Source organism: Bos taurus, chromosome 13 (assembly GCF_002263795.3).
Source record: "Bos taurus isolate L1 Dominette 01449 registration number 42190680 breed Hereford chromosome 13, ARS-UCD2.0, whole genome shotgun sequence".
NCBI lineage: Eukaryota > Metazoa > Chordata > Mammalia > Artiodactyla > Bovidae > Bos > Bos taurus.
In genome coordinates, this window is record NC_037340.1 from 11641304 (window position 1) to 12211723 (window position 570420).

Here is a 570420-nt window from a genome sequence, read left to right on the forward strand (position 1 = left end):
CTGAGTAAATTCCACAAAACAACTTCTGAATGCCGGCAGAGGACATCAGGCACCCAGAAAAGCAGCCCATTGTCTTTGAAAGGAGGTAGGAAAAAATATTGGAGAAGGAAATGGCAACCCACTCCAGTGTTCTTGCCTGGAGAATCCCAGGGACGGGGGAGCCTGTCCGGCTATCGTCTCTGGGGTCGCACAGAGTCAGACATGACTGAAGCGACTTAGCAGCAGCAGCAGCAGGAAAAATATAAAAGACAAAAAAAGAGACAAAAGAGGTAGGGACGGAGCTCTGTCCTAGGAAGGGAGTCTTAAAAAGAGAGAAGTTGCCAAACACCAGGAAACATGCTCACTGCTGAGTCTGTGCCGAGCCTTGGAAGCACAGAGAGCAACATAACAGGGAGGAAAGATAAATATATAATTAAAACCCACAGATTAGGAGCCCAACGGTAACTCCCCCAGTGGAGAAGCAGCGCAGATGCCTGCACCTGCCACTAGCAAGCAGGGCTGGGCAGCGGGGCGCGGGCTGCATTACTTAGAGTAAGGATCGGGCCTGAATGCCCCCAGGGCAATCTGAGCGAACTATCTTGGGCTAGCAAACCAGACTGTGGGATAGCTACCACGTGAAAAGCCCTAACCTAAGACATCGCCAGGACTGAGCACAGAACAAAGGATTAAACAGAACTAGCCGGCTGCAGACCATTTCCTTCTGGTGACAGGCAGCCAGAGCCGGAAGGGAGCAATCACAGCCCCAGAGAGACATTATCTACCAAACTGCAAGCAGGCTTCTTTGCTAACTAAGACTTCTTGGGGTTCTGGACAGTCAACATCCGCCTGAGAAGGTGCGCCAGTTGTACACCCAGAAACCAAGCGGCAGGGACAGGGGAGGCAATAAGTCGCAGTGACCGCAGTCACCAAATACCTCATCACCTGAGCTGCTCGGACCTGGGAAGGGCACAAAACGCAGGCCCAACTGAGTCTGCGCCTCTGAGGACTACCCGAGTGCCTGAACCTGAGAGGCTTAGACCTGAGAGGTGCATGCAGCCCAGGGCCGGCCTCAGACGGTTCCTGGCAGAGCAACCTAGAGCCTGAGCAGTGTGGGCAGGGAGGGCACACGCGCCATGAGCAGGGGCAGGCCCAGTGTGCCTGAGACACTGCGAGCACACGCCAGTGTTATTTGTTTGCCGCGCCCCTCCCTCCCCACAGTGCAACTGAACAAGTAAGCCTAAAAAAGTGTCCACCACCGCCCCCCTTGTGTCAGGGCAGAAATCAGACACTGAAGAGACCAGCAAACAGAAGAAGCTAAAACAGAGGGAACCGCCTTGGAAGTGACAGGTGCAATAGATTAAAACCCTGTAGTTAGTACTGACTACATAGGAAGGGGCCTATAGATCTTGAGAAATGTAAGCCAGACTAAGGAACTATCCGAAAATGAACTGACCCCACACTGCCCACACCACCACCAGAGAAAGTCCTAGATATATTTTTACTATTTTTACAATCATTCTTTTTTCTTTTTTCTCTAACTTTTTAAAATCTTTAAGTCCTCTATTACTCCTTTAATTTTCATTTTTATAACCTACTATTACTTTTCGAAAAAAAAAGACCCTATATTTTAAAGCAAACTTCATATATATATATATATATATATTTAATAATTTTTGTGACTTTTTTTTCCTTCTTCTTTTCTTTAATATTGTATTTTTGAAAATCCAACCCCTACTCTAGATTTTTAAACTTTGCTTTTTGGTATTTGTTATCAATTTTGTACCTTTAAGAACCCAATCTTCAGTACCCATTTTTACTTGGGAGCGAGATTATGGGCTTGACTGCTCTCTCCCTCTTTGGACTCTCCTTTTTTTCCACCAGGTCACCTCTGTCTCCTCCCTTCCCATTCTCTTCTCTACCCAACTCTGTGAATCTCTCTGTGTTCCAGACGGTGAAGAACACTTAGGGAACTGATTACTGGCTGGATCTGTCTCTCTCCTTTTGATTCCCCCCTTTTATCCTCCTGGCCACCTCTGTCTCCTTCCTCCCTCTTCTCTTCTCTGTATAACTCCGTGAATATCTCTGAGCGGTCCAGACTGTGGAACACAAATAAGGAAGTGATTACTGGCTAGCTTGCTATCTCCTCTTTTGATTCTACCTCATCTCATTTGGGTCACCTCTAACTCCCTCCTCCCTCTTCTCTTCTCCATGTAACTCTGTGAACCTCTCTGGGTGTCCCTCACTGTGGAGAAACTTTTCATCTTTAACCTAGATGTTTTATCAATGGTGCTGTATAGAAGAAGTCTTGAGACTACTGTAAAAATAAGACTGAAAACCAGAAGCAGGAGGCTTAAGTCCAAATCCTGAGAACACCAGAGAACTCCTGACTCCAGGGAACATTAATCAACAGGAGCTCATCAAACGCCTCCATAACTACACTGAAACCAAGCACCAACCAAGGGCCAACAAGTTCCAGAGCAAGACATACCATGCAAATTCTCCAGCAACACAGGAACACAGCCCTGAGCTTCAATATACAGGCTGCCCAAAGTTACTCCAAACCCACTGACATCTCATAACTCATTACTGGACACTTCATTGCACTCCAGAGAGAAGAAATCCAGCTCCACTCACCAGAACACCAACACAAGCTTCCCTAAACAAGAAACCTTGACAAGCCACCTGTACAACCCCACCCACAGCGAGGAAACTCCATAACAAAGAGAACTCCACAAACTGCCAGAATACAGAAAGGCCACCCCAAACTCAGCAATATAAACAAGATGAAGAGACAGAGGAATACCCAGCACGTAAAGGAACAGGATAAATGCCCACCAAACCAAACAAAAGAGGAAGAGATAGGGAATCTACCTGATAAAGAATTCCGAAAGTGATATTGAAAATGATCCAAAACCTTGAAATCAAAATGGAATCACAGATAAATAGCCTGGAGACAAGGATTGAGAAGATGCAAGAAAGGTTTAACAAGGACCTAGAAGAAATAAAAAAGACTCAATATATAATGAACAATGCAATAAATGAGATCAAAAACACTCTGGAGGCAACAAATAGTAGAATAACGGAGGCAGAAGATAGGATTAGTGAAGTAGAAGATAGAATGGTAGAAATTAATGAATCAGAGAGGAAAAAAGAAAAACGAATTAAAAGAAATGAGGACAATCTCAGAGACCTCCAGGACAAAATTAAACACTCCAACATTCAAATCATAAGAGTCCCAGAAGAAGAAGACAAAAAGAAAGACCGTGAGAAAATACTTGAGGAGATAATAGTTGAAAACTTCCCTAAAATGGGGAAGGAAATAATCACCCAAGTCCAAGAAACCCAGCGAGTCCCAAACAGAATAAACCCAAGGCAAAACACCCCAAGACATATTAATTAAATTAACAAAGATCAAACACAAAGAACAAATATTAAAAGCAGCAAGGGAAAAACAACAAATAACACACAAGGGGATTCCCATAAGGATAACAGCTGATCTTTCAACAGAAACACTTCAGGCCAGGAGGGAATAGCAAGATATACTTAAAGTGATGAAAGAAAATAACCTACAGCCCAGATTACTGTACCCAGCAAGGATGTCATTCAAATATGAAAGATAAATCAAAAGCTTTACAGACAAGAAAAAGCTGAGAGAATTCAGCACCACCAAACCACCTCTCCAACAAATGCTAAAGGATAGTCTCTAGAAACACAAAAAGGGTGTATAAACTCGAACCCCAAACAATAAAGTAAATGGCAACGGGATCACACTTATCAATAATTACCTTAAATGTAAATGGGTTGAATGCCCCAAGCAAAAGACAAAGACTGACTGAATGGATACAAAAACAAGACCCCTATATATGTTGTCTGCAAGGGACCCACCTCAAAACAAGGGACACATACAGACTGAAAGTGAAGGGCTGGAAAAAGATATTCCATGCAAATAGAGACCAAAAGAAAGCAGGAGTAGCAATACTCATATCAGATAAAATAGACTTTAAAACAAAGGCTGTGAAAAGAGACAAAGAAGGACACTACATAATGGTCAAATCCAAGAAGAAGAGATAACAATTATAAATACATATGCACCCAACATAGGTGCATTGCAATATGTAAGACAAATGCTAACAAGTATGAAAGGGGAAATTAACAATAACACAGTAATAGTGGGAGACTTTAATACCCCATTCACACCTATGGATAGATCAACTAAACAGAAAATTAACAAAGAAACACAAACTTTAAATGATACAATAGACCAGTTAGACCTAATTGATATCTATAGGTTATTTCACCCCAAAACAATGAATTTCACCTTTTTCCTAAGCATACACGGAACCTTCTCCAGGATAGATCACATCCTGGGCCATAAATCTAGCCTTGGTAAATTCAAAAAATTGAACTCACTCCAAGCATCTTTTCTGACCACAATGCAATAAGATTAGATCTCATTACAGGAGAAAAACGATTAAAAATTCCAACATATGGAGGCTGAACAACACGCTGCTGAATAACCAACAAATCACAGAAGAAATCAAAAAAGAAATCAAAATTTGCATAGAAACGAATGAAAATGAAAACGCAACAACCCAAAACCTGTGGGACACTGTAAAAGCAGTGTAAAGGGAAAGTTCAGAGCAATACAGGCATACCTCAAGAAACAAGAAAAAAGTCAAATAAATAACCTAACTCTACACCTAAAGCAACTAGAAAAGGAAGAAATGAAGAACCCCAGGGTTAGTAGAAGGAAAGAAATCTTAAAAATTAGGGCAGAAATAAATGCAAAAGAAACAAAAGAGACCATAGCAAAAATCAACAAAGCTAAAAGCTGGTTCTTTGAAAGGATAAATAAAATTGACAAACCATTAGCCAGACTCATCAAGAAACAAAGGGAGAAAAATCAAATCAATAAAATTTGCAATGAAAACGGAGAGATCACAACAGACAACACAGAAATACAAAGGATCATAAGAGACTACTATCAGCAATTATATGCCAATAAAATGGACAACGTGGAAGAAATGGACAAATTCTTAGAAATACAACTTTCCAAAACTGAACCAGGAAGAAATAGAAAATCTTAACAGACCCATCACAAGCACGGAAATTGAAACTGTAATCAGAAATCTTCCAGCAAACAAAAGCCCAAGTCCAGACAGCTTCACAGCTGAATTCTACCAAAAATTTAGAGAAGAGCTAACACCTATCCTACTCAAACTCTTCCAGAAAATTACAGAGGAAGGTAAGCTTCCAAACTCATTCTATGAGGCCACCACCACCCTGATACCAAAACCTGACAAAGATGCCACAAAAAAAGAAAACTATAGGCCAATATCACTGATGAACATAGATGCTAAAATCCTTAACAAAATTCTAGCAATCAGAATCCAACACGCATTAAAAAGATCATGCACCATGACCAAGTGGGTTTTATCCCAGGGATGCAAGGATTCTTCAATATCCGCAAATCAATCAATGTAATACACCACATTAACAAATTGAAAAATAAAAACCATATGATTATCTCAATAGATGCAGAGAAAGCCTTTGACAAAATTCAACATCCATTTATGAGAAAAACTCTCCAGAAAGCAGGAATAGAAGGAACATCAGTTCAGTTCAGTTCAGTCACTCAGTCACGTCCGACTCTTTGAGACCCCATGAATCGCAGCATGCCAGGCCTCCCTGTCCATCACCAACTCCCGGAGTTCACCCAGACTCATGTCCATCGAGTCAGTGATGCCATCTAGCCATCTCGTCCTCTGTCGTCCCCTTCTCCTCCTGCCCCCAATCCCTCCCAGCAGCAGAGTCTTTTCCAATGAGTCAACTCTTCGCATGAGGTGGCCAAAGTACTGGAGTTTCAGCTTCAGCATCATTCCTTCCAAAGAAATCCCAGGGCTGATCTCCTTCAGAATGGACTGCTTGGATCTCCCTGCAGTCCAAGGGACTCTCAAGAGTCTTCTCTAAAACCACAGTTCAAAAGCATTAATTCTTCAGCGCTCAGCCTTCTTCACAGTCCAGCTCTCACAAACCCACAGAAAACATTATCCTCAATGGTGAAAAATTGAAAGCATTTCCCCTAAAGTCAGGAACAAGACAAGGGTGCTGGATGGCATCACTGACTCGATGGACGTGAGTTTGAGTAAACTCCGGGAGTTGGTGCTGGACAGGGAGGCCTGGAGTGCTGCAATTCATAGGGTCGCAAAGAGTCGCACACGACTGAGCGACTGAACTGAACAGAAATACTCCCATCCTGGCCGATCTTAGGCTCCCAACATGGTATTAACCAGCCTGCAAAATTCCTGAACATTCAACAGTCAGCTCTTCTGAGCCTGTACAAGCCAGTTCCAACACATGATTAAGCAACATTCATACCCTGGAACCCTAGACAGCAGTAAAAATGAATGAACTCCAGCTCCATGCCCCAACATGGATGAATCTCACAAACAAATCTCAAAAGAATGCACAGACTATGATTCCATTTACATACAGTTCAAAATAGGCCAAATTAAATCAGAATGTTTAGGGATGTATTCTTAGGTGGCCAAAGTATAAAGAATAGCATGGGAGAGACCATAAAAGTGAGGATATGGTTAACTCTCATGGGGAAGAGGAGATTATAAATGGGAAAGGGCATGTGGTGGATGCGCAGGGCACTGGCAGTGTTCTGTTTCCTGACCTTGGTGGATTATATGGGTATTCTCTCTAAAAGAATTGGTTAAATTATACACGCAGGTTATGTGCATCTTTATGTGTACATTAACATCACTACTGTGCTCCAGTCTGCTGATTCTGCCTCCTCATACCAACTTGTGTTATTGCTTCCCAACTTCACATTCAGTGAGACATGCTGGTAGCTAGAAATAAGCGACTTCTGATTTCTGGGACTATTTATACCACTACAATGGGCAAACAACAAGTCAGTGCTTTTCTTTCTTTCTTCTTCTTCTTTAGAACTGTCTTAATAGTACAATATTATATTTAACTGACTTAACAGCTAAATTGGAGAAGGCGATAGCACCCCATTCCAGTACTCTTGCCTGGAAAATCCCATGGACGGAGGAGCCTGGTAGGCTGCAGTCCATGGGGTCACCAAGAGTCGGACACGACTGAGAGACTTCACTTTCACTTTTCACTTTCATGCATTGGAGAAGGAAATGGCAACCCACTCCAGTGTTCTTGCCTGGAGAATCCCAGGGACAGGGAAGGCTGGTGGGCTGCAGTCTATGGGGTCACACAGAGTCGGATACGACTGAAGTGACTTAGCAGCAGCAGCAACAGCTAAATATAATAAAGTTAAAAATGATCTCAAAACTGATTTATTTAGGCATTTATTTTCCCAAGACTATATACCCTCAATAATCTCAAGGCAAAATGGCATTAAAAAAAAAAAAAAAACTAAATATGACAATATCTCTGCAATGAAAAAAGGCTTGAGAGTTAAAGAGAATGAACTGAGAGAACTACAAAGTGATCGGGACTCCTAATTATTTTGTGTGTAATAAAAGCCATCACACTGATGGTAAAATGAAGGACCTAAGGACCTGCCATCTTTCCTTAAAAAAATGTTCTTGACAAACACTTAGCAAGATGGTGAAAGATACAGTGGATCAGGAACTTTTTTCATCTACCATTCAACCTCACTGTCTTGGTAAGTTTATACTAAAAGTGGCAACAAATGTTAAACTATTTCAATTCTTTGACACCTATTTTGGGCAGCTCTCCTTAGTAACTACAGTCATAACTTATATAACAGTGAGAAAACATTGTTATTTTCTACATACTTATGTGAGTCTATGTTCTTAAAAGTTTTTAACCCTAGTAAAGAGTTATATTGGAGAAGGAAACGGCAACCCACTCCAGTGTTCTTGCCTGGAGAATCCCAGGGACGGGAAGCCGGGTAGGCTGCCGTCTATGGGGTCACACAGAATCGGACACGACTAAAGCGACGTAGCAAAGAGTTATATGCAATGCCAAAGAATGCTCAAACTACTGCACAATTGCACCCATCTCACACGCTAGTAAAGTAATGCTCAAATTCTCCAAGCCAGGCTTCAGCAATACGTGAACTGTAAACTTCTGGATGTTCAAGCTGATTTTAGAAAGGCAGAGGAACCAGAGATCAAATTGCCAACATCCGCTGAATCATCGAAAAAGCAAGAGAGTTCCAGAAAAAACACCTATTTCTGCTTTATTGACTATGCCAAAGCCTTTGACTGATGGATCACAGTAAACCGTGGAAAATTCTGAAAGAGATTGGAATACCAGACCACCTGACCTGCCTCTTGAGAAACCTATATGCAGGTCAGGAAGCAGCAGTTAGAACTGGACATGGAACAACAGACTGGTTCCTAATAGGAAAAGGAGTACGTCAAAGGCTGTACACTGTCACCCTGCTTATTTAACTTATATGCAGAGTACACCATGAGAAACGCTGGGCTGGAAGAAGCACAAGCTGGAATCAAGATTGCCAGGAGAAATATCAATAACCTCAGATATGCAGATGACACCACTTATGGCAGAAAGTGAAGAGGAACTAAAAAGCCTCTTGAGGAAAGTGAAAGGGGAGAGTGAAAAAGTTGGCTTAAAGTTCAACATTCAGAAAACTAAGATCATGGCATCTGGTCCCATCACTTCATGGGAAATAGATGGGAAAACAGTGGAAACAGTGGCTGACTTTATTTTTGGGGGCTCCAAAATCACTGCAGATGGTGACTTTAGCCATGAAATTAAAAGACGCTTACTCCTTGGAAGGAAAGTTATGACCAACCTAGATAGCATATTAAAAAGCAGAGACATCACTTTGCCAACAAAGGTCTGTCTAGTCAAGGCTATGGTTTTTCCAGTGGTCATGTATGGATGTGAGAGTTGGACTGTGAAGAAAGCTGAGCACCAAAGAATTGATGCTTTTGAACTGTGGTGTTGGAGAAGACTCTTGAGAGTCCCTTGGACCGCAAGGAGGTCCAACCAGTCCATTCTAAAGGAGATCAGTCCTGGATGTTCATTGGAAGGACTGATGCTAAAGCTGGAACTCCAATACTTTGGCCACCTCATGCGAAGAGTTGACTCATTGGAAAAGACCCTGATGCTGGGAAAGATTGAGGGCAGGAGGAGAAGGGGATGACAGAGGACAAGGTGGCTGGATGGCATCACTGACTCGATGGACATGAGTTTGAATGAACTCCGGGAGTTGGTGATGGACAGGGAGGCCTGGTGTGCTGTGATTCATGGGGTCGCAAAGAGCTGGACAAGACTGAGCGACTGAACTGAACTGAACGAGTTATATGATACCATTTATTGTTTATTTTGGCTTTCCTGATGGTTTATGATTTAAAATCTTAATTTACATTAAAATAAGCCCAGATCTATTATGCTGCAGAATAAGAAAAGTTTCAGTGATTTTCAAGGTAAACCTTAAATCCGCAGAGCATATGGGGCTTGTGCGTGGCTTCTTTAGACAGTAACTTCAAATCCCTTGGGAGGGTGGGGCACAGAAGCTCTGTAGCTGTATTTCAGTGGAAAGGTTTCCACTGTTAGGGAAGGAATTCAATGAGGAAAGATTTTTTTTTTTTAATTATAAAATATGACCATTTTAGTTCAAGTATGAATCTGATAATAATGGATTTGGTTAGATGTTAATTTTAATTTAATGATCTAAATCTAATCTAAAATGAATTTGGTTAGATGTTAATTGATTAGATGTTAGATGTTTTTTCCAGTAGTCACATATGGAAATGAGAGTTGGACCAGAAAGAAGGCTGAGTGCTGAAGAATTGATGTTTTCGAACTGTGGTGTTGGAGAAGACTCTTGAGAGTCCCTTGGACAGCAAGGAGATCAAACCAGTCAGTCCTAAAGGAAATCAACACTGAATACCATTGGAAGGACTGATGCCAAAGTTCCAGTATTGTCACCACCTGATGTAAGGAGCTGACTCGTTGGAAAAGACCCTGATGCTGGGAAAGATTGAAGGCAGGAGGAAAAGGGGATGACAGAAAATGAGATGATTGGATGGCATCATCGACTCAATGGACATGAGTTTGAGCAAACTCTAGGAGATAGTGAAGGACAGGTAAGCCTGTCATGCTACAGTCCATGGGGTCACAAAGAGTCAGACATGACTTATCAATGGAACAACAAAGATGCTAATATCCACATGTATAAACATGCAATGTAGAAAATAGCTTGACTGGAAAATACTGCTTTTATTTGTGGGGGGGTGGGGACGGCGGGGTGCTGCTATGAAGAGCAGGGGTGGGAGAGGTCCCTGACTTCTTGAATGATTCTTATTCATTTGTTGTCATTGAAGACCTAAGTATTGGGACCAGATAACCATAGAGTTTAGTTATGTTCCCACTGGTTCTTGAGAGGAGTGGTCTACCTTGAGTGGAGTGGGATGGAGGTGGAGGAGACTTGACTGTGGGAAAGTGCCTTCCTCAAGCTCTGTCAGAACTAAGCCTAAGTCATCATAAGAAGGGGAACCACCTCCCCCAGTTAAGGAATCTCTTTTTCTAGAGATCTCTTTGTGCTTATATGTAAGTATTTCTACATATAAGACTAAAATAGGTTAGTGACATGCAACTCTACTTGGCTGACCTTTCTACACAATGATTTCCACCACAATCATGGTATACCATAGTGTGAAGATGTACTGAAATCTGGAGCACTGTTGCTCCAGACTTGGTTTTTGTATTCTAAGCCATAAAAGAGAATTATTTCACAATTATTTGCAGTTGAAGGTCACTTGTGGGAAAAAGAGAGTGGTATATCAGAATTATTGGTGGAGCTCTTCAAAAACCAAAATGTACACTCCAATGCAACCTAATATTCCTACCTTCTCAATTAGAATTTCCTAAAGGATGAGACAGGCAATTTTGCTTGAAAATGTTGATTCTGATACACACTTCCTGGTGGAGAAGTATGTGAAATGGGAAGGTCGGCTTATGAGAACTGGGGACAGGAGGGTAAGGGAGCCTTCTTCCCCATTTTTCCAGAAACTTAATACATTCAACAAAGCCCCATTCAACAAAGGAAAGGAAAGAAAGAATCCCTGACTTTAAGAAGCTTGTGTTCTACAGGACAGTTGAGAATTCAGAAGTGAGTCCCATGAACAAAAAGGCCACAACACAAAGCGGACGTGGGCAACTCCTAGAGCTTGCCTGCTCCTTCTCGTGTAATTAACTAGCCAGCACCCACAGGGTCAGAGAATTTTGGGGTGTCACCCTGGTGAGGTTACGAAGGCACAGTGCAACTCAGAATGTTGAGGATGAGCCACTCAGACATCAGAAAAGGGGGTCTTCAACCACAGCAGACTGAGGGGTTTCCAACTTTCACAGCCATAGTGGGGTACAGAGCTGGAAGAAGGATGCCCCTTGTAAGGGCAGCACTGATCCTCTAGCCCCCACCACAAATAAAGACCTTGCTACCATATGATCCAGCAACTGCACTCCTGGGCAAATATCCAGAGAAAACCATACATCGAAAAGATATATGCACCCAATGTTCATTGCAGCAGTACTCACAATAGCCAAGACAGGGAAGCCATCTTAATATCCATCAACAGATGAATGGATAAAGAAGTGGTACATATATATGCAATGGAATATTACACAGCCAAAGAAAAGAATGAAATAAAGCCATTTGTAGCAGCATGGATGGACCCAGAGATTATCATACTAAATGAAGTAAATCAGACCAAGAAAGACAAATATCACCATGTCACTTTCATGTGGAATCTAAAAAAATGATACAAATGTTTCTACAAAGCAGAAACAGATCAACAGACTTAAAAAAACAAAACTTTTGGTTACCAAAAGGGAAAGGTGGGGGAAGAATAAATTAGGAAATTGGGATTAACAATACACACTACTATATTTAAAGTAGATTGTCCACAAGGACTTATTGTAGAGCACTGGGAACTCGACTCAAAACTGTAATAACTGATATGGGAAAGGAAGTTGAGAGATACATACATATGCATAAGTGAATCACTTTGTTATAATTAAATGGAATCATTTTGCTATACCTGAAACTAACACAAGACTGGAAATCAACTATACTCCAAAATAAGATAAAAATTTAAATAAAAAAGACCTTGGTCTCTTCTCCATACAGAAGGCCCTGCTGGATGGCAGAGAGCTAGTGAGGTGTGCGTGCTCTTCTGCTAGAACAACTGAATAACTGGGAAGTTCACTTAGAGACCCTTGGGGAGTTGCCCACTCTTTCTCACCCCACAGCCATCCCAACTAATTCAGGTCCGCCCTTCCTTAGACAAGAGATGCTCACATTTGGGATGAGCAAGAGGTGCATTTTCTCTTTGCACGGAGTAGATGGAAACCTGCTCAAAATCCTTTCCCTTGGAAAACCACCCATATTGTGTGGGTGTAATATTGTCTGTTGTAATGCTGGTCAGTCCTGTGATTTGAGGTGGGAATGACCACCCCTCTGGCCCCAGGGGTGGCCACAGGATAAACATAAGAGCAAATTAACCATTCAACTTGGTTGGCCACAGTCATTCAGGGGTAGGTGTGCGGCTCATGCCAGAAAAACCAGCCTTGAGCCTTCCCTGACAGTCCAGGAGCTAAGACACTGAGTTCCCAACGCAGGGGGCCCAGGTTGAATCCCTGGTCACAGAACTAGACCTCCATGCCGCAACTAGAGACCCCGCAGGCTGAAATGAAGATTGAACACCCCACATGCTGCAATCAAAGATCCAGCACAGCCAAATAAATATTTTTAAAAAATCAGCCTTACCTGTTTCTGCAATGCTCAGAAGAGATGATTTCTTCCACTGGGATCACAAGCTGTTAGGATTCTGTGAGGCCACAGCCCCCAAGGGCCTTCTTTCCCTCTACATAGAAAGACCTGTATGGAGAAAAAAAGAGCTAAGAAATATGGAGAGAGTTCCCTGGATACATCTAAATACAGCCCCAATGCATGGACTTGTCAGTTACATAAACCCATTGATTTACCTTTTTGTTTTGCTTCAGTTGTTTGAGTTGGGTTTTTGTCATCTGTAAGAAAAAAAAAATCCGTTTATCTATTACATCTCCCAGTTTATAAAATAAAAATACAGGACGCCCAGTTGAATCTGAATAATTTCTTAGTATAAGTATACCCACAATATTTCATAGGACATACACTTTTTAAAAATTCATTGTTTCTGAAATTCAAAATTTCACTGGGCATTCTGTATCATATTGGATGCATAATGTATGTCAAAAGCCTTTTTAAGTCCTTTACTCTGAGAGGTATAGCGTATTTTCTGCCATATCAGTAAACAAGGATGTCACAGTCGTCAGCGGCTCCGGCCCTCCAAATGTGAATTCCTGAGCCCTAGGGACACTTGAGAAAGAGAAAAATACCTCTACAATCTGGCAGCCATTAGGCTGTAGCCACTTCTACAGTGAGCTCTGAGGAACTCAGGATGTGAAAAACACAGGACACTGGCCCCAGAAAGCTGAGATGCATATACAAAAAGAATGATTTCAGTGAGCCCAGACTCCTGCATCTTCCCATACAAAGGAAAGCACTAAATTCCTTGAGACATCTGATTTTAATTCATGAAAATACTTTTGATGTTCAAACCACCTGCCCTTTGTTGCAAACTTCTATATAACCTGACCCCTCCTCGGAGAGTTCTCTCAGGGTTACGTTAGATGTTGTTTCCCGCGGGCTTGAAGTCCTAAAAATTCCAACCAAATAAAATATAACTCTCAACTTTTAGGTTGTGATTATTTTTTAAGCCAACCACTCAAAAGGGAAGAGACTGTTCACCTGGTGGATTTATCCTTAAAGAACACAGAGAGAAGACTGGGAACCATAGCAGCATCAGAATTCAATCTTTCTTTTCCACATCACCCCTGCTTTGTGTAAACCAAATCATCAGATCCAGAAATGCTTCAGCTGGGCCAGTGAGGCCCCCCTTATGCCCAGTACTCAAATCACATGTGCATGCATGCTCATTCATGTCCGACTCTTTGCGACCCAGTGGACTGTAGCCCGCCGGGACCCATGACATGGGATTTCCCAGGCAAGAATATTGGAGTGGTTTGCCATCCCTCCTCCAGAGGATCTTCCTGACCCAGGATTCAAACCTGTATCTCCTTTGTCTCCTGCACTGGCAGGAGGATTCTCTACCACTGAGACACCTGGGAAGTCCCTCAAATCATCTGAGGGAGCTTTAAACATTCCCACTGCAGAGGTCACCGCCAGACCAATTCCATTAGAACCAGCAAAATGCAGATGAGTGATTTCAATGATCATCCACATCCAAGAACCACTGAACTAATTCTTAAAAAAGTCACAAATTGTAGGAGTTCAAACCAAAGAAGAGAAAGGTCATCCTGACATGCTTCCCTCCTCCCAGCCCCCAGCAACCAGGAGTGAGCAAAGCACCCCAGGTGGGAATTAGCCAAGAGGGCAGCCTGCAGGCTTGGACGCCATGGGGTGGGCCTTCCACAGGGCCTTCATCCCAGGCTTGCCCAGGCCTGGCCACATGGTCAGCAGGTGTTCAGGCCACAGAGAAGCAGACAGGGAGGCCCAGCCATGCTCACAATCTGCTCCAGAATAAACAAAGCATGTGACATCATTTCCTGCCTGCACTCAGCTCAGGGCCTGCTCCCCGAGGGTGAGGGAGGGGACAGGCAAGTGTGGTGGGGCAGGTCCCTAGATGAGCTCCTGTGATAACCAACTGCAGCCTCTCCTTCAGGCTCTTGCATGTGCAGACAGCCCCTCATGTCCGGATCTGCCACCTTACATCCCCGTGGGCTCCAGGTCCTAATCCATGACTTTCTATTCCTGTACCTTACTTTCAGAGGAGCGAGTCTATTTCAGAGCCTCAATATCACCAACAAGGCGCCCGGGGATGGGACTCCTCACCCACCCCCGAGTCTGCACAGCATTCTTCAGCTGCCAACACAATCTCTGCCCATCACATCCCTCCACTTTTGAGGGAGGAAACCATGTCTATTCCTTTTCAGACTATTTTTAGAGCCGTTTTAGGTTCAAAGCAAAAATGAGGGGGATGTGAAGAGATTTCCCATCTACTTCCTGCCCCCAGACATGGGTGGGCTCCCCCCCATCAACATCCCCCACCAGAGTGGAGCATTTGTTGTAACTGATGGACCTACGCAGATGCCTCAAAGTGGTGCTACCCCTTGGATCACTGCCCAAAGTCCATAGTTTACACTAGGGTTCACTCTTGGTGTATGTTCTGTGGGTTCGGACAAGTACATGACGACTTGTATCCATCACCACAGTATCATACAGAGTGTTTTCACTGCCCCCAAATCCTCTGTGCTTCACCCGTTCATCCTCTCTCAGCTCACCCCTGGCAACCACGTCTATTGTCTATTAGGTCCTTAAAGCTCCTGGCGTTTTCCTAGGCATGCTGAATGCAATAGATACAAACAATCGACCAACTGAAAAGAAATATCTGGAATTGCCCAATTCCATCGACTTGGAACACTGCCCTTTCCAGCTGTTATGCTAGAGGGCCAGGCTTGGGGAAAACTGAATCCTGGGTGAACATCCATCCCAGTGGTAGGACGACCCTGAGATGACACAGAGATGACCCCAGGCGAGGTCCAGGGCAGGCTGGTGACTGGTTTCCGCAGTGGTTGCTGGTAGGTTTGGGTCACTTCCCAGAAGCCACTGCTACCCTTTTGCGCTTGGCTGGGATGCTCAGTTCTGAACCAATAATACCCTTTCAAATTTAAAAATCCCTCTGCCTGGACAAAGAGGGAAGACAAAGGGGATAGGGCAAAACAGGAGCATTCTGAACCCTATTGCAGTTAGACTTCAAGGTAAATAAGTCCTACCTTATGCTAATCCTGCCTCCGATGGGCCCCACCAGCAAGCTGATGAAGTCATAGTGGGGCTGGTGGGGGCGCTAAGCCAAGGTTCCTGCTGCCCACCCTAAGTAAGCAGGGCAGCAGAGCTAGCGTACCGGCCGTTTCTAAAAGGGCCCTGAACCTACCAGGCTAATGACCGGCCGGAGGGAACGTGAACCAGCACAGCTGAGGCAGTCAGCGCCCAAACACGCTGGCTCCAGGTGGAAGGATGCAAGGTGAGTGGCCTGGCGGGACCACGTGTATCCACCCATGACCTGTAACCGCTGGAGCGGCTGGCCTGCCAGTTCCATTTACTAAACCAGTAACTTGGCGATTCATGAACTTGGCCAACAAATAGTTATTCTGAGTGCTGACCTGTGTCCTAAGGATGACAGTAATGAGCAAAACAGTCCTGGCCTTTGCCCTCATTCAGGCCCACCCTCCACTATCACCACCTGTAACAAAATAGCCAGGGGTTGATATGAAGAAGCCAGGCACGGGAAAATCAGCCTTCTAAACTGATTCGCTAGCAAGTTGGCTCCAAGTGTGAATCTGTGGACGGATGTCTTTAAAAGCATCACAAGCTAATTCCCAGTCACTTTAGGAAACTTCAGAAAACCGATTCACTTTCTCTAGGAAAAACATAACTGCACACACATACCCGGGGGTGGGTTGGGGCACCTTGCTTTGCTACAGCCAAGTCTAACAGCTTTTCTCCCTGCTGAGGAGGGGAGACCCAACCTGAGAGTGGACGATTTTTTTTTTAACCACCGCGGGGCATGCAGGATGTAACCCCAGACCAGGGACTGAACCCATGAGCCACCCTTGTGTTCCCCACTCCCTCCCCCGCCCTTGTGGCAACACCGAGTCTTTACTCAACCGCCAGGGAAGCCCCAGAGAGCAGATGAATCATTCCTCTCTTTTTAGAGACGGTAGCAGTTTCCAGCTGCTCACAGTAGTGTGGGGACCTGGAAATCACAGAGGGTAGCTTCCTTCAGAAAAATCCAGAGCACAGGAAGAGCCTCAGCAGTCCCAAGAAAGAAATGGTTGCCCCTGGGGCTCCTAGTCTTACCTTGGCCAGTGGGTGCTAGAACCAATCTTGCCTGGCAAGTCATAAGAGCCAACTTATTCCCACTGGAGCTGTCACACTGGTGGCTCAGTCACAGGGGACCTTTCTACCAAGAGCTACCCCGCAAGGGTTACTATGCTAGCAGCCTGAGCAGAGATGCAGCCCCACTTAATCCGCCTTCAGGGCCATCTTTAGCTGCTCAGCTGAGGCCTGGCTGCTTAAAGAGCATCTCGTCTCCAGCTGGAGTGTCCTCCTGCCAACAGGGGCGCTGGGGTGCCCACCTGCTTGGCTCTTGACGGCTACATCCACTCTTTGGAGTGGGTGGGGATAGAGCAGGCCACCTCCGGATAATGAGTTGCCACCTCCCTTAGTTACTACCTGTAGCTTCTGTGCTACGCGTATAGCTCACCAATGTCGGCCTCTGTTGGATTCCACCCCGGTTGGCTAATGCCAGCTGAAAAAGGCTCAGAAAAGACTGACTCCCCTGCTGAAGACGCATAGATGGTACAGTCTCATTGCTACGGGTTGAGGACTTGTACCAGCCACACCTGCCTCTTGTGAACGTGTTAGAAATTTAGAATCTCGATTCCCATCCCAGGCCTATTGAATGGTAATCTGCAGTTTAAGGAGAGGCCCAGGTGTTTTCATATGTCCAGTTAATTTTGAGAACCATCGTGCAAGGGGACGCACTCCCATTGCAGATGGTTCTGTCAGCAGAAGCATTTTACCTGTATCCCTTGCCACTTTCCGGAGAAGGCAATGGCACCCCACTCCAGTGCTCTTGCCTGGAAAATCCCATGGATGGAGGAGACTGGTAAGCTGCAGTCCACGGGGTCGCTAAGAGTCGGACACGACTGAGCGTCTTCACTGTCACTTTTCACTTTCATGCATTGGAGAAGGAAATGGCAACCCACTCCAGTGTTCTTGCCTGGAGAATCCCAGGGATGGGGAAGCCTGGTGGGCTGCTGTCTATAGGGTCACACAGAGTCGGACACGACTGAAGCGACTTAGCAGCAGCAGCAGCTTGCCACTTTCTCTCTTCATTGTACTTCTCTGCTCCACGAGGTCACAAGTGTCACTCAGCACACTGACTGGAACTTATTGTTTCACAATGCCTGCTTTATAAGATTTGTCACGATGTAATAGGCTTGGATTTTTAAGACAAGTCACTAAGAGGTCTGGATATTTATTCCCAAGTACTTTCCCTCCCTTTAGGGAACTGTTTTCATGGCAGCCTGGCTGGGATTGAGGACTGCTGAACTGTGGCAAGGTTGCTTAAGTCCTTGCCTGTCAACTGATGAAATGTGTCTCCAACATGTATTGACTATTGCTCAATGGAGGTAGAAGCCCTTGGAGTAATAAAATACAAATCCAGCGTTTACTTTACTGAGGTATAACTGGTCCACAAAGAACTGCACATGTTTAGTGGGTACAATTTTATGAGTTTGGATGTATGCAAACACCTGTGATGCCATCTCCACAATCAAGGCAACAGAGACATCCAATACCTCCCAGAGTTTCCTCCTGTCCTTTGGGTTTTGTTCGTTTTGGTCTGGGTTTGATAAGAACACCTAACTGTGACGTTCACAAGATTGCATTGTTAGCTATAGGCATGGTGTGTATGGCAGATCTCTAGAATATATTCATCTAGCTTAACTGAAATTTTATACCCACTGAATAACAACGCTCCATTTCCCTGATGTCTAAGCCCCTGGAAACCATTGGTACATCCATTCTCTGCTTCCATGAGTCTGACTGGTTTAGATAACCTCATATAAATAGAATCATACAGTATTCTTTCTCCTGACATTGGCTCATTTCACTTAATATCCTTCTGGTTCATCCATGTTGTCACAAATGGCAGGATTTCCCTCTGTTCTAAGGCTGAATAATATTCCATTGAATGTAAGTACCATATTTTCTTTTCAAATTCATTTTTAAAAGCCATTTGCCCTGTCAGTCGTACTTGCTGGTGTGCTGAGCTCATAAAAAAAGGGCCACATTATTTAATACCTTGGGGACACTGCTCTAGTGGTCTGAAGTCCCAAGTTCTCTGGAGTGTCTCAATCAAAAGAAAGACATTAGTATCTATTTTCACTGAGCTGTGAGTTTTCAAAAAATTTAAGTGTTTAAGAGTTTAATATAAATACTGACCTATTGTTTTTTTTAAAAATAGGATCTTTGTGGGGGACTGTTTGTACCTGGATTATAATTATGTATTTGTGTAACATGAGTTACCGCTGGGGGCTTCTCTGATAGCTCAGTTGGTAAAGAATCTGCCTGCAATGTAGGAGACCCCGGTTCAATTCCTGGGTTAGGAAGATCCGATGGAGAAGGGATAGGCTACCCACTCCAGTATTCTTGGGCTTCCCTTGTGGCTCAGCTGGTAAAGAATCCGCCTGCAATGAGGGAGACCTGGGTTCGATCCCTGGGTTGGGAAGATCCCGTGGAGAAGGAAAAGGTTACCCACTCCAGTATTCTGGCGTAGAGAGTTCCATGGACTGAATAGTCCATGGGGTCACAAAGAGTTGGACACAACTGAGTGACTTTCACTCACAGGGTCTTTGGTGGAAAGGGTAGAAGGAGGATATTGGAAGGAAGGGACATTCTATTAACAAAGAAACTAATCTGACTCCATATTGGGTCTGTTTCTTTTACTTTAACCTTTGTATTCTATTGCTTTTGCTCAAGGGGGACTTCCCAGGTGGCTCAGTGGTAAAGAATCCACCTGCCAATGCAGGAGGCATGGGTTTGATCCCAGGGTTGGGAAGATCCCTGAAGAAGGAAATGGCAACTGACTCCAGTATTCTTGCTTGAGAAATCCCATGGACAAAGGAGCCTGGTGGGCTACAGTCTATGGGGTTGCAGAAGATTTGGACACGGCTTAGTGGCTAAACAACAACAAATCACTAAAAGGATGTTGTCTTTAGCTTAAAGTATACATAACGGCCCATCTCTTGGAACTCTGCCTCCTATGTCTGAGCTTAAACTAAAATATCTTTTTTTAGCTCACAGGAAATATCATGACCTGGCCCACCTGTGAGTGGCTACAGGAAAGAAGAAATTAACACATCTCCTGAGTATGTTTGGAACCAGGAATATTTGCAAAAATGTACAGGCTTTTTTAACTTTACCTCTTCACTTCCCCACTTTGTTCTATAAAAGCAACTAAGCATCCAAACCAGGCAAGACGGTTCTTTGACACTAGTTCACCATCTTAGTCTGCTGGCTTTCCAAATAAAGTTGCTATTCCTTGCACTAACAAACTCATCTCTCAATTTATTGGCCTGTTGTGCAGGGAGCAATACAAACTTGGACTCGAGAACATCATGACACCACTTCTGGTCCTGTAAATTTCCAATCTGGATTTGGTCAGTTATAAGCCCTCAAGTCAGTTACCTCTGTTATAAGCCCTCCAACAATAGATGTCTGCATTTTATCTACATATTTTTGCATTGCAACTTTTTCAGTTACAACAGCGCTTAGAGACCAAGAATGTAGACAAACTAGACTTGAAATCAGACTCCCAAATTTCTGTATTATATAAAAAATAAACAAGATACTAAATCACATCGATGTGACAAAGATAAATACTTTGTTTTGTTGACAAGTTTGTTTTGATCCTGTCCTTTTAATTTTTTCTTTGTGAATGCTTTACATGTTCATCTGTAAGTACAACACTAGATGCCTATAATTTCCAAATATGTAAATATTCATACGTTAGGGATGCTTTCATGCTCAAGGACTTTATCAAAAGAGTACACAATCAAAACTGTTTGGAGACCAGTAACTAGATGAATGATCTCTTGCTGTTTTTTTGTCAACAAATGGATCAGAAAAGTCCTTTTATTGCCATTCTTTAAAGCCGTCGTCATGCTGTCACATTTTCTAGGCCTGAGTCATCCTTGTTAACATTCCTATTTCAATTTGCTCATTTAACACGAGACTTGGAAAGAACTGACAGGAAATGTGGGTTTCATAACTACTGTAACAAGTCTAATTCACGCTCTTCCTTGCCTCTGGAAAAGCCTGAAATTCAGAGGTTCAACTGAGACTCTTCCCCAAGTTTCTCAGGAAGGGAGCAGGGTACACTAGACATGGCAACACCCTCTTCCAGACAAAGAGCAAAACCCCAAGAGAGACTCTGGCACGTGGCAGAACTGTAACATGGGGATTCGGTGCTGTCTGGGTGTCACAGGGTTCGAGAGCTAGAGGCTACCTTGGGGACCCATCATGGCATAAATGAAGACAGGAGGCAGAGATCAGAATGACTCACTCAAGATTACACAGCTCGACAGTGGTGAACCCAAGACCATGTCCTTGGATTCCATTTGGGCCCTGGGACTCCCTGACATCCCCTCAGGGCTGATGTGGGGGAAGGGGGGGGAAACACCATGACTGTTGGCCTCGGGTGAGACACGACACTGGTGCTCAGTGACCCCAGGCAGTGTCCTAACAACATTCTAGCCATGTGGCTCAGCGTGCCTGTGTGGGGTCCATGGGGAGAGGATCGTGGTGGCCTCCCCCTGGGAAAGTTGCCTCTCACAGCCCTGCCCCTGGAGAGGAGGAAGCTTACCTGCGTCTTTGCCTCCAGCTCCAACACACATTGAGGGGCTGACGGCAAATGAAAGAGGAGGATGGAACCCCGAAGAGGTCAGAGGTCCTTATGCTAGAGCATCCCCGCCACACAGGAGGTGCTCAGGAAATTGTTGAGTGAGCGAGGTCTCACCTGAGAGGTTGCAACGGGGGCAAGTGAGAGGACCCAGTTTTCAGACCTGATCATGCTGGACTTGCAGGGGGAGAAGCCACAGAGGTTAAGAGTGAGAGTCCGGCCTGGAGAGCGGATCAGGAAGGAGCCAAGAATCATCCCCCGGGGATGTGTTGTATTTCCTGCCGGCCTGGGAGGTGTTGGGGAAAACTCACATCCTTTCTTTCAAAGCTGGGAAATGAGCCCACTTATATATCCTGCACTTGACAGGTTTCCCCGCTCCTCACTCGCTCAGCCTCGCAGGCCCAACTCTGACCCTGACACAAGTCACTTCCTCCCTCTAAGACTCAGTTTCCTCGTGTTCAGAGGCAGAAGTCAGGCGCTTTGCCACTCACCTGCGGAGTTGCTGTGAAGACTGAAGGATAATTCAAGGTCAAGGGCTTCAGTCACTGTGAACTGCTCCGCACATTTGCGTTGGCTTTAGCGAGAAGAGGCCACATCTATCTGGTCCACTGGTGGATTTCGCCCGGAGCGTGTCCCCAACTATCTTCAGAAGGAGGGGAATCACTTAAACTGGCCCAGAGCAAGAGCCCTTTCCAGTCAGTCTCTGCACCCGGGTTTAACCTCAGTTGTGAGGACCAGCAGCCGTGGGGCACGGCTTCATTTCCCAGCTCCACGTGCAGCATCGACTCTCGGATCGCTCAATCTCTTTAAGAAGAATCACATGGGCACCTATTGGTAGATGGGGTGCACCTGCGGATTTCAGGATGTGCACGTCCAAAGCTTGCTTTTTTTTTTTTAGCTCTGGGTACAGTTAAAAGCTTTTTTTCAGGACACAGGGAATGCCGTGTCTTGAAGCTTGCAGCTTCCCCAGAGCAGTTTGCTAAGGCTTTGGCAAGTTTGCGCTACATTCTTACAGCAAATACAAGATTTTAAAGACATTAATTGGATGAATGTCGTTCTGAGAACGTCTGGGCTCTTTGCAGCATCTCGGGGCCCTGTTTCCACTGCCTCTCCCTAAGCACGTGGACTCCGGCCACAGATCACAGTCCAGCCTCACTTCTCTCTCTGGTCAGCAAGCATGACTGAGGGGTCATGAGTGAGGCGACAGAGAGACAAGGCTGTGGGAGGCAGCTGTGCAGAAGGCCCCCAGTGGGCCCCACATGGTGGTCACGCCCTTGGGCAACCCTCACTTCTAATGAATAGAATATGGCAGAAGCACTGAGGCACCAAGATTAGGTAATAAAAAGACTGTGGTATCCATGCTGCTACTTCAGTGTTCTCTCATTGCTCCGCCTGCCTGTCTCTCCCTTCAGCAGCGCTCACTTTGTCAGCAGCCCTAGATGAGGCCCACATGGTATGGCTAGGAATGAAGCCCACGAGGGCACCTTTTCACCAGCGATCCTGGCGCCGTCGGCCCAGGCACTGGTATTTCTGAAATGATCCCAGGGTGATTGGGACGTGCAGGCAGGCGTGAGGACCACCAGCAGCAGCAGTGCCACCTGGGGGCTCAGCCCACACCCCCCAGACCTGCTGACTCAGAAGCTGCGTCTCAGCAGGATCTCCGGGGGGCGGGCGAGGTGAGGCGTGGGAAGCTTTGGGATGCAGCTTTGAGGCAGTGCAGCCTGGGGACTGTTTGTCAAGCAGCACAGGTGAGGGGATGGGGCTCCCCTTTAGGGCAGCCTGTACCAGAGTGATGCCAAGTCCCCCCACCACTTTTGGTGCCCCTGAAGTTCCATCACTATTGGGACTACTGTCCAGACCGGAGACAATTCGTTTAAAAGACTTACCATGAATAAGCATTCTCTCCTCCCACAGGGGTGCCCTGTGACAAGCACTCTGGGACAGGTGGGTACAAAAGTCAGCCGTATTCCACTTCTATGCTGGGGAATAGCTGGCCCTAAGGAGAGGGGTCGGTCAGGATGCTCTTCTCCGTGACTACAGCCAGGTTGGCTGGCGGCTCAGCATCCTGTGTGAGTGTTTCTCCATGAGCCGATATAAACAGCCTGAATCAGCAAGGCCCACAGAAATGAATCCTGATGCCCCCAAGACAAATATAATGTTGAAGCTAAAACAATGTTTTTTTATAGAGAGGGGGAAGAAGCAGCCTGAGATGAAGGCAAGAGGAAAAGGGTTCATAAGTTGACCACAAATTGCATTTTCCTGGCCCATTAAGTCTTTCTGGACAGAGTCCGTGCTTGCTGGTGGAAACACATTAGGAAGATGAACTCATGCTAAACACAGTTGCTCCCAGGGGAGGATGGAAGAGAAGCAGAGATCTGAGACACTGTCTTGAAAATAAATCAGCGTTTTTGAAGGCGATCTGGGGAAAATAGCAGACAACAGGGAGGTCTGCACGTCAGGGATGAAACTCCGTGTATATGAAGAGAACTTTCCAGTGATATCAATCAGAGTAAGAGAAGAGACTAACTTAAAACACAAAACTAAAAACCCAGCAGTGTTATGATTATCGTCTGCAGCTCTGATTCTAGGTCAAATACAGCTTCTGTGACATTTCCCCTGAGACATGAGACAGTGGAACAGCAGAAAACACATGGGCTAGTAACACAGTTATGCCTGTGTTCCCTCTGCTGTTGTCCCTCATTTACTGAACTTGTGTAAGTCTAGGCTGAGATGCTAAGAGAAGTTTCTCTTGGAGACGTGGTGTGATAGACCTTAGGAATGGTGACGTTCCAGACTTAACTGATTCCATGGTGTCAACTCAATAATTACCAGTGGCCCCCAGTTACTAAACAAATGAAGTCCAGATTGGGCAGTTTGGAATTCAGTGACTTGCAGAGAATTACGAGAGGAAGTACAGTAGGATGGCCTTTGATGTCAGTCCAGTTGAGTTTGAAACTCTGCTGCCTGTAGGTAAATCGTTTAATCTTTCTGAACCCATTTGGGGAAGAAGGGCACCTTTCTTGTTGAGCTGATGGTTAAATGAGATACTGAATGGAATTCAGTTAGCACAGTATCTAGAACAGATAATCTACGGCATGGTTAGGAGGAGCAGTTATTGCTGCTGGTAATAATAACAAAGTATGGTTCTTGTCTAGATGGACAGTTCTGCATCTATGCAGGGAAGCTTTTGTTTAATTCTTATACGACTGGTTCCCTATATGTATTCTGGCCAATGATAGACAATCCCAAGAGAATGGGAAGAGCAAAATTTTCCTGAAAAATATAAGGAAATTTGAGGTGAATTTCAATGCATATTGAACATTTTTTGAGCCACAAGGGGGTTTGGTGAATGTCTGAAGGATAAAGGTGCTGGGCATTGCTGCTGGAACTCAGTGAATTCAAAGTTTGACCTTAAACATTTCAACTCTAAGGCTCTAATAAATATCAGCTTTCTATTAGGATAAGTTTTATACTTCTGTGCACTTGCTTTGGCTAAATTTTCAGTCACAGTTGGTGAGCCTTCTCTTTAATGAATCCTTACAGATAGTTTTCAAAACTGGTTAGGTTACTAAAGTTCTTTCGTTCCATAAAGCCTGCATTAATTATGTCACCTATGCACCCGCCGAATGAACCGTGTGTTATGATATAGGTCCTAACTAGGGTCTGCGTTGAGAGAAGCCTTATCAGCTAAGAAAGGACTAGACATCAGGTATCAGATGATGGATACTGTATTTATTTGGGGCTCACTTATTTCCACTAAGGTTCATGCTTTTTTCACTTGTATGGGTTAGTGTTTATTCTTTATTTCTACAACCACGTCCAATTCCCATTTTCCCCCTTGATACAACTTATTATTTGGATTGGAGGAATTGTCTGGTGGATCATATCCAATTCCCACAATATATCTGACGAGCTATGACCTGAAGGTGTTCCAACCAGGAAAAACAAACAACAAACAATATTCACTCTTCTGATTGAAACAAAGCAGGACCCTATGGTCCTCACCCTCATGTCCTCTGCCTTCATTTTGCCTGTAGAAAAATGTTAGCCAAAGATCATTTAATCAGAGAAGTGAGAAAATGTAGAAATCAAGGAAAACAGTCAAACAAGACCAAGTAATGATAGTTCAGTCATTAAGCAAAGTCAAGGACCTTTAGTTCCTCCTCAAGGGCTGTAGATAATATTCTGAACTATATCCTGTGAGATGTCTTATAGATGCTACCAGGTGGAGAAGTTTACATGATGACCAGACTGTAGCCATGACTTAAGTTGCCACAATTCCAAGAACTGGCCCCAAGAAATGGAAACAAACTACCCTGGAGCTAAAGATTAACTGTAAACGATCAAGGTGACACTGATCAGACCACCGATGACCACTTTCAAGATCAAGAGCTGACTGTGCTGTTTCTGCATGTAAGGCCCTCTGTCTATAAAAGCTCTTGCCCACTGACCGTAAATGGTGGTGGGGGAGTTGGCCTTTGGCGAGGTGTCTGCCCGCCCCCTCCCTGGTTGTTGGCATCCAGAATAAAGCAAACTTTCCTTTCCACCAACCTTGACTCTTTATTGGCTTTTGAGTGGTGAGCAGCCAGACCCCACTTTTGGTTACATGGTCAGAAAAGAATCTTCCTTTGGGCATTGAGAATTCCCAGGTTGTGCCCAGGAAATGGACAGGTGTGGGCATGTGTGGGCCGGCATGTGAGACTCAGAGAGGTTTTCCTGGAAATTAGTGTTGGCTTTTCCTGAAAACAACTCAAGAATATCTAGTTAGTGTGATCTGGGTTTCTGGGGGCTTCTGGGTCCACCTCCAGCCACCTTCTGCAGCAGTAAGGCAAAGGGGGAGCCTGAGAGCCCACCAGAAGCCTCAAAGCCAAGCTATGCCTGTCCTGCCCCCATCTTTGGCAGGATTCCTGCACAGGATTCCTGGGGTGGTGATATAAAGTATTTGTGTTGTGTCCAGTTGCTTCAGTCACATCCAACTCTTTGTGACTCCATGAACCATAGCCCACTGGGCTCCTCTGTCCATGGGATTCTCCAGGCAAGAATACTGGAGTGGGTTGTCATGCCCTCCTCCAGAAGATCTTTCCTACTGAGGGACTGAATCCGTGCCTCTTGTGTCTCCTGCATTTCAGGTGTATTCTTTATTGCTTGAGCCATCAGCTGCTAAGTCACTTCAGTTGTGTCCAACTTTGTGCGACCCCATAGATGGCAGCCCACCAGGCTCCCCCGTCCCTGGGATTTTCCAGGCAAGAGCACTGGAGTGGGTTGCCATTTCCTTCTCCAATGCATGAAAGTGAAAAGTGAAAGTGAAGTTGCTCGGTCGTGTCCAACTCTTAGCCCCCATGGACTGCAGCCTTCCAGGCTCCTCCGTCCATGGGATTTTCCAGGTGAGGGTACTGGAGTGGGATGCCATTGCCTTCTCCTGAGCCATCAGGGAAGCCCATAAAGTATTTAGGGGACGTTATGAATTACCAGGGGCTCAATTCACTTCCTTCCTTCAAATCCAAACTTTACAAAGAGGAGGAAAGAGAGAGCTGTTGAAACACTCCAGTCTGGCTTCTTATGGAGGAAACGAACGACACACATCTGAAGGTGATTAATTGTCTTTATTGGAGGAAAACAAGAAGTCATCAATCTCATCATCAGTATGATAGAAATCTTGATATGTGTACATGATTGTCAAGGCAGAGAGTCATTTGCTACACAGGCCCGTTAACAATTTTGCAGTGCCGCAAACCTATGCGGAGTAAACTTCTTGCAGAGTTTATTACATGCATGGAATAAATGCACAGTTTCCCTTCTTTTGGACAAGCATGTTTTTATGGAAAAATTGAACCAATTACAAGCCTAGTAATAATAGACACAGGGACATTCCTGGGTTCAATGTCATAAGCTTTTGGAAAACATGCTCACTGTTGGGAGAGCTGCAAGAAGGACTATGACATTATTGCAGTGACCAGAGCCAATTTAGAAATTGTTCCAAATTTTATTCTGGACAGAATGTACCTTTTGTATAAATATCTTTCAACCTGAATGTGGGGCTAAGATAAATGTTCTCTGGAACTTGCTGCCTGTCTTGCAAAACAAAGATGCTGTGGCAAGGCTGTAGCATTTTTGTCACTACCACCACGTTTTTGCTTTATAACATGTCAAGAGCCTGGCTGCCAGCGCTGCCCCAGCACCTCCTCCCTCAAGTGCAAGGTTACCACGAGGGCCCAGGCACCTCAGTCTGTCCAGATTCGGGTTTTTCTTTGAGAAGTAATTTATCCAGTGTTTGGGGCTTTTGAGTTCCTGGTGATATCTTATCTCTATGACGAAAGCCTCAACACTCCTTTCGTTTTCTTTTTTCCTGTCCATAAGAAAATAAAATCACCTCGAAGTAAAAGAAGTTGGTAAATCATCAGAAGACACAATCATCATATGAGAAGTTCCCTGGAGACCAAAAGGTTAAAAATGGATATGGCGAATGCAGAAGCGGCATTAGTACAAAGGGGGAAATGCAGTAGTCAGTCCCTTTGGTGTAGAGAGAGATACAGACACCAAGAAGCCATTCCACACTTTGTCCACGAAACCAGACCTGGCAGCCACATGCTGCAGGGTTGGCTGCCAAATGAACAGCCTTTGCGTTTGCAGAAGCAGAGGCCCCGGAGCCACAAGCGTGGCTGCTCCTGCTACAAGTGGCAGGGAAGGCGGGAGAGACTGATGCTCCTGCCCGTTGCATCTGGCCCAGAGCAGAAGGTGGGCCAGGTCGCGGCCAGCATGCAGGGCCGACTTCACAGTGGGGCTGGGCTCCTGTGCCTGTGCTGGGCTGCAGATCACACACTGGGTTCAATGCACTGGGACCACACTGAAGGTCAGGGCTGAAGGGGGCTTGGGCCTCCTGCCTTCCTCTTTCTCCTCCCTGCCTTCTGGACAATGTAGAAGTGTCAAGTAATCTCATTGGCAGGTTGGTTTTCTTGGCATCTCTGTGAATTAAGCTCCCCTTTTAGAAATCTGCCCAATTCACCCTTCCTATCTCAACTTTTTCAATTCTGAAAACCAACTGGAACACTCTGTGGCCAACTTGCAGCCCCAACCTAGGACCAGCCCCCTGTCCCTCACAAAGAGTGGTGGGTTACAAACTGGTATATACATTTTTTTTTTAAACAAACTGAACAGTGTTTGGTCTGGAATGTGTTTAAGGAAAAGGCCAACTCTGCAGAGTGTAAGTGGACAGAACGGGAAGCAGTATTGTTTCAGAAGAACATGCAAAGGTTTCGTGCATCAGTTGATTCAGAGGACCTTCATTCCATTTGCCAGGACTGATAGTGAGACCCTGGGAAAGAGCACATCTTATTTCTGCTTAGGGAAATGGGAGGAACTGCCCTCTACTGGGCCTTGCTGTCCGTTTTCACAACCAGAGGAAGCCCAGAAGGGAGCTTGTGGAGACCATAGAAAGTTGGGAAGTCAAAAGTGTTGTAGGCGAAACACAGAGGCCATAACCCTCCTTCTCCCACTCTCAAACCTGAAGCAATGGTTCCAGGGTGGCTTCTCCAAGGTGAAGAATCAACACAACCCAGGTCCTGGGTGGGTGAGGGGGCCATGGTGGCCAAAGCCTTAACATACGGAGTTATCTGCACTGGGATACAGTCTTTTCTCACAACACATCAAACCCCAGGGAATTCATCAAGCTGTCACTCCTGCAAAGAAAGGGTCAACCCCTTTCTTTGCAAGGAGGGGTCACTTGCATTCTGTCCCTTTGTCCCTAGTGTTTTTGGCCTTCATTCTAAAGGAGGGGGTCTTCCTCTTCCATTCATAATCTCTTCATAATCATAATCTGGACACCACGGGAGACCAATGAACAGGATGAGATTAGTGCTGTAAGTAGGCTGAGCCGGGGGCACAGGTGTCACATGCCTTTCACCAGCTCATGCTCCCTGAGTGCCAGAGACTTGTCTGGTCAGCTCTAAGTCCAACTGCCCAGTTCCCTGGACGCTACACTCAGAGCCAGCTGAAGAGCTGGGACTTGCTCAAAAGTCTGTCAGGGCCACACTTGGGTGCACGCTCTCTGTTTCAGAAAACACTAGCCTCCCTGATGGCCTCATGGATGAGATGAAGCTCAGGGAAGTGAAGGAGAGACAGGAAGGCAGCTAAGAGCAAGACCATTCGAAGACACTCTTTCAAATAAGAAAAATAACCCACTTGCTCTGAGGAGGTGAAGAGACCAAATTGGTGGGGGTGGGGGGTGTTGGAAGGAAGCCTGTGATGAAGTCCATGGTCCATCCTTAGCCTAGCCACAGGCACTGGCCTTGAGGGGATGGGTAAGCCGGGTGCCCCTATGAAAAGCTCAGCTTCTGTTGGTATAATCTGACATCAGTGAGGGTCCTAGGGCTCGGCCACTCCACTTGGCAGGTGTACCAAAAGGCATATTCCGAGTTCTCTTCCCGTGTTGTAATCAAGTGTAAATAACACGGTTGAAAGAGAACCTCTGTTTTTTAACTGCTAATCCTCTCTGAGCAGAGAAGCTTTTCCACGTGGGGCTTATTTTCTCCTCTTCCTAAAACAATGGGGAAAAAACCTGAGTCTGGTGGCATCCAGATAGCAGAGATTCACCTGATGTCAAGTTCAACAAAACTCTACTTTTAGGCTGAAACAGCCACTATCTTCTTGCAGTTTGGTACTGAGACCTGATGTGGCCAACCATGGCCAAGAGCTGACCCCAAATCACAAAGAGACACCTGCAACCTGCCCGTCTTTCAGCTCTTCTGCACTTTTCAGGTAGGACATATTTTCAAACTAATTGCATAGAACATGCATCCCATATTTCAGCTCCAGAAAATAATTCGCCACCCATAAATCTGGCTCCAGATGCTGCTTTCCAAGTGCAAGTGACTGTGTAGTGCACAGTTCAAGGAGCTGGTAACTATTTGGGCACACATTCTAAGTATCAGATTCAGGCAAATTATCACCCTTCCTCCATAACATCTAAGTACTTCTCTTATACTGTAGAAACTTGGATCTTCCATTACACTTGTTAGTAAGCAACATTCTACTAACTTCCTGGGAGACATGCCTCAGTTTTCTGATTCTGTTTATAATATTCATGCTATTGTCCTCCAAATGAGGCAATACTTGCTTCTTAACTGAGTCTTCTGTCATTTTATAGACATTTCCAGGTTTTTTACAAATTTTGAAGAGTAACAGCTTGATTTCCACTCTGGATACACGTGTGGCAGATGTCAAGTGGGATTCCTGTCAAGGGGCTGAGTGTCTATGATGTGGTGGACATGGGGTGGACCAGATGCCTGTCTTTCCAGCAGCTCTTACACACAGCTGCACTGCTGTCCTGAAGGAGGCAGAATGCAGCTGTTAAGCCTCATAACACTGTGTGTGTGTGTGTGTGTGTGTGTGTGTGTGTGCTGAGGGGGCCATCACTGAATATTTGGCCTACACCCAGGCAAAGGTGTAGACGTGACAAAGACAGCCTGACCAACAGGATCCGCTGAGTCTGACTATCTGCAGGAGAAGAGCATGAGGAGAAGGGAAGTCATGGGACCATCAAGAAGACATGCAGGGACCCACTGCGGCTTGAGGCCGACTGTGCGGATGCAGACTCAGGGCATCGTGTGGGCACGAGGGCTGAGGGAGGGCTTTTGCATCTGGCACCACCTGCTCGCCTCTTCATGACAGCATCTTGGAACTCTCGTGGAGAAGCGCTTTGTCCTGGGTTTCACACTGTGCTCGCTCTATCCTGCACATCCGTCCACCACGTGGGTGAACAACGTGGCCCAGTTTTCCTGGGACACTGCTGGTTTGAAAGTCCTATATCCTGGGAAATCCTTCAGTCCTGGGAAACCTGGGACCACTGGTGACCCCACGATCTCAGATCTTTGGTTTGGGGATTCCCTTCGTCAGAGGGATGGCTTTGCATGCCAGCTGGGCCTGGCTGGGGTGGTCTCTGGTTGTCACTGCAGTGTCCCACTGGCTGGGCAGGTCACCTCTCCTCACCACCTCACATCAAAGGGGTCTTTTCCAAGGTCATTGCCCTCTCTTCCTCTCTCCGGATCCTCACCCTCTAAGAACAGCATAAACACTCGCAGAAACAACCGGTGTGAGCTGGAGGCTATTTGCAGTTGTAAGATTAGAAATGCATTTTTAAAAAACAGAGAGATCAATTTTAAAACTGCATAGCTGGGCTTTCACATGCCACCCTCCTCGTGAGAAAGGAGAGCTGTGTGAGAAATTTGCTCCAAATAAAATGACATCGTGCTCTTTCTGTGCGGGAGGCTCTGAAATTTTTGCTGGGGGAGAGGGGTCATCTCCTTCATCACAAGTCTAGCCTTTCATCTTGGGGGAGCAGGCTTCTTCATTTCTGACCACCGACGGCCAGAGGCCCCAGGGTCTCCAGTTGGAGAGGGCTTCGCTGGAGGAGCTGCCAGGCAAGGTTTTCTGCAGGTGCCCTCCCACAGGCTCCCCAACTCCCAGGGAGAAAACAGGCCTGCAGAAGAGGTGAGTTATCTTCTCAGAGAACTGCCCCTCCAAGGAACAAAGGGAGACAAGGGGAAGGAATTGAAGTAAAGTGCACTCTTCACCTTGGAGACAGATTCTCGATCAATCCTCTATTAGAATTTTAAAAAATACTTTTAAATTCCCTTTGAAGGAAAAAAAAAAATCTCTTAAAGGTTAACATAAAATTCTACTACTGACAAGCAAAAGATACAGGTCATGGAAGTAAGAAGTATAGCTTGAAAGGACACATTTCTTAAAAGGAAAAAACAAACAAACCCTAATGCACAATATTTACCAATACTTAAATAATCCAGTTGAAACCTTTTTTTTTGTCATGAATGAAAAAATACAACATAGACGGTTACCTCTACTGAGAAGAGCGGGAAGGACAGGGCTTGGGGAGAGGAACTGAGAAAGTCCGTTCTGTTAGAGCTTTGCGAGATTCATATGTACAGCACCAGATCCTATTAAGTCAGCTCCCTTGAGTCAGTACAGTTTGTGAGAAATGAACACTTCAGAATTGCAGTATAAAATATGGCCATAAAAAAACTGCTGTCTTCCAGTCCTGTGCAGGGAGGCGCACCATGCAAGGTGGGATCGCTCTGGAGTGGCTGGTGGCGCTGGTGGCCCCCGGGGGCCCCCTTCCCTGGCCCGGCCCCCCGGGCCCCACCTCCGGGGCCAGTCACTTGCTTCCAGAGTGCACTGTCGTCACAGTGGTGGGCCTCGGTCTCCGATCTGCTCCCACTCCTGAGACCCCGGACGCAGAGGACACGAAACTACAGAGCGTGGAGGATGTCAGACCTGCAGGGGTCAGCGGACACAGAAGTTCAAAGCTTTAGAAGAACGTACTCACTCCCTCTTCCCACTGCAAGGGTTTGTTGGGGTGGGGGGAAAAAACTTTGAGGCCCTTGCTTCTAAACTTTTACCTACCCACAGGAAAACATCTGCAAGGATCCCAAGTCGTCTTAGGGACTCGTCTTCCCTCCTTGCTTCCACATAGCAATGATAACTGTGTTGTATTTGGATACATCATGGTTTAGCTACCATAACAGGATGGCTTCCATTTACTGAGCATTTACTACATACTAGGCATCAGGCTAGGTATTAAACACATGTGTGTGTGTGTGCGTGCTAAGCTGCCTCAGTCATGCCCAACTCTTTGTGACCTATGGACTGTAGCCTGCCAGGCTCCTCTGTCCATGGGATTCTGTGGGCAAGAATACTGGAGTGGGTTTCCATGCCCTCCTCCAGGGGATCTTCCCCACCCAGGGACTGAACCCGCATCTTTTATGTCTCCTGCATTGGCAGGTGGGTTCTTTGCCACAAGCACTGCCTGGGAAGCCCAGTGAATATGTACTGTCTTCATAAGAACTGTTTATTTCTTACAACAGTGCTGGGAACGCAGTGGCTTTAAGAGCGAATAAAGAATGACCCCAGCTTGCTGTGTGCTCTGGACTTTTGGCTAAGAAGCATCTGTGACCCAGGGTACACTGACTTAGTCCTGCATGAATTGGCAGCCCCCCAGTCTAGAACAATTCCTGACATGCTGCACCTCCCCAGGCAGATGCTGGCATCAGAAATGTCCTGTTGTGGAATGATCTTAGCTGTGACAGTGTACCACCCACCCTTGCCACCATGAACCCGTGAGCACAAACACACGGATGCCGTAAAGTAAATGACCATGATGGCTGTGCTGTCAGAGCCACTGTCTGAATCTTCAAATATACAATAGGTTGTGGGGTTTCCTTTGACCAGAAGGTGGAAAGGATTTGCACTGAAATGTAAATTGGGCCTAAAGCAGTGTGCAATTGTGTCAGAAAATGCTCAGTGGAGATATCCTGGGAGGACTTTAGGGCTGGACGTTCAGAAATGAGATTCAAGGATTATTTAAAGATGAAGGGAACTGTTTTTTGAGGCAAACAGGAAGGAAGCGTCATGCCCAGGGTGAGACCAAGCTGAAGGGTTTCAATGAAGGAAATTCTTCAGGGCAGATGAGAGGTTCCCTGGTGGCTCAAAGGGAAAGAATCCACCTGCCCGTTCAGGACACACCTGAGTCGGGAAGATCCCTTGGAGAAGGAAATGGTAACCCATACCAGTATTCCTGCCTGGGAAATCCCATGGGCAGAAGAACCTGGCAGACTACAGTCTACAGGGTCACCAAAGAGTTGGACACGGCTTAGTGACTACACAACAACAAGCGGGGCAGATGAGCCCGTGGAAAAGCCCAGCGAGTAAGGTGAACGTGTAGAGTGGGGACTGGGAGAGAAAAATAAGGAGGCTGTGCATGTGTCCTCGGCGATGTATTGTTCCACACAAAGATGGAGGACAAGGAAACATTAGTATGGGTTGGCCAAAAATCTGGTTCAGCTGTTCTGTAACATATTATGGAAAAACCTGAACCAACTTTTTGGCCAACCTAATATCTTTACTCTGATCGCAAAGCCAACACACTTCAAATAAATTAGCTCAAATGGTCATCCAATAGTACGTTTTAAAAGTCAGTGAGACCCAGGCTGTCATGAGTCTCTGTCATCGGTCCCTAAGGGTGACGCCCAACGAGAAGCAAGTCAGATCATAAGGAGATGCATCAGAAGTGTCGGCTTCCGTTCACACATGGCGGGTGGGACTTGAGCCACTGATGTCTCATCTCGACATGGAAATACTAGGACTTAGGGTTACATAGATATTAAATAATTAAAATTTTAAACTATTTTGAAAAACAGTGTGCTAGAGTTGTTGGGAGTGTTAATGAATTGAGTATTAACAGTGCCTGACACACTTACTGTGAAAGTGTTAGTGGCTTAGTCGTGTCCACCCCATGGTCTGTCCATGGCATTCTCCAGGCAAGAATACTGGAGTGGGTAGCCATTTCTTTCCCCGGGGGATCTTCCCGACCCAGGGATCGAACCAGGGTCTCCTGCATTGCAGGCAGGTTTTTTTACCATCTGAATTACCAGGGAAGCCTGACACACAGTAGGTACTCAGCAAACCAGAGTCCCCTTTTCTCCCTACCAGATCTGCCTCAAACACCAGTTGGAAAGCTCTGTTTTTGCTACATACGCACAATCTTTTTGGCTGGCCAGACTGAGGCTGCTCGAAACACTTGCATTTGAACTGTCCAGGCTGCTGCCAAGATGTAGTTTTCTCATATGTCTCACGACGGCCGTGGCGTTAAACGCTTGCTGATATTTCAGAAAGAAGAAAAGCAGACAAAATATTTCAGCTAATTAGAAAAGCCTCAGGCTGTCTCCTATCATGTCTCTTGTTACCCTCAGCAGTTTAACTTCTGAAAACATTCTCATGAACCTCTAGAAAGGAAACTTATGTTGCCGCTTCTTCCAAAAGTACATTCATCCTTTGACCCTCTCTCCCCCCATCAAAATACATTTTGGAGATGACGAGAATATTTTTCTTCTGACATAATAATGTAAACTGCAGAATAAATGTAAACCAATTCTCTCCATAATTCAGAAGTGACTTCTAGAATAAAAAGCATATTGTAATAACGCAGTACCTTAACATCTTATTTTTAAGAGTTTTCATTTCTGATTATTGGTGTTTTTGTCCTAAATTACAGCATTTCCTGTGAATAAAGTAGTTCAATGGAATTATTATCTGCATAGTGTCTACTTGTTGGCTCTCATGGAAAAATAGCCAGCTCTTAATTACCCATGCTTATGAGGACACAGGCTAATAGTTTCAGTCCATCACATTTTTACTGGAATGTAGTGATAAGTTCAATTGAGATTTCCTGTTTCCCTTTTCCATTTTTATATCACTTTTTAATATGAGTCAATTCCTCAAAGTTCAAGCAAAGTGAAGAAAGACAACAGAGATTTCTTAGGAAACTGCAAATGAGGAAGTGCTGGCAATATTGCTGTTTCTGGATCTCAGAAGGAAGACATTAAATCATATACTTTATCCTTCTCACACCACGATGCTCTCTCTTCAAGTCTTAATCTTTACTACTTAAAATCAGCACCATTATTTGGGTGAGGTTCTGGGAATTTTCATCAGACCTCCTGGGTGAGAACAACCTTTAGAAAGAAGAAGCCCTCCACCCATAGGGTAGGTCTGAGTGGTCAAGTTCACTGGGGATAGAGGATATAAGGACTTACTCTCCACTTGCTTTTGGCGAAGTTCTTCCGGATCTGGGCGCTGACCGACTCGTGGATGTTTTTGCTGAGGGCTGTGTCACCAGCGATCCTGAAACCAACGCAAAGATGCTTCTTCAGAAGGGTTTTGTAGGCGGTGGGGTGGAGGGCGGGTGTGGGCTCTGACACGGGGTCCCATGCTTTCTTGGCAAAGCCGTGTCCTGTCCCCTTTGCAGGTTTGCTAAGAGGGAGGCCTGTACCCCCACGGCTCTGGTTGGAATGTTCGCAGTCCACGACCACCGCGCTCCGAGCCCCGACCCACCTCCTCTCTGCACCCCTCCAGGCTTGGGCAGCACCTCCATGGTAGACCGCTCGGCCTGGCTTCCCCTTCCCCCTTTGTCACCGCCATTCCTACAGCTTCAGAGTCCACATGGACCACACAACCTGAGCTCAGCTCCCCTCCCTTTCCCCCAGCTTTCTACCTGCCAGGCCTCACCGCTGAGATGGCAAGCAGGTCCGCCAGCTGGTCTGACCTCCCAGCTTCCTCCCACCGGCCCCGCTCCCTGGCATCACCAGAGCCTCTGGTCCACGGACCACTCACCATCCCAGGCCCAGCACTCCATTCTGACTCTATCCCGGCTAGGCTAAGTTCCGCCACGTTCCACTCTTGCTCCCGCCCTCGGGGCCCCTTATCTGCTCTGTACGCGGTGACAGGGACCCAGTCTCAGCTCAGCCCTGACTGGCACACCTTCTCCTGCATTTCCTTGAGAAGTCCTCAGAACTGCAAGGACCACGTCCCCCAGATCCCACTGGGCCCCTGACATCACTGGGCAATCTTGATGTCGTTCCTGCTTGACCTTGGGTTTCTATTCCAGGGAAGAAGGGCAGGCTTGGTCTTTGCCTCCTACCCTCGGAGTCCGGCTCATCCTGTCACTTCCTCCCTCTGCTCTGCCACACCTCTCCTCTCTTTCTTCCCCACTTCCCTCCTCCCCCCGACCCCCCAATCTGTTCTTGCGCCTCCCTCTTTTCTCTGGTCCTGCAGTCTCCTGTCTCACTGATGACCTGGGGGTCTCTCCAGCCCATTCCTCTCCCTCAACACCAGCCTCACTCGACATTCGACCCCCACCCCCATTCTCTGGCAATCTCACAGGAAACTGTTCTGTTTAGTCTTTTCTGGGCTTGAATCCACCCATCTTCCTTTTCTCTTAGCACCAAACTATTCAATTCTAAGCTGACTAATGATGCTTCAGAAATAATTTCTTGGATTTTGGAAAAGTTAAGGGGCAGACAGATGCCGGGGACACTGACCATCCTTTCTGGCTGGAGGGTGACCTGTGGGTGAGGGAGTCGGCCGGGTCTCAGACTCAGATACCCGGGACACAGGCCAGCCTGGACACAGACTGCTGTGTCCATTCACTTCAGGACATGAAAGGAAGAAACCGCCGCTGTATGAAACACATTCCCACCACCAGCTCCTCCCATTAGAACTGAAAACATGGCTGGTGCGCTCTGGAAAGGAAGTCTGTGTCAGGCTGGGTCTAAGTTAGAATACAGTCTCATATCCCAGCTCAGTGCAAGGCCCCCTCAGTAGACTCCTCTGGTTTTCCCAGCAGGGCTGAAAATACACATCTCAGATGACACTCAGAAATGAACCTAAGCCAGCAAGGTTTCCATTTCCTTTTCCACTTTTTTTTTTTTTTAAGTGACGTATAGTCCCCATGGACTGTGGCCTGCCAGGCTGCTCTGTCCATGGGATTCTCCAGGCAAGAATACTAGAGTGGATCCCCTTCTCCAGGGGATCTTCCCAACCCAGGGATCGAACCCGGGTCTCCTGCATTGCAGGTGGATTTTTATTTATTTATTTATTTTTACCATTTGAGCCACCAGGGAGGCCCTAGGTTTCCATTTCCAACAACTGTCAATAGCCCCCTTTCCCCAGACACACATCAGTGAAGGGCAATATCCGAATGAACAAACCCGAGGAAGCAGATGTGTCATGAAGCCTCTTCTCCTGGAGGGCTCATGTGCTTCCTCCTGCGCCTCTTGTAACAGCTACATCCTCAGAAAAGAATACCAATTCCACGTGTCGGTGGCCAACTCTTTCTTGGAAACCTGAGGGCAGAAGTGGCCGGAAAGATGGAACTCCTTGGACTGAGCACTGCTGCAAGGCAGAGTCCTCTCCAAACCAAACAGGCTGGGCAGGGGTGTCAGGGAGACGCCCTTCCCTGTGGGTGAGCCCAGCTGAGAGGGACAGAAAACGCAAATCTTCAGTTGTTCTAGTAAAGTCCTGTGCTCACTTCCCAAAGTGCCCAGGCATGCTGCCACTGGCGAAGGACCCAGCAGGACAGACAGTGGCCCAGAGGCCCTTGTTAAACATCCGGCTTGGAGGTGAAGCCAGCCATCTCGGCTCATGACAGCTCATGACCACCTTCCTCAAACAAGCATCATTCCCAGCAGCCAGGAAGTTCCCCAGGATAACGTGGGATGCTCAGCGCTCCCAGCTTCAGCCTCGTTCACTGGCAAAACCAGAGGCACAGAATCTGAGAACTAGAAGGGACCTGGGATGTCACCTCGATTGTCCTAGGAACTGAACAACACCTCAGATACAGAAGAATTTCCTGATGATTCTGTACACACAGGTAAAGCTACAGGCACCTCTATTTCATCCGGGTCTCCGACTCTCTCTCGCTTCCCAGTGTCTGCCTCTAGACTAACAAGGGAGATGGCATTCACATCAATCATGCTGTGTCAGGTCTGCCTGGCTCTTTCTCACCACACACAGATCATCAAACTCCTCTCCTTGCCTTTTGGTGCTTTGATATTTTGTATACAGCCTATTCTGGGCTTCCCAGGTGGTTCAATGATAAAGAATCCACCTGCCAGTGCAGGACACACAGGTTCAATCCCTAGGTTGGGAAGATCCCCTGGAGAAGGAAATGCAACCCGCTCCAGGATTCTTGGGATTTCCCTGGTGGCTCAGATGGTAAAGCTCAGATTGTCTGCCTACAATGCGAGAGACCTGGGTTCAGTCCCTGGGTTGGAAAGATCTGGAGAAGGAAATGGCAACCCACTGCAGTATTCTTGCCTGGAAAATCCCATGGACAGAGGAGTCTGGCAGGCTACACTCTCTATGGGGTCGCAAAGAGTCGGACGCAACTTCACCTTCACTTTCCAGCATTCTTGCCTGAGAAATCCCATGGACAGAGGAGCCTGGCAGGCTATAGTCCACGGGGTTTCAAAGGAGTCAGACACGACCAACCAACCAAAAAATAACAACAGTCTGTTCTATTAGTACCTACATAGCTCTGATTGTGCGTTCTTGTAACCACTTGCTCAAGACAGGCTTGGTGATGCCTAGTGTGTCTCCCAGACCCCTGGGATCCTTCCCAGTTCCTGCAGTTGCCGCAGCTCAGCTGCCTGAAGCCCCGGGGAAGGGAGGGGTCTCCATGAACACTGAGGACAGCGATTCAGATGCCCCCTGGCTGGCCCAACACAACAATGTCCCCCCAGGAGGGAAAACTGCTGTTGCCCTGGGGACTGGCTGAGTGTCACCTGGGATCACCTGAGGTCACCTGCTGACCCTCAGGATCATCACTGTAGTTTGCTTGTCACTGAAACTGGAGGCAGAGGCTCAGAACAATCCAAATGAAGTAAACAAACCTCATCAAGGTGCTTCCCTGTCACTGGGACTGGATTCCCATCCTGCCGTTGTCTGCTCTTTAGCCATCAGCCAGCACTCGGTTGGCTCCCAACTATCCATCACTTAGAGGAAGGCGAGGCCTCCCGTGCAGGGCTGGGGAACATATGCTGAGATGGGTTGACTGCCCTCTGCAAGGACAGCTTGGAAAGGAACCCTGACCTGCCTGGAGGGGTCTGTTTTGAGGCTAAGGGGAGGCCCTGCCCTAGCCAAGCCAACAGGCCTTGGCTCAGTGGGAAGAGCAAGTGCAGAGTGAGAGATGATGCTCTCTGGGTGTCATCTGTGTACTGGGACCACGGTCTCCAGAACAGGGATGCTGGTAAAGCCACGTCTCACATCCTGCAAGCTCTCAGCTGAATCCGTGTTTTCAAGTTGCCTGGGCAGTGTTACATATGAGAAACAGGTATATTGTAAATGCAGGTGTTTCTGGAATGCTTGAGTCAAACCATCTGTCTTTACCATTTTCTGACACTTGACTTTCTGGGAATTCTGAAATGCACAGTAAGAATTATAAAACATGGGGGGAAAAACCCTATCTCTGAAGTAAGGAGGCATTTATTTGTGCAGCTCACATGCCAATACATCTCAATGTGACCCAGGCTGATGACCCTGAAGTCATCTCAGACTTGACATCTTTCCTGAGCTCCAGACTCATTCTGCAAAGCACCCACCAGAACAGATCTGCATCAAGATGACACAGCACCCTCATTCTCTTTTACTCCAGCCCACCTGTTCCCACAGCACAGCATCCTCCCAGCCCCTTGAACTGGACAATCTGGAATAACCTCACCGCTTCACGGGTCAGCGCGGGACCCGTAGCTTCCCCACCCCTGGCCTGTCTCCGCCCCCTCCCTGCATTCCTGGGACACTGGGCAGACCACCTCCACCCTCCTGGGGCCAGCCCTCTCCACGTGACCGCTCAGCCCCTCCTGGCACCTCCCATTCCTAGTCCCCAATCCTGCTGCCAGGCTGAGGTTTTGAAAATGCAAATTTGATCACTCAGCTTAAAACCTGTCTGGGGTCCCCACTGCCCAAAAGCAGAAGAATTCCAATAGATTGGAGATTATTAGGTACTCTTCTTCACATGGATTATCTCATTTGCTCCCTTGAAAATCCCTCTAGGATATATACCACTGTTATTTCCTATCTCAGAGCCATAGGCGAGGCCCAAAGTTTAAAGAGCTGGCTCACACAGCACAGCCCGAGTCCAGGACTGGGGTCCACCGGGCCCAGCTGAAGCTCACGCCAGAACCTGCTGGGTCTCTCCTTTACAGTCTCATCTTTCAGTTCTCCCCGTCCACTCTCACTAAACGCTGCAGCTTCATAGATGGGTGTACAGTGTAAGCCCCCAGGCCTGGCCCAGGAGGCTTATGCAGCCTGGAATCCCTGCCCCACCCTAGGTGGCCTGATGACAGGCTTTTCAGAGCACAAGGCAGGCATCTCTGTGAAGTCCTGCTGATACTCAGCCCTGCCTTGCCCCTCTGCCAACATCGACAGTCCGCATATTGTACCGGCTGTTTTACTACTCCTGGCCTTTGTCTAAAAAAGGAGGCTCATGATGCTTTAATAAGAGAGCTTAATGACGCATTTGCTACGTGCCAGATGGGCTAAACCCTCTATGTGTGCACGTGATCTCAGACACTGCTTCTTACATTGACCCCCAAAACTAGGTACCGTCATCCTCACTTGAAAGATGAGAAAATTAAGGCTCAGAGAAGTATAAACCCAAAGTCACCAGGTTCAACCCTAGTAAGTGGCACAGAAGGTGGCTTCAGGCTTCCCTCGTGGCTCAGAGGTTAAAGCGTCTGCCTCCAATGCAGGAGACCGGGGTTCGATCCCTGGGTTGGGAAGGTCCCCTGGAGAAGGAAATGGTAAACCACTCCAGTACTCTTGCCTGGAGAATCCCATGGAGCCTGGTAGGCTACAGTCCACAGGGTTGCAGAGAGTTGGACACGACTGAGCGACTTCACCTTCAGGGCACCACAGGAAATGTAGTCCAGGATGTCATAAACTATCAATTCATCCCACTGGAGATGACGAAACACTAACTTGAAAAGCATCTTAAAAGAAAAAGAACATATAACCTCAATCTACTTACTGGCTGAGTAATAAGCTCAAGGAATAAAACTCCGCTCTTAAAGCCTCCTTGGGGGATTATCTTCAATAAAAACGAGCCTAAAATATTTCACATAAAGTAAAAAAGCTACAGCTATTTCTTGTGCATCTGTCATTAGTGCCTTCAGAGACCGTGTCCTCCAAGGTTGGGTGGGGAAAGGAAGAAAGCGCTGGCCCCACGGGACGCCAAGCCTCGCCGTGGTTTTCACAGTGGAGACCCAGCCGACTGGCCCCTCGAGTGGGTGACATTCTTACCATGGGTGCCGAGCTGCCTGCTCGCATGTGTATCTTTTATTCGGATCTTTCTCCATCAGGTTCCGAATGAAGTCTTTTGCTGTTCAAAAAGAAGGTGCATGGAGAGGAATCAGTGTGTGGCCTGAGATGTGACAATAAGATAGCAGTGGGTCTTTGGGAGTATCAAGGGTACCACGACAAATATGAGACCAGCCTTCCACAGCCACTAGGGAGCTGGGACAAAAGGCAGGCAGCACCAGCGTTCGGGGAAAAGAGAAGCTGAGATCTGAGGTTCTGAGTGGTGACGCAGTGAACGAGGAGGCAGCTGAGCCTGGCCTGGGACCCGCCTCCTGGCTCGGAGTCCCTTCCTGCCGGCAGGCAGCGAGTGGTACCTGTGGTCCAGGCAAGAGAGGAACAATCCTTGTCACCAGGTGCCCCTCACTCAGCTCACCGCTGCCTCAGGGAGCTGTTTCATTGATGTCTTCTCCATGTTAAGACATCACGGATTCAACGAAATCGCCCAAGCACCCACTAGGCTCCCCAGGGCTTGGGTCAGCCCTGGGGTTGCGGACACACAGCCCGCCAGAAGCGCCCCCTGCAGCCCCCGAGGGTGACGACAAACAGCGAGCAGGAAATGCTGAGGCAGGAGGTGTGCCCTGGTGGAGGAGGAACTGCTTGGAGGCCCAGCAGTGGGTGTGGCCTGGGCAGGACGCTGAGCGCGTGGGGGTGGGGGAGGGGCTGGGTCCCAGAACTGGGGGACATGTGCCGGGGGGAAATCTGTCACCTCGGGGGCCCAGCAGCTCACTGCCCGCAGGACTGGACTTCTGGGGGACAGCTGTGCCCTTCCCAGCTCAGAAGTAAACTAGTCCCCATGCGGCCCTTTCCTGAAAGCCTTGGAGGACCACAGTCCCATCCCAGGTTTTAGAAGACTGAGGAAGAAAGCAAGGCATTTCCAGTTAGGAGGAAACAGTGCAAGTGTGTGATATTTGGATAGGTGGTTCATTATTTCATTTGATCCTTATACCACCTGCCAGAGTGAGGGAGTAGTGTCACCATCCTCCTCTGTTAGGGAGGAAGGTGAAGTTAGAGACGTTTGATCTGCTCCTGCGGGCCTTGGGTTTGATTGTTCTCCCTGAGGGGGAAATGGTGAACTTCCCTGGCAATGTTTCCTGTGGCACAGTAGCTGAGGTGCGGGCTCTGGCTTGAAGGTATGGGTTCAAACCCCAGCTCTGTCACTTACTACCTGTGTGGCTTTAGTCAGGTTATTTCACCTTCTGGGGTCTCAGTTTCCTTATCTGTCAAATGGGGCTAAAAGGACTCCCCACCTGACAGGTTGTCCTGTCCCAAGGACTGGGTGAGCTAGCACACATCTGGAGCTCACGGTTTTTAGCACACAGTAAGCACTCAATAAACACGAGCTAACACTATCTCCTGGAGTTTATGAGTCTGAGTAAACTTCGGAAGGTGGTGAAGGACAGGGAAGCCTGGCATGCTGTGGTCCGTGGGGTCGCAAAGAGTCGGACACGACTGAGCGAGTAAACCAACAGCAAACACGGTCTCACTCCAGAGCACCCAGAGCAGCGTGTGGCCGAGCAGGGCAGGAGTGAGTCCCCGGCCCAGCCCGGCTGGGGCACATGGCCCAAGCCTCTCCTCGCTCACAACTCAATTCAAAGTGTTAGCTCAGGACCATTCTGAGCCCCCAGGGCCTGTCGGAGATGGAGGTGGTCTGGGTGTAGGGGTCCCCGAGCCATGAGACCTACCCGAGTCGGAGATGTCATCCCAGTAGGGGGAGTCGAACTCATATTCCGCCTTGAGGATCTGCTCAAAGAGCTTGGAGTCGTTTTCGTCATAGAAAGGAGGGTAGCCGCAGAGCCTGGAAGACAAGAAGGCATAAGGATCTGAACCAGCTGTGGAACCAGCTCCACGTGGTGGCTCGACGTCCGGCTGGAGGAAGAGCTGTCTTCGCTCGAGTGGAGAAACCTGCCCTGAGTGTGCTGCACACACAATCTCAGCCAAGAATCCGAACCTCCCATGGGTTCACGTGGCACAGAAGTTCACAGGCAGCAAAAAGAGTTAACCCAGGTGGTGACAGAGGGTGAACATGTACACTGAATTCATCTTAAACGTTTCTGATCTTACTCCCCGTGATATCATCCCCAGTAGAAGACAGGTTAAGGAAACAAACAGAAGATATGTTCAGTGTACTCTATAGAGAGCTTCCCTGGTGACTCAGCAATAAAGAATCTGCCTTCACTGCAGGAGATGCAGGTTAGATTCCTGGGTTGGAAACGTCCCTTAGAGGAGGGTATGGCAACCCTCCTCTAAGGGATTCCAGTATTCTTGCCTGGAAATCTCATGGACAGAAGAGCCTGGCGGGCTACGGTCCATGGGACTGCAAAAGAGCCGGACATGACTTAGGGACTAAAATGAAAACAAATACATTTTAGAACCCTTCCAGGTTCACTTTATTTAATCAGAGCAAAATAGGGAAATTTTTACAAACCTGAGTAACCAAGTTGCCATAAGCGGCCCCAAAACGCACAGTTTCACCCTACCACATCCAACCTGGGTATCTGAAAGGTTACAGTTTCTCCCATTAACATGTAATAAGCAGAAGCTGACATAAGTTATAATACCATGACCTTTTCCCCAATAAACCCTTAAAATTGAATTTTCGAAGATAATCTAGGTCCAGTGGTTAGGACTTGGAGCTTTCACTATAGTGGGCCTGGGTTCCATTCCTGATGGGGGAACTGAGATTCCACAAGTTGTGAGGGGCAGGCAGTCCAACAAAAAAATTATTTAGGATGTTGGTAGAGAAAACTTCTAGTTCTAGAGGTACTGACAGTCACAATAGGGAATTTTTATTAAATACCCATAAAGCAACTCGTGCCATGAAACTGTGGGTTCTCCCGCCCAGGTCTGCTACCAGCTCTGACGTGACCTTCACCACTAATAGGCCAGTGATACATTTTTCTGGACCAAGATGTCCTCATCTAAACACAAAGAGGCCAGACTGGAAAATTCCTAACATTTTTTTGGCTTTAAGATGCTGCAGCTCTGTGCTGCCTTCTCCCAATTTGTTTGGCTGGCTGTGCGTGCATGCATTCTAAGTTGCTTCAGTCATGTTAGACTCTTTGCGGTCACATTAGACTCTTTGTGACCCCATGGAATATAGTCCACCAGGCTCCCCTGTCCATGGGATTTTCCAGACAAGAATACTGGAGTCGGTTGCCACTGGCCTCCTCCAGGAGATCTTCCTGACCCAGGGATTGAACCCTTGTCTCCGGCATCTCCTGCATTGGCAGGTGGGTTCTTTACTGCTAGAGCCACCTGTGAAGCCCTTGACTGGCTGGGAGACCAAGGGAAAGATCTGGTCCATGCTGAGGCCTGGGTGGGGGAGGGAGGGACGGGGAAGACAGGGGCAGGCCCTGGTTGGGACTGGACATCAGAAAGGGATGAGATTTACACTGTGACTGTGATGGACAGAGCAGAGGGCAAGGCTGAATTCCAGAAGGCTGGGCAGAAAGCTGGATGGCACAGAACTTGGTTCTGGGCCTGAGACAACCCCCAGGGTGGCAGCAGCCACCGTGAGAGAGTCCTGCCCCTAGACGAGCCCGGAATCTTCCCACACAGCCCAGTGTTGTTCAAAGCACAGCTACAGCCCAGAGACCAGTTTAATGAGAACAAAGGAACAGGCATCAACAGGCTCCAGGCCTTTGAGGGACTGAGGCTGTCGGCAAGTAAGAAATTTAATAAAGGGCCAAAGCATAGCTTTCAGTACATTTTTTCAGCCGCTCCTGCACTCTGCACAGCCTCGCTGCCTCTGCTGTATAGGGGAAGGGCTGACGACACTTTTAAATGCTGTGAGACATTCTGTGGGCCGATAAGATTCAAAACCATCTCTCCCTACAGGGTTGGTTTAGGGGCTAAGAGCCTGGAAAATTTCATTTTTAAAGATTTGCTGCTTTTGGCGAAATGAGTGAGAGCCAGTGCTTCTGAAACCACGAAGCCCATATTTCACTTCCCAGGAAAGCCTGGGGCTGAGAGACAGACGCAGAAATGTTTCCCATAATGAGGATTTAGGGTAAATGAAATGTGCATATTAGGAAAAGCAGACAGAGCGAAATGTTAGTTCATCTTGGAAAACAGCGAAATTGTAGATACGTGAGGCTTCTGTTTGTTAACAACAGAGTGTGTTTTATTTTACAGTTCGGCTTTCAAGGGAAAAAAATCTTTAAGAAAATTTCAAGGAAGATTTATTCTTCATGTGCCAATCTTCTTAAAGTAATTTGATTTCTTCTGGTTTTAGCTCTCTTGGGGAGGGGAAACACAAAATACTTTTTGTGTTTTGGTACTGAGGATGGAGGGCTTCTCTGATAGCTCAGTTGGTAAAGAATCCACCTGAAATGCAGGAGACCCCAGTTTGATTCCTGGGTCGAAGATCCGATGCAGAAGGGATAGGCTACCTACTCCAGTATTCTTGGGCTTCTCTGGTGGCTCAGCTGGTAAAGAATCCGCCTGCAATGTGGGAGACCTGGGTTCGACTCCTGGGTTGGCAAGATCCCCTGGAGAAGGGAAAGGTTACCCACTCCAGTATTCTGGTCTAGAGAATTCCATGGACTAAAATAGTCCATGGGGTCGCAAAGAGTCGGACACAACTGAGCGACTTTCACTTTCACTGAGAATGGAAAGAAAGGAAACGGATGGAGCTTGAGGACTAAATTAAAATTAAGAAAGAAGGTTTTAAAACAGGGATGGAAACAGAATGGAAGGGCAAGGAGAGGTTGTAAAATCTTCCTCAGACCTAGAAATTTCACAGGGCTCCCAGGCGAGGCTATTTCATGAGTGGTTTGTGTGGCAGGTTTAATTAGCAGAAATGACAACTGTGAGATGTTTCTATCTCCATATACAGGATGCTGACTTCCACAGTCCTGGGCCTGCCCATTTGCAGGCTTCATTTTCATCTCTGTGTTCACATTTTACATATCAAACCAGCTAAATACCCTACAAATTGACAGGTTCTCAAAGACGATAAAGCTATTCCCAATTGTTCTAGAACAAGAAGCCCGTGGTTCAGGATAACGTCTGAACTTGCCCACGACAGACGGTCCCCCCAGTGCCAGCAACCCGGCTCCACCAGCTCCTCACTCACGTCCATTCCAGCCTTGGAGGGCCATCCAGGGAGCATGCTTACCCCTCCCGTCTTCCCTCTGCTACTCCGTCTGTCGTCTCATCTCCTCTGGCACACTTAAACAGACGTACACTGGGTTCTAGTGTAGCCTCAGCTGAACACTTATTCTGGGTCAAAAGTCCCACCATGCGCTTTGCTCTATTCTCTCACTTAAACCTCACTCCCCCAGGAGGGGAGCATCTCTGACAGCCTGCCTGGACCTGCAGAGCCACCCTCCACTCTGCTCTGTCCCCGGGAGGCTGGCCTGTATGGAGGGTTGCTGAGGGCTGAATTCTCTGACATCTGCTGGGGGGTCAGCCAGCGGGGACCCCAGGGGAGATGGGGGAGGAGGGCAGGGCAGGGCGATGCCCTGGCCCCTTCCACTGAGACTCAGGCTGGTTACAGCGCTGAGCCCAGGGCAGTGCTGCTCCCAGGGAGGGGGCTCTGCCACACTCTCCCTTGGGCGGGGTAACTGCTTCCTCCTCCCTGATCACTGAGGGTCAGGGCAATTACGGCTCAGCTGCCGTCAGTCTCAAGGTCACGGTGTTGTTCCTTGCGGTCCCTTCACACCAGAGCCCTGTATACAGTCCCTTGTATAATTCTCATTTTAAAGGCAGAGAAGCTAACTTGCAGCGAAGTCGGGACACGAGCCCTGTCTGTCTGATTCCGGGTCTGTTCTTAACTGTCTTGCTTGTTCACTAAAGGGAAGGAGGCTTGAGAACTGAACCTTAGGTTTCAGTTTTGACTTTGAATTCTCTCAGCAGGCCCTTTCCTTTGCCCACTGGCCCCTTCAACTGCAAACAGAGCCCAGCCACTGGACCCGACCTCCCCATTTCCCAGATACTGGGTCTAGCTGCTAAGATGCTTAGGGTTGGTTTGCAGTCCACAGAGTACTTTTTATTTCTGGACCGAAATGAAGGTCTGCACTCTACCTGGGCTACCCTCCCCTGGCCCTTTCCAACTGGCACATCCCAGCTAGGGTGTTACTAGGAAGACCCAGCCCTCTGCTTCCAGGCAGTGTGGGTGCCCTGCTCTGTGACCCTTCCTTACGGCACACTGTCCTGATCTCCACACCCTCCTCAAGGCAGGACCATGTCTCGTGTTTTTCTTTCTTCTTGGATTTCTAGTGCTCAGCTCAGGGTCTACCTATGGCAATTCCTGGGTCAATGTCTGGATGAACAAACATGCTCTTGGAGACGGGGTTTCACCGCTGGCTGCTGAGCCCTCTGGCTGGGCTCTGAAAGAGAGACAAGGATGAAGGAAGGATGCAGGAGCACCCACTGCAGCACAGCCCAGGACACCATCGGAGTCCTCACTCATCCCGACTCCTCCCTCCTGCACACCACCCTCCCGGAAGGTGGGAAATCAGCAAAGCTCGGTGCCACTGACTGACGTTCCAGAAGAACCCAGTGAGCAAGGCCAGGTGCTGGGAGCAACCTGGCCTCTGTTTGTAGAGAGAATGCATTGGGTTACCTAAAACGCCACTACCGTTTTGTGGACAAGTCTCATGGAGGAAGTTTTCCATGAAGAAGGCTGTTAACATAAATGAAAGTGAAAATCACCCACAGCCAACCATGGCTGGTCCAGCAAGGCACAGTTATTCTTGGAAAATGAAATGGTGTGATAGGGTTAGAGCTTCCACTGAGTGGTCCCGAGACTTGACTGCAATAATTGTGCTAATTAAGGGATGTTCCACCTCCTCCTTTGACCTTGGACAATATCAGTGTCCTTACACAAATGGATGCCTGCTGAAAAGAATTCCAGATAACAATCAGTTGTTACCTCTTTCTGCTTTTATGTAACTTTACTGTCATAATTCACTGCAGCCTTCTAACTTCTTGCATATTTCTTAGACCTGATTTAAGGTTCTGCTTTTCCTTATTGACTTTTGGTTTGAGAGACAGACACAGAGAAGACAGGAAGGAGCTGGTATCAGAAGCAGTGACAGGCAATGAGTTATTACACTTATACCTGTTAGGATGGTCATTATTAACAACAAAAAAATAATGAAAGTTAACAAGTGTTAGGATGTGGAGAAAACGGAACCCTTGTGCACTGTTGGTGAGAATGCAAAATGGTGCAGCCACTATGGAAAATGATACGGATGTTTTCCAAATATTAAAAATGGAACCACCACGTGATCCAGGAATCCTTCTTCAGGATATATTCCTAAAGGAGATGACATCAGTGCCATGAAGAGATACATGTGCTCCTGTGTTCACTGTAGCATGGCCAAGATGTGAAAAAATTCTATGTCCACTGATGGATAAATGGATAAAGGTGGCTCAGTGGTAAAGAATCCACCTGCCAAGTGGGAGACATGGATTTGATCCCTGGGTCAGGAAGATCCCCTGGAGAAGGAAATGGCAACCCACTCCAGTACTCTTGCCTGGAAAATTCCAAGGACAGAGGCGCCTGACAGGCTATAGTTCATGGGGTCGAAAAAGAATCAGATAGGAATTAGTGACTTAGCACAGAGAACAGAGGAGCCATGTGGGCAACTGACTTTGCAGCTGTGTGGAGGGTGGGTTTGAGGCAGGAAGACAAGTTAGCTGCTGTGAGCAGACATGGGAAGGACCGGAGGCACAGGCAGTGGTAGCGGTTGGGGGAATGGATTCCAAAAGGAGTCCAGAGGGAAAAACAGGAAGATGAGGTGATTAGCTATGGAGAAAGGGAAGGCCAGGATGCCTCCCAGGTCTCCAGCGTGGACCACGGGGGCTGCATCAACCATGGTGGAGAACACGGAGGGGAAGGGACCAGGGACAGCCCCAACGCGTCACCACAGCACCTGGCAAGTCCAACCTGTCTCTTCAATAGACACAGCCCTCCTCGGGGAAGCAGCTCTGGGCAGCTGTGTCCTTACAGTTAGGAGATCAACACCTAATGTCCTACCCCAGCCTGCCTTCTAGAAAGACAGGAGGTGGCCCATCAGTGGGAGACAGGGATGAAGAAAAGTGAACCCGAGTCTTTGCTGAACCAAACCCCAATAAGGTCACATCCGGTAGCCCTGGTTCAGCGCTTGGCTCCCCTGCACTGCAGCAGGGGGTACAGACGATAGAAAAGCTGCCGTCCAGACCCTGGAGCTCAGGCATGGGCAGAAGTTCCAGCCTGCCTCTCTTACCCAGTGTAGCTGGGAAAGCAAGCAACACATACAAGCAAATCTTCTGAGCATCTGAAATGTGCCTCCTGGGCTTCCCTGGTAGCTCAGCTGGTAAAGAATCCACCTGCAATGAGGGAGACCTGGGTTGATCCCTGGGTTGGGAAGATCCCCTGGAGGAGGGCATGGCAAGTCACTCTAGTGTTCTTGCCTGGAGAATCCCCATGCACAGAGGAGCCTGGCAGGCTACAGGCCATGGGGTTGCAGAGTCGGACATGGCTGAGTGACTAACACACACACAGCACAAGTGCCCAAACACACTGCAAATATTCTACATAAAAAGCCTCTGAGTGCAGCAGTCCACACTGACAACTGAGGCATCATCTGGAAACAGCAAACCAGAACGCGCCCTTTAGTCTAACTGGAGGAAGAGCGTGAAGATGAAGAGGTGGGTGACTTTGCAAATCCTGTCCTCTGAGGGCTGACTTTGCTTTCAGAGGCATTTCGTGGTGTGGCTTCCTCAGCCTGGGATTCAGAGAGATAAAAGACACAGATTCAAATTCTGGCTCCAACAAGGCCTGGTAGAGTGACTTTGGGGAAATTATGTATTGTCTCCCAGTCTCAAGTTCTTTTGTAAAATAACGAAAATAGGACCCACATTATAAGAGATATTATAACATATATCACACACATTGTATAATAATCTATATTACATATAACACACAGATAGATGAACAGATGGATACAGGTAAAAGATATAACATAGGAAAAGTGCCCATCACATTGCAGTCATTAAATGCCAGCTCCCCCCTCTTATCTCCCCTTGTTTGTCTCTTTTCTATTCTACCAGCTCCATCTAACTTTTCAGCTTCCCTCTGCTGAAATATTGTGCAGTGAGACCCCGCTCACCATCTGGAAGACCCAAGGGAGTGGGAGAGAGGAACAGATGAGTCTGAAGGGACTCAGTCCAGTGTCCTACCCTTTTAACGTGGAAACAGAACAATATAATTAAAAATTTTGTACCAAGTCTCAGAATCATTCATGACTGACTGTACATCCTGACCTCAGCTTCTACACTGCTCTGGAAGGGAAGGAGAGAGAAACCACCTCTAGTCATGATAGTATGTGATAGATGTGCAGACAGGATGTTCTGTAGACCTGCTTTTCAACCTTGATCTTTGAGGATGGGTATTTCCAAGCCTTTTATCAAGAAGTCCTCAATTCTAGGAAATTGCTCAAGCTTCCCTGAGAACACTTACTCAAAGGCATATTAGTGAGGAAAGTATTTTTATGCAATTGATGCTTTCAAACTGTGGTGCTCGAGCAGATTCTTGAGAGTTCCTTGGACAGCAAGGAGATCAAACCAGTCAATCCTATAGGAAATCAATCTTGAATATTCACTGGAAGGACGGATGCTGAAGCTCCAATACTTTGGCCACCTGATTCGAACAGTCAACTCTTTAGAAAAGACCCTGATGCTGGTAAAGATTGAAGGCAGGAGGGGAAGGGAACAACAGACAAGATGCTTGGATGGCATCACTGACTCAATGGACATGAGTTTGAGCAAATTCCAGCAGATGGTGAAGGACAGGGAAGCCTGGCGTGCTGCAGTCCATGGGGTCACAAAGAGTTTGACATCACTTAGTGACTGAACAACAACAGTGTAATTGGGCGAAACAACAAACTTCTATGTATATTGCAAACCAGAGAAACTGAGAAGGGCCAACCCAGGCCCAGTTGGTCTCTGAAAAACACCTGAAACCTCAATCAAACCTGGGCATTCCTCCTCTGGAGAGCAGAGTCTGCTGGATGTATAACAACCCCTGGGCAGCCACCAGTTGGCCCTGCGTCTTGGCTGTCTGTGAGACTCAACAAGTGTTTACTGGATGAATGTCTGGAACATGTACTAAGCAATCTGAGTTCTCGTCCTCTTACTCTGGTTAATAGGACAGATTTTTTAAAATAATAAAACAAAGCAAAGCTTTTTAAGCTGTCAAATCTCTGGTGCTTAGTTGCAAGGCTCACTTAGCAAAACAGATATCAGCACATTATTCGGATTTGTAGACCAGAATGACCGGTAAGACCTGAATGTTTACAAAGATGTAATGCAATTACTTTAGCAACTAGAGATTTGCTTATGTGCATGCCAGAGCTTCCTCCTTGCAAACCTGAAAGGGACGAGGGAAAGTTCACGTATTAGAACCATGTGCAGGCTGACTTCAGCAAGGCGCCCTTGGTGAAACGCAACGGCCAAATGTCCCGTTACCCCTGAAATTTGGTTAATACTTTGAAAGCTGAGAAGGTGGAAGCCGACCAGGGAAAGCTCTAGATGAGGAAAAAAAAGGGACACTAGAGGGGAGACGGGACACACATCCCTTAGAAAGTTTATATATAACTGGAGCTGAAGTCCAGGAGTTGGGCAGGAGGGGAAGAAGGACAAACTCTTCCCCAAGCGTGAGAAATTGGCAGCATACTCCATTTGGAGTAAAATAGTTACCAAATAATAGTAATAATAAAATAAAACTTGTCCACAGTAAAGGGTTGGGCTGGACAAGACATCGTCCAAAGGTGTGCTATGATCCAGGGACCTACTTCCAAATGTGTAACTTTTTGATTCTTGCATCAGCCTAAAGGACAGCATCCCCAGGAAGTCTAGGCGGTGAGCACACAAGGGAAACACCTCCGAGGGAGGTTCAGATAAACCCACTTTCAACTCAGCCTCTGCTGACAGTGGATTGGAGGTGGGGAAGGGGGCGGTCAGAGGAGGATAAGTGAGGGGAGCTTCCAACAGCCAGGAATGTTGCGTTAGGAGAAACACGGCAAAACTTTCAGCAGCTAGAATTAGTTCTCACGAGTGATGAATTTGCAGCAAGGAGTGCAAACATCCAGTCTGGAGGTGATTAACAGGGGCGCTAACTGATGATTCTGAACCCCGGGCAGATTGCCAACTCCACTTGTGCATCTTGTAGGGTTTTTGCTCTCTGCCTCCCTCCTCCAGCCCGTCTTCCTTCTCTCTCAAGTTCTGCTGGGTAAGCAGTTACGAATCTGTGCAGACTAACAGCCACACTTGGGAAATGTCTTGTACCTCCATCCTGTTGTTGGCCTTGGCTTTTGATTGCACTTTTTGCTTGTCCCCTAGCCTCCAACAGCTCTCTCACAAGGCGCTTTTAAAAAAATTTTTACTTTTTGGCTGTGCCATGTGGCATGCAGGATCTCAGTTCTCAGACCAGGGGTGGAACCCATGCCCTCTGCACTGGAAGCGTGGAGTCTTAACCCCTGAACCTCCAGAGAAGTTCCCACAAGGCACTTCTGAGGATGACTAGAAATTGCTTCCACCCTCAGAGGCTCATCCTCGGACGTGCACTGTGAGAGCACGGCAAGCCTATTGGAAGCTGCGGTGTGGTCTTGTGTGCAGCCCTGGAGCACCTGTACCTGCCATTGAGTCATGGGCTCCTGGTCCCTCCTTCTGAACCACCTCCACGGTCGTTTCCAGAATTGCTGGTGTGAACTGGTACTTCTCCTCTTCCCACCTCCATCTCTTCTCTTTCTGGTCACAAACCCAGCTCAGACTAAGAGGTCTGAACTCACGACTCATATTATTACAGCTCCCGGCGAGCTGGCCACTTTCCTCTCTGTGCGCCTTTTGGTTTTCTAACCAAAAGAAAACCTGTACCACCTGCCTCCAGCCTCCGTGCTGGCATGCTCCATTCCAGAGGATAAACCTTTTAAAACATAATAAAAGCCTAGATTGATTCTTTCGTTCACTAGGTGTGGTGCTAGACAAATGAAACATCCTGATATTCAGAGATTTTACTTTCCCCATCGCTAAGTATTGGTGATACATAAGTTCAAAGCTGGATCAACCCTTCCAAGTTATATTTTAAAAATTACGTCCCAAATTGAATGAGACATCTTTTATCCAACACAGTAAGCACACGATATCTTTAGATAATTGGGTCTTAGAGAATTAACCACTTCCCCTGCCTGACAACCTGGTAGATACTTGAAGACAATCCTTCCAAGTCCAGGTCACTGTACGCCACTCTCGGGGAGCCTTCCTCAAGGCTTGGGCAGGGTCCATATCTCTTCCTGGGAGTCCCCCCGCCTCCACCAGCTCCTGCCGCCCACCTTAGGGACAGGCAGCAAGACCAGATTGTAATTTATCTGTTACTGCCTGTTGCCTCTGGCAGACAGGAAGCGCCTGTGTGGCCAGGGCGGTAATGAATCCATTTCAGCAGCCATGCCATATTGCCCGACACGTATTAGTTTCAATAAATGTTAGTTAAGTGAGCAAATGTCAATCCCCTGCCTTCCATCCTCCAGGCTAAATATCCCGAAGCATTTACATGCTACTTAAATGACAGTCTCCAGGAGATGATGCTTACATGAAGTAAGTGAGCAGAGGGAGTGAAATGCTCTTCCATTTGTCCTGAAGCCACACTGTTCAGTGTGGAAAAGGAGACATTCTCTTCCTGCTTCTCCCACCGGGCATCCTTTCTATCTTGTTGTTGTTTAGCCACTAAGTTGTGTCCAACTCTTTGTGACGCCACAGATTGTAGCCTCTCAGGCTCCCCTGTCCATGGGATTTCCCAGGCAAGATACTGGGGTAGGCTGCCATTTCCTTCTCCAGGGGATCTTCCCGATCCAGGGATCTAACCTGCATCTCCTGCATTGCAGGCAGATTCTTTACTGCTGAGCCACTGGGGAAGCGCACCTCCCTCGCCCCACCACCTGGGCCTTTGCAGAGACAAAGGCACAGATGGGGTGAACTTCACCTTCCCCAAAGTCACTGGCAGGAAATTGCTCCCACCACTGTGGAAAATGGAGCATTTCTTGACCTCAGTGGTACTGTTTGTAAAATTTCCTCCATCACCCTGTGCATATCCCTGCACCCACTTCTTGAAACCAGAGAGTATTTTATGCTTGGTTCTTTCCTAAGGGTTAGAGGTGAACCAACTGTCAACAGACCACTAATAGTCCTTCTCCCAAAGCAGCGGAGAGAGGGTCATGAGCCCATGAATGAAGCTGAAATATGGTCAAGCAGGACTCGTAAACAAACAGCACTTAGGCACCCACAAGGTCCACTCAGTATAGACCAGGGGGGGTGGCGAGGATTGGGCATCTTTCTGAGACTCCTCAAAAAGCAGCCACACTGAAATGCAGGAGTAAAATCAGTGAGCCTGCAAATTATAACCAACATCAATGTCTGCTGAAATAAAAACAGTGAGGCTAGAACAACAAAAGAAGAGTGCAGGGTGGTGGCTGGTCTTTAAGGTGGAGGGAAGCAGCAGGTGTAAGAACCGTCTGCACACGGCCACTCTGACCAGAGATGTGGCAACAGTGGTCCCCCCTTTCCAGAAATCACCTTTGGGAGACAGAGGTGACTGGGAGCCCACGAAGGGCTTCATGAAAACACCCAAGGCCGTCCAAGTCCACCCAACTCCTCAGCTCTGATCCCTGGTCACTAAGGAAACTCCCTGTTGGAGTCTGCTTTCTCCTGGAACTTGCTAGTCTGATGACATGCATATCTCATTATTTTGCAGGGCATGCATCTCATTATGATTTAATAAATGGACATTCCAGTTGTGGGTTTTTTTTTTGGTTTTGTTTTAATATCTTTAGAGTCTGGCTAGTGTGAATCAATTACCTGAGATCATCTGAGCAAGATGAAGCAACAGATCTAATTTCATTTTTAAATGTCTAAAGCCAAGGTTAAAACTATATACCCATGGTGGCCTGGATGTGGCGATATGTCCCACTCTGCGAGGTTTATGAAAATATGATGACTGCTGCCTGCTGACAATGCCAGTTCATTATTTCTATCAGGGTTAAATGAGAAGAGGAACCATCATAATACCCCAGGCTTGGATGTTTCACTGGGGCTCAATAATCACATCGTGTTCTCTCCTACTGAAGCGTGGGTTTGTGCTGTCTCTCTGGGACATATGGGTCCATAAAGGGGCAGCTCTCAGTGGTGGAAAGAATGATGAGTTCCTTGGTAAGGAGCATCCTTTGTCTCAGAAAATGGACCTAGTGTGCCAGTTAAGCATTCTTAGTTCCATTCTTACAAAGCTAATTATGCTGTGTACCTTGGTCAATTTATTTCTGTGACTTAGTTTAAAAAACTGAACAATGTAGGAAGCCAGTCAAAAAGTAAGGGTATGCGCATGAGTATTCACCTGGGATTTCCTCTAGGCAGAGAGGTCAGAGGTCACAGCATGGGTAAGCGCCCTCACCACCCACAGCAGATCTGGCAAATCCATCCCTAACCATCCTTTAGCATTGACTGGTTTCCTTTAGCATTGACTGGTTTGATCTCCTTTCTGTCCAAGGGGTTCTCAAGTCTTCTCTAGCACCACAATCTTAAAGCAGCAATTCTTTGGTGCGCCACCTTCTTTGTGGCCCAACTCTCACACTTGTACATGACTACTGGAAAAATCCTAGCTTTGAGTATATGGACCTTTGTCAGCAAAGTGGTTTCTCTGCTTTTTCATACACTGTCTAGGTTTGTCATAGCTTTCCTTCCAAGGAGCAAGTGTCTTTTAATTTCATGGCTGCCGGCACTGTATTCAGTGATTTTGGAGCCCAAGGAAAGAAAGTCTGTCACTTCCACTTTTTCCCCTTCTATTTGCCATGAAGTGATGGGATGGGTGCCATGATCTTAGTTTTCTGAATTCTGAATTTCAGGCCAGCTTTTTCACTCTCCTCTTTCACCCTCATCAAGAGCTCTTTAGTTACTTTATGCTTTCTGCCATTAGAGTGGTATCATCTGCCTATCTGAGATTGTTGATATTTCTCCCAGCAATCTTGATTCCAGCTTGTGATTCATCCAGCCCAGCATTTCTCGTGATGTACTCTGCATATAAGTTAAGCATGGTGACAACATATAGCCTTGACATACTCCTTTTCCAATTTGGAACCAGTTCATTGTTCCATGTCCAGTTCTAACTGTTGCTTTTTGACCTGCATACAGGTTTATCAGAAGACAGATAAGGTAGTCTGGTATTCCTATCTCTAAGAATTTTCTGGTTTGTTGTGATTCACACAAAGCCTTTAGCATCTTAATGAAACAGAAGTAGATGTTTTTCTGGAATTCTCTTGCTTTTTCTATGATCCAGCAGATGTTGTCAATTTATCTCTGGTTCCTCTGCCTTTCCCAAACCCAGATGTACACCTAGAAGTTCTTAGTTCCCATACTGCTGAAGCCCAGCATGAAGGATTTTGAGCATGTAAAATGAGCATGACTGTACTCAATGTAGTTTGCGCATTCTTTGGCATTGCCTTTCTTTGGTATTGGAATGAAAACTGACCTTTTCCAGTCTTGTGGCCACTGCTGAGTTTTCCAAATCTGCCGACACACCGAGAATAGCACTTTAACAGCATCATCTTTTAGGATTTGAAATAGCTCAGCTGGAATTCCATCACCTCCACTAGCTTTGATTATAGTAATCCTTCCTAAGGCCCACTTGGCCTCACACTCCAGGATGTCCAGCTCTAGATGAGTGACCACACCGTCATGGTTATCTGGGTCATTAAGACCTTTTTTGTTTTTTTAAATAGTTCTTCTGTATATTCTTGCCACCTCTTCTTAATCTCTGCTGCTTCTGTTAGGTCCTTACTGTTTCTGTCCTTTATCGTGCCCATCCTTACATGAAATGTTCCCTTGGTAACTCCAATTTTCTTGAAGAGATCTCCAGTCTTTCCCATTCAGTTGTTTTCTTCTATTTCTTTGTATTGTTAAGAAGGCCTTCTTATCTCTCCTTGCTATACTCTGGAATCTGCATTCAGTTGGGTATCTTTCCCTTTCTCCCTTGCCTTTTACTTCTCTTCTTTCCTCAGCTATTTGTAAAGCTCCTCAGATAACCACTTTGACTTCTTGCATCTCTTTTTCTCATCAGACTAGACACCAACAAATTCATTATGGTGTCCAGCCTACCCATCTTCAATCCTTCCCAGCAGCTTAGGCTACTTGGGCAAGGATTTTTTTTTTCCAAGTCCTGATCCTCAAAGGAAGATTCCTGGCAGGGAAAGGACCTACCAAAAGGGTTTTTAAAAACGAGTCTCCTTGTTAGGAAAAAAACAATATTTCTCTTGCCAAATAATGGATAACATTAATGACTGTGGAGATCCAAAAGAGAACCGATTTATCAAGGATCTACGCCGACAAAATGAGGAATGTTTGAATGGCATGCGGAGAGGAGAAAATGGGGTGTCTGTCACAGCCACTGTTGCTACAAGCTGATATCTCAGGGCGACAGGCTCATCAAGGGGCAATAACGCTGCTGCAGCCCCCAAATGGCAGAGGCTGACCTCTTTCCCATGCCAGGCGACATGAACGATCAAAGGCTCGGCATGGATTCCCCCAGGGAGCACCGGCTTCTCTGTGTGCTGCCTGTCGGTCACGACCCGCTCAGCAGCCTTCCTCATCAGTCTTCAGATCAAGGATGGGATAGGAAGATCAGGCATGGCGGACCCATGCGGAGTAGCCAGAGTGTGAGTTCCACGAGTTCTCACTTCTGACACTAGTTCAGCCCAGAGCCGACCTTCTAACCGAGAATACCAACCCAGTCAGAGCCTTTCACAGCGTATTTTGCGGTCCTCAAACACGCCTCAGGCACCCCAGTTCCCGTGTCTGCATCTCTCCCCTGGTTGGGATGCTGTCCTCTGGCTTCTCTGCTTACATTAGTCTTTTCCAAACTTCTGGATATCCTTGGGATGATGGTCCCTCCTTCCTGAATACCCTATCCTTCTCAATGGTGGCTTCATCCCAGGAACTATGAGAGCTGGACACCAGCCTTGAGTGTCACTCAGTCTACTTAGGAAACTGCTTGTGCCACCATATACACTGTACTCTGATGAGAGGCATCATGTCTTTGTCATCTTGATTATTTTCAGCACCTCACACAGTGCCTGGAATAGAGAATGTACTGAAGAAATGCCAGTTGTTGACACCGATAATGATGAATTTGAGACCAGTGGTTCTCCAGGCAAGAGCCCTATTATGTAGCAATTTATACCTAGGATTTGGCCTTTTACTCATAATAATCTGAGCACTGTGGAAGGTATAAGTGAGATGTCCAAAGTCCATCTGTTCTCTGCTTGAGACTCTCTGAGCTCTGGAAGGTACCAAGGAAGCTAAAAACCCAGGCTGCCATTTTGAAGTCTGACACAATCATGAAATCAACCTGAGACCAATCCTTGAAGCAAACATAGTGGTGACCAGGCAACCATCAAGTTTCAGCTTATCAAGTTTATACTTAATATAAAAACAAAGAAATACAGTATTTCTTTGCTTAATGCTCTATGGGAATCCAGCCAAATATTATATTGTATACTGCACTGATAAGGAGTGGGATGTATTAATTCTACTGCTCAGCTCATACCCAGTAAACCTGTCAGTATCTCTATCCCAGATTTCTGAACTCCACACGTAGTCAATGGGTGTCTCAAAGGTGACTCAAGTTCAACATGACCAAAATGAAATTCCTAATCTTCCCTACTCCCTAAATTGTTTCTATATCACTCTCCTAGCATCTGCCCCAAAGTTGGGTTTATCCTTGAAGCATCTCTACCCTTCATCCTTCACATCCACAGTATATCTACCATTTCACCTCCATCCTTGCCCCCAGGGCAGAAGCAATCATCACCACTCATCCAATGTAAGCCTCTGAACCGTCTTTGTTCTGCCCTGTCTAATCCCTTGTTAGAAGAGTAGCCAGAATAATATTCGAATGAACATCACTGTAGTATACAATATAATATTTGGCTGGGTTCACGTACAGTGCAGAGTGAAAATCAGATCAGGTCACACCTCTGGTCAACTGTTCTTTGACTTCGCACTACAACTTGGGTTACAATCTAAGTTTTTGGGACTTCCCTACTGGCCCAGTGGTTAAGACTCTGTACTTCCACTGCAGAAGGCGCAAGTCTGACCCCCGGTTGGGGAACTAAGATACCTCATGCCACGTAGTGGGGCCAAAAAAAAAAGAAAAAAACCGTCAGTTTTCTTTCAGGTCTCCCCTTCCCCTGGCTCTTGCTTATATCCTGTCTTGATCCTCTAACCATGTCAGCCTTCTGATATTTTCCTACTTATGCCCCGTGGCAGACACAGTGTTACCTACTGCAAATCCATTTCTTGCCTTCTTCCTCACTGAAAGTGAAAGTGAAATCGCTCAGTCGTGTCTGACTCTTTGCAACCCCATGGACTGTAGCCTACCAGGCTCCTCTGTACATGGGATTTTCTAGGCAATAGTACTGGAGTGGATTGCCATTTCCTTCTCCAGGGGATCTTCCCAACCCAGGGATCGAACCTGGGTCTCCTGTGTTGTAGACAGACGCTTTACCGTCTGAGCCACCAGGGAAGCCCCCTCACTAGCAGTTCTTCCTCACTAGCAGAACTCTGATTTCACTCAAGGATACACTGCACTGTAATACAAAGGTTTGATATCGTTATTGTAAAGTGTGTGCCACGCCTGACCTAAAACGTCCATGTTTCAAGGGGATTCTGCTTTAATATTTTCACTAAGCTGAGGTCAACCAAACCATTTACTGTGGACTAAATTGTGTAACCCAAAGCCATATGTTGAAACCCTACCCCTCAACATGATGGTATTTGGAGATAGTGCCTTTGAGAGATAACTACATTTAGATGAGGTCATTAAGGTGGGGACCTCCTGATGGGATTAGTGCCCTTAGAAGAAGAGATACCAGAGAGCTTTCCCTCCCTCTTGGCAAGAGGAGGAAGACACAGCAAGATGGTAGCCATCTGCACACCAAGCCAGGAAGAGGGTTCTCACCAAGAACCAAACCAGCTGGCACCTTGACCTTGGACTTCCAGCCTCCAGAACTGTGAGAAATAAATGTCAGTTGGTTATGTCACTCAGTCTGTGGTATTCTGTTAAAGCAGTATGAGCTAAGGCACCAGTGCTTGGTTTTAAACTGCTTATCCCAATAATGCAGTACATACCTCCTCTCAGGTATTCTGACATATGGTACCCCAGTGCCAAGACTTCAGGGAAATAATTATATATAGACACTAATGCAGACCAGAGCAATGGCTCAAGATTCAGAACGGATGTAATGAAGCAAAAAAGCAGAAGGCCAGATAAAGGGTCAGTCTTTCACCTAGACCCATGGAAGGTTTCTCTAGATGATACCTGCTTTGGTGCTTTGCAGGAAGAGGACTGGCTTATTGCTCATTTCTCTAAGTCTTTCACAGTCAAGCTGGTCAAGTATAAGAGCTTTAGTTGAGGGTTTAGGGAGCCAGGGAAATAACACAAGGCCATGGCCAGTGTCTGCTCACCCAGGACCCTCCAATACAGTATGCAAAATTGTATGGGTGTGAGTTTATAGGGAGGAGGATCCACAGCTTTCATTAGATTCTCAAAAGGGTCTGGAACCCACCTCCTTCCATAAAAAGGATCACACGACTGCAGAAGATGGCCAACGTGCCTCAGAATTGAAAGCATTCTCTAGGTGCAATGTGTTAGCTTTGTATAATAGCTCAGATGAATCTGGCTTTTACCTAAATTCCATAAGTGGGAGCCCTACACCCAAGTACATCATAACAGATAAAATTCTCCTGTGATAAGGCCAAGAATCTACAAGAGCTGTCAGCTAAATCCTCATTAAATTGCAAAAGTTGCCAGTTGAAAGGATACTGTAGAAAGACTATTTGCTTCCCAGATAATGAGACAAAACCAATAAAGGGGGGTGTTTCCAGTCTTTCTCCCATCACAGTCTCTCTTAGCCTCTTGGCTGTGGTGGGCTTTGTCCCCTCCTTGAGGATGTTAAGGAGAAGAGATTCATCTGCTATTAGTTAGGGACTCACTGACCTAAACCTACCCTGAAAGTATGTTCCATAACAAGTGTTTGAAAGTATCACTACAAAAAGAAATTTTAACTTAAAAATAACTTTACAGTGAACTTAAGCAAATCAACACATAACTATAAAAAGGAGGAGAAGGGGACGACAGAGGATGAGATGGTTGGATGGCATCACCAACTCAATGGACATGGGTTTGCATGGACTCCTGGAGTTGGTGATGGACAGGGAGGCCTGGTGTGCTGCGGTTCATGGGGTCACAAAGAGTCGGACACAACTGAACGACTGAACCAAACTGAAAATAAGTGCAACAGGCCTATGACCATGGTGTTTCCTAGGTCGTAGAGATAAGGCACCTGAGAAGAAATGAGCAATTCCAAGGCTAAATTTTGGTTTCCATCACATTTTTCTTACTGTGATTTCTTGTTTTAACATACATGTATTTGGTCTTTGTTGCAGCACATGGGCTCTCTGCTGCAGCACACAGGCGCTCTAGTTTTGGCTGTAGGCTTGGTTGTTCATGGCACGTGGGATCTTAGTTCCATGACCAGGGATTGAACCTGTGTCTCCTGCATTGCAGGGCAGATTCTTAACCACTGGACCACCAGGGAAGTCCCTCTTACTGTGATTTCTGTTGGATTTGCCCTAATATTTTCATATTGGTTTGTATTGTCAAGCCAAGGTGGTACATGAAAAGATGCTCAACATCACAAGCTGTAAAGGAAATGCAAATCAAGCCCAGAATGAGATACGACTTCATCTTTCCACCTACTAGGAAGGCTGTTGTCAAAAAATGGAAAAAAATTGATGGCAAGGATATAGAGAAATGGGACACTTGTGCATCCCTGCTGGGAATGTAAAATGTTGGTGTTGCTTTAGAAAACAGTATGACAGCTCCTCCAGTAGTTAAACACAGAATTACCACATGACTCAGCAATCTGAGAATACACTCAAAAGCATCAAGAGCAGGACGCAAACAGGTATTAGCACACCTGCATTCATAACAGCATTACTCACAATAGCCAAAAGGTGGAAGCAACCCAAGTGTCCACCGATGGATGAATGGATAAACAAAAATGTAGTATATACACACAATGGAATATAATTCAGCCTTGAAAAAGAATGAAGTTCTGACACACACTACAACATGGATAAACCCTGAGGACATTATGCTAAGTAAAAAAAAAGAGAGACAAAAAAGGACAAACATTTATGATCCCCTTTCCATGAGATACCTAGAGAAGCCACATTCATAGAACCAGAAAGCAGAGTGGTGTTGCCAGGGGCTGGGGGAAATGAATGGGAGTTAATGTTTAGTGAGTTTCTGTTTGGGAAGATGAAAAAGCTCTGGAGACGGATAGTGGTGATGGTGGTATCATACTGGGAATGTACTTGATGCCACTGAATTGTACTCTTCAATTCAGTTCAGTCACACAGTCATGTCTGACTCTTTGCGACCCCATGGACAGCAGTACGCCAGGCCTCCCTGTCCATCACCAACTCCTAGAGTTTACCCAAACTCATGTCCATTGAGTCAGTGATGTCATCCAACCATCTCATCCTCTGTCATCCCCTTCTCCTGCCTTCAATCTTTCCCAGCATCAGGGTCTTCTCCAATGAGTCAGCTCTTCTTTCAAATGGCCAAAGTATTGGAGCTTCAGCTTCAACATCAGTCCTTCCAGTGAACACCCAGGACTGATTTCCTTTAGGATGGACTGGTTGGATCTCCTTGCAGTCCAGGGGACTCTCAAGAGTCTTCTCCACCACCACAGTTCAAAAGCATCAATTCTTTAGCACTCAGCTTTCTTTACAGTCCAACTCTAACACTTAGAAATGGTTAAAATGGTCAATTTTGTATACAAAATAAAATGTATATTTTGTTACAATTCCATTTAAAAAGAAAAAAAGAAGCCGAGATGGCAAGTCATACTTACAAGATGTAGGCGATCACCCCGATAGACCAGCAGTCGACGGCTTTGCTGTAGGGCTTCTGGGCGAGGACTTCAGGAGCTGAGACAACAAAGGAGAGACACAGCCTGACAATTTAAACGACAAGAACATAAGGCGGTCTGTGGGCGCCTTTTCGCTTTTTTGGTCTGCTACTTGGGCTGAACTTTTGGTGATTCTAGAAACTGAGAAGAAACATGCAATCTGATGTATTTGTTGACTTTTGTAACTGGACAAAAGGGGAGCGTTCACATATGTGTATAACTGGAGGTTGTAAATCAATCAACACACACTGCACAGGAGATATTTTATGTCAGTGCTGTTCTAAAGCTCAGACCAGACAGAGAGGAGGGAATACCCAGTCTGGGGCCCGGGGTGTGACTTCACCTCAAATCAATTCAAGGAAGCATTTCTGGCCCCTGCGTAGGGTCTTTCTAGGTGCTGTGGGGACGGGCAGGTGAAGCCCCCTCCTCCTGCCTTCATGGAGCTTATAGTCAAGATTAGATTTAGAACAAGTCTCCGGGGCCCTGCCTCAAGTCTGCCCCTAGTTCCTTCTCTAAGGTTTTGATGGGTTATCTGTCACTTGTGCCATTTTATTTTCTCATCTGTGAAACAGGAAAAATGCTACTTAATCTCATTTCCTGGTTCTAACACGCTATTCATCAAGACTCGCCCGTCCAGGGCCTTGGTTTATTTTGTATTATTTCCTGTTCCTGGCCTGTGGCTACTGCCCAACATTGAACAACCCACCAGGTGTCTGGCACTCAGCACAGTCTGCCGTATGTATTTGTGCAAAGAGTAAACAAACATAGAAAAGGAAGCAAACCGTCTTCACAAGTAAAACCTCCTTTTTATGCAAACACATCTGGTTGAAGTGTCTAGGATAGACTCTGCAGAAAATTTAAGAACGTAGAGAAATAGAAATAGCTCCAGGTTACACGGTACTTGTCACAGGCTGAGCTGTGTTCTGTGGGCTGGGGATGCATTAACTCCCTACAACTGCATTGGTGGGGAAGAGCTTAGTTACCATCCTGCTTCCCAAGTTACAGGTAGGGGTGCATGGGGCCTCAGAGAGCAGGGCACTTTTCCACAGCATCCAGCTACCAAGAGGCTTCTACACCAACTTAAAAGTTAAAGTGTTTAGTCGCTCAGTCATGGCCGACTCTTTGCGAGCCTATGGACTGTAGCCCACCAGGCTCCTCTGTCCATGAAAGTCTCCAGGCAAGAATACTGGAGTGGGTTGCCATACTTGGTTTCACTTGAATTAAGCGCCTGGGTCTCATCCTGTTCATTCGTAAACGTTCTCTACTGTCCTTCCAACAACTCTGCACCTCAACAGTAAGGAAAATGAGCCTCGGACATGTGCCTTCTCTATTTTAACTAATTAACTAACTTTGGCTGTGCTAGGCTTTCGTTGCTGCTCAGGCTTTTCTCTAGTTGTGGGGAGCAGGGGCTACTCTCTAGTTATGGTGCAAGGGCTTCTCGTCGCGGTCGCTTCTCTTGTTATGGAGAACGGGCTCTAGAGTGTGTGGGCTCAGTAGTTGTGGCACATGGGCTTAGCTGCTCTGTGGCACGTGGGATCCTCCCAGACCAGGGATCAAACCTGGGTCTCCTGCACTGGTAGGCAGATTCTTGAGGACTGAGTCACCAGGAAAGCCCTGAGATGTGCCTTTTCTGACAACACCCAGGAGATATGGCTCAGGAAATACTGAACACAATTCAATCTCATCCTGTTCCTGCTCTTTCCACTGGAACCTACTGACTATGAAGATGAGCATTGCTTCAGTCTGGAGAAAAGCCCTTTTGCAGAAAAACAAACAGGGAAGTCCTCTTACCCTGTTGCAGATACCTTCCTGAGCAAGAGGGAAAGACACAAACTCCTGTGGATGTTTCTGCTTATGATGGTAAGAAATACAGTCCACGGATAACTCCCAAATCTAATTTTAGGTTTCAGCCCCAATTCCTCCGATCACTTAAAAAAAAATTTTTTTTTAACAAGAGCAAAATAAACACATTTCTACATCTTTGTTACGTTCACCTTCAACTATAAAGCTAGGGAACCCACAACCTGGAGAAGTGGCCCTTGGATAACTGGGAGCTGGCTACAGCCATTGTTCCTTTTCTCCAGAACTGCTCAGAGTCTGTTTCTCAGATACTTCTATTACAGCAATGGATGAAAGGGAGCCATTTCCCACAGCAAACTAATTTAGGAGGTAGGCGGTCTTAGAGCTGATGTTCTAGTCTGAGTGGCCACAAGGGCACAGGTGGTGGGAGGGGGCTGTTTCTGCAGGGAGCTTATTTTTGAGCCTCCAGGGCCATCCTCGTGGCCTGATGGAAAGTTCAAAAGAAGCAGAAAAGGCTCACAGAGCAACGTCTGATCCAGGTCCACGCATGCATACTAAGTCGCTTCAGTCACGTCCAACTCTTTGTGACCTTACAGACCACAGCCCACCAGGCTCCTCTGTCCATGGGATTCTCCAGGGAAGAATAATGGAATGGGTTGCCAAGCCCTCCTCCAGGGGATCTTCCCGACCCAGGGATCAAACCTGTCTCTCTCATGTCTCCTGCCTCAGCAGGCGGGTTCTTCGCCACTAGCACCACCTGGGAAGGCCCTGATCCAGCTCCACCTCCCCGCAAAGCTGACAGCAGATGTCAGGAGCACCAAGCAGGTGGGGAGAAGCCCCAGCTTCCGTGTCACGTGGTCTGTCAGGCTCTTTAGGGGCGCGATAGTGGTGCCTAAACACTCCATGATACCAAAGGATGAGACCCAGCCCCAGCAAAGCACGCTGGACTCCTAGGAAGAGCTAATCCTCTGTGTTCTCCTCCTGAGCACTCCATTCTCACAGTCTTCCAGTTCTGTGAATGTGGGAGGAAGAATTCTTTAAAAAAAAAAAAAAATCCTCCTCCTCAACATCATCTGTTAGAAAACAGAAAGTACTGGCCACCATCCACTGTTCAGCAAACAAGGGAATAAAGAACACGGTTTCCCTTTTGAAATCCACATGCCTGGGGACACCTGCCCATCAAGCCCTTGGCCTGCAGTCTGGCAAATTTCGAGACTTGAAAAGCAAGTGGCTGAATTATATGCAACTTGGGCCATGGATGTTTAGATTCCTGAAACCACAGATGACACCTAATTTTTAAAAATATGAGATTTCTGTTTAAATAATACACTTTTAACATCAAGTAAGGCTTTTTTATTAAAAGACCTGATATAGAACAACTGCAAGGATGTTAGGGCAAAGTTCTAAATGATGGGTATCCACACTGGGGGTAGAACTCTATGTACCTGTACCAAACATGTCTTGTTCTCTTTGACATTGTGTCTTATCTGGGTTATAGCAACTGCAGCAAAACATAAATACTTTTCAATCAACTGACACCAGAACCATTTGCCCTCTGGTGAAGTTCTTCATTGCACTTGAACCAAATCCAGGGGGTGAAGCCAGATATCATGCAATGTCATGATAAAAAAGACAAAGCAAACTGATTTGGAATTAAAATTCTCACCAACTTAATATATTCTTACAGTTGCATGATGGTGCACACATGAATCGCTTAAATTCTGTTTTCCCTTGAGAACCAAATTCTGTTTTCCTGGAACCAAATGTTCTTCCGGACATGGTTTGAACAAGCCCACCTAGCTTTAAATGGCTAATGTTTCACCTCATAGTAATTCTTGGAAAAAATTAACTCTCAGGCAATATTTAAAACCTTCTGGACAAACAGACATGGTGATCAAACCATGGTGAACCCCTGAGGTCATGGGGTGATATTTTTTCTCCTAGTCTCCATCTGTGTTCTGCACTTGGCTCCATTGTTCTGTCAACGGGTTTCACTCCTCTGGTTTTTGGTCCTCCTACCATTTCCCCTCCTACCACTGTGGCTCAGAAAGTAAAGAATCTGCCTGAAATGCAGCAGACCCAGGTTCAATCCCTGGGTCGGGAAGATCCCCTGGAGAAGGGAATGGCAACCCACTCCAGTGCTCTTGCTTAAAGAATTCCATGGACAGAGGAGCCTGGTGGGCTATATAGTCCATGGGGTCTCAAAGAGTCGGACACGACTGAATGACTACACTCCTACCACTCCCCTGGTCCCTTTCAAATATAGTGCTGGCAGAATCCCTTTTCTCTGATCTTTTTTTTTTCCTCTGATCTTTTGAAATACCAGTTTTCATTCTGAGAATCAACCAAACTCCCTCATGTTATGTTATCAATCTTATACCATTGGCGAGAATTCACTGGAATTCTAAAAAGTCACAGCATCCAACTTACAAACTTTCAAACAACAATTGAGGGCGATGGCATGGAACACTGTCCACCTGGAGCGTCAGGAAGTGATGAGGGTTCTCTGTGCCACCACCATCCCATCTCACCCCCCAGCACCCGCAGGAGCTGCCGATTAAGAACTTTTTCATCAAGCAGAAATAATTTTATCTCCTAATTGTACCCAGCATGATTCACGTGTTGTGGCAGGTTGGCAATGACTCTAGCCACCCCCACACCTTCTAACTGAGGGTGGCTTTGAATTGAAATAACTTAACTGGAGCTACTGACAAAGGGAGCAGTCATGGAGAGGCACTGCGGCTTGTCTGCAATGCCATCAGCCCCCAGGCAGAGCAGGAAAGGGCTTGATTTTGAGGCACAGACACAGCAGAAGAGGAAAACTCAAGTGGAGAGAATTCCCTGTAAGTCCAATGGTTAGGACTCCACGCTCCTAATACAGTGGGCTCCATCCCTGGTCAGGGAACTAAGATTTTGCATGCCACATGGTGTAGACAAAAACAAACCAAAAAGCTAATGTTTATGTGTTTTTTTTTGTAAAGATTCAAGTTTGGAGGGCACACGTGTTCCTCCAGTGCATTTTAAGACCCGGACCTTGGGGCAGTCAGTGGTCATCAGTGGCAGTAGAGGTGTCCACCCACCCAAAGTGTTGAAGGGACAGATCCAAGAGAGGTGGCAGGTCCAACCTCCTGACTGCATCTTAGGCTTGGCTGAAGTCAGCCTTTTGGAGGTGGAGAGAGTAGGGGTGGGGTGTCGGCAGCCCCACCTGGGTGACTTGGGTTGAACCTGACAGTTGGGTTCCCAGGTCCATTCATCACAGACCTGTCATCCACTAGCCTCCAGCAGGCTCCTATGGTACCTCATCCATCCCTTTACTGCTGTGTGAATCACACTGTCAGCACCAGACTTCGTGCTGCTGGAGGCCATCTCTAGACTGTATTTTCAGGCATTAGCACATACTGATTATTCATCAAATGGTGATACAACTGAATCCAACCCACTCAATACACACATGCCATTATTTCTACAAGAAAATGTTTCCCAGGACTTCCCTGGTGGTACAGTGGATAAGAATCCACCTGCCGATACAGGGGACATGGGTTAGATTCCTGGTCCAGGAAGGTTGCATGTGCTGAGGAGCAACTAAACCTGTGCACAACAAGGAGAGAAGCCATTGCAATGAGAAGCCTGAGCACCGCAACTAAGAAAGCCTGTGAGCAGCAACAAAGACCTAATACAACCAAAAAAAGACAATTCCAGAGAGATGATTGACAAATAAACTTTGCTGCCTCAAATATTTTCAGTGAGTAGCCATATGAACCATAAAAAGAAAAAAGGAAAGAAAACATAAAACATAAAAAGAAAACAAATTTTGGATTGCAAGCCACTGTCTCTTGGGAAGTCCCTATATTTCGTACATTGTTGTTCAGTTGCTAAGTTGAGTCTGACCCTTTGTGACTCCATGGACTGCAGCACAGCAGGCTTCCCTGTCCTTCACCCCCATCTCCTGCAGTTTTCTCAAATTCATGTCCATTGAGTCAGTGATGCCATCCAACCATCTCATCCTCTGTCGTCCCCTTCTCTTCCTGCCTTCAATCTTTCTCAGCATCAGGGTCTTTTCCAATAAGTCAGCTCTTCACACCATGTGGCCAAAGTATTGGAACTTCAGCTTCAGCCTAAGTCCTTCCAATGAATAGTCAGTGTTGATTTTCTTTAGAATTTACTGGTTTGATCTCCTTGCAAACTAAGGGACTCCCAAGAGTCTTCTTCAGCACCACAGTTCAAAAGCATCAATTCTTCAGCACTCAGCATTGTTCATGGTCCAACTCTCACATTCATACATAACTACTGGAAAAACCATAGCTTTGACCAGAAGATCAATTGCTAAATACCTTTCCTTAAGCAAATTATTTCTGACATGAATTTGGGGGATAAAAGAAGCAGAATTATCCCTAATTCTCTGAAAGTGGGTGTTTGTCATTCATCTTGCTCTCCTTTTAAAAGCTTTTCTTAAAGGGATTTCAGAATTATTAATACTAGTTTTAGGGCTAAACAGTAAAAAAGGTAGTCTAGTAAGTGATCTCTCAGAACCTCCTTCCTGTTAGATCTTGGGGGCTATTAATTCAGATTTGGAGGGGGGTGGTATTCCCAATAGAAACAGTATCCCATCAGCTGAATTTACACCAGTAAGTAGAAGTCATCTCCAGCCTCAGCAGAGCCTCCCACGAGCTCCTGGAAGGATCTGTGGACAGATGTTCTGCCTTCTGAGCCCCAGGCTTACCCCACGCTCTCCAGTGAAACAGTAGGTTCCAAAATGACAATAATTAAATTTACTGTTATGAGACTCACTACCAACCCACTGTGGAAAATTCCACTTGGTGGGAAATGTCTCCTATAAACAGAGCTGTTCTATATTGATTTAGAGCAAGGATTTCTGGTAAAGGGAAGGACTCCAGAGATTTAAAAAAAAAAAAAATTCCAGAAACCTTTCATGTTGTTTTTAAAACAATTAAGTTGCCCATTTTCCTTACTGAATCAGAGAGAGAGAAAAAGGCCTAACCAAGTGGAATTGGAAACGCGGACAGTGGCTTGTAGGGGCGGGGGCCACAGTCATCAATCCTCAGGCTCTAATAAAACAGAGGAGGAATTTTCCCTTTTCCTGCATCCAAGGATGTGCTGCAGAGAGAGGGGAGACTGAGAACTCACCGTGTTGCCACGTTCATGTTCAAGGTGATTTGTTTCCTCCATGGGTGTCTGAGGACCACTCCTCTCCATAGGTCAAAGATGTCACTTCTTGGGGAGAAGAGAGGCACTGGCAGGAGGGGTGGCCCAAGGTGGCAGGAGCAGCCCTCAATGATGGAAAAGAAGAGCCAGTGGTCCAGAACCACAGTGGGGGGGCTTCTCCTCATTCAATTGCTTAACGGGTTGCATCCCACTTCAGGCACCGGCTCTATAGGTGACCGCAGCACAGCCGGCCCCTGCCCCCAGGGCACACCTGTTCTCTGCGTCACTGAGGGTACACACAAGCCTCAGCCACCTTCCTAAGGACGATGATTGTACTCAGACAAGATCATGGCAGGTTTGAGAGGTGGTCTTGATTTTTTAATTTAACTCATTTGAAATCCAGCTCTGAAGATAACTGAACTTACTCTAAAGTGAAAGTGTTAGTTGCTCAGTCCTGTCTGACTCTTTTGTGACCCTATGGACTGCAGCCTGCCAGACTCTTCTGTCCATGGGATTCTCCAGGCAAGAATACTGGAGTGGGTTGCCATTTCCCTTCTCCAGGGGAATCTTCCTGACCTGGGATTGAACCCAGGCCTCCTGCATTGCAGGCAGATTCTTTATTGTCTGAGCCACCAGGGAAGACTTAAAAATATTCAAGGAAAAAAATAAATTACCTCCAATAGTCAAATGAAAAATAAGGTGAAAATAGATAGTGAAAGATACAACCAGTGAAAGAAATTACTGTGGCCAGTGGTGCTGTAAGAATAGGCCTTCACGTTGTACTCTAAGAAAAAAGTAATAGGTGTAGAGATAAGAGTAGGAGAGGTCTGAAGGATGTGGAATGGTTGCCAGGATTTAGGTTCTTGTAACAAAAAATGACTTTAGTTGTCTGGATATAAGAAGTTTTAAATAGCTGGGTACCTAGGCTCTACCATTTACTGCATGTGTGGACATGGGTAAGTCCCTTAACCTTTCTCAGCCTCCATTTTGCTCATCTGTAAAATGGGAACATCAATAGAGGCCAACTTTGAGGACTGTTATGAGGCTTACAGGAAATAAGCAGCACATAACTTATGGGTATAAGTAGTAGTTATTATGTAAGGAAGAGAAGTTGGTAAGATCAAGGGAGCAAAAGGAATGTAGGCTTTATCACTTTCTAGAAGTAAGGCTGGATAGATTCCTGATATCATGCAGTACTTTCCTTTGATTCTAGCTTAACATAATGGAAATGATTCATAAAGGAAGATTTCCACCCTTTTGATGAAAACCCTCAAAAGTCAGGACTGAGCCAGGCTCACAGGAGACTGGAAGGGCCGGTCGGGAGAGCTTGAGTCTTAGAGCTGGCAGGAGCCAGGTGGTCCCTTTGTTCATCTAGTTATGGATCCCTGTGGTCACTTCATCACCAGCACATTTACATCATCCCCTCTTGGTCCAGACACCAGCCCTGACCCGGTAACAGGAGCAGCCTGTCATCATGGCTGACTGGCAGTGCTGTGAGCATGAGGACCATTTGTCCTGGTATCAGAGATCCATGTGCTGGCCAGGGGCTCTGGCTGTGTGTGGCACCTTTATGGCTCTGCGTCTACTGAGGGAAGGACAGACTGAGCTCCTCCCACATTTTCTCCCCCGGCCCCCACCTCCCCTACCTCCAGGCCGGGGTCATCAAGGTTTCTATCTCCATCGCCCTGAGCTCTCCTCATCCTTTAAGCAGGGACAAGGGTGCAAAGCCCAGTTCTAACCAGTTCTTGCTTTCACGGGCCTCAGTTATAATTCTTTTTTAAAGAAGGTTGAAAATTGTTCTGGAAGACTGGTTATAAAAATGCCCATATCCTAATTTTTTCCCCTAAGTTTTACTTTATTGAAATATAGTTGATTTATAATGTTGTATTAGTTTCTGGTATATGGCAAAATGATTCAGTTATATATATATGTGTGTGTGTGTGTGTGTGTGTGTGTGTGTGTGCATATAGATAGATTATTTTTCATATTCTTTTCCATTATGGTTTCTTACAGGATATTGAATACAGTCCCCTGTGCTATACAGTAGGACCTTGTTGTATATCTATTTTATATATAGTAGCTTGGATCTGATAATCCCAAACTGATAATTAATCCCTCCCCCACAGCTTCCTCCTTGGTAACCATAAGTTTGTTTTCCACGTCAGTGAGTCTGTTTTGTAAGTAACTTCATTTGTGTCACATTTTAGATTCCACACTTAAGTGCTATCATATGGTGGTATTTACCTTTGTCTGATTTACTTTACTTAGTATGATAAGCTCTAGGTCCATCCATCCATGCTGTTGCAAATGGCATTATTTCATTCTTTTTATGGCTGAGTAGTATTCCACTGTGTGTGTGTGTATACATATGTATACACACACCACGTCTTCGTTATTTATTCATCTGTGGATGGACATTGAGGTTGCTCCCCTGCCTTGCCATTGTAAATGGGGCTGCTATGAACACTGGGGTGCACTGCTTAATTCTCTGGAATGTGCTACACTGCTGCCACCTGTGCCACTTGAGATAGAGCTGACGGGACCCTCAGAGCAGCGACACCTCTACCTGTCTTTGAATGAGCTTCTGCTTTTTGAAAATGAATTTGAAACATCCAGCCTACTACGTAGCCTATGACATCAGCAGACAGGCAGGCAGGCAGACGGGCAACCTGTCAGTCTATGGCTTAGTCTAAGGTTCATCTGTCGCTCCCTGTGGCTGACCTTGCTGAAGTCCCATACATTACATGGCACAGTATTTGCATATTATTTACAACATCCTCCTGCAAACTTCAAATCATCTCTAGATGACCTGTAAAACCTTATACAATGTTAAGGCCGTATAAATCATTGCTGATAAGCAGCAAATTCAAGTTTTGCTCTTTTGGAGCTTTTTTGCAATTAAAAAATATTAACAAATGGATAAGAAAGCTGTGGTACATATACACAATGGAGTATTACTCAGCCATTAAAAAGAATACATTTGAATCAGTTCTAATGAGGTGGATGAAACTGGAGCCTATTATACAGAGTGAAGTAAGCCAGAAAGAAAAACACCAATACAGTATACTGATGCATATATATGGAATTTAGAAAGATGGTAATGATAACCCTGTATGCAAGACAGCAAAAGAGACACAGATGTATAGAACAGCCTTTTAGACTCTGTGGGAGAGGGTGAGGGTGGGATGATTTGGGGGAATGGCATTGAAACATGTATAATGTCATATAAGAAACAAATTGCCAGTCCAGGTTCGATACAGGATGCTTGGGGCTGGTGCACTGGGATGACCCAGAGGGATGGTACAGGGAGGGAGGTGGGAGGGGGGCTCAGGATGGGGAACACATGTACACCCATGGCGGATTCATGTTGATGTGTGGCAGAACAATACAATATTGTAAAGTAATTAGCCTCCAATTAAAATAAATAAATTTAAATTAAAAAAAAATTTTTCGATCTGCATTTGGTTGAATCCGAGAATTTGGAATCTGTGGATCCAGATGGCCAACTGTATGTTATGGATGTGTGTCCCAGGACACTTGAACCAAGTCTTCCTGTCCCTGAGGAATCTCCACAGGTGGTGAGAAGGGTCACAGCAACTCTGCTGGTGGATAAATGAATAGAGCTTAAACCAAACTGCAATATAGTTCCAAAGGGTTAGTGACATTTGTGTGTCATCGAGGTGGCAAGAAGGACTTCACTGAAACAGTGGGAGATACAAACCTCTATATATAAAACAGGCAACCAACAAAGACCTACTGTGTAGCACAGGGAACTCAGCTCAATATCTTCTAATAACCTATAAGGGGAAAGAATCTGAATAAGAACAGATATTAATACATAGATATAGATGGGCTTCCCTGGTAACACAGCAGTACAGAATTTGCCTGCAATGCAGGAGACCCAGGTTCAATCCCTGGGTCAGGAAGATCTCCTGGAGGAGGGTGTGACAACCTACTCTACTACTCTTGCCTGGAGAATCCCATGGATAGAGGAGCCTATGGCTGCAGTCCATAGGGTCCCACAGAGTCGGAAATGACTGAAGAGACACAGTGAAGCAGCAGCAGCACTGGCAGATACATACGGGCTTTCCCAGGTGGTGCTAGCGGTAAAGAACCTGCCTGCCAGTGAAGAAGACACAAAAGACCCGGGTTAGATCCCTGGGTTGGGAAGATCCCCTGGAGAAGGAAATGGCAACCCATTCCAGTATTCTTCCTGAAGAATCCCATGGACAGAGGAGCCTGGCGGGCTACAGTCCTTGGGGTCGCAAAGAGTCAGGCACTACTGAATTGACTTAGCATGCACGCATACATAGATACGTATAACTGAACCACTTTGCTGCACACCTGAAACTAACACATTGTAAATAAAAATACAGTGGGAGAGAAAGAGGACATTTCTTTCCAGTAGTGACCTGTTCAGAGCCAGTAAATAAAATCCTAAAGATCAAGGAAAATAAAATTCAGGCATATATATCAGAGGAGAATCCAGCCTCGGAGAGAGCTGCATTACAAAGAGGAGGCGGTACTGAACAAGTTTACTCAGATCTGCTTCCTGCCAGTAGAATTTTCAGCAGGAGGAGTATTCAAAAAGAAAAAAAAAAAAAACCCTCAGTGAGGGGCTTTACTATGAGCATAATGTTGCTTCACCTAGATTTAGAGTATTGCAATCTGGATTGTTGGCAAACAAAAACACAGCTGAAATACAGAATCCTTCCTTGCTGGTGGTTTGTCTTCAGCCCGAAGTTGCACAAGTCAGGAGGAGCAGAAGGTTCTCGGGACAGCTTGTTCTCATTGTGCTGGTTATAGGTTCCTTAGCTCTCTCTCATCCTCTTTTCGAGTCGTAATTCACTAAAAATGCATCACAGAGGAGCGGCTCACTTGGATTTTCCTAGTCACTTCTTGAATTTTACCACAGGCATGAATTGTCCCCATTAAAGCGCCATCCTGGTTTCCCATTACCAGTCTGACTGGAGCTGGGTTACTATTCAAATGCTCCCGAAGCCAAAATGTGGCTGGTGGGAGTCCGGGAAGGAATGGAAAGGGAGTGGAAAACAGGGAGGGTGGCTGGTATCTGGTGTTTTCAAACGTGGGAGAGACCTGGAACTCAGCGCAACAGAGGAAGAAAAACGTTCTGAGTAAGGCATTTCAGAGCAGTGTGGCAGGGATAACCCCGTAACGTGTTCCCTGCAGGTGGGCCCAAGATTCTGCCTCTGCCCTAAGGGGTTTGTGACCACAGCCAGATGGCTCCTTTGCACTGAAGCCCTCCTCGCTTCTGAAATCTGATGAACTACACTTCAACATGAAGAAGACTGTTACACTCATTTCAATGTTTTGGTCTATAATCATTCAAAGGAAAAAAAAAAAGAGTAAATTCCAAAACGTGGCAGAGCTTCTTTCCACTCTACCACCGCAAAAATGGTATCAGTTCAGAAACCATGAAATTCCATCCCCAGGATTCAAGTGTTGAGAGAGGAGCTGTGAAGGAATTCCAGAAGGATGGAGACTGCTTCACAGTTTTAGGAGGGATTTAGTGGGGGCGGGGACTCTTCCAGGGCAGGGCTGCGTTCCCTTTGCTTGTGTTCTGCTCATGACCTTTTGCCCTCACCCATATTCACTGTCAAGGGCTAAAAGTCTTGCCCTAAAACTCTCCCCATGTGCGGGCGGGGGGCTGTTCTCTCTGACAAATGGAGTCTGGGTGCAGCGCCCAGTGTAATGAAACAGTTGCTGTTGGTTGTCACTGAGCAGCTGCTGAGAGAGAAGGAAAGAGGAAGTTCTTATCTGGACCTTCCACTCAGTCATCTGTGTGACAATTTATCAGTTACAGAAAATCCTGTTTCAATGCTAAGGGTCTGAGAGGGTGAGAACAATGATGTAATGCTCAGAGACGTGTGCTAAAATTTAAGTGAACAACAAGTAAAGCCCCAGCTCTCTGGGAGAGAATGACCGCACAGAAGAGTGAAGATGAAAGCAGCAGGAACAGACGATCCATGAGGAAAGATAAAAGGAACCGAGTGGCCCAGCTTGCTTAAGAGATGGGTGACGTCAACTTAATTGAGTTTTTTTTCTTGTGTGTTCTGAATGAAGATGGGGGAAAAAAAGACGGTCAAATTTCCTTGACACACACATATTTATACACTTAAAGGATACTAAGTCAGATGTCTGTAGAAATAACAGGATAGTAGAACCAGAAAAAAAGTCACAGAGGTCAATCTGTAAGCATCTTTTGATAGGAAAAAGCTCCTAGTAGGAAAGTTCCCTGCAGGTGGCCCTTCTGTCTCGCCTTACCACTAACCTTAAACCAGGCGCCCCCATGCTGTATTCATCTCCAGCCCTGGCACACCTTACTAATCTTTTGTTCATACAATCCTTTGCCTACCTTGTTGGTTCTTTCACAAATCAAAGAAGCAGAAATGAAGAATAAGGAACTGACAGAGGACCAGATCTCTTCCCTAGCTTCTCTTCAGTTTGCAAACAACTGTGTGAACAAGATAACATCTGAAGAAAGGCCAGAAGGAGTGGACCAGCCAGCACCCAAGTGCGTATGCAGTGGGGGAGGGCGATGACTGGCCCCTGCCTCAGTGAGTCACGAGATGACTTCCCTGTTTCCCTTAAAAGCTTTCATGGCAGAGCAGGATCTTGGGAGGTGGTTTTGTGGGGACACTAAGTCCACCATCTCCCCAGATTGCTGGTGTTCTGATTAGAGGTACCTTTCCTTTCTATCAACAATGAGTATCGTTTTTGTAAGTGGAGAGCAGTGGGACCTGATTTGATAATCAGTTCAGCAGGCTTATTTTACAAACAAGAAACTGAGAACCCAAGGGATGGCTCAGGCCTTCCTTGGAGAAGGCAATGGCACCCCACTCCAGTACTCTTGCCTGGAAAATCCCATGGATGGAGGAGCCTGGTGGGCTGCAGTCTATGGGGTCGCTAAGAGTCAGACACGACTGAGCAACTTCACTTTCACTTTTCACTCCCATGCATTGGAGAAGGAAATGGCAACCCACTTTAGTGTTCTTGCCTGGAGAATCCCAGGGACGGGGGAGCCTGGTAGGCTGCTGTCTCTGGGGTCACACACAGTCAGACACGACTTAAGTGACTTAGCAGCAGCAGGCCTTCCTTACAAGTAAGCAGTGGCAGAGACAGAATCTCACATTCAAGACCCCCTGTTGTGATGGCCACCAGCTACAGGCTGGGCAGCTTTGAGAGCAGGTCTTCATCCCAGCATGAAACCCTAGTTCCTGGAATCCCCAGTTTCCAAGATCTCATCCAAACCCCAAGCTCCTTATCAAGTTTTCACAATGCAATGATCTCATGAATTAAAAAAATTTCTCTAACAGTGAAAAAATATGCCAAGAATGCTGACCAACTGTTCTCCATTTCCATTTAGAGGGGAACACACGAAACTTGTCTAAACGATTTCAGACACGTTAAGCCAGGGATAGACCAAAGCCTTCAGCAACGTCTCTGCAGGCAACTAAGTTATGAGAAGAGACTGGAATGCCTCCTTCTTCACAGTTTAAGTAACGTCACAGTAAGGCACCTTCTGAAGGACCAAGATATAGTTCTGCTTATAAACACAATGACAGCTCAGACAGAAAGGCTTCTCTCCTTATTTCTGAGGAACATCCAATAATGAAAAAGTGGTTCCTGGCATGTATTCCAAATGGAAGACTGCAAAGTGAGGGATCATCACTCAAACAGCTCGATGGAAAAAGAAAGTCTCATGGAGCTCAAAGGCAAACATCAGAGAGCGCCACCGAGCACCACCCCTGCCTGCTTGCCCTTTTGAAAACGAAGCTTGCAATGTCTGAAAAAGAAAGACTGTTCTCTCGAAGAATCAGTAAGAGCACAGGCTTGCCCTCTGGTGAGGCACTTCGTCACTTAACTCAGAGACAAAGGTTCAAAGTTTTTTTAAAAGAACTTAATTTTCCAATAGAATTTTCCCCATAGAATCTGAGAAATCACACCAGTGTGCAAATAGCAATTATCTAGAAGTCAAACATAGGCTTTTCCCTACTAAACAGAGGTACATTTGTCATCTCTAGTCTCTTATCAATTACATGACTAATATGAATGCTTTCCGTGACTTATTGTTTCTGTTTAGTGATTCAGGAGAGCTTGTTGGTATTTTAATTGATGCAGCAGAGCAAGTCGCATAAGTAACGTTACAAACTTTTCAGCTCTGATTTTATGTCTTACTGGCGGTGCCAAGGGGATTGTTACATTTGGCTCAATTAAATGGATTCCAAATCCAGGTCAGCACCATACTGACGGTCACCTTGTTACCCTGAGGATCTGATCGCCACCAGACAGCCTGATGTTTCTCCTAAATTCTCTCCAAGGACTTATTAATGCAGGTCCGCCCTCCAAGCCAAGTCAGTCTGCTCATCCCCCAGACCGTGTACCTGAAGTCATTCACAACCCTGGACCTTTGTTCTCCTGCTTGCCTGCATCCATCACTCCCTTCATCTTGGCCCAGCTTCTACCCTGCCTTCAAATCCTGCCTCCTCTATGAGTCTCCTCCCTTGTGGTTCTAGCCCTCGCCCAGCCCCCTCTCACCCATACTATGAGGTTGCTTCTGAAATGTCAGTTACTAGATACTGCAAACATGATCCCTTATATGGGTCCATGTTTCCCACTGGCCATCATGTACTGGAGCAGCCCCAGGTGTCTACAGAGCCCCAGGGGCTGCCTGCAGTAGGAATGCAATACACCAGAACACCAATATGGAGATGCCCGCAATCCTGTCACCAGTGACCTGACACCCAGCCCAGGCCCAGGTTCCTTATACAGGCTGTGTAAGGACCTCATGGCTTCCCCGGTAACTCAGCAGTAAAGAATCTGCCTGCCAATGCAGGAGACTCGGGTTCCATCTCTGGGTCAGGAAGATCCTCTGGAGGAGGAAAGGGCTACCCACTCCACTATTCTTGCCTGGAAAATCCCATGGACAGAGGAGCCTGGCAGGGTCCATGGAGTTGCAAAGGGTCAGAGTCGACTTAGTGACTGAACAACAACAACAAGGACCCTTCGCAGCTGCTAAGGGTCAAGGGTGAAGTTCAAAGGGCTCAGATTCCTTCGCTTTCTCCCAAGGTACCATGTGTACTGGGATATGTGAGCTAAACAGCCATTTTCCCAATATTATTTCACTATTAGAGAACTCATTTAAATTGAAGTAATGACGTTGGTAAAACTATTCAGTTGCAGATTCATTTAGGTGATAACTGACACAACAACAGAATAACCGCGCCTGCCGACTGAAACCAGCATGACTGGGAAGGATTCTGCACTAAAGCTGACAGCCGGCCTCTGCTCCTGGCTCGGGCCTGGGGGCGTTCAGGACCCCCAGGATGGGCAGCAGGAGAACGGTACTCTCTTCCTTCTCTCCCAGAAATGCCCACTGGGCCTGCCCTATTCAAATCAAAAACAGTTGGGGCGAAAAGGAGGCCATGGCTACGGCCTCCATGTCCAAGGTCCCAAACAGTGTCCCCATCAGACTACTGGGTGGGGGGGTGGGGGACAGGTGGACAGGGCAGTGTCCATTCCCAGGGTTGACGGCACTCTTCTCTCCAGCATTCCTCTGACTACCAGGTTCCCATAGAAATACCTGATTATTCAATTAATCCATCATTCAAGCTCCCCCAAACAGTGGTCCCCACTCTTCAATCTTCATGTTACCTGAATCAACAGCCACCACTGATACAGGGCACTTCGTCCTTCCTGAAGCACTGTCCAAATGCCACACTCCCCCGCTTCTCTTCCCACTTCACCTCTGTCCCTTCTCTGTCCCTCCAAGTCCCCAGGACTCAACCCCAGGACCATTCCCTCCTCCTTCTACACCTGCTCGCCGCCCCCTCCCCCCTAACCCCCCCGCCCCTCCCTGCTACACCCGCCCCTTGCAGATTCCATTCAGGTTCATAGCTTTAAAATGCATCAGAGGGAACTTCCCTGGTGATCTAGTGGTTAGGACTCCCAAGCTTTCACTGCAGGGGGTGCTGGTTCAATCCCTGGCTGGGGAATTAAGATCCCACAAGAGGTGCAGCACAACCAACCCCCCACAAAACGAAAAATAAAACACATCAGAAGCTGTCAGTTCCCAACTAACGTCCATTCTCACTACTTATGGATTCCGTATCTGAATTTGCCTACTTGCTAAAACCCATCTGCAGCCCCCAGATCAATACTTGGGATGCTTTTGTGTCCATCTGTAGACCTGCCCAGAGTGGCCAGAACCTGGAGTTGCCCGCAGTGCTCACTCCCAGCCGGGGCACACGTGGCAGCGCTCTGTCCTCTTGTTTCATCTCTCACACTGTCAGCAGCATGGTTTTCATGGTCCACTCACTGTCACATTTTCCCACATTTTTGTGCCTTTCGTTGACTTTGCTATTAAAAACAGCCCTCACGAGTCAGGGCCAAGGTGCTGTCCAGGGCTCCCAAGCCCGAGAAGGCTGGGTGTGCCTTAGAGAGAAAGCGTGTATTCGATAAACTTCATTTAGGCAGGAGTTACAGTGCTGTTGGCCTGAATTCAACGTTAGTGAATCAATAATAATATTAAATAAAGTGTCACTGAACAGAGATACAGGGACTTCCCTGGTGGCTCAGATGGTAAAGAATCTGCCTGCCATGTGGGAGACCCAGGTTTGATCCCTGGGTCGGGAAGATCCCTTGGCGTTTATCACAAGGGATAAACTGTCTACCACAGTTTACCACAGCATCTGTTTATCACGAACAAACAGATAAAAATCACAAATACGCAACTAACCGCAGTTCTGTACCTACACTGTTAGCCGCATTTAGCATCATTCTGAGGGAGCAGGACTGACCTTACATACAAGTGCCTTTCTCCCACAAAACTGAATGAAAAAGCAAAGTCAGCATCTTTTAAACCAGGGGCCACATAGTGAAAACTGTACATTGTTGTCCATTCGTTTAAAAAGCAAAGTCGCTAGATGGTATAAAAGTGATGACCGGTGCCTTTGTGATGGATGATGAACACTTTTCTTTAAGGCTGAGAATTATCTCCACTCTCTCTACATAACCAGAGACACATCCTGTTCTCTTCCCTGCTCAGACACACACACACACACACACACACAGATACTTCCTGTTCTCTTTCCTGCTTTATTTTTCTGCACAGCACCCATCACCATCTAAGATATTAATTAATACATCTATTAGCCTATAGTCTGTCTCCATCTCAAACATAAGTGCCAAGAGATTGAGGATTTTTATATTTCTTTTTTCTTTCTACAGATACATCCCTAGTGCCTAGAACAGAAGGTAGGCACTAAATAAATAATCCTAGAATGATGCATAATATGATTCAATTCACCTGTTAGCCCTCTGTCTCTCACAAGACTGTGAACATTTTGAGATCAGAGACTCTGTCTATCTAACCCATATTTGTATTCCTAACACCATACTACTGTGCATGACATGTAACAGGAATTCAATAAGCGCACCCTGAATGAATGGCAGGGGAACAGAGAAGAAAAATCACTAATGTTCATAAGCTTAGGTGTTTATTCAACATGCGTCTGTGCAAAGATTAGACAGCACAGCCACAGCCCCTGCTCTACTGGAGCACGGGCGAGACACGAATAAAGATGGGCCCAGATGCAACGTGATCAGGGCCATGATGAGGAAAGGAAAAGAACAAAGACGACAGAGGAGACAGTGGGTGTTGGGACAGCAATCAGAAGAGGCTTATGTCACCTGGGCTTTGATGGTCAAATAGGAGCGTGCCACACACACTGTGGAGGAGAAACAGCCTGAGCTCAGCTGCTCACTGCCCAAGGCATGTCTACAGAGACACAAGCTCCCCGATGTTGCGCCTTCTTTGCTCTAAGAGGTCTCTCAGCAGTCTTGGTGCTTAATAAATATGAACAAGCAGAAACGCTCCATTCCCACGGTCGCCCTCCTCTCTCTCCTCACTCAAAGCAAACCTGTGTCTGATGACAGAATTCCCTGATGGCTCCACTCGCCACCATGTAGGATGATAAGAGCAAAGGCCACATCCAAATGTCAGTCCCAGCCCCATCAGCATCTGACGTCTAAACAGAACCAGACCACTCGGATAGCAGCCACTTAGAAACCCAAAGAGACTGCCGTTCCACCAGCTCTGCCAAATGCAAAAAAGCAGAAATCGATTTAGAAAGTGCTAGAGCTTTCCAACATCAGAGCCAAATATGTGAACGATGTGACCCATATGTAAATATGCACATTCTGTGTCAGGACATCTGAACCCGCTGTCCCGAAGGGGAGCTGGGCGGCCACAGCATCCCCAGTGGGACACAGCAAGGCCATTCTGGCCAGGAGACTGGACCCCAGGACCTCACAAGCCTGTCCATCTTCTGATGTCTATGGTTCACCACAGTTGGAGCAGGCTTTTTCCTCCCTGTCTTTTAAGAGAAATGAGAATAGCTTGTGTCATCCATTGTTACTTGCTGCTTGCTTGGTGGCTTAGACTAAACTGGAGAAATTCTACACACACCCATCACACACCCACATTTCCACTCATGGCACCACCCCCAGGCATACACGTGTGTCTCCCCACGCATCTCACACCACAGCCACTGTTCTGAGTTCTCCTGGTGGGGTCCAGGCTCTTCCTGAAACCATCACTTTTCTATCCTAGAGCAGGGACAACTTACCCTCCCATGCACCTCCATCAGATGTGCTGCCTCTTCCAACAAGATCAGAACATTCTCCCTTCTCTGTCCAATGCAAATACACAACCCAGGGACAAAACCCAGGGACAGTCAAGAGCTAAGAGGTACTGAGCACATCTTTTCCTCCCCTCCCACATTTACACCATCTTGATCTTCTCCCAAATCTGTTGCTTCTTTCTATTCCCCTCATTTTCTTTCTCTATTCCCCTCAAGTCTGTATTTTTCTCCCCAAGTTCCTTTAAGAGTGCACAGGTTGTGACATGAACAGGGATGACTTAACGCCCATTATCATGCAAGCACCTGAAGGGCCCTGAAGTGCCTCCAAGGTCATTTGGAGTTTCCCACAATGCTCGGGGCCCCACACTCATTCTAGATGAGGCCTGCTCCCCTCATATAAGGGAAGGTCACACGGCACTGGTCATATAACTTCACCTCTCCTCCTTAAGGGCAGGTTTACTGTTATCACTAGGAAAAGCCATCATGCTTTGTATGATGAGAATTCAGCCTTGGTCTCTGGTTCCCAAAAGTCTTTACCAATTTCCGTTTCTCTGGCTCTTAGCCCTTCCTGGCTTGTACTCTCTCTGCAGCACCAGCTGATGCCTCCACTTGGAACACTGTCTCCTAACCTTCCCATGGCTGGGGCTGCTTCTCGTCATGAAGGCCAATACCCAGGTCTCCTCCTGTCCCCTTAGCCATTCCAACTCTTCCTCACACTTGTCACTCTGTCCCATACCCCTGTTTATATCTTCTTCATAGCATGCAAGGTCTGAAACGCCTCTTCACCTGTTTCTTTGCTGTCTGTCCCTCCCAACTAAAACGTCAGCTCCATGAGGGCAGGTGCCTGATCTATATGCACGGTCTTCACCCCAGTGCCTAGGACAGCATGGAGCACACAGCAGGCACCTGAGTGTACATTGCTGGAGGAATGAACACAGTCCTGTAAATGAAGTCTAACTTCATCCACAGCTCCAGTGGCCTTTCTCCAGGACCCTAGAAGACGGAAGAGGCTTCTCGGTATTTGAGTGCTCAGATCTGCCACAACCTTTTCTGCATTCTGCTGTGTTTGGGACAAAGGATCTGGGGTTCTGATTGTAGGAAAAATTTTAAATTCTTGGCTTCTCCAGGACAGGTCAGGATTGGCAGAGAGCCCAAGAGAGTGACTTGGTCAAGGTTTGAACCAGACTCCTCTGATCAATCTTTTCTTTCTACCTATGCCTACCTCAGCATTTAAATGTTTCGTGTGTGTCTGCACCCTACTGCTGTCTCAACGTGTCACTGTAAATATGTGAAAACATAGATACATGTGCTGTATTTCTGGTCTTAGAAACGGGGAATTCACCCAAATCAATTCCTGGCCTCCATGCAGGCCCACACCCAAATCAAACAGGATTTCAGGGGAGGGTTTCAGGGGAAACCACATCCCTTGAAGCTCGTTCCAGTGTCTCTCAATCTTTTTATTACTCCCTCAAGGGAAACGACGCAGGTGCCAGGTTTGAATGCTAAAGACAAGCGATCAGGATGACAAATGGGAAAATACACACGCAAAGTCCTTACCGACATAGCCTGGGGTCCCACACGCTGTGGACATCACGTCTCCTTTGCCTTCCATTTTGGACAATCCAAAGTCGCTGATCATGATTTTGGACTCCTCATCTTGACTGTAGTACAACAGGTTCTCAGGCTAGAAAGAAAAGTAGGGGAAAAAAAATTACAAACTACGTTGATAGCTGGGTTAATTGTGGGAGCCTCACCAACTCACCAAAACTTAAGGACAATGGAGGACAGACTTGAGCTTTAGACACAGTAAATACCCTAAGAAAAGCAGTGTTTAATGAAAGCAATGTGGGGGCCTTATCTAGTATTGGGGCATTTATGGATTTTCAAGAAATGTGAGCCCTTATTAATATTTCCTCTAATTAAAAAAGCTGAAGTATATAACTGAAGCAACTAGAAAGTATATGCCTTCCAGACTTGTCGATTCATTTGCTGGGTTAGGGGAAAGGAGGTTCCCAGAAAGAACGCTGCTTTTACAGGTCTGTGGTTTCTTTTTTTCTGACCCTTATCAGCAGCCGCCTCTGACCTAAGGGTCTCTCTCCCGGATCTCGGAACCCTCCTGAGTCGTGCAGCTCTGCACATGCATTGCACACCCCCCTTTCCTCAGCCAGCTGACACCTGCGCACTCTGGGAAGTATGCTTCCCAGAGCACCTGCTTCCCTGGGAAGCAGAGGGAGGTCATCCTGGAATGCATTGATGTAGAGGATCCAGAACTTTCTAGCCACGTGTCCTCAAGAACTCGAAGCCTCTGCTTGTGTTTCTGTATAACACGGAGTGATGGTTCCTCCTGTGCTTCCCCGACTGTAAATGTCAGAGTTCAGGAAGCAGTAATTCCCTACATGCAGCAAAGGTTTGATTATAACTTTGTCTCCACTTCAGATCTGCACGTCAGTGGCACCTTCATGGTATCTACGTGGGAGGGGCTTAAGGGTGACAACCCTGGGGCTAACTGGGAGACGATGAAACCTCCTCTGCATGGCATCTTCTGGAAAACTGGGGAATTTGGTTGTTCCTGGCAAAAAATGGGAGAGAGGCTTATGCAGCCCTGAAGAGCTGTTGAGTGAGAAACCCTTTACCCTTGCCATCTCCTCTTGGTAATTTACCATCCGTGACCCTTCACTCTGCTCAGTGGTTATACATCCTCATGTGTCCCTGCTGAACTTGAAGTGGAGCCCAACTCTCTCCCCTAATGCGATGTCCCTCTTGCAGGAGTCTTGAATAAAACATTCCTTACCATTTGAACATGTGTCAGAACCAATTTATTTTTCCTTTAACAGAATCCCCCCAAAATACTACCCTTCACCCAAAATAACAAGATAAAAAGGAACAGCATTTATCAACCACAGGGACATGAATCCTGTGGACAAAGCATGAGTTTAGAAGAAAATCAAATGCATGTTTGCGGATGTTTCCAGTGAGTTTTAAACTAGGATAAAATGGGCCAATCAATAGTGGAAACAATAATGCTCAGAAAGCAGAGGGAAACAATCTAACCGAACAGTGCACGTGGCTTCTCTGAATGCTTAGGGATTAGCATTTGGTGAAGAGTTAAGAGTCCAATCATGGGGGCAGAGAGATTTTTTTTTAAGTTTCTGATTTTGAAACTTCCTATCCCTGACAGTGCTTCTGCAGCTGTCAAGGATCTCATGCTCCTAGACAAGGCTGCATCCAGGCAGGAGATGGCCTAAGAGCCCAGAATCTCTCCATACACCTTATTCCTACAGGAGATGCATTTGGATCAATAAACGGCTTTTCTGAAGGGCGACTACTGACGAGGATTCAATCAGCTGGTCATCCTCAGGTTAGGTCAATACTTGTCTCAAGATTTAGTAAAGACAGCAAGACTTTTCAGGATGGAGGGGGAAGTAGGGGGAACAAAGAAGAAAGTGGGAGAGAAGATGGGCTCAGGGATAATGTAGGTGGAGGCCCCCAGCTGGCAGAAGGAGGGCTGTGGGTGATGGGGGGACAGAGGGGATCTTACAATCCTGCCTGGGGTCCTGCAAGGCCCAGGACTCACCTAAAAGATTATTTTTTCTGCATTTTATGGAATGTTTGCAAGACAGCTGGTGGCCAACACATGACTTGGGATGTCAATTCCAACCCTTGTTCATGTAAGTTTTTAAAAGATCTGAATCAACATTTCCTGTAGAGTTCATGTTACATATAATCATACTCCTAATCCAGCGATATCTTTCACCCCCCAAGGGAACACCTGGCAATGCCGAGAGACATTTCCGGTGGTCTAAACTTCAGGAGTGGTACAGGCGTCTCACAGGCAGAGACCAGGGATGCTGCTAAACATGTCCCCGTGCATGGGACAACCTCCCCCAACAAAGAATGATCCAGCTCCAAGGCCAACAGTGCAGCCCCTCCCCAACAGGAGGAGGCAGCAAGGACACTTCTCTTGGTTTGAAAAAAGGGCAACTGAGGATCTTCAGTAGCTTCCCCAGGCAAGAAGACACAGGAATGCCTTTCTGAAGGGAGAAAGAGATATGTTCATGTGTGGGGGCTAAGTAGTATCCTAAGTTGTGCTCTAATCTTTTAAAAAATAATTTTATTTATTTATTTTTGGCTGTGTTGTTGCTACACTGGCTTTTCTCCAGTTGCTACAAGGAGGACTATCCTCTAGTTGCAATGCGTGGGCTTCTCATTGAGGTGGCTACTCTTCGTGCAGAGCATGCGGCTCTAAGGCACAAGGGCTTCAACAGCTGTGGCACTCAGGCTCAGTAGTTCTGGTGCATGGGCCTACCTGCTCCGCAGCATGTGGGATCTTCCTGGATCGGGGATCGAATTTGTGTCTCCTGCACTGGCAGGCAGATTCTTCAGCACTGAGCCACCAGGGAAGCCGCCTAATCTTAAATTAACCCAACCGTAAAACTCTCTATTTCCCTGGCCTAGATCACAAAGTTAAGTATTTTAGAGGTTTATGAAAGTTTAATTTCTGAACCCCAACTTCCTCTGCATACATAAAACTTCTTTGTGCCTCTGTAAAGAGCCCACAAAATTGTCCTAAAATGGTAATGTTCTTGCCACAGTGATAAGCCTGGTGATCTTAAACCTCTACCAGCTGGGAGACATATGTACTTCTCCAAAAGCACTATCTGTGTATAAAAACCCCCATCGCCCATGCAGCCAGTCTGTCTTTCTAAGGGGAAATAGACATTGCCCATCTAGGAAATGGCCTATCTGCTTAGGCTGGATTTCCAGTGAGTACAACTTGCCCATCATATCACATCTTCATGGTCACCAAGCTAACTTGTTTCAGGAAGAGTTGACTGCTGAGGTCAAGAACACAGAACTGGCATTTGGTGAGAACACAAGTGAGCAGAGAAGGCTCTGCTGCTTGGCTTGGAGGTGCCATGTGGCCTTACCGAGCCCTCACCTGGCCCTCTAAAGGACCCCCAAAGTCCTGAAGATTACCTACAGCCCATTTCACCTATCAAAAAGCCTACAAAGGCTGTAAGAACACCATCAATGTCCTCAAATACCCTCATCCAGTGGTTCTCCAAGTGTGGTTCCCAGGCCAACATCAGTATCACCTGTAAACCCCTTAGAAATGCAAGTTCCCAGGCCCGCTGCAGACCTGCAGGGTCAGAACCTCTGGGGGAGGGCCAGAAATCTGTTTCTTTTCAGCCCTGCAGATAAGTCTTCGCTAGTGGTAAAGAACCTGCCTGCCAGTGCAGGAGACATAAGAGATGCAGGTTCAATCCCTGGGTCAGGAAGATCCCCTGGAGGAGGGCATGGCCACCCACTCCAGTATTCTTGCCTGGGGAATCCCCATGGACAGAGAAGCCTGGAGGGCTACAGTCCATGGGGTCACACAGAGTCGGACTTAGCTTGCACAAACGCAGACAAGTCTGATGTAGGCTAACATTTGGGAGCCACTACTTCAGTCACTGGGAAAAGATCAACATGGAGAAAAGAAGGAAAAATTTTACAGTGGGTCCCTATGAAAGAAAAAGCTATACCGTTTTACACCCTGACACCCAGTACCAGATAACGGGCAGATGTTAACATTCTGTTTTAACACGTTTATGATTTATTCTTTACATTGATTTAGACTGCCCATAGTCATGAACAGCACAGCTTCAGTACAATATGATCCCTGTGTTTCTGACAGGAGTGGAGCATATGCGTAATGGGTAGGGTTTCCATCTTGACCAGTCAGTGAACCCTGGGGGCTGGGCCTGGACCTACTGTAGAATGAAGCCACTTTATAGTTTCGGATCAATTACACCAATTTTTTCTGTTCCTCAAATTGGTATGTTTGATCCTTACTCTTGGTACTATGATACCTACCCTTTGGCATCTACTGGGACCTGTGAGCCAAGGTGACCGAGGCCCAGATCCTTCAATGCTATTAGTCAATGGCAAGTATTCCTAAATATTGTAGGGAAAAGATAAGAATGGAACAAACAGGACACAGGGAGAAGGCTGTGTTTGCAGGTCATTTAATCTGTCTTTCCTGATCATCTTCGATTTCCTTTCTCTCTCATCTCATTCCTCTACCAGCCACTTCTTCCCCCGACCCCCACCATGTAGTGGGTTATGCTGAAGCAGGGCCGGAATTGGAAAAGACTGAAGAACTGCACTGGGCAAAGGGTCTTCATGGCCTCTATGTCTTGATCAAAATTACCCTTTAAACAAGCTTGAACCAATACACAACCTACCTCTCCCATGGCCCTTTTAGTGCATGAAAGTGAAAGTGAAGTCACTCAGTCGTGTCCGACTCTTTGCGACCCCACGGGCTATAGCCTACCAGGCTCCTCTGTCCATGGGATTTTCCAGGCAGTAGTCCTGGAGTGGATTGCCATTTCCTTCTCCAGGGGATCTTCCCAATCCAGGGATTGAACCCGGGTCTCCCGCATTGTAGACAGACGCTTTTACCATCTGAGCCACCAGGGAAGTGCATAATGGTTATTAAATGTCTCAAACAATGGCCAGCCCCATTGAACTCCATCATCTTTCAAGCCACTTCTGGGTCCCAAAGGCTCTGACAACTAACAGTAGGCAAAGCCCACCATTCATTCCACCCCTATTCCAAACTAAGGTAACCTCATCCCTCCTCTGGAGCCGATCCTCTCCTGACAGTGCATTGTGGGTTGGAAAGTAGTTGGAGAGTGTTGCTAAGTGATGGCCTCACCTTGAGGTCTCTGTGGACAATACCCATTCTATGGAGATAGTAGACCGCATCCAAGACCTGGCGGATCAGAGTGCTAGCGTCTTTCTCTGTGTAAAATCCTTTCTCCACTATCCGGTCAAACAGCTCTCCACCAGATACACTGTTAAAAAAAAAAAACACAAAGAACAAATCAGTATAAGTTTATTTTTTTAATGTTTTATTTATTTAAAAAAATCTTTATATCTTTGACCAGGTCTCAGTTGCAGCACACAGGATCTTCAATCTTGTGGCATGTGGGACCTACTTCCCTGACCAGGAATCAAACCTGGGCCCCCTGCATGGGGATTGTAGAGTCTTAGCCATTGGACCACCAGGAAGTCCCCAAATCAGTATATGTTTAAAAAGACATGTTGAATTGTTCAGGGAAAACTATCAATAAGACCTATCAATATGGTGAAAGAGTAAAATTCTATTTCAAAAATGAATCTACTTTCAGATTTAAATGTTGTCTCCTTATTCCCCAGAAGTTATACCAGGGAAGTGTTTCTATGTCATGATGGTACAGACGGTCTAGAAGGAAAGAAAGAGAATAAAAACACACTAGGACCTGTGGACTAGGCAGGCCCGAGAAGTCTCTCTTGGCCTTTGCTCCATCCCGCTGGGACACTAAGTCAGAATAACCTTCCAGAATCATCAGTGACAGGGAGACAACACTGCGGAGGGGCCCCCCTCACATGTGACTGTAGCCTTAAAGATCTGGGTGGTGGGATGGGGTGTTTGTGGGCAAAATAGCAAGCAGCCAACAGGATGTCCGGGTTCTTGACCCAGATCTGCTCTTAAGATGCTGAGAAGATGAAGACTCTGGGAACCTTTGGACCTCAGTCTTTCCATCTATGAAATAAGGGAGTTAATCTAGTCAATCATTCCCTCAGATGCATCAGAACGTCAAAGCCACTTTTGAATTACAAAAAGATAGAAGAACGACACTCCAGTGTATTGTTTTAATTTGGTTTGGGGGAGAGACTATTCCATTTTAATTTGCTTTGAGTTTCAGACTTCATTAAGCATTTTTTGGTATTTATCGAAAGGGAACCTAGTTCACCAAAGGTCAAAAGGCCCTGGTGGACAACCTCCAGAGTCCTTTTCAGCTATGATATTTGATGCTGCTCCAGGTTTCACAAAGTAACAGAACTGCAAAATACTGAACAGAAACAATTCAACTAACACCTCTGCCTTCAAATTCTTAGACTACGGGATTCTCAAAGAAAAAGTGTTTTGTTCAAATAATTAAGCCATTTTGGAAATTAGCTTCAAGGGATTTATTAGCACTATTTTAATAAAAGAAAAACAAATTTCCCCAAAATAAAATGGAAAAGATATATCTGAAATACTAAAATCACGAAACTTTCACAAAAAACGTTTACATCTTTAAAAGACAGGCCCCAGCAGTAACACACACATACACCAACACATGAAGCTATGATTCATTCTCCGCAAGTCAAGGCGATTAATGTTCAATAACTGAGCCACTGAAATGTTCTTTTTTAAAGAACTAATAAAACAAAATTGCAGCTATAAAAGGCCTGTGTATGAGTCTCTCCCATTACTTATAATCAGTCTGAGCCATATTGAGCTTGGATAATGTCTCATTTCCAAAGCAAACTGAGCAATCTAGATAAAAGAAGAAAGACGCTCTGGAAAAATAAAAAAGCAATTCAAAGAGTGAAAAGAAACAGAAACAAGAGGGGAGTAAGTACAGCTGGACAACCGCACTGTCTAAACGATCCATCCTTGGGGGAACCCGAATCCCAGGACATTCACATCCCATCTCAGCAACTCTCATCAAGTTCTCGCCACTCTTCCTTTTTCCCAGACTCTTCTTCCCAGTGAGCTTCAATGCAGAAACTCTACACAAGACTGTATTACAGGACACGTATTGCTGCTAGGGTTACGGTAAACTTGGGTCATTCACCTGGAGGCAGTTCACTTCACTAGATCACTTATTCACCACTCATTCTACGTGTGCTGGGCGCCCACTAGGTGCCAGACACTCTGTGCAGCTGGTGCCAATCAAGGCGTCATTAGCAGTACAGGAGGAAAAGTCTATCTCGACTGTGCCCCTCCTCACCCCCTACATCGGCTCACCTTCAGTAAGGGCGCTGAGCTAGCGTTCTACCACTGGGCTGCTACTCACATGCTCCGCAAGGTGCCTGAAGGCCTTAGGCAACAATGCTCCCCACCCTTAGCACCCCATAACTTGTAATTTGCCAGATCTTTTCCCTCCCTCCAAACTGATCTTTCCTGCTTTCTAGTCTCTCAAAGTCCTCTTTTCCGCAATGGGATGTAAGATATTAATAGCTACTGAATAATATTTTCTCTGTGATAGTTCATGCAATAAGATCTGAAGCAGGGACTTCCCTAGTGGTCAGTGACTAAGATTTCGTGCTCCCAGTGCAGGGGGTCCAGGTTCGATCCCTGGTCAGGGAACTGGATCCCACATGCCACAACTAAGAGTTCACTCACATGCCATAACTAAAAGTCTCCATGTGTCCCAGCACAGATCCCATGCGCCATAACTAAGACCCAGTACAGCCAAACAAATAAATAAAATTTAAAAAACATGATGCGAAGCATCAGAATTGAAGAGTAAGATAATCCTGTGCTCGGTAGGGTCAGGATCTCAATTTTCTGCCCATTTAATATTTCACTTCTTAAATTCCAAATTGCACCAGGGATTTATTTTTCTGAACAGTGCTCAGAAAGAATGTGGTTTCCTTAGAAACCAAGGAACAGGGAAAAAGTTTTAAAACTTGCCAATAAAAAATGTAACAATACTGATAAAAATACTTTAAAGTCTGTAAGTTTTTATACTTTGCAAAAATCTCCTCAAGCATACATTTCAAAAAGGCCATTCTGACAAGACTGAATGTTTGAGCTCCCCCAATTCATAAGCTGAGGCTCTAAACACCCACATGATGGTATCTGGGGGTGGGAACGTAGGGAGGTAATTAGATTTAGTTGAGGTCATGAGAGTGCAGCCCTGATTATGGAATCAGTATGTTCATGAAAAGAATAAGGGACACCATAAAGACACAGCAAGAAGGCGGCCATCTGTAAGCCAGGAACAGTGTCCTTAAATGGAATCAAACCAGCACCTTGGTCTTAGACATCCTAGACTCCAGGACCGTGAGAAATACATCTCTTTAAGCTGCCCAGTAGCTGGTATTCTGTTATGACAGCCTGAGCTAAGACACCCAATCATTTTCAAAATCACTTGTGAACAACCAGAATCCCAGAATCACTGGTAAGGAAATAAATTTGTTTTTTCTTTTTTTTTTTGGAAATAAATTTAGAATTGTACTGAGGAGCATGTCTCATTTTCCGGCTGGCAGGATGCATGAAGGTTGGGTGGTCAGCTGCTGAGCTGACAGGTGGTTTTCTTGAGTCAATATTTTTCTACAGAGAGCTTCCAATGTGTGTGGTTTAAAGGTCCTCATTAGAAATGGAGTTCCCCAAGGAAAACTTGCAAAGCACCAGAATGCAATTAGAAGGATGAGGTCAGGTGATTGGAGAAAAGGAACAGGACCATAACAACAGGTCAATAAATAAAATTACTTAACGGTAGCCACGGGAGACAGGTTCAGCTTTAGGGAGATGTAAGCTATTTCAACCCACTCCAGTATTCTTGCCTGGAAAATCCCATGGATGGAGGAGCCTGGTGGGCTGCAGTCCATGGGGTCACTAAGAGTCGGACACGACTGAGTGACTTCACTTTCACTTTTCACTTTCATGCATTGGAGAAGGAAATGGCAACCCACTCCAGTGTTCTTGCCTGGAGAATCCCAGGGACGGGGGAGCCTGGTGGGCTGCCGTCTATGGGGTCGCACAGAGTCGGACACGACTGAAGTGACTTAGCAGCAAGCTATTTCAAATCCCGAAAGATGATGCTGTGAAAGTGCTGCACTCAATATGCCAGCACATTTGGAAAACTCAGCAGTGGCCACAGGACTGGAAAAGGTCAGTTTTCATTCCAATCCCACAGAAAGGCAATGCCAAAGAATGCTCAAACTACTGCACAATTCCACTCATCTCACATGCTAGTAAAGTAATGCTCAAAATTCTCCAAGCCAGGCTTCAGCAATACGTGAACCGTGAACTTCCAGGTGTTCAAGCTGGTTTTAAAAAAGGCAAAGGAACCAGAGATCAAATTGCCAACATCCGCTGGATCATTGAATAAGCAAGAGAGTTCCAGAAAAACATCTATTTCTGCTTTATTGACTATGCCAAAGCCTTTGACTGTGTGGATCACAATAAACTGTGGAAAATTCTGAAAGAGATGGGAATACCAGACCACCTGACCTGCCTCTTGAGAAACCTATATGCAGGTCAGGAAGCAACAGTTAGAACTGGACATGGAACAACAGACTGGTTCCAAATAGGAAAAGGAGTACGTCAAGGCTGTATATTGTCACACTGTTTATTTAACTCCTATGCAGAGTACATCATGAGAAACGCTGGGCTGGAAGAAGCGCAAGCTGGAATCAAGATTGCCAGGAGAAATATCAGTAACCTCAGATATGCAAATGACACCACCCTTATGGCAGAAAGTGAAGAGGAACTAAAAAGCCTCTTCATGAAAGTGAAAGAAGAGAGTTAAAAAGTTGGCTTAAAGCTCAGCATTCAGAAAACAAAGATCATGGCATCTGGTCCCCTCACTTCATGGCAAATAGGGAAACAGTGGAAACAGTGTCAGACTTTATTTTTTGGGGCTCCAAAATCACTGCAGATAGTGATCACAGCCACGAAATTAAAAGAAATTAAAAGACGCTTACTCCTTGGAAGGAAAGTTATGACCAACCTAGACAGCATACTGAAAAGCAGAGACATTACTTTGCCAACAAAGGTCCGTCTAGTCAAGGCTATGATTTTTCCAGTGGTCGTATATGGATGTGAGAGTTGGACTGTGAAGAAAGCTGAGCGCCGAAGAATTGATGCTTTTGAACTGCGGTGTTGGAGAAGACTCTTGAGAGTCCCTTGGACTGCAAGGAGATCCAACCAGCCCATTCTGAAGGAGATCAGCCCTGGGATTTCTTTGGAAGGAATGATGCTAAAGCTGAAACTCCAGTACTTTGGCCACCTCATGCGAAGAGTTGACTCATTGGAAAAGACTCTGATGCTGGGAGGGATTGGGGGCAGGAGGAGAAGGGGATGACAGAGGATGAGATGGCTGGATGGCATCACCAACTCGATGGACATGAGTTTGAGTAAACTCCGTGAGTTGGTGATGGACAGGGAGGCCTGTTGTACTGTGATTCATGGGGTCGCAAAGAGTCGGACACAACTGAGCAACTGAACTGAACTGAAGTATATAAGAAAACTGGCTACCAAAGACTAAAGGAACAGAAGACAGGGGATATGGTTTGAAAATTCTCTATCCTCTCAGTTGAACTTGGACATTTATTTAGAACAACTTGTCTGCAGTGAACTTGGGCTTGTTCAGCCTCTGACCTCCGTGCCTATTATACACTGCTATCACTATGTGAATCTTAACTACTCAAATACCAATTAGCTGGATGTAATGATCTCAGTGGGCTTCCCGGGAGGCTCAATGGTAAAGAATGTTCCTGCCAATGTAGGAGACATGGATTCAAACCCTGGGTCAGGAAGATCCCCTGCAGAAGGAAAGGGCAACCCACTCTAGTATTCTTGCCTGGGAAATCCTATGGACAGAGGAGCCTGGTGGGCTACAGTCCATGGGGTCACAAAAGAATCAGGTGTGACTGAGCGACTAAAAAATGATGTCAATACTATTTACTAGCAGAATTTTAAGTAATGCAGATCTCTTCAAATTCAAAAACAGTCAAGAAACACAGTTTCAAAATTGCTGGATCAAGTAAGTAAACTGTAAGTTTTGATCCTAGACCGTAATATATTCTGTACTGTACTATACACAACTTTGTCGGTTTTCCAAGCATCCACTGTGAGTACTAGGCAAACTGCCCTGCTTTTCACATGCACCTGAACTTCTCCATCTGATTTTGGTAGATTGTTGTTGTTTAGTAGCTAAGTCATATCCAGGTCTTTTGCAACCCCATGGACTGTAGCTCTACCACACTCCTCTGTCCATGGGATTCTCCAGGCAAGAATACTGGAGTGGGTTGCCGTGCCCTCCTCCAGGGGATCCTCCTGACCCAGGGATTGAATCCAAGTCTCCTGCAACTCCTGTTTGGCAGGCAGATTCTTTACCACTGAGCTACCTGGGAAGCCCCTGATTTTGGTAGATATTATCCTCTTATTTTAAGATTTACTGCTAATTACAGCGTGTGTTATAAGTTATAACAATATCATCTGCACATCCATTCAAAACTTGTATTTGTGCTAATGTGGAAAAATAGGCTCCAAAAGTCTATTACTCTAGAAGTTAGATTTAATAAAAGATGAAAAAGGCCAATGGAAACCAGAGTATGTCACCCCAATATATGCCTCTTAGACATAAAATTATTTTGAGTTGAAGGCAGTTAAGAAGTGTAGGAAAAAGCTCCCCCTTTCCTGTCTAAAGGGAGGAAATAAATTCTCCTTTCACTGGAGACACACTCTGATCAACCCAGAGTGGAACTGGCAAACAAACCGAGTTCAACTAATCCTTCTCACCTTAGTTCATCATTTACTAGCCCTATTCCAAACCCCTTTGTATTGTCTGCTGTCCATAAATGTACCGTTTGCCTAAAAGGTATAAAAGCTTTCTGCCCTGGTCACTTACTGAGGACTTCGTTGCCTTGTGTAGGCTACATATGTAAAGATTAAATAAAATGTGTCTGCTTTTTCCCTATTCATGTGTGACTGTGAGTTTCATCTTCAGATCCAGCCAGGGACGCTCAGAGGGTTGAAGACAGCTTCTTCCTCCCCAACAAGGCCAAGCAGTATAGCATGGTGCTATTAATGTTCGAGACAGGAGTCTGAGAAGTATCAGTGCTGATCCTGGGATGATAAAAAGCAGTGTTACAAGCAGACATGCCCTGAAATTCACAAGACAGTCACATAATGAGGCAGCACCAGTATTAAAGACCCAGGTGACTTGGTTACAAGAGCCATATGGCCTTAATGTGCTCCAATGCAAGACTGGTTATAAATGTGTGTTTTCTAAGAACCGTTTCCCCTATTTACATAGAATCCTAAGGGGAAGGCAGTCCTGAAACATGCAGGTTGTGATTGAGAGGCTGAAAACAAAGCATTTTTCAACTGTGAAAGCCCAAGGCTCAGATGACAGAAATACACATTCTTTTCACCCAGCCAGGAGAAAGAAAGGGACCATCAGTCGTCGCCTCAATTGTGCCCCTAGGACTTGCTTCCTCTCACACAGGGCACCCACTGTCACTCTGCCCCCACTCCCCAATCCTCGTGACTTCATCTGCCTTTGGTGCCCCCACCCTCTGCTCCTGGGGGGCTCTCTCACCCTCTCCAGGAAGATTAAGGGTTTATGTCATGAAACCTCTGTCCTCAATCTTTCTCTCCTTCAGCAAATCCCACTTTAATAATAAAAATATCTTTGTTCTCAGAATTCGGTTTCACAACATCTTCCCAGCCTCAATCTGTTCAGAAATTTCTAAAACACAAACACATGCCTCTCCATGGGATGGACCAGAGACGTGTAACCCCTCGTGTGCTGCTGAATTTTGATTCTGGCTCTTTTGTTCTCTAGGTATCAGGGTGTTGTGGACTGAATTGTGCCTGCCCCCCCAATCCCAATTTCTTAATGCTGAAATCCTAACCACTCTGGTACACCTCAGAGTGAGACTGGATTTGGAGACGGGGCCTTTAAAGAGGTAATACAAGTTAAGTGAGGTAGTACAGGTCCAGTGTGAAGAGACGCCAGGGATGAACACAGAGGCTGGACCCTGTGAGGACATTGTGAGAAGACAGCCGTCGGCACATCAGGGAGAGAAGCTTCGAGAAACCAAACCTGCCCATGCTCTGATCTTGGACCTAAGTCTCCAGATTGGTTAGGAAGTAAGTTCCTGCTGTTTCAAGTCACCCGGTGTGTGGTATTTTGTGGTGGCTAACTCCACAGCAGATGAATACACTGAGCAACATAAAGGTCAGTCCATATCCATGTAGTGTATCTTTGAATGCATTATTGTTATTGTTTAGTCACTCAGCTGTGTCTGACTCTTGGTGACCCCATGTACTGTAGCCCACCAGGCTCCTCCATCCATGGGATTTCCCAGACAAGAACACTGGAGTGGGTTGCCATTTCCTTCTCCAGGAGATCTTCCCGACTCAGAGATCAAACTCGCATCTCCTCCCGACCCAGAGATCAAACTCACATTTCCTGTATTGGCAGGTAGATTCCTTACCAATAAGCCAGCAGGGAAGCCCCTTCAAGTGTATACCCTTCTTTATATTTTTTCAAGGTTTACTGCGAGAAAACATTTTTGCTGCTTTACTTGTATGCTTTTTTATTCACCTAATCAAATAGTCTTGTATCACTTGATAAAATGTTTTCCTGTTTCAAAGGGGCACATGGTCCAGTGTGCATAGAGGGAGTGACTAGGACAGACAGAGAAGAGCTGGGACTGAGGGGTGAGGGTACCCTGGAAGACCACAGAAGGACCCTAGAAGAGACCCCAGGGACAAGGCAGGAAAAGGTGAATCGGAGCCATCTTAAAGAAGAAGCAGTATTTAGTCAAGTGGAGAAAAGCCCAATGGGCAGGGAGAGTCCAGTCATTTGAACGATCATGAAAAGAGTTCTTGCTGAATTAATTTTTAGGGAAATAGAGTCAATGAACGAAGTGTTAAGTGAGCACCGTCTACAAGCCCAACACGTGGCATGCAGTTTCGCCCATATTTGGGGAGCTACAAAGTTCAAGTTGACCATCAAGACCACTAGCAAATAACGACTTGCCAGATTGTGACCCAGGCTGGCTGACCACAGCACAACCCAGAGGGGAGAGATTTGTGGTTAGAGAAGGTTCCTGAAGGGGATGTTGGAACTTCCTCTCTGTCTCTGGGAGTCTGGCACAGCACTCAGTGAAAAACGTCAGCTGATTCCTGAAGGAAGACATTAGGAGGAAGATCACGCGAGGGAGGAAGAAGAGAGAGGTGGGAACGGACAAGATATGCAAGAAGCCTGATTATCTGGAACATGTGACTGGTGAGGATGAGGTCAAATCACGAAGGATTCTGAAACCCAGGCAGTGGAGATGGTATGGGCTGCAGTGGATGGCACTTAACTCCAAGCCGCTTGTGACCTAATGAACCCCCTTCTGAGAGAGATGCTACTGAGAGTGTGGCCATTGGTGCCTGTGGGCATGGAGGCAGGGACATACTGGAAGGAGCATCCTTTTGCAGGGTATGCACACGATTCTCCAATGTGGGTCTGTCCTCCCCATCCTGGAGGTCCACTTGCTTTTACAGTTCTTATCCTGCAGGCTTCCTACCGCCTTCAGATATGCTCACAAGAGCAAATCCATTCCTCCAGCCCCAAGTCAGTGAGCTCTGCAGTGTGCACTGATTCTTTCATCCATTGAGGCAACAACTTTCATTGCTTTGGTGGGACCTCAGTGATTCCTTACAACCATCTCTCCCTATTTATCAACTATGAACCACCCCCACCCGCTCCTCCCTACCCCCCAGTTCCCATCCAGCCTCGAGGCTGGCCTGGAAAAGTGTGGTTAGAGCCAAAACGATGGGTAAGAAAGAAGTGAAAGTGTTTTTATTTTGAGTATGAAACCTGCCTGCTGAGACTCAGATAAAGAAATTTTACTTTTGCATTACTCATAAGAAAAGGATGAAAAGATTTATTTAAAAAATTATCAGCATGCTCAAGATTAAAACAGCTGATCTCTTCTAACTCCAACACCTGTCCACATTCCAAAAAAAGATAAGTTAATTACAGATCATTTTTATGGGCCCAGCACGCTTCCGCGGCGCCACTCTGCTACAAATCACTTTTAGACTTTTGTATTCCAAGAGGGCAAAGCATGTCTTATCCATACTGAATCCCTAGTATCTATGACTTATGTTCCAGTGAGGGAGGAAGAAAAAGGAAATAAATGAACAGATAAACGTGAAACAGTGTTGTTGTGGTTTAGTTGCTAAGTCATGTCCAACTCTTTCTCGACCCTATGGACTGTAGCCTGCCAGGCTCTTCTGTTCACAGGACTTCCCAGGAAAGAATACTGGAGTGAAACATTAAGAATTTGGAATGCTGTGGGGAGATGGAAACAAGCCTGAGATGAGTATCTGGTGGAGCCACTTTAACGTGGGCTTCAAGATGGCCTCATTGCATGTCAGGGAAGAGCCAGCCAAGTGATGACCAAGGGGAGCTTCCAGGCAAAGGGGTGAGGCTGTCCTAAGACTAGGATAGCCCAGTCTTAGGGCATTTGGTGACCAAAGACAAAGTCATGGTGAAGTGGAGTCTGGTGGGCAATGTAGCGTGGTTGAGAAAGACGAAGGCCTAAGTCATATAGGGCCATGCCTTATGTGTTGAATGTTTATGTCCCTACCCCCCACAAATTCATATGCTGACCTAACCCCCCAAAAAATGGTACTAGGAGGTGGGGCCTTTAGGAGGTGATTGGGCCATGGGTGGAGCCGTCATGAAGGGGATGAGCACTCTCATCAGAGACTCCAGAGACCTAGCTGGCCCTACTTCCACTACATGAGGACACAAGGAGAAGTCGGGAGAAGCCAGAAGAGAGCTCTCACCAGAATGCAGCCATGCTGGTGCTCTGACCTGGGACATCCATGCTCCAGAACCATGAGGAATAATCTTCTCTTGTTTCCAAGCCACTCAATCTACGGTACTTTGCTATGGCAGCCCAAACAGGCAAAGATGCCAGGTAAACTAAGATTTAAAAACAGTGGGTTTATGCTACATCAGATGAAGTATCATTGGAGGGTTTTCAACCAGGAGACAGGAGAACTGTTTTACAGTTTTCAAAGCCTTGGCTTTGAAGTGCCTGTGGGCGTGGCTACCTGTTGTGTGGACAATGGTTATAGCATAAGAGTGGAAGCAGGCAGATTGTTGGGGAGTCCCTGTAGCGATTCAGGTGACAGAGGCTGCTGGCTCAGCTTGGGGAACGCTGGAGTCTGAGAGGAGTACAAAGACATGAGATATATTTTAGGGACACAGTAGACAAGACTCACTGATAAAATTGATATAAGGCATGCTAGAAGGAGAGGAATCAAGAATGTCTCCTGGGACTTCCCTGGTGGTCCAGTGGATAAGAATCCTCCTGCCAATGCAGGAGACATGGGTTCGATTGCTGGTATGAGAAGATCCTACATGCCAAGGAGCAATCAAGCCCATGCAGCCCAACAACCGAGCCCACATGTTGTAACTACTGAAGCCCATAGGCCTAGAGGTCAGGCTCTCTGAACAGGAGAAACTGCAATGAGACGCCCACGCACAGCAATGAAGAATAGCCCCTGCTCACCACAACTAGATAAAGACCGCACTCAGCAATTAAGCCTGAGCGATAACAGATAAACTAATAAACTCCATAAATTTCAGCATTTACTCCGTACACCCAGCGCAGCCAAAATAAATAAAATAAAATAAAAAAGGATGCCTTTTAGATTTTTGACTTGAGGAACAACTAGATTATTTGAAAAGGGGGTCCCTGGTGAAAGAACAAGTTTGGAGGAGATAAAAACAACTAGGTCACCACTGACCACCAGAACTTCCTGCAGTGATGGACATGCTCCTTATCTGCCTTCTGATGTGGTGACCACGACTCACAGGGAGCTACTGTGCATTTGAAACGGTTCATGGCACTGGAAAACTGACTTTTAAATCTTATTGAATTTTAATTAATATACACAGCTCCATGGCACTACCATATTGGACTGCACAGATCTTGAGCCTTGGGTTGGATAAGGAAGTCTGAGATACCTAGAGGATGGATGGAGAGGTCAAGCAGGTAGCCATGGATATGAGACTGAAGTTCGGGGGAAGATCAGGGCTAGAGTTCAAAACTAGCAAGTCATCAGCATGCAGACGGTCTTCAAAGCCAGGAGGGTAGACCTGATCCACTGGGAGAGTGCAGATGGATAAGAGAAAAGCGGCTGAATGCTGGGAATGCCAACGCTCAAAGACGAGCCAACAAAGGACCAGACAGAGGTAGGAAGCAAAGGAGGAGTATGGGGCCATGGAAGTCAAGGAGGAGGTCTGGTCAACCCTGACAGATGCTGCTGAGAGATCAGGGAAGATAAGGACAGGAAAATGTCCACACGTCTTCGCGTTTAAGAAGACGAAGGTCAGGGCTGGAGGCAGAGAACCAGGAGTCAGCGGTATATGAAATGCCTTCTCGACTTTGGGACTGGAGATGCCTGAGTACACAGAGAAGAGAAAGGTACCCAGGACTGGCCTCTCTGAGCCTCATTTTCTCAACTACACAAAGGGGAATTAAGCTTGCTCTAAGAATTAAGTGAGACAATGAAGGGAAAATCCCTAGGCAGACTTCCAGCATGCTGTAGTGTTTTATAAATGTTGGTCCCCTTCTCCCTTTTCTGCAGGGCATGGAGGGGGAGTGGGGCACGAGCTGATTGATAAGGGATCAGTGTAGAGGGAGTTGCTATAAAGAGGGAGTTGCTATAAAAAGGGAGTTGCAAAGAAAGGAGCTTGACATAAGAGCTTCTGGTCCCACCAGCATAAGGGTTCCCTGCTCTCCTCTCTGCTCTGTGTAAAAAGGCTGGGCTTTTGGAAGATACTCATGTACTTCATTATGACGTAAATTTGTGACAATGTAAGCTTTCTTATGTAATCTCAAAACTTTGTATTGTGACTTCTGTATTAATTATATGTATTCCTGTAACTTTATATAATGAGGACTCGCAATGTGAGGGTTGAATGTTATTGACCTCTGATGGCACATTTTCTGAGATGTTCTCAGTTAATGAGAAGCTAACTGATGGGCCAGAGTTCCAAGCAGTGACCTTGTGGTAGAACATATATATATGCATGAGCTTTATACTAACAGATGTTCCTGAATACATTAATTATAATTTTTGGAAAAAATTCTGTAATGAAATGTTTGTTACATACCAGCCTTCCCACTGTTAGTTCCAATGAGGAAAATTTCACTTGGCAACAATTATTATTTTTCTTTTGCAATTTTTGAGTATGAATATAATTTTGCATTTCTCGAATAGATAACAACTGGAGGAGATTGGAGACAGCTTTGGAACAGGTCTGGAGTATGGCTTGGTTACAGATAGTCCGTAAAATCGCCAGCTCCCATGTGGGGAACTGCCAGTTGGCTGTCAGCACATCTCTGCCTATCTTGCGTGAGTTTGTTCAAAACTAACCGAGAACAATTACGCAACTTCATACATGCTCAGAGGTTCAGAATCTGAAGGAAACTTGATGCAGTCCCAATTCTATGACAAGTCTAAAAAATGTATTTTAATTCTTTTGTTTGTACAGCTTTAATTTATTATGTGTATTTATATTCATTCTAGTGTTTCTCAGCTAATCTCTACTGAAAACCTTAGAGCAGGTGTGTGTGAAAGCTCATGCAGGGATGTAATATGAGAAAAGACTTAGAACGCCTTCAAAAAAGCACAAGCAAAGTAAAAACTGTCTACCTATCATTCGGACTTAAATCTGCGGAATTCAAGTTCCCTTTTTATCATCAACAAATGTGAAGATTACAGCTGCCCACTGTAGGGTTCCCTGGCTCTGGGCTACCTTTGTACCCATTGAACCCACACATTTTTTATCTTCCTAATTATCAATAATCATTTAGATCCAAGCTTGGACATCATGACTTCAGAAAAGGCTTTCCTGACCCCCAGACCACATTAGGTCCTCCCCTCCCCCTGCCCCATAGCACTCTCTCTTAGCATCTATATTTCTGTCCACCACTCATCGTAGAATTAAACATTGAAATATGTGTCCAATGCTGACCCTCCTACGCCACTCCTGCCTATTCTGGACTGAGAACTCCACGAAGGGACAGGTAGCATCAGCCTCTTTGCTGACACTGTTTTATCCAGGACCTGGCACAGACAGAAAGCTAACTCAATAGATGTTAAATAAAGAAAGATTTTGCACACATGCAAACAAAACAAAACAGTGAGTGGGATCTGGGTGTAGCTGGGCGTGGCATACATAAGCGGTCATGCAATCCTCAAAGCAAACACCATGAAGGGCACAGCAGAAGAGTTCTGAAGCCCACCTCATCCATCCATCCTCAGTTCTCCCAGGCACCTCAACTTGCTACTGGTTTGCCTCTTACACCTCTCTCTCTCCAATCTTACCTCCCCTTGACATCCTAGTGCCCTGTGTTTTGCTTTATTGCTTGGAAGAAGCACCCCACTGAACAATGTTCTAGAGCTCCCGACTCACCCAGTGAATGGTTCTCCTGCCTGGTTGGTCCTGGCTTTGTCTACAAACCCTGAGCAGACAAGACTCGGTAAATTCCTCTTAATAGAAGACTGCACCTAAAAGCATCTAAATAAGAGGACCTTTCAGCATATTTTTATAACTATCCATTTTTAAATCATGTCAAAAATCCATTTAGGATAAACTGCTAATGGGTGAGTTATGAGTGATACAGAGCAGCGTGTGGGGACAGAGTGACCCAGGGTGTGAGCGCCTGGCTGGCAATGTCACGGCCCAATTGTGTCTCCAGGACTGAGATGGGGCAGATCAGAACACACCAAAGCCATTTGTAGAATGAAAGCAGCTAAGCCATCATAGTTTCCCTTGTAATTGCATAAACATAAATTATATGCTAAAATGGCTTCTTCAGTTAATTTGCTCTTTAAGAATGAAGACAATGAAACAGAGATTTTACTTAAATATACACTACTGCTCTTTCTCACTCAGCCTAAATTCATTCAAGTCTGGGAATACAACAAAAGCTCCACTCATAAACTCACACACGTCCCATGTGCTCTAATCCATCACTGGGCAAAAAGAATTCCTGCTGATACACTTCCACTTTTCTAGCACCCATACATGTATCTTGCACATGTAGCAAAGAGTGAAATAAGATGTAAAATGACACTGAACGTGATCCCTGCAACATATTTGAAGACACCATTTAACAACCCACAAAACCTCATTATGGTTGTGTTAAGGACAAGCCTTAATACAAAAACAAAGACAGGTTTTCTGCTAAGACAGACACCACTAACCCCCAGGAATGAAGAGCAGCTTTGTGAAAACCACCCTGAGATTTGGAGATAATTTAGAATCACTACCTCTGAGGCACCATGCCTGAAATATAGGAGCTGTCTTTAAACAAAGATTGATGGTCCAGGTGTGAATAACTGGTAAGACCTAACGTTCATGCTTTCACATGAGAAACTGTCTCTCCAAAAAAACAAATTATTAGAATAACAGTATGAGTACAGAGTTCATTACGTGGTGGAAATATTCTGGAATCACATAGTGGTGATGGTTGCACAAGCTTGTGAGTATACTAAAACCCCAGTGAATTGCATTCCTTATTATAAAGGTGAATTTATGGTTTATGAATTATATCTCACGTATTCTTAAAAATATTTTTCTTTTTTAGACCCATTATTTTATCAATAGGATGACAGATGTGCACAAGGCATTTATACTAACCCTGGAAAGAGCTTAGTTTTTTGCCTTGACCATTTCAGTTCAGTCGCTTGTGTCCAACTCTTTTTGACCCCATGGACTGCAGCACACCAGGCTTCCCTGTCCATCACCAATTCCTGGAGCTTGCTCAAACTCATGTCCATTGAGTCGGCGATGCCATCAAACCATCTCCTAAGTTCCCTTCTCTTCCTGCCTTCAATTTTTCCCAGAATCGGTCTTTACCAATAGGTCAGTTCTTCGCATCACATGGCCAAAGTATTGGAGCTTCAGCTTCAGCATCAGTCCTTCCAAAGAATATTCAGGACTGATTTCCTTTAGAATGGACTGGTTTGATCTCCTTGCAGTTCAAGGGACTCTCAAGTGTCTTTTCCAACACCACAGCTCAAAAACATCAATTCTTCAGTGCTCAGCTTTCTTTATAGTCCAACTCTAATATCCCTACATGACTACTAGAAAAACCATTGCTTTGACTAGATGGACCTTTGTCAGCCAAGTAATGTCTCTGCTTTTTAATATGCAGTCTAGGTTGGCCATAGCTTTTCTTCCAAGGAGCAAATGTCTTTTAATTTTATGGCTGTAGTCACCATCTGCAGTGATTTTGGAGCCCCCCAAAATAAAGTCTCTCACTGTTTCCATTGTTTCCCCATATATTTGCCATGAAGTGATGGGACTGGGTGCCATGATCTTAGTTTTTTGGATGCTGAGTTTTAAGCCAGATTTTTCACTCTCCTCTTTCACTTTCATCAAGAGGCTCTTTAGTTCTTCTTCACTTTCTGCCGTAAGTGTGGTGTCATTTGCATATCTGAGGTTATTGATATTTCTCCTGGAAATCTGGATTCTAGCTTGTGCTTCATCCAGCCTGGCATTTCACATGATATACTCTGCATAAGTTAAATAAGCAAGGTGACAAGCTTGACACAATCCTTTCTCAATTTGGAACCAGTCTGTTGTTCCATGTCTGGTTCTAACTGTTGCTTCTTAACCTGCATACAGGTTTCTCAGGAGGCAGGTCAGATGGTCTGGTATTCCCATCTCTTGAAGAATTTTCCACAGTTTGTTGTGATCCACACAGTCAAAGGCTTTGGCATAGTCAATAAAGCAGAAGTTGATATTTTTCTAGAACTCTCTTGATTTTTTGATGATCCACTGGATGTTGGCAATTTGATCTCTGGTTCCTCTGCCTTTTCTAAATCCAGCTTGAACATCTGGAAGTTCTCGGCTCACATACTGTTGAAGCCTAGCTTGGAGAATTTTGAGCATTACTTTGCTAGTGTGTGAGATGAGTGCAATTGTGCAATAGTTTGAACATTCTTTGGCATTGCCTTTCTTTGGGATTGGAATGAAAACTGACCTTTCCCAGTCCTGTGGCCACTGCAGCTGGCATATTGAGTGTAGCACTTTCACAGAATCGTCTTTTAGGATTTGAAATAGCTCAGCTGGAATTCCATCACCTCCACTAGCTTTATTTGTAGTGATGCTTCCTACATCTCCTCAGGTCACCTATCATGTGACCTCAAATGGCACCTCACTCACTCACAGAAATGTGTCTTTTAAAAATTCCTATCAATAGATATCTTCAGCTAAGAATTTAATTGCATTAAAACCTCACTAAAGTGATCTGCTTCAAAATATACCAGGAGTCATTTTCAAAAGGAATATGCTAATTAGGGTAATAAAAATGTTCTAAAAGTGGATTCAAGTGATGGTTGTATAGCTTGGTAAATTTACTGAGTTGAGTGAACTTTATGGTACATAATTATACTTCAATGAAGTTGTAAAAAACAAAACAAAAAAGTCCAGGTGGGCAGAAGTGGGTGGAAGTAGAGGGCAAGCAAGCTGTCCCTTAGGCTGACAATGGAGGAGGCTGGGTGATGGCTAAATGCAGTGAATACTGCTGGTGTCAGAGCTTTCCACGTGGTTCAGTGGTAAAGAATCTACCTGCCAATGCAGGAGATTCAGGAGACTCAGGTTTGATCCCTGGGTCAGGAAGATCCCCTGGAGGAGGAAATGGCAACCCAGTCCAGTATTCTTACCTGGGAAATCCCATGGACAGAGGAGGCTGGCGGCCTACAGTCCTCAGGGTCGCAAAGAGTTGGACGGGACTGAGCGCGCACATGCACTGCTGGTGTTGCCTACCGCACCCCTTTCAGGCCACCCTGGTCCGCAATTCTTAGAACTGACTGAGGACGTCGCTGAAATTGCCCTTAACTCATCTCCTCTCTCTGACCTGTCCCCTTGTTTCACCCCTGACAGATGCTGATCCCAACAGCTCTTCTCAGAAAATCACCTGCACCCAAATTTCTGCATCATTATCTGTTTCCGGGGAACCAGACCTAAGACAGAGGCCTATTAAACATTCTCTCTACATTTTAAAGCATTTAAAAATTTTTATAACAAGAAGTGATAAACAAAGGTTACACACCTAGAAGTTTCCAAAACTGAAGTGCCAAAAACTCTAGAAAAATTATACAGGATGTTTCACAGACATTGTGGCCAATACTAAATCTGTCATTCTATGAACTCCAAGTCATAGAAGTCTGCCACCTCACTATCTGTCTTCCAGGCTCTTTCATAAAGGACGGTGAGATGCATTCACCCGTCCGTTCAGATGGATTTGCTGAACTCAGAAGGTCTCTTCTTACCCTGTCTGCAATAGCTTCAAGAGTATGTGTTCTCTGCCAAACACGAAGAAAGGAAAATGAGAAAATCTGAGAGTAATGAGATCCTCAAGAAAGGCAAAGAAATGCAGGAAAGTCTCGAATTTAAGAGTCCATTTTTTCCCCTACATTTAATTTAATTGCACTTTCTGCTAGAAAGCCTGCAGGCAAGGGGATAATAAGATTTTGGTGATTAAATTATTTAAAGTCTCTGATATTATAGCATTTTAGAGAGCGTTCCACATATTTTGTCTATCAAAAGGATGATCCAGAAAATCCCCTTTCCTTAGGGAATCCAGGAGCCACCAATTATCTGAAATTGCTTTGCTTAAAAAAATCCCACTTATTTGAATTGGGATTGCTTGTTGTCTTACTGTTATTAACTCCCACTGGCCCATTACATGAATGCTGGCACTATATTAAATGTCCTCAAACAAAGAGATGCTAATTAAATGTCCTCAAACAAAGAGATTTTGTTATGTATGGTAAGTCCAAATAATACCTAGCACTATGGAGTGTACTGTCCGATGCAAAAGATAGATCTCTCCCAAGAAGGCAATGCCACCTAAGTTCTTGCAATTTGCTCCAGAACTGCCTCAATTTACCTATTTGCTCCTTGTTCAGTGTCTCATCTCCTCCAGATGTAAGCCTATCTTCATCAGTTCATCCTGTCTACCTCTGGTTCCATCTTCTCCTTTCGATCTTGGTACAGACGTCAGTGGATCGCTCACTTACAACACAAAGTCCTCTCCTCATGTGCATTTTCCCCACAGACTGGCCCCTGTGCATGCTGACCTATAACCCCAAACCAGGGGTGCCAGAGGGTACGGCCCCAAAGGAGAAGAGGGGGATCTGGGGCATGGGCAGGGAAATGCACAAGGAGAAATCAAGAAAATTAGACCCCAAAGTATGTGATGAAATAAAAAACCACACTGCTCTGTTACCACACTATTATATAATATTTTTACAAGTTAGGAAAAACATTTGGCATAAATAATACCACTTTTCAACTCTTAACTGCTGTCAATCTTTATTTGTCAAAAATATTTGTGTAATCAAAATGGCAATATGAGTTTTCTACCATCTTACCCCCAAGGAACTCCCAACCACTTCCCCAAAGCCCAGGGGTCCAGAGGAGATGTTCCAGGACATCACTGGAGCAAAATTAAATCTGAGGTTGCACCCACTGACAGGGGTGAGACGAACAGTTTCAGTTTACCCATGTCAGTCTCCCCAAGACAGCTCAGGGCTGGGAGGACTTCTCAGCCTGTGATTCCTCTCAGAGTCCCTGGCTTCCCCAGCTGTGCAGAACACTGTCAGAGACCCGTTTCTGTAACAGAGGACAAAAGAAGGGGAGAAGGAGACAAGAAAAGCAAGAGCATGGGCCCCCATATGGGGGGGACTCGTGGGTCACTTGGAGCACTTGAAGCTCCACAGCAGCCCTGTCATTTGGCACCATAATCGAAATCTCGGGATGAAAAGAGGGCACATTTCAGGACTTGCTGCGGATCTGGCTCTCCTCCATACCAGCTCCTTCCGGCAGCAGAGCCTTCCAGCTAGTGCCAAATCTAAACAAAAGGAGCCCACAGCACTCACTGGCTCAGAGCTTCTTTAAAATTCCTCAACGTGCCTACAGTGGAATTTCAATCAAAGTCAGCTTATCCTTCTTTTTCCCCTTGCAATCTGAGCATGCTGCCAGCTAGCTCTCAATCCTACAGCAATGGAATACTAGGGGGATGGGTATGAGGAATGCAGGGTTTTTTTTTAAAACAGACTTTCTTCTAGAGCAGCTTTAGATTCACAGCAAAATTGAGGGGAAGGGACAGAGATTTCCACTTACCCCACCCTCACATAAGCACAGCCTCCTATCAACACTTCCCATCATTTGTTATAACTGATGAACTTACACTGACACATCACCATCACCCAAAATCCAGTTTATAGCAAGGCTGACTCATGATGTTGTACATTCTATGTCTTTGGACAAATGCATAATGACATGTATCTACCATTACAGTTGTAGAAGAGTTTTTTCACAGCCCTAAAAATCACCTGCGCTTTGCAAATGAACCTATCTACAAAACAAAACAGACTCAGAGAGATCAGACTTGTGGTTGCCAAGGTGTGGGGCTGGGGGGGTGGGGGTTGGCAGGGGTGGGCAGGGATGAGTGGAGAGGGATCGACTGGGAGGCTGCAGCTGGTAGATGCAAACTATTAGATTTAGCATGGATGAATAAGGTCCTACTCTATAGTACGGGGCTTCTCTTGTGGCTCAGCTGGTAAAGAATCCACTTGCAATGCAGGAGACCCCAGTTTGATTCCTGAGTCAGGAAGATCCCCTGGAGAAGGGATAGGTTACCCACTCCAATATTCTTGGGCTTGCCTGGTGGCTCAGCTGGTAAAGAAACCTCCTGCAATGCAGGAAACCTGGGTTCGATCCCTGGGTTGGGAAGATCCCCTGAGAAGGGAACGACAACCCACTCCAGTATTCTGGCCTAGAGAATTCCATGGACTGTATATAGTCCTTGGGGTCGTCAAAAGTCTGACACGACTGAGCGACTTTCACTTTCACTGTACAGTACAGGGAACTATATCCAATCTCCTGGGATAAACCATACTGGAAAAGATTTAAAAAGAATGCATTTATGTGTGGCCGCTGCTGCTTAATCGCTTCAGTAGTGTCCAGCTCTGTGTGATCCCATGGACTGTAGCTCGCCAGGCTCTTCTGTCCATGGGATTCTCCAGGCAAGACTACTGGAATGGGTTTCCATGCCCTCCTCCAGGGGATGTTCCTGACCCAGGGATCGAACCCAGGTCTTCTGCACTGCGGACAGATTCTTTACCATCTTTGAGTCACTTTGCTGTTCAGCAGAGATTGTCACAACACTGTAAATCAACTATACTTCAATTTTTTTAAAAAAATTAAAAAGCATCCGCGCTTTGCCCATTCATCTCCCTTCTCCTCAACTCCAGGCAAACACTGATCCATTTACCGTCTTCATATTTTTTCCTTTTTTAGAATATTATCGTAATCATACAGTGGGTGGACTTTTCAGACTGATTTCTTCCCTTTAATAACATGTATTCAAATTTCCCCCATGTTTTTTCATGGTGAGGATAGCTTTTCATCTCCTTTCTTTGTTTTAAAGAAACACACTGACTGTGCCACCCCGTAACTCCACTGGGACTTGAACTGGCCAGGCTGCCAGCTGCTCCCTGCTCCAGGGTCAGAGCAGAGCATTCTACATGGTGTTTGGTGACCTGGACCATAGGATGCAGGGAGAGGGCTGGCTCCCCAGATGGAAGAGAGAGTCCAGTTCCTTCTAGAGAGACACATTCTGCCAGTGTTACTGTGTGGATGGAATACAGTGAATGAAAGTGGGAAAGGTTCCAGGTACATCCTTGCTCTGCTTCCAGCTCCCTGAATCCAGGTATCATACTTTACACTCTAGATCTCATATCTGTAACATGGGTGTAGTAACTGCAGTTATTGCACAAGATCATCAGGAAGATTAAATAAGATAATGTATGAAAAATAGACACATAGCAAGCGCTCCATAACTACCAGCCATTATTATTATCATAATCATTATAAAGCACTTTGAAGCAAATACCCGGGAGTACATCTCCATTTCACGGATAGGACTGATAAGTTTTTACTGCTCTAACAAAAGTTTACCGCACGCCTGTTTTGAGATAGGTACTCTGTGAGGTGTGGGGAGGGATGGGTCCAAATGCCCAAATCCATCCTCCTAACGAGCTACTTACGCACAACCTGGTGCCAAACAGCTGGCTGCAAAGTCCTCTGAAAGGACGCAGGAGATACAGCAAAAGGGAAAATATGCACAATGAGAAATAAAGCCGCGTAAGAGAGTCGGACATGACTGAAGCGACTTAGCAGCAGCAGCAGCAGCAAGAGAGTAAAGTGAAGACGGGGGAGCGGAGAGGCAAACTCGCAAAGCCACCAACTTCTCTGTCCCCAGTGAAGGCAGTCACAAACATGACTCTAAGATGTTTCTACAGCCAAGTCCAAGAGGTTTATGTCTAGAATTTAACAAGAACCAATTGCTCAAGGGAAGCACAAGACACGGAGGACCCGAATGGAGGCTACTGCTGGGGGCTTCATCACAGGGGGTCTTAAAGAAGCTTCAGATTTGATCTGCTCGCACGTGAACCTCTGACTTTTCAAAAACTTTAGAAATTAATTATACATGCAACAAACACACGTGGATACTTATGCTTTTGAAAGTCGCAACAAAACAAGTGAATTTTTCAATTAGTTGGAGAAAAGCAAGTTCAATTCAGGACCCAGGAAACCATCTGAGCCAAATGTCTCTGAGAAACGAAGGCAAATAAACCTTATGTAGCAAACAGCTGGTGCTTCCCAAGAATAGAAGGATCAACAGTCACTGTGCTTCAAACTGGAGGCACAGGGTCTCATGTGAGGATTTGGGACCAGGGAGCGACACTGTAATGATATTTTAAGTAGTTACTACATGCCAGGCACTCTGCTTAACATTTTATATACATTATCTTATTTGACCTTTACTCTACGGACATGAGTTTGAGTAAGCTCTGGGAGTTGGTGATGGACAGGGAAGCCTGGCGTGCTGCAGTCCATGGGGTCGCAAAGAGTCAGATACGACTGAGCAACTGAACCGAACTGAACTGAATCTTTGGGGTGTGTACTATTATTGTCTCTATGCAACAGGTGAGGAAATTGAGAATGAGAGGGGTTAGTACTTGCCAGACAGTAAGCGGTAGAGAGAAGATCTAAAATGAGGTCCAGGGAGTTTTCTGTAGTCTAGTAGATAGGATTGTGAGCTTCCACTGCAAGGGGCAAAGATTTGATTCCTGGTCAGGAGAACTAAGATCCTGCAAACAAAGGAATAACCAAACAAGCAAACCTAGCTGCTTGGCCAAAATATCCAAAGGGAACATGAGTGCATTTAAGAAATAAAATGAGGTGCATTTTGGCTCCAATGCCAACATCTTAGCTCAATCCTAAGACACAGATTATCTTGCCAGATGCTAGCATCACGATCCCCCATTGCTGCTGGCAACTTTGGACTCCAGATTCCTGCCACCATACTTTCCAGTGAGGTCATTAGCTCTTTGTTGACGTCTACCTCTCCAACACCATAATGCTTCGTCATTTCTCTACACGTAGCTTACCCTGCTCATGCCTGAGTCTCTCAGAACCTTGAAGGAGGGCCTCTCGGATCCTCCAACGATGCAGTCCTGCACCCTAACCTCACACACATTCATGCTCCTGGCCGTCCCTGGGGCCTTGTCATTACCAGTAACTGCGATCCATCCACAATCATAACAGCAGGCAAGCTCCTATCTGATCTCCACCTTCAATCTTTCCAACCCACTCCTTCTAGTATCCAGAATCCAGCAATCCTTCAGCTCCACTGGACCCCTAATCCATCATTTCCACCTGTCACCTTTTCACTGTCTCTAATCACCTCCAAGTTCTCTCTTGCTCCTTTAACCAGCTTCAATTCCATTACAACATCCCTTTTTCTATCCCCTTGCTCCTCTCCTGTCTCGTTTACTTGGCAAAGCCATGACCCTGGTTGATCCAGCTCTACCCCTGTTATGCCTGTACCTGCGCTGCTAGACATGGTGGCAGAAGACACGCGAGGACGACAGGTCCCACTTGCAAATCCTCAACACTGCTCGGCAACTACAGTCTCTGCTTCCCTGCATTCTCTTTGACTTATTCCGACAGACCGTCATCTCACAACTTCTCTCCTCCATTCTCTATCTTCCAAGACTTAGTTGATAGGGTCTAGTTGATTTCTTTCTTCCCTGACAAAACTGAAACAATCAGAAGGAATTTCCAGAGGCTTCTGCCACCTAAAGCAACTGCACCAAGTTACTCTGCCCTTTTATAGTCGACCTCATTCTTCTAAAGTCAATCCTCCTGCCTGTGCGTGAGGTCTCCTTTCCTGGGCCAAGTCCACATCTGGACAATTCTCCATGCTTCCCTCCACAGTATCAGCTAGTCTCGTCTCTGCTGGATCATCCTCACTGGAACACAAGTAAGTACACTGTACCTTTTCTCATTAAAACAAGACTCTTATCTTGATGTTGCTTCCCAGTCAGCGACTGTCCTATTTCTCTCGTCTCCTTGGTAGCAAAGCAAAATATACTCTCTACACTTAACTTTAAATCCTCTCCCCACAGTTCTAAACCCTTCACCTCCTATCAGGCTTCTGCCCTAGCACTTCACTGAGACTGCTTTCATCAAGATCACCAAAGTAGGAACCACACTGGTGGTCCAGTGGTAAAGAATCCACCTCCCAATGCAGGGGACACAGGTTTGATCCCTGGTCCAGGAAGATCCCATGCCTTGGAGCAGCTAAGCCCGTGCATCACAACTACTGAGCCTGTGCTCTAGAGCCGTGAGCTGAAACTACCGAAGCCCACATGCCTAGAGCCCATGCTACACAAGAGAAGCCACTGCAACAAGAAACCCGACCAGGTAACCAGGGTGTAGCCCCCACTTGCGGCAACCAGAGAAAACCCACATACAGCAACGAAGACCTGGCCCAGCCAAAGAAATAAAATTTTTTTAAAAAGATCACCAAGGTGGTGATTCTCTACTGCTCAACACAGCTGTGAAGTCTCAGTCCTCCGCCTACTGGAGCCATCAGCACATTGGACACCCATGGCCATGACTTCCTTCCCGAAACGCTTTCTGGACTCACCTTCCAAGGATCTGGATTTCCTGCCCAACTCACCAGTCACTCCTTTTCAGCCTCCTTTTCTGACTCCTCTTCTTGCAACCCCTACATGCTGGGGAGCCCCAGGTCTTGGTCTTCAGTCTTTTCTTTGTCCACTCTCACTATCTTCGTAATCTCATTCTGAGTTACAGACAAATTCAAATCAACATACCAATGACTCCCCAGGGTCTATCTACAGGACTGACCTCCAGCCTAAATGAATCAACCTGCCTATTCCAACTCTCCACTTGCTTACATCTCAGGCAATTCAGACTCAGCACATTCAAGAATGAACTGACCTTCCCTCCCAATCAGCTCTAACTCCAACCTTCTCATCGGTTGGTGGTAATTGAATCCTTCCAGCTACTCAGAGCAAAAATCCTGGTACTGCTCCTGGGTATATTTCTCTTCTGGGTATATTTCCAACTAGGGAATATTACTGAACCTCAAAATATTTCCAGAATCCAATCACATCTCCCTATCTCCCTTGCAACCATCCTGGTCTGCAGCCCATCCTAACCGGGTTGACACAGTAGCCTCTTTTTTTTCTTTAAGACTTATTTATGTATTTTTGGCGATGCTGGGTCTTTGCTGCCGCATCAGCTTTTCTCAAGTTGGGGAGAGCAGGGGCTACTCTCTAGTTGGGGTCCGCAGGCTTCTCACTGCTTCTTACTGTAGTGGCTTCTCTTGTTACAGAACATGGACTCTAGAGCACAGGCTCAATAATTGTGGCACACGGGCTCAGCTGCTCCATGGCATGTGGGATCGTCCCTGACCAGGGGTCCAACTCTCATCTCCTGCATTGGCAGACAGACTCTTCCCCGCTGTGCCACCAGGGAAGCCCTGCAGGAGCCTTTAATGGACCGCCTGGATCCACTACTGCCCTCTAGTCTATTATCGTTGCAGCAAAGCAGCAGAATTCTTTTAACATGAAGTCAGGTCACAACTCACCTCTGCTAAAAATCTCCCAAAGATTTTTTCATGCAAAGATGTGCACAATAAGGGACCAGGAATGGTATGGACCTAACAGAAGCAGAAGATATTACAAACAGGTGGCAAGAATACACAGAAGAACTATACAAAGAAGATCTTCATGATCCAGATTATCATGATGGTGTGACCACTCACCTAAACCCAGACATCCTGGAATGCGTAGTCAAGCGGGCCTTAGGAAGCATCACTACAAACAAAGCTAGTAGAGGTGATGGAATTCCAGTTGAGCTATTTCAAATCCTAAAAGATGATGCTGTGAAAGTGCTGCACTCAATATGCCAACAAATTTGGAAAAGTCAGCAGTGGCCACCGGACTGGAAAAGGTCCATTTTCATTCCAATCCCACAGAAAGGCAATGCCAAAGAATGTTCAAACTACTGCACAATTGCACTCATCTCACACTCTAGCAAAGTAATGCTCAAAATTCTCCATGCTAGGCTTCAACAGTACATGAATAGTTTACTTCTAGATGTTCAAGCTGGATTTAGAAAAGGCAGAGGAACCAGAGATCAAATTGCCAACATCTGTTGGATCATCAAAAAAGCAAGAGAATTTGAGAAAAACATCTACTTCTGCTTTACTGACTATGCCAAAGCCTTTGACTGTGTGGATCACAATAAGCTGTGGAAAATTCTTCAAGAGATGGGAATACCAGACTGTCTGACCTGCCTCCTGAGAAACCTGTATGCAGGGCAAGAAGCAACAGTTAGAACCAGACATGGAACAACAGACTGGTTCCAAATTGGGAAAGGGGTACGTCAAGGCTGTATATTGTCACCCTGCTTATTTTTAACTCAACTTATTAACTGCAGAGTTCAGTTCAGTTCAGTTTAGTCACTCAGTCGTGCCCAACTCTTTGCAACCCCATGAATTGCAGCACGCCAGGCCTCCCTGTCCATCACCAACTCCCAGAGTTTACTCAAACTCATGTCCATCAAGTCGGTGATGCCATCCAGCCATCTCATCCTCTGTCATCCCCTTCTCCTCCTGCCCCCAATCCCTCCCAGCATCAGAGTCTTTTCCAATGAGTCAACTCTTCGCATGAGGTGGCCAAAGTACTGGAGTTTCAGCTTTAGCATCATTCCTTCCAAAGAACACCCAGGATTCATCATGTGAAATGCTGGGCTGGATGAAACACAAGCTGGAATGAAGATTGCTGGGAGAAATATCAATAACCTCAGATATGCAGATGACACCCTTATGGCAGAAATCAAAGAAGATCTAAAGAACCTCTTGATGAAAGTGAAAAAGCTGGCTTAAAGCTCAACATTCAGAAAACTAAGATCATGGCATCTGGTCCCATCACTTCATGGCAAATAGATGGGGAAAAAATGGAAACAGTGACAGACTTTATTTTGGGGGGCTCCAAAATCACTGCAGATGGTGATTGCAGCCATGAAATTAAAAGACGCTTGCCCCTTGGAAGAAAAGCTATGACCAACCTAGACAGCATATTAAAAAGTAGAGACACTACTTTGCCGACAAAGATCTGTCAAGTCAAAGTGATGGTTTTTCCAGTAGTCATGTATGGATGTGAGAGTTGGACTATAAAGAAAGCTGAGCACTTAAGAATTGATGCTTTTGAACTGTGGTGTTGGAGAAGACTCTTGAGTGTCCCTTGGACTGTAAGGAGATTCAACCAGTCCACCCTAAAGGAAATCAGTCCTGAATTTTCATTGGAAGGACTGATGCTGAAGCTGAAGCTCCAATACTTTGGCCACCTGATGCAAAGAACTGACTCATTTGAAAAGACCCTGATGTTGAGAAAGATTGAAGGCGGGAGGAGAAGGGGACGACAGAGGATGAGATGGTTGGATGGCATCATCGACTTGATGCACATGAGTTTGAGTAAGCTCCAGGAGTTGGTGATGGACAGGTAAGCCTGGCGTGCTGCAGTCCATGGGGTTGCAAAGAGTCAGACACCATTGAGCGACTGAACTGAACTGAAAAATCTCCCAAAGGCCCCACAATTTTCTCAGAGTCAACCCAAAGTCCAGTCATGCACATGCAGCTACAAAGACTAGAGAATCCACCCCTTATGGATCTAGACCCCTGTTTCCATCTCTTCTCCCCTGCCTCACCCTCACCAGCCACACTAGCCTCCTCACTGTTCTGTGGCCTCTGTTCCGTGGCCAGACCAGCCTCAGATCTTTCCACTCACTGTTCCTTCTGACTGCAACGATCTTCCCCTAGATATCCATGATGTTTACTCCCTCAACTCCTTTAAGTCTCTGCTCAGATGCTACCTGCTCAATGAGGTGTTTCTCATTGACCACATTCTGCTCCTGCGTCCTTCAGCACCCTACACTGCTTCATTTTTCTTGAGAACTCAGCACCTTCCAACGTATTACAGAGTATACTTATTATATTTATTAGTACTGTCTGTGTCCTCTCCTCTATAGAGACAGATTTTACTGTCCATTGTAAAATATAACCATCCTTGGCATTCAGTACATACTTAATATACAAGACTGGTTGTATGAAAAACATACACACACAGAACAGCCCTGTCTAATGTTCCAAAGCTCTATTATTCTGGGAACTCAATTATACTCAACCGCAATGACACGCAGGCACAAAGAAGGGCATTCATCAGGATACTGAGAACCTGAGTAAGGACGTAAGGCCAATTTCAATTATTGAAACTTTTCAGATTTTTCATGTGTTGGATTACCTTAAAATTTTTTTCTCCTTGTTTATAGAATTGGTAGTCACTATAATTGCTCATTGTAAGCAGGTACACTACTGTTGTATCTTCTAGCATTTTTGTAGGTAAACAACTAACCAGAGAGTGAGGTCAGAAACATGAGTGTACACACACAGACACATCAAAAGCCAAACCACGGTGGCAGCCTCTATAGAATCACTGACTTTGGGAGCCAAACCATGCAACCCTGCAGCATGAAAAAGCAAGGGGTTCCCCGGGGAGGGTGAGTGAGTAAAGTTTAAACAGCAGAAAGAGAAACCAGCCTGCCTCATCTCGTGCAGCCATCAATGGCATAAAGATAGCATCTCCTTATAATGATTTTAGAAGCCAGGTGTCTGGCTCAATCCTGTTACCACTTGCATAATGCAATACTGGAATGCTTCTTCCCAAGGACTAATTCATAGCCTCCAGTTCCTACACATAGACCCTATCAGGCCACTTAACTCTGCTCTAATGCCAGTTCCCATCGCTGGCTGTCTCCACCCTGCAGTGGCTGTTACCCTCGCCCAGGGGCTCTCCTGATGGACTGAAATTAAAACATAACCCCAATGCTTGTGTGGGTGTAACCCCTCTTGCCCAAGGATCTGTACAAGCGGCCAACTGGGATGACAAAAAAGATAGAGCTGTCCCTGCAAGATGTCAGCAAAGATGGGCTGCTAGAAAAACATGCAATATTTACTTAGATCTTGAATTGCAGAAACTGCATATCCAGGCATTTAGTAAGACAGGTAAAATCAAGACTGTATCAGCCCACTAACACGTGATACTGGAATCACAACTCAGTGTTATGGAATCGGCTCTCTGCTTTGCTCCCAGGGAGGCATTTAAGCATATCTTCCAGTTCAGCTTCCCTGGTGGCTCGGACGGTAAAGCATCTGCCTACAATGCGGGAGACCCGGCTTCGATCCCTGGGTCAGGAAGATCCCCTGGAGAAGGAAATGGCACCCCCACTCCAGTACTCTTGCCTGGACAATTCCATGGACTGAGGAGCCTGGTAGGCTACAGTTCATGGGGTCGCAAAAAGTCGGACACGACTGAACGATTTCATTTTCACTTTCCAGTTCAAAGGGCACAGCTCTTAGAAATGTGACACATTTTAAAAGTTCTATGGCTCTTAGATACATCATAGGATGTTGTACAGTGATACACCAGGATCTGATCTTGCACATAAATTAAAACAATCAGCCTCACTGCCTTGATGTTGAGAGTTGTGTGTAAGGCTGGGATATATTTCAGGGGTCACCACTTGGTACAGAAGTGTCCCCCAAAACACCCTCATCCCCATGTGTGTGACTTCTGCCTCTGAACGTTTTATTTATCAACCCATTCGTTACACTTGTTCTATAAAATACAATGGGCCAGCATACACTGTACACAATCTCAGTCCAAATGTCAAAATGCAAACTGCTTAGACATTCACACGCCATCAGTAAAAAAGCTACTTGAAGCAAGATTTTAAGAAATATTGAACGTCAGAACAGACTTGTGACAACTTCTTTGTCCTCAATGATTACTTAACCTCAGATGACAAATACACCCTGGTGTCATGGTTTTGAGTCTTCATCCTAACATTTCTGGGCTTGAAAGGGATTATTTTAAAAGGTCTGCAGAAGGCTTTAAGATGTAGCCTACGGTAATTAGAACAAGTCTGAGTTTTGCTTCCCTTCCTGGGTAATGAGCTTTTAGAAAACAGCAAAGCCCCAAATGCTGGCTTTTTTGGCCCCACAGCCCACAGCCCTTGCATGCAACAGATGTCCTGGGGAGAATGGCCAGAGGACCGTGGAGGGGGAGGGTCTGGATGTGATCGCAGGCACAGCTGTCAGGGACATGGTTTTAATGCAACCTCCCCTCCCCTCGGCCTTGGGGGTCAGGAGTACAGCACAGAGGAAACTTGGTTCTGGTGAACTTTCACCCGGATGAACAAACAAGTGCAAAGAATACTTCTTAAAAAAAGCTATTCTGGAGGAAACAAAAGTGGAAACTGGGAACTCAAACCCTCCCCATATCTGAAACTCAGTGGTGGTAAGCAAAGTCTGGGACCTGGGAAAGGTGAGAACAGATCCAAGCTGGGTCACCCAGGCGAGCCACTTCTGTCTGCCTATCTCAGCTTCCTTAGCCACCACAGAAGAGGCATGAGGATTTGATGAACAATGTAAAATGTTCAGCACAACTTTGCTCCATATCAAGGGGTCTACAAGTAATTACTACTCATAATAACATGCTCTGATTGTGGCTTTCGTAGAATTTTCAGGACACATCTCTCTGAATTCTGCCGAACTGGATATAATTAATGTTGACAGCATGTAAGTCTGTTTTCTATTAGCCTTCGGTATTCCCATTTATGACGTTAAATGTCATCAATTCCATTTTATAACCTAAGTAAAAACCCCAATTAACTATTTTTAGCTAGAAAAAGCACACGGCATGTGAACAGGAATGAAACACTAAAAACTTCCACCCCAAGAATTCCTTTCCAAAGTGTTTGCAACATGTGGGGAGAGTGGAAAAATTACATTTATTTTGTTTTGAAGATTTTAAGTGCTGTCTATAAATACGTTATACAAACAAAATCTACTTAAAGAAAAACAAATGATAAAATTGTGTGTATCTGTATGTGTGAGAATCCATTTTAAAAACATGCAACATTCAAAATTCCAAAATTTCATTCTGCTATGGTTATTGACTGTGGAACAAAATTGGAAATCCTCCATAGCAATGTTATTTTGAGCCTATGTCTTTCGTACTAAATGTACTCAGAAGTACATTAAAATGGTTTTGACCTTGAACGTGGGTGAATCAAGACTATTCCTTAAAAAGAGATAGAGCCTTATACAATCAAATACCATACTATTTGGCAGCATCTAATCTGCTAGGAAAAGCTGACCAACTTTGAAATCCTATATAATCCTTCCCTCTCAGGACAGGTACAGACATGCCCTATGGTATTAATTTTACATGCTAGACTCTAAGATGAAAGATGAATACTGAGGAGAAAAAATACTAACTGACATTGCCAGAGGGTAATTATGATTTTTTAAAAGAGAGCAGTTAAAAGTTATCTGATTACAAACCACTGTGGATGAATATTCTTTGAAAAAATTTAAAAATTATGTTTGGGTTAATATATCTGAGTTGAAGTTCCATTTTACTCTTTATTGAAGTTGTTTTGTTACAGTACTTTATAAGGGAAAAAATTCAAAAGATACTTCCATTGGAGGAAAAATAAAATTACAGTATGAGCTATTATCCCTTCTTTAAAAAATAAGAATAACAAAAAATTTCCCATTTTTATAAAATTAGTTTTATTCCATCAACAAGGATACCTCTAAAACAGCTGGCAATTTATCTGGCACCTCAGTATATTAATTTATTATTGCCTGGTACATATTTTTACAAATTTAAGACTTAAGTATAAGGAAACTGTGAAATTATTTGTTTACCTCTTGATAAGCAATCTGGAAAGATATCATAAACAAGGAGTATGATTTGTTTACTATATAGCCCACTTATCCACACTTAAGCAATTTTTAAACAAGGGAAATTGTACATAAATTTCATAATGTGGCTTATAATTTCTTACAAGGAAACAAAGTTGACAGGTCAAAATTAGCATTTGAATGTCGACACTGAATCGACATGCAAAGTTTTAAATAACTTTGACAAAGTTATTTAATGTAATATTCTATTTTTAAAAGATAAAGCTATCAGAATTATATAGTCTATTTAAATTAATCTCTTCTCCATGCCTGAGAATTTTAAATCCTTGATGTCAAGCTTCAAGTAAATATTCTTTAAAGCTGTGTGCTATTTAAGAAAATGCACTATATTCAAGCATCAGTATATTTTTGTTTCTGTAGCACTGCTAAGTCTACATAACTGTTCAAAGCATTTATATGTTTGTATATTCTGGTATACTTTTATGAACAAAAAGACATAGCCAGACCAGGATAAACTGCAATACTTAGCATTGGTATAGCATTATAATTTATGAGGTAATAGTCAAATCATGAAATTTAACTACCCTCAATAAGACCCTCCGGGCTCAGGCATTTTAAGTACTTTTTTTTTAACCAAACGATTTCTTTTTATGTTTGTTTTTTTGTTGTTGTTGTTCAATAACGTACCATATTTTTCTTCTTTTTACCTTTTGAAACCCTTCACCAATTTCTCCAGCCTCTCACCCCTCCAACCCCAGCAATCACCAATCTGTGAGCTAGATCTGCATATATCTGAGTTGAGGTTACATTTACTCCCTTTAAAATGAGTATGTTACGTCCTTTTGTTTACTATGAAGTCAGTCTACTTTTTAAAAAAATTTATTTAAGTATAGTTGATTCACAATGTGTTAATTTCTGCTGTACAGCCAAGCGATTCAGTTATACACACATATATACATGTATGTATGCGTGCACACACACACACACACACACACACACATCTTCTTTCACATCTCTCTTTCATACTCTTTTCCATCATGGTTTATCATGGGATATTGGCTACAGTTCCCTATGCCGTATGGTAGGACCTTGTGAAAACACCCTATTTTTGAGCTGAGATGTATAGGAACATACTAAGGCCTGACGCTGGTGAGGATTTCCATGGTCAGGACCACAGGGTGCTTTCACATTCGTGTCCTTACTCAGCCTGTGGCAATCTGGTGAGCAGCCAGGACAGGACAGATCTGCAAGCTGATCTTATAGACAGAGGACTGTAGATCCGAGGGGCTCCCCAATTCCCCCAAATTACATGGCTCCAGGGAAATGGGGCAGGGACGCCCTTCTACTGCCAACTGCTAGACAAAAGTACTTACTTATTATTCAACAAATGTAAATCTTTAAGAAAGTTGTGATAGAAAGAAACATGTCTTTAATGCTTCCACAGTTGCATCAAGTGTCTCAGGTGGCAGAAGGTGGGACACAGATGGACATATCATGCCACCTCTCAGACCCGAGGGAAGGTCCTGAGGAGTAAGGCTGAGTGGGGCTTTACTCCATTCTAGGCAGAAGGAGCATCTTACTTTTAAATCTTCAAAGTATTAACACTTCCCCAGACAGCCTTTAGATTCAAGTGCCTCGCAGTGTCTATGACCATGTACTCAATTGCCTTCTTTAAAGCGGACTGACAAAGTTTTGTTTTTGTCCAGCAATCGTGGTTCATTCTTACCCTTGAAGATGTGGAGGTACGGCTGCAATACATCTAAAGCAGATGAAAACTCTGAGGACGTGAGGTGACTCCTACCTTCAGTTACTGTGTACATGCTAAGTCGCTTCAGTCGTGTCCAACTCTCTGTGACCCCATCGACTGTACCCCACCAGGCTCCTCTGTCCATGGAATTCTCCAGGCAAGAATACTGGAGTGTGTTGCCATTTCCTTCTTCAGGAGATCTTCCTGACCCAAGGATCAAACCAGAGTCCCTTATGTCATCTGCATTGGGCAAGTGGGTTTTACCACAAGATCCATCTGGGAAGACCTGTTACTGCAGAACCCTCTAAAAACCCCAGAACACACACACTAAATAGCACAGTCACTTCTCCCTAAGTCCTGATACCATTTTCCTTACACTTTTAAGATAAAAGACAACCATAGATAGTACAATACAAATCAGGAAATACATTTTAAAACCTTGCGTGTGTACATTAAAACTACCTCCAGGTCACAAGCATGGTAATTTATGTTGTATTTCAGTAGAAAAAGTTACTTTCTGCTACATAGCAGCCCTGCTGCCCATGAAGCGCTTGCTCCCATGAATATACAGGCTGATGAACTTAAAGTGAACCAGAAGATGCAGGTTCCCTGGGCTACTGTGCAGTCACAGCATGTTCTTATGTAACTGATACATCTGTGGTATGTTTAGTCATGTGCTTCCTTACATAGATAACCTTCCCCTTCTTTCTGAGATGCCCTGAAACTGAGCATTCAGCTTGTAACAACTAAAACGTGCCAAGCACTTGACTATGGATGTCTCATAACAACTCTTTGAAGATTCCTTTTCTCCATCTTCTAGATGAGAGTGATGGAGAATACATTTCTATTACTTCCAAGAGATGACTTTACAATCCGTGCTCATCTCAAACCTCTTTGGGATTATATTAAAATCCAACCCAAATGTCAGCAGCTCCTGCTGCCTTCCACTTCCTGTGTCCCCTGATCAGACTTTGTCATAGCCCACTGCCAGCCTGGACACAGAACTCAGCCCATCTTTGAATTTATCAAAGAGAATTCAGCCACAGAAAAGCATCAGTGAGCGCTGGAACCAGCTGAGGTTTTAAGGAACCACAGAGGAGGGAGTTCACCTCTGGATCCACTCAGCAACAATAAAGAAGCAAATCCTCATGAGACAGCTCTGTTCTAGTGCCAAAGTCCTTCGTCGCCCCATCCATCACCAGCAGTCCTAGGTCTTCACCAGCCCCTCCTGCTCACAGGCTTCCAGGCTCCAGGCTCCTCTCTCATGAACTGCTCCCATTTCTCACTCCCTCCGTAGCACAGAGCAATTTTCTTTTTCCTACAACCACTTCTCCACTCGCTTCTTCCTAATGCACCTCCAAGATCAGTGAAACTGGGGTCCCTCTAGGTACAGAACCCATTGCACTTAGAGACCAGCAAGGGGTTTAATTAATTCCTATAAAAACTTCTGGTATGGAATGTTAGGTCTACACTGGTAATTCTGACATGTAGAGTCAAGCACTGTATCTATAATAACACAAAGGCTTGTCTACAGGAAGGAAGACTTGGGCTCACCCAAACCTACCATTTCCTGCCAACGTTTTCAAACAGATCTTCACAACACTCAACACGATCTGGAAGCACCTTGACCATTTATGTGTTGACTTCATTTCTGGGTTTCCCTCTAACAGATAATAAGCTCTGTGAGTGCATGGTCCTTGTCTGCTTTGCTCACTCCTATGTTCCTGATTTGCAGAAAGGGCCTTTCACCTAGTAGATATTTTTTGGATGAATGACTGAACAAATATATGAATGAATAGTGGCCAGAGAAGGTAACATTCAGTTTTGAAGCTCTGAGCCATCAACAGCATGCATCCCAGATTTTGACCTGCAACCAACAATGCACAATTGAGTGAGAAATTATCTCCCAACACTCCTGAGGAAATTCCATTCTTCCCTGTGCAAAGTTCTAGAAAGTGTTTTCATAACCTGAATATGGAGGGAGACAGAAGCAAAGAGGCTGCTCTCTCTCAGTGAGGATGAGAAAATGTACTGTGATTCATCTCAAATTATTTACTGAGTGACTGAAATGTGCCAGAAACTGGAGTAGCCAAGGAGACTACATGAGTTGCAACACGGTCTCTGTCCCCATGTTCATATATCCATGCTTTTCCAGACACTAGTCCTTTGACTTTGAAGACCTTGGTTGTGCCAGGCAAACTCACCCTCCTCTCAGGCTCTGCTCACCTGAACCTCCCCTGACAACAGGCTGTCTACCATTGGTGCTTCCCAAGTATACTGGGATTACCCAATATCTACTACTCCCGAGACATAATTCAACCAATCTGCTATTATTTGAGTACATACATCTCAGTTCAGTTCAGTTCAGTTCAGTCGCTCACTTGTGTCCGACTCTTTGTGACCCCATGAATTGCAGCACTCCCTGTCCATCACCAACTCCCAGAGTTCACTCAGACTCACGTCCATTGAGTCGGTGATGCCATCCAGCCATCTCATCCTCTGTCATCCCCTTCTCCTCCTGCCCCAAATCCCTCCCAGCATCAGAGACTTTTCCAATGAGTCAACTCTTCACATGAGATGGCCAAAGTACTGGAGTTTCAGCTTTAGCATCATTCCTTCCAAAGAAATCCCAGGGCTGATCTCCTTCAGAATGGACTGCTTGGATCTCCTTGCAGTCCAAGGGACTCTCAAGAGTCTTCTCCAACACCACAGTTCAAAAGCATCAATTCTTCAGCGCTCAGCCTTCTTCACAGTCCTCTACACCCCACCAAAACACAGCAAGCCTGATGAGTCAAAGCCTACATATATGACCTCACAGAATCTTACCAAAGATCTCTGCTGAATGAATTAGTAATTTGCAGAAGACAGGTGTGCTGCTCTTGGCTTCTGAGAACTACTCACAAGCATGGTGCAAAGTACATCTTTGGGTTGCAATTAATTCTAAGGCTGAAAATACTAACAAATGACTGTACACACAATAGACTTCTCAGCATAACCTGCCAAAACCCACCACCTTTCTTTAGATTTGAAAAGTCTTAGATATAAATTCCTATTGATTCTTTAGAACCATTCAAGAGAAAAAAAATTTTTTCCATTGCAGCATTTCATTCTCAAAAAGCGGCTTGGCTTGAAAGTCTCCCATTTTCATGTCATATGTCTGTTAAGACAATCAGGGTTTTGTGCCAGCCATTGGCTGGGAACAATGGATCTGTGTTTACTTTAGTTGAGATTAGAGAATTTGTCAGCAGTCACCTTATCAAAGACATCACTTTTGGGTCTCCCTGCCAGTAAGTAATGGTTGGGTTGAAAGATTAGTAAGAATGTCTTGAAGTGACTTGTTAGAGGCAGTAGGTCAAAGACTCGCCGTGTTTCTCATCACTCAACCTGGCTCTCCATGTTCAAAAACAGGCATCCATTCTTCTGTGTCACTAATGGGACCGTGTCTTGAGACCTGTCTCAATCATCTTCTTCTAGATATAAGTAAAGACATAAAACCAGTAGGGGCATTCCCTACGTGATGGTCCAATGCCCTTCCTCTTCTCTCACTGAAACCCCAAGAGTTACTCTTTGCTAGGAATTCTGGAAATGGACCAAGTTGGCTATCTTACACTCTAACTGAAGTTATATGTCTCAAGTGACACAAAATCATGCATGGTTCAGAAAGAAAGGGCTTTCTGTGGCATCACTCTGTTTTTCACCTACAAAAGCATTTCTCCTTAGAAGTGACAATGAGTATTAGAAGCATGTTCTCAAAGGTCTTGCTACTCAAAGAGGAACCCCTGGAGGAGCAGCATTAGCATAACCTGGGAGTCCAACAAAATGCAAATTCATGCCTCCTTTCCTACCCAGGTTGACTGAATCAGAATTGGAATAAAGGTGGGACTGAGGAATCCTCGTTTCAACAAGATTGCCAATGATTCTGATGTGCACCAAAATTTGAGATCTGCTTTAAAGTACTCCCGTGTAGATTTCTCAGCCATACTTCCCTAAGGACCAAAATCAAAAAGCTGGAACAGGCAATCGCTTTTAGGTTCCTACAAATGCTAACAGTGTTATATACAGGTTTTGCTCTAGGATAACTGCAAGAGAGACTTGCTCAATAAAACTTGTTCACCAAAGGAGCAGAATTAAGATTGACAGGGGAGGCAAAGGTCCAGAACTAGCCGCTTGTTCTCTTTAAGTTCCTAGTGTTTGCCAATGAGTGGTTTTGGGTAAGGTCAATACAGAGTAGTTCTAACCCCCAAAAGAAAAAAGGATTATGGGTGAGTCCTCTTATGGATGAGTTTAGCCTGCTTACTCCTCCCTGCCTCACATGAGGTGATCACAGAAACATCAGGTGAACTTCTCTCCACAGATTTCTTCATCATTATGATAAGTTGCACCATGAGACATTCTGTGGTGCATCTATGAAATGAGTGAAATTCTAAACCATTCTCAGGGTGAATCTTGAATGAAAAACTTCAGAAGAGACATTACAAGAGATGGAACTGATGCTTCAGAAGTGAAGAAGATCATAAGAGACCACTATGAAAAATTACATACCATCACATTACAAGAAGCTAGTGCATAAAACAGAAAAGAAGCAGACTCAATGACAGAGAACAAACTCGTGGTTACCAGTGGGGAGAGGGAAGGTGGCAGGGGCAATATAGGTTTAGGGGACAAAAAAGGGGTTATTATGGGATTATACGAAATCACATGTGTGAAACTTCTGAAAACTGTAAAGCACTACAGAATTTAAAGAATCTTTCATTCAATGAAAAAAACACATTCATGACAAGGAAATAAAAAAGGTGTGTTTCTATACACTAATAATAAACCATACAAAAAGGAAATTAAGAAAACAGTCACAGCCAAAAGAATAAAATACTTAGGAATAAACTTAATCAAGAAAGCAAGAATTGTATGCTAAAAGCTACAAAACAGAGATGAAGAAGTTAAAGAAAACACACGCAAATAGAATTATATCTTTCCAGTCTTCATAGACTGGAAGATTTGATATTGTTAAAATGTCCATACCACCAATAGTCATCTAGAGATTAAATGCAATTCCACAATAATCTCAATGGCACTTATACGAAGAGAGAAAGCAATCTTAAAATTCATACAAAATCACAACAGTCACTAAATAGCAAAAACAATCTTGAGAAAGAAGAACACAGCTAAAGGCATCACACTTCCTGGTTTCAAAATATATTACAAAGCTAAGTAATTAAAACAGTATGGTGCTGGCATAAAGACAGACATATAGATCAGTGGAAAAAAATCAAGAACTCAAAAATAAACCCACATACATATGGCAAGTGATCTTCCACAAGGGTGTCAAGAAAACACAACAGGGAAAGGACAGTTTCTTCAACAAATGGAGTCTGGGAAACTACATATCCATATGCAAAAGAAAGAAATCAGACACTTACTTTATGTCTTGCATTAAATCAACTGAAAATGAATTAAAGACTTACACTTTGGACTTGAAACTGAAAAACTCCTAGAAGAAAAACATAGAAGGAAGCTCCTTGACACTGCGCTTGGCAATGATTTCCTAGATACGTACCAAAAGCACAGGCAGCAAAAGCAAAAATAGGTCCGTGGGACTACATTAAACTCAGAAGCTTCTGAACAGCAAAGGAAACTATCAACAGAATAAAAGAGCAACAGATGGAGTGGGAGAAAATATTTGCAAACCATTTACCTGATAAGGGGTTAATATCCAAAATATATAAGGGATCCCTACAACTCAATAGAAAAACACCAAATAACCAGAGTTTTTAAATGGGCAAAGGACCTAAATAGACATTTCTTCAAAGAAGACATACAAATGGCCAACAGGTATATGAAAACGTGCTCAACATTACTAACCCTCAGGGAAATGCAAATCAAAATCACAACAAGACATCATCTCACACCCATTAGAATGTTCTATCTGTGTTTGTGCTCAGTTGCTCAGTTACATCTGACTCTTTGCAACCCCATGGACTGTAGACCTCCAGGCTCCTCTGTCCATAGGATTTTCCAGGCAAGAATACTAGAGTGGGTTGCCATTTCATTCTCCAGTGATCTTCCTGACCCAGGGATTGAACCCATGTCTCTTGTATCGCCCACATTAGCAGGCAGGTTCTTTACCACTGGGCCACCTGGGAAGCCCCTGTTAGAAAGGCTGTTATCAAAAAGCTAGAACTTATTCAGCTGCAGATCTGCTGTACAGCACTGTGCCTATAGTTAATGATATGCTACTGTGCAGTTTAAAATTTGTTAACAAGTTAAATCACATGTTAAATGCTTTTACCACAATGAAAAAAACAATCCATTATCCCTCTCCTCTGTCTCATTTTGGTTAAACAATCTCCCCGTGGGGTTTTGGAGTTCTTGGCAGATGTGAAAGTGCCCGATCGTGAGGACTCTGGGAAGCAAGAAGGCACGGTTAGCAGAGACTACTGACGTCAGACGAGCAACACGACTTCCGCATTCTGCTTTGCGTGTGAGCGCCCAAAATCTTCAGAAAGCTTAGGGCCAGTTATGAAACCCCTAAGGCATCATACATTCAAGTTAAGCAGGACAAAAAGAAACAAGATACAAAGCATTTGTACCTTGAATGAAAGAAAAAAAAGCAATAAAAAAGAAAAGCTAATGAAGAAGATAAGTCATGATGCATTGGCAAAACCATCTTGAGAATCTTGTATAATCACCCCTGACAGCCCTAACCTATCAGTTCAGCTTGAAACTATGAACACCTGCTCACATTGTCACTTTTTATTATTCAAAATTTACTGAAGTTGTTTTTTTCAAGGCAAGTCCATTTATTTACCCAAGTGGATATTTAAAAACCTGAGGGAGCCATCTGGTGGCTTGTGTGCCTAATTAGAATCCTTCTCCTGGGCACAAGATTGCTGCCCTGTGGGCACTGTCATTGGAGCAAATGACACAAGACAAAAAAGAGTTGACAAAAAGCATTCTTGTGGTGTATGAAAGCCAAACAGTGTCGTTTAGCTACAACCAAACCAAAATTAAGGGTGGGCATCCTTAAGAGTAATTCTGATATTATTTTCTCTACCTGCTCTGAAAAAGAAACTAAATAATGGCTATGAATAACAAAAAATTCTGTTGTGAACTCTTTCAAGATTGCATTTTCTCATAGAATAAGGAGACAATTCAATAATCAAAAAACTAGAAATCAAACCAAAAACATAGATTGATGGCTTGCTGAAACAATGCTTAAGTTAAACCAGCTATACATCTTATTCTGACTTTGTAAGAGAGCAGTAGCATAAGATGGGAAGATACAGGTTCTGCTCAGAAAAATAAAAAATTCAAGTCCTGAGCATTGTTAATAAAATAATTTAGTATTTAATACACTTATGCTATGCTATGCTAAGTCACTTCAGTCGTGTCCGACTCTGTGCGACCCCACAGATGGCAGCCCACCAGGCTCCCCCGTCCCTGGGATTCTCCAGGCAAGAACACTGGAGTGGGTTGCCATTTCCTTCTCCAATGCATGAAAGTGAAAAGTGAAAGTGAAGTCGCTCAGTCGTGTCCAACTCTTAGCGACCCCATGGATTGCAGCCTAACAGGCTCCTCCGTCCATGGGATTTTCCAAGCAAGAGTACTGGAGTGGGGTGCCATTGCCTTCTCTGTTAATACACCTAGTACACCCTTTTATTCAGGTCCAGAATGTTAATGGTTTCGGTGCAGAGTCTACTTCTTCAAATACTGGAAAATTCTTTCTCTGTAATACATTTTTTTCATGTTTTAAAAAGCATACGTACGATGCTCATTAGGAAGGAGAAAAGAGGACTTCAAAATTTCAGATAATTGCCTTGAGTAAGAAGTGGTTCTTCTGTAACAACACACTTTATAAACTTTTCTTATAAAGCTTCCATTACTTCAACTTGCCCAGCATCAAATAAGTTACTGGAAATGATTTTTTTTTCCTTTTGCATGAGGAAAACCCAGTTTCTTAACACAAAAGACGAATTACACTGCTTTCACGGGCAACCATGAAGAACAAGCACTTAAGAGTTTCTCATTATTGCCTGTACAGTTTATTGTTAAAATATAAACTGGCTATAGAAACGTACCAGAAAGCTGGCGTAAATGTGGAAAATAAAAACGAAACTTCTCAAATTTCTTCTAAAACCAATACAAAGACTACTTAAAAAAAGATATATCTCCTAAACTACAATCTAAACCAAATACAACATTTAAAAAGACTATGAAATGTACATTGTTGCTGGACTATTTCTAAATTAATGGAATTCTTTTTTTCATCATTTAACATTTTTTAACATTATTACTGTGGTTGTCCTGGATAAATTGAACACTTTCTGTGGTTGACAACTAGAAGTATGTAAATTACATGCTAATTGAAACTACTTTAATTACATGAAGAGTATGTTCCACCTTTTATTGAATTGTTTTCTTTACATCAGTTTTAACTCCAATTGTTACTGCCATTGTGTTTATTTCCTATGGATAGTAAAGCATATCCTGTTTTTATTTTTAATTTATATTCATCTTTGTTTTGTATTCAATATGAAACAGAGTTCAGTTTTTAAAGCTCAAATGATTCCTTCACATTCAAATCAGAAATTCATTAGTTTAAAACTTAATGAAACAGAACCATTTTTGTCGTAACACTTGCTTTGGAAATGCGAACTCGTTCGAACATGACTGATATATCACAAAATTTCCCATTTGCATAAATGCAATTCTGCCTGTGAGAAACACTAACTAAGTCAGATCCAAATCAGGGCAATTTTGCTCCTGAGAGGATATCTGGCGATGTTTGGAGACATTTCTGGCACTTAATGGGTAGACATTAAAGGTGTTGGCAATCATCCTACCATGAGCAACACAGCTCCCCCAACCCCCCACCACAACACAGAATTATCCAGCACCAAACATCAGTGGCGAAACGGGTGAGGGACACTGCACTGGTGAAGAAAACGGTGAGCTGGGCAGCAGAAACAAAACGCACACACTGCACACCCTTCAAGCGTGGACCGGGCGCCCTGCATTTCCCTGCGCCTCCGTCACAGTCACAACTTCCCATCTGGCTGCTGACCATGCTCCTCCCCTCCTCTTCCAGCGACTAACAAGCTCCAACCCTTCTTACACCCACTTCCACAAGCACATTTCAAGGAGTGTTTTTAAGGTAACTACTTCTAAACCACTTAACATGCAAAAAATTATGCTGTCTCTACTAGGTTCCCATGGACTTCTGGAGAGTTGCATACCTTACACCATTTCTCCATAAGCTCTGTGGTTTTTGTGATGATTATGTGATTTTTGCATCACATAAGAAGTCTTGGAAAAATATACGATATTATTATAGGAGAAATGAATGCATTTTTTATTTCTGTGTTAAATATACGTATTCTTCTCTCTGATTAAATTTCTTAATGTTAAAGCATTTTCAAAATATGTTCCATGGTCTAAACGGATTTTTAAAACAACTTCCAAAAGATGGCTGCTAAGCATACATAAGGGCATGAGAGAGGGGTGTTCCCCTGGTTCTACCACTACCTAGAACTTGAAAATAGATGCCTACCCTGGTGCCTGATACATAACAGGCACTCAGTACTTACTAAATAAGCAAAATGCCTTCTGCCGCCCCACCCCCACAAGATCTAAGTATAATCTGATAGAGGGTATGAACATCCATGACATTTCTACATTTAACCTTTAAAAATACATTATACTCTCATATAATATACAATGACACGGCCTTCTGCATGCAAAAGTTAGATGCTCACACAATCAATCAGAGCTTTGCATTCATGACCAAAGTCAAGTTTGAGTTGAATCACCACGCTTGTCTGTACAACAGTATTTCATTGTTGGAATATCTTTGACATTTTCCTATTATTAATTACGAAAATAGATGTTAAACGACAAGATGCACCTGAAGCAACTAGTGATAAAAATGAAGATCTTACAACAGTAACGCAGGTGAGATGAGACAAAGATGGCGCCTATGAAACGGAGCCAAAGTGACCAGCTGACTGCTTACTGCACTCCAGCTTGTCCACTGTTTGGGTTTAGTTATGAAAGGACAGAACAAAAGTCAAAGAACTATATGGGAAGCTAGTAATACAGCTCCAGAAACTGTGACTAAAGGATTAGGGGTAATGAAGGCTTCTGGATATTTTTAGATACCTATTTATATAAATATTAGTGTATTTAAAAATCTGTCTGGAATAGAAATATTTAAGTGTACTGGTCAAGTTTTGCAAGTAAGTGCCATGTTCTGGGGAATACAGTCTGCAAGAAGATAGAGGTTTGTATTAATATTCTAAAGAAGAAACACACCTATGAGGGTGAGCATGGGAATCAAGCAACAAGGGAAACGCAGAGAAGAGGCCAACCAGGACCGAGTGAGCAGTGCCTTCCAGCACGGTTGGGGGGACACTGGCTGTGACCATGGTCTGTGGCAGGAATGTGCCTACAATGGAGGCGAAGGGTTCAGACTATCCATCACACTTGACGGCGGCAGTCATTAAAATAACCCCATTCCTGCCGCTTGCTCTGATTCCAAGCAGTCTCCTGAGTGTAGCTTGCTTCTTCAGATAATTTTGCTTAAAGGCAAAGAATAGGATGCTTAGCAAACATGAGCTCACTGGATAATTACACATTTCATTATTAATCAATAAAACTAGCTTTCTCCTTCTGTTGATGGATCCTGTTCTGACCAAAAGATCTACTCTTGGAGTGCTGAGAAATCAGTAAGGCCTAGATGCTGGCCTTGCAGGGCACTGATGCAGCCAGGTATATGCCACCCCTTGAGGGCCACCTACACGCGCAGCTGACCTTCCCCGGGGTCTTCCCCAGTCCTAACGACCATCTGCAGCTGCATAATTTTCAAGCACAGGGATGGCCCAACCCCCCTAACTTACATTCTCTCTACTCTGATTCCTACAAATGTTGATCAAAGTCTACATTCCCTCCCTGGTTGTTGTTGTTTTTTTAAAACCAAGATGCATGTGTATCTGCTGTGCCAACACAGAATGTCCAGGCCTTAAATGTCACTGCTGTGAAAAGCCAGTTAGCAATAAGCAACCTGGAATTCTCAAGAACAAAGTTAACCTAATGTCACACTTTGACCAACCTCTGGATAACAGGCACTTAGTTTATGGAAACTTCAAAGCCTAAACAAGACCCGTAACAAACCTATGGTGTCTTCCACAAGTCTTTGACAGTTTGATTTCTTAAAGGAGGCACCCACTTAACAGAAGCCCTAAGGAGATCTGAAATAGGCTCCTCCAGGAGTTTCAAAAGAATCTTTCCATACGGAAATGTGTTTTATCACGTGATTATGCTTTGCTCTTTTCACAGACAGCGATCTTTGAAACTCTTCAAAGTGTCAGTTTGACAGTGTAGCCGCTGTTGATAAGCTCCTTCCTCTCTGCCCAGGCACACGCACACACGCACTGGGTCTCCCTCCACTTTTTTTTTAATGTGGACCATTTAAAAATGTTTCATTTATCTTCGCCTGTGCTGTGTCTTCACTGCTACACAGGCTTTTCTCTAGCTGCAGTGCATGGGTTTCTCACTGAGGTGGCCTCTCTTGTTGCAGAGCATAGGCTCTAGGCTGCACAGACTTCACTAGTTGTGGCTGCTGAGCTCTAGAGCACAGGCTCAGTAGTCGTGGTGCACAGGCTCAGTTGCTCTGAGGCATGTGGGATCTTCCTGGATCAAAGATCGAACCCGTGTCTCCTGCATTGGCAGGGGGATTCTTTACCACTGAGCCAAGAGGAAGTCCCCAGGGCCATTTCTGGAAGCTGGCTTTGAACTACCTTGATGTGCACGCCTACCCTAGCCCATCTTCCATTTGACTGTAAATACTCTAGAAACAAGGGCTGCACCTGAACTTCCCTGAATGTGTCACAACGACCGCTGCCCTGAGATGTTTCGACAAACGTCCCTTTCCATTGGCTCTGAGGATCTTCAGGCGAAGAAGAGTGGGATGTTCCTCAGAATACAAGTGAACTCTGGCTCTTGGACTTCTTGGTGAAATTCTTAAAAATATCTTCTTACACCTTCTATGTCCCCTGTTCATGGCAAAAGAGCAGATGCCCCAGAAATAGGTACTGACAATATGCATAAGTCAGCAAATAAACCCTACTTTGCCCCCAGAAAGTAAAAGTAAATGAAGTTAAAAGAACAGCAGCTGAGTGTGGCTGAGTATATGAGAAACATGATCAGATGGCATGGTACACAGAATATTTCAAATCAGGTTTGTCCAAGAAAAATGTATCATGTTTATGGGAAACATGTTTATTTTCCCAATTTAATTGAGAAATATTTGGCATAATCACTGTATAAGTTTAAGGTGTACAGCATGATGGTTTGATTTACAAATATTGTGAAATGATTACCACAATAGGGTCAGCTAACATCCATTTTCTCATAGATACATAAAAAACAGGGAAAGAAAAGAAATCCAAAAATTTTTGGAAACATATTAGCTTATCAAGACTGAATCAGGAAGAAAATAGAGAATCTGAATAGACCAGTAACTAGTGAGGAGACCACATCAGTAATCAAAAAATCTCTCAAAGTGGTTCTGTGTACCACACAGATGGTTCTCTGGTGAATTTTACCAAAACATTTCAAGAAGAATTAACATCTTTTCTTCTCAAACTATCCCCAAAAATGAAAGACAAGGGAACACTCTCAAGCTCATTTTACAAGACCAGTATTGTCCTGATACCAAACCCAGAAATGGACACTACTAGGAAAGAAAACTGTAGTCCAATATCCCTACTGAATACAGAGGCAAAAATCATCCATAAAACACCAGCAAACCAAATTCAGCAGCACATTAAAGCGGCCATTCACCATATTCAAGAGGGATTTGTCCCTGGGACACAATGACGGTTCAATATTTGTAAAGCAATCAAATCAGGAAAGCTAATATTTTAGAAGGAAGCCAAGAATATTCAAATGGAGAAAAAATAGCCTCTTCAATAAATAGTGCTGGGATAATTGGATATCCATATGTAAAAGAAACTGAGCCCATATCTTATGCCACTCACAAAAATTAACTTGAAATGGACTGAAGCCTGGTACTGGGTTTGCTCTGGGAGCCAATTTGCCTGCCCCTCTCTTGGCTTGAATGTTGCCGAGCCACACAGCTGCCAGGAGTTGTCACCAACATGTTTTAATCAGACGGGGCTGAAGGCACCCTCCACACCTTGCCTGGGAGTGGGCAAACCTGGCTCCAGGGCCAGCAAAAGTCCTCATTTGAGGATCCCGGTCAGGCAAACCTTTACTTCGCCCCGTTTCCTAGTCTGAGTGACTCCTGACTTGGTTCTGCAGGTGAGCAAAGCTGCTGGTTGGGACTCTCTAGGCAGGAACTCTGTTTGCCAAGATTCAAGTGCTGCTGCTGCTGCTAAGTCGCTTCAGTCGTGTCCGACTCTGTGCGACCCCAGAGACGGCAGCCCACCAGGCTCCCCCGTCCCTGGGATTCTCCAGGCAAGAACACTGGAGTGGGTTGCCATTTCCTTCTCCGATGCATGAAAGTGAAAAGTGAAAGTGAAGTCGCCCAGTCGTGTCCAACTCTTAGCGACCCCATGGACTGCAGCCTACCAGGCTCCTCTGTCCGTGGGATTTTTCCAGGCAAGAGTACTGGAGTGGGGTGCCATTGCCTTCTCCGATTCAAGTGCTAGGTGTTGCAAATCCTTCCCCTCCTCTCTGTCAAAGTAAGATTCCCAGGGGTTTAGCCCACAGATTTCCCTGTGATCCCCATTGCGTGAGATCAGAATAGGGCTCCCACAAAGCCACCCACAACGCCGGGGGAGGTCGGGTGTCTCCCCAGGTTTTCTTTTCCTACTGGAGAAACCAGGGGCTCAGGGCAGACCTCTCTATGCAGTGCTGCAACGGCCCGGGGCAGGGCGATGGGGTCAGCACATAGCTGCTCCTCTTATCCCTCTAGAGCAGCCTGTCTTGCCTTGGTGATGCAGGGGCTGCTTCAGTCTCACCCCTGGTTCTACCATTCTCCCAGTGGTACCCTGTTCTTGAATAGGTGTTAGTTGTTCTCCTCATGAACACAGCGAAGCTAGGAATGACTGAAGTGGCCATCTTGGTAACATCACTCTCTCAGGAAGTATACATACCAACAGAAGAATTCCAGTAGAACTCTATTCTGGACCAACTCATTTTCAATGATATATGGAAAAACTAATGTTGGATAATCCTCATTGTCAAGGTTCTCTTAATTCTAGCCTAGCACTGTTGGAACAGGTCGGGGGATACAAGTGGACTAGATATTTAGAACAGCTGGAAAGGACAGACATCAAATGGTGTGACGATTGTGGTCAAGTCAGAATGTCCTTCCCTGTCTCATATGGACAGAATTTGCAGGAACATTCACTGTCTCAGCAAAGCAAAGAATGTTTGCATGCACTGTTTTTTATTAGAAGATCAGCCAGAAGTAGCATTAAGCAGCAGGTGCTCTGGCGAACAATTTTAGGGTCTCCACACTCCACAAGAGGAAAAAAAGGGCTCTCCTGGTGGTCCAATGCTTGGGAATTCCGCTCCCAATGTCAGCGACATGGGTTCGATCCTTGCTCCAGGAAGATCCCACGTGCCACGTGGCCACTAAGCCTGTGCGCGACCACTACCAAGCCCACTTGTGGCAACTACTGAAGTCCACGTACCTAAGAGCCCCAGCTCTGCAGCAAGAGAAGCCACTGCAATGAGAAACCCTCGTTGGAACTAGAATTAGAGAGTAGCCCCGACTCTCCGTAACTAGAGAAATCCTGTGCGTGCTTCAGTGAAGATGCACCCAGCAGAGCCAAAAATAAATAAACATTAACATAAGTGAAAAAATAAACTTTGGGAGCTCTGAGAATTGCAAAAGGCAGGCACGAAGGGGATTCATCAGAACTCTTGCAAGGATGCATTCTCATGCGTGTTTATCCACAAGCAATCCTGCCGAGTTTTTTTGCTATTTATCTTGTGGAACTACCTCTTCTCTTACTTTTCCTGTATTTCCTGCAAAGCAAGGTTCGGATGGTTCTCACTGGGTGTTTTCCTCCCTCAGCCCTGCAGATGGCGCTTCTGCTCCAGGGCGCTCGGGCTGCCCTGGAAATAGATTGTTTCCTCAGAAGCTAGTATTTGCTACATCACCTTATGTAACTAAAACAGGCAGTTTTCTATTTCGCTTTTAGCCAGAAACCAACTGTTCCTGGAATCATAGGGCCCTTAGATTTTATTAAGCTGAAATGAATACAAAGAGGGAGAGAATAAAAAAGAGAAGAGGCTTTCATGATTGAGAATTCTAGGCAACAGGTTTAAGTGGGAGATGGATTTTTGAATTCAGGATGAATCAGACAAACAGTACATACAAAAGCACGGTCTACCAACCACAAACCCATCTTGGTCTCAACAAGTTGATGGAAATTTCAACTCCGAAGGATCAAATATCAATCAAACACAACAGGGATCTGTGTAACTTTTGTGTGCTGGCTGTGTGGATGGATGCCTTGGTGTAACACGTCCCTGAGAGCCCCGTGTTCTTCTTGGGCTTCTCCATTGTACGAGGGCTGTGTTGCGTGACTGTTGCTTGCGTTAGTGGAATACAGCATCAATCTTCACAAAATCTGCCTCTGCCTGGATTCTGACTACAAAAGTATTGTGCTTTCACTGGCTGAAGTTGGATGGTGTTCCGGGCAGCCTAGGTGGGTTAGTCCAAGCACGCTGGCCACACTTTGAGGACCTGAGTCCTAAAAAAGCTGGTGTCCCCGGTCTTCTCAGTCATCATCCAGAATGCTAACAACTTTCATGTAAAAACCAAGAGCTGTCATACTGCATCAGAAGTACTGCTTTGCTTCTCTGTCTCCACTAGCCTGCAGGCTCTTTATTTTTCATCTGGTATCTTCCACAGCTACTGTAAGTCCTAGTCCATCACAGGTGTTCCATAAACATGTATGGAATGAACGGCTTGGTATCACTCAACTACAGAAAACTGTCAATAGACTGTCCAAAACCTTCTTGAAGGTGGCACGACACTGTTATGTATAAATCAATCCCATCCCATCTGGACCCACCTATTGTACCAGTTTACGGAGATATAACCTAGGTTCTAAGTGGGGAAACTAAAGAAGTTGTTGAGTGTCTTTGGTCAGTTGGTTACAAATGACAATAGGCGATATTTCTTCGAAAAATTATGTGACAGATGCAGTGTTAAAATCTCACTTAATGCTCACAACAGTCTATGAGATAAATATTTATTATATATTTTTTAAATTTTATTTAACTTTACAATATTGTATTGGTTTTGCCATATATCAACATGAATCTGCCACAAGTATACACATATTCCCCATCCTGAACCCTCCTCCTTCCTCCCTCCCCATATCATCCCTCTGGGTCGTCCCAGTGCACCAGCCCCAAGCATCCAGTATTGTGCATCGAACCTGGACTGAGCAAAAGAGAAGGTAAGTGATTTGCTCAGTCGCATAGTAGGCAGCAGAGTCAGGTACAAACACATGTAGTCTGACTCAAGAGCTGGTTCTTTGAATCATCACACGGTCCTGCCTCCCTTTACTGTGGGGTCCTCTCTGATTCTCTTAATGGAAAGCCTGAAGCAGCACCCAGACTAATACCAGTAACTTCTTTCTTGAAGGTGGGGAGTGGGAAGAGGTAGGCCTTATTCAGGGAGAAGGCAATGGCACCCCACTCCAGTACTTTTGCCTAGAAAATCCCATGGATGGAGGAGCCTGGTAGGCTGCAGTCCACGGGGTCACTAGAGTCAGACATGACTGAGCGACTTCACTTTCACTTTTCACTTTCATGCATTGGAGAAGGAAATGGCAACCCACTCCAGTGTTCTTGCCTAGAGAATCCCAGGGACGGGGAAGCCTGGTGGGCTGTTGTCTATGGGGTCGCACAGAGTCGGACACGACTGAAGCGACTTAGCAGCAGCAGCAGGCCTTATTCAACGTTCTCAGTAGCTGATGATCCGTGTTGTTCCTATATGCATATGCATGCGTGCTCAGGTGTATCCGACTCTTTGTGACACAATGGACTGCAGCCTGCCAGGCTCCTCTGTCCATGGGATTTCCCAGGCAAGAATACTAGAGTGGGTTGCCATTTCCTCCTCCAGAGGATCTTCCTGACCCAGGGATTGAACTCCAGTCTTCTCTGTCTCAAAGCATTGGCAGATGGATTCTTTACCTGGGAAGCCCTGTGTTGTTCCTACACAAACGTCATCATCCACTAAGGGGAGTTTCCAGCCCTTTACTTCAGAATTTCTGTAGTTCTCGGCATTTTCAAGTGCTTCTTGCAGACCCCATATTCTAATTCAGATGAAAGAGATTATCTACTGAAATTATGATGACAAGCTCTCTGGGACAAAGCCCCAAATTGTACAGTGGCTCCAAGGCAGCAGACATTGATTTCTTGTGCACACAAGCTCATGAGCTCATGATCACTGCTCTCTTCTCGGGAGTGACCCCTGGATCCAAGATCCTTCCTTCCAGTCATCCCATCTTCTCCAAGAGGAAGGGTGTGCATCTCCACCCAGCCAGTGACAGGAGAAACAGCAGGAAGAATTTTGCATGGGAGGTTCTGATGGGCCAGGCCAGGAAGGGCACTTATCACTTCCGATCACATTCCATAGATGGGGCTGAATCTAATTGCAGGATGAACTGGGGGATTCAATTTAGCATTGTGCCCAGGAGGAAAAGGAAACGGGTTTGATGAATAGCTAGCCAGCTTCTCCCACAGGCTAATCTTAGAATTAACAGAAGATGCAATCAATAAAAGAACTTCAAACCTCTTCATTTATACATTTCAGTATATCATGTATACATTTTTTTTTCTTTCTTTTAAAAGAGAGAACCATGATGTTAGAACTTTCAGGCTCTTCATTTTGTGTAAATAGATCACCACCCCTCTGCAAACAGGACATGAGCAGTCTGTGAGGTGCGTACACAAAATAAAACAAAGCAAGGACTCTGACCTCCCCAATTTCTAAGATGTTTTCATCCACACAGGGAAACCACTGCTCATCTCCTTCCATTACTTACAGGTTATAGCTGTGCTGGCAGGAGGATACTGTACCCAGCAAGTACTGATTTCTGCATTATCATTATAAGGGACACAAGCCAGCATTTCAGACCATCCTCTGATGAAAACATAACCACAAGTGACAGATGGCACAGAGGCAAATGTGCTGGTGGCTGCAGAAATCACAGAGAGATGACCGTATTCTGTGGAAGCAGGGGCGCAGAACTCACCCCCCGCGCTCCTCCCAATTCCTTCTCTTAATCCCAGTCTCCTGGCATCTTAGGGCTCTGGGCGAGAAATTTGAAAACTACTATTCAGGAGCCATGTCAGCAGCTGTAAAGAGCTATGGACAGACTGATTAAAAAAAAAAAATCTATGCTGTTATCCCAAGAATAAGCATTTCCACATCTACCTCCATAGCTGTGGTTTAATAGCAACAATCTGGCATTGAGGAGCCCCCTTATTTTAAGATAAATACTTGTCAAATGAAAAATGATGGATGGCTCTATCTGTTTCTGTAAGCACATCTATGCAATACTGGAGTCTTCTCAGAGCTTAGGCTCAGAGCTCACAAGCCTGGGGACCAGCCACAGATGCCAACTTCTAGGCCACTTTCACTGCAAAAACAAGGATATCTCACCATCTTTGCCAGAAGTCCTGAGATTGCACCTGCCCCCAAGCCTTTCTAACGGACCAAATAAACTGAGTAGGATCCCAGATAAATCCATGTGTAAAATTGGATCTCCAGTGACGGGTAATACAAAGCAGCAAAGAAATCTGACTAAGACATTCAGTTATTTGTAAGCCTGTGTGATGAGTTAGCCACCTTAAAGGATTTGTCTTTCAGAGGATTTGTTGTTCAGTTGCTAAGTCGTATGTGACTTTTTGCAACCCCATGCACTACAGCATGCCAGACTTCCCTGTCCTTCACTATCTCTTGGGATTTGCTCAAACTCATGTCCATTGAGTCAGTGATGTCATCCAACCATCTCATCTTCTGCTGCCCCCTTTTCCTCTTGCCCTCAATCATTCCCCAAATCAGGGTCTTTTCCAATGAGTCGGCTCTTCACATCAGGTGGCCAAAGTATTGGAGCTTCAGCTTCAGCATCAGTCCTTCCAGTGAATATTCAGGACTGATTTCCTTTAGGATTGACTGACTTGTTCTCCTTGCAGTCCAAGGGACTCTCAAGAGTCTTCTCCGCACCATGGTTTGAAAGCATCAATTCTTCAGCACTTAATCTGTCTGCAATGCAGCAGAAACCTGGGTTGGGAAGATCCTCTGGAGAAGAGAAAGGCTACTCACTCCAGTATTCTGGTCTGGAGAATTCCATGGACTGTATAGTCTATGGGGTTGCAAAGAGTCAGACATAACTAAGTGATTTTCATTTCACTTTAACCTTCTTTATGGTCCAACTCTCACATCTGTACATGTCTACTGAAAAACCATAGCTTTGCTATATGGACCTTTGTCAGCAAAGTGATGTCTCTGCTTTATAATACACTGTATAGGTTTGTCACAGCTTTTTTCCAAGCACCAAATGTCTTCTAATCTCATGGCTGCAGTCACTGTCCAAAGTGATTTTGGAGCCCAAGAAAATAAAATCTGTCACTATTTCCAGTTTTTCCCTATCTATTTGTCATGAAGTGGTGGGACTGGATGCCATGATCCTAGTTTTTTAAAGCTAATGTTGAGTTTTAAGCCAGCTTTTTCACTCTCCTCTTTCACCCTCATCAAGAGGTTCTTTAGTTCCTCTCCACTTTCTGCCATTAGAGTGGTATCACCTGTATATCTGAGGATACACATGTTCTAATTCTAGAAGACAGAATGTCATTGCACTAATTTATTTCTATTTTCCTCTCTTTCAGATGATAAAAAAGACAGGCAATCATGCTCTTAAAAAAAAAAAAAACAACTCTTCATGGAGGTGCCCAAGTGGTCTCTATGTAAGTATGACAAGCTTAAAAACAAAAACAAATTCCCAAAAGTGTAAATATGACACAACACTGTAAGTCAACTAAATTTCAATACTTAAAAAAAAATGTAAATATGGTCAACTGTGCCTATAACAAGAAATTCTGGGCATCTAGTCCACCTTCTTATATTTCTTTCCTACTGGCCTCCTGTCAAAAGTAACTTTTCCTTCAAAATGTACCAACTGCTGAATATGCCTAAAGTCTGCCAGAGACTAAAAATTAAATTAAACAAAGTGGCAAAACTCAAAAGAGAAATATTTTCAAGCTGATTGAATCATAAATTCTTCTAAAGGCCCTCCTAACATGCTGGGTAAACAGATATGTTCACGGATGCTGCTACAGGGAGGAAACAGGATAGCTCAATCCTGCAGCCCCTGAAGACAACGCTTGCCACTTCTGAGTTAGCAGACTCTCAACTTTGGGCTCCAAGCCTCCGCTCTAGATACTTTTATCCCCACGAGATTTAAGAACACAGTCAATTCTTCATAGGTCTCATATTTTCACTCTCCTTCCACCGACTCTTAATTGCATTGCAAAGCGCTCTTTTCGGTTTGTCTCTGTGTCCACCAATGGCCCAAGGGTGGGGAGAGCTGGTCCATTCTGAGTCCGCGTCTCCCTTACTAAGAAAAAACTAACCAAAAAAGAAGAAAAAAACAAAAACCTTCCAACAGTGGCCTTAGCACTGTCCTCACATTTTCTCAGCCAAGAACTTTTTTAGCCACAATGTATTCCATCTCTACAAACCCTCCATGTCTTTTTTTGAAAAAACTTTCCATTTATATCACTGTGGAGGCTTTCCCTAGGCCTCCACGGTCAGGTTCTTACCCGCCCCTAGACAGAGTGACTCATCCAGGAGCAAAGTCTGATGTGGGAGGCTGGGTTGGGAGGCAACCTCATCCGAGACAGCCACCCGCCACCCCCCAGCACAGCTCAAGCCCCAGAGAGTCGGGGCCCCTCTCTTGGCCTTTCTGCCAACTGGGATGCTGCAGAGAAGTGCTAGCTCCTGCCCACTTCCCCTAGCCCAGCTTCACACCTAAGGTCAGCCATGCTTCCAGAAGCCACCCCAGCCACTGGACCTCAGGCCTCTCAGTTCTGGCTTTCAAATCTCTTAAGGACATGCAGACCTGGATTTAGATCCCAGTTCAGTTCAAATCCTTGTGGCTCAGCTGGTAAAGAATCTGCCTGCAATGCAGGAGAGCTGGGTTCTATCCCCGGGATGGGAAGATCCCCTGGAGAAGGGAAAAGCTACCCACTCCAGTATTCTGGCCTAGAGAATTCCATGGACTGTATATTCCATAGGGTCTCAAAGAGTCAGACATGACTGAGTGACTTTCACTTTCACTTCAGTTCAGATCTGTGGAATACCCATGAGTTAAGCATCACCCCACAGGACCCTGTAGTTAAACGCCTCCATCAAGTAAATTTCAGGCTTCCCTGATAGCTCAGCTGGTAAAGAATCCACCTGCAATGCAGGAGACCCTGATTCGAGTCCCAGGTTGGGAAGTTCCCCTGGAGAAGGGTTAGGCTACCCACTCCAGTATTCTTGGACTTCCCTGGTGGCCCAGATGGTAAAGAAAACACCTGCAATGCAAGAGAATAAAGAATCCACCTTATATGATCATGCCCACGATCAGTGAATTTCACCTGGGTCCCCAAAGCCCCCGCAGTATGTGCTTGCCTCCATGCCTGCCTGACCTTACCTATTTTCTTATTCTGCCTCATACACTGGAGACCAATCTACGTTTGCTCGCTTGAGGGCCCAGGGGTTCAGTTCTACACTGAGAGCTCCATGTACTTCTGTTATTTCTTTTCATTCTCACAACACTTGAGCAGGGCCAGGCACCTGCTCACACATTCTACATAATGACAAGCTCCGCCCAGAAGCCCTGTAACTTGCTCAAGGGGCCTGAGCTAGTAAAAAGTACAGATCTGTTTTGTTTTGTTTTGTTTTTACTCCTAAAGTTCCATATTATTTTCATACCATCTAGTGTTTCTGATGATCACTTTGGATTTGCAATAATGTTTCAAAATTAATTACCCCCAGGCTTTCTAATCATGCTCATAAATAGCAAGAAAGGTAAAGTCACAGAGTAGCCAGGGAAGCCGCCCACAGGCTTCAGTTTGGTAGACACTGGGTGGTGGGGGTGAAGCTGTGGACAGGCCTGAGCAGTTCTGGTCTTTGAAGACTTTTTTGAGTGTAATATTTTGAACTGATTTCAGGACACAAGTTGTCACCATCTGCCTGTGGGTGTTTAGTTTGCTTAATGACTTAAAAGGCATAGGGGCAGAGAGGAATTCAATCTAAGAATTTCGTAGGATCTGGGAGCCTTGACCCAATGACTTCTCCCCAGGGAGTTCAACAGCCTTCCCCACAATCAGCATCTCAGCTGGACGTCAAGACCCAACTCACTTTAATTTTACAACACTGGGTTTTGAAGGAATGTGCCTCTGTGTGTAGAATGTAACTATCTGTTTCACATATTTCCAAAAATCGAATATTTGTGCCTAGGTGGTTTAACACTGCATGAGAAACTCTCAGGAATGGAGGGAGATGGGGAAATTGACTTTGAACTTTGTGGAGTGTTGATGCCAGCTCAGCTTCTTACCAGCTGACCTGAGGATTTCAAGATCCCAAGATATAAGCATGATCATTTAAAATAAACTCCAGTACATCAAACAAGACACACATGTTCAATACCCAATAAAATCCCAGATTAGTCAAATCAGAAGTATACCTACAATATCACAAAAATAAGAAGCAGTGAACAGTCCTTCCACCTGTAAGGCTATTCCGATTACACTGTCTTGGGAGTTAATATCTGTAAAATGAAGGAAGAAATCGGTGCCACTGAAGAACAGAGAGACGCACAAATTCTTTGAAATGACAGGAAAAGGAAAAGATCCCCAACTCTTGCTGAGGTCATCTAAGGACTTTAGAGAAACATGGAACAAAAGTGTATTACAGCTGCTGCTGCTGCTGCTAAGTCGCTTCAGTCATGTCTGACTCTGTGCGACCCCAGAGACGGCAGCCCACCAGGCTCCCCCGTCCCTGGGATTCTCCAGGCAAGAACACTGGAGTGGGTTGCCATTTCCTTCTCCCCCGATGCATCAAAGTGAAAAGTGAAAGTGAAGCTGCTCAGTCGTGTCCGACTCTTTGCGACCCCATGGACTGCAGCCTACCAGGCTCCTCCGTCCATGGGATTTTCCAGGCAAGAGTACTGGAGTGGGGTGCCATTGCCTTCTCTGTGTATTACAGCAGGGGTCCCCAACTTTGGGGATATAATGCTTGATGATCTGAGGTGGAGTTGATGTTGTTTATTTCTATGTAACCATAGAAATAAAGTGCACAATAAGTGTAATGAGCTTGAATCATCCAGAAATCATCCCTCCTCCCCAAGTCTGTGGAAAATTGTCTTCTACGAAATTGGTCTCTGGTGCCAAAAAGATTGGGGACCACTGTATTACAGACTTTCCCACAAAACCAGTTGCATGTATGCTACCTTAGCCATGCTTTATCATTCTAAGTTGACATCTAACTGGGTTCAGGAACCAGGCAGAAGAGAAGTAAATATACACAGTGTCCCGGTCATCCTTCCTATGCTTTTCTGACGTGCAGACTGAGTCAAGTTGCTTTGTTCTGTGCCTCACCTTCCTACCACGGCCACCTCCCAAAGTCCGTATTAACAACAGTAACGGAGCATGTAGACACACACTCCTGGGACTTGGGAAGAGCCTCCCAGCTCACGGAGGGGCAGCACTGCCAGCCTGCATCACAGCTGGCAGCATTCAGACCGCACAGACGCGTAACTCTCGGGGCGGGGGGTGGTTATTAAGACCGCAGGTAAAAGGACTTGATTTGTGCTGCACTGAAATCCTTCTGTTGTACAAACCTGCTGTGAATGTGAGGGAACAAGCCCAACGAGCTGCACTGTGTGCCCAGCCGCCGCAATCACCGTGTCATTGTTTTCTGTTGTCCAGCTGCCAAGTCGTGTCTGACTTGGCACGTGACTTGGCACGACTTCGTGAGCCCATGAACTGCAGCATGCCAGGCTTCCCTGTCCTTCACTGTCTCTTGAAGTAACCATGCAATATGAAATATATATACTGTATCTTCTTAAAACAATCATGTGTGTGTATATACATATACATATATACACAACATAATATTACTCAGCCATAAAAAAGAATGAAATATCGCCAAGTCAGGCAGAGAAAGACAAATATTATGTAAAATCACTTATATGTGGAATCTAAAAAATAATACAAATGATTCTACATACAAAACAGAAACAGACTTACAGACATAGCAAACAAACTTATGGTTACCAAAGAGGGAAGGGGAGGGATAAATCAGGAGGCTGGAATCAGCAGATCCAAACTACTATACATAAAATATATAAGTAATGAGGACTTACTCTATAGCACAGGGAACTATATTCAATACCCTGTAATAACCTATAATGTCAAGTAATCTGCAAAGATAGATATATATATATATACACACACACATATAACTTAATCAACTTGCTGTACACCTGAAATGAACACAAATTGTATATCAACTATATTTCAATTTTTTTAAAAAGATGCCAAATTGGATTTGTAAGGAAAAAAACTCATTAGTAGTACACAAATCCAATTCTACCCTAGCCAGAACAACTAAACCAACAAAAAATTACCCCAAATCTCTCCTAATATAATTTAAATGAAACACATTATTATAATCCTGCTTTCTTATACACTTATACACAGTGAACTCTTAATTAACCAGACCTCCCCTAACTGGCACTCTGAATAACTAGAAGTTTTGTTCTGAATTCAGTCTTTAAGAGAAAGAAGCAATGGATACTCAAAGCATATCAAGTGCTGACTACAGAAAACATACACTGCGTTCTGGAGTCAGAGTGTCCCCTCACCCACCTCTCTAAAACTCTCATCTTTCTCCAGCTGGAGGAGTTTTCTTTGCCTGTTAAATTTTAATTCCAAAATTTTGTGATGGGTATCGGAGAAGGCAATGGCACCCTACTCCAGTACTCTTGCCTGGAAAATCCCATGGACAGAGGAGCCTGGTAGGCTGCAGTCCCTGGGGTCGCTAAGAGTCGGACTCGAATGAGCGACTTCACTTTCACTTTTCACTTTCATGCTTCGGAGAAAGGAAATGGCAACCCACTCCAGTGTTCTTGCCTGGAGAATCCCAGGGACGGGGGAGCCTGATGGGCTGCCGTCTATGGGGTCGCACAGAGTCGGACACGACTGAAGCGACTTAGCAGCAGCAGCAGCATCACATTCCCAAACCATGCATTCAGTCCTTCCTTAACATCCCAGATAAGTTTACACACACGTCCCTCTAGTCTATCATTTGTCATCCTGAATGACTGTGTGCATCCACACATCCGTTTCTGTCTCTGGACCAAGGGACAGGCCATTATCTTAGGGTTCCCACAGCATAGCGCATAGTAGGTGCTCAAAAAAAAAAAGCTTGCATTCGAGAATAAATAAGGAGAAACTGCTACAGAGCACAAGGAGCTCAGCTTGCTCCATGCTCTGTGATGGCCTAGAGGGGTGGGATGAGGGGTGGGGGGCGGAAGGCTCAAAAGGAAGGGGATTTATGAATACTTACACAGATTCATGTTGTACAACAGAAACTAACACAACATTGTAAGGCAATCATAATTAAAAATCACAATTAAAAATAAATAAGGAAATGCATGAAAAAACAGCTCTTTCTCATCTTCTATCTCCACATCCATAGAGATGAAAAAGACCCTGATGCTGGGAAAGATTGAAGACAAAAGGAGAAGAGGGCAGCAGAGAATGAGATGGTTGGAGAGCATCACCACTGACTCAATGGACATGAATCTGAGCAAACTCCAGCAGATAGTGGAGGACAGAGGAGCGGGGTGTGCTACAGTCCATGGGGTCGCAAAGAGTCAGACACAACTTAGCAACTGAACAATATATATCCATATCCACATTGCTGCACTGTGGTTCTTTGTTTCAGAATGATGATGATGTAATTTCCTAAACTGATAAAGATGCAAGGCCTTTAGCATAACTAAGTGCTAAATACAGATGCTGAAGTATTACAAGGCATCTCATAAAGATGTTCAAAATCATGAAATCAGGAGTTTCTAGTTAACACTGTGCATGCGTGCTCAGTCACTTCAGTCATGTCCAGCTTTTTGCAACTCCATGGACTGTAGCCTGCCAGGCTCCTCTGTCCATGGGGATTCCCCAGGCAAGAATACTGGAGTGGGTTTCCATGCCCTCCTTCAAGGGATCTTCCCGACCCAGGGATCAAACCCATGTCTCTTACGTCTCCTGCACTGGCAGACAGGTTCTTTACCACTAGCGCCTCACTACTTGTAGCTAATCTGACTGTTCAATTAATAAAAAGATTCTCATCCTGGAGGCACTCCAGCTAAAGAGAAATTGCTATTCTTACAGAGCATATATCCTGTTTGGATGAGAAGAAAAGAAAGTATGTCTCAACTCTTGGCAAGAGAAACAAACAACTGAATTCTGGCCTAAATCCTTGTTACAATCAATGACCTTCATTCCTGGTTTCATTTACCATGAACAGAGATAGTTATCAAACAGAAATAGTCAGCCAGTCACAACCAAAGACCAGACTGATTTTCCTAAAACAGCCTGTGTTATAAACATACCCATGTTCATGTAAGTGAAACAAAAGCTGAATAAAACAATATTTTCTTATTCTTACCTACAAAGGCGTGCGTGTGTGCTCGGTTGCTTCAGTCGTGTTCAATTCTTTGTGATCTATGGATTGTAGCCCACCAGGCTCCTCTGTCCATGGGATTCTCCAGGCAAGAATACTGGAGTGGGTTGTCATGCCCTCCTCCAGGGGATCTTCCCGACCTAGGGATCAAACCTGCATCTCCTACATTGCAGGTGGATTCTTTACCTCTGAACCACTGGAAAAGCCCCTTAGCTACATATGGTAACTAACATTTCCTATTCTTTTTTCTTTTTGTAAAGCCAGTTATAATCCAATGAACTGAATTCAAGATCAGATGGTGGGTCAAGACCTCAGTATGAAGAAATCTACCCTGTAGTCAAAAAATGACCAATTAAGTAGCACACAAGTCAGCTCCCTGAGTTATCCCTGATCCCTATTGATCACCAATGATGGTATACAGACAGCATACCAGTCCAACTTTTTTTTTTTTTTTTTTTACCAAATCTTATTTCACACTTCTAGAACAACACCACTGCCAGGGAATAATTAGAACAAGAAGAAAAATAAGTGATGTTTAACTCATAAATATACACTGAAAGTAGATCTTCCATGGGAGATGCATAAAATGAATGCCATCAAACATTTAAAGGCATTATACATACACGCAATGCTCATCATCTGACAATCTTCATGTCCTACTCCACCCCCCACCCACAAAGTTTTCCAAAACCCATTGTAATCTCAGTTGTCATTTTATCGATTGTCAGTCATCCAGAAAAAGTACTTCACTTGAGCTTCTACTCCTGATGACTCATTCTTGGGAAAACATCTCTTCTTTTTGAGTTATCTCTTAGGTAGGGAAAATAAGATATTTGAAAAATGTAGCATTTTGTGTAAAGCCACTTATAATCCAATAAACTGAATTCAAGATCAGATTGTGGGTCAGGAGCTAAGTATGAAGAAATCGACCCTGTAGTCAAAATATCATCAATTAAACAGCATACAAGTCAGCTTCCTAAGCTATCCCTGATCCCTGCTGTTCACAAATGATGGGAGGTCTGGCTATACAGACAAGGGTCTCAATTCAAAATTCCAAGAGCAGGTGACAGGGCCTGAGGACCCACATTTCTCATTTGTCCCCAGCCATTTTAACTCAGTGTTTCATACAAAACTAAGATAAAACTATAACTAGTAAAACGAACTCATGTTTCTATTCCAACAGTGGGAGGGTACTGATAACTGTAATTAGCTATGTCGACAGGGTTTATTGATAACAGCAAGGGACTTTACATAAATAATGTTCTGGTTTTTAAACCTTGATCTAACAAGGCTGCCTCTCAAAATTACCTTTTAAAAGGTTTAAAAGGAGGATGAAGAGCCCAGCTGTGGGCATACCTGCAGTGAATTCATTCATGTCACTAACTGGAGGGGCCACTGAATCCTTCTGCGCCCCCCACCACACACACACACTTCAAAACAGTCAAAAAATAAATAACTCAGAGGATAACACTGGTCTATTTTTGGCTCTCCAAGAAGAATGAATTGGTATCAAACCTTGGATGATTTGTCTATGGTATATATTGTTGTTGTTCAGTCACTCGGTCGTGTTTGACTCTTTGCAACCCCATAGACTGGACTGTAGCACAGCAGGCTTCCCTGTCCTTCACCATCTCCTGGAGTTTGCTCAAACTCACGTCCATTGAGTCAGTGCTGCTCTCTAACCATCTCATTTTCTGCTGCCCTCTTCTCCCGCCCTCAATCTTTCCTAGCATTAGGGTCTTTTCCAATGAATTGCATCAGGAGTCCAAAGTATTGGAGCTTCAGCTTCAGCATCGGTCCTCCCAATGAATATTCAAGGTTGATTTCCCTTAGTATTGACTGGTTTGGAATACATGTAATCTATAACTATGAACAAATATGAGAGTTTACTTTTTGACAGCATTTCACATTTTTTTACTAAACTTAGTCATCTTAAAAAAATATCTGGGTGATGGATGAAAGACTGCTGTTTGATAAAGCAGTTAAATAAGTGCCATTTCCAGGTGGGCGCTACGAAGGCACCTTTGCTTACGGGGACTTGAGTATGAAGGCACCTTTCCTTACAGGGACCTGAGTCACAGGACTGACTCCCACAACCCGTGGGCCTGGAAGCTTCCACACAGGCTGTCCCGAGCCCTGCCAGCGGGACCCTTGGAGCCCTCTGCCATTCTGCACATGAAACAGGAACTCCAGCAATGAGAATCTTTGCCTACTTGGGAGTGACAGCTGAAGGGGAACTGCAGGGCTCCAGCCAGGTTCCCAACTGGATATCATACACATGAGAAAGAAGCTTCTATCATAAGCCTTTCAGATCTGGGACTGATCTGCTCCAGCAGGAAAGAACTCCAGATTTCCTTTCCAGGAGCAGGTGACTATTACCACTTGTGTCTGGAGAAAAAGAAAAGAGCCTCAGGCTCCTCCAGAGAATACTAGCAAATTACCTGGAGTTTGTGGGAAGATGGATATTAAAAAAAAAAAAAAAAAAAAACACTTCCAGATGTTTATCACAGGGGTGTCACTTTAAGAAACAACACACCTTAAACATACTGACCTGACCCGGAAGAGGCAATCTAGCTCCGGACCAGATTTATTCGAAGAGTCTGAAGTCTGTTTAGGTGTGGACTTAAAACCATGGAAATGATGACGATTAACTGCAATTAATTGAGTAATTAAAGTCTTTGTAATCTTTGCAGGTGTTCATATTGTTCCATTTTGTTTTTACAAATCGCTTTAGATTATAATTACAAGGAATAAGCCACTGGAAGTGAAGGTTGTTCATTAGACACTAAAGAATAAGCTGTAGGAAATACAAAAATGAAAATGTCACCATTTAAACATGGTGACAAGTTTTCAATCATACCCAAGGAGTGATACTGAATTCAATATAATTTACAGGAAAAAACAAAAACCAGCTACTTTGAAAACTGAAAGTTGATCAGTTGTGTCCAACTCTTTATGACCCCATAGACTGTAGTCCATCAAGCTCCTCTGTTCATGGAATTCTCCAGGCAAGAATACTGGAGAGGGTTGCCATTCCCTTCTCCAGGGGATCTTTCCCACCCAGGGATTGAACCTGGGTCTCCTGCATTGGAGGCAGATCCTTTACCTTCTGAGTTACCTTAGGGGTATGCAAAATATAGCCCAAACAAGGTTCTGGAATAATACAAGGATTTGCTCAGAATTTAGAGGCAACAATGGAATCAGATTTGGCTTAAACATCTTAAAATCTCTCAAAAGCTTCTACCTGTTATACTTCCAAGAACCAGAAGCGGAGTGAGAATGTAGAATTTTCCAGGGACAAGAAAGTGATCCTCTTTTAACAAAGGCTCACTCTTTTGTTGCCAAATGTGAAGCAACAGAGATTAAGAATAGGAATGTGGGTTCAAGTTCAGCAGTGTTGCTAAATGTTTTGAGAATGCAACGACGTTTCTTAAATCAAGGACAAATGAAAGACCCTTGACACAGGGGTACTTCCTGCATCTCCACGGACATTACTGACCTTACCAGCCTTCTGGCTTTGGTCTGGATTTTGGCCACTATTTGGGGGAAACACCTGACATGTGTTTCACCCGTTTGTAGAGAAAGGTAAAGAAAATTAAAATACAAATACAGTCCGACCTCATCAGTCGTGGATTTCCTATTTGTGAATTCACCTACTTGCTAAAATGGCTCTGCTGCTGCTGCTAAGTCGCTTCAGTCGTGTCTGACCTTGTGCGACCCATAGACGGCAGCCCACCAGGCTCCACCGTCCCTGGGATTCTCCAGGCAAGAACACTGGAGTGGGTTGCCATTTCCTTCTCCAATGCATGAAAGTGAAAAGTGACCCCAAAATCAATAGTGGCGGCATTCTGTGGCCATTTGAGGACACGAGTAAAAGGGAGAAAGAATATTTAAGTCCCAACATGCATGCTTCCAGCTGAGGTGGAACAGAGTGGTGCTCTCACTCTATAAACCAGTATCCTCTTGCAGTCAATTTATTGCCATGGTTTTTGCATTTTTTGTTGCTGATTTTGCTGTTGAAAATGGCCCCAAGCACAGTGCCAAAATGCTATCTAGTGTTTCTGAGCTCAAGAAGGCTGGGATGTGCCTTATAAAGAGAATATATGTGTTAGATAACTTTTGTCCAAGAATGAGTTATAGGGCTGTTGGCTGTGAGCTCAATGTTAATGAACCAACACTAACTTATTAAATGAGGTCTCTTTAAACAGAAACACACAGAAACCAAGGTTATGTATTGACAGGTGGATGAAAATGTGACCAGAGAATCACAGACACCTAAGCCTCTTTTCCTCTAAGAACAAGAGCTCAGGATTTGCTAATTAAGTGTTCATGGTGACTTCATACGTCTAAAAATGCCAGTGAATATAGCTTTCAGGAGCATCTATTGTTTCAGCAATTGAGGCACACTAGAAAACTGGATCAGATCTGGCAATAGAGTTCTATTTACAAAGTTACCACCAGGAGAAAATGAGCGTCACTCTTTCAATAAAGAGCAGCCGTCCCAAGGCCATCCAAGCTTTCCTATCAAACCAGCAACTCTCGGCAAATACACTGAATGGCCTTTGTGAGACTTAGTGGTTTTGGAAACGACAGAGCCATTTCCCACAGATCATCTGCAAACCTACTGACCTTTTACACCATGTGGCTGCCTGCATCCCAAACCCTGAGTGATGCCAGCCAAAACCCAGACCACAGCCAGAAGCTCATCAGTAACATCAATGGAAATGCAGAAAGTGTGCCTGGGTGGAGGGGTCTTTCCCTTGTCTTTGATTTTTAAAAGCATTATTGCCTTCTCAAAAAATTAAGCAACACTGCTGAAACTTAGCCCAGATTCCTATTGTTAATCTTTGCTGGTTTTTCTACAGCAATAGACTAGCAAGCCAGGAGGTTAAAAGTAGAGAATCATTTCCTGGTCCCCAGAGAATCCCCAGTTCCAGTTCCAGCTCTAACATATATGAAAAGGTAAAAACATTTCTAGAAATTTTAGGACTATTTAACCCAAACCCGATTCCATCATTTCCTCTAAATTCTGTGGGCATCGGTGTATTATTTCTACCTCCTGCTTTAGGCTATATTTTATCCTCACCCTCAAGTAGCCTGTTTTTTACTGTAAGTTATGTTGAATTCAGCATCCTTTTTTTCTTTTCTTTCTAAACTCAGTGAAAAGCAATGTTAGTATGATCACAAACAAGCTGCTTGGCTGAGAACTCGAATCCATTCTGAAAAAAACCCAGGCAGATAAGTGTCCTAGAATATTAACTGACACTGCCAAGATGGAGCCACGTCTAACCACGAACTGTGTGTATTTATACAAAACTGTCAGAGCTTCATGAGCTATTTTCTTCGAAAGTCCCATTTTCCCATAAAAGCAAGAATTCAAAGTTTATTACTAGAACTACTTGTTCTACTGAGTAGAAAATTCTTCTGTTTCCAAATATAATGAAGAACATCAAGAATTACAAGTAGAATTGAGTCAGTAAATGACAGCTTGTAGAGAACGACATTTTCATCTATTAAGACAATTACTGACGAATGTGAAGATGAATATGTAACTTAAGTAGATGGATATTTCTTCAAGCATTCAGACTCCTGAGATAATTTTAAAGCAGCAATTTGCAAGCTTTTTCACCCTCAGGACAATTATTGAAAAAACCTGGGAAATATTCAAACTCCATATCTCTTTTATAAGTTAGAAATTGGCAGGATTTCCAAAGAGATGAAATATTCCTTTATTTTTTAACTGACTACATTGTTGCATGTATTATATCACAGAACTGTTAAATTTCAGAGCTGGGTGGGACTACCATGCTTCAATTGGGGGTTATCAAAATGTGGCTGTAACTAACAAGAAGGGCATCTATCAAGGGGTCTGTAAGCCCTTCTCTATGTCCAGACAACTACAGGGCACTTCATGGTAACTAAAGCATGGACCCTACTATGTGGTATAAAATATCACCTTTTACTTATAGTAATTACCAATCCCATTTTCATAATGTCCTGGCCTCAGGACCATGGAGGAGAGAGGAGAGAGTTGGGAACGGGCAGGGATGAAGCTAAAGGCAGGCCCCAAGGATGGGGTAGTCAGAACAGTGGCTCCCAAAGTTGTCCTTGTCCCCACAACCCATGAGCCTGACAGGTTATTGGCAAAAGAGACTTGGTAGATGTGGAGAAATAAAGGATCTGGAGATGGGAAGGTGAGCCTGGAATGTGCAGTGTAATCACAAGGCTCCTTAAAAGACCCAGAGGGAATTCCTTGGTGGTTCAGTGGTTAGGACTCAGCGCTTTCACTGCTGAGAGCCTGGGTTCAATTCCTGGTCAAGGAACTAAGATCCTAAAAGCCACTTAATGCAGCAAAAAAAAGAAAAGAACACATATTAAAATTATTCAGTAAAGATCTTGCTTGTGGAAGAGCAGTGATTTGGGGTGGATCATTGCTGGGCCTGGCAACTTAATCTTTGCCTGCCTTGTGTGCTACCTGCTCTGTCATGTCCAACTTTTTGCAATCCCATGCACTGTACCCTGCCAGGCTCCTCTGTCCATGGAATTCTTCAGGCAAGAATACTGGAGTGGGTTGCCAGTCCCTTTTGCAGGGCATCTTTCCAACCCAGGGATCAAACTGAGGCTCTTGCATTATAGGCAGATTCTTTACCACCTGAGCTACCAAGGAAGCCCTGCCTGCATGGTGGGTAAATACAAATTTAGTAAATGCTCTGTGGCTCTCGACAGGTGATGCATTATCTTTAATTTGACCAGGTGATTAAACCTGCTTTCATTAAAACATATGACTCTCCGGTTCCCTTGAAAAAAAAAAAAAAGAAAAGCTATTAAAAAAATAATAAAATTTCTCTTGATAAAAAAAAAAGCCAGAGAAGGAGAAGGAGCTCTCATGGAAGAGAGGAAGATGGCATACTGATAGTTTTGAAGGTGGAGGAAGAGGCTGGGAACCAAGGAGGGCAGGTAGCCTCGAGGAACTGGAAAAGGCAGGGAAACATTCTCCCCTAAAGCCTCCAGGATGGCGGCTTGGAGTATGCCTTGATTATGTAGCCTAGTACCCCCACTTTGGACTTGTCACCTCCAGGATACTACATTTGCACTGTTTTAAGCCACCATTTTTATGGTAATTTGTTACAGCAGCAACAAGAAACTAATACAGAAGCCAACATCTAACTGACGGCATGTAAGAAGAGAATGAGACAGTGAGATGGGGCAGGATCCAGGCTGTCATCGGTACTTCAGGGTAAGTCAGGGACCTCAGTCGTTGGAAACAGAATCATAGTGATTGGGGCAGGGTCTTGGCTGAGTCTCTAGGAAGTGAGGTTTGGCAACGGGAAGGTAAGTTTGGGCCAGGACCCTAGTCCCAACAGGGACCCCACCATATAGATGGAAACCACGGTGGCTGCTCTGCCTCAGTGCCCAGGCATTCAAGAGGGTGGTGAGAGGACGAGCAGGCAGTGAGTTCCTGCCCTCCTTCTGCTGGAACTTCCGGGAAAAGAGGAGAGTTCCTTCCACAAGGTGAAGATACGAGTCTAGGGCTGTCAGCTGGAAGAACTGCCTAAAAAATAAAGAATCCAAGAGGACACAACTAGATGATGGAAACAGATCCAGACAGAAATCCAATTGCGTCAAGAAGCAAGTTTGACCCCTGATGACTTTTAGTTTTGAAGCGATACTTTGTGCTTAATCCAGTGTGAACAGGGTTGCTAAGTGAATGAGTCCTGAATAATACACAATCATTAAGAAAATTCTCTCTTTTCACATAGAAAACATCAGCTCTCTGGCATTTTGCTTGTTTAGTCGCTAAGTCGTGTCTGACTCCTTTGCAATCCTACAGACTAAAGCCTGCCAGGCTCCTGCCAGGTGAAAATACTGGAGTGGGTTGCCATTTCCTTCTCCAAGGGGTCCTCCTGACCCAGGGATTCAAATCCACATCTCCTGCCTTGACAGGCAGATTCTTTACCACTGAGTCACCAGGGAAGCCCATTTTAATGAGGGCAAATAAATTTGGGGGGAAGCAGATGGAGAGGAGAATAAAGGCTGGAATGCATGAGTCATGTCTTTTGTTAAGCCAGCCCAATACTTTAACACTTTTAAATACTTAAAAAATTAACACATAGGAACTGTATAACTATAGACATACATACAAAACAAGTAACCTGTTATTACAGTAGTTCCAGGAGAGAATGGATGAGGCAGAATAAGCAGGTTTAGCATTGGCTAGTTTGAAGTGTTTCTGTGATGAATGATTTAGTTTGAACAATAGCTAGGGTGTAGGGGTTGTCTTAAATTGTCTGGCCCGGGAGGATTAGAGGAGTGTTGTTCCTAAAAGTAAGAGCCCCACAGAGGAGGAGGTTAGGGTGTGAGCTCTGGGTCAGCTGGTCTGCATACAGAAGGCATGATCATAGGTGAGTCATGGACTATCTCTAGGAACTGGCTGATGCTGGGAGGGGCAATCCTTCCAGCATTAACAAGGCCCCAAGATGTCAAAACTTCAGAAACACATGGTTAATACACTTATATTATCCCATAACACTTTACCCATGAGCTATTTTCTTGTTAATGTATTTGTGTTCTGTTTATTTTCTATTAGCCCCACTGGAATGTAAGCTCCTTAAGGCAGGATAATCATCTGCCACATTCACTGCTAATTCCCAGCACCTACTACCGGAGACGATGCTTGATTCATGTGTATTGAAAGAATGAATGAATTTCTCTCCCTGGAATTGCTATTTCTGTCCCTTGCCCATTTTCCTATTTAACAATCCCTTGTACTTTTCTTATTGCTTTGCACTTTAATGAATACAAAAATTAAAGCTTGGTCAGTGATGTGTTTTGCAAATATTTTTTTCAGTTTCTCTTTATTTTTTAAGATGGTCTTAGCCATAAAGAAGTTTTAATTTTTATTTTCATGTAGTCTCAAAGTTATCAGTATTATTCTTTATGGCTTCTGAGTTTTAGGTCAAGCTTCTGCAGCTCAATATGATATAAAATAGCATGATATTTTAGTGTTTCATTATAATTAATCTTTGGGGTGATTAGAAATGATTTTGTATGGAGAAATAAGGTGGAGATCTACTTTTTCCTAAATTACTAGCACTATTTATTCAACAATCTACATTCCCCACTGGCATAAAATACATTCTTTAACATATACCAAATTGTGTATGTATGTGTGCGGGTGTATGTTTATGTTTTTATACACACACATGTTTATAAACCCAGGTCTCCCACACTGCAGGCAGATTCTTCACCAGCTGAACCACAAGGGAAATCAAGAATACTGGAGTGGGTAGCCTATCCCTTCTCCAGCAGATCTTCCTGACCCAGGAATCGAACTGGGGTCTCCTGCATTGCAGGTGGATATAAATTGGGAAGGGCATATTTTTTTCTGAACTCTCTATGACCCCTGACTAGTCTTATATCAATATCACATATTACCTAAATCACTATGAACTAATAGCATCTATTCTAACTAACAAGAGACAGGCCACACTCTATTACCAGATCATTAAAGGGGCCAGTTTTGCAGCTGACATGAACAGCTGTATCAAAATACAGAAATACCTGTGAAGGGGAAGTAAAATTACCAATGTGTAACCCCCCAACACATGAAATCAAACAGATACTCTGTTAATATAGCCCTTGTGATAGAGCAAAAGAGTTCAATCATTTGGTTTAAATCACTTTACCTTAAAAAAAAAAAAGCAAAATAGGAACTGCCACATCTGTCTCATCTCTCTTTGGAGCCAAAGGTGATTCTACCAACCTATGTCAGCCTCAGGGCCAAAGTGAGCTACACCAGAGGGCCAGGGAATGGGTCCCCACAGCTACAGGGGGGTCAGGGTCACTTTTCTTCATCATTTCTGACCATCTCAAAATGGACACCTATAGGATGTAAATGTTGGTTTGGTTATGGAAGGCTTCCCTCTCCTCCTCTTCATTTTATTCACAGAATTTAATCTTGCAGATTAAAATACAGAGAAACTGAGCCTATGCCAGGCATCAAACTTCTCTGTCCGGAGTCCTTCCATCCCCATCCACAAATGCACGCTCACACTGAGGCCTGACCACCTTCATTCAACTTCTCCGCGTATAACATCTATGTCACGTATCAGCCCAACTTCTGGAAGGCCCTACCCACCATGACCCTTTGTCAGTTTCAAGCATCACTTTGAGGACAACTTTCAGGAATCTGGGGGAAGGAAGAGGGAGCTTCCTGCCACCCTCTGTGCCGTTTGTTGTTTCAGGAATGAGTGCTTCAGCCACGCGCGTGTGACCATCTGCGTGTGAAACAATGGCGGTGAGCTCTTGTCAGCAGGAGCTATAACCTGAGTTGCCTTCAGTAGCTGGCACTGAAATATTAAAGGAGTCAAGGCACACACAGCGTGTGGAACAGTGGCTGGTCCCGAAAGTGCTCAACACTCGGGAGTCCGTCAATATTCTTGCCAGCTCTCCATGATTCTCGTCAAGTCTACAGTCGTGTGACACATGGTCCTGGGGCGTTTGAATGAAGCTGACAGGTCCCAGTGGACATCAGAGAGAACCCACCAGTCCTCAGTGCATAGATTACGGTCAGAGTTACTATCAAGACAAGTCATAGCAATTTCCCTGGTGGTCTGGTGGCTAAGACTCCACCCTTCCAATGCAGGGGTCCCTGGTTCGATCTTTGGTCAGGGAACTAGATTCCACATGCCACAACTAAGACCCATCATAGCCAAATAAATAAATTAAAATATTTTAAAAAGACCAAACTCATAAAACAATATAAATATCTCTCAGCATCCACGATCCTGGCACATCGAAGAGTTCTCTGTGTGTTGTCTTACTTACTTTTAACCTTTCAACGAAACCGTGAACCCCTGAAGCAGAATGAACCATAAAAACGACAAACTAAACCTCATTTTGCTTTCTACCTAATGATAAACTGAATACAATGAATTTTATAAATAGTAGGCCCAGTTCAAACCAGTTCCTAATATCTACACTTCTGTAAGAAAACCACTTCATATATGCTTTTACCCGAGTTTTCTGTTCACCTATACTTTAAATTGTAGATGAGGGCTGAAGGTGAGAGAGAAGTGAAACCTCTTTATGAAGCAAGCTGTCAAACTGCCATGACGAGAAACAAGCTATTAAAGAGTATACTTTATTTAGTTAATGAGCCTATATAACCAACTAATAGAGATTAAGCTTCATCTGAAAGGGGAGGGAATGAGGAAGGGAAGAGAATTGAGTGAGTGATGAGAGCTGGTTGCCAGGGAAACTTCCTTTATGAAAAAACAGTCACCCCACAGGGTGGTCATAATTTTTCTCCTTTTCAGTTTAATCCAAGTTGTAGGAAGCAGGAAGTCAAAGGGGTGGGGGGCATTAATCTCTCTCCTCTAAAGGCTTATATAAGATGGCTGAGAAGGGAACACTGTGCTTCCTTTCTCAGAAGCATAAACAGTCTTCTAAAAAATCTGAAAGAATATAACTCATTACCCAGACATCTGAGGATAAGTTGAAGCTGTAACCGTTTCAGAAATTAAAGGAATTCTAGGCCCTGAAGGATCTACACCATCTCACTGACTTGCGATCAAGGAGTTCTGGATAAGTTTTCTATCCAAACGTGGCAGGGGAAAATCTGCCAATATTGTAACAGTAACATTAGGGCATCAAATTCTATTGACTTGTTTGTAGTTCTTAAAATCTTTCATTCCATAATTTATCTTCAAAAAGCTAAACAGGAGTTGGTAATTAGCGACTGGTTTGCATTTATTCTTATTTCAATCAATTACCACTTTTTCAAGGATGAACGCAGACGTGTGTGGCCAGAAGCCCTCGCACTATGAATGAGTCATTCACACCAAATGAAGTTTTATCAACTGACCCACTCATCCACCTGCTGCCAGGAGGGCGTCAGGCCTGGAAAGAACCAAACGGCCCCTAGAAGGCTACTCTGGAAAACAAGAGGACATATGCCACAATGGTATTTTTCTAACCTTACAAAAGAATTAGAACATGAAAATACTTTCTCAGCAGAGCCTGGATTGAAATGGTATTTCATTCATCTTAGTCCCGGCTGGTTTTCATCGTGTCCACTTCTGGGGAGCACAGATGATATGTTTTCAAGCAACTTTAACATATTGGACACCTGAATATATATAGGTCATTAATCAAATGTATTTTCAGCCATGCTTAAAGTCACAGAAGTCTTGAAATCACAAGAACTGAGACAAGACACACTGTTCCTGGGCTTACTAGCCACGATGTTCCTGAGACAGTGTCAGGGAAGAACATGAGGATAATTGGCAGAGAAGCACAATTTGTTACAGCCACACAGATCTTCAATGGGAAAGCCAAGCATCCTGGTTATCACAGTCCTCAGCAGCTATTAACTTCCATGTCCCCCCTCCTTTTTTAAAATTTACCTCCAGAATATAGAAAAGGGGTCTTTATTTCAGTCTACCACTCGCTCTGTTGCTTGCATTATGGCAAAGGATGCCTCCTGTTCTAGCCTGATGTCTAAGCCCTTTGGTTTGGACACTCCTAGGCTATACATCAGAGAGAGCAATGGCACCCCACTCCAGTACTCTTGCCTGGAAAATCCCATGGACGGAGGAGCCTGGTTGGCTGCAGTCCATGGGGTAGCTAAGAGTCGGACACGACTGAATGACTTCACTTTGACTTTTCACTTTCATGCATTGGAGAAGGAAATGGCAACCCACTCCAGTATCCTTGCCTAGAGAATCCCGGGATGGGGGAGCCTGGGGGGCTGCCGTCTATGGGGATGCACAGGGTCGGACAGGACTGAAGCGACTTAGCAGCAGCAGCAGGCTATACATACACAGAGGCCTTCAGTTTGTGATGTGGTCACAAGAAAATATAATTCTGCTAAGACCGAGGCACCAGTCCTGGTCATCCATCAACCACTTCACATTACAACAAAATGAGAAGCTCATCAATTCACAAAGGTTCTATAAGCTTATATTAAAGGCATGATGGAAATTAAACAGCATCTTTAATCTACTGCAAATGTAAAATCCAGCAGGGAGAGAACAGGTGTAAACATTTCTGGCATACAATTCTGGAAGCACAATACAGGTAGCATTGTGTTGAAAGGCTCTTTGTCACAATAGATGGTACAATATGTTTTTTCCTGAGTATAGACTCAATAAATCAGAGGGAATGGCTGACCCTGAAGCAACATGAATTGCTCAGTGAGATTATTAAAGACCCAAATCATTAAGGACTCAGTTCGACAGTTGAAATTAAAAATGAATCTGTTCTGAAAATGCACCATATCAGACCTTTTTCTCATTTAGAGTCTGATATTATTTGTCAATGTAACTGCCTCTCTCTTAATCACATCTTCATGGTGGAAGATTTAGGCTCTGATTATGCTAAAAAAATGGAATTCTGTGTCATATTGACAACTGATTCTCAATGCTTCAAAAATTATTGGTAGAAGCAAAATAATTACTATTCAGGCTGGCAGTGAAAGATCCAGTGGCTGAAAGACCCAAAGGGTCTTAATGATCTGATAAGTGATTTACAATAAAGTCTTAAAACACTAGGGTTCCTTAATTAAAAAATATGTATGGTTTAAGAAAAGAAATTCAAATAGTATAAAAGGGTATATATTAAAAATGTTTTCTTCCTATTCTAAATGCGAATGCTTTCCTCCAAAAATCAACTCTGAGCAGTTTTCTGAATATTCCTCTAAACACTCCCTGTATATATAAGCATACATGTGCCTGTATAACCTATATAACCTTATTTAAAAACACAGGTATGAATACATGCTACAGGGACTTCCTGGTGGTCCAGTGGTTAAGAACCCACACTTCCACTGCAGAGGGCTCAGGTTTGATCCCTGGTCAGGAAACTAAGATCCCACATGCGGTGTGGGGTGGCCAAAAGATTTGTTTGTTTGTTTTTTAAATGCACATAGTACTTATCAAAACCACCCATATAAGCACTTAACGAAGTAACCTCATCCAGGGCATAACATTCCCATGGAAGTATACGGTGTAAATGGAACTTTCAATGCGGAAACAATGTTAATTTCTAGATGCAACTTGAGCATCTAGAAGCTTAGAATCAAGATGATCCTGTGCAACTATGTTGTTTTACTTACAGATGCCACTGCAGAGGTCTGCCTGTTACTCACTGTTACTTGCTGTACTCTAACCCAGAGAAACTGTTTCCTTCTCTGCACAGGATGCATCAACTCTCTGGGTCATATGCAGAGTGGGAGGGGTGCTATAGCTGGGAGACAGATGGAACAAAATAAAATACAAGTGAAAGGCCCTCAAACTCCTGCAAAACTTCCCTGAAGTATCCAAAATTCCTGCTACTGTCCACTTAGTTGTCCTCAAGGTACAAGTCCACCCACCTCCGGTCACTCATCTACCCTTAATCTCCCACGTTTCCACCATTCAGAAATGCCATCTCCTCTAACAAGCTGGGGATGACTGAGAACAGAAGATAGTGAGTCACCACGGAGAGGGGCTGGGAATGGCTTTTCTGAATATAAATATGCATAATTCAGTGGCTGGAAAACTATTCCTGGAATCAGATGATGAGCTGCTCAGGCTCTTCATAAGGCACCAGGGTCAATTTACTTAGTTAAGCAAACTGCTCTTGGGAAGGTAGATATTTGAGCAAAGTTAACAGTTATTTAAACATTATTTTAGGACAATTCCATTATTTGTATGTACTTTAGTTTTTAGATACATGAATTAATAAATTCCAACTCTACTCAGGAATGGCTAAAAGATTTAGCCACCCCCTTCAAGGACCTTTATCAAGGGTTTATAAACTAAAATAGCCGGAGTCCTTTCTTCCAAATAACTTGGCATCAATCGGCAGGAAATGTTCTGGTTGGGACTGCTTCTGAAATGCTCACTTCCTCTGCATTGACCCCATATCTGACCCAACACACTTTCTCCCCCACTCCCCGTCCCCATCCCATCTGACCCTACGGAGATGCAGTTCAGCCAGATGTTACCAATCCATCAAAATCCCCTGCTGACTCAAGGAACTCCATTCATTCCAGGAGAAGGATGGTTTCTTAAAACTTTAAGATATTAGAAAACACTTCCGGCCGCATCCTAGTCCCTGAACGGGAGCCCCTCTGCCTACTCATAAGCCTTACAAATTGGGCTCTGGGCTCTGTGGTTAGTATACTAGTGATGTCTACGTATATCATGCTCTTGCAGACAAGAAATTCCCCTTCTTTAATGATGTGCTTTTCTTAGGCTTCACTGGTTTGTTTTAAAGGCACCAGATGTCACATCTGTATGCAATGCAACTTCATCCCTATGTTAGAGAGCACTCCTGCAACCACTATGAGTGGAAGCACCACGTGCAGCTGCCCTGAAATGTGTTCAATCGCACGTGTTTGTCACTACGGTGTCTGAATAAATGGTTACTGAGGGTGATGAAAAGAAAGGTATGTTGAATGCAAATGCATATGGACACGTTAGCTTATTAGGGTGTTATACCAAAAAAAATCCCTAGATTTCTAAATTCATTGGCTTAACAATCATTTTAAGAATAATGATTTACTTAATAATCATTAATAATCAGAAATAATTTATTCAATATCAATAATCAGAAAAATTTACTTAATAATTATGAACCTTTTAAGTTCCAGGCATTGGGATAAATCTTGAGAATGTACAAATAAGACAATGCTTCAAGGGAGCTTACAGTTAGAAGAGAGACATGTGTGAGCAAGTGAAGAGCAAAAAGAATGCAATGAAATCATTTATGGGACAGTGGGAAAAGACAGGAAGGACTGGTTTAATTCCTAGAGATAAGGCAGGTTAGAAAGAGAACTGCAGCAAGAACTACTGAATTACTTAGGGACTAACCAGCCTATTCAGAGAGTGAACGAAGCCACTGAAGTTAATAAAATCATACAATATCTGAATTTTTTATTTATGGACTGACAACTGGCTTACCACATTGGTATGTCGATGAAAAAGGATTTTGTTTAATAACTATCTTCAAAAAGAAACTCATTTCCAAAAAATAAAATAACATATCCACATATATTAATTAAAAAAAACTTCTTTCTGTTGACTATATGAATATCAGAAAATAACATAAGCAGAATAAATACATTTGGAATATAGTCACCTATTTTCATTAATTTTTAATTCATATCCCTCTTTAAATACACATCTAAAGAATTCACTTTTTCTAATGTGGACCTATTATTTAAAATTTTTCATAAAATTACTTACAATCTTCAAAGTTGTATTTTATAATCACTAAATTTGAAACTGTGAACACCCGTGGTGGATTCATGTCAATGTATGGCAAAACCAATACAATATTGTAAAGTAAAAAAAAAAAAAATGTGAACAACTTCAAGAGAATTTTTTCTATTAGCCATAATATTTTTAACTTAGAAAACACTCTTTATGTAACTGCTTCACTACCTAGTATATTCAAAGTAAGTCCTGCTAAACAAAAACATTCTAAATTGTAAATTTTAAGTCAAAATATATAAATACTTCAGCCCAAGTATTTTTATACAGTTACTGTCATTTTGCTACGTTTCTTGAACAAATACTATCTTTCTTTGATAAATTCTACCCTCCTTTTGGAGAAGGAAATGGCAACCCACTCCAGTACCCATGCCTGGAGAATCCCGTGGAGGGAGGAGCCTGGTAGGCTACAGGCCATGGGGTCGCAGAGTCGGACACGACTGAGCGACTTCACTTCACTTCACTTCACCCTCCTTTTAAAAGATAAACCCTGTCAAATTTGTCTCTGTTGATAATTTTTAAAATGTTTATCTATATGTGAAAGCTGCAAAACAGTTTTCCCGGTCTCAATCCATTGCAGTACAGATACAAAGTTACCCAATTAAAAATAGGAGTTCCACCAAGATGCTGCTCAGAGATTCAGTTATTCCAAAGGACAATCACAAAATCCTGAAACTATGAGTTTGTATACATATATACAATGTATATGTATATGACATTACTTATATATGTATGAATACATATACATATATGTATATATATATAAGACTTTATTTGAGCTCTCATCATGTAATTTGTTCAGTTTCTTTCTTTCATACGGATGTGATTTCAAGTTTTGTCTTCAATAACTGCAGTTTGCTAAAAATGTCAAAAGTTGTTATTGTTTTGCACTTGAATTGTTGAATACTTTGATGAAAGATTTCCAGCTGCTTTTTTAACTTATACAATCAAAATATGGGGGATTTGTTTACAAGAAGCTTGATATCACTTTAGTATCCTTGTATTGATTTACAAAGTACCATCCTTAAAGGCTCATACAGTTCTAATACCCAATCAATAGAGCAGGTAGCTTAGAAGAACAACGCATGTCTGGAGTGAGGGGAAAACAAGAGAACAGAAGCAGAATCTTGCCAGAATCACATAAAAAGAAAGCTGAGTGATGCTGGACTGGTCTGAGATTGGAGACCATTTAATTTTCAGCAGATCCAAGCCACCAGAATGTGTCCTAAATTCCAGTGGTACCCAACAGCTCTCATGTAGGAGCAGAAGTCACACTGATGTCAAGTTTTGCATCTGCAAGATGGATACAGCAGGCAAGGAAGGAAGGATGCTGGCAGGGGGGTGACCATGGAGATACTGGAAGGGTGCAGACTATAGAAGGAAACCCAGGAGGGAGGCATTGGGGGACCCCAGTAATGCCAAAGAAGAGGCAAGAAATTTTAAAAATTGAGGGATTGTTGTCAGCTAGGCTGAGAACAGGTAGAAATTGATGTGTCAGACAACAAAGTATTCAATATATAAAAGAAGGTGGGGCCAAACAGTACAAACTTCCAATTATAAATAAGGAGGAGGGATATAACTTACGACACGATAAATGAAAATAATACTGCTGTATATTACAAATGAGAGTTAAGAGAGTAAATCCTAAAAGTTCTCATCACAAGTACCTGTATGAAATGATGCATATTTATCAAAGGTATTGTGATACCACTTCATGATGTAAATGAATCAAACCATTGTGCTGTATACCTTCAACTTACACAGCCCTGTATGTCAATTCTATCTCAATAAAACTGGAAGGAAAGAAAGAAGATGGGGGATAACAGAAACAAGGAAGGCTGGAAGAAAACAAAGCTTGAGAGTCTGAGCCTCAAAGAAGCAAGGATTTTGATTTCAAGATGTAAAGTTAATTATCCAGATCTAGCAGAATTCTAAATGCCTGCTTCCAGACAGCAACCAGAGAACCTCTCTACAACCCCCAGCCCCGCCCTGTAAAACATCGAATTTCCTCCACTAATCGGGGTTGCCAAACCAGCTTCATCATCAACCTGCCTTATCTATGAAGCCCCATGGATTCACAGAGACAGAACATGCTTTTCAAAGTATCATCTTGGGAAATGGAGAGACTGGGCTAGCACATGCAGAAAACCAAACTACTGGATTTCTAATGTCTATGCTTGTTTCACACTGAGAAAATGGGTCAGCAAATGAAACAGACCACGGAACCTGAGACCTGAGACCTTCGGCTTGTCTGACACAAGAAAACAACGACAAGACTCTTCCACTTTACAGACAAACCAGGGAGGCCAAGTGCTGAGCCGTGACGGGACTCATCAGAGGCAGGAGATGGCCCGGCATCCATGGTTCCTTTCATCTGCAGCATCCTTATGTTAATTTCTTAAATAAACCCCATGAAGTGAAGTGAAAGTTATGTCCGACTCTTTGTGACCCCATGGACTATACAGTCTGTGGAATTTTCTAGGCCAGAATACGGGAGTGGGTAGCCTTTCCCTTCTCCAGGGGTTCTTCCCAACCCAGGGATCAAACCCAGATCTCCCACGTTGCAGGCGGATTCTTTACCAACTGAGCCACAAGGGAAGCCCAAACCCCATGAGATCACCCCCAAATCTCCTTCCAGATGCTGGACAAGATCTCCAATGGAACAGGAGGGAGTTTACACTGAATAGCCTCAACCTTCCCCATGAAATAATCTGAAAAAACCGTTTGGATTTCCATGATCCCAAGGAAAGGGCAGTGATTCCCTCAAAAGGACAGAAGTTGGTGTTGAATTTGATTATTTCCAAGGTTACCTTGGGCTCCATCCCAGGACTTTATAGTGTCTTTGCCGTGCAGGAACTCAGATGTAAATCGGCAATCCAGGACGCAGTCACTTAAAAGTGAATGTGCCGCGACACAAGTAAACTGTGGAGTATTCTAGAACTCCCCGCTTCAGACCTCCTCCCTGCTACCCCTCCTCCTCCTGAATCCAGGCCCCACTCGACGTGCGCCCCAACTGGGGCCCTTCTGCTGAGCTGCTCACCTGCGCCCTGCCTCTCAGTGGCCTCTCAGGCCCCCTGACTGTCCCCTACTGTGGGGTGCACCTGCCCCACCCTCACCCTGCACCTGCGGTCATGCTACCGGAATGCTTTCTCTGACAGCCACATGCAGGGCTGGCCACAGCAAAGGCTATGCCAAATGCAAAATAAAACCAAATGTTTCTTGCTCAAAAACCAGGAAAAGTTTTCCCCCCTTTCTTCTACTGTCTCTCACTCAACCTGTCATGGTGCTTTTTTCTTTTTTTATGTTATTTAACGTCATGCTCCTTCAGTCACGGGGATACTCACCTGTGGGGTGAGTGCAGACCCCACAGCACCTGCAGTTCCACTGTGGTGTGGACTGTAGACATCTGACCAGAACCCCCACCATGCCCAGATCCCCACAGGGTGGGAGCAGCGGAGAAGGTGGCAGGTGGGAAGACGACAGGAGGCAGAACTTGATACAAGCCGACGCTCCAAGTTCCTGGGACTTCACTTACAAAACACAAATTCAGAGTCAATCACTGCTATATTTAGAATGGATAACCAACAAGGACCTACTGTATAGCACAGGGAACTCTGCTCAGTGTTATGTGGCAGCCTGGATGGGAGGGGGATTTGGGGGAGAATGGATACATGTGTATGTATAGCTAAGTCCCTTTGCTGTCCACCTGAAACTCACATTGTTAATCAGCTATATTCCAATACAAAATAAAAAGGTTTTATTTAAAAAAGAGAAAAAAAGAATTTTAAGATGGCAAGTACAAAATACTGAACTCTAAATGTGGGGTCTTTTATGGGTGCAGGGCTCCATGAGCCACACCAGTGAAGTCAGGCCTGGCCATGCAGTTCATGACCTCACTTCCTTCAGGTCTCTGCTCAAATGTCACCTCTCAGAAAGCTCTCCCCTGACCATGTGTATAAAATAGCAAACCACTCACCCACCTTTCAGAATTTCACATCCTCTGACTCTCCTTTTCTCGATAGACCTTACCACTGCCTGGTAGATGGGAACTTGTTGATGAAGTGACCTGTGCATCTGTTGTCTGTCTCTCCTGCTATAATGTTTGCTCTGTTGAGGAAGGGAGTTCGTGGTGTTCATTGTTACATCTCCTGGGTTAATAAACCCAGACATATGGCAGGGGCTCCAGAAGCACCTGCTCAGTACATGAATGAATGGTTATTAAGCTGCACAATGACCACGACAGGTTGTAAATGTGCGTTTCAGGAATTTCAGGAAAGAGTGAGTCTTTGTGAGCTGGGGCCCGGGTACACAGCTTACATTCTAAAGAGGAATAATTTTATGACTGCTTTCTTCAAGGTTTGTGCAGAATTCTCTAAGGTCACAGAGAAGGCTCTAGTGGAGGTGACACCCTTGGGTGGAAAGTGATTAGGACTTAGCTTGATGGATGTGCTGGGCATAAGGGGGTTGTACTCCAGGCTGAAGGGCTGCTTTAAAAAAAAAAGAAGAAGCATTAAGCAGTCTGGGTGGGATATGAGGGTTTAGTCTGATGGCCCAAGAGAAAAGAGAGGGTCCAGATGCCTCAGAAGAGGAGAAAGAGCATTTAAAAACCTGGGAAGACATGAGAGAAACTCTGAGGCTAGGACATCCACATCCTACTTGCAGAGCATGAGAAAATTGGTTTGCTTGGAGTAGAGAGTCTGGTTCTTTTAATAAGTCATCAAATGGAATTGTAATTCAGGGGCATCTTATACTAGAATGTCTAATCTGATATATGCAATTTATTACAGAAATTTATTATATTAATTTATATGCATGCTTTTTATAAGCCTCAAATGTTTATCTACTAGAGAATTAGAAGCAATGAAATCTACAGAGATATCTCTATTTTTTATTTTATAAGCTCCAATTGCTGACTCTACACCATCACATGTATCCTTAAATCAAATAAATACGTGTACAATGTGTAAGTTAGTAAGTGGGTAATTTCTGAAATTGATGTTTTATATTCTATGGATGCCTCTACTTTTTATATATGTTTATGGATTCTCAAATTTGAATCCATATCAGTGACCAGATGCAATCTATCAAAATGTTTACAATTATTCTAAAATGTATATGGTAGTGGTAGTTTAGTCGCTAGGATTTTTAAATTGTGCATACTTTAAAGAACTCACTAGATTTCAGGGAAGTAGTTCAACTTTGTTCAAACTGGATAAAATGGGGTAAGATGGTGTTTGTGCTGTGCGTAACTGCTCAGTTGTGTCTGACTTTAGTGACCCCGTGGACGGTAGCCCACTAGGTTCCTCTGTCCATGGGGATTCTCCAGGCAAGAACGCTGGAGTGGGTTGCCATGCCCTCCCCCAGGAATCGAACCCAAGTCTCCCACACTGCAGGCCGGATTCTTTACCATCTGAGCCACCAGGGAAGCCCAAGAACACTGGAGTGGGTAGCCTAGCAATTGAACCGGGGTCTCCTGCATTGCAGGCAGATTCTTTACTAGCTGAGCTACCAGGGAAGCCCAAGATGTTGTTTAGAATAAAATTACAATGTATCAAACATGATTGCCTTAAAACATGATTATAAAGTCAAACTGTTATACGAGACAATGAAGGACATTCTATGTTGATAAAAGGATCCATTCAACAAGAATGTCAGAGGTCCAAAACACATGGACCAAGCATCAGAAGGACTGAAGAGAAAAGCAGCTCTATAAGACTAGAAGGAGACTTCAATGTACTGCTGCTGCTGCTAAGTCGCTTCAGTCGTGTCCAACTCTGTGCGACCCCAGAGACGGCAGCCCACCAGGCTCTCCGTCCCTGGGATTCTCCAGGCAAGAACACTGGAGTGGGTTGCCATTTCCTTCTCCGATGCATGAAAGTGAAAAGTGAAAGGGAAGTCGCTCAGTCGTGTCTGACTCCTAGCGACCTCATGGACTGCAGCCTACCAGGCCCCTCCGTCCATGGGATTTTCCAGGCAGGAGTACTCTCCATAATAAACGGAACAGTCAAACAGCATATCAATAAGGAAAAAGAGGCTTTGAACATCACTACAACCCACCTGAACCCAAGAGACATACACAGACTATACCACCCAGCAACAGTACATGCACATTTTTGTCAACAGTCTTATGGACTCTGTGGGAGAGGGAGAGGGTGGGAAGATTTGGGAGAATGACATTGAAACATGTAAAATATCATATAAGAAACGAGTCACCAGTCCAGGTTCGATGCACGATACTGGATGCTTGGGGCTGGTGCACTGGGACGACCCAGAGGGATGGTATGGGGAGGGAGAAGAGAGGAGGGTTCGGGATGGGGAACACATGTATACCTGTGGCGGATTCATTTTGATATTTGGCAAAACTAATACAATTATGTAAAGTTTAAAAATAAAATAAAATTAAAAAAAAAAGTTCAGATGGAACATTCTCCAGGATACATTAAGAAACAAAACACAAAAAATTAAATTTTAAAAGAATGAAGTCATACAAAGTTTCTTTTATGATCACAAGGGAAGGAAACTAGAAATCAACAGCAGAAGGAAAGCTGGACATAATTCATAAATATGTAGAAATTAAACAACACACCAAGTCAAAGAAGAAATCACAAGGGAAAGGAGAAACTATCTTGAGACAAGTGAAAATGGAAACACAATATACCAAAAATAGGATTCAGCAAAAGCACAGCTAAGAGGAAAATTTATAGCTGTAAATGCTTACTTTAAAAAAAAAATCTTAAAAGATCTAAAAAATGTGATTGTATTTTGGCAATTTCAGTTGAACCTAGTGAAACTGGTCCATGATTATACTGGATCTCGGCGTTTTTCTTTTCTTTTCCTTCTTAACTCTCTAAACTCTTTAACTCTCAGTAGGTTTTTCAGTGGCAGGAAAGACAATAAAGCCATATTAAGTAATTAGCCTAGAAGATGACAGAGTAGCAGCAGCTGCAGTATTGGGTTTGTCTCTGCCAACGTCTCCAGCCATATCTCCCACCAAGAGGACATACCATCCCCAATCCCAGCCAGACTGAAACCCCACAGGACTAAAACCACATACAGCTTGAGCCCCAAAGATATGTCCCTACAGACTGAGCACATTACAGAAGGCCCCTTTCACAGACCGAACCTTCCACGGATTGAACATACGACAGACTGCATCCCCCATAAACTGAAACCCTTAAAGAACAGACTGCCACAGACCGGACCCCCTTCATTCTAAACCCTTCAAAGACTGGACCCCCCACACACTGGACCCCTCACAGACTAAACCTCTCACAAACTGAACACATCAAAGACTGAATCCCCCATAGGCCACACCCCTTGAAGAACAGACCCCCCTGTTGATTAGACTCCTGATATTCTAAACCCCTCACAGATTGGACTCCCACAGACAGGACCCCTCACAGACTAAACATCTCACAAACTGGACCCCCCACAGACTGAGCCCCTCACATCCTACCCAGGCTCCTTAAAGCCTCTCTGTGTACCAGCCTTTCGGCCTTGCATGTTATGATGGCTCCTCTGCAAAGAGAGCCTTAGATTCCCCCAACCACACCCCACGTGGGTCCCCCAGTCCCCCGCCCACCCACCCAATACTGAACAGAAGTCACAGGTCCTCTGGGCTCTCAATTAGTGCCTGTTGTGAACAGAGATAAGACTTTGGTAATCTACATGTAAATATACTAAGGTGTCATAGTCAGAAGCACTTTTGTCTTCATGATTATGCTTGGCTACTTACAAAAGACTTTCTATTGGGAGTCATAATTTGTGTTCTAATTAAAACTGTTTCTGGGAACACACGGTATGAATTATGAATACAATACCCACATGAAGCTAACACCGACAACCCACAAACAAGGAACTATTCAAACAGCTTCGTACACCAGCTAATGAAGTAGATAAATCATATTTTCTCTTGGAAGCTGCATATATTTTTGTGTCTTGGACTGCTCAGGAATCAAATTAACATTCTTTAAAGAATATGTGTTTAATCACTAGTTTTCAGGCTCAGCGGGTAACTAGCTGTACATATCTTAATGCTATCATGGAATAAAAGGAACATTATAAATATCTTTATCTTATGTGGTAATATGCCAATGCAGAAAGTCACAATATTGATAAAACACATTCATTCATTTCTTCATTAATTGAAAAAATTATTTAAGAAAGAGACATGATCATTGCTATGAATGAATTGAGATTGCTTTAGCATTTCCTGTGATATCATCTAGTAAATTTTCCCCTCACAAACTACTACAAAATAGAGGGCATATTATAGTCAGCTAAGCTTTTATGAAATCCTAAGTAATACATTTTTCCAGGTTAACTGAACTACTCACATTAATATTACCTATGAGATTCTTTCCTACAAAATGTCAACAGTATATTGTATTACAATGATTACGTGTATCCACTGGGTCACCCTCTGGCTTGGATGAAGGATCCAGCATTTCTGCTCAGGTTCTTCATGTAAAATTGGGATAAGAGTTGCTCCTTGGGGTAAGAATTAAATGAGTGAATAAATGTTAACCACTTTTCCTTTTATATGTGATCATTAATGGAACAAATATTTGGTAAGTGCCTACCATAGGGGGCAAGCATGTTTCTAAACAGAGAACAAAACGGAGGGACATTTTCTGACGGTGGTATAGAGAAAAATCCAGCTGGGAAGAAGACAGGGAATGAATGAACATGTGGCAGGAGATGGGAGGAGAGATGCTGTTTCACAGGGCAGCTAGGGAACAACTCACTGGAAAAGTGACATTTGGTAGAAATTCTAATATTTCTAGTATTCCCACGGCAGCATGAAGAGACAGAGTTCCAAGCAGAACAAAGGTCCACTGGGCCGCAAGCACGGTGCGTTTGAGGAACAGCAACGTGAATGAAACAATGCAGCTGAATGAGGTAATGAGAGAGGAGTGGGAGAGATGAGGTCAGGGAGGTGACCAGGGGGTCTGGACACGGGAGGTCCTGGCAACCGCTTCAAGGACTCGGTCTCAGGACCTTCCCTGGCAAGGCAGTGGTCGAGACTCCGTGCTTCCACTGCTGGGGCTCTGGGTTCTGAAATGGGAAGGCAGTGGGAGTTCTCCACAGAGTCATGACAAGGTCTGGCTAACACGCTGAGAGAGAACAGTGCAGCCGGGCAAGGCTGCGGGAGGAAAGAGGAGTTTCATTCATGGTGGTGATGATGGCGAGAAAGCGGCTGAATCCTCAGGATAGTCTCGAGGGGGCAACCGCAGGGTGTGCCGACGGATGGGATTGTGGGGCATGAGAGAATAAAAGATGAGTCAGGGAGGACTTTGCATTTGGCCTGAGCAATTGGAAGAAAGGAGTTTACCACTTGCTGAGATGAGACCGACAGCAGGAGAAGCAGATTCTGTGGAACGTTCAGGAGTTTATTTCAAATCTCATGAGTGAGTAATACTCATGACACGGCCAAGTGGAGCCACTGAGCAGACAGTTGGATATACAGCCTGGATGTAGGGAAAGGTCTAGACTGAGGATATAAATTCAGGAGTTACCCACATATAGACATTTAAGCCTAACTGAAAATATGATATAATTCAACTCAATACGAGGTATAATCTCATTCTTTAAAAAGTATTCTGATTTGTCCTTTGAATTTTATCAGCCTGAAGTGTATTTTGCATCCTAAGTTGTTACAGATGTGGAAGGGGAGGAGTTGAGGGTGGTCTTTTATCATCTCCAGGTATGTGGGCTAATATTCCACAAAGTCAGGCCAGAAATAAAGTTGAAACAAACTGACTTTTCTTCTATAATTTACCCCAGTGTCATTTTGACCTCACACCATCTAAACGAAGAATGTTCCAAAAAGAACTATTCATTACGCTGTACACCTAAAATGAATACGAAGTTATAAGCCAACTATCTCTCAATAATCACAAAAAGAACTAAAACAGAGAAGCAAGTTCCAGAAAATAGCATTCTGAAAAAAAAGGTATTTGTCCCAAAACCCAAATAAAATTGAAATATAGACCTCTATAAACAATCTAGTCTCTTTCGCTGCAACAGCAATGGAACAAGTATGCTACATACTCAGAGTTGAAACAGCAATTAGCTAAGTAATAAAATTAGGGGGCTGAGCATCCTCTATAATATCTGAGTGTCAGTGACCACGATGATGTTTCCCAGGAAACCAGAAATCTCCCAGTAACAAATATGGTGAAATACAGTTCCCCTCAAATGCTGTGTTCTAGATCAGCCTCGAGTACTTAGAAAATAAGGACTTTCTAAACTCTTCAAAAACAAACAAACAAACAAACCCAAACCTCCTTCCGCTGATCTAAGCAGAAAAGACATGGGGGTCTTGGGGACAAAAACTATTGAGGCTTATCAATAAAAACTAAAACACAACAACAAAAAACAATAAAGCCCACAAAATCCTCAGCCTGACCAAAGATTTTCCCAGGACTGTATTCTGATAGATCAAAGCTTTTCTGTCATTGCTTTTTCCCTTCTTGCCTTCCTTCCTCTCTCCCTCGTTTCTTTTTTTTTTTTTTTTGGTCACTGCTTTAAAGAAACATCACTGGTAGATAAAAAATGGAGAAGAGGAAGGAATAAGAAAGGTCAATCTCAATTTTTAAAATATCTGACATAAAATACTTTAAAGGAATATAATTACAACATTAAAATACACTTAATATTTAGGACTAAACTATCAACATTTTACCAAATGCAATTCCTTTGGGGACCAACCAGAATTAATGTGAATTGCAGATGACATGACTGTTTAGATAGAAAATATTAAGGAATCCACAAAACAACTACTACAACCTGTAAGTCAATCTAGCAAAGTTGTAGATTAATGTACAAAAATCAATTGTATTTTTATACAATTATACATACTACATATATAATAGCAGTGAGTCAATGGAAAAATGAAATAAACAAGAGGACTGAAAAGGGAAAATATTTCAGAATAAATTCAACAAAGACAATGGAAGATTTATACACTGACAATAACAAAGTAGTAAAAGCAATATTTCCAAGTTTGTTCCATTCTGGACGCTTTCATGCTCTCCTGCCAGCCCACCCTTATATACGCGCTTCTGCTCCTAAGTATATAACCAAGCTGCTTAGAAAGGCAGAATTCAAATGTACTTGAACTTTATCTCATAAAATTAAAGACCATCTGCAGAGACAGACTGATAAAATGATATAATTCCATAAAGAAATTAGTCTGCATTGAGGACCTATTATTTATAAGATTATTTCTCACACATTTTTTCTCTCTCAGTACTCACTATAGCCCTCTATGTAAATATATTATTATTATGTAAAATTTTTTCCAGTAAGGAAACGGAGACTGAGAAAGGCCCAGTTATTTGCCAAAATACACCCAGCTATTAAGACGCAGAGCTGAGACACATGTATTTGGGGTGCTTTCCACTTATTTAGTGACATTACCATAAACAGAGAATTTAAAGCAAGTGAATACATGTAGTTTTGGATTCAACTATCAATACTTTGGGTGTTTTTTTTGTATCACCAATAAAGAAGCACACATTTAAATATAATACTGACATTTTGTGGGGCTTTTTCTTGTCACCAAAATGTCCTATTTTTCCCACAGGGCAGTCAGTTTTTGGTGGAAAGGTGATTCACCTGCTTCTTTAAGAGGTGGTTCTGTATAAAACAGAGTCCCACGAGCTTCTAGGAAGTACCTGAGACTTGGGGAGAACTAGAAATGTGCTGCTGCCTTTGCTGCTGCTGCTGCTGCTGCTGCTGCTAAGTCGCTTCAGTCGTTTCCGACTCTGTGCGACCCCATAGATGGCAGCCCACCAGGCTCCTCCATCCCTGGGATTCTCCAGGCAAGAACACTGGAGTGGGTTGCCGTTTCCTTCTCCAATGCATGAAAGTGAAAGTGAAGTCGCTCAGTTGTGTCCAACTCTTAGCGACCCCATGGACTGCAGCCCACCAGGCTCCTCTGTCCATGGGATTTTCCAGGCAAGAGTACTGGAGTGGGGTGCCATTGCCTTCTCTGAGAAATGTGCTAAATTTGCTAAATTATAAAACAAACAGAATAGCACAGAACTAGGAGAGCCCACACTTAGGATACTGAAAATTTAACATGGAGCCAGCAGTCATTGCCTACTGTATGGCAGACAGCACCACAAGAACCTGTAAAACTGCTTATCACCATCTCGGACTGTCTTTCGTCAGAGAAAAAACACCCACATGCTTCCAACCTAGACACTTTTAGAAGTATCTATACAAAAATCTCATAATCTACTAAAAATACTTCCAAATAATGAAATATTAAACAAATGCATTGATGAACAGCTGTTTGCATGTTAATATGATTCCAAGTTAATACACTGTTTAAACATTCATCAGGAAAAGGAAAATCGATTTAAAAAATAAACCGTAATGCCTGACCCTCAAATCTTCTACCTTTGGAAATCCAAAGTCTGAAAATCATTAATAAATAACAAAATAAATAACAAAATAACAAATATTTTGACCTTCAACAAAAATCCCCTTCGGTTATTAAGCTCAATCGTACAGTGTTTCAGAATTTACTCAAGTCATGGTGAAAATGTAGCACTCTGATCCAGTTTCCATCACTTAATACTAACAAATTTAATCCTAGGATACTCCTACTAATTATATCACTTAGAAGAAAGCATTTGTGTAAGTGGGGAGGCTAATTTCATCTCACATTTAAAAAAAACAAATGTTCAAGTGAAGTCTCTACCTAGATTTTCAGCTTTCTTATTTCTTCCACCTTCTGGTAAGCTCCAGAGTTACTGGAATGCAGAAATATTCTAAAGGGGGACTATGTTAATGGCATAGTCTGACTCCAATTATATGTCTCTTGTGTCTGGCATGAATCTCATGCACTTTCATCTGCCAGCAGCAGAAGAGGAGAAGGGGAGGGACAGAACACAGAGCTGCCATCTGCTGCTACCCCCCAGCTCCTGAGAAATGAAGACAAGCCGGGGAGTTTCTCCTGGAGACAGAAGCCGTGTGTACTTCCCAGCGGGACCACGAAGTGCTTCCAGGAAGCAACATTTGGACCTCGCACATTAAAAAGCAAAAGAATTTCCCTGGAGGTCCAGTGATTAAGAAGCTGGGCTTCCACTGCAGGGGGCATGGATTCAATCCCTGGCCAGGGAACTAAGATCTTACAAGTCACGTGGGAATAATAAACAAATAAAAATAATTTTTTTTAATCCACAGTTAAAAAAAACTTACAAGAGACATCCTAAATAGAGTGACCCTGCAAAAGTAGCACTGGATTCCATTATGAGAACTGTAGATTTTCACATCCAGCAGCTGCAGACCACAGCAAGTGAGGTCTCAAGGTCACTGTCCTTAGACAGACACATTCTTAACCCAGTGTCCCGCAGTTCCCACCACCCACTGGGGTCCTTCTACTGACCCATTCCATTAATTCGTTTCACAACCTGGCCCTTTAGGCATCTGAGTTTGCAACCCCTGGTCTGCAAACAATTAAACACAGTACTTACAGCTGCATGACCAAGTACAAGTGATTTGGGCTTTCATAGATGTCTTCCAGGGCCACGATGTTCTCATGCTTAATCCTGAAAGGAAAAAAAAGTGCGCATATGGAATAAGTACACGAGACATGTAAGTACAGAGACATGCTACCTTAAAAAAAAAAAAAAACACATGTCGTAATAGCAAAAAGTTCTAAGACAGAATCTAAACACTACAAGGTGATGTTTTAAGATGCCTCTTCATCTTTTCCCCAGACTTTTTTCCCGACTCATCTTCCACGCTCTCTGCTCTTCTCTCTGGAGGCTCTGTATCTGATCACATAGCAATACAGGATAACCATCACTGCTTCCCTGTACACCCTACCCCTCTAGCATTTATTCACAGGAATCCCAGGAATGGGCCAAAATCCTATTATCTGGCAGGGTGCACTTTGGACAGCTGAGCCCCCAAGGAGCATTTACTTGTTTCCTCTTTTGCAGCCTCACAACGGCCATCACAGACTGACCGGAACAGCCCATTGTATGTAAATCCATCCCCACAACAGGCTGGATGTTCCAGGGATCAGCTTCACCTTCAGGTTTCTGACTCCAGGGTAAGTAATGGAAAACTAGACTGACCACCTCATTGGGGTTCTAGTCACCATTATCCTCAAAGGGCCGTTCAGTACCCCAAGCAAAGTAGACCGATGCTTCCCCAAGAGTGCCTCCCAGACAGGCAGCACCAGCGTCTCCTGGGAGATAGTGAGAAATGCAAATTCTCCTCAGACAGAATCAGAATCTCTGAGGCTGGAGCCCAGGAACCTGCTTTAACAAGATCCTCAGATGATCAGTCTGCACAAGGGGAGGTGGAGGAATTCTGTATTATGACAGGGCTTCTCAAAGGGCACACTTGAATCTCTGGGGAATCTGGTCCCAGCACACATTCTGATTCAGTGGATTCTGGGCAGGGCCTGAGAGCCTGGCATTTCTAACAAGCTCCCAGGAGATGATGGTGCTGCTGGTCTGCAGACCACACCGGGAGCAGCAAAGTCCTAACAATAAAACTAAAAGAGAAGAAAACAGTCTAATTCTTGCCCTTCGAACTACCGATTAGGAATAGCTTCTGCTCAGAATGTACAACTTGGTGTTTATTTAAAACATTTGAGAGAAGAATCATTTCATTATGAGCTAATTAGCTCTTACCACAAACTTCTTTGAAATGACTGCTGAACCATTTAAAAGCAAGCATTGAACAGGCAGATTCCTGTGAATCCCTGAAAATAGGCATGACAGGCTACTCATCCTATTTCCCCTCAGTACTTAGCACAGAGCTGCTTGATAGCATGGAGCTGCTTTGCTCCTAAACAACGAGTCATTATTTATTTAGGGAAAATGAATGCAATTTTCCTAAGTGTGAAATGTCTACCCCTCAAAAGAAATTTATAAGATAGAACAAACCAGAATATGATCTTCCTTTTGAGCAGATGAAACAAGAGAACAAACGAATTAACTGAGAGAGGCTATGCTTTGTTTTGATCACTGCAGCTCTTATCAGTCAATGCAGTTGATGTGTAGGAAGTAAGAACACAGATTATCCCAAATTCACATTTCATCTGATTCCAAGGCAGGGAACCTAATTATTTGTTGGCAGTGGCTTCTGTGGTTCCTAAGCAAAATAATATCAGCAACATATCATATGCACCAAGGAAACCATGAGAGAGCAACCTGGCACCCCGATACCCCAGATGTTTGTGGAATTATTATTATTGGACACGTGAAAAAAAAATGCAAAAACAGTACAGAATACATGGATTTTCCCCTTTTCCAATTAAAAAAAAATGCCATTGGAATCCATCACATAGGCACAAATGTCTTCTTTCAGTGAAGTTTACTTGGGAGTTAATTAAGAGCTTAGACTTATGGGAATGTGAAAGGAATGGGGTTTATACGGAGAACTGCCAGATAAAACACAGGACACTCAGTTACATTCAATTCTAGATAAACAATGATTACTTTTAAAATATAAATGTGTCCCAAATACTGCACTGCAGTTTATCTGAAATACAAATGTAAGTGGGTGCTAGGTCTGGCCACTCAAGTACATGAATCACAATAAATGAGCCTCCAAACTGGGCTTGGGGGTTGTACCTAGAATCTTAGCTCCCCTCAGAGGTTCGGCCAAGAAGACAATTTGAACCCTGGACTACAGCCATTAATACAGATTCAACTATATACACAGAGTCAACTATATACAAAGCACCTGCTCAGCCAAAGTAGGAGACTAATAAATTAAAAATGTAAGTCCTTTATTTGGATGCAAGGCATAGAGAAATTAAAATCTATTTAGCTTGCTACACCTTACATGAGTTCTTACAGTGGCTCAAACGGTATAGCTACTGACTCTCCCTTTGATGAATCAATCAGTCAATCAGTCATCACTTCCTGACTTTCTGCTCTGTGTCTGGGAGAACATAAGGAAAAAACAAAATAAGGTTTGCCCTCAAAAATCTTATCACCCTAATGGAGAGACCCATGAAGCAATGAGGGAAGAATTAAATGCTATGTACTACACAACTGTTGTTAAATTCAGAGAAAGCAAGGCCCTGGGTCAGAATTATAGTGAAGGCCTCAAAAAAAAAAAAAAAAAAAAAGATGGAGGCTAAGTTGGGTAGGATAATGTATCAATAAGCATATCATAAATTTCAGGACTTCCCTGGCAGTCCAGTAGCTAAAGACTCCGAGCTCCCAATGCAGGGGACCTGGGTTCCATCCCTAGTCAGGTAACTAGATCCCGCATACAGTAATCAGATCCAGCAGAGTCAAATAAATGTTTTTAAAAATTTCCAAGAAATTCTAAAATGGTCTTTTAAATGTCTCTTAAGAAAAGCGGTTTAATTCACTCGTAAATGTTACAATGTGACAAAAGATTGCAGCCTGTACTTTATGCCACCCTCAGATTCCTTAAGGAAAACCAAACTGAAAATTTTAAACATTATTTCATAGCCAAATTATCCCTACAAAATGCCATGTGAATATCCATCCACACATCTCTGCGTGCTCACCATGTACTAACCACACAGCTAGGAATCACAACAGAGGTACCTCAGCCCTCTAGGAGCTCACACAGCTGGGCGTCCAGCTGCAGCCAGGACACTTCACAGGCAATCTTTCTTATATTTACCAGAAATCATCTTCTTTACAATTAGTGCTCTCTCCTGGTGCCAACACAGAACAAGCTTACACATCATACAAGCTCTTCTCATATACCCTGCAAATATTTGTGGGATATAATTTCCCTACTAAGTTTACTCTTCTTATCATCCGTCAGTTCTCTTCCAACATGAATTCTATTCCTTCCATCGTGTTACTGTCACTTGTTTGTTGGTTTTGTTTGTTCAGAGCAGGTTATTCTGAACCGAAAGTAATGATCACAGTGCAAGATACGGCATCAAGAATAAGATACTAAATAATAGGGTAGAGCTATTAACTATGCTGAGCTGGATATTATAATTTTGCAGATAAAGCTTAACCTTAGGTACATTTTTTACGGCAGCTGCATGACTGTTGGCATATAAAGAATATAAGCCCCATGGAGGCAGGGATTTTTGACTCTTTTGTTCATTACTCTCTCCCCAGTGCTGAGAAAAGAGCATGGCAGGTAGTATTAATACTGTCAGTACATGCTTCTTGAATGAATAGAATAATATAAAGTTTAGGGACAATTAAATGACCAGATTATTTTTACCTAAACTTCTACCAAACAAGATCTCCTCTCTTACTCAGGCTTGACTTTTTGAACTTAGCTTCATTAAACTCAGTCTTTTGGGCTCTATGTGATGCTTCAGATGATCAGAAATATTCTGGAGTTTGATTCTCTCTTCTATTATATTTATGACCCCTCTCCACATTGGGCCATCTGCATATTTTGTTGGGACACATGCATTCCCTATGTCTTCATCCAAATTCCTGAATTCTTAAGTGGGAAAGTTACAAGCCAGAACTCCATGGTATTCCACCAGAGACCCCATCAAGAAAACCAAGACATTCATTCATCAGCTGGCTTTGATGGCTGCTGAGTTGCAAAGCCAGCAATTTTAGCCCATTTATTTTACTGTTCTAGCCGTAAGTGGACAATTAAAATTCTTTGCTGAAATGGCACTCCTCACTTTGAAAGTGAAGTCACTCAGTCATGTCCGACTCTTTGTGACTCCATGGACTGTTGCCTACGAGGTTCCTCCACCCATGGAATTTTCCAGGTAAGAGTACTGGAGTGGGCTGCCACTTCCTTCTCCAGGGGATCTTCCTGACCCAGGGATCGAACCTGAGTCTCCCGCATTGCAAACAGATGCTTTTACCATCTGAGCCACCTGGGACTTTACATACCACATAATACTATTTGAAAGGGAAATGGGTATTTGGAAAGAATTGTTCTTGGTAAGCCCATCGTGACTCCTAGCAACCACTACAGGTTTTACTAAATGCTTATAATCCATGTGCCTAATTTATAGTTTCAGAACTTTGCTGTGCAGTGGAGTCAAACTATCCTGTCTATACATCTCATAGTCTACCTTTTTCATATTTGGAAGATTTGCCAATATCTCTTATGTTGTTATGACCAACCTAGACAGCATATTCAAAAGCAGAGACATTACTTTGCCAACAAAGGTTCGTCTAGTCAAGGCTATGGTTTTTCCTGTGATCATGTATGGATGTGAGAGTTGGACTGTGAAGAAGGCTGAGCGCCGAAGAATTGATGCTTTTGAACTGTGGTGTTGGAGAAGACTCTTGAGAGTCACTTGGACTGCAAGGAGATCCAACCAGTCCATTCTGAAGGAGATCAGCCCTGGGTGTTCTTTGGAGGGAATGATGCTAAAGCTGAAACTCCAGTACTTTGGCCACCTCACGTGAAGAGTTGACTCACTGGAAAAGACTCTGATGCTGGGAGGGATTGGGGGCAGGAGGAGAAGGGGACAACAGAGGATGAGATGGCTGGATGGCTCGATGGACGTGAGTCTGAGTGAACTCCGGGAGTTGGTGATGGACAGGGAGGCCTGGCGTGCTGTGATTCATGGGGTGGCAAAGAGTTGGACACGACTGAGGGACTGAACTAAACTGAACTGAACTTATGTTGTTTTCTCAGATATTTCAACTGGGACACTTGAGATAAATGCAATTTCCTTAGTCCCCTGGGATGTAATACATCTAAATCAAGTGAATTAATTTTATAACTTTCTTTAGGCCCCACTTACATATGTGGACTTCCCTGGTGGCTCAGATGGTAAAGCGTCTGTATACAATGTGGGGGACCCGGGTTTAATCCCTGGGTTGGGAAGATCCCCTGGAGAAGGAAATGGCAATCCACTCCAGTACTATTGCCTGGAAAATCCCATGGACAGAGGAGCCTAGTAGGCTACAGTCCATGGGGTGGCAAAGAGTTGGACACAACTGAGCGACTTCACTTTACATATGTTTTATATAAACCATGTTTTGAGTGTTAACTATGTGTCAAAACTATACTAAGTATTTTTAAGGATTTCATTTAATATAGTAACCTCAGAAAGTAGCTATCATTCTCCCTATTTTTAAAAGAAGAAAACTAAACTAAAACTAAACTTAAACTAAAAGTAAGACCCCCAAGAGGCTAAGAAAGCATTCCCAAGTCATACAACTAGTAATGGATTTGTCAAGATTCTAACTCCTAAGACCCTGTTCAAGCACTTATGCTATAACTTCATGTTAACTAACTTATAATGAGAATATCAAAGATATTCTCATAAATTCTGAGTTGTCTGTATAAAATCATAACACCTAAAGTTAAAGTATTAAGTTTCATAACTAACAACATAATATCCACCTCTGGAGGCAGTGAGGCAGAGATCTGTATTACTCTCCTGAAATCTACTGGAAGCTCTCAAGATACTTGGTTATAAACACCCTGACAGACGAAATCCCAGTGGGTCAAAGTGAGCCAGAGGGAGAGCTATTCAGAAGCAGAAGGAACAGTTAGGAGTCCAGAAATTCTAATTAGGAAGAGCCTTCAACCAGCCTACATCTGCTGGTGTCCTCAGAAGAGGGAAGAAAGTGGACAGAGAAAAGAGGTGGGGCACCTCATCAACAACCAAATGGAAAACCAAAGTTCTGTTACCCTTGCATAGCTGAATCCCTAGGTCAGCACTCAATCTCTCTAAAACAAGGCCAAGAGAACCTTCATACATAAGGAATGTGCACCCCCAAACAGCAATCCTTTCTAATGTGCATAATTCAAAAGAATAATGTCACTAAAAACAACTCTGTGATGAAAAGAGCCTCACTAAATTTTAATCACTTGCCTACCAGGCCCAAAGTAAGCCCTGGATGGTACATCTACATACAGAAGGCAAATGATTTAAGTAGTAATCTACACTAAAATTGGGCTTCCCTGGCAGCTCAGCTGGTAACAAATCCGCCTGCAATGCAGGAGACCTGGGTTCGATCCCTGGGTTGGGACAATTCCCCGGAGAAGGGAAAGGCTACCCACTCCAATGTTCTGGCCTGGAGAATTCCATGGACTGCATAGTCCATGGGGTTGCAAAGAGTCAGACACGACTGAGCGATTTTCACTTATACACTAAAACCTCCATAAATCTCCACTAATGGGTAGAGTAGGTGAGCTGAGGAGAGTGGGCCCAGGCAGAGAGAAGGAGAGAAAAGCTGAATGGGAAACCAGCATATGGACGCTGCTGCAGACTTCTGCCTGCATGGCGACTGACAGCCATGCAAGAAAACCCCACGGAGAGCCAGGAGAACATTGTAAAGTTAATCCATGCAAAAAATTGTGCCAAATGCACAAGCAGGCCCCATGCCAAGCCCCCAAGCTGCAGAGAACATCAGGACCCAGAGGACAAGCATCCTATTGACTACACACGCTCCTACGAAATGATAGTGAGACCATTTCTCCCTCTGGTCCAGTTCTCCAACGCTTACAGAAGCCACACATTTTCAACTCCACATAAAATGAGGGAGGTTAGAAAAACACTAAAGAGAAGAGGAAAGCGGGGAAATCCCTTTTTTGTTGTTGTTTTTTTCATCCTTTTTTCACTGATCTTGAGGGGGACAGGGAACCACAGCAGCAATTATGAACACTAAGAAGATTATCAGGAGGAAAGACAACAAAACATCTTTCCTTCATGTGGTCTTTAGAAAAGGTCACTTCTCTACTCAAGTGAAAGAAGCCACAGGAGAATAAGAGATGGAAGTAAATGTAATCAGAAGGGGACATGAGACAAGGTGTTTACTGGTGAAGGGGCGGAATGGATCTCAGCACAGGTGCGCAGATGGAAGTTGCATCAACGAGCAGCGACCAGTCTCCCATCCTCCTCCCTTAAGCACTTCTGGGCTAACAGTCCAGTTCAAGAAAGCTCTTTCTCAGGGGAAACACAGGCCCCTCTCAAGCAAAGACCTAAAGGACTGGGTCTTTCACTGCCCATGACTCTTAACTTTTTTTAAACAGTCCACAAAACTTAAATTTCATTCACAAAAAAGATGCTACAGTTCTCTGGCATCGCAAAATGGCCTCAAAAATATCTGAAGAGCATTCTGACATGTTGGCAAACACTCTTGCTCGTCTAAGCAAACAGTATGTTTTCTTTTTTTTAATAAACAAAATAATGTCCTCCTTTCTTGGGTCATTTACAGTGGCTCAGTGGTAAAGAACTTGCCTGCAATGCAGGAGCCTCGGGAGACACGGGTACGATCCCTGGATCGGGCAGATCCCTCGGAGAAGGGAATAGCTACCCACTCCAGTATTCTTGCCTGGAGAACCCCATGGACGAGGAGCCTGGCGGGCTACAGTCCATGGGGTCACAAAGAATCGGACACGACTAAAGTGACTGAGCATATACATAAGCAATACAGGAAACACTGTTGAGAAAATCAGGATATTGTCAGTCACAACGGAAAGTGATAGAGCTGAAATATTTGCCAGATGGTATTAAAAAAAATAATACCTTTCCTTTTTAGAACTTAACAGGCACACTCACAGACGTTATCACATTTCATTTTCACAACAACTCCGTAAAGCAGGTATTATTATTCCTATTTTATAGATGATCACTCCCAGTTTATAACCACTTAATCGTTCTTCCATCTTCCCTCTGGTCTTGCTCTCTTTCTAACCATTCTCCGTGCTATTTAAAGAGTCATCATTCCACAATATAGAATATGCTGACCAAACCGACTGAAATTCATCAGTGGCTCCCACTAGTTCAGAATAAAGTCCAAATGACTTGACATGACCTACAAGGTACCATGTTGCTTGGTCTTCACATACCATCTCATCCTCCAGTGCTGCCAGAACTTGACTGGACCCAGGCAGTTCTCAAACACCAGTGCACACCTTCTTCTCTGGCCACACAGGTGTGCTCATCCCTCTCACATCTTCTCACTAATCTATTCACCCTCTCAGACCCATCCTACGGCACCTCCACTGTGAATCCCTTGCTATTCCTTACCTTTCGTAGGACTGATTCCCTCTCCTCTGGACTACCCCAGTTTTTTCATCACCTGTTGTTATACACATGGCATTGCATCCATCTGTTTGTATGAATATCCATGTATATACTAAACGGTTTTACATGCAGAGAATAAAAGTCTAGAAGGATACAGTTAAACTGGTGAGTACCTCCAAAAGTGAGCTAAGATGGGAGGATATTTTCACCCTCCAGTTTTTGTTAACTGAGTTTCTTCATCTGAACACAACAGAGAGAAACGATTTGAGTGACTGTTTTCTCAATTCTTTCAAGGACAGCACCATACTAGTTGCATAGGAGAGAAAGTTAATTCATTATACATAATACATTCTTTAGGGCATGAGGGCTTGATTCTCTTACTGAACTCAAGTACAAAAGTCAATGGATTGTTGTATTGCCAGATTTTTACTAAGAGGTACTTTTTAAAAGGCTCTTGATCAAAATCATCAACAGCTGGTTCACCAAAATCTATCCATAATGCTGGACACAAAGAAACACATATTGATTAGTTTACATGCTCAAGCAATCAAGACATACTCTGCCTCTCAGCTCTGACACATCTAACTGCAAGATTTTGGACAAGTCATGAAATACTTTCTGACTTGATTTCTTCATTTCTTAAGTGAATACTAATTATGTGGTCTCATTATCTACCTCTATATACACACACATATATATACATGTATAGAGGTAAAATCGGAGAAGGCAATGGCACCCTACTCCAGTACTCTTGCCTGGAAAATCCCATGGACGGAGGAGCCTGGAAGGCTGCAGTCCATGGGATCGCTGAGGGTCAGACACGACTGAGCGACTTCACTTTCACTTTTCACTTTCATGCATTGGAGAAGGAAATGGCAACCCACTCCAGTGTTGTTGCCTGGAGAATCCCAGGGACGGGGGAGCCGGTGGGCTGCCGTCTATGGGGTCGCACAAAGTCGGACACGACTGAAGCGACTTAGCAGTAGCAGTAGCAGCAGCATAGAGGTAAAATTATCACACATACACATACTATCTATGATACTAGATAGACATGGAGAGATCCTGTCTACTAGAAATATAGGCCACCCCAGGAAAAACTAGAATTCAAAGTCCAAAAGCTTTGAATCATCTTTCTTTGCAGCCAGCAGATGGGGCTGTAATCAACAGGACAAAAGGAGCAAAAGCCTAGTACCTAAATCAAGAACATCTTAAGAATGCAAGCCACTTTCCTTGTCTTTTTAAGGATTAAGTACCTAGAACTAACACCCAAAAATGATGTCCTTTTCATCACAGGGGACTGGAATGCAAAAGTAGGAAGTAAAGAGATACCTCAAATAACAGGTAAACTTGGCCTTGGAGTACAAAACCAAGCAGGGCAAAGGCTAACCGAGTTTTGCCAAGAGAACACACTCGTCATAGCAAATACCCTCTTCCAACAATACAAGAGAAGACTCTACACATGGACATCACCAGATGGTCAATACCGAAATTAGACTGATTATATTTTTTGCAGCCAAAGATGGAGAAGCTCTATACAGTCAGCAAAAACGAGACCGGGATCTGACTGTGGCTCAGATCGTGAACTCCTTATTACCAAATTCAGATTAAATTGAAAAAAGTAAGGAAAACCACTAGACCATTCAGCTGTGATGTAAATCAAATCCCTTAGGATTATACAGTGGAAGTGAGAAATAGATTCAAGGGATTAGATCTGATAGAGTGCCTGATGAACTATGGACAGAGGTTCACGACACTGTATAGGAGGCAATGATTAAGACCATCCCCAAGAAAAAGAAAGGCAAAATGGTTGTCTGAGGGGGCCTTACAAATAGCTGTGAAGAGAAGAGAAGCTAAAGGCAAAGGAGAAAAGCAAAGATATACCCTTTGAGTGTAGAGTTCCGAAGAATAGCCAGGAGAGATAAGAAAGCCCTCCTCAGGGATCAAGGCAAAGAAATAGAGGAAAATAATAGAATGCGAAAGACCAGAGATCTCTTCAAGAGAATTAGAGATACCAAGGGAACATTTAATGCAAAGATGGGCACAATAAAGGACAGAAATGGTATGGACCTAACAGAAGCAGAAGATATTAAGAACACGTAGCAAGAATACACAGAAGAACTGTACAAAAAAGATCTTCAGATAATCACAATGGTGTGTTCACTCACCTAGGCCAGACATCCTGGAATGCAAAATCAACTGAGCCTTAGGAAGCATCATTATGAACAAAGCTAGTGGAGGAAATGGAATTCCAGCTGAGCTATTTCAAATCCTAAAAGATGATGCTGTTAGAGTACTGCACTCAATATGTCAACAAATTTGGAAAACTCAGCAGTGGTCACAGGACTGGTAAAGGTCAGTTTTCATTCCAATCCCAAAGAAAGGCAATGCCAAAGAATGTTCAAACTACTGCGCAATTGCACTCATCTCACAAGCTAGTAAAGTGATGCTCAAAATTTTCCAAGCCAGGCTTCAGCAATACGTGAACTTCCAGATGTTTAAGCTGGATTTAGAAAAGGCAGAGGAACCAGAGATCAAATTGCCAACATCCACTGGATCATAGAAAAAAATAAGAGAATTCTAGAAAAACATCTACTTCTGCTTTATTGACTATGCCAAAGCCTTTGACTGCATGGATCACAACAAACTGTGGAAAATTCTTCAAGAGATGGGAATACCAGACCACCTTACCTGCCTGCTGAGAAATCCGTATGCAGGTCAAGAAGCAACAGTTAGAATCAGGCATGGAACAATACACTGGTTCCAAATCGGGAAAGGAGTACGTCAAGGCTGTATATTGTCACCCTGCTTATTTAACTTATATGCAGAGTACATCATGCAAAATGCCAGGCTGGGTGTAGCACACACTGAAATCAAGATTGCCAGGAGAAATATCAATAACCTCAGATACCACCCTTGATAACCACAGATGATACCACCTTTATGGCAGAAAGTGAAGAGGAACTAAAGAGCCTCTTGATGAAAGTGAAAGAGGAGAGTGAAAAAGCAGGCTTAAAACTCAACATTCAAAAAACTAAGATCATGGCATCTGGTCCCATCACTTCATGGCAAATAGATGGGGAAACAATGGAAACAGTGACAGACTTTACTTTTGGGGGCTCCAAAATCACTGCAGATGGTGATTGCAGCCATGAAATTTAAAGATGCTTGCTCCTTGGAAGAAAAGCTACGACCAACCTGCTGCTGCTGCTAAGTCGCTTCAGTCGTGTCCGACTCTGTGCGACCCCATAGACGGCAGCCCACCAGGCTTCCCTGTCCCTGGGATTCTCCAGGCAAGAACACTGGAGTGGATTGCCATTTCCTTCTCCAATGCATGAAAGTGAAACGTGAAAGTGAAGTCGCTCAGTTGTGTCCGACTCTTAGCAACCTCATGGACTGCAACCTACCAGGCTCCTCCGTCCATGGGATTTTCCAGGCAAGAGTACTGGAGTGGGTTGCCAATTGCCTTCTCCAACATAGACAGCATATTAAAAAGCATTTTCATTACTTTGCCAACAAAGGTCTGTCTAGTCCAAGCTATGGTTTTTCCAGTAGTCATGTATGGATGTGAGAACTGGACTATAAGGAAAGCTGAGTGCCAAAGAATTGATGCTTTTGAACTGTGGTGTTGGAGAAGACTCTTGAGAGTCCCTTGAACTGCAAGGAGATCAAACCAGTCCATCCTAAAGGAAATCAGTCCTGAATATGCATTGGAAGGACTGATGCTGAAGCTGAAACTCCAACACTTTGGCCACTTAAGGCGAAGAACTGACTCATTTGAAAAGACCCTGATGCTAAAAAAGATTGGAGGAGAAGGGGACAACAGAGGACGAGATGGTTGGATGGCATCACTGACTCGATGGGCATAAGTTTGAGCAAGCTCCGGGAGTTGGTGATGGACAGGGAAGCCTGGCATGCTGCAGTCCATGGGGTGCAAAGAGTCGGACACCACTGAGCAACTTGACTGAACTTAAGTATCACATGTGATATTCTCTCATTTTGAAATGAGTTTTGCTTTGAATCCTTAAAAACAAACACCAATTAAAATCTTGCACACTGCTGATCATAGTTTTAAAAAAGCATCTTGCACATCCTTAGTACAAGACAGGGTACACAGAGTGGAGCCTTACATCAGGAGGCGGGACTAGAAACTATCATGGTACCATGAGAGGGCCACCAGCTAGCCTGGCTCTGTCTCAAGGGGGCCATATGTCGATTCCATTATTTTCCAGAGTCTTAGTTTCCTCCTCTGGAAATTAACTAGGCAAACAGGAGACTCGCTTAGGTCCTTTCCAACTCTAACAATCAATGAATCTAAAATAATGAGCAAAGTATACTGAAGTATGTCTGATCCCACAAAGCTTGATTCTAAGCCAGTATGCAGTGTTCTCCAGGATTGTACTTGCTACACAGAAACCTGGATTACAAGTCACGCTTCAACAGGCTCTCTGGCGTGGGTAAATTGGTCAGTTAGACATGGAATAGAATTTCTTGAGATAAGAATCCATTTACAAGGAAAAGACTTTCTTTTCACTCTCCCACAGTCAGCCTCTACAAGGCCCTGAACCAACAGAGAAAGGACCGAGTGGTTTGTTCATGTCTGGAATAACTCCAGAAGTTCCAACCAAGGCTTGGTTGTCTTTAATCCAAAGGAGAAATGAGTTAGTTTCAAATCAGTGTGAAAAACCCAGTGCTTGGCACATACCAACACTCTGTGAATATTGCACAAGAATGGATAAATCAACGAGTGACTAATCCCAGCCTTCCTAAAGTCTTACAGACCAAAGACACTCAAAACCTGGGCACCTGAATCAAAAAAGGATAAAGATTTGACTCTTTCTTTCCTACTCCTATCACCACCCATAATAAATTACAGATGGGTCTCAAAATCAGAATTATCTGATTTTTTGATAATTTTTAGAATTATCTGAGGAGTTTTAAAATATATGATAGACTTCCCTGGGGGTCCAGTGGTTAAGACTCCATGCTTCCACTGCAAGGGGGCACAAATCTGATCTCTGCTCAGACAACAAAGATTCCGAAAATTGCTCCTTTAAAAATAAATAAACAAAATTAAAATATATGCTATCTGGATCTACCCCCCTGGAGATTACGATTTAATTGTCTTGGAAAGTGGCCTAGGCTTCTGAATTAGGAAAAAAAAAAAACAATCCAAGTGATTCAAATGCAAAGTCTGAGTTCCTCTGATAAGTTACTGAGTTAATAAAAACCTTGGATGGTGAGAAAGGATTTACTTTTAAATACTTGGTTGAATACATTTATTTCATAACTGATCTGATTTAAAGATAAGATGCAGGGTGTCCTGAGGATAAAGGTTCAAGGCTACTGGGCCTACGTATCAGTCCTCTGGGAAAAATAATATGAAAATTTAACAAATTTCAACTGGTTAACTATAACATTTCTAATATTTCAAGGCCTTACTAAGGCCTTGAAACACTAACACATTTAAGGGAATGTTGTGATTTCCTTCGCTGGATTTTTGGCTACCTTTCTGTCAAAGGGTAATAAGGGTAATACACATTTCTCTGGATGTTTTAACATGAGAATAGACACCTTGGAGTCTTGCAGAACATAAGGCCCTTACTTGCCTGGAAACAGAGATAAAGTCTTATAACTTTCATTTACCAGCTCCACTGATATGACAATCCAGCCTCCAAAGACACCTTACGAAGGGACTCTCAGAAAGCTTGTTCCAGGGTCACTGCAGGCCATTCCAATGCGAATTGAGAAGCCACGCCTATGTGCGATCCTGCGATGACCTGTAACCAGACGCTGACAGCCTGGGCTGCATCCCACGGCTTCCTAACACACACACACCATGCCCCAGACCAAAGACATGGGGTTTGCGTTCAAGGAGCACCTCTAAGAGGCTTGTAGCTCTGAACAACTTGCATCCCTGTGAGTATAAAGGAAAAGGGGCCAAGACAATGCGTTGGAATCTTGAGAAAAGGCATCATGTCCTGTTTCTTTCCTATCATGAGAGCCCTGCGCTTTCTCTGTGCCAATACCCACGGTGAGGTCCTGTATTTCACAACTTGAATCCAGGCTCTGCCAAGCCCGCAGGTGCCCAGAGTGGCTCAAGGGCACGGCCCTGGCACAGCACAGCCTGCAGGTGAACACGGAGCCCCGGGAGCGTGGGTAAGGAATGCAGAGGCACACGGCTGCCGCCTGTGCTCCCACCAGACAACGAAGCCTCACGGCCAGAGGAGTAGGATGCTGGAGGCTCTGTAAATCTGCTGGAATACTGTGCTGTTTATTGCTAAAGCGAGGAGCAAGTTATACAGGAAAAAGATGGGGTGAAAAAGAGTTAAAAGGGAAAACTAGAGATGGAAGTCTGCTCTGAACAACTGTTTCCCATCAGCTCCGTTTCAGACTGAGGAGGATGGAACTAGATGCTCCTCAATGTTCTAGAAAAGTGCCCATGTTCAGACAACTGGCCAGAATTGAGCTTTCTTTAGCTTTTGAACATCAGTGATAAACACTGTCAATGCTCAGGGCTGCTCAGGTCAGTCCCAGGCTTCAGGAAATCAAATGCATTTGATGGAAAAAGTAGTGTTCAGGCACTTTCATGAGGGTGTTTGTGGCTGGCTGTGTGTATATATAGCACACAGTCAGACACACACACACACACACACACACACGCTGTGTTCAGTCACTCAGTTGTGTCTGACTCTGATGTGACCCCATGGACTGTAGCCTGCCAGGTTCCTCTATGAGACTTCCCAGGCAACAATACTGGAGTGGGTTGCCATTTCCTTCTCCAGGGGATCTTCCTGACCCAGGGATCGAACCCATGTCTCTTGTGTCTTCTGAATTGGCAGGCGGATTCTTTACCACTGTGCCACCTGGAAAGCCATATATATATATATCTGTGTGTTTTTTAATTGTGTAAATTATATATAATATATATTTATCTGTTATATATTGTTTATTTTATTTATTATATATTTATAATATAAATTATATATATATAATTCATACAATTTAAAAAAACACAGAGGTAATCTCTATGTCTAATAAGGGCAACTCTGTTCCTTCTTGAGAAAGCAAGAACAAGTTTCTTCATAACTGCAATTAGAGACATGATTAGAAAAAACAGCATGTTTTGCTTTGTCAATGAATGTTAAAACGATGTGTCTGATACATGCTTCGCCTCTCCAAATCGTAGTTTTATGGTAGATGGGTGTGAAGTGCCGAGGTAGTTTGGACTTTCTAGTTTTACGACGTCCTGCTAATAAAAGATTATGATAACCCAGGGGATGAGCACCAAGGCTATGAGCAAATTCTCAGGAATGATACTATTCACAGATGGTGGCTCATAAACTAATTTCCATTCACCCCGCTTTCTAATCAGAATTTAAAAGGGAATTAGGAACGCAATCGTGCTGTGAGGGATAAGGGAATGGGAGAAGCCCCGTCATACGGATTGACCCTGACAGCTACACAAGGGTAGCCGGGGAGGGGACGGTGGCTGTCCCTGGGCTCCTCCGCACACGCAGAGCAGCTGCTGTGCACAGGCGGTGGCCATGGTCTGCAAGCCAGAGATGGGGGAGGGCAGGCCAGGCTGAGGGCACGCACAGCCCGCCAGGCGCGTTTTAGGTGACTGCCTTTTTCAGAGCAAAGGTATGGAGACTTTTTCCTCTCCAAACATCCAAGCATCTTAGTCCAACGACCAGACTTCCTTGAGTTCACTTTGGATCCGAGCTTTCCAGTCTGGTTTCCCCTAGCTCCTCTGTGTTCTCAATAAATATTTTAGAGCCATCATGAAATACAACTTTTACAGACCCAACTCTAATAGATACCAAATGTGAACACAGTGGAAACCACCAGCAGGTTCGCTTGTGTTCCCCTTGAGAGCACTTGTAATAAAAGTTACAAAATGGGATTCATACATTCACATTGATAAAATACCACATTTCTTACCTGTTTGTGTACTGGGGCTCTCTATGTATAAAAACGTATATTTTAAAGGGTTCTGTTATTTTAAAAAAAGAAGAAAACAAAAAAAAAAAAGGGAAAAAAGAAACCACTGCACTAAACAATGCAGAAGGGAATTAAACAGTTTCTTCCCTGCTCTACCTAAAGAAGTCTAGCATTAATATTATGAATATATTTTCAGATACAAAGAGTCCTGTCCTCAGAAATTCATTCACTAAGATGCTAATGTTCTTTTTCTTTCTGAGTCTTTGGCCTCTTTAGAATTAGTTATTTAAGTTCTGTTAAAATCAGGCAGACGCAAACAATGCAAAAAAGCAAAACAAATGGCAACCACTCCAGGATTCTTGCCTGAAGAATTCAACAGACAGAGGAGCCTAGCAAGCCACAGTCCATGGGGTTGCAAAGAGTTGGACACAACTGCGCGGCTAACACTTTCTTTTTTCCTTATGCACTGCCTAAAGTCACACAGCGCTGGGTTCACAGTGCTGGAGCTGCTTTCTCACCAGAGGCTGGGGGGCAGCCAGCACTGTGGAATACACTCTTGCAGGCACAGAGCCTGGCAGAATGATGTATCTCAGGGAAAGGATGCCAAGAACATTTGAGGAGTAAAGTACAGAAAGAATAAGGGCCTGGGTGGAGGAAGGTGCAAAGTGTGGTACCTCTGGCAACGCACACACAAAACTGAGTCAGAAGCCCCTGTGTGGACAGTGTTAATTAAGGACCCTTGGGGGAAGGAAGCTTCAACGTGGAAATGAAGACCGGCAGTTGCAGGATCTTGCACTGAGCGTGGAGTCGGATGAACCATCTGGTAGTTTTCCCTCTTTCATCTTTTTTTTCCTCTCTTTTTCCTGGGGTGTGGGGGATGGGGCTGGTGGCAAACCAAGCATCTGAAGGTCTAATGTGACTTTATGACAAATAAACACACAGAAGCTCGGCTCAACAGGACAGTCAGTCAGCTGTCAGGATGAACATTGCACAAGAATGCCACCAGATGCACCGCAGGCGGGCGACCCAGGCAAGGAAGCGAAAAGCACACGCTCTTGGAGTCGCCACCGCTCTCCCTCAAAGTGCACTGCACGCCAGAGCCCTTGGAAGAGCGTCAGTGCGCATCACTTGCAGACAGTCAGCATAAAACTCACAGACCCAGACTTCATCAGACGTCAAGAGAGTACCTGACTGATTCATGTTGAGGTTTGACAGAAAACAACAAAATTCTGTAAAGCAATTATCCTTCAATAAAAAAAAGAGAGAGAGCAGCTTCAAGCACCAGACCTGAGGCCAAGTAATCAGGATAGAAAAAGAAATGAAAATTTGTTTAGTCACTAAGTTGTGTCTAACTCTTGTGCGACTCCATGGAATGTAGCCCACCAGGCTCATCTGTCCATAGGATTTTCCAGGCAAGAATACTGGAGCGGGTTGTCATTTTCTCCTACAGGGGATCTTTCCCACCCAGGGGTTGAACCCACATTTCCTGCACTGGCAGGCAGATTCTTTACCACCGAGCCACCTGGGAAGCCCCGTAAATAAAAGAGAATCCCTGGAACTCCCTGACCCGTGTGGAAAGACAGATGTGTAAGGAAGCATCAGGGTATGGCTCAGCCAACCTCCTGCCAGAGGGGTGGATGCTGGCAATGGAAGCACAGCCCGCTCCCATGTCTTATTCTGCCTGGGTGCTTGGCAGGGTTTCACCCCAGGTGCTGATGTGCAAACTTGTTGGCAAGTTTGCCAGGCCTAGAAAGACAAGGAAAAGAGTTCTCCAGAGACAGGGAACAGCATTTGCAAAGACACAGAAAAGTGAGGTGGACTGTGTTGGAATCTAAGGATACTCAGGTAGATGGGGAGAAATCTTGAGGGCAGATTAAGGAACATTATGAGAGGCTTGATTGCTAGCTTCAACAATATGAGTTTTATGCTAAAGAAATTGGGAAGCGGGATGCACATGTCAAACTCCAGCTCTGAAAAAAAGTACATGTAGTATTTTGTTTTGCAGGGATATTTAAATATAGCCAGTAAGAAAAGCTAAGATAAGAATGTGCCTTCAATGCAAGAGACCCAGGTTCGATCCCTGGGTCAGAACGATGCCCTGGAGAAGGAAATGGCAACCCACTCCAGTATTCTCGCCTGGAGAATTTCATGGACAGAGGAGCCTGGTGGGCTACAGTCCATGGGGTTGCAAAGAGTTGGACACACTGAGAGACTAACACTTCAATAAGAAAAGCTATGACAAACCTAGATAGTGTATTAAAAAGCAGAGACATCACTTTGCTGACAAAGGGGTGTGTGTGTGTGTGTGTGTGTGTGTGTGTGTGTGCGTGCTTCAGTCATGTCCGACTCTGGGTGACCCTGTGGACTGTAGCCCAGCAGGCTCCTCTATCCATTGGATTCTCCAGGCATGGAGAATCCACTGGGGTGGATTGCTGTGCCCTCCTCCAGGGGATCTTGCTGATCCAGGGATTGAACTGGTGTCTTTTATGTCTCCTGCATTGGCAGGTGGGTTCTTTACCTCTAGTGCCACTTGGGAAGCCCTTGCCAACAAGGATCTGTCTAGTCAAAAGCAATGGTTTTTCCAGTAGTCATGTATGGATGTGAGAGTTGGACTATAAAAAAAGCTGAGAACTGAAGAATTGATGCTTTTGAATTGTGGTACTGCAGAAGACTCTTGAGAGTCCCTTGTACAACAAGGAGATCAAACCAGTCAATTTCTAAAGGAAATCATCTCTGAATATTCATTGGAAGGACTGATGCTGAAGCTGAAGCTCCAGTATGTTGGCCACCTGCTGCGATGAGCCAACTCATGGAAAGCCGACTGATGCTGGGAGAGATCGAGGGCAAGAGGACAGAGAATAAGATGGTTAGGTGGCATGACTGACTCCATGGACGTGAGTCTAAGCAAACTCCAGGAGACAGTGAAGGATAGGGAAGCCTGGTATGCTGCGATCCGCGGGGCTGCAGAGTTGGATACGGTTTAGCTACTGAACAACAACATTTCAAAATAACTATAAATGGAGTATAGGTTTTAAAAAATATGAATCACTAAGCTGTACACTTGAGACTTATATGATACTGTAAATACCTCAAATTAAAAATACATATAAAATTGCAAATACCTCAATTTTTTTAAAAAGCAATGCCAAAAATCAATACATTATTTACTTAATTAAGCCTTATGACCTAGTTCCTTATAAACCATGCTTGAAGTCCTTAACCCTCTCTCTCTCTGCTACCAATGGTGTCACTTAAACATGAAATTTCACTTTCCTCCAATTTTGATCTCTCAAGTAGAAAGTTCATACACACTTCTCTATTTCACCATGAACAAGGATAAAAAGTCAATTGGACAAATAAACACACAAAATGTGAGGTTCACGACTCCTTTTGCCAACAGTTTTTTTTTTTTCTTTTTTCTCTAAAAGAAAAGAGAATTGTGAGAAAGAAAACAGCATCTGTCACAATCTGGGGTTTTGTTCTTCAGAATCTTCTTACACCTCCAGAATCAGGATACTGTTGATGGAATGTTTCTTATTATTTCCCAAAAAAACAAGATAGAGATAGGAAAGACCTGTTCTTCTTCATCAGCTACCAACACTTGCGACAGAGAGAATGCCAACTACTTGAAGGGATTTCTGATAATGCAGAGACCCATCCAAATTTTCCATGGGCCTCAACACAGCCTCTGATCCTTTTAGAGACATATCTATCTCCTCTCTTTTCTTAACTGACGCTCAAATTCGGTACTGAATAATAACACAGGATGAAAATCAAGGTAGCCTCTCTGTATTAATGTGAATTAAAACTTGGCAAAGCACAGACCTTAAGAGAATTGAACAGACATAGAGAAGGCAATGGCACCCCACACCAGTACTCTTGCCTGGAAAATCCCATGGACAGAGGAGCCTGGTAGGCTGCAGTCCATGGGGCTGCTAAGAGTCGGACACGACTGAGCGACTTCACTTTCACTTTTCACTTTCATGCCTTGGAGAAGGAAATGGCAACCCACTCCAGTGTTCTTGCCTGGAGAATCCCAGGGATGGAGGAGCCTGGTGGGCTGCCGTCTATGGGGTCACACAGAGTCGGACACGACTGAAGCGACTTAGCAGTAGCAGCAGAATCTCAAAGTGAAAACTAAGCGTCGCCATATAGAACATTTTTAAGGAAACTGCTGTACGCTTCTAAAGTAAAAGAAACCTGCATGACAAGGGATAAAGAATTTCTAAACTTTTAAAATAATTTGCTACAATTCGGTTGGATCTTGATTTTTTTTTTCCTTATTCAGTTCCATATTTTTTTGTAATAACTATCATTTACTTAGAGCTTCCTACGTGTAGGACCCTGGGTGGATCACGTTTCAAGAACTGAAAATGCTAAGGGAGGAACCTATTATCCTTACTTTACAAGAAAGGAAACTGAAATTCAAAGGGATTAGGTAATTGGCCCCAAATCAGCTAAATGGCATGTCCCGTATTCAAACCCATGACTCATTCCTAAGCTCACTACTTTCTACTACAGTAAATGCCTCAGAAAGGAAAGTCTGGATGTATTCCTCCACATTTCTTTAAGATAAAATTTTTCTAGAGAAAGAGAAGTCTTATTACTTCTGTAACATTATAACAGTATTAGTTACATAACAGGCTTTCTTTTAAATTTCTATTATCTGTAATGCTGGTCAGAAAAGGTTTTTTGGAGTTACACAAGTCAGACAGAAAGAAGCTATGAATATTCAGATGAAAGAATATTAAAAATTCTCACTGAGATTGCAGGAAATTACTATCCTAAAACCTGAAAAAAATCTTTTAAAATCAATTATAAGAATGCTTTGCACTCAGAAATCATCTCCCATACTGAGATTTGAGTTTTTAACCCAGCTTCTGGATAAAAATAATTAATAGAATAAATCAAAGAGTAAGGAATTTTTCTCATAGAAATTTATTTTCTATTTAATGGAAGATACAAAACAGAAGCTATTTACAATGTATCAATCACTTGCTAAAATACTAGACATGTGTGAGAAAATTACAGAAATTCTCCAAATAGTATGAAAACAATTTAAATAAAGTCAGACACCCTCATGATGAAAACGGACAAATAAACATCTCCTTAGGAGACTTCCCTGGTGGTCCAGTGGCTAAGACTGAGCTCCCAATGCACGGGAGCTCAGCTTGAGCCCTGGTCAGGAACTAGACCCACATGCCTCAACTAAGAGTTCACATGCTGCACCTAAAGACCTGCACGTGGCCACAAAGATGGAAGATCCCGCGTGCCGCAACTAAGGCCCGGTGCAGACAAATAAAGATACATGTTAAATAAACGCATGTCCTTAGGAACATTCACAACGTAGGCAGCATTTTCAGATAAGATGCTCCTAAGTTATTTTTTAGAAACCCCCATGGTGTGATAGATACCAGGCTGCCTCCCCTTAGCCATGCAGCCCTATTCCTTGGTGAAGTTCTTGAGTTTTCACTTGACCTACTCAGTCCCACACAGCTTGTGCTTTGGGGAAAGTTAACTCTACCCCTAACAGTAAGATCAGGGCATCCAGCTCAGGCCTTGAGTAAGGAAGCCAAGGATCTAAACGCTGCTGCCTGTCATGGGACCAGAAGAAGGAATTAACTATAAGATGGCATTGTGGAGAACAGAGCAAAGGAAAACGATAGAAACCAAGCTCTTGATCCCGGTACTATTTCACTGCGTGAAATTAAACGTTTAAGACAGCCCTGTCTCTGGAGGAACAGACACATCCACCCATTTTCCAGCCAGTCTCTCATACAAGCTTTGTTTTCTGTTGCTTACGATCAAATGCATCCTAATCGATACAGATGGTCCAAGTGAAGAAGTTCATGCATTTCCATCTTTCTCCGTAAGTGTGAACAAAAACAGAAGTCTGTTTCATAGCTAGGTTTAGAAACGAATTTGAAAACGATAGCACTGCCTTAATAACGAATAAATTATTATTGTGAGTCTTGACTAAAAATAGCAGGGGATAAAAAGTTGCTCTCGTCAAACAAAATGTGGGAAAATGTTCACTGCTCTTCATATACTTCATAAAAATAGGCATCCACTTAAAATGTGAAAGAAATAAGGGAGACAGAGGAGGAGCTCTGGAATAACTCTGAGCCATCTGAGACATACAGTAAAGGCCAGAGGCCAAGGAAATGACAGCTTGGCACAAGAAAAGGAATGGATTTAAGCCATTTGTGATGTGCATCTAACCTTCACACAATCCAACTTAGATTTCTGCATATTCGAAATCCACTGCTAATACAGGAAATTTTTAAGGAGCCATCTGACATCTATTTCCACTTTCTTCGAAGAGACCCACTGAATGCAGCTATCGAGGGATATTAACACAAATCAGTATTTACTTGTAATGGCTTATGGAAAAATAGTGAGGAAAGTCATTTCTCTGTGGAGCTCCATAAGATATGAATTAGACCTTGCACTGCCTGTAAGGAAAAATGTATAATTTAATACAAAAGGCCTAGAAGCCCCTTCAGAATCAGAGGGAAGTCTCCACATTGGGGCTCACTAAAATTCCAGGGGAAGTTCAGATGGCTGAGAGGGGCCAGGAACCTCGAGGAAAAGACGAAGGAAGCCACATAGTGAGGAAGCAACAACCCAGGGAGGAAAGAAAGCCAGGCTCTGAGGAGGAAGGTCGTGGAGGTTTCCAGAGATGAGGTAAGGGTCTGAATAAGGAAATACTCAACCTGACGGCCAATTAAGATGGCGAGTTATCTGACTTGTCACCAACGTGAAAGGAATTTAGTTTGGATGTCAAAGGTTTGGTCATTTGGCACAATCCTTTGGTTTGAGTTGTGTTTATTTTTTGACTCACACTAATGGAAAAAAATAGAAATTTATTTTTGTTGAGAAATTCAAAGAGGTAATAACTCTGTTCTGTTCTACTCAGGCAGCCCTAGTGGAAGAGAAGACAGAGTGAGAAGCTCAAGGCGGACTTTTATACCCCAAACAAGGCGAGGTCACACGGACTGCACTAAACATATGTATCTAGTTTAGTGAAGAGAATAGATAAGCCTAGTTTTTATAATTATTTTGGGGAAAGAAAGAAAAATAAGTTATATAACTCACTCCCTTCCAAGGCCACTTTGGACCTTTTTATTTTTATATTTTACCTCAAATATACTAGGAAAAATTGTTAAGTTTTCTTCACAGAATATTTCCCTAAACTCACTGGAAAATGACTATACAGCTTTCTTCTGCATTGTCAAAACCCAATCAAAACTTGAAACCCTAAAATAAACTAAAAAGAGTGGGTGGCAAAATTAAATTAAAAGCATAAAAAACATGAAAAAAAAAAAAGAAACCACTGTTAGGATAAATTTAATTTATTGTGTCATTTATTATTGGTAGAATTATTTTTGAATCTAGCTTCTGGCCATATGTAAATTTAATTAGTATGCCTTCCACGTCTTCTTCCAAACTATTTATTTTTCCAATATTGGAAAGAATATGTTCTGAGCCAGCCCTGGGGCAAAATCCCCAGAAATTTTATTCCAGGTTTATATTTTCTACTGATCAACAGCCTTTGGGTGTGGCTACTTGACCAATTACGTGTCCACTAAAAGATGCTTACTTCTTGAAGAAAAGTTATGACCAACCTAGACAGCATATTGAAAAGCAGAGACATTACTTTGCCAACAAAGGTTCGTCTAGTCAAGGTTATGGTTTTTCCTGTGGTCATGTATGGATGTGAGAGTTGGACTGTGAAGAAGTCTGAGTGCCGGAGAGTTGATGCTTTTGAACTGTGGTGTTGGAGAAGACTCTTGAGAGTCCCTTGGACTGCAAGGGGATCCAAGCAGTCCATTCTGAAGGAGATCAGCCCTGGGATTTCTTTGGAAGTAATGATGCTAAAGCTGAAACTCCAGTACTTTGGCCACCTCATGCGAAGAGTTGACTCACTGGAAAAGACTCTGATGCTGGGAGGGATTGGGGGCAGGAGAAGAAGGGGACGACAGAGGATGAGATGTCTGGATGGCATCACTGACTCGATAGACGTGAGTCTGAGTGAACTCTGGGAGTTGGTGATGGACAGGGAGGCCTGGCGTGCTGCGATTCATGGGGTCACAAAGAGTCAGACACGACTGAGCAACTGAAATGAATGAATGAATGAAGTGTGGTATATTATTTAGCTCACATTTTCCCATCTCACCTATAAGGATATTCATTAATGTATTCAACAAACGTTTACTGAACACTTGTTACGTGGCAGGCCCTACAAGTACTGGACTAAATGACTCCTGGTCCAGGCCTCAAGAAAATCAGTCTAATCCATTGATGGGCCAGTGAATATCCACAACATAATCTGAATGATAAGACAGCATCTCCAGGCACAGGACTGTTCACCTATGTCAAAACTTTGCTCAAAATTCTATGCTGACTCGAAGTGGTCCCTGCTTACTTTCCTTATGGTGTTCACAGCCCATTCCTTCCATGGTATGTTTTGGGGTCTTATCTAGCATCAGCTTATTCCTTACAGTCCTAAATTCACGTGTTTCGATGGTTTAAATATTGACTTATTTTTTTAAGTCAAAAGTTTATCAAAATTGTATTTTCAGCCAAAAAATATCCATGATGATGGATAAATTATTCTTTAAAATCAGTTTGAAAGAATTTACCTGTTAACAGAATATACAGTGTAGAGATATCCAATCTTTTTCATGTCAGCACAGTGTGTAAAAGACATCATATTTGTAAAGTTCTGCACCAGTGTCTTTCTACCAATTACAGGGGGATGCAAATTGCCTGATTCCACCTCATGAAAGAAAAGATTTCTTGTCTGTTTATCCATTTCTCATATCCTCATGGTTTAAACCCATGGAGAAAATATGGTACTACTTGTTTCCTGAAATTTTCCAGCTGATCTGTCCAATGGGCTTACAAATAAGACCCTCCAGTGGAGCTGAATGCCACCCACACAACCTACATTTATTGAGAATTTAATGCATGGAAAGCTCCATACTAGCTTCTTGAGGACCCACCTCTGAGACAGACAGAAGAACCCCTATTTCTACTGGGAACCAAGAGATACCCTAACTTGCCAAGTATCCTGAAGTTAGGTTTTCCTGATTCTAAAATCCTTTTCCTTTCCACCATCCCTGCTGGCAAAACCTCTGGCAAAACCTTCCCTAATTGCACAGGGTGAAGGCAAGCTGACAGCAAACAAAACCCCCCAGTTGGGAGAAACATTCTCGTGTGCAAAGCAAATGAAAAGAGTTTTCTAGGAGTAGAAATTTCTGGGTCTAGGAACACAGATTCCTCCCAGTGAGAGGAAGGAACCATGCTGTGGAATAATAATAAGGACATCTGTCGGTTTCTATCATCCAAAAGGGGAGTTTCACAGAATGTTTTATGGTAGGGTTTTTTCCCCTCCTGTTAAAGGCCAGAGTTTGAGGAAATAGCATTATCAAAAATCATCGATTATTCCAGTAGATCTACCAAGAGAGGTTTCACATAAAATTTCAGGTGCACAGAAATCTCCAACTGAATGGCAGGAATATGGACAGACTCCAAATAAGCAATATATTTCCATGAATCATTGATTGTTAAATAGAATCATTTTCCAGAGAGCAATGTAATGAGAAATTACCTAGGGGCCTAGATGATCTGGTTATGAAAGCAGGAGCATGCAAACCAGTGAAACTAAACAAACAGTAAAGAGATGGGCAGTGGGAAACAAAATGGTAATTATAAAGCAAATGAATGTTAGCTCTCTCTTGAAACAAGTTTTCACATGTGTCCTACAGAACATGGAGATGGAAATTCTCCTGAGATTTCCTTGCAGTGGACAGATGAGCTGGACATTTAACCCTCAGAGAGCCCATCCTGGTTCTCATCAGACCCTTAGAGCATTTTCTCCATAATTTGTAAGAAAAGGAGACAGCACCTTCTCTTCCTGATGCTCAAAGTCCTATATATTGCTGTCAACTGAATTCATGAATTCCTGTAATTCAGCAGGTAGACACTGGACATTTTGTGTATCCCAGGAAGGAGCTATGTGGTAGACCCAAACAGGGAGCCGGGGGGGATGAGGCCTCAGTGCTTGTTAAGAGAATGGTCCAGAGAGGATAAAGGAGGAGAGTAGACAGATAAGATCACTTACAATTGTAATGAAAACTGGGAGGGAGGTGCTGGGGACAAAAAGGACGGTAATGTAGATGACAGTGCCAGATAAGGTCTCCCTGAGGATGAGTGTTTTACCACAGCAGAGGGAAGGCAGCCTCACTTTCCTGTTTCCTACTCTTCCTGCATATTTACAGACTGAGAGGTGCAAAATGAGGGGTGGGCGGGGAGGGCTGCACAGCCAGTGTGGGATGGAGCTCACCCCTTCCTTCAGGTGCAGAGAAATCTCCAGAATGTGCAGAGACATTTACTGAGCTCTGACGATATCACAACCTGTGAGCCCCTCACGTTGCCCAGGGAGACTCCAGTGAGCAGTCTATTCTGATATGTGTGTTACATGTTAATGTTGCGGGGGAGGGCTATGGGATCTTGCAGAAGGGCAGCCTGGCCAGTTGTAGGGGCTCCAAGATGACTTCCTGATAGAAATGAATGTGGTAGATGAAGAAGGAGGAGAATTCATCCAAGAAAAGGGGGGGTGGGCAGGGAGGGGGGTGCAGGGCGTAGGAAACAAAAAGGGGAAAGAATCCTCCGGGCAGAGAGAAGAGCCTTTACAAAAGGCTGAGGTGACCAAGAGCACAGGGTGTGGCAAGGGGTGCTGGGTTTGGGACAGTCAGATAATAAAGGGCTGGGGGTGAGGATGGGGAAGCCGGTGGATGTTGTAGGAAAAGCCAAGAACAAAGATTGGATCCTGGAACCAACCAGGCTAGGAGTTGGGGACTTTATCTAGATGGCAATGCAAAGCCATGCAAAGTAGATCTGAGGGGATTTCCCTCGTGGTCCACTGACTAAGACTCTGTGCTCTCAATGCAGGGAGCCCAGGTTCGATTCCTGGTCAAGAAGATCCCACATGCCGAAACAAAGATCAAAGGTCCCAAGTGCTGCAATTAAGCCCTGGCTCAGTCAAATAAATAATAAATAACTGTATATATACACACACACACACATATATATTTTAAAGCAGACCTGAAGAAAAGGGGGGTGGGCAGGGAGGGGGGTGCAGGGCGTATTGGATCTGCAAATGAGAAAAAGTGAAACAGTGGCTAGAAGCCTAGTCTTCATTAACTTCTGTCCTCCCCCAACTTTGCAATGAACTTATGGTCAATCAATGAGGGAGAGAGGGGTGTGTGTGTGCACATGCAGAGGAGAAGGGGAAGAAAAGGGAAAGGATGAGAGGCGGGGGTAGGGGAAGGAAGAAGAGAGAGAGAAAAAGGAGGAAGAGAGAAGGTTCCTGAAAACACAGCGGTACCCTCCTTCCCTGTCCTGCGGTCCTCCTCACCAGGAATATGTCTGGAACTTCCCCACCCACCCCCATTCTGCTGCCTCCTGGCTGGGAGGAGAGGTGGGAGCGGGGAGGGGCATCTTAGAGACTCTGGGCTGGGGTGTTGAGTGGCCTTCCTCTACTCTTTCAGAAGCCAGATTATGCATCTGTGAAGTTTTCCCTCTTATTTGCACGTCAAACTAGAGAAGGAGCACGTTTCTTTCCTTCTCGTGCCATATGGCTCGCGTTCCCATCTGAGTGATACGCCTGAATATAGCACCACAGCCTCACAAAGGGGAACAACGCCGAGAATGCTTCACCTCTAGTTCCTAACCAGGTTCTCAAACAGACTGCTTCTTCCAAGGATAAAAAAGATTGCTAACATTTGCACGATTTTTGCAGCTGACTTGGCTCCCTGACAACAAGGGCACCTGCACATCAGCAGGTCCAGCAGCACCAACACCGAGACCTTTCCTGGACCTTCTTATCTGGAAAATTCCATGGGCAGAGAAGACTGGTGGGCTGCAGTCCATGGGGCCCGCAAAGAGTCAGGTATGACTGAGTGACTGAGTATACATTCTCTTCAGTAGTAACATTTCTACTACTTCCCTCTATACCCAGGCCAGCCATGATGAGATTAAAAAGGGAACTTAAGTCACATGTCTGTGTGTTTTCATAAAGACACAAATGCCAGCATCAGTGGGCAAGAATGTAAAGTAACAATGAGAATCACTTCTTCCTGCTGCTGCTGCTAAGTCGCTTCAGTCGTGTCCGACTCTGTGTGACCCCATGGACTGCAGCCCACCAGGCTCCCCCGTCCCTGGGATTCTCCAGGCAAGAACACTGGAGTGGGTTGCCATTTCCTTCTCCAATGAAGGAAAGTGCAAAGTGAAAGTGAAGTCACTCAGTCATGTCCGACTCTTAGTGACCCCATTGACGGCAGCCTACCAGGCTCCTCCATCCATGGGATTTTCCAGGCAAGAGTACTGGAGTGGGTTGCCACTGCCTTCTCCGTCACTTCTTCCTACTAGAGTTAAAAACCAACACTTGACTTTCAGAAGGGAGAATATTCTAAACAGAGGTATGTGCAGTTGTCGCATTTTAGGGATCTAAGTCTCCAAATCCACTCCGAAGAGAGTATGGTTTTGATTTCTAGTTGCTTTTGCAAATGCCCACTGTGTTGGTGCTCACGTGCGCTGATTAGGAACATTCAAGCACAAAGGAAACAGTCTCTATTCTGGGAAAATGTGACCAGAGCCCTGATCTGTACTGAAACAGTGACTGGCAGAGGGCAAGACGCCAGAATTAAAACATTAAACTGAAAATCACTGTGAAATGGTAGGAAAAACCTTGGCTTCAGAGGAAGTTGAATTCAAATTCCAACATCTATTGACTGTAAAACCTTAAACAAGGTACTTGATCTGTTTTCTTATCAGTAAAAAGAGAGTATAGGCACACCTCATTTTATTACACTTCGCTTTATTGAGCTTTGCTTTACTGTGCTTCACAGGTACTATGGGTTTTTTGTTTGTTTTCTTCTTTTATTTTGATTAAAAAAAATAAAATTGAAGGTTTCTGGTAACCCTGCGTCAAGCAAGTCTATTGGCACCATTTTTCCAATGGCATTTGCTCACTTCATGTCTGTGTGTCACATTTTGGTAATTCTTGCAGTATTTCAAGCTTTTTCATTATTAGAATATTTGTGATGGTGATCCGTAATCAGTGATCTTAGATGACACTAGTGCAAAAAGATTATGGCTCACTGAAGGTTCAGATGATGGTTAGCGTTTCTTAGCAATGAAGTATTTTTAAATTAAGTTACATATATATATATATATATATATATATATATATATTTAGACATAATGCTATTGCAAATTCAATAGTCTATAGTGTGGTTATAACTTTTAAGTGCACTGAGAAACCAAATAATTCATGCAAACTTGCTTTATTGTGATATTCACTTTATTGCAGGGGTCTAGAACCAAACCTGTCATATCTCCAAGGTATGTCTGTATTTAATATGCCCCTTACAGGATCATACTGAGAATTAAATCAAATACAAATTTGATTACATACCAAATAACATGTTATATACATTTGACATATATAAAATGCCTAGTAATAGTGCTGTGGCTAAATAAAATACACAAATCAGCAAGAGAAGCTGCAAAAACTCATGGTCTTTTCACAAAATGAAAAGGGGTCTGTGGATGGTTGGTGGTGATGGTTGCCACTGAATTATACCCTTAAAAATGGTGACGATGGTAAATTTTATGTGCATTTTATTGCAATTACTGTTAAGGAACTACTCCAGCAACACAAGAAACAATTTTTTCCAACTACAATGGGGTTGAAAGTCATCCTACAAGATAGGAAAAGCTCCTAAACTGATCCCAGGACAACCCAAGACCCTCAGCATCCGGCCTCAGGCTTTTGTGTTTCCCACGGCACCACCAAGTGGACCAGAAGGAATCCTCCATCCAAGCTCTGAGTGAGCCAAGCCTGAGAAGTATTCCTTCTGTTCAGACTTCAGGCTACCTCAATCATCAATCAAGATGATTGATGATTGAGGCCTCAGAGAATCAAGTGAATGTAAATGGTCAGGGCATGTAGAACAAGAGCCTTTTTGGAAGAACTGCTTTGATTTTTCACACAGTCTTAGGGACCGAGTTTCTCCTATCGCCCTGAGTGAACCGCATAGGTATCCAGCAATGCTCAGTGTTAAGAAGCTCACAAAGCCAAAGCACTCTCTATCAATATACTGGAACTTGACCTTCTCCAGTTCAACCTTCTGCAGAGATGGAAGGAACTTGCCAGAAACCTATTATTTGCGGATTATTACTGCCTCATCTCTCGCTGTTGCCTGTCAGGGGTTAAAAAAAAAAAATTACAAACTTCTCAACTGCTCTAATCTTCTCCTGCAAGACCACAAATGTAGCCTCTGATCTATTTGCTCGTTTCTCTCAGGCACGGCTCCAATCTCCCACCTCGTCCTGAGGTGTGGCAGACAAGACAGAACCCCTACAGGGATGGGACCCATAGCAGGAAAGGAATGACTTCTTAGCTCAAGCTCAGCTCTCAGCATATATGTTACCACCTTTTTATCTATCAGAGGAGGCACAACTCACTCGCTGCAGCTCAGCCTCTGGGGGCCTCACCAGAGGAGACCCACAAATGGGGAGATAGCCCAAGTTTTAAGTCAAACACAAGACTCCAGACAGAAAGAATTCCTAATGGGCCATCAGAAGGTCTGGGTTCCAGCCTCCAAACCCCTTGAAGTTTCATTCCTTCATCTCTAAACGGGAATAATTATATCTGACTGACTGGCTCCAGGCTGCTGTGAGGTTCAAATACGCAGGAAAACATGTTAAGTCAGATACCAGCTCTCAATAGCTTCGTGTAATTAGATTATAACCCATTTTCCTTAGGATAACCTCATGGCCCACCACGATCTCACCCCACCAGCCTTTCCCACCCAGTTGAGTGAGTTGAGTCTCTCCAGTCCCGTGGTCTTCTTGCTGTTTTCCAGCAGCCCAAGGTTATTCCCTCTTGTTGTTGGTGCTGTTTAGTCACTAAATCTTGCCCCACTCTCTTGTGACACCACGGACTGTGGCCTGCCAGGTTCCTCTGTCCATGGAATTTCCAGGTAAGAATACTGGAGTGAGTTGCCATGCCCTCCTCCAGGGGATCTTCCTGACCCAGGGGTCGAACCCACATCTCTTACATCTCCTGCATTGCCAGGCAGGTTCTTTACCACTAGCGCCACCAGGGAAATCCCTATCCCTCTTTAGGGATTCCATATTTCAATAAGGCTCATCTCCAGATTCTGCAAGGCTGGTTCCTCACGCTTTCAACTTCTACTCAGAAACATGACATTCTCTGATTCCCTATCTATTTAAAACAGCCCAGGGTAAAACGGAGAAGGAGTTGGTGGCCGTTACCTGCAACAGGAAGGTAAATCTTACTTTATGAAGTCTGCCCCCCATGGAGAAGCCTGAAACTGAGTTCAGTGCGGCCTTGACCATACAGCGGTCTCATTCATCAACCAGGAGGGAGGGCCCGGATTGGGGAAGGATCAGCTCAGCAAGACTGGCAACAACCAACCTTGGCCAAGTGTTTTTGGGCCTTTATTCATTTACTCCTTCATCTAACAGATACTCACCGAGTGTCTCCCGCGTGCCCTGCTGAGCCTGGACAGAGACAGAAACAGTTTCTGTTCTCATGGTCTGCATCCTCCTGGATACATTTTCATAAAGAAGCAAGTGCGTATTCTGAAGGCAACCTCTCCGGTCACATGGCTCCACTTTCTTCCTGGCACATGACCTGAACTGTCCCCTGTTCTAATGATGGCCTCTGAACAATAATGGACAGTGTCTGGATTTTTCAAGGCCACCCAACAGATGGAAAACTTTTTAACGAAGATTCACCAGCTTTCTTAAAGTACCTACTCCCCGATTTTACCAAGTTCAATGGCAAATACTTCGCACACAGAAAAAATGTCCATGAGAACAGCAGCATCTAGCTTCCAGGATCTGTTCTAATCTCTGGAGACTCACATCACAAGAACACTGCTGAGAGTCTTGGCTGCCACCCTCAGAACAGTCCTCTGCCTTGTTTCTGTTTGTTCATGTGTAAGATCATGAATCATCAAGAAGCGGTGCAAGGCACAGTTGCTTGTCTCAAGGAATTTTCACTTTGGTGGGGGTGGGAGGACCCTGCTTCATCACTAGCGTGGCATCTTCTTGGTCCCTCCCCCCTCACGCACTGATCCTCAGGGGTAACTCTGAAAACAGCATGGATAAAGCGCTGTATTATTTTGTCCAACAGGATCTCCAAGAAGGGAGGTGTCAAGAGAAGCTGAGGTCAGGAGGGGAAGATGAGATGAAGAAAGGGAACACCACTGGGCAGAAGAGGGATGAGAAGAGAAGACGAGAAGAGGGCCACACGTGGTCATGGTGTATGCACACGATGGGGTGGCGAGGAGCACTGGCCTCAGGAGGGAAAGCAAGACAGATGGTCCAGAGGCAGAGATGAGCTTGCTGGGGCACAAGGGGAGGCGGTACAATGATATAAGAGATGACTGGGAGGTAAACAGCTTCAAATACCACCATGAGGAATTTGGGCTCAACCGTTAGAATCCTATACCCTGCAGGGTGGCAAGAGATCATTGGTCCAAACTGTACCCAAAAGCAAGATTAAAAAGCCCACATTGGGAGCATTAAAGCCTTTCTGCCCTGAGGTCCCTCTGAGCTCACTAAGGATCAGCTGATCAGTACAGAGGGGTGCAGCCCCAGTTCTGTCCACCCTCTTTCCATGTCCATAACCCTGAACTCATACCCATCTCAATGGGCGGTCACCTCCTTCTGGAGCCTCTTACTTGGGCAGATGCTACCAGCAAACACTGCTTTGAACTCAAAGAAATGGAACATCTTAATGACATCGAGAACTCTAAAATTGAAAATAAACAACTATTTGGCTCTTGTAAGAGTTACCATTTGGCACTTCTCTGCAAGATATTGTGGAGGCTGAAACAAAACCAGAGGTAGAGAATACGTCCCATCTCTAATGACTATAATCAGATCTTCCCACACAAGGAGTTCTTCCCTTCCCAGTCACACAGGCCTCTCACTTGGCTCCAGGAGATGTGCTGACAACCTTGATGTGGAAACCACACGAAAGTTCTGGCAGAAAGAAAAGCCTTTAGCTCCTGTACTGGTTTTATTTTATTTATTTATTATCATCTTGGGCTTTCCACACCTTGGAACAAGATTTTCCATGACATCAAGTGGAGGGCAGTGTGGATTACATAAAGTTATAATTTTCAATATCACAATAAAATATCCCCCTGGTAAATTAAACAAAAGGGCAATGTTTGCCATATGTTAAAAAAAAAAAAAAAAAACTAACAAGCAAAAACTCAACATCTTAAAAAAAAATCCCCTTTCTTTTAAGTATAGACCATTAATGCCCTGTTGTTTTATTTTAAAATAAAAATATTTTTTTTCTCTGTAGCTTCATAACATTTTACAGAATAAGCTAAATGTTAAGGTGTTTTGAGACCAGGATCGAGCTTGCCAACAGGCACAAGTGGGAGAGAACCCACCAGCCAATTCAGGAGACGTAAGAGACATGTGTTCAATCCCTGGGTCAGGAAGATCCCCTGGAGGAGGGCATGGCAACCTACTCCAGTATTCTTGCCTGGAAAATTCCATGGACAGAGGAGCCTGGTGGGCTATGGTCCATGGGGCAGCAAAGAGTCGGACACGACTGAAGCGACAGCACGTAAGCACAAATGAGACTAGGAATGTTTGTGGCCCCTCTGAATATGATGCAACATCTTTTACTTCTGCCAAGGTTAAACCACATTTCACAGCAACATCCCAACCCCAGTGCCGCTCAAATGAAGGAACTCATCAGAATCAAGTACAGAGCTTCTACAAACACAAACCCCACAGACCCCACCACAGGCTCAATGAGGCAAAATCTCTGCAAGGGAATCACAGGTGTTCCTAAGTTACACTCACGGTTAAGACAAAGAAATTACTTTCTAACTGTGAATTCTCACATTTGGTAAGCTCTCACATTGATAAGAAAATGTGCAAAGTATGAAAATACTCCAGTATTCCTAGAGAGAAACCAACATAGGTTCTGTATATGAAGCTCTCTTTTCAGAAAAGCTCCTCAATGCACTCCAGAGGGGGAGAAATGGCCCAGACTCTCAGAAAGAAGGTAGGAAACTATTACCTTTTCCTGAGTATCTAGATGAGTCCATACAAGCTAAACTGGGTTCATCTCGTTTCTTCCAACAAAAGCTGCTCAGGTCTCATGCCTCAGTCTGGTTCTCTAACAATGGGAGGTGAGAAGACTCCTTAGAATATCCTGAATAATCCACAGCATGTCCCCTACATCAAACATTATGCCCTGAATCAAGCCTGCGAGAGGAACACTGAGCTGTCAGACCCCATACTCTGAATCAGTGTTACAGAGTTATAAGGCAGCAATTAGGTTGTTTTCTGGATATGAGTCAGAATAAAGTAAACTGGGGAGCTGACTGTACATGAGCTGATCAGTCACCCCGAAAGCCACTCCCCTAACTTTCTCTTTAAAATCCCTCCCCTGAAACCAGTCGGATAGGTCAGGTCTTCTGAGCATGAGCTGTCCTCTCTCCTTGCTTGACCCCAGGTCAGGTGCCTTGCAATAGATGTTACACTTTCCTTCACCACAGCCTGGCGTCAGTAGGTTGGCTTTGCCTGCCATCAGGCCAGTGGACCCAAGTTTGGTTTGGTAACAAACCCAGTCCCACCACCCCCATCAGGTTAACGAGGCAGCCTGCCCCACTCCAGCTATCTCCTCGTGCCTCCAGCTCCCAGGCACCGGATTCTCTCTGGAATCAGTCCTTGTGCACCCTTCATGCTGGAGACCTGGAACCAGGGGGCAACCACTGGCCCCAGAGGTAGGCCTTCCACCATCCAGAGATGTGACCTTGTAAGCAGGAGGCAGGTTAAAATCAGAACAGCAAAAATCAGCAACCAGAGGGTTCACAGTGCTTAATGAGGCCAGTCTGAGCCCTGTTCACTACGGTCCAGAGGGAAACGCTCTGAGCCTCTAACAGCCGCAGGAACGGAACATTCTCTTCCTAGAAGGAAAACACGTCTCAGATCAGACAGGTAAACAACACTTAGCATCTCCTCTCCAGGGGGAACGAGTCGGAGTCCTGCAGGGCGTCACGGGCGTCCCCAGCCCTTCACTGAGGACACGATGTCCCATGCTTCAAGAGGAGCTCAGGGACTGTCCATGTGAACTCCAGTCAAAGCTCTTGGTATCACATGGAAACTCAGGAAATGTTCCTTTGCCGACCTGAGGAGCCAATGGTTATATTTCTGTTTTTTCCCTTACTTAAAAAAAAAAATCCAGCAGTACTTTTTTAACCCAACCTTAAGTCACGTTGCTGTATTTATTTACTTTTGGCCACATCTTGCAGCTCGTGGGATCTCACTTCCCCAACCAGGGATTGAACTCAGGCCGAAGCAGTGAAAACCCAGCATCCTAACCACTAGGCCACCAGGGGCCACCTCCGGTGTGGCTGAGGGGCCAGAGGAGCCCCTCAGAGAAGACAGGTGACTGAACAAAGGCCCTGCGTGGTTCAGCTCCAAACACTAGCAGCCAAACTCTATCCCCATTCAACTAAAGACACATGGATGTTTACGGCAGCTTTATTCATAACTGCCAAAACCAGGAGGGAACTAAGACGTCTCTCAATAGATAAATGGATAAACAAACTATGGGATACCCAGACAATGTAATGGTATTCAGCACGAACAAAAAATGAGCTATCAAGTCACAAAAAGACATGGAGGAACTCTTCACTGCCTATTGCTAAGCGAAGGAAGCCAATCTGGAAAGGCCACACACTGTATGATTCCAACTCCACGGCATTCTGGCAAAGGCAGAACTAGGAAGACAAGTAAGAAGATCGGTGGCTGCTCGGGTGGGGGCTGAGAGAGGAAGGGGAAGGGAGACTCTCTGTGACCCCATGGACTGTAGCCTGCCAGGCGCCTCTCCCCATGGGATTCTCCTAGCAAGAAAGTGGTTGTCCTGTTGGAGCAGGTTGTCATTTCCTTCTCCTGGGGATCCTAGGGACTGAACCCACATCCCCAGAGTCTCCTGCATTGGCAGGTGGATTTTTTACCGCTAGCACCACCTGGGAAGCCCCCAACAGGTGGAGATCAGGGTATTCTTAAGGCAGTGAAACTGTTGTATGATACCAGCTACATGTCATTACACATTAGTTAAAATCCATAGGACATGCAACAGAAAGAGTAAACCCTAAGGTAAATGATGGGCTGTAGCTAAATAACAGTGTATCAGTATTGGCTTATCAATTGTAACAAATGTATCACACTGAGGCAGAGTATTAATCACAGAGGGAACTGAAAGTGAGGGTTTATGGGAACTCTGCTGCTGCTACTGCTGCCAAGTCGCTTCAGTCGTGTCCGACTCTGTGTGACCCCATGGACTGCAGCCCACCAGGCTCCCCCGTCCCTGGGATTCTCCAGGCAAGAACACTGGAGTGGGTTGCCATTTCCTTCTCCAATGAAGGAAAGTGCAAAGTGAAAGTGAAGTTGCTCAGTAGTGTCTGACTCTTAGCGACCCCATGGACTGCAGCCTACCAGGCTCCTCCGTCCATGGGATTTTCCAGGCAAGAGTACTGGAGTGGGGTGCCATTGCCTTCTCCTATAGGAACTCTGGACTCTCTCAATTTTTCTGAAAATCTAAAACTTCTTAAATAAACAAACAGCTAAAAAAATACATAAAGTCTGTTAATTTTTGAAAACCCTGCAATGCGTCATGCCTACACAAGCACTAAAATGGCTAAAGTTTAAAAACAGAACCAAATATTGATAAGCAATTAGAATTCTCTTATGCTACTGGAGGGAATAAAGATGGCACAATCACTCTGGAAAACAGTTAAACACACAATATACCAAATTACCCAGCAATGCCCCTTCTCAGTATTTACCCAAGAAAAATGAAAACACACATGTACACAAAGGCTTGAATATAAATGTATATAATAACTTTAACATGACAGCTGCAAGATGGAAAGAACTCAACTGTTCATCAACGGGTGGGGGGATAAAAGGGACTACTATGCAGGCATGCTGCTGCTGCTGCTACTGCTGCTGCTGCGTCACTTCAGTCGTGTCCGACTCTGTGCGACCCCATACACAGCAGCCCACCAGGCTCCCCCGTCCCTGGGATTCTCCAGGCAAGAACACTGGAGTGGTTTGCCATTTCCTTCTCCATTGCGTGAAAGTGAAAAGTGAAAGTGAAGTCTCGCAGTCGTGTCCAACTCTTCCTGACCCCATGGACTGCAGCCCACCAGGTCCTCTGTCCCTGGGATTCTCCAGGCAAGAACACTGGAGTGGGGTGCCATTGCCTTCTCCATATGCCGGCATGAAAAAGGACAAATACAGCAGCATAAATGAAGCTCAATAACATTGTGCTGAGTGAAAGATAACAAACGAAGATACCACATATACTGGATACTTTCATTATGTGAAGTTTCAGAACAGGCAAAAATAATTACAGTGGAAAAAAAAAATCAGATCCATTGATTGCCTAGGCCGAAGTAGAAGGTATTAACTTGGAAAGGACACAACACTTTCTGAGGCTATGGAAATATTCTGCATCTTTATTGGGTTAATGATGATCTGAATGTGTACACTAGTCAAAAACTCATGGAACCACAGATTTTAAATGGGTGCATTTATTATATAAGTAAAACTCTCATAGAGGCTACTCAAATTTAAAAGATAAAAAAGGTACTTATTAAATCCAGGGGGAAACCAAAAAGGCACAAGGAAGAAACTGTAAGCCTAATATACCTTATGATTTTGCTGTGAATATTACATAGTTGCAATAATGTAAGCACTGATCTCTGATTTAATCATTTAAGGTTTTGTGTGTGTGTGTGTGTGTGTGTATGTGAGTGAGAGACAGCAACTGAGTATATATGTGTTTGTGGGGTTAGATTTTTAAAAAGCTAAATCCTCTAGTTAGTACAATGTCAATAAACAATGTTTTAAGACCCAGATGAATCAAGAAATAGTAATAGAAATATTGTAGTTAGAAACTTGGAGGTAAATATCAGAAGAAACAGTTGAAGAAGTTCAAAATGTATCATCTTCAGAAGAAAAAAATCAAAGAGTAAGGAGGGGAAGGAAGAAGAAGAACCAGTATTTTAAATCTAGCCTTACTGTTTTTCCCAGATGGGAAAAGTCAGGTCAACCGCATAGACTTTTTTCATTCAAGTAAGAAAAGTCTACTTGAGAAACCAGATTAAGATCAAAAGGCTTTCTGAGCCCAAAGTCAGATCATCTATCTGAGTGGTCAAGCAGAGAAAGACTCGAGTCGTCTTTCGAGACCTGAGATGTCCTTGCCAAGAGGACAGACTCTTTATGCTCGAACTCCTCCCTTTCTGAGGTTCCACTGTGCATTGCCATTTCCTTCCCCAGGAGATCTTCCCTACTCAGGGATTGAACCCGGGTCTCCCGCACTGTAGGCAAACGCTGTACCGTCTGAGCCACCAGGGAAGTTCCATTACACGTTAAGGACTGGGAAAGGTGAGGTTCAGCCTGTTCACAATAAGACAGAAGGCTTTTCTGGGAGGCAGATGACAGAAGAAGGGATAGCTGAGAATGAGGGAGGGAAGCACCTGCGAACCAGGGGGTGCCAAGGGATAGGGGGCCAGGGTTACATCAGCACTGAGGGTGGCATACCCAGTGCCACCCTGCCTACAGCAATGCTCTAGGGAGTCCGTAACCTTGAAACCCAAAGCCATCTTCCATCTCTGTTTTTCCCCTGGCCACCCTGCCATGACCACTGAGGTCAGCTTGCTGAGCTTCTCTCCCCATTCAGGATTCAGGGACCTCAAGCTGGTGGCTTTATATCCGCCGTGTTGGGAGTGTTTACACCACAGAAATGGGTGAAGGCTGCCACAGAGCTGGTTGTTAAGCACTGACCAGCACGCCACTGGGCTGTCTTCCCACCACTTGCTGAGATGAGCCTTATGGAAATGACTTCACTGTCTCTAGATCCACAGGACACTGTCTAACCTTCCTGTTTCTTGAACTAGCTGCTATGTTGACAGTCAGTCATGTCTTCCCTCGTGAACCTCCTCTCACCCTAGATTTCTGAGGCTCTTTGCTGACTCTTCTTTTCCTTCTAAGCCCATTTGTATCAGGTTCTACAGATTCTTTCCCCAACCAGGCCTGCCACGTTGGTGTTTCCAAAGGTTCTCTCCCCGGTTATCGCATTGTGTCCTTTAACACGCAGCCAGGGCATTGCTTCCTCCAGGAAGACCTCCCTGACATGCCTGGTGTGGGCTATGCCCATCTCTAGAATGCTCCTGCCCTCTTCTCCATCACAGATGAATGTCTGTCTGCTTGTGTGACCCCTCTGCTGGAGGGTAAGAACCTAGAGGACAAGGCCTTAGAACCACAGCAACAACAATAAAAAAATAATAATGACAAACAGCTGTTCCTGGCGTGCACGCTCCACCAGGCACCAGCCCAAGTGCTCTGCGTAGATTATTCCATTGACTCTTTACACCAACCCTGTGATTCTCCCAGGAGACACTTGACACTTGCAGAGTTGAAATCAGATCAGATCAGTCGCTCAGTCGTGTCCGACTCTTTGCAACCCCATGAATCGCAGCACGCCAGGCCTCCCTGTCCATCACCAACTCCCGGAGTTCACCCAGACTCACGTCCATCGAGTCAGTGATGCCAATCTCATCCTCTGTCGTCCCCTTCTCCTCCTGCCCCCAACCCCTCCCAGCATCAGAGTCTTTTCCAGTGAGTCAACTCTTCGCATGAGGTGGCCGAAGTACTAGAGTTTCAGCTTTAGCATCAGTCCTTCCAAAGAAATCCCAGGGCTGATCTCCTTCAGAATGGACTGCTTGGATCTCCTTGCAGTCCAAGGGACTCTCAAGAGTCTTCTCCAACACCACAGTTCAAAAGCATCAATTCTCGGCACTCAGCCTTCTTCACAGTCCAACTCTCACATCCATACATGATCACAGGAAAAACCATAGCCTTGACTAGACGAACCTTTGTTGGCAAAGTAATGTCTCTGCTTTTGAATATGCTATCTAGGTTAGTCATAACTTTCCTTCCAAGGAGTAAGCATCTTTTAATTTCATGGCTGCAGTCACCATCTGTAGTGATTTTGGAGCCCAGAAAAATAAAGTCTGACACTGTTTCCACTGTTTCCCCATCTATTTCCCATGAAGTGGTGGGACTGGATGCCATGATCTTCGTTTTCTGAATGTTGAGCTTTAAGCCAACTTTTTCACTCTCCACTTTCACTTTCATGAAGAGACTTTTGAGTTCCTCTTCACTTTCTGCCATAAGGGTGGTGTCATCTGCATATCTGAGGTTATTGATATTTCTCCCGGCAATCTTGATTCCAGCTTGTGTTTCTTCCAGTCCAGCGTTTCTCATGATGTACTCTGCATATAAGTTAAATAACTTGCCCCAAATTACACAGACTCGAACCTTGAAGCGCAGGTGCTGAAATCGAACTCCTTAACCAATGCCCTGTGGTGGCTCTCCCAGTTGGCACAGCCCAAGAATTTGATCACCGAATCAAAGGACATGAGCTTGAGCAAACTCCAGGAGATAGTGAGGGACAGGGAAGCCTGGCGTACTACAGTCCATGGGGTCACAAAGAGTCGGACACAACTTAGGGGATGAACAACAACATGGATGAGGAACCAAGAGAAGAATAGACAGGCTGCTGCTGCTTCTAAGTTGCTTCAGTCGAGTCTGACTCTGTGCAACCCCATAGATGGCAGCCCACCAGGCTCCTCTGTCCCTGGGATTCTCCAGGCAAGAATACTGGAGTGGGTTGCCATTTCCTTCTCCGAACAGATAGGCATGGCATCTAGTAAATGTCTTGATATTAATATTTCTTTTTAAAAAAATATTGTATTTATTTATTTGGCTGCACTGGGTCTTAGTTGTGGCATGTGGAATCCAGTTCCCAGACCAGGGATCAAACCCAGACTCCCTGCATCAGGAACATGGAGTCTTATCTCCGTCAGAGATGTCCCTAAATGTCCTGATACTTCAGTACAAGTTCGTGTTTATAACACTGTTGAATAAACGAAATAGTTCTTAGCTCCAATTTACTTGGTTCTTTACAACTGCTATTTTTCAGGCCAATGCAGCTGGATTTTCATTCAATAAAAGACAAAGGATGGTTCCTTCTTAGTGAAAGTGCAGCATGGAAGAAGAAAAAATGCTACTGAAGATATAACCTTCAATCTTTTGACACAAACAGCAAAACACCATACACCACAAAAGCAGCTTATGAATTCCATTTACGTTCTCTAGTCAGTCTGTTTTGTTTTTGAATCTGAGGTAACCCTCCCCACCAAAAAAATAAGAAGTGCCCTATGGGTTTGAACTCTTGTTAGTTTTAAAAGCAAAAGCATCTTTGTGTTTGGGGAGGGAAGTGCGGCGATCTGCTGGGGCAATCTGCAGAGCTAGGCCTTGCTTCGGATCCTCGGGTGACTCAAGGCTGCCAGTCGCTTGCTGGAAAGCTTGTGCTTTGTGTCTGCGGCCAAGGCAGTGTGCGCTCAGGGGGCTAAGGGAACAGGAAGAGTGCAGGGAGACATTCCTAGGAAATTAACACATCACTAAATGGCCCGGGAGGTTTTCCATATTCCTCTCATTAAAAAGCCCACGACACCTCTCCAGAGCAATTTTCCCTTTACATTGATGCTGTGGGATAGTTTATTGGAGCATGTACCATTAGCCCTGGAGTTCCTTCACTACTGAAGGGAATGGGACAGGCAGGTGATGGGTGTGTGTGTGTGTGTGTGTGTGTGTCCTTTCCGACTCTTTGCAACCCCATGGACTGTAGCCTTCCAGGCTCCTCTGTACATGGGATTTCCCAGGAAAGAACACTGAAAAGGGCAGCCATTCCCTTCTCCAGGGGATCTTCCTGATCCAGAGATCAAACCTGCACTGCAAACAGATTCTTCACTGTTAACCTTACTTGGCTTTAAAGACAAGAAGGAGAGATGGGGAGAGGAAGGGAAAGAAGAAGAGACAAGGAAGGAAGGAAGAAGGAAGGGAGGGAAGGAGGGAGGCAAGAAAGCCATAAGGGAGGAAAGAAGAGAGAGGAGGGAGGGGGAGAGAGAGAAAGAAAGATGAAGGAAGGAAAGAATGAAAAGGAGAAAAGGGGAATGAAGAGAAAATTAAAGGAAAGAGAAGTCAAATCACTGGGAATGTCCCTTTGCACTGTCTGAACCGCCAGCCTTGTTTTGGGGGCCCAGGTATGGGGTCCCTGAGATGATCCCCAAAATGTAACTCACCGGGGCCCTGACTTCCATCCTTTCCTTCAAGAAGAGCAAGACTGCACGCACATCCTGTCACTGAGCACCACTGCCCGCTCACTGAGAGTCTGGGCTTGTCTACTCCTCCATCGAATTGGAAAGACCCAGCTCCCAGGGTCCTGGACTCCCTGTGCCATGCAGTAAAGCATACAGACTCACACGTCCTGTGTGTGACTCTACCAAGCATGTGCCTCCTACAGAAGGCAGCTCTAAGAATCAGACTCTCGACTCCAAGTTCACTCCTCTGGCACCTCTGCCACGGGAACGACAGTCCCTGTGCCATGTGCTGAGTACTCCGGGGTTGTAGGGAACCAATACACAACATCCCTTCTTTCTCCTGCTGAGTTAAGAAACAACAGAAAATGAGTCAGAAGATACACACACCAAGGATGGAAATGAAACATGAGCTCTGTTCCTGAGAAGCCAACTGGACCCCAATCTGGCAAATACTGGCCCCTGAATTCTGCAGCCCAGCCCTCCCAGCACAGGCCCCTGAGTCCGCTGGCTGCAGGTCTCTGCTGAGACAGGATGCACGTTCCCATAGGAAGCTCAAGGCGCAGATGGGGCCAAGCCCAGGGCTCAGCCCCCCTCCCCTCCTCAGGGCTCTCCAGCATCACTACTTCACTCCTCCTCCCAGGGGAAGGACAGGGGAGAGGCAGGGCAGAGCCTCAGGGGAGAGGCAGGGCAGAGCCTTAGGTGAGCAAGTCTGGGGGAACCTGAGGCCCAGGAAATGTGGGTTCTGTTTCAAAAGCGTCTTCTCACATCTCCGTTTACTTCTGACAGCGAGGCTTAGAGAGATGGCAACAAGGGTCCAAGGTCACCCAGGCAAGTAGGAAAGTGGGATCTGCAGCAGCCCTGTGCTCAGCCCTGCTCTAGCAGTAAGACTGAGGCCCCAATGAGCAAACAGTTTGGCCAGACACCACACACCCATAGCAGAAGGAAGAGAAAGACTGAATGCCACGCTGTTTTCTGATCAATCAGATAGATGTTTTTCAATAAACAGCTTCATTTCTCCAACTGTCTATCATCCAAAGAGAAAAATAAGCCTTGATTGATCATTAAAATTTCATTTGTAAAATGATTCTGCTGTCATTCAAAATCATTCCTCATAGCTCTGTTTGACCTCTCTGCGTATCCTCTCCCACGGAAGTCAGAGATTAGACTTGTCTGGGCTACCCAATTGTGAAAGGGCTCCCACATATCTGGCTGCACCTCAGGGCGTTCAGATTTCTCATTTTAAACTCCCCCTGGCCTCCCTAAAAGTGATCAACTCACAAGACTACACACTGCTGAACCCCCTGGTATAGGGTGTCAGCAGAAGAGCAAGTGATTTTCTAAAACTACTGGAGGTTTTTGAGGGTAGAAACATGGAAGGAGAGGAAAGAAAGATGAAGAACACACAGAAAATGTACCTAGAGGTTGTCATCCTGAGTGAAGTAAGTCAGACAGAGGAAGACAAATATCACACGGTATTGCTCGTATACAAGCAGGATTTTAAAAATCGCACAAATGAACCTATTTACAAAACAGAAATAGAGTCACAGATGTGGAAAAGAAACTTATGGCTACCAAATGGGGAAAAGGGGAGGGATAAATTGGGAGGTTGGGATTGACATATACACACTACTAAACATAAAATAGGTAACTAAGAAGGACCTATTGCATCACACTCTACTATATACTCGGAGAAGGCAATGGCACCCCACTCCAGTACTCCTGCCTGGAAAAGTCCCATGGATGGAGGAGCCTGGTAGGCTGCAGTCCATGGGGTCACTAAGAGTTGGACACGACTGAGCGACTTCACTTTCACTTTTCTCTTTCCTGCATTGGAGAAGGAAATGGCAACCCACTCCAGTGTTCTTGCCTGGAGAATCCCAGGGATGGGGGAGCCTGTTGGGCTGCCATCTATGGGGTTGCACAGAGTCGGACATGACTGAAGCGACTTAGCAGTAGCAGCAGCATATACTCTGGGCACTATATAACTCAGGGCACTCTACTCAATACTCTGTAATGACCTAAATGGAAAAAGAATGCAAAACAAGTGGATATATGTATAACTGATTCACTGCCGTACAGCAGAAACTAACGCAACATTGTAAACCAACTACTCCATTAAAAATTAATTTTAAAAAATGAATACACAGAGAATGGAAGTAAATGAAAAAACTAGTATTTACTGAGCATATTCCATGGGTCACGTGCTGTTCCTGGTGTCTTATGGGCATTAATTCACCCAATCTCACACGAACCTTCAAGATAAGCACTACTATCCGCCCCTTTGCACAGATGGCGAAACAGAGGCACTGGGACATGAAGAACTCTGATCGCTCGGTCTGTGAGCCTGAACGTGCAGCCAGGCAGGTCTCAGAGCCTCCCCTCGACCCGCACGTCACACCGTCCAGCCACCAAGCACAGGCAACCACTGGCCTTCAGAGCAAAAGATAGTCTCCTCCACTAGTCCTCCTTCCCTCCAGTCTTCAAGGAAAAGAGGGCAAAGGTGGCTATTATCAAAAAGTCAAGAGAGGACAAGGCTGGTGAGGATGCGGAGAAAAGGGAACCCTCAGACACTGCTGGTAGGAATGTAAATTGGACAGCCAGTGTGAAAATCAGTGTGAAGTCTTCTTTAAAAATCGAAACATGATCCAGCAATCCCACTCCTGGGTCCATACCTGAAAGAAGTGAAATCAGGGTCTCAAAGAGCTCTCTGCACCCCACGTCCACCACAGCACTCTTCACTGTACCCAACACCTGGGAACAACTAAGGGCCCATCGTCAGATGAGTGGATAAGGAAAATGTGGCACATGTGTACGATGGAATGTTACTCAGCCGCAAAAAATAAGCTCTTGCCATTCGCAACAAGATGGATGAAACTTGAGGCCATCGTGCTAAGTGAAATAACTCAGAAGAGAAAGACAAATGCAGTAATGATCCCACTTACATGTGTAAATCTAAGAAAATCCAAACTCATAAAAGCAGAGCCTAGAACCGTGCTTGCCAGGGGCTGGGGGCAGGTGGGGGACATGTGGAGATGCTAGTCAAAGGGTACACACTCTCAGTTACGAGATGATTACATCTGCGGATCCAACGCACAGCACTGGAGTAAAGACAAAAGGCTCTATTTAGTACTGGTGTATTATATACTTGAAGGCTGCTAGAGGAAGAGATATTAAAATGCCCCCACTGTAACACCAATAAAAACTGGTAACTACACGATGTGACTGAGGTGTTAACAAACTGGATCATGGTGATCACTGCACAATATACACGTGTATTGAATCATTACTCTGTACACCATCAATCCACACAATGTTGTATGTCGAGTATAATCTCAATAAAGTAAAGCTGAAAAAACAAGGAACCGGCCCATCCTAAAAGCAAACAGGCATCCGCTCCCTGGGATGGTAAGTAGGAGTCTGAGTTTGGGGGAAAGAACAGGTCTTGAATATTTGCAAAAGGAGCCTCAGGTTCCTCATCTACAAAATGAGTGAGACATAACCTAGCTCCCAGTATCCTGCTGGTGATGAGAAGAGCTCATTTATACAACACGCTCAGTGCTCAGTCCTTGACTCACCGCAGAAAATCAGTAATAGGAGCCGCCGTCACACCGACCACGGGGGTGACACAGAACGTGTGCATCCTCAGGCTGGCTCGAGTCTAGGAGTAGATCAGGGGCTTGACGGGGAGGACATTTCCCACTCTCAAAAGCATCAGGAAGCCACGAGCTGAAACCCACGGCTTCCGTGAGGAGCCTCGCCCTGGGGGGACCGTGCACGATTCCCACAAGTACCTAGCAGACCTTGGAGCCAAGGCCCTATATTTAGGATGTGCTGTCTTAAGAACCTCAGGGTAAGCTCAGTCAAGCAGGTTAACGGAAATGGGCAGGTGGTCAGTGTCGAGAAGAGCTGGTTCATTTGTGAATTATCCGGCATCCTGGTCTCTCTGAGACCCAAGTCTTCTGCCTCTGGATGCTGTTCTATCTATGAGGGGCCCACAGGATAGTGAAAGCAATGTGTGAGTCAGAGGCCCTGGGGGTCCAAGGTCTAGTGGTCCCTCCTCTGGGGGACCTTGGTTTAGTCACCACTAAACCGAGTGGCTGCCTCCATAGCTGAACGTCTCTGTTCAGCTATGCAATGAGGATAAAGCACCTGCTTTCACTCAAAGTAAAGAGCTATTCTGGGTACTTTCTGCTCCAAGTTGCATGGCTAAGAAACGAACAGACAAAGCGTTTCAGTTTGACCCTTTTCCCAAGCTCCATCTGCCCCTAGCACTGAGGACTCCAGCTATGCCTGCGATGCCCACGTCTGCCCCGTGGCTCCCAGCCCTCTGCATCTGCCTCGGGCTCCGCAGGCAGTCTGAGCCAGGCTGCTGGCACCAAGCCCCTGCACTCCCGGACCCCAGGGAGAAGCCGGGCTGTTTACTTTTGGTTTCCCAATAACTGCTGTTTCTAAGAGCTCCCTGCCAAGGGAGAGGGAGGGAGGCAGCCACAAATGGCCACGGCCAAGGGCAGCCCAGGGCTGAGGCAGTACTGTGGAGCCATGCGGGCCACGTGCTGGGCACCTCTGCCCAAGGGCCCCCACAGCTGCCTTCATCAGCTCACTCCTGAGAAACCCCCTTATCTGAATCGCCCTCTGAAGGCCGCGGAGAGGAATTATACTTGGGAAGTTCCACTTGGGACACAGAACAGCAGATGGAGAAGGGGCTGCTGGGGCTCAGGGTGGGTCCCTGAGTGACCTGGAATCACCAGGTGCTGGGAAGGGAAGGGCGGCCGGGGCAAAATGATGCTGACAGGTGGGCAGGTGAGCAGACACAGAGGCATACCTTCTGCTCGGGGCCAGTCCTGACCTGGGACATGTGCCTGATGGCCTCGCTCTTACACTTACACACACACACACACACACACACACACGCACGCACGGCTTCTTTCCTCTCTCACCCTGCATTAGGTAGAAGCCACGTGGTTCACAGTGAGGACCCCTGACCTCGGAGCCCGGAGACCTAAGCTCTGGCCCCAACTCCACCACGTCTTAGTGTCACAGCCTTCATCTGTCCAGGCCTTGGGGTTTTTTCCTCCATAAAATAAAAATACTGATTGCAGCGGATCAGTATTTCTCAACATGGAGCTCTACATGCACTAGTGTCCAGGAAAGAGGATCCCGGAATCAACTACATTTTCAAGCCCCTCGCACTCCAGTACCAGGGCACCCCCCTCCCATTCCTGGAGATTCACGCCCTTCACTTCCCCGTACTCCTGACACGTGATGGATGAAATATGCATTTGGACAGTTAATTAGAATCTGAATCCCTAGATGCGCTCAAAGTATCACTCTCCAGTTACAGGTAGAAAATTATTACTATTCTCAGGGATGAGTTACCTGGAGATAATTAATAAGACTGACCCTCAAATTTCTGACCCCTTCTGAAGAGCATCACACCACTGATTCCAGAAAGCTCCCCTAAGAAGCTGAGTACCTGGATGACGTCCCTGTGTGAGGGAGAAATTCAGCTTCCGGTGTGCCAATGCTGCGAAGCGTTCAGCTAATTAGTCAAATATTTACTGTATGTTGTATACAGACTCACAAACATAGAAAACAATCTCATGGTTATCAGAGGTAGGATGGGGGGATAAATTAGGAGTTTGGGATTAGCAGATACACACCACTGTATATAAACAAAGACCTACTATATAGCACAGGGAACTAGATTCATATCTCGCAATAATCCATAATAGAAAAGAATCTGAAATGGAGATATATATATATATATATATATTCATGAATATACATAGAAAACTAACACAACATTGTAAGGCAACTCATACTTCAATAAAAAAAAATTTTTTTTTTCACTCTGAGCAGCTGCCAGGTCAGGGACACCATGAGATTTAGAGAGTGTCACGTGTCATCGCCCTGTGCTTTAAGATAAGGCCCAGCCAGAACAGAATGGGACAAACCTTGTCATAAAAGAAAAACTTGCTCCCACTGTTTAGGGGACACAGACTGCTTGTGGGCAGTTCAGGCCACAAAAGACCGATAAAGGACTTCAAGATCTCTGAGCAAACAGCCTGCCTGCTCCAGTAAACGAGAGGGAAAATTCTTTCATTATCGGACATTTCAGTTGCTGAAAGCGAGACTTGACCACACTTCACTTGATCAACATATGCTAAACAAAGGAGCCTGGAAATTAATCAAAACACCTGTTCACCGAGTCCTCCGTATTTTGTTTAAAAATAAAAACCAAAATGTTAGTGGACTGCAGTGTGGAGGCTCTTTCGGGTTTTACCTGGAGTTACACAAAGAATTTGAGTTAAAATGCAGGGTCCATTGTCTTGGTTGGCTGTTTCTGACATCTCCCTTGAGTGGAATAGGTCTCAAAGGGAACACTTAATCAGATTTGAAGACACCCATCCAGCCTCCCACTTAAAGTGGTGAAAGTGAAAGTGAAGTCTCTCAGTCACGTCTGAGTCTTTGTGACCCCATGGACTGCAGCTCACCAGGCTCCTCCAACCATGGGGTTTTTCCAGGTAAGAGTATTACTAGTTCAGAACAGGCTTTTGGCCTACTGTATGCACCCAAGCATCCCCTGGTTGGTAGTAAGGGATTTACAAAATTCTGGAATTCTTCTCATCTCCAGAGGCTGACTCTGGGGAAGCCCCAAGCCCTCCCTGCAGAACCCAGCTGTAAACTGTGTTCATAACCATGGGCAGGGATGTCCTACGTCAATGACAAGAGCTCACAAGTGCTCATAAAATAACAGCATCTCTCAGTTGGAGAGACGAGGCCAAAGTGCCAGGACCGGAGCCTCAGCTTCACTATCAGTTCTTCCAATGAATATTCAAGGTTGATCTCCTTTAGGATTTACTAGTTTAATCTCCTTGCAGTGCAAGGGACTTTCAAGAGTCTCCTCCAACATCACAGCTTGAAAGCATCAATTCTTTGGCATTTAGTCTGCTTTACGGTCCAACTTTCATAACCAAACATGACTACCAGAAAAACCATAGCTTTGACTATAAGGGCCTTTGTTGGCAAAGTAATATCTCTGCTTTTTAATATGCTGTCTAGGTTTGTCATAGATTTTATTCCAAGGAGCAAGCGTCTTTTAATTTCATGGCTGCAGTCACTGTCCGCAGTGATTTTGGAGCCCAAGAAAATAAAATCTGTCATTGCTTCCACGTTTTCTCCTTCTTAAGACTATGCCAATTCAAAAAAAAGAGCATGAAGAGGTTTAACTTCTCAGGGAGTTGTTCTAAAATTTGCAGAAGCAGACTATCCCCAAACACATTCCATTTTCTTCTGAAAAGGAGTTTGCTTCCTGAGACATGAAGAGGGTGATAGGCACTGAGTAGGTACCCAATGAACCTCAGTTCAAACCACTCCAGATCTCACTATGCTTCTGTTTCCTCTAGTCCCCTCTTGGGATAAAGTACATATTGATGCATCTTGGGAGCTCTTTATGGACAAAATATCTGCATCGTTCAAATGTGATCCTGCTGGACAGCAGCTGTAGGAAAGGAAACAAACAGGCTGGAGTGGGAGCCGCACAGAATCACATGCTCCAAGCAGGTGTGCGGCCGCAACGGTCAACCACGGGCACACATGAATAATGGAAAGGCAATCGAATATCCTTCAGTATTTTTTCATTTTCACAGCAGGAACCCAGGTTCAGCTACTGCTTTCATGTGGCGACACTAAGAATCAAAGCATGAATGAGGTCTTACTGAAGCTAATAAGCGATTATTCTTCACCAGAGAAATGTGATTAGAGTGTCTACACATGCATATGTTTTATAGCATCGTCTTTTTCTCTTTTTTTTTTTGGCTGTACCACATGGCATGTGGAACCTTAGTTCCCCGACCAGGGATCAAACCCACATCCTTTGTATAGGAAGCATGGGGTCTTAACCACTGGACCGCCAGGTAAGTCCCAGAATCGTGAGTCCTTCAGCTCCTGGACTGCTCGGTGTTTCTCCTCCACAGCATCTAGTACAGTAACATCCCCATGGTAACTGGCAAATATTAGTTGCTGTTGTTTGATAATGATGCCAACACTGGCCTGACATCCAGGTAACTGTCCCAGGTGTGATGATCACAGAACACATCTCCCAGAGATCTGGTGAGAGCACAAATAAAGCCACCCAGCTCGCACTCAGCAAGGTCAAGCTTTATCTTTTCAGAGAGAAGGAATAGCTGAAGGCAGATGGTGAATACAGTCCTCTGGGCAGCCCAGGAAAACAGGCAAGTTAGTACCAAAGAACTGGCCAAGGATGTGGATGAAGTGATCATCTTAAAGCTGGAATGGCTCAATTTACAGGAAGGATCTGACTCTCTCACACACCTGGGCCATACAAGTACCTCCCTGTGAGAAGAACGCTACAGTCTCTGCTTACAGTTTAGGTCTGCTTACTTCCAGGGCAGTAACTTCACAGCCACCCCCTCATTTACTGAGGTGCCTCTCAGAAAGGGAAATCCTGTGCCCTCGAGCTAAATGCATCTGTGAAAGGAGACTTGCAACCCCGGAAGGCCAACGACCTTGAGATAGCAGGGCTGTGAGCTCCAGGACACCCTGGCCTCCATTCCTGGAAGTTCAACGTGAAGTTTCCACAGCTGGGACATCACAGCGGGGGTTCCATTCTCAAGGGGGAGCCACAGATGTTCCCCCGACCATTATGTCATCACAGAGTCAGACTGATGCCTCGTGTTCAGGAAACTACCACAGAACCCAAGTGTGATCTGCAAAAGTGGTTGTTTTGTTGTTTCTTTTTCCAAACAGACTCTGTTCCCCCAACTGCTTGAACCCTAGTGAGAAGTGCTAAGCTTCCCCACAAAGCTGTAAATTCCCACGGGCAGGGGCTGTGTATTTACACTTCACATGGCAGGGGCTCAAGACCTGTTGAATGAATTTGACCCCAAACCCCACAGATAATTCAACAGCCACATCTTAACTTAGCACTTACCTTATTAACATTTATCTTTACCATCTTCAGTCCCTTTGGGACTTCCCAGGTAGCTCCCTGGTAAAAGAATCCACCTGCCAATGCAGGAGACTCAAGAGATGCGGGCTCGACCCCTGGGTCAGGAAGATCCCCTGGAGAAGGAAATGGCAACCCACTCCAGTTTTATTGCCTGGAGAAGCCCATGGACAGAGGGGCCTGGTGGGCTATAATCCATGGGGTCACAGAGAGTCGGACACACCTGACCATGCACACACTCCACACTTCAGTCCCTTTATCAAAAAGAGAGTTAATAAAGGCAGATAAAACAGCCACTCCCTGCAAAAAAAAAAAAAATGCAGAAAAGGAAAACAACAATGCCAGATCTGAAAACACTGTGGGAGGGACCGGTGGTCTGCAAGGCACAGAGGGTGGGACACTAACGACAGGTCTGAAATGCATCTTAGGGTCTCAGAGAACCCACCCGCAACTCCATTTACACTCTCTATCTCACGGGATCTTGGCATGAGAATCCTTGAGGGTAAGGCTCCATGCCCATACATTCCATCTTTAAACACACTCACCTATTTCTTTCTTAAGTTTTAACAACACTGATCTACAGGCTACATCAGGAAGCTATATCTAGGAACAGGTAGGTCACCTAGGAGAATCAAATCAGGAGCTTTGGGAATAAATTCAACCCCTCCCCCAAATCTCCCTACATTCACCTCACTCCCTGTCGCCCTTTTTCGGGGGTCTTACTAGGTCATGTCCCTTATTATGACGGCTGGATCTGTCCTCTCCCCCCCTTCACAGGGTGTCTGATGCCCACCCAAGGGGGGAGCCCTCCAGACTACATTTCCCAAACTCCTTCGTGGATGGTTCTCCTCCAACAGGTGCAGGGGAGATGGATGTGAAGTTGCTTGCTACCCACAGTCCTGGAGGTGTCTGATTTATCCAGGGCTGGTTACATGATTTGCAGAGCCTAGTGCAAAATAAAAACACAGAGCCCTTAGTTCAAAAAGCAGGGGTGTCTCTTTCCCCAACCTCTCCCTGGAATTTTTTATTTGCCATTTAAAGTTGGGCTTCCTTGGACACAACGATGGAAGGTCGGCACCTTGCTCTACCTCCTTCACAGTCCCGACCCTTTGCACACTCGTGCCAGACCAGCACCAGCACGGGTGTGGCAGGGGTCACTGGAAGAGGGCAGGTGATAGATGGCTGAGAACCTGCCCTGGAGAGGCGGTCAGGTGGTGGGAGCAGAAACTCATGAGCCAAAGTGAGTAGAATATGTTCATTATACTTAACCTGCAAAACATAAATGCAAAGATAAAACAGATAGCCAATGGGAATTTTCTGTATGACTCAGGGATCTCAAACAGGGGCTCTGTGACAATCTAGAAGGGTGGGATGGGAAGGGAGATAGGAGGGAGGCTCAGGGGGGAGGTGACATGGGTCTACCTATGGCTGATTCCTGTTGATGTATGACAGAAAACCAAAAAATTCTGTAAAGCAATTATCTTTTAATTGAAAAAAAAATTTAAAAAAAAAAAGAATGTGAAGGCGGCCCAGATTTATCACCCACCGAGGTGGCAGAGGTCCCAGGGAGCAGGCCCTGGATCAAGAGTTTAGAGTCGGGGGAAGTGTTGATTCCACAGCCCGCTACATCTCAGCGGTCCCCCAGATTCTGACCATTCTTCGTGTTCTGATCCTCCTCTACCTCCTGACTGCAGCAAAAGGGGCATCTCATGGATTCATTCTGAGGATCATTCTTGGCAGCCCTCCTAATAACCAGGTCAGCACCAAAATCCCTCTGTTCTCTTTGTCTCTCTCCAAATTCGTCTGTTGAAGCCTTAACTCCCAGTGTGATGGTATGTAGAGGTGGAGCCCTTGGGGGTGATGAGGACATGAGACTGGGGCAATCACGATGGGACTGCTGCCCTTAGAGCAAGAGGAAGAGGGTCAAGCACTCTCTCCCCACCTCGTGAGGACTCAGTGAGAAGACAGGAAGAAGAGCCCATGCCAGGCCCTGGAATCTGCTGCCACTTTGATCTTAGACTTTTAGCCTTCAAAACCATGAGAAATAAATATCTGTGTTGAAGCCACAAAGTCTACAGTATTTCTAACCACAGCCCCGGCTGACAAAGACACCCCGGACTACTGACTTTGCACTTCAACAGGAGCTTCTGCTTTTTCTGCAACTGAACCTTGATAGTAAACTCCATTCTCCTCAGTCCTAGTCCCAGGCCCCTGGGCAAGGTTATGCCGCCACTTCCCTGCCTCCTGGGACCTTCCAACACTGGCAGGCTAGACAGGCGAGAACCACAAGTTCAATCTTCTGGAAATAGGTTTGTACCAGGAAAGCAAGTGTATTAAAAAAAAAAAAAAAAAATGCATTTCCCCACAGACACACTGCTAGTAACCTAAACTAGCCTTGAACTTCCCGATCATGAGAAACATTTCTACATCTGAGACATTGAGAAAGGCCTGGGCTCATTGACTCCCTGAAAATCCACTGCAGGAAATGAGGGCAGAAAATGCAGAATCCACTAGCATTGGCTCTGCTGGTGGGTGTTTCCACATTCCCCCTGATTCCTGGCTCTGCAGACTCTGAGGAGTGTTGACAGCCCCAACTACAAGGCATTTACAAGATAAGAAAAATACAACTAGGATCAGCATGTCCCAAATGGCACTTTGAAAGGAGATGCTACATAAACAAGGCTCACACCTATAGACTTAACTGTGGTTGAGCAAAACAAACCCGTTTGGTTGGTATAAGAGAAATTATTACATCTTGAAATGCTTGGGGAAGGTTGCTAGGTGGCAGCTGGGTGTTTTTTTTTTTTCCTTTCCCCAAATCACATTAATAACTTCACTCCCATGTTTTAATGAGAGAAGGATCACAAATTCCCATCTGGCACAACAACTGCCCAGCCAAAGATAATTACCAATTGAGTGGCCCAAACTTGGGAAGACAGGTAAGTCCGGAAGAATCTAGTTTGGAGGGAGAGGAGGAAAAAAGGCCAAAGACCACCTAGGATTCTACTTTAAAGAAATACTCACAGCTGAAAGATAAAGAAAAAACTTGACAAACAAGACTGAAGACAGTGGGAAAAGGCAGACCTTGATGCCTGTTGCATTTCCACCTTATTCATTCATTCAGTAAACATTTACCACGCACCTGCTATATGCCAAGCCCTGTGCTTGTCTGACAGATAGAGAAATAGACATCAGTTAAGCCCTGTATAAAATTTAACAAGCTTCAGTTCAGAGGAAGAGAGATAACAGACAATCACATAACACTACGCAGAAAAACTTCAGGGTAATCTAGAACAGGGGCTGGTAAACTACAGCCAGAGGCCCACATTTGTTTTTGTAAATAAAGTTTTATTGGAACTCAGCCCATCCACTCATTTACATAACGCGTTTGACTGCCTTGGCATGACAACAGCAGACTTAAGAAGTCACCAGCATGGCTGCAAAATCTAAAACATTTACTACTAGATTCTTTTAAAAAATATTTACTGAGCCCTGGTCTAGAGAATAAATGGGAACCTTAATTCAGACAGAAGTTTAGGACGGTTTCCTGGAGGAAGTGACAACTTAGAGGCATAAGAAAGAAGAGGAGGAAGAGGCAGACAGAAAGAAGAGAGAAGGGTTTTAAGCAGAGAGGGCCATGTGGGTAAAGGCAGAGGTGGAAGACAGCTTGGCAAGTTCAAGGACTGTAAGGGGTGATGCACACAGGAGGCAGAGAAAGCAGCAACTCCACGCATTCTCTCTGATGGAGGCAGGAGTGACAGCAGCATCTGGCAGACACAGAGTGAGAACTACGGGCCGGCTGCATTGAAGCATTTTACACACAGTAATTCTTCACTCCCTGAAGGGGCTTATGGATCCAACAGAATTAGAAATGAGGGGCTGGCAACTGTAATTGCATAACAGTTCCCCTAATGTTGAGAAATTGGAGTAGGGAGGCCAAGAAGGAGGGAATATATATCTATATAATGTGTGTGTGTGTGTATGTATATATGTATATATGTATATACATGTATACTTACGGCTACTTGTGGCTGATTCACGTTGTACTGCAGAAACCAGCGCAACATTGTAAAGCATTTATCCTCCAATTTTATGAAGTACTTATCCTCTAATTACAGAGAAGGCAATGGCACCCCACTCCAGTACTCTTGCCTGGAAAATCCCATGGACGGAGGAGCCTGGTAGGCTGCAGTCCATGGGGTCACTAAGAGTCGGATACGACTGGGCGACTTCACTTTCACTTTTCTCTTTCATGCATTGGAGAAGGAAATGGCAACCCACTCCAGTATTCTTGCCTGGAGAATCCCAGGGACGGTGGGGCCTGGTGGGCTGCCCTCTGTGGGGTCGCACAGAGTTGGACACGACTGAAGTGACTTAGCAGTAGCAGTAGCACTATCCTCTAATTAAAATAAATAAAAAATTTTTTAAAATAAAAATAGAAAAGATAAACATACTGGGAATAGAAAAAGTGTTGAGACACTGTCAATTGCTCACATCAGAGAATTGGGAGGTGGGTGTGGGCTAGCAGATACTAAATCCCTCCCTGCCCCACCTTCAAGTGCCCCTTTGGCATTGTCACATGCAGAAGGAAGTGACATGCAAGTTGGTCTCTAAAACAAGATAATATTATCCCTTGAATTAAAGTGAATTATTGGCATTCTAAAGAGGAATATCAACATTATTGGTGATTTCAGACCTTTACATCTACTGAGAAATCCTGGAGAATAAGAAAAATCCTGATTTTCAAAATGAGAGAAAAGGGTGGATTCCAGAAAAAGGACAGATGATGCCTGAATCCTCCTCCTAGCAATATTCTAGGGAGATTATGACATGGAAATTTTATAAACATTCAGAAAACACTGAGGCGAGGTCACTGAGCCACCCCAACTTCCTGGCCTGTCTGGGTAGAGTGATGGGGTTGACAGATCAGAAAAATGCCCCAGACAGACTGTATTTTCATCAGAGCCAAGCAATCAACCAAGACTTTTCCATATATTCTTTTGGTAAAGAAGAGACAAATATGCTTTTTTAAAAGCCTATGATGCAGATGTATAGCTGGCAGCACATTCAGAACCAGAGAGAACACCCAAGTAGGCAAGACTGGTGTTCTCTGTGGCTCTTCCTCCATAAGGGTGTTGCTGTCGTTCAGGCCCTTAGTTGTATCTGACTCTTTGCGACCCCATGGACTGTAGCACGCTAGGCTCCTCTGTCCTCCCCTACCTCCTAGAGTTTGCTCAGATTCATGTCCATTGAGTCAGTGACGCTATCTAACCATTGTATCCTCTGCTACTCTCTCTCCTGTTGCCTTCAATCTTTCCCAGCATCAGAGTCTTTTCCAAATGAGTCAGCTCTTCGCATGAGGCAGCCAAAGTATTGGAGCTTCAGCTTCCGCATCAGTCCTTCCAATGAATGTTCGGGGTTGATTTCCTTTAGGATTGACTGGTTTGATCTCCTTGCAGTCTCAGAGACTCTCAGAGCCTTCTCTAGCATCATGGTTTAAAAGCATCAATTCTTAGGCATTCAGCCTTCTTTATGGTCCAATTCTCACATCCAAACATCACTACTGGAAAAACTATAGCTTTGACTACACAGACCTTTGTCAGCAAAGTGAGGTCTCTGCTTTTTAACACGTTGTCTAGGTTCCAAGAGGATTTCTAGGTTCACCATAAGGGAAATGCAAATGATAACAGGTAAATGCTAATTATTCAGCGTCTACTTTAGCAAGGAAGTCACCCACCACCACTGGCATTTAGCAGAGACTCAAAACAGGCAGAGAGGTGGGAAAGTTTGTGGTGGAAAAAGGGAAGGTTTCAGAAATGCCTGGACTGGGGGCTGTCAGCATGGAGAAGCTACAGACAAACTACAGTGGGGCATCCTCTGGTTGGTTTGGGAAACATATCGGGCTTCCTCAGGCTGCTCCTAAGATGAATACTAGGGAAGTATCAGCGATTGGTTAAGTCCTCCTCATTTAGGACAAACTGCCACAGAGGTTATTGTGTGGTTCCCTGGACTGGTTACTTCAGAGGTCAAAATTCTCATGTTTTATGTGGTCTGGCCACGTTCTGCTCCCTTCCCACATCCTCTCTGTGACCAAAGTGGGGAGAACAGATAAACCGTTCAGGTAAGTTTACTTCAAAGTGGCTTGAAGAAATTTTAGAAAGTAGAGAAAACAAACCTGGAAGAGGGCATGGCAACCCACTCCACTCTTCTTGCCCGGAGAATCCCCATGGACAGAGGAGCCTGGTGGGCATGAGGTCGCAAAGAGTTGGACACGACTGAACGACTAAGCACAGCACAGCACAGAGAAAACAAAAGCAACTGATTAGCCCCAAATTCAGAGGCAATCAAATTAAAAAATCAATTAAATATCTTCCGCAAGGAAAATCAAGGGCATACAGAATGACGAAATTTACGTGTACTATAACAGGTAGCTAAAACAATTGCCAGCAAAGTTGGTTTATATGCAGCTTATCAATGCACGAGTTAGAATGAATGGCTGATTCATCCACGGTTAGTTCTGCAAACTTGAACAAGTCACTTGATCTCTATCAGCCGTAATTTCTTATCATCTGTAAAACAAACAGGCTGAATTAAAATCTCTCAAGTCCTTTATGGCTATAAAATTTTATGGTTCTATGATTCTGGTCACTTGGAGAGTTCTTTTATTCTACATGCGGCAGCTTTATGTCTGCCCAGTTAGATATATTAATTCATTAGGAGCTGAATTGGATAAACAAAACAAATTACACCCATGTTTTGTAAAAGTGCATTCATTCCACAACAATTTCAGAATAGTAACTATGGATAAAGCACTCTCCTAGGAGCCATGGGAGAAACAAAGAGACCAGACAGAGACCCAGCACTAAGGGACTACAGTTGAGAAGTGAAAATATGCTCAGAATTAACTCTAAAAAGACAAAGTATTCAGTGCCCTAAACCGATACAGAAAGTGCTCCAGAAAAATGACCAATACTCTGGACGCTCTGGACCCTTGAAGGCTGCAAACAGAATGATTAGCTAGTGTCTTATTTTTTCATACATATTGTCATTTGCATATCGTGACCGGCAAACAATTTTTGTTTGCTTTTAAGTTTCATTTGGTCTCACTCCTTTCCCCCTCAACTTTGGGGTTTGGCACATCAGAGCTATACTAGCTGGTCCCTTCTGCAAAGGGCATTTAAAAGGAGGGTTTAGGACTTCCTTGGTGGCACACTGGATAAGAATCCATCCGACAATGCAGGGGACACAGGTTCGATCTCTGGTCCAGGAGGATTCCATATGCCACCGGGCAACTAAGCCTGTGTGGCACAACTACTGAGCCTGCACGCTGCAAATACTGAAGTCCGCGTGCCTAGAGCCTGTGCTCTGCAGTAAGAGAAGCCCCCGCAATAAGAAGCCCAGGCACTGCAGCCGAAAGTATTCCCCACTCAGCAACTAGAGAAAGTCTGCACAAAGCGATGAATACTCAACACAGTCAACAATAAAATTTTTTTTTAATTTTTAAATAAATAAAGGAGGTTTATGCCAGAATGTTGGCATCCCTACATGTGACAAGATGTTCTGGCCAGAGAAAGCCCAGTCTCAGAAAATACTAAATAACTTCATTAAAGGGGCAATGAAATGTTCCCATGAAGCTGATTTTCTTCAAAGTCCGGTTCCTAGGAAGTGGTAAATACTGACAATTATCATTTCCTGCTCCCCTCCACACCTGTCTAAAGCTACTGAAGTGTGGGGTGGGGGTGGGGTAGATTTTTTAAAGATACAGTTTCATAACGTTAGAATGCCTTATGTCTTAATTGGCAAGAGAGGGGTTCTGGAAGATTTTCACTTGCCCCTTCCTGGCTAGGAAGCCTGCTCCTTAATGTCTGCAGCTCTGTGGCGGCCATCCAAAGATGCTCTGATTTTCCCTAATTTAAGAGAAACAGGCAAATCACAAAATAAAAAGTGCTCTCTGCCCAGGAAGTACAGCCGCTGCCTGCAGGCATGCCTGTCAAACTGCCTCTGGCCACAAGGCAGTAAACAAGTCAGTCTCTCCAACATACCAAACAATTTTGGGTTACATGTTACAGTCTGTTACCAATGAAAAAATAAACGGATACAAAAAAAGGCACTTTAAATTGACACAACTCTCTCAAGTCCAATGCAGAGCATACATTACTTTCTTGAATAGCAGCTGAGAACTGCACAAAGGCTGTCTGGGTTTTGTTTTTGTTTTTGTTTTTGTTTTTGGAGGGGGGAGGGTTGCGGGAGGGATGTCCAGGTCAATGGAAGGGCTTTCTTTTGCTAGCTTATCTTCCTCTCCAGGGTGGCAGGCAGCCCTGAGCAGGTGCACTGCTGCAGGGAGAGACAGAGGAGGGAGAGACAGATGAGAGCAGGAAACAGGAAGTTCTTACAGACCAGTGGCTCCTGGTTTGTCAATTACCAAAAAACAAGCACCCAAACACTGACTCAATATTTACTAAACCTGATAAGGGTTTTGGAGGTCCCGCCTGATGCTGACTCTATTGACTACAAATCCCCAAACAATTAGCAGGCACTTTTGGAGAGCAGGGCTTCTCTCGGTTTTCCTGCAAATTCTCCTGGGTGTGCCTCCTTACTTACATTCTGGGACTAAAAGCCCTCGAGGATGCTGCTAAGTCTGCAGTCAGAGTGTCTAATCATTATTCTTAACAAGTTCACCCTCTTCATATGGCCAGACCAGCTACGGGATGCTCCCCACCCAGTCACAATGGCACACATTTGGCAAGGTGTTACCCACAAACGAGATACAAAGGGACAAAGAGCAGCTGCGGTCCCCAGAGGCCCCGACAACTGCAATAGGTACTGAACCGCCCAAGTTTTTTCCCACCCTCCTGGGAATATTCACTTCAGAATTGCTATTCTAAACTAACTTATTTCCACAAGACATAGATGTGACCTCCTCTACTTAATATTCATGTTCTCCCACAAAGCTTGCATGTAAACATATCCTTTAGAAACAACAACAGAGTCACTGTTTAAAAGAGCTTGAAGGCAAAAATCTTCATTAACTCATCCTTTCTACAGCACAGACATTCCTTCATCTAGAGAAAAAAAAATCTGCAGAGATGCTAATGCAAACCCAAATATTCATTCTTGAGCATAGAAAAAGAAAAGGAGGGTGAACATGTTTTTCTAAAATGATATGCAAAGATGAGCCATTTTTTTTTTACAGAAGCCATTTCACCTGAGCATTCCTGTGGAGCCCTGCCTGCTCTGTCTTTCCTGCTGTGTTGGTTATTCTGGTCCAAGGATTCTCAATCCTGGCCCCACATTAAAGGAGATCTGGATTTTTGTTTGACCATTTTATAAAAACTTGAAGTATAGTTCATTTACAAGGCTGTGTAAGTTTCAGGTATACAGCAAAGTGATTCAGTTACATATATATACATTATACATATATAGATCTATTCTTTTTCAGATGGGAGGTTCATTTTTTTAATTTATTTTTAATCGAAGGATAATTGCTTTACGGTACTGTGTTGGTTTCTGCCATACATCAACGTGAATCTGCCACAGGTATACATATGTCCCCTCCCTCTGGAACCTCTCTCCACCTCCCTTCTCATCCCACCCCTCTAGGGTGTTACAGAGCCCCGGTTTGAGTTCCCTGAGTCATACTGCAAATTCTTGTCCGCTATCTATTTTATGTATGGTAATGTATGTTCCCATGTTACGCTCTCTATACACCCCACCCTCTCCTTCCTCCTCCCTCACGGTGTCCATAAGTCTGTTCTCAGCGTCTGTGTCTGCTTTATTGCCCTGCAATAATTTCATCAGTATCACCTTTCTAGATTCCATATATATGCATTAATATGCAATATTTGTTTTTCTCTTTCTGACTTACTTCATTCTGTGTAATAGGCTCTAGATTTTTAAATATTCATGTCCAGACCCCAGTCTAGACCCCAAAGATTCTGATTTAATTGATCTGGAATAGGCCCCAGTGGTTTTAATACACAGCCAGAATTCAGGACCACAGGCTAAAATCAAAGGTGGTAAGTCACTGAGATCCATCACCTAACCCTAAATAAACGTGGACAATGAGAAAGTGAGTACATTCCTAGCTCCGAATCTCCCAGAATTTTATATATGGGATATTATTAGCGGGACTCCAAACTGTTGTTTGTGCTGGCTTATTTTGGGAATCAGAGCATATTTTAGGAAAGTGACTGTGGGCTGGCTAGTTCCCAGTTGTTGCTTATTAGCTTTAGGTTGTGTACCATCACACCTTTCCCAACTCTGCTGAGAAGCCTGTTTCCCTTTGAAAGGAAAGGAAACCATGAAATCAGAGCCTGCTACTCAGAGATCATTTTCAACTAGACAATTAACAGAGGAGAAAAGTGAAGCCAAGAGTGGATACAATGAAAATCACTAACAGAAAGATGCCCCAAGCGACAGGGAACCAAGACCACAGTCCAATTTTCTGGTAGAAAATGGGGTGAAGGCCAGCCTCTGTGCTTCTGAGACTCCTGTTTCCTATCAGTAAGAGAACCCCGAGAACAGCTCTGCTCAAAAGATGCTCTTAGCCAGAGTCAAGCAAGTTCTCACCTGTCAGCAACAGAAGCAGAAAAACAAGTAGGAAAGGGAGCTCTTCAGAAGTCTTGCTTTTATTTTTTACTTAAAAGGCTGTTATTTCTTTTGAAATATACCTTTCCTGTGTGTTTTATAATGTTAACTTTATTTATTTTGTGTAATGATTTTCACAATAGATTTAGTTGGCTGGAAAAGGAGTACGTCAAGGCTGTATATTGTCACCCTGCTTATTTAACTTATATGCAGAGTACATCATGAGAAACGCTGGACTGGAAGAAATACAAGCTGGAATCAAGATTGCCGGGAGAAATATGAATAACCTCAGATATGCAGATGACACCACCCTTATGGCAGAAAGTGAAGAGGAACTCAAAAGCCTCTTGATGAAAGTGAAAGTGGAGAGTGAAAAAGTTGCCTTAAAGCTCAACATTCAGAAAACGAAGATCATGACATCCAGTCCCACCACTTCATGGGAAATAGATGGGGAAACAGTGGAAACAGTGTCAGACTTTATTTTTCTGGCTCCAAAATCACTACAGATGGTGACTGCAGCCATGAAATTAAAAGACGCTTACTCCTTGGAAGGAAAGTTATGACCAACCTAGATAGCATATTCAAAAGCAGAGACATTACTTTGCCAACAAAGGTTCGTCTAGTCAAGGCTATGGTTTTTCCTGTGGTCATGTATGGATGTGAGAGTTGGACTGTGAAGAAGGCTGAGTGCCGAGAATTGATGCTTTTGAACTGTGGTGTTGGAGAAGACTCTTGAGAGTCCCTTGGACTGCAAGGAGATCCAAGCAGTCCATTCTAAAGGAGATCAGTCCTGGGTGTTCATTGGAAGGACTGATGCTAAAGCTGAAACTCCAGTACTTTGGCCACCTCATGAGGTGAGTTGACTCATTGGAAAAGACTGATGCTGGGAGGGATTGGGGGCGGGAGGAGAAGGGGACGACAGAGGATGGGATGGCTGGATGGCATCACCAACTCGATGGACGTGAGTTTGAGTGAACTCCGGGAGTTGGTGATGGACAGGGAGGCCTGGTGTGCTGCAATTCATGGGGTCGCAGAGTCGGACACGACTGAGCGACTGAACTGAACTGAACTGAACTGATACATGTATACAGAGTAGCCACTCAGTTAATGTTTCAGGAACAACTGAATTGAAAGCTCTTATTTGTTCAGTCACTAAGTCATGTCTGACTCATGTACACATAAAGAACTGCCTACTGTGTGAGGCTCAGAGTACATTTTTTAAGCAACAAGAGGGTAGATAATGCCCTTTGGTGGTCAGCAATGGATTAGTACTTCAAAGGACAGAAATACCGTTGCTTGATCCACAGTAGATTTCAATGGTCATAAGGGATCGGTGACTCCACCTTAGGGAGTCGAAAAGGTGAAGGAGGGGATGAAACGCCTTTCCCACCAGATGTGCACATGTCTCTTGAATCAACAGTGTTGCTCCCTTTCATGTTCTGGTACGGACACGTCTGGGGCTTTCCAGGAGGCGCTAGTGGTAAAGAACCCACCTGCCAATACAGGAGACACGGCTTCGATCCCTGTGTCAGGAAGATCCCCTGGAGAAGGAAATGGTAACCCACTCCAGTATACTTGCCTGGAAAACCCCATGGAGAGAGGAGCGTGGTGGGCTACAGTCCATGGGGTCACAGAGACAGACACGATGGAGCCCGCGCATGAGCATGCACATGTCTTTGGAAAACCAGGAAGAAATTGGTGGAGATAAAAACCAAATCTTGCCTGAAAAGTGTGGTTGTGTTTTGCTGTCCACCCCCTGGAGCGTGCATGGTGCCCTCCAGAGACAGGAAGTGGGGTCGCAGGAGGGGCCAAAGGAAGACAGAAGGGGAACTGACTCTTTCTCTCTTGGCCTGGGTGCTAACGCCCAGCATTTGCCTTCCACCTGTTGAGTGAGAGATGATGGAAGCAAGCTGAGAACAAGGAAGGCAGATCCCCAGACAGACCCACATGGACTAGACAGAACCCCTGGACTCTGGAGACGAAACTGCTGTGCATCCCTTGGAGGACAGAGCGTCTTGATTCGTAGAAGTTTCCCTGTTTGACCACTCCTTTGTAATACCCTAGCACTGGGTAGTCTCAGAAGTGCTGCAGGGAACCAGAGGAAGAGACACCAGGGAAGGCTGTTTGCCTGTGTCTGAGCCTGGGTGTAAAGGGACAGAAACAGGTGGTCACACTCCTCAGAATGAAACGCAGAGAAGGTGACTCGGGGCTGCAGGGGAGGCTGGGAGTCAGCTCCCTCTCTTTACAGGGTCTTTTCTTGGAACTAGCTTTGGGAGCAGGGACCTTGGCAAAATCCCTCTTTGTTTTAAGAGGCTGAAAGAAGCCGATGGTGGTTTACCTGCTGCGGCTATCACCAGTGAAAACGCACTGGGCATGCTTTAGAGCAGTGCTCCCTAACCTTTTTGGCACCTGGCACTGGTTTCATGGGAGACAAACATTCTATGGACCGGGGGTGGGGGGTGATTTGGGGAGGATTCAAGCGCATGTATCGTGCACGTTGTAATAATAAAACCATTTGTACAGGAAGCAATATGATACCCAAAAAGGCTTAGATTCTAAAGAGATCTAGATTTTAATCTCAGTTTTAGGCAGCTACTGAAACTTTCTGAGTCTCAGTTTCTGCATCAGTCAAATGGAGATTCAATACCTGGCGGATGGTACTGCTGTTAAGTCTGGAGACAAATGTGCATGGGAACAGGTATATGAGTGCCCAGCAGTGGACATGCTGCCACCATCATCATTATCCCACCTCCATCCTCCTCCTCCACACCATCCTCCTCACCATTACCATCATCTTCATCCCCATCCTCCTCCTCACCTTCATCAGCACCATCCTTCTGGTCATAACCATCATCATCCCCACCATCCTCGTCCTCAACAGCCTCCTCCTGCTCGGCCTCCTCCGCCTCACCACCACCACCATCATTATCATCTCCAAGTTCTTTCACATGCATGGCTTACTTCTTGAACAACAGCCTCTAGGCTTCTGCTGAAGGAAATTCAATTTCTTCTTCCTGACATGTTACTCATTCTTAATACTCCCTTAAAATTTATTGCCACTTTTCCAAATAAGAGCAATATACCTGGTAGAAGCCTCTTCCTTCTGATAGCTTTTTATTTACTGGCATAAATCTTATGGTTCAGCATCAGTTTAAGAATCTACACTCACAAGGTATCAACAAGAACCTGAGCTAAGTCGAGCTCAGCTTTCTGCTCTCCACAAACGGAGAGACGAAAAGGCAAAGAGGTGCTCCCAGGAGGACAGACACTGTTTCCACGGAAATCACACAGTCACCAGGCCCGAGTGCTGACAGCTACTCTGCCATCATAACGTTCTGATTATTCTACATCTAGTTAGTACAATCACACTCATGCAGTCTCTGGAAAAATAAAAACAAATAGGAGATGTTACCTAAATGAGAAATCCCAAAGCATGGAGTATATCAGGAACATGGAGATATTCAGAATGACTGACAACTATTGACAATGTCAGATAAAAATCTAAGAGTCCTACTGGGAAACAGCATCGTCTTTGAACTTAACAAAAAGCACAATGCCCTCACAGAATGCTAGCCACTCAAATAATAAATATACGTAAATGGATGTCAGCTGTCAAATTTCTATAGGTAAAATAATAATAGCCATTGCTTCTCTTTCTCCTCTGGCCATTCCTGTGGCTACTGGTGGAACCTTCCCAAGTACTCTTGCATCCTCCCTAGGCTGGTACCCAGGTAAGCAGACACAGTATCCCATGGCTCTTGTTTTCCTCTCCAGTGGGGCCTAAATGATACAGTCATTTCGTTATGATTTACATTCTATTTTTCAAGTACAAAGTGAAATTTGAGCTGGCTAACAAGCCGTGTTTGAACAGTAAGGCTTCTGCATACAAAGTACATTTTCCACCATCATCTGAACCAGGGTTCTCAGAGGGCTTAATCTGCAGCTAATTCAACACTTGTGGAGTCACTAGCTTTGCATACTGAACACTGTGACCTGGGAGGCAAGTGGCTGGCCCCAGAAGGCTCCAGTCTCTCTTTGACACTATATATAGAGAACTAAACCTTCAGGATCCCCTCCCTGAGGAATTCTAGCTCAGCCCAAAGACCCTCTGTGGTTTCACAGGACAACTTTGCCTCCATAAAAAAGGTGGGATCCCTGGATTCTCTGCTCAAGGGAAAAAACTCCCAAGGGAGACACAGGAGAAAAAGCTTAGCGTGGACACCTTTCTAAATGACCCCACCATCTGAGCAAAAAGATGCCATCTATAAACCAGGAAAACAAGGCTGGTTCTTTTCCTGAGCGTCAAAGAATTGATGCTTCCGAACTGTGGTGCTGGAGAACACTCTTGAGAGTCCCATGAACAGCAGAGAGATCAAATCAGCCAATCTTGAAGGAAATAAACCCTGAATATGTTTTGGAAGGACTGATGCTGAAGCTGAAGCTCCAATACTTTGGCCACCTGATGCAAAGAGCTGACTCATGAGAAAAGACCCTGATGCTGGGAAAGATTGAGGGAAAGAGGAGAAGGGGGTGACAGAGGATGAGATGGTTGGATGGCATCAGCAACTTAATGGACATGAGTTTGAGCAAGCTCTGGGAGACACTGAAGGACAGGGAAGCCTGGCGTGCTGCAGTTCATGGGGGGTCACAGAGAGTTGGACATGACTGAGCAAACTGAACTGAAATGATGAACCAGGAAGCAGTTCCCAGCCTTCAGAACTCTTGAGAAATAAATTTCTGTCATTTATAAGCCACCCACCTCTGGTATTTTGTTACAACAGCTGAATGGACTAAGCCATCTGAGAATTTTAACAAGGTAGCATTGGTCAACAGGGTTTGAAAAATTAAAGGGAATCTACACTTTGAAAAGCCTATGATGTCTGGCAACTCAAATTAATTGGAGCTCTTTGGGAAAAGAGCATCAGTAGCACGGTTGGGCAGAAGCTGTGCTGTAAAGAGTTGCTAAGTGAGTTGAGGGAGGAAGTATAGCAGTCGAAGGAGGTAGGAACATGATTTAAAGTCTAGTCGGGGAAGAGGGCAAGAAGAAGGAAAGAAAAAAAATGAGAAAAAAGGGGGGCATTCTGCAACCACTGGGAGTGATAGGGTGAACTCACTGTTCCAGAAGTCAGACCTTCAGAGGAGAAATCCTCCCGCTCTGTGTTGACAATAGTACTAAGCGTTGGCTTCCTTTGTTGTTTAGTTGTTACTTCGTGTCTGACTCTTTGTGACCCCAGGGACTGTACCGTTATGGAGCTAAACAGAAAGATGTGCTCACAAAGGGATTTGCCTCCCAAGTGTTAATGTTCTAACGTGTGTGTACTCAGTGGTGTCCGGCTCTTTGTGACCCCATGGCTTGTAACCCACCAGGCTCCTCTGTCCATGGAATTCTCCAGGCAAGAATACTGGCGTGGGTAGCCGTTTCTTCACAATCTTCCTGACTCAGGGACTGAACTCTCGTTTCTGCGTCTCCTGCACTGGCAGGTGGATTCTTTACTGCTGCGCCGCTAGAGAAGCCTAACGTTCTAGACGATACTCCTAATATTCAACCCAAGACAGGGATGCCACCTAAACTGCTACTCTGCCATCTTTTCAGGCCACCTCCCAGGGTCTGTGTCAAGGGGATCTGTCCTGGAGGGGCCCTGCCAGGATTAAACACACACACACACACACACAACAACAAACACACCAGACATCCACAGTGAGGGAATCGGGGCTGGATGTATGGAATTACAATTCAAACCAACCCCCTCAACTGGAGGGAAGCACTGGTTTTAAAGAAACAGCCACATTATCCCTTGCTCTGCAGCAAGGAGACTCACTAGAAAGAACATCTAATGTTGAGTAACAGCTTCTTTCTGGAATTTTACTTTTATACCTAGAAAAAATTACATACTAATGTATAACAACTTGACATCGAGGAAAATTTTGTGGCTACTTGAACCGATGGGCTTATCCCTCCAACAGTACCTTTCCTGGGTGGTCAGCTCCTCAGCGGCCTCCACAGGGGCAACTGCAAAATGACCCGCGTCCCTCAAACCCACTCTGATGTCCAGGACAGTATGAGACAAGCCACCTCTCCCTTTGTTTCTAGAACGCTGCAGAAAGGTACAGAGAGAGGGGTCAAACAGTGCAAGCAGGCACAGGACCGGAGCCTGGTGCTCAGCACGTCTCCCTCTCCTAAGCCACATGGGGAAGGTGGGCGGGTCTCTCAGACTATGACCCCTCCACAGCAGCACTTTCCATATTTCCCTAATCATTCCGCAGTCTGGAGCTGGCTTCTTCCTACTGCGCTTCTGAGAAGTAGTATCGCCAATCTGTTGCCAAGAAGCTGGCACATAGGACAGGGTCCTCAAACACCCCCGAAACAGGAAGGAAATATTCCCAGAGGTTCATCTTTAACCCAGACTCTGAGTTCCTTTGCAGCAAATTGCAGGGAACCAGAGGCAGCTGTGGGCTGGACCCGAGAGCAATCGCAGCAGCCTGCAGCATCACTGCATCAGCACCCAGGAGGGGGAGGCAGAAAGAACAGCACAGATAACTGAAACCACCAGGGGAATTTCTGGAACCGGATCCCATATCTCACACTGGAATGTGGCCAGGGTACCAGGGCAGAACCTTCAGTCTCTGTAAACATACCACAGCACCTTTCAAAATGAGGAAAAACTGACCTTCCTGGAGGTCCAGGGTTAAGACCCTATGCTCCCAGTGCAAGGGGCATGACTGGGGAAGATCCTGCATGCCACATGGGATTAAAAAAAAAAAAAAAAAAAGCTACCTTTCCAATGAGTAGGAGTCATTTTCTTGCATTCTCCCAAGGGATGCTCTACGAGAGAACCAGCGTGGTGTGTGGATAGAGTTCTGGAGGAGGAGGCCAGAAACCATCGCTCTGGCTGCACACTCACATGAGCCTGTTCTGTGACCTTGGGCCACTCGCTTGACCTCTCTGACCTGTTGTTCCATCTGGAGGTCAAGACAACTGGACCAAAACCTCTAAGGTCCTCTTCCAGTTCTAATGCTCAGTGACTGCCATGTTAGGGGAAGAAGACAGCAAGAGAAACAAATAGTATCTGCTTTCACAGCTTAAGAGAAACAGTAAAGCTGATGTATTCCTGACAACTGCAATCACGCCGGGCATCAGCACCATGGTATGGCCTCCGCTGGATGAGGGAGCCGCCTCCCTGTGGCTGGCAGTGCGTCCTCTGCCAGCAGGGCCTCCGTGGGCTCCAACAGGGAGGCCGTACGCATGTGATGTGGCTTCTGGGAAGGCACCTTCTCCCGTTTCCACTGTCCAGCCAGACTGTCCCTCATACATGTAACGATGTAAACAGCAAACATTGAGCTCACACAACGTGCCAGACACTGTTATAAGCACTCTGTATGCATCAGTTCTTTAATCTCCATAACAACAATGTGAGGTAAGGACCAACATCTTCCTGATGATGGAGGCACAAAGTTGAAATCGTTTGCCCAAGCTCATTCAGCTTCTAGGGCTTCTCCGGTAGCTCAGTGGTAAAGAATCCGCCTGCCAAGGCAGGAGACGCGGGTTCGATCCTTGTGTTGGGAAGATTCGATCCCTTGGAGAGGGAACCAGCAACCCACTACAGTATTCTTGCCTGGGAAATCTCATGGACAGAGGAGATTGGCAGGCTACAGTCCACAGGGTGGGAAAGAGTTGGACACGACTTAGCGACCAAACAACCACCACCACCACAGCTTCTAAGTGGGGTAGTCAGGTGAAAACTGAGGCTGATTCTGAGGTCTTCACTAATATTTTACACTGTCCCTCTAACGGCAGTGTAAAACAGAGATAATTTCCTTTCACTATTAATGAGCACCCCTATGCAGTGGGCTGCGGTCAACATCAAGAGTATGTGGCCCTGTTTTAACAACATGGGAACACCAGACAGAGCAAATCATAATGGGAAAGACAGAGAGATCTGGGTCTGACTTCCTGCTCTATCTACTTATGAGGCCTCCGGAAATTTTTTAAATAAGTCCCAGCTCCTCAACTATAAAATGTGAATAATAATATCCACTTCAGAGATTTATAGTGAAGATTACATAAAACGAGGCTCCTAGAAGTCCCAGCTAGTTTTTAAATGATGACAAAGTAGAATATTTGTTTTTAAGATCTCAAAGGGTAGGTATGTATGGCTCTAGACTTCAGATTACAAGGTTGAGACAAAAGCTTGAATTCTGATTTTAGAGTTAATCAGTCTGTTAATTTAATCAATTGACATCTATTGCCTTTTTAAATCTATTGCTATTTCTTTCTACTTGTTGGGAGTCATAAGACTTTTTTTGGCTATTTGGCTTGTGAGATCTTAGTTCCCTGACCAGGGATCGAACCCAGGCTCTCAGCAATGAAAGCACGAAGTCCTAATCACTGGACCGTCAGGCAGGTCCCGGGAGTCATAAGACTTCTGATTCCCAAGGGCTGCATCTACAGTGAACAAAGTTCCCAAAGCAGTTTCCTAACAGAAGGGCAAGCTGGGGATCCTAAAAGATGGGGAACAGCTCCACAACGTCTCCCCAGCTCCATCTCATCCAAATTAGTCTCTGCACTTCAGTTTCTCCTTCCACAAAATGGGTACAATTTCTGCTCTGAGCTCTCCCACCAATTTATTCCACACTCTTACAATAGCATGATGAGAGTAGCAATGCCTAACATTTGCATAATCCCTAACACTGGAAGATTTTAACGTTTTAAAAAGGCTTCTCTTATGCCTTATGATCTTATTTAGGCACCCAGACAGCAGATTATTGACAGCCTTGAAGGTATATTGACTAAATTAAGCAAAAGGAAGTTTTTGCTCTTACGTGAAAAGATGTAAAAAAAAAAAAAAAACTGAAATGTATTTAAAATGTGTATAAGTGTATATGTAAATATGTGTATCTACATATACATACATGTGTCCATATTTATGCACATATACACATATAAATGTGTACATTTAGCGTATCAGTTCAGTAACCTTCAACAAAAATGAAAACACCACATCCATCACACCACTGAACTTGTTTACAAATAAATATCCTTGACTGTTGGGATTCCTCAGTGAGACCTACCTCATGCCTGAATCATGTAGTCAACCTTATTTTTAAAATATGTATAAAAGAAAAATGTAAATAGATAAAAATGAATATTAAATCCCATTTACCAAATTCCATATATGTGTGTGTGTATACATATACATACACACGCTATTTTAGAAATTATTTCTTTCAGTGTATATATAAAAACTTCAGACCAGTCACCTAAGACTCTAATCTCAATCTTAGACTGACTTGGAGGACAAAAGTCAGTGATATGGCTTTCAAATGGTAACCGTTTAAACCACCCAAAGGATACCCTTGGACTTTAAATATGTAAAATAAAGTCTATTCACCAAACTTTATAGAGTTTAAACTATAATCAGTTTAAACTGATAATCAGTCATAAATAAAGCTTCACTAGAATCATTTATCCAAATAAACAATGATGCAACTATGTAGAAAATAGACATGACACAACCTAAAGTTTACCAGAAAAGAAACAGTGAACTTTTGGTGTATATTTATTTCTTTTTCTGTATTTGCCATCCTGGTTTTATCCCAGGATTCCTTGTACTTAAGTCTTTCAGGTTGCTAAGGATCCTCCAATATAAGCTTTTCTGATTTTTTTTTGAAATATCAGATAAGATATGTATGTATATATGTGTACACACACACACACACACACACTTATGTTGGAATCATTTAAATGAAATTTATATGAATCATTAGCTAAGTAAGTTGACTGGAGAAGAGAGAAAACACTTGCCAAGAGAATAATAATTTAGAGGAATTTAAACCACCAACTAATCCACACAAGGGTTGAACTGCCCAAGCACACAGTCAGATTAGATGACAGGGAGACAGCACATGGAAATAAGCATGCAAATCACTAACACTGTTTTTAAAAGTGTGATAAAACACAATGTTTCTTCAAATACTCTAAATATCTACAGAGTCATATATATATATAGTATAAAAGGTGGCAGGAACAGCCAGACTAGATTAAGTCAACTCTGTTGCTGTAGAAGAATCATCTTCCCCTCAAACCTGGCTCGTCTTCTAGAAGGCTCCCTGCCCCCACTGGCTGATGGAAAGCCCATGGAAATCAGCAGAGGTTTCTTCCCTGCTCTAGTCTCTACTGAGTCAGCACCTGCAGCCAGCGTTGCTAACCCTCCTTATCACCCGAATCCCCTCACACACTCCTCCCCTCGATGCTCCCCACCTTGCTTTTAGTTCTGGGCTGGACTCTGGAAATCCATGGTCTTAGGAAGAGGACCTCACAGGCACAGTCAGGGGGGACAGAGGTAAGCCTGGTGCCGTGGGGGTCTCAGAGGGAAGGGCACCCCAGGGAGGGACAATCGGGGGAAACCCTGAAGAAGAGGGTGTCTCAAACTGAGGCTCAGCCCACTGAAGCAGAAAGGAAAGAGGAGAGGCAGGGGTCTGGATCATTTACGCAGGAGTCATCTGTGCCTTTTGGAGGAATGAACTTGAACTTGGAGGGTGGGGAGGTGAAAGCTGCTGATGTTAAAGTGGAGGGGAGGGTGCTGTTTACCAAGGAGTCTGGATCCCATCAAGCAAGTGACTTCACAGAATTAAGGTGGAGAGGGTCAACAGCAGATGTGCAATTAAAATCTCATGTGCATAGAACTGGAAGGAGGCATTAAGAAAGAGTCTGTCTGATCATGAGAGCCACACTTCATGTGGTACTTGGGAAGCAGAAAACGCACGCAGGGAGACACTCCAGAGGTTCATGGTCCCTGGAGAGATAAACCACCGTTCCTGGCCAGACTAGTCTGAATATCCCTGTTGCAGCAAGGAACACCACCAATTCTAGTCTCCTCCTATTCACAGCAATACCCAAGAAATTGATGGAACTCATAAAAATTCACTGCTCCTGGATCTCAAGTCAAATTTTTTAAATGTTCCTGGATTATCTGCCTTGGACAAAAAGCACCATGGGAAAGCCACTGGGAAGCATCACATGTATCCTCTTTTGGCTGTACAGTCACGTTGGCACGAGGCCAATTTTATTTCTTATACACATGCCTACCGTTAGGATGAAATAAACGATGACCAGCAAATAGTGGTTTGGACAAAGCTGAGTTTACAGTCAGATCCACAAGGCTAGAAGAAACGGAGAAGTGAAGTACAGAGTTAAAGAGGAGAAAGTGCACCAAATTTGACAAGATTCCAAGGTCGGTCTCCAGTAGGGCCAGATGGACTAGCGTTGGCTCTTACGTATGTTTGATGCTTTCATTAAGCCTGGAGTGAACAGGTCCAAGAAGGGCTGTGTCACCTTTCCAACGCGACTAGAGTCCTGCAGCTGATACACCCGCCTGTGCATGCTCCAAGCTTGACAAGATTGTGACTTTAATCATAGCCACATGGAACAAAAATAACCACCACCAAATAACCGAACCACATCCCTCACCCTGTTTTGTTGGAATTGCACAGTTTTTCCCAAATTAAGGGAACTTTCAGCAAAAGTTTTTCAGGGTAGTAAAGGGTTCCAGGATCATAACAGAGAGAGAGCCACCTCCCTATTTGTTATCACATGGCCTCCAGACATTCCGTTTCACACTTCCTGCCTGTGTCCTTAATTCTGAGAGTATGTTTCCACAGGAAAGGTCGCTCCGTGCCGGAACACCATCTTCTAGGCAGATTAGATCCTTAAAAAGTTGTATTGGTGCCTGAGAAACTCAAGTATCAGCTTTACCACCTTGGCCATTTTCCGTCACTGGAGAAGTGGTTTTGTTCACTCTGAATCGATGAATTTCTATTAAAGTGTCTGTTTCTCTAACACACACAATAAACCGGCACTTGGCAGTGATTTAAAGAAGCAAACGGGCCAGCTTGCCGTCAGAACAAAGCTGCAGGAGCAGAAGCAAGCCAGATTTCAATGAGTTAATTTACAGAAAAGCCTTTCTCTGAAGGCTAATACTTAATTCAAAACCAGCTGTCTTCTCCTTTGGGGGCTCAAGCTGCTTGCCTTGCCTCTAGTTAGTCTGTGCCGAGAGAAACGTGTCTAGTCCAAGAGAGCCAGGGAATGAAGCTCCTGTAAGGAGTGCTCAGGCCTCCGGAGCCTGGCTGTGGTGCTGACTCACGCTCTCCCAGGAAGACAGCCTCACCGCCCTGTCCGCGATCCATCCTTGACCTTGGCCATAGCAGATCCTGGGCTTTGGTGTCTGCTGCCTTCAGCAGCCCTGATTCCCTTTGAATGGCAGGCTTGCCAGTGAGAGTCCTGCTGACTTGACCAAGCCTTATGCCAGCCTCTCCAGTCTGGGAATGGCCATTACTGGCCCTACAACCTGGCCACCCTCAAACAGCCAGGTTCTCACTCCTGATTCCAGCTAGTGGCTGGTGCCTGCGCCCCACTGAGTGGGATAACAGGGTCGAGTCAATTCCCCTCCAAGGATGAAATCCAGCTCTTCAAGAGGGACCACATTTGAGTTGGCTCCACTAAACAAGCCCTCACACCTAAAGGAAGCATCATCTGGTAGGTGTGTGCGTGCACACATACACGCATGTTTACATCTGGTGTGTGTGTGCATGCACATATATGCATGTTTACGTCTGGTGTGTGTGTGTTCGCGCGTGCATATGTGCATGTTTATGTCTGGTGTGTGTGTGCGTGTGTATGTGCACATATATGCATGTTTACACATTTCTCCATACTGCTGGGCACATGAAGAGCATCTTCATCCCCCCGGCAGGTGAGACCATGAGGCCAAAGCCTTTGAGCAGCTCTTCTCAACACTGACTTGGCTGCATGTAAGAGTCCTGAGACGGAGATGGGGTGCTTTTTAAAATTTCCCAGTAGCCACCATAACCTCCAATTCTATCTCAATTGGTCAGGCTGGAGCCTGGGCGTCAGGATGTTTGCAAAAGATTCCTGGGTGATTTTAAAGTGCCATCAGGGTTGAGAAACACTGATTTAGAGGGAAAAAGGCAGAGACCCTGAGCTGAGACTCCCCAGTGTATCCACGATGAAGTACTTGCAGTTTAAAAGCAATTCCTACCCAGGCGAGAATTCTCCCCCAGGAAAGATCATCTCTGCAGCCAATAAAGTAACCATTAGAACAGCATGGAATCCTGGGGCCATGTTTCATGAGTACAGTAACTCTTGAAACAGTCCAAGCCTTGGTAACCCCAACTATTAGGAAAAGGGTTACTCTGAAGACATCGGTTTTGCTTCTCTCGTCTCCTATATTCCATCTCTATGCATTCCCTTCATCCGTCATTTCAGTGCAGGCTGTTCGTATATTTTCCTTTCTACTTCTCCATAAATGCTTTATGTGTTGCCTTGAAATTAGATTTGAGCACTGCCTGCCCTCTAAGTAAATAATACCACGGAAACGATAAGCTCCATAATCCAGTGGTAACACTAACATTGTGATATTCCATAATGCAGAGAACACGCCCTTCACAGGACCTGAGCTAACCGTTCCTCCAGGGAAGGCTGGTGCTGAGCCATACAGACCCTGCCTCCTGCCGGTCAGACAGAATCCCTCGATGTCACATAGCAACTGCCTACCATGACGCCTGCCTCTTTTTATTCCCTCTGAGCTTGGTTTAACATCCACTTATCAAGTAGGAGATTCATTTTGGGACTATTTTCAGGGCAAGAATAGAGACATCCTTAAGGATATATTAGCTACATTACTTTAATCCAATGAAAAACATAAATCTCTCACCCTGCAATAAACTCAGCACAGAGGAGGGCAAGCAGTCTCCCAGATGGGCCTCCTTAGACGAAAAACAGCCTGAAAATATAACAATGACCAGGGTATATGACAGAATTTGGAATAATGCAGGCCTCTTTGGAACCCTATTTTCAAGGATTTAGTTACAGAGGACCAAAGGATTTTTTAACACATGGTTTCAGACAAATTTAACATTCAGCAAGCCCAGGTCACGGCTGGGCTTCAGATCTCCATCATCAACCTGCCATCCCCCAAGGCCAGCATGTCTGAATCAGAACTCACCACCTCCCTCCTGCTCCTGGATTTCTGATCTCAGTTAACAAGGTCATCATCCATCCACCCACCTAACCAATCAGAAGCCTGGAAGTTATCCTAGACTCAACTCTCCCCTCAACTGTCTCCCAACTCCTCCCCAATCTCTAAGTCCTGGAGATTCCATTTTGCCTCTTGCATCCCAGCGCATAGATCCGATTTTAATGCACTGCCGTGCCTCCAACGGCTGCCTAACTGCTTCCCCGTATAGTAAATCTTGCCCCACTTGCTTCGATCTGCGACAATAATCTTTACGAAACAATCCTGATCACGTTGCTCTTTCCATTAAAACACTTCAAGGCTCCCCGCTGTCTGTAGGATAAAGTGGGGATATACAGCATCCCATGATCCAACCTCCCCAACCTCAGGGCCCTCACATCTCACCTGGGACCCTCCGCCTGGTCCACTGGGCTCCGTGGAGTTCCCAGCACACCAGCTCGCCTCCCATCTCCTTTCCTCTGTTTACCCCGCCTCCTCCTGATTGGAATATCCCTCTGCCCTTCTTCCCTTAGCAAACTATACTCACTGTCTAGACACACCTCCTCCAGGAAGCCTTCTCTCACACCCAACCCCAAAGGGAGAAATGGGAAGCCCCTATCTTAAATCCCTGGTAAGACCTCTCATACAGTATCTACAATGTCATTGCACTTACCTAGCTCCTGGAAGACAAGGATTGTATCTTGGATTTTCAATCTCAGCACCTAGCAGTGCCAACTGATGCACAGGAATTTCATAAACATCAGTGAAATGAATGAATGCTTCAATGGTGGCTCTTGATAGCAGTTCCAAAACTATCTTTTCTACAACTAATATATTATACTTTGCTTTCGACTGCTTATGACATGTGACAGCCTCTTATTCTACTTGTAAATCATTCACAGGGACCAAAACCCATATAGGAGATATAGCCCATTTTATCCCCTGAGAAATCACTGGTTTTCCATTCCTGAAAGAAGGGTCACACTTCAAGGCACCCCAGTAGCAGAGACTGAGAACTATCAAAATAAGTGATTCCCAATCCCTGGTCCTCCCTTGCTTGAACCGCCCTCTTGCTGGAAGTGCGTATCATTTGAGGGAGCCACAGGGTGGAGGCACTACTTACGGCAGAAAGACCAAGACACGAGCCAAGACTGGTTTATGAAGTTTGCATCTGCTGCCCTTACCCAAGGAGACAGAAAATATCACCAAAAATAAAACCTGACCTCCTTGGTTTTGTGGCTTCTAAGCTCATGAGGGAGACACCCAAAATAAAGGCACCCATCGCTGATTCAGCAACAGGCAGCCCTTGTGCCCAAGGCAGAACCTCTGGAAGGCTCTGAGCCCACCCAGATTTCCATCTAAAATGTCAAATATCTGCAACGTGGCTGCAACTTAATACACAGCCAAATCCCTCTTCTCTGGGCGCTGATTTCACATTGGAAAATGGGCAATTTAAATAAGTGTTTCATTAACATTGTGTTTTCCTGCTTGATGCTAATGTACGTAGAGAAATTTGTTTTCCCAAATTCTTTGCCACAGAATTATTTCATGCAGTCCTCACAGGAAAACATGAAACTCTTCAGGTCTCTAAGAGACCAAACAAATAAGAGAAAACGCTTGTAATAAAAAGTACTATCGAGATCCATTTGTTCCAGAACACACGTCACATATGCTGAAAGGACAGGAAGATCCTGACCACCTCGGTGGCGCTGGGCTTGTACTGATGGCAACAAAGCATCATTCAGTGGGCACAGTTTGTCCCCAAGACACACAAGTGGGAGAGTTTATTCAGCAAAACCCAGACAGTGTGACACTTTGAGACCCAGTAAGGCTTGTTCCCATTCTGTTTCACTTATCTGTACAGGGATTCTTGCTCTGTGCTGATTCCAAATCCCCCAAATTTCAAGGATACTTCTAGCATCTTTTGCTAATAGGAGAGCTTAAAAACTTCATAGCACAATGCTTGGTTACACTCCACTCACACAAAAGCAGGTCTCATATAAAAGTTTGTTTCCTCAAACCTTGGGAGACACGGGGGGAATGGCTTGACCATGAAAATGAGGGGAGAGGCCTGGACACCATGCTAATGGGAGACCATCTTTTGGGAGGATTCAACCACATCAGAACGGTTCTCGGCACCTTTGATCTGGAGGCATTACTCTGACTTAGTTCTGAGATGCTGGGATAGGGCTTCCCAGGTGGCACTAATGGCAAAGAACCCACTTGCCAACGCAGGAGACATAAGAGACCTGGGTTCGATCCCTGGGTCGGGAAGATCCTCTGAAGAAGGGAAAGGCAACCCACTCCAGTATTCTTGCCTGGAGAATTCCATGGACAGAGGAGCCTGGAAGGCTACAGTCCATGGGGTCACAAAGAGTTGGATACAACTGAAGCAACTTAGCACACATGTAAGAAATATACATTTGGTCACTGAGTTGACCAAAATATATTTCTCATATATACATTTGGTCTTGTCCACAGGTCCCAACTTCAGCTCATAAAACTCTTGGAATTTCCTAAGTGTGAGACAAAGGTGCCTTTGTTATGTGAACGAGGTGACTTTTAGAAGCACCAGGCTGGAGGCTATGTGTGTGTGTGTGTGTTAGTCACTCAGTCGTGTCTGACTCTTTGCAACCTCATGGACGGTAGCCAGCGAGGCTTCTCTGTCCATGGAATTCTCCAGGCAAGAATACTGGAGTGCGTTGACTTTCCCTTCTCCAGGGGATCTTTCCAACCCAGCAATCAAACCTGGGTCTCCCGGATCGCAGACAGAATCCTTACCATCTGAGCCACCAGGGAAGCCCAGGCCGGAGGCTAGCTGCCAGGAGAACCAACCATGTGACTAGAGGGTTGGGGCTTTCATCCCATCCCCCAGATTTCCAGGGAGAGGAGAGGGGCTGGAGGTTGAATCAGTCACCAATGGCCGATGATTTTATCAATCACAACTATATAATGAAGCCTCCATAAAAGCCCTAAAGGACAAGTTTTTGTCCCTTTTTGGAGCGCTTCCACACTGGGGAACCAGAATGCTTCTGTGTGCCACCCTGGCCTCACGCTTCAGGAGGACAGAAGCCTCTTTGTTTGGGACCCTGCCGTGTGTATCTCTTCATCTGGTTCTTGGTTCACATCCTTTAAGATCCTTTCATAATAATTCGGCCGTTCAGTGAGTAAACAGGTTTTCCTGAGTTCCGCGAGCCATTCTAGCAAACTGATCAATGCCCAGGAAGGGGTCGTGGGAGCCTCTGATTTGCAGTCAGTCAGAAGTACAGGTAACACGCAAGCTTCAGACAGCAGCCTGACGGGGGGTGGTCTTGTGGGACTGAGCCCTTCACCTGCGGGATCGGACTCTGTCTCCAGGTGGACAGTGTCAGAATTGAGTTGAACTCTTGGACACCCTGATGGCAACAGAACTGCTTGCTGGTGAGGGAAAAGCCATGCATGTTGGAACTGGGTCCAGAAACCCCATCCAGGTTCTATTACGTGGGGAGCAAAACCAAACTCAGTGAAGAGGTAAAGCAGGTACCCAGTGAGCTCTGGAACTTGCTGGGTGCCAGGTGCCAGGTGAGTGGCAAGAGCAAGAGGCCCACCAAAGACTGGAAATCACACTGGTGGGGCTGACCTCCCGGGCTGTGCCACATCTGAGCTGCAAGGCAAGGGACAAGTGACTTTCATCTCTGAGCTTCACCTCCTTCTTATAAAATAAAGCAACAACAACAAGAAACCAATAATAGTACTGGGCACAGTGGCAGTGGCAGCCGCCCTTTCACTGACCACTTACTCTGCAGCAGGCACTGCACAGATACTTGCTAAGCACCATCTCACTTAATCCTGAGAACACCCAGGGGATGTTATTAACTCCAGTTTATGGAGGAGGTGCAGAGCTCAGAAACAGCCCAAGGTCACCTAGCTGGAGGGAGTGGCGGGGTCTCAGTTCAAATCCAAGTCCATCTGACTGCTCTGTTCTTTGGAAAGAATAATGACCTCAAATGACTGCCACAAACATTAGGAGATGAAATACAGTATGGAAAGTGCTCTGGACGCCCCATATAAACAGCAGTCAGGATCAACAAGCCCACTCCTCACTGCAGGTCAGCGTCCTGGTCGCCCTCTCTAGCCACTGGGCATGCGGCTCCCTGTAGCCTCCTCCTTCCCTTGCATCAGAGACCCCATCATCTTAGCATGACCCCCGGTGAGGGGGTGGGGAGGCTGTCCTCCTGCACTCACTTTCTCAGGACGGCGATCTCATTCTCAATGCTGCTTTCTTTGCCCTTCAGCGCCTTCTTGGGGATACACTTGACCGCAAAGAGTTTTCCAGTTGCCTTCTCTTCAGCTAAGACCACTTCCGAAAATGCCCCACTGTGAACAAAGAGGGAGAAAAAGAAGCAGATTAGATTGAGAAGATCTGGGGACTCCTGACAGGTCCTTTGATCCCACTTCCAAAATCAAGAGTAATAGCAACAATAAAAATGATCCCTGGTGATTTTTTTTTAATCCAACCAAACGTCTTTATGCAAAGAGTAAACAGAGGCAAGGGTGACCGCTTGCAAAGGGACACGGGGATGTCCATGTGGGTGTGGCCACCTCCCCCTGTCACCTCCCACTCTGAGAACAACCAAGCAGTGATAACTCAGGAGTTACAGGAATGCTCCAGGAAGGTTCCTGCAGAAAAGATTGCACCCATCTGAAGCTGTCGGCACCCCCAACCCCAAGCAGACAAGAGGGTAATATTCAAATGTCTACATTCCTCCCAGGCCCTTTCAGTCCCAAGAAAATTTCAGAGCACTTCGCAAACCTGTAATTAATTCTCACAGATAGGTAAAAGTGTAATTAATGTGTACAATGTGTGGTATTGACACGGGTTAATTAATTGGTAGGGCTGTGCATGGCTGCAGTGAGCAGCTTATTTCTCTTTTAAGTCAAACAAACAAAAACAAACATGATGCCCTGAGTCAGGGAGACTTTCCTGCCTGAAAACATAAATCTTTCTCTGTGAGGTCAGAGCCCCAAACTGAAAATGTAACCAGAACATTCAGGCCCAGAGATTACCTATCTCCTGAGAGGTGGTCCATGAGCCCCAGAGGCTGCCTTGTCCCTCCACCTGCCACCTTCTCTATCTCCAGCAGAAAACCTCTGGGTGCCACTCTCGGGAGGGGACACAGCTTCACTAATGACTCAAACAAAAACAGACACCTTCATTGTCTGCTGCAGATCTCAGTAACATGGGTTTTGTGCAGGCCACAGAAAGTCACTGAGTCATTCTTGGTCTCCAGACTTTCAGGGGCAACTCCTATTTCCTTTGAGAAACACTAAACACAGCTGCTAAACAATTATGATCAGAGACAAGCTCTCCTGCATCAAAAGAAGCTACTAGAAGGACCAATGTCATCCCAACACTGGTGCCTTGGGGCCTTTGTTCTTCAGTCAACGTCAAAGAGATGCCTAAGCAATGGATGAATGGATAAAGAAGATGGGGTACATATACACAGTGGAACACTACTCAGCCACAGAAAAGAGCAAAATAATGCCATTTGCAGCTACACAGATGGACCTAGAGATCATCATACTGAGTGAAGCAAGTCAGACAGAGAAAGACTCACATCACGTGATACTGCTTAGTGTGAAATCTGAAAAAAATGCACAAATGAACCTACTTACAAAAGAGAAAGAGTCACAGATGTAGAAAACTTGTGGTTACCAAGGGGGAAAAGGGGGCATGGGGAAAAACTGGCAGATTGGGACTGACACATATACACGACTATATATAAAACAGATAATACAGACCTTCTGCACAACACAGGGAACTCTACTCAATACTCCGTAATGGCGTTTATGGGAAAAGAATCCCAGAAGAGTGTATACAGGTATATGCTTAACTGATTCACTCTGCTGTGTACCTGAAATTAACACAACACTGTAAACCAACTAAACTCCAATAAAAATTAATTTAAAGAAACAACAACAGATGCCTAAGCAAGAGCGGACTTTTCTCTCCCCATCCTGTGCCACCTGACAGGGCTAGGCATCTGTCCCAGAGCAAAGACAGACTGATAGACAGATTTTAAGTCCTTTCCAGTGGGAGGAATTCACCACTCAGTGCAATTAACTGTGAGTCTTCGGGGCAAGTGCTCCTCCTGAACCCCAACTCTTGAGAGAGCAGTCTGTCTTCAAGGCCTGCATCTAATTATAGAAAGCCAAGAGACAGAAGATAGGCAGTCCACAGAAGAACCAAGTGCAATATGTCAGAGCAAAGATCTGCCCACGGTCACGGGCCAAGTCACAGTCTGCCCCACCCTCCACATGCCTGGCATATGCAGACACCGTCTCGACTCCGCCAGAACAGCAATTAGGAAACGGAAATACATAAAACCCAGGGCAGATTTATCAGAGTGATATATGGTATTAGACATTCCCAGTGGCATTTGGTCACTGCCAATGGCTTTCATCCAAAAAAGCCAATTCATAACAACTTGAGGGACTCCTCCACCCAGCAGCTGCTCTTCCTGCTCGTGTGTGTCTGGGGATGAACTGAGGTGAATTCTCCTCCCAGTGAGGGTTCCTAGGCAGAAGGAATGTGAAGGGTTACGGACTCGCTCCCGGGGAAAGGGGGGATGGGAGGGATTGGGATTGACACAAATATACTACTGATGCTATATATAAAGCAGATAGCTAAGGGGAACCTGCTGTGCAGCACAGCGAACTCTTCTCGGTGCTCTGTGGTAGCCTAAATGGGGAGGAAATTCAAAACAGAGGGGATGTATGTATACATATGTGTGCTAAGTCACTTCTGTCATGTCCGACTCTGCAGCCCCATGGACTATAGCCTGCCAGGCTCCTCTGTCCACGGAATTCTCCAGGAAAGAATACTGAAGTGAGTTGCCATGCCCTCCTCCAGGGGATCTTCCCGACTCAGGGATAGAACCCGTGTCTCTTAGGTCTCCTGCTTGGGCAGGCGGGTTCTTTACCACTAGCGCCACCTGGGAAGCCCATGTATATGTATAGCTGTACAGCCGAAACTAACACAGCTTGGTAAAGGAACTCGAATAAAAATTGATTCTTAAAAAATGGTTATGTTGGAAAAATTTGATAAGCCTTTTCACTCATTACCTCTCTAAAGGAGAAAGAAGTTATATGAATAACTGGAGGCACTGGATGTTACGTACCACTTGACATTTACAAAGTGCTTTGGCCCATTTCAATGAATCCAATTCATACGGCAACCCAAGAAGTACACAGGAAGTTACTGTCCTCTGTTTTGCAGAGGAAGATACTGAGGCCCAGGTGATAAGGGTCAAAAAGGAAAACGCAGGTTTCCTAACCTTTCCCAGGTCCTTTTCAAGACACTCTGCTAGGCTGCTAGCAGGGAGCCTGCCCCACAAGAGGGGAGGGTCAGACACTGCCTTTCGGTGAGCTGTCTCCTGTCCTCCCGCCCCGAGGGTGCAAACCCACCTCACGGCCTCGCTGAGCCAAATGGTGTGCATCTATCCAGCTTTAAGCTTTCCAAAGACCGAGCTCACTGGTCTTCAGGGGATATAAGATAAGCATAAATTGCTATTGTTCCTACAATAAACATAAATCACTGGAAGACACTTTCCCATTCCAAGAAAGCTAATTAAAAATATCAGAAGCAGAAACTCCTGAATGAAGAGTGGGGGCACTTTCAGTGTAATTACACAACAAAGTCAGGCATGTGTCTGCTTGTGTGCAGTAGGGGGGAAGGAGAGGGAGACAGGCAGAGAGAGGAAGGCTGGAAAGGGGCTGGTCACAGGAAGGAAGACAGCAAGAAAAATGATCTGAGAGCCAGAAAGTCTCCAGACAACCCAGGGAAATAAATTCCTAAGAACGCAAGTAGGGACTGAGAGTTACCAAGTTATACAAAATACAGGGAGGTCAGAGCAGGTCGCGCTCCACAGCTGTAAGATACAAGTGCTGGGCATTTCATACTGGGCGGGAGAGCCTTCCAGCCAGACTGAGCCACACCTGAAGCTTGAACTGGTGGTCTGTGTGGGGGCCGCTCCTGGCTGGCACCCCCTTGTCCTCCCTCCATGATCTGACTCCTCCTTTTGTCACCCTTGACTAGAACCAGGAGCGCTGGCCACTGGGAGGTGGCAAGGGTCGACCAAGTGCTAACCCAGGGCTCTCCTGCTGCTCATCCTATTGGTCTCTTGTGTGACCTCTGACGGCGGTAGCCTCCTTCCTAAAACTCCCTCCTTCCTGGTTCTATGACAGCTCTGTCCTCCCATCTATACATCCAACTTCTCTCAGGGCCACCTGTTCCTCCTCTTATCAAATGTCAGCGATCCCCTAAGTCCCATCCTCAGCCCAGCCTTTATCCTAGTCTACGCCCTCCCCTGGAAAATCTGGGGGTGTTTCCTGTTTCCACACCACCACCTATCTCCTCATGGCCCCCTAACCTTGATCTAAATTGTAACCTCCCTCATCTCATCTCATGTGCAAATCTCATCTTTCCAGCTGCCCACTAGGGTCCTAGTATCTTCTTCCCCAAACTTCTATCTCTTATACCCGCTCTCATTTCTGTAGATCTAGGAAACCAGCCTAGAACTCAACCTCATTTTTTTTTAAATTTTATTTTTAAACTTTACATAATTTTATTAGTTTTGCCAAATATCAAAATGAATCCGCCACAGGTATACATGTGTTGCCCATCCTGAACCCTCCTCCCTCCTCCCTCCCCATACCATCCCTCTGGGTCGTCCCAGTGCACCAGCCCCAAGCATCCAGTATCGTGCATTGAACCTGGACTGGCATCTCGTTTCATACGTGATATTTTACATGTTTCAATGCCATTCTCCCAAATCTTCCCACCCTCTCCCTCTCCCATAGAGTCCATAAGACTGTTCTATACATCAGTGTCTCTTTTGCTGTCTCGTACACAGGGTTATTGTTACCATCTTTCTAAATTCCATATATATGCGTTAGTATACTGTATTGGTGTTTTTCCTTCTGGCTTACTTCACTCTGTATAATAGGCTCCAGTTTCATCCATCTCATTAGAACTGATTCAAATGAATTCTTTTTAATGGCTGAGTAATACTCCATTGTGTATATGTACCACTGCTTTCTTATCCATTCATCTGCTGATGGACATCTAGGTTGCTTCCATGTCCTGGCTATTATAAACAGTGCTGCGATGAACATTGGGGTACACGTGTCTCTTTCCCTTCTGGTTTCCTCAGTGTGTATGCCCGGCAGTGGGATTGCTGGATCATAAGGCAGTTCTATTTCCAGTTTTTTAAGGAATCTCCACACTGTTCTCCATAGTGGCTGTACTAGTTTGCATTCCCACCAACAGTGTAAGAGGGTTCCCTTTTCTCCACACCCTCTCCAGCATTTATTATTTGTAAACTTTTGGATCACAGCCATTCTGACTGGTGTGAAATGGTACCTCATAGTGGTTTTGATTTGCATTTCTCTGATAATGAGTGATGTTGAGCATCTTTTCATGTGTTTGTTAGCCCTCTGTATGTCTTCTTTGGAGAAATGTCTATTTAGTTCTTTGGCCCATTTTTTGATTGGGTCATTTATTTTTCTGGAGTTGAGCTGTAGGAGTTGCTTGTATATTTTTGAGATTAGTTGTTTGTCAGTTGCTTCATTTGCTATTATTTTCTCCCATTCTGAAGGCTGTCTTTTCACCTTGCTAATAGTTTCCTTTGATGTGCAGAAGCTTTTAAGGTTAATTAGGTCCCATTTGTTTATTTTTGCTTTTATTTCCAATATTCTGGGAGGTGGGTCATAAAGGATCCTGCTGTGATGTACGTCAGAGAGTGTTTTGCCTATGTTCTCCTCTAGGAGTTTTATAGTTTCTGGTCTTACGTTTAGATCTTTAATCCATTTTGAGTTTATTTTTGTGTATGGTGTTAGAAAGTGTTCTAGTTTCATTCTTTTACAAGTGGTTGACCAGATTTCCCAGCACCACTTGTTAAAGAGATTGTCTTTAATCCATTGTATATTCTTGCCTCCTTTGTCAAAAATAAGGTGTCCATATGTGCATGGATTTATCTCTGGGCTTTCTATTTTGTTCCATTGATCTATATTTCTGTCTTTGTGCCAGTACCATACTGTCTTGATAACTGTGGCTTTGTAGTAGAGCAAAAGCCCCAGTCCAGACAGCTTCACAGATGAATTTTACCAAAAATTTAGAGAAGAGCTAACACCTATCCTGCTCAAACTCTTCCAGAAAATTGCAGAGGAAGGTAAACTTCCAAACTCATTCTATGAGGCCACCATCACCCTAATACCAAAACCTGACAAAGATCCCACAAAAAAAGAAAACTACAGGCCAGTATCACTGATGAACATAGATGCAAAAATCCTTAACAGAATTCTAGCAATCAGAATCCAACAACACATTAAAAAGATCATACACCATGACCAAGTGGGCTTTATCCCAGGGATGCAAGGATTCTTCAATATCCGCAAATCAATCAATGTAATACACCACATTAACAAATTGAAAAATAAAAACCATATGATTATCTCAGTAGATGCAGAGAAAGCCTTTGACAAAATTCAACACCCATTTATGATAAAAACTCTCCAGAAAGCAGGAATAGAAGGAACATACCTCAACATAATAAAAGCTATATATGACAAACCCACAGCAAACATTATCCTCAATGGTGAAAAATTGAAAGTATTTCCTCTAAAGTCAGGAACAAGACAAGGGTGCCCACTTTCACCATTACTATTCAACATAGTTTTGGAAGTTTTGGCCACAGCAATCAGAGCAGAAAAAGAAATAAAAGGAATCCAAATTGGAAAAGAAGAAGTAAAACTCTCACTATTTGCAGATGACATGATCCGCTACATAGAAAACCTTAAAGACTCCACCAGAAAATTACTAGAACTAATCAATGACTATAGTAAAGTTGCAGGATATAAAATCAACACACAGAAATCCCTTGCATTCCTATACACTAATAATGAGAAAACAGAAAGAGAAATTAAGGAAACAATTCCATTCACCATTGCAACGGAAAGAATAAAATACTTAGGAATATATCTACCTAAAGAAACTAAAGACCTATACATAGAAAACTATAAAACACTGGTGAAAGAAATCAAAGAGGACACTAATAGATGGAGAAATATACCATGTTCATGGATTGGAAGAATCAATATAGTGAAAATGAGTATACTACCCAAAGCAATTTATAGATTCAATGCAATCCGTATCAAGCTACCAACAGTATTCTTCACAGAGCTAGAACAAATAATTTCACAATTTGTATGGAAATACAAAAAACCTCGAATAGCCAAAGCGACCTTGAGAAAGAAGAATGGAACTGGAGGAATCAACCTCATTTCTTTCCCACTTCCACCACCAAGTAGATCCAGGTTTCCACTAACAAGACTCTCAGATGACCATCTGTCTTTCCATCCCTACACCACTGCTTTGAGTTCCAGTTATTCCATTCAGGACTCTCTCCTGGCTCCTCTGGCCTCAGTAAGCCTACTTTCCACCACTGCTGTTGCTGCTGCTGCTAAGTCGCTTCAGTCGTGTCCGACTCTGTGTGACCCCAGAGACAGCAGCCCACCAGGCTCCCCCGTCCCTGGGATTCTCAAGGCAATCACACTATCTTCTACCTATTCCTGGAATTATTTTTCCAAAGCAAAGATCTGATTATGTGACTACCCTACTTAAAACACTGAGGCTTCAAATCTACACAGCATAAAGGTTAAACTCCTTTGCAAGTTTCCATGGCATTCAATGGGCTTTCTGGTGGTTCAGACGGTAAAGAATCTGCCTGCAATGCAGGAGATCTAGGTTTGATCTCTGAGTCGGAAGATCACCTGGAGAAGGAAATGGCAACCCACTCCAGAATTCTTGCCTGGAGAATTATATGCACAGAGGAGCCTGGCAGGCTACAGTCCATGGGGTTACAAAGAATCAGACACAACTGAGTGACCAATACTTTCACTTCCATGACATTCAAAGCTCTCTGCAATTTGACCCCAACCTGAAAACTCCTCCACCACTAAGCCATCCTCCCCAGCAAAAACATGCCCCACCATGCACGCATCATCTCCACTCAACCACAAAGGTCAGCTGGCATTTCCCAAATACACCCATGTCCTTTCACACCTTGAGGTGGGTTCCAGTCCACCCATCTCCTCTCTTTCTTGAATACCATTCCTTTTTCTTTCTGCTTGGCAAAACTCTGTTTATATTTTTAAAGGGCCTAGTTGATATATTTCCTTATCTTTGAAGGCTTTCTTAATTGTCTTCCCAGCAGACAGAATGAGGCCGTCATTCTGAGGCTCACACACTTGACTCACACCTCTATTGCCTTATGCACACATGCCATTTGTGGCCTTTTGTGTGCTTCCCTATATGTGAGCAGAATTCCTAAGTTGTTCTTTTCTGTGTCTCCATTCCTAACAATGTTTGGCACTAAACGATGCCCAAGGCAGTTTGATGATCACCATTACCTGAGGCTCTCCTTGGATTCTCCCCTATGCTGCAGATGCACCAAGTAAATGATGTTCTCCAATGACCTTCCACTCAGTGTAGGGGAAAAATACTGTTCCTTTCCTCCTTTATAATGTAGTCCTCTGAGTTTCTATGCAAGCCTATGCAGAAAGATCCTCAACGGTTTCTCTCGAAGCATACATATTCTTTGCACCTTTCCAGATATATTTTAAACTGTATGCCTATGTACCTGAATGCTTAAATCATATTCTGCTGCTGCTAAATCACTTCAGTCGTGTCTGACTCTGTGCAACCCCATAGACGGCAGCCCACCAGGCTCCCCCATCCCTGGGATTCTCCAGGCTAGAACACTGGAGTGGGGTGCCGTTTCCTTCTCCAATGCATGAAAGTGAAAAGTGAAAGTGAAGTTTCTCGTGTCCGACTCTTAGCGACCCCATGGACTGCAGCCTACCAGTCTCCTCCATCCATGGGATTTTCCAGGCAAGAATACTGGAGTGGTGTGCCATTGCCTTCTCTGTAAATCATATTCTACACTTGGATAATCCTGAGGTCACTAATTTGTGAATTTATGGCATGATATTTCTCCCCATAAATCATTATCTTGATTATAGAAGTAAAATTCGTTAGGAAAATGGAGAGGGCAGATTTTTAGATAGGTAAAGGACTTTAGGAAATGCATAATCATGGGGGAAATAAAAATCCCAGGGACTTGAAAATGGTATTTCTTCAAGTTGTGACAAGATACTTCTTTGAGTTTCAAAGAAAACTATTCTATTTTTTAAAAACACAACACATTTCCAATTAAATTAAATCTTTATGATGAATTACTGAAAAGGTCAAAGAAAAAAGTTCTTCATGAAGTGCTAAGTATTTTCATCTCCTGAAGATAAGCTGCACAAATTACAAAAGCTGTATCTTTCCCCCTTTTCTTCCACATTTCAAAGCAAATCACATCATTACCCAGAGGTACACCTTACTCTGATTGTAAGCCAGGCACGCTGGAGAAAATAAACAATCTTTTGAGAGCTGAATTTCCAAGACTCGAGGGAAATGTCATATTTTCTATATTGACTAAAGAATTCTAAATGACTCCCCTTGCTTCTAACTTCATAAATAATGGCTCTGAAAAAGACGCTTTGTTTCTGCTTCATCTAGTTAGTTGTAAGAATGGAACTCTGGTGTTGTAATGAGAACTATCCATGCCATAGACTATCCCTGCTATGAAGTTCAGTCAGTGATTGGCACCCAGTCCTCTATGAGTGAAATGATTCCCAACTCGTAACTGACTAATGGAAAAGCAAGCAAAGAAGTGGGTCGGGTTCCAGAAAGTCCTTATATTCTTGAGCTCCCTAGAAAAAGCAGCACAAAATCCATGTGCATCAAGGATACCTTGCTTTAAATAGACATTTAAGGGTTTTGTGAATCACAGTTAGACATTTACCTTCCAGGTGTTAAAGAAAACTCCTAGGGCCATTCAGAGCACCTTACCCCCAGATGTGCTGCAATATATTGAGACTAGAACTCAGAGCACAGCCACACCCACAGATTCACTGGATAACACAACTGCTCACTACCAATTCTGATCATAAAAAGTAAACACAAGAATCTATAGGGAGGAGGGATAAATTAGGAATATGGGATATATACCCACTACATATGTATATATATACCACTACATATAAAGTAGATAAACAAGGATTTACTGCATAGCACAGGGAACTATATTCAATATCTTGTAATAATCCATAATGGAAAATCTATAATGAAATACATACACACATATATATGGACAACTGAATCACTTTGCTGTACACTTGAAACTAACACAATATTTTAAATCAACTATACTTCAATTTTTAAAAAAGAGGATCTCTGGATTCTGCTTTCTTGATTTCTATGATCTATAATCTGAAGTTGTTAAGAACAAATATCAGGTAGTACCTAAGAAGAGGAGCTGATGTGCCGGCTCCCCTAAGTGCACATAATGTTAAAATAAACTCTTTTCACAAACAAGAGCAATTGCATCACAAAATATACAAACATTTAGTCTCTGACCACCTGCTATGACTTGTATATTTTCGGTGCTCCCCACGTCCATATGATTGAACTGGTGAAACCTCTAAAAGACACCGCTGATTTTTAAGCAAAATCAGGAATTCCAGAGCTGTCTTTCTGATTCATGAGAGTACACTAAAGTGGCCACTTGATAAAATTATATCCATCCCAAATTAGACCAAGAAATAATCAGATGCTGCTGAAATGATATGCCCTATTAGTTTAGAGCCAGCTATTACTTGTCCATTGAGCTTCCAAGCTTCTGAATCATTCTACATGCAAATCAGATTGGCTGTGTTATTGTCTTTATTAACACCATCACCTCTAGCCCACTGTTACTACTACAACCTGCAACTGGACAGGCAGATGTTACCCCAGGCTCTGGACGGTAAATCTAAAATGTTCTTTTCCACTAAGCCTACTGTTTTTCCCGGTGTCAGGGCCAGGACAATATTAAGGGCTGATGGGGAGGAAAAGAAAAAAATCTAATCAGTAGAAATGAAGTTGGTAATATTTGGCTTGAGACAACAGAGAAACAAACAGGTGCCTTTGAGACCTCTTGTTCCAGAGCAGAATCAATTCTCAAAATAGGAAAACCTATGTGCTCACCCCAATAGTTGTCTTACTGACCCCAGAGAATCCAAACGGATAATAACAGGAGTGGAGTCAGATGGTCTCAGTGTCTAAACTCTCCAGGCAGAAATGAGGCAATTTTAGAAGTGGCAATAACTCTTTCTGGTAGAATCTTCACTTAAATATCTTCACTAATTCATATACCATAAATGACATTGTATGCTAATTCAGTCCAGTGACCTAAAGAAAGACATGCCCGATATGAATAAAGCTCTGACAAGCAAGCAGAGAGAGAAGTCTTAATTCAACAATAAATATGTGTGCACGAAAACTGACATCCCTTCATTAATAGATATAACATCTATTACTTTAAGTGTGTTTCCTCAAATCCTCCATTTGACAATTACATAGTATTACTCATGATAGTTCACAGCGACGCTTCAGCTAGAAGTAACACAAACTTCCTTTTTTCAAGAAAAAAAAAGTATAACAAGCCCTCATTAATTTTGATCCGTGTCTCACCAGCCAGCTCACATAAGTGACATTTTCTTAACTTTAGTAAGGAAGACTCCCATTAAAAATAGCTATTCTTTTTCACCCAGAAATACCCTCTTCTTCTTCTTCAACTGGCAAATTCCACAATGACTAGCCACCAGATTCTAAAACAGCTTCAAGAGCCATGACAGAAATGTTCTTAAACATTCATCCGATTAGTGTGATTGTTGCCCAGATCAATTCTCATTCTAAGCACATCCCGCATCTAAAGCCACTGGAGTGGGCGATGGCGACGCTCGTCACAGGGAAAGCTGCAAAACAGCACTGTCTTGCGGGTGGCAACTTGGGTTCCTTAAGGTCCTTCTTGGCGCTAAATCTTTCCAGCTAACTGCTTCACTGATCCAAATGCAGAAGAGAAATAAATTCCAAATGAATGCCTCCTGCCGTATTTTAAAGAACACACTTCATTTAATAGCACAACTTTCCCCTTCACTTCTCTGCTGTGGTCCCATGTCTTCTCTCTGCTCTTCTCCAGTCACTTGTGAAAGGCTGATTCGGAACTCGAGTGAGTCAGTCATTTTTTCCTCAGCACATCCACAGGGAGCATTCATGGAAGCCTGGTTTTTGGAGGGGATGGCAGAATAAAAGATTCCGTTCTTCTGGGATTACAGAATCTCCTGTAGCCATGGCTAAAGGGCCGGCAACACTGAAAGGCGCGTGAGGTATACTTGTGGGTTACACATGCCTTTGCTGCAAGAACGCCTTTTACTTGGATGATGTGGTGATGACTTGGATGAAACTAAACTCCCAGGATCTTCTCTTTGTTCCTTGGTCAACCGTGCAGACCTAAGAGACCTGCAGCCTTCATAGATCTCCTCTTTGGCCAAGATTCTCCTGACAGAGGTGGCTCTTCAGAATGCCCCGGCCCTTTCTCACTCCCATTTCTCATGGCGGGGTAACCAGACCTAGTGTACATTCATGTCCCACTGCTAAGAAGATCCAGCATCCCCCTGATGCCAAATCCACAGGCTTCGGAGGGACTGGGAACAAGGGGTGGGCAAAACCATAACCCCTAAGCCAGGAGGGACATTTATGGTTAACCCAGCTGGAGAAGGCGATGGCATCCCACTCCAGTACTCCTGCCTGGAAAATCCCATGGATGGAGGAGCCTGGTAGGCTGCAGTCCATGGGGTCGCTACGAGTCGGACACGACTGAGCGACTTCACTTTCACTTTTCACTTGCATGCACTGGAGAAGGAAATGGCAACCCACTCCAGTGTTCTTGCCTGGAGAATCCCTGGGATGGGGGAGCCTGGTGGGCTGCCATCTATGGGGTCGCACAGAGTCGGACACGACTGAAGCAACTTAGCAGCAGAAGCAGCTGGCCATTCCTCATACGGTCATTTTCACTCACTGGTAGGCTTGTATTTGAAACCCTCTTTTAAGCTTATTTGAATTCTTGCTCAGGGCAGATGTAACAATAGGTAACTTCAAGGGAAATGCCCTTGAGCTCCATGACAACCAAACTTACACAACAAGGTGCCCTTTCATAGGTCTTTCAAGCTCCCCCATTAAAAAATAGAGAGAAAGAGTCCTTATTGCTATAATAATTACTACATTAAAAAGACATTTGGCTGTATCTATTGAAAGAAAACAGGAGGCCTAATAAAACTTGGTTTAAAAAAAACCAATATAAGTTTGAAGTAGCAAAGCACTGTAAATATCCTACATCAAATCTCAGAGCTATTGCAGCTTTTGGTTTGAGACCACCAAAATAAAGCAAATATCACAAAAAAGTCACATGAATTCTTTGGTTTCTCAGTGCGTATAAAAGTTATGCTTATGCTACATTGTAGTCTATTAGGTATACAAGAGCATTACATCTAAAAAAGCAATGCACATGCCTTAGTTTTAAAATATTCACGGCTGAAAAGTGCTAACATCTGAGCCTTCAGTAAGTTGTTGTCTTTTTGCAATAGTGACGTCAAACATCACTGATCACAGATCACCATCACAAACACTCTAATGGTTTAAAAGTTTGAAACATCGTGAGAATTGCCAAAATGTGACACAGACACATGAACTGGGCCAATGCTGTTAGAAAAGGGGCACCAACAAAGCTGCTCAATGCAGGGTTGCCCCAAACCTCCCACTTAGTAGAAAACGCAGTGAAACACAATAAAGTGAAGCGAAAGAAAATGAAGTCTGCTTGTGTCCATCAACAGGAAATTGACCGAGTAAATTACAGCCTAAAAATACAAGGAACTATTATGCAGTCATGTAAAATAATTAAGCAGACTTACGTGGGCTACTATGGAATTGTACCCAAGATACATTGTTAAGTGAAAAAATAAAGGTGTACAGCAGTGTCTTTTGTGTTACTGTTTGCATCTCACACACACACACACACACACAGGCACACATACACACACAATTTCTGAGAAGACAGACAAGAAGCAAGTAACACTATTTCTTCCAGGGAGAGTCCTAAGAATGAGGCTTGCTGGAAGACTTCCTTCCCACCCATTTTATGAAGTACCCAGTGATGTACATGCACTGTTTTTCCATTAAAAGTTATTTAATGAGGTAGAGAAAATTTTGGAAAAAGAGAATAACCAGTAACTATCTATGCAAAATGACTACCCAGCTAGTTAAAGGCTTATACTAGAAGTCCAGATGGATTAACCAACTAGCTATATGTTATTGACAAAATGTCAGCAACAATCCCATTACAGAGCCAAGTTCACGCTTGTGCTGGGTGGAGACTAGTGGACAAAAGCAGAACAATGTGGCAGATGTTACACGCGAGAGGCGCCTGGGAGGAGGAGAATTTTCCAGGAGACAAGGCTAAGCAATGCTATGTGCGCCCATGTGTGTGTAGAGCTACAAAACACACCCTCTCTGTTCACAGCACTGCAGCAGCCTTCGGTGGACAGAACAGTGCCCCCCTAAAGACGACCACGTTCTAATCCCTGGAGCCTGTGATTATTAGCCTCACGGCAAAAGGGACTTGGCATCTGTGATGAGGTTAAGGGACTTAAAATGGGGAGAGTACCCTGGATTATCTGGGTGGCTCAGTGTAATGACAACGGTCCTTACAAGTGGGAGGCAGGAAGGTCAGAATCAGAGAAGGACATGGGGTTCCAGAAGCAGCAGTCAGGGGGCTCCCCTGGTGGTCCAGTGGTTAAGACTCCATGCTCCCAGTGCAGGGGGCCTGTGTCGAATCTCTGGTCAGGGAACTAGAGCCCACATGCATGCATGCTCCAAGTAAGACTGGGGGGTGGCGGGCAGGGAGAGTGGGAGACGAGAGAGAGACGGGAGAGATAGAGAGAGAAAGCAAGGAGCAGTGGTCAGAGTGATGCAAAAGGGGCTGTGAGCTGAGGAACAGAGGCAGCCTCTAGAAGCTAGGAAAAAGAAAGAAGAGGTTTTCCCCAAGGGCCCCCAGAAGGAACGGAGGCCTGCAGCTTCTTGGCTTTCACCCTGTAATACCCACTTCAGAGCTTCTGACCAGAACTAGTAAGTCACTAGGTCTGTGGTAATCTGTCATAGCAGCAATAGGAAACTAATACAAATCTCCAGTATTGGTATTTATCCCCATTTTACAGACAGGAACACTGAACTCATCAAGGTCCAAGAATCTGCCCAAATCTCAAAGCTAGGAACTGGAGCAGCCAGGATTCAAACCCAGGTGTAAGGGTGGAAGAGAAAGCAGCCGCTGGACAGGGAACTTGGAGCCACACTGTGAACATCATAAATGTCAGACGGAAGAGTGTCACTTCGTGCAGCGGGTAGTCAGAAGGCGTGAGGTTCTGAACACACAAGGGAAATGAACAGAGCCGACTGACATTCTCAACCCAGTCCAATGTATCACAGGCAATCTCGCGTGTCTTTTTCATCATTCTGAAAGGAAACAGAGATGGGTCCTCCCTGTCACAGTGATATGATATGGCTTTGCCCTGAGGACGTTCACTGATGGCAAACATTTTCGCATTAGTAGTCCTGAATGGTATAAAAACAATTTTCATGAAGAAAATTCCCTTCTCTTTCTTTTTACTTTAGAGATTGTTCCTAATTGGCTGCATCGCCTTACACTAAGCTGATGAAATGGTCCACACATCTTCCCATCATTGAGCTGCATGTTGAACAGGTTGGAGATAGAACCTGGATGCAGGTTATTCTGTGCTTCCTTATAGGTGCAAAGTTTCGGCCTAGAGAACAATGTTCTTCCCCTAAAAAGATTGGTTATTGTGAAAAGAATGAAGCTTCCCTAACCTAGATTATCACCAACCACCACCACCATCAACATCCTCGTCTATACTGATTACTAAAGAAAAGTGAAAAGTGAAAGTGAAAGTGAAGTCGTGTCCGACTCTGCGACCCCATGGACTGTAGCCCACCAAGCTCCTCTGTCTCTGGGATTCTCCAGGCAAGAATACTGGAGTTGCCATTTTCTTCTCCAGGAGATCTTCCCAACCCAAGAATTTTACCCGGGTCTCTCACACTGTAGGCAGACGCTTTACCATCTGAGCCACCAGGGAAGTCCACTGCTTACTAAAGCCTTATTAAAAGCTTACTTTGAAAACTCTTTGCCAACAGTTTTCTAATTCTACCAATAACCCTGTGTGACTGCATCATACCCACATGACATTTGACAAAACGGAAGTTCCAAGAGCTTCAAACTTCTGCTAATCAGTTAATCAACTGACAGTCAAATTCTGGTTTGATGCCAAAGCCATGCTTTTTCATTTATAAAACTATACCACCTCTTCAGGTAGAGTTAATTTCATAATTCATGAAGGGTAAAGAAGAGTGGGTGGGGTGCAGAGGTTTTCCTCACTCTATTTCATCCCCGAATTGTCCAAATTCTCACCCATACTGTGTCAATGACAATCTGCTTCTAATGGGTAAATTCATTTCTTAACCTGTGAACAGAACCCCAGGAACCCTGGTTTTCTGACACTGTTTATCCATTTAAATCCCAAGGAGCCGAGGCACAAAGTTCTTCCCACCTCCAGGAACCCACACGCTGCAAGAGGAGGGTGGGCGAATTTTTAATTTGGACTTTCTGTCCATGTTCCTAAGCTACTCCTCCAGGTTTTCAAATTAAGCCCCCTCCTTACTGCCTTTATATCTTAATATTCTAAGGCTCATGTTCATTCCTTTCAAAAGTATAAAAACTCAGTAGACTCGAGATCAACCCTGAGGGGGCCCCACCCGCTGAGCCCTTCTCTTCCTAAACTGCCCACACACCCCATTCTTCATCTCCCCATGAAATGAACCAACTTAATCTTCAAACACAACGGCCAAGTGCTCCATTTCCTGTAGCAGCAGCATCACATTAACATTATCCCAGATCAAAGAAAAGCTCCTACATCCTTCCACAGGCTCTAGCGTCTTGCTAGAAAGCTTTACTTGCTTGTCAACCACAGACACACCAGCTACTAAACAATCTGCTGTGAGGGGCTGATGACATTATCTCCAGCCAGACACAGTGGAGTGCACCTGCCTAGCAGGGCCCCACAAAGCACAAGAGCTTCATCCGAGATACTGATACCTCCGCATGGAAAATGACAGCCAGAAGCCTGGGGATACGGTTCACTGGGCTTTTCTCCATGACTTGACCTTGAGGTTATGACTCATCACAGAGATCAGGGAAAGGAATACGGGGGTAACCTTGCCCCTGCCAGCCCTCCCTAAGTCCCAGGCCCCAGGAACGGTGACCTGGATGCTCTGATACCCAGAGAGGAAACTGGTCCTCTCTACTTGGCTTCTCCCAATAGGACTGATAAGTACATGTGTCTCTCCCAGTGCAAGGGGGATGCTGTCTTTAGAAATTCCAGGATCCCATCCCCCTGACAATGCTCTATTCAAGTTTGGGCTTCTCTGAGATTTCTAAAAGGTAAAACAGGGTCAACCCTCCAATCAGTGAGACTCCCCAGAGCTGGGGAGGGACTCCAAAAGGCTTGTCTGCCCCTAGAATATCTCCCTGTATTTGCCCACTAAGGTGCCTGAGCCACTTCTTCGTCTAAGGGACATACCTCCTGCCCTCCCCTCCGAAGTCCAGGCGCATGGCCTGGGCACGTGCCACATTCACACCTGCTCAGCAGGAAGTCCTTAATGACACTGGGGACCATCTGGAGTTTAAACATTACTCAGCTCTCGGCTGTGAAGATAAACTTCAGTCTCAGAGAAACGAGCTACAAGTGTCACTGACTGCTGTTTCCTGGAGGTGGTGACAGATAGGGGGCAAATGTCCCCAGGCCCTGCTGCTGCCTGGGGAGCAGGTCCCCCACCTGTGAGCCCCCAGCGCGGACAAAGGCCAGGCTGCTTGGTCAGCTCACATACAGTGAGCATTTGCCAGACCCTGTGGAGAGGGACGGAGAAGGCAATGGCAAATCCACTCCAGTACTCTTGCCTGGAAAATCCCATGGATGGAGGAGCCTGGTAGGCTGCAGTCCATGGGGTCACTAAGAGTCGGACACGACTGAGCGACTTCACTTTCACGCATTGGAGAAGGAAATGGCAACCCACTCCAGTACTCTTGCCTGGAGAATCCCAGGGACGGGGGAGCCTGGTGGGCTGCTGTCTATGGGGTCGCACAGAGTCGGACACAACTGAAGCGATTTAGCAGCAGCAGCAGCAGTGGAGAGGGAGGGAGGCAGATGAAGCGAGCTTTCTGCCCAGGAAGCTCCCAGGCCAGTGAGAAGGCAGGCAGACCATAAACAAACATATATGTCAGGCGCTGGTCAGAGCTAGAAACAAAGATAAAGTGCAGGAGCAAAAAATATATATAAAATAGCATGGACGTTTCTAGATGAGGTGGCCAGGGAAGGTCTCTGTGCTGAGAACTGAACGGAACAAGGAAGAGGGATATTCCAGAAGCATATCCAGAAGACTTTTCCAGGATGAATGCAAGGCCCTGGGCTGGTGGGGGTCCTGGCTTGGTAAAGAGCAGGCAGCCAGGGTGCCTGGAGTGTGGGAAGGAGGGGGAGGAGCCTGGGAAGTTCAGACAGAGCATTAGGGCTTCTGGGCCACGGTTCTTGCCTGAGTTATTTCACAAAGCTGCTCAGATGGGCCTCTTTAGGCCTCAGTTTTGCCATCTACACAACAGGGATGATGTCTGCACCAAATAAGAGTTGTAAAGGCGATGCACGCCAGGCCCGCCCTCAGACTCCACTGTGAGCGGGGGCTCGAAACCCAAAACTTAACAGCTCCACACCTCCCGCCGTCTGTACCCACATCTCCTGCATGGTGCTGGCTGAAGGGGGAATAAAAATGCCATCTGCATCTCACTGCTCATCTGCCAGACACCTAGCTACTGGTCTGCACCCCCTCAGGCCCTTCCTGGAACTGGCACTCCACCTTATAATGGCTCAAGTCATGTCATAGATCAACAAGAGGAGGTTATGAAAATGTATCAAACACACACACATACAATGTGATACTAAAATGATTTAACTTTCTTTTTTCATTTGTCACAGTCTTGAAAAGTCTGCTTAAAAATAGAAACTGGATCCACAAATTGTTTTCACCATTAAATCAGATCCACTTCTCGAGCAGCAGCAAAATGAACTCCCTTCCTCCAACCCTGGCTGTCTTCCTTTCTTCTCCAGGAACAAATCACTGTGTCTCAACCATCTTAAATGACAGGAGAGCAGAATGGAAGAGATCAACTGTCAGGAGGCCTCAGTGCCAGCATTCTCCCGAGGGTAAATATCAGGGACGATTAGAATGGCCTTACTTGATTTTTCAAACAAAATCTTTACTTGATTTTTTCAAACAAAAATACCAATCCAGAACTTCCTCCTAAGTGGGAGCAACCATCGGCTGGCTGTGCCTTTCTCCCTCTCCGAGAGCTTCATAGCATTTGAATGGGAAAGATCAAAGTGTCGTCTTGAAAGAGAAAAAGATGAGAACACATGTCATGGCATCGTTCTTCAGCAGAGCATTTGATACAGCATCCAAGCCAATGCTATTTAGTCAGTAAGTTCCCAGGCCTTAGCCAGGCTGTATTTACATATCAAGAAAACCTGCATTGCTTAAAATTCCCAGTTAAAAAAAAAAAAACAGAACTGGTGGAAATGCTTTAAGAAAAAAGAATTAGAAGGTATGCGTAAGTCAACATTTTTAAGCAGGGCACAAACTGACAAAAAAATCTACTCCAGAACAGAAAATATTCAAGTCTTATGAATTAAAAATGGGGCAACAGTAGAAGACACTGTAAGCAAAGTGAAAAAAAAATGATAGGATGAGGTAGAGACACAAATTTTGAGTAAAGCTGGAATGGTATATTCATATCATGGGATATTATACAGCTATTGAAAAGAATGAGTTAGTTATAAGAATTTATCTAGAGGAATGTAATATTCCTAATTTATATATACAGATATCACTGCAACCCATAAGACAGAGTTAACATCCCTCTAATTCCAAGGGCTTCCCAATAAGACAATTCCAGGGGGCGTAACTTATAGAATTCATGCTCAGCAGAGATACTCTGGTCCTGAAAATTGATATGAACCAGGATACAAATATGAAGTTCACAGAATGGCCAATGAACATATTAACTGATGCTAAACCTTTCTAGTGGTCTAGAAAAAAAGCTAAATAAAACTTCAACAGAACAGCTTCCTTCTCTAAGGTTGAAAACTTCTGTCTACAAACTGTCAACGACATTTTTGGAAATGAACTGGCTATCCCTGTTCAATTTCATTTTAGGAAATCCATCCTTTAGAAATAAAAGCATTCTATAAGGAAACAGATATAAATACGCTGATTATAGCACTGTAAGAAGTAGAAAATAATGAAAACAGCATGAATTTTCAGTAATATTGGAATGGTACATCCATAGCCATGGAATGTAACATGGGCATGAAACAGAATCAGTTAGAGTTATATGTATTTATCTAGAGGGATGAAATATTACATGTATCTATAAGAATATAGATACCTCACATAACAAATAAAGATACTCAGCAGAATACTCTGTAGCAATTAAATGATGAGATCTACTTGAATTAACAGGGATAAATCTCAAAAACATAATAATGGCAGAGAAAAATCAGGTTACTAAAAGATACTATAATACTGATGTCATTTATATCACTCTATTAAACACACACACACACACACACACATCAACAATACGAAGCCTACGCTGTAGGATGCACAGTGTATACATATGGAGTAAAAGTATAAAGACACACAACAAGAACATACTAGCTTCCAATACAAGTTGTTTGTGGGGATGGCAAGAGAACGGGACATGGATCCATAACTGTGTAACAACAGCATTTTTTGCGACGTCTAAAGCAAATATGGTTATATATTAATTAACATTTGCTCAGCCTGGATGGTGGGCCCATAGTAGTCTGTTCATTTAATTTTCAGTGCTTTTTGGTCAATTTGAAATATTTCATGATATTTTAAAATTTAGCCAAAGGCAGAATAGACAGTGGTGCCTTAAGGAACGGTCGTGCAAGTGTGCACGCTCAGTCACTTTAGTCGTATCCGATTCTTTGTAGCTCCATGGACTGTAGCCCACCAGACTCCTCTGTCCATGAGATTCTCCAGACAAGAATAAAGGCATGGGTTGCCATTCCCTCCTCCAGGGGATCTTTCTGACCCAGAGAGCGAACCTTCATCTCCTGCGTTTCCGGCACTGCAGGCGGGCTGTTTACTGCTGAGCTGCCAGGGGAGCCCAAGGAACTGGAGAGTCAGGGGCCGATATGGAAGTCCTGGGCCCTGATCTCCTAGGACAGACCCCATCGCACCTCCCACCCTCAGAGAGCAGAAACAGACTATCTTCCCTCTCAGTAGCCCCAGACCACACAACATAGCCTCTCATTTCCTCCTCAGTACAACAGGGGTGGTGACACTCCATACCTAGGAAGCTGTTTGAGGATGGAACAAAAAGACAGGAATTATACCCTTACTCCCTGGTGTGATCTGTACCAGAATATCAACTACTCTGATGAGGCAATAGGCCCTAAAACAAGACCAAAAAAATGCACAAAACATTACAAGAACTCAGAGGTAAAAGAAAACAAACTTGGTCTGGCCGAAATGACACATCAGACTTTCACAAAGCAGAGGCATTTGAGCAACCTCTTAGGAACGAGAATTTTCTAGGGTAAACTCAAACTAGAGAAGGCAGGGCCCTGTCCAGGTTGAGAGGATGAAACTGACAAGGTTAGAACACGACTAAAGACGTCTGGAGGCCTTTAGAATGGGCCTCTGGATGTCGCCCAGAATGTTTTAACTCCTGGCCTCGTGATCTTTGACTGATTTCACAGAGGACTTTGTGGTCACTCTCATGAGGAGGACATATCACTTACCCAATAATTATGGTCAAAGAAGGTTAAAGTGCCTGCTTTCATGTCTTTGGGGAACAAAAATCAAGACTCAGGAAACACTGAACAAATAAAAACAAGTCACTCTGGAATTAAGAGCTAAAATTGGTGGGATGGACAGGAAGTGGCTTAAGTTCCAATCCTTTTGCCACCTGATGCAAAGAGCTGACTCATTGGGAAAGACCCTGGTGTTGGGAAAGATTAAAGGTAAGAGAAGAAGAGGGCAGTAGAGGATGAGATACTTGCATGGCCTCACCAACTCAGTGGACATGAATTGAGCAAACTCCGGGAGACAGAGGAGGAAGAGGAGCCTGGAGTGCCGCAGTCATGGGGTCACAAAGAGTTGGACACGGCGTAGTGACTGAACGAGAAGAAGTTGGAGAATGGAGAAAACATCAAGGGCTGCTGTCATGAGACCCAGAAGGGATGAGGCCTGATCTGATAACCTGGAACAGGAAGCGTCCCTGTGGGAAACAGAACAGCAGGAGCTTGTGTCAGGCCGTGGCTGAGACTGTTACCATTCGTTTCACGGCTCTCAGTGTTTTAACGTCTTTCCCAGTAACAGAATCCTGACATCATGGGGGCAGCATGTGCCCAGGGGCTGGCCATTTCCATTTTGTCCCAGACACACAGCTGGACTCTAGTTCCCAGCTTTTCAGGGACACATGACCACGTGACAGAGCTCTGGCCAGTGGGGCATAAATGGATGTTATGGGCCCCTTTCAGGATGAACCAGAAACATCCCACATAGGACTCTCTACCATTATTTACCACCTGCCCATTCAATGCAGAGGACGGCAGGTCCTCAAGGAAGGTAGTACCAAAGAGACAAACTCTGGAGGTTGGTTTGTTCCAACAGCTAACATGAGTCTAATATACCAAGCTACACCGAGCTGCAAAGGTAAAATTCCCAACATCCCTTTCAGCTAAAGGTGGTCCATGAGATTTAAGCCAGGGTCATTGTGTGAGGCTTACAGAAGACTCTTCAAAGGGGGCTGACTTGCTGTGATGCCTACTTCTTTGTCCTTGCTCCTCCTTTGCTTCTAGAGTAAGGCTATGATGGCTGTATCTCCAGTAGTCAGCTTGTGACCCTGAGGATACAAGTCCTTGCTAATGGTGACAGAACAGAAAAAAGAACCTAAGTCTCCATGTCTTCACAGAGCCACCATGCTAGTCCTGGATTCTCTAATTTTTAAATTTTTTCCACATGAAATAATAAGCCCACAATCTGTTCACAGCATGTTAGTAGAAACTCTTACTATCTTCCAAATCTACTTTACTAATAAAATGGTCATATCTACCCAATTACACTCATTTCACATGCCAGCAGGGTAATGCTCAAAATCCTTCAAGCTAGGATTCAGCAGTATATGAACCAAGAACTTCCAGACATACAAGCTGGATTGAGAAAAGGCAGAGGAACCAGAGATCAAATTGCCAATACCCACTGGATCATAGAAAAAGCAAGGGAATTCAAAAAAAAAATCAATATCTGCAAAAAGCCTTTGACTGTGTGGATCACGACAAACTGTAGGAAATTCTTAAAGAGATGGGAATACCAGACCACCTTATCTGCCTCCTGAGAAATCTGTATGCAGGACAAGAAGCAACAGTTAGAAACAGACATGGAAACGGACTGGTTCCAAATTAGGAAAGGAGTACATCAGGCTGTATATTGTCACCTTGCTTAATTAACTTACATGCAGAATACGTCATATGAAATGCCTGGTTGGATGAAGCTCAAGCTGGAATCAAGACTGCCGGGAGAAATATCAATAACCTCAGATGTGCAGATGACACTACTTTAATAACAGAAAGTTAAGAGGAACTAACGAGCCTCTTGATGAGGGTGAAAAGCAGGTTTAAAACTCAACATTCAAAAAATGAGGATCGTGGCACCTGGTCCCATCTCTTTATGGCAAATAGATGGGGAAAAAGTAGAAACGGTGACAGATTTTATTTCCTTGGGCTTCAAAATCACTGTGGACAGTAACTGCAGCCATGAAATTTAAAGACCCTTGCTCTTTGGAAGAAAAGTTACGACCAACCTAGACAGCATATTAAAAAGCAGAGACATTACTTTGCCAACAAAGGTCTGTCTAGTCAAAGCTATGGTTTTTCCAGTAGTCATGTATGGATGTGAGAGTTGGACCATAAAGAAGACTGAGTGCTGAAGAACTGATGCTTTCAAACTGTGGTGCTGGAGAAGACTCTTAAGAATCCCTTGGACAGCAAAGAGATCAAACCAGTCAATCCTAAAGGAAATCAACTCTGAATATTCATTGGAAAGACTGATACTGAAACTGAAGCTCCAATATTTTGGCCACCTGATTCTAAGAGCCAACTTGTTGGAAAAGACCTTAAGCTGGAAAAGATCGAGAAGAGAAGAAGCGGGCAAGAGAGGATGAGATGGTTGGATGGCATCACTGACTCAATGGACACAAGCTTGAGCAAACTCAGGGAGACAGTGAAGGACAGGCAAGCCTGGCGTGCTGTAGTCCATGAGGTCACAGAGAGTCGGACACGACTTGGCTACTGAACATACATTTTTTTTAAAGGAAAATGGAAAGTGTTAGTCATTCAGTCATGTCCGACTCTTTGCGACCCCATGGACTGTAGCCTACCAGGCCGCTCTTTCCATGAAATTTTCCGGGCAAGAATACTGGAGTGTGTTGCCATTTGCTTCTCCCAGGGATCTTCGCAAACCAGGGATTGAACTCGAGTCTCCTGCGTCTCCTGCATTAGCAGGCGGAGTCTTTACCACTGCGCCAATGAGTTGATACATTTTTTAAAGGCCTACACAAGAAAGAAGAAAAAGCACAAAGTATTCTATCATATTAAGAAAAAGAAACCCAATTATGTGTGGAGAAAATGAAGATTTTTTTTTTCTCTCTGAGGAAAATTTTAATTGTTCACTAGAACACCCAGGGAGAGCATGATCAAGTGGAAATGATCAGCTGGCCTGGTCAAAGCTCTCCACTGGGTAGCATTTGGAACATTCCCTATTGCAAAGACTTGGAATAGGGATCTGTTACAAATGACCTAGGAAAGAGCTCCTGGATTATAATTCTTTGTAATTAGAGACAGAAAATCTCCTTTGAGTTTGCTATCAATTCCCTGGCCTCAGTTACTAGACCCCAACTCATCAGTTAGTTATTTACCACATCAAGCGCCCCATGAGGAAAGCCAGCAAAAGTCATTTTTTAGTTTATGACAGACACAGACAGAACATTATGAGAACACAATCACCAGGAAACAAAGAAAGCAAATGTCAGGTGAGACCAAGTCTTGTTTCAGTTATAATTACACTGCATTCAATAGTTCGTTGTTTCATGCTATTTTGTGCAAAATGGGTTTGGTTTGATTCAGTTTGGTTCAGTTCTGATGACTCCTGGTTGTCTCTCCTGCTCCATGGCTGTTCTCAATGACGACACTGGAGCCACTGTTTTCATCATTATGAATCTGGTTCCAAATAACTGGACTGTGCTTGCTGACAATCTGTTTAAGCCATTGTGATGCATACAGGTGAGGAAGGGCCAAGGCACAAGGAAACTTCTGAGGTTGGTAATTTCCACACATCCCCAGCAATGATATCTCATTTCAGCACAAGGTGGACAAGGATGAATGCACTCAAGGCAGGCTGGGGAGAGAGCTTTGCTTTTTTGCCTGAGTGGTGGTGGTGGTTTAGTCGCTAAGTCGTGTCCAACTCTTGCGACCCCATGGACTGTAGCCTGCCAGGCTCTTCTGTCCACGAGATTCTCTAGGCAAGAATACTAGAGTGGGTTGCAATGCCCTTGCCTGAGTGGGTCCCTAATATACACTACATCCTCCTGAAAAAAAGTATCACCAGCTCATCATTAAATTGTGATGGTCCAGATTAAGAATACTGACATGAATGTAAACTTCATACATCTTCTACTTCCTGTTCTATTTGCCAAGAAGAAGCTTGACAGTGAGGGTCCTTTAAGCCTGTGCTCTAATTGTTTGATCCTGGATAATCTCAGAATTCTTAACACCTCAGTCTCCAAAAGTAATGGAAACGAAGGGAGGAAGCTTGGAATTATAATGTGGAAAGATGGAAGGGGTCCACAAAAGTAATGTACAAAAATGGCCCCTGGCAGAAAATACATGAGAATCCCTGCCATCTTACCCTCAAGGCCATGAGGACCCTCTTCCTGTAAACTCTTCCAAGTCCTATATAAACCACAACAGGACCTTCAGGCCTCTTCATTTGTAATACACTATTATCATGCAAATTAGCAAGCTGCATTTTCCAACCAGAATGTCTACTATGCTGAATGAGGACCCCAATCAATTTCAGATCACAAACTATTAGATGAGCGGGGTGTGTGTGTGTGTGTGTGTGTGTGTGTGTTAAGTCAGTTCATTCGTGTCCAACTCTTTGTAACCCTATGGACTATAGCCTGCCAGATTCCTCTGTCCTTGGGATTACCAAGGCAAGAATACTGGAGTGGGTTGTCATGCCCTCTTCCAGGGGATCTTCCCGACCCATAGACCAAACCTGCATCTCTCATGTCTCCTGCATTGGGAGGCAGATTCTTTACCATCAGTGCCACCTGGGAAGCCCCAGATGAGCCACACACATCATCAAGTTCAATCCCCTCGCTTCCCAGAAAAGGAAATGAGGTCAAGAAAGACTGAGCAACTGGCCCAAGGCCCAGGCATTTCCAACACTGGGGTGATAATTCAGTCTAGCGCTTTCCTCAAACAAGATACTCATATTCACCTGGGAAGTAAGACGGCCCAAGGTTCCCCATACACAGCTCGCAGGGAGGAAGCAGCTTAACTGCGCTCCTTGTGCGGATGCCAACAGCCTCTCTGTTCATTACAGAGAAGTGTTCAGGAAAGCATGGCCTCTGGAGCCAGACAGACCTTGACTTGAATCCCTACACCAGCACCAATCAGCTGTGCAAGTGTGGAGCAGTAACTGAAGCCACTCTGAGCCTCAGTTTCCCCACACAGAGAACAAGGATGTGAATCCCTTCCTTAGAATGGCAATAAGCATTACATGCTTATGAATATTATAAGGTACATTATCCAGCTCAATATATCATGACCAGTTGGATAAACATGTTTTTCAAGAGTGTGTAAGAGACAAAAAAGGTGGCTTAGTGGTAAAGAATCCGCCTGCCAATGCAGGAGATGCAGGTTCAATTCCTGGATCGGAAAGAACCCATTGAGAAGGAAATGGCAACCCACTCCAGTATTCTTGCCTGGGAAATCCCAAGGACAGAGGAGCCTGGCAGGCTACAGTTCACCAAGTCACAAAGGGTCAGACTTGACTTAGTGACTAAAGAAGAGAAAAAAATCACATTCAAGTTGTTTCCATTTCTAAAGCCTTACCTCCAAGAAGAAAATGACAATGGATCTCCCTTCATCTCAGTGTAAGACAGAGGGAAAGAATCTTATATATTCTCATCCACACTTAATTATATTCATCCTGAAAGGCTCATTAGACTCTAACCCTAGAGAAAAAATTTTAAAACATACATTAGTTTAAGAACTTTCTTCTATTTGTTTCAGAAATGGCCTAAGTCCACAATGATGAGCAAAATTCCTAAGTGACCTCGGTCCACTGCATAAAGCAATACCCAGCTCCGTGTGGTTCTCCTCTAATGGCCTTAGGAAACAGATCCACAGATCCATTAATACACCCTCATGAACATTGGCCATCTACAGCATTTTATATCATCTGAATCAAACTATGGCAAATATAAAGTATGCAGTCTGGAAATAAAGACTCATAGGAAGGGTGACCCTTTGCCCTGGCCTGCCCAGGACAGTCCTAGTATGACGACTACTCAGGTTCCCTTTCACTCAGAAAAACGTATCCCGATTGGGACAACACGTGTGTTCAGTCGCTCAGTCATGTCCGACTCTTTGTGACCCCAGGCTCCTGTGTCCATGAGATTTTACAGGCAAGAATACTGGAGTGGGTTGTCATACCCTTCTCCAGGGGATCTTCTCGATCCAGGGATCAAACCCATGTCTCTTGTGTCTCCTGCATTGGCAGGTGGATTCTTTACCACTAGAACCACCTATGAAGCCCTTGGAATAACTTAATACACGATAATTACACATATGATCAGTATGTGTCAAATACTTATAGGTAGGAAGACGTGTAAGAGAAGAGTGACCCAAGTGTGGCCCCTTTGCTGGGTAAGTTACCTGTCATCTCTGAGCATTCATTTTTCTCATATCTAAAAAGTGGGAACGATAATACCTATTTAGCAAGGTTATTTTAAACATCAGGGACGTGTCCTGCAGAGTCCCTGGGACATTTGTATCCTATAAATGCAGTTATGTGGTGATAATGAAGATAAGGATTTCATCAATTTAGTTCTCCAGAACTGCTTCCTTATGCATGACAACTAACATCCACGCATCATTTTACCTTTGAAAAGGTGCTTTCTGATACATCATGATGTGTGATCAATAAAATCAGGAAGTAGGACATCCCTGGCAGTCCAGTGGTTAAGACCCAGAGCTTCCATTTCAGGGTTCGGCCCCTGGCTGGGGAAATAAGACCCCACATGCTATATAACATGGCCAAAAATAAATAAATAAATGCATAAAAATGTTTAAATAATAAAAATAAAATCTGGAGGTAAACTGAGACCATGTGAGTCTCTTCCAACTTTAACTTCCTATGATTCTATTTCTCCAAGTCTTATTGGCTAGGAATACACTATACTTTCCAGAGAAGACAGCAACAATCATTGAAAATATCACATCTCTAGTCTAGAGATTGTATTGCCACCTCTCCAGCAAGTTGCCTGACTTTTCTCAGATTTCCTACATGAAGAAGGAATATAGTTATTACTTTAGAATGAGAAGTGTGATGTGCTCACAAAGGCATTTCATTCTGAAGGTGATTTGTACTATTATCACTAAAGTAATTTTCTAGCAAGCAGGTGCTGGCATGTGATAGATAAGTGTTGGATTTTATCATCACTGTCATTATTATAATAATTGTAGCTATGTGTAAGGACTTTTGAGCCAGACAGGCTAGATAGCTCCTCTACTAATTAGCTATGTTACCTTGGACCAGTTACTGTACTTAATTTCCCCCAAAAAGTATCATCATCTGTAAAACGCGAATAATACTACCTACCTAGTAATACTGCCTATGTAATAATACTACTTACCTAATAGGATTGCTGCAAGGATTAAATGGATTAATAAATGTATGGTAGTTAGAACAATGCTTGGCACATAAAGCATTTAGTAACTGTTGTTTTATTGTCACTGTTAATACCATCATTGTTATCTCTAATGTGTACTATTAAGTAAAAACAAAAAACAAATGCCAAACAAATAGCACGCTACTGCTTGTTTTTTAAAAGGGGGACGTAAGACTTGTGGGACCAGCCAAGATGACGTAAGCTCACAAAAGCCTCTCTCTCCCCCTGATTACAAGTAAAACCTCTGCACAGGACACAAAAGTCAACTTCTTGAGGCCTCTGAAGAGTAAACAGTATCAGATAGACTGAGAAAGAAGTTAAAAATTGAAGAAACACACATTGGCAAGTTTCCTGGATTAAATTTTCCTCCATTATCTCTTGGCTTTGACTCAAATGTGGGTCCAATCAAGGAAATGCACAGTGGGAGAAGATAACAAAAACTCCAAGAAAAACTCCTTTCTGGGCAGACAACTAGGATAAAGGGCCTCTTTAAAAAAAACAAAGAGTGGAATGGGATATTCCTGGTATCTTTTTGTCTTTTTTCCCTCCCTGCCCTGATGTAAGGTTGGACCTCATCAGGGCACTGATCTGCTGCTGTGCATCAGGAGACCCTACAAGCCCAGGAAATAGCCCCTCTCTCTGGCCAGAGGAACTGGGAAAGCAGGCCCTGTGGTCTCAAGAGTGCAAGAGGAGACTGGTTATTTTTCTCTTTTTCTCTGGCCACTTTGCTTTGAGGGCAGCCTCCGGTGTACAGAGCTGCACAATAGCATGTCTTGGGTGAGAGGGGAAAACTCCAAGACACATCCAACTTTCTGACCCAAGAACTGAGAAGAAAGACTGCTAAGAGTATGAGGAAAATCCTAGAGAGGGGAGGGTTGGGGAAGGAGACCGTGTAAATCTATATATGGATCAACACTAGTTTCAGATTACCCACAAGACACACACGAGTGAAATACACCCAGAGAAGCAATGGCTTTGAGGACTTGCATGGTGGTCCAGTGGTTAAGAATCTACCTGCTATGAAATCTGCATTATAATGGATAGAGCACTAAATACAAGCAGTAGAAATGGGTGCTGGGTATGCACATGCTCAGTTGCCCAGACATGTCCAACTTTTTGCAACCCTGTGGACTGTAGCCCCCCAGATGTCTCTGTCCATGGAATTCTCCAGGCAAGAACACTGGAATGAGTAGCCATTCCCTTCTCCAGAGGATTGCCCGACCCAGGGATCAAACCTACGTTTCCTGCACTGGCAGGTGGATTCTTCACCACCAAGCCACCTAGGAAGCCCCAGGTGCTGGGAGACCCTCTCGCTAATCGGCCAACCAGTGACATCTCCCTCTTGCCTCATGAGAGCAGACTGATGAGACAACTGTTACTAGTACTGGCATTCATGACACCTTAATGTTGCCACACCGCTCTCCAGCTTCAAAGCACTTTCAGACTCATTACATCATTACTTCATCACAACAACTCAGGGGAAGTCAGGTCTCTCCCAGACAGCACAAATGACAAAGGCCTGGGTGCAGAGGGCATCATTCAGGACGCTCTTAGGACCAAGCATGGCCCACCACCACCACCAAGCAGACCACGAGACACAAATGCTTGATCTGAGCACAGAAGACCAGTGTAGATACACAACACATCGTCACTTGGGCTGTGACTACTTTGAGTTTTCACTTTAAGCAAAGGATAAGGAGGGAATTCCCTAGCTGGCCAGTGGCCAGAGGTCTGCACTTTCACTGCCGAGGGCATGAGTTCAATCCCCGGTCAGGGAACTAAGATCCTGTGGGCTGAGAATCCACCTGCAATGCAGGAGATGTGGGTCTGATCCCTGGGTCAGGAAGATTCCCCTGGAGAAGGCAATGGCTACCCACTCCAGTAATCTTGCCTGGAGAATTTCATGGACAGAGGAGCCTGCTGAGCTACAGTCCATGGGGACACAAAGAGTCAGACACAACGTAGCAATTAACACTTTCCTTTTCAGGAAGAAGACCTTGGACAGGCAGAAAACTGAGAGGTCAGTCAAAAAAAAAACCGGCAAAACATCTGTCCAAGCAGCTGCAGCCAGAAACACATGATCGGGAACACTGCTCACAAGAAGCCCCATCAGAACCTCCTCTTCTGGGGCTAGGTTGGGCAGGAGAGCCAAGCCTCTGCCAATCATCGTGGGGTGACAAGACAATCTTGGCTGAATTCTCTGAGATCTGTGCTCTTGATTCTGTTCAGGAAAAGAAAACATAATCAGCCCTCTGTAACGTAGGGCTCTGCATCCTCAGATTCAAACAACCACAGATGGAAAATATTCGGGAGAAAAAAATTCCAGGCAGTTCCAGGAACTTGCATTTGCCACACACCAGCACCTGTTTACACAGCCTTTACTATGTCTGATGAGTACCCTAGAGGTGATTTAAAGTGGATGGGAAGATTGTGCAGGTCATACGCAAATATGACACTGTTTTATATGAAGGGCTTGAGCATCTGTGAATATCCAATATCCGTGGGGTCCTGGAACCAGCCCCCAGAGGATACCCAGGGACAACGGTAACTGAACCAAAGTTAAACAAAGCCTGTTCGCGTTGGTCCTTCTATTACGGGAATTGTCAACAACAGCCCCGCAGCGGTTTGCTTGTTTTTCCCCCTCACACTCTTTGAACAGACTGAAATCACCTGGACCAGGAAACATTTTTTCCCTTGGACATAAGTGAATGCCCCTTTGAGTTTTAGTGAGCTTTATGAGCACAACCTTTCTCCTGGGTTTAACAAAACACGCAGATGCTCTCATGCCCACTTTCAGGCTCAAAGACAGGGAGAAAACAGCAACTGGAAATGAATAAAACACAATGGTGGCAGCCAGGAAGTCTAAATCCCAGAGCCCAAAAGGAAGCCCTATCTATTAAAAAGAATCATGCTATACTTAATTACAGCTCCAGGAAAGAGCCTTGAATCTCCCGATGGGCAGATGCAAAAAAATAGTGGGCTTTTGGTGAAGTGGGTGGTGGAAATGTCAAGGTGATCTGAATCCAGAGGCAGCTGAATACAGGGCCTTCTGGAGCCTTGATGGAGCCCACGTGAGTCCCTCTGCTGGAAAGGGTTTTATACATATTTATTATGAGTCAACACATTCTGATACCTATTTGTACCCTCCAGCCACATGCTAAGGGTTTAGACAGTTATAATCCACTGGGCATCTTATTACAGCAAAATATGCCAGCGTCCTCCAGCATGCGTTTCATTCTCTTTACCTCCGTGCCTTCACATATGTGCATGATTTCATGCCATTCTCTCCAACAGCTCAGTGAGGAACACAGGGTGGGCACCGTTATCCTGATTTCACAGATGAAGACACAGAAGGACAAAACCCACACTTTGAGCCTGTGAATAGACGGGGCTTCTACCCACATGGTTCAGACCTGCTGTTCCTGCTGCTGGCTTGGTGAGAAATCAGAGATGGTCCATTCTTAGGTTCTTTGTAGGGGAAACAAATCCTTGCGTCCATCGAGGTACGAACATCCTTCTGTGTGGTCGCAGGGTTGTCTGTACTGATGCCCAGTGGAATTACCAAAAAGGTTAATTTTTTCAAATACCAATGTCTGGGCACCATTCAGAGATTCTGATTCAGCTGGACTAGAACAGGGCCTGGGTATGTGCATTTTTTTTTTTCAAAATTTCCCCAGGAGATTATAATCTAGCCACTGATAAAAACCACCAGCCAGTAACCTCTTTGTTGTTCAGTCACTAAGTTGCTCAATTTTTTGCGACCCCATGAACTGCAGCACGCCAAAATTCCCTGTCCTTCACTATCTCCCAGAGTTTGCTCAAACTCATGTCCATTGAGCTGGTGATGCCATCCAACCATCTCATCCTCCGTTGTCCCCTTCTCCTCCTGCCCTCAATGTTTCCCAGCATCAGGGTCTTTTCCAATGAGTTGGGTATTCGCATCAGGTGGCCAAAGTATGACCTTTAGCTAGCAGGTCATAAACATCTGAGTTGACGAGAGCACTGGAGTGAGAATCCATAAAGGCTGAGGACAGGAGATGTTTGATTCTGTAACCTAGATTCTCTACCACCTACAGCGCACTGAAGTGGGTCGACGGGGCAGGTACTAATGAAGAAAAACTCGAGCCTCTTTGTAACAAAGCGGGCCATCAACTGCACATTTAAGCCATGCACACAGTATAACTGCTGAGAGAATGAAAAGTGAAGGTCGAAACACCCTGCTTCAGAATCCAGGTCTTCTGCAAAACCTAACAGCCTAATCCTTTCCCTACCTCAGGCTCCATTTCTCATCAGACTGCAGGGACCGCCTTTAAGGAATGAGAAATCTAGTGTGTACACAGCACTGCTGAATTAAGGCTTCTCGAAGCTCGTCGGCACTGCCTTTCTGCATTCATCTGCATTCATTTCTACTGTCTTCCTGCAGAATGGATGCATGCACAGGCAACCAGAAAATGCTAAGCTTGTACATCTGCACTCCTCTGCAGCCTGCTGAAGGCCCCCTCTGATTCACTCAGCGATCGCCAGAATGAAATTACATGTCATCAGTGACTCAGGGGAAGGACTGAATTACTGGGTGGTCCCGAGGCTGTGCTGGCAGCTGGCCCAGAAACCAGGACCACCCTCCTCTCGGCAAATGATCTGATTCCGCTGCACCCACGTGCAGCCACCTGAGCGAAAATACATTCAATTCTCAGCTGTGTGTCTCGATGCAGGAGCGCTTTTGTGATGGATAACAGGGAACGATTATAGGTGATCTTAAGGCATCTTTGGAGAAGGCTTCAAAAGCTTCCCGAACCATCATGGACTGAGCAGTGTGGCTCGGAGTTTAGGCCAGCAGGACACACAGATGCTGAAGGCTAGGACTGGGTTTGTATCCAGGTTTTTCTACACCCACAACACGATCTCTGTTTGAAAGTCTAAGGGCATTTCCTCCCCGACAATGACAGCAGACAGCAACACAGACTATATTCTTTTCAGTGACCCCAGTACCTAAATGGAAACATGCATCCAGCCAGCAGGCCTGGGAGGAGTCAGCAGAGGGAGCCAGGCCTGTGTGCGAGTCCCCCGGTGCCCTGTGCCTACTCCTGAACCACTGACTGGCAAAGTCCCCTGTGAATGGAGGACAATCTCCAATGTATTAAGTGCAGGGGCAGGGATCCACCAAGCACCTGTGTGGGGACAAGGACCACTTAGAAATCACATTCTCAAACCTCAGAGTTCTGGAAGAAAAGTGTGCTTCCACCTCGCCCATGTCAAAACACACAAACTCACGTCTAAAAGGAAGGTGACAATCCACGTTCACCCGTGTCATAATAAAACCACACTGCTTTGGTCAAACACTGGTCTCCATAATTGCTTTTCCTCCTAGAGGGGGATTCCAGGTCAGGAAATGGCTGTGTGTGCCAGGCGTAGGGTAGTGACCAGTGCACTCACCAAGGGCAGGTGGAGCTGGGGGCCTGGGGCCCCTCCCACTGGCAGCTGCTACACGGAAAGACGTGCAAGGAACCCAAGGAAGGCTCTTGCCAACCCTGCATCTTGGCACAGGCTGCTTCCTCTTCTGAGATGCTTTCCTGCATCTCGGAAAATTTAATAAGATGTGAATGGTCACAACGTCTATGCCCACACCCCCTCTCAAAGATGACCTCGAACTCCACCAGAATTGCCAACCCAGTCTTGGGCGGGGAGGCAGTTTTCCAGAAGTGTTAATGTTGCTTACAAATTCATTTTCCTTTAATAAACACAGGACATTGTGTGTATTGGCCAAGGACATTCCTGGTTTTATTACTTTGGTTTAAATGCACAGACTACATTAAGTAGGTTCCTTCCAGCTTTCTCCAGGTTGTATTCACTAAATATGGATCAAGATAAGGACTAGAGTTAGAGTGGGGGAAAGACAGACGTGTTTTTTTTTTTTTGCTGTTGCTTCAGTTTTTTTGATGTAACATAAAATTTACCATCTTAACCGTTTTTAAGTGTGCATTTCAGAGGTAAGAACACTCACCTTGTTGTGCAACCATCACGTCCGTCCATCTTCAGAAATTGTTTTATCTTCCCAAACAGAAACTCTGACCCCATTGAACAGTAAGAGTCCACTCCCCACCCCATCCCCGTCCTCAGAGCCTGGCTGACACCATCCTACTTCTGTCTCTACAAATCTGATGACTCTAGGGACTTCATATAAGTGGAATCAAGCAGTGTTTGTCCTCTTGAGTCTGGCTTCTTTTACACAGCATAATGTCCCCCAGTTCATTCATGCTGTAGCATGTGTCAGGATTTCCCTCCTTTTTTAAGGCTAAATAGTATTCCAGTGTACAGATACACATTGCATCTTGTCTATCCATTCATCTGTCCATGGACTTCGGGATTGCCTCCACCTTTTGGCTGTTGCAAATAAAAACATCTTTACTTTTGGAAGGATTAGTCTAAGGCACCAAAGAGATACACAGAGGGAAAAAACACAGAGTTGAAAGTCAGGATTTCTTGATGAGGGCAAGCAGCCAACATGGAGATTGCAATTTGAGAACATCATTCCAGAGCTGTTTCCCAGGATGTCTCAAGATGCCTGTTAAAAGGTCTCGACCCCATCAAGGCCCACGGAATCAGACAAGCTGGAACAGGACTCCAGGTTCTGCATTTTGCAAGCCGCCCAGGAGATCAGACAGACACGGGGAACACAGGAGACTGTATACAGAGAAGATGGGGTAGCTCATTCTAGAACGCAATCTTCAGAAGCACCTATGTTCACACAAAGGAAAGATCAAAAGGAGCCATGACTAGAGACAGGAAAGATAAATGAGTTATGTGCAGAGGCAGCAAGGGAATCGATAGAAACAAAAGAATCAGAAAGAGCAATAAGGGCCAGCTGAGGGGAAACAGCCTGAGTCAAGGGGGACCTGGTTGGCGGACTTCTAGAAACTGAACTCTCAGGGAGCCAGGAGCCCACACACGGTGTCTTGTGCCAATTTTCAAAAGCTTCCCTTCCTCGGGGTGCCCCCTTGACCAGCAGCCTACAGAAACTGGCGCAGCTGCAAGTCTTAAATCAATCTCCTCAAGCTCCCCGTTATTCCTGGAAAAAGAACAATAGGATTTTCTGGTGTCAGCAGCAAATGATTTTCTTGGTGAAAACCAGAAGTTGAGATTCCCTCCTCTTCACAATATGTTTCATCTTGGTGAACGTAAGCCTTCCTGCAACTGATGAACAGAAATTAAAGAGACAGACAATACCTTGCTGTGGCCAGGCAGTCCTCATTTCTTAGGGCAGAATCCTCAAAGCCAACAACTACAGGAGGCAGGCATCATCTGAGTTGCCACAGGAAACCTTATTTCCACTGCACCAGAGAAGGCGATGGCACCCCACTCCAGTACTCTTGCCTGGAAAATCCCATGGACGGAGGAGCCTGGTGGGCTGCAGTCCATGGGGTTGTGAAGAGTCGGACACGACTGAGAGACTTCACTTTCACTTTCCACTTTCATGCATTGGAGAAGAAAATGGCAACCCACTCCGGTGTTCTTGCCTGGAGAATCCCAGGGACTGGGGAGCCTGGTGGGCTGCCATCCATGGGGTCGCACAGAGTCGGACACGACTGAAGCAACTTAGCAACAGCAGCAGCAGCAGGGTTTCCAGGGTTTTCTTAGCCTCTTGGTTTTCTCCACGGTGTCTACCAGCTTGAGGGACATATACTGTGCATACTACCCACTGAAACCCACTCCAGTATTCTTGCCTGGAGAATCCCATGGATGAGGAGCCTTGCAGGCTACAGTCCATGGGGCCATGAGAGTCAGACACAACTCAGCACTAAACCACCATGACCACCACCCACTGGAACAAAGAATCACAAGGAAACAGAGCTTCCAGAAAAACCCAAGTTGCAGTCTCACTCCAGACAGCAAAGTATATTCAAATAATAACTCTAAGGCTTTCAATGCATTCAAAAATTCATCCTCACCTATCCTTAAAAACTGTGTTTCTTTTGAAACATTTTTTTTTCACACATAACACAAGCAATGTATTTAGAATCACATGACTGAGTCAGGTTGGTATGGTGGGAAGACATTTTTTTTTCTTGTGTACTTCTGCGGTTTGTGTGTTTGTTTGGTTGTGGGAAGAACACTTAACATGAGATCCAGCCTCTTAACATGCTTTAAAGGGCACCATAGAGTGTTGTTAACTACAGATGCAGTGCAATATAACCAATCTCTAGAACTTACTCATCTTGAAAAACTGAAATTTCATACCCATTGAAAAGTAATTACCCATCCCTCTCCCTCCAGCCCCTGGCCACCACCATTCTACCCTCTCCTTCCATGAGTTTGACCATTTTAGATTCCTCTCTCTATATAAATGGAAACCCACTCCAGTATTCTTGTCTGGAGAATTCCATGGACAGAGGAGCCTGGCAGGCTACAGCTCATGCGGTCGCAGAGTCGGACACAACTGAGTGACTAACCCTTTCACTTTCATATGTAAGTGGAATCACGCAGTATTTATCCTTCCATGAATGGTATATTTTACTTCACATAACATCCTCTAGGTTCCTCCATGTTGTGGCAAATAGTAGAACTTCCTTCCTTTTTAAGGCTGAGTAATATTCCACTGTTGCTGGGGTTCTCAAGGCAAGAATACTGCTGTGCTTTGCCATTCCCTTGGTGATGGACAGGGAAGCCTGGCATGTCGCAGTCCATGGGGTCTCAAAGAGTCGGACGTGACTGAGCAACGGAACTGAACTGAATATTCCACTGCAGGTGTAAACCACATTTTCTTTATCCACTCATTTGTCAATGGACATTTGGATTGTTTCCATATTGTGGCTGTCGTGAATAATGCTGCAGTGAATGTGGGTGAGCAATAGATCTGGGAGATTCTGATTTCAATTCATTTGCTATCCTTAAAAATTTTAATGAGGTGCTCAGCTCTGTAACAAACAACAAACAAATTGTTTCCTCTATTAATCGGTGCAGTTCATTGGAAAAATGTTCCCAGCTCTCCCTTTCTATGGGGAATATTAAGACTTCTACGGCTTCCTTTCATTAATTCCACAAACATTTATTGAGCTGTGCTAGGAGCTAAGGAGGGCTTCCCAGATGGCACTGGAGGTAAAGAACCAGCCTGCCAATGTGGGAGATGCAGGTTCAATCTAGGGGTCAGGAAGATCCCCTGGAGGAAGGCATGACAACATACTCCAGTATTCGTCTGAAGAATCTCATGGACAGAGAAGCCTGGCAGGCTACGGTCCATAGAGTCACAAAGAGTCACAGACAACTGAAGCGACTTAGCATGCAGGCATACAGGAGCTAAAGACACAAGGTAACGGAAGCAGCAGGGTCCCCACCTTGGGCCTGTGCCCGCTGGTACCCAGTGCTGGGTGAGCAGGAAAGAGAAGGCCTGGGTCCTTTCATTCACTCCTTTACAGAGGGTAGAGAATCTTAAACATCCCAAGCACTGGCTCATACAGTCTTTTCTGATCCTCACAAAAAACTCAGGAAGCTGGCTGTGTGCATGCTCAGTCACTTCAGTCACGTCCAGCTCTTCAGGATACTAGAGTGGGTTTCCATGCCCTCCTCCAGGGGATCTTCCTGAGCCAGGGACCGTACCCATGTCTCCTGCATTGCAGGCAGATTCTTTACAGCTAAGCCACCAGGGAAGCCCCAGGAAGCTGACTAGACAGGCATAATACACCCATGGCACAGATGAGAAAATTAAGGCTTGGGAAGTTAAGTGACTGGCCAGCCCTCACATGTTTAGCATGTAGTAGAGCCTGGAATCCACCCAGATCTCCCTTGCTTCTAATCTATGACTCTCATACAAAAGATGAATGGGGTGCCCCTTCTTTTGGGGGAAATGATACATTCTCATATACCTGTGATGTGATGGGGACAGGAAAGGTCAGGAGGAGGATGAGGAGGAGGGCAGCTGTCTGAAATCATCTATCAGGGCAGCCCTCCTCTGCTCTATCCTGGTTAGTATGTGCTACATGCCTGAGCTTGCGCTGGCCTTGATAAAGAACAAACAGCAATAAAGCTTCAAAGCACAGAAGAGCCCCAACCTTGCCGAGAGAAGCGTAATTAAATTCTCATGAAATAGACTGATGCTCCCCCATTTGTTTTCACTATTATTTATTCCTGGTTGCACAACCGAGCTGAAAAAGTGGGGGAAAAAAAAAAGACAGACCCTGCTTGTGAAGGAACTTCAGCTGTTCCTGTGGCTGAGGAAGTAGCCAGGGAAAGTTCCCTCCAGAAAGTAAAGACCAATCTTCCTAATATCGTAACATGTGGAAGCTTTGGTTTCACCTTCGAGAAATCTCTACATCACAGTTTTATTGCCTTTGAAATTACTCTGCCTTCTTATCCCATGCTGGGTTTTGCAGAGGCATGTTCATTCCCCTGGGACCTTGAGAGAAAAGAGGTCCAGAAGTGCTTTACCTGCAACCAGTTCAGTTCTTTAAGGCTCTTGGGAGTCCCCATCCTCGTGTCCAGAGAGAGGCCAGGCAGGTCCTGCCATCAAGCTTCACTCTAGTCCCCTCCAAAGCCACACTCCCTCCACTAACACTTCACACGTTCTCACTGCTTTGACACCAATCGAGGTATGATGGGGTAACAATGGTCAAGGAACACCTCAAAAATAAAGAGCAAGCCAGAAAAAAAAACCCAAGAACAAAGAACACAAAGACTAAGGAACAGGAGATGATGGTTTGTGACTGACCTGTCAGAAGCAGGAAGACGTGAGAGTCCAGGCTCAGCGCGCTGCTCTGTCGCCATCAACCACTGACCTTCCCCAACTAGTGAGGCTTCAGCCCTGCCTCCCGAGAGATGTGGGCCACACCTCGGGAGAGGGTCAGAGAGGACATGGATGCAGAGCGGGGGCAGCCTGGGAGAGCAGCCACCTCCTGGGAGGGGGCAGAAGAGGACAGTGGAGGGTCTCTGATAGGACACGTTCCCACAGGCTCGCAAACCTGGCCTCACCAGATCTGCTTAATGGGCTCCTGATCCGAGTACCACACTCCAGAAAAAGCGGGAAAGCAGGACACCCACGGGATACTTTGTAATCAAAGCCAGCCAGGTGCCCTCAGACAGGAAGTGCAAGTCTTCTTGAGAAATACCAACTGTCCCGAGGCCAGGGTTTTGCCTGCTTAGGAACTTGGACTTTGAACCCTGCACCTTTAACATTACTGCAAAGCAAGACTCCTAGAGAAACGCTCTGGTACGATCTTCCATCTTCCTGACCACCCTGCAGCAGCCGCAGACCTAGCTCAGGAGGACTGGCCCCAAAACACAGCAAAGACTGTTCGGTTAGGAAACACAGAAGTATCCGAATAAGTCATCACTGTCAGTTACTCCTCCAGCAGATGCATTTATTCATAAGGGTAGATTCAGTCCAGCGCTGTGAGGGGAGGCCTGATGTGAATGTTCGTCTCGTGGTAAGATCTCTGCTCCCAAGTGTCGCCCCTGCTCCTCACCAGCCTGCTCCTGCCATCATCTCTTCTCTCCCTTCTGCCAGGGAGATGCCCTCCCATCACTTATTAAAAGTAGCCCAGGCAGCCAGACGGCTGTGACACACGCCACCCAGAGGGACCTGCCGCCAGGCTGGAGCCCATATCCCAGGAGTTGTTTTTGGTTCACACATCTCATTGAATGTATTTAAATACATTATATGTGGCCGCCTGGCTGCACAGGCAAAGGGAGAAGCAAGCGCTCTTCCCAAAAGCCCAGCAGCGTGCGCACGCAGACACACATTCACACATACACATGTACACACATTTGCAAACATTTACATATACACGCACATGTACACACACATACATATATATATATATACATGCACACATAAACACATGCACCAAATGCGCACACATGTACACATGCACACACATAACCACACATATATCCACATATACTCATGCGTGCACACACATACACATGTACAAATACCACATGCATGCACACACAGACACACACACAAACGTGTACACATGAGTGCACACACACACGCCGATACACCTCCCCCCGCTCCCTCTCCAGGGGCTGAATACTACTGTGATTGAGGTTCCCAGTCAGTCCAGCCTGCCCTGATCTCTCCCCTGCGACTTGTGCTCCATAGGTCCACCCCCAACCCCAGGTGGTCCTCAACATCATCACACGCTGCCCCTCAGGAAACCCCAGGGTTTCTCAGTGTCAGCACGGCTGATGTTGGTTGGATCCCTCTTTGTCCCGGGGGTGGTCCTGTGTGTGGTTGAGCAGCATCCCTGGTGTCTACCCACTAGATGGTAGCACACACACACACCCTCCCCAAGGTCTCCTGGGGCACAGTCACACCGGCTGAGAATCACTGGTATACACAATCTCTTGTTTTTTGGTCCTGCCCCTCAGCATATGGGACCTCAGTTCCCTGACGAGGGATCAAACACATGACCCCTGCATTGGAAGTACAGAGTCTAAACTACTGGACTGCCGGGGAAGTTCCTACACTATCTCTTTAATTAAACCATCAGCTCCTGGAGAACAGGTTCCATGTTATTTCCTTTTTTATTTCCTCCCAGCAACATGGCTGTGCATACAACAGATAGCATGGCAGTACCTGCTGGAATGAAGACATGACTACGCACACAGCAGGACAGTGGCACAGAACAGCAATTAGCACAGGGCAGCCTGTGTCCCCAGGTAAACCCAGGCTTGGGCACGTGTAATATCCCCCATGTTCCTTACGATGTAACACACAAGAATCAGATTTCCTGAATCACTCCACTCCTTAGTGAATTTTAGCCAGTAGGTAGTGCTTTGAGTATAACAAGACACAATAAAAAACTGGAGAATGATAAGGGCAGACCCCAGGCCATTGTTCACAGAGAAAACTATGAACCAAACTTCAAGGGAATTGCTACGGGTGTAGCATTAGGCTGGGATTCCCAGGTTTCCACTTCCCCTGTGTTTTCCTTCATTGCTGGGTAGGCAGAATGGCTTTGAGCTAAGAAACCGTACACAATGGAGAGAAGGGTACATGCAGTCTGGGGGTCAGGAGGGCACAGATGTGGATGATCAAAATGTCAATTCTGAGCCCAGACATCTTTGGCGAGGGATCTCTGGGACCCTCAGTTTCATTACCTGTAAAGGGAGAAATTAAATGACAACCACAGAAAGTTACCGAGAGGCTTCACTGAGGCAATCTACATGAAAGTGTTCACAAAGCGGGCATTTAATAACAGTACAATTTCCTCCTCTTCGTGCTAACAAGAGAATTCAACATTAATATTTTTCATCACCAAAAACTGTGAGGTGCAGAGTATAGCTGCACTATATACTCTTAATTACAATAGTAGTTAAGAGTATAGCTCTTAACTTCATTGAGAAGTCCTCATCAAGGATCCATACCTTGGTGTCTTCACCAAGAAAGCCTGACTAGATGACCGACTGGTAGAACGTCCCAAGCCACTTCTGACAGACCATTCTCTATACGTGTCCACAGTCACAAGGTGACTGGTCTTTTCTGCCATACAGGCTCATTACAGATATAGTTCAGGTTCAGTTCAGAACCCCGAAATAAAGCAAGTCACTAAAATTTTTTGGCTTCCCAGTGCATGTAAAAGTTATGCTCACACTATACTGCAATAGCATTATATCTTTAAAATATGTATATACCTTAATTTTAAAATACTTCATTGCTAAAAATGCTAACCATCAGCTGAGTCTTCAAGGAGTCATAATCTTTTTGAGATAGTGACATCAAAGATCACCATTACAAACATACTAATCACAAAAAGGTTTGAATATTGTGAGAATTACCACAATGTGCCACAGAGACATGAAGTGAGCAAACGTTGTTAGAAAAATGGCACCAATAGACTTGCTTCCAGCAGAGTTGCCACAAACCTTCAGTTTGGGGGAAAAAAACCCCACAATATCTAGGACATGCAAAAAATGAAGATCATGGCATCCAGTCCCATCCCTTCGTGCATGGCAGATGGGGAAAAAAATGCAAACGGTGGCAGATTTTATTTCTAGGGCTCCAAAGTCACTGTGGATGGTGACTGAAGCCATGAAATTAAAGGACCCTTGCTCCTTGGAAGAAAAACTTACAAACCTAGACAGCATATTCAAAGCAGAGACATCACCCTGCCAACAAAAGTCTTTATAGTCCTTTGACCACACAAAGGATTATAATCCTTTGACTATGGTTTTTTCCAGTAGTCATGTACAGATGTGAGAGTTGGGCCACGAACAAGGTTGAGTGCTGAAGAATTGATGTTTTCAAACTGTGGTGCTAAAGAAGACTCTTGAGAGTCCCTTGGACAGCAAGGAGATCAAACCAGTCAATCCTAAAGGAAATCAAGCCTGAATATTCATTGTAAGGCCTGATGCTGAAGCTGAAGCTCCAATACTTTGACCACCTCCTGCCAAGAGCTGAGTCACTGGAAAAGACCCTAATACTGGGAAAGATTGAAGGCAGAAGAAGGGGATGACAGAGGATGAGATGGTTGGATGGAATCACTGACTCAATGGACATGAGTTTGAGCAGGCTCCAGGACGTAGTGAAGGACAGGGAAGCCTGGCGTGCTGCAGTCCATGGAGTTGGACACGACTTAGCAAATGAACAATAACAACAAAGCGAAATAAAGCAAAGTGCAAGAAAACAAGGTCTGCTTGTACGTCAAAGACATCCTCAGTCCCCAGGAAGGCAGGTCACAGCAAGGGCAGCGACAGCAGGGGCTCCTCCAGTTCCAGAGGAGAAAGACTCCCAGGCTGGCTGCCTGTCCCCACCAGAGGAGACACACCACTGACGGGTGATGCTGGGTCTCACCTGCCTCCGTCCTCAGCGGGGGCCAAAGGTAGGTGAGCACACCTGGATAGGTGCACATAGGGAATGATCCTGCTCCAGGAGAGAAAGGAAGGAGTTACACGGCTTTCTTCCCCTCACCTCCCTGCCCCCTCCACCCTCCAGGCGGCCAAAACTACATCGTCTTTGGGCACCCCAGATTGGCCACGGTCTCACTAAATGACCCATGGAGGGTCCTTCTTTCTGTGATTCCTTTTCCTCAAGTAGACCATGGGCAATGTCGGTCTGTCCCAGCGCACCTAGGAAGGGTCCCGGAACTGCACAGAAGCCCTGGCAGGGGCCCCTGCTGTGCAACAGCAACACCCATCAGAGCCCCTTGGAAGAGATTCCTCAAAGCCTAACCCCTAAAGGGCAGAGAATCTGCTGTAATGCTATGTTTTCCCCAGGCTGCTCTAAGGGACCATTCTCACATCTTTCAAGCCCGTCCACTGAAAAGAGTAGAAAAATAGCCCTTCCTGGTTCTGTTTCAGCCAAGTCCTAGCACTGGACCCCACGTGTGCCACCCGCCAGACGGCATCTCCCAGGGACAGACTCAGATGTAGGGAAATCCATCCTGACGCCTCTGGGCCAGCGACAGGAAAGCGTTTATTTCTGCTCTTGCCTCTGACGTGTCTCTCTTTCATTTTTCATTTCATTTTTTCAGAAGCCACTGGAAGGTAAGAGAATCATGAAATATGCATGCGGATATGGACTGTGGGCAGCTCAGATAAAGCAGCCGGGTTCTTATCAGAATGAGAATAGAGGTGCAGGCTCCTGGCCGTGAAACAAGACCCAGAATCATCCATCCACACCTTAGCCAAAGCTGCTGGTCTCCCCAAACGACCCCGTCCTTCAGCTCTAAGTACTGAGATTGATTTTTAAAAGATAACATACGGAAGAATGGCTGGGGAAGTTTTTATTTACCCGATACCCCTTCCATCTTTCTTGCATCTAGTCCACTAATCAGCCAATAATATAAATGATGATAAAGCGCCATGCTTGATATGGATGCAAAAATATATGGAACTAGTAGAAGCCGAGAATATAGATTTCAAGTATGACCCAAAGCAAGGTTTTTTAAATCAATGACAATTTATTCACTGCTAAAACTGGGTGTGAATATCTGCTACCTAAATGCTATTGTGAAAATTGATAGAAGTCCTTAACTTAGATTACATCCCATGGAAGGAAAAGATTCTACATCCAAAGTAAGGTAGAATCATTACTGCTTTTCTTTGCAACTTCTTAATCGAAAAGAAGTGAACGCATCGCAACCAGTTCTAATGTAAAGATGTATTGTGTCAATAGCAACAATGACCTTGGTGTTTCCTTGGAATTCCAAGATCAGCTTGGGGGCTTTAATCAGCCCACCTGGATAACCCCAATCTAGGCTGGTCCCAGGTACTCACTCTAAGAGTTCCTTCAGTCTGGCTCAGGCTTCGGTCCTGGAACTCAGATCTCAGGTTCACATCGTTAAATCCTTGACAGACAACAATAAATCGTCTTGTACATTCTTTCTGTGTTCCGCTAGTATAACATATTGGAGTATTTCCACCCTTTCAAAGCTGCCTAAATATTTATTCCTTAACTTTCCAAAGGACATAAAACCTTAAGTGAGTAATACATTCAAATGAACCACTCTGGCATCCTGTATGTCTTGGAGAGCTAAATATTTTGCTCCCTTAACTGGAAAAAAAGTCTCTGATTTTAAAAATTACGGCAAATTTTTTTAAACTGGAAAGAACCAACCCATTAAAGCCCTGGATACATGGAAAAGGTGTATCATTGTTTGAATTAATTGTAAATATTCCTTGATAACATTCAGTTCATTCTAAACAGTCACAAAATTGATGTCATCATTGTGTCCTGCATTATCATAAAGTCATGTGTACTTGTGACAGTTAGAATAAACAGTTATTTGCCTACATCTGGAAATGTTTTAGGCAGTAAAAAAGGTGAAGGCATTTTTCCCTTCTCATAGAAAGCATGGGTTTTCACCAGGGCAGCAAATATTGTTGTGAGAAATTCACAAGGGTGGGGGGAAAAGTGCTTGCTTTGAAAGGAACCATAATCTAAGTTTTCAGCCCATAAATTCACAGTGTCTTTTTTTTTTTTTTTTTGGCCATGCTACATGGCTTGCAGGATCTTAGTTCCTGAGCCAGGGACTGAGCCCAGGCCCTCCAGTCCTGAAATCGCCAAGTCCTAACCACTGGACTGCCAGGGAATTCCCAACATTTTTTTTTTAAATTGCCAGATTTTAACAGAGGTCTCTTTAATCCTAAATTAGATTTTCACCTGAAAAAAAATTCCATCTCAAAGTAACTCTTACCCCACTGATTTCTAGCATGTGTTTAGAATCAGTTTTTTTTTTTTTTTTACTAGATATCAAACTTGAAACAATGAGATAGATCTGAATCAATCAACCAATGAAGGTGAAAAATGACAAGATAACCTGAGGCCACAGTGAATATAAAATCAAAAGCAACAACATCAGGCTTGGTGACACACTTGGCTGGCAGGACACAGGTGGGGGCGAGGGACAAGGAAGCAGGTCTGCCTTCCTATGTATACCTTCCAATATAACATGTGTGTGTGTATAAAACAAATGTTAAAAATTAGCATGTGTTTCTCTAGCACACAGCAGCTGGGGAGGAAAGCCGGCTCAAAAATAAGCTGCATGCCAAAAATATTCAGAGTGAAGCTAGCCTGGGATTCAACCTTTCCCAGTGATAATCCACCCTAGATAATCTGCTTCTATAACTGAACTTAAGCTTCTAGTACTCACCTTCATCAGATGTACTGTACTATAAATGGCTGAGACTTTTCTTGTCGGTACTAACATGACACCTGCCAGTCCTGATACACCCCACCTTGCTGAGCAATCTTAACTCCCCTTGGAGACTCCTGGCAGGAATGGTATTTCCCCCTCCACAAGCACTGTGCTGAAGAGATCTTCATTACATTAACCCAGGCCTCAAGTTCAAAGATAAATCTCCTATAACATTCCTTCAATGTCTCTCATACTGTATTTTCCCTCCCCATCCTCATATTGTAATCCTTGCATTTTATTTTATTTCTCTCTTGCTCCATGACCAAGTTTTCTTTTTTTAATTAATGTTTATGGGAGTAATGCTGTTTTACAATGTTGCATTAGTTTCTGCTGTACAGCCAAGTGAACCAGCTATACGTATACATATATTCTCCCTTTTTTGGATTTCCTTCCCATTTAGGTCACTGCAGAGCACTGACTAGGGTTTCCTGAGTTATACAGTAATTTCTCATTAGTTATCTACTTTATACCTGAATGTCAGGTCAGACACTATAAAACTCTTAAGAGGAAAACAGGCAGAACATGCTTAGACATAAATCACAGCAGGATTCTTTTTAACCTGCCTCCTAGAGTAATGAAAATTATTTGCCATTTGTCTTTTTAAAGCTCAGATGGGGGCGGGCTTCCACCAGAAAATGAGTGTATGCTCACTGTGGAGGCTAATCTTCAACCTATTTGATCCCACCCCACATAAAAGGAATAACATAAAACAGATACACAAACAGGCTGATATCACAGGCACTCTTCTAGGCTAAAAGACATCATCTTTTCTCCATGAGATATTGACTGTACTTATGAAGTCCTCATCTATTTACACTGGAGTTGTCTTTAATTTCCTTCTGCATTCATTCTCTGAGAGTATGATTTCACCACTACCAAAAAATGTAACTGATAACATTTTCAAAAGTGTATTTCCAATGAAAGGCTCTTTCACACTGCTCACAGGACAACTGGGATTGGGTCTGAGCAGTCAGATGCTTAAAAACAAAGATGCAATGCTCCCTGACTTCAGACTACACTTCAAAGCTACAGTAATCAAGACAGTATATTGTGTGTTCTGTGGTGGATTCATTTTGATATTTGGCAAAACTAATACAATTATGTAAAGTTTAAAAATAAAATAACATAAAAATAAATAAATAAGCAAGGTGGCAATAAAAAAAAAAAAAAAGACAGTATATTGGTTTAGTCGCTAGGTTGCATCAGACTCTCGTGACCCCATGGACTGTAGCCCACTGGGCTCCTCTGTCCATGGGATTTCCCAGGCAAGAATACTTCAGTGGGTTGCCATTTCCTTCTCCAGAGGAATCTTCTCAACCCAGGGATCAAACCTGAATCTCCTGCATTACAGGCAGATTCTTTCCCAACTAGGCCACAAGACAGTATGGTACTGGCACCAAAAAAGACACATCGATCAATGGAAAAGAACACAGTTCAGAAATAAACCCGTGCACTTATGGTCAATCAGTCTATGACCAATGAGGCAAGAAGATACAATGGTGAAAAGACAGCCTCTTCAATAAGTGGTCCTGGGGAAATCTGGACAGCTACATTTAAAAAAATGAAATTAGAAAACTCTCCAACACCATATGTAAAAATAAACTCAAAATGGATTAAAGACTTAAATGTAAGACTGGATACTATAGAACTCCTGGAGGAAAACATAGGCAGAACATTCTTTGACATAAATCACAGCAGTATTTTTTTGGGTCCCTCTCTTACAGCACAGGAAACAAAAGCAAAAATAAGCAAATAGGACCTAATTAAGCTCTTTTGCACAGCAAAAGAAATCATCGACAAAACAAAAAGACAACCTATCCCTGGGTCAGGAAAATCCCTGGAGAAGGAAATAGCAACCCACTCCAGTGTCCTTGCCTGGGAAACTCCATGGACAGAGGAGCCTGGCAGGCGACAGCCCACGGAGTCGCAAAAGAGTTGGCCACAACTTAGCAATTAAACAACAACGGAATGGGCGACGATACCAGCAAATGATGTAACCAATAAAGGGTTAGTATCCACCATAATGACGAACTAACCAAGTGGCCAGAAATGAGGGAACCATAGACTTTTCACCAGGGAATAAAGGAGAGCCAGAGTACCCAGGCTCAGCTGTCTCTTACCTATGGTCTATAAACAAATTTCAGGCAGTCGGGGAACTCCTGAAATTGTCTGCAAAACTCCAGGGGTGTGTGTGTGTGCATAAGTGCCTTTTTCTTGTGAGAAGATGCACAGCTGGCATCAGATATTTCAGGCAATGTGAAAAGGTTAAGAACTAGTACGGGAGGATCTTGGAAGGTTCCTTCCTGCCCCAATGCTTCGTAAGGCAGGTGGGTTGTGGGCGCTGGTCACACCTTCCCCTCAAGGCCACTCTGCAGCCCACTGGCATCTGTTCACCTCCAGACGTCAGCCTGGGCTCCTCAACCTTCAGAGAAACCACTGCCGCTGGCCCCACTGCCACTTGCCTCTAGGCGACCCCAGCAAGATCTTTTTCATGACAGGCCAGGGAACAGACTGGAGAGGGCAAAAGGGTTGTTTATATTGACTGTGGTTATGTGGGTCAGTGAACATGCCACAGTGACCTGCTAAGTTATTGACAAGAATATATAAGCAAGTGTTCAAGGGCTTCATCCATTAATAAAACCACATGGCACCTGCCAGGCTGGCCACGTGGGAAGCACAGAAGCAGTGCTATGGACGCTGGGAGTGTGCACTCAGCAGGACACAGGCAAGAGTGGGGCCATGAAATCCGCCCCGGGAAACAACGGAGGTATAGTGAGGCCGGCATTCTCTTCTTCAACACCCATCCCCTTTCCTCCTTCTGTCTTCAAGTTCCCTTTCCCCTCCATCACTTCCCTGGCTTCTAATTAAGCTGGGGCAGGTCCCCAAAGGCCCCTTCCACACCACAGGAACCTTACAGCCATGGTGGCAGAAGAATCTAGCAAGTCAGGGTGTCAGAGCGCCCTGCCAGCAGCTAGCTCTGATGACAGCTCCAAGGGCTGTATTGCTGTTTCACAGCACTTATCACACTCTAATTAATTTCAAAACAATGTCTCTCGAGTCCTTTGCCTCCACGCAGCACCAGGCAAGGGTGGGGGGGACAACCCTTGAGTGGTTTCCCGAGCCCAATTAAGGCTTCACAGTAGAGGCGAGGGCTGCAACACACAGGGAACACTGCTCTTAGGCAGGGGCCCCAGGAGATTGTACCCAGGAAACCTTGGAAACTCCCCCGGGTGGTGCCAGCCAGCTCCCTCCTATGCCCCAGCCGGGTGTCACCCACACCTTTCACGCCTGCCCCGTTCACAGCTGTCCCACGCTATCTAGAGCAGGGGACATCATGTTCACCAATGTGATCCCCTTGTGCTAAAGGCAGGAACGCAGCCCCCAAGGTGTAGGAGCGCCTGGCAGCACACGGCCCTCTGCAGAGCTGGCCTCCACCTGCAAAGAGCTCCCCAAGATGCAGATGGTCAACTTGAGGCCAATGAATGTGAGAGCTCAAGATAAAAGCTCAGGCAATAGGTGATGGAGATGAAGTGGGGGGCTGAAAAAGAGCATGCGCAGGTACACGCTGCAGGAACTGCCAGGAAAGGGAAGCCTGGGACATCATTCCATTAGTTCACACCATGTGGACAGTCTCTATTAAAAATCTACTCCAACACCAGTATAGTATAGAGTCACTGCCGACAGCTGTGATCAGATAAGTCGACTCAACTCTTCACTGGCTTCACAGGAGACTCCAGGGTCACTGTCTCATAGCATCCTCATCCAGAGCATATGGAAGAATCACCATCACATAAAGGATCTGGGCCACCACTGTGACGGTGGGGGGAGCTTGGGAGGCCTCCATCCTCAGAAAACAAAAATCTGTACCCTTTAAATAATTAACACTGGAAATTTGACCTTGGACTCGCAACTCTCTGAAGCATCCTGCTAAATTGTTATCAGTCACTTCAGCTTAGGCTGAATGATGTGGTGGGAAAGAGCGTGGGTGACATCTGGGAAGGGAGGGGAGCTCTGGAAAGGCTTTCCAAGCCCCTTGGAGGGAGTGTTTCCCAGGCTTGCGCTCATCAACAGAAGCCCTGAATTGCCCAGGTTGTTAACACAAGAATGTAGGGACCAGGAGCCCACAAGCATTGCTTATTATTAAATAAGCATCTACGAATAGATATTTTTACACTTCCATTTAAGATAATACTGACATTTGCTGACTCTTGCTAAGGGTCTGTTCCGCTATTAGAACAAAGAGAAAAATCTGTCCCCTTGACTTTGAGAGCTCTTTTGAGAATGATACCACTTTCTGGTAAGAGGAATCCCTGGTGCATGAGTGCATGCTAAGTCACTTCAGTAATGTCCAACTCTTTGTGACCCGATGGACTATAGCCTGCCAGGTTCTTCTGTCCATGGGATTCTCCAGGCAAGAATACTGGAGTGGGTTGCCATGCCTTCCTCCAGGGGATCTTCCCAACCCAGGGATCAGACCTGTGTCCCTTATGTCTCCTGCATTGGCAGGCGGATTCTTTACCACTAGCACCACAAGGGAAGCCTGGAACCCTGGTAGGACCCATCAGAAATGACTCCAGTTTCCTAGCACCTTCCTTTTGGGATATGTGTCATCACAGTGCTGGGCTGAGGCTTACTGCAGCCCTTGAACAATGATAAAAGGACTCAAATATTGACTGAGGGTCAATCCAATAAAATGAAACCCAAATAAAAAGGGTACAAATCAATCAACGCTCTCTCTGCCACGGGGCAACTCCCAGGGCCATGCCAGTTGTTCAAGAACAGTCTGTGAAATCAGCCATCATGTTATTAACCTCGTGAGTCGATCGATAAGTTTGCTCAAGGTTAAGCAGGAGAAGCTGGCAGCAGAGGCATTGGGAGTCCAGTGGAGTTAACCCACGTGTAAATCAAAAATTTCCATATAAAACAGGGAGCTTATTCATTAAAAGGACCTTGTGAACTATCCTATTTTCAACTGAAAAATGAGCTCCTAATTTCTCCTGTTACACCAGTTTAAATTTTTAGGCACTGCATTTTCTGAAAGCAAAGCGTCCGTGGCTGTTAAGTCTCTGACCCACTGTGGTTGTTACTCAAAGACTAAACCATGAGACCCCAGCCTCTACTGCTCTGCTCACTCACTGCCTTCCTAGGAAATCCTGAAACAGAGAAGGGGGCATCTGGGATGGGCCACAATGTATGACTGTACTTGGCAGCTGGTCATATATTAGTCAGCATTCTACAGAGAAACAGAAGCAACAGAACCAGAAAAACAGAATCGATAGACTTATTATAAGGGATTGGTGCACAATTACCGAGGCAGACAAGTTGCAAGATCTGCAGGTGAGTCAGCAAGCAGAGGCCCAGAAGAACCCATGGTATAGTTCCAGTCTGAAGGCCAGCAGACTCGAGACTCAGGAAGAGCTGCTATTTCAATTAAAAGTCAGACAGGAGAAAGCCAATGTCCCAGTTCAAAGGCCATCAGAATTATATACCACAGATTATATGACCTAAAAACTATAATACTATAAATACGCTTAAGTCTCAATAAAAGGGTACTTTTCTATTTGGCGGGGGGGGGGGGGGGGGTGCTTCCCTGGTGGCTTAGAGGATAAAGCGTCTGCCTGCAATGCAGGAGACCTGGGTTCAATCCCTGGGTCGGGAAGATCCCCTGGAGAAGGAAATGGCAACCCACTCCAGTACTCTTGCCTGGAAAATCCCATGGACGGAGGACCCTTGTAGGCTACAGTCCATGGGGTCACAAAGAGTTGGACACGACTGAGCGATGACATACGTTTCCATTTTTTAAAAAAGGAATTTCCCTCTGGACATACATATACCTATGACTGATTCATGCTGATGTATGGCAGAAACCAACACAATATTGTAAAGTAATTATCCTCCAGTTAAAAATAAATTTTTTAAAACAGGAATTCCCTCTGATTTACAGGAGGATCAGCCTTTTTGTTCTATGCAGGTCTTCAACTGATTGGGTGAGGCCCAGCCACACTAGGCAGAGCAATCTGCTTTATTCAGTCTACTGATTTAAATATTAATCCCATCCAAAAACACTCTCATAGACACATTCAAAGGTGATGTCTGACTAAATGTCTGGACAACCCAGATCCCAGTCAAGATGACACATAAAGTTAACCCTCACAATGGTGATAGCTGTTTTCTACAATGGGGAATTCAGGAGCAGGTATCAGGCGTCCACGCAAAGCTGAGGATCCCAGAGGGAACTTAGCCAACACAGGGCAACCAAACTTCAGGGCTAGAACACAGTCCTGGGACTCTCAGGGTGCGGAAAGGGTCTTAGCCTCAGGCCCACTGTCCAAAGCCCCAGAGAGACACCAAAAGACCGCCTGGGGTTGAACTTTGTTCTTCTGTTGCCACTACAAGAGGCAGTGACATCCCATATGGCTGTCAGGTGTTAAACCTAGCTAATCTGCAGGGAGAAAAAAATAATATGACATCTTGCCATTAAAACCATTTTCTTGTGGAAGGTCCAACCTTCCTTGATCTATGACCTTGTTTGGACTCATGAGTATCTAGACAATCTCCTCTGCTCACAGATTAAAAAAAAAAAAATTGAACCAGATAGAGTTTGGGGCAGTGTGGCTGAGGCCACATCATCCAGCCATCACCATCTGAGTCTCTGCCTTCCCTCCCAAGACCCTACAGTGCTCACAGTCCCACCAAACAGTGTCTGACTTCCTCCTGTTTACACGGCTCCATGTCACCAGGACTCCCTATCCACCACCAAGACAGAGGCGAATGGTGGCTACCATGTATGGATGGGTGAGCCTCTCTACTGAACCTCGGGGCTCAAGGCCCTTCTTGACGTGATCCGCTGGCTTCACCACAGCCATGCTGCAGAAGCATGGGGCACAGGGGCTCTAGGGCCAGCACCGGGTCTTCAAGGAGTCCTCCATCCTCCAGGAGCCACCAGTGGCCCAGGCAGCCTCGGGCCCCAGCAGCTGTGAGGAGGCACAGAGGAGGCGGCCACCACGCTCAGCCCCCAGCACTCGGCCCTGCCCTCATCTCCATCTCCCTCACTCACTGCAATAAGCTGCTTTAGCCATATCTGCTAAAAATACGCCTCGCTTCTCTGTGACACTTACTAATACATTCTATTTCAGGCCTGTTTGCATTCCCATGTACAAACGCCCATGTGGGTCGCAGCGAGCATGTGCAGAACGTTAGAGCATTCCCTCCAGGAAGATTCCTCCCGCTCTGCTCAGCGCACACATCTGAAAAGCACCTCTTTCTGCACCAGTGGGAGCTGCGTAGAAAACCTTCCTACACTGGATGGGCGCTGGGGATAGAGAAGAAAAAGGCTGGGGTCAGAGGGGAAAAGAAGAGACGAATGAGGAAGCAGATGTGCACACAGTGAAGACCACACTTGCTCCTGTCACACCTGCACCCCGCCAGCTGGCACACAGCCCTCCCCCACCACCCCTCCCCCACGCCTGGCCCCCTGAGTCACGGTCACTCCAGAAGCAGCTGCAAAACGGCATCTCCACTGAAGTCATACGACACATGCTGGAAACCAGGAGAACATCTGAAAAAAGGCACAACCTGGGCTGAGCTCCACGAGCCACCCCCGGGAGGGGCTCATTTCTACGTCTGAGGCCTGGAGAAATCATCGTCTCCACCGCAACAGCGGTCCCCTCCTATGAGCTCATCCTTCCCCAAACGGACATTCCCGCTGGCCGGCCTCGGCCGGCCTGGAAGAGCTGCTCAACTTTCCTGGCGTTTCCCAGAACTTGGGCTCTCTCCTCTAATTATAGGGAAGATAAATGACAGCTCTCTGATCTCTGCCTTCCTGAACGGAAGGAGGGAGAAGTCCTGTGTGACCAGTTTTCAAAGGTCTTAATTTGTGCTTCCTTCTTGTTTTATCACAAATCTTAATACATCTTTCTTTCTTTGGAGGTGAAACACCACAGCAAAGAGTGACTGGGTGCTGCTGGCTGCAGGGAAGGCCGTGGAGGAGGGGAGGGGAGAAGGGACCCCAGTGCTGGGGCCAGAACACGCAGGAGGATGTCTGGGGGAGCTGCAACTCAGACCCAGCTGGTGCCGTACCGATGTCTTTCCGACTGCAAAGCTCTGGGGTGACAGACGCATAGATAAGTGCAGAGTGAAGCGTTCAGAATGCCAACTCCACCCCACCCTTTTCAGGTCCCAGGACTTGGCTGGGTGCACAAGCCCCAAATTGGAGCTGCTGTTCCTCAGTTAAGAAATCAGATCCTTTAAAAAAATTAAAACACTTAAAAAAACAAAAAACAAAAAAAAAACATGCGACCAAATGATGGCCCCTCAACCAACACAGACTGGAGTCTCCCAAAGTCTGGAATTCAGGGCTTCACCAGCTCCACACGCATAGGAAGTGGCTGGGCAGAGATTGTTAATGGCAGGAAGGAAGAAGCTAATCCAGCCAGAAATTATCATGATGAAGGATCACAAAAAAAGCTAAGGGTTTCTCTGACTGTATTATCTCTTGCACACTTAGCCAGCACCGTGATTCTGCCAGGGAAGTGATTATTAACAACCCTGACATAGGAGATTCTAACATCTGAAATTTTCCTGAACCCCAGAGATAGCAGAATCTTATTTATCTAGGTTTGATTCCAACCTTAGTAAGAGAAAACACTGGGATAAACAAAGAACTCTCCAGCACCATCATGACACCCTACTGGTGAGTTCAGATAACCAAACGAGCCTTATCTCCTTGCAGTCCATCTTCGGGTGCTGCCACTGAATCCGATTTCATCCATGTAACAAAAGACAGTCACAATCACAAGCTGTTTATCATGCACACCCCGTAGGCTTGGCCTGGAAGCCGGCATAGATGCAAATGTGTATATAACATACACACGCATATGGAAAAAACCCACTAACGATGCAGAGAAGTTTCCCAGACCTCATCCCTTTTTATTTTCTCTGCTAGTCCTCTGAATAGCTCATCTTGAACACTGTAGCTGCCAAGACAGAAGAATTCACTGAGTAGGGAAAAAAAAAAAAATTCCATTATTCCAACTTTCTTTCCTTGAGCTTGATGAGAATAGTGAACATGCCTGGTGAGATTTCTTTAGCAGAATGAAGGTTATTTCTCCATTTAGCAACCAGGTGGTACAAAGGAAGTGGGAATACAGGTGAGTGGAGTCCCCCACAAGTGGTAACTGCATGTCCACCCAGCTCTGAATGTGAATTGCAAAATATGCCTTATACCCTCCGACGTCACCTCTGCCCCATCTCATCACTGCTGTGTGATCTGTGGACTGCGGGGGCAGCGGTGGAGAGAAGCAGGGAGAGGAAGCAGGAGCAGGCGATCCCAGTTCACCTCACTCTCTTCAGAAGGATGCTAAAAGGATTAAAGAGGTAATTATTGCCTCTGGAGCTCTTCAGCTATAAGACGCTCTATAAATACCAATAACCACCCCCTCGAGGGAAAACACATCTCATTCCAGTGGAGGTAAGGGCTGCAGCAGCCTGCAGAAATGATGGGCTGCATCTTGAAGGGATCTTCTGGCATCCTGAGTGCTCCAGAGTCATCGCCACGTACAGCAGGTGGCCTACAGAGCATCCCACTCTGACTGGAGACCGCAGCACCCCAGACTGCTGGCGTCTCATACACCCATCCATTCTGATCTGTCCATTCGATGTGCACTTATTAAGCCCCCACGGTCTGCTTGAGGGATGGAGTAGCATCGTGGTTACATGCCTGGGCTCTGGGGCTGGGCTGCCTGGCAGCAATCCCAGCTCTGCCCGCACTCTGATTGTCTGCCTTCAGGCAAGTCACTGAGCCTCTGTGCAGTGAGGACATGGAGGTCCTCACTCATCACGTGGGGATGATAACAGAAGCCACTTCACAAGGTCACTATGATTCAGGGGTGCACCTGTGACCAGTGGTTAGACCTCTGATGGATACACTGCTGCTACTGCTGCTAAGTCACTTCAGTCGTGTCCGACTCCATGTGACCCCATAGATGGCAGCCCACCAGGCTCCCCCGTCCCTGGGATTCTCCAGGCAAGAACACTGGAGTGGGTTGCCATTTCCTTCTCCAATGCATGAAAGTGAAAGTGAAGTCGCTCAGTCGTATCTGACTCTTAGTGACCCCATCGACTGCAGCCTACCAGGCTCCTCCATCCGTGGTATTTTCCAGGCAAGAATACTAGAGTGGGCTGCCATTTCCTTCTCCGATGGATACACAGTAAGGGCTAGAGAAGAAGACTGCTATGGAATTTAATCTACAAAATGGATGGGTCCACGGTACGCCATCTATTCCATGACTATTTTAAATTCCATGATTTTAGAATCAAAATCAAGATGGAAAAGGAGGAGTTAGCAATTAGCAGTGGGCCTAGCACTTAGCCCTGTGTGGAAAACAGAAGAGCAGAAGATGAGGCCCCTGACTGGGAACCTCCAGACCCAACAATGAAGGGAATTCAGGGGTCTTTATTTTCAGCTGCCAGACAGTTCCCTACGAGGGGCGTGGGGAGAAGAGCACGACCACAGACGTGCTTTAGGACTGCCAGCTCCCAGCAGACAGCCTTGAAGTCGATGTCATTACGGACTGAGATTCTATTCTGGCAAACCCTTCTCTCAGCTCCTGCGTCCACCCCTCCCCTTTACCTCACTACCCCTGAGCATGCCAGGATCACATCCAAAAAAGAAAGAGCTGCCCACTGAACCTCCCACCAGGAAGCCCTTAGTCCCTCCACCCTGGGCCGTGAGCACCAAGCCTCCACTTCAGGGGTCCGAGATGCACGTCCTGCCAATCAAAAGGCAGTGGGGCAGGCCCGGGGTGCATTCCTGTCCTGCTGCTGAGCTGAGTGGCTCTGAGCTGAGTGGGTCTCAAAGTGCAGTCCCTACAGCAGCAGCAGCACCCAGGAACTCTTAAGAAACGCTACTCCTCCCACTCGATCACAGACCTGCAGAATCTGAAACTCCGGGGATGGGGACGGGCCCGGCAGCCTGTGGTTTAACAAACCAGCTGGGGATTCTGATGCCTGCCCACTGGCTTCGAGAAAGTGACTTAGTTTTTTCTGAGTCACAGTTTTCCTCACTCAGCAAAGGGGGTTAACAGCACTCGCCTCATGAGGCTGTAATGTAGGAGTCAAATGAGATGCTAGATGTCAAGCACTGGATACAGCATGCCAACAAGGGTAGGCACTCAGCACACTCTACTTTTGTCATCACCGTCTTCATCACCATCATCATCATGGTCACCAGCACCATCAAAGTCTGCTAGAGCAGTAGCTCAGAAACAGCAAAAATAAGATTGTAATCCATGACAAGCCTGCTTTTCAGCAAAGTGGCTCTAAAGACAGTCCAAGGAAGAAGCTACAGGGAACTGGTAGATACATCCTACCTTGCCCAAGGTCACCCAAGGGCTGCCAGGATCCTGGGGTTACTCTTCCACACTACCTGTGATCCATGCAGATTCCCACAAACTCTGAGCATCTTGGGGGTTGGGAATCCAGAAATGAAAAGCATTCCCCATTTTATTGTCAAAATAAGGATAATAAGAGTTTTGAGGCAACACCACCAGAGAGAGAACTAGAGGTGTCTGAGTTCAAATACTGGTATTTCAAACGCACAGTGGAAGTCCTTAGAACACATTCTGAGTCGCTGATGGGTATTTTCAGACAGGAAGGGTGACAAGAAGAATCATGTACAGATTGACAGCATCTAGAATCCAAGAGATAAGGGGAGAGCATACTGAAAGAACTTCTTGGATTACACACCAGCATTGCCTCAAACAACTGTGGCAGAGGTCATGAGGGCCTCCAACAGCCAAAAGCAGTGGACACTGGTCAACCACTGTGCCCTCTGGAACCTAACAGTTGACCACTCCATCCCCTGCATCTCCTCCCTTGGACCTCCAGCACACCGCTCATCCTGGTTCTCCTATCCTCACCCAGACCTCTCTCCTCCTCCTTCTCTGGGATCTGCCCCACCCCGCACAGCTACCACACCCACTGCTTCTCTTTCAGCTCAGCTACTGAGACCCCGTTCCTCCCACTCTGGAGTCTGCACTGGGCATATGAAGATAAAGGATTGAAGAAGCACCAGGTCAGGTGCCATCTCTTCATCTCAGTCTATCATCCACTCTGTCCCCTAAGATACGGATGCAGAGGTGAGCAAAGAAGAGGCTGGTCTGTCTTTGGTCTCTTCTTGTGCCTTTTTTTCCTCTCTGGCAATCGCATCCCCCTAAGCATTGGGTTGACCTCATGGTGACCTCCAGCCCCAGGTTAATCCTGAGCCCTAGAACTTCATGTCCCATCATTTACTTCCCTCCACCTGGATGCTCACCTAGCATCTCAAGATCAGGATATCTGACAGGGACCCCATTATCTTTCTCATGACATCTGTTACGACTCACCCCAAACTCAAGTTCAGAGTAAGACCCAAAAATTGAGGTGGAAAAACTTACAACATTTAACATAAAATTACTCACCTAGTTTCATCCGTCACCTTCAAAACAAACCAAGAAGATATTAACCTTCACGACAGATGCCCAAAATAAAAAAATCCTGACATGGTAAGGGAAACATCTGTAAAGAAATATAACCATCCTCTTTGAATAGGACTTTAAATTCTATTGTATCTTTATTTCATTTTCTAGTTCCGTTAGACAGTTGTATTGCAATTATCCCCACCCTGCAGAGCATTCACAGAGCATCCGTGGGCCCATGGAACTTCTAATTTGGAGAAACCCAAAGAGGCTTCCCTGGTGGCTCAGAGGTTAAAGCGTCTGCCTCCAATGCAGGAGACCCGGGTTCGATCCCTGGGTTGGGAAGATCCCCTGGAGAAGGAAATGGTACCCCACTCCAGTATTCTTGCCTGGAGAATCCCATGGATGGAGAAGCCTGGTAGGCTATAGTCCATGGGGTCGCAAAGAGCTGGACAAGACTGAGCGACTTTACTATAAAGTATTAGATGTACTATTTGTCAGCTCTCAATACTCTCCCCATTTGCCAGTCCTCCTAGTTAACAGGGCCATGTGGTCCCCCAAGCTAGAAATATGGGACTCCCTCTAGATTCTTCTCTCTTCCTTATGCCCCACCATGAAGTGCAGATTCATGAATGCCCCTATTTCTACTTCCTAGACTATGCCCAGATCAGCACTGCTCTTTCTGCCCTCTTCTCCCCCCCAACACCACCAGCACTTGCACAGCTCAGGGAGCAGCCACCTCCTGCTTGGAATCTGTCAGTAAGTGCTTCCTGTTTCAGGCCCACTGTGCTTCTTATTTCATAAAAGTGGGGAGGAGAATCCACCCAAAACACACTTCTCTTGAAATCCACCTCTTATATTAAGTCTGATTCAACATGGTAGGAATGGAAAGAAAAGAAGGAGGCTACTTCCATGCCTATAAACACAACCATACTAGAATTTTTAAACCCAGATCTAGGAGGACTTAAGACCTCATGGAAGACCCAAAAGAACTGAAAGCAGGGAATTGAACAGATAATTGCTACATGTTCACAGCAGCATGATTCACACTAGCCAAAAGATGGGAGTAACCCAAGTGCCCATTGACAGATGAATGGAAACAAAATGTAGTTTATCCACCCAGAGATTATCATATTAAGTGAAGTAAGTCAGAGAAAGACAAATACCATATGCTATCACTTTTTTGTGGAATCTAAAATAATGACACAAATTAGCTTATTTATGAAACATAAACAGACTCACAGACATTTGTGGTTGCCAGGTTGGGGCTGGGGAAGGGATGGATCAGGAGTTTGGGATTAGCAGGTGCAAACTATTATATATAGAAAAGATAAAAAACAAAGAGGTCCTACTGTATAGCATAGGGAATTATATTCAATATCCTGTAATAAACCATAATGGAAAAGAATATGAAAAAGAATGTGTGGGACACACACACACATACATATATCCAAATCATTGTGCTGTACAATAGAAATTAACACAACATTGCAAATCAACTATACTTCAATAAAATAATTTTATGTGATTTATCTATATAAACCAAGGTGGAATATTATTCAGCCTTGAAAAGCAATGAAATTCTGTCATATACTACAATATGGATGAACCCTCAGGACATTATAAATGAAATAAATCAGACACAGCAAGACAAACATTATATGATTTCATTCATATGAAATACCTCCAGTAGTCAAATTCACAGAGACAGAAAGCAGAATAGTGGCTGCCAGAGGCAGGAAATGGGGGGAAATGGGAAATCATTTAATGAGGTATAGCATTTCAGTTTCTGGAGATGGATGGTGGTGATGGTTGTACAACAATGTGAATGTACTTAACAAACACTAAGCTCCATTAGCATATAGGGCATGCTTTGTTATAAATGAATGTTGGTTTAAAAATAGGTTCCAGAATTGCCTTTTCAGTATACATAATTCTGAGAAAGTTATTCTAAAAAGACTGTTCCACCAGATTTCCCACAAAAATTGCAAGGACTTCTAAACAGCCTTCCTGGATCAAGTTTCCATCTGTCTCCAAAGAGAAAGAATTATCTGCACAAATCTCAGATCCCTTCCCCCATGACATCCCACCTTTCCATGGACCCTGGGGCCAGCCAGCACGTCCAGCTCTGGACTATGAGAGGCTGCCAGTTAGAGAATTACCTCTGGGCCATGTGGTCACTCAGAGTAGACTCATGGCTTCAACTCCAGCGCTACCACCTGCTGTCTAAAAGACCTCCTGTAAACCTCAGCCTCTCTGGCCTCAATTTACTCATCTGCAAATTGGAGACAATAATAGTTCCTCCCTCTTAGAGTTGTTACAAGGATTAAATGAATTAATAGCTATAAAATGCTCCCATGTGTTAGCTATTATCATTTTGATATACAAGGATCTTCATGATGTGGCCACAATCTATCCAAGTACAATTTATCCAAGTGCAACTCCTGCCCTTGATTCCTGCACAGATAACCCTGCAAACTGATCTTCACCAACACGCCACACCATTTATGCCTCCAGCTCTGCATGTGCTGTTCCTTCTGCCTGCACACCCTCTGCCCCAAGTTGACCTGGTAAATTCTTTAAGGGGCATAACTTCACCATAGGTGGCTTTCCTGGCTCCTAGATGGACTTATGTCCACTTTTCTCTGAGTTTCTGGTGACCCCTGCTCACCATGAAAGCCATCCCCACCTTGGACATGTGTCTGCTCACCTGGCTCCCTAGGTAAGGAGCAGTGAGCTCCTGGGAGGCAGAGTCTGTACTAACAATGTTCCCTGCGCACGCAGCCTCAAGGAGAGGCCTGGCACATAGAAGACATCCAGTGAAAGCTGAATGAATGTTGAGCATAAAGAGTGAGACCAACAACAGGAAGGAAGGGAGAGGAAAGAAAAGACAGGCTGGAATAAAGCTGTGCCAGACTTCACATGGGAAGAAGCATGTGCTCCAGGGAAAGGAAGAGATGCAAGGTTTTTAATCTCAGGGAAAGTGAAGTCACTCAGTCATGTCCTACTCTTTGCGACCCCATGGACTGTAGCCTGCCAGGCTCTGCTGTCCATGGGATTTTCCAGGTAAGAATACTGGAGTGGGTTGCCATTTCCCTCTCCAGGGTATCTTCCCAACCCAGGGATCGAACTAGGTCTTCCACACTGCAGACAGACGCTTTACCATCTGAGTCATCAGGGAAGGAAGAATCTCAGGAAGGAAAGAATCAAAGGACACGTGGGCCAAGCAATCATTGACACGGTGCACAGGTTATCTGAGGCTCACGGGTCTTGCCAGGGCTCAAGCCATCCATGATTGTGATAACTTTAGACAGGAACACACAGAGAATGGTGGGAGCTGCGTGGAGAGTGGCTCCTCTGTATCTCAAAGTGCCCTCTCTCACACCTCAGTAATCTGAGTGATGTACCCCAAACAGGGGTAAGTGCACTAAGCGAAGGAGAAGAGCAGAGACATGTCAGATTAAACATGTTCAGAAGCATGACTCTCTCACCATCTCTCCTTGTTACTGCGCCAGCAGTAAATGAAGAAATCTGAGACCCATTTGGCAGGTGGAGAGATGGGTGGAGAACCCAGGGTGGGGTGCAAGGTGGTGGGCGGTTTCTAGCGCTGTCTTTCATGATTCTCAGGAACTGAAGAGCAGAAAGGCCCTCAGCAGCCAGGACAGCTCCTGGCCTTTAACTTGCAGGTTCAGGGTTGTTGAGCTCTAGTCATAGACTCAGGACGCATTTCATATGGTCAGCTGACAGGCAAAGCTAGCCCCACACTGAAAAATGGACTCACCATCTAAAATGAGGTGCTATTTCCAGTTAGAAGTCAACATCAGGACAAGTGAGCTCAGGCCCCAAATAAACATGAAAGAGGACCAAAAGGAAGCCGTCCCACTTGTATCCATTGCAGATGTCGACCAGGGCTGAAGCCCACCCTCCAGGACGAGCAAGTCCGCTCCCACCACCTGCAGGGAGCATGCACACAGGCAGGGGAGCTGATCAATGTGCAGCAGCTCGGCCTCCGGCTTCTGATCCACAGCAGCCAATGCAGAAGGAACACTAAAAATAAGTATGCCAGAAACACACACGGGGTGACAGGAAGACACGGAGCAAGAGAGGAGAATGAGAGGGGACTGATGGCACTCTGACTGCCAGAGGGAGGGTCAACCCCACACACACTCATACACACACACACACACACACACTACACATACACACCACACAAACCTATACATGCATACATACACCCACACACATCCACACACCCACACGTGCATATCCATATACACACCACACACACACATACATATACACACACCTCACACAGACATATACATACGTACACACAACACACATACACACCACACACACACATATACATTCATATACACCTATACACATACATACCCATATAGCACACACGCATAAACACATGTATGCAGCACACAACACCCCCTACACATACACACACATACATACACATACCACATGCACACCTACACAAACACACACACACACACAGGGCGGCCCTGTTAGTATAGAGGCAGCAATACACTGGACCATGACACTCACTTCAAACCAAGACTGGGTTTCTTGGGTTTCAAAAGACATATATAGTATTTGGGGGTAATGCTGCAATATGAGAAAAATGCCCAGTTATGTCATTTAATTAAAAATGGAAGAAACAACACACAATATGAAAGCAATTGTGTTAACTATTTATGCATAGAAAAAGCCTGGAAAATATATTAAAATTTAACAGCGGTTATTTTTGAGTGACAAGATTAGAGTAGATTTTTATATTCTTCAAGGTTTTGCATCTTATACAAAGTGGGGGGAGCACACTTTCCATAATTTACAAAAGCAAGCCTAGACGGACTAAGCCAAGGTTTTCAAAGCATTAGAGAAAATCATGATGAAAGCTGGGAGGCAAATGCAGCCCTCGAGGCTAACTGTGTTTCTGTAACAATGGACATTTTGAGACCATCTGAAATATCTAATTATCTGGTTGCTTACTAATATGTGAACATTTGGAACCACTGAGATGTATCTTTGAATACAAAGAAAAATCCAAAGCAAGCAAGTGGAAATTCACCATCCTTTTTCTGGTTCTCATCCATTTACTTAAACATCAGAATGTGCCCCGAAGAGAATGTTCAATGCTTAAGAAGAAGAACCTAGTAAACCAAAAAAGTGAGGACACAGAACAAAAATCTACCAGGAATAACAAGGTTCAGAGAGACTGATTATATATCAAAGCTTAAAAGAATAATTTAACACATGCATTTTCCAAGTCCCTTGAAAGGGTCTTTTTAACTAAATCATCACTCAAGTAAAATATAACATTAGTTTCTCCAGAAGCTACAAATTTGAAAACTAGATTCTTAAAAATGTACAAAATAATATTATACTATATTTGCAAAAGCATGTTATTACATTAGCTTTTCCTGGGGGAAAAAAGCTCTCAGGGTTCCCACATAGTAACTTGCTGTTTACGCAGTTACTTAAGAATTAGTAATTCCTGTGAAAGGCGTGTCTTTTATTTTCTAAATGTATAGCACAGGGTGGCAAGCCAAATAAGGGAATATTATCCAAATGTCGCCTTCCTTGGCTGTGTCTAAGCCAAGGGTTAGGGTTAGGGTTAGGGTTAAGGCGAGGAATGGAAGGCTGGTTGCCTGTGCATCCCAGAGGGAAGGCCTGCCTCAGCGGCAAGAGTTAACTGCACGAGTTAGTAACTTGGACAGGCTGAAATGCAGACACTTACAGGTCTATATATGCAAGAGGGAGGGTGGGGGAACCTCAACTTTCTACTCTAGAATGCTGAATTTAATTCAGGAGTATAAAAATGATGGGTGGTTTTTTTCTCTCCCCAAAAGGAAACAAGGCCACCTTTCCACTTCAGATGAGCCCCTTGGGCTCACAGGGGCTGTGATATCCACGATCACAGGAACAAACCCAGATGTTTGCCCTACACTAGACCACCAGCCTCCTCTCCTGTTTCCTCTGTGTCAGGGGAGCTGCAGGTCTCCCTCCTCTGAGCATCTCTCCCTGTGGAGATGGTGACCTCATTTCCATCAGCCTTAATGACCCACCTCTCTGGGGGCAGGATGCTGTGTGGGTTGCTGGGGCAGATGAGATTTGGGAAGAAACTGCTAAATAATGGATAAAAGGAGGCACCACCAGCCCTCCAATACTTAATTATTTGCTTGCCTGAATCCGATAAGAAAAACAACTTCATGAAAGGAAAGGATGACAAAGACAGAAGCTCATTCTTCTCAAACCTTCAGGAAACTCTGGCTCCAAACGGGTAGGGTGTGGTCAAGGATTCGGCTGCAGACCAGACTCGAGCTCCTGCAAGTGTAAACCATCACACATGTTCCTGCCACGTGGGCTGGAGAGAAAGGGGGGCACAGGCAGGCAGTAGGGGTGCCCACCAGGGGGCCAGCTCATCCCTGGAAAACATAGGACAAGGCTCCCTCCTTGCCTTTGAGCTGCCAGACAGTTTTCTTCTGTTTTCAGTTCAGCCAATAGCCTGGGAAAACCTCTCCTCCTCAACTGGGGACTCCCCACCCCATTCATCCCACGCTCACTTCTCCCCTGCATCTGGGAACCAGCCTCAGCCCAGCACCTGTCCACAAAGTCAGGTTCCATCTTTGCCACACAAGCCCACTTCCTGGCTTTTATCCTCTCCAACCAAATTTCATTATTTTCAAATCACTTGGATGATACATCACTGAAAAATGCAAATAAAAACTACAGAGGTATCATCTCACACTGATCAGAAAGATTGTCATCAAAAAGTCTACAAACAACAAATGCTGGAGAAGGTGTGGAGAAAAGGGAACCCGTTTATAGTGTTGGTGAGAATGCAAACCATACAACCACTATGGAGAACAGAATGGTGATTCCTTTAAAAATTAGGAATAAAACTACCATTCGTGCATGCATACTGAGTCGCTTCAGTTGTGTCCAACTCCATGCAATCCTATGGGCTGCAGCCTGCCAGGCTCCTTCCATGAGATTCCCCAGGCAAGAACCCTGGAGTGGGTTGCCATGCCCTCCTCCAAGGGATCTTCCCGATTCAGGGATTAAACCTGTGTCTCAGGTCAACCTGCATTGGCAGGTGGGTTTTTTATCACTAGTGCCACCTGGGAAGCCCTAAAAACTATCATATGACCCAGCAACCCCACTACTGGGCCTATATCCTGAGCAAACCACAACTGAAAAAGACACATGTATCCCCAGTGTTCACTGCAGCACTATTTACAATAGCTAGGACATGGAAGCAACTGAGATGTCCATCAGCAGATGAATGGATAAGGAAGTTGTGGTACATACACACAATGGAATATTACTCAGCTATAAAAAGGAACACATTTGAGTCAGTTCTAACGAGGTGGATGAACCTAGAGCCTATTATACAGAGTGAAGTAAGTCAGAAAAAGAAACACAAATATCATATATTAATGCATATATTAAATGCATTCTATGCGATGGCACACAAGCGCAGCCTAGAGGAGCTACCCCACATCCAAGGTAAGGAGCGGCGGCTGTGCTTTGCTGGAGCAGCTGTGAAGAGATACCTCACCTCCAAGGTAAGAGAAACCCAAGTAAGACGGTAAGTGGCTGAGAGAGGGCATCAGAGGCTAGACAGACTGAAACCACAATCACAGACAACTAGCCAATCTGATTACATGGACCACAGCATTGTCTAACTCAGTGAAAGTAAGCCATGCTGTGTGGGGCCACCCAAGACAGACAGGTCATGATGGAGAGGTCTGACAGAATGTGGTCCACTGGAGAAGGGAATGGCAAACCACTTCAGTATTCTTGCCTCAAGAATCCCATGAACAGTATGAAAAGGCAAAAAGATAGGACATTGAGAGATGAGCTCCCCAGGTCAGTAGGTGCCCAATATGCTACTGGAGATCAGTGGAGAAATAACTCCAAAAAGAATGAAGGGATGGAGCCAAAGCAAAAACACCACCCAATTGTGGATGGGGCTGGTGATAGAAGCAAGATTCGATGCTGTAAAGAGCAATATTGCATAGGAACCTGGAATGTCAGGTCCATGAATCAAGGCAAATTGGAAGTGGTCAAACAGGAGATGGCAAGAGTGAACATCAACATTCTAGGAATCAGTGAACTGAAATAGACTGGAATGGGGGAATTTAACTCAGATGACCATTAGATTGCAGGGAGAAATATCAATAACCTCAGATATGCAGATGACACCACCCTTATGGCAGAAAGTGAAGAGGAACTCAAAAGCCTCTTGATGAAAGTGAAAGTGGAGAGTGAAAAAGTTGGCTTAAAGCTCAACATTCAGAAAATGAAGATCATGGCATCCGGTCCCATCACTTCATGGGAAATAGATGGGGAAACAGTGGAAACAGTGTCAGACTTTATTTTTCTGGGCTCCAAAATCACTACAGATGGTGACTGCAGCCATGAAATCAAAAGACGCTTACTCCTTGGAAGGAAAGTTATGACCAACCTAGATAGCATATTCAAAAGCAGAAACATTACTTTGCCAACAAAGGTTCGTCTAGTCAAGGCTATGGTTTTTCCTGTGGTCATATATGGATGTGAGAGTTGGACTGTGAAGAAGGCTGAGCGCTGAAGAATTGATGCTTTTGAACTGTGGTGTTGGAGAAGACTCTTGAGAGTCCCTTGGACTACAAGGAGATCCAACCAGTCCATTCTGAAGGAGATCAGCCCTGGGATTTCTTTGGAAGGACTGATGCTAAAGCTGAAACTCCAGTACTTTGGCCACCTCATGCGAAGAGTTGATGCATTGGAAAAGACCCTAATGCTGGGAGGGATTGGGGGCAGGAGGAGAAGGGGACGACAGAGGATGAGATGGCTGGATGGCATCACTGACTCAATGGACGTGAGTCTGAGTGAACTCTGGGAGTTGGTGATGGACAGGGAGGCCTGGCGTGCTGTGATTCATGGCGTCACAAAGAGTCGGACACGACTGATCTGATATCAGATATCTGATCTGATCTGATATCTACTACTGTAGGCAGGAATCCCTTAGAAGAAATGGAGTAGCCATCATGGTCAACAAAAGATTCTGAAATGCAGTATTTGGATGCAGTCTCAAAAACGACAGAACGATCTCTGTTCGTTTCCAAGGCAAACCATTCAATATCATGGTAATCCAAGTCTATGCCCTGACCAGTAATGCAGAAGAAGCTGAAGTTGAACGGTTCTATGAAGACCTACAAGACCTTCTAGAATGAACACCCAAAAAAGATGTCCTTCTCGTTATAGGGGACTAGAATGCAAAAGTAGGAAGTCAAGAAACACCTGGAGTAACAGGCAAATTTGGCCTTGGAATACGGAATGAAGCAGGGCAAAGGCTAACAGAGTTCTGCCAAGAGAATGCACTGGTCATAGCAAACACCCTCTTCCAACAACACAGGAGAATACTCTACACATGGACATCACCAGATGGCTAACACCAAAATCAGATTGATTATATCCTTTGTGGCCAAAAATGGAGAAGCTCTATACAGTCAGCAAAAATAAGACCGGGAGTGGAGTGTGGCTCAGATCATGAACTCCTTACTGCCAAATTCAGACTTAAATTGAAGAAAATGGGGAAAACCACTAGACCATGCAGGTATGACTTAAATCAAATCCCTTATGACTATACAGTGGAAGTGAGAAATATATTTAAGGGAGTAGTTCTGATAGAGGGCCTGATGAACTCTGGACAGAGGCTCGTGACATTGTACACGAGACAGGGAGCAAGACCATCCCCAAGAAAAAGAAATGCAAAAAAGCAAAATGGCCGTCTGAGGAGACCTTACAAATAGCTGTGAAAAGAAGAGAAGCGAAAAGCAAAGGAGAAAAGGAAAGATATACCCATTTGAATGCAGAGTTCCAAATAATAGCAAGGAGAGATAAGAAAGCCTTCCTCACCAATCAGTGCAAGGAAATAGAGGAAAACAATAGAATAGGAAAGACTAGCCATCTCTTCAAGAAAATTAGAGATACCAAGGGAATATTTCACACAAAGATGGGCTCAATAAAGGACAGAAATGGTATGGACCTAACAGAAGCAGAAGATATTAAGAAGAGGTGGCAAGAATACACAGAATTGTACAAAAAAGAGCTTCACAACCCAGATAATCACAATGGTGTGATCACTCCCACTCACCTAGAACCAGACATCCTGGAATGTGAAGTCAGGTGGGCCTTAGGAAGCATCACTATGAACAAAGCTAGTGGAGGTGATGGAATTCCAGTGGAGCTATTTCAAATCCTGAAAGATGATGCTGTGAAAGTGCTGCACTCAATATGCCAGCACATTTGGAAAACTCAGCAGTGGCCACAGGACTGGAAAAGGTCAGTTTTCATTCCAATTCCAAAGAAAGGCAATGCCAAAGAATGCTCAAACTACCGCACAATTCCACTCATCTCATACGCTAGTAAAGTCATGCTCAAAATTCTCCAAGCCAGGCTTCAACAGTACGTGAACTGTGAACTTCCAGATGTTCAAGCTGGTTTTAGAAAAGGCAGAGGAACCATAGATCAAATTGCCAACATCCACTGGATCATCGAAAAAGCAAGAGAGTTCCAGAAAAACATCTATTTCTGCTTTATTGACTATGCTAAAGCCTTTGACTGTGTGGATCATAATAAACTGTGGGAAATTCTGAAAGAGATGGGAATACCAGACCACCTGACCTGCCTCTTGAGAAACCTGTATACAGGTCAGGAAGCAACAGTTAGAACTGGACATGGAACAACAGACTGGTTCCAAATAGGAAAAGGAGTACGTCAAGGCTGTATATTGTCACCCTGCTTATTGAACTTCTATGCAGAGTACATCATGAAAAACGCTGGGCTGGAAGAAGCACAAGCTGGAATCAAGATTGCTGGGAGAAATATCAATAACCTCAGATATGCAGATGATACCACCCTTATGGCAGAAAGTGAAGAAGAACTAAAGAGCCTCTTGATGAAAGTGAAATAAGAGAGTGAAAAAGTTGGCTTAAAGCTCAACATTCAGAAGACAAAGATCATGGCACCTGGTCCCCTCACCTCATGGCAAATAGATGGGGAAACAGTAGAAACAGTGGCTGACTTTATTTTCCTGGGCTCTAAAATCACTGCAGATGGTGATTGCAGCCATGAAATTAAAAAACGCTTGCTCCTTGGAAGGAAAGTTATGACCAACCCAGATAGCATATTAAAAAGCAGACATTACTTTGCCAACAAAGGTCCGTCTACACAAGGCTATGGTTTTTCCAGTAGTCATGTATGGATGTGAGAGTTGGACTATAAAGAAAGCTGAGCACTGAAGAATTGATGCTTTTGAACTGTGGTGTTGGAGAAGACTCTTGAGAGTCCCTTGGACTGCAAGGAGATCCAACCAGTCCATCCTAAAGGAGATCAGTCCTAGGTTGGAGGGACTGATGTTGAAGCTGAAACTCCAATACTTTGGCCACCTGATGCAAAGAGCTGACTCATTTGAAAAGACTCTGATGCTGGGAAAGATTGAGGGCAGGAGGAGAAGGGGACAACAGAGGATGAGATGGTTGGATGGCATCACGGACACAATGGACATGGGTTTGAGTGAACTCCAGGAGTTGGTCATGGACAGGGAGGCCTATGCGTACTGCGGTTAATGGGGTCGCAAAGAGTCGGACACGACTGAGCGACTGAACTGAACTGAATGCATATATATGGAATCTAGAAAGACAGTACTGACAATCCTACATGCATGGCAGCAAAGGAGACACAGACATAAAGAACAGACTTTTGGACACAGTGGGAGAAGGAGAAGGTAGGATGATCTGAGAGAATAGCCCTGAAATATATATACATGACCAAATAGCCAGTGGAAGTTTGATGTATGACACAAGGAACCCAAAGCCGGTGCCCTGTGACAACCTGGAGGGATGGAGTAGGGAAGGAGGTGGGAGAGGGGCTCAAGAGCGAAGCATCACAGGTATGCCTAAGGCCAATTCACGCTGATGTGTGACAGAGGCCATCACAATACTGTAAAGTAATTATCCTCCAATTAAAATAAGTAAATATTTTTTCTTAATTATTTGGGAAAAAAATTTGGGTAAAATCAGCAGATCATCCTAATGGCAGGGTGGCCTGTCATCTAGGTGTGATATTGGGCTACAGTGCTGTAAGATGTTACCACTGGGAGGAACGGGATAAAGGGCACATGTTGTGGTTGTTCAGTCGCTAAGTCATGTCCAACTCTTTGCAATCTCATGGACTGCAGTATACCAGGCTTCCCTGTCCTTCACTAACTCCCAGAGTTTCCTCAAACTCATGTCCATTGAATCGATGACACCAGCCAACCATCTCATCCTCTGTCACTCCCTTCTTCTGCCCTCAATCCTGGCCCACCAGGCTCCTCTGTCTGTGGGATTCTCCAGGAAAGAATACTGGAGTGGGTAGCCATTCCCTTCTTCAGGGGACCATCCCGAACCACGGACCGAAACCAGGTCTCTTGTATTGCAGGCAGATTGTTTACCATCTGAGCCAACAGGGACACCCCAAGGGTACATGAGCTCTCTCTATATTATCCCTGTAATATGTTATATGTATATTACTCCCATGTTCATGTAAATCAACTATTGCCTCAATTAAAAATGTCCATTAAAGAAAACCCAACTAATACATGTTTCATGTGAATAGAGACCAACCAAGAGGTCATCCTACTCATGATCATCACACAGCCTGAGCCTGAGTACCGTCCAGGCTGCTGTCATTCAGCAAATACATGTCGTCCCTCAGCATGCCAGTTACTACACCAGGCATTACGATGTCTGTCTCAGTTGATGGTCTCAGAAAATGAACAGTGATGAGAGAGAAATCAGTGAGGAAGCCCTTGTGCAACTGACAATCTGATTTTTTAAACAGAGGTGAAAATATTTAGACACCCTTGAAATAACCGCACTATTCACACCAGAACATTGCCCCAGTAACAATTCATCTGCTCCCAGAATTCCAGCTGCCCAGAAAACATGAGAGTGGATTCCCGACCACCAACTCTGACTACTTAACTGTGGCAGCATCCTTCATTTTTTTCTGCTCTTCACGTATTCAGGAGCAAGTTTCTCAAGGAGCAGGGCTGATAGAGAGAACCTGTACTTTGCTTCAGAATGAGTTCTCAAAACCCCGTGTACCTTTTAGCCAGAAGGTTCGGGAGATCTTCAACAACAAGTGTGCTCCAGGCCATGACAACCTTCATTTAACATGCTGCTTTGTTTGGCAGCTTCTATTTGTCCAGATTAGATGTTGCTCACAGCCAGCTTAAACAGCCCTTCAGAGCTACCGTGATGACCCTCCCGTAACCCAGAAGGACCAAAGAATTGATGCTTTTGAACTGTGGTGTTGGAGAAGACTCTTGAGAGTCCCTTGGACTGCAAGGAGATCCAACCAGAGTCCATTCTGAAGGAGATCAGCCCTGGGATTTCTTTGGAAGGAATGATGCTAAAGCTGAAACTCCAATACTTTGGCCACCTCATGCAAAGAGTTGACTCATTGGAAAAGACTCTGCTGCTGGGAGGGACTGGGGGCAGGAGGAGAAGGGGACGACAGAGGATGAGATGGCTGGATGGCATCACTGACTCGATGGACGTGAGTCTGGGTGAACTCCGGGAGTTGGTGATGGACAGGGAGGCCTGGCATGCTGCAACTCATGGGGTCGCAAAAAGTCAGACACGACTGAGCGACTGAACTGAACAGTCCCAAAAACAGACTCTTCTCAATGGACAGAGGTTTAGGGAACCAACACTCTTGCTGGGCATATTTACTGCTGCTGGTGCGTATCAAAGTATTTTTAATCCATGATCTAATTTGCTTTCTACAATTTGTATCAGTACTTTTACATGAAGAAACTGAAACTAACTCTCTCAAATATTTATTTATCAGTTCTTGGTTACTCAGGACTTGATGATTCAAGATTATTTAACCTTTCTCCAGCCTCCTCCTAGCATTTAGGACATTTTACCCCATTTCTACCAGGGAGCGGGCAATAGTTTGAGAGAATATGCCTTGAGTCGGGGAGGTGAAATTACTCCTCAGCCCCCTAATTCACCGGTGACCTGGCACTTAGCTTCCCAGAACCCTGGTCCCCTCATCTATGATGTGGGCTAACACCCACACTGCAGGGTTGAAGGGATGATTCAATGGGACAATGTGAGTAGTGTACTAGTGGCTGCTCAAAATGTTACCCCTTGGGTCAAAAGCTGTTTTTGAAATAAGATGCATTCAATAGAAACACGAAAGTAACAACCAAAGTGACATTTTAGGATTATCAGAGAATTTTAACTATCTGCACCAATCTCTGGATAATTGAGAATGGTCTGTAATAAGCGGCTGCCTCAGAAATGCCCAGGTGAGGAGGAGGATTTGTTTCTTCTTTTCGTTTATCTGAACCGGTAAAGAAATGCCACCCTGCTATCTTATCCTTCAATTAGAAATCCCCCACTAAAGCTCTGCATATAACTAACATACACAGAATTCTAGGGACTTACGGTTGTGTCCTCACCGGATTTCTACTTTATGGCCATACACACAAATGCAGGGTTTAGAAATGATTATCCCCTGCTGGATGCTCAGAATGACTGGCAAGCAAGTGTGTACTTGGACTTCTACTGAGGAGAACTGCCTTACGAACGATTTCTAAGTGGCCAAATTTCAAAGAACTTGAAATGTGGCAAAACACACCTGAAGTGTCTATACTGATCACTCCTTGCTGCCTTGTCTGACATTAGCCATTCACAGTAAACTTCTCAAATTATAGTGTGGGTGCCAGGGGGTGGAAGAAGCCACAAGATTACGATGGCACATCTTCCTGATGCACCGGTGTCCTCAGGACAGTCCGTGAACCACCCAGAGATGCCTGAGAGCTTCTCTCCACTCTGGAGAGTACTGGGGGAAGGCTGAAAAGCACTTCTGCTGGTGAAGGAAAAGAACACTTTATTGAACATCCATCTGCCAAGGCCTGTGCTACATGTTGACACACCATCATCCTGGTTAATTTCTTACTTAGAAATTCAACGATCCTGAGAAAAAGGACAAACAGCCAGGTACTTTTTATTACTGTTTTGAGATACATTTTAACCCAGAACCCAGCTCAGCATTTTATATCACATCCTCTGAGTCTCAGATGAGAAAAAAGCACCAGCAACTTGGTAGTGAAAACACACCAGTGGCAACCACAGATGTGAGAAAATTGGTTGATAAAGATACAGAAGTGCTGGTGGGGAATGAATTCTCCTTGTTTACTTAAAAAGGTCAACTTCTGAATATAAGCAAATGATCAAATTTACTAAAAAACACTCATAAGCACCAATACGTGACACATTTATATATGTGTGTGTGTGTGTGCATGCATGCATACATGCATGCTCAGTCACTCAATTGTGTCCAACTTTTTGCAACCCCATTGATTGCAGCCTGTCAGGCTCTTCTGTCCATGGGATTGTCCCAGCAAGAAAATTGGAGTGGGTTGCCATTTCTTTCTTCAGGGGATCTTCCTGACCCAGGGATCAAACTCACAACTTCTACATCTCCTGCATTGGCAAGTAGATTCTATACCACTGTGCTCCACCTGGGAAGCCTATATACCAACTCTTAAGAGTTTATTTTCATTCCCTAACTCTATGAGTCAGGAAATAAGTTTGGTCCCAAGACAAACTGCAGCCACAGTTTGCTCAACAGAATTTTGCCAAGAGATGCACCTTCTCTAGAATCATGCTCCTTTTTTCTTCCCAGCCCTTCAGAATGGTCCTATCCATGCTGCTGTTAAGTGCTTCCCTCTGCATTATCTCAGCAACATGAGAAGACCCCCTTATCTTAACCGGTTATAAATACATAAAAGCTCCCTGGATCAAATCAGCCCAGTGAGCCTGTTTCATCTGTCCTTTGATGTCTCTCCTTTCTCGTTATACATATGACAAAGAAATCTTAGTGAGTGCCAATAAAATACACAAATGTCAACTTTATTCTGTTGTCTTTGATACTATTACACTTTATACCCATCCTTCCAGGTTGCCTTGAGATGTTCACAAATATGGCCAAAAGCTTATCAGTAGTTTTAAAAACTCTTAACAGGCCAGAAATACAAACTGTCCCTTCAGGAAAACATGTCCACAAAAGAATCATTTATTTTTCATGAAATTAACAGAGGTGGGGCTTGGCCAAAACACTAAGACCACTGTGAACACACATTCATCTTCTTTCACTGACTCACAAAAAAGCTAAGGATCTTGATTTGTGCACAAGATGTAAGAAATGTTGGACAGGAATATTCAGGGGAAATGGACACCAGAACACAGCATCTACTGTGTACACAGGAGATGGAGGGGGTCCCAGGAGAAGCAGGCTTCAGTTTCTGTGACAAGCAACAAACTTCTGCCTCCAAAGATATGTTGGTAAAACAATATAGTCTCCTCTCAGCACCACTAATCTGCTATTAGGAGTATATATCAACTACAACTGTAGAGGAAGAAGGCCTAAAACTAGTTGTGAAAGATTCCTAAGCTGGTGCACTGCTTTGGTGGTATGCTTACTTTATTTTTTTTAATTAATTTATTTATTTTACAATATTGTATTGGTTTTGCCATACCTAGACTTGAATCCACCATGAGTGTACATGTGTTCCCCATCCTGAAACCCCCTCCCACCTTCCTCCCCATCCCATCCCTCTGAGTCATCCCATTGCACCAGCCCCGAGCACCCTGTATCGTGCCTCAAACCTGGACTGGCGATTTGTTTCACATATGATATTTTACATGTTTCAATGCCATTCTCCCATATCATCCCACCCTCGCTCTCTCCCACAGAGTCCAAAAGACTGTTCTGTACATCTGTGTCTCTTTTGCTGTCTCGCATAAAGGGTTATCATTACCTTCTTTCTAAATTCCATATATATGTGTTAGTATACTGTATTGGTGTTTTTCTTTCTGGCTTACTTCACTCTGTATAATAAGCTCCAGTTTCACCCCCCTCATTAGAACTGATTTAAATGTACTCTTTTTAACGGCTGAGTAACATTCCATTGTGTATATGTACCCCAGCTTTCTTATCCATTCATCTGCTGATGGACATCTAGGTTGCTTCCATGTCCTGGCTATTATAAACAGTACTGCAGTATTAGGGTGTCTCTTTCAATTCTGGTTTCCTCGGTGTGTATGCCCAGCAGCGGGATTGCTGGGTCATATGGCAGTTTTATTTCCAGTTTTTTAAGGAATCTCCACACTGTTCTCCATAGTGGCTGTACTGGTTTGCATTCTCACCAACAGTGTAAGAGGGTTCTCTTTTCTCCACACCCTTTCCAGCATTTATTGCTTGTAGACTTTTGGATAGTAGCCATTCTGACTGGTGTGAATGGTACCTCATTGTGGTTTTGACTTGGATTTCTCTGATAATGAGTGATTTTGAGCATCTTTTCATGTGTTTGTTAGCCATCTGTATGTCTTCTTTGGAGAAATGTCTGTTTAGTTATTTGGTCCACTTTTTCATTGGGTCTTTTATTTTTCTGGAATTGAGCCACAGGAGTTGCTTGTACATTTTTGACATTAATTCTTTGTTTGTTGCTTCATTTGCTATTATTTTCTCCCATTCTGAAGGCTGTCTTTTCACCTTGCTTATAGTTTTCTTTGTTGTACAGAAGCTTTTAATTTTAATTAAGTCCCATTTATTTTTGCTTTTATTTCCAATATTCTGGGACATGGGTCATAGAGGATCCTGCTGTGGTTTATGTCAGAGAGAGTTTTGTCTATGTTTTCCTCTAGGAGTTTAATAGTTTCTGGTCTTACACTTAGATCTTTAATCCATTTTGAGTTTATTTTTGTGTATGGTGTTAGAAAGTGTTCTAGATTCATTCTTTTACAAGTGGTTGACCAGTTTTCCCAGCACCACTTGTTAAAGAGATTGTCTTTTCTCCATTGTATATTCTTGCCTCCTTTGTCAAAGATAAGGTGTCCATAGGTGTGTGGATTTATCTCTGGGCTTTCTATTTTGTTCCATTGACCTATATTTCTGTCTTTGTGCCAGTACCATACTGACTTGATGACTATGGCTTTGTAGTAGAGACTGAAGTCAGGCAGGTTGATTCCTCCAGTTCCATTCTTCTTTCTCAAGATCGCTTTGGTTATTTGAGGTTTTTTATATTTCCATACAAATTGTGAAATTATTTGTTCTATTTCTCTGAAAAATACCATTGGTAGCTTGATAGGGATTGCATTGAATCTATAAATTGCTCTGGTAGCACACTCATTTTCACTATATTGATTCTTCTGATCCATGAACATGGTATATTTCTCCATCTATTTGTGTCCTCTTTGATTTCTTTCACCAGTGTTTTATAGTTTTCTATATATAGGTCTTTTGTTTCTTAAGGCAGATATATTCCTAAGTATTTTATTCTTTTTGTTGCAATGGTGAATGGAATTGTTAAAAACATCTCTCGTTATCCCAAAGAGCAAAAGGCATTAGAGAAACAGCCCACCTTGGTTGAAATTCCCCATCGCCCAAATGTCTCACCTTTGCATCTGTGTCTCTCTTATTTCCTCTTTGAATTCAGTAGAGTTATAGACATAGAAAACAAACCTATTGTTGCCAAGGGGAAAGTTGATGGGGGAGGAATAAACTGGGAGATTGGGGTTGATATATATACACTATGGTGGGCTACAGGTCATGGGCTCACAAAGAGTTGGACACAACAGAGCAACTAACACTTTCACTTTCACATACATAAAACTGGTATATTAAGGACCTACTGTATAGCACAAGGAACTCTACTCAATACTCTGTAATGACCTATATGGGAAAAGAATCTAAAAAAGAGTGAATATATGTATATGTGGGGCTTCCCAGGTGGGGTTAGTGGTAAAGAAGCTGCCTGCTAATGCAGGAGATGTAAAAGACCTGGGTTTGATCCCTGGGTTGCAAAGATTCCCTGGAGGAGGGCACAGCAACCCACTCCAGTATTCTTGCCTGGAGAATCCCATAGACAGAGAAGCCAAGTAGGCTACAGTCTATAGGGTCACAAAGAGTCAGACATGAATGAAGTGACTGAGCACTCACGCACACATATGTATAACTGATCTACTTTGCTGTATACCTGAAACTAACACAACACTGTAAATCAGCTATACCCCCAATAAAAATTTAAAAATAAAAATAATTTTGTAAAAATGAATTCAGAAATAAAACACAACTCAGCGAGCACCGAGTGTGTATCCTCATGGTTCCTACATTCCTCGCGTTGTCCCTAAGCACAGCTGCTTGATGCACATCAATCACAGTTTACAAGGCTGTGGCCTCACTGTCAGTGATGGAGAGTGTGGACACTCCCGCCATCACGGGACCAGCTTTAGCGACCTCCCCAGCCAGGTCCAGTGATGCCGGCGAACGTTCTGTAAGGCAGGTGGCAGAGTGGAAGGCCTCGTGCAGTCACAGCCTCTCCTCTTCTTTATCTACCAGGAAGCAAAGATCACGTCCTCCTGAATTCACCCGGAGATGGATTCCAAGAGAACAGATCTGACAAAGTTCTGAAGCATCCAACCTCAAAGATGGCCCAAATCTCTTCATCAATAAAGCAGAGGGAGTTACAATAGCAAGCTTCCATCCTCACCTTGCTGTGCATTTCCCAGGATGGCTGTGGATCCTGGAACCTCTGGGCATTTCATTAACTATTCCACAGAATGGACTTTATCATGATTAATAAAGATCTTATTATTCTGCATTTTTCAAACCTTAAAACAAATTCTGATTGCAGGTGCTTCTGTACTTCACTCACAAGCCTAGGATTGTTTGTGAACATGCTGGCTCCAGATACATCTATATTTTGGACTTCGGTTGCCAGGAAAATTTCAGACTCCCAAGTCTGGCAGCCAGTCTGTGTCGTTACTCCTTTGTATCTGAGCAAGACTCAAGTCATAGAACTGGAGATGCAAGAAACACTCTGACCATCAGATGTTTCCTATGCCTTTGATCTCTGTTCCTCATGTTTCACCAAAGTTGACTTGAACCCAAAGAAACAGAGAAAAATCTCTTTCAAAAAGTCATTTCATCATAGAAACTTTAAAAAATAACCATATTAATCTTTCATCTGATTCAGAAACTATGAAAGAGAAATCTGCCAATAAAGAGACCAGAATAAGAAAAAAAACAAAAACAAATAGAATAAACACAGGAAGTAAATGTTCCACACGTCTGTATTATCCAGTGTGGAACTATCTGCATGGAAATTTCAGACAATGAATATAGAATGTGAAGGGTACATGGTGTGTTGTGTGTGCTTAGACTTTCTATAGTTAGTATGTTACAGTAAAGGGACAATTTATATTTAACCATTTTATGGATGGAAAAAACAAATAACAGACTTGTCATAGAAATATCTTGCCTAATAACCTATGGTTATACTCACAAATCATATAGATAATTATCCCCACTACAGCCCCACTGTTGTGAAAACAAACCATGATGGTCAAATCCACTTTTTATTTATTCCAATAAATTCAGGTCTCCTGCCAACACAGCAGTAAACTGGGGTACAGTGACTGCTCTGATGTCTTTATGTCTCTGTTTGAAACTTCAGTGATATTGATCTTACAGTAAAATGAAATCTTGACTGCTATAGCAAAAGATCAGAATTGAGAACTGACCCTACTTTATTATCCCATGTGCAAGAATACTGTTCATGAAGGCACCATGAAGACGGATGAAGATCAGCAATGACCCTCCCTTCTGACCTCAGCATGGGCTCCTTTTACTTCCTCCCCTGGACCCCAGCAGCAGGAGGCTTCTCTCCCTCACTCATCAGCTGCTTGTCTGTCTCTTCTTTTGAAAATGCAGGCTTTGTAGAAGCTTGGACCTTAAGGTGCCTGCTGACACCTAAAATAGTGCCTGACATGGCAGATTGGCTGATTGGCTCAATAAGCACTGAATGCACTGACTTAGCTTCTGAGAAATGAAACAGAGTGGGTAGCCTCACCTTCTCACAACGCATTCAACCAGCTTTACCTTCTGTCACCTACTCATGGTCCGGTTCCATGTCAAAGGGCATGCTGGGACAGATGCACTTTCGCTGGTTTGTTTTTCTGCATCCTTCAAAATGTCAATGTAATATTAAAAAAAATACATACAGGAGCCTGATCACTCTGCTCTGCTCTGCCTGCTCCAGGAACACATATGTATGTTTCCTGTTTATCCATCCAGTGTTTCTTTATGCAGATATTAGCAAATTCACCTACAAATCTTCATATCCCAGTCTTTCTTACATAAAAGTACCATACTCTCTACACTGTCCTCCACCTTACTTTCTGCACTTGGCAATGGACCTGGATGTCATTCCACATCAGAACACGGACCTTCCTCACTCTCTTTTAACAACTGCACTGTACACATACACCACGCTTCAACCACTTCCTTATGACTGATGACACTGGGTGGCTTCTGATGTTTTGGCGTTATACACAGTTTCAGTGATAACCTTATACAGATGTCATTTCATTACCTGGGCAGGTGTTATGTATAGGGAAGATTCCCAGGACAGGACTGCACATCTGTAATGCTGGTTCATACCACCAGACCCCTTCTGTCAGCTTGTTAAAAATAGTGTTAGCTGGCTATAAAGAGGTGTGATGCCTTAAACATATGGATATGGCATCCATCACTAGAATTTTTCCCATTCTTGTTAAAGGGAATGCTAACCTAATTCTTCAGTTTCATTAAACACAGACACTATTAAAATGTAAATCAATGCAATATCCCCTGATGATGGCCAGTGGTAGTTTTCCTATTCTACTTCCATCCATCACGTCTCTAGGCTAACAGGTTTTCCTGCTAGCAACCTATTAGAGGCTCTCTAAAGGCTAGCAACAGGCTCTCTAAAAAAGCCTTGAAAGCCTAGTTAATACAGGAGGAATTAAATTTTTATAAGAGTATTCAGCAGTTCTAAATCAGCAGCAAATATTTTTTTCCTCACAATACCCAAAATGACATGGAAAGAAAAACACAAATGAATATTTAAAGCCTTTATTCATTCCAATGCAGGGGACCCCCCCCCCAAACAAGTTTATATTCTCAGAGTTTTTAGTAATTCATGACTCTTTTTCACAGTGAGAATCTAAAATTAGAAAATGATGCCTATTTGCAGAATTAATGAAAAGGTCTTTTTCCCACTCCTTTTAGAGAAGGCATGAGGAAACAACATAGTTTCACATGAGAATCTTGGCTTTCAGGAAATTGGCCCTCCAGCTTAGGTTATTTATCATAGTCAAGGAGCACAAAAGCAAAGATTTGCTTTTGTACCAGCGCAGTTTGCTAAATACAAGTATACCAGACTAAATTCATTTCTTTGTTTGATACACAGTTGACCCTTGAACAATGTGGTGGCTGGGGTACCAGCCCTCCTGAAGTCAATAATCCAAGTATAATTTAGAGTGGTCCTTCCATACCCACAGTTCTGCATCCCAAGGATCAACTAACCACATGTGATATAGTACTATAGTATTTCCTACTGAAAAACAACTGCATATAAGTGGAGCCACACAGTTCAAATCCATGTTGTTCAAGGGCCAACTGTACTACTGTAAGATGCCTTCAATATATTTTAAAACCATTTGGCATGGACAGAATGATATCCTCCCCATGCTCTTGAATGTAAACTTCAATCCTAGAAACAGTCTGTTAACCTTAATCAATAACTCATATTCCATCCACCAAAGACACACAAGAGCATCTTTAGCTGCTGCATTCATACTGGCCCCAAACTATAAACAAATATCTACCAAGTGTATAATGGATATCTAAATTTCATACAATGGAGTCTACAACTACTACACAACAACAGGAAAAAATGAACAATTTACATATGCAACAACATAAATGAATCCCACAAAATCTAAGTATTACTCCATTTATATGGAATTTAGATCAGGCAAAACTAATTTATGGTGACAGAGGTCAGAACAGTGATTACCTCTGGGCAGGGGGATGTTGTTCCAACTGGAGAAAGGGGACCCGGGAGACTTCAGTGATGGAAATGTTCTACCTCTTGATCTAGGTGGTCATTACATGGGTAAAAGTGTTTGAGATTTGTGAAATCTGTGCATGAGTGTATGTGTGCTCAGTCATACCAGACTTTTTGTGACCCCGTGGACTGTAGCCCGACAGGCTCCTCTGTCCATGGAATTTTCCAGGCAAGAATACCAGAATGGGTTGCCATTTCCTCCTCCAGGGATCTTTCTGACCCATGGATCTAATGCACATCTCCTACACTGGCAGGCAGATTCTTTACCACTGTGCCACCTGGAAACATCAACTATACTTCAAATTTAAAAACACACAGAAAAACACCACAATATCAAAAAGACTCTCAAAGACTTCAGCTAGCTCTAAATGGCATTGGAAACATTTATGGAGCATATAAAATGCAAGGTTAAACCCCAAACTGGGTTTAAAATGAGTTGACTGCCTCTTTCTCTCTGGTAAGTGTACAATTTATCTAACCAGTAACAATGCTGTTTGTCCAACCTACAGCTTGACCTACAGGTCAAGGCAAGGGTGAGGCAATACCAACCTGTCTCAACTGATCCCATGAACTAAGTCATTTCCAAATTTTCATCTCATCCTGCTATAGAGTCACAGTCTCTAAACTTTGAATCTGCCTGCTCCAAGAACAAGAGCTAAATGAGCAAAATCAGAGCAGCTCCCTTAATGTATTAAACATAAAGCAACATGCCTTAGGGATCATTCAGTTAGTCCTGCTTTCTCCTTCCTCCAAGGAAGCAACTATAGCAATATAAAGTCAATTCATTGTATGACCTGACTTCACGGGGGGAGACTGAACAGGAACTGGTATTAGAGGATATTAAAAAAGCATTAATTGTATTATTTGTGATCATATCATTTTGGTTATATGAGGAAATTTCCTTCCATCTTTCCTTCTCTCCTACCTCCTTCCTCCCTTTCCTCCTATGGGAGTAACACGTAATCCATACTAAGAATTGTTAGGGTTAGAATGTCAAGATATCTATTTTTTAAATGGACATATAACATTGCATAAGTTTATGAAAGTGAAAGTGGAGAGTGAAAAAGTTGGCTTAAAGTTCAACATTCAGAAAATGAAGATCATGCCATCCAGTCCTACCACTTCATGGGAAATAGATGGGGAAACAGTGTCAGACTTTATTTTTCTGGGCTCCAAAATCACTACAGATGGTGACTGCAGCCATGAAATTAAAAGATGCTTACTCCTTGGAAGGAAAGTTATGACCAACCTAGATAGCATATTCAAAAGCAGAAACATTACTTTGCCAACAAAGGTCCATCTAGTCAAAGCTATGGTTTTTCCTGTGGTCATGTATGGATGTGAGAGTTGGACTGTGAAGAAGGCTGAGCACCGAAGAATTGATGCTTTTGAACTGTGGTGTTGGAGAAGACTCTTGAGGGTCCCTTGGACTACAAGGAGATCCAACCAGTCCATTCTGAAGGAGATCAGCCCTGGGATTTCTTTGGAAGGAATGATACTAAAGCTGAAACTCCAGTACTTTGGCCACCTCATGCGAAGAGTTGACTCATTGGAAAAGACCCTGATGCTGGGAGGGGTTGGGGGCAGGAGGAGAAGGGGACGACAGAGGATGAGATGGCTGGATGGCAAAACAGACAGAGGATGAGATGGCTGGATGGCAAAACTGACTCGATGGTCGTGAGTCTGGGTGAACTCTGGGAGTTGGTGATGGACAGGGAGGCCTGGCGTGCTGCGATTCATAGGGTCGCAAAGAGTCGGACACAACTGAGCGACTGATCTGATCTGATCTGATGGTGTACATCATGCCGCTCTGATATACTTACATACCGCACTGTGATTACCACTACAGTGTTAGCTAACACCTCCACTGCCTCACATAATTACCACTTCTTTCTCGTGGCAAGAACATTTACCATCCAGTCTCTTAGCAACTTTCAAGTATATATTAATAACAGAGTATGTTAACTATAGTCACCATGCTATGCATTAGGTCCTTGGAAATTATTCATCTTTGAACTGCAAGTCTGCACCCTTTGATCAACATCTCCCCAATTTCCCCATCCCTCACCCCATCCCTGATAACTGCTGTCCTACTCTCTGCTTCTACAAGTTCAGCTTTTTTTAAGTTCCACATGTAAATGATGATATCATACAGCATTGGTCTTTCTTTGTCTGATTTATTTCACTTAGCATAACACCCTCTAGGTCCATTCATGTTGTTACAAATGACAGGATTTCCTTTCCTTTTTTCGCATGACTGAATAATATTCCATTATATCTATACTATATCTTCTTTATCCATTTGTACATTGGTGGATGCTTAGCTTGTTTCCATGTCTTGGTTATTATCAATAATGCTGCAATAATATATCTTCATTTTACTTTAAAGTATCTTAGCATTTTTTGCAAATGGAGTGAGTTATGGGATTTCCCTGGTGGTTCAGTGGTTAAGCCTCCATGCTCTAATTCAGGAGGCACAGGTTCGATCCTTGTTGAAGTACTAAGATCCCACATGCCCCAAGAAGTGGCCAAAGAAACAAATAAGATAAACAAATGAAGTGAGTTAAATAAGCAAATGAAAGAATGAACAGCTGTCCTGACCCAAGGTGGTTAGTGGAGGACCTGGGTAACAGCCATGCATCCCTCCTCTAATGGTTTACAAAGGATCCTTTACATTCCTTCGTATTCCCAACACCAGAGCAGCTACTTAAGGTGACCACAGAATCCCAGAAGGTCATTTAAGCTCTGCTCACTCAGCTTTGGGGGGGCTCTGTGCACTACAAATTAGTGTGGCAAACTGGGCTTTGATGAAACAAATAAGTTGATAGACTGGCCTTCTTCTCAGTTCCAAATGATCAAGTAATGGCCAACAGTCATTGAACACTGCACTAAGTAGACATCTGTCCCAAGTTTCTATGACCATATCAATGTACCAAGAAACTAGAATCTCTCATCACGTAATAACACGACCTAACAGAATTAGACAGCATATTAAAGAGCAGAGACACTACTTTGCCAAAAAAGGTCTGTCTAGTCAAGGCTATGGTTTTCCCAGTGGTCATGTATGGATGTGAGAGTTGGACCATAAAGAAAGCTGAGAGCCAAAGAATTGATGCTTTTGAACTGTGGTGTTGGAGAAGACTCTTGAGGGTCCCTTGGACTGCAAGGAGATCCAACCAGTCCATTATAAAGGAGATCAGTCCTGAGTGTTCATTGGAAGGACTGATGTTGTAGCTGAAACTCCAATACTTTGCCCACCTGATGCGAAGAGCTGACTCATTTGCAAAGACCCTGATGCTGGGAAAGATTGAAGGCAGGAGGAGAAGGGGACGACAAAGGATGAGATGGTTGGATGGCACCACTGACTCAATGGACATGAGTTTGGGTAAACTCTGGGAGCTGGTGATGGACAAGGAAGCCTGGCGTGCTGCAGTCCATGGGGTCTCAAAGAGTCAGACATGACTGAGCAACTGAACTGAACTGAACTGAACAGAATTAGTGTATATTCATACAGTAAGAGCCATGAACTGCTTACTATATAGCAGAGACTATTTTAAGTGTTTGACAAGAATGATCTCAGTTAATCAATGCAACATCCAAAAAGATCACTGTCTCCATTATACAGATGAAGGGACTGGAGCACAGAGAGGTTAAGAAACCTGCCATGACTACAGAGCCCAAAGGGACAGCACCACTGTTGAGAACGACTCTGACACACCCCATTTCCACATAGTCACACTGGATGTTTTTCACTGGGAGAAAAAGTCCAGGGGTACTACTCACTGCTGTCCTTAAAAATAGTACAAAAGAATGAAAACAAAAGGTAAAAGAGAAAAACAGAATCCAGCCCACAGGCCAAAACACAATGTCCGACATCAGAAAAACCTTTCACTTTGTTTTCCTCATGAAAAATCCAAACCACTTGAGTGCTGCCTAACCCTCTTCTCCAACCAAATCTGGAAAGAGTCAGGAGCTCTGCGATTTCCCCTCTACAGAACTATCCAGAGGCTCCAAGTGGACAGCAGAGGCTGAGGCCACTGGACACCAGAGGCCAAGGCTGCCCAGGAGCCTCTCATCCAGATGTGATGGGCAGCTGCCACCAGTTCCTACAAGGGCACCATGCAAGTTTCACAGAAAACGTTTCACACACACACACAGGAAATAAAGGAAGATGCCACTGACCGTCCAATGCCTTCCTCTAACCCTTCCACTCCTGACAATGGCTTTGAACACTTGTATGCCTGTGGCGGATTCATTTCGATATATGGCAGAACCAATACAATATTGTAAAGTGAAACTGGAGCCTATTACACAGAGTGAAGTAAGCCAGAAAGAAAAACACCAATACAGTATACTAACGCATATATATGGAATTTAGAAAGATGGTAACAATAACCCTGTGTACGAGACAGCAAAAGAGACACTGATGTATAGAACAGTCTTATGGACTCTGTGGGAGAGGGAGAGGGTGGGAAGATTTGGGAGAATGGCATTGAAACATGTAAAATATCATGTATGAAACGAGTTGCCAGTCCAGGTTCAATGCACAATACTGGATGCTTGGGGCTAGTGCACTGGGACGACCCAGAGGGATGGTATGGGGAGGGAGGAGGGAGGAGGGCTCAGGATGGGGAACACATGTATACCTGTGGCGGATTCATTTTGATATTTGGCAAAGCTAATACAATTATGTAAAGTTTAAAAATAAAATAAAATTTTAAAAAATAAATTAAATTAAAAAATGAAAAAAAATGAAATTACTTCATTAAAGAGTGTCTTCAAAGCTAAAATGAGATATAACACTTTAAAAATCAGATTGAAACAACCTATCCTAGAAAAGGTGAGGTGTCTTAGGCTGAACTGGGGACACTGGCTGTTGGAATGGTCCCACTCCAGAGCTCTTTCCCTCCATTAATCCAACAGGAGTAAGTTAAGGGTGTATCGTGTAATCTTGGAAGAAGTCACAGAATTCTCAAAGGACATCAAAGTCAAACCACAGCACATGGAGCATCTGAAAGGCAGAGGGAAGGTTAGACTAAAAACCAGCTCAACGAGAACCAAGAGTTCTAACTCCAAAGGGCTCAGTAATTAATTATTGGCACGGATGTTTCTGCAAAGGGCCTTGATCACAAAGAGAAAAAGAATTTTTATCTTGGCTACTTTCCCTACTTGAAAAACCTGAGTTTCCTCAAAAATTAGCAGGCTGAATGAAGAAGATAATTAAGGCGAACAGGCCATATTTTCCTATCTGCCATGGAAATGAATGAACACTGGTATCGACAAATAACAAGAGACTCTTCACATGGAACCACTTCCTTTCACTAGCCGGGAACTTTTCGTTCCTTCTCCAAATTTATTATTGTTAAAATTAGTATTTGACATTCACCAAATGCCAACAGCAGGCCTCTATCTGCTATTATGACTACATCATTTGTTCCCCCCTGAATTGACTTTCAAAACATTGTTAACTTCAGCCCAGAAAACTAGAATCAGGCACAAAGATAAGGAAGGCAATTCAAAGTTATACTAACAATAAAAATAAATTAGCAATACAATTTTCAGCCGTTGTCAAGGCATGCCTTATGGTTTTTACATTAAAAAGACTGGGAACTCTTTTCTTTTTCTTTCTTTCTTTCTTTCTTTTTATGACTTCAAACAATGCAAATGCGATTGTTATAATGGCTTAAGGCAAGTCAGGAAAAGAACTTGGGGCGATCTCCTGTCTAAAAACATGTGTTGACATTACTAGGCAATGAAACTTTGCAAACTTAAAGGCAAGTTCCTCTATTCTGCCTCCTTTCTTACCCATATTTTGGTGCTAAGCATCTCACAGATGGGAAAGGCAAGGCCAACATGGAAGCCAGTAAGGTAACCAGAGACAGGAGGCCGATGCCCATACTTCAGCCACAATAAAAACAGCAGAACCAAAGCTACTTCAAACTAAACTGTAGCCATGCAGTTCCAAGGTGGTTTCATTTCAGAACTCTCATATTAACTCAACTAGCATATTCTCTTCCTCAAAGTCTCAGAGACCAGGGAAATGGCGATGTCCATGGTCCTTCTCATGCCCGACTGTATGAGCACAGTCATGGTTCATGTCTCCAGGAAGGCAATTACACTATTATATTGGAACCACTAAATTCTATGCTTGTCTGTCCCTTTTCCTCCAAGACAGAGCCCTCAAAACACCAGACACCATTTATCCATCTGTCTGTCTGACAGCAACACCTGGCTCAGACTGGACGTCCATCATCTCCATTCCATAAATACTGAATAGATCGTTATAAACACAGAATACCCAAGAAGACTTTCTGTTCATAAATATCCTTCCTGCTCCAGCCAAAATTTCACTGTTAAAGGTTAATTCCTTTGGCTGTGTCTTCCAGTCTTTAACAAAGCAGATCTCTCTGAAGGGTGTCACTGTTTTCTCATCTGCTGTGAGAAACTGTATAAAAGGAGTAAAAGGAAATGACTCAAAACCAAAGGGAAAGATTAAAGAGGAAAAAAAACAGTGAGGAAGAAGAGGAAAGAGTAGAGGAAATGAGAAAAAGATAAGGTGGGAAGGAGGCAGAGCAACGCCCGCCTTCTTCAATTCTGCCTGGAATCCAGCATCACTGCCTCGTTTCCTGGAGGAACTGAAGGTGTTCCCGGGTGTACTCACTCCTACCGTGCTTCCCCCTACAAATGAAATGGACGAAGCAGGTTTTCACTGTCCCCAAAATGCTCAACGGTAGTTGCCAGTTTCCTTTTGATCCTTTTTTCCTTTTTAGAAAAGAAAGCAAAACAAAAACAGAGAAGAGCACTCCGCACACCACCTTTCACCACCTCAAAAAGCAACATCCTTAGACTTCTGACCTGAAGGTGAAACATCAAGGTTCACAAACTGTTTGTCGCTCAGTCGTGTCCAACTCTTTGCAGCCCCATGAACTACAGCCCACCGGGCTCCTCCGTCCATGGGATTTCCCAGGCAAGAATACTGGAGTGGGTTACCATTTCCTTCTCCAGGGGATCTTCCCGACCCAGGGATCAAACCTGCATCTCCCACACTGCAGGCAGCTCAAGGTTCAGAGTGACAACTAAAAATAGTGACCAGGAAAGGAAGGGCTTTGCAGATCCAACTGAAATAAAACATTAAGAGAATGAAGTTGTGCTTCTATATGATATTTAAGAGAAATCAAAATTTTAAGAAAAAAACACTAGGAAAGATCACTTGAATAACTCCTTGAGCATATGGTTTAAATTTTATTGCGTTTTCAGTCCATTCTAACTCATTAATAAGACTCAGAGAATTATAACTGCTGCATTTTTATGCCATCAAAGAGATTCTCTTCTAGACCTTTAAATGAAGTAGCAAATATCCATTCTTTTCACCTTTCTGTGCATGAAAATTCTATTTATAATATATACATATGTATATGTATACATATATATATATCCAAAAGGACTAAAATACAACAAGAGTGGCAGGGAAAAAAAACAAGCAACAGATCTACTCTTTCATAATTACTACCTATTTTAAAAGAGACTTTCATCAGGAGTTACAAGGGATAAACAAACTCCAGGCCCAGGGAGCCTCATCTCTGTCTTTCATCAGATTTAAAGAGAAGTTTCTGCTATAAAGTAAGACACGTCAGGTCACTAAATTTTTCCCCATCTTGTTTGGACAAACGAAATCTCCTCAGCCTGCCTGGTATCCAAGACATAGCAGGAAAAATGAAGGAAGTGCTGGCTCCTCTCAGGACTTGGGGACCAGCAAGTTCAAGTGCAAACCACTCGGGAATGCAGCTCCACAGCTTGTTCATGCAGCAGATGTTGACACAGACGATGCTAAAGGAAGGAGAGAGGATGAACAGTTAAAAGGGAGAATCCACAGTTGTCACCACAGCTGAGCCCTCACATGCAGGCTAACAATACAATGCACATTCCGGGTGCATCAATTTCATCTCCGTGGCACACGGAACGGTGATAAGGCTTCCTGTAAATAAAAAGGGATGTGCATCCACAAAATAATTTTGAAAACATGTGGCTCTTCCTGTCTGGCCTCCAGTAAATAAATGCACTCATAGACAAGCACTTTCAATAAATATGAAACCACAACAAACAACCGTTCTGGTCTCTGAGACACACGTAGTCTTTTTACCCACAGAAAGCACCTGTCATATAACTTCAAAAAATGAGCTGCGGAAAAGAAAAATAATTTTAGCCTGTGGGATACAGAACAATAGTCCTCAGACAGTGAGGCACTGGGGCTGGGAATACAAGCTCCTGAGAAACGCAGACAAGAATGTCTGACCTCTGTCCTACCCAGACGATGGTCTCCTACCCATGAGAGGTGCGTGGCTTGGTTTTAATAACTGGAAGGGGAAGATGAGAAAGACTCCTGCACCAGAAGGCTGAGGTCTTGGGAAGATTCCATGGAAAACTCAAATCTAATACAAGTATTATGTCTTTCTAAAAGACAAAAATGGAAGTAACATAGTGCTGTTTGAGGATGTTGCTTATACTTAGTGTCCAAAGGCAAGTCTCTTCATTTTTTTGTTCTCTAACTGAAGTCAAAACTGCTAACTATGTAGTAGAATGGGGCAAAGCAAAAAGGAAAAGAAGACATCCTCTATGCTACAGAGAATAAATCCATCACGTCTCTACCTCGATGCCTCAAACTTCAGAAGTTGTGGCAAGAATTTTAAATCTTAAGGTTAATGATCCGTAGCATGACTCCAAAAATGCAGACCCAGTGCCCCTAGTAAGTGATCTGCAGTAGTAAGCAAATATGATTACAACCATGGCATCCGGTCCCATCACTTTATGGCAAATAGATGGGGAAACAATGGAAACGGTGACAGACTTTATTTGCTTGGGCTCCAAAATCACTACAGCTGGTTACTGCAGCCATGAAATTAAAAGACACTTGCTCCTTGGAAGAAAAGCTATGACCAACCTAGATAGCATATTAAAAAGCAGAGACGTTACTTTGCTGACAAAGGTCCGCCTGGTCAAAGCTATGGTTTTTCAAGTAGTCATGTATGGATGTGAGAGTTGGGCCATAAAGAAGACTGAGTGCTGAAGAATTGATGCTTTTGAACTGTGATGGAGGAAAAGACTCTTGAGAGTCCCTTGGACTGCAAAGAGATCAAACCAGTCAATCCTAAAGGAAATCAGTCCTGAATATTCCTTGAAAGGACTGATGCTAAAGCTGAAGCTCCAATATTTTGGCCACCCGATGCGAAGAACTGACTCATTAGGAAAGACCCTGATGCTGGGAAAGATTGAAGGCAAGAGAAGAAAGGGACGACAGAGGATGAGATGGTTTGATGGCATCACTGACTCAATGGTGTTTGAGCAAGCTCTGGGAGTTAGTGAAGGACAGAGAAGCCTGGCGTGCTGTAGTCCACGGGGTCACAAAGAGTTGGACATGATCGAGCGATTGAACTGATTGATGATTACAATATTTAACTCCTGGACCAGTGAAATTAATACAAAGAGCATCTCAGCAAATAGGAAAGTGGCCACAAAGCAAAGACTTTGCCCAGAGAGCTCTACTGTTGGAAAAGCCTGGACTGAACATGCCATTTAAGAAAAGAAGTGAATTAACGTCCTGGGGAGTTAAGCCTTTTCATGCTTCTAATTGAGAGAGGACAAGAGCCATACAGGTAATTCCATCAGGGCAGAGGACCAACAAGACCATTACCTGATGTGAAGCAAAGGACGAGGGGTGGAGGAAGAGGCCAAGAGCTGTTCAGAACGAGGATTCTTCTCCAAGGCAGGGCTGAGATCGGGAGCCAAACTGAAAAGGATGAGGACCAATGGAGCCTTAAAGCCTGGCCTAACAGACAGTGAGTCGTCCCTGTGACACTGAGATTCTAAACACAACCATTCACCAGGTGAGGCCTGACTCAGAACACCCAGCAGAGACACAGAGCAGAGATGCGGCAAGGAGCAGGGCCTCAAACGTGTATTTGTTCTGCAGGCTGTTGGTCGGGGCTCTCGAGACAAATGGAACCAGGAGGGGATACAGAGAGATATCTGGGGAGACATGTTACAGGAACTGGCTCACACAGTTATGGAAACTGAGAAGTCCCACCATCTGTTGTGTGCGAGCCAGGGAACCCCAAAAGCCAGAGGTGAGATATCTTCTGAGTTCAAAGGCCCAAGAAGCACGGAAGCCAATGGGTTAAGTACCAGAGTCTGAAGGCCCGAGAACCAGGAGCTCCGATGTCCAAGGGCAGAGGAAGATGGACATCCAGCTCAAGAAGAGAGTGAATCTGCCCTTCCTCCATCTTTTTGTTCTTCTAGGCCCTGAGGACTGGACGAGCCGTCCCCACACACACGTTAGGGAAGGCCCTCTGCTTTATGCACTGCACTAATTCAAATGCTAATCTTCTCCTGAAACACCCTCACACACACCCAGAAATAATGTTCAACCAGCTACCTGGGCAACCCCTTAGTCCAGCCAAAATCTATTACTGCAACAATGCTCTGAATCCATGGCTTTGCTTTTCTTTCTTTTTTTTGTGATTTTTATTAGTCAATATACACCAAGTGGTTCCTGGAGAACCACGTGTAAGGCATTTTGGGGAGACAATAAAATAAGATCCTGTTGCCCTTCAAACCAGGTGAACCCTGAACAAGCGTTCCAAAATTCCACGTGTTGGAACTAACAGAGTCTGCTTCCCTTGGCCCAATTTCATCCTTCTTTTGTTGACTGAATCATCAAGGAAAATTGGAAGGCGGGGGGCAGAATGGTAAGAAAACCTAGACCATTTTGTTAGAAAAAGCAAATATAAAAAATATCAAACCCTTCAATCTGAGAAAGGAGCAAAAACAACAACAACAATAAACAATCATGTTGCAACCTGGAAGAGGAAATGAGGGCGGAAAGAATATCGATCGTTGGCAATTAAGTCCTGTGGTCTGCAGAAGAGCACTCTGTAGGGATGAGAACAAGCAGCGAATCTCCAGGAAAGGGCCAGGCATCCAAGGATCTGAGGCTAGGAAAGGTACTCAGCTGGGAGACCAGGGGATCTCCACGTCGCTCTTGTCTCTAAGAGAAGACCAGCATAAAGAGGGTAATTCTGAGGTGTGTTGAGACGAAATCCGAACCAGCAGCAGGTGTGCAGTATGTGGCCTTCTCCTGGTGACATGACATCATCTGTGCCCCACTCACCACTTCCCCAATGCCCAGGATCCATTTGAGTGCAGTCAGTGGTTCTGTTATCCAGTGAGAGCTGGTGAGTGGTTTTGCAGTATCTGCATTTACTTTAATTGGCTGGGTCTTACACAAGACTCTCCCCAAGGGTCTCCCCTTGCTGTGTAGGCTCTCCCATCACTGATGCATCTCCATCTTGGGGGCAGATGGCTGGAATCTGGGCTTCAAAGGGTGCCAAGTGTGACCCCAATGAGAGCAGAGAACGGGTGACAAGGAAACCATGAGGTTGGACAATGGGGAGTCTTCAGGGAGCAAGCAACCCCAACAATTCCAGTGGCCTAGGTAAGTGCTGACACTTACCTATGGTACCTACGGCACCTAACACCATCCATCCATCCAACTATCCATCCATCCATCCATCCATCCATCCATTCCCACTTTGGAGGGAAAGTAAAAGACTTCAAACCTGGCCCCAGCCTCCTGGGTTGGACCTGCCAGAGACACATGAACACAGACAGAGCAGACAAATGAGCCCCGGAATCACCCACAGCGTTGCCTGCAAGCGCATGTGGGCGGATGGAAAGGCTTTGGAGACACAGCTTCACACGGGTGAGAAGCTCTCTGGGGCTGTCTTCCCTCCTCCAGGGGCAAGTTCCAGTCCACCTCCTCTCTCACTAACAACTCCGTCTCTCTCCCTGTCACCAAAGGTGAAGAACTGCTCCCAGTCTCTGGAAGAAGAATTACGCCAGCCCTGATGCACCTGCAGACCTGGAAACCATCCATCCTCAGATTCACCCCAAACTCTTCCTCACACAGAAGTCAGACCCAGAGGATCCCCACAGCCGGCCGGCCCTGCGTGAGGAGATGCGCTGAGCCTTCTCGGCTGTCTTTCCCCAGGTTGACCTGACGCTCCAGACCCCAACTTGCAGCTAAAAAGAAAGTCCCAGTTGGAGGTCCGTAGGCTTTCAGGAAAAGAACAGTCAAGAGCTGCAAGAGGCTGCAGAGAGCGTCTCCACATCCTCACTGAAAGCGAGGAAGTTGTAAATCTTAGAATGTAATAAACAAAGCACGGATAATAGCCATCACTCCTGGCTTCCCTAGGCAAGCCCTTCAGGAAAGCTGAGAATTGCATGAAAAGTCAGACGTGGTCACACAGGCACGATGAAATGCCTGCCCCACCCCCAGATGGCGAGAGACACACATTCCACCCCCCAACCCCCTGGTTGCCCCTCACCAGCCACGCAGGCACTCTGAAGAGTCACATAGGCTCTTCTTATTAGTGCATGTTTTAAGCAAATCATTCCCTAGGGAGATGGGTACCATTTATCACTTCTTGCGGTGTGCGATTAACCGGTTCCCTTGGGGGTGTCTGAAGATTGATCCCACACCCCACTCAATACCTGAGTCTGAGACAGGCCTGGGACCCGGGGCCCTTTGCTGCAAAGCCTGCACCTGGACACATCTCTCCTCGAGCTACAAAATGTAAAGAAACTGTATAGGACTAAAAAGAACTGCCTGCATGGAGCTGGGGCAACTTCTGGGCCCAAAAGATACAAAGAGACCATAGCCCCAGCTGCCATTTCTGAGGAGGCTGGAGTCAAAGCAGGGTACTGCACATGCCCCCTGCACACAGCACCCGGGGTAGTGGTGGGGAGTCAAAATGCCTAAGCCACCCTCCAACCCGACCCCTGGACACATTCCTGAAAAGTGTTAGTTAACTCAGTCATGTCTGGCTCTGGGACTCCATGGACTGTAGCCTGCCGGCTCCTCTGTTCATGGAATTTTCCAGGCAAGAATACTGGAGTGGGTAGCCATTCCCTTCTCCAGGGGATCTTCCAGACCCAGGGTCTCCTGCACAGCAGGCAGATTCTTTACCAGCTGAGCCACCAGGGAAGCCCAGGACACAATCCTACCCTCATGCCATATAAGGATCGAGAGCGACTCCCTGGCCCCAGAAGCGAGTGAGCAAGGGAACCTGCTGTTTGTTCTCACCACCCTCCTGCTGTAGCAGGGGTCCCAAAAAAGCCTTGCCTGAATTCCTCGTGTGGCCTCTAGTCAGACTGAATCGAGAATTCAATCCAAAGAATTGATGCTTTCAAACTGTGGTGCTGAAGAAGACTCTTGAGAGTCCCTTGGACTGCAAGGAGATCAAACCAGTCCATCCTGAGGGAAATCAACCCTGAATACTCATTGGAAGGACTGATGCTGAAGCTGAAGCTCCAATACTATGGCCACCTCACGCGAAAAACCAACTCATTGGAAAAGACCCTGATGCTGAGAAAGACGGAAGGTAAACAGAGAACGGGGTGGCAGAGGATAAGATGGTTAGACAGCATCACCGACTTAATGGTCATGAATTTGAGTGAACTCCAGGAGACAATGAAAGACGGAGGAGCCTGGCATGCTGCAGTCCAGGAGTCTCAAAGGGTTGAACACGACTTAGTAACTGAACAGCAGCAGCAAAGGAGGCCAAGAAGTCTGATTGGTAACAGGTCCTCACGTCTCATCCTAGAGACTGAAGGATCCCAGCCTCGGATTCATCCAGACCCGACTGCAAGCCCGGCTCCCTCCCACTCAGTAAGGAACCAGTTAAGAGCTGACCCCAGTGTCCACTTCTGCCCTCAAACACCAGGGAAGATAGCACAGTTGTGAAAAACAGCTCAGGGGCTCCAAGCGGCACATTGGCGAGGTGATGCAAGTTTGATTAACTTCCCACCAAACTCCCTTTAACGTTTTGGTTTATTGTTTCCATTTGTTCTTCCTCTCTCTACAACCGTCATAAGACACTGAGAACAAGGTGGAAGAAGATACATTTCGGAAAATAAGAAAATGAGGCCAGGCTCCCGATTTGTTATGCAAAAGCCCATAAAAGCATTTAAAAATATGAATCATGCTGAGACACAAAAGCTCCAACGTGGCAAAGCTCCACAGGGAAACTCGAGAGAAATCCAACACTCGAGACACGTGGGTTCGGGCTCCAGCTCTGCCCCTGGGGAAGCGTGTGGTCGTTACTGTCCAGGCAGCTCTTGAGCTAACATTTATTCATTTGCTAAATCGGCAACGTCCTGCCTCATTCCCAGACTAAGGCGTGTGGCCCACAGTGGGAAGGTCGCGTAATTAATTCAAACAACTTGGGGTGAAAGCTAATTTGATTCAGGGGAAGGTCTAGATATTCTGAAGCAATCTGATCTCTTTCATGCTCATCAGAAGCAAAACCTTGGTGCTGCAGGGCGCTGCCCCCCATCACACTGACATCAGCCCACTTGCCAGAGGAGCCAACTGTCCCCACGACACTTGGCTCTCTTATAGTGTTGATGGCTGCCCTTGGGTTCAAATGTATCACGTCACTTTGTCCACCAATCCCTCTTTTTATGGCAAGTACCAAGGTCAACATCAGTTTAATCCCCTCCAAATGCTCACAAATTCCAAAAGAGCCGGATCTGAAGTGATAAGGGGTTTTGACGATTATCCTGGATGCCGACTTGTGTCCGAGAGAGAAGGGCAAGAGAGAGAAGGGATGTGTGCGTGTCCATAACTGTGGCTGGCGATTCAAATGAGCCAAGAAGTCAGAGGTTGCAAAGAATAAGAGGAGAAGGCAAGTAAGACAGAACATGAGAGACAGAACAGAAGGAGCAGGTGACCCACGATCACCTAAGGGACCCCCACACTGGGCGTGCTAAGGAATTGCTCTAAGAGCTGTCTGCCCTTAGCCCAGGGGGCACAGGGGGCACCAAGCCAGTAACTTAAATCCAACGAATGCAAACAGTCGTGCATGCACAGCCCAGGGACTTGCCAGGAGCAAAAGCTCAGGAAACTTGCAGCTGCAGACACTGTGCTCTGCTCTCGTCCTCCAAAGGCCTCTGTGTGTACACCTTCCTCAGACCTGACCTTGGTGCCAACGGTCTGCCAGCCCCTATGCTAAGCGCCAGCACACCAGGATGGATGTGTTGAGTCTCAGGTGTCAGGAGAGAGACAGCAGGGCTGGGAAGGGCCACTGTGACACTAAGTGGCCAGGAAAGAATGCTCGGAGGAGGCAACATTTAAACTGCATGAGGAATAGCCAGGAGAGAATGTGGGGGCGAGGAGAAGGAGGAGGCAGAAAAGAAGAGGAGCTGGTCCAAGCCCTGAGCTGGGGAAGCTCTTGGGTGCCAGAAGCCAGTGGCTGCAGGCGCTGGTGAGGGAGGCATGAGTTTAAGAATGAGAGGGGAGATGGGGAAGGGGGCAGAGGCCCCACATCTGAAGCCCTGGGCCAAGCTAAGGATGCAGGGGTGTTCTCTGCATGCAGCAGGAAACAGATGGAAGCTTTGAAACAGGACATGCCTAGACTGACTGCCGTACCCCCAGGGTTGCCGGGAAGCTCACATGGAGGAGGCAACAGTGAAGAAGGACAAAACGAAAGGGGGACAGACTGGAGAGCCACCGCCTCTGCCCAGGAGAGAGAGTGCCTGGGACTTGGGTGATGCGAACTGAGATGGGGAAGGACAGACAGCTCTGATGGCTGACACAGGGCAGAATTCTGAAACCGGAATAAGAAACCTCAGTGAGAAGAAACAGTAAGGTCTGAGTCTTTAGCAAGTGTTGGCTTGTGGTGACCTCAAAACACTCAGACCAATTCCCAAATCCGGAGCCCAGGCGACAGGGCTCTCGGGAGCCAGTGGGGATGTTCAATGGGCCAGACAAAGGCTGATGCATTCCTGCCACGAAAGGATGAGCTCCGTAAAGCAAGGAGCATACTGCTGGCCCCGTGACAGCTCTCAGGGAGGGGAACACAGGAAACCCAGTGAAGAAAGGGGGACAGAAAGCCTGTCTCCCAGGTTGCCAGGCCAGGACAGCCCAGGCTGGCTCTCTCCCCGCTTCCACCTCTGCCCTCCGCCCACCTGCATCCTGCTCCGCCCCACAGGACACCTCACTAGGCAGCATTGCGATGTGCGTGCATGCTCAATCACTTCCGTGCTGTCTGACTCTGCAACCCCACGAGACGGGAGCCCTCCAGGCTCCTCTGTCCGTGGGATCTTGCAGGCAAACTCCTGGAAGGGGCTGCCATACCCTCCTCCAGGGGATCTTCCCGACCCAGGGATCGAACCTGCAGTGCAGACAGATTCTTTATCGCTGAGCCACAGGGGAAGAAGCCCTGGCACTGTAACAGGGAAGAACAAATCTGATTCAATATTGGATCTGGTTTTTTTCTTTGTTTTTTTATTTTGACCTTTGTATTCTATTGCTTTTCCTTCAAGTTAAGAATGTCATCTAGAGCCTGACACAGTCAGGATAGCCTATTCTCAAGCCTATGACCTTTAAGAGTATAACACTTTTCCATTCCTATAGAGAGAAAAAGTCGCAGAAACAGAATAATATCTGTTTCGATGGAGGCTTAAAGGAACATTGTGATCTGACCAACGTGGACAAAAGATTCCAGTCTCAAGAAGTTTGCAACCACCAATCAGATCCCTCCCTCACCTTGCCTTTTAAAATGCTTTGCTGAAAGCCTTTGAGGAGTACAGGATTTCAGGGGGCATGAGACAGGTGGCTCACCTTGCACAGCCCTGCAATAAACCTTTCCACTCCAAACTCGGACGTTTTGGTATTGTTTGGCTTCACTGTGCATTGGACCCACGAAAGTGCATTTGGTAGCAGCCACATACAGGCTCCCATGTGTGACCATCTGAAGAGCAGAGGGCAGGAGAGCGAGCTCAGGGTAACATGCCCCCAGGGTACCAGCAGTGGCCTTGTCCCCACGACCACGGCTCCTTCTGGTACCCTTGGCGCCCTTCTTCAGGGCTCCTCCCTTTGTCCCTTTGCCAGGGAAGGGGGTGGGGGGACTAGACTTTGGGTACCCAAATCTGTTGCTGATTTTTTCACCTCCCGCTTCGGTCGTGAGCCCTTACTGGAAGCATCTAGAGTGGGTTCCCATCTGAAACAGTAGGGATGTTCAGGTGCCCAGGTGCCTGGAAACCCTCTAAACCAGAAACACAGCCGCCCGTCCAGCAGAGGGACGTGCCTTCCTGGTGCTCGGTTGACTCCACATCTGGTCCATTCCCAAGCGCAAAGATGTCTCAGTAAAGAGGAATCACTGCCATGCTCAAAATAACAGCTTCTCACACAGGGTGCGCTAGAAAGGAAATTGTACCATAACAGGATCAGCTAAAGTTGGCTAAAGTTAAAGAGCTGACACATACCTGGCTCCGGTACAATCACCTCGAGCCTGAATTCTTTAATAGCAGGAGAATTTTCTAGTTATTATTCCCAGTTCTGCCACCAACACATTCAAAAATATAATTCTTAATGCAGGATTTTACAGTCTTCTTGTCATCATACACAAATCAGGACAACTGATACGTGACAAGGTCTTATTTGTGAGGAATCCTACTTTAATCCTGCCCCTGTATTCACTCGTTTGACATATCTTTATCAGTATTTGTTGCCACTGGAAGGCACTAGGCCAACCTCAGAGAGAATGACCAAGATGCAGTCCTTTACCCTAAAGGAGATGAGATTCTAGTTTTAAGGAATGAGATCAAGAAAACACGCAATTAAATGCAAGGCAACAAGTGGAGCTCAGAGCTCAAGTCAGGAGCAGGGGGCATCTCCAGGAGTAGAAGCGTCTTATTAAGTGTGGAGGAAGGAACAGGGAAGGTTTCTGGACAGACTGAAATCCAAGCAGAGGCTAAGAGATGGGCAGGAGACAGTCCGAGGGGGTCAGGCTGGATCCACATGTGAAAAGTGGAACAGGTCCCATGACACAGCCCTAGGCACTCAGAGTACTGAAGCTGAATGTACCCAGAGGTATGCAGGTGAGGAGGCTCCAGGGGGCGAGTGTGACACCTCGTGAACGACCTGACCAACAGGGAAACTACGGTTTATCATCCCAACCGGGACACGCTGAGGAGGACGTGCATGTGGGGAGACACACCTGAGCTGGGACTGTCCAGCGACCAGACACGGGGTCGCTCTGCTTACACGACACCTGGCACTGCGCACGGACGAGCGCCTGCCTGATGGAGTCTGAGCGGGGGAGGAACATGAGCAGATCTGCGCTTCAGGGAAATCACTGTGGGCGCCTCGTGGACACTAAGCTGGAGAGAAGCTGGCCCAGACCATGAGAGTGGGGAAGCTGCTGCTGCTGCAGAAATTCAGGAAGGAGATGGGCTCGCCGCACAGGGATGGGGAGTGAGCAGTGGTCAGCGTTCACAGATGAAGACAAGACACTGACACTGAAATTTACCATGTGGGAGAGGGGTTAGAAATGGGGGCTGAGAGGAGAGACGCCGGTCAAGGAAGGAGCCCAGCTGTTGACGCCTGAGTGGGGCCAAGAGAGGAAAATGAGAGGCCTCCAGGAGACGAAGGACTTGGCGTGGGAGCAAGGGAGAGGGTGGGAGCAGGTTCACTCAGGACATGCTGGGCTTGATTTTTCAGGGACATCCAGGGAACTGATAGATATAGGGGCCAGGGCTTGGAAAGGAGCCCCAGGATGGAAATGGGAGCCTGGGACTTGCCAGCACTCGGGTGATGATCCAAGTGCCCCTGGAATGGGCAGCTGTGACCTTGAGAAAAGTCTCGATGGAAGGCTGGGGCGTACAGGCTGCAATGAGTGGAGGAGTGAGGGGACAAAGAAACAAACTGGGCAAGTTCTGGAGGGTGTACTCCTTCAGGGGCTGGGGGACATCGAATAAGACAGAGGGGACTTGAAGCAGAAGCTACCGATGTACTCAATAGAGGGCATGTCCCCACCTGGGTGCTAGCAATAGGTCTCCTTTCGTCCAGACACACACCATTCGGGATCTTCTTTATTTCAGTTCCACCAAAAAAAACCTAAAACAACTAAATTAGTCAGGATAAAACATCCATGGCTGTCTGAACAAACCTTAAGGGAAACGTTTCTTATGCTTAAATCTGAGACACTCAACTTGTCATTGCAAGCTGGCTTCAATCTGATAGGTGAGAGGGAGACAAAACTTCTGTCACTGATGCTTCCAGACAAACAGATGAGCTGGGTACCTGGTACTGTATTCCTCAGCATCTCACTCGGCAGCCGAAGGTAACAATTTACTTGTCACAGGGCAGAATTTAAGGGCCTCTCTTTTTGATACAGTTCACTAGTCACTCTTATAATATTAGACGAGGTCCATGAATAGTGTAAGATGAAAACTCTCTCAAGTGCCCAGGAGTACAGGGAAGGGGCATAAATATCCCCCCTCCTTCCTCTGTCATTCTGGACCATAATAACATCCTTGCTTTCTAGATATAAACACGCACTTCATGTACACAAGCAATCCCCCAAAAGTAATAAATAATATTGTGTCTATTTTTGTAAACAAAAATCAGTATATTACCCGCATATTTCCTAGAGAGAGCTCAGAGTGGTAAAACGGTTCCATAAGCCAGAACGCTATCTTCCATTTATCTGTAAGGTCGTCTTCTTTTGAAGCTCCACGCTTCTCTTCCATTTTGGCTGGGTGTTCCCATGGCATGCTGGCACTTGAAATACAGCAGTTATTCACATCCAAGGAACTGCGTCCCTTCTAACACCTGCTATTATGTGGTCATGCCTGTGGGTTTGGGACACCTTCAGTCAGAGCTTGTGAGTGATTTTTTTGATCATTGTGTGATTATCTCATTACCAACGTGGGCTGAAAATCAAGAATAACAAGAGAAAGAAAATATACTTTCTTTGTCCCTCCTGCTACCCATGACTAAAGTACCCTACTCATCCCTAATAGATTTATCTGTTAATCAGTATCTGTTAGTGCTTGAAACCAAGAAGAGAACTTCCATATGGTTTAACTACCAAGTATCAGTGAAAAATCATTCCTGAATACCTGGCTTCAAGAGAATAAAATAAAACCACGGGGGCATGACTGAGACTATCAAAAAATACCCAGGCAAAACGGCCCGACGCAAACAATGGACAGTGAAATAATGCACAAATCAAAGACTGAGGGCAATAGCCGATGTGGGAACCAGCTGTGTGTGGTTTCAATGCAGGCTGGTAACACCAGGTCTTAAGCTCCCTGGGATCCTGACAGCAAGCACAGAGGGCACAGTTCTGCCCACAAAGCTTCTGACCCTAGAGCCATAGCATATACGAGATGCTTTCTCTGTGGGATTTTACTCTTCTCCCCAGGCCCACAGAGCTAAGTCCAGGCTGACGCAAGCTTGGGAGAAAGTTCTTCCTACGCTAGGACGCGGGCTTCCCTGGTGGTTCAGTGGTAAAGACCCACCTGCTGACGCAGGCAATGCAGGTTTGATCCCTGGTGAGGAAGATCCCCTGGAGAAGGAAGTGGCAACACACTCCAGGATTCTTGCCTGGAAAATCCCATGGACAGAGGAACCTGGCAGGCCACAATCCATGGAGTCGCAAAAGAGTTGGACACGTCTGAGCACCTGAGCAAGCATGCACACGCAGACGTGAAAGTAGGAAGCAGAAGAGGCTCAACCACCGGGAGCCCATGCCTGCCTGGCCTAGAAATTCCTCACCCAGAGGGACAGGCTGCGGCTCCGAAACCATGGTGCTGGTCAGGGCCTCCCAGCTTCCCAGGGAAAGCAGTATGTTACCCTTTTTACATGGAGGGGAAGGCAAGCCTGCGCAGCACACACTACACTGATACATCAATAGAAGGGGCCACCTGCCGCCCGCCCCCTTGTCCAACAGCCAGAGCGCCCACTGTCAGGTTGGCCCGGATCCCAAACTGAGCCGGGAAGAAAGATGACAGCCCCCTGGGAATGGAAGAAAATACACCTGCTATTTTATTTTATAGGAGGCTTCTTAGAAACTTGACATCGGCTGTGACAGTACTGATAGAATCTAATTGGTTTACTGCTGAAATCTTCTGTGTTCCTAGACTGCATGACAGCCCTTTGCAAGAGAGAAGCTGTTAGAAATAACCAGAAACTTCAAGCTGTCTGGATGTTGCACTTTTCTAGGTAACTCCAAAAAACAAAGAATATACTGGACTAAGATTTCCACCAAAAATTCTCGGAGATTTAATTAAATGAATAAGCCTCAATTACCTCAAAAACTTACTAATCCAGAAAAGCCACTGCCAATAAGGCCTTGCTGGAGTTCTAAAAAGAGATATTATAATTTATAAACAATAAAAAGATTAGGTACTTCCCTAGCGGTCCAGTGGTTAAGACTCTACCCTTCTAATGCAGGGGGCCCAGGTCAAGGCATCGGATGCCTCATGCTGCAACTAAGACCCAATGCAGCCAAATGAGTAAATATTTAGAAAAAAAAGAATTACATAATATTCATTTGCTCCAAGTGGCCCATCAGTGTACAATATTAAAGGGCTACTGTATCACGCCTCTGCTACCTCTATCACAAAAGTATTATTTTTTAAATATTCTATCCAATTCTTCATTGCTTACTAAAGGGATTTTTAAAATCAATTAATTTAGTTAGTTAACTGAAGTCAGTGAGAAAGTAGGATCCATTCAGAGTCAAGCCCCAGATGAAACAGCTATCTAGGGCGGTCACTGCTGAAATGCAAAAGCAAACTTTGTTTTTTAAAAACCCAATATACGAAATAAAACTCTAGGAAGCTGAAAATGGTGTTTCCAGTACTAGTATTTTCTGTAGCCTAGAAACAGCGGGAACTCCTCTGGCTTCTCGGTGTCTGTGTATGTGTTCTCTCTTCGGATCTAGGGCTGAATCACTCTCTGGCTTCATTCAGAATAACTGAGGCTCAATGGGGGCTGGTTACTTGTTCCAGTGCTTTATGCCCCAGGAAGCATGGGTCTGACTCACTACTAACGTGTGCCCTGTGTTTTGTTAATAAAAGCTGTGGAAAAGTCAGAAAACAGCACTTGGCTCTCACGTGGATTTTCCTATTTTCTTCACAGTAACTTAGAAAATGTCACTGCTCAAAATCAGTGGGTGTCAGGGAAACCCCCTTCCATTCTTGGAATCTCCAGTAAGTGGCCACAGGCCAGCAAACCTATCACTTTGGGATTAGTTTTCTCAGTTTTTCCTACTCATTAAAAAAATAATAATAATTTAAAAGATGGGCAGGGTTAGGGGGTAAATACTGATGAGATTATATCCGCCAAATTTTCAAGAAAATATATGGTAAAATCATTAACACTTATGAAATCTCCTGTCTCTGGGATTTTAAAAAGCAGGGTGGGATTTCCATTTATTTGAGGTGAGGTTTGAAATGGATGACCTCCCAGGGACCTTTCTAAATTTTAAGTCAAAAATAGACAGAGAAGTCCATTCACTCAGCAAAGTCAAGCAAAAAAGAAGCAGGCAGCCTGTTCCAAAGTTTCCTCTGAGCAATACCCTAACCACAGCCCAGCCTCAGCTGACATCCTTCACCTACAGCAAACCTGTGGACGTCTCCCAGCAGCGGGATCCACCCTTCTCCACCTCCCACTCAGGTCGGGGGTCGGAACCTCCTGGACAAACACGGTAGTTGGGACTTTTGGCCCAACTGAACATGAGGGTTTCTTGTAATACTTTGATTAGCTTTTAAATAAAAGTCTTATTTGGGGAACTTCCCTGGCTATCCAGGGGTTGAGACTCCATGCTTCCAGTTCAGGGAGCTTGGGTTCAATCCCTGGTCAGGGAACTAAGATCTTGCATGCTGCATGTCACGACAAAAACAGATTTTTTAATTTGTAAATAATAATAATAAAAGTTTCAATTTGGACTTGCAAAATAGCCCAAAAAAATTTTTGGATGATAATCACTGGCAAGAATGTGATAAGATGGATATGCTCGAACAGTACTATTAATAGAAGTATAAATTAGCAAAAATATTTCTGATAGACAGTATAGCACCATGCTGCTGCTGCTACTGCTGCTGCTAAGTCGCTTCAGTCATGTCCGACTCTGTGCGACCCCATAGACAGCAGCCCACCAGGATCCACCGTCCTTGGGATTCTCCAGGCAAGAACACTGGAGTGGGTGCCATTTCCTTCTCCAATGCATGAAAGTGAAAAGTGAAAGTGAAGTTGCTCAGTCGTGTCCAACTCTAGCGACCCCATGGACTGCAGCCCACCAGGCCCCTCTGTCCATGGGATTTTCCAGGCAAAACTACTGGAGTGGGGTGCCATTGCCCTCTCCGTTATAGCACCATACAAGCCCTTAAAACAAATATCTATCTTTTAACTTAATTCTCCAACTCAGAATCTATCATGAGACCCATGCTTACTGAAGCATTATTCACAATTTCCAAGATATGGACACAACCTAAGTGTCAGTCAAAAGGATGGAAGAAGACATGATACACACACACACACACACAATGGAGTACTATTTAGCCATGCAAAACAAGGAAATCCTGCCATTTGTGACACCATGGATGGATCTTGAGGGCGTTATTCTGACATATATCAGATAGATACTGCATAGTACCACTTACAGGTGAAAGTATGAAAGTATTAGTCGCACAGTTGTGTCTGACTTTTTACAACCCCATGGACTGTAGCCTGACAGGTTCCTCTGTTCACGGAATTCTCCAGGCAAGAATACTGGAGTGGGTAGCCAATCTCTTCTCCAGTGGATCTTCCGATGCAGGGGTCAAACCTGGATCTCCCAAATTGCATGCAGATTCTTTACCATTTGAGCCATGCGAGAAACCTATCACTTATTGGTAGAATATTAAAAAAAAAAAAAAGTCCAACTCATAGAAACAAAATAGAAAAGTGGTTGCCAGAGTTGGGGTTTGGGAGACTAGGGAGAGGTTAGTAAAAGAGTATAAACTTTCAGCTGTAAAATGAATAAGATTGAATGTAAAACATGGTACCTATCACTGATAACACCATATTGTATAACTGAAATGTGCTGAGAGAGTAACACTTGAATGTTCTCACATACACACAAAGATGAATTTGTGAATTGATGGGTGTATGAATTAACTAGATGGGAGTTAATTTAATTAACTAGATTAGAATCCTTTCACAAGGCATACATACATTAAATCACCACAATGTACACATTTACACTTTAAATATCTTACAACTTTGTCAATTATACTTCAATAAAGCTAAAAAAAATCAAAAACAGGAGAGAAAAAAGAAAATCAGGATTGTGAAAGAGTTGTATGCATCAGGTAATTCTCTCCATATGTTCTTTAAAAAAAAGGAATAAGCTAAATGTTGAACAACATGAGAAGAGATAAATAAACTAAGGCACATCCAGACACCAAGGCATTAAAATGCCACTAGAAAGCATATTTGCAAACAGCTATGTAATTCATAGTAAATTACTCTAGGGATAATGTGTATGTTGAAAGAAAAAAAACTCAGGTGTAAAGTTATAGACTAAGGATGCTACCAACTTAGATAAAAGCAATTTCACCCATGAATACAATAATTACAGTAGGTCAGTGATGAAGCAAATCTCTCTCTAATGGTGAAGTAGGTCCATCTTCACCTTCCATCTGTCAACAGCTGGCCAAACTCCTGACCTCCATAGGGCATCACCACATGATAATCATATGTCTCCCTGGATGGCATGTCCTCTGACACAGCTGACCTATGAATGAGAGCTCCCTGCAGGCAAGGACCGGTCCCAATATTTCTTTGGATACCCAACAATTTATTCTGCTCTGACATCCCAGAGATGCTTATTCATTCCTGCATAACTTGCCATATGTCAGCATGGAATGCCCAGATGGCAGGAAGAAATTGTCTTTTTTTTTTTTCTTTTTTGATTTTGAATTTCTTTAAAAAAAAAATTTATTTATTTATTTTAATTGGAAGGTTTGTCTTTGAGAGAAAATATGCCCAGTGTCCATTTGATGTCAACATTCGAGCGGGGCCACTATATCAGAGAGCCCGAGATCACCCCTTGCACGCTGATCAGCTGCGGCCTGCCCCGACCTCACTTCTGCAGGAACCAGGAGCCAAACAAAAGCCTAGCTGGCCTGCAGTTCTCTGATCCTGAGGCCTGGTTCCCAGCCCACAGCCCTGCAAAGTCGTCCTTCCCTGGGCCCAATACCTCCATCCCAGCCCAAGCCCCAGGGCCACCTTCTGAGCAATCCTCCTGGCCGAATGCCACCCTAAGCAACATTTTCCCACCTCCTGCTCTGCAAGGGATCTCTCCTCTGTTTTCCTTCTCAGGAGTCTGTTTTCTCTGGCATTGTGGCACCCCCAAATTCCTGGCTCTCTCTCTTCAAAGACACAACACTGAAATTCTATTCAAACATCTGCCACATTCCATGAAGTAGCTGTGCTATTTGCAACCTCTCCCTCTCTCTCACATACACACACACAGACACACAAAGAAACTCAAAAGATCACGTCCATCACCCTGTGTTTAGGCAATAATAACAGCTGCTGTTTTGTGAAAACTGATTGTATTTCAGCACTGTGCTAAGTTCTCTCCATGGACCACCCTATGAGACAAGTACTGTGTCCATTTCACAGATGAGGAAACAGGCTTAAGGAGTTTAAACACTTGTCCGAAGTCACACAAATCAACTGGGACTCAGCCCTAAGCAGTCTGACTCGGGAGCTCCAGGAGCGTAATGTTAAGAAACAAGTCCACAGGCCTCAGCAGCCCACGGCACTGCCAGCATCTGGGGCCCGGGGAGATGCTTAGGGACTCTGCTAACAGACCACTCGTACACACCCACAATGAGGCTCACTTCTGGCAGAACATCCAGGGATGCCGGGAGTCCTGGAGCAGGATGCGCTGGGCCAGTAAGGAAAGAAGGAACAGGAAGAAATAGGACTGCAAGAGCAGCAGAGGCCACCAGCAAAGAGAATTTCACTCGCCCTGGAAAAACTGTTAACACGGAATACAGCAAGTGGTTTCCAGCGCTCTCCACTGCCAAGTACTAGTCAGAACCTCCTCTCTGGTACCCACGGACATCCTGGCCTTATGGCCACCCCATTCTGCAGACGAAGCCTTTTCCCCTTCAGTACCGCCCCCCAACACACAGTATGTGAGATCAACACTCCCGCCCCAGACCTGCAGGGTCCTGGCTTAGCTTTATCACGCTCCATCTGAGCAGTTTGGAAATGAAGGCCTCCAGACAGAGGGCCTGTAACAGAAGCAGAAACAGGACTCTGGGAGCCTTGAGTCACCCCTCCGCCACCCTTCCTCTGCGTGCTACACGATTTTTCCTTCTCTGAATTTTATGTGCAACCAGCAATCAAGACAGGAAAAACAAGCAAGTCTTACACACACCCGAGAAAATGCTGATTTTTCTATTCTATTAATAACACCAAATCTCAGCAAATGCAAATAGCATTATATGCCCAATTCCATAAAAAGTTCAATCCAAACTAAATGTTTCTAGTTTAAATGACATTGCAAAGACCTCTCCATTAATAAACTTAACACTGATTTTTTAAAGTGACTATCCTGTTTCCTAAGAAAAAAACTATGTAGCCACTAAGAAATCAACATAGGTAATATTTTTTAAATGAATGAAATACTGCCTTTTATTCTGCTACACTACACAAATCTTAGCACAAGAAAAGCTATAATCATATATTAATAAATACTGTGGCCCCCACAGTCAACTGCCTCTCTATTTTAAAGAAGACAGGATAACCATGATTTCAATGTGCTTTGAACAGGGAAGTGATTTCTTAGAGATAATTTTCTAGTTTAGAATAAAGAATCAAAATATGCAGAAGTAAGACCCTGAGAAAGAGCCATGGACATAGAACATTTGTAAGAAGAACATTTGTAAGAAATAATTTTTAGAATATATAGATACTTATACAATAAATGTATCTCACCAACATAGACTCCAAGATACTAAAAGAATTGGCCAGGTAAGTAACTGTATTTTTGAAAGAGAAAAATCAGATACGTTTCAAGTTTAAGGACTAGAAAATCTTAGGAAGCCTGAAACATCACTTTTCAAGAGAGGGTTGTCCTGATGATAATAATGGGACTGAAAATAGAAGGAGTAGTGGGAATCTATAAACGTGAGGAGGTAACACCATCAAACAGGGAAACAAGACACATTTACAAGGGAAAATTGGAGTGCCTTACCTTGATGCCTTTTTTCAGTGAAAATTAAAAATGAATGTGAACAGGTAATGTAGAGCACAGAAGAGAAACTGACTCTCCGTCATTTATTTCCTGAATCTGAACTGAATTTAGCCATCAAGCAAGACCAGAAAAACTTCAACTAGAATGATGTCTACACAGGAAGCCAAGTGGAGAAATAAGCAAATCAAAGACCCAAAAAATCAAGACAAAAAATCTGGACACTGTGGGTAGGAAAGAAGATTTCGTGAGGAAACAATTCAAATTGAAATTCACAGGGAAGAGCCACTCAAGTTTCCTCTCCGCTTGGCCTAAAATATTTCAAAACCATGGGGAAAGAATATCAAAACACTTCCAGAAACAGGCCTACAAATGGGCATTAGTACTAGATTCATTTAAAAGTGAGACTTGAGAAAGCTATAAAGAGTTCCCAGAAGGCAAGATTTTGTACAAAATGCAGTATCTCCTGCCGAACAGGAGATGATGAGGCGCCGTAGGAAAAAAGGCCGGATCAAAAACCCTCACCAGGTCCTCTCTGTGGCTGCTCCACTCTCCCGGCTACTGCTGAAACCACAGAGGGAAAAGATGACCTCCGGACAACACATGTCACAGCCAACGAGCTCATGTCACAGCCAATTCGTACGAATGTATATGGTCCACTGTCTGCTTTGCACACTGAGCTTGCTGAGAGAGGCAGGGTTTTGCAAAACCAACAGAAAAGAAAGTTTAGTGTAATTATCTCCAGAAAATAAAACAGCCAAGACTCTGCCAAAGTAACAAACGTATATTTATTTCACCACCCCCCCCCATTCAAAAGGAGAACAATTTTAAATAAAAGAACTAAACTACACATACATGCATTAGATGATCACTGGTGGACTTTCAAGATTCAGAAAGCTGCAGAGTTTGCCTCCAAATCAAGGAACTGGAGGAGAGTTGTCAACTCTTAATTTTTCCAGCAAGGTCAGTACATCGAAACTACTGATATGGTTACCATTATTTCATGACAGAAAGGATATTTACCATGACAAAATAGGAAAGACAAAATTTCAAGAAAAAAAAAAAAGGATAGTCATTTACACTTAACATATCTGGATTTCTGGAAAGCCCAGTATATTGTTATGAACCTGGGAAAACTCTGTCATGAACCAGTGCCGAGAAAAAGTGGTCAAGCAAATGGGTGGCTTAACAAGCCCTCCAGCGATTCTGATTCCAGCTACGGTTAGAGGACCACCGGCAGAAAGCATGTGGACTTCAGAACCGGGAAAGGAGCCTGATTCAAAGCTGAACAGCCAGGTTTCTCACCATCAAACTCAGAGATTCTACAACCCATTTTCCCCCAAACAATGGCACGATTCTTTTCTGAAATATACAGTATGACAGAGGAACAGAACATGTGAAATCAGAACTATATCCCATATCCAAGGACTCGTGATCCATAAACACCAGCGAACAACCAGAAACTTCTCTTTCAAGCCTTCAAACCACAGTCGCCCGTCCTTCTGTCCGGCGACCCTGCAGAGTCACCACCTTCCTCACGATCACCAGACAACACTCACACCCCGTAAGGTGTGAAGGCGATTCCATTTTTATTTTGATCAACCCAGCAACCCTGTGGAGTACGTGTAGTAATAGATACGATCACTGTTTGGCTTGGCGAGTGCATGTCAACTACTTGAGCATTTAGTATTGCTCTGAACAGGAGTTTTATGCTTTTTATTTTCAAAATAGTGATCTTTGGAGAAGGAAATGATAACCCAACTCCAGTATTCTTGCTTGGACATCCCATGGGCAGAGGAGCCTGGTGGGCTACAGGCCATGGGGTTGCAAAGAGTTGGACATGACTTAGGGACAGAACGGCAGCAGCAAAGGAAATTATACCTTATTAGATAATACACAGTAGAAAAGCTCATGTCACACAGACTGGCAAATTATTTTCCTTAACAGATCCCTCTTCCACTGGGTACGCAGTTTGTCTTAGGTTCCCAATCTTTCCTTCCACTGGGTGGGATTGGTCACAGAGTACGATACTACCACATTTACGTAATAAATGGCCATCATAAGGCACCTTACATTCTTCCTGCCCTGTGTTATACTGGACTTGAGAGACTTCTGTGGCAGACTTGGGCACTGTGTATTAAGTACTGCTGCTGCTGCTGCTAAGTCGCTTCAGTCACGTCCGATTCTGTGCAACCCCAGAGACGGCAGCCCACCAGGCTCCCCCGTCCCTGGGATTCTCCAGGCAAGAACACTGGAGTGGGTTGCCATTTCCTTCTCCAATGCATGAAAGTGAGAAGTGAAAGTGAAGTCACTCAGTCCTGTCCGACTCTTAGCGACCCCATGGACTGCAGCCTACCAGGCTCCTCCGTCCATGGGATTTTCCAGACAAGAGTACTGGAGTGGGGTGCCATTGCCTTCTCCAGTATTAAGTACAGTAGAGAGCAAAGTGAAAGAAGCTAGAGGCTTCTGGGTGAAACAATTCTCCACTAACATATCTTCACCAGTTGTTTTTTTGCTTTGTTTTTAAAGCAAGAATTAAGTTTCTACTCTGTTGAGCTCTTACAGATTTTAGTCTGTTGGTTGAATGCATACAGCTTAGCCAACTATTAGAGCTGGATGAAACCTATGAATATAATAAACATCAGAAGACCTTAAAAAAAAAAAAAAAGCATTCCTTCATTCTGTCCCTTGCAATTCAGCACCAGAGTCCTTCCCATGGTACAATCCCCAAATTCATGATTGCCTAAGTGGCTGAGTCTGTCGTGATGAATACAGCACACAGAGAATGCTGTTCTGGATGCTTTCCCAGAAGACTTTTGAGGCAGTTTCAGCCCCTCCCTGCACAGGTGGGACAGGCGTTCCACTCAGAGCCTCAGACCCAGCGCCCTGCATCTCTCCCCTGTGGGCCTCCCTTAGGGTCCCTGGGGACCACCATGTGCTTCCAAGGATCTCCCTGGGCCCCCTGCACCTCAGTCAGGCTGGCCTTCACCTCAGCCAAAGGTACGAAAGGGCCTTTCTCCCCAGCATTTGAATAATACCTCCCAATACATCTGCCAAGAGACGTGGGCATCACTGCTATAACCTCCAGACAGCCAGTCCCCCTGGAGAAGTGAAGGGGCCTGTCTTCTATCTAAGGAGCTGCTCTCAGGAAGATGGCTAAGCACCTCCTCTCAAAGTCCTGGAACCACCTCTGTGACTCAAGCCAGGATGGGTGAAGGGCGTCATAAGTAGAAAAGGTCAGCAGGGATGTTCATGACCTCTTTCCAGGGACAGGAAGAGCCCAGAAGGACCCAACACAGATGACACAGGCTCATCTAAAGGAAAGAAAGCGGAAAAAGAGGCTGGAAAATTCAGGCCCAAACACCCCCACTTTACCCGGACCCGCTTCTGTTACATTCAGCCCCAGCACCTGCTACACCTCACACTTGGTTTCATTTTTAATAGATGCCATTGCACTTTTCTCTCCTCAGTGGTTATGGAGAGGTGGGCGAGCACTGGAACTAGCTGGGGGAAAAGTACGTGGTGCCTGCTTCCCTCTCGCCTTCCCACCCTGAGCCACCAAGGCCAGACGCTCTGTGAGACACCACAAAACGGGGATCCCAACACGAACTCACACCACTGTGCACAGCCCAAGCCACTGAGGTCAAGCCGAAATTCTTTTTTAACTAGAGCCAGGAACTTGTGAGCTCAGGTTCTTGGCATCCTCCCCACACGCACCCGCCCAAAAAAATAAAACCCAGCCAAGGCTCAGCTATGCCCATGGGATAAGAAAACAAGACACAGAGGCCTGGCCGACGTCATCTCGTCCCGGAGATGGTTACTCGGCACCCAGACCAGCCCAAATAAATACTCTGTGAGTCAATATTTAGTGAGGTGGGCTCAGAGTTTAGTGAAGGAACGAAAGCGCTGGATTTGCAAGCATGTCTTGCAACATGAGCTGGGGTCTACAAGCATTCTAGAAAGGTCACACTCTCACAGCGGCCACTGCAACAAAGCACGGTGCTCCAGCACATTTGGCAACTGGCGCAAACCCAAGAACAAAAGCACGAAGTATATCTGCAGAGATGGGTTAAGAATAATCAATATAAGCGGGCAGGGGAAAAGAATGTCCTTCCAGATAAAACCAAAGCTCAACAAAGACAAGACCCCAGGCTATCCCTAAGGTCCAGAATTGCCTTGCTTCTGGTCACCTATTAAACTGTGTGTCTTCCCAGCTCAGAGAGAACTGGTATCTATTGTCAAACTTATTATATATTTGCTCCACTGCCTTATCACACTGCATGTGTCCTCCTTTGATTTGTGAAACCAGCAACAAAAAAAAATTTATCAATTCACTTTCTCTGGAGAGCAGCCTTCCTGATAAGTACCTTTTTTTTAATGTGTTTCTTCAACCTTCAAGACACATGTATTACAAGGGGACAGATAACAAGCCTGTTTTGAGCAGACTGTAAATCAGGTCACTATCAAGCTTCAAAGAAACTGGCTTTTCCTTTAAACACTTTTGGGGTGGGAGGTAGAGCAAAACTGCTCCAAGTTCTTGCAATTCCACCCCGGCCTCCTATTAGCACCTCCAGACACGTTTACAAACTGGATGACCTCACTTATGAGAGATAGAAAAATACACACATATCAAGAAAGTGCACAGTTACACCCACTCACACCAGGAAATAGCATTTCTGACTTGTCACCACCATCATCTGGCTGGAAACTGTTTGTAAAGTCAGTCAAGAAATATTTACTAGCAATATGGCAGGCAAATTAATCTGACAGTAACCATGGGGAAGCCCTAAGAAAATAAACAGCATATATTAAGATTTCAAATGACCTGGTTAAAGGAAATGTGGTATATCCATACAGTGGGATGGTATTCAGCCATAAAGAAGCTCTGACACATGCTATCATATGGACGGAACATGAGAACTGGTTTTTTCCAACATAAGTGAAGGAAGCCAGTCAAAAAAGGCCAAATATCGCATGATTCCACTTCCATGAGGAACCTAGAATAGGCAAATACGTAGAGACAGAAAACAGATCAGAGGTTCTAAGGGCTGGGGGGTGGGGTAATGGTGAGTTATTGCTTAATGGCTGCAGAGTTTCCATTTGGGATAAGGTAAGAGCTTTGAACCAGGTAGTGGTGATGGTCGCTCAACATTGTGGATGCAGTTAATGCCAGCGAATTGTACACTTTAAAATGGCTTAAGTGAAAAAAAAGGGTTAAAATGGCAAACCTTATGATATACACAAAATACATTAAACACACACACACATATTTACCACAATTTTAAAAGGATTATTGATATACCAAAAACTACTGAATGGTATAGTTTATACATGGTGAGTTGCACAATCTCTGAATCTATATGAATTTATATAGTCTCAATAAAGCTGTTTGGTTTTTTTTTTAAGATTTCAAGTAGCCAAAGAGAGCTAGCTTCCTGACCATCCTGTCTGAAAGAGTATTCCCTTTTGCCCCTTAGGTTCTATCACAGCAGTCATCATAAGGCGTAGCTGCTTTATTGCTCTATGTACACATTCAGAGCCTCCATCCCATCTCCCCTCCTACTCATGAGTGTAGGGACCAAGTAAATGAAGGCAGGGACCATGCACTGGACCCCTCAGCACCTAGTTTGATGCCTGCTCAGGGAAAGTGCTGATTAAACATTTATAGAATGAGTAAACAAAGTAAGTAAGCAATGAAATGAGCGAGAATGAAACAAAAATCACAAAAGAGAAAAAATACCTATTTTACTTGAAAAGGATGAGCACAGGCAAGTACCAATGACCGGTCCACACCACTGGACCACGCGCTGGGTGACGTCCAAGATGAGGAAGGGAAGCTGCTTACATTTCTGAGTTCCTGAGTCACCAAAGCTTTGCCACATCACCACCCGCCACACCTGCCTGAACCTGAAGGCCCAGTCTGCACTAGACGGAAACAGCTCTCGGGAGAAAGATCCGAGAAGACACCTCTCCTTGGTTCACACATGTTCGTGAGCAAAGAAAGTTGACTGGGCCACATGCACACCTGGATGAGTGGCTGCGGGGCTTCAAAGCGGGCGTGAGAAAATGAGAGTCAGCAAACCATACCCCTCGCAATGGGTGGGGGAGTCCGTTTTTGCTTTCCCCGGAAGATTTGCTTGGGGAAAAGCACTCAAACCACAAACCATAAAATGCTCGGGAATATCACCTATTTGGATGAAACTTGTCAACTTCTGCCACAGGTGCAACTGTGGCAGGTTGGATCTACCATCTACCTGACCAGATAGTCATTCAACCAGCCATCCTTTGGCCACAGCAGCCCCCTTCCTCTCCTGAAGAGGGTCACCGTCTAGTGGGAAAAACTGTAGTATCGTGCGCAGGTACAGAGATGGAGTTGGAGAGGGGTCTCTGGGAACCTGTGAAATCATGACCTGGAATCATCCACGGAGTGGAAGGAGGGAGCTGGAAAGCAGAGAGACAGGTGGGGAACAAGAAAGGGTTGGGGGAGGAGTGGAAATGGAGATGGTTCCCATGAACAGCTCCCATGAAGCTAGAGGCAAGTTTCTGTAGGATTCCAAGCTGGGCCACGACAGGACCCTGTCTGCATTTTAGACACTTGTCTCATGGGGATCTCTGCTTGCAGAGTAGGCATTTTTATCTCCATTTTACTCATCAGGCTCGGTGGGGTCAGAGAGGCTGGATTCCACACCAGGCTGCCAACTGCAGGGCCCACGCTTCTTCCAGCAGGCTACAGAGAATGTACTGAGGGATTTAGCCATGACCATCCATAAGGAACAAGGTAGGCTAGCAGATGGTGGTACAGGAATGTGGATCTTAAAGATTTCTTTTTAGAATTTCAGGACACCTGAGCAGGTTTAGAGGCAGCATGGAAAAGAGACAGAGATGAAGACAAAATGGAAAATGGCAAAGAGGAGAGATGGTGGTTGAGGAAGGAGCAAGCTGGGGCAGTAAGGACCCAGCAGAAGGCATCTTCCTTAGAAAGAAAGAAGAGATTCTGGGGTTTGGAAAAGTGCAGTTGCCACAAGTTACTGTGGCTGGCCTCAATCTCCTCTGTAAAGAGACAGAGAAAATCAAGAACAAGCAGCATGGAAAAGGGTTGGAATCCTCCATGAGAAAACCAAACAAACTGGAGAGACGACTTGCTAGGCAACAGACAAGGCCTAGGCAGAGTCAGAAAGCAGGACTCCGCAGAGAACCCAATGGCTTAGTTTTGTTTAATCTTTAGTCAGACGTTCATTTATATTTTCTTGTTATTTCTTATGTTTTTATTTCTGTTTAATATTTAACTTTCTAGTATCTGGAATTGATTTTGGTGTCTGGGGAGAAGTGGTGGTCCCTAATCAGGAATGGAAGACAGGGATGCTGAATATCCAGGGATACGAACATTCAGGGATGCCCCAGGCAGGGCTCAGCAAGCAAGAGCCATCATAGCCACAGAACCAACAGGGGCCCCCCACTGAAAAACACTATGTGTTATTTTTCCCAACATTAGCCCACCATACCAGTGTCGAAGATTTATTCACATACAGTTATCCATTTGACAAATGAGCGCTGAGCAGCTCCTGCGTGCCAGCACTGTGTCAAACACATGCAAAGTCAGTACCAGGGCACACAAGTCGCACACTTTTACCTCCCCTTTCCCTGCTGATCTTAAGACATCTGTAGAGAAATGCACTTGAAATGCTCTGACATTCATAAACAACTTGAAAGGGCTGGCAAAATATTCCTAGGCAGAGGCCCTGTAGGTCCTGGTAAGAACTATTGGTTATAAACATTTAATTACATGTGCAAATACTAAGAGCTAAGTGGTTAAACACTGTGACCACACTTGTATGCTCAGCAAACTCCACTTTCATGGATACCAGCCTGCCGCTGCTGGTTATCGCTGGGCATTCCAAACCAATAGGGGTCTCCAAGAATGAGGTCTTACTGGGGGGTGGGGCATGCAGTACATACTTAAAGAGCAAGACAATTACAGGTGTTAACTATTCTGTGTTCAATCTGACTGACTAATGTTTTAAGATAGATGCTTAGGACAAGGGGCATGTGAGTCAATATGTAAGCCAGTCTAAGCAAACAGTGCGGCGGTGTCTCTGGCTTATTGCCTGCCTTCCCACGGAACATAGAAGTGGTGTGCTGGGCTTCCCTGGTGGCTCAGTGGTGAAGAATCTGCCTGCCACTGTAGGAGACATGGGTTCGATCCCTGATCAGGCAGGAACCCCACATGCATCAGAATAACTAAGCCCGTGTGCCACATCTGCTGATCCTGCGCTCTAGAGTCCAGGAGCGGTGACGACTGAAGCCCGTGCACCCCAGGGCCCACACTCCAGCACAAGAGAAGCCACCGCGATGAGAAGCCCACACACTGCAACTAGAGAGCAGCCCCCACTCGCCACAACGAGAGAAAAAAAAAAAAAAAAAGCCTATGCAGCAATGAAGCCCCAGGACAGCCAAAAATAGACAAATAAATAAAATTATTTTTAAAAACGGTGTGTGTTACAATGTTTTTAATGGTTACTGGAAAAAAAAAAATGATGTGTATTACAGTTCTCTCATTTCTACAAAGAACACCATCGATCCTCCCAAGGTTTCCTCAGCATTCTATCCACACTGGGATACAGTGTATTACCCTCCAAAATTCCCATGCTTCTGACTCAAGCCCAGGGACTGACACAGATGAGGTCTGTGAAATGAGCTGGCTGGGCGGGAGACGGCTGTGGATGTCCCCAGAGGCAGTGATGGGGACACGGGGCTATCTTCGGTATTTCAGAAGTCCCAGCAGAAACCAGACATCACCCACACTACGCGGCACAGGGTAAGCGTGTTTGCTTTGGACTACGATTATATCAACTCAGGTGCAGTGGGCGTGGTGACACCACAGAGACGTTGGCAGCTAGGTCTGTCCTATATTAACAAAAATACACAGGACACGAAAAAGTGCTTCAAAAATACAGTATCCTTGGTCCTCAGGATGAAAAAGTTGAGGCTTAAGATTCCTTTTGCTTGATGATCCTATGATTCTAAATTCCACAGGAAGTTCTTCTTACCAAGAGTAACCCATGCTCAGGGTGGCCCTTACATTATGTCCATTACATAATTAACAGTAACAAACAGCTTTCTCTCTTAATCTCCCTACATGTGTTTATATATTTTCAACTAATTAAGGGCATATTTATTTACAAGGGATATAATATTTCCAAACCAAATTAGACGCAACTATATAATCTCTGAAGATGTTAAGAAACCATTTAGATTTGTTCAATCTGTGGTTTCTTCCTCAATTTCTTCCTCTTCAAAAATCTCAAGAAACTAGCTCATTTTTTTCTCTCTGATCTTTTTTCTCCCCCCAAACAAAGGCTTCAGTGCTGTAATCTGACCAACGTCCCTGGTCTCCACGTTGTCCCCTGACCAATGTCCCTGGTCTCCACGTTGTGACAGTAAAGTCAGGACCACAATGTCACCCCACTGTGGTTCCTATGACAGAGGAGCAGTTGAGATGATATTGGGGGAAAAAATTAAAAGTTCAATGCTTTATATAAATACAGTTTATTATAATTTAATAATCATTAAAAATACACTATGATGAGATGGTTCGACGGCATCACCTACTCAATGGACGTTAGTCTGAGCAAGCTCCAGGAGCTGGTGATGGACAGGGTGTGTCCTGTCCTGCAGCCTGGTGTGCTGCAGGCCATGGGGTCGCAAAGAGTCAGACACGACTGAGTGACTGAACGGAACGGATGATTTTAAAGCACACGAAATTTTTGCAAATCAAGTATTCTTAGATGCAGTAATAGGAAGGTTTTCTACAGGAATTCTGTGGTGCACCTTTGCATAAATGGAGATTAAATCTCTTAGAAAATCAATCTTGAATCCCAGGTTTATGTTTGTGAATTTACAGTCATTCCATGAGATTTGTTCTTGTAACTATTTCAAGATATGATTTTTCTCAGTACTCACTGTGTCAAGAATTGGGCGAAGAAATACCATCAGCTATCTTGTTTAATCCGCACAAGTAAAGCGTGTTCTATCATCATCATTATGCAAGACAGACGTTTAGTCACAGAGCAGGGACCCGCCCAGGGAAGGGAGGAACGAGGTCCGCCTGAAACCAGAGCCAGCGTTCTGAGCTGCTGGGCAACGCCACAGGGGAACGTGAACACATGATGGCCAAGGCTAACCGTTTGTCCCAGGCCACTTTCAAAAACCAGCCCAAAGCCTCTACTGCATCTGGTTTCGTGTGCCCACACTAGTGTTCAGACCACACCAGTAGAGATTTTTTTTCTTTCCTCCCAGGTAATTTCACACATTCTGCTTCATGCTCTCTTTCTGCTAACAAACAGATCAACATAAATTACTTAAGTAGATAATGCAGGCAAAAACATGCAACAAGACAAAAAAAAATAACTTGCTTTTGAGATACAAGCCTGGAGCTGAATTTACACATTAATGGATCTCTCCACCCTGGGGTCCCACAGTCCGTGCAATTTTACTCACTACATTTTCCCCACACGTCTCTCCTGCGCATCCTCAGTGGAGGGACGATCTTTTCCAATGCCCAAACATGAAACCTCTTAGCCCTTCTCTCCCTGATGCAGACTGTGAAATCAAAAATGATCCCAGAGACTTAGACTTGACCACCTCAGCACATCTTCTGTCTGTCCCCCTCTCTCCGTGCCCCCTGCCAATTAGGGCACTTACCTCTTCCCAGAGTCCCCCACTCATGAATCCAAGAGCAATTTAATTGGTCTGCCTGACACCCACCTTCAACTTCCCAACTTCCTCTCCAAAGTGGTCTTTCACACACACAAAAAGACAGATCACGTTTTCCCTTCAATTCCCCCACCTTCAGGATCAATTACGAACTACTCAGTGTGGCCCCCAAAGTCCCTGAAACCAAAGCCCTAAGTCCCTTTCCAGCCTCCTCTCCCACCACTCCCCTATTCTTGCCTGAACCCCCAAGCAGACCCTATGCTGTTTCACCCTCTGGGTCTTAGGACCAGAGAGGACCATCTGCCTGGAAGCCCTCTCTCCTGTGCTGAGCTGGTAAACTCCTACCCATCTCTCAAGCCTCAGGCTAAGCCCAACCTCCTCCTCCTCTGTGAAGCCTTCCCTGATGCTCCTAGGCAGACTCTGAGACACCCCGAGCTCAGCTCAGCAACCTCCCCTACCAGCTTCACTGTGCTGCGATACAGATGCTTCTCCCCAGGGGAGAGTGGGCTCCTTGACCCCAGGGCTGAGCACTGGCTGGTTGTATCTCCAGCACCCAGCACGGGCCCAGGCATAACACTGGAGCTCAGCCATATCTACTGATGCCATAAATATGAATAAAAAACAGCACACACAGCTTTACAATTTGTTGGGAGGGAAATCAGACTTGGAATCTGATTTGAGCTTACAAAACACTCCACAAAGAGGAGTTGATGAGCCAGAGACTTGTCACCGAAGGAGGAGGGAATTGCACAAGGACCCTGAATGCTCACATCACACTCTGGGTACAGGCTGTGAGTCTGTCCACTCAAACACCAAGCCCGCATGTGGGGATTCCAGAAGGATAAAGTCACATCTTAAAATACACTTAGCTCCTCAGAATATAAATTTCTCAAAACCATGAGTTATTTTTTATGTACTATTTGGTAGGGATGAGTGATTGTGGGACTCGCTGCTATTAAAAAAAAAAATAGTGGAAGTCAAGTGACATCAGAAGCTAACTGATGGTTCTGAAAGTAAATCAGGAGGTCGGTGCAGCTTCCAAACTCCGGGCTTCTTTTCTGAAGTCTTTTATTCTTCAGATGACAGAAGCTTCAGTCAAATGGTAAAAGAGTAACTAACTCAGATGCTGTTCCCCTCACTCAGCCTCCATCTGACTCTCAGACTTTAAATTCGCAGCCAGAAGTGGGTTCACAGTTAAGTTTAAAGAGCAAAGTCATTTCCCATCATTAGAACATTTCTCCTTTGGGTGAACATCAAAGACTCCTAATGGATGTCCACCTGTGTTACGGAGCCACTTTAAAAGACTGTCTTGTAAAAATAAAGTATGCCATACTCTGAGCAAAAAACTCTGAAATCTTTTCTTAAATTTCTAATGTCATGCCATCCACATGCAAGTTATAGTCCGCTCAGTTTCCTAACTGACAATAGTTACGTCCTATAAAATGATTGCAAGGACTGAATTTGCAAATTCTGAGCCATTTCTCCCAGGGGAAATACAGGATTTGGGTTCCTACGAGCCTCTGGTAGCAGCAACTCCCTCCACAGACAAATGTGTCACCTTGCTTTGTGAGTTTCTGTCCAGAGATATCTTATTTAATACATTTTCTGGTTCTGTAACAGTAAACTCAGGACCAACGGGGACCGACGGCACTGAGGGAAGCTTATCTAACACATTATTTTCTCTGTAAAGCAGGTGGCTGCCTCCTTGCACCCAGGAACACTAGGCAGCCCAAGGCACTCTGCTTGGGTGCCGTTTTAAACAGTGAAGTCACTGACAAAATGCAAAAAAGCACAGCCTTAGAAGGACCGTGGATGGAGGAGCCTGGGGGGCTGCAGTCCGTGGGGTCGCTAAGAGTCGGACACAACTGAGCGACTGAACAACAACAACAAATGCATAACAGTAATCAATCATGGCAACTAAATACAGGAACTTTGTATAGGTCTTTACAGCCACAGGAAATTTAATTGACACATATAGACATATTTTTTGCAAGAACAAACATTATACTCAGTTTTAACATTGTCTTTGGGAATAGGATATGAATTTAAACTAAAAAAAGAATGAAGCAGAAATTCCAATGGTTAAAGAAAAGTCCATTTAAGCCTTTTTTACATGGATGATGATAGGTATCAAGTCTCTATTTAGATTCCACTGATTATATTTAAAAGAATGATATAATTGTTTTATTTCAAGATGTCAATATTTACAATAAGTTGGAAATAACATCCTTTGAAACTCTTTTTTAACCTTTTTTTTTAATTAGAGTTAATCTACAACATTGTTATTTTCAAGTATACAGCACAGTGATTCAGTTACACATACACACAGATTGCAGATATTTTACCATTAAAGGTTATTACAAGACATTGAATATAGTTCCCTGGGCTATACAGTAGGACCTTACTATGTATTTTATATTGGGTTAGCCAGAAAGTTCATTCAGGTTTTTCTGTACCATCTTATGGAAAAACCCAAATGAACTCTGTGGCCAACCCAATATACAGTAGTGTGCATCTGTTAATCCCAAACTCCTAAAGTACCAAAACTCTTAAATTATGATGAAAAATCTTTGCTGTCAACTCAGAGTGTGTGAGGGGGCAGATGGCTTTATCAAATTATTTTGGGGATTAGGGGAGTAAAAGAAAGTGTACAGGCCACCCCGAGGGAGGTTCACCCCTCAGTTCCAGCACACTCTGGGTCTTAACTTTTTGCAAGAGAAGTTGGAAATCTGGATTTTCTATGTGCAATTGATCTTAATATACCAGTTTGGAAATTTTTTCAACAGCATGCAGGCCAAACAAAACATACATGCAGGCCAGTATTTTTTCTACCTTGATTCTGAGCAATACTTAGCATCCTCTGTCAGCGTTTCCATATACTTAAAGGAGATCCACTCATTCAAAAAAACCTCATTGAACAGCGGGGGCTGGGCCAGGCAGTATCCTGGGCCCTGGGGACCCTGAGATGGCAGAAGAAACACAATACCTGCCTTCAAGGAAGAGAGCAGAGCATGGAGGTAGGAGGGGCATCGACCAGGAGACAACCCTTTGCAATACTGTCTATTAAGTCCAGTGCTAAGGGGCTTGCTTCCCTGGTGGTCCAGTGGCTAAGACTCCATGCTCCCAATGCAGGGGGCTCTGGTTTGACCCCTGATCAGGGAACTAGACCCCACATGCCACAACCAAGAGTTTGAATGCTGCAACTAAGATCAAAGATTCCCACGTACTGCAACTAAGACCCGGCACAGACAAATAAACATTTTTAAAATAAAAATAAATCCAGTGCTAGAGTTAGATCCTGGGTGCAACGGTCACGCATTTTGGCTTGGGTGGGTCAGGAGCATATGGTTCCATCTGCAGAAGCTCAGGGCTAAAGAGAAAGCAGGAAGAGAAGTGTCCCCAAAAAACAACAAAAGTGTGACTTCAGTGCTGGTCATCGGATTGATCACCTTGGGAAGGCTCCTTGTGAGATGGCCAGCCAGGCAGACAGGAGCAAAGACCTTGACAGGACGTCCGAAAACTAAGACCACACAGAGGAGACAAAAACCAGCCCCTCTCCTCACTTGCAGTTCTTCAGTTAAAAACAGGCACAAGATGGAAATAAACCATTGAGACAAGATCCAAAAATAATCTTAACTGGGTGTCCAAGCTCATACAAAAATTCTTGTTTTAATCACTTCTGCAAGGCAGCTGAAAGGTATGCACCAAAGCTCAGCTTGTGAAGCAATCAGTTTAATCTGTTTCTTTGAAAGATTAATTAAAACCGAGATTACCAACAGCGGCAGATGAGTCGGGTCAGCCAATGGGGCACATCTGAGATGAGAAGGAAACAGTTTTACCATCAGACAAACACAGCTGCTGGCCAAGCGCGGAGATGCTGCACAAAACCTGCCTCTGCCTGGGCCCGTAATTCAATTCCTGGGGATGACACTTGAGTTAAAAACGCAAACCTTGGGCATGGCTCGAGGCAGGCAATCAGTATGCCCCGTAGGCAGTGCTGGCCGGCAGACTCTGCGGCCTTGAACTGTGGAATCAAGCCAGCAACAGACGCAGATGGAGCAGGCGGAGGGGAGAGCTGTAAGGAAAGGAATGTTCTCTGATGAAAGGCTGCTTCTTTCATAGACAGGAGAGAGGAGATTAAGTAGGAGACCCTTCTGGAAATCCGAGAGGAACCAGAATCTGAACACACTGTCACTGGACTAAGTTATGATACATTGAAAAAACCTCAACCACACTCATCAGGAAAAAAAAACAATGTTGGCAACCATTTCCAGTGTTCTTCATTCCAAGAGGAATGGAGGAAGACTTACAACACGGAGTAAGGTGCAGAGGGTGGCGGCAAGGAGAAGCTGCCTCCCCCATCCCCACCATCTGGGCAAACAGCCCCCAGGGGCTCCAGCATCGCCCCACCCAGAAAGTCCACTCTGGACACCCGTTTAAGCAGCCCTGGTCTGCAGGCTATGGAAGAATTATTCTTCAGGAAGTTTCCCCAAACATAATAGAGCATTGCTCGGTCCACTGGATGTCAGAGCCCTGAGTTCCAGTCCTATCCTGAGGGCCCTCGTAAACCCCCTGATCTCCACCCAGCTCCCCACCCGCACCCACCTCCACCCTGACCACACACTGAAAAGGCTAGACCCAAATCCTATCTGGTCTTTCTCACTCCAATATCTTCTTGTTCTGGATACATCCACCCTGCAGATTATGTAACAGTGGGCAGGCACTACAACTGTCTTCTTTTAGGGAGGGAAAAGAGTCAGAATCCAGAGAAATGCACCAAAATTTGAATCTCCAGCGTACTATGGACACCAAAGAGAAGGTTAGGCTTCACAAATGGTTAAGAATATAGATCCCAGAGCTGCCTTTATTTTCTCTTCTGTAAAATGGGAAGAATACTAGCCTAATTTATAGGGTAGTCAGGAGGAGGAGACGGGTTTTTGTAAAAAGCACTTAGAACAAAATTGTGACACCAAGCACTAGGTGTAGAACTGCTTTAGCCACTATCAGGAAGCAGCTACAAATCACACCCGAATCAAACTGAAGGCACATCCCCGAAACCCAGCCTGCTTCTCCCAGCTCCCAGGTGGAGCACTCTCCCGAGTCCCCCACTGTGCATCCCGTCACCAGCTCAGGCCCACCTCCCTGGGACCATTGTGCCTGCCTCCCAGCCCCCAATACCCCAGACACTGAGGTCAGTTCCTCATATTCTAATATTAGAATACTATATTCTAATAACTTGTAGCATCTTGGATATTCTAACTGCTTGTGTCAGCAGCTAAAATTATAAACATTTTAGCCTAGAACTCAAGACACACTATGATCTGATCCTTTACCTACTCACCCCCACCCTTTTTTTTTTTTTAACTGAAGTATAGCTGATTACATTGTTAAATTTTTGGTATACAGCACAGTGATTCAGTTGTACATATACATATTTTTTGATTTCAGATTCTTTTCCCTAATAGATTATTACAAAATACTGAGTACAGTTCCTTTCTAAACCATAGGTCCTTACTGATTATTTTATACATAGTAGAGTGTATACGCTAATTCCCATCACCTAATTTATCCCTCCCCACTCCCAAAGAATGAAAAGATATGAGAAAAGTTTAAGAGACCTTTGGGACAATGTCAAATGCACCAACATTCGCATTATAGGGGTCTGAGAAGAAGAGGAAGAAAAAGGGCCTGAGAAAATATTTGAAGAGATAACAGTTGAAAACTTCTCTAACATGGGAAAGAAAACAGTCACCCAAGTCGAGGAAGCACAGAGAGACCCATCCAGGATGAACCCAAGGAGAAACATGCCAAGACACACAGTAATCACACTGACCAAAAAAAAAAATATATATATATATATACATAAAAGCAACAAGTAACATACAAGGGAAGCTCCACAAGACTATCAGCTGATTTTTTTCAGCAGAAACTCTGCAGGCCAGAAGGGACTGACACTATATAAAGTGATAAGGGACTTTCCTGATGGCCCAGTGGTTAAGACTCAGAGCTTTCAATGTAGGGGGCCAGAGTTGGATTCCTGGTCAAGGAATCTAAGATCCCACAAGCCACTTGATGTGTCCAAAAAGAAAAAAAAAAAGGATGAAAAGGAAAAGTCTACAACCTACAACTGCCCCCCAAGAATACTCGCTCCTTACCCTACCTCTCTAAACTTATTTCCTATTGGTTCCTTCATGCGTCCTTCACACTTTACGTGAGTCCCATCCTTTATGCCAACCCTACCATCGCCCATGGTGGTGCTTTTGGCCTGGCATGTTTAACCTGCCCATGGTACCCACCTCCAAAGCTGGACATCCCCTAGGCTTCAAGGACTGGCTCGTGCTTTAATATGACTCCCCCCAGCTCTTCTCCCCCACAGATGGAATTAATGTCTCCATTTTGAATTGACACAGCTTTCATCTCTGAGCAGGGAAGGCAGAGGAGTGTCCTGTCTGGAATCTGAATCCCAGTCCTACCACTTACTAGCTGAATGTCACTCGTTAGAAAATTTAAATCTCTGACAGATAAAAAATATGTGGTGCATATACACAATGGAATATTACTTGACCATTAAAAAGAATGAAATAATGCCATTTTCAGCAACGTGGATGGACTAGACATTGCATACTGAGTGAAGTAAGCCCGACAGAGAAAGAGAAAGAGAAATATCATATTTCTCTTTATCCCTTATGTGCAGAATCTAAAAAGAAATGATAAAATTGAACTTATTTACAAAACAGAAGCAGACTCACAGACTTAAGAAAACAAACTTACAGCTATTGGTGGGGGATGTATGGGAAGAAGGGATGGTTAGGGAGTCTGGGATGGACATGCACACACTGCTATATTTAAAGTGGATCACCAACAAGCACCTACTGTACAGCACAGGGAACTCTGCTCAATGTTATGCCTGGAAGAGAGAATGGATACATGGATGTTTATGGCTGAGTCCCTTTTGCTGTCCACCTAAAAACTATCACAACATTGTTAATCAGCTATACTTCATACAAAAGAAAAAGCTTTTTAAAAAGAAAATTAAAATCTTGGAAGAGATCTCACCATTGTGAGGGGCTTCCCTGGTGGCTCAGAGGTCAAAGCGTCTGCCTGCAATGAGGGAGACCTGGATTCGATCCCTGGGTCGGGAAGATCCCCTGGAGAAGGAAATGGCAGCCCACTCCAGTACTCTTGCCTGGAGAATCCCATGGACGGAGGAGCCGGGAGGGCTACAGTCCACAGGGTCGCAAAGAGTCGGACACGACTGAGCAACCTCACTTTCATCATTCCGAGGAGGAGAAGTGGGCAAAACATAAAGAAAAATGCCTGGTTTAAATTGTCCTCACCTTCCCTCTCTCATGGAATTTATTACTCCTTTAAATTGTATTATAGTAATTTAGGTTTATAACTTTTCTTATTAATAATATATATTCCATGAGTGCAGAATTTCTGTCTTTCTCAAAGGAATGAGCAGAAGGCCTGACATATAGTGAGAGCTGAACAAAAAAGTTCTGAATGGAGGGATAGGTGGATGGACAATTTTATACTTGCTCTTTCTATTATTTTTAATCATTCCCCAGTTTTACCTATACCGTTGTTAATGACAGCAACCATCCCATAAATTTAGTATAGATATCCAGATGGTTCTGAGGGAGATATTCAAATATTCTGAATCTTGAATGTTTCAATTCCATTCATTCAAATTGGCTTATTTTCTACTGGTTCCTTCATGAACCCCACTAGCAGAAAGCACTATGCCTGACGCCCTGTGGCCGATGAGAAGACAGAATTCTTACTCCCAAATTCACCAACTGGCAGAGTGAGGACGCTTTAACCAGCTTCACCAATTTAACCAACTGGAGTGTGTTGTTTCTCTTTAAAAAAAAAAAAAATTTTGAAAATCACCATCCTGAAAAGGAATATTTTATTCATGCTGGTCTAAGTAATGAGGGGGAAAATATTCAGTACTCAAATGGAATAAAAAAAAAAAAAAAAAGTCAGCATGAATTTCCAAAGACATCTGGAAAACTGGCAGAAGAATTAAAAATACGAAAGCACCGGTAATCCCAGCTGGGCTGAAATTGCCTTCCTGTGGAAACCCTGAATAGAAAATAAGCTTCTAAAAAGGCCCGCTCAATGCATTTTCTTTATATGCGTTACCAGACCTAAGACTGCTTTAGGAATTCCCAAAGACAATCCTCTGGAAAGTTCATTTACACAGTGATTCCGATTTAATCAGGGGAAGGCAAACCTACAACGTGTCCCCAGGGCCCCATACGGGCTTTCAGTTCACGAACGTATTCGATTCTGCATTGAGAACAAGAATCCAGGCAGAGATCTGACCTAGAACAGAAGTCAAATCTCACCCTCCCCCAACCCCTTTACCCACGACAGTCAAAGACTGAGCCTCTTAGCACACCACACCTGAGAATAGGGCTTCCTCACTCTAAGAAGAGAGTGATGGCTCAACCCACCCATCTGGAGGCGGCCAGAACTGACCCTCAATCATTCCCTCCATCTCCATGCCAGATTTTGAGCCCGCACTGAACCCCATCAATTTAAGACAAACTCAACACTACGTATGACAGCATTCCATTGTCACACACACTGAGTCCATTCAGAATCTATGGGCTGGGAGGACCACCCAGGTGGTAAGGCTGGACCCACACGTCATACCAGGATCAGCAGCTCACTGGCTGTGTGACCCAGGGGAAGTCACTTAACCCTTCTGGATTTCTGTTTCCTGATGTGTCACTTACATACTGGACAAGATGCTCTTGCTCTCATGTAACCTGAGTGTCAGGGGACAAAGAGCCTGTTAATATGTGTCTTCAGAAGTGCTTCTGGAGGCGTGATGGCCCTGGCCTTGCCCTCTTACCCCATTTCATTCCTGCATGTTGGGCTCTGTTCTGTTCCTGACTAGTTGTATATTCCCGAGAGACAGGGTTCCCTTTTTTGTGCCGGGTTTTTTTTTTTTTTTTTTTCCTCGACAAAACATGGGGATAAGCTGTATCTCTGCCAAGTCCCTTTTAACTCTAGAATTCTACCTTATCAGAGAAATCTTTTCCATTGGGGAGTAAAACAGAAGCTGAATCACTTCATGGTTCTCCAGCTCCTTGGTGCAAATCACTAGAAGGAAGGCTACAAAAATTCTGCATCACTTTGAAAATGGACAGGGCCATGTGCTTTATAAAAAGTCATGGATAGTGTAAACATTATGTATCTTTCCTCCAGAAAAGCCAGAGCAATCTATTGGTTACACTTGTGACTCAAAATCAAATCCCATTCAGAACCACCATGCACCTCCCCCAAGATCAAGTCACCATGGACCTCAGCAGGGTGCATCCCACGGTCCCTCTTGAAAAAGAGGGACTTTCCTAGCAGTCTAGTGGTAAAGACTCCAAGCTGCCAATGCAGGGGGCCTGGGTTCAATCCGTGGTCAGGGAACTAAGATCCCACATGCTGCTGTGGTATGGCCAAAAGATTAAAAAAAAAAAACCTGTAAGAAACATGTCCTCCTCACTGGGGCTCTGGGAGATCTATTACCAACACAGATGCTGAATTCAACCCCCTCCACATGGAAAGCATTGAAAAAAAGCAGAAGACCACAGGGGACAATTCAAAGCCAGAAAGATTTTGTGACCACTGTGCTCTCAGGCTCTTCCCCAAGAAGGAAAGGGCTTCAGACAGAATAACAGTTGACAAGGACTCCAGGGTCAAGAAGGACAGTTTCCTTATAAATAAAACTTTCAAACTCACGGCCATTAACACTCACCCAAAATAACTGGACAGGAGCCGACCAGGAAAGGGCATGTTACTAAAACTGGCCCTCCAGCCTCCAAGAGGCTCAGCAGAATGATTCTTGCAGTGGGGAGGGGAGAAGGAGGTCTGGTTATTGTGCCAAAGCACTGGAAGGCACAGTAACTAGGTCACGTTCCCACTCGGGTGTGGATGAAGCCACTCGGCGGCTGCTTAGTGGTGCCGGGCAAAGCTGGGTCTGTCACGCTCAGCATCTCTTGGGGAAGCCTGAGGAAGGAGCCTCTGGCCACACCCTCCCCAGGTGAGTAATATCATGACATTTCTCCATATCTTAAAGAGCCTGTCTTTAGAGCAGTGTGCAGAATGTAGCTGGAGGTCTAAACACACATCAAGGACTGACGTGACATGAAACACGCATGCGGCAGCCTCCCTTCCACCCAAAGCCTCAACTCACTCCAGGACCACACAGTGAGTGATGCAATCGTCAGCATGGGAGCTGAATGCAACAAATAAGAGCCCCTTCTCCAGCCAGATGATCTTGCCTCCTCGGCCAGATCCTGCAGAAGGAAACCACACAGACCAGAAGCCCCTTCAGTGGAAATGCAGCCGGGTCTCCCTGGCATGTAAATCACATCAACTTAATGAAAATCTTTGCAATTGGCTTCACAATCCTCACCTTCCTTGGGGCTCATTACCCATTTTCTTCCAACAACAGTTTTCAGGAGAGCCTAGAAGCATGGTAATACACTCCATTCATGCCAGAGCTTGGGACTTTCTCAGGCGTGAGATTCTCCTTTTCATAGCAGACAGACCTCCACGCTGGCACAGCTTATCTGAAAAATGGTTGGAACCTCTAGCCCTGAGCAATTCTAGAGCTGCTGATGAGCCCCTCAAAAGCCTTGCAAGCATGCATTTTTCACAGTGTATTAATTCAAGAGGCTCGTTAGATGAGATGAGTTCTAATTTTTGCTTTTAACTTCTGCAATTAGCAGGCTGGTCCCTTTCCTTGGGCCTCCGAAGAACACACAGCAGAGACACAAATACAGAGGCTGCCAAAAATGTTTCCTGGGGAAAGAAGGCACCCCAGAATATCCCAGGGCTTTCTTCTCCTCTGCTTTTACCCAGTTTTACTTGACACCATTTATTTGCAGACAAAAGACCTGGAAGCTGGAGTCCGGGGAAAAAGCAGTAAGTGACAAAGCTTGTAAGTTTCAAGGCTGACACAGGTAAGAGTCTACCATCACCAGAAGGGTTTAGAAGTCTCTTCCCAAAGCAAAGGGAAAACAACCCAGTGCCCCGAAACAGTCTCCCAGAATATCAGTGAAGGAGCCATTGTAGACAGACATCGCTGGAAAGTGGACATCTCCTGAGAATCGCTGCTCCAAGAATTGCCTCCAGCCACACAGAGCACTGGTCCCAGGTGGGATGCGAAGTGGTAGGTGCCTACAGAAAGGAGGAATGCTCTGGAGAGAAACAGAAAGGGAATACCTGAGGTTTCTTCTCTCCCACAAGAGACTCCATTGACTCACTCACTATGAAAGTGCTTGTTACGAGAACAGAGGGAGGCAGGTGTGAATGAGAGGTGGTTTTATGGCCCAATGATTCTAATGAATAAAATATTTCAGAACTTATGCTCCAACAAAAATAGCTGGAATTTACTGAGCAACTGTATGACACAGGAAGATACATGTATGTAACTTTTAGTAAGACGTCACAGCATCTGTATATATGTTTTCAAGTTCTCAATAAAAGCTATCATATGTTTCTCTGTGTACATCAAAACATGAAATAACGTATTATTCTAAGAATGGTAATAATTGTAAAGTGAAATATGTAGGGGTAAGGTTATCTTCTTCCTTATTTCATTAGAGTATTAAATCAGTCTTTTATATGGAAGTTGTACATAAAATTTCTTTTTCTGATAACTAACATCTGATTAGCATAGAAAATCTAGGAAACATAGCAAGGCAAGAAGAAGAAAATTAAAGTTATTTGTCATTTCCACACCCAAAGATGACTACTCTCACTATAGTTGACGTAGCTACTTTGGGCTCTCTCCCTATGCATATAATTACAAATGCTCTTTCACAAAATCCAGATGTTACTTGATAACTTATTTTTCACACTAAACAGTATATCATTTACCCATGCCCTTAAATGATATTCTGTTTCCTGAGTTAAAGTCTGCAATGTGTTGCAATCAATTGATGTGTCACGGTTTATTTTGTAAATTTTGTTTCATTTAATGAGCTGTTTCCAACTTATTATAGGAAATCAATCACTATAGGAAACACTAGCAGATAGATAGATAGATGATAGACAAGTAAATAGATTTCTTTTTTGTAAAATCTTTGTGCTGTGTGCTCAGTCACTCAGTCGTGTCTGACTCTTTGCGCCGTGGACTGCAGACCTCCAGGCCTCTCTGTCCATGGGGATTCTCCAGGCAAGAATACTGGAGTGGGTTGCCATGCCCTCCTCCAGGGGATCTTCCCAACCCAGGAGTCAAACCCAAGTCTCCTGCATTGCAAGTGGATTCTTTACCATCTGAGCCACCAGGGAAGTCCTGTAAAATCTTTATTGAACTATAATTTACAATTCACCAACTTATAAGTGTACAATCCAATGGTCTGAGAATACTTACAGAATTGCACAATGATCACCACAATCAATTTGGGAATTTTTTAATCGGCTCCCCCCCGCAAAAATCTCAAGCCCATAGCAGTCATTCTCCATTTCCCTTCAAGTCCTCCCACCCCTAGTCCTAGGCAACCACTAATCTGCCTTGTCTCTACAGATTTGTCTATTCTGGAAATTTCACATAAATGAAAGCATACAATGTGTAGTTTTTGTGACTGGCCTAACATTCTCAAGGTTCGACCTTATCGTAGCATGTATCAGTACTTCATTCCTTTTTAATGGCCAAAGATTGTATCACTGTATGGATATACTACACACACACACACTGGACTTCCCTGGTGGCTCAGACGATAAAGAATCTGCCTGCAATGCAGGAGATGTGGGTTCAGTCCCTGGATAGGGAAGATCCCCTGAAGAAGGGAATAGCAACTCTCTCCAGTATTCTTGCTTGGAGAATCGCATGGACAGAGGAGCCTGGCAGGCTACAGTCCATGGGGTCACAAAGAGTCAGACACAACTGAGCAACTAAGACTTTCACTTCCATGGATATACTACATTTCGTTTACCCATTCATTAACTGATGAATTCATTTTCCTCTTTTGGAAATGTGAATACTTTTTATGAATAATGCTGCTATGAACGTTCATGTACAAGTTTCTGTGTGGGCACATATTTTCATTTTTCTTTGATATACATCTAGGAGTGAAATGGCTGGCTTATATGGCAACTCTATTTTAACCTTTTAAGGAACTGCCATCCTGTTTTCCAAAGCAGCTCTACCACTTTGCATTCCCACCTGCAGTGTAGGAGGGTCCCAATACTCTACATCTTCACCAACACTTGATATCATTTGTCTTTTCCTTACAGTCATCCTAGTGGGCGTGAAGTGGTATCTCACTGTGGTTTTGATTTGCATTTTCCTGATATCTGATGACGCTGAGCTTTTCATGTGCTTATGGCCATTTGAATATCTTCTCTGGAGACATGTCTATTCATATTCCTTGCCTCTTTTTAACTGGGTTGTCTTTTCATTACTGAGTTGCATTTTAAAACATATTTTAGATACAAATACATTACCAGATTTGCAAAATAAAACCTCCCATGCTTTGGATTGTCTTTTTACTGTCTAGATGGTATACTTAGAAGCACAAATGTTTTTAGTTTTGCCAAAGTGCAATTTATCTTTTTTCCTTTTGTTGCTTGTGCTTCTGTGTCCTAAAAAAATACTGCTTACTCCAAATCATGAAGACATACACCTATGTTTCCTTCTAAGTTTTTAACATAGCTTTAGCTCTGATATTTAGGTCATGGATCCATTTTAAGTTAATTTTGTATACGGTATGAGGGAACCATCTACATTCATTCTTTTGCATGTGGTATCCAGTTATCCCAATGCTATTTGTTGAGAAGACTATTCTCTCCTCTATAAAATTGTCTTAGCACCTGTGTCAAAAGTCAATAGACCATAAATGTGAGGGTTTCCTTCTGGACTCTTAATTCATCAATCTACATATGCCTGTCATAATTTATGCCAGTACCACACTATCTTGGTTATTGTATCTTTGCAGTAAATTCTAAAATTAAGAAATGTACATATTCCAAGATCATTCTCTTTCAAGATTGCCTCGGCCAGTTTAGGTCCTTTGCATTTCCATATGAACTTTAGGATCAGCTCATCAATTTCTGCAAAAGAGCTGGGCTGACATTTTGATAGATACTATGTTGAATCTGTAGATAAATTTGGGGACTTCTGCTATCAGAGCACCACTAAGTCTCCCAATACATTAATACAGGATGTCTTTCCATTTATTTAGTCCTCTCTGTTCATTTCTTTCAACAATATTTCTTAATCTGCAGCATATGAGTCTTCTACTTCTTTAGTATAATAAATTTATTCCTATTTTATTCCTTTTGATGCTATCATAAATGGCACTGGTTTCTTAATTTCATTTTCAGATGATTCATTGCCACAATACATATATACAATAATTTCCATATACTGATCTTGTATCCTACAGCCATGGTGAATTCACACATTAGTTCTAATAGATTTTTAGTGGATTCCTAAGGGTTTGCCTGGGCTTCCCAGATGGCACTAGTGGAAAAGAACCTGCCTACTACCAATGCAGGAAATGTAAGAGACATGGGTTTGATCCCTGGGGTCAGGAAGATTCCCTGGAGAAGGGCATGGCAACCCACTTCATATTCTTGCCTGGAGAATCCCATGGACAGAGGAACCTGGCGGGCTACAGCCCATAGGGTCACAAAGTCAGACACAACTGATGCAACTTAGCATGCGTGCAGGCAAGGGTCTCCCTCTACAAGACCTTATCATCTGCAAATCAAGACAGAGCTACTTCTTCCACTACAATCTGGATGTCTTTTATTTCTTTTTTTTTTTTTGCCTAACTGTCCTGGTTAGAGCCTCCAGTGCAGAGTTAAGTGGAAGTGGCAAGGGGAAACATCCTTGCTTCATTCCTGATGGAGAGGAAAGCTTTCATTCTCTCACCACTAAGTATGATGCTAGTTCTGAGAGCATAATCCTTAAATGTATTTGTTGTGCCAAAATAAAAAGGCTATTTCAGTATAACACCCATTCATAAGAGATACTAGATGCATCCACTTCCTAATATGCAACATCTTCAATATTTATTTCCCTAAACATATTTCAACATTCTCTGTACTTGTACTAGGTAGGAAAAGGATAGTGATAAGATAAAAGAAAATCTCAAGTAATTCTCAAGTTAAAGGAGACTTGAAATGGACAGATTTAATGAAATTCAACACTTGTGTCTGGTCAAATAAACACATGCTAATATAAAGCCCAAGCAGTGGGCATGAAGTTAAAGTCAATTTGACGTTTCCTGGAGTTGTCAGCCACTCAATTCCCTGTAGAAAGGAAGACTTTATCCTGAGCATGTTCTGAAATTATGTCAATTTCCTTGCTTGAATGTTCCCTGAGTTCTCATTCTGCTGCTCACCAAAATTAGTTCTACCACAAAGGCTAAAAAAAAGGCACTTGGAAAGATCTGTTCTAATTGTATTTAAATCTGTAAATCCCTTAACAAAGAGGGATTTGACAGTTACTTAATTTGATTATTTAGTCATACCAAATACTTTAGATTAAAAACATCACCCTGAAACCTAGATTACCCAGTTTGACCTCTAAACAAATTACATGAGAGCAACATCTTGGTTAGCCTGGACACAGACAGAGGTACAGGGGAAAACAGCTGGACTTTAAAGGACCTGGACTCAAATTCCAGATCTTTCAATTCTTAGCTTTACATTTTGGGCAAGATACTTATCCTCTATGTGCAGACTACTAAGAATTTTTTAAGAACAAAAACTTTTCTGCAGGGAGGTTGTGACGATTACATGACATATTACTCATAAAGCACCTGGAAACAGTAGATGCCATTATTACTAGTGGTAGTAGTAGTATTTCTTAATTAAACTGTTCACGAAATGGAATATTCCAATCCATTCTGATTTCTGGTTTTCAAACTTTTGTGGCTGAAAAATCCTTCTCAACAATATTACTGTTGTTCGTCTCTCTGTATTACAGTAGACAGACAGGTGAAGTGAAGTGAAGTGAAAGTTGCTCAGTCGTGTCGATTCTTTGCAACCCCATAGACTATACAGTCCATGGAATTCTCCAGGCCAGAATACTGGAGTGGGTAGCTGTTCCCTTCTCCAGCGGATCTTCCCAACCCAGGGAATCGAACCCAGGTCTCCCGTATTGCAGGCAGATTCTTTACCATCTGAGCCACCAGGGAAGGCAGGTACATCTTTCATTTCAAAGTATTTCATATGCAACATCCTGTCTCAGGGACTGAAAAAGGTGTCCAGTTCATCCACAAGTAGCTTAGAAGCTGGTATGAATGAAGCAATCCACACCATAAGGATGTGGCGTGCATGATCGTTACATAGTCTAGTAGAGATAAAGGCGGTGGGATATTGTGCTGACTCTTCAGTGAGGGACCTGGCACCCTTCTAAAACATGGTTTTCATTAATAAATCTTTCCGAGCATGAGGGTCTTTTCCAATGAGTTGGCTCTTCACATTAGGTAGCCAAAGTACTGGTGCAAGATTGAGTGCAGGAGGAGAAGAGGGCAACAGAGGATGAGATGGTTGGACGGCCTCACTGACTCAATGTACATGAGTGTTAAACAAATCCAGAGAGATAGTGAAGAGCAGGGAAGCCTGGCGTGCTGCAACTCATAGGGTCACAAAGAGTCAGGCACGATTTAGCAACTGAAGAGCAAAATTAATAAATTCAAAATATGAATTTAGGCTGGTTTTCCTTAAAGGGGGAGCAGAGGAAAAGAACTGAAACCTTTCCTCTCACCCGTATCCCCAAGTTCCCCCAAAAGGTCGAGCCTACACTCTGGAAACTAGCGATGGCACTACCAAACCCTTCCCTTCTCCCATGTTAGCATCCTCCCGATCCGAGCTAACTGGCACGTCTGAAACTGTCCAATTAACAGGCTAATGAGGACGGACCAGCATCGCGAAGGGGAACCCAGGCTGCTCCTGGATGCCACGCCACGAGCTTCAGAAAACTCAGGCTGTGATGCTAATCAATTCAGACAGGTTCGCTCTGTCTTCTTTGAAAGCTTGAGATTCTAGCTGTGAAAACTGTAGGCACTTGACAACAGTTCCCATCACAAAAAGCTTAGCATGTTGGCAGGTAGGGAAAAAATGAAGGAGAGGGTCTCTGTCCACCGGGGGGCAGTTGCTAAGAACTAACCCCAAGTACCCAGCTTGTATTCACTTCACAGTCTCAGCCAGGTCACCTCCCACAGTCCAGGTGCCGGGCTTAGCTGAGCCAGGAACTTTTCAGAAGCCAACACAAAACAATTAAACCAGTATAAAATGCCTACCTTATGCAACTAGCACACACATACACGCGCGCACACAGGATTGTCTCATAATTAGTAATATCAGCCACAGAAAGCCATTCATCAACAACTAAAATCATCAGGCAATGAGAGAAATAAATCCAACAATAATCTAGCAAACAGAGGCTCCTCCTCCACATGTTTTCCTGAAATAAAATCGGTCCCCTTAGGCACACAGCCAGGCTGAAGGCCACGTGGTCATAAAGCACAAAAAACTACATCCAGGCCCCAATGCACTGCTCACTCAAGTCACGCAGCTCTTGACAGAAGACTTGGCATTGACTGAGCACTTAGTCTGTGGCAGGTGCTGGCTAAAGACTTTATACGTCAGTCCACTTACTTCTCCCCACAGCCAGAGACAGGGGCCCCCGACTACTATACTCCTGGGCCTCCCTGAGATCTGGATAATGAATCAGAAGTAGGACAAGAAGAAGGAAGATCAATTTTTATTCATTTCGCATTTCTCTCCCATAAAGAAGTTTAGCATCTGGAACTCCAGGGCAAACATATAAAGAGCCCCGGTGCACAATGTGCAGAAGTACTGGGATCACAGAGCACTGGAGCCACCACCCTCGCTGTGTGGCCCTGGAGAAGGCCCCCAGCTGACCCAGCCTCTCTTTTCTCAACCTGATCAAAGAACCAGACGTTCGTGGGGCCCTCTCCAGAGCCAAGGTGTTGAAGCTTGAAAATCTAAGATGGCTGTGCATCTGCCCCGGCCACGTGAAGCCTGCAGGATGCAGCCCTGGGCTGGGCCTGGCTACCCAAGGGACGATATGATCCACAAGAAAACTTCATGCTGTTCTAGTTCTTCTGACCGGCCACTGAAGAAACGCTACCCCAGACCCCTCCTTGAGGACCCAGATTTTCATCACATTTAGCCAAGCCCAGCTGTGTGTATACCAGGAAGAGGGCAGCATTAATTCTGTGACTCCATAAGGCACCTGGCCCATTGTTAGTGCTCCACATCTCTACAAACCTGACCTCCTTTTACAATTATTGTAGAGGCACAGCCGGTTCTTTTCACTTCCACCTCCTTTTTATTTCTTTAAGTCTAATGGGAAAGGGAAGGCTTTCAACGAAATCAAAATGGGCAAAACTCAGAAGATGCACCAGCCACTTACACAGGTAGCGCCTAGTTTTGTTTTCATTGGAACCTCAAACCGTTCATTTTAATCGCAAAGAGAGGGGTAAATGGCCAACTAGCCAATTCTATCACTACTGACAGTGTGAGCCTTCAATTAACTGAGACATGCTCCCTTAGAATACGCTGATCCAGGTGCAAAAGTCGATCCATGTTACAAGAGCAGCAATCACATGAGAGCAGATGTGCCATTATCTTATCTGCTTCATAAAAGGAAGGATTTTTTTGGCTTCCTTTCTGTTGTCAAACTGAATCATTATTACATAAAAGAGGTGACAAGTGTGACTGAAGCCTTGCAGCATCAGTAACTGTAAGCTCATATTTGAAATCGTGTATCCATTTAATCAGAAGCTGGAATGGTATCACAGTTTGTGTTCTGCAGGATTCAGATCCAAGGAAGAAGAAGTTCATCTGAAACCCTGAAGTCAGAGCTGCCTCCCCCTCTCTTAGCCCTGTTTCCATCCCACCTTCCGTGACAGTTATCGAGGCCAAACACACTTCTTTATCACGCCCACCCCCTCCCATCATGCCTTGCAACCAGAGCCCTAGGACCCTGCAGGTACATGAGAGAAAAACCTCAGGTGCAAATGTCTCCCTTCTTCCAGTTCTGAGGATCCATGTAGCAAATAACATTAAAGGGTCCCTTCTAATTCCTCCTTGAAAAGAGAACTGATTGTAAGTTTTTCATTTTAGTTTTCTATTTTTATTTTATATTGGAATATAGTTGATTTACAAGGCTGTGTTAGTTTCAGGTGGAGAGCATAGTGAATCAGTTATACATATACATACAGCCACTCTTTTTCAGATCTTTTCCCAAATAAAATATTACATAATATTGAGTAGAGTCCCTTGAGCTATACAGTATGTCCGTGTTGATTATTTATATATGGTAGTGTGTATGTGACTTTTTCATTTTGTATCCACAGGGTCTATAATTTGGTAGACTTGCGTGTGTGTCTGTGTGTACATGAGCTGCATTCTTATCTCTTTTCAAGTTGAAAACAGTATTTCTCGATACTCTGGCTTATCAATTTCCAGGAAACTTAGCAATCCCTGCCCTTCATATGTAGGGAATGACATCTTTTTTTTCAAATTCTCTTAAAGGATTTACACTGATCCATCTACTTATGACACATTGTTTTGAACAATCTCTAACTAGGAGTTAGAGGTAATATTTGGCCATGAATCGGAGTGGCAAAAACTGGCCCCAAATGAAGCGATGTCAGCTAACATTTTCTGAGCACTTAGTATATACCACATACTAAGCAAATTTAAAAAATGTACTTAAGTCATCTCATCAAAACCTCAAAGCAATTCTATACAATGTGGGCCATTATTATCCCCATTTTATGCATAATAAATACGGGCTCAGCACTATACACACACACACACATGGCTGGTGAGGTGGTGAGCTGGGCAGAGAATGCTGTATGCCCATTCACAGATCACGACCTCCTTACGAGATCCTTGATAATATCAAGACAGCCAGCAGACCACAACATACTAGGAGCACCACAAATTTTTGCAAAGCAGTGCCTCAGAGATTTTTTGTACTAAAGAATGAACGCCTGTGCTGCTGTTCAGTCAGTCATGTCCGACTCTGTGCGACCCCATGCACTGTAGCCCAACAGGCTCCTGTGTCCGCGGGGATTTTCCAGGCAAGAATACTGGAGTGAGTTGCCATTTCCTCCTCCAGGGATCTTCCTGACCCAGGAATTGAACCACAGTCTCCTGTACTGCTGGCAGATTCTTTACCACTGAGCCATCTGCCCAGATGCCCATACCCAGGTCGTGTTGACTACCCAGTATATCACAAGACTTTCCCAAGAAACCAAAGAACTTTAGTATTCGATAAACTTTAACAAGTAACCCTAAGAAAATGTTAATCAATCAGTAAAAGATCTTGGCTATTAGGCTGAAAGGAGAGGAGACGAAAGTTTTATGACTATGAGGGATCAGAACTGCTAAGTAACTTGTAGAACCAGCACCCAAAGAAAATGCTTGTGGTGGGGGAGGGGGCCAATCCTTGTTCAAAAAATTTTAAGACTTTCAAGACAGTGGGAAAAGCTCATAAATGAAGCCTGGGGCCCTCTGAGCACAGGGCCCCATGTGACTATGAAGCTTGCACCCTCAGGATGCTGGTCCCAGAAGGGATGGGAGTTCAGGGCCCCAGAGGTGACCCTGGACTCCAGAGGAATGAGGCCAAAAAGAGTATGAACTGGTCTGTGAGCTCAGCTACAGGTGTCAGATGCTTTCTCCAAAATTAACCACATGCAATATCGGAATCTCAAACTGGAATGTTACACAGTTTGGCTCCTAATACCTCTGGATGTGGACGCAACACGAGATCCAGTGTTATCTGCTTCTTATGCTGAGAAGTTGCCTGTGACAGCAGGAAAAGGGCATCTTGCATATAACTCATTAGAGAAACAGATTTGAAAATACATCCTGAAGAGAAACAATGAGTAACGTGGCGTATCATGCTGCTATGTCTGTCTTAACCGAGCAGGTGTTCAGCATCTTTAATATTCCTATTGGCTCTCTGCTGGTGTTTTCCAATTAATAAAAATATAAAGAAACCATTTAAGGTCCATCATATATGATGAGGTCTTTATTGCACAACTAATAGTCATTTTTTAATTAATAAGCCCTGAGAAAAAATAAATCTTATCTAACACATTTTTGAAAAGCACTTACAATACACTGCAATAAGAAAACTAATTATTTTAGTGTGAGCAGAACATCAACAATTAAAAAAAAACCCTTCAGTGAGAAAAAAGCACTGAACTGTGAGTCAAGAATATCTGGCCCCTTGTCACTTAACTGCCACTAAGAACCAGCTCAACGCCAGCTCATAAGAAGAGCCGGGGATAGAGATCATGCTCCTGTATGTATTTTAACCATTTGGGAAAATAAACCAGACGTGGTCTGAATTTCTGGCTATCTGCCTGTATTTTCCATGACCTTTTGAATGGATACCTACGCTATAAATGATGTGTATTTTTTTAAGTTCCAAAACAACATTTCGTTTGCCAGAGCCCTGAGGTGACAACTCTGGTTTCGTTTTCTTTTTTTGCAAACAGTCTGATTTAAAATCTCAGGGTTCTCTCGATGTTTTCAATATGATTTTCTTCATTTTGCCAGTCTGGAAATAGCCTGGCGATAACAAAATCTATCCTCAGCCTGTAGCATTTGATGAAGCCCATTTCTCTCTCAGCACAGAGGCTTCTGACCAGCCCGAGCAAGGTCATGAATTCTAAGTGGCAGCATCCTCACCTGCAGACTGAAGATAATTCAACTTCCCAGCTCCAGAGCAAGGCTCTGATGGGCCAGCAGAGAGGGTGGCAGCGGCAGTGTTCTGGAGATTCTGTGACAACAGTTAAAACACACAAGCACACAGGTCTCCTCTCAGAGCCCCCAGGACCACGCCAGGACACACCCCAGGGAAGCCTGCTTCACCTCAGCAGCACAGCTATGAGCTGGGCACAGCCTTCCAGGCGCTTCTTCAGATATATCCAGATCTAAATCACTGTCCTGCAACTTACAATCTTGTGCCCTGGGGTCAATCAGGTCTCCTCAACTGCCAAACAGTACTTAATTCACAGGGTTACTGACAGATTAAATGACCCTTCAAGCGACCAGTGAAGGATCCCAGCAGATATTCAAATATTGGTGGCCATTATTAGGCTTTTTTTAGTTACCTCCACACCTCCTCAGTGACACCAGCCCTGCCAACCTTCTCAGAAAACCTTGTTGTATTTTCAGAAAATGTGGTTTAGTCACTAAGTCGTGTCTGACTCTTTTGCAACCCCATGAACTGTAGCCCGCCAGGCTCCTCTGTCCGTGGAATTCTCCAGGCAAAAATACTGGAGTGGGTTGCCATTTCCTTCTCTAGGGGATCTTTCTGACCCAGAGATCAAACCCAAGTCTCCTGCAAGAGCAGGCAGGTTCTTTACACTGACCTACCAGGGAAGCCCCTTTCAGAAAACAGGTGTTGGTAAAAGAAAAACTGCACATTTTTGCACTCAGGAGGTTTGGCCCAGATACCTAGAGCAAAGAAAACTTTTACGTCCGAGTCAGTGAGTCTTGGACGTTGAGACAGAGTTTATTGAATTTTCAGGGAAAGAACATCAGAAAAAACTAGTATACTTGCCCACAAAGTTCTCATCCCACCATCAGGTCTACAGACACCTCATCTTCAAAAGAAAAGTAGCACAGCTGATAACTACACCTGGACCACCCTCGATCTGGACAGACTGGCATGCAGGAAAAAAGTCATAAAACCATGAAAAGCCTGACTGGAAAGGGAAGGGTGAAAACTAAATAGCATTTCTATGAGTACCTCAAGACCGCAACAAGCTGTGTTTGAGGGAGGAAATCCCAGGAAGGAAAATAATAGAAAGTGGAGGTATTTAACACAATACCCCAGGACACAGCCAGCCACGGCCACCCAACGAATAGAAGGATGTGATAATCCAAATATCACTTCTGTTTAGCTTCGGACTTCCTATTGAGGAAGACTCTGCTTTGGAGCCTGACAACTAGGTTTCTTCTTCTAAGCGCAGCCAGATAGTGGCCAAGAGAAACAGCCTGCCAAAGGGAGGAAGCAAGCAAAGCCCCACAGATTAAAAATTCACTGCAGCTAATCCACCGAGTGAGTAATCCACACGTGGAAAGTGGTGACGATGTGAAGATGAAATCCAGAGGGGGAAAATACGGGCAGAACATTTGGAAGAGCCTGTCAGTAATGAAAACATTTAGAAAATCAAGCTTCCTAAGAGACCAAGGAGACAATTTTATTACTCGGGATTTTCAACACTGAACCAAACAACTCTCCATCTATTACTCAGGGTGCAAGGCATTGTGGGAAACACCCAAGAGGGAAACCACGTGGGTGAGAATGTCCCCAGCAAGCACCTCTGAGGTGCACCAGCTGGAGACAACTCTCACAGAGGAAAAAGCCTGCAACGCTGACCCTCAACAGTAGGATTCTAACACTGAAAGAACAGGGGCAGAGAAGCCCACAGCGGGCTGCTCATGTCTGGGGAAACCTGAGGGAAGAGAGCCAACTCAAGTGATCTTGAGACCCTGGAGAAGTGATGGGGAGTGATGGCAGCAGGAAGACCCACACAACATGGGCAGGATCACACAGGCAGGAAGGACACAGAGGCTGGAGCAGGTCTAGCCTGTCTGGAGGACACAGCCGGGACCACGCCTCTCATCTGCCCTGAATCTCCAGTTGGTACAGCATCAGCCATAAGGGAGAGCTTCACCAGCACTGGACACACAGCTGCCATCTGAGACATGGGCCACTGGAGAAGCCCGACAAGGAAATCCATCAGTCACCAGCTCTTATGATCCATCTCCGTCTATAACTTCTGATAAAATTACCTCTCTTCCCTTGGAAGCCTTAAAACACTTTGCACCATGTTTATGTCATCATGTGCTGCTTTGCATCATGGGTCTACGGGCACGTGTCCAATTTTTTCTGTTAAAGAGTTCAGGGGACCAAATTTACCAACCTATGAAGTTGGTATAGTGTTGGTATAATGATGGTTAAGTGCACTGGCTTTGGCCACAGACACATAACCTAAGCTCAAATCCCAATTCTTCCATATAGTTCTGTGTGATCTTGTCCATGTTATGTAACCCCTCTTGGGCTCAGTGTCCTCTTCTCTAAAAGGGTGATAACAATGGAACCTATTTTACTGGACTGCTCTGCAGATTTACTGTGAAAATTCATGTAAAATACTGCAGTTGGCACCGTGCCCGGCACCCAGTAAGTGCTCAGTAAATGGTTGCTATTATTATTATTAAAACTATGTTTCCTTTGTCTTACAGAAGCCAGCACTCTCTTTGGCTAGAGCGGAGCTCATTAAATACTGAAGAATGCTAGGTCTGTTCCATGTCTGGAATTCTCTTAGGCAACAGCCCAGCTCACCACCCCCGAGCCCCAGTCCTGGTGAGGTGCCCTCTCTGCAGCTTCCACACTGTGTCCCCTCAGTGCAGTGTGATAGCTGAAGCATAATTGCATGTGTGTCTCCCCCAAAAGTACCACAGGGACAAGAACCACACTCTGTCTTATCAACACTTTCACAGTGCCTGGCACAGAGCAGACTCTTGGTCTAAAATATCTGACGGGGACATCCCTGATGGTCCAGTGGCTAAGACTCCACACTCCCAATGCAGGTGGCCCAGGGTTCTATCCCTGGTCACGGAACTAGATCCCACATGCCACAACTAAGAGTTTGCACGCTGTAACTAAAGATCCCGCATGCCGCAACAAAGACCCAGTGAAGCCAAATAAATAAAAATTTTATTTAAAAAATGTCTGATGAATTTTTTAAAAACCGTAGAATCAGTCTCACCATTCTCCAAAGTCCTACCTGAAACTTGACCGAGGGGACTAAATGAAGGCACATTTCCAGATGGCTTCTGGCCCCAGGACCAGATCAAGTTTCTTTCATTCCAATGGGATAGACCTGGCTTAGGGGACCCAGTCTACTCAGGATTCAAAGAACCCAGGAGCTTTCTGCAGGGATAGGGCTCAAACCCCTGACCATGCTAGGAGCCCACAAAACAGACCCCCAAATCCAAATTCCTGGAGAGTTTCTGAAGGACACTCAGCTCTTAGGACCTTTGGGGTTACCAAGCTTTTTAGAGGTCCCTGCATCTACCCGGGCCATTCCTGCAATCCTAAGATAAGGTCACACTTACGGAATGTATGTTCAGGAATTCCTTCAAGAAAGGAAGGGGTGAGGAGAGCACACTGATCTGATGACGCCAAGGCTGCCCCATCCATGCCCCATAAGGACCCCACCTGCCTGGGAGCCTGACCAGCCAGGCAGGGCCTCAAGCTCAAGGTGTAGGCATGGGCAGATTTGGTGTCTGGTAAGAGCCCGCTTTCTGGTTCACAGGTAACTGCCTTCTCACTGTGTCCTCTATGGCAGAGGGGGCAAAGGAGCTCTCTAGGGTCTCATTTACAAGGGCTCTAATCCCATTTAAGAGGGCTCCACCCTCATGACCTAATCACCCACCAAAGGCCCAAGGAAGGCAATTCTGACACACGCTACCATGTGGATATGCCCTGAGGATATCATGCTAATATCCATCTCCTAAATCCATCACACTAGGGGTTAGATTTCAACACGTGAATTGGGGTGACATAAACATTCAGTCCACAGCAAACAGTACTTATTTCATGCCATGAAGTGACTGAGAATCTAGATTCCTGTGCCCTACCCCAGGAGTCAGCCACACTCAGATATGAATATTTTTTACCTCCTTCTCCCTGCACGGGTAATTTGCCCACTGGAAGCCTGTTGGCATCTGTTTCTGTCCCACTGATGACTCCGTCAGTGTTTACAGATGGTGATGAGAGGAGAGAGGATAAACATGACAATAATCCCAACAATGCCATCACCACCAGCACCAAACTAACACAAAACACCGGCACCCTAAAAAAAAGTCAGACGTCCACCACATTCAACAAAGACCAACATCCCTATTTCCAGAGCCAATACTCAACCTATAGGCAGTGGTTCAATCAGACTGGTTCGTAAAATACTGAAATATCTTCATATCAACTGATGAATAACCACAGCCCCACCCCAACCCCACACAGCTGACCTCTCCGATCTCTGTTGAGATCTCCCTGCCCACTAGAGGAACCGAAGACCTAAGATTCATCTAGCCAACTAGTTGATGATTCTCATCATCTTCCTTATACACTTCCTTATTTTTAAATTCTCTACCAAGATGACATGTTTCTTTTATAATTTTTAAAGAATTTTTCTGACAGTACCAATCACTGAAACACTGAGAATGAAAACAACACATACCTTAATCAGCCCAGATAAAATATACTATGAAACTTCGGGTTTTGTGTTGATGGTTTCAGAGTTAAGGCTGATTATGGCCCAACTGCTTAGGAGCCCTGCCCAAAAGATGATAGCTAGGTTCCAAAGAGTACGTATGACACCAACGTTTATGAGAAATGACTATTATAAAGCTATAATCTTCAAAACATAATAATACCCTCTATTTGTGTAAAGCCTTGCTACACATACCTTACCCCCCTCAGGACTTACAACAGGGCTGTGATGGAAACAGGTGTCATCATCCACATTTAACAAACAAGGTAATCCAGACATAGAGAGGATAACACCAAGGGTCTATATTTCTCTCTTTGGCCATGACACACGGCATGTAGGATCTTAGTTCTGCAATTAGGGATTGAACCCTTGCCTCCTGCAGCGGAAGCACGGAGTCTTAGCCACTTGACCATCAAGGAAGTCCTGGATCCACACTTCGGAAATGTCAGAGCTGGGACTGAACTCAGAACTCCTGATCTCAGCTTCCTCCAGAACTGTGCTGAGTCAACTTACACATGCTCAGAAGAACCTCATTCAAGAATTGTGCAGTCAGTTGTTGAACCAGGGGTAGCCTGAAGTGGTTCAGGGATACAAGCCAGAGCTGGCTGACCAACACCCAACAGGCTCCAACGGGTCCTAACCACACCACATCCACAGAACGGGGAGGTATCTGTTCCCACGGCCTCCACTAACCAGCCTGTAAGCAGCATGACATGGGAAGAAGAGAACTGAACTAGGAGTCAGAAGATGCTCCAATCTCCACCTACCACTTAGCAACCTTTTCTCTAGAATCACCTCACCTCTTGAACCTCCATTTTCTTTTCTGAAAGATGCAGCACATGATTGCTCCCTACTACATGGTTGTCCTAAGATGCAGAAGGAATCATGAATGCAAAGTTCAGTTCAGTTCAGTCGCTCAGTCACGTCCGACTCTTTGCAATCCCTTGAACACCAGGCACACCAGGCCTCCCTGTCCATCACCAACTCCTGGAGTCCACCCAAACCCATGTCCATTGAGTTGGTGATGCCATCCAACCATCTCATCCTCTGTTGTCCCCTTCTCCTCCTTCTCCTCAATCTTTCCCAGCATCAGGGTCTTTTCAAATGAGTCAACTCTTCGCGTGAGGTGGCCAAAGTATTGGAGTTTCAGCCTCAACATCAGTCCTTCCAATGAACACCCAGGACGGATCTCCTTTAGGATGGACTGGCTGGATCTCCTTGCAGCCCAAGGGACTCTCAAGAGTCTCCTCCAACACCATAGTTCAAAAGCATCAGTTCTTCGGCACTCAACTTTCTTTATAGTCCAACTCTCACACCCATACATGACTACTGGAAAAACCACAGCCTTGACTAGATGGACCTTTGTTGGCAAAGTAATGTCTCTGCTTTTCAATATGCTGTCTAGATTGGTCATAACTTTCCTTCCAAGGAGCAAGAGTTTTTTAATTTCATGGCTGCAATCACCATCTGCAGTGATTTTGGAGCCCAGAAAAATAAAGTCAGCCACTGTTTCTACTGTTTCCCCATCTATTTGCCATGAGGTGAGGGGACCAGATGCCATGATCTTCGTTTTCTGAATGTTGAGCTTTAAGCCAACTTTTTCACTCTCTTCTTTCACTTTCATCAAGAGGCTCTTTAGTTCTTCTTCACTTTCTGCCATAAGTGTGGTGTCATCTGCATATCTGAGGTTATTGATATTTCTCCCAGCAATCTTGATTCCAGCTTGTGCTTCCTCCAGCCCAGCGTTTTTCATGATGTACTCTGCATATAAGTTAAATAAGCAGGGTGACAATATACAGCCTTGACATACTCCTTTTCCTATTTGGAACCAGTCTGTTGTTCCATGTCCAGTTCTAACTGTTGCTTCCTGACCTGCATATAGGTTTCTCAAGAGGCAGGTCAGGTGGTCTGGTGTTCGCATCTCTTTAAAACCACAAAACACCACAGAGCTGTGGAAAACTATATGCGTGTCCCTCAAAAAATGAAACATAAATTACTACATGATCTAGCAATTCCACTTCTGGGTATGAAATGAAAGAAGCAAAAGAACTGAAAGCAGGGACTTGAGGAGGGACCTGTACATCCATGTTCACAAAGCATTGTTCACAAAACCCAAAAGCTGGAAGCAGCTCCAAGTGTCCATCAAGAATGAATAAACAAAGTGTGGTCTAGCCACACAATCAAAGACTATTCTGCCTAAAAAGGAAGGCAATTCTGACACATGCTACCATGTGGATAAACCTTGAGGACCTTATGACAAATAAAATAAGCTAGACACAAAATGACAAAAAATATCTGATTCCACCTATAGGACGGACCTAGGGTAGTTGAATTCATAGAGACAGAAAGTAGCATAGGGGCTGCTGGGAGTGGGAGGGAGGGGAAATGGGGAGTGAGTGTTTAGTGGAGATAAAGCTTCAGTTTGGGAAGATGAGAAGGTTGAGATGGGGAAGGCGGAGGCTGCACAACAGCGTGAATGTCCTTAGTGCCACTGGACTGTCCACTTAAAAACCATTAAGATGGTAAATTTTAGGTTATGCATTTTTTTAGCCACAGTTTAAAAACACACACCTGCAAACATAAGGTCTTCTATTTCCCAGCTGTCAAAGGAGCCAAAAGGGCCCTAAAAAGTCAACATCAGCTTTTTATAATGATTAGGACCACAAACCCCATCGATACTGGCCGCAGAGAGGACCCCAGCAGCAGCATCCCCATATAGGCTGCCCCAACTTTTATCCAAGGTCTGCCCCAGAAGTTCGCTTTCAGCTTTTGGTTGTGGTAGTTCAAGGCATAGTTTCAAAGAAAAGTGAAATCTCTCATGGGACCCTGCTCAAGCCTAGAGAAGCCTTGAGTACCAAGGCCCCGTGAGGCTAAATTACAATGTGAACAGTCGTGGCAGGGTCCTGGGAACATGGGCTGTGCTGGTGGAGGAGGGGTGCGGGGGGGGGGTGGTCACAGAGGCAGCACCACAGTCGCATCTCTTTTAGGGCCCAGGCCAGTCTAGGACCGTTTTGTTTTTTGTTTTATGGATATGTGTGTGTGACTTGAATCTTAGTGTCTGTGTGTGGTTTGAATCTTACTTCCCTGAATCCTTGACCCTTGCGGTGGAAGTGCAGAGTCTTAACCCCTGGACTGCCGGGGAAGTCCCTAGGACCTAGTTTTTTATCAGTCAGTGGCCTAGGATGTCTCTTCCACCTTGCCACTCTTGGCCTTCAATTTCCCAGTTTGCAACTCATTTGTGCCTCCCCAACCCCCACTCAACTAAAGATCCAAAACCACAATTACCTACTTTCCTCCTGTCTTCCAGCCAAACTGCTAGTTCTTATCAGTTTGGCGTGGGAGGAAAAAGTACTTTCTTTAAAATCACTTATACCACAGATGGCTGATCTCTGAACCTATTTCAAGGCATTTGTATCTTCTAATGTTTTAAGGCAAATTTCAAGCAGCCATTTTTATCAAGGTTAAAGAAACGGGAAAAGCCCTGGGGGTGGGGGGCATGGGCCCTAGGGTGTCTGCCATCCCCATCACCCCACCAGACCTCTCAGCTTAGCCCAGCTTCATTTCCTTCTTGCTTTTTCCCCACAACACTATGGGTCTTGGCAGGAGGGGACAGCCTCGTGCGTGGGGCAGGCAGGAACATCACTTGAAAATGGGGCTGTCCGAGATTTTATTGAATATGGTAGCTTTAGGATTCCATTTATAGCCCCAAATCCGATTTGGTGTAAAAGCAATTTCAGTGATGGGAGCCGTGGTTATAAAGGTCCAAGAGGAGGGCCTCTCACCAGTAAAACTGTTGACACTGTCCAGCTGAAAAGCCTTTTCTGTCCCCGCTCACCATGTTGCAAAGATACTAATAAACTGTGACCCCAGATCCAGTTTGGCCATCAAAAGGGCTAACAGAGAAGTTAAGATGAGGGATTTCAAAGAAAAACAAATATCATATATTAACATATATATATGTGGAATCTAGAAAAATGGCATAAATGATCTTATTTGCAAGACAGAAACAGAGACACAGACATAGAGAACAAATGTATGGATACCAAGGGGAAAGGGTGGGATGCACTGGGAGATTGGGATTGACATATATATACTATTGATACCGTGCATAAAATAGATAACTAATGAGATCCTAATGTATAGCACAGGGTACTCTCTACTCAGTGCTCTGTAGGGACTTAAATGGAAAGGAAATCCAAAAAAGAGTGGGTAGATGTATATGTATAGCTGATTCACTTTGCTGTAGAGCAGAAGCTAACACAACACTGTAAACCAACTGTACTCCAATTAAAACAAAAAAGATGAGGAATTTCACCTGATTCAGACATGAGCTCTCCAACTGTTATACCTACATCCTGCAACCTGGGGAATTAACCTTCTGAGATCATCTCCCATCCCCCATCCAACAATCCCTGATAAGGATGTTGTTGTTCAGTCACTAAGTCGTGTCTGACTCTTTGCAACCCCAGGCCTCTTTGCAGCATGCCAGGCCTCCCTGCCCCTCACCATCTCCCCGAGTTTGCCCATGTCCATGTCTAAAACATCCTGATAAGGATAATTCTGAATAAACTGTTATGTCTGTTCATGTGGTATATACCTAGAAATGTTCCTTTTTGTTAAATTCTCCAGCATTAAAATAAACTGAGTACCTACAGAATTTAAACTTACAAAACTCCCTGATATTTTGGAACACTGTAATCGACCAGTTACTTCATTCTTCCAAGCCTCATGTTATTTTCAATAAGAAAGCAAAGCAGAAAAGACTGAAGCCATTCCCAGAAAGGAGAAGCACCTTTCAGCTGCAAGAAGGGCCACAGCTGCATCAAGATCTAAGAGCTGCTGGAGAAAACAGAAACTGCAGTTAGAAGAGGCTCTTGCACAAGCTGATGTAGAGATAGATTGAAGAAAAAAAAAAAACAGCTCAGGGTGCAGGGAGAGGTGCAGAGACACAAAGCTGATGAGATAACCCAGGGAAGGGATGAGTCTGTGTACACAGCAAACTAGGTCACTCAACACTCGAGCTGGCCCAGAACACGCTGGGGGCTGAGTCTCTTGCTGAACAGGAGCACCAGGTGAACCAACCAGCCTCCTGTGGGAAGCAAGTGTTGGATGGTGCAATGCACCCTCCAGATGTGTGCAAGTGACCTCTGAGGAGCAGTGTGTCAGCACCACAGAGGTTAAAGAGACAGAAGGAGCACTTACTGCACACAGATCTACAGCCATGTCCTGCCCTGAGTGGTTTTCATACACCCTCATCTAATGTTCACTGCAACCCTTAGACTGGGTGCAAGTCTTACCCTGTTGTGCAGATGAGGGCACAAGGCTGAGAATGGCGAAATAATTTTTCCAAAACCATATGGCTGGAAAGCAGGGGACCCAGGATTTGCACCCCTGTCCTGGGGACTTAGAGCCTCCGTTCTTAGCAGCTCAGTACTGAGCTGGGTGGAACATCCAGCGAATGTTCCCCCCTGGTTGACTGAGGACTTGCTGTCAGTTTCTTAAATCAACTCAAGGGGGAGGTTACGTATACACCGTTCTGCATTTATACGCCAGGAGCTTCCAAAAATCAATTTCCAACAGACAGGGACTTCCCTGGTGATCTGGAGCTAAGACTCCACCCTTCCAATGCAGGAGATCCAGGTTCGATCCCTGGTCAGGGAACTAGACCCCACATGCCACAGCTAAGAGATCGTGCACCCAAAATACATAAATATTTTTTTAAATTTCCAGCAGATACTGACATGTTTTTCACAGCACTGGCCCTGAATATCCAGTCATCCTCCACCACAGCTGCTAAAGGCAACTGGAACTTGGTGACAGTTGCTGTTTACTCAATCCCACTTGTGCCAGGCACCTCACAGGCATCACTGAATCCTTACAGAAATCCCACCAGGCAGCAACTTCCATCTCCATCTTAACTCAGAAAGTTGAAGGATGGGTACCAAGAGGGATACAGGTATGAACGGCCGTGCCGGCGCTGCCTTTCTATCATGGTTCACTGCCTCCCCGTGCCTCCCGGCCTGGCCTCAGTCAGAACGCTGTCTTATAGGCTTATCCTCAAGGTTTGGTGTTAACTAGAAGTGGAATTCCTCCACCTCTGAATGGATTTGAAATATGAAGAAAAACAGCACAAGACTCATAGCCGACCACTGGAGACAGGGAATGGACTTGGCATGGAATGAAGTTGGCCTGTGGCCTCCATTTGGTCTGGTTCGAACATGAGGAATCCACATACTGCATAACAAACATCTTAAAAAATCAAGCAGGATCTAAGAAAACTAGCCCAAGGAAAAGGTGACCTCCTGCATCACAGGGGGTCAAAGGGAGGTGCCCAACGTGAACTGAGAAAGAAGGTCACGTTGGCATGTCTCCCAGGGTCCACGTGTCTTCCCGTTGTCACATGTGCACTGAACGGACCATCTTGAGTCAGAAAACAAACTTGCACCTGTTGATGAGGGCTCCAGGCTTCATGCTGGCCACCCATAAGCGGCTCCTTCTTCAAATGAAGGAACATGTCCCAGGGGCCGTGGGCTCTCTGGCTATTCCTGCAAAATCTGATGAGGACTGGAGGTAATATGAGGTCCTCGGGTCTACCCTTGTGGGTGTAAGTTGACCAATAACATGACAGTCCCTTGCTTAAGCAATGCTAAGCCCTCCCAGAGAGGAGAGGAGGAGATGAAGGAGAAAGATTGAAGGGGATTTATGGAGATTTATTTGGGGAAAGGAAGGATTAAAGGGATTTATGGAGACCTAGCCAAAGAAAAACTCAACAAGTTAACCCCTAAAATCCTCCCCTGAGAGAACACGAATGTCCACCTGCCAAGTCTAATTACTGTCCACTCGGTTGCCAAGTTTGAGCCGGAAATTTCTACCAGAGACAGTCTTCATTAGCCCCTCCAGGAACAAGCTCTAAAAAGTTCAATTTCCCAAATTCCACCCTACTAATCTGTAAAGCCATGAGAGTTTGTTATCTTTATCGCAACAGAGGAAAAACTTCTGGCTTTTCCTCTCTAAACACAAAACATCCTATCAAAGAAAGAAGTAGCAAGAGTTTCTCATGTTTATTATTTTTCATAGAATGTTTGGGCTTTAAATTCTCAAATCAGGGAATTCCCTGGTGGTTCAATGGTTAGGACTTGGCGCTTTCGCTGCCCAGGGTGCGGGTTCAATCCCAGGTCAGGGAACGAAGATCCCGCAAGTCACATGGTATAGTCAAAAAATAAAGTTGGAGATTTAAAAAATAAAAATAAATACATTCACAAATCAAGTAGCAGAGTTGTAGGTTATAGGTCCACCTGTCAGAGTGATCTTCCTATTGATAATTCTAGAGGCAAAACATGGCATTTTCACAGAAAGCTAAGCAATTCATCCAACTACTCAAATGTCAAGCCTATCATGACCTCCTTCCGTGACAGAAAAGGAGACACTTCAAGAGTCATCCCAAATACAAGCTCTTGGAAAGAAATAGATTAGCCTAAAAACCTAAGGGACCCAGGGAACCTCCCTGGCGGTCTAGTGGTTAAGACGCCCCTTCCAATGCAGGGGGCACAGGTTCCATCCACGGTTGGGGAAATAAGATACCACATGCCTTGTGGCATGGCCAAAACATTTTTTTTAAATTTCTAAATAAACAAATCCAAGAGTTCCTCACAAGAAAAACCCAGGATCCCAAAGGATGTGAGCTTTCCCTCCAAACTCTTTCCAAGAGCTTCCCAGAACACAGACAGCCCTGCTGTGCTCAGAGAGCAGGTGCTCAGAAAATTCTTGGAAAAAAACTGACCAAAACCAACAAGTGGTATCTCTCTCTCAACCCCAAATCCCAGGCAAATCTCACAGCCACACCCAACCCACCAACGACTCCTATTGGCTCTCCTTCCATATGTTTCCAGAATCCAGCCACTTCTCATCACCTCCAGAGCTGCCCCCTCTCCCCGCCCTCCACTACCATTCTCCACCCTGCAATTGTTTCCATAGCCTCCAAGCTAGTCTCCCTGCTTCTTCCCTTGAATCTGCCTGTCCATTCTTAACACAGCAGCCGCGGCCACGATGGAAACACCCAAGTTATGTCAAGGTACACCTCTGTTCAAAACCCTTCAACATTTCCTATTTCTCTAGAGCAAAAGTCGAGTCTATTACCAAGAACTTCCCTGGTGCCTCAGACAGTAAAGAATCTGCCTGCAATGCAGGGTTCAATCCCTGGGTCAGGAAGATCCCCGGACAAGGGAATGGTAACCCACTCCAGTATTCTTGCCTGGAGAATCCCATGGACAGAGGAGCCTGTTGGGCTGCAACATGGGGTTGCAGAGTAAGACACGACTGAGCGCTAACATTGTCACTTTCAAGGCCCTTTGGCAACCTTGACCAACCCTCCCCCAGCTCCACACCTCACACCTGTGTCCCCTCAGCTCCCAAGCTCCTCCTGATGCTCACTCACTTTCAGACACACAAGCCTCCTTGAAGCTGGGCCTTGAAAACACCAGGCCTGCTCCCACTCAGGCCCTCAGCCCTTGCTGTTCCCTTCAACTGGAACATTCTACCTTCATCTCTTCAGGTCTTTATCCACAGATTAGCTTCTGGGCCAGGCCCTCCCTGGCTACCCTATTCAAGCTCCCATCACCCCACCCCACCCTACCCCTGCTCCCGCCCTAGAAAATCCCATTTCCCTGGTTTATTTCTCTCCCTAACGTGTCTACTATGTAACATACTCTTCATTTTCCTGATTCATATTTTTCATTTTCTGGCTTCCTCACCAGAGAATGAGAAAGAAATGTGAGCTCCAGGAAAGCAGGCATTTGTGTCTGCCTGTTCTCTGCTGTACTCACCCCCATCAGTGCCTAGAATATAGCAGGTGTTTGATCAATATTTTTAAATGTACAAGAGGCTGAATTTATATCATGCCTCAAACAGAGGGCTGAGACATGCAAACTTCTAACCAATACTGCATCTGGAATACCCTCTAGGAGAACTCTCAGGGTTGCCCACCCCTCTCTGCTCCTCTTGTAGGAGCATTCTTTCAAATGCTTCTCCCAGACTCTACAACTGTGAGTAGTCCCAGAACAAATACTCTCAAAACAGCCAAATACACAAATCACCAGGAGGAGATCTGCAATCTCCCCCTCCCCCAATATCCATACACCACCACTCTACAACCCGAAAAGAACAGGTGAGTCTGTTTTCTACCCAGGCCTTCAGATAAATCAATCACGTGTCCTCAACAGGTGTATTGACTGAGCAATTTCAGAAAAAGGCATGTAAGTATGATACTAGTGAGAAAAGACAGTGCTGGCCTCACAGGAATTTCTATTTATACTCTTCCTAAAGCAGCACCCAGCAGGCACTCATTTCATGAAGAAGCAAAGGCATTGTGCTACTGACATCAAGTGGGGTAAGAATTCCTGCCCTGAGCTATGTCACTTTGCTACTAGCCTGGGCATAAAAATGTCCCTCCAAATGGACCAAGCTGTCCTAGCTACACATGAAAGCTACCAGAAAATTATAGTGAGTGCCTCTCTTACCCAGACAAGCCAAAAAACCTTAAGGTTGTAAGAGCACTTGAAAATCATCCCATCTTCTCTGCCCCTCTGATTTGACAGGTGATGAAGCTAAGACCCGGAGAAGGCAATGGCACCCCACTCCAGTACTCTTGCCTGGAAAATCCCATGGATGGAGGAGCCTGGTGGGCTGCAGTCCATTGGATCTCGAAAAGTCAGATAGAACTGAGGGACTTCAATTTCACTTTTCCCTTTCATGCATTGGAGAAGGAAATGGCAACCCACTCCAGTGTTCTTGCCTGGAGAATCCCAGGGACGGGGGAGCCTGGTGGGCTGCCGTCTATGGGGTCACACAGAGTCAGACATGACTGAAGCGACTTAGCAGCAGCAGCAGAAGCTAAGACCAGTCATGTGGACAAATGATCAAGTAGCCCACAGGCCACACACCTGACCAGTGGCTGAGCCAGACCTTGAACCCAGGCCCAAGACCTCCCTGGTGCCCGCTCCAGCCCCCTCAAACAGCAATTATTTCAACACAAAATGTTTGGTCTGTAAGAAAAGCATGTATTCATACCCTGCAGAGATGAATGTCTGTTTTCTAGGATGTGCCATTTCTGTACTCCAGGGGAAAGAAGGTGTATTGGAAGAACCATTCTGTGCCAACTATCAAGGTCTTTTCTGTTCAGATGCCTTTCATGGTATGGAAATTATAGAAGCCACCTCCATAAGTCTGGGGTAATTCCTGCACACCATGGTCAAAGCTTTCTTCCCATCCATATCCTTCTTCAGATGGCCTATTTTCATTTTCTTGGTTTAGAAGACGTGGAAAGACATCTACCTATGGTAGAGATGGCCTGAATGGCCTCAGCAAACACACCACAGAAATGTTTATCACTGTTAATGTTTAAAGAGTGATAAAAAAGAAATGTTTATCACTCTTAATTGCTGTTACACAACATTTATGTGGTCTCATTTATTTGGGGTACCAGGGATCTGAAAACATGGCGTTGATTAATAAACAGTATTTAAGACGTCCCACCTTGTTTGAAGGTAGGGTTAGGCCCTGGGATTTCCTTTCAAAGGAAGACACACCAAAGGCCACAAGTTAAGAGGTTTCTCCGGAAGCCTGGCTCAGGGGTGTATCAGAAAACCCAGGTCCAAACCACCCAGTGGGTCCTTTCCCCTACACTGACCTTTGCTTCCTCCAGCTCTTTTCCCACCCTCGAGGCCAGCCTTCACTCTGATTTGCCGCCCACCCTCCAACAAGGTCCTGCTAACCACACAATCTAAATGGCGTGACCCTTTGGCCTTCAACAGTAAACCTTCTGCTCCGCAGGGAAAGGTACCTGAACCAGGCAGCCAAATATCAGATTACAAGATCTGGCCAAGTGGGTGCTCCTTGGGTCTTTACAATGCTTTTTCAAAGGCATTTTAACAGCTGACAATCTGTCTGCTGGAAGGGCTTTCCTGCCTTAGGATCTTAAAGGCATATGGTAAAAGTGTGACAAAATGGGCTTGCAGAGTACCTTGGAAATGAATTCCAATTGTTAGTGTTGAAGCCCTTGACTGATGCTAGGTTTCACCGCAAACAAGACCCCAAACTCAAAATTCACACTGATAGGAGTAGAAGTGACATCTATTTAGACTCAAGCTAAGGTTGCTGGACTTGGCCCCAGGGGGAAACAGGAACCCTGAATTTTGGACAACTTCTAGAAAGTCCAAGAGACAAAAAGATGTTGATAATCCAAAAGCTTTGACAAGTTACATGTCTGGATGACAGGTTACCCTGTGATTATGTTTTAACTTAATATTAAAATTAATATAATTCTTTAATGTTAAAATTAGCCTTCTAAATACAAAAGTTAGTCAAATTATTAACATTTGCTGTTACATAATCCACAGAGTGGCTCAATCCCATATGCATAATCATAAGTTGTTCTGCCTAGATTTGAGTATCAGCTCCACTTAATAAGTAGCTCCTGTTTAGCAGGTCACTTAATTCTCTTTGCCTCAGTCTTCCCATCTGCCAAGTGGGGATAACCGTACATACCTCATCAGGTTATCATAAGAATAAAATGAGTTAATACCCATAAGGCACTTAAGGTATCAACTGGTACTTGGTATTCATTTAATAAAGTCACCTACAATTACTACTACTATTATTATTATCACCATGCTATTGAGTGAAAACATTTTGATCATTTTATTGTTTGTGTTTTGCTCTTAGAGAACTCCTGCCAGCAGGAAGGAACCATAGCCTGAAGCTCCTCTTCAAAGAACCCTTTCTAAGACAGAAAGCAAAGCTTTGGAATCCTAACAGAGACCCATCCCCAGGTTCTAAGGGGAACTTGGCCAGAGTTCAAGAGGCTGTTTTGCAAGAGCTCTATGTTCTTTTCGGCACCCATCAAGCAAGTCCCCATCCTGCCCAGAAGTGGAACCACCACAATCATCCTCAAACAGTGCCGACCACAGTAGAGCCACAAGCCACAGCTCACTGGGCTGAGCATCCCAGACCACTGAAGAGGTACAGCCTCAGGGCTCTCCTAGGGAGCAGGAGACAGTCAGGGGAGGTTACATTTGTTTGTCTGGAAGCTGCAGGCGGAGGGACCAGCTCCAGGAGTTCCGGTGAGGATGCGCCAAGCAACGCATTTTCCTACCTTAGGACTCCTCTCTCTCCAGCCCCCTCATCCTCAGCCACATGAGCATTCTCAGGATGACCACAAAGGACACGCTTCTTCTTTCTCAGCAACTTAACCATCTCAAAGTCACTCCCCCAAACCCAAATAAACCTCAAGGGTAATTTTCTAAAGTCCTGACCAAACCTCACCCCTTACCTGCCTGTGCTAAGAGGCAGCACCAAGCCCCTCTCTATGAAAACGCAAAGCTCTGTTTTCTTTCCAACAAAGACAAAAAGCCTACACCCACAGGTAGACTGGGTACCTGAAGTGAGCACAAAATCTGGGAGACCCTATTCTCATTCTAGGTAAGTGTGCATACCCAGGATCAGAAGCATGGAGGGATGCTTCAAAACTTGGCTTTGGGGGACCCACTTCAGATATTGGGGTGGGGAGGGAAAATGACCAAACAACTCAGTGGATCCTGAGTATGGGGCAGAAAACAATCTGGGTTTGAAAATATGGTTCTGGAAAAGCAAACCAACCACAATGACAAGTAAAAGGGGATTAAGAAGGCAGGAAAGAAGAGCACCCTAATTTGTCTTATGAAACACCTCCTCTTTCTCTTATCAGCTTGACCAACACCTCCATGAACCCCTGCAAAATGTTCGGCTCATACAGCACGTATGTGTGTGAATATATATGCTTACATACTGATCACATGAGGGGAGGCAATAACTCCAACTCCAGGTTCTTCCAGCGGCAACCGATCCTCTTTCAGTATCAGTCTCCCTACCTATTCTGAGGCGCTTCGAAACAAAACAAACAAAAACCAACTCTTGGGCAGAAAAGGAACAGCAGCTGAATGGAGCTGCACATGCTTGAGCCTTCCTGACATCGACTTCTGGTTATTTCTGCTTTCTTGAGATCAGCCACCAGCCTCGGACTACACACAGCCCTGGAAAGGAACCGTGGGTACAGCGACCCTCGCGGACCCTCCTTGGTGACCCGCACTCCAGCGTGTGCTGCTGAGCCTGTTGAAATGGACTGACGCTCAGGTAAGGCTCGGCCCACACGTGACCCTGCACACTGCGAAATTCCTCCCTTCCCTAATCGCGCGGCCATCCAAAGTCTTGCCTACATCGAGTACGTGCGGATGTCAATTCTCTAAGAATACATGATGTTAGAACAGAAATGGGAATGCCCGGAGCCGGATTTCCTCGTGACCACGTCTCTCGCCGACACGGTGCGCCCGTGCACACGGTGAGTAGACGCACGCAGCCGGTAAACAGGAATATCCACCATGCTCAGCCCACAGTCACGCGTGGGGAGAATGAGTCGAGAGGGCGGCGGTGTCAGGGAAGTGAAAAGTGAAATCCCAGGGTCCCCCCCGCCCCCGCGCGGCGCCCACTCGTGCACGCGGGGCGCAGACCCACGCGGCGGGCACGCGGGGGGCTCCGGAGAGCCGAGAACTGGACAATGAGGACGCGGCGACCCTCTGGTTCCTGCCGCGGTGGCGGCGACGGCGGCGGTGGCAGCGAGAGCCACCTCTGCACCCGCGGCCGCTGCCACCTCCACCCTCTTCTCCCCGCTCCCCACTTACGTTCCGAGGGTCTCCTTGAACTCGAAGATTTTCTTGATGTCTTCAGCTTGCTTTTTCCAGGAGGAGCTGCTCTCGCCGTTCTCCCGGGCCATGGCAGACGAGGGCGGCGTGCGCGGAGGGCGGCGAGGCTGAGCGGCCAGGGGCGCAGGGGGCCGGGGTGGGCGCGCGAGGAGGGGGCACCGGGGGGCGGCGGCGCGGGTGCAGCGGAGGCGCGGGCGGCGGCGCGCCGGTCCAGGAGGGCTGGGCGGGCGGCGCGGGGATGCTCGGCGCGGGAGCCGAGGAGACTTTGTGCTGCGGCAGGGCTTCCTCTTCTGCAGTTTCCTCTTTCACTCTCGCCGCCGCGGTCCCTCCCTGGCTCTTATTTCTGCGCGTCTTGGGCACAGACTTCCTGCCGCCGCGCGCCGGGCTCCTTTGCTGCCGGCTGCCAGCCTCACTTTCTGCTACTTTCTTGCCTCCCTTCTCCTCCCTCCCCGCCGTCCGCCCTGCTCCCTCCCCCCTCCTCCTCCCGCGGGCTCCCCGCCCTCTCCGTGCTCCCCGGCCGCCTCCCGCCTCCCCGCCTCCCGCGCGCTGCCGCCTTCGGGGATGTCCTGCTCCCCGGGAGCGCCGTGCCCCGGGCGCGGGGGCACCGCCGTCGCCGCCCGGTCACACTCCCAGCCGCCGCGCGAGCCCTGGAGCCCGGGAAAGGGCAGGTGCAGGGAACCCGGGCAGGTGCGGAAGCCGAGGAGCTTGCTGAAGGACCCCGGCCCTCCGGGGCTGCCTAATTAATTCTGCCAAGTCAAGTCTCGGGGGCGCGAGGGCTTTCCTCCCTAGCGGCGGGAGGGGGCGCCTCTGCGCTGCGCTTGGACGCGGCTGGAAGGGGGCGGGGGTGCAAGGCCGCCCGGATGCGGGGCGCCAAGGGCGGGGGCGTCCTCCCCGGGCGTCCCGGCGCGGCGCGGGGCTGGGCGGGGGCCGGTTGTTATGGCGACGAAAGGCGGCGGCGGGGATGCTGGCGGAGGTGGGCGTTGACTCCGGCCGCGAGGCGCCGGCCGGTGGCTGACGCTCCCGGAGCCTCACGACTTGGCGACTGGAGCTAATTCGCATTGCGCCAAAATCGGCGCTCGAGTCCAATTACGGCCGGGGGAGGGGGCCACGCAGCGAGGAGGGAGCCGGGAGCCCTGGAGCCGGGGACGCGCAGGGCGTGCCAGGCGCTGCATCGTTTTCCCTTGGGGAGCTTTACTACCGGGGTTATCTGGCGGCCGGGCGGCGGGTGGATTCGGGCTCCGTGCACCGCCCAGGCTACCTCAGGCCTGGGGCTGGAGCGGGCCTGGGCGGGCCTGGACCGGCCTTCGCTCCAGCTCGGCTTCTCTTGGTCTCTCTCCAGCGGCCAAAACCTAGAGGAAAGGGAAGCTTTGCCCCACACCCTCCTCGCCAGGAGGGCTGCCCCTCGTACCCCGGCTGCGGCGGGTTTAGTAGGGCACCCTGTCTTAGGGCATATACCTGGAAATAGCTTTTCCAACAGACTGGAGAAACGCACCCAGAGCTCACCACCCGCCTCCCCTGGCCTTTCATGTCCGAGTTGCACTCTGACTGCCCATTCTTCCGTGTCCACCTGTCAGAGGGCAATCCACGTGCGGATGCCCATCCTCAACCTGCGGGGACTATCTCTTGTTTCCAAAAATTGTAGTTTTCTTCATATAAAGACTATCACTCCCTGAGGGCCCCTCGACTGAGTTGGATAAACAGCCTTATGTCTTGATTGCTGACACCTGTCCCATTTTCCCAGGACTGTTCCAATTTCACTGTGAAAGGTGGAAAAATTCTACTGCCTGAAAACTTATCTAGCACCTTCCTCCTCGTTCTGACAGGCTGGATGCAGGCCTACTGCCCTCCCAAAAGCCGTCTGGACTCCACCCCGGCCTCTACCTTTTCCCTCACCCAAGGAGGTGGGAAGATAACCTGGCCTGCCCAGTCCCCCACATCTGTATGCTGGATTCTGTCTTTCAGGGGCTGTTAGCTTAAGGCTCCAGAGAAGGCAATGGCAGTACTCAAGAGTACTCCAGTACTCTTGCCTGGAAAATCCCATGGATGGTGGAGCCTGGAAGGCTGCAGTCCATGGGGTCGCTGAGGGTCGGACACGACTGAGCGACTTCACTTTCACTTTTCACTTTCATGCATTGGAGAAGGAAATGGCAACCCACTCCAGTGTTCTTGCCTGGAGAATCCCAGGGACAGGGGAGCCTGGTGGGCTGCCGTCTATGGGGTCACACAGAGTCGGACACGACTGAAGTGACTTAGCAGCAACAGCAGTAGCAGCTTAAGGCTCTCCAGGCTGGGGAGAGCAAATAGGGGATCTTGCTATTAGAAACTGACTAAATCGACAAACCCAAATTCCACCGTGAATTACTAACCTCTCAAAGTTGGGGCCTGTCACCAAAGGCAAACAGCACCACGCCAATAAGAAATATGTTTAAAGAACTATACTATCGTCTATTGGGGTCAAAGGTTAGGCAGTAAGAAGAGTAGGAGCCAGGCATGACTAAGATCCCAAGGGACATATCCCTTACCCGCCCTATACATGTGTTCATCCTTTTTCGCTCTTTTCCCGTCCTGGCACTTTTTAACCAGTTCTTCCCTGTTTCACTCTTGCTCCTTGCCTACAGATTATCGTGCCACAAGAGCGCACAGGAACAATACTCAGTCTCAGCTTTTGTCCACAGAACTAAAGAAGTGGTGATGCTAAAGAAGCGTTGTACCATTGGAAGTGCTATAGGGAGCTTTATGTTTATTTTGAATTTTCCATGTGCATGCACGCTAAGTCACTTCAGTCTTGACTGTAGCCCGCCAGGCTCCTCTGTCCATGGGATTGTCCAGGAAAGAGTACTGGAGTGGGTTGCTGTGTGTCTTCCCCGGGATCTTCCTGACCCAGGGATCGAACTCCCATCTCTTAGGTCTGCATAGGCAGGCGGGTTCTTTACCACTAGCGTCACTTGGGAAACCCCTGAATTTTCCATAATGATGTTCATTCAGAGCACCAAGTTATCCTCAGCTGGACTAGATCCTACAGAAAAAAAATCAAAAGTGTAATGGGAGTTGAGGTCAAACCAAAGGAATGATACAAAGAAGGAGGTGGAAATGCAGAAGACAAATTCAGTCTGGCTTTAGCATGGTCATTCCTCCCTCACTGGACACCATGTGAAATAAGAGATCTTGACCTTGGGAACCACAATAGAAAACAAAACCACCGTTCCCTAAGAATGATTAAACCTTAGCCTGTAAATGGCTTAATTCTGTTTGCTTGAGGACCCTTGATTGGATGACCATTTCCTCCAGCTACCATGTTTTTCTAGAGGACTAGGTGATGACTGTGAACTCTTCATTCCACTCCAACTCCCATCATCAATCGGTTATTACCTATCAGTCAAAAGCTATCCATTCCCTAACAATTCCACTGCAGAAAGCTCTGCTAGATATTCTAAATTACTAACCTTCAGGTCCCAAGTCTTTTTATTTCCTTAAAGCCCTTAAAAATTTTATTAAAGAACCCGAAGAACAAGTTGTTTAATAACCCATCATTAAAGACTTACCAATTTTGTGCCTATCAAACTGTTTCCAACCAACAGACCTGCCAATAGATCAGGCTTGTGTGGCCCAGATTCAGAATTGGGTGGGTGGTGTGGGGGAAATATCTAGTATCTAAAGCAAATGTGTAGATTATAGCTGAAAATCTCTGCTGCTAAGTCACTTCAGTCGTGCCCGACTCTGTGTGACCCCATAGACGGCAGCCCACCAGGCTCCCCTGTCCCTGGGATTCTCCAGGCAAGAACACTGGAGTGGGTTGCCATTTCCTTCTCCAATGCATGAAAGAGAGAAGTGAAAGTGAAGTCGCTCAGTCGTGTCCGACTCTTAGCGACCCCATGGACTGCAGCCCACCAGGCTCCTCCATCCTTGGGATTTTCCAGGCAAGAGTACTGGAGTGGGTGCCATTGCCTTTTCTGCAAATCTCTAAATTGCCTCTCTTCAGCCTTTGGGGCTTCCCAGGTGGTGCAGTGGTAAAGACAGTCTTTAGTACCTAAAATGATGAACCAGGAGCACAAGCTGGGGTGGTAGAAAGAACTAGAAAGTCTGGGAAACTAGGCTCAAGGTCCAAGTCTGTTCCTAAATTTTTCTTGTTTTATTTTTTTGGCCCAACCAGGAATCAAACTCAAACCCTCGGCAGTAAATATATGAAGCCCTAATCACTGGACCACCAGGGAATTCCCTCAAAATTTACTTTTTTAAATTGTATGTGACAAGAACTTGCTCATGGAATACAGGGCAAGATGATAAAAGGAATTAAAACTGAAGCTGGAATGCTCAGGAAAGAATCAGGAAACAATAAAATCACAGATATAAAGACTAGATTGGAAATGGAACAAGGAAATTGACTTCAAAAAACTTTTTAAAGGATATAGAAAACAAGAATAGTGAAAAAATAAAATGGAATGGGCAAAGATGAGCTAGAAAGTTATATGAAACATGAAGTTCAATATATTCATAAATGCCTTCTGAAGAGACTGCAATAATGGAACAAAAAATATTTCAAGATATTATTCAAGAAAACTTGCCAGAAATGAAGACCTTAATCTACAGATTGAAGGGAAACATGTATTTTAAAATATATGATCAATAGGAAGACATGTCCTAGTAGAACTACTTATCTCCAAAGAAATAATCCTTTGATTTTCTCAGAAAAACAAACAAAAAAAGTCAAGTTACATGTAATGGGAAGTATATATATCAGCCTTTCATAGGCGTCAATAGCCACATCCAATGATAGAGGCTATGTTTATAAAGTCCCTAAGGCCATTAATTGTGATAAAAGAATTTCATGATAATAACCAATACTTACTGAGTTCATATTATGCATCAGGCTTTGCTCTAAGTGCTTTACCATGTTTATTTAATAATTCTCATATCAACTATATGAAGTAGATAATATCTCTATTCTTATTTTGTAGAGGAGACCAAAATTTGAAATGGTTTAGAAGCACACATGAAGCATGAATGAATAAAACCCAAGCAGCCTGGCTTCAGAGCCCTGGTCTTAAGTGTTGCACCGTAATCCTGCTGTCAAAGTGTTGCTCAAATAAAAGGCATCAGATGAACAGTGAGAAATTGTTACTGAAGAAGGAGGGAGTGGATGTTGAGCAGGCAAAGGTGATAGATGCCCCCTACAATGTAAATATCTTTTTAATGAAGAAAAACAGGAGAATGATAGTTGTTCAAAACCAAAATAGGGTAATCAAATGACTGCCAACTCCAGAAATGTATCTGTGTTTACATTTGCTTGTTTTAGTTCCTTTTTTTTTCAAACCTCAAGGAACTTTTAAGTGAACTCACTCCCTTGGGTCTTTCCCTGGTGAACATCACCTCTATCTTCCTACCTTAGATCTGAAACAAGTCTTTGGGTTGTTTCCCAATGTTCTCCCAGACCTGGATCTTGCTCTTTTACAGCTGACATTGAAACACAGTCTTGTCGGTTCATATTAGAATTAAGAGTCTATTCTTAGTTCTTAAGAGTCAAGTGAAGTGCATTTGACAATACACACAGGTGCATTTATAAAATTGAGGACACTAAAAAAAAAAAAGAAAAGCTAGTGGTCCAGTGGTTAGGACTCAGTCCCTTCACTGCCAAGGCCCCAGGTTCAATCCCTGATCAGGGAGCGATGATCCCAAAAGCCATGCAAGACAGGCAAAAAATAAATAAAAATAAAATTGAGGACACTGAAAACAGTAAACGCTGAAAACAGTTCCCTCTTACATGGGGAACCAAGTCTAAACAAAAATGGCACCTCCTCTGATTTTCTACCCAGATCAGAATCTACAACAGACATTGAAATGGAATCTCATTAATTTGTATTTAAACGTAATGGTATACTCCAAACAACTGACGGAAGTACACTGGATGATGCACATAAATGCATTTACAAAATTTGAAGGCATTTAGTCAATAAATACACTGTTTCACATAAGCAAAGCCAAGCCTACACAACAACCACAATGGCCTCCAAAAAAAAATTGCCCAGGAAAGTTGATTTTTCTCCAAAACCCCAAATCTTTTAAAAAATCTTTTCCTGTAAAGATGAGTAATTATCAAAAGATGGGAGCCTAATGTAAGATGTTCTTTCTTCTTTTTTAGTGATTTGAACCACAAATGCTTAAATTGAACCACAAACATGTTTAGAATATAATAGTCAAATAAGGAGAAAAAACAATCTTAAGAAACATCTTCCAAATAGGCACATGAAAAATTGCTCATCGTTGGTAATTATTAGAGAAATGGAAATCAAAACTATAATGAGATACCACCTCACACTGATCAGAATGGTCATTATTAAAAACTGAATAAATGCTGGAGAGGGTGTGGAGAAATGGGAACTCTCCTACACTGTTGGTGGATATGTAAATTGGTGCACCCACTATGGAAAACAGTGTAGAGGCTACTTAAAAAACTAAAAAATAGAGTTGCCAAATGATTTAGCAGTTCCACTCCTGGGCATTTATCCAGAGAAAAACATGATCCAAAGAGATACATGCACTCCAGTGTTCATTGTGGCACTATTTACAATAGCCAAGACATGGAAGCACCCGAAATGTCCACTGACAGATGGATGGATAAAGAGGGTTTGGTACATATATATAATGGAATATTACTCAGCCATTAAAAAGAATGAAATAATGCCATTTGCAGCAACATGGATGGACGTAGAGATTATCATACTAAGTAAGTCAGAAGGAAAAAGACAAATACTGTATGATGTCACTTATATGTGAAATCTAAAATACAAATGAATAAATCTGAAAAACAGAAATACAGACATAGAGCAGTGGTCCCCAACCTTTTTGGCATCAGGGATCAGTTGCATGGAAGACATTTTTGCCATGGACCTGGGTGGAGGGGATGGTTTCTGGATCATTCAAGAACGTAAATAAAGTGAATGTAATTCACATTACATTTATTGTTCACTTTATTTCCATTATTATTTTATCAGCTCCACTTCAGATCATCAGGCATTAGATCCTGGAGGTTGGGGACCCCGATATAAAGAACAGATTTGTGGTTTCCAAAGGGGAGGGGACGGAGGGGGGAAGGATTGGGAGTTTGGAATTAGCAGATGCAAAGTATTATAGGATGGATAAACAACAAGGTCCTACTATATAGCACAGGAAACTATACTCAGTATTCTATGATGATAATAGAAAAGAATATGAAAAAGAATGTGTATATGTATAACTGAATCACTTTGCTGCATAGCAAAAATTAGCACAACATTGTAAATCAATTGTATTTCAATACAATTTTTAAAGAAGGAAATGTCTTCCAGTGTTTCTAAATCACCAGTTGTAGCTGATGAATTGTAACACCACTGGGCTGATACTAACCATGTTCCGAGTGCCCTAATTTCTCTGTGAGACATTTGTTGAGCTTGTACTTTTTGAAATAGACACATTCAAAAAATGAACAAAGCACAATTCCTGCTTCAAAACATTCCAAGTCTAAGACACAAAGACAGACATGTAAATAGGTACATGCTCAGTTGCTCAGTCGTGTCCGATTCTGTGAACCCATGAACTGTAGGCCATTAGGCTTCTCTGTCCATGGGATTTTCCCAGCAAGAATACTGGAATGAGTTGCCATTTCCTCCTCCGGGGGATCTTCCTGACCCAGGGATCAAACCTCCTGCATTGGCATGCAGATTCTTTACCTCCGAGCCACCTGGGACTCCCTATGTAAATAAATAGCAAGAATAAAATGTGATTGAGGCTATAATGGAGGTTTGCACAGAGAGTACTGGGGAAGCATAGAACAGAAAGGGCCTGGAAGTGTCAAAACAGACTTGGGAAAAAGGAAGACTTTTGAACTGGGTCTGGAAGGAATATCCATAAGAAATTGCCAAGGAGAGAAGGGAGGATGCATGCAGATTTCAAGCAGAAGAAAAAGCATGTGTGAAGGAACAAAATTCAGAAAGAAATATCCATCAGAATAGCCTGGTGACAATCCCCAAGTCTTGGTGCCTTATAGGAACCAAGTTTTGTTTCTCACATTCATCAGTCGGTTGGGGAGCCTGCTGGCAGAGTAGTCGCCATCTTGGATTTGACTGGTCCCTGTGGCAGAAGGAAATCAAGCCAGGTTTGCAGAGCAGGTGGTTGATTGCTTTGTCCTGGAAGTGACACACATCACCTCCACTCTGGCCAGAACTAATGACACAGACTCACCCACCGAGAGGACCTGGAAATGAGAGCTGAAATGATCTGGCCGATAGCGCTAATGCCTACCCCAAAGGCACTGCAGAAGGCTGCACATTCAGGAAATGGTGCTGAGGGCAGGGTAAGCAGGGGCTGGACATTGGGAGTTAGAAGGCAGTGAGCAGACAGGGGAACACAGATTAGACTGCAAGAAATTAAAGGGTCTGTTTATGAAAGGCCTCGACTGTCCTTCCTTTGGGCCCCAAAATAAAAATTTTAAGTGATTCAGTAAGTGAAACAATCAGAGTTGAAAACAGCCATACTCCGCCTTGCAGTTCAGGAGTAACTGTCACCCACAGAAAGTAAATGGGCTTGTGGCTGCTTTTCCGATCCTAGTAGAACACAGCCTTGACCTTGACAGAACCCTGGACACCTTTGAAGGAATTCCAACCAACAGGTCCAGAGAAGACTGCGGTGTTGCTTCCAATATCGCTACTTCTGACGTTAGTATATTTCAAGTTCTAGTCTTTAAGAAATTTTAAGGCCTGGGTGAGGTCCTGTGCGCCAAGGATGAACTGATTAGCTGGGATTCTGAAATGCAGTCTACTTTAGGGGTATCTCTGCAAGCATGTCTCGAGACAGTCAGGGGCATCGCTGAATCTTACCTCCAGTCCAGCAGAGTCCTGGGGTCCTGTAATGGTGAGTGGGTGGGTACACCAAGTAAAAGTGACTTTGCAAGCAGCCTGATGCAGGAAATAAGCAAACGAGTAATCAAGTTTGTCAGCCAGTCTGGTAAGAGCTGTTTTGCAAGTTCAGTTTGCAAGTACAGCAAAACTGGAGTATGTACAACAGTGGATTTCAACACACACACACAGACACAGCTGGAGTGAATGGCATCAAGCTTGTGTTTCGATATTGGTACACTGAATGCAGGCACAAACCAGAGCCAAGTGTTGAAATGAAAGAACCCAGGTCTCCTGTGACATCTAACCCACTCCCTGACTTTAGGCATTTTCCGATCCTTTCTCCAAAAAGGGGGACCATATGGGTATGGAGGAGAAAACACCAGCAAAGAACTCTGGACTTCTCAGAAGAAAGTCAGAAGGTACACATGAGGTGTTAATAGTATGCACCTTTTCTTTTTAATAGCTGTCATATCTGGGGACTTCCCTGGTGGTCCAGTGGTTAAGACTCAGTCTTTCACTGCTGCAGACCTGGGTTCGATCCCTGGCCAGGGAACTAAGATCCCACAAACCTTATGGTGCAGGAAAAAAAAAAAAAAAAAGCTGTCACATGTGTCTCTTTGTCTTTTACCTGGATTATAAAATGAATGTTTTAAAAAGAAAAAATAGTCTACCCAAAACATAGCCACCCACAAGATTTCCACTAGATGGTTGCATTTTATATTCAATGTCAATAATCTGGGAATGCCTTGGATTCTTGTTTCCAGGAGGGGTTTTCTAGCTGCAGGAAATAGCCTCATTAGCCAGATCCTGCCAATACCTTATTTCCTAAGAGTGTCTTGGCACTGTGGGCATTAACTCTTTGAAATCAAAACTTTAAAAAAATCTATAAACAGGAACATATTAGCATTTTTGTATAAACATAAATGTACAAGTGGAGACCACTATTTTTTTAATATATAAAAGCAAATGATTTTTTTAAAAAAAGAAGCAAATGATTTGTCAGTTTTTAAGAAGGATATGCTCCTTCGAGTTGACAGTGCCCCTGGAGGCCTTCATGGTTCTTCTATTTCTCCAAAGTGCTTCTAAAAGCAGAGGAAAGGTAGGGGGAGTCACCCAAAAATTATGAGGCAAAAAAAAAATCATTAAAGTACTTCTCAGCACTCCTGGTCCAACGGCTTTTTTCCAGAGTTCACAGACTGAGGCAGCCATGGCATTTATACCCCAGATGGACATAAACCAGACTGTGGAATTATTGAGGCATTAACTACACCCATGAAGTGTCGGCTCTCTAGACCTCGTGCAAACGCTAGCCTAAAACTCACACATTGAGGCAAGACATTTAAATTACCAGCCAGAAGAAGAGCCTTTCTTCTAATTGAATTCACACAGGAAGTCAGAAGGGGGCCAAGTCAGAAACTTGGGCCTGAGTAGCCCTGGAGCACTCCCTCCTTCCTCAACACTCTCCTCCCAAGAAAGTCCAGGCTTCCAGAGCTCAGACAACTCGGTGGGCCCCTCAAGGTTAACAATGCTATTTCCCGTTGAACCAGCCAGAAACAACACTGGAAGTGGGTTTATTTTTACCCCAGGCTTTGTCATCTATCATTACTAAAATACTAAGAGACAGGTTTTGGCTGAGTATCCTGTAGAATATTCAAGATCTCCGTGTAGGATCTGGCTCTCCATCTCCCACATTTGTCTTCTTTGGAGTGTACTCCTTCTCCCTGCCAAGGCTCCTCATTAGCAAGGATGTCTGTGTTCCAAATGAGACGCTGTCTCTCTTGGTTGGACGACTGAAAGTTTCTGTGATGATGTCATAATGTAGCCCTTGTGACATCACCACTCCTTTCATGGAAACAAATCCTTGGTACCCTGGATGACATGGTGTATTTAACCAGAGGGATGGGGGAATAGGTGTCAACATCTCTTGCAGGTTTCTTCAGCATGCAGACATACAGCAAAAACTGACTTTATTGAGGGGCCTTCTCTCCAGATTCAGGTATATTTCATGGAGAGTATCTTTTCCTTGATCTTCAAAATGGAAATTATATCACCTGCTGGTGTGATGCCTTCCTGAACCACAGACCCAGTTGTAAGGTAAATCCCCCGTATCTTCTACATGACATTCAGACTAGACTCTCTTGGTTTGCAGAGTACTCTGTTTATGGAACTGGACATCTCCTTCCTCATCTTCCTTTCCAGCCAAGCAAACTTGTTGGCTCCTCTTAGAGCAAATCCACAGTCAGTTACTGGGCCCAGCACTGTGCTGAGTCAGCCCAGTCAATCCCTTTGCTCTCGTTTCCTCTTTTAATTTCTGGTTCTTTCCTATTTTCAGTGGACTTTTTCCCAAGCACCAGACTACCTGCCCTTCTCAAACCCAACAAATACTTCTTTCAGTATTTTTTTGACAGATGTTCCCAAAGGCACAAGTCTATGCAGAAAAGAATGGAGCCCACAGTTCATTTCTATCAAAAAGCTCAGAAGTTGTACTGCCTCTGAGCAAATAATTGAAATGAGGGCTTAGGGTGAAAGCCAAGGGTCACCATCTATGACCTTTATATTTCTCATTACATGACAACTCTCATGCAAAAATCCTGGCAGCAAAATCTATGTTTCTCACATCCATACACATTTATAAACAAGCACCAAAGCCAAATTCAGAAACAAAGTGCCCTGGAAAGTGTTTAAGTCCTGTAGTGGTCTCTATCTGGACCTGAGGATGAATGGCTCTGGGGCCGGGCTCCTGCCAGTTACCTGAGGGCTCTATGCTGCCTGCTTTATGTTGAGAAAGTGGGGTTTCCCCAGATCTCCCATATGCAGTCCCCTCACACCTGTAAAGACCTTACTTTTGGCCATGGCATTCCCAAAGGAGATTTAAGTCACCAGGCACTTAAAACCCGAGATGCTGGGTTTGAAGCAAGACAGCCTTCACCACACCCACTTAGAACTCCAAAATCCAGCCTTGTTCTTGAATCCCTGGGGTTGCTTTGAGATGTCTCCTGCATGACCAAGCACAGAGCTCCAATTCCTTCCTCATCACCATACTACCATACTTCACCCCAACAACCACACTGTAAGAATTCTATATCAACCCTCCTACAGATCCCTGGCAGAAGGTCAGTGTGGGGGTTTTCTTCTGTTGCTTGGCTGACTCAGATCTCTCCTCTCCCCCTGCTGCCTTGAGGAGGCCAAGGTTCCAGGTTTTCTGGTTTCAAAATAAATTGGCAGAAATCTGAAATGATGCCAATAACGCCCTCCTGCCCTCAGGCATCTGGGTCCCAGTGGGAGGTCTCTTAGCAACCAGGCTCAAATCAAATATTTGGGCATCTGGACACATTCAGATTGGGATGAGCTCATCAACAAAAACTTCTCTCTTTCCCTCAGCCCAGCTACTGAGGGTTAGGAAAGAGTGCTGAGCCCCCTCAATCGCCTCCCTGCACTGGGAGAAGCTGTGACTCATGATGAGTGTTCGATCAGAGGCAGCCCTGGGCTGGCAGGCCAGGTATCTGGCTTCTATTTCTGTCTTGATACTTATCGTTGGATGAGACTCGTGAACTTTTTTGCTGCTGTGCTGACACAAAGCCCAGAGTTTTCATCTGACACTCCACATGCGTCTTTTCACCAGAAATCAGAATACTCAGGTCACAGAGGGCGAGCTTGTTCAATTCAAACGTGAACCCAGAGGGAGAAGGCTTTCAGAGGCCTCTTCCCCCATCTGCATCCTCCCTGCAAAACTCCCCGCCTGTGACAAATGGTGAATGGGAGGGAGAAGGGGGCCTATTGGTGCTGGCAAGAAAGTTCCACATTTTGACTTTTCCAGTCCAAACCCCCAGGTTTATGCTGCCCTGTATACTCCAAAAAGATCACCAAGTCGCGTCCAACCGTTTGCGATCCCATGGACCGCAGCATGCCAGGCCAGCTACTGGGAGGTGAAGGATAGGGATATCCTTCACCATCTCCCAGGATTCGCCAAGTTGTCCTTTGAATTGGTAATGCCATCCAACCATCTCGTCCTCTGCTGCCCTCTTCTCCTTCTGCCTTCAATCCTTCCCAGCGTCAGGGTCTTTTCCAATGAGTCGGCTCTTCGCATCAGGTGGCCAAAGTGTTTGAGGTTCACCTTCAGCATCAGTCCTTCCAATGAATACTCAGGGTTGATTTCCTTTAGGATGGACTGGTTTGATCTCCTTGCTGCCCAAGGAACTCTCAAGAGTCTTCTCTAGCATCAGGAAAGACTAAACACACCAAATTTGGCTTTGGATGCTAGTTCAAATTGATACCTTCGTGTACAAGGGAGGCCTAGCTCAGGTTTTGTGTCCCTACAATGGAGCTTTTAAATCCTAGTCTCCTGAGAATTCTCTGGTGGTGCAGTGAGTAGGACTCTGCATTCTCACTGCTGAGGGCCCAGGTCCGATCCCCGATCAGGGAGTTAAGATCCCACAAGCCGTTCAGTGCAGCCAAAAAGAGGCATTATCTTTTGAGAAATGGGCTGGTCAGGGCTCCCCTACCTCAACCAGCATGTACTCATCATAATTATCCATTATACCACCCCCTGGGCTTTTTGAGTTGCTTATTTCTGTGTGCACAGATGTCTAACCTCTTCATTGAGTCCCAGAAGAAAAATGCATGTCTCATATTCCCTTATCACCTTTTAGGTCACCTCACCCACAGCCCTGGGGGCAAACACCACTAGGTCCTAAAGAAACACTGAATGTAATGAGCACCCAGACCCTGCAAGCCTGAGGATGCTCCAAGGTGGAAGCTTGAAGGGCTCTCCCAGCAGGAAAAGTCATCTCTTCCTTCAGTGGAGGCAAGAAGTTGGAGGGCAGTGAAAGGAGCTGGGCTCTGGAGTCAGCACCCTGGTTGGCCTCCCCGCTCTCTAGCCGTATGGTCTTGGGCACATTGCCTAACCTCTCTCAGAAAATGGAAGGCACAAGTAGTACCTGCTTTGCTGGATTGTTTTCAGACAATTAAATCATCACTGTAAAGCATGTAACTCAAACATTGTCAATAAGTGGTGGTTCTTATTGTCATTTTTTTACCCAATCATTTAATCATTAAATAAAATGATTGGGTTACTTAGCTTTCTGATTACAAAGTATTTTAATTATTTATCTAAAAAGCTGCAGAAGAGTATGGACTGAATAGTCAAGCACATCAGCTTCAAAGACCTGAGTTTAAGTCATATAACCATTTTTAAATCACTCCTTGGTCTTTTTTATTTTTTTTAAGTATTTGTAGCAACAATAATTGATAGTCCATTTATTTGATTAATTTTTGTATGAGGAACATACAGAAGTTGATCTTTAGGATTCAGTGGTGACCCTGACTTCTGTGTCATACAACCTCCTTCCTTAATCTTCTTTAAAAGCTGCCTGAACTGTTCTCTGCAAGGCTCAAGGATCAATTTTTGTTGATTTTGTTTATACTGTAGAAGATGATGCCAGACTTCAAGCACTGAAAGACATGCTTCTTTTGAAGAGAGCCCGAGCAAGACTTCACAGTAGACATAGTTTATCCTTTTTACTGTCATCAGCAAATAAAGAAGCCAGCATTATCTCCAATAGCCTCAAACTGGAAACAGCCCAAGGGTCCAACAGGTTGGGACCAGTTTTCACAAAGCAATGGAATATAATTGTATTGATCCAACCACCAGAGGTTTATAAAATAATAAAGAGGGATAGGATCTTCTAAATTGTAGCTGTTATAAGGATTTGAGCTTGATCCCCAAGAGTACACTTTTTCAATATGTTTTGATTTTAAAATACATGTATTAATATGTGGTATTTGTTTTTCTCTTCCTGACTTACTTCACTCTATATGACAGACTCTAGATCTATCCACATCCAGAAAAACGGCACAGATGAACCTATTTCCAGGGCAGGAATAGAGATGCAGACATAGAGAATGGATATGTGGACACAGTGGGGGCAGGAGAAGGTGTGGGACAAATTGGGAGGTTGTCATACATTCACTACCATGTGTTAAATAGATAGCTAGTGGGAAGTTCCTACAAAGTACAAGGAGCTCACTTTGGTGCTCTGTGATGACCCAGAGGAGCAGGATAGGGGTGGGGTGGGAGGGAGGTCCAGGAGGGAGGGGATGTATGTGTATATACAGCTGATTCACTTTGCTGTAAAGTGGAGACTAACACAACATTGCAATTATACTCCCATGAAAAATAAAATACATGCAATAGCCCTTCATTCTATTCAATGTCTACAGAGCATCTGCTATGCACCTGGCATTGCTGGGGAAACAACACTGAAAACAATTCACCATCCTCATGGAGCTTACACTCTGGTGTGGGACACAGATAATAAAGAAAAATGCTATTGTACCACTTTACCAAAAATTTTCACATTTAAGTTGTACAGACAAGTTGTCAAGTAGCTAGGATTTCCTGAACACATCTGATAGACGGGGGAACATACTTGGACAATGTCAGTAGCTAATAAGGGACAGACCCGGGATTTAAACCTAAGTCATCTGGTACTTCCACTCCTGGCAGTAGCAGACTAAGCAATTCAGACCAACCCTCCTATCAAAGGCAACTTTAAAAGCTTTGATGAAATATTTGTTTAATTTTCTTAAAAGCATCAAAGCAATAATAAGATAGTGAAGGAACACCTGCCAAAACCTAGGAAAGGACAAACCCCAGAGAGGCTGGCCCAGCCCACAAAGCTTTTATCCAAAAGTATTTGTCAATCTGGGGAAAAAAAAAAAAAAAAAAAACTTTGAAAATAAGCTCTTGCTTTCAGAGCTTCACAAGACCAAAGTCCAGAGCTGGTCAAAGTTGGGGATTCAGATAAATACTCACCATTTTATGCTGGGTCCCTGGGGTGAGAGAGCAGAGGGTAGCCCTAGGGCTTTTAATGGGCTCACATCAGGTTATACAGCCCTCAGGCTTTTAACAGGTTCACACCAGAACTGAGTTCAAGGAATCACACGCTTTGCACTTGGACCAAGGTGGCTTCAGACAGGAAGTGAATACCTGAATATATTCAGTGCCTTTTCTGTGTACACACGTGTGTGTGTGCTCACTCACTCAGTCATGTCTGACTCTTTGCAGCCCCATGGACTGTAGCCCTTCAGGCTCCTCTGCTCATGGAATTTCCCAGTCAAGAGTACTGGAGTGGGTTGCCATTTCCTATTCCAGAGCATCTTCCCGAGCTAGAGATCAAATCTACATCTCTGCATCTCCTGCATTAGATTCTTTACCACTAGCGCCACTTGGGAAGCCCCATGTATACACATACATATATATATAGGTGAGATAAGAAAGCCTTCCTCAGTGGTCAATGCAAAGAAATAGAGGAAAACAATAGAATGGGAAAGACTAGAGATCTCTTCAAGAAAATTAAAGATACCAGGGAACATTTCATGCAAAGACGGGCACAATAAAGGACAGAAATGGTATGGACCTAACAGAAGCAGAAGATATTAAGAAGAGGTGGCAAGAATACACAGAAGAACTGTACAAAAAAGATTCATGACCCAGATAACCACAAAGGTGTGATCACTCATCTAGAGCCGGACATCCTGGAATGTGAAGTCATGGCCTTAGGAAGCATCACTATCAACAAAGCTAGTGGAGGTGATGAAATTCCAGTTAAGCTATTTCAAATCCTAAAAGATGATGCTATTACAGTGCTGCACTCAATATGTCAGCAAATTTGGAAAACTCAGCAGTGGCCACAGGACTGGAAAAGGTCCGTTTTCATTCCAATCCCAAAGAAAGGCAATGCCAAAGCATGTTCAAACTACCGCACAATTGCATTCATGTCACACTAGCAAAGTAATGTTCAAAATTCTCCAGGCCAGGCTTCAACAGTACGTGAACCGTGAATTTCCAAATGCTCAAACTGGATTTAGAAAAGGCAGAGGAACCAGAGATCAAATTGCCAACATCCGTTGGATGATCAAAAAAGCAAGAGAGTTCCAGAAAAACATCTATGTCTGCTTTATTGACTATGCCAAAGCCTTTGACTGTGTGGATCACAACAAGCTGTGGAAAATTCTGAAAGAGATGGGAATACAAGACCACCTGACCTGCCTCTTGAGAAATCTGTATGCAGGTCAAGAAGCAACAGTTAGAACTGGACATGGAACAACAGACTGATTTCAAATCGGGAAAGGAATACATCAAGGCTGTATATTGTCATCCTGCTTATTTACCTTATGCAGAGTACATCATGAGAAATGCTGTACTGGATGAAGCACAATCTGGAATCAAGATTGCCAGGAGAAATATCAATAACCTCAGATATCCAGATGACACCACCCTTATGGCAAAAAGTTAAGAAGAACTAAAAAGCCTCTTGATGAAAGTGAAAGAGGAGAGTGAAAAAGCTGGCTTAAAACTCAACATTCAGAAAACTAAGATCATGGCATCTGGTCCCATCACTTCATGGCATATGGATGGGGAAACAATGGAAACAGAGATAGACTTTATTTTCTGGGGCTCCAAAATCACTGCAGATGGTGATGGCAGCCATGAAATTAAAAGACGTTTGCTCCTTGGAAGAAAAATTATGACAAACCTAGACAGCATATTAAAAAGCAGAGACATTACTTTGCCAACAAAGGTCCGTCTAGTCAAAGCTTTGGTTTTTCCAGTGGTCATGTATGGATGTGAGAGTTGGACTGTAAGGAAAGCTGAGCGCCAAAGAATTGATGCTTTTGACCTGTGGTGTTGGAGAAGACTCTTGAGAGTCCCTTGGACAGCAAGGACATCCAACCAGTCCATCCTAAAGGAGATCAGTCCTAAATATTCATTGGAAGGACTGATGCTGAAGTTGAAGCTCCAATACTTTGGCCAGCTGATGCAAAGAACTGACTCATTTGAAAAGACCCTGATCCTGGGAATGACTGAAGGTGGGAGGAGAAGGGGTCGACAGAGGATGAGATGTTTGGATGGCATCACCAACTCAATGGACATGAGTTTAAGTAAGCTCCAGGAGTTGGTGATGGATGGGGAAGCCTGGCGTACTGCAGTCCATGGGGTCTCAAAGAGTCAGACACGACTGAGCAACTGAACTGAACGGAACATATATATATGTATAGACATATATATATTTGTATGTTCATTTCTATGTACACACATGCACATATATATTTATTAATAACAAATGCCTACCAGGAGAATTGAAACACCCAAGAAAACTGGTACTTATGAGCAAAAAGAGAAACAGTCAAGGGTGAGACCAGGCCCACAGAGACGTCAGAAATGGGAATTCTTAGATAAGACTATTAAACAACTTAGTATATTCAGAAACATATATGCCATACATGAAAATTGTGACAGAGAATTGGAAACTATAGGAAATGACATAAAAGATTTTTAAAAGAGCCATATAGACATTCTCAGACTGAGAAATATGATCACTAAAGTTAAGAAAAAAATCAATGGCTTGGTTAATAGCAGATTATCACAGCTAAACTAAGAATTGTGAACTGGCAATAGGGCAGGAAAAAAAACTATTCAGAAATCAGTTTGAAAGGGGGATAAATATATTTTACATTTATACACACACGTTATATATATATGATATGTTCAAAAGGCTTCACATACATTTAATTGGCATCCAGAGAGGAAGGAAATATTGGAACAAAACCAATGCTTGGAGAGATGGCAGCCAAGAATTTTCCAGAATGAATGGCAAATGTCAATTCACAGTTTTTGAAAGCCTAACAAATCCTAAATAACATGAATTTTTCGTAAATGCACCCACTGATGCAACATAGAGAAACATAAACAACCACACACAGAGAAATTCTGAACCTCCACCGCCTGATGCAAGTTTGGCTGTCTCCCCACTTCATGAAGCCCCTTTTCCGTCGAGGCCCAAGCTGCTCTTCCCCTGTCCCACCCACTCCCCCTAGGTGGGTAGGTGGCCAGTCTTCAATCTTAAAGTGGCCCTGTTTCTGCATAAGCAGAAACACTGCTGATTTCTAGAACACTCCTAAAAATGCTACATCTAGTTAGTAGTAATCACAACGAAACACACGATTTAAACTGGCAGGCTCAAAAGAGTGAGTTTGTAACTCACACAAAAGCAGAAGCATCAGCAGGGCCAGACAGGAGCAAGATGAGAACAAAAGTGTTTCCTCCTCCTCTCTGTGGCCAGTTACCTATGTAATCCAATGATCCCACAAAGGCCAAGATAACAGGGATTCAGGACTAGGTGTGGCGATGACCAGGGAGGCAGTGATTTTACACTATCCTTTACAGGTGCTCCAAACACCGGGGACTGTATGTCATTCCTCTTATTTTTCCAGCATCTGAACAGGGCCTGGATAACCAGAGGAAGTCATACATTAATTTGTGAGTGAATGGAAGTGTACACCATGTGAGGCAATCCTACCAAGCCAGCATCAGGAACCTTGACTCCCAGGAAGGTTTTAGACTGACAGACTCTCCACCTCCCGAGAGAAATGAAAACTTCATCTTATGTCTTTCATCTTCTCCTCTCACACATTACCTGCTGCAGTTTCAAACACAATAAAGATTTTTTTTTAATTTATAGTGTAATGGACTGATAGAAAATAGTACTGAAGCCTTTAAAGAAGTACAACAGCCTGCTGGGTACCATGGACCAGCAGTACAGGGCATGGAAAAGATGGCCATGACCCTGAACTAGTCACAGCTTTTTGGCAGGTCACATGCCACATCCAAACAGCCTTCTTGGGGTGTCCAGATCTTGTCCCCAAAGCCTGTCCTGCTCAGGGAAGGGGGAGGATAGAGTTGAAAGGGCACTAGGCCAGAATTCAGGTCAGGAGGTGCTGGACCAAGTGATCCAGGCTCAGTAAATCACTCATCTTTCCCCAGCACTCACCCAGGGCCTGGGACCTGAGCTGTAAGACAAAGAGCTTAGAATAGAGCAAACCATGCCTGGGATGCGGGGGAGTGGGGATAGGCATGTTTTGTCAAAATCTCCAGGTAGTCACGAGGTGTGTGGATCAAAACTGCCCACAGCCAATTCCCTAAGGCCTTTTCCTGGAAGAAGCCCGTGCATGAGAGGATGGTTCCCAATGTCCCAGTAGAAGTAAATATTTCACGATTCCCCCTTTCCTCGTGGTCTCCTGCCTCCCCCCTCCCCCACTCTGTTTCTTAGAATCAGGAAAGGTGTAGTTTAGACAACAGATCCCTCTGGCTCTGGCCCCATGTTTGACAAGCTTAGTCACCACAATAGATTAATTGAACACCGAGCTGTAGTCCCCAAAGCCACTCTGTGGCAAAGCAGATCCCACAACAAGCTAATTAGCAATCAAAACGTAACCACTGGAAGCAGCTTTATCACCCATCTGAGTTGACAGCACAGGAACGCCCACATGGCTGTCATGGGCCGTCCTTGTTCCCGTCAGCCTGGCCTCTCTCTCTCCTAAAGCCCCAACTGCCGTGTTCTGCCCCCAGTTCTAGCCCGCAGCCCCATCTCATGTCCCTATCACATCGGGAGCTAAGAGCATCCATGCGCTGCACAGGAAGTGGTACCCAGAAGTAATTCATTTCATTTTTAGAGAGGGGCACTATTGAGACTACAGAGTGTTCACACTGGAGAAAGTCTGCAGTTTTGGAACGCTGGACTGCATAATCTCTGGAGGATTGGGGGATCCAAAGAAGTGACTTGCTTTCCATTTGAGCAATGATGTAAATCTTCCCTGAAATAATTGGCTGCCACCCTGCAAAGGAGCACAAAGCAATTCCTTATTCCCCTCCAAGACCCATTAGTCTCCAGGGAAGTATAATAGCCACCTCACTGTCTTTGGACATTCACAAGGTGACTTTGCTGCCACATTACTGTCCATGGACCACATGTTTCAGCTGGCTTTGCCAGTTGTCGGGATGAATTTACACCCATTCATCGATCTACACCCTCAGTCAGCTCCCTGCCCTATGACCGGTGGCAGACACTTAGGCAATGTCTGGCTGTTGGGTGCAGCCATGGAAAAGAGCAAAGCTCACTGGTTTAGACCTGGTCTGACCTGTTCTTAATAGGCAGAGGACTAGGAGGGCAGGCATACCTGCTATAGAACCATTCCTGGCATCTGGCAGTTCCGTCATTCCTTCTGACTCCAAATACCAGAAAGCACAGTCTGGTGGCCCATGGGCTCAATCAAGCCTCTATATATGATTTGTTTTGGCCAGAGAAAGCTTGCTTTTTGTTTTTAAGCTGCCAACATCTAAAATGTAAGAGATGTCATTAAAAAAAACCTGGGTTTCTTGCTGCTCTTGAAGAGTCAGAAGCTTTAGCAAAACTTCTAATTAGCTCTCATCACTTGGAGCTGAATAGCCCTGCCTATTTAGGTAAGGCTCTCCAGCCATAGTTCTACCAAACATGGAGCCAGGTATCATGGGGCCTGAAGCTTGTGTAATTTGGAGTGACCTCTCTAAGAAAAATAAATAAAAATTTTAACTAGAAAATTGCTAAGGTCCCTGCAAGGGCTTCAGCATGTGACAGCTCAGGAAACTGAAAGGTCTCCAGCCTCCACGGTGAAGCGAGCTCAGGCGTCCACCCACGGCTGCTCAATTCACACCCAGACCAGAGTCTGCACCAGCTGCCCATCCAGCCTTGCTGGCCTGTGAGACTGTGACTTCTTGCCTGTGCATTGTTGCCATAGGCTCCTGCCACCATTTTTCTTTCCAGGCCTGATTTCCAGCATAAATACAGTTGGGTCCTGGCCCTGGACATCAGACCCTGCTCTCCCTAAAACTCCACGAAGACAAAGGGTAACTTCATTTCTTTTAAAAGATCAACAAAAGAAGTCCTTAGGCTTTATAACTGTCTCTCCTTTGAGAGGTTAAAAAGAGAGGAGATCCTAAGCGACAGTCTGGACTTCATATAGAAGGTGATTCCTTACAGCACGGAGGTCTGTGAAGAGCTACACGAATGGGAGGAAAGGGTGGGGACCAACGTCTGCTCCGTCTACAAATGAGTTTGTAGACCGTCCATCTGGGATGCTCATTTGGCTCACAGATGGTCCATGGGTCGCTAAGTGATCTTGTTTTGAGAGCCAGGTGGAGGGGAGACATGCCCCCCAATAAATGTTTTCCAAATCAATGGTGGACTGTATTACCAAAATTAGATTAGGAAGGAAATAGTCTGCAAGGCTGATTGAGCACCTACTTGTCCTAACCCTTGGTCTTGTACTAGAGGTACACAGGGCTGCCCTGCGGGGATCTGTAATCAAGTTGCAGAAGCAGATCCACAGAGAACGTCAGGTCACAGGGAAGATGTTCGTGGGGTACAGGTGACCCCCAGGGACACTTGATGTGCAGAGATCAGCGCCAAGAAAATTCCAGGTGGTGAGAAGGGCTTGGAAGACCAGAAGGTTTGAGTTCTGGAGGGCTAGAGGGATGCTGGGGACAAAGAGAAATGAAAAGAAGGCAGGGAACCTATCTGGAAGGGATGTGCTGCTGCTGCTGCTAAGTCACTTCAGTCGTGTCCGACTCTGTGCAACCCCATAGACGGCAGCCCACCGGTTCCGCCGTCCCTGGGATTCTCCAGGCAAGAACACTGGAGTGGGTTGCCATTTCCTTCTCCAATGCAGGAAAGTGAAAAGTGAAAGTGAAGTCGCTCAGTCATGTCCGACCCTCAGCAACCCCACGGACTGCAGCCTTCCAGGCTCCTCTGTCCGTGGGATTTTCCAGGCAAGAGTACAGGAGTGGGGTGCCATTGCCTTCTCCGGAAGGGATGTGAGCTCTAGGTAAAAGCTTCTCGATTGTGTGGCTCGGCTGTAGAGCACAATACAAGTGCCTGTGCGCAGTGCTCTTCAGTTCACTGAAAATAAACACTGCGGCTGATTCCCACTCGATTCCTAGGTATGCTCTGCATTTGATAATACAGGTCTATTAGAAAATCCAGGTGAGAGCAAAAACCAAAAACTGTCATTCTGTCAACCAGCAACAACCACTGTTAATATTTTTCGTGTTTTCTTCCTATTTTATTTCTAAATATAATTTTCTTTCCGAAATAGGATGAATGTCTATTTTTCACTAAACATCGTTTTATGAGACTTTTCCTCATGTCAGTGAATATTCTTTGAGGACAAAAAATGTTTACCAACTGCATGATATTCCTTTCCTTGGTGTACCAAATGTGATTAATGATTGTTCTTTGTTCAACTTTTAAGTCATCTCCTATTTTTCATTAGTATAAATAATGCCTCTGAGAACATTCCTGTATATAAATATCAGTCTGCACCTCTCTGATTACTTCCCAGTATGAAATTACTAGAGCAAAGGATATAAATATTTTGAGAACTCTGAATATATACTGACGAATTACTTTAAAAAAAAGATTTTACCAATTTACACTTTCATCAGGAGTACGTGAAAGGGCTTGTTTTCCTACAGATATACCCTAGAGCTGAATATTACTTTTTATTTGATAAATGAAAAATGGAATCACAGAATTGCCTCTGAAGAATACTTTTTGCTAATTATGAATTTGAAGCTTTAATGTATTTTTCATTAATGTGTACCTTTATTTTCTAATAAACCTGCACTGTGTTCACTTGTCTTTCGGATTTCTTATGGCTCGATTTTTATATTTCACTCTTAATCCATCTGAAATTCATTTTGATATGCCTTTAGTGCCAGTGGTGAAAATCATGCAAGTTGATACGTTTTCCAGATAGTTTGTTTCTCTACCATTACTCATCAAATAATTCATTAAATAAATTCAATAAACAAATATCTTTAGGAATGATTTATAAAGCTCCTTTGTCATATACCCTTATGCGTTCTGAATGAGGGGAGCTTCCCAGCTGGCTTCTCTGTCCTAGTTATCTGTGTTTTACTGTTATGCCAATAACACACTACTTTAATTACTATGATCTTATGATACACATATAGAACGTCTTGCTGTTTCAGAGACCTTTCATGTGTATCCTTTTATAAACAATTATAATTCTAAGATTTATATAAGTATACACATGAGAGAAATGAAATGGAAATAAAGATAATCCATTTCTTGCACTTCTTTTCTCCTAGTTACTCAGGTAAAAGACAAATAGTTATATAAAAAACAAATGCTCTGAGAAATGGATAGCTGGACTAAACCTAAAAAAAGATCTTGTAATTGTGTGCCTTTTCTTTGGGGAAAAGTGAAGTAAAAAGCATGGTCTGGTTTTTAAAATGGAACACTTACTGAATTGGAAAGATCAAAACAAAATCATAGTGAAATTTGAAAATAAGTTTACTTTTACTTTTCTAAACTGAGAAGGGGTCTGTTGACCACAAGGAAACCTGGATCTATAAAGGAAGTCAAGCCTCAGAGGTAGAAAGTTATGACGCTTTGAGCTCTGCTTTCCTGAACAGAAATCTCTTGGGATGAGAATTCATAAAAATAGAACTGAATTCACTTACTCTGCTCTTTTTAGAAGTGATGCAAGAATCATTGGCTGTACACTGAACTTGGTCTTCTGATGCTCAAATTCTTCTCAAAAGCAGGTTAATAAATAATAGGTACCTACCATCAATACAGCACCCTCAGGGTAGGAATCAACTGTCAAGAATTCATATACAACTGCTTCATTCATAAAAACTTGTAGCCTTTGCTGTCATCATGAATCACACCACTGCAGAGTCCAACCAGTCTACTGGACCAAGAACATGGTACCAATGAGGCCCCGGTCACTGATTCTCCTCACATTCTGAGACTTCCTTGAAACCCTCAACTCAGCTAGCCTGATTCACAAGCAAACTCTGGGTGGGCTGTGCTCAGTACAACCTAGCTCCATCACGAGCAAGCAGTCAAGGTATTCACCCTCTTAGAGATAAGTCAGTCTACCTCACCTTCTGGGCTGTGAGCTTCTGAAGGACAGGGTCTGTGATTTATTAATCGTTCTGCTATCAATGGATGGCATTCGACAGTCAATCAGTACATGCTTCTTGAACGAATGAATGAATGGCGACATTCAAGATACTGTCAGCAATGAACTGTGATCAATAGTAGTCAATAAGAGTTAAACTCATGAATCTTAGCCATTTGGAAAATTTTTACATGCTCTGAATATCCATGCAATTCTTCTATGTATCTATCCAACTAGCTAAAAACAATGTCCAAAAAAAGGTATGTGTGATGAACAGCGTCCCAAGCTTGTCTTCTCAGAGCTAAACAGGCTGCCTTGCATTTTTTTCTACAGGTGGGGAAATAGAAATGGGATTACAGGGAGAGATAGGCCTGAGCAGAGGAGCAGAGACGCCATTAAAAACAAACACTTCATGGATCTGGAAAGTCAGACCCATGCTGCCTCTGATTTTCTTCTCATTTTCTTGGGCTGTGTTTTTAAGGAAATGGTGTTCCTAAGGAATGACTGACAATGAGGGGATTTGCCACATTTTCCAGCAGTCATGTATGGATGTGAGAGTTGGACTGTGAAGAAAGCTGAGCGCAGAAGAATTGATGCTTTTGAACTGTGGTGTTGGAGAAGACTCTTGAGAGTCCCTTGGACTGCAAGGAGATCCAACCAGTCCATTCTGAAGATCAGCCCTGGGATTTCTTGGGAAGGAATGATGCTAAAGCTGAAACTCCAGTACTTTGGCCACCTCATGCAAAGAGTTGACTCATTGGGAAAGACTCTGATGCAGGGAGGGATTGGGGGCAGGAGAAGGGGACGACAGAGGATGGATGGCTGGATGCCATCACCGACTCGATGGATGTGAGTTTGAGAGAACTCTGGGAGCTGGTGATGGACAGGGAGGCCTGGCGTGCTGCAATTCATGGGGTCGCAAAGAGCTGGACACGACTGAGCAACTGAACTGAACTGAAGCTCCCTTTTAGCCCTAAAATTACATGAATCTAGGAAAGCTTGTCTTTTCCAAAAATGACCATGAGAAAAAAAAAAAAGAATCCTGAGTGAAGAAACTAACTCCTTTCTATGATAATTAATTGGTTTTCCTTCACGCACAGCGATTTCCTCTCTGCTCCTGTACTCGTGTGTACACGACAGCGCTGCATCCAAATACTGACCGTAGCTAAAACACTGTGGGTGCAGAAATGGACATTTTCAGACAGAGTCAAACTTCATCAAATCCAAAGGAAGACTATTCACAGTCTGAGACCAACTTAAACCCCACATCTTCTAGAAAAGAATGACAACTAATAGAAGGTTGCCTAACAGAGGGAATAATATTCCCTAATGGAGGGCTCTGTGGGGAGCACTTTAGTAAACTGGGAATAAGACATGTACTTAATATTTATTGTCATCTAGAAAGAAATGGTTCTAAGGCACCAAAGACTCAGCACAATCAATTTACCTTGAACAGCTCAGCTCCTCATTTCTCTTATTCATGTGTACAATCTTCAAAGAGGTTGTCTGGCTAAGTAAACACAGGAAATCTTCAACTCAGCTGCTGCCCAGTCATCGTGAATTCCAAATTAGAAGTGTCTGAACTTAATGAAACTGCATTACATGTGTCAATATTGGGTCATTAATTTTAACAAATGCACCATAGTCATGTAAGATATTAACCTGGCAACTGGATGCAGGTATACAGGAATTCTCTGTACTATCTTCTCAAAAGGAATCAAAAAAAAGAGGGGACATATGTATATGTATAGCTGATTCACTTTGCTGTACAGTAGAAACTAACAACATTGTAAAGCAACTACACTCCAATAAAATATTTTTAAATGTTTTTCTGTAAATCTAAAAGAAAAAGAAACTGCATTGCAGTTTGAAATTCATCATTTTATAACGTACAATAAAATGTGGGCACAGAGCCAGCCAACCTTAGTTACCTACTTCTACAGCTGTTGTTTATTGGTACCAGGAGGCTAATTTTTAACCTCAACCTGTTTTTTTTTCCCCCCTGGTTCTCAGGCTCCCAAGCTGCAGTCTCATCCTTCCACACCCTGGACTGCAGTACACTCATAAAATGCAAACTAATTTTCAATATTAGCCTAAAGAAGACAAATAAATCCCATGAATAATGGATTACGGAAGCAAATGGGAATTTTTTTAAGTTTCTTGTTTGGATTAGCCATACAGGCACTCCGCTTATTACTGTAAAGACTGCAAGGCAGCAGTAGGCAAGAGACCCGAGTGGTTAGGCAAACGGGCTTTGGCACTGGACAAAACACAGCTCTGCCTGTGACTGAACTTCTCTGAGCCCCCTTTTCCTCATCTGTGAAATTAGGGAGAATGTATGTACATAAGAAGCTGGGCCAACTTCCCAGGACACAGAAGAGACTCATGAAATAGAGCTATTATAAGCATCAACAATAAAGAATTCCTTCTCAATTGGCACTAAACAGAAAAGCAACAGAATAGAGAAGATGGCTGGTCCACCTCCCTGCTGCCAGCATGTGAAAAGAACCTAGAAACCGTATTCTTGCAAGTAATAGTTAAAATATTTGATAACCCAGCAATCCATCCTGTAAAATGCAACCTCCTCCTGGGAGCTGGCACTTGAAGCAGCCCGGCTGCCTCTGGAGGGTTCGGTGTAGGGAGCTACAGAAATTAGGCCAGTCCAGGTGGATTGTCCAAACGCACAGTCATCGCTGGAAGCCAGCCAGACCCACTGACTTAGAGGAATGACATCCGATGTGTGGAAAATGAGCATTTGAGTTAAAGCTCTGGCTGAGGGTGGACATGACCACCTTTCAGCACAGCTCAGCACAGACAGACAGCCAGGGGCGCCCCTCCCCACCCCACCTCCAGCAGCCCAGACTTGACAAAGGAACATCGTTCCAAACATTCATGGATACATTAGCTTTTGGAACTCAAAACACATTTTCCTCAAAGTATTACAAATAGTTGTTAATTTTTTTTTCCTGATCAACTCCATGGAAGACTCCACAGTTAAAGGTGTCACTGAGGGGACACCCCATAGTCTGACCCCCCAAGGCCAGTGGCCTACTCTCTTAGTTGCAACAGCTAGGCAGCAAAATAAAAACATCCCCATGCCTCAGCTTCTCAGGCATAGGAAGTAATAATATTTATATTTTATAAATATACAAATTTATATTAAAATATAAATAATATTCCTTTCTCTTATTATTAGAAATAATAATACTTCTGTCTGGTTGCATAGTTGCAAGAATGAAGTGTGTAAACACTTACTTATAAAACATTTAGATCATACCTGATAATAATAGGTGTTCAATTAACACTAAAGCTGTCATTACCTTTACTATGAAGGCTATGAGGTCTCGGAATAGGATTCCCAGGCACAATGGGGGATTGTAACCTCTGATAAAGTAACGAATTGCACAAGAGCCCCGTGGCAAAGAGAAACAACTGAGGGGAACCAGATCCCAAGGCAGCTATTCACTGAGCACCTAGTATGTTCCAGACAGGGCGCAAAGAGCTTTACATGCAGCATCTCTTACTCCCCCCAACAGGGCTTTAAGTTAATTATTAGCGTGATCACTGTCTCCTCTAGTCTGTTCATGAGGAAACTGGGACCCAGAAAGACAAAGGAACTCATCAAACACCACAGGGCTCATTCTTTTTCCCACCATTACATCTCTTTCCACTGCTTCACTTCCAGTGTCCTACCCCAAAAAATATGAGTAGTCTGTAAGAAGAATGTTCCTCAATAGTGTTCATGCTAAGAAAAAAGCCAACAATCTCCACAGCACTGTAGGAGGAAAAGGCTGAAAATCTGAGCCTCAATGACCATCCTTTCTCTCTCCGAGAAATGTTCATTCCCTAGAACATGTAGGCAGCATCTATGGGGAAGGGGTCTATTTTGCCCTCTTCTTTTCTAGAAAATTCTATGCACACTGCCACTCTGTCTCATTAATTCCTAGGTCCCTTTTCAGTGGCAAAAGCAATGGGAACTCTGCCAAGGGCATGGGTGGGGTGAACTGTGAGGTGTCAGATGGGAAATAGATACTGAAAATTATTTATGCTTATGAAAACTGCGTCTACTTCTACTTCTGAAGATAATTCAGGAAGGAAGAAGCTTTCGTTTCACAGGCATTTTCAGGGGAATAGTCATCAATTATTTCTGTATTAAAAGACAAGATGTAAGTGAACCAATGCCAGGAGAGAGGTAGAAAGGGACACCTATGGGTGTTCACCATGATTTTTTTTTAAGCAATCAGGGCTGGGAAGTTCAACCAAGAAAAGTTGAATGGAGTTGGATGGAGAGATGGGCAAGGGCATCTGAGTGTACAGGAGGAGTCCTGTCAACTGTAGGGGAAGCAGGCTCAGCCATGCCCTTGGGGGTTACTGTCAGCAAGAATTCCACTAATCAAAGAAGAGAGAGGATAAAGACAAAGGACCAGCAGATCCATTGAGATGAAAATGCATCAACAGCTGGTTGAAATCCCAAAAGTTAAGAAAGTAAAATTCCTAGCTTTTTTGGTGTCACACAGGACAGTTGGATTACCTAAATTAACAAGTATTTATTGAACACAGACCAATGCTGAGCACTTGGAGTGCTGGGAAGTTTATTGGCTGTAAACATTATGATTCATTGAAATGTCGTCACCCTGGGACAGAGGTACAATCTTCTTCACCGGCCAAAACAACTTATCTCAAAGTCAAGTTTTGCTTAGAAACAGAGGTGCCCTGGCTAGTCAAAGATTCTCCAGAGTTAATGATTTTGCTGTAGGGGTTCTAGTCTCAAAACTACAGATTCTGAGGGGATTCAAGTGCTGACAAATGGAAATATTTTTCTCTTCATGAATATAGTATTATGTTTCTCGAGGTTTAATTTGCTTTTTAATAGTTTCCAGTTTTGTTCATTGCCATGGTTGCAAAGAAAACATCTTTAAATCCTCGAGAATCAAATTAAACTCAAGTCAGAAAACTTTTTTCCTACTTAATATTATAAGAACATTTGTCAGAGAAGTATCCTGGCACTCAGTCAGAACACCTCCTCATAAATCGGAGAATTTTCTCGAGGCAGATTTCCATGTGTTAGATAATAAAATCTCTACCTCTTGCAGGGTGTTGTTTTTTCTTAATAAGAAATTCGGTGTTCTGAACTTATGGTTACCTGGAGGGAGGGGGGAAGGTACAGTTAGGGAGTTTGGGATGTTCATGCAAACACTTCTGTATTTGAAATGGGTAACCAACAAGGACCTACTGTATAGCACAGGGAACTCTGCTCAATGTTATGTGGCAGCCTGAATATGAGGGGAGTTTGGGGGAGAGTGGATACATGTGTATCTATGGCTGAGTCTCTCTGCTGTGTGCCCAAAACTACCACAACCTTGCTAATCAGCTATACTCCAATACAAAATAAAAAGTTACAAAATGAAGGAAAAATTAAATAAAAAAGAAATTCTCTGTTCTTTGATGCACTTTACAAAAACTACAACCAGTTTTGCAGGCATAAGTGCACCAAAAGTCCTATGCGTGATACTATGTATAAAGAAGTTTTTGCTTTTCAGTAAAAAGAGCATATCAAATATGTACCAAGTTAATTTAGGATCATTTCTATTGGCAAAATATTTTATGTTAAATTAACTAATTTAATATACAATAAAAGAAAAATCTTTTTTTTTTTTAATTTGTATTTTAAATAGTCAACATCTCAAGATTACTCTTATCAAATCACTTCATAGCATTTGGGTGAGGAAGGGGCAAAGTAAGGACTAATCCTTGCCCTCAAGAATCTAGATTCTGTACTTGGGATCCTAATTATTCTAATAAATACAGTAAAATAATTTTAAATTTTAAAAACTTCCTACATTAGTCTTATTAATAAAGCAAACAGGAGGCCTGCATGCGTGCTAAGTCACTTCAGTCATTTCCAACCGTTTGTGACCCCATGGACGGTAGCCCGCCAGGCTTCTCTGTCCATGGGATTCTCTAGGCAAGAACACTGGAGTAGGCTGCCTTGCCCTCCCTCAAGGGATCTTCCTGACCCAGGGATCAAACCCACATCTCTTACATCTCCTGCATTGGCGGCTGGGCTCTTCACCACTATCACCACCTGGGAAACCCAAACAGGCTTACTTGGCTTAAAATTGTATTTGTTTTGAATCTTCAAGCAGTTGTCCAAATGGATCCCCTGGGCATGTTTGGTTGGATTGTTGAGTAGATAATTCATCCATTTATCTACTCAACATTTACTGAGTCTTTACCATGGGCAAGGGATCACACTAAATGCTAAAGATTTAGCAGCAAAGGAGTCATCCTACAGCATGTTCTAGTGGGTGGACTGTGCCAGCTTTCTTGGAAATGACATGAGGTTAATACCGTGAGAGAAGAAAATAAAATAATATCAGGATAATTTCTCTTCTCTTCACCTTAAGTCAATATCTATCTGAAGGATGCTCAGGTGTCTGAAATGAGACCATTTCCTTTCATATCACCTTTCTCCGGTCTTCTGTGACAACCTCTGAACACTGAAAGGATCTGATCCTGCTGCTGCCTTTTAAAGCTCCACGTTTCCTCCTGGTGTCTCCAAGCAGTGAAATTTCTCTCTGAAAACTGAACATCCATTAATGAAGTCTGAAGCAGACCAAGTTTAAGGTTCTGCAATTTGGAACCTTCTGAAGAGAGTAGTGCTCCCGTGGGAGGGCAGAAATGTCCTGAAGGAGCTGTGCCTGGAGACGGTAGGCTACCCTGGTTCACCCTAGTGCTTTCTACTTCCTGGTGTATACAGCTCTGGTCCTCTTCGTCACTAAACCTGATAGCACTGGAACATTCTAGAGCACATGGTACTTATTAGGACTCCTCCTCTGAAAGTGAGTTGGCTACTTAATATTCTTCAAGGTCAGTGAAGGAGGGGTCCTGATGGGAGACTATGGACATAAGTGACTGCCTCTCTTAGGACATGTGTCTGATCTATGGTTCCATTGGAGCTTTCATCACAAGCCCTAAGCTGCATGTTATCAACTCCATGCAGCCGATAGTACCTAGTGTGTGCAGGACCAGCAGGGTGACAAATAAGAGTCCCCGATAATGAGCTGGGAAAATAATCAGGTGGAATTTGGATCAGTTCTGTAATAGTGTCTATGCCAAGTTCTGTGGGAGTGCAAAAGGGTAAGACCTTTTGAACGAGTCTTAAAAGGTAAGTGATAATTCTACAGGTGGGGTTTGGGGTAGCAAAATTCCAGGCAGAGGGAACATTAAGAGCAAAGAACAAAGATGAGAACCAGCGTGACATTGGCTATTATAATAGAATAACATGGACTGGGCAGCTTAACAACAGAAATTCACTTCTCACAGTTCGGGAGGCTAGAAGTTCATGACCAGGGTATATACAGTAGATTCTGTATCTGGTGAGGGCACGCTTCCTGGTTCATAGATGACTGTCTTCTTGCTGTGTCCTTACATGGTAGAGGGGCAGAGAGACCTCTGGGGTGTCTTATAAGGGCACTAATTCCGTCATGGGAGCTCCACCCTCATGACTTCATCACCTGGCAAGGACCCCGTCTCCTAACAGCATCATTGAGGGTTAGGTTTTAACATATAAATTTTGGCGGGACACAGGCATCCCATCTTTAGCTTACTGTGACCATGTATAATGTGCTGGGGGGACACTGTAAGAGACGAGAGTGAAAAAGAGGATGGTGACAGATTGAAAGGATCTGTGGTTTGTGGTCATCACATTTATCACCTAAGGTCACTCTCACCAGAACAGGGTTTGGGTTGAAATCCACCTTTCCCTTTCCCACTAGGGCAAGAATAAGCTAAGAGGGAATACCCAGTGGTGGAAAAGACTGAAGTCGTGGGTGATGAGCTGTATGGTCACCCCTTGCCACTGCAGCTTGCTCTTTGCCCCCCAGACTGAGAGCAGAACCACCTTTGAGGGATTTTTGTTCACACATAGAAAAGCTCCATCACCAGAATGGCCATAAACCCAGCTGCTTCTCACCATAGTCCCCGTGTAGCTAAACTGGTTCACAGGTTAAAGCCCATCTGTATCCTCTACATCATCAACTTTCCACCCTGGGACCTGGGAGGCACTCTCGGTAGATTGTTGGCAGCGTGCAGGGCATGACTTTGCAGGCTGGAACCAAAGAGAAGCACTCCCCCTGTGCTGACCCTCATTCTGGGAAAATTAATACTTATTAGAATTACAGAAATCCTCCAGGATCTCAACCACACTTACAACTGAGTTGTGGCTAGTAACCCACGTGACCGGTGAGACCCTTGAAAACAGTTGAGCATGACAGGTTAGTGAGGTCAAACAAGAAGTCAGAACCCAAGTAGCATTTATATGTGGGTCCATTCCATAAGCAAACTTCTTCTTGATTTTACCAATACAGTTTTATAGGGTCTGTGACCACCAAGCCACTTCCTGCCCTGGATGGTTGAAAGCACAGTGTTCAAACCTTTACTCCACCACTTTAACAGATTTCTGTAACTTTAACAGATTACTAAGTGTTCTGGGCAAGCACGTATCCTTTCTGAATCCAATGGGGGATGCTCCAGTGGTTTTTTCAGGACCACATGAGATGATTTAAACAGAAGGGATTCTAAAATGTCAAATATGATGTAAAATGCTAGTTATCATAGGATTAATTACTATTGCCTTTGGCTCAAGTCTCACCTGGTGTTTTCAGTCTCATGTGAAGGAGAGGACCCATCCTCATTCTGACCCGTGGAGTCTATGAACAGTACAGAAGAACTTGTTTCCAGGTAACTGTTCCAATCTCACATTGGATGGCGTTGCCACAGGGTTTTCTGGCAGAACTTCTGAATCAAAAGGGCAATTCAGTATAAACAAAGACCTGGCTCTGACCCAACATATAAAATAAATGAATTAATTCTTCCCCTATCCTTAACCTTGGGCCTGAAGCAGTGACTTAGCATTGGAGGAATCACAAATCCTCAAACTACTTGAGATATTTTGAGGACTAGCGGAAAAAGAAAAAGCAGGTAACCCTCAGTCTCCTGAATAAGGAGTGGCCAAAATAATTATGACCTCATGGCTATCTGGCCACCTTAGTTTTGTCTATTCTTCCAGCAGTTTCTGTAGATCAAAATGATGAGAGAAAAAAGGACACGGAGAAGAAACACAAATGAGAGAGAGAGAGAGACGCTGTTGGTACGGTTATATTCTGGATACAGGTCAATCTAATGCTTCATTTTAAGCATTTACTTTCCAGATATGTGTTCCTCTCCCCCATCCTTCCTTTCTTACCTTTCTCAGACTTTTTTCTTTTGTAATGTGGTTGCAAAAAGAAACTACAAAAATACATAATATGAAATTGACCATTTTTAAGTGCACAGTTCAGTAACGTGAGATATAATCACATCGCAGAATAACAAATCTCCAGAAATTTTTCAACTTGCAGGACTGACACTCTATACACACTAAACAACAAATCCCCACTTCCCAACTCTCCTTTCGCAGACTTTCAGATCTCTAATATTTCCTTCCAACCATTTTTTTTTTAATGACATCTTCCACCAATACACCACTCTGGCCTTATACTATAGATAGCCTCATTATAATTTACTTGTCTTACAGTTCTATAGAATCATCTCTATTTGACTTAAAAACAAAACAAGCATCTTTTTCAGTGGTGAAGCTGTCTCTTTCACGGAAGACAGACAGGAAGCTGACATCAGTGTTGGTGTGTGAAATCAACATACCAGCTGTGTGCACCTCTGAGAGGGGAGGGCCATTGCTGGTGCTCAGCAGAGACCGCTGTGATTGAGCACACCCCTTTGCTGATTTCTAACAGGCCCTGTTCAAAAAGTAAAAATTAAAAGGGAGGGGTCCCATGCTCAAATTGGCTGAGAAACCCTGGAAAACTCAAAATTGAAAAAGATTCTTCACTGGGAAATAGCTGAGAGCTGTGGCCACACTAGTGTGACGGGCGGTGTTTCACAGAACTGCTCGGACTCACGTCGTCTTGCTACGGGTCTACAGAGGAGCTCACCCACCACAGTGAGAGCATGGTGATGGGCAGGATTTGTCAGCTCTTCCCTTCAGTGTGAGGAAGGATCTCACTTTCTCCTGGGACGTTTGTAAACCCAGGAAACTGTCAGAAAAAGCCACAGAGACCAGTCCCCCGTGAGTGTGAAAGTTAGACTTGCCCAGTTTTAGAAATCTGCCCTATGTTTCCCCTTGTCAGAAAAAGAGCAGCCAAAACAGAGCACTGGGTACACAGCAGGCACCCACAGACACTGTTTGTTTCAGCTCAGGCTGGCATCACTAAATACCATTGACTGGGCAGCTTAAACAACAGACATGCACTTTCCACACTTCTAGAAGCTGGAAAGTCCAAGATCAAGGTGGGGGCCACTTCGGTCCTGCATGAGATCTCTCCTCCTGGCTTGCAGATGACTGACTGCCTTCTCGCTATGTCCTCACATGACCTTTCCTGGGTGTGTGCAGGTAGAGTTCTCTCTCTTTCTCTCTTTCTTCCCTCCCACCACCCAGCACCCATCCCTTCCTCTTCTTATGAGGCCACTAACTGCATCAGGAGGGGGCCACCTTTATGACCTCATCTAACCTCCTTTTAACCCAGTCTAACCCCCCTTCATCGCCTAATCTAATTACCTCCCACAGGTTCCACCTCCAAATACCATCATGTGACGAGTTACAGCTTCAACCTATGAATGTGGGGGAACACAAGCCTTCACTCCATGGTCGTGCTGATGACTATTGGTGGCATGGTCAGCCCTGTGCTGGTGAAGGTAGAAGGGAAAGGAGCCTGAAGTCAGAGGACGAAAGAAATGATGGGCTGTCATACAGAGTGAAGTCAGAAAGAGAAAAACAACTGACATTAACGTATATACATGGAATCCAAAAATATAGTACAGTTGAACTTATTTGCAGGACAAGAATAGAGATACAGGCATAGAGAATGGATGTGCAGACGCAGCAGAGGAAAGGGGGTGTGGGATGAGTTGAGAGAGTAGCATTGACTATATACGTATAAATAGCTAGAGAGGCTCCTGTGTAGCACAGGGAGCTCAGCTCAGTGCTCTGTGGTGACCTAGAAGGGTGGGATGTGGGGTGGGGTGGGAGGGCGGCCCAGGAGGGAAGGGACATATATATACACAGAGCTGAGCCACTTCACTGCACAGCAGAAACTAGTAGAACATTGTAAAGCAACTATAGTCCATAAAGAAAGAGAGAAAAGAAATCGGGAAAACTGTGTTTTGAAGTCCTTTATTAGTCTACAGCTTTGGATGAACCAAGAGAAAAACTATGTCTCTTGTTAGTATAAAGATATCTAACAAATCGCTCTCTGTTTCATCTATTTTTTGCTTTGTCATGTACTTCCATAAAGGACTTAAGGCACCTTAGAACAAAAGCCAAGACACCAGAAACTATGGAGAAAAAGGCAGTTGCAACCCCAGGAACCAGGGGTGGGCAAGTATTGTTATTAAATGCTAAATTTGGTTCATTCTGACATCTTAGGGGCTAAAGAAATGTGATGGCTCCCTCAAATGTGATGGCTCCCTCTTCAGATAATAAAGAGTTTTTCCCCATGAAAATTAAACTCTGAAAGAAATTTATTATTAAATCTAAATATGAGCAAACACATACATTTCATATGGCTGGTTCTTGTGTGTCTTAGTTGCTCATTTGGGTCCAACTCTGCAACCCCATGGACTGTAGACTCCCAGGCCCTTCTGTCCATGGAATTCTCTAGACAAGAATACTGGATGTGTTGCCATTTCCTACTCCAGAGGAACTTCCCAACCCAGGAATTGAACTCGGGTCTCCCACACTACAGGTGGATTCTTTACCATCTGAGCCACAAGGCATTTGATAAAAGCCAAGGGCATGGACTATCGACTTGCAGCTGAGTGAGGAGGACTCTACAGGCCTGAACATACTCATGTCTGACAACCAAATTTAGCAGAAGGGTGAGGGTCAGAAGAGGCGAGACCAGGGCCTCCAAGTGTGTCTCCACCACCCCAGAATCAGCACCACATTCAGCTGCACTGTTAATAATATGTAGATTCTTGGATGGACCCAGACCTACTGAATCAGATTATTGAGAGCAGAGGACCAGAAATCAACACTGTTGAAACTCCCTTGATGGCTGTCATGCCACCAAACTGGGAGACACCATGATCTAGAAAAGGATGTGTGTCTGTGACCTCACAAGAACTTTCTTTCATATTGTCTCCATTGCTAGACAGAAAGAGTTCCCTATTTGTCAGTTATGTGGCGCCAGAATTGACACAGTGCTGTGAAAATTAAGAGGCCTGAAATATATTCTCTTTCTCAAAGAAAAGCTACTGCTCCTAAAGCAGCAAGACCCTCATTTTTCTCATCGAAGAACTGTGACCCTAAAACCCCAGTGAGCATCTAGACACAGCCAAGTGTCATTAACCATCAAATACAGAAGAGATGATGTAACCTCACATCTCAGACAGGCGTTAGCAGTCCACTGCGGCAATCACAAAATGATTTCATGGGGTGTCTAACATGTATGTAATATTGAGAGGCAATTCCTCCAGTGTGTGCATGATAATAAACACAGGAGACAGGGGTGGCCCCTGAATACAGCTTTAAAAGAAGATCCAATTGTAAGAGCAACCATTGAGACTTTCATAATGAAGATGATTGTTAAATAGTCAGGAAAATGATGAGCCAGTTAAACTGTTTAGTAGCTTGAAATCTGCTGTGGAAATCAGCAAATGCTACAAATCAGGCTCATTTTGCCCCTCTGAGAGCTAGTTTACCAGGGGACCACCAGCACAGACTGAGGAATGGGTCTGAAACACACAGAGCAGTCATGTCACTTCTCTGAAACCTGTGGCAAGGAAACTCACTCATCCTTCCCACATGGTCCCTCTCTCTCTTGTCTCTTGCATGTGTGCATGTTAAGTTGCTTCAGTCATCTCCAACTCTGTGCAAACCTACGGACTGTAGCCCACCAGACTCCTCTGTCCATGGAATTCTCCAGGCAAGAATACTGGAGTGGGTTCCCATTTCCTTCTCCAAGGGATCTTCTCAATCCAGGGATCAAAACTGCCTCTTATATCTCCTGCATTGGCAGGCATGTTCTTTACCTCTAGCACCCCTGGGAAGCCCTTTCTTATCCCTTGCCCAGCATTAACTTGGGCAATGATCTGTGTTCCCCAGGCAGACAGGTGCATCTTAATTCTACTTAGACAGACTGCATGTAATTGCTTTGTGCTGCTGCTAAGTCGCTTCAGTCATGTCCGACTCTGTGCGACCCTGTAGATGGCAACCCACCAGGCTCCCCCATCCCTGGGATTCTCCAGGCAAGAACACTGGAGTGGGTTGCCATTTCCTTCTCCAATGCATGAAAGGGAAAAGTGAAAGTGAAGTCACTCAGTCGTGTCCGACTCTTAGCGACCCCATGGACTGTAGCCCACCAGGCTCCTCCATCCATGGGATTTTCCAGGCAAGAATACTGGAGTGGGGTGCCATTGCCTTCTCTGAATTGCTTTGTACAGGTTGCTAAAAAAAAAATCAACCTCTCAGTTCATATATTTATTTCATTAAGAACAATGCTGCTTTTGCACTACTAGGGATAAATTTTAAAAGCAAGCAACTAGGAAGAACGGGCTTGTTGATTTCAATTTATACTAAGCGGGACTGATTGATACCCGATCTTTGCCTGAATGTAGGTTTGTAGAGGGAAAGGATGTGAAATGCAGAGTTTGGGGTGTGAAGAAAGTGATGGCAGAATGGACAGGTAGAAACAAAATGCTACAGAGTAGGGAGACTGGGATGTGGGTAAAATGTGATTGGCGGCTTCCTTACATCCAGAGCATCTGTTTTGAAGAAGCTGGTCTTAAGGGCACGAAGCACAAGTCAGACACTGATTCCCAAAGCTTTGCAGCCTTCTATACTTTTGGGGTCCAAAATCACTGCAGATGGTGACTAAAGCCATGAAATTAAAAGACGCTTACTCCTTGAAAGGAAAGTTATGGCCAACCTAGATAGCATATTCAAAAGCAGAGACATTACTTTGCCAACAAAGTTCTGTCTAGTCAAGGCTATGGTTTTTCCTGTGGTCATGTATGGATGTGAGAGTTGGACTGTGAAGAAGGCTGAGCACTGAAGAATTGATGCTTTTGAACTGTGGTGTTGGAGAAGACTCTTGAGAGTCCCTTGGACTGCAAGGAGATCCAACCAGTCCATTCTGAAGATCAGCCCTGGGATTTCTTTGGAAGGAATGATGCTAAAGCTGAAACTCCAGTACTTTGGCCACCTCATGTGAAGAGTTGACTCATTGGAAAAGACTGTGATGCTGGGAGGGATTGGGGGCAGGAGGAGTAGGGGACGACAGAGGATGAGATGGCTGGATGGCATCACTGACTCGATGGATCAGAGTTTGAGTGAACTCCGGGAGCTGGTGATGGACAGGGAGGCCTGGCGTGCTGCAATTCATGGGGTCGAAAAGAGTTGGACACTACTGAGCGACTGAACTGAACTGAACTGAACACTGTCTCCAGGGGGGTGAGACACATCATAGTTTTCTCTCTTGGGAGTGCAAACTAATGCCTGGCTATTCTGTAGTTATTACTGCTATAAAAACACTAACTTGTATCAAAGTAAGAATGTGTCAGATACAGTAAGAATGTATCAGATTGAAAACATAAATAGTTTCTTTACTGTTAGCAAGGACCTTAGGAATGGACACTTAGAGCATTTTGGCAGTTTGCAGGATAAGTCTTAACAGAATGCACACTTTGACCTAGTAAGTTGGCTTGTGAGGAGTTATCCTAAGAAAATCATCACACTAGTATCCAAAGACATCTGTATGTAAAGCATGTTCACTAAAGCTTTATTTACAAAAAAAATTTACAATCCTAAATATTAAAAAAAAAAGGTTAAAACATTTTGGTACCTCCAGACTAAGGCATTATTATTAGCTGCTAAAAATGAAGATGTAGATGATTAATTATGTGAAAGTAGAGAAGGCAGTGGCACCCCACTCCAGTACTCTTGCCTGGAAAATCCCATGGATGGAGGAACCTGGTGGGCTGCAGTCCATGGGGTCGCGAAGAGTCGGACACGACTGAGCGACTTCACTTTCACTTTTCACTTTCCTGCATTGGAGAAGGAAATGGCAACCCATTCCAGTGTTCTTGCCTGGAGAATCCCAGGGACGGGGGAGCCTGGTGGGAGGCCGTCTATGGGGTCGCACAGAGTCGGACACGACTGAAACGACTTAGCAGCAGCAGCAGGATCAAAATAAATAAACTGTGAAAAACTTTATATCACATTGTGATACCACTCTTAAAAGTTTTCATGTTTGTGTATATATATTCATGGGACAAAAAAACCTGGAATGCATCTGGCAAAAGAGTAAGGGTTACCCATATTTTTAACTCTAAGTGTCTCATCCACCTGCCCTGCCCCTTCTGTACTGGCAAGAGCCTTCCAGCGTCATTAGTGTCCACGAGAGGCACTGTTATCTGAATGACCAGCTGAAAGCACAGGACAGTAATGGACCGCAGCTGTGACCCCAACAAACGGACTGGAAATGGCCAAGAGAGAAAAACTGAGTGCGCTCAGAATGTCAAACTCTCTTTAACTCCCTCCTCTTTGTGGGTCTTCTTTCCTCCCCTTTCAGCACGTTTTAATTAAGTTATTCCTCATGTTTCCTTACATACTCCCCTCAATGGACAAAGCATTGAAATTTAAAGAGCAAGAATAATAAATACGCCCTTCTCCTGTCCTGTTTGAACAGTTGTCTTTAACTGGGAACAACACTGGTAGCAGGAAGGAGCTGCTGCCCCCGGGGGTGAGCACTGCAATCCAAGATGGTAAAAGTCATAAATATGGTGGCTGGAACCACGAACATCATAGCCAGCTGGTGTTCCCTGGAACACAGCTGAGAACCGCTCATTTCAGTTCATAAATGCCGAAAGCACCAAATCTCTACTCTAGCAAACAGCGATGCAATATGTTTATTTTCCCTGCGACTAGCCCCAAACCTGTTCTCCTGGAGAATCCAAAGGAGGTTGATTTTAAGCTTCCTTCCATGGAAGGAACCAGCTAGAGACCAATCAGTAAAAACCACAAGGCAGTGTCTATTTAGCCACTAAATTAGCAATAGAGCCTACAAACACTGGAGCTGGAGAAACAACAGTCTAGTGTGAATTAGGAGGTTCTATGTCAAGAAGGCGGAGAAGGAGATGGCACCCCACTCCAGTACTCTTGCCTGGAAAATTCCATGGACGGAGGAGCCTGGTAGGCTGCAGTCCATGTGGTCGCGAAGAGTCAGACACGACTGAGAGACTTCACTTTCACTTTTCACTTTCATGCATTGGAGAAGGAAATGGCAACCCACTCCAGTGTTCTTGCCTGGAGAATACCAGGGACGGGGGAGCCTAGTGGGCTGCCGTCTATGGGGTCGCACAGAGTCGGACACGACTGAAGCAACTTAGCAGCAGCAGCAGCAGCAGATCAAGAAGGATGAACAGTTTGACTCAGGGAAGAGAAAGGCACTATAGGAAGGCAAACAGGCTGAGCAAGGGCATGGTGGTGAGCAAGAGGGTGGTGTGAGCTGAAAGACTTCCTGGAGGAGACACTGCTGGTGTTGGTAGGAATTCTGGGATGAGCTTAGAAGGGTGGGATTGGGCCAAACTAAGAAAGGAAGTTGAGTCTAGGAAAGAGCCCAGACCTGAAGCTGTAACAAAAAAAAAGGCAGGCTTCACGTGGCAGGCAGGAGCGAGCTGATGAGCAAGAGATCAATGCAATGAAAGCAATGCTCCACTAGGTAGAAAAAATTTCTCAACAAGACTTTTTAAGCCCAGTAATCCCTAGGAAACCAGTAAACATGTGAGAGTGTGTTCTCTCTCTCCTGGACAAGCCCACACTCCTAAAACTCCTGTTTTACCAAACCTACTGTGGTTTCAAACCATCTAAAATATAAAGACTCTTTTTACTTTAACCATTTACAAGCTTTTAAAAATCCACGTATGTTTGCAATTGCTTGATAGAAGCTGGCTCTATTTTCCTCTGACTAGAGAAATACCTCCATTTTTTGTTAAGCCTCATGTTCTCCCAACATTACATGCTGTGTGCTCCAAACCAGGTCAGCCAAACCTTCCAGACTGCTCAACCAGCCTCCTGGAGGTGTGGTGACCACACTCAGGCCACCACTGAGGCAGTGGGTTCCATGAGAGCCTAGGGGATAAATATGAACTCCTAATGTGAATGCTGCTGCTGCTGCTGCTACATCACTTCAGTCGTATCCGACTGTGTGCAACCCCATTGACGGCTACCCACCAGGCTCCACTATCCCTGGGATTCTCCAGGAAAGAACACTGGAGTGGGTTGCCATTTCCTTCTCCTTCTCCAATGCATAAAAGTGAAAAGTGAAAGTGAAGTCGCAACACCAAATCTCTATGCATACTGAAGCCGGTGTGACTGCAAGGCAGCTGTCTGGAGGCGCTCTGACCTTCAGAGAACCAAAGAAGCTGCTTGGTCTGGAGTGAAATAATCTGGAGAAAATCCTTGTCTCGCTTCTATGCCATTTGGTTCTTGCCTCCATCTTCCACTTTTCAAAACAACCCAAACACCATCCAAAGAAATTCCACTCTCTGAGTGACCACTCTCCAATATCGTTTGGTTTGTATTTTTTGGCCATGCAACACACCATGTGGGCTTTGGGATCTGTCCCCAGACCAGGGATCCAACTCGTGCCCCTTGCAGTGGGAGCTTGGAGTCCTAACCACGGGAATTCCGATTTTCAGCGTAAAAGCAGAACACCCGCCTCTGTGGTTTGACTGTGGCGTCCTCCCCCCTACTCTGAGCCCCGTCACATGTGTCACACTCCACACCAGTGCCTCTCTGTCTTGAGTGAGCACTGTCATCACCTGGACCTGCCGAGCTTGTTATGCACACAGAGCTGGGCCCCACCCCCAGCCTTTCTGATTCAGTGGGTCTCAGATGGAGTCAAAACTTGGCACTGGTGAGGCATTTCTAGTGCCACTAAGTGGCTTTGCCGTGTGATTCTCCACCCATGCTACTTTGCACAGATGCTCTTTCTAGTTCAAAGGTACCTTCCTCCTGAGACAGGGGAATAAAAAGGACCACAAAAATGAAGTCCTTCTGGGAGGGTTAGTGGCAGCTGTCTGGTTGCATTAGCAAGGGAAATCACCCAGGCAAAACTGCTCGAAAGTAAATGGGGGACTCAGACAGCGGGACTTTGAAGTGAAAGAGTCAAAAATTTGGAGTTCAGCACCTGTGCTTGAGTCTGAGGAACAATAACACCTTATAATCATAAAATCTCCTAATCTTAGAGCTGGAAAACACCTATTCTAAACTTCACATCAAATGAGGAAAGTTTTGAGGTTCAGAAAAGTTATGTAACTTGTCCAAGATCTTGGAGCTAACAAATAGCAGGAATGGGATTAAAACCCAGATTTTACAACTTTTGAAAATCACTTTGACTTTTGTTTTGCTGCATCATAGTCATGGCACGTGGAGTCTTCATTGCATCATGCAGCATCCTCCGTTGTGGCACACAGATTCTCTAGTTGTGGATCACATGCTCCATGGTTGTGGCACGCGGGCTTAGCTGCTCCAAGGCTTGTGGGATCTTAGTTTCCCGATCAGGAATCGAGCTCATGTCCCCTGCATTGCAAGATGGATTCTTAACCAGTGCACCATCAGGGAAGTCCCCCACTTGACTTATTAATGTAAAAAAAAAGAGAGAGAGAGAGGAAAGGAGAAGTTCTGCTACCAATAACCTATATGAAACTCAACTTTCTGCCAAAACGCTCAGAGCAAACAAAAGTTACCAGACAAGAACAGATAAAGGAAAAAATGTACTGACTCCAAAGGGTTACACTACCCAACTTCAAGACTTACTGCTGTAAAGCTACAAGACAGTGTGGTATTGGGGCAAATACAAGATAAACAAATACATCCACAGAAAAGAATAGGGGGTCCAGAAATCGTGTGTGTTTGTGTGTAAAGTGCAATCTATTGGTTTGCAACAAAGGTGCCCAAGTAATTCAGTGGGGAAATTCATTTCAGCACATCTTGCTAAAACTACTGAGTATCCATATGAAAAAGAATATACCTTGACCCTGCCTCACACCACATGCAGACATTTTATTTGAGCTGGACCTTAGAAGTAAAAGCTAAAATTTTAAGACTCCTAGAAGAAAACATAGGAGGATATATATATATATATATAGATATATAAATAGATGACCTTGAAGTAGGCAACAGTTTCTTAGTACACAAAAACCATGATAGAAAAGATTAACTGGCAACAATCAAAATTTAAAACAATTTTGTTCAAAAGACACAATTTAATAAAATTGAAAATGCAAGCCATAGGCTGAGAAAAATGCACAATATATACATCTGACAGGGGTCTTATGTCCAGAATATATAAAGTACTTCTACAAAACAAAAATAAAAAGACAACCCAGTTTTTAAATGGACAAAAATTTTAACAGACATGTCACAAAAGATGCTCTACAGATTGCTATCAAGCATATAGAAAGGTGCTCAAAATCATTAGTCAGAGGAAAATGGAAATTAAAACCTGAATGACACACTACTCTATACCCATTAACAATTAAAATTTAAAAGACTGACCATATTAAAGGTTGGCAAGAAGGTAAAGCAATTAGAATTCTCTTGCAGTGTTAGTGAGAGTTTAAAATGGCACAACCATTTTGGATAACAACTAAGCAGTTATCTAAATCCAGTTTTTAAGGTTAAACATACACCTGCCATATAATCCACCAATTTTACCCCTAGGAATTCTGTCAACAGAAATGAGAGCATAGGTCGCTGAAAGAGAGAGAGAAGTATAGTTGTTGTAGCTGGGATGGATTCTAAACTGGACAGGATGGAGAAAGGGGAGTAGCTGGGGCGGGGGGCTAGGCAGGGGATGAGAGGTGGGGTGGGATATGGATCTTTGTTTGTTTGCTTGTAAAACACCCTGGAGCATGTTAGACATCTGATCACACCAAAAATCAACGTAAACCCCAAATGGTGTTAACTACACAGAAAGATTACAGGAAAATAAATTATTTTTTAAGTATCTGGAGAAGAGTTTGGAAAGAGGGTACTTTGTCTAGAAGCAGTATATTACATTAAATAGTTAGAAATGGCTATATCTCACTAGACAAACTTTTGAAAACATGTCAAAGTGAAAAAAACAAAGTGCAAACAGACCAGGAAAAATATTTCCACCAAATCTGACAAAGGGCTTATATCTTTATTACTATAAGAATAGTCCATATTAATTGATTTTTTAAAATGTCTCCAATGGATAAATGGAAAAAGTACATAAACTATGACTCAAAGAACTATAGCCATTGGACAAATACATGAGGTAATGTTTAATTGTTCAAATAATAAAAGAAGTTCAAATACTAAATTTTGAGGAGGGGCAGATGGGGAGGGATGGCTTGGGAGTTTGGGGTTAGTAGATGCAAGCTATTATACACAGAAGAGGGGAACAATCAGGCCCTACTGTACAGCACAGGAAACTATATTCAATATCCTGTAATATACCATGATGGAAAAGAAAAAATGCTAGATTTTTTTTAAACTTTTAGTTTTGTGTTGGGGTGTAGCCGATTAACAAACAATGTTATGACCATTTCAGGTGAACAGTGAAGGGACTCAGCCGTACATACACATGTACCCATTCTCCCCGAAGTCCCTACACTAACTTTTCATTTTGCTACCAAATTAGTGAAACAAAATTTTAAATTAACATAACTAATGCTGGAAAGGATATAAGTTTATAGGTAGATGGATAAATAATATGTGTATGACTTATATACTCTAAAGTGGGATAGTTTTTCAGAGTTATTTTGGCGCAAGGCAGCAAAGTGTCCATATTCTTTGACTCTCCTTCAGAGTCAACCATATTATATTGCAGATGGTCTGTGGATAAAGTTGTTCATTGCAGGGTGAGTTCTAATAACAAAATAAAACAAAAGGAAGCAATTTAAATGTCCAACTAGCAAGAGAACTGCCCTGGAATCATATCTGAACCAAACCCCACTCATGGGCTGTGCTACCAAGAGTTACCATGCTAACTCTCTCCCAAACTCATCTGAAAAAAAGAGGTAAATAATATCACCCACCATCCTGTAGCTGTGGGAAATAAACAAGATAAACATTGAAAGCTCAGGGTACTCAGTTTAGCATATAATAAACATAACACGTTAGATATTATTTCCCTTGACAAAATACCATTTAGCCTCAAGAAGCTAAAACTGTGAAATGAAAGTTGGGATAAAATATGCATATGATACACTCAGTTGGGAAAAATAATCCAATTACACACATCACATTGGCACTATGACCATCATAAACCATCCCTCTCTAATAAACTATATGTGCCTGCAAGGAGCCTGGAAGGTATTAAACTGACTTGAAAAAGTCATGATAAGATTATGGATGCATTGTTTTCTTTTGCATCTTCCTATACACCTGTAATAGTATTTTGGTACATAAAAATAAATTCACAAAAAAGGAAATATCCTCTATCAGATCAGTTTTTGACTCAGAAACCAGGAGAGGCGAGGGCAGTCGGCCTGGGCTGCTGGGTCCCTTCCTCGCTCATTGCCCTTGGCTGTCAGCTGGCCCCACAGGCCTGTCTCCTCTTGGAGTTCACTTTGTGATGCTTATGTGGGCAGCTTCTCTGAATCCTATCTGAAAGGCTCCATCTTTTCTCGCTTTCTCAACTCAATAGATGGGCACTGTGTCTCCATTGTCCCCCTTTACAGATTCCGTCCCTCACCCACCACACGAGCAGGCGCACAAGCGTGGCAGGTCTCCTTTGACTCTGACGGACGAAAAAAGCTGTGTTTTCCAGGTCAAGTGCTGCCTGGAAGCCTCTTTTCTAGTGTTCAAAAGCCCTAATCCAGATGATTAAGTGGGGCTTTGCTGTTTAACTGCTTGGTGTCCTGCATGTTGCTTCTGTCTACACAAGACCAAGTTTGTGGTAGGGCCATAAACACTTCAAGCAAGAGAGTGCTTAAGACCAAAACTGAGTCCCCAGCTCAAGCTCCACTCACTGTTTGTCAAGAATAGGGACTCTTCTACTAATATTTCAATATACACAGCTCATAGTAGTTGCAAATTGCAATGTACAGGGACTTCCCGGTGGTCCAGCGGCTAAGACTCTATGCTCCCAATGCAGGAGGCCCAGGATCCAGCCCTGGGCAGTGACCTAGATCCCACATGTCTCAAGTAAGAGTTCACAGGCCGCAGCTAAAGACCCCATGTGCCACAATGAAGATCCAAACTACAGCCTGCTTCCTGTGGACTTACTACAGCAAATGAAGACATGGACATCAGGCACCTCGGCAGCTCAGGCGTGCTGAGCTCCACAGACATTTTATTTAGCATTTATTGGCATCCACTGTGCGCCACACACACTAAGCACCGCAGACAAGTTCTCGTGATTGAAAAGAACTTGCACTATGCATTCCAACCACCCAGCAGGCTCTTGTATCCCATTTACACCCTCTCCACTCAGAATAACTCTTAGGAGCAGCTCAGGATTCGTAAAGCTGTCCATCCCACTTTTGGTAAGGTTCTCCCTGAGGTTATTTCATAATCCATCAGTTATACAGAGGGAACTGTTGCCAGCTAACACCTCTTGCTAAGAACATGAGTTACTCCCGTCCCTAAATGTCCCAGCTGCCTCTTACCCTGTGAGTCAGCAAAATGGCAGATGGGGGACTTTCCTGGTGATTCAGTGGTTAAGATTCTGTGCTTCCAATTCAGGGGCTTTGGGTTTGAACATTGGTCAGGGAAATAAGATCCCACATGCTGCAGTCCCCTCTGGCCAAAAAAGGCAGACAGTTTGTTAGACCTGAAAGTTGACAATTCACCAAACAGATCTTGTGTATCGTGATATCAATCAGAAATAGGTGGTTTCCAGGTTAGTTGAAACAGTGTCTAGATGCTAGATTTTAGATGTTCAGCTGATGTTCAGCCTGTGCAATCAGGGCCCAAGAAGAGCAAATTAATCTTTTAGGCTCTTGGATGATGAGTCACAAATTCCATAAAAGGCCCACTTCCAGCCTCTGGCACTAAAGATTAATAGCTCTTCACCCTGAGTGTTTAAGTGTTTGATCCTCTGGAGACAGACGCATTCTCACAGGGAGTCCTGACCAAGAGTTCTGACCCCACCCTGGTTATGAGGAAATGCTTTGCCTAAGAAGCAGAAGTTAATAGGGGTGGAAAGGCTTGATGGCTGAAGCAAACAGCTTGAAAGAAAAATCTTATTTAAATTTTTAAAACTTAAAATAATTATGCTAGAAGATAAAGCAATGTGTTCAAAATGTTTATGGGAAATGGCTTTGAATTTAGCGTTCTCTGCCCACTCAAATTGTCAGTCAGATGTGAAGGGACAAAAAGACACTCTTGGGCATGCATGTGTGAACTCAGAAGGTGGTTGCCCATGTCTCCACCTAAGAGATCACTCAGAAACTACATTGGCAAAAAAAGAGAGAGAGAGAAATTTAATAAAAGGAAAGAAATGGGATAGAACCCAGAATGTGTGCCATTAGGCTGGAAATTCGGAGAGCCTTCTGTCAAGCAGTGAAATTATAGCACCAAATGACTGAATACCTGCCTCCATAGGTCCATTCACACTTTGAGAGGGTTCTTCCTGAGTAACTCAAAGCTCTCTAAAAAAACAAAAAGTATCTCCACTGAGCCTGGCCTTTGATCCGTCTCCTCCTCCTCCTCGGTGACTCATTCACTGATACATCCACAATAGTGTTCCATTGGGGTTGACCCAGGCAATGTCCAGCCCCTGGCCAGGCACTGTTCCAAGCGGTCCACCTCTGACCATCTGTAGGGGATTTCCTACTGCAAGGAAGGAAGGATGACCGAGCTCAAAGTTCTTGAGTCTGTCATTGATGGCTAATTTTCTGAGGCCAAAGTCAGGACATAAGACTTGAGTGTCAAGTTAAAATATACTTACCTGAACTGAATGGACAGAATATTCAAAACCAGGCAGTTCTTGAAAAATGGGATATATAACTATCATTATTGTCTTGAGATGTTTGTCTGAGAGACAAGGCAGATGTGAAATTCTGAGGTCCTGACCCAGTGGGCACGTGGATAATAACCCTTTGACATGAATCTCTTGTTTTTTTAATATTTAGTTTATTTGGCTGGGTCATATTTGCGGCACTTGGAATCATCAGATGCAACATGCAAATTCTTAGTTGTGGCACATGGGATCTAGTTCCTTGGTGTTGGTGTTGTTCAGTCACCCAGTCATGTCTGACTCTTTGTGACCACATGGACTGCAGCACACCAGGCCTCCCTGTCCCTCACCATCCCCTGGAGTTTGCCCAAGTTCACGTTCATTGCATCAGTGATACGCCAGCCCGACTAAGGATCAAACCCAGGCACCCTGCATTGGGAACTTGGAGTCTGAGCCACTTGGACCACCAGGGAAGTCCTTAAATGCCTTCTTATTTCTCTTTGAGGAGTCCTCCCAGTGACACTCTCTCACCTGGGCAGGGGAAAGATATTTGGTGCTTTAACAGGCTTATACCTGGGCACTCCTATAAATCTACAGTCTTTAGAAATTTATTTGATGATTATAAGGGCCTGTTGATTGGGGGGTGCAGGGAGAGAGAAAGTATTTGATAACTCAGACTCTTCTCTTTTGTCCCTAAAAACGGACCCCAAACTGTGTCTCCCACTTAGCAAACAAGTTCCTCCATTGGAAGGCAGTTAGGTAGCTTGCTGTTGTTACTCTAGCATTACCTCTAGGGTCAGGTGGGATAATTTTTTTTAAGATTTATTTATTTTCTTTATTTATTTGGCTGCATCAGGTTTTAGTTTCAGCATGCAGCATCTTTAGTTGTGTCTTGAGGGCTTAGTTGTCCCTCAGCATGCGGGATCTTAGTGCCCCAAACCAGGTTTCAATGCAACCACGTCACTTGCATTGAAAGGTGAATTCTTAACCACTGGACCACCAGGGAAGTCCCTGAGGTTGGGGATATTAACTTCACTTAAACAACTTATTGAACAACTTGTTCTTCCTACCCCTTAGAATACCCTACCTCAGAACAATTCTGAAAAATATGACTTTCTATCTCACCACTTTTCCATGATATATTAATGTCTCTTAGCAATTGATGCCACTTTGGCCACCTCATGCGAAGAGTTGACTCATTGGGAAAGACTCTGATGCTGGGAGGGATTGGGGGCAGGAGGAGAAGGGGACAACAGAGGATGAGATGGCTGGATGGCATCACCGACTCGATGGACGTGAGTTTGAGTGAACTCCGGGAGTTGGTGATGGATAGGGAGGCCTGGCGTGCTGCAATTCATGGGGTCATGGAGAGTTGGGACACAACTGACTGACTGAAGAACCATATAAGCTAACTGGTCTACCCATCAATGCCTTTTGAACAGGAGCCCTGAGGAAATACTACAACTCCAGGAACCAGTATTGAGAAGATGAATCTCTGGGCCTACCTCCTCTCTCCGGGGCCCCTGCAAAGGACCCACTCGTCTTGGCCTCCAGATGCCCTGGTGCCAGCTGAGAGAGAAGGTAAGAACCAGGAGGACTCTCTTCCCTCTGGAGATTGTATCATCCTTGGTGAACTCTACCACAAGAGGGAGATAAGGGCTGAGAGGCTTATTTCCCATAGAGTTTGTTTCACACCCAGTAGGCACATGCCCCAAATCCAGAGAGGCAGTAGGCACCTTGCAAATATTTACCTGGCTACATGGCAACAGGGCAGTACTATTTGAAAGAAAAGGCACATGCCCTGCACTTCATTCTCTCCACACACATAAAAAAGGCCACATTCTTTTCTGTGACTATCTTTCCATGGTAAGATCGCACCCCTTTAATTTCCAAATCATCCAGTTATCCAGGGTTTGAATATCCAACAGAGATGATATCAGGTTTGCCTTCACCTGTGAAGTGGCCATCACTCGGCCTTGGAGTTCAGACTCATCCTCGTGTTCTCAGAAATGAGAACCGCAGCACCGCACACTTTCTTTGACCTGCTGCATATCTCCTACTGATAAATTAAGGACACCCTGGTGGCCCAGATGGTAAAGAATCTGCCTGCAGTGCAGGAGACCCAGGTTCGATCCTGAGGTTGGGAAGATGCCCTGGATGAGGAAATGGCAACCCACTGCAACATTCTTACCTGGAAAATTCCATGGACAGAGGAGCCTGGCAGCCTGTGTCACACACACACACACACACACACACACACAAGCGTTTGGTGCTTACAGAAGTCCATAACAGAGCACAATAGAGAAAGGAACCAGAACATGACCTTCCTTTCCATAAGGAGCTGAGGGAAAAAATTAAGCGCTTTCAGAGACCCACCTAACTGAGCCACCTTCTCCTCAAAACACGTAAGCAAAACTGTGGGCTTGGTACCATGGCAATAGCATGTTACCAGAAAACTTGTTGAAAGGTCAAGCTCATATGAAGAACAAGGGGAAGACCTTAGTCACTGAAAACTCACACAGCAAGACAGGCACTCGCCTCTGTGTAAACAGCATTCTCAGATGTGCCATATGTCACAGCTGGTAAGTACAAGGGCCTCCTGCAAGAGGAACAGTACACGCGTTAACAACCATTTTATCAAGTAGCACTTGCATGGCACCATCTTGTGGTGAATCCATTTAGCAACTTGAGAGAAAGAGGAAGCCCATTTTTTCCATTTTATTAATTTCATGATGTGCAGTATTTATACTCTTTTTGATAAATTTAAACAGATTGAGCTTCTACTTCCTAATGATACAAAGGAGTTCAGGATACATTTTCCATTGGATCTAAGAGTGAATAAATACTGATTGAGATTTCCCCACCCCAAAGTCAGCGATTGTAAAATTCAGGAAACAGATACACACTACTATATAAAAAATAGATTAACAACAATGACCCACTGTATAGCACAGGGAACCAGATTAAATATCTTATAACAACTTAAAATGGGAAAGAGTCTGAAAATATGTGTGTGTGTGTGTGTGTGTGCACATATAGAGAGCTGAATCACTGTGCTGTACACTTGAAACTAACATAACATCGTCAATCAATTACAGTCCAATGAAAACTAAATACATAATAATAAACAAAAATCAAGGAAAACTTTTGAGGAAGACATTTGTTTCACAGAAAATTATTTTTTAATGACAATTACCTTTCTTTATTTGAGAAAAAAACTTCATCCCAACGTTTGGGTGATTCCACTGTACAACCTCATTTCCAGGCAATTTCAAAGATAAGGGAATTTTGCCAGATTCAATCATTGATGGATTGGTTTCAAACAACCTGAAAGGAACATAAGGGCCTGAGCACATGGGTCTATATTTTTCTATTTTCCTTTTCAACTTGGGAAAGGGTTAACCAGTGGTCTCCCTAAAATTTACGTATCAACCATGCATCCTGTTTATGTATGAAAACTTCACATGATTGAATGTGCACCTGCAGAACCAGAGCTGAAACCCAGGTCCCTGAATTTCTAGGCTTGTGGTCTTTGCTGAAGATCTCAGAGCTTTGCTTAGCTAGTGAACCCACATGAGTTAGGAGTGAAGTTCCGCATTTGTGTGGTGAAGAAATCAGTTGCAAATCTGTGACAGAGCAGTCATGGGGAAATACATGAGCAAGACAGCCAGCCCTGTCAAGTTGAGGACTAGAAAAGCTCCAGGCCACAGTCAGGATTCTTTATGTTGCTAGCCCAGCCTTACAGCAAACACCGTCGCCCACCTTCCACCCAAAACTCACCAGCCTGTAGGATACCTCTGCTCCCAAAATCTTCTCAAGTCCTGCACTTAAGGTAACATGGTGATATCACAGTGCCAAGTTCACAGAGGGCACTCAGTGACTGCTCTTGACCTGTTAACTGATGACATATCCTTTGTAATGAATATCAGAAGACCCCCAATGTCTGAAACATATTGGCCATGAAATAAATACTTTGTTGACTGCATTTTTAAAAAGTTAAATCAGAATTCTCTCTGAAGCCACTACGGAAAACAGTATACAGGTTCCTTAAGAAACTAAAAATAGAGTTACCATAGGAACCAGCAATCCCACTCCTGGGCATATATCCAGAAAAGAGGAAAACTCTAATTCAAAAACTATACACACCCAAATATTTATATACAGCAGTGCTATTTACAATAGCTAAGAGATGTGGAAGCAACCTAAGTATACATCAACAGGTAAATGGACAAAGAAGATGTGATATATATATAGACATACACACACACACACACACACACACACATATTGCTGTTGTTGCTCAATTGCCAAGTCATGTCTGACTCTTTGCAATCCCACGGACTGCAGCATGCCAGGCTTCCCTGTCCCTCATCATCTCCCAGAGTTTGCCCAAGCTCATGTTCATTGAATCGGTGTATATGTATATATTTATACATAAATGTATATGTATAGATTTATATAATGGAATACCACTCAGCCATGAAAAATAATGAAATATTACCACTTACGGCAATATGGATAGAACTAGAGATTGTCATACTTAAATAAAGTCAGACAGAGAAAGAAAAATATCATGATACCACTTATGTGTGGAGTCTAAAAAAGTGATGTAAATGAAGTTGTTTATGGAGGAGAAATAGACTCACAGACATAAAAAATAAACTTATGGTTACCAAAGAAGAAAGAGGTGGGGAGGGGTAAATTAGGAGTCTGAGACTAACATATAACACTACATGTAACATATAGCACTACAATATATAAAATAGATAAACAATAAGGACCTATTGTATAGCACAAGGAACTATAGTCAGTATCTTGTAATAATTGAGAATGGAAAAAATCTGAAAAAGAATGTATATACAGAACTGAATCACTTTATTGTACAGTATACTTAAAACTAACATTGTAAATCAACTAGATTTCGATTTACAATAAATTAAAAAAAAGAATTCTCTCTTGTTCAAACTCTGAGTTATTTTGTTCAGATTAAGATTAAGCAAATGTTTACTGACTGCATTGGTATGGGGCAGGCGTGGTCACATACATGCTTCATTGTGGCTAAATCTGTACAGTCAGCCTGCCTGACAGAGGCTATCCCTCAATAAACTTGCATTGTTGTGGTAGGAAGTCCTTCTACTGGAAGAAATAAGCAGGGATGGGTGAGAATTATCGCAATTAGCTTGCAAGCATTTGGGAGGTGGAGGTGCCTGGAAATGCTGTTGAGGTCAGGAGGGCATCTAACTCAGTTCTCTGGAAGCCAGGTGCCGAGCATAACATGAAAGACAAGACAGAGAAAGCCACAGACAATGCCATTGGCCAGGTGAGAGTTGGAAGGAGGATGTGGTTGGCGAAAACGGAGATCAAAAGCAGTGCGGTTGGAAGTTGGCCCTCAGATTCCAGGAAAGGAGGACCATCAAAGGAAGCCACAGGAGCCCAGGAGCAGAAATCATTTTGGTGAGAGTCTTAAAGTGGAACAAAGGAGAAAACAGGAGATGGGAGAGTGCCTGGACCAATGGTTTGAGGATTTTGCAGCTCTCCTTCCTGTCCTCCGTATACAATCTCACTGCTCACTCATGGAGGGGAGAGATTAAGAGTTTGAACTGAGAAATGTTCTTTTTTTGCTGGTCTCAGCAGCCAACATAAAATGTTAAAAGGAAAAGAAAATGAACACATGTGACCAAGGGGAGTAGGGGTACCATGGTGACCAAGTGTGGATTGCAGTGATCTGTTTCCTTCTCATTCTGTTCCCAAAATACTCCAAGGACATGTTTGTGATGCACTAACCTGGCAGGAAAGGAAGAGATCTGAGAAGATACAGATACAGATGGAAGGAGAGATGCCTAGGGCATAATTAGGCAGTGGGAGGCAAGCTGAGGAAGGGAAAACAGATTTGGAAGAAGTCGTAGAAATAGCTGCAAGGCCCTAGAGAGGAGTTGAAAGCACTTACAAAGTCATTCTGGGAGAGGAGGGAGGCAGCCGTGCAGGAGGACCGTGAGGGGTGGGAGGGGGAGGATGAGCAGGCATGGAGTTACGATGAGAGGGCACCATTGCACCCGGGCGGGAATCTTGACACTCTGAGGTGACCCATTCCAGCTGCCCCCATCCCCAGATGCCCCTCCTTTAACTGCAGGCAGGACCCTTGCTGCCACCCTCATCAGGTCAGGGATTAAGTCACAACTCAGTTTCAGGTGGAGTAGCTGCAGTGGAAACAGATGACAGATGACACACCATAAGAGGAAAACATGTAAGGACTCTGCTCCTTTAAAAGGATTCTGCTTGCTACTCTCCCACCTTCATCCCCCCAAAAGAGAATACCCATTATCCTGGGGCCATCTTGAATAACAAACTCTGAGGAAAGAAAAAGGGAAAACACAAGCAAAGAGGTGAATTTTCCACGAGGTGACAGCTACTCCTTTCTCTACTCCCCACAGCCAACCATGTATTACACATTTCCTCCTGGTCTGGTGGCAGAAAAGCCTCTTGGGATGGAGAGCTGGCTCTCCCTGGTCTGTTAAGGTCAAGGCCACTGGGGCTGAGCATCCTTTGGGAAGTTCCTTCTCTGGGGCCTCCCTACTTCCTCCACCCAAACCTCCAACTCCACTCTGATGGAAAGACCCACCAAGGAATAAAAAGAGAGGGAATAGATAATAAAAGTGGTCTCTTTATAGAAGTTTCTCACACACATGTCCACAGATATGAAAGAATATGTTCAGGAAAGATTATGGAGAGGATGACCAAGTAAAGAGTCTATGAACTTCAGGAGAAAAATATCCAACCTGAAGAAAAGAGATAAAAGATGTTTTCTTAAAAATGAACAAAAGCACCCAAGCCATAAAATAATAACTGAAGTTTTGATATGTGTCATTGAAGTCCAGAGGAAGAGGAGAGATAGATACAAAAAATATCTTTGAAAAAAATAATGTCCCCAAATTTGGTGAAACATATGAAGTCGCAGATTCAAGAAACTCAGTGAATCACAAACAGAATAGATGCAAAGAAAAGCACGCACAGATGCTGAAATTCAAACTGCTGGAAGCCAAAAAAGAAAAGGAAAAGGAAAACATTTTCAAAAGCAGCTAGTGAAAACCACCTTAGCTATCAGAGAACAATGATTGGAATTACTGCAGAGTTCACCTCAGGGACAACGGAGGACGGAAGATAGTAGAAGGACATCTTAAAAGTTGTGAAAGGAGAGAACTCTTAATCCAAAATTTCATACCCATGAAAATATTCCTCAGGAATGAAGGCAAACACTCTCAGATGAAGAAAAACTAAAAGGACTGCTAAAGGAAACTCTTCAGACTGAGAAATTATACCAGAGGGAAACTTGAAACTTCACGCACAAAAGAGCTGCAGAAATGACTGGGTTTCTGGGTCTACACAATTCAGGTTGGCTGCTTCATATGCAATCTACACAAGCCTTCCCCATTCTTCCAGGTATAGTTGTATGTGCTGAATGTTTCTCCAAGGTCAGCAAATGCTTTATAATTATTCTTGTATTCACCTACAGTGGCTCCCGTTGTCCTGTGTATATGATGTAGGAAATTGGTTCAAAGACTCTGGAGACATAATATCTGGATTCAAAGCCTACAACTTCCACTTACTAATTGGGTGTCCTTGAGACAGTCACTTAACCTCTTTATGCCTCAGTGTTCTTATCTTTAAAATGGGAGGGTAATGTATCTCCCTTGCATGTTACCAAGAAGATCAATTAGTTAATGAAGAGAAAGTGATTAAAACAGGCCTGGAAACCTACTATGTGTTATGTGTGTTAACCACTATTGCAAGTACTTGGAAATTACTAAATAATTACGCCTAGCATGGACTGATACATCATCAGCCTTCAATTTCAAACCCAACAGTTATCTAAGGACTAAACTAATCTCACAGTAAATCCTATGCTACTTGTATTTTTGTAAAATCTATATCAAAATATTTCGAAAATTGGAGTGGTCAAGACTGTTCTCTCTCTTTTTTTCCAGGTGCACCTTCCCTGACCAGAGACCCAATTCCCTGCCCCCACCCTCCACCAGGAAGCATGGAGTCTTAACCACGGGACAACCAGGGAAGTCCCAAGAATGTTCTTTGGATAAATCAAATCTCAATTGTAATTGATGTAAAACAGAACATAAGTTGACAGTAGGATTTTGCAAATGAATAATATCATCTGGCACATAAAGCTTAACCATGTCTCTTCACTCAGCTAAACAGAGTATTTTTATCACACGTTCTTCACTAGTCCTTACCTTGAACTTTCCTCTAATGGTTGGTATTTGAAGTAGATTTGCAAAGACACATGTGTCCATTCACATTTCTAGGAAATAAAAACTCCAATCCCTCTGTCAAGTTCTGTCATCAGAAACTTAGCTACTTAAGCCTCCCATAGAAAGCCCTTCAAAATTCTATTTTGATATGTCTTTGATTTTTTGGTCAAAGGTCAATATAAGAAATGGCCATATAAAGACTATCCTTGCATTTGCTGTAAAACTGCTAAAATATAGACATTCTTCATTATACAAATTTTACAATAAATCCCCAAAGATACTCTGTCCTGATAATTACTATCATTACTTTTGTTTGATAAGAAAAATTGTATTCAATGGTTTGCCACCCAGGTATCATACAAGAATAGCCTTGAGTAGGTTTTAACCCCTCTTTGTCCTCAGGCCTTACCTTGTACCATTTAAATCAGAATCCTGGGGAATGAAGGGCTTCCCAGATGACTCAGTGGAAAAGATTTCGCCTGCCAATGCAGGAGATGCAGGAGACTACGGTTCCATCCCTGGGTCAGGAAGGTCCCCTGGAAGAGGGAATTGCAACCACCCCAGTATTCTTGCCTGGGAAATCCCGTGGACAGAGGAGCCTGGCGGGCTACAGCCCATGGGGTTGCATAGAGTCAGACCCGACTGAGCACACACACACCTGGGGAACGCGACTCAGACTTGATGATTTTTAAAAAGTTCTACAGGAGTTTGTCTGTCTGTTTGTTTTTTAAAAATTTCTTGATGTAGACCATTTTTAAAGTCTTTATTGAATTTGTCACAGCATCATTTCTGTTTTATGTTTTGGTTTTTTGGCCAAGAGACATGTGGGATCTAAACTCTCCAACCAGGAATTGAACCCGAACGTCCTGCATTGGAAGGCATAGTCTTACCCACTGGACTGCCAGGGATGTCCCCTCCAGGAGCAGGCCCAGGTATAGGTGTTTCTACCTTTGTGTGCAAGTGCACTTTTGAGTGTTTCTAAAACCTTCTGTGATGATGCCCCAGCAATTATGTGAGTGCATCAAGCTATCCGCCATGGTGGTCTCTGACTCTTAACAGCAGTATTTGACAGCTCAGAATTCGTTAAGTATAATTTAGGTGATATTATCCAAACTCGGAATTTTCATTTGCCCACACCTTTACTTCATATGTGAGGTTGCTCAGTTCAGTTCAGTCGCTCAGTCGTGTCTGACTCTTTGCAACCCCATGAATCGCAGCACACCGGGCTTCCCTGTCCATCACCAACTCCCGGAGTTCACTCAAACTCACATCCATCAAGTCAGTGATGCCATCCAGCTATCTCATCCTCTGTCGTCCCCTTTTCCTCCTGCCCCCAATCCCTCCCAGCATCAGAGTCTCTTCCAATGAGTCAACTCTTCGCATGAAGTGGCCAAAGTACTGGAGTTTCAGCTTTAGCATCATTCCTTCCAAAGAACACCCAGGGCTGATCTCCTTCAGAATGGACTGGTTGGATCTCCTTGCAGTCCAAGGGACTCTCAGGAGTCTTCTCCAACACCACAGTTCAAAAGCATCAATTCTTCAGTGCTCAGCTTTCTTCACAGTCCAACTCTCACATCCATACACGACCACTGGAAAAACCATAGCCTTGACTAGACGGACCTTTGTTGGCAAAGTAATGTCTCTGCTTTTCAATATGCTGTCTAGGTTGGTCATAACTTTTCTTCCAAGGAGTAAGCGTCTTTTAATTTCATGGCTGCAGTCACCATTTGCAGTGACTTTGGAGCCCCCCCAAAAAATAAAGTCTGACACTGTTTCCACTGTTTCTCCATTTATTTCCCATGAAGTGATGGGACTGCATGCCATGATCTTCATTTTCTGAATGTTGAGCTTTAAGCCAACTGTTTCACTCTCCTCTTTCACTTTCATCAAGAGGCTTTTTAGTTCCTCTTCACTTTCTGCCATAAGGGTGGTGTCATCTGCATATCTGAAGTTATTGATATTTCTCCCGGCAATCTTGACTCCAGCTTGTGCTTCTTCCAGCCCAGTGTTTCTCATGATGTACTCTGCATAGAAGTTCAATAAGCAGGGTGACAATATACAGCCCTGACGTACTCCTTTTCCTATTTGGAACCAGTCTGTTGTTCCATGTCCAGTTCTAACTGTTGCTTCCTGATCTGCATATAGGTTTCTCAAGAGGCAGGTCAGGTGGTCTGGTATTCCCATCTCTTTCAGAATTTTCCAGTTTATTGTGACCCACACAGTCAAAGGCTTTGGCATAGTCAATAAAGCAGAAATAGATGTTTTTCTGGGACTCTCTTGCTTTTTCAATGATCCAGAGGATGTTGGCAATTTGATCTCTGGTTCCTCTGCCTTTTCTAAAACTAGTTTGAACATCAGGAAGTTCATGGATCACGTATTGCTGAAGCCTGACTTAGAGAATTTTCAGCATTACTTTACTAGCGTGTGAGATGAGTGCAATTGTGCGGTAGTTTGAGCATTCTTTGGCATTGCCTTTCTTTGGGATTGGAATGAAAACTGACCTTTTCCAGTCCTGTGGCCACTGCTGAGTTTTCCAAATTTGCTGGCAGATTGAGTGCAGCACTTTCACAGCATCATCTTCCAGGATTTGAAATAGCTCAACTGGAATTCCATCACCTCCACTAGCTTTGTTCATAGTGATGCTTTCTAAGGCCCACTTGACTTCATATTCCAGGATGTCTGGCTCTAGGTGAGTGATCACACCATCGTGATTATCTTGGTCGTGAAGATCTAGGGCTGTCATAATGAAAGTAGCTCAGGCTGCATGACTTAAACGATGGAAACAAACTTTCTGACAGTGCTGGAGGCTGGAAATCCAAGATCAAGGTATTGGCAATTTGGTTTCTCCTGAGGCCTCTTTCGGAGAAGGCGATGGCACCCCACTCCAGTACTCGTGCCTGGAAAATTCCATGGATGGAGGAGCCTGGTAGGCTGCAGTCCATGGGGTCGCTAAGAGTCAGACACGACTGAGAGACTTCACTTTGACTTTTCACTTCCATGCATTGGAGAAGGAAATGGCAACCCACTCCAATGTTCTTGCCTGGAGAATCCCAGGGACAGGGGAGCCTGGTGGGCTGCTGTCTATGGGGTCGCACAGAGTCGGACACAGCTGGAGTGACTTAGCAGCAGCAGCAGCAGTAGAGGCCTCTTTCCTTGGCTCATGGATGCTCTTGCTGTGTCCTTCCATGGTCTTTCCTTTGTCTGCCAAATCTCCTCTTCTTATAAGGATTGGTTTAGGGTAACAGAAGTGCCTCATTTTAACTTGATGACCTCTTTAGAGGCACTACCTCCAAGTTTAGTTCCATTCTGAGGTCCTGGGGATTAAGGCCTTAACATAAGAGATTCAGGGAGGATGCAATTCAACACATAGAAAGTCTCTTTGCACTTACTGCTCACTTGTACAGTCATTTGAAACATACCTGGATTCATCTCCATCTATTTTATATTTCATTATCTGCAAAAGCTTACTGATTGTCTAAGCCCTTTTTTCCCTGCCCTCGAGGAGGGCCCTGGGAGCAGGACTGGTTTATGCACACTTACATGAGGCCTGAAGTTTGAATAACCAGTCTAAACTTCAGTGTGCTTCCCTGGTGGCTCAGATGGTAAAGAATCTGCTTGTGATGCAGGAGACCCAGGTTCAATCCCTGGATGGAGAAGATCCCCCAGGGAAGGGAATGGCTACCCACTCCAATATTCTTGCCTGGGAAATCCCAAGGACAGAAGAGCCTGGCAGGCTACAGTTCATGGGGTTGCAAAAAGTCAGACACAACTGAGTGACTAACACACTGTAGCAGGAAATCGGAGTTACCCAGGGAGTTTTTAAAATGCTGTCATTCCAGATATTTCAGTCTCATGATCTAGCTGGTTCCTCTGCATTGGTAATTCTAAAAAGAAAGGAAAAAACATAACCCTCTCCAGGTGATGGGAATGTGTAACCAGGGCTGAGAGCTACTGGTTTCAATGAATGGATGAGGTTGACGAGAACTTTTCCAGGTAAGGATGAGGAAGAGAAGTATGGGACATGAAAGCAAGATAACCCGGTGTATTTGAAGGACAGTGAGAAGACTGACTCACAGGAACCAGAGATCAAATTGCCAACATCTGCTGGATCATTGAAAAAGCAAGAGAGTTCCAAAAAACATTTACTTATGCTTTATTGACTATGCCAAAGCCTTTGACTGTGTGGATCACAACAAACTGTGGAAAATTCTTCAAGAGATGGGAATACCAGACCACCCTACCTGCCTCCTGAGAAATCTGTATGCAGGTCAAGAAGCAACAGTTAGAACCAGACATGGAACAACAGACTGGTTCCAAATTGGGAAAGGAGTACACCAAGGCTGTATATTGTCACCCTGCTTATTTAACTTCTAATTAGAGTACGTCATGCGAAATGCCAGGATGGATGAAGCACAATCTGGAATCAAGATTGCTAGGAGAAATATCAGTAACCTTAGATATGCAGATGACACCACCCTTATGGCAGAAAGCAAAGAGGAACTGAAGAGCCTCTTGATGAAAGTGAAAGAGGAGTGTTAAAAGGCCGGTTTGAAACTCAACATTCAAAAATCCAAGATCATGGCATCCAGTCCCATCAATTCATGGCAAAGTGATGGAAAAACAATGGAAACAGTGACACTTTATTTTCTTGGGCTCCAAAATCATTGCAGATGGTGACTGCAGCCATGAGATTAAAAGATGCTTGCTCTTTGGAAGAAAAGTTATGACCAAACTAGACAGCATATTAAAAAGCAGAGACATTACTTTGCAGACAAAGGTCCATCTAGTCAAAGCTATGGTTTTTCCAGTAGTCATATATGAATGTGAGACTTGGACCATAAAGAAAGCTGAGTGCTTAAGAATTGATGCTTTTGACTTATGGTGTTGGAGAAGACTCTTGATGGTCCCTTGGACTTCAAGGAGATGAACCAATCGATCCTAAAGGAAATCAGTGCTAAATATTCCTTGGAAGAACTGATGCTGAAACTGAAGCTCCAATACTTTGATCACCTGATGCCAAGAACTGACTCCTTGGAAAAGATCCTGATGATGGGAAAGATTGAAGGCAGGAGCAGAAGGGAATGACAGAGGATGAGATGATTGGATGGCATCAGCAACTCAATGAACATGAGTCTGAGCAAGCTCTGGGAGTTGGCGATAGACAGGAAGCCTGGTGTGCTGCAGTCCATCAGGTCACAAAGTGTTGGACACAACTGAGCAACTGAACTGAACTGAACTGAGGAGACTGACAGGCTGGAACTGTGGGTGTGACTTAGAAGTAAAGGAAAATAAGATCACAGAGGTCAGAGTGAAACTACTGTAAGGCTTGTAGAACCTGTGTACAGACAGGAAAGACAGGAGGAATGTAGAAACCAAGTCAGCAAGCTCAGCTAGTTGGTTATTACAGAAAAATAGGTGTAAGATAATGAGGACTTTGCCAAGCTGTGGCACTGAAACAGCCACGCAGGAATAGGTATAAGGATTGGGAAGGAAGGACTGGGAGGATTTGCTAAAGGAACTGGTAAGAGATAAATGTTAAGGAGATTAAAGTAAAGGTTGCACTATAAACGATTCCAAGGTCTCAAAGCTGATGGTCTAGGAATATGCTATTAACAAAAAATAAATGAATATAAGAAGTTGTTGTCATGGAGTAAAGAGCATAAATTTGTCTAGATCATAATCTTGTCTATGAAATTTTAACCTTCTTAAGTCCAGTTAGAATTGGACATGGAATAACAGACTGGTTCTAAATAGGAAAAGGAGTACATCAAGGCTGTATATTGTCACCCTGCTTATTGAACTTATATGCAGAGTACATCATGAGAAACCCTGGGCTGGATGAAGCAAAAGCTAGAATCAAGATTGCCGGGAGAAATATCAGTAACCTCAGATATGCAGATGACACCACCCTTATGGCAGAGAGTGAAGAGGAACTAAAAAGCCTCTTGATGAAAGTAAAAGAGAAGAGTGAAAAAGTTGGTTCAACATTTAGAAAACTAAGATCATGGCATCCGGCCCCACCACTTCATGGGAAATAGATGGGGAAACAGTGAAAACAGTGTCCGACTTTATTTTTTGGGCTCCAAAATCACTGCAGATGGTGACTGCAGCCATGAAATTAAAAGACGCTTGCTCCTTGGAAGAAAAGTTATGACCAACCTAGACAGCATATTGAAAAGCAGAGACATTACTTTGCCAAAAAAGGTCCATCTAGTCAAGGCTATGGTTTTTCCAGTGGTCATGTATGGATGTGAGAGTTGGACTGTGAAGAAAGCTGAGCACTGAAGAATTGATGCTTTTGAACTGTGGTATTGGAGAAGACTCTTGAGAGTCCCTTGGACTGCAAGGAGATCCAACCAGTACATTCTAAAAGAGATCAATCCTGGGTGTTCTTTGGAGGGAATGATGCTAAAGCTGAAACTCCAATACTTTGGCCACCTCATGCAAAGAGCTGACTCATTGGAAAAGACTCTGATGCTGGGAGGGATTGGGGGCAGGAGGAAAAGGGGACGACAGAGGATGAGATGGCTGGATGGCATCACTGACTCGATGGACGTGAGTTTGAGTGAACTCTGGCAGATGGTGATGGACAGGGAAGCCCTGTGTGCTGCGATTCATGGGGTCGCAAAGAGTCGGACACGACTGAGCAACTGAACTGAACTGAACTGAAAGTCAGGGATAACATCTTTTTTATTCACACATAGCATGATGTCTTATGTATAACAGCTGCTCCGTACACTTCGGTTGGCTAGAGTTAAATGAGGTAGAATCGTAACACCTAAGTAGACATCCAGATATGAAAATAAACATGACAGAGAAGAGAAATTAACATGGAAGAGATGAGCAGGAATTGAGGCTTCTCACATGACAGAGCCCTCTGGGAAACACACTGAATGTCTAACAAGGGTTTTAAGCATCTCTGCAGAACCTCTCCATCCTGCATCTTTTTCTTCTCTCTGGCTCACCCACTGTAAGAGACATATGTTGTTTTCATCATCCAGCATTCACTCCCTTTGCTGGTTCCTCAGTTTCCCTTTGGAGAACTTCCACCTCCCAGGGCATGTGGTCTGGTTGGGACTGTCAGAGTGCCCTGCCCACTCCAGCAAGCATGTCAAACTACTATTTAAACATCAGGACTGCTCATTACATTCAACTTCTCCTCTTCCTGGAGGCCTTCCTGGACCACTGTGCCTTCCATTCCCTCCTCTTTTGAATTTCTACAAAGTTAGAGTTCATGAAGTTCAAACTAGCAGCAAGTGCCCTTTTTACCTAAGCTGGACCAACCAGACTCTCTCTCCTGGATTCTTAGTGTCGAGTAGAGTAACCAGCTCAGAAGCCAGAACTTCTTTGGTGGCTGAGTCCTGGTGACACTGCCCACCAGGTCTGTGAAATTGCTGAGGTCTCTGTCCTCTCCACAGCCTGTTTACTCAGCCTTGCTGATAATTACCCTTCCACTACATCCTCTTTCCGTAGTTAACCAGAATTAGTTTTTGTTGCTTGCAAACAGAACTTAACTGACTGCATTATTTCCCATTGTTCAAATTTTGCACAACTTTGCTTTGCATTCAAAATCCAGAAGTGAGCATACAATATCCCATGGTCTTTCTCTCCCCCTTTTTAAGGCTCATCCCAGGGATTCTCATCTTTATTTCAAAGAGGCAACTTCTGACAGCACATGGTGATGGGAAGCAGACAGCTGACATGCTTATACCTTCCACGTCTCACACCTACTAACTCATTGTCAGAGGTGCCTGGGACCCTTCTGCCCTGGATTATAAATTGTCTGGTTAAAATATTGTCTCTCTTCCTACTCCATTTATTTCCCAAACTCTAAACCCCTCCTAGGGTATGTCAGATGCCTGTCAGGAGTATCTGAGAATATGTTTCTCCATCCCTTCTTCTTTCCTGTCTCTCTATCCAATATCTTCTTTTTTTTGAGGAACCACTTTTTAAAAAAATAACTAAAAACTGAAGTGCCCCCAACATCACTAACATGCATAAAGGAGTCTCTGCTTCTCTCATGTGTGAGAGAAACAGATGTAAATTCTGCCTGTGGAAGTGTGGGCTTCCATCAGACCCAGGGATCAACACCGTTTACCAGGCTCAAAACAAACAGCCCTCACAGTGATAATGTTACTTGGTATTTCTCCGAGCAATTCATAGACATGAAAGAATTAGCTGTCAGTTCTTCCTAAAAGAATGAGTGTGATTCTGGATCTGATCCTGTCCTGTTTCTCAGACCTAAACAAAGGGCCCTGCATGTAGACTGTGCTGAACAAGATGACTTCTCACAAGGAAAAGAGGGGAGAAGTGAAGAGTGTAAGAAAGAGAGAGAGAAGACCTACCGTTCATCCAACAACTATTGTGAGTTTGGGATGACAGACTCACATCTGTCTGAGATGCCCTGATTCTCCCAATGTCAACAGTTTGGAGAAAAACACCCCAGCGTTCTGGCTGAGCTCTGGCTTCATTTATCACACTCGATGACTCCACAGAGGGGTTTCCACAGAGGTTGGGCTGTCTCCAGCCATCCCTCAAGCTGTGATCTTCTGTGTTTGATGATTCTTCTCGTGTGTTACTGGCCCTCTTCCTTATACCAAGTTCAAGTGTTGCCTCACTTATCAAAGCAAATCAGTTTCAAACTAACGCCTGTAACTTGTGTATGTACAAACACATATGCACATAACATCTGTACTCTTTTTTTCTGTTCCCCGTTCTCGTTTGGGACCAGGGCCTGGGGAGGCAAGTAAAGAAAGAACCATGCCTATTAGCCCAATGTTTTGCAATGATGTGACTGGAAAGAATGAGATTAGGGACTGGCTTATTCCTTTTCAAGAAATTCTGTCATCAAAAGGAAGACGTGCCTTCACCTGCTCAGAGAAATCACTGGCTGAACTTCTTCACAGAGAGACACCCTGTGAACGCCAAAAAAAAAAAAAAAAGAAATGAAGGGCGTAAAAGCAAGAGCCAAACCTTTCCATGGCTTTACACACTGGTCTACCTTAAGATTACTGTGTTTCAGAGTTTTGTCATGCACAGAATGCTGTCTTGTGCCCTGAGTCTCCCAGTGTCAACAGTAATCACTCACGTCTGAGTCAGGGAAGGCTGACACAGCAAGTACAATCCCCTCAACAAACCGCCTTCTCTCACCTCTCGACTGTCACCCTGGTGTGGACGAAGCTGTTTGGCATGAAATAAAACATACGCAACAAACCAAGTTCAGCACCAATCATCTGGAGGATAGGTATGTGCCTAATGGCACAAAATGGATTTTTTTTTTACTGTATAGTCTTGTTCTCATAAATTTGATAAATTATATTAAAGCAACTTTTAACTTATAAAATTCTTATAAAATTAAAAAGGTTTTACATGTTACAAAACCAGCTATAAATCAAGGCACCTCTTTATTGTTGATTGGCTGTCCACACATATGTGTATTCACCTATCTTAGACATTCTATTTGTGTGTGTGTATTTCACCACTGGATTGTAAATCTCCTCAAGGCCAGAGACTATTGCCTCCTACCCATCCAGGGCTTTCAAAAACCTAAACTAAGGAATTAAAGAATCAGGAGAGGAGGCAATCGGAGGAAATAAATGTGCCAGCCTATGACTCAAACACAGGTGAAACTTCTAAAATACCGTGCTGCTCCTGGTGCCCCTTCCCTCAAAGATGCTTTGTGGTTATTACACTCCAGGAGGGAGACGAGCAATAAAAGTGTACCCGCCCATCAACACATCAGCTTTCAGTTTTTCAAGGTTTTTTTTTTTTTTTTTTTCAGATTTGTAGTTATTTTCCTCCAAGTGTAATAAAAGTTGAGTGACCTATTCAGAGTCTGCATAGAGCAAGAATGTGCGGGCACCAAGCCCAAGTCAAGTGGCTTAGCTCTTGCTGTAGCCAAAGGAACCCCATTAAGCCAAAAGCTCAACTGAGGGCGCTGGATAAGCACACACATGGAGCCTGGGAGCGTCGGCCCTGATCTGAAGAGGCAGCACAAATCAGGAGGTGCTCAGGCGAGCCTGGAGCAGGAGCACACACTCTTTCTGGCAGCATCTCATGGCCCACAGGAAGGAATGGATGGCCTCTCAGAATTCCACTCTGGAACAAACGCAAACCAACATGACTGACTTAAGTGGGTGGATGATCAAATGGTGAGAATCATTACCTCTTGAAATGGGACGATGAAAGAAACCTGTTCTTGAAGTAGGAAGGAGATTCCAAGTTTTATTTTCTATGCTTCCAAGTTTGTTTGTGTATTTGGTCTCCAGTTCACGAAAATAGGTCTCCACCAGAATTTTCTGAGATGGCTATATATATATATATATTTTACTTATAGGGAAAATTGAAAGCATCACAGATTAATTGAATACAGTCCACATAAACCCGCATAGATTTCAGGTTGTTTTTCTGTGGATTTTGAAGTCGAATGATATCTAGGGTAAAGAGTGTAGGCTTTGGACTTGGACAAATCTGGGTTTGAGCCCCACTTCTGTAATTTACTGTTTGTTACCTAGAGCAAGTTATCTGAGCTGCAAATTCATCTTCTGTAAAATAGGAAGAATTACTGCTTAATTTATCTAGCTGTAGAATTAAAAATCAGGTAATTTGCATCAGATATTTGGCATTCCCTATTCTATAATTTTTTCATTACCAGGTTAGTCATTTCTTGTGTCTCCTCAATGGATACATTTTTTCCTTTCAGTCCCTAATTTATTGCTTTAATATAATTGTATTTGAAACATTTCTGATATATTGGGTTTATTTTCAATCTTCAGGCTGCTCCCTCCCTGTCCCTGGTCAAGTGGAGTGGCTCTGTACTGCAAAGGCACAAACTGTATCTCAGGCAGGAGTAGCAAGTCTTCAGGTGAATGTTGGTTTCACTACAGACTATGCTGTGGCAGAGCCAAGACCAGGTATGCAGGTAGGATGGGGAAAATAAACACAGAGGGGTCTGCCATTAGAACCCTCTCCATTAATACAGAAGGAAGAAGGAAGAAGATAAAACTCTGTTTTATCATAGAGGCAGACAGTTCACTGAAATCACACATAGGAGGTAAGAGCTTATATTTACCGAACATTTACGATGATGCCAGGAGCTGTCCTACATTGACTTTTGGCAGCAGCCCTGTGACACGGATAATATTGCCATCTCTGTTTTACAGATGAGGAAACATGGCCCAGAGGGATGCAATACTGTGCCCAGGATAAAGCCAATTGTAACAGGTTACCTGGCTCTGGGTCCCTGTGAGAAGCCTCTGTGTGTGTTAAGTCGCTTTAGTCATGTCCAACTCTTTGCAACTGTATGGACTGTAGTCCACCAGGCTCCTCTGTCCATGGGATTCTCCAGGCAAGAATACTGGAGTGTGTTGCTATACCCTCCTCCAGAGGATCTTCCTGACCCAGGGATCAAACCTGTATCTTTTATGTCTCCTACACTGGCAGGAGGGTTCTTTACCACTAGCCACCTGGGAAGCCCGAGAAGCCTCTAGGCCATGCTAATTTGCGACAACAACGGAAGAGCCACATTTTCCACTTACACACAAAATGAAAACAAACCATTCAGAGTGATTTGGACATGTAAGGGAAACAGTGGTCCTGTCTGTGCCTGCCTGGGATGGAGACTGTTTGCTGTGCTGGGAAGGGGCAGGAGAAAGGAGGTGTGTCTGAAAGATGAAAGGCAGGCAGGCAGAATAGACTGAGTTTCATAGGACATTTTTAAAACAAGCAGGCAGCAGTAATAATTGGAGTTTATTCTCAGTTGAGAGGCATCTACATGCTGCTAAGTCGCTTCAGTCGTGTCCGACTCTGCATGACCCCATAGACGGTCTCCTACCAGGCTCCCCTGTCCCTGGGATTCTCCAGGCAAGAACACTGGAGTGGGTTGCCATTTCCTTCTCCGAGGCATCTACATGTTCCATCACAAAAGGTTGTGCAATAAGATAGCCACAAGCTGTGGATGGTTTGATTCAGTTAAAGAAAGACAAGAGCTCCTTAATAACCTTTTTGATTAGAGGTTCCATAATGTGACTAGAAAGGACAGATTAGCATATGTAACGGAGTGCTGTGTTAGTCAAATTATTTATGTTGAGAGTGATGCATTAGTTTTGGTGATGCTGCCCATGCTGGAGAGTGTTTGGGGGATTCCTTTAAGACAAGTATTTAATTTAATTTATTAAATTAAGAGTCTTACAACTGTGGCATGCAGGATCTTTAGTTGTGGCATATAGTCTAGTTCTCTGACCAGGGATCAAACCTGGGCCCACTGCATTGGGAGTGTGAAGTCTTAGCCACTGGACCCCCAGGGAAGCCGCTTGGCAGACTCATTTTGGGTCTCTTCTACATCACAAGGCCATCCTTGATGCAAAAATCACGTTCATTCACCCCACCCTAAGAAGGCACCACACCAACCACTGGGAGAACAAAGCTAGGACACCAGACTCGCCTAAAGTCACAGTTAGCAGACAGATTACAGTTCCAACAACCTACACCACTGAGTTCCCAATGTAAAAGGATTAGGGTTAGGGTTAACCCTAACTCTAACACTGAGTGCTATGGAAATCCTGGCACAGAAGGAACTCTGTGCCACTTGAGCCAGGCCTTGATGGCCGGCTTTTAACAACCAGAAGATGGGGTCGGGGGTGAGTGAGGGTGAGGGGGATGACGCAAAGCCAGAGGAATAGGAGAGGAAGATACAGATATCCTCGACTCCCTCAAGTGACCAAGGCCAGCTCCCTCAAGAGGCCAAGGTGAGCGGAGCATAGTACGTGCTGGTGGGGATGGAGCCGGGCTGTAGAGACAGGCTGGGTCAGCTGCTCAGAGATTTGAATGCCCATTGCAGACGTCAGCACTTCAGCTTCTAAGGGGACGACCCAGAGGGATGGTATGGGGAGGGAGGAGGGAGGAGGGTTCAGGATGGGGAGCACATGTATACCTGTGATGGATTCATTTTGATATTTGGCAAAACTAATACAATTATGTAAAGTTTAAAAATAAAATTAAATTTAAAAAAAAAGAAATGAAAACTTCTGAGTGACTTTAAGCATTAGAATAACTAAATTGTGCTTCAGGAAGACTCATGTCCTAGTGGCACATAAAATGGACTGCTTCTTAAAGCCGACATCTGAATTTTGGAAGAATTCTGAACCAAGTTTGACGAATAAGAAAGAAAAGTGATAGGGAAGTGTGTGTTGGTTTCTTCAGAAAACAAGGTATTGAACAAAATAGGATAGACAGATTATAAAACAATCTATAGATTGTAAAACAGATTTTCTTCTGTGGCTTATAAATGGATCAGAAGGCATTTCCAAGAAGATTCAAGAAAAGATTTTGGAGTGAAGGAAACATAATAAAAATAAGTGTACAGTCGTCCCTAAAGCATCCACTTTCAGGGACAACAATGCTGGTGAATAATCAGTGTACTCTTTTTAAAACAAGTGGAATGATTCAAGTTACTCTTGAAACAGATTATAATCCATCCCCAGAACCAACTTCTGTAATCCCAGGGTACCTTCTTCTCCACCTGCAGTGGCTCCTGATGTGCCGGCATAGCAAGGGGCCATCCTCAGTTATTCACACGCTGACCAGGTCCTGCTGTGAGGGAATTTTGCAGATGTGATGAAAAGTCCCCAACTGTTAATTCTAAGGGAGAGTATTCTGGTGGGCCTGACTTCATCAGCTGCAGGGGAGGGGGAGGGCTTTAAAATAAGGGCTGAGGCTTTCCCAAGAGAAAGACACTAAATTCTACCTGTGGACAAGAGCTTCATCCCATGCCTGGAGTCCCAGCTTGCCCTAAGGCTTCAGACTTATGCAGCCAGACCCCCTTTACTGAACAAATCAATCCCATGTAATAAATCCCTTATTGACATGCACACACACAAGTGTGTATAATGTGTACAGGGATACATAAACATGTAGTAGGGTGATTTTATATACACATACATGTGCATGTACATATCTCATACTAGTTCTGCTTCTCTGGTGGGGTTCTAACACACAGCTTACTTTGAGAGCTGACAATGTGAGGGGAATATCCTATAAAGGAATGAATTACAGAAACCCCATTGCTGGAAACAACTTGAGTTAAAAGTGAAGCTGTTGCATATGTTACTTCTCTGAGCATGCCACACACTGTGAAATGGTTCCATTCTTACAACTACAGAAGCTTTGACTTCTAATCGGATCCCACAAGACTTGAGCGCAGGGATCTTAATCTGCAGTCTATAAACCCTTGAAACTGTGTGTAGTTTTTCCTCAGGTGAGCCCATATCTTTCACCAGATTCTCAAAGAAATCTGTTTCTCTTCATGCTTGCTTTGAAGGTTATTATGTTATTGATACTCAGGTTCCCCAATGATTAACTGTCCATACAGTATGAATGAGTAGGTGATCCCATGGCTGCCTGCCTTGTTCCAAAATTAGTCCTGACATTTCACAGATTTTTTTTTGTTTGTTTTTTGGGGCAGGGGGAGGCCACTTGTAACTAGTAGGAGAAATTCAGTTTAAGTCTTACCTGGATTAAAAGCTCATAAATACATGGTGAGACAATCCACCTAAGAACTCCACAGTAAATATGAATATCTAATAGTCAAGAGAATCAGTGATGCAGAAAACACAGTTTGTCACCGTAATTCATTCTGAAACTTTAACAAAATTAAATAATGATCAATTACAGAATCTCAAAATAATTATATTGCTAAATATTAACTTCTGTTGTGCAAAGAGAGGTTTATATCTTATACATGAAAATCAGTAAGAGTAACCAGTCTAGATTCACCTTAAAAGCCCATGTTACAGGATTTCCCTGGCAGTGCAGTGGTTAATATTCTACCTGCCAAGGCAGGGGACATGGGTTCGATCCTGGTCCAGGAAGTTTCCATATGCCTCAGAGCAACTAAGCCTGTGCACCACAACTACTGAGCCCCTATTCCGTAGAACCTGAGCTCAACAAGACAAGCCACCACAGTGAGAAGCCCGTGCACTGCAACTAGAGACTAGCCCCTCAAGCAAAGCTACAAAGACCCAGTGCAGCCAGAAATAAACACATAAACGAATACATAAAAGAATTTTAAAAAGCCAACATTAAGTCTTCCAACGAATTAAAGGATTTCAGCCTATAACATGTAAGAACTTCTTTGTTGTCTTATTAAATTTCTTACCAGTTTCCCACGTTCTGTTCAGTTCAGTCGCTCAGTCGTGTCCAACTCTTTGTGACCTATGGACAGCAGCACGCTAGGCCTCCATGTCCATCACCAACTCCCTGAGTTGACTCAAACTCATGTCCATTGAGTTGGTGATGCCATCCAACCATCTCATCCTCTGTTGTCCCCTTCTCCTCCCACCTTCAATCTTTCCCAGAGCATTAGGGTCTTTTTCAATGAGTCAGTTCTTCGAATCAGATAGCCAAAGTATTGGAGTTTCCGCTTCAGCATCAGTCCTTCCAATGAATATTCAGGACTGATTTCCTTTAGGATGGACTGGGTGGATCCAGTCCAATGGACTTGCAGTCCAAGGGACTCTCAAGAGTCTTCTCCAACACCACAGTTCAAAAGCATCAATTCTTCAGCACTCAGCTTTCTTTATAGTCCCACTCTCACATCCATACTTGACCACTAAAAACCATAGCTTTGATTACATGGACTTTTGTTGGCAAAGTAATGTCTCTGCTTTTTAATATGCTGTCCAGGTTGGTCATAACTTTTCTTCCAAGGAGCAAGCATCTTTTAATTTCATGGCTGCAGTCACCATCTTCAGTGATTTTGGAGCCCCAAAGAATGAAGTCTGACACTGTGTCCACTGTTTCCCCATCTATTTGCCATGAAGTGAGGGGACCAGATGCCATGATCTTTGTTTTCTGAATGTTGAGCTTTAAGCCAACTTTTTCTCTCTCGTCTTTCACTTTCATCAAGATGCTTTTTTAGTTCCTCTTCACTTTCTGCCATAAGGGTGGTGTCATCTGCATATCTGAGGTTATTGATATTTCTCCTGGCAATCTTGATTCCAGCTGTGCTTCATCCAGCCCAGCATTTCTCATGATGTACTCTGCATGTAAGTTAAATAAGCAGGGTGACAATACACAGCCTTGACGTACTCCTTTCCCTATTTGGAACCAGTCTGTTGTTCTGTGTCCAGTTCTAACTATTGCTTCTTCACCTGCCATACAAATTTCTCAGGAGAAAGGTCAGGTGGTCTGGTATTCCCATCTCTTGATGAATTTTCCACAGTTTGTTGTGATCTACACAGTCAAAGGCTTTGGCACAGTCAATAAAGCAGAAATAGATGTTTTTCTGGAACTCTCTTGCTTTTTTGATGATCCAACGGATGTTGGCAATTTGATCTCTGGTTTGCTTGCCTTTTCTAAATCCAGCTTGAACATCTGGAAGTTCATGGTTCACATAACTGTTGAAGCCTGGCTTGGAGAATTTTCAGCATTATTTTGCTAGCGTGTGAGATGAGTGCAATTGTGCAGTAGTTTGAGCATTCTTTGGCATTGCCTTTATTTGGGATTGGAATGAAAACTGACCTTTTCCAGTCCTGTGGCCACTGCTGAGTTTTCCAAATTTGCTGGCACATTGAGTGCAGCACTTTCACAGCATTATCTTTTAGGATTTGAAATAGCTCAACTGGAATTCTATCACCTCCAATAGCTTTGTTCATAGTGATGCTTCCTAAGGCCCACTTGACTTCGTACTCCAGGATGTCTGGATCTGGGTGAGTGATCACACCATTATGGTTATCTGGGTCCTTAAGATCTTTTTTGTACAGTTCTTCTATGTATTCTTGCCACCTCTTCTTAATATCTTCTGCTTATATTAGGTTCATACTATTTCTGTCCTTTATTGGCCCATCTTTGCATGAAATGTTCCCTTGGTATCTTTAATTTTCTTGAAGAGATCTCTAGTCTTTCCCATTCTATTGTTTTCCTCTATTTCTTTGCACTGATCACTGAGGAAGGCTTTCTTATCTCTCCTTGCTGTTCTTTGTAACTCTGCATTCAAATGGGTATATTTTTCCTTTTCTCCTTTGCTTTTCACTTCTCGTCTTTTCACAGCTATTTGTAAGGCCTCCTCAGCTAGCCATTTTGCTTTTTTGCATTTCTTTTTCTTGGGGATGGTCTTGATCCCTGTCTCCTGTACAATGTCGTGAACCTCCGTCCATAGTTCTTCCACGCACTCTATCAGATCTAATCCCTCAGATCTATTTGTCACTTCCACTGTATAATCGTAAGGGATTTGATTTAGGTCATATCTGGATGGTCTAGTGGTTTCCCTATTTTCTTCAATTTAAGTCTGAATTTGGCAATAAGGAGTTCATTATCTGAGCCACAGTCAGCCCTCAGTCTTGTTTTTGCTGACTGTATAGAGCTTCTTCATCTTTGGCTGCAAAGAATATAATCAATTCGATTTTGGTGTTGACCATCTGGTGATGTCCATGTGTAGAGTCTTCTCTTGTGTTGTTGGATGAGGGTGTTTGCTATGAGCAGTGTGTTCTCTTGGCAAAACTCTATTAGTCTTTGCCCTGCTTCATTCTGTATTCCAAGGCCAAATTTGCCTGTTACTCCAGGTGTTTCTTGACTTCCTACTTTTGCATTCCAGTCCCCTATAATGAAAAGGACATCTTTTTTGGGTGTTAATTCTAGAAGATCTTGTAGGTCTTCATAGAACCATTCAACTTCAGCTTCTTCAACATTACTGGTCAGGGCATAGACTTGGATTACTGTGGTATTACATGGTTTGCCTTGCAAACGAACAGAGATCATCCTTTGGTTTTTTATATTGCATCCAAATACTGCATTTCAGACTCTTTTGTTGACTATGATGGCTACTCCCTTTCTTCTAAGGGATTCCTGCCCGCAGTAGTAGATATAAAGGTCATCTGAGTGAAATTCACCCATTCCAGTCCATGTAGTTTGCTGATTCCTAAAACGTTGACATTCACTCCTGTTTGACCAGTTCCAATCTGGACATAAGGCCATCTTCAGGCTTTTCTTCCTGATTTTCCAGCTCTTTTGATCTATTCCTACTGTTCCACACAAGTTTTAAAAAAAAATATTATTTTGACTGTGCTGGGTCTTCACTGTGGCACACGAGCTTCTTTCACTGTGGCAGGTGGGCTTCTCTGGTTCTGGCACATAGACTTAGTTACCCTGTGGCATTTGGGATCTTAAGTCACCGACCATGGATCAAACCTCCATCCCTGCATTTGTTGAGGTGATTGTTAACCACTGGACCACCAGGGAAGTCCCCCTATAAGTTCTAATTGTTTTTTGGTATTTGTTTCTGTTTTAGCACACTATGCTGCTTTCTGGATCTTAGTTCCCCGACCAGGGATAGAACCCCAGATCCAAGGCAGTGGAAGCACTAAGGCCCTAACCACTGGACCACCAGAGACTTCCCCAATCTAATTGTTAAATCCAACTATCTCTAGATATGTTTATTTCGCAAGTCACTGAAATCTCAAATCTTCATGTCCAAGGCCAAAATTTTAATTTTCCTCCCTAAACTGGTTCCTCTTTCTTTCTCATTCTTAGAAAACTGCCTCACCTCCACCCAGCAGCTCCACAACCTCCTTTTCCTTCAGGCCCGACATCCATCAGGGCTTCGCCTTGGCTGTATCCCCATCTTTGCACCTCATGTCCTCACAATGCCTCCTCCCCAGCACAGCGCCCTGTGATGGAGGCCACCCTGACCACCAGTCATCATCCCCTAACTGGCTGCTCCACTTCCCACACAGAAGCCAGAATAACATTTCAAAGCTCTAAATTAAATGACATCTCTCCTTTGCTTAAACCTCCCGATGGCCTCTGGCCTCACCTGAGAATGAAATCCCAATGTCTCACCTGCACAAGGTCCTGCCTGTTCTTCCTGCACCCACAGTGGTCTCTGCGGTGCTGCAAGTCATCACACCCTGCTTCTTTGTTCGTGTCTACCCTGGTGTCCTGTATCCTGTTAGGTCTCAGAAGGCAGGACATCCAAGATGTACACACGGCACCTAACACTGTCCTGGACCCAACAAACATCTGCCAGAGGAACGAGTTGCTGTCTCAGCATCCTGACTTTATTGTTCCACCTCTGTTAGTTTTTGTGTCTATATGTATTTAGAAGTGTCATTTTATTTTGGTTTTCTCTGGTTTAAAAAATAAAAAAAGACATTTTAATACTTTCTCTCTTCAGGTAACTAATGCCAGACTCACTGCCCAGTCTCATAACATGGGGCATTTAATTGCTGCTTCAACTGATTTTTTGTTGAGGTATCCATATGTGTGCATGCTCAGTTATGTCTGACTCTTTGCAACCCATGGACTGCAGCCCAGGTGGCACCAGTTGTTTAAAAAAAAAAAAAACCCGCCTGCCAATGCAGGAGATGTAAGAGATGTGGATTTGATTCCTGGGTCGGGAAGATCCCCTGGAGAAGGAAATGGTAACCCACTCCAGTATTCTTGCCTGGAAAACCCCATGGAAAGAGGAGCCTGGTGGGCTACAGTCCATAGGATAACATAGAGTCGGACACGACTTAAGTGACTTAGCACCGCGCTGGACTGTAGCCCACCAGGTTCCTCTGTCCATGGAATTTTCCAGGCAAGAATACTGGATTGGGTTGCCATTTCCTATGCCAGAGAATCTTCCTGACCCAGGGATGGAACCCATGTCTCTTGTGTCTCCTGCATTGGCAGGCAGATTCTTTACTACTGAGCCGTATTGCCATTCCTCAAACTCTTTCTTAATGGTATACATAATAGACCTGCACTGCCTACAGAGGCTGAGCTTATCACTATTTCCTTAGCACACTTACTGAAACTGTTTTCTATGAGCCAAGACAGCACATGAATAAAACAGTTAAATAGGAATTTTGTCTTTAAAATGTATAAAGATGGCTAAGTCACCTCTCAACATCAGTCTAGTTAATACAAATAAGAAATTGAATTAAATCTTTCAAAGACAGTTATTCCTTCATTTAATTTGTTTGTATTTTTTTAATTCCCCTGCACACAAATGTATGAAATGCATCTGTACCTACTTATGTTTAAAAGACAGTTTGGGGGAAATTTTTACCATTATAATAATAATTTGTCCTGATTGAAACATCTACAAAAAACATTTGGCTAAAAATTCTTAGAAGACATCATTAAACTAGAGGTTCCTTTGTGGTACTGATTCTGCTACAATTCTGGGCAGGTCTTAATTCTGAGCAGTTTTCTGCTAAAAAAAAAAAAGGAAGGAAGGAAAAAAGAGGAAAGGGAGGGAGGGAAAAAGGAAAAGAAACTGGACTGAATGATTTCTGAAGTAACCCTTCCCACTCAAAATTTTATTGGTTCTGTTAAGAACTTTCCTTTAATCTACAGAGGTCTGCAAAGCAGAATGGTAGTAACAGCTACTGTTTCTTACAAACCCCCTAAGCATACAACATGCTACATGAAAATCTTTACCTGGGTCAGTTCAATTAATGGAGTTTTTGATTATTATCCTCCCAATTTACAGGTAGGAAAACAAACTTAAGCTGGAAAATTCAGTCGCACACACAAGCTTTGTTTGCTTTTTAACAAACATGATCCTCAACTGCCAGAAAGAGAAAGGGCTGAGTAGACAGGAAGGATTTATGAACTCAAAAAATGCAAATCACAACGACATTGCCTTAAACAGGTCTCTTGGCAAAGTCCGCGATTTAGGAGGCCTGTGCTACATGCCACTGCCTGTAGGACAAAGTAAACATGTTTATCTCAACCTACCAGAATCAACAGCTGTAACGTCTTTTCTTCCAAAGGTAGGATTTCAGTACCAAACTAAGGAATCACATGGGTATTTATTCTCATAAATTCAAGTGCAAACCTGAGGTACCTCAAAGAAAGGACAGATAATGCCAATAGAATAAAAAGATAATTCGAAACTAACATTTAGGCAGGCATCAGTGACATCTGAATTTACAACATTTCCTGAATGTTATCCTATATGTAATATTAACATCAGGATAGTCAACTAAAATTAAATATACCATGAAAACTATGTACCAAATCACATTTTAAAAAATTTTATTTTTCAATTTTTTGGCCACCCAAGTAGCATGTGGTGATCTTAGTTCCCTGACCAGGGATTGAACCCAAGCCCCCTGCACTGGCAGCACGGAATCTTAACCACTGGACTGCCAGGGAAGCACCCACAAATCATACTTTTACACAGAAAATTATATCTTCAATCGTATCTTCAGGAAAATTAAAGTAAAAATTTAATGAGTTTTACACTGAGAATTGTACCTTTTATAAACTATTTGCTAAATTTTGCTTGAGTCTTTTTTCTTATATATAGTTTGAACTTTTTCCTGCCAAGTCACTTCAGTCGTGTCCAACTCTGTGTGACCCCATAGACGGCAGCCCAGCAGGCTCCTGTCCCTGGGATTCTCCAGGCAAGAACACTGGAGTGGGTTGCCATTTCCTTCTCCAATGCATGAAAGTGAAAAGTGAAAGTGAAGTTGCTCAGTCGTGTCCGACCCTCAGCGACCCCATGGACTGCAGCCTACCAGGCTCCTCCGTCCATAGGATTTTCCAGGCAAGAGTATTGGAGTGGGGTGCCATTGCCTTCTCCGTTGAACTTTTTCAATTAGTATCAAATACATTTCCTTTTTTTGAGTGGTCAGGTGCCATCTTGGCTAAGACAGCTTCAGAGCTCAGCTGAAATAAACTCAGAGGAATAAATCTCTCAATTGTGAGTTAACAGATACCGATGAGCAGTTTAAAAAACAATTTTTGAAGCACTTATACCTCAGTTGGCCTCAGAAATGGCATTTGACAGACTTGATCTTTGTACTTAAAACACTAACATCAAATGATTTTAACAGAGAAACCACACAGCAAGCTAGAGTTTGAGATAACCTAACAAGGAATGTATCTTCCATCATGACAGGTAAGACAGGTAACCTGTCTTAACTACACAGGAAGTGGTTTTGCCCCATTTCTGTGTCTTTCTATGAGAACACTCACACCCTCTCTGATGCTGAGAAATATACCTCCAACTAATAAAATATTCTTTGATACATTAGTTACCACGGGAAGTGGAACATCTATTTCCTTAAATTGCTCCATGACACAAAGTAACAACACATAAAGAGCATTTAGTAAGTGCTGAGTAAATCAGATGCCACTGATAAATCATCATCAGTCCAAACACTGAAGAATCACTACAAAATTGGCATCCTAAAAAAGTGAATCTCAAATACCTCCCTCAAAATTCCAGGAATTGTTTAAAAGGCCGAATTATAAACAAATCTGTGATAGTTTTACTAATATATATTAAGGTGGCTGTACTGTACTAAAATTTTCGTGGCTGACAGTTTGAGAAGTCTGCATTTTAACTGTACCCAAACCAAAGTTTAACTGATAGAAAAACTACATGAAAATCCTCAAAGCAGGAAAAACATTTTCTATAGTGATGTGTTTCCGAAACACTAGCCCATGTGCCTGTCGCAGAGGCCAACCACCTCCAAAATGTCAGAGTTTGGAGCAGAGAAAGGTTTACTGAAGGGCTGCACAGGGAGATGGGTGGCTCAAGCCCCCCAAAACTCCAAACTCCTTAAGAACTCTCTGCAAAGCCTCTTCTAGGAAAGGGGAGCGAGGGGCGGGTGAGCTGTTGCCAATGTCTTGGTAGCAGATCCTCTTTTTAAAAAATTGACTGTGCCAGGTCTTAGTTGTGGCATATGGGATCTAGTTCCCTGACCAGGAATCAAACTCCGGACCCCTGCTTTGGGAGCTCAGAGTCTTAGCCACTGGACCACGGTCATAGTCAGGGAACAATGCTCCTGTAAACCTCCACCAAACAAATGTTATTCTCAGTTCTGACAAGAAAGGACATGGTCCCCAGGCACAACTGTCACCCTCCGAGATCCAGTCCTGGCTGAAAGGAGATCTCAGCTGGCGGCTCCCTCAGGGCCAGGTCTCCAGATCCTATCCAACCATCATTCCTGAGGGACCCAGCCACCCAGGGCCCAACCAGCCCTCAGACCACCCTATAGCAGGGGAAAGAGAGTAGGTTCCTCAGACGGTGACACGTACAGACAGCTGCTGCCATGAGGTTGCAGAGGCAGGGATGGGGGAGAGGGTCGCTGCTGCCTCAAGGCCTGGGCCCAGCCAGTGAGCAGCCTTGGTGAGGGCTCTGGAACCTGCAGGACACGGCCTGGCCTGTTTCTTGGGCCATCAGTTCACCTGCTGGCTGGAGGCCGGGTGAGCTGGAGAGCTCCAAGGAAGAAGGCCAGGATTCACCTCTTACCTTACTCTCCACCTGATGATCACCACTGTGCCAATCATTACCTGAGCTGGGCCCCTAACAGTCGCTCACTGACAGTTGCTCAGTTGGGGGAGGGGCCCACTCCAGCATGGACCAATGGCTGAGCAGGACCAATAATGGTTGCTCACTGATAGTTGCCCAGTTGGGGGAGGGGCCTACAGCAGCATGGACCAATGGCTGAGCAGGACCACTGGCTGTTGCTCACTGACAGTTGCTCTCTTGGGGGAGGGGTCATTGTGGCACCAACCAATGGCTGACAGACCATAAATGGTCTTATAGAACCAGCTACCTAGTAACAGGGTGGGGGCTCCTAATCTCCTGCAGCCATGACCGTGTACTAAGGGTTGCACAGGGCTATGTTACATTACATAGGGTTCTATTTTTTCAATGGAAAAGTAATGATTAAGAAGGAGCTGGATAACAAAGATACACTTGACCAGCTAAGGTGACAAGTGTTAAAAAAAAACAGCCACAAGAAACAAATACCTCTAAACAGACTGAGCCAAAGAACAAGGTATTTCATACAAAGTATTTTATCATCGGAACAGGACAGTTTCCTGTTTAAGATCTATTTATTGTGTTATTTTTACAAGTAGCAAAGTCCCTCCATTTACCTCAGCTTTATACATGAATATAAAAAGCTACTGATGTCCACGCCTCCCACCCCACCGCCCGGGTTAACAGGAGCTTGTGGACTCTTCCTGGCCTTCAGAAGCAGCTGTGGTTTCCTCTGTGACTTGGCCTGGAGCTCTAGCACGCTGATCAGTCATCCTCTTGCTGATTCCTTTTCTGTCACAGGAAACCAAGATACATTACAACAGCACATTCTAATTTGTTCAGCCAAGATTGCTTTTTCTGTCAGCAAGTATAATTTCCTAGAGGCCGCTGGCAAAAGACGTGGTTGAAAATTATCAATGGAAAAATATGCCTTAAGTAGTTCATTAAAGTAGTTTATAATTTTGGCTCCTGGGCACATTATCCTCAAGACATTTGAACATTTTCTCCTTTTTCTTCTTTACACTTCTATATATGTAGGAGCACAAATACTCCTACATAGAAATATAAATACAGTCACCCCAGAGTACCCATGGCAGAGATCTGATTTGCTCTCAGGCCAGTTGACCCTTAAACAACAAGGGTCTGAACTGCACAGGCCATTTTCATGCAGATTTTTTTCAGTAGTAAATACTATGGTACTGAGGACCCACGGCTGGGTAAATCCGCAGATAACCATGAATGTGAAGTGCTCACTATATATATACGTGGATTTTTCCCTGGCTGTTTGAGGGTCAATTATACATACTTTCCTCAAGATTACAAGTGTTAAGAAAATTACTCAAAAGCATATATTGTGCTGTGTGCTGTGCTAGGTCATTTCAACTGTGTCCAACTCTTTGCCACCCTATGGACTATAGCCTGCCAGGCTCCTCTGTCCATAGGATTCTCCAGGCAAGAATACTGGAGGGGTTGCTATGTCCTTCTCCAGGAGATCTTTTCCACCCAGGGATCAAACTGGCATCTTTTGCGGCTCTTGCATTGGCAGGCGGGTTCTTTATCACTAGCGCCACCTGGGAAGCCCCAGGAGCATGTACTCAAAAGCATATGCATATAAAAGTATTTTCTATCATTTTTATCAAATTATTTTTTCAGTGTACTTGGTGTATATCATTATGAAATGAGCTCACTAATTCTGCCCCCTTAATTCCCAATCATCATATAGAAGTCTACGTGGGAATATGACTAAAATGAAATATTAAAGAATCAATTCAAAAGTGGAGATGGCCAGCATACTAAATACACATAAATGTTACCAGTTTAAGAAAATCGATGAGTTTGTGAGCGTCTTCGCCCGTCGACAGGTCCACAAAGTCCTTGGGCAGCCGGTAGCTCAGGTAGGGACTCGGCTGGACTGTGACCTCACTGTTGGTACAACGGAAGGCCGGGGCATCCTTCGTGAAGAAAAGAAAGGAGGAGCAGAAGTTGGTGAGAAAGTTTTTTTTTTAAAGTCAATTCTTCAAACTGAAAAAGATCCTGGTATAGAATTTTCAACTCCTGTTCTGTACTAGGGAGGAAAGAAAATCAGATTCCTAAGTGAAAGAAAACACCAAGGTTTTAAAAAAAAAACTTTCACATGTTCATAAGAAAATACACATCTAAGGTATCTGAAGACAAGAGACCTTGGGGGACGGGGCTAGGTGGTCCCCGAGTGGTGGCTGCATAGCTGCTGTAGCTGTGAAGGGCTGGGGGTTGGGGCGGGTCTCTCCAGACTTGAGGCTGCCTTAGGCAGTCCCACACAGGCCAGCATGCTTTATAAACTCTGTCGCTTTCCACAGGTGCACTGCAGGAAATTACTGCCTTAAGAGAATAAAGCCAACAGTGAGGGCGAAGGAGAGCCCCAAACCCCTAACACTGTTGCAACTCTCTCATGTAACTTCAAGTACTCACTCACAGATTTCTCTCAGCACCAATGTAAAACTGTAAATTCAAGGGTCATATTTAACAGGTCTTCACATTCTTTATTGCACGTGCTTAGAGTCTTGCAAGGAATGTTCACATATCGCCTACTGCCAAAAAGGGTTCCAGAGTCAGAGGCCATGGGTTTGGGCTTCATGGGTGGCAGATACTGAGGTGAGGGACGGATGGTGTCCAGCAGGTGGAGACATGCTGGGAACCTGGCTGGAACAGGACAGTGAAGCCCTAGAAAGCAGCCCATACCTTATGACAGACAGCCCAGCCATGGTTCAGACAGAATCTGAAAGAATCTGCCTGCATGCAGGAGACTCAGGCTTGATTCCTAGGTCGGGAAGATCCCCCGGAGAAGAGAATGGTAACCCCCTCCAGTATTCTTGCCTGGAGAATTCCATGGACAGAGGAGTCTGGTGGGCCACAGTCGATGGGGTCACAAAGAGATGGATACGACTAAGCGATTAATACACACACACACACGAAATACCTACTGTCTGCTGGACACTGTTCTGGGGAAGGGAGAAAAACTGGAAAGCAAGAGGGTAGGGAGTCACTGAGCAAGCAAATAAACAAACAAGATCATTCCATAGAGTTCAGTTCAGTTCAGTCGCTCAGTTGTGCCCAATTCTTTGCGACCCCATGAATCGCAGCACGCCAGGCCTCCCTGTCCATCACCATCTCCCGGAGTTCACTCAAACTCACTTCCATCGAGTCGGTGATGCCATCCAGCCATCTCATCCTCTGTCGTCCCCTTTCCCTCCTGCCCCCAATCCCTCCCAACATCAGAGTCTTTTCCATAGAGTAAAAAGTTATAAAAACAGGACAGCAAGGAGCTATGATAAAAGGAGAACCATATAGATTCCTCTTGGGGGTGGGCTGGGTGGGTGGGACCTTGCTTAAGGGGGGCCATCTGGGCTGAGAACTGAAAAGTATGATGAAAGCAGCCTCATGAGGTCTGGGAGCAAACTCAGCTTTGGAGGCAGTGGAAACAACCAGTGCAAAGACCTGAAGGCCAGGCAGGGCTCTGCAGCTCTGAGGAATGGAAGGAAGGCGGGTCTCTGTGCACTGGAGGACAGGCAGGAAGGGGTGCCGAGAAAGGCAGGAGCCAGTTCCTGTTGCTCTTTTGTCATCCCTAACCTCCAGCACAAGACTGTTTACATTAAGAAGAAAGGAAGGAGGGAAGGAAGGAAAAAAGGAAAGGAAGGAAGGCGGAATGGATGAATGAATGAATTTGGATCATACTGTGAATCTTATACAACTGTTTCTATCTAATAACTCCATTCCTCATATTTAAAAATAACTTTGTGCCAAATAATTTGCATTCTTCTTCCCTGATACTCAGATTTTACCAGCTCACAACTCTTAAGATGCCAGCAGGGATAAGATCCCTTCATTCATTAATTCAACAAACCCTAGTTGTACCTGGCACTGTAACCTGACAGAAGGAGAGGGACGGGTGGGACCCCACTCCAAAATAATGGGAGTCTGTGCATTTGAATATACACAAAAAATGCCCAGGAAACCTTAATGGGTGGCCATTTCTAGGTGGCAGGATTTCAAATGTTACTTCTTTCTAATTCTCTCTCTTTGAGAGATCATTTTTAAATGAAAATATGAAATTAAAACATATGAAAATAAAACTATTTTGTAGAAGACAGAAAACACCCATGAGAATATGAAATGAAGAACCCAGCAGACAAGGACTACAGATGCAGTGCACTCTCATTTACTTTAAAAAGGCTCGTGTTTACGTGTGCAAGCGGCTTATGCACCAAAATACAACAGTGGTGGTCAAGGAGCTAGGATCAGGGGTGGTTTTACAATTTCCTTTAAAATTGGGCACGTATCACTTTTATAGGCTGAAAAGAGCAATACACAGTTGTCTAAAGAAGGAGTGGCCATGAACATGAGGAGAAAGGAGAGAGCAGCTGGGTGGAGACGGACCTGAGGGAGGCTGTGCTACTAAGACTGAAGGCGTCAAAACGTGGTGAACTACTTTCAGAGAAAGAAAGAGATTGGAGAGAGGAAAGAAGGCAACGGCAGCCCCGGGAATCTGGTGAGACGCAGGGCAGAGACAGGACCCAGAGGAAGGAAGCAGTGAGTCTGTAGGTTTGATGACAGTTAAAGGGAGCAAATTCTCAGCGATGATTCTCTCTTCCCATGAGGGGAGCTGTGAAAGTACCCGCTGAGGAGGACAAGAATGATGGACAGAAGCTCCCAGGAGCCTGGAGGGCGTGAAACAGCCACTGTGGCCAATGGAAGGGGACACTGGTAGGATGACAGAGCCTGTGGTCAAAGGCCTGGGGAAGCCAGGGGTCCTGATTGGACAAGCCTCTGTCCACACGGCTGGGCAACATCCCTCTGTGCATGTGCAGCAGCCCAGGGCTGGACCAGAATAAACAGACGCATGACCCGACCCACAGCCAGGACTCTCTTCAGGTGGGAAGGACACAGGAGCCAAGAAAAAGAAAAGTTAACTAGAAAAGAACCTATCCGGCAATCACTTCCTTAGATGAAGTGTCAGTTAGTCAGTTCAGTCGCTCAGTCGTGTCCGACTCTTTGTGACCCCGGGGACTGCATGCAGCACGTGAGGCTTCTCTGTCCATCACCAACACTCAGAGCCTGCTCAAACTCATGTCCATCGAGTTGCTGATGCCATCCAACCATCTCATCCTCTGTCATCCCCTTCTCCTCCTGCCTTCAGTCTTTCCCAACATCAGGGTTTTTTCCAAGGAGTCAGTTCTTTACATTAGGTGGCCAAAGTACTGGAGCTTCAGCTTCAGCATCAGTCTTTCCAATGAATATTTAGGACTGATTTCCTTTAGGATTGACTGGTTGGATCTCCTTGCTGTTCAAGGGACTCTCAAGAGTCTTCTCCAACACCACAGTTCAAAAGCATCAATTCTTCAGTGCTCAGCTTTCTTTATGGTCCAACCCTCACATCCATACATGACTACTAGAAAAACCACAGCTTTGACTATATAGACCTTTGTCAGCAAAGTAATATCTCTGCTTTTTAATACACTGTCTAGGTTGCTCATAGCTTTTCTTCCAAGGAGCAAGCGTCTTTTAATTTTATGGCTGCGGTCACCATCTGCAGTGATTCTGGAGCCCAAAAAAATAAAGTCTGTCACTGTTTCCATTGTTTCCCCATCTATTTGCCATGAACTGATAGGACTGGATGCCATGATCTTAGTTTTTTGAATGTTGAGTTTTAAGCCAGCTTTTTCACTTTCCTCTTTCACTTTCATCAAGAGGCTAAATCTTTAGTTCTTCTTTGCTTTCTGCCATAAAGGTGGTGTCATCTGCATATCTGAGGTTATTGATATTTCTCCCGGCAATCTTGATTTCAGCTTGTGCTTCATCCAGCCCAGCATTTCGCATGATGTACTCTGCATATAAGTTAAATAAGTAGGGTGACAATACATAGCCTTGACGTATTACTTTCCCAATTTGGAACCAGTCTGTTGTTCCATGTCTGGTTCTAACTGTTGCTTCTTGACCTGCATACAGATTTCTCAGGAGGCAGGTAACATGGTCTGTCTGATATTCCCATCTCTTGAAGAATTTTCCACAGTTTGTTGTGATCCACACAGTCCAGGCTTTGGAGAAATCAATAAAGCAGTAGTAGATGTTTTTCTGGGATTCTCTTGCTTTTTTCAATGATCCAATGGATGTTGGCAATTTGGTGTCTGGTTCCTCTGCCTTTTCTAAATCCAGTTTGAACATGTGGAAGTTCACAGTTCACTTAATTGTTGAAGCCTGGGTTGGAGAATTTTGAGCATTACTTTGCTAGTGTGTGAGATGAGTACAGTTGTGCCATAGTTTGAGCATTCTTTGGCATTGCCTTTCTTTGGGATTGGAACGAAAACTGACCTTTTCCAGTCCTGTGGCCACTGCTGAGTTTTCCAAATTTGCTGGCATATTGAGTGACGCACTTTCACAGCATCATCTTTTAGGATTTGAAACAGCTCAACTGGAATTCCATCACCTCCAATAGCTTTGTTCATAGTCATGCTTCCTAAGGCCCACTTGACTTTGTACTCCAGGATGTCTGGCTCTGGGTGAGTGATCACACCATCATGATTATCTGGGTCATGAAGAACTTTTTGTATAGTTCTTCTGTGTATTCTTGCTACCTCTTCTTAATATCTTCCATACCATTCCTGTCCATTATTGTGCCCATCTTTGCATGGAATGTTCCCTTGGTATCTCTAATTTTCTTGAAGAGATCTCTAGTCTTTCCCATTCTATTGTTTTCCTCTATTTCTTTGCACTGATCACTGAGGAAGGCTTTCTTATCTCTCCTTGCTATTCTTCGGAACTCTACATTCAAATGGGTATATCTTTCCTTTTCTCCTTTGCCTTTAGCTTCTCTTCTTTTCTCAGCTATTTGTAAGGCCTCCTCAGACAACCATTTGCCTTTTTGCATTTCTTTTTCTTGGGGATTGTTTTGATCACTGCCTCCTGTACAATGTCACGAACCTCTGTCCATAGTGAATGATGAAGTGAATAAATCACAAAGCACACACACCCTTCTTGATCACCACTGCGGGCAAGGATCACAGAGTTAATCTGTGTTGGGTGCCTGGGAACCAGGAGGCAATTCCTCAGGGGACTGACAAGTTTCCTGGGGACCTTTCTGATCTTCTTACCTGCTCCAGAGCTTCTTCACTGAAGTCACCCTTTAGGTTTGTTCCAGATAACAGTTCATCCCAAGTAAACAGCAGTGAATCTGTGACTTCACCAAATGGATTAAAATCAATCAGCCACACCTTCCCCTGCAGAACAGAGAGAAAGCCCAGTAAGGATAAAATCAAGTCTGTAAGCTGGCTTATCAGAAAGATGATCTTGTTTTACCCAAAATCATCTCATTTCATCTTAAAAATCGTATCACTGATTACAAAAGATAGTTCCTCCAAGCCCCATCTGTGAAGGGCTGCCTGTCTAAGTAGAGCGGGCACAGAGCCCCAGGAAGTCCACCCAAGAATGCAGAGAGGAGACAGGAAAAGAAAGCCTGACCAAGACATGCATGCCAACTTCTGCTTTCAATCAATTTTACATCAAAAACCGAAGCGAGCAGTGGAAGAAAATGCTTTGTTTTGCTCTGAAGATTCTGAAATTATTCAGGTGTATATCGTGGTTCATGGATTACAAAGAATAAGGCTAGTTAAATGCCAATGATCTATTTTTACTTTTTATATGAAATATACAAATTCCAGGGGGCAATGGCGGCAGTGGAGCCTCTTACAACCTTATGTAAGATCCCTGAACATCCTCATCAATGACGCCATCATGTTTAATATGCCAGTGTATTTCCTCAAAGTCTGTTTACTTAAAACTGTATGGAATAATGTAGTAAGTAATAAAACTCAAGCAGGCAGAAGGGAAATCTCACAAAGTGGTCCCACCAAAGCAGCATCACTGGAATGCTCTCATGGGTTCTTTAATGATCTTTCAGGAGGAGGCCAGCAGTTCTCAGCACCAGCCCCCACCTCTGAGAGGCTGCTGCAAAGGCTTGAATTTTTTAAAACTTACTAAAGATGTAAGAAAGGGCTTCCCCAGTGGCTCGGCAGGTAAAGAATCTGCCTGCAACGCAGCAAACACTTCACTGCAGTGGAGACACAGGCTCAATTCCTGGGTGGGGAAGATCCCGGGAGGAAGGCATGGCAACACACTCCAGAATTCTTGCCTGGAGAATCCCATGGACAGAGGAGCCTGGCAGGCTATAGTCCAAAGGGTCGCAGAAGAATCGAACATGACTGAGCAAAGATATAAGAAAATGCTCAGCTGTCTTTCATTTCAATGTACTAGATTGGCCAGAAAGTTTGTTTGGGTTTTCCATACTCTCTTACAGACAAACCTGAACGAGCTTTCTGGCCAAGCCAATAATATCTGTTTTCTCTGCATGATAGAGTTTGATGGCACACGAAAGGGAGATGCAAAATAAAAACAAATCAACCTTTCTAAGAAACTGCCATCTTCTCCTCTTCTGAGAGCAGTGATGGCCAGTGTGACAGATTCCAGCCTCAGGGAAGGAACACCTCTGGCCCAGCCAGATGAAGTTTGCAAGAGGCAAAGTGCTGACATAAAGGAGCTGGGGAGCCTGTGAAATCCTGCCAGGAAATTAACACCAACACATTTGATCATGGGGGTGTATGTGACATTTACCAGATAAATGTTTCCTTGCAACTTTTATTTTTGCTCCTCTTGACTTTTCTCACTGAGACACTCAGCATAATTGCACCCTTTTGTTGGTAGTTTTTTCTGTAAATATGTAGCAATCATGTCTTGGGCAGACATGCGTGTGTAAAATGACAAATACCTAAGGAGCTAGACTGCTGAGCCAGCATTACTAATATCTAGCATTGTTTCTCATCTGTTTTCAAGGAAAAGTTTAAGAAAGACAAAGCATTTTATTAGGACTGGCTGCAAACTAGAAAGCTCGACGTGGCAAAGAACCACTATGGGAAGTTTCCACCATGCACCATTTGGCCACGTTTCCTGGTTCACACAATCCCTAGCAGCAATCCTGCTGCAATTCCTTCTTGCCACTTGAGTTATATTCTCACTTCGATTTGGTGCCTGCTCCTCCTCGCTTCTCTGACTGTGTGAAATCATGTCCGCCGTCAACCCATTCCTTGGTAGGACAGCAGCTTTGCTTTTTTGGTGATTACTCAGATGTCTCTAATAAGTTGTATGTTATTTTAACAAAATGAGTATTTTCTAAACTTTGAACCCTTTCAACTTGAATTTTTATAACCAGTAAAATCATCTCATTATCAAAAGAAAAAAGAAAAAAAACTATTGCATCTGTTAGCATCAGAATATTTAGCTCTATAAACTAGAAGTATGCCACACTGTAAAAAAAAGAAAATCACCGCTGTTAGGACTGACAGCTGGCAGAATGTGTTCTGTAGTTTGGAAGCCATCCTCTAGTTTAAAGAAAAACAGACCAGTTGGAATCAGGCATAAAACCATCAAGATGGGGTTTTTACACCCATAACATGTTTTTTATGTCACACCTCAGGAACAAGACATCCTGAGAAACTGTTTTTAGGCAACCTATCAGGTAGGAGTGGTCACACCGACCTTCCTAGTATCTACCAACTGACCTACCCCGACTACCCCACCATCCACCTAAATGAAACTCTACACACCAAACACCGTGCTACTCATGGGGGCATAAAGGTCAGTAACAGAGAGTCTGCTCCCTGAAAGAGTTCTGTCCAGACCAGGACACGTATACACACGTGTACACCGGTACATGTTCACCACAGCACAAAGCAGAAAAGACTAGAAACAAGCTAAGCATTTATCCACAGGGAAATGATTCATCAAACCATACAGCACATCCACATAATCAAATACCGTGTCCTTTAAGAAACCAGAAAGTTCTCCAAGATACACTGCTTTTAAAAAGTACATAAAGCAAGGTGCAAGTGCTTTATCATATGCTAACCCATGTGTTAGTAAACAAAGCTAGTGGAGATGATGGAATTCCAGTTGAGCTATTTCAAATCCTAAAAGATGACGCTGTGAAAGTGCTGCACTCAATGTGCCAGCAAATTTGGAAAACTCAGCAGTGGCCTCAGAACTGGAAAAGGTCAGTTTTCATTCCAATCCCAAAGAAAGGCAACGCCAAAGAATGTTCAAACTACGGCACAACTGTACTCATCTCACATGCTAGCAAAGTAATGCTCAAAATTTTCCAAGTCAGGCTTCAACAGTATGTGAACAGTGAACTTCCAGATGTTCAAGCTGGATTTAGAAAAGGCAGAGGAACCAGAGATCAAATTGCCAACATCCGTTGGATCATTGAAAAAGCAAGAGAATTCCAGAAAAACATCTACTTCTGCTTTATTGACTATACCAAAGCCTTTGACTATGTGGATCAGAACAAACTATGGAAAATTCTTCAAGAGATGGGAATATCAGACAGACCACGTTACCTGCCTCCTGAGAAATCTGTATGCAGGTCAAGAAGCAACAGTCAAAACCGAATATGGAACAACAGACTGGTTCCAAATAGGAAAAGGAGTACCTCAAGGCTGTATATTGTCTCCCTGCATAACTTATATGCAGATTACATCATGAAAAATGCTGGGCTGGATGAAGCACAAGCTGGAATCAAGATTGCTGGAAGAAATATCAATAACCTCAGATATGCAGATGACACCACCTTTATGGCAGAAAGTGAAGAGGAACTAAAAAGCCTCTTGATCAAAGTGAAAAAGCTGGCTTAAAACTCAACATTCAAAAAATGAAGATCATGGCATCTAGTCCCATCAGTTCATGGCAAATAGATGGGGAAACAATGGAAACAGTGACAGACTTTATTTTCTTGGGCTCCAAAATCACTGCAGATGGTGACTGCAGCCATGAAATTACAAGAAGCTTGCTCCTTGGAAGAAAAGCTATGACCAACCTAGACAGCATATTAAAAAGCAGATATTACTTTGCCAACAAAGGTCCATCTAGTCAAAGCTGTGGTTTTTCTAGTAGTCATGTATGGGTGTGAGAGTTGGACTATAAAGAAAGCTAAGCGCCAAAGAATTGATGCTTTTGAACTGTGGTGCTGGAGAAGACTCTTGAGAGTCCCTTGGACTGCAAGGAGATTGAACTAGTCCATCCTAAAGGAAATCAGTCCTGAATATTCACTGGAGGGAGTGATGCTGAAACCGAAGCTCCAATACTTTGGCCACCTGATGCAAGAACTGACTCATTGGAAAAGACCCTGATGTTGGGAAAGATTGAAGGCAGGAGGAGAAGGGGACAACAGAGGATGAGAGTTGGATGGCATCCTGACTCAATGGACATGAGTTTGAGCAGGCTCTGTGTGTTGGTGATGGACACAGAAACCTGGCATGCTACAGTCCATGGGGTCATGGAGAATCGGACACGACCAAGTGACTAAACTCAACTGAACTCTTGTGTAAAGAAAGATGGGGAAAAATAAGTATGCTGCTTGTTTTTGCATCAAGAAATACTGGAAGGATACATAAGAAATTAACAATCTAGAATGCAGAGGCGGAAGGGTTAGAATCAGACCTTCCATGTATATTTTCAAAGCAATAGCATTAATAAGCTTAATCTAACGAACGTCAACAGAATACTTTGCACTTTAGATATTGTACTTTCTTTCTCAATCATACATAAAACAGAAGCAAAAAAGTGATTAGGCTGCAGATTCATTCTGAACAATATCAAACACTAGATCATATTTATCCCAAAAAGCAAGAAAGTTAATAATAAGAAAATAACCCAAATCCTTTTTCAAATATCTAAAGTAGTTACTCTAAATTCTAGTTAAGCATTACCATCACTTGTGGAGCTTCTTAAAATACACATTCCAAGGCCTCATCCCAGACCTCCCGCATGGGGGCAGGAACCATGGCTCTGACACGTAGAGCGGTTAGACTCTCAGCACTGAGTCCACCTGTCCAGCAACTGTTCTGACAGACATTCAGGGTCGCCAAGCCCAGACACACTCCACTTGTACTTCAGATCAGAGATCACCATAAAAAGAGTCAGTTTTCTCCCAAGAATAGCCATAAATCCTGCATTCCAGACAGTGTCTGAGACGGTGACTCAAGTGCCATTGATTGAAAGCAAATGAATTTCACATCACGGTCAGCATCTCTTCTCAGAGAGCGTCAGTATGTTTACACTGGCCTGGTTCCCACTTTAAAGGCACACAACTGCTTTTGGTGCTGTCAGATCACAGCCGTAATTACTTACATTCATGTCCCACTTCACTTAAGACATTCATATAACTGTCTCACCAAGTCACACGTCTGCACTGACCTGCTGGCCCTACTGAACCACAGCAGACCTGGACATGTGCTGGGGAAGTACTGAGACAACCCTGGCAGATCCCGAATGTTCAAATGCCATTAAGGAGAATTGCGTTAGAACATAACGGCTTCAGACTGAACCTCTGTAAAATGGGAAGAAACAGCACATACCCCACAGGGTTGCATGGACTAAGGGAGACAATGAATTAAATAAGAGTCAAGCTCTTCTGAGCTGCACATTCAGGACAATGGGCTCAGTTTCCTCCCTCACTGATTTGATCCACGCCAATCCTGGAATGCTTTAGTCTCGAAGATAAGCTCCTTGATGGTCTCGAGATCACCTGGATGGAAGCTGCTTGTTAGAAGCACAGCATCTAACACCCGACAGGCTCTGGATAAACCGTGGTCTGTGAGTGACTGGACGTGGCTGGCATTTGGCTGTTAGAAGCTGAGACTGGCCCTCAGGTTCCTGTCCGCTCCACCCTGCCAGCTCCCCATCCTTTCTCTAAGGTTTGCTTCCAACTCTGCCAAGTAGCATCCCTCTTCTGTACCACATACCAATTTATAAGTCCTCTTTCCTTCTCTTTTTTAATAGCTCCTCTTTCTAATTCTTAACAGATGCCATCAACCTTCAAGACAGGTGAAAACAGAGTAAGTGATACCTTTGGCTTGAAAGAGGTGACTGAATGGTTAACAGTTACCTTGGGTCATGAACACATGGGCCCCATCCTTTTGTCCAAGAAATGACTGAAAGGTATCACAAGCATCACTACGATTAGGTGATACAAGTGTGGAGAGGGAAGGAGAAAAATTTGAGCGACGCTGAGGAAATATATGGGTCACATATTTAGAAAACACACCTGCTGTCCTCTTAAGAGCTAAGTTGTTAAAGCACTGTCACAGGACACCTAGTGACACAAATTTCTCTGAAATGATTGCATGTCTTGATAGTGAAATCTCTGCTGCAGGATTTATTAGGTCCGGTTTTTGCTATTCATTACAGAAGTTTCCATCTTTAAGATTACAAAATAAATACAAACTACTCAATTCCTCATCTTCATGAAAGAAAGTAAAAGTGTTAGTCACTCAGTTTTGTCTGACTCCTTGCGACCCCATGGACTACAGCCTATCAAACTCCTCTGTCCATGGGATTCTCCAGGCAAGAATACCAGAGTGGGTTGCCATTTCCTTCTCCAGGGGGTCTTCCCAACCCAGGGATTGAACCAAGGTCTCCTGCATTGCAGGCAGATTCTTTACTGTCTGAGCCACCAGACTCAAATCATGCTAAGGGCCTTTCAGGTAACCGAAAATAATTATCTAAATAGCCAATGACAAGTTCCTGGCCACACTGAAGAGTGAAAACTGAACTGTTTTAAGCAGGCCCAGACTCCTGATGAAAGAGGAAAGGAGGGGGACACAGGGTGGCCTTGGCCATCTGTTAAATGAATAACTCCTGAACTTGTGACACGTAATGATGGGAGATATCATGTCTCCTAGTGTTAAGGATATTTCAAGGGGACAGTCTTGACCACTGTGAATTTCAGTCACCTTAGTTGCCTTGGGAAAAGACTTTTTGAGCAGTGAGCGCTTCACATAGAGAATGACTATGTATTTAGAGTATATCAAATATCAAGTTTACTTACCCTACTGTCTCTGTATATATCAAATACAACTGCAAAGGATAAAAAACTCAGAGTTAGTAATGAACTACTCTTTGCATGATCAAAGCCTCCTTTTGATAATTAAAATGCATTTTATTATCAGTTATTCAAACAGCAGAATATATTTAGCTTTGAGGACTTCATGCTTCTGCCTCTCAAAACTTCAAACATAAAAAGGCATCCTGCAATGTTTTACTTAATGTAATTTTGCTTTCCTTTTCTCTGTCCTCAGCCATAATCCCTTATATTTAAAAATTCAAAAACATAAATGAATAAAAATTCAAACCAAACACCAACACTGTCTCAACCAATTCACCATTAGAGACAGGTGATCTGTCACAGTGAAAGGAGACCACTTACTATCTGATGGAGAATAAAATAGGGAAAACGTGCATTACGAAAGCACAAAATCTAAGCATGCTCAGGGCACAAGTCATCCTTTTTAAAGTCAAATCTGCCACAGGTACCAGGCTTGGCAAGTAGAAAAACGTCAACCAGGGCAGATATAATCTGACAACGCATGAATACTCTGTCTCATACCCAATATACTTTCAGTTCTTTAAAACACAAGTGATTACTTTGCAACTGGTGCTATCTGATCACTCAAATAAAAAAAATCTAGAAAGGTAGATCAGTCAACTAGCTAATTTAGTCCTAATAACAGAAGCGTTTGGTTCTCTGTAGACAGACACTTTGAAATGTGTAGAAAATATCTCAAATGACAGGACAGAGAAATTGTCTCAGTCTTAAAAAGGGATTCTGGTTAAATAAGGTAAAATTAACATACAAACCCATCAGTACGATCATAATATAGTAAAATGCTTAAAAACACAGTGCTTTGAATCCAGTTTTAAAATATACACCACCATGAAATGAGGTCCAATAACATTATGCATTTCATTTCACTAGGTCAATAAAAAGATACTCACAATCTTCATCTAAGAATTTATACTGTATGTGTTTCTTGAAAAAATCTTGTATGCATCTGCAAATCTCTTCTTTTTGTTTAGAAATATGATCATAATATTGTGTGTAGTCCCTCTGAGAAATACCTGATGAGAAAATATTTTATATTCTGTTATTACACAATATTCTTTCCAAAAACACCAAAATGTGATTTTAAACCTCTTTTTTAGGGAACCATTAAAGTAGATCAGAAGACCAATCAGATGAATGGAATCACACAATAGTCAGCATTTTATATAAAGCTTATCAGCTGTAAAGGTTCCTAAGGCCAGGTGAGCCCTAAAATTCCATAGTGCCATGCTTACTTCAGAAACGGCAGTTATTTTTATTTAGTACAATGGGAAGAATTCAAGGTTATAAAAATGTTTACTATGTAAAAAGTGAAAGAAGCGATTTTAAACCTACCCACATAGTCTAACTGCTTCTTCTTTGATTTTTCCAATGGCCTCTCTAAAAACTGGCCTTCTTTTCACTTTCTTTGGGAAAATGTGAAACAGCCCTCACCACGTCTTCCATTTTCATACTGCATCTCACAGAAGCATCTAGAAGCAGCATTTTCCTTGTTCATACATGCTGTCCTTCCTTCACAAGCTTCATGTTTCAAATCATGGAAAAGTAAACATTCCTTTCCTCAGAGTAACTTGCTGACATTATTCAAAACACACTAAAGGGAGCATTCTAAGAACTCCTTCAATCGCTGTAGGACTACAAGAAAGTTCTCTACTCTGATGAAACGCCTCCAGCTAAGTACCTCTTCCTTAGCTGCACTTAGGATTTTGGTGTTTCCTTCAGGGATACATAATGATACATTAAATCCAAACACACCCAGGGTTAAGTTAAACATGGACATCTCATTCGATAAATAAATAGTGTGGATCTGATTTTGTTCAAATCATACTCTTCGTGGTTGAAGGTCAATTTTACCTCATGGAAAATGTGCTTAGACAAAATAAGGGCAAATTAGCTTCAATATTTAACTTGAATAGATCACAGCAGATAAAATGATAGCCTGAGAGCAAAGAAAATGGGTGGCTTTTACAGTAATGCCCTTCTTTGTTCGCATGTTTTCTCTTCCTAGGATAATAAACACTGCTTCAATAATATAAGTAAAGGTTCAAAAACTGGGCTTTTTACGACGATTAAAATCAGCCATGTACTGTGAGTAGCACTTAGGCCAGCCCCAGAGAGAAAGCAGGTACACGTATCCTAAGTGGGATCAGCACAGGCCACTGCTTTCACTGCTGGAATCCAGACAGACATGATTCATCGAGACTGTCTTCTGTGGAAACAGAATCTGGCCCGAGGACCCTTGTCAACACAGCATTCCAGACAGTCAGTGCCCATTGGCTAGAGGCAACATCTGAGATAAAAACTGATTGCTACCCTTGACTTGGAGAAGGCAATGGCACCCCACTCCAGTACTCTTGGCTGGAAAATCCCATGGTCGGAGGAGCCTGGTGGGCTGCAGTCCATGGGGTCGCTAAGAGTCGGACAAGACTGAGCGACTTCTCTTTCACTTTTCACTTTCATGCCTTGGAGAAGGAAATGGCAACCCACTCCAGTGTTCTTGCCTGGAGAATCCCAGGGACGGGGGAGCCTGCTGGGCTGCTGTTTATGGGGTCGCACAGAGTCGGACATGACTGAAGTGACTTAGCATAGCATAGCATACCCTTGACTTAATTACTAAGCAATCTATTTCCATCAAATGCTTGTCTTTTAATAATTAAAAGGTTTAAAAGAAAGAAAGAAAACCTCACCAATAAGCTTATTTTCCTTGACAAAACATCGGAACTCGGCCCCAGGAATTAATTCACACCATTTTCGAAGAACAAGCTGCAGACAAAGGAGACACGTAACACAACAGGGTGAAAAGAGAGGATATTCACCAGGCTGATACACTACTTCACGTGCAGGCTGCGTCTTAACAGCTGCCGTGATCAAGGGTTTGTTTTTTTAAGAAGGCATAAAACATTCTTGACATGAGATGTAGAGAACAGAGCTATGATCTATTAGTCTAACAGAACTGTTAAAACTCTTCATGACAAAACGCATCTTTATCATTTATTTATCATTTTGGGAGTTCTGACATAACATACAACTCAAAAGGTGATGAAGTCACATCGTATTACTGCTGGGCCATAAGTTACCCTATAATTCATATCAATTTTATCAAGATTTTAAAGAAAAGATTCTTACCTCATATTCCATACATGGATCTGGAGAATCATCGGTACAATGAATAAATCTTTGAGGGGAAAGAAAGGCAATTAAATCTTTATTTTATGGTGTCACTTTATGCAAACATATTATTTATACTTAAAGGGAGAGGAAGGTTTTACGAAAAACATGAATTAGGAGATTAATTCAAATTCAATGAACATTTATAAAGCACCATTCAATGTCAGGCATTAGCCTAAGCACCCTGAATTGTTATTTCATTTGTCCTCAAAACCACCATATGCGCTACTATAATCTCTGCTTTTCTGTTAAAAAAAAAAAAAAAAAAGGAAAAAGCTAAAACCCAGAAAAGAACACACTGAGTGACCAAGCCAGGACCGTGGCGCAAACTAACTGCTGACTCCAAATGAGGGTGTGACGGCGCTGTGTTTTATTTCTCATTGTCTTCTTTGCCACATTAACTAGAACCAGAACCTAGTTCTCTGCTGATATTAACTCTGCCACCTAAAGCCACGCAACATTCATCTAATCCTTTTCCAACATTCCATGTAAAAAGCATTCCTCCATTAAATATATCGCTTCTTTCTCTAAAAACCCTCAGTTTCATGGACAATTTTTTATATTCTTTATTAAATGCCCACCTACGCCAGGGGCAGGTAACGTACTAGAAACATTAAAATGAGGTGAGTCCCTTGTCCTTTAGGAGGTTAGTCTGGTGAGGAGAACCTAACAAGTAGACCAAGAATCTCAAAACTCAGGCTTTAGGATATCCCAGTGGCAGTGCTGCAGAGAGCCTGGGGGGAAGGGATGTTTACCAAGTTAGTTGCTAAGTCATGTCTGACTCTTTGTTACCTCATGAACTGTAGCTGGCCAGGTTCCTCTATCCACGGGATTTCCCAGGCAAGAATACTGCAGCTGAGTTGTCATTTCCTTCTCCAGGGCATCTTCCCAAGCCAGGGATCAAACCCGCATTTCTTGCATCGGCAGGCGGATTCTTTACAACTGAGCCGACTGGAAAGCCCTTCAGTTCAGTTCAGCTCAGTCGCACAGTCGTGTCCGACTCTTTGCGACCCCATGAATCGCACAGCACACCAGGCCTCCCTGTCCATCACCAACTCCCGGAGTTCACCCAGACTCACGTCCATCGAGTCAGTGATGCCATCCAGCCATCTCATCCTCTGTCGTCCCCTTCTCCTCCTGCCCCCAATCCCTCCCAGCATCAGACTCTTTTCCAATGAGTCAACTCTTTGCATGAGGTGGCCAAAGTACTGGAGTTTCAGCTTTAGCATCATTCCTTCCAAAGAACACCCAGGGCTGATCTCCTTCAGTATGGACTGGTTGGATCTCCTTGCAGTTCAAGGGACTCTCAAGAGTCTTCTCCAACACCACAGTTCAAAAGCATCAATTCTTTGGCACTCGGCCTTCTTCACAGTCCAACTCTCACATCCATACATGACCACTGGAAAAACCATAGCCTTGACTAGACGAAACTTTGTTGGCAGAGTAATGTCTCTGCTTTTGAATATGCTGTCTGGGTTGGTCATAACTTTTCTTCCAAGGAGTAAGCGTCTTTTAATTTCATGGCTGAAGTCACCATCTGCAGTGATTTTGGAGCCCAAAAAAAAAAAGTCTGACACTGTTTCCACTGTTTCCCCATCTATTTCCCATGAAGTGATGGGACTGGATGCCATGATCTTCGTTTTCTGAATGTTGAGCTTTAAGCCAACTTTTTCACTCTCCTCTTTCACTTTCATCAAGAGGCTTTTTAGTTCCTCTTCACTTTCTGCCATAAGGGTGGTGTCATCTGCACATCTGAGGTTATTGATATTTCTCCTGGCAATCTTGACTCCAGCTCCAGCTTGTGTTTCTTCCAGTCCAGCGTTTCTCATAATGTACTCTGCATATAAGTTAAATAAGCAGGGTGACAATATACAGCCTTGATGTACTCCTTTTCCTATTTGGAACCAGTCTGTTGTTCCATGTCCAGTTCTAACTGTTGCTTCCTCACCTGCATACAAATTTCTCAAGAGGCAGATCAGGTGGTCTGGTACTCTCATCTCTTTCAGAATTTTCCAGTTTATTGTGACCCACACAGTCGAAGGCTTTGGCATAGTCAATAAAGCAGAAATAGACGTTTTTTTGGAACTCTCTTGCTTTTTCAATGATCCAGAGGATGTTGGCAATTTGATCTCTGGTTCCTCTGCCTTTTCTAAAACTAGTTTGAACATCAGGAAGTTCATGGATCATGTATTGCTGAAGCCTGACTTAGAGAATTTTCAGCATTACTTTACTAGCGTGTGAGATGAGTGCAATTGTGCCGTAGTTTGAGCATTCTTTGGCATTGCCTTTCTTTGGGATTGGAATGAAAACTGACCTTTTCCAGTCCTGTGGCCACTGCTGAGTTTTCCAAATTTGCTGGCAGATTGAGTGCAGCACTTTCACAGCATCATCTTTCAGGATTTGAAATAGCTCAACTGGAATTCCATCACCTCCACTAGCTTTGTTCGTAGTGATGCTTTCTAAGGCCCACTTGACTTCATATTCCAGGATGTCTGGCTCTAGGTCAGTGATCACACCATCGTGATTATCTGGGTCGTGAAGATCTTTTTTGTACAGTTCTTCTGTGTATTCTTGCCATCTCTTCTTAATATCTTCTGCTTCTGCTAGGTCCATACCATTTCTGTCCTTTATCAAGCCCATCTTTGCATGAAATGTTCCCTTGGTATCTCTAATTTTCCTTAAGAGATCTCTAGTCTTTCCCATTCTGCTGCTTTCCTCTATTTCTTTGCATTGATTGCTGAAGAAGGCTTTCTTATCTCTTCTTGCTGTTCTTTGGAACTCTGCATTCAGATGTTTGTATCTTTCCTTTTCTCCTTTGCTTTTTGCTTCTCTTCTTTTCACAGCTATTTGTAAGGCCTCCCCAGACAGCCATTTTGCTTTTTTGCATTTCTTTTCCATGGGGATGGTCTTGGTCTTGGTCTTAGAAAGCCCTTACTACCATTTTAATTGTCCTAAAAATTGTTATTATTTATTTATTTAGCTGTGCCAGGTCTTAGAATTGCAGCATGTGGGATCTTTCACTTGAAGCAAGCAGAATCTTTAGTTGTGGCATACGACCTCTTAGCTGTGGCATGTGGGATCTAGTTTCCTGATCAGGGATCAAACCTGGGCCCCCTGCATTGGGGGTGCAGAGTCTTAGCCACTGTACCACCACGGAAATCCTACCATTTTAATTTCTGAAATGTGATTTTAACCATGTTAATGGTTTTTATAAGTCTAATAACAGAGAATAGTACTTAATACATTACTTTATAAAGAACAGGTAGGATTAAGGTTCTCTAAGGTGGCTCAGAAGGTAAAAATCTGCCTGCAATGTGAGAAACCCAGGTTTGACCCCTAGGTTGGGAAGATCCCCTGGAGAAGGGAATGGCAACCCACTCCAGTATTCTTGCCTGGATTCCATGGACAGAGAGGAACCTGGTAGGCCGCAGTTCACGGGGTCACAAAGAGTTGGACATGACTGAGTTACTAACACACACAAATACAAATTAAGGTTCTATAATATACCTGTTTTTAAAATTCTACAAGAAAACCAAAAGGAACACTTCCAAAATACAAGTCTTCATTATCTAAATTTTTTAATGCTTCTATTTTCCTACAAATATTGATTTCAACCTTTGGTTACTCCTCATTTGTTACTTTAAAATAAGTTAACATTTCAATACAGGTTTGCATCCTACAATCCTGTAACATTATCTTTTAACTGGTGATTGGTTTAACATTTAACATTATTTAAAAACCTTGACTAGTTTCAGAAGGTAGACATGAGAACATATGTTTGCATGAGATTACTGTACAAGGCTTTTTCTTATTAAGATGATTAACCAGATGGCCAAGTACAATTTCTGAAAGGAGAAGTAAGTGTGCAGCCATCTAATTTAAGACCGAATGTGAAGGTCAGCAATAACATTTTCAGGAGCTCATATGAAAAACTGTAAAAAATATTGCATATGAATATCTAAATTCCTTTTATACTCTGGAAGAAGAAGGTGTAAAAAGTAAAAATCCATTAAGATGGAGTATTAGCAACACCTCAATGTTTACAATCCTTACACAAATTATCAGTCTAAAAATTACAGGTCCCAGTGAAAAAAGGAAAAGAAACAAATCCTTAAATCAAGCAAGGCTGCTTACTACACTGAGACTCCTAGAAGAAACAATACAAACAGAAATACAGAAGAAACAATACTAGCATGAGTATCCTAACAAAAACAATAAAATATCTTCAATCATACCAAATATAAAAATATCTGTATTATTCCCTTAATTAACTAAACCAAGAACATAGATGATCCAAAAACTTGCATCTATAATACAGGGGAAAAAAACCCTGATTCTCTCATTTCCAAAAATTAGTTTCATATTTGCAAAAAAAAAAAAAGCAGGACCCCAGAAATAACAGCAAGTCACTGATTCAAGGAAAGCAAGTTACAGAGAAAAAACATTGAATTGTTCAATCTACTTTAGCTTTTGTCTCTATGAACATAATTTAAAAGTCATGGTAAGAACTAGTGTAAATTCTCAAATCCCAACTCAGTATATAATGTAAAATTATATAACATGTTATAAATTTGTGAGCAAAAGCCAAGAAATATGTCATATACCTAACACTTCCACTGTGTTAACCAATACATGTAAATAACACTTGGAAAATTTGTCTGAATTATGAAAAAACATGAAATCATTTGTGATCACTTTGGAATCTGGGCACCTGTTACAGAGTTCCTCAAGTTAGACCTGAAATGAGTCTGGGTCCAGACAGATCAGGGTCCCACATAAAGGAGAAACAATCCAGGCACGTGTTCTACTTTCTTCTCCACCCACCAGGACTCAGGCCCTCAGAGAAAGAACTGATGAAACAAGCTTCCTGTCGAGAAATCTGCTGACAGTTCTACTGCTGTTTCTCTACAAAATTTGCCTTTGCTCTCCGGTTGTTTTTAAGAACTCCTTTTGTCTCTAGTGCTCTGCAGGTACACTAGTCAAATGCTGTGAGTTCTCTAGAGCGGGCCAGTCAATGTGGCAGGAAGGAAGGAAAGAGAAATCATACAATCAGTCAACCGGGAGAAGAGTAACTGTGAGAACTGACCCTAGACAACTCAGATATTGACTAAATCCACTGGCTGCGATGAAAATTTGATCATTTTCATAAGAGAAGACATCATCATTAAAGTTTTATGGGTGGCAGTACACAAAATCACGAATACTTTAAAGGGGAAGACCACCTAGCTATTTTACTAGGGCACAATCCTCATTCGTAAGCTTCCCTAAAACACTGGAAGATTACAACGTTATACGTCACAGAAAACAACCCTTGAATATCAGGAAAAAAAATTATGCCAAGGATAGAAATAAAAGAGAAAAACATAGCACCCACGGAAAACTAAGCACCAAAATGGTAGTGCTGACGACTTTACTGCTCATCAGGATCCAAAATAAGAGTTTAGGTACAGAGATGCCATTGCTTTGGGTCACACTGGTGGTAGAAAGCAAAGACAAAAAATGTTACTAAATTAAGGGAGACTGGGTGTGTTCATTCGCATTATCATAAATTCTTCTTCAAAAAGAGATAAAATATGTTATCTAAAATTGTAACAATCTAACATTGTCAATCAGCCATACTTAAAATTTAAAAATACAATAAAAAAATACAATAAAAGTGGTATAAAGTGGAAAAATTGTCACCTAAATCAGTTCAGTTCAGTTCAGTCACTCAGTCATGTCTGACTCTTTGTGACCCCATGAACCGTAGCATGCCAGGCCTCCCTATCCATCACCAACTCCCAGAGTTTATCCAAACTTATGTCCATTGAGTCGGTGATGCCATCCAACCATCTCATCCTCTGTCGTCCCCTTCTCCTCCTGCCCTCAATGTTTCCCAGCATCAGAGTCTTTTCAAATGAGTCAGCTCTTCGCACCAGGTGGCCAAAGTACTGGAGTTTCAGCTTCAACATCAGTCCTTCCAATGAATACCCAGGACTGATCTCCTTCAGAATGGACTGGTTGGATCTCCTTGCAGTTCAAGGGACTCTCAAGAGTCTTCTCCAACACCACAGTTCAAAGCATTAATTCTTCTGTACTTAGTTTTCTTTATAGTCCAACTCTCACATCCATACATGACCACTGGAAAAACCATAGCCTTGACTAGACGGACCTTTGTTGACAAAGTAATGTCTCTGCTTTTTAATATGCTGTCACCTAAATAAATGGGCCTAAAAAAATTATAAGGTATAGGTTCTGTTAAGTCTAACTTGGGCAGAAAGTTTTACTCCTGAAACTATTTGCTGCTGAATTTTAGGGTTAATAACCAGTTCCAATAATCTTAAGAACAAAATGTATAAAAATTATGCTGATTATAACTGAGCTTAAATTACTAAGAGAAGTGAACTTTCCTGACCTCTAGTAACTCTTCCTTCCTTAGTCATGCATGACCTTCTCAGAGAAACAATTAATGGAATAATTTTTTCACTCACTCAGCCCTTTCTTCTAACTGCCAACTGAATACCAGATTTTTCTTTCTTGCCTTGGTCTACTGAAGTGACACCCCCATCAGTAAAATAATTAGTGAAAGCAGCTTTCTGACTCAACAAGCCTAATCACAAAGAATGTTTACATCTGGGCAAATAATTCACTCAGCAAGTAAAATGTGACAGATGATGCTGTGTCACATTTCAACTTCCACTTTCAAAGCTTCTTGTACACAGTAACCATCTGACTAACAGGAAAAATAAGAGTGTACTTACTATTCCATGTCAATTACAGTGGTGACAGACAGTCCTGGTCGTCTACCCTCTAGCTGTTCCCAACCTTCCTCCTTGCTAACGCAACTGCGGTTGTTCAGCTGAGGACGTGTGGTCCCCTGGCACCCCGGGGCACATGTGTACAGCTGACCGCAAAGCCCTTGAGCTGCGGGCCCGCACCTGCGGCGCCAGCGTCACCTGGGAACGTGTCAGAAATTACTTTCTTGGGCCCCAAGCCCAGCCTAGTGAATTGGAAACTTGGGAGGGAGGGACCAGCAAGCTGTGTTTTACCAAATTCTCCAGATGACTCTGATCCAAGCTGAAGCTGGAGAGCCTCTGTTCTAAACCAATCACGGCATCTCTGTTCCCTCTGCCAACAACTGGATGAGGCTGAGTAACTGTGTGACCGTGAGCTATCAGGAAGTCTCAGGGAAGGTTCCAGACTGCTTTACTTGCTCACAGACAGAGAAGAATGAGAGGAAACAGAAGCACCCCTCCTATTTTCGATTAAGATATTGTCATCTTCATACCATACCTGCAGGACAGCAGCTACCCTGTAACCATTCTGTGATGTTGGGTGATAAACCCAACACCAGGCCAGTAAGCCAAGGGCGACAGAGGCAAAGGCTGAAAGAGCCTGGTCCCTGCTGGCCCTGACGAGCTGCTGACAGCCCTTGAAATATTCCATCTCCAGACTCCCCGATAAATAATGTATTTTTTAAAAACCCTGTGTGAGAACTCTTTCTGGTTGGCTTTCTGTTAACCTGTAAATGTAACTATGACATCCTTGTTTCTTTTGTTGAAGCAAGCTCCAAAAGAGTGTAATGTTACATAATTTTCATAATGTTATATAATTCTACACATATAATTATATACTATAATATTCCTTCTTAGATTCTATAATATTTTACTTTGAAATATTTTAGAAAAGAAGGAATTTATAACTTCATCAAATGAAAACACAGAGAACATTTAGAATGACATTATTGAAATTACATTCTGGTTTTGGTTCTATGAACTATAGGGATAAATTACTGAACAGTTTTGGGCCTCAACTTTCTAAATGATGAAAGGGTCAAATTAAATCACTGATAAGATCTTGTCCTACTTAAAGATTATACTCTTTAATTTTTAAGGGATCTGGAAAGACCTCTATGACCAAAGTTCATCCGTATTGACCCAATCAATAGGGATTTTTCTAGACTGATTAAGACTTACAAGTTGTTACACAAGTGATGACTGACAAAGATTTCTGGAAGTACTGCCTGTCTGAAAGTTCAGCACTTGGTATCTGTCCTGCCAACCCAAACTATTTACACAGGGAGAAGGATGGTATTCTGCGGATAAACACTCCAAACACAGGGCCTCAAATGCACCTGCTGATTTAACCTCTTCCCCATGCAAAAGTCAAAAAGCATAAAACACAAAATGACTGGTATTTCTACCCTTCACTGGAATCATAGCTAAATTCGCCTAAGATAAAAGGAGAGGTGTGCTAAGGGAAGCCAGTAGGTCACTGGACTGCAAAGATGGTTTTAAACACCATCAGCCACAGAGCATTAAAAGTGGTTTATATTCTGTGGAAAGGAAATGATGTCCTTATATATTCATTGTAACTAATAGCAAATGTGCATAAAAATCCATATCCAGTGAATTAACAGGTACAGAGTATTTCTGATGCAATATATTACAAGGCCTCTTTACAAAAGCAGTTGATGACAAAAAGCTCTACAATGGCAAAAAAAAACAAACAAACCCTGAAAGCCACAACATCTTCTAAACAGAGGGTATCTTTCAGAATGAAAATGCTGCCCATCACCCCCAAAACAAACACCTTATCACACCTGTGCCAACACAACCAAAAAAGGTCGACACCTAAATATCACAATAACTAAAGTTTTCTCTGTAAATGAACCAGAAAAATCAATACAGCTAAACTCCTTTTATAATAAATTGGCAATATGATCATACTTACTTATTATTACTTAACTTTGCTTTCTTTAACATAGTACTAAAACCATATGCCCGAGCTTCAGAACCAGACGTAAAAGAGATGATGCACAACTGACTTGTAGGGAATGTTTTTTTTCCAAGCCAGGCTGCTCTTCAAAAAAGATTTGAGGCTAACGGGATGAATTAGCAAACTGAACTAGGGAAGATGTGGCAGGCACACACAATATGTTCATCTGTGTATCTACTTAGTTTCTAGATTTTCTGATATGCTTTATCTTAGAGATTAAAGATTAGTTTAGTTGAGATTTGGGGTTTAAAAATGAGGTAGGCAAGAAATCTAGAATAACTGCTGTTTGAGGACAGAACAGAAGTATGAAGGGATCAGCTACAGCTCAGCAGTGCAGGTGTCCAGTCGGCCTCCAATGAAGATTAGCTATAGAGTAACTGGCAGAGGGGAGAAAATGCAAGTTCATGTCTAGGCATTTTTTCCTTTTGGCCAAAGCACATGCCTTGTGGGATTTTAATTCCCTGACCAGGGATTGAATCTCAGCCCTTGGCAGTGAGAGCACAGAGTCCTAACCACTGGATCACCAGGGAATTTCCCATGTCCAAGAATTTATCCCAAGGAAAAAATCAGAAAAGCACACAAAGATTTAGCTCAAGGATACTCACTGTATATAAGGACATAAGAAGAGAGAACCAGTGAAATAAATGATGCTACAGCTGTCCAGTGGAATACTCTGAAGCAAGTTTAAAGTAATGATGCATTTAATATTTAATGACATAAAGATTTTTTATATATATTAATGAGTGTAAAAGCAGCCTAGTAAGCAATATGAATTATATGATCCCATTTGTGTTGTAAAAACTGGAATACAGTTAGAGACAGGTGTATCTATATTAAACCTATGCAAAGACAGAATTCTGGAAGTATTACATAAAACCAACTGTGCTGAGATCATGAATCCGCTTTCTTCCTGTTTTTGTTTAGCTATAGTTCCTGCTTTTATTTTTCTATGATAAGCATATATTGGCCTTATAATAAGAAAAACATTACCATCATATTTACTGGGAAGAATTCAGAAAGCCCTTGGTATCTAGGGATATTCACTGTATAGCATTTGCTGTCAATAGAAAAGAAAGGTTTGCTTTATTAGATCATTTCAGAAAATGAAACAGCCTTGTTATGTGGATCTGTCATGTACAACAGCACTAGAACTAAAGGAATTTCATCTGTAGCACAACTCACAAGCACTGAAAACTACTGATGTAAGAGAACAAGAGACATACTTACGGCTGGGTGAAGTCACGAGTGATGAAATCAGAACTCTTGAACAGTAGGAAGATGTCGCTGAGGGTTTTACATTTCAGAGAACTGTTCATTGCTATCCAGTAGGCATCCTAAAGAATAAAGCATGTGCTGCTTAGTATATATTCCAAGTTAGCTGCTATGAATGAAGTTCATAGCCTATATGCAAAATCAATAATGCATGTAACTTCAAGGGTTTGAAGAAAAAAATCAGGTAAGAAATTTTAGCTATACTGTCAAGTGTCAAGCGACGCTTCTAAACAAAGAATAAGGTCACTGTTGCATGACAGACAGTTTTGAGCTGAGATGTTCAGGTCCTCGTCTTGCAGCTTAGGCCCAAGACACTGTCCTGTGTCCACCTCACTGATGATGAAAGAAGGGGATAGACATCAGAAACGCTGACACTTCAGCAAGAAGATCCAGGTAGAAAGAAACATCCTGATCAGCTACTAAGAAAACAGAGAGCCTTTCTCTCTTTCTATTTCTGGAGAGAGACAGCTGCAACACTGAAGTCTGATGACTGCAGCAGTTAAGACTCATGTCCATCAAAGCTGGGAGAGAGGAGATGACATATTCTCAACCGTTCCAATTTTAAATGGTGCAAGTCTCAAACGTATGAACCAAAGGAAAAAAAAAGTAAGAACAGCAGATATAAGAGACACAAACCTCAGTGAAACAAGCCTAAAAATGACAGAATAAGTTATTTTAGGAAATACACTTCTCCCATAGATCAGACACAGGACAGTAATGTAATTTTGAGAAAACTGATGACTGCAAAACAAAAATGTCCAGTTATCCACACTGCACGAAAGGAAGCAGTGGTACACAGTTGACACTCAATAAGTAAAAAATAAATGAACAAAGGAATAACTTAAAATCACAAATAATCTACCCATCTTAACTGGAAAGCCTCAAGCCGTCAAAGATCAGCTGTCAACAATGACCCAATTTACTGCTCACAGATAAACTAAAAATGAGTTCTAATAATTTTTTTTAATAATAACTTCTTTAAATTTTCTCCCAATGAAAAAAGATGATGAACTTTTGGTTAAAGATGATATACTGAACACAAAGATTTAACGCCACTGAAACAACAGTATATATACACAGAAAACCATGCAACTGAATAAGTAAGACAATTATTAAGCCTAAGGAAGACAAAATGTTGAATAAGAAAACATAAGCAACACACACTTTATAGATGTGTATGCAATGTTTGCAAAAATGCAATATGAGAAACAGCTTCCCTGGTGGCTCAGTGGCAAGAAATTCACCTGCCAATGCAGGAGGTGAGGGTTCGATCCCTGGGTTGGGACGATCCCCTGGAGAAGGAAACGGCAACACACTCCAGTATTCTTGCCTGGAAAGTTCCATGGATGGAGGAGCCTGGTGGGCTACAGTCCAAGGGGTTGCAGAGAGTCAGACACGACTGAGCAGCAAAGCACAGTGAATACTGATGGAATCAAGGTGTGCTAGTCCTGTGTGAGGACAGTGAACTACAACACAGAGCAGTGAGAGTAAGAGATGAAAAGGTGCTGCACCTTTCTGTCCTAAAGCAGAAAGCTGGTAACGAACGCTTAAGATGGAAGAATAGAGACATTGAGGAAAATAACAAAAGGTGGTACTAAAATATACACATGCAGTCGCCTCCGAGCAGTGGGAAACCGTGAAGAAAAACAGGTGTCAGGACCGGCTGACTTTTATAGCAAGCGTTCAGAAACTTAAACTATGTATATATGCCACTAATTTCAACAAGTAAAAATAAAAGATTAAGTACAATTTATCATTCATGTTAGAATGAGAAAAGATAAAAGCACACAAAGATGGTTTTCGAAAACACAGATAAGTCTTGAATCCTTCAATGAGCTTTGCTGACATTAAATTGTTTTCTACTGGAATAGAAAAAATGATGAATTTCCCTAGATCTTAACTTAAAAAATCTTATCAATGCAATGTTGAAGCAATAAAACACAATTTAAGAAAACGTCAGTTGATTTGTCAAACCACTCTATTTCTAGATCCTGCAACATTCTAATTTTTATTACTTTTCAATAGAGAAAAACTTCTCTGTCAAACTGAGGAGCTGAAGTTTTGAAAAGGGCAGAGGAACATTTTCTGAGATTTCTAGTGTAATGAGCAACACAAGAGGCTGAAGCTGTCAGCTGGCAAAATACAAAGTATTTCACAGGCCCAGGGAAATAAATGCATTGCCAAATCAGGAAAATAAATAACAGGAGGAAAGCAAAAATAAATTCCAGGATATTTTCCCTAGAATTAGGAATATAATTAGACCTTCGTGGGGATATAAAATGAAATGGAATCACAAGACAATATCCACACAGTGAGAGATTTACAGACATGCTCCTACCCTTGGGGCACTCCAGTTAAGCTTAGGAAATACACTGCCCCCCAGGGAATTGATCGCTTCCTGGACTTTCGTGGTGAACTCAGGAAACTCTGGTGCCTACAGAGAGAAGGAAGAAATCATTTGGGCAAGTCAGTATCAGCACGATAAATATAGAAAACAAGATTAAAAAACTCAAAGTTCAACACTTCAGGGTATTAAAAATAATTTAGAACACAAATTACTATTAGAATTTCTGAACTCAGCCAAATAAACTCAATGATCAGATAACATTCGTCAGGAAGGGAAAAGAATAACAAGCACTCAGATGACGTTGTCCAGAACGATCAAGCCCCACAAAGCTAAGGAGACTGCTGATCTTTCAAGGCACCTGGGGATGTGAGAAAAGGAACGAACGGTTCTCTAACACCGACACAAAACCAGTGCCTATTAAATGAAAAGAGATGATGGAGTATCACCTGTGCACAGACTCCAGTTCTCAGAAGTAATACCTCACATTTAAAGGACCAGAAGCCTTTCCATTTGCAGGAAAAGAACTTACCCCCAAAAGGCCTCAAAAACGAGAAATCAATCATGTGGCTAACTGCATTTAAACATGGCTATTTCCAGACAGGTTTTAATATAAACAAAACTCAAAAATAGGACCTTGGTGAAATTAAAATGTTCTTTCTTTTTTGGTTGATTTAAAAATGATTATTTTATATCAGTAAGTAACCAAAACATTGTGCTGTTTCAACCAGGAAATAAGCAGAAATACTTATTTCTGATGGGACGTAAACGTCATTATGATTATGCTCTTCCTCGAGTCTTCTGTCACCATCAGGAGCACGGGGACAAAAAGTGGAGAAAAGGAGAGAAAGAGGGATGGAAGTGGGGCCTGCAGGAGAGCAAGAATACAAAAAAACGCTGATGCGTTGCAGTCATTTTAGCCCTTTATATCTGCTGCCCCCTAGTGGACAACTGCAAATACTGAAAGTCCCATCATGACAAGCTCTTCCCTAAGTGGGAAAAAACTAGAATAGGTCTACAACAAGCTAATGGGCTTCTCTAGTAGCTCAGCTGGTAAAGAATCTGCCTGCAATACAGGAGACCAGGGTTTGATCCCTGGGTTGGGAAGATCCCCTGGAGAAGAAAATGGCAACCCACTCCAGTATTCTTGCCTAGAGAATTCCATCGACAGAGGAGCCTGGTGGGGTACAGTCCCTGGGATCCCAAAGAGTCCGACATGACTGTGCAACTAACTTTCACTTTCACTTCACTTCAGAATAAGCTAAAGGAGTGGGAGGTACAAACTATTGGGTGTAAGACTACAAGGATATATTATTGTACAACATGAGGAAGAAGGCATTTTTTGTAATAACTAAATGGAGGAGAACCTTTAAAAAATTATTTTAAAACTTTTTAAAATGATTATTATTGTTTCAAGTCATGAAGTTTTAGGATGACTTGTTATTCAGTCATCCTAAACAAACAAACACCAAAAGAAAACAAAGGCTTATGCTGATTCCCAAGATCTAGCCCAGTTATGACAAAAAACTGTGACTCAAGGCTGAGAAACAGACCAAAACATGAAAGTTAAAAAAACGGGCAGGTTGTACTTCCTTTCTTTCTGCTGCAGACGCATGTGACTGCTGCAGATATACCCAACCTCCGGACGTCTGAAGTGTCTTTTAGTTACTTAATTTGACAGCATGCTACCATCTCCATCTTCTGCATGTCTTCTTCAGCTTGTTGCTACTGCTGCTACTGCTAAGTCGCTTCAGTTGTGTCCGACTCTGTTCGACCCCATAGACGGCAGCCCACCAGGCTCCCCCATCCCCGGGATTCTCCAGGCAAGAATACTGGAGTAGGTTGCCATTTCCTTCTCCAATGCATGAAAGTGAAAAGTGAAGTCGCTCAGTCGTGTCCAACTCTTAGCGACCTCATGGACTGCAGCCTACCAGGCTCCTCCGTCCATGGGATTTTCCAGGCAATAGTACTGGAGTGGGTTACCACTGCCTTCTCCTTCTTCAGCTTATATACGTGAAATTAATGCCTTTCAGAGGCTTTCAAAACAAATAACCGCCTTGAGTTTCTTTATCTTCCATTCTCCTCTCCGTGGCAAAAGAAATTATGCTTTCTGTTAAGGCAAATTTCTTTAGAATCCCCTGAAGATGCTGGTTTGGCAACCAAACCAGCTTCATCTATAAACACACTCCTCTAAGACCTGCATTAGCTATATTTTCAATAAATGACACAGTTACAAAAATATTAAAACATGAAGGATTTGATCTTCAAAGACAAAACAATTTCATTTTCCCATTGAACTTCACATATAAAGACTGCTTTATATTTCTGTATTACATTTTTTCTTTATAAGTTATCAGTTCAGTTCAGTCGCTCAGTAGTGTCCAACTCTTTGCAACCCAATGAACTGCAGCACGCCAGGCCTCCCTGTCCATCACCAACTCCCGGAGTTCACCCAGACTCAAGTCCATCGAGTCAGTGATGCCATCCAGCCATCTCATCCTCTGTCGTCCCCTTCTCCTCCTGCCCCCAATCCCTCCCAGCATCACAGTCTTTTCCAATGAGTCAACTCTTCGCATGAGGTAGCCAAAGTACTGGAGTTTCAGCTTTAGCATCATTCCTTCCAAAGAACACCCAGGACTGATCTCCTTCAGAATGGACTGGTTGGATCTCCTTGCAGTCCAAGGGACTCTCAAGAGCCTTCTCCAACACCACAGTTCAAAAGCATCAATTCTTCAGCACTCAGCTTTCTTCACAGTCCACCTCTCACATCCATACATGACCACAGGAAAAACCGTAGCCTTTCCTAGACGGACCTTTGTTGGCAAAGTAATGTCTCTGCTTTTGAATATGCTATCTAGGTTGGTCATAACTTTTCTTCCAAGGAGTAAGCGTCTTTTAATTTCAAGGCTGCAATCACCATCTGCAGTGATTTTGGAGCCCAAAAAAATAAAGTCTGACACTGTTTCCACTGTTTCCCCATCTATTTCCCATGAAGTGATGGGACCGGATGCCATGATCTTCATTTTCTGAATGTTAAGCTTTAAGCCAACTTTTTCACTCTCCACTTTCACTTTCATCAAGAAGCTTTTTAGTTCCTCTTCACTTTCTGCCATAAGGGTGGTATCATCTGCATATCTGAGGTTACTGATATTTCTCCCGGCAATCTTGATTCCAGCTTGTGCTTCTTCCAGCCCAGTGTTTCTCATGATGTACTCTGAATAGAAGTTAAATAAGCAGGGTGACAATATACAGCCTTGACGTACTCCTTTTCCTATTTGGAACCAGTCTGTTGTTCCATGTCCAGTTCTAACTGTTGCTTCTTGACCTGCATATAGGTTTCTCAAGAGGCAGGTCAGGTGGTCTGGTATTCCCATCTCTTTCAGAATTTTTCAGTTTATTGTGATCCACATAGTCAAAGGCTTTGGCATAGTCAATAAAGCAGAAATAGATGTTTTTCTGGAACTCTCTTGCTTTTTCCAGTGGATGTTGGCAATTTGATCTCTGGTTCCTCTGCCTTTTCTAAAACCAGCTCGAACATCTGGAAGTTCACGGGTCACGTATTGCTGAAGCCTGGCTTGGAGAATTTTGAGCATTACTTTGATAGCGTGTGAGATGAGTGCAATTGTGCGGTAGTTTGAGCATTCTTTGGCATTGCCTTTCTTTGGGATTATAAGTTATAGGTGTACAATACAGTGATTCACAATTTTTTAGAGGTTTCACTTCACTGTAATTATTATAAAATACTGGCTATTCTGTATTACATTTTAAAAGAGGTGATAAATCCCCTCAAATCCTCAAATTATTCAACTTTAAGAATTTTCTTAAGAACTTTAAGAAATCCTGCAATCAAGATCCTAAAATAAATTTAAATGACAAAAAGTTTATGTATTGCACAGAAAAATTTGTGTTTCAGTGGAAGACTATGTATTGTATACATACAGCACTTTTCTGTTACCTGATTCTAGCTGGGTCTGCAAGATGCTTTACAACTTGGTAAATAATAGGTAAGTGAAAACAGTATTTCTTACAGACATGAAAATTCTACTCTGTCTGGTAGAAACCCAGCTGTCTTCTGTCCCCCCTTGAGGGACACATAACCAGCTTTGCCTTGTTTACATATTCATTTTTTATGTAAATACAATACATATTTACATAGTCCTACTCTATAAATGTGTGTCCTTTGAGTTCTCTTTTGAGCCAGTTATAACGTCTGCCTGGTTCCCTCTTGAGTTAAAGGCTTCAACGTGTGTTAAGTCATGATTCCACCTTTTCCTGAAAATGATTTTTTAACAGATTTAGCTAGTAATAGGATTCTTTTAAGCTCATAGCACAATGAGTTGATTTTAAATACACCTAAGTCCTTAGTTGTCTAAGAAACTCTGCTGCTGCTAAGTCACTTCAGTCGTGTCTGACTCTGTGCGACCCCATAGATAGCAGCCCACCAGGCTCCCCCATCCCTGGGATTCTCCAGGCAAGAACACTGGAGTGGGTTGCCATTTCCTTCTCCAATGTGTGAAAGTAAAAATCGAAAGTGAAGTCATTCATTCGTGTCTGACTCTTCTCGACCCCATGGACTGCAGCCTACCAGGCTCCTCCGTCCATGGGATTTTCTAGACAAGAGTACTGGAGTAGGTTGCCATTGCCTTCTCCGTGTCTAAGAAAAGGTTCATGCTTTAAGTGGGATGAAATCTGCAGTTTAAATCACATCCGTGGACTTTTATGATCCAAACTCGCCTATCTTTTCTACTTTACCCACCACAGCCCTACGGTATCATACTCATTCAGAAAGAGTATTTCTTTAAAAATTTTTAATCATCAAATAAATGTTTTAAACATATAAAAAATATATACCCTGATCCATACATTCAACAATTTGATATGCTTGATCCAGATCTTTAAGAACATCACAGATCCTCAAGAAACTCCTAACCTCCTTACTCTCCTCCCTAGTCCTTTCTTCTCGCCACAGGCAGCCATCATTACAAGACTGGTCACAATCTTCTACAGTCATGATTCTATACTTACAGTGCGTGCGTCTGCCCATAATACAAAATATTTAAAAATTTTAACGTAACTGCTGTTATTTGATATGTATACTTCTGGCAACCTGCCCTTTCAAATTCACCATCGTGTCTGAAATTTAGCCATCTTGATTATCTGATTGCATTTTAAATTGGGCTTCTCTGTAGCTGCACTATTATCATTGGGTGTGTGCTCTTCTGCCCTGAAAGCTCACCTAACCAACAACATCTGGTTCGGCCCAGTGAAACCCAATCACTTTTAAATTATTTTTCCATTTTGAAATAATTTCAGACTTTCAGAAGCATTTACAAGAAGCATTTAACCAAAATTTTCTATACACTCTTCATGCAGGCATTCTACCACACTGCTGTATCATTCTCCCTCTGCAACTCCCTTTCTGTATACAGCTATGCTGGAGCGTGTATAAAACACATACACCTTCCATAGTAAGGAGAAGTCATGATGCCCCTTTACACACAGCACTTCATGTAACCTAGGCAAATTATCAAAACCAGGGAGCTAACATGGATATAACATCACTATTTCATCTATGGGTCTTATTCAGTTTGTGCTCACTGTCCTGATAATGTCTTTTACAGCAGAAGAAAGATGGAATATTTTCTTCTGGCCTAGGACCCAATCTAGAATCATGCATTGCATTAACTTGTCATGTCCCTTTAATCTCCTTTCATCTGTAGCATTTCCTCTCTCTGTTGCTCTTATCTTTCATGACCCTGACCATTTGCAAGAGCCTGGGGCAGTCACTCTGTGTAATTTCCAAAACGCTGAGTTTGCCGGCTATTTCCTCATGACTGGATTCAGGCTGTGCACGGCTGGCAGGTGATGTGTCCTCTGAGCCTCATACAAGGAGGCAGGCGATAGAGGTCTGTCCCATCACTGACAAGGTTAACTTTGCTTATGCTGCTTTCCACTGGAAGATGCTATTTTTCTCTTTGTAACTACTAGGAATTTTGGTTTCCCTGGTAGCTCAGATGGTAAAGAATCTGAGATGGTAAAGATTCTGGTAAAGAATCTCCCAATGAAGGAGACCAAGGTTTAATCCCTGGGTCGGGAAGATCCCGTGGAGAATGGAATGGCAACCCACTCCAGTATTCGTGCCTGGAGAATTCCATGGGCAGAGGAGCCTGGTGCGCTACAGTCCATGGGGTCTTAAAAGAGTCAGACATGACTGAGTGACTAATGCTTTCACTTTCTTTCAAGTAATTTTGGTGGACATACTTTGAGAAGACTCAAATATCCTTATTGAATAGTCACCCACAAGTTTTAACATCTATCTCATTATTACTAGAATGGCTGTAAATGCTGATTTCTATCATTCTTTCTCAATTATTAGTTGGTGTCGAATTTTCTACTATAGAGAAAGGCTTTCCCTTCTGTTTCATTTGTTGAATTTAATCATTTGTTTATGTCAGTATGGGACCATGGGTTCGAATGCTAGTCCATTATTATCGTTGTTTTGTTATGATGTTCACATATGTGGCCAGTGGGAGCCCACTGAGCTGGCTTCCGGGTCCTCTGCACCATGTCCGCATCATTCTTACTTTCTGGCACAAATTCCTACAGGCTCTTCTTTACCTTCCCACCCCCAGTCTTGAATTTCTCCAAGGAGCTTCAACTCCTTTTAGTGGAAACCAGTATTTAGACACCATAATCAGGGCACCAGGTCCATTCATCTGTTCATTCCTACCATGACATCACTGTGTCGTTTTTAGAACTAAGCAGAGTTTGATAAATACACACACACGTTATTAATTTATCTATTGAAGTTTGCCTAACAACAGCGATTTAAGTTATTTTTCAAAATAATAAATAAAAGCTTAAAATGGTGACTAAATGGGAATTTAGAGTGATCTGCGTTGAAACCCAGAAGCACCCCATGGGACGGCACTGGGCAGTCCTGAGACCGCGCTGCTCTTACCGTAAGCGTGGCCGTGTTCTCGTCGTCCGACCACTGCAGGGGAAGGAGGACAGAAAGAGAATGTTAATGTGGACAGTGTTCCTGGCTTCCAAAAAGCAGTGCTCCATCTAAAAACGACACACACACAGGAGATAGCTTTTCCTGAACACAAAGTACACATCCATGTGTACTTAGGTTTCCATGGAATTTCTGACTTTATTGAATGTACGCTAAGATCTTTAAGCCAGAACCATTTCAGAGATCATTTCAATTAGGACAGTCTATGGAACAGGTTATAGTATTTTGAACCAACCTGTATTTCTTCGGCTTCATCATCACTGTCTGGCTGAGAATGTGCAGGCGGATCTTCCCTGGAAGAACATAAAACAAAAACTGAGTGTGAGAAAGCCTTGGTGCCAGGCAGTCATGATTACAGATGTGCTGAGTGTTCATATACATGTAAGAAGAAACTAATAAAAACCAACCTGAAATTAACAAGAGTTAACGTTCAGTAAGAGACCGTCGAATAAAAACGTCCTGTCTTCTTCTCAGAAATCACTAGCAACAGGGGAAAGAAAATCTCAAACTCTGCCCCAGAGGACACTAAGAACCAGCTCTGAATCTCGACCAGAGAAAGTGCTGCCGAAGACCAGGGAGACACAGCAGGAGCTGTCGGGAGAGTAGGTTCAGGCGGCTGATGGACACCCTGCGGGCACAGCCGGGCATCTTCTGTTTACAGTGAAGACAGTACATGCAGGCTGCCGGCAGGAATCACCCTGGGTCGGGACTGGCACTGCTGGAGAGCACGGGGGAAAGACATGGTCAACACGCTGTCTCAGAAAGAGTCAGTGAGCGAAGCAGGGGCTGAAAAGGGCTGCTAGCAGCCAATCCTCACCCCTGGCTGTGGGCAAAGCAGAGGCTGAAAGACCTCAGAGAGAGGACACTGCCCCCGCCGCTTCTCAGCACTCAACCACAAACCGCTGGCCACAAAGAACTCGATCACGTCATTGAAAAATAAGCACTAACCAGAATAGCAACCAGCAGAGGATCTATACCAAGAAACTACAAGAGAAAGGAAGGATGAGGCTTCGGGTTAATCACGGACGCTTATCCACCCCTAGGTTCCCTCTTGAAATGGTACTGAAGTGATTTAAAAGATCACAAGGGCAAAAAGGACCAGAAAGAGACAGCTGCAAAGAGGCAACAGAAGTCTGGAAAACAGAAAGCCAGTGAGGGGGTAACCCGGTGAGCCACAGGCTGCCCCTGGAGCCGTCATACACAATGGGCCCACGGCTCCGCTCTGAAAGGGGTGATGCGTGTACAGCCCATACAGGGGCGGGAAGACACGTCCAGTCTTCCTCACCTGGCACATCCCAGCAACTCACCCTCCATGGACAAGAGGGTAAGGCGCATAATGCCCCAAATGCATATGGGGGTGAAATGCCACAAAACAACAAAGTTACAAGCGGAAGTCACACTCACAGTGAGACCTCTAGTCCCCTTCTTCCTTCTCTGCTCCCTGATATAGACAGATTAGAGGACTTGTCTCTGGAGATGCTGGACAATTCCAGAGGAAAGACTTATTAGATAACTGCCATCTGGGAATCTGCCATCGATTCCTGTTGATTGCTGGCACTCTTAGTCAATAAGCCCCACACTAGTACACAAAGTTTCTGTGTGTGTGTGCCCCTCACTCTTAAATATGAATAAAGGCCTACAATCATTAGAAGGCCTATAAAAGGCTCCAAGATGAGAAAAGAGTTTTTTAAAAGGAGGAAAAGTACATGGACAGAATAAAGACAGTAAAGGAAACAAATGAAAAATATTTTTTAAAATCACAAATATCTTCAAAGATAAAAGAAGATACTGCATTCATGAGAAAGGACAAGACTGAACTTGTATAAAAGGAAAAACATGGTAGCTGAAATTTAAAAACTCAATAGAATGAGTGGCAAGATTAGGGAAATTTTCCATAAAATAGAACTAAGACAACAACAACAATAGAGAAGAAATGATAAAATTCAGAGAATTAACCTGGCAGTTATAACATCTAAAAAGAAAGAGAAGCAAAAAAATAAGAGGAAATTATCAAAGATACAATATTTTTTAAAGTTCTAAAACCAAAAAATAAAGTCTCTAGAATGAAAGCGCCCACACCAAGTACATGTGACAACGAATGGGAAAGACAACAAGAGCCTTAGATGATGTTCACGGACGGCCACAACTCTCCCCATCCTGACATGCTGTCTGTAGTCTTGACATGCCACCCTTCCCATCAAGAAACAGCACTCACTTCCCCACCCCTTTAATTCAAACTGGTTTCAAGACTCACTGGGACCAGCAATGCAGCACAAGGGCACCACGTGCCCTAAGCCTTGGTGTCAAAGCCTTTACAGCTTCCTTGCCCACGTTTTTTGAATGCTACTACCACCACATAAAGGAGTGGAGTCTGAGAATGAGAAATCAGACGGAAAGAGAAGCCCAGCTGACAGGCAGCATTCACTGCCAGACCGGAGTGAGGCCATCCTAAAACCATCCAGTTAGGTCGAGCCACCAAACAACTACAGGAGTAGTAGTTGACCTCAACTGAGCAGTGACCTCAGAAGGACCAGCAGAAGACTCACCCAGTGTTGAGCATTAGGGAGGCTCCGAGATTTCACCCCACTTGCAAGCTAACAAGTTAGCCTGCCACGGTGCCATGGAATCTGGCAGAAGACAGTAGAAGCCTGGGTCAGAAACCAAGGACTCTCCAGACAGAGAGACACATCTGGCCAATGAAATACACTGTAGGAGCTCTTCCACAAGCTCAGAGTACTGACATCTGCTCAGGACTCTCTAATGTCAGGAGGCATTTTCTTTACATTCCCATTTTGTAGGCTTATTACGTGTTCTATATTGGAAAATAATAAAGTCATGTCTGTAAATATCCCAAAGTTGAGACTCGCCTATCTATTTTGTTGCTTTATCCTGCAATTATTCCACATCAGTGAGGCTCTAAACTAATAATTTTCAGGTTATTACCAGGTTGAGAATACCAGAAACAGAATTATAATCCAGGAAGCTAAACAGAAGATCCATCAGACCAAAAAAATATATATATATACATATATAATATATATATACGGTAAAATTGGGCTTCCCTGGTGGCTCAGTGGTTGAAAATCCACCTGCCAATGCAGGAGATGTGGGTTCGATCCCTGGTCAGGAAGATCCCCTGGAGAAGGAAATGCAACCCACTCCAGTATTCTTACCTGGGAAATCCCATGGACAGAGGAGCCCTGCAGGCTACAGTCCATGGTGTCACAAGAGTCGGATGCGACTCAGTGACTAAACAACAAAATGGTAAAATTAGTGTTACTGTAAAACACACACAATTTTAATTATACTTCTAAGTTCATTTACCTAAGAAATGTTCGTCAAGCACCTGTTTTATCAGGCACTGTTCCAAGGGCTGGGAACACACCTGCCCAAGTCTCTGCTCTCATGAAGACTGCATTGTAACAGGATGACTAAAGCAAAGATGGAGGGAAATAAGGGTTATGCAGAAAAATTAAGTGAGGCCAGGAGAAAAAAACAGATGCACCAAATTGCGGTAAACCATACAATGGAGTGGTATTTAGCCTTAAGAAAGGTGATTCTCACATGTGCTGTAACATGGATGAACATCGGGGACATTACGCTAAGTGCAATAAAGCTGAATACTGCATGATTCCCCTTCTGTGAGGTATGTCCAGCAGTTAAAATCATAGACACCAAAAGCAGAATGTCGGTTATCAGGAGCTGGTGGAAGGCGGGTCGGGGAGTGAGTGTTTAGAGGGTACAGAGTTTCAGTTTTACAAGATAACAAGAGTTCTCTAGATGGATCACAGTGATGGCTGCAACATTGTAACTGTACTTAATACCACTGAACTGCACACTTAAAAATTGTTAATGTGGTAAATTTTATGTGTATTTTAGCTTGATAAAAAATTTTTTTTAATAATTCTAAGAGAAAATTATATCCAACCTAGAATTCCATAAAAGAGAGTGACATATCAGCAAGGGTTACCATTAAGCTACTTTACAAAGGAAACTGAAGGATGAACACTTAGATAACATGACTTCTGAGCAGAGATCTGAGTGAAAAAATAGGAATGCCATTAAAGTACATGATTCTTAAACTTTTTCAAGTTGGTACTGAACAGACTGAAGCATGGTACTTTCCTTTATATACAGAAGAACTACTTGAACAAGAGGAATAGTAACCATACCCATTTTCTACAGGAAGAGAAGAAAGGAATTACTCAATTTTACAGATTGTAATTATTAGCAGAAGACGTGTTCAATTTTGAAAATCTTATCAACTGAGCATTAACAAGGAATATAGGACAAAGATCAGCACATAATTTTAACTAGAGAGAAAAAAAGGAGAGAATGGGGCCAAAGCTAATGTACTTACTTTACACGTTAATTGTTGAGGTTGAATCATTACATTTCCTTATGCTAAAATTTAAAGAATGTTTTTCTGACATGCCTTACCTTCCTGAAACCACCAGAGTTCCATCATCGAGTAAATAATCCTTCACATTCTGAGGAAGTGGAAGAATGACACTAAAAAAAAAAAAAAATGCACATACCAAAAAAAGGCATCATTTTAAAAGACCAACCATAAGCAGAGAGAAAAAGTTCCAAACTCAATTTCTGAATTACTTGCTTCCTTTAATATGAAGTGGGAAATGTTAATAATGGACATTTGGCAGCCGTAGACTAGAAATTAAAATAATATGAATAAATGTTGCAATAAACTAAATTAGGTGCATATAATTATCCCTATTGACTTTGAGGTTAAAAAAAATAAATAAACAACAACAAAAATAAAACAAAACAAAAAAAATCCCGAAAACAGCTAAATCCAAAGAACTCGACTGAAATCACAGAATGAAGGCAACAAGCTCAAAAAGATTCTGAGTACAAGGGTTATGTGCCTTTAAGAAATTGGAGGCCCTGCAGGTATTTGCAGCAACACAGGAAATGACCAAACGAATCAGAAGATCAACAGCACCTGGCTAAGAAACAGGGTGGAAGCAGGCTTAAGATCTGGGCACCTTTGGTTGGCAAAGGGAGTGTAAGGTCGAAAATCCACAGTGCGCTGGGATGTACTGTGATGGCATCCTGTTCACCTCATCTCTAGAGTACACGGCTGCTTACCTGGGCACGCTTCAGGTGAACTGTTTTCAGACAACCATAATTAAGGGATGGCAAAGCCATACTTGATATCACTTGAAAAATGGATGGGATAATTTGTTTTTTTTACTCTGTAGTGATAAATCATCATCAAAAAATTCTGGCACAGATATCTAAAAACAATGTTCTTACTTTGCTTGTAAGGCATGTATTTTTTAAAAACTGAAAACGATGGCAGCCTACGTTCAGAGAGACTATCATTGACTCATAATAATATGCTTCATTTATTTATTTTCTGTAACATGACAGTTGGTTTTGGCACACAGGAAAGATTACTCATGGGCTACTTCAGTTTTAGAAATTAACATCTGATTTCTCAAAGTTACAATTTCACATTCAAAAGCCTACTTCTTCAGGCTTTTAAGTTCAACTAACAAATCTTACTATTCTATTTGTAAAGCTGCTAAATTTTAACCAATTTCAAGTGAGCCTTTGAAATTTAAAAGTTGCTTTAAATTTTTTTTAACTCTAGGGAATTCCCTAGTTGTCTAATAGCTAAGGCTTGGGCTTTCACCATCATGGACTTGGGTTCAATCCCTGGTCAGGGAACTAAGATACCACAAGCCATGTAGTATGGCCAAAAGAAAAAAAAAATTTTTTTAACTCTATTATAAAATAATCTATTCAACTTTCTTTTAAAATATGTCAATTGTCTAATTACAGATAAAGCTTTTCAAGTATTTAACTCTTATAAAACCAGTGAATTAAACTGTTAAGTATAGTGAATCTAAGGTTCTTGCAAACGTTCCAACACTGTTTAAACACTTAAAAATTTTTTCTTATGTATTTTAATGTATCACAATTCTAAACCAATTACACAAATTAAATTAGAAACACAAGGCTAATCTGTTACATATATACAAACTGTCCTCAAAATGGCAAATTCTTTAGGATGTTAAAGTTAACAGGGAAAAATTCCAAGTCTGGATGATTTCATCACCTCTATATTTAATTCTAGCTCTTCCTGGGGTTAAAATACTCACCCAACACTGTCATTCCAACAGAATCGGACATGACCTTCACAAGAGAATCTGAAGTTTACCTCCTCAGGGGCCTGAGACTGAGAAGTATCGGCAGTAATGTCCATTCCCAGACATGTAGGGTGATTTTCCTGACCACGATGAGAGCAGAGAGAGCCCTCTTCTATGTCAGTGACATCTCTGAGTCCGTGGGTGATTTCAGAGGCCACGTCCCTAGTTTCTGAGTTATGCTATTTCTCAGGTCTCATTCCCCCCGGGCTGCATCACCCGTTGACTGGATTCAAAACATCTATTTACTGTTTGATTCCATTGTGAATTCTCTGCATATTTGTCCTTTCTGGAGGGTCTACCGGAGAAGGCAATGGCACCCCACTCCAGTACTCTTGCCTGGAAAATCCCATGGACAGAGGAGCCTGGTAGGCTACAGTCCATGTGGTCACTAGGAGTCGGACATGACTGAGCGACTTCACTTTGACTTTTCACTTTCATGCACTGGAGAAGGAAATGGCAAGCCACTCCAGTGTTCTTGCCTGGAGAATCTCAGGGACGGGGGAGCCTGGTGGGCTGCCGTCTATGGGTTCGCACAGAGTCAGACACGACTGAAGCAACTTAGCAGCAGCAGCAGGAGGGTCTACAGGTCTTACAGGTATGAGCCCACACTGACAGTTCTCATGAGTCCCTGCATCCTGCGTTCACAGTTCTAAAGTCGGCCTAATGATGTGACCCTGAATTATGTCACGTTAGTCATGGAGGAATCCTAGATGACTTTGTTAAGAACTCAATGTCTAGGAGTGGGAAAAGGAAAAAAAAAAACCTCAAGTACAATGTAAGTGCTGTACTAGTACAGATGTATCAAACACCACCAAAACTCTCAAGAAAAAGGAACCGTGCCTGAGCAACTGAGGCCATAAACAAGCCATGACCTGGCATACTTAACCCAACTGTTGGAAAAGAACTTAAATATTTTTTGTCACTACAATTCACTATGCAGCCAAGAATCCATGAGGGCTGGGGCTTCCCTAGTGGCTCAGTGGTAAAGAATCCATCTGCCAATGCAGGAGACAGGGACTCGATCCTTGGTCTAGGAAGATCCCATATGCCGTGGAGCAACTAAGCCCCAGCGCCACAACTACTGAGCCCACGCTCTAGAGCCCGGGAGGCGCAGCTACTGAAGTCCAGGCCCTCTGGAGTCTGTGCTCCGCAACACGAGAGGCCACCGCAATGAGAAGCCCTCGCACCGCAGCCAGAGAAAAGCTGGTGCAGAAACGAAGACCTAACACAGCCAAAAATAAATAAATACATAAAATTTTAAAAGAAAAAAGAATCCATGAGGCCCAACTGAAAGATGTAAAAAATGTAATGACCTATTCCATCAAGTCGATATAATTCTATACACACAGACAAGTCACTCAAATGGAATGGAGGTTAAAAAAGCCTTTAGGAGATTATTCATAACTTTCATGTTTGAGGAAAGAAACACTTAGAAAGGTAGAGTGGATGACCCAAAGTCACCTAGCTACTTATTTGTAAAGTGAAAGGGAAAGTGAAGTCGCTCAGTCGTGTCCAACTCTTTGCGACCCCATGGACTGTAGCCTACCAGGTTCCTCCGTCCATAGGATTTTCCAGGCAAGAGTACTGGAGTGGGTTGCTATTTCCTTCTCCAGGGGAATCTTCCCAACCCAGGGATAGAACCTGGGTCTCCTGCATTGCAGGCTGATGCTTCACTGTCTGAACCACCAGGGAAGTCCTGAGTCAAAGTTCTAGGACGTGTCAAAAAAAAAAAGATTCTGTATTTTTACCTGCATAATCATTTCTGAACCATGATTAATAAATGCCGAATAATAAGGCTGAGTCAATAACCAGAACATGGTCTCTTGGCATTAAAGTTGACAATGACAACGACAAGCCTAACAACTCCACTAGAATGACCTGGGCCGTAGAGGGACATCGTACCACACGCTGCGTTCCAGCAATGTTACACAGGACTAAGTAGGCTAGAGTTACAGGGCAAAGACACAGAATACTCTCAGGCAACACAGCTCAGTTGTGAACTGGCAAGAAAATCCCCCGCCTTGGTTTACTTTTCACTCCCAGCTTCATATGAATGGCACATATTTTAAGTGAACTAAAACTATTTTAAGCTTTGGTTAAATCAAAAACATTAAAAACAAGCAGCTTTTTGTGTGTTTATGTCAAAAAGAGTGCCAAGCATTTTTAACGCTTTATCTCATTTAATTCTCATGACAATCCTATTATTTTCTCAATTTTCCAGATGGGGCTTACAGAGATTAAGCCATTTTCACAAGATGCTGGTGGAACCAAAATTCCCAAGGCAGACAGATGGTCTTGACTCTAAAGTCCAATTCTTAACCATTATACTTCACTGCTGAAGCAAAGACAAATTTCTTTGAGTTGACAAAAGGTGTCTGCACACAAAATACAAGACACTTCTGAGTGAACTCTGTGTGAAAATGTCTGACCGGTTCACAAAAATACCTTCTGTCACACCAACATGACATAAGTAACTCTAGCATCATCTCAGACCCTAGGCCTATTTCAATTACGCAAGATAATGGAGGACTGCTACATCATGTAGGAAGATAACGTCCACTGCTGCTGTCGAAGCTCTTCCTTGTTTTAGTGCTACTCCAACCATCTTCAAATGCAAAGCTTATCTTCCTTCCAGCTGCTCTAACCTCCATCACACCCTGGATAACTTGGGAGCCCATTCCATGTATGAATAACAGGATGGAAAAGAACTATCTTATGAATACCCTCCTTATGTTCTTCCAAACACTCAGGATCTGAAGTTTCCCTCTCTGTATTCACACTCTCCACCCAAAATAAAAAGGAAGGAAGGGTTGCTATCTGATTAGTAGTAATCTAGAGCCAAAGAGGGGACAGGGCAAAAGACATAAAGTCCTCCCCACAGATACGCAGTTCTTTGAGCTACTCACCTTAGCATGGGAAAGCCTACCCTTGCATCACACTCCAGATGTCACAACTGCTTTTGAACATTTGGGGATGTTTTCCTAGCTGCCTTGCCTACATTACCTTGAATGACCGGGTGAAGGATGAAAACAGTTAATCCTCTGCTTGCCCCGCAAACAGGGCATGGATTCCTTGTTGTGGGCCAGAGAACTAGAAAACAAATACTGTTCCACTCCTCTTCCAGATGGCTTCCTTCCCTAACAATACATGTGCTGCTGTTATGTTCAGTCGCTAAGTCGTATCTGTGGGACCCTATGGACTGCAGCATGCCAGGCCTCCCCGTCCTTCACTGTCTCCTGGACTTTGCTCAAACTCACGCCATTGAGTCAGTGATGCTATGGAACCATCTCATCCTCTGCAGCCCTCTCTTCTCCTTTTGCCTTCACTCTTTCCCAGCGTCTGGGTCTTTTTCCAAGGAGTCGGCTCTTCGCATCAGTATACTCTACTGAGGCTTTCCACTGACACTATCATACTGGAGCTTCACAATAGAATTTGAGGCTGGGTCTCACTGTTCTCATTTGACAGGGACCAAAAGCTATTAAGCCCCCACCCTCCGGCGGGTTAGTCAATAGAGAAGTCCAGACTACCCAGTTCGCTGATCACCTTCTTCCACTTGCAATTCTAAAGGCAGGAATGGTGAACTCCCAAGCCTGAACTAGCTTCACCTGCTCCTCAGCCCGCCTCTGACCTTCACTGAGCGACGACGTCGCCCTCCTACCTGCCCAGCACCCTCCCTGACGCACAACACGACGCACGGCAAACATGGATCGACTTCATTCCTCTCCCGACTCTAAAAGACCACTGGGAAGTCGAAATCTGGCCCTGGTGCTCCCATCCGGGCCTGCAGTGTTTTGTTTTGTTTCGTTTTTGATGGAGCTGGGATTCACCCCAAATGTTGCAGTCCCCTTTTGCCCACTGCTCCGGCGTAACCTCCAGTCTCACCTCTTGATAGTGAGGCTGCGGAACAGCGGGTACCATGCGGAGAACTGACAGTGCAACACATGCTCCTTCTTCATTCTCCAGCCGCCGCCGCCGCCGCCGCCGCCGCTGCTGCCTTTCCCTCTCCTCCCTACACCTTCCCGGAACCCTGGTCTCCCGTCCCGGAAGTGCCCGCCGAGCTGGTTTGGTTAAGGACACTTCCGGTCTGTGAGGCAAGGAGGAAGGAGCGGAGAAAAAGAAACTTGGGGCGTGCCTTTAGTGTACACACACACACACGGCAGAGAAAAAGAACCTTGGGCGTGCTTTTAGTGTACACACACCACAAAGTTCTGGCCGCGGGAGAGGAATTCTGTTAAGAGTTCCGAAGAGGGTTGTAAGTCGCGAAACGCAGCCCTTGTCGCCTAGCGGCGGACTCTGCCCCGGAAGTAATCTTCTGCGGCGAGGTCACCGGCGGGGGCTGCTACGGGTGCCGCGGGGGGCCGAGCGCGCATCCTCCGTCTCATTTGGCCGCGAGGTGCGGCTGCGACTCCTGCAGTAGAACTGCACCTCCTGAGCCTCGTTTCCTCGGACCCGTGCTTTCTCCTTTCCTCCCCCTTCCTAAAGGAGTCCGCATCCCTTCGCCGCACGCCTGGGAGTAGGTAACTGGGCACGGGCCAATCACATGCAGGGGTTCCTGGCAGGGAGACGGGGGGAGCACACCTGGAGCATGTGGACAGCCGCGCGCTCGACCCGGTTTGCGTCCGCGAGGCGCGGAAACAGGCGGGGAGGGCAAGTTCAGAGGCAAACCAGGGACTGGGGTGGAAAAACTGGGCTCCTAGGAGTCCGGAAAACTGCAAACATCACAGAGAGATGTTAGTTTGAGTGCCGCGGTGGAGGTATCTGCAAAGGGAGTCACGGCCCCCGCTTGGCTCGTGGGGAAGGCTATGAACGAGAGGGAAAGAGCCCCGTCTCTGCGATCCCGGGAGTCAGACTTTGGAAGTTGTACGAGGAGGTAAATTTGGAGGACAGAGGAAAGGAGGGGTGAGGTGAGGTGTCGCTTTTGAGCGTCAAGTTCATTTATTCCATCCTCTTAAACGTAGCAGCTTGCAAAAACACAGCCCGATTGTATCCGTACCCATACCGTGCTGGATTCGTAAGACCGTAAGGAATACTAGTCGAATTTCTAATAAAATTTTTCCTCCTCTTCCTCCCCTATTACCTTATCGTCTGTGTTCTTTTCCTTCCGCAAGTATCAGAAGGCGACCAAAATGTAGAGTACTTTAAAAAGTTCACTTTCTGTTTCTAAAGTGAATGAAAAATACCGAGGTGCTGAGAAACACCTTTTAAATCTAACCTTACTTCTTACGGGCTTCCCTGGTGATTCAGACGGTAAAGACTCTGCCTGCCAATGCAGGAGACTCGGGTTTGATCCCTGGATGGGGAAGATCACCTGGAGAAGGTAATGGTAACCCACTCCAGTATTCTTGCTTGAAGAAATCTGTGGACAGAGGAGCCTGGCAGGCTACAGTCCATGGAATCACGAAGAGTCAGGCGCAACTTTCACCGTAACCTTGCTTCTTAGAGTTACCTACCTTGGCCTTGTTGGCAGGCACCTTTGCCTAAGGGCACACATTTTGGATATCTGCTTAAAATTGCACTTTCTTACTGACCCATCTTTGTTGTTCAGTTGCAAAGTAAGCAAAGTGATGGGGGGGGGGGGAGAGTTATTGACTAATTCTAAATGAAATAGTGAAAAAACATTTCCTTCTCTGAATCCATAACATGACTCGTATTGTAGGTTAGAATTTCCAACTGCCTGCTGGTTTTCTCCACTTGAATATCTTACCAGCATCTCAAACTCAGTGTGTCCAAATTTGAACTTGCGCCACCCCTTTCTCCCAGTCCCCTCTAAGATCCTCTCCTTCTTAGAATTAGCTTTGGCATCCCCAGAAACTGTTTTAAGAAAAACAAAAAGTCTCATCTGCAAGGAATTAATCTGTTTGTTCACTACTGCTCCACTGTAGTCCAAACCTGTGTTCTCTCTTTTCTGGGCTATTACAAGAGGTCCTTCACTGGTCTTACTGCCATATGACTATAACCAATTAACTTTCCCAAGAGTAAGTACAGTCAGTTCACTCTTGCTTAACCAGAACTAAATGTAATGATTGTAAATCACCTGATAAATAATCAAAAATCGTCAAGTAGTATAATTTCAGTAAAATGTTAGTTCCTTCCTGCCCATCCAACCCCTACACCTACTGAAAAATGAAAGAATACTTTCAGTGGCTTTCCTTTACGATCAAAGTAACTACAGGAAGTTTTCATCATGTAAGGATAATCGTTGTCAGCAAAGAAAATCCATCTGAGGTGGATACCAAAATTTTACCATAGATGGTACAAAAGAAGTACTGATCAAAATGTTATCTTCAGGGACTTCCCTGGTGGTTCAGTGGTTAAGACTCCACAGCAGGGGGCACAAGTTGGATCCCTGGTCAGAATCCCTGATTGCCCTGCAATGCAGCGCCACCCCTCTCCCCAATATATATATACACATACATACATACATATAAAAGTACTGATGGTCCCTTGGATGGCAAGGAGATCAACCCTGAATATTCATTGGAAGGACTGATGCTGAAGTTTCAATACTTTGGCCACCTGATACAAAGAGCTGACTCATTAGAAGAGACCCTGATGCTAGGAAAGATTGAAGGCCAAAGGAGAAGAGGGTGGCAAAGGATAAAATGGTTAGATAGCATCACTGACCAGAGAAGGCGATGGCACCCCACTCCAGTACTCTTGCCTGGAAAATCCCATGGAAGGAGGGGCCTGGTGGGCTGCAGTCCATGGGGTCACTAGGAGTCAGACATGACTGAGCAACTTCACTTTATTTTTTCACTTTCATGCATTGGAGAAGGAGATGGCAACCCACTCCAGTGTTCTTGCCTGGAGAATCCCAGGGACAGGAGAGCCTGGTGTCTGCCGTCTATGGGGTCGCACAGAGTCGGACACGACTGAAGTGACTTAGCAGCAGCAGCATCACTGACTCAAAGGTTATGAATCTAAGCAAACTCCAGGAGATAGTGAAGGATGGGGAAGCCATTCTTGTGCTGCAGTCCATGAGGTCACAGAGTCAGGTACAACTTAGTGACCTACAACAACATATATATAATCCTTTAAAAAGCTAAGAATTTTGAAGGTTTATAATTATAACCAAGAATATTAAATGTAACTACATTAATGATATTTTGTTCATTATAAATCAAGTGGTTTTTCTGTATAATTCTGAAAGAACTTAGAATGGAATCTTAGACATACCTAGTAACACACAGTAATTTTTTGCAAAACTTGATCTCCCACTTAATTTCTTTCAAGTTGCCTTATTGATTTCTCTGTCTATAAAACTGCCTGATTGAGTATAGATGGTATTTACAATATTCAGCTATTAGCTAGGGGAGATTAACCAGTGTGTGATTTCTTGCTCTGATTTTTGTTTCACTTTGCAACCTCAGCAAACTGCAGGGACTTGGGTATGGTAATAATTGAATGATGAGGAGCCTGGGTGCATACTCTACAGTCTGGCTTCTGAGAATCTCAGTTTGACTTCTTGAATCTTATTCTTGCTTAACTTGGTAATCCAGCTGTTGTGAAAAGGTGGTCATTTCTCTCTCTCCCAACCCCAAGAGGAGCATGCACAGCAACAGGAGTTTGTGACGTGCCAGTTAGGGTTGTTGACTGGTTTGTTTGTCAGCAAATGTGGGGAAAAGGGTGGGTGTCCAGCCAAATCTGTGTAAGCCCTTGGAAATGTGTTTATAAGTTGACATCATCCCTTACACAAGGGATTGTTTTTGGCTTTCTTTTGGGAGGGAGTGGGGAGGGAAAGGTTGAGAGCCACAGAGCTTGCTGTAAATTTTCAACCCTTCCCCCAGTCAGTATCTCTGCTTTTTGTTCACGTGGATCCTTCCTCTCAGAGTGTTTTCCTGGCCTTCCTAGTCTCTAGATCGTTGCTTAGTATCAAACTGCCTTTTAAAAGTCACCTTTTTTAAAAGTCTTTACTACTTTCCCTGCCTCCTGAGTGGATGTGACTTGTGCCTCCTTTAAAACACCCTGGCATCACATTGTCTTTCTGGCAGGCATTTGCCTTTATGGCTGTTTGTGTGCTCAGGTGTAATGTCCCCTGGGGCAGGAATCGTGGTCACTTTGTACTTGCAATACACTTGAACTTTTGAACTGTCCAGGTTCGCAGAGCTAGTTTGACACTGCTGCCCGCCACTGTACAGGAGTTCTAAGAATCCTGTGACATTTTCCCCCGGTTTTTGTGCCCTGGAAAAATCATACATCTGGCACATGATAGAACTTCACCTCTTTAACCAGAGTAGGTGAAAACATATTACGTGAATTAGAACACTCAACATTAGGTGTACTGTGTGCCTAATCGCTCAGTTGTATACCCCGCTCCTTGGGAACCCATGGACTGTAGCCCGCCAGGCTCCTCTGTCCGTGGTACAAGGGAGTTTCTGTGTTTTTTTATGTATAACATACACCTACTGGCAAAATGTAGATGACCTTCAGCTCTAGGTAATGAAGTGGATACAATTTGAATTAAACTTTTAAATCTCGAAATAGCATGGAGTCCCTTAGGAAAGCTCTCTGGCTGGGTGATGGAGCCTGAGGTGCAGCCAAGCCTAGAACGCTGACTGGTTTCTGCAAATCTATGTTTGTGGTGACCAGCCCCACACTGCACCATTCAGCTTCTGGCCCTGACTGAAAGGGTGCTGAGAGTAATACTCTTTTTTTGTTTCAGTAATATTTTTGAGGTGGTTTCACAATCATGGACATTTTGGGAATAGAGCAGTATAGAGTATTTTTCTGAAACCACTCTTAAATCCCATTTTTGTTTTTAACACAGTCAATAGATTGCCACAGATAGCTGTTTCCCCTTGGGGCTGATTGCATTCCAGGTAATTACCCAGCCCTATTAGCCACTTTTTACTTTCTTTTTTTTGTAATTTATGTCAGGAGCTTGTTTTTTGTTTTTCTAGACCTCTCACATTCTAGCTTAAACATTTAAAAATACAATCTGTTTGAAACAACTGCTTCTAGCTTAGCATTTGCCGATCAAGGGTCGATTTTTGATTGCTCCTGGGACTATTTTGTGCTTGAATCTAGCTAACTTGGTTAGATGAGTAGTAGACGAGAATAGGGCTTTTTTAGTTTTTCAGCTCATCAACAGTCTCTGAAGATCTGAGGGCAGTGGAAAGAGAAACGTAAGGGGCCTCAGCAGATTACGCAAATACCTTAAAGTTCCATGAAAATTTGAAGGAACCAGATGCCCTTTTGCCCCTAAAGATACTCATGTGGGGGTCAGGGGAGGACCTCTGTGCTTTTCTAAATTATGTGTTACTGACCATTTTGTCCGCTGGAGATCCAGATTAAGAATCTTTTCATAGAGAAAATTAGTTTGTCTGGCTCTTCCTGTGTGCCCTTCTGGTGGTGCTTGTACCTCTGAGGACTACAGTTCTCTACTTTTAAGAAGCTTGGGTCAGAGTCACTTTAAAAGGAGGTAAACGTTTTGACTTAATCCAAATGTTTTATACCATTCGAGACAGACTCTGTTGTGCACTGAATGGAGTTTCTTGGTTGCCTGAGAGTCACTTTCTCTTAAGTGTCAGAACTGAAAGAGGGGGGAAGTTCTCCTTCTCTGATATATGTGTTGTAAATAGAAGGGAATGGAAATCGAGGAGATAAAAATCTCGGTGGATAGAGTTCTCTCCTCTGGGTGTGGAGCACTCAAGTGCAGACAAGTAGTAACTGACTAGTGGCACATTTCCATCCAAGGCAGCCTGCCACTTTAATTGTGTATAATAATGTGAACTGTTTGTCTGATTAAACGTTCACCTAATAATTACCATCTGGGTTACTTTCAAAGAAACAGCTGCCTGTTTTCTTTTGCTGTATTCATAGAATTAATATGCTGACTGACGGTCTCTAAATATCTCAACATGCATGTAGCTTACTACTTTGTTACTGAGACGGAGATCAGTTCAGGAAGTCCAGCAGCTAAGTATTATTTCCTGAAAGAGAGAACAGAGAAAACAGAGGGGAGGAGATGATCAGTGAAGTACTCAGTTAACGAAGCACAGAATGGGGAAGTTCCTGGTGGCCCAGTGGTTAAGGCTCCATGCTCCCAATGTAGGCGGCCCAAGGCAATGGCACCCCACTCCAGTACTCTTGCCTGGAAAATCCCATGGATGGAGGAGCCTGGTAGGCCACAGTCCATGGGGTTGCAAAGAGTTGGACACGACTCTGTGACTTCACTTTCACTTTTCACTTTCATGCATTGGAGAAGGAAATGGCAACCCACTCCAGTGTCCTTGCCTGGAGAATCCCAGGGACGGGGGAGCCTGGTGGGCTGCCGTCTATGGGGTCGCACAGAGTCGGACACGACTGAAGTGACGTAGCAGCAGCAGCAGCAGGTTCCATCCCTGGTTAGGGAACTAGATCCCACATGCCACAACTAAGGCCAGCAAAGTCAAATAAATGAATATTGAAAAATAAAAGGAAGCACAGAGTGAAGTTTCCAGGTTGAAAGGACCCACTGGAATCCACTGAAGTGACATCAGCATCGTCGGATGTCAACAACTGTGGGTTCCAGAGGAGGAACACGGGGTCACATCGAAGAGGATCCAGGATCAGTGACGCCAGATTTCTCAGCAGCTAGCTTGCTTCTCAGAAGCAAGACACTGAGCAGGGTCTCAAAAATGATTTTCAGCCCGTAATTGTATCTGCAGCCAGGTTATCAATCAACTTTGGGGGTAGAAAAAAGATTTTCAGACATTCAGGATACAAAAACTGAGGGAATGCGAGCGAGAGACAACGGAAGTCATGGCCCACAGCCACCTGGTTGGGGCTCTCTGCTGACAGATTATGCTTCTGGTTAACTCCTTATGTGCAGCTGTGACTTTGATGCATGTGGAAACTTTGGATGGGCCACTGAACTGTGCAGTTTTTTATTAAAATGGTATATACATTTAACACAGAGATAAATGGGAAAGAGAAGCAGCCAGCCCGTACAATACAAAGTTTCACTGTAAAGGGTTGATAAGGGATGGCAGTTGAGGGGCGGGCATGGGGCATGATGTACAATCTTTGTTCTGTTTCTCCTTGGAAAGTGTTTCTGAAGACCTCAGGCACGGAGGCTGTGGGCTGGTCTCACTGGGCCGCTTTCTGTTCTTTCTGGCTGTTCCCGAGGCCTTGCGTTTCTGTTCCGTCTCCACCTCAGGGCAGCTGGCCGCGCTCCTCCACCTTCAGCAGAGCAACGCAGCTTTGATGACTCCGGATTTTCCCCCATTTAAGTAAATACTTTGACCAGTGACCTGTGGACAAATGTGTAATTCAGAAAAATTAATGTAGCCTAAACCAGTCTCATTCTCTTATAGCGTGAAGTTCTTGCCTGTGGACTGTAAAGCTCAACTAGTTTGAAAATGGAACAAGAAACAGCAGGTTCTTCTCGAAATACCGAACAGTCTATTATCTCAGAGGAGGTATACATTGTCTTTTTACTTCCCTTCCCCTTTGCCACATAAAGCTGAGTTTAAAAGAAATTTGCAGTTTCAGATGATTGTTTTTAATTCTTTAAGGTAGTTTTTAAACCTATTTCCTGCTCCTTTTAAGGACTTAGGAACACTTTGCTCTTATGTGGTAGCAGTGGTGTCTCTTCATTTTATGTATTAGTGAAATTGAGGCTGTTTTTAAAGTGGGTTTCAACTGTTGATTTTTAAAACTCTCAATCCTTACTTATCTTTTTAAATTTAGTTTTTATTGAAGTATAGTTGATTTATAGTGTTGGGTGAATTTCTGCTGTATGGCAGAGTGATTCAGTTAAATATATATATGTACACACACATCTTTTTCATATTTTTTCACATGGTTTATCCCAGGATGTTGAATATAGTTCCCTGTGCTGTACAGTAGGACCTTGTTGATTGAGTTTTCATTGAAAGCTTCCCTGGATAGAAGAATAAATCATAGATGAATTTTAAGGCTTAGACATTTTGTCCTCAATATCACATATTGGTTAGCTATTTGTGGTCTCAATATGCATGCTTAAGGACAAGAAAAACCTAAGTTGTTAGTTGTGGTCTAAATTCCACAACGAACGTATTGAATATGTCTTGCATATTATTTAGTTTACCTTTTAAAAAGTTTCTTCCTGCAGGAACCATTGCAGAGGACAAATTTTAAATCCTTCATCTTTGAAACTCTGAGCCTGACACCTTTCTGGAATTCTTTTCGATTTAAAAATATTTCTGTGTTGTCTCTGAACAGATCTGCTGAATAAGTATTAGGTTGCCGCTGGCGACAAGTAAAAGAATACTTAGAAAAAGGCCAGTTGCTGCTTTATGTCCACAGGGAACCTTTGCACTCACTCAGTATAGTCTGTAGGTAAGGCAGTCCTGGCCACCTAACCTCCTCGGCATCTAAGTGGAATGATGCTGGGTACCCTTCAGGCTGAGTGGTAAACCCATGTCACTGTGGGGGATGTGCTCCATTGGCCATGGTGTCCCTGGAGTCGGCTTTGCTGTGTAGTCGTTGGCAGTCAAATGCCACTGAGTTTCACACCCTGAAACACACCTGTGTGACTGGCCCCAGGTTGGAGGAGAGAAGGTTAGGAGCATCCCAGAAACCCCTTCCTGCTCAGACCTCCCCCCACCCCAGAATTCGTGAGTTCTCTTTTCAGTTCTCAGTCCTACCTCCAGAATTCCACAGAACAGCGGGTCCACATCAGAAAAACAGCTTTTACTACTTTGAATTGAAAACTTGGACACAGATTTTGAGGTGGGAAACATCATCATTGAGAGCCACAAAAAATTTGAAAGAATAAAAAAATTAAAAATAGCTCAGTTTGAAAGTTTCCCAACTTACTGTCTGATTTCCTTTTAGTTGATTGCAGAAGGAAAATGGGTCAAACTTGAAAAAACAACTTACAGAGATCCTACTGGTAAAACAAGGTAAACTAATTTTTTTCTTTTTGTAAAATGCTCAGGATTTGGGTTCTTGGGGTCTCTATTTAGTGTTTGGCATAAAAGTTGATCTTTGCCTCACTGTAAGCTCTGTCTTAAAGAATCTAGTTGAGCTGTTTTAATACCATTCTCAAGTAGATTAGGGTGAACCTAAAACTTTTGGGCCAAGCCTAATTTCAGCTGATAAAGCAGCAGAATAATAACAATACAGGTTATTTCCTTCTCTTAAACCAGTTTTTTCATCTCTGAATTAGAATGTAAGAGAAAACACTGCTGGGTTTGGGATAAAATGTGCAGGCTTATACTTGTTCATGGAAAGGTAAGTTGAGAGGGGAAAGTTTTATAAAGCAAATACCAATTGCCATAAAGAAATGTGGGAGTGGGGAGGGAGTTCCTGGAGTCTGGCCCCTGCAGTGTCTTGATACTGTGCTAAGAAAATTATTTGCAGTCAGATCTGTGCATGAAAAACTTTCCATCATAATTATTTTAAAGGACAAATTGAACATCTTAAAAATAACATCTAAACATCTTAAAAAGAGAAAACAATTATTATAGTGTATTTACTTGGTAAAAAACTGTACAGCCATCTCCAGGGCAGATCATGAAGACAACCTGGTAGTATGAGAAAAGTTCATAAGCTGATAAGAAAATAGGAAATTGGATATATGCGCTTTTTTTTAATGCTTTTTAAACTCTGCCAAATAATGTGCAAGAAAAGGCTAGAAGGAACTGTAGCAAAATATTAATAGCAGCTATGTGACTAGTCTTTTTTCCAACTTTCCTATTCAGCATTTTTTAAAATATCTATCACTATTTTTAATAACAGGAAAGATGTATTAAAATAAACATTTACTTAGTGAAATAGAAAAAGGAGAATGAGAAAGTAGGAAAACTTTGCTAAATTTAGTATCCAGGTTATATGATATAAATTCATTAATATAAAAACTGTTTTCCACGTGATCAAATAAAAATACCAAATAAAAATACAGAGTTTCTTCATAAGGTAATAAATACATCTCTCATCAGTGTTAAAGTACGTGGACTTGCCGGTGATTTTAACAACTTTTAACTCTATGTACTAAAGTGGCAAAAAATAGTAACAAGGTCCAGTGTTGGAGAGCTGTGGGGAACATTAAGATGTCCGTAGCACGGTCCAACCCAAGGTGAGAAAGCTGATCGCAGCTCACCCCATCCACAGAGCAGTGAGCCGGCTGTGCAGGACTAGGCCAGAGATGCCAGGAGGTCCGGGCCTCGGTGACATGACAGGTGCATTTACACTTGTGAAAACGCAACCAGAGCTCAGAGCCCAGCCTACCTGGATCAGTTTGGTTCTCTTTCTTGTTGAATTAAGCTTATGACACAAAATAGAGCCCTTGACACCAGCCAGTGTGAAGGGTACGTGTTGATTGTCACCCCCCAGCTCTGCACCTGCTCCCCATCCTCACTTCATCAGGGATGTGCCTTGGAATCACGTGGGACATGTTTCCAAGTACTCACAATTCGGTCTCAACTTCCGGAGACTCCTCCGGCAGAGGGGAGTGGGCTCTGGGGTCTCCAAACTCCACACCGTGAGCCTATTGACAACACATTCCTCCCCATCCTTCCATACACAGGACTCCCTGTGGCCTCCAGAAGCTCTCGTTTGAGACATTAACATCTCATACCTGGTTGTCAGGCTTCAGAGCGCTTAAAGCAGACTACGATTTATACATTTATAAAATACTACATGTACAAAATAAAACTGCAGCTAGAGAATTCTTTGTCCCTCTCTCATTCATGGACGAGGGTATGGAATTGATCTGGGGAGAGATGTTGATCTTATGCCTCTTAATCAGCATTCAGGACAGAGCTGAGCTCACTCTCTGGTGCCCTGTCTACCTCTTGGAGTTGGTTGCCTAGAGGGAAGACAGTGAAACAGGCTTTCCTATAACAAATATTAAAAACAGTAACTCAACTGGAGGGCTTCCCAGGTGCTCTGGTAAAGAATCTGCCTGCCAATGCAGGAGACGTGGGTTTGATTCCAGGGTCAAGAAGATCCCCCAGAGGAGGAAACAGCAATCGACTCCAGTGTTCTTGCCTGGAGAATCCCATGGACAGAGGAGCCTAGCAGGCTACAGTCCATGGGGTTGCAAAAGAGTTGGGTACAACCTAGTGACTAAACAGGTCAACCAGAATCAGAATTCTAAAGCTACCAGAGACTGTTAAGACAACGTACTCTCAGTTCCCTGGTTTTACAGGTGAGAAAAGTCACCAGGAGGTCGCGACTGTAGGGTCACCTAGTGACTAAGTGGAGACGCGGAGTTTCTGACTCAATTAGGTGGACAGCTCTCCTCTCTGAGTCCCTCTGAGATGATTGGAGCTCTCAGGGAGATTCTTGTTCTGCTGCTAAGTCGCTTCAGTCGTGTCTGACTCTGTGTGACCCCATAGACGGCAGCCCACCAGGCTCCCCCGTCCCTGGGATTCTCCAGGCAAGAACACTGGAGTGGGTTGCCATTTCCTTCTCCAATGCATAAAAGTGAAAAGTGAAAGTGAAGTCGCTGAGTCATGTCCAACTCTTCGCAACCCCATGAACTGCAGCCTACCAGGCTCCTCTGTCCATGGGATTTTCCAGGCAAGAGTACTGGAGTGTAGTGTCATCGCCTTCTCCGTTCTTGTTCTAGGATTTCTAATAAATATCTATTTTGTGGCTCCATTCTGCCCATTTACTTCCTCTTACCCACTATAATGATGCTCCTTTCTCTCTTCCCTTGTTCCTAGTGTGTTTGGGATGGGACCTTCAGTGCTTCTCCCAGCTATCTTCTTCAGTCTTTAGGACTAACCCTAAGAGACCGCAGAGAGGACTGGGCCAACAGGTGTTCCGTCACTTATGATCTGTATCACTGACTGATCAGAATGGCTTGTTGGTTGGCTTCTTGCTACTAACGGGAATGTTGGCAGCTGTGAGTTGTCATGGTGGTCCTATTGATTGTCACATGTTCATTTTGACATATTTGCCCTTTAGAACTTGGGTACAATACTAAAAGATCTAGTTTACAGAAAGTTTTTTTTTTTTTTAAACTGGATTAAATATCTGACATTTTTTCATAGAAACGTGGCAAGGTCCAAGCCTTAAGGACAACTGGCTAAAGGGTATGAGGGTTACTCTGAGGAGCAGCTCTTATACTCACTCTCACTGTAGGGAGACCGACATCAGATGTGGACACCTTTCTCTCCCTGGGCCCACTTGGATGTCTTCCTCCTTTTAAATCCAGAATTGTTTGCTTCCTTACCCTCATCTCTAACCACTGCTTTTCTCTATTGAAGGCTTAAGAATGAGGAAGAAATTCCCCAACCCCCTTTAAACAGCAGGATTGTGCCAGTAACAGGGTTGTCAGTACCAGGTTCCCTGAGACAAATAGCTGGTCAGGAATAAGGCCCTAAGAGGGGACCAGGAACCCCTCACCCCACTTGTTCTTCTGGGGAACGTTTTCCTCTTAGATGGTATCTCACAAATGCAAAGCAGAGCACTTACCTAAGAGGGTTAATTCCTCAGTTAGTAAATAGTAAATTTCTTAAATTGAGTGTTCAGGGTCACTGGTGTTAAAATCTCCCCTGTACACAACTGTCTCAGTGGTTCACATGGCGCAGTGTCCTTTGGAATTTGCACAGGGGCGGGGTTTGCACTGACTGCTTTGTGGCCTTCAAAGCTTGATCATCAGCTGTGCTACTCACCGCAGATCCATGATCCAGACTGAGGTGTTTCAGGTAAATGACTTGCGAGCTAATTGGAAAGCAGCTCAAGTGAAGAGCAGGCTCTCCATTCAGAGGCAGAGGGTTAGATGTAGTCAGCAGTGGATTTCCTTGGTAATTTTTGAAGCTGTGGGAAAGCAGTTGGCTCTTTTTTCAATACAGCTCTTTACTGCGTGGTGTTCTTGGCCATTATCCTCAGCACATGTGCATGCTTTGAACTTGTAAGGTGCTGGTTACACACACAAAACCTAAGAACAGTCTCCTCTTCGACACTAATGCTTTCGACTTTTCTTGTCTGCCCAAACAGGACATGGGAGACCGTGAAGCGGACAACCAGGAAAGGCCAGTCGGCTGACGGTATGAGTGCAGACCTGTTAGAACTCTCCCAAAGCAAGTCCCCACACATGAGTGTGGGAGCTGGGGGTAGGACGGTTTCTTACTATAACCAGGACTTCAGAGCAGGGTTGTCTTCACATGTGATCTTTCATCCTTAACTCTGGTTTTCTGTTTGCAACACTGTGTAACTAAATCCAGCTTTCTTTATAAGTAACTTCTGGTTCCTGTTACATAGGCTCAGAACAGTGTTTCTGAAGGGAAGATGTAATCCCATTCAGAGCCAAACATAAGTCAGTGTAATTTGAAGCTACACACTGTGTCTAGACGTGTTACGACTTCTAGAAATCCCCTTGTGTTCTGGACAGAGCATCTGGGTGAGAGCCTTTAGTCTGGAAATCTTACTTGGCACTACTACGTGCTTTATAGTAGTGACCACTTGCTTTGAGGAAATGAGGCAATGAATTAGGACAAGACTATTCGTTCAGTCCACCTTCCCTTCCAGGCATGAATGCTTTGGCTACAAATATCCCAGAAACAGTCCTGAAAACCACCTCTGGTCTAGGGGAAGTTGGGCAATAGGTCTTTCTCGTTTTCCCCTTTTATTTTTCCACTTTGTTCTGGGTTCTGGTTTTCCTAGAAGCAGACAGAGTAGCTGCTGCAGCTGCTGTGTTTTCATGCTGGGGAAGTGAGAGGAGCTGAGTGGTCCTCCTGAACAGTTGTGTTTTCCAGAATCCAGTGGCCTTTGGGTTTGGTTTGGTGTGAAGGCCAAATAACTTGGGAGAAAAGGCCTTTCTTTTATCCTAAAACAATAAAGCTCAGTGTAGCTAGCATATACTATGAACAATGGAACTTACTCTCTATTGGTGAAAGGAAATCTTAAGAGCACAGATCAGCGTAACTTCAGTGGCCGCCTGGCTGCAGCTGAGTGAGAAATGGTCTCCACAGAGGTTCATGGAGACCGAAATTTTGACTTGGACCCTTGGCTAAATGTTTACTTCTAGTTGTGATATTATTTTAAAGAAATCGTGACAATAAAAATCTTTTATTTTATAAAATAAAGGTTTATTTTCTAAAAAAGAAAATTAAACAACATGGAAGTGTCATTATTTTTTCCTTGTTTTTCTTAATGAGAATAACTTCCAAAGTTAACTGCCAGTTTTATAGCTTAAATTAACTTCCTATTACTAATGGCAAATACAAGAAAGACTTTAGCTGCAGTGTTTCTTAAAAGATGGGCTTTCAGTTAGACTGCTCTAGACAAAAATCACTGGTGTTGCTGACCTTCCACTGGGGTTTCCCTGGTTTTATTTCCTGCTGGCAGGTGTGGCAATCATCCCTGTGTTGCAGAGAACCCTTCACTACGAATGCATCATTCTGGTGAAGCAGTTCCGACCCCCAATGGGGGGCTACTGCCTAGAATTCCCCGCGGGTGAGTAACAACACTGGGTGGAGAATCGCCCCTGGGGGACAGTGGGACTAAGCCCAGGCAGAGCCTGAGGACAGTGGTGGTTAAATATTTAACAGCTTTTCATCTGTCCATGTGGTTTCAAGTAAAAACCACTCGTGCACTGAAGTACTTCCAGGCCACACCCCAGTGATCCGCAAATCCATAGAGGTGTCACAGCTCACTTTTCCAGGCCACCTGCCCTCCTCTTAGCAACATTCTTTCTCATTCTTTCTAGCCTCTTTTGAGTCATTGCTTTTCCTTAATTTGTCAGAAGTATTTCATTTTCCATCACTCGCAATCTGCCTCTGGCAAATTTACGCAGTAACTACGCCCAGCTCTTTAAAAACTGAATGGAAAAGATACCATGATCCTCCCATACCTAAGCAGGCCAAGGAAATTGTCTTAATTTCAACTTGAATATTTTTTCAGTTGTTACAGAAGGTATCTAAAATTGAATGCACTACATATTGTAGGACTTCATTGGGTTGTTTCCGTCTGAAGAGATGAGGTCTCATTTCTTGTTAGTGGTGAAGTTCTATATTTTCAGTGCATCTCATAACACATTAAGTAACAGGTTTATTTTCTTTCTCATTTCCTTGCCATTTCACTGAAGAAATAACTTTAAAAGTAATTGAGGGACTTTCCCTGGTGGTCCACTGGTTAAGAATCCACCTGCCAGTGCAGGGAACAGGGGTTTAAGCCCTGGTCCAGGAAGATCCCACGTGCTGTGGAGCAGCTAAACCCACGCACCACCTCTTCTAAAGTCTGTGCGCTCTAGAGCCCGGGAGCTGGCAACAAGAGAAGCCACTGCAATGAGAAGCCCTCGCCTGCAACTAGCTGCTACTGCTGCTACTAAGTCGCTTCAGTCGTGTCCGACTCTGTGCCACCCCATAGACGGTAGCCACCAGGCTCCCCCGTCCCTGGGATTCTCCAGGCAAGAACACTGGAGTGGGTTGCCATTTCCTTCTCCAGTGCATGAAAGTGAGAAGTGAAAGTGAAGTCGCTCAGTCATGTCTGACTCTAGCCACCCCATGGACTGCAGCCCACCAGGCTCCTCTATCCATGGGATTTTCCAGGCAAGAGTACTGGAGTGGGATGCCATTAGCCCCCAATTGCTGCAAATAGAGAAAGCCCACGTGCTGCCATGCAGACCCAGTGTATCCAAAAATAGAACCGATAAGCCATTTTAGTTAAAAGTAATTGACTAACCCATGTTCACTTTTTCGTAGCATTTTTAGAATTCCTTTCAGAAAAAAGGACTTGCTATGCTGCTGTCCCCCTCCCAGTGAACTAGTGCTACCTGCATCCTCCCCCACCCCCAATCCCACGCCAACCCGCGCGGCCTTTGCTTCCCGCCTTTCCCATCTTCTCCTGCCCAGGAGTCATTAGCAACTGGTGATTCCCTACAGGGCCTCCACGTGGCTCTGAGGGAGGAAAGCAAGATGGGTAACATTGTCCCCATGTCTGCGCCGTGGTCACATGACTCGTCCAGAACCCCCGCCGGCCCGCACCCAAATGAATCCGCCGGCGCAGGAGATCGTGCTGTACCGTAGCGTTGACGCTGAGGTGCTCACAGAAGCATCTAGGGCTAAACACGAGAAGCAGAACCTACTAAATCTGCCCAGAGTGGTGTTCTGCCTTTAGTTTTTCTATAATGGATCAGAACCTGAGGCAGTTTTATCTGCACGCCCACTTTTCCCAGACCTATTGGTTCTTGGCACGTGGCTCAGCAGCAGGGGGTTCCCTGTCCCGCCTCTCACGTGCCTGGGACTTGCAGGTCTCATCGATGACAACGAAAGCCCGGAAGCAGCTGCTCTTCGAGAGCTCGAGGAGGAAACCGGCTACAAGGGCGACGTTGCTGAATGCTCTCCAGGTTCGTGCTGCTGCCACAAAACCAACCCAATGGTCGATTGTTCTGGATGTGAAAGGATTGAGTCTTTGGCTGTTCTTTATGTTGGGAATTTAGATGGCTTCTATTTGGCTAATTCCCTGAAGACAAAGCCTAGATGAAGGCTAGTCATCTGTAAGTGAATCGCGTCCCCCCTCCCCACCAGGAGAGCACAGCTGAAAAAAAAGTGACCAGAAATTGGAGAAAAATTAGGGTGCCTTTCAGGGTTTCCACATTCTAAGCTTTATTACCTATCTCACCTACATGCCACACTTGTTAGTAGAGGACTTTATTGATGTGGTGAAAGGATTTTACCTCTAACCCCTCAGACTTAGCAAACTTCCCTCAAGAACTCGGGGGGAAATGAGTAGTGATTACACGTGTGCTTTGCAGCCTTGCAGCAGCGTGTGTACTAAGCAAATAGGAGAAACTAGTTCTCTTGTGTGACTTCCATGTTAACGAGTCGCAAGCTGACTCTTCCTCCAGAGACAGTTCAGTGATGAATGACATCTCACTAGTGCCGGGAAAGATGACCTGCTGCCTCTCTCCCCAGCTGTATGCATGGATCCAGGCTTGTCAAACTGTACCGCACACATCGTGACCGTCACTATCAATGGAGATGACGCTGAAAATGTAAGGCCTAAGCCAAAGCCAGGTACGTGTGGACTGGCTGCGTTGACAGTGGTTGTGCTGCACTGAGTATCTTTTAACATGCTACTAGTTTGACTTTTATTAACAGAATAATGGTCTTTTCACAGATGCTTCATCAGTACACTTGGCTATTTTTCTCATCTTGTGTATTTAGCACTTTTCTCACAGCACATTCTTGATTTTTATGCTTTATATAAAATGTTAAATTATGTATTTCATGTTTTCTGTATGGGGTTTATTCCCACTTAAGAGCTACGGACCTTAAATAGTAAACAGTGAACATTTTCAGAATCACTCTGATTTCTGTCTCCCATCTATTGCAAGACTGGCAGGAATGCTGTGGCACAGCACCACATTAACTATTCCTTGAGTTCCATGTTTAGTGACGCTTTGGGGAAATTCTTTGCCCTGTGTTTCTCAGCAGGCTTGGATTCAGAGGCCATAATGCCTGTCATTTCCACGTGCTCTCCCAACCCCGTGGAGGGTGGTGGCGACACAGACATCACCATACTTCATGTGTCAGAGTGGAGGTCTTCCACTTCCCAGCCCTTTCAGTTCCACAATGTTGCCAGTTTCCCATCGCAGCTGATTTTAAGTGCTCGATTTTCAAACCAGCGGATGTAACATGCTGAGGAAGAGTTTGGCAGTTCCTCAGAGTTAAACATGGAATTAGCCTGTGACCCAGCAATTCCACCCCTAGGTGAATCCCTGGAAGAATCAAAAGCAGGGGCTCCAATAGATACGTGATTCAGCATCACTCACAATACCCAAAAGGTGGAAACAACCCGAGTGTCCATTAACAGAGGGGTATACAAAACGTGGCCCATTCTAACAGTGGAATATTATTCAGCCATAAAGCAGTGAAGCAGGCTGATACATGAAGCTTGAAAGCACTGTGCTCAGTGAGATTAAGCTGGACACAGGAGGGCAAATATTGTGTGATCCCACTGTGTGATTAGCACGTGTGGTACCTTAATATTATTATCACACAATATTTGCCTTATTGGCAAATACATGTGTGATACCGTAATAATATCACACAATATTTCCCTTATTGGCAAATATTGTGTGATACCTGTATATTATGATACCTACCTGTTTCATAGAGACAGAAGGTGGAATCAAGGTCACCGAGGAGTGGGGGATGGGGAATTCTTATTCAGTGGGCACCACCTTTCTTTTCTGGATGATGAAAATGTTCTCATGATTGCACAGCAATGTGAATGTGTTCAATGCCACTGAATTAGTACCTTCAGAAATGGTCAAATTGGTAAGTTTTATGTTATATATATTTTAACAGTTTAAGAATACATATACAAATGTGTATATATATCTCACAGAATATGCTTTAAACTTGGCTATGAAAACATTTGATTTGGAGAAGAATAACATTGTACTGTTGGGATTTTTTTTTCCTTTAACCATGTTTATAAATGAAATTAGTAGAGACCCAGGTTTCTGTTAAACGCTTGTAGCCTTGTCACATCTTGCACAAAAGCCATGTGGTTTGGCACTCTGGGCCTTGCTGAGATGTCCTCTTCTGTGTGTTTTCAGGGGATGGAGGTACGTCGTCCCACCCCGGGGGCTGACCTTGTGCACCGCGTGTTGCGGCGGGAGTGGCTGAGGCATCGTGAGTTGCTCTAGTGGGCTCACCTGGTGTCTGGCTCTGTTTTCACTTGTACTTTGTTTGTTTAGAATTTGTGGAAGTAATTTCCTTACCAAAGAATGACCTGCTGAATAGACTTGAGGGTAAGCACTCTTGATTATCACCTGACTTTCTCTGTTTTTCCCACCCCTAACCCCAACAAATGGGGTACTAAACATAACTATTTCCTTGTTCTTCCTCATTAAATACCTAGAAACTGTTCTAAAAATACCTAGAAACTGTTATAAAACTGCAAGTGATCTATGATGTCTCCTTTCCGGGTGGCAGAGCATTTGAAAATAGAAAAACATTCCATGTCAAGTCAAAGTCATGGCCACCGTCACTGGCAGCACAGCTCTGAGGCCCACAGGTCAGACTGGGTTGAGGCTCAGCTGACTGTGTATTAGTTACAACTTGGAACAAGTCCCTTAGCTTTTCTCATTAAATGAGAACAGTAAGACAGCCCCTGCCTCTGAGAAGGCAGGAGTAAAACTAAACAGGATAATGCTGCCACACAGATGCTGGAAGGTTATGTTCTGTTTTCTTTTTTTATATTAGCTAATATCCCTTAAAAAAATTCCTTCCTTCTTCTTTCCAGCTAACTTCCCTTCCAGCCTTGTGGGGGCGGAATATTGAGGATGGTGGAGAGGAATCTGTAGATATAGAAGTGGGAGGGGCAAAGAAAGCCCCTTTACTAGCCAGCTTTACTAGCATCACAATATAGTTATCATTACTTATTCATATTCAGCAAGTTACTTTTGGGAAGTGGGCAAGAAGGCCTTTGGCGCTCAGTTTGCTATGAGGATAGTTTTCAGAGTTCCCCCACCCCCAGCCCACCCCCAGCTGGCACAGATGAACAAGACGGAACCCTGTCTTTGAGGGTCAGACTGTCTCTGAGCTTGTTCCTGAGCAAGTGGCTGGGAAACAAGGGGCAGATTGCCATCTGAGTAAAACAGAAGTCCTCACGAAAGCCCCTTGAGGTCTGACTCTGAGACCTCACTCCAGTCCCTCTGAATGCACAGCTTCACCTCCACGTGGAACACGTGTGTCCCTGACAGTGGAGAGAACGCGTGAGTCATCATCGCTGGGTGGTTTAGAGCGGCAGAACCCTGCAGTGAGCCATCCACGAGGTGATGGATGGATCTGCGAACTTAAAAGCTTCACTGTTTTCACATTAAAATCATCACCTGGCTTTTGTGCTCTTCTGTCTTCTTTTTCTTGTTCCAACTTTTCCTTGTTCTTGTCTCATGCTGGAGACATAATCCTGCTCTTACATCCTGCATTCTTCCACTAGAGTAAGATCCCTGAAGGCAGAAAGTGTCTTGCTCATCCCCGTTACCACAGCACCTAGCACAGGAACGGCACACAGTGGCTGCTCAGTGAACGCTGGCTGACTGGGAAGGGGTGTTATTATCCGTTTTCGACTTGGTTATCTGACTTATGCTCTTCACCTCCTCCAGCCCTGATAGCTGAAGAACATCTGATGGTGGACGCCAGAGTCTATTCCTACGCTCTGGCATTGAAACACGCAAACACGAAGCCGTTTGAGGTGCCCTTCCTGAAGTTTTAAGGACGAAGGACAGTAGCCGTCCTTTTGTAAACAGGACACCAGGCCTCCTTCACTGAGACTTCATAATCAGCTTAGTTGTAATGGAGATTTGAAATTAGCTTTTTCTTAAAATAAAACAACACAGAATGCATGTGGTGGTATGGAATTGTAATTACAGGTAAGCTGTAGCCATCATTTAAATGCTAGACTCCAGCTCATATTAACAGAGAACACAAAATGCTGGTATGTTAAATCCAGCTGTTAAAAAAAAAAAAAGCTCAGGTATTACTTTTCTAATCTAATCCAGGAGATACATAGGAAAATAGTCCTGAATTCCAAATTAGGTCATTTCTTCCCAGTCCACACTAAAAACTATGTATGCAAATAACCATTTAAGGTGTCAGGTTTTTTTTTTTTTTAAAGCCACATCTGTATAAGGACTTTCTTATACTCTCCTGACTGAGTTATCTACTATATGGAATTAATCCACATAGCAGAGGAGATTAAAATAGGAATAACATTTGTGATAAGCAGATGTTTCCACTTAGCTGTCTGTACAGCCACCTACCTGCTGGAGGTTGACCAGCTCTTATATAATGAAAAATGGTTGATTTATTAATGAAAATACAGGGCTCTGCTCAAAAGCATGTGTATATACTTTAGAACCTCATTTCTTATCCTCACCTCAAAAAGTAGTTTCTAAAAACCGTATCCCTAGTTATCAAGATTTACATGATTTGGGGCACTGTCTTGGTGGCTCAGATGGTAAAGAATCTGCCTGCAACGCAGGAGACCCAGGTTCAATCCCTGGGTTGGGAAAATCCCCTGGAGAAGGAAATGGCACCCCACCCCAGTACTCTTGCCTGGAGAATCCCATGGACAGAGGAGCCTGGTGGGCTGCAGTCCATGGGGTCACAAAGACTCGGACCTGACTGAGTGACTTTGTTTCTTTCACTTGGTGTTGAACCATGAGTGTAGCCAGCATGGCTAGCAAGTATGTGTGTTCTTTAAAGGAAAATACGGGGGACTGTCTCTGGCTCGCGTCCCGCCACCCCCCATCCTCAAAGTCCACCAGTGTCTCTGGCCATCTTCTTACCTCTCGAGCTTGGCTCCTGTGTGGCCTCCAGCGGCTCCAGCATCACTGCCTGTTAGGTGCACAATTCTCTGGGTGGTTCTCATTAGCTACCCCTGAATCTTATTTCCAGCCCTGGACCCAGAGGTCAGCCAGGCCCCTCATAACCATATAAAATCAGGGGCCTAATGACAAAAATGCCAGAATACAGTTTGTCTACAGGTTCACTGTCTTACCTAGAGGTATTTTTATGAGCAAAAATAGATGTTTATATTGTACATCCTAAACAAGAATGGGAAGAATTGTGGAACCAGTGAATATGTATCATCTCCTCTCTGTTTGTATACTATGAAGATTCAGCCCCAACTAGTTGCTCTAATGGTAGCCTTCCCCCAGTACCTTTAAAAAAAAGTCCTTATTTTTAATCATGGGCATCATGATTCTCCGGAGACTGTAGTCCTTTCCCTTGAGGACTCAAGGCTCTTGTTACTCCTTCAAAATCAGGAGGCGCTGAGGGATACAGAAAATACACAGGCCCAAGCAGAGACCCTGTCTCCAAACAGGCCCACTCTTGCAAGACCACTCCCATGGCACTGATAAAGCTACTCTAAAATGCTGGTGCAGGGGAGAGACTTGTAACCCACCTGTCCTTTGCGTCCTTTCCTTTTCCTAAGGGCACAGTTTAGATGTGATAGCCCTAATGCAGTTTATGTTCTCCGTATCAAAGGCTATGCTTTGGAAATTTGGTCAGTTTGAGAAGTATGTTTTCACTGGCTGGCCCTATGGTATCAGTATTTACAAGTTGAAAGTTTAGATTAAAAGCAGTATTTCCACCTTCCCTGGGGATAAACAACTGTAACACTGGGTCTTATTTCCATGGTTACAGTGGTCCAAGGCCCCCAGGAGATGCTTTCCAATCGACATACCTACTGTTCTATCTGCCTGTATTTTCTCTGCCTCCTTGCTCCTGAAATTAGTTGGCTTTGTGATCCTCAGCTAAAGGAGATAAACTTCCTGAACTTACTAAGAAAGTCAACCATGACAGAAAACCATACTAATGAGAAAGACATCCTTGAAAAATTAAGTTTGATCTTTTTGGAC

The 570420-nt window shown here is 44.2% G+C and overlaps 3 protein-coding genes, 3 long non-coding RNA genes and 4 other non-coding genes across 12 annotated transcripts; 6 read left to right on the plus strand and 4 right to left on the minus strand.

The window, feature by feature from the left end:
- The first annotated feature begins 15831 nt into the window (after window positions 1-15831).
- Window positions 15832-20140, plus strand: LOC132346876 (uncharacterized). Its single transcript, XR_009496836.1, has 2 exons — window positions 15832-16049; window positions 19891-20140. It is a non-coding gene; the product is annotated as an uncharacterized lncRNA (long non-coding RNA).
- A 6938-nt stretch (window positions 20141-27078) lies between these two features.
- Window positions 27079-421652, minus strand: CAMK1D (calcium/calmodulin dependent protein kinase ID). 2 transcript variants are annotated; one of them, XM_025000914.2, is made up of 11 exons: window positions 421203-421652; window positions 261362-261493; window positions 180841-180915; window positions 90533-90671; window positions 85390-85516; window positions 64148-64223; window positions 43880-43992; window positions 42141-42219; window positions 36098-36185; window positions 35044-35161; window positions 27079-32780 (listed from the first exon to the last, which is right to left on the minus strand). In XM_025000914.2, exons 1-11 carry the CDS (start codon window positions 421292-421294, stop codon window positions 32662-32664), a joined length of 1158 nt encoding a protein of 385 aa, XP_024856682.1. In that variant the 5' UTR covers window positions 421295-421652; the 3' UTR covers window positions 27079-32661. The 2 variants fall into 2 exon arrangements, with proteins under 2 accessions (XP_024856682.1, XP_024856683.1); XM_025000915.2 differs by having other exon boundaries at window positions 32667-32780; window positions 35040-35161.
- Window positions 60679-60750, minus strand: TRNAC-ACA (transfer RNA cysteine (anticodon ACA)). The gene has a single exon. It is a non-coding gene; the product is annotated as a tRNA-Cys (tRNA).
- Window positions 100542-109181, plus strand: LOC132346846 (uncharacterized). Its single transcript, XR_009496807.1, has 3 exons — window positions 100542-100851; window positions 103667-103801; window positions 108345-109181. It is a non-coding gene; the product is annotated as an uncharacterized lncRNA (long non-coding RNA).
- Window positions 157342-157414, plus strand: TRNAE-UUC (transfer RNA glutamic acid (anticodon UUC)). Its single transcript has one exon. It is a non-coding gene; the product is annotated as a tRNA-Glu (tRNA).
- On the plus strand, window positions 320630-320701 carry TRNAW-CCA (transfer RNA tryptophan (anticodon CCA)). Its single transcript has one exon. It is a non-coding gene; the product is annotated as a tRNA-Trp (tRNA).
- Window positions 341949-342077, minus strand: LOC112449412 (U6atac minor spliceosomal RNA). The gene has a single exon (XR_003037984.1). It is a non-coding gene; the product is annotated as a U6atac minor spliceosomal RNA (small nuclear RNA).
- On the plus strand, window positions 420311-478504 carry LOC132346845 (uncharacterized). Its single transcript, XR_009496806.1, has 3 exons — window positions 420311-420862; window positions 471339-471477; window positions 477879-478504. It is a non-coding gene; the product is annotated as an uncharacterized lncRNA (long non-coding RNA).
- Window positions 478505-501943: 23439 nt separating this feature from the next.
- CDC123 (cell division cycle 123) lies at window positions 501944-548331 on the minus strand. The gene is made up of 13 exons (NM_001080274.2): window positions 548004-548331; window positions 542386-542457; window positions 538181-538238; window positions 537889-537921; window positions 530922-531017; window positions 528539-528645; window positions 518513-518561; window positions 518074-518149; window positions 516280-516402; window positions 515333-515361; window positions 508548-508673; window positions 503238-503375; window positions 501944-502215 (listed from the first exon to the last, which is right to left on the minus strand). Exons 1-13 carry the CDS (start codon window positions 548075-548077, stop codon window positions 502189-502191), a joined length of 1008 nt encoding a protein of 335 aa, NP_001073743.1. The 5' UTR covers window positions 548078-548331; the 3' UTR covers window positions 501944-502188.
- A 151-nt stretch (window positions 548332-548482) lies between these two features.
- NUDT5 (nudix hydrolase 5) lies at window positions 548483-568398 on the plus strand. 2 transcript variants are annotated; one of them, XM_005214094.4, is made up of 10 exons: window positions 548483-548634; window positions 555419-555523; window positions 556923-556990; window positions 561039-561088; window positions 562389-562496; window positions 564292-564387; window positions 564956-565057; window positions 566608-566616; window positions 566749-566802; window positions 568159-568398. In XM_005214094.4, the coding sequence occupies exons 2-10, from the start codon at window positions 555464-555466 to the stop codon at window positions 568266-568268; spliced, it is 657 nt and encodes a 218-aa protein (XP_005214151.1). In that variant the 5' UTR covers window positions 548483-548634; window positions 555419-555463; the 3' UTR covers window positions 568269-568398.
- Window positions 568399-570420: the final 2022 nt, after the last annotated feature.

Coding starts and splice junctions, on each gene's coding strand:
- CAMK1D (XM_025000914.2), bottom strand. CDS start 421,294: ATGGCCCGGGAGAACGGCGAGAGCAGCTCCTCCTGGAAAAAGCAAGCT. Junction 180,916..261,361: donor GAGATCGCCGTCCTGAGAAA/GTGAGTGCAGGA, acceptor TTTTCCTTTCAG/GATTAAGCATGAGAACATCG. Junction 64,224..85,389: donor TGGGACCCCAGGCTATGTCG/GTAAGGACTTTG, acceptor TTGTTGTCTCAG/CTCCTGAAGTCCTCGCCCAG.
- CDC123 (NM_001080274.2), bottom strand. CDS start 548,077: ATGAAGAAGGAGCATGTGTTGCACTGTCAGTTCTCCGCATGGTACCCG. Junction 531,018..537,888: donor AGAACACGGCCACGCTTACG/GTAAGAGCAGCG, acceptor TTCTCTCTGTAG/GCACCAGAGTTTCCTGAGTT. Junction 518,150..518,512: donor ATCCATGTATGGAATATGAG/GTAAGAATCTTT, acceptor CTTTGTCTGCAG/CTTGTTCTTCGAAAATGGTG.
- NUDT5 (XM_005214094.4), top strand. CDS start 555,464: ATGGAACAAGAAACAGCAGGTTCTTCTCGAAATACCGAACAGTCTATT. Junction 562,497..564,291: donor CTGCCTAGAATTCCCCGCGG/GTGAGTAACAAC, acceptor TGGGACTTGCAG/GTCTCATCGATGACAACGAA. Junction 564,388..564,955: donor CGTTGCTGAATGCTCTCCAG/GTTCGTGCTGCT, acceptor CTCTCTCCCCAG/CTGTATGCATGGATCCAGGC.